This window comes from Triplophysa dalaica, chromosome 24 (genome assembly GCF_015846415.1).
Source record: "Triplophysa dalaica isolate WHDGS20190420 chromosome 24, ASM1584641v1, whole genome shotgun sequence".
Taxonomy (NCBI): Eukaryota; Metazoa; Chordata; class Actinopteri; order Cypriniformes; family Nemacheilidae; genus Triplophysa; species Triplophysa dalaica.
Genome location: NC_079565.1, coordinates 5431694 through 6008409, shown reverse-complemented (window position 1 = coordinate 6008409; position 576716 = coordinate 5431694). Strand labels below are relative to the sequence as shown.

General features: G+C 38.6%; 26 protein-coding genes and 4 long non-coding RNA genes across 44 annotated transcripts in view; 18 read left to right on the top strand and 12 right to left on the bottom strand.

Moving 5' to 3' along the window:
- LOC130414635 (uncharacterized) overlaps window positions 1-24832 on the top strand; it is a 29417-nt gene extending 4585 nt beyond the window's left edge. The window contains exon 3 of the long non-coding RNA XR_008905632.1: window positions 24725-24832. This is a non-coding gene — a long non-coding RNA (uncharacterized LOC130414635). The remainder of the gene's footprint in view (window positions 1-24724) is intronic.
- A 6061-nt stretch (window positions 24833-30893) lies between these two features.
- On the top strand, window positions 30894-47424 carry pax6a (paired box 6a). 7 transcript variants are annotated; one of them, XM_056740502.1, is made up of 14 exons: window positions 30894-31209; window positions 34385-34530; window positions 37072-37125; window positions 37890-37913; window positions 40119-40249; window positions 40658-40699; window positions 40790-41005; window positions 41323-41488; window positions 44441-44599; window positions 44776-44858; window positions 45193-45343; window positions 45451-45563; window positions 45839-45977; window positions 46088-47424. In XM_056740502.1, the coding sequence occupies exons 2-14, from the start codon at window positions 34518-34520 to the stop codon at window positions 46171-46173; spliced, it is 1377 nt and encodes a 458-aa protein (XP_056596480.1). In that variant the 5' UTR covers window positions 30894-31209; window positions 34385-34517; the 3' UTR covers window positions 46174-47424. The 7 variants fall into 7 exon arrangements, with proteins under 7 accessions (XP_056596480.1, XP_056596483.1, XP_056596479.1 ...); XM_056740505.1 differs by lacking the exon at window positions 30894-31209 and adding an exon at window positions 36789-36860 and having other exon boundaries at window positions 34275-34530; XM_056740501.1 differs by lacking the exon at window positions 30894-31209 and having other exon boundaries at window positions 34275-34530.
- A 49190-nt stretch (window positions 47425-96614) lies between these two features.
- Window positions 96615-104474, bottom strand: dnajc24 (DnaJ (Hsp40) homolog, subfamily C, member 24). Its single transcript, XM_056740047.1, has 5 exons — window positions 104230-104474; window positions 103810-103921; window positions 99875-100013; window positions 97075-97143; window positions 96615-97000 (listed from the first exon to the last, which is right to left on the bottom strand). The coding sequence occupies exons 2-5, from the start codon at window positions 103915-103917 to the stop codon at window positions 96867-96869; spliced, it is 450 nt and encodes a 149-aa protein (XP_056596025.1). The 5' UTR covers window positions 103918-103921; window positions 104230-104474; the 3' UTR covers window positions 96615-96866.
- Window positions 104475-121219: 16745 nt separating this feature from the next.
- Window positions 121220-127898, top strand: LOC130414357 (uncharacterized). Its single transcript, XR_008905600.1, has 4 exons — window positions 121220-123600; window positions 124546-124650; window positions 125218-125414; window positions 127284-127898. It is a non-coding gene; the product is annotated as an uncharacterized LOC130414357 (long non-coding RNA).
- A 30165-nt stretch (window positions 127899-158063) lies between these two features.
- mpped2 (metallophosphoesterase domain containing 2b) lies at window positions 158064-182716 on the bottom strand. Of its 2 annotated transcripts, none has more exons than XM_056740460.1 (7): window positions 182500-182716; window positions 174795-175051; window positions 172832-173013; window positions 171652-171877; window positions 159586-159701; window positions 159341-159454; window positions 158064-159232 (listed from the first exon to the last, which is right to left on the bottom strand). In XM_056740460.1, exons 2-7 carry the CDS (start codon window positions 174920-174922, stop codon window positions 159114-159116), a joined length of 885 nt encoding a protein of 294 aa, XP_056596438.1. In that variant the 5' UTR covers window positions 174923-175051; window positions 182500-182716; the 3' UTR covers window positions 158064-159113. The 2 variants fall into 2 exon arrangements, with proteins under 2 accessions (XP_056596438.1, XP_056596437.1); XM_056740459.1 differs by lacking the exon at window positions 182500-182716 and adding an exon at window positions 176435-177092.
- Window positions 182717-185364: 2648 nt separating this feature from the next.
- On the top strand, window positions 185365-186056 carry LOC130414518 (uncharacterized). Its single transcript, XR_008905619.1, has 2 exons — window positions 185365-185450; window positions 185836-186056. It is a non-coding gene; the product is annotated as an uncharacterized LOC130414518 (long non-coding RNA).
- A 13103-nt stretch (window positions 186057-199159) lies between these two features.
- On the top strand, window positions 199160-254866 carry nav2b (neuron navigator 2b). Its single transcript, XM_056740458.1, is given in 38 exon segments — window positions 199160-199695; window positions 202170-202287; window positions 202679-202731; window positions 202989-203061; window positions 203564-203828; window positions 204690-204758; window positions 205106-205245; window positions 208791-209144; window positions 209147-209738; window positions 209970-210079; window positions 212826-212937; window positions 214880-215230; window positions 219587-219709; window positions 234019-234145; window positions 235663-235960; window positions 236248-236920; window positions 237474-237860; window positions 239190-239350; window positions 239603-239785; window positions 241447-241499; window positions 241588-241611; window positions 241973-242047; window positions 244795-244878; window positions 246089-246200; window positions 246655-246821; window positions 247965-248137; window positions 249148-249301; window positions 249393-249540; window positions 249629-249726; window positions 249832-249927; window positions 250043-250211; window positions 250884-251119; window positions 251292-251446; window positions 251549-251620; window positions 251794-251990; window positions 252139-252257; window positions 252360-252563; window positions 252695-254866. Coding segments are annotated over 38 exon segments (7035 nt in total). The 5' UTR covers window positions 199160-199311; the 3' UTR covers window positions 252821-254866.
- A 520-nt stretch (window positions 254867-255386) lies between these two features.
- Window positions 255387-258313, bottom strand: dbx1b (developing brain homeobox 1b). The gene is made up of 4 exons (XM_056740242.1): window positions 257883-258313; window positions 257591-257692; window positions 256057-256259; window positions 255387-255964 (listed from the first exon to the last, which is right to left on the bottom strand). The coding sequence occupies exons 1-4, from the start codon at window positions 258241-258243 to the stop codon at window positions 255653-255655; spliced, it is 978 nt and encodes a 325-aa protein (XP_056596220.1). The 5' UTR covers window positions 258244-258313; the 3' UTR covers window positions 255387-255652.
- Window positions 258314-279833: 21520 nt separating this feature from the next.
- On the top strand, window positions 279834-282324 carry LOC130413843 (uncharacterized). Its single transcript, XR_008905543.1, has 3 exons — window positions 279834-279921; window positions 281920-281941; window positions 282256-282324. It is a non-coding gene; the product is annotated as an uncharacterized LOC130413843 (long non-coding RNA).
- Window positions 282325-287603: 5279 nt separating this feature from the next.
- exoc3l1 (exocyst complex component 3-like 1) lies at window positions 287604-293104 on the top strand. Of its 3 annotated transcripts, XM_056740069.1 has the most exons (15): window positions 287604-287659; window positions 287779-288008; window positions 288077-288184; window positions 288996-289171; window positions 289299-289518; window positions 289653-290065; window positions 290185-290474; window positions 290555-290672; window positions 290760-290885; window positions 290992-291092; window positions 291172-291288; window positions 291443-291713; window positions 291927-292082; window positions 292168-292301; window positions 292386-293104. In XM_056740069.1, the coding sequence occupies exons 3-15, from the start codon at window positions 288145-288147 to the stop codon at window positions 292570-292572; spliced, it is 2349 nt and encodes a 782-aa protein (XP_056596047.1). In that variant the 5' UTR covers window positions 287604-287659; window positions 287779-288008; window positions 288077-288144; the 3' UTR covers window positions 292573-293104. The 3 variants fall into 3 exon arrangements, with proteins under 3 accessions (XP_056596047.1, XP_056596048.1, XP_056596049.1); XM_056740070.1 differs by lacking the exons at window positions 287604-287659; window positions 287779-288008 and having other exon boundaries at window positions 288019-288184; XM_056740071.1 differs by lacking the exons at window positions 287604-287659; window positions 287779-288008; window positions 288077-288184 and having other exon boundaries at window positions 289064-289171; window positions 289303-289518.
- Window positions 293105-293525: 421 nt separating this feature from the next.
- Window positions 293526-298239, top strand: prmt7 (protein arginine methyltransferase 7). Its single transcript, XM_056740528.1, has 16 exons — window positions 293526-293737; window positions 294012-294048; window positions 294658-294807; window positions 294885-294993; window positions 295069-295181; window positions 295267-295677; window positions 295753-295877; window positions 295975-296110; window positions 296198-296281; window positions 296377-296424; window positions 296808-296897; window positions 296982-297143; window positions 297229-297303; window positions 297439-297599; window positions 297668-297764; window positions 297878-298239. The coding sequence occupies exons 1-16, from the start codon at window positions 293643-293645 to the stop codon at window positions 298034-298036; spliced, it is 2052 nt and encodes a 683-aa protein (XP_056596506.1). The 5' UTR covers window positions 293526-293642; the 3' UTR covers window positions 298037-298239.
- A 110-nt stretch (window positions 298240-298349) lies between these two features.
- On the bottom strand, window positions 298350-300966 carry ciapin1 (cytokine induced apoptosis inhibitor 1). The gene is made up of 9 exons (XM_056740529.1): window positions 300862-300966; window positions 300172-300334; window positions 299911-300054; window positions 299758-299837; window positions 299510-299678; window positions 299359-299432; window positions 299157-299275; window positions 298929-299010; window positions 298350-298825 (listed from the first exon to the last, which is right to left on the bottom strand). Exons 2-9 carry the CDS (start codon window positions 300326-300328, stop codon window positions 298715-298717), a joined length of 936 nt encoding a protein of 311 aa, XP_056596507.1. The 5' UTR covers window positions 300329-300334; window positions 300862-300966; the 3' UTR covers window positions 298350-298714.
- A 297-nt stretch (window positions 300967-301263) lies between these two features.
- On the top strand, window positions 301264-305062 carry coq9 (coenzyme Q9 homolog (S. cerevisiae)). Its single transcript, XM_056740087.1, has 9 exons — window positions 301264-301438; window positions 302754-302970; window positions 303060-303195; window positions 303275-303417; window positions 303647-303731; window positions 303882-303986; window positions 304252-304407; window positions 304503-304556; window positions 304695-305062. The coding sequence occupies exons 1-9, from the start codon at window positions 301381-301383 to the stop codon at window positions 304728-304730; spliced, it is 990 nt and encodes a 329-aa protein (XP_056596065.1). The 5' UTR covers window positions 301264-301380; the 3' UTR covers window positions 304731-305062.
- Window positions 305063-305342: 280 nt separating this feature from the next.
- On the top strand, window positions 305343-308401 carry polr2c (RNA polymerase II subunit C). Its single transcript, XM_056740035.1, has 9 exons — window positions 305343-305552; window positions 305912-305961; window positions 306788-306856; window positions 306932-306984; window positions 307094-307222; window positions 307412-307463; window positions 307552-307720; window positions 307913-307987; window positions 308111-308401. The coding sequence occupies exons 1-9, from the start codon at window positions 305467-305469 to the stop codon at window positions 308253-308255; spliced, it is 828 nt and encodes a 275-aa protein (XP_056596013.1). The 5' UTR covers window positions 305343-305466; the 3' UTR covers window positions 308256-308401.
- A 134-nt stretch (window positions 308402-308535) lies between these two features.
- shank2b (SH3 and multiple ankyrin repeat domains 2b) lies at window positions 308536-386843 on the bottom strand. The gene is made up of 25 exons (XM_056740024.1): window positions 386755-386843; window positions 374684-374877; window positions 373884-374087; window positions 372570-372641; window positions 370866-370974; window positions 370299-370450; window positions 367714-367881; window positions 366959-367075; window positions 363497-363574; window positions 359401-359467; window positions 349933-350272; window positions 342629-342771; window positions 342133-342243; window positions 335220-335301; window positions 331273-331355; window positions 329984-330108; window positions 319664-319799; window positions 319294-319374; window positions 318932-318940; window positions 318281-318301; window positions 317128-317187; window positions 316728-316852; window positions 316313-316424; window positions 313863-316224; window positions 308536-311797 (listed from the first exon to the last, which is right to left on the bottom strand). The coding sequence occupies exons 2-25, from the start codon at window positions 374867-374869 to the stop codon at window positions 311260-311262; spliced, it is 5481 nt and encodes a 1826-aa protein (XP_056596002.1). The 5' UTR covers window positions 374870-374877; window positions 386755-386843; the 3' UTR covers window positions 308536-311259.
- A 2426-nt stretch (window positions 386844-389269) lies between these two features.
- Window positions 389270-394225, bottom strand: acte1 (actin, epsilon 1). Its single transcript, XM_056739317.1, has 9 exons — window positions 394168-394225; window positions 393244-393386; window positions 392676-392804; window positions 392473-392583; window positions 392285-392369; window positions 392047-392208; window positions 391579-391770; window positions 389867-390048; window positions 389270-389521 (listed from the first exon to the last, which is right to left on the bottom strand). The coding sequence occupies exons 2-9, from the start codon at window positions 393370-393372 to the stop codon at window positions 389378-389380; spliced, it is 1134 nt and encodes a 377-aa protein (XP_056595295.1). The 5' UTR covers window positions 393373-393386; window positions 394168-394225; the 3' UTR covers window positions 389270-389377.
- Window positions 394226-398739: 4514 nt separating this feature from the next.
- On the bottom strand, window positions 398740-400169 carry guca1g (guanylate cyclase activator 1g). The gene is made up of 4 exons (XM_056740329.1): window positions 399972-400169; window positions 399681-399830; window positions 399248-399338; window positions 398740-398861 (listed from the first exon to the last, which is right to left on the bottom strand). The coding sequence occupies exons 1-4, from the start codon at window positions 400167-400169 to the stop codon at window positions 398740-398742; spliced, it is 561 nt and encodes a 186-aa protein (XP_056596307.1).
- A 2512-nt stretch (window positions 400170-402681) lies between these two features.
- zgc:101566 (Transmembrane protein 263-B-like) lies at window positions 402682-422196 on the top strand. Its single transcript, XM_056740571.1, has 3 exons — window positions 402682-402829; window positions 403230-403332; window positions 420435-422196. The coding sequence occupies exons 1-3, from the start codon at window positions 402824-402826 to the stop codon at window positions 420713-420715; spliced, it is 390 nt and encodes a 129-aa protein (XP_056596549.1). The 5' UTR covers window positions 402682-402823; the 3' UTR covers window positions 420716-422196.
- A 4295-nt stretch (window positions 422197-426491) lies between these two features.
- Window positions 426492-430590, bottom strand: chst1 (carbohydrate (keratan sulfate Gal-6) sulfotransferase 1). Its single transcript, XM_056740013.1, has 2 exons — window positions 430142-430590; window positions 426492-429452 (listed from the first exon to the last, which is right to left on the bottom strand). Exon 2 carries the CDS (start codon window positions 429391-429393, stop codon window positions 428131-428133), a length of 1263 nt encoding a protein of 420 aa, XP_056595991.1. The 5' UTR covers window positions 429394-429452; window positions 430142-430590; the 3' UTR covers window positions 426492-428130.
- A 52784-nt stretch (window positions 430591-483374) lies between these two features.
- On the top strand, window positions 483375-495075 carry cry2 (cryptochrome circadian regulator 2). 2 transcript variants are annotated; one of them, XM_056739371.1, is made up of 12 exons: window positions 483375-483628; window positions 484638-484746; window positions 486591-486733; window positions 489092-489276; window positions 490142-490230; window positions 490345-490485; window positions 490593-490904; window positions 490990-491141; window positions 491829-492031; window positions 492136-492219; window positions 492562-492764; window positions 493649-495075. In XM_056739371.1, the coding sequence occupies exons 1-11, from the start codon at window positions 483471-483473 to the stop codon at window positions 492756-492758; spliced, it is 1773 nt and encodes a 590-aa protein (XP_056595349.1). In that variant the 5' UTR covers window positions 483375-483470; the 3' UTR covers window positions 492759-492764; window positions 493649-495075. The 2 variants fall into 2 exon arrangements, with proteins under 2 accessions (XP_056595349.1, XP_056595350.1); XM_056739372.1 differs by lacking the exon at window positions 486591-486733 and having other exon boundaries at window positions 483494-483628.
- A 3703-nt stretch (window positions 495076-498778) lies between these two features.
- mapk8ip1a (mitogen-activated protein kinase 8 interacting protein 1a) lies at window positions 498779-508946 on the top strand. Its single transcript, XM_056739370.1, has 10 exons — window positions 498779-499087; window positions 502644-502725; window positions 503924-504913; window positions 505022-505094; window positions 505995-506164; window positions 506233-506336; window positions 506431-506544; window positions 506814-506884; window positions 507050-507148; window positions 507422-508946. The coding sequence occupies exons 1-10, from the start codon at window positions 498785-498787 to the stop codon at window positions 507492-507494; spliced, it is 2079 nt and encodes a 692-aa protein (XP_056595348.1). The 5' UTR covers window positions 498779-498784; the 3' UTR covers window positions 507495-508946.
- A 43-nt stretch (window positions 508947-508989) lies between these two features.
- On the bottom strand, window positions 508990-512221 carry cstpp1 (centriolar satellite-associated tubulin polyglutamylase complex regulator 1). Its single transcript, XM_056739373.1, has 9 exons — window positions 512067-512221; window positions 511831-511933; window positions 511445-511575; window positions 511278-511362; window positions 511098-511183; window positions 510450-510645; window positions 510022-510131; window positions 509798-509861; window positions 508990-509714 (listed from the first exon to the last, which is right to left on the bottom strand). The coding sequence occupies exons 1-9, from the start codon at window positions 512113-512115 to the stop codon at window positions 509549-509551; spliced, it is 990 nt and encodes a 329-aa protein (XP_056595351.1). The 5' UTR covers window positions 512116-512221; the 3' UTR covers window positions 508990-509548.
- A 635-nt stretch (window positions 512222-512856) lies between these two features.
- Window positions 512857-531778, top strand: ckap5 (cytoskeleton associated protein 5). Of its 4 annotated transcripts, none has more exons than XM_056739330.1 (45): window positions 512857-513646; window positions 514903-514985; window positions 515256-515449; window positions 516429-516635; window positions 516795-516966; window positions 517046-517178; window positions 517681-517781; window positions 517880-517993; window positions 518072-518176; window positions 518306-518395; window positions 518588-518752; window positions 518842-518970; window positions 519064-519225; window positions 519310-519408; window positions 519525-519635; window positions 519747-519839; window positions 519916-520101; window positions 520800-520894; window positions 520990-521047; window positions 521223-521348; window positions 522460-522599; window positions 522791-522965; window positions 523127-523240; window positions 523326-523454; window positions 523575-523769; window positions 523947-524079; window positions 524843-524940; window positions 525585-525710; window positions 525813-525962; window positions 526100-526303; window positions 526410-526545; window positions 526640-526833; window positions 526957-527123; window positions 527268-527291; window positions 527671-527844; window positions 527947-528067; window positions 528150-528329; window positions 528513-528700; window positions 528798-528873; window positions 528988-529176; window positions 529275-529412; window positions 529641-529724; window positions 529802-529961; window positions 530125-530249; window positions 531035-531778. In XM_056739330.1, exons 2-45 carry the CDS (start codon window positions 514929-514931, stop codon window positions 531242-531244), a joined length of 6027 nt encoding a protein of 2008 aa, XP_056595308.1. In that variant the 5' UTR covers window positions 512857-513646; window positions 514903-514928; the 3' UTR covers window positions 531245-531778. The 4 variants fall into 4 exon arrangements, with proteins under 4 accessions (XP_056595308.1, XP_056595311.1, XP_056595310.1 ...); XM_056739332.1 differs by lacking the exon at window positions 512857-513646 and adding an exon at window positions 513786-513804; XM_056739331.1 differs by lacking the exon at window positions 512857-513646 and adding an exon at window positions 514528-514546.
- A 230-nt stretch (window positions 531779-532008) lies between these two features.
- ccdc135 (coiled-coil domain containing 135) lies at window positions 532009-539872 on the bottom strand. Its single transcript, XM_056739334.1, has 18 exons — window positions 539789-539872; window positions 539359-539489; window positions 538780-538954; window positions 538341-538466; window positions 538058-538252; window positions 537803-537961; window positions 537484-537702; window positions 537299-537409; window positions 537118-537190; window positions 536907-537035; window positions 536682-536810; window positions 535479-535696; window positions 535058-535273; window positions 533162-533272; window positions 532968-533078; window positions 532690-532884; window positions 532289-532428; window positions 532009-532168 (listed from the first exon to the last, which is right to left on the bottom strand). The coding sequence occupies exons 2-18, from the start codon at window positions 539487-539489 to the stop codon at window positions 532063-532065; spliced, it is 2544 nt and encodes an 847-aa protein (XP_056595312.1). The 5' UTR covers window positions 539789-539872; the 3' UTR covers window positions 532009-532062.
- Window positions 539873-540520: 648 nt separating this feature from the next.
- lcat (lecithin-cholesterol acyltransferase) lies at window positions 540521-543654 on the top strand. The gene is made up of 6 exons (XM_056739335.1): window positions 540521-540796; window positions 541085-541241; window positions 541671-541786; window positions 541882-541977; window positions 542433-542657; window positions 542741-543654. Exons 1-6 carry the CDS (start codon window positions 540652-540654, stop codon window positions 543295-543297), a joined length of 1296 nt encoding a protein of 431 aa, XP_056595313.1. The 5' UTR covers window positions 540521-540651; the 3' UTR covers window positions 543298-543654.
- A 1515-nt stretch (window positions 543655-545169) lies between these two features.
- On the top strand, window positions 545170-551235 carry pla2g15 (phospholipase A2, group XV). The gene is made up of 6 exons (XM_056740405.1): window positions 545170-545470; window positions 547664-547820; window positions 549049-549167; window positions 549255-549353; window positions 549481-549705; window positions 549854-551235. Exons 1-6 carry the CDS (start codon window positions 545338-545340, stop codon window positions 550363-550365), a joined length of 1245 nt encoding a protein of 414 aa, XP_056596383.1. The 5' UTR covers window positions 545170-545337; the 3' UTR covers window positions 550366-551235.
- A 155-nt stretch (window positions 551236-551390) lies between these two features.
- usb1 (U6 snRNA biogenesis 1) lies at window positions 551391-553396 on the bottom strand. The gene is made up of 7 exons (XM_056740410.1): window positions 553146-553396; window positions 552811-553004; window positions 552449-552632; window positions 552317-552370; window positions 552099-552204; window positions 551883-551966; window positions 551391-551767 (listed from the first exon to the last, which is right to left on the bottom strand). The coding sequence occupies exons 1-7, from the start codon at window positions 553241-553243 to the stop codon at window positions 551663-551665; spliced, it is 825 nt and encodes a 274-aa protein (XP_056596388.1). The 5' UTR covers window positions 553244-553396; the 3' UTR covers window positions 551391-551662.
- A 289-nt stretch (window positions 553397-553685) lies between these two features.
- On the top strand, window positions 553686-559033 carry znf319b (zinc finger protein 319b). The gene is made up of 2 exons (XM_056740404.1): window positions 553686-554072; window positions 554733-559033. The coding sequence occupies exon 2, from the start codon at window positions 555028-555030 to the stop codon at window positions 556849-556851; it is 1824 nt and encodes a 607-aa protein (XP_056596382.1). The 5' UTR covers window positions 553686-554072; window positions 554733-555027; the 3' UTR covers window positions 556852-559033.
- A 46-nt stretch (window positions 559034-559079) lies between these two features.
- Window positions 559080-561399, bottom strand: ccdc113 (coiled-coil domain containing 113). Its single transcript, XM_056740409.1, has 8 exons — window positions 561214-561399; window positions 561000-561108; window positions 560425-560580; window positions 560193-560345; window positions 559883-560119; window positions 559589-559696; window positions 559283-559438; window positions 559080-559216 (listed from the first exon to the last, which is right to left on the bottom strand). The coding sequence occupies exons 1-8, from the start codon at window positions 561267-561269 to the stop codon at window positions 559142-559144; spliced, it is 1050 nt and encodes a 349-aa protein (XP_056596387.1). The 5' UTR covers window positions 561270-561399; the 3' UTR covers window positions 559080-559141.
- Window positions 561400-562026: 627 nt separating this feature from the next.
- Window positions 562027-569828, top strand: csnk2a2b (casein kinase 2, alpha prime polypeptide b). Of its 2 annotated transcripts, XM_056740406.1 has the most exons (13): window positions 562028-562201; window positions 562591-562945; window positions 564274-564385; window positions 564515-564616; window positions 565801-565851; window positions 566261-566320; window positions 566399-566482; window positions 566655-566765; window positions 567245-567346; window positions 567551-567651; window positions 568218-568366; window positions 568916-568998; window positions 569333-569828. In XM_056740406.1, the coding sequence occupies exons 2-12, from the start codon at window positions 562842-562844 to the stop codon at window positions 568990-568992; spliced, it is 1053 nt and encodes a 350-aa protein (XP_056596384.1). In that variant the 5' UTR covers window positions 562028-562201; window positions 562591-562841; the 3' UTR covers window positions 568993-568998; window positions 569333-569828. The 2 variants fall into 2 exon arrangements, with proteins under 2 accessions (XP_056596386.1, XP_056596384.1); XM_056740408.1 differs by lacking the exon at window positions 565801-565851 and having other exon boundaries at window positions 562027-562945.
- Window positions 569829-576716: the final 6888 nt, after the last annotated feature.

Below are 576716 nucleotides of genomic sequence, written 5' to 3'. Positions count from 1 at the left end.
AAACAAATGAACACTTGACATTCTTTTAAGAAACCAATGATGCATAAATAAGAGGCCATAATTCAAACAACATCTGCCAAGCTGACAGGATGCATTTAAGAAAGACAAAATAATGTAAATACCATTTCAGATGTCTTGTGTATAGTACTAGATGTTTATTATATATACTTCCGCGGAAAAAATAAGAAACCAAGCACCATTTCAGTTTTTCTGATTTGACTATTTATAGCTGTTTTGGTAAAATTATCATTTTGGTTTCATTCTGTGAACTACAAACAATATTTTTACCAAATTTCAGGCAAAAATATTTTTCTATTTGCATTCATTTACAGAAAATATGCTCTGTATTCAAATACGGCAGAATAAGTTCATATTTACTTAAGCAATACAACAGTTATATTTGTATTTAAAGGAAATGGTAAAAAAAATGTTTTTTTTATGTGATAACCTTGATTTTTATCAATTTTTTTGTATTTCTTGTAATGCTGTCAGTCTTTCAAATTTCTGTTGGATGACTTTCTCACTCCTGTGGTTGTAATTAGTAGAAATTCAACAGACACTGGACTGAAATGGCCACAATACATCTAGAAATGCTGATTTGAAACAAATATTTGGAATGGTTTTGTAATTTTTCCACGGCTGTATAAAATAAAACTACCACATTACATTAAATGGAAAAAACATTCCATTTTACAATTCAATAATCAATAAATGTGTTGTCAAAGTTTACAAGCTGTCTTTAACTTGTTGGTTAAATACTGTACTTGTTATATATCCATAGTAATGATTAATGATTATGAGGTTTCAGCCATGAAAACAGTATATATGTACATACATACTGTTCATTCACTGTTTGGTGTCACTTAATTATGTAATTATTGCACTGCATATTTTATGTACAACAATCTTGGTTGGTCAAATGTGACTTATTTACTCCTTTAGTTGACTGATTAAAGTGAAAGTTCACCCAAAAATATAAATGTAGTCATCATTTACATCCAGTCATTTCAAACCTGCATGTCTTTCATAATTCTGCCAAACACAAAAGAAGATATTTTAAAGAATGCTTGTAACCGTACTACAGCGGTACCCATTGACTTACGTTGGTTTTGGGTAAATGGGTACCTCCATTGATTACCAACATTTTTCAAAATATCTCCTTTGGACTATCCCTCTAATGTGACATTTACCAACTCGAAGCATTGGACAATTAAAATCTAGTCTCAACTATTGACCCCCTTGTTAAATCTTTGCAGTGCCTACCAAATTGGCAGTTGTAAATCTGCCCAATGTCTTGTTAAGAAGCACTTGCCAGACTAATAAAATGGCATTTACTCTGTCCTGTCCCATAGGATAACAAGGAAGCCCTTTCAAATGCATTACATCTGGCCCTTGGTCAAAATTCAGGGTTTGGAACTGTTTTCCAATACAGTTTTATTAATTATAGGGGCCACTGACACCCAACAGCCCTTTAGTTAGATTGGGCAAACGATTCGAAATTCCTAAACACGGTGTCAGTTAACCATGTACCCTGAAGCCATGGCATTACGCTAGTTCTCTGGGGTCTCGTCTGTGTCCTAAGGGTGGCGTGTGATTAATTCTTACACCGCTACAAGAAAACAAGAACTACTCTAGGGCACTTTTAACCTCTTGTGTGTATAGCTACCCAGTGCTAGTGTGTCCATCACGAAAGAGCCGTGGAACGAGAGATTGTCACGCCAAGGAGGTTGAAGGGAGGGTCTGTGGTGGGTCTCTATTGAGGTAGAATATTAATTAAATGTATTAAACAAACATGGCAAAGGAACGAGGAGGCTGGACGCCATCTGCTGTCTATGGTAGAAGTGGGAGGAGGGGGGTTCTCTGAGGAGTCGTGCCCAACGCTAGTTTAGCTTCAGTGCCACTCAAAGACAGATGGGATCCTCCATCTCAAGGGAAACACCTACAAACCCCCTCCGCCTCTAGCTATTTTTCCATCTCTGTGTCGAAAGGAGGGATGTGTGCACGGGCTATCGGAAAAAAGATGGCAAGAGCCATGATCAGGAAGACTTCAGTCTCAGTGTAGGCAACGCTAACACCTGTCCCAGCTGTGGACTGTATGTGTGTCAGTCCCAAGAGTTTTCAAAACAGTACAACGAGGAGCTTACCGGCAAATTTGATATCTTGAAATATTTTTGCTGTTAGCCTTTCATCGGCTTCAGTTTGGGCCTTCTGGGGGGTCCGTTCTTGATCTCCTTTTGGAGTCCCCCTCGGACAGTTCACAATCCCCTTTCAGGGGGTTTCCCTCGGTCAGTTCGCAGTCGCCTTCCAGGAGGCGAAGGTGCACCATTTTTCCATCAGCGGTGGGCCCCCGAATGTGCATGGTCCCTTAGAATCATCCTCACCTTCCCCTTTACGCCGCCCTTGATAACATGATAGTATATTTGCTTGATTTCTAGTGAAGCCATATCAACCATACATTTACTACGGTCAGACCACAATAACCGTAGTTTAACCATGCTACAGTATCTCACAGAAGTGAGTACACCCCTCACATTTTTGTAAATATTTTATTATATCCTTTTATTTGACAACAATGAAGAAATTAAACTAGTAGTGAGTGTACAGCTTGTATAACGGTGTAAATTAGCTGTCCCCTCAAAATGACTCAACACTACACATATACTATAATAAAACCACGGTTCATTTCCTGAAGATAATCCATAATGCATTTCGAAAAGAAACTAATTAGGATTTATATTTGACAAAAAAACTGATATTTGTATGCCATATTTTTAGCTTATTGCATCTCATGATGTTAGCAGAGCCGCTATATGTACAAAATATGAGTAACACACTTGACTGTTTTGCGTGCACGCTGATTCCCTTCAGTTTACGAAATTGTCCAAAATTGCACCAAACCCATTCACCAACACTAAAGTCAATCTTAAAGTATAGTGACACAATTTCGGCGAAAGCAATTTTCAATTCAGGAAATACTTTTAAGCTCCGAAACTATCTTATCCTTCTAGCCTCTGCCAATCATCCAACACACTTATTCATTAGCACTGACACCTGATGCCAATCCTTTGTTGAATCCTCAAAAAAAAAGATGTGACTGTAAGATAAATCGTGAGTCCTCAACAGGAAACCTGTGATCTATGTTCTTTTTCACTGAAAGGTAATTATGCTTCATGTCAGATATAATTTCCCCGGGCCTAATTTTCAACCTACAGATGGATCTAATGGCTCTTCATTTGAAGTCCTTGTACATCTTCTCACAGCCTGAATTAGTGTTGTCAAGGTTGACGTTTCTTCCTTCTAAATTGGGGCAGGTTAAAACTCAAGTATCTCAAGTCAGATTTTCAGTCTACTTTAAATAGTTAATTTCGTTTTTTATTTAAAACTGGCTTTTTGATGGGCTTCATTGACTTCAAGCTGGTAAAAATGACAAATGTTAAAAGCATAATTGTGCACAAGTTCATGCTTAACTTTAAAACTTAAAACAAATTGAAAAGTTAAAACGCTGTCGGAATATGAAAATCTTCAATCAAAAACCAAAACAACAGGCATGTGACACTTTTCAGTCTTGCACGGTCTCCTCACATGCACTTAATAGCCTACACGTCACATACGCTGTCAAGTCACAGAGAGCGGAGAAAACTAGAGCCACGTCAGGATGACACAGAGACGTTGTTAGTTTCATTTAAAATTACACCAAACAAAAGCGAGCGTTTAGCTGGGTTATCACCTTCCCGTGTCACTTCATATAATGCCAAGCGTCATTCAAATCACGCCAATTTCTGCTCGCTCGTTCATAGGCGCCAATAACACCAAGCCCACAGCTAGCATAAGCGCTGCCTCCTATTATCGCGACCCACATTCCGGCACTAATGGCAAGCAGAGAAAAAGCGTAACGCGCTGCAGCGCATAATGACACGTAGATGAGATGGAGACCACATCTTCATAGACAAGACATGAAATGGAAGAGCAAATGAAGTCCTTCTCGCCGCTTTTGTCCCTGATTACCATAGTCCATTTCACAGAAAACTATAGCCCGAAAAAACAAATTGGCAGATGTGAGAAAACATTGCACGTCTTGGCTTACGGATGCTTTGACCTCAAAAGACAATGCTTGTATCTCCGACTCCGAGACCCTCATTATCACTAGTAAAGAATGTTGTCCTTTTCTTGTCATGGAGAACGTTAATGGATGCACTGGACTTCTGAGCTAACAAGCTGCAAAAAAAAAATCACTGATCTTTTCTGTTTTTAATGCCCATGTAGATGACAAATGTTTTGCTTTATTTTCCATTGACTGAATTTCACAATACATACACACACACACAGTACAAACGTGATGGAAAAACGGTCACACAAAGGTTGTGACATGGAAGAAAAATGGACAGGCAACACGTGGTATAGACAATTCTTTGCAGAGCATTCTAAAGAGAGATCAAGAAAAAGCATTGAGAAACTTTATGCAGGGTGATTCTATATAATTGACACGTTACTGTACAGGTTTTTTTAGGGAATTCATTTCTCACAAAACAGAATTTATCCCAAACAAGATTATTTTAGTTATGCATTTAACACTGGGTTGTTAACCAAATTTAGTTATTTTGTCGTATCTTATGCATTATTAACTCTTGTTTTCTAAAGGAAAATAGGAAAATTAAGTTTGTTTAACGAGACCACAAGCAAAAAGAAAAATAGCTTGGCTTATTAAGTACTTCATAGAGGTACAAAACATAATTCATACATATTTTTTACTCGATTCACAGATGTTTTTGCCGGTTAACCATAAACTCATACCTCTTTTAGAAAACAAAACTGTAACCCAAACCTAACTAAGCCTAACATTTTAATCTTGATTAATCTTATATTGATCATGATTTAAGACTTTTTTTATATTTATACTACAAAACAAGACAAATTTTCATGTAAGAAATTCAATTTTTGTATGCTCTGTTGTTTCCCTGCTGAAAATATGGAAATTTTCTGGGTTAAACTATTGGGTTGTGTTCATATTTACCCAACCATGGGTTGACATCGCCAATCATTCTATAACTTCTTATTTTCAATCTATTTTTAACCTTACACATCTAATTCTATTTCCTCTTAACGATTTTAGACTTTGTCTCAATGTCCGGAGCAATGTTAATACTTACAGTCAATGAAACTACCGAGAACTCTATCAGTTCTCTTCAGCTTTGATTTGACAACAACTAGGACATTCGTCTTACATTCAAACACACCAAGAAAAGTCTTCATGTATTTGGTGAGATAAACAGATTAAGCATTTACAGGTATAAAAATGTCCAGGTTTATGTTGTCAAATGAAGGAGTCAGCCATTGCATCAGTGCACATCAAATTCAATTTTTTCATTCTTCTTTACTATAAAGCTATGTCTATATTTTTTCCCAAGCAGGTGAATTGGTTTTAGAAACTGCTGAGGCAGAAAACTAATCTCATACAGTCGGTAATTTACAATAATTCAGGCCGAATGCACATTTCTTTTTCATTACGCTCACGGATAACAAACGCTTCTTTCCGCCGCTGAATAATTCATAATTCTGATTGGCTGTTTGTTGGCATGCGTCTGCAAGTAGGGATGTCAGGGCCGCTGGGCACGCGACGGTAAACGTTCAGGCCTATCAGCGCACCGCCGTTCTGTGTAAATCAACACCACAGAGGAACCGATGTGATAATGGGGCCATTTCTCTTTTCAAATAGGAGCAAAGGACTTATTAGGGCTAATTTTCAAGGAGGTACGGAAAACACGGCAGGGTGTCGCTTCGGCAAGGTGAGATCTCAGGTTCAATAGGGAGCTGTCTGTTTGGTTTGGGTGGAAAGCCTCGCTCAAGACGTGATATTAGCTGGATAAGGAACACGGTTTAATGAAGGGCAGAGGTCAATGAAATGTGGCAACCTCCTCCATTACCCCAATTACTGACACATCCTCTGTGGCCGCTCCTGGCTCGGGATGCTTATTAAGCCACTATTTGTCAATGATTAGATAAAGTAGCTGTCAGTCATTGGCGAGGACATCCTCTTGGCTTCAAACCACTGAAATGAAAGACAAAGAGCTGACAGGGTCTTTGATGTGACTGCAGATGATGGTGTAATTGGTACACCGCAGTGATACTCCAGGACTGACTGATGGCAATTACTAAAGCTCAGAATGTACAGAGGGATTTGAGCCGATGTATAAGCCTGATGTGACTGAAAATGTAGCAAGAAGGAAATAAATAATGAAGATGCAATAAATATCTATCCTTTCTATATTACATAAGTGGAAGAAATAACACACTTATTGGCTGCTTAACAGGGCTGTTTACTTCACGCTTAACAATGGGTTATTATTGAAGGCACTTTTTTACTATGTGTGAAAGCTTACATCGAAGGAATCAACAGACAACAAATCATAGACTGCAATTTAATCATTAAATATTTGTGCACTCTTTATGTGTGATGAAATTTCTACACACTAGTTTTAGCATCTGAGAGAACAAGCCAAAGATAGAAAAATTCACAGTAAATCCACAAACTGGAGTCATGTCATTTGTTTTTCAACATTTCAGCTGATTAATGTTGATACCTTATTATAAATGGATAGATTAAAAGTCCAGTGTATGAAATTTTGCGGCATCTAGTGGTGATGTTGTCAATTGAAACCAACATCTTCCTTTTGAAGCAGTAGGGTAGCTGACACAGAACTAAGATGTCGTCACGTTTTCGCTTCTTTGCCGAAGGAGATAACGTATTTTACGACACATTTAGGATTACTGTAGAAATGCATAAATCATTAAAAAAACTTTTGTCAACTTTTTAGGTAACTCATTTTTGTATGACTGTCACTTTTAAGAACAATCTACAAACATTCAAGGACCCTTCATCTGCTCTATCCGTGTTTTTCTGTCTCGTTCAGTTAGACGTAACAATACTGTTCTCCTCGTTCTCCACCTAAAACCAGATGTCCCTTTGGCTCTCCTCTCACGCCCTCCGTGCCCGCTGCGTGCCAGCATGTGAAATCTCAGGTGACAGTCACCTGGACGCCTCACAGCCTCGCAACAGCTGTAGGGCCTTGATTGCGTGCCTTGCCCACACCGGCCCCGAGCCGCCCCGCTGGCTCTCTCACATCAATCGGCTGTCAATGCCCCTCAGCCTAAACTAGAAAGCACTCAAGCAGGATAAAGAGAGACAGAGAGAGAGAGAAAGAGAGAGGGGAAGAGGCAGAAAGACAGACAGGAAGTGGCACACAGGGGAAAAGGGCCGGGGGAGGGAACGAGCACAAGAGAAAGTAGGGGCCACGCCGGAGAGGTGCAGGGAGGGGCCGGTGGTCGCTTGCCAATGGTTCAAATTAATTGCTACATAAGGAAAAATGGGGAGATAATTATTTGTGCTTTGCTGTCAGAGCTGGAGGGGAGATGACCTCATTAACTTGCAGCTTGTACACAATTCAATTACCAAGATATGGAAAATGCATTTTTGATTACTTTGGTGGCAGGGCTCCATTCATCTCCATTTCTGTCCTCTATGGGTGCCATGAGAGACTGCGCGTGTGACTTAGACAGAAGGGTTGCTGGCTAACGTACGAGCACGTCTAAAGCGGTTTGCACTGGTATGTGCCTTAAGTGGCCCTGTTAGATTATAGAGCCTCACCTATTTACATGAATCACTCATGGTAAAGAAATGTATTTCTGCGCCTTGTCTTTTCGCGCTGTCAAAAGCTCATTTATATTCCTCTGGAGCCTTGGCATGAAGGGGATGAAATCAAAATGACTTCTCGCTAGTGCAAATTGTTGGCTGGTTAATCTCCTGATATGAGGTCAGGTAAACCCTGTCCTGTCTACAGCAGATAATTTTCCCTGGGTGTCAATAATTTGGAACGGAAGCAAAAAATAACAGAGGTTGTAAAACAGCTGTAAACTTCCTTCGCTTGGATGTGAGTGTTTTGTGCGAGAGTAAAACAATAGGTCTCTAGTTTGGATTTTAGCCCATAGGGAAACACATGAAGGACGCAGTCAAGCAAACTGTAGACACAGATGTGACTCTGCTGTAAGCTGCAATTCAGCATCATAATTCACAGGACTGTGACATCATCACACTAGTCTTTTTGTTTATACAGACCAGAAGTGTTGCATTGTTTTACTGTATTATTTATTGCTGGATGTCTGAAGGGAGCAGAGAGGAGGTGAGGGCAAGCTGAGGAGAATCACCTCCTCTAACCTTAGATGAGAGTTTATGAAGAAGTTTCATATCGCCGCTGTCGTTTTGAAACGTCGTATAACCATATTTTTTTGCCATTAATCATTATTATTAGTTTGTAACTGGGTTTTGAAATAAAATAAAATAAATAAAATAAATAAAATAAATAAAATAAATAAAATAAATAAAATAAATAAAATAAATAAAATAAATAAAATAAATAAAATAAATAAAATAAATAAATAAATAATAAAATAAAATAAAATAAAATAAAATAAAATAAAATAAAATAAAATAAAATAAAATAAAATAAAATAAAATAAAATAAAATAAAATAAAATAAAATAAAATAAAATAAAATAAAATAAAATAAAATAAATAATTAAATAATTAAATAAATAAATAAATAAATTAATTAATAAATAAAATACAATAAAATACAATAAAATACATAAAATAAATAAACACATAAACATATAAACAAAATAAAATAAAATATAAAATAATAAAATAAAATAAAATAAAATAAATAATGACAAACAACTTTAAACACAGAAGTACACAATACAACATTTATCTAGAATGTGAAACCTAGACTTTCAATAGACTGAAGTCTTATTTGATGACATTAATACTGAAAAAAAAGTCACAGACAAACTTACACTTCTAAATTCTAATCTCATATACAATATTTCTATATATTTTTTATGAAGAAGTACTTTCACACTCCTGAAAATAATGGTGAAACAAATGGTTCCTCACAGCAATAAAATACTGCATTGAACGTTAACATTTTATCTTCAAACAACCTTTTATGAAACAGAGATGATTTGTGGGTGTTAAAGATTCTTTATGGAACCATATGGCTAAACGGGACTCTCATTTTAACACCTGAGAGTGTGCAGTCAAATTTGTCTATGCAGATATATCGAAAAATGTACGTATATTCAGATGTACAAAGAAAAAAAATGTTACTCTCATTATATAATATGCTGATAATAGCAACTTGGAAGTGCTGTGTATCATTCGGCATGCATGTAGGCCAGCCATAGCTGGGCATCTGCCACCCCTCCTAGGCTTTACCGAGAGAACAGAGAAAATATCTGGATCAGTAAAAGAAAGAGAGAGAGAGACTGTAATAGGATTACATCTGTTAACATCATGTAGATAAGAGTTTGAGCGGGGGCCTGAGCTCAAGGGGCTCTCCTCCCCCAGACTCATCTTTCCTGGCTGCTTTTTCTCCATCCTCGCTGATGGCAAGCAAACACAGAGATTGAACAGGATGGGGGGCAGTAGCCTCATATGCGACAAAAGCCTGTCTTGCAACAGAGAGAGAGAGAGAGAGAGAGAGAGAGAGAGAGTCTCACGAGACTAGTCGGATCTCAGGGCTCATTGTCATGCGGACTTAATGAAAATGTTTGGCTTTCTCTCTTAATTAAAGATCATTTCCATTTCCATTTGGAAACCATGTGATCCATAGACGCAAAGAGCTCTCAGAAATCATCCTTTAATGGCATTAATATCTAATCACTTAATGTCCTGTGTAATTAAGTCCGCTTTTTTCCAGCCTCGCTATACAAACATGTTTTCTGTTCATTTTCGACGCCGTGAAATCATCACACATTTAAACACAGAAAGCAAAGAAATGTTAAATAAGCGCTTTTGCTGCCTTTGTGACATCACAATGCAGCTTCGCGGCGTATTCAGATTAAAATGAGCTCTTCTAGTTTTGCCTGCTTAAAGCTCATTAAATAATATTGTTAAAGAAAAACAATAGCCGAGCTAATCGTGCTCGCTGCACGAGAGAGGAGATTTCCCAAGGGGAGAGGGTATGAATTTTACCAACACGGTAATTCAGTCTGTTAATCAGCTCTTGAAAAGGCCGGCAAATGGACGGGTGATGTAAAACCATTTGATATCAAATCAAACCCTCGCTAGCGTCTCTAAATTGTCTTTCTTCCACTAAAGATGGTAAAAGTTAATTAAGCACTCAACGGGTTTATGGTGTTTAAATGAAAATATATTGCTCTCATTGTGTAGCTATCACAGGAGAAGACGCCAGGACGACTAATGGCGGGATGAAAATGCATAATGTCGGACAAAAAGCAGATTTGTGCTGGTTTTGGAGTTTGTGTCAGTCAAATGAGGGTCTATTGCTAGTCTATGTGAGGAGTGGAGGGCCAGTGAGAGAGGAGTGTGTCTTTATCATCACGGTTATGACCTTTATTCAGCTGATGAGGAAGAGCTACACGTTCATCCAAAAATAACAATTCTGTTAATATTTATTCATCCGTGTGTCATTTAGAACCTGTATGTGACCCTTTCTTCTGTGGAACAAAAAAGAAGATATTTTGAGATGTCTCAGTGGCTTTGTGTCCATACGATGGAAGTCAATGGGGTACAGTGTTGTTTGGTTACCAACACTCTTCAAAATATGTTATTTTGTGTTCTGTAGAAGGAAGACACTTGTTTGAAATGAAATAAGGGTGAGCAGATGATGAAAACATTATTTATTCTTATGGACACAAACACACAACAAAGTCTTGTGTAAAGCCTCCCACAAATAGAACACTCAGGATCCCAATGATCCTCTGGTGATCAGGTGAGTCTTTTAATATCTTTCCAGTGTGTTTTCTGGCATATATTAAACAGAGCGCTAAACTAAAAATTAAAAAATATTCTGCATCTCTCCCTGAAGAGAGAGCATAGCCCTGGATTTAAGAAACGTTTGTTGTAAAGATACTTCAAAACAACTGACTTTGAAGAAGGAGAGGACAGTTTCAAGGTGAGGAGAAGTTAACAATATCTTAAAATAAAAATGTATAATATAGTCAGATCATAGTTATAATGAGTAGCAGTAACCATTTGGCGATATGAATAGTGAATGATCAATATTCATTTTCTTTTTAGAGTTTTTGGGTGATGTAATGTTTATATGTAATATCACATAATTTAATCAGCAGTATATATTGGCCAAAAATTAAATGACCGTTACATCCCACAAATTCCCACACAGAATTGTATTCATAAAAATAAAAATGATAAAAAACTGCATTTATTTACATATAAACTTCACTGTATATTTGAAGTTTACACAAAATAATATCTGACTTAACAGTCTTGTGCCACTGTCAGTATAAGTTATATGCTACAAAAGTCATTTTAAAAACCTTATTATGTACAATAATGTTCCTTTGATAGGAAAGATGAAAATGTACAGCAGACTTTCCTAAATATTACATAAGCAATTTCAGTAATACATAAAACATGCTAGTGAAGAATATATTTCCCACACAGGTTTTCACTAAGAGTGGATTTGAGGTGAAAAGAGGTGCATGATGTGATATGTAAATGCACTCTAAAAAAAGCATTAATGTAATTGAGTGGCGTGAACGCATTAATATTTTACTCTGCAGGGCCATGAGGGGTGAGAACCGCACTGCCTCTCCGCTGTCCGTCATTCACTCAGGGGCGGGGAAATGCAAATCAATTAAGATTAAGGTTAATATATGATCAGCTCTACCGCATGGAATCGGTGTCTTAATAACCTCGGCGCTTGTGTTAATATTATGGATGCCGAACATACCGTCTGAAATGGAACCATATCTCAGTAATCGCTTATGAGAAAAGGTTCTCTGTGCAGTGGAGATACAGAATATCTGATACTGTTGTTGCGCTACAGGCAATCAAGACGGTGTGTTTGTAATGTAGATGGCATATGTATAGAAAATACCTGTGAAAAACGGTAATTTCCAGCAAGTTGGGCGGCAGAAAATACTTACAATTTTTGGTAAAGGAAAGCTACATGTTTTTCAAATTATTTTTCACCCGACTTGCAGATTGGCACTGTTGCTGTTTTACAAAAATAAAACAATTAAAACAGTACATTTCCATTCCATTTATTTTACAAGTGTGTAGCCTAAAACCGTGCATTTTTTTTCAAAAATTAAACAATGTATTATCAGAGTAGACAAACATTTTTCATTAAATATTTACAAAACTCACAGTCCAACATTGGTGACCAATTGTAATGAATATGAAACAAAATGAAAATCATGAAAAATGGACAATTTTCTTTTCTTTTGTACTTGCTTTCATTTGTTTCAGACATAGATAAGATCTGTATCCCACATAAACCAAAATCATAAAACAACATAATTTCTCAAATAATTTGAAGTAGAATCAATTCACAAATATATAAATTGAATGATTTCCACTCGTATTTTAGATTTGTTCCCATTCAATTTGTTTAATCATTCAGTCGATTGATTTTGTTTTGTAATTATTTCACCTAAAGTTCTACCACTGAAAGACTTTTCAAATGATGAATAAAACTATAGCTCCTCTTTGCCCGATACTCTGGCTTTTGCACAAGACAGCACTTTTTACCTATTCATGAATTCAGATCTTTGGAATGTGGTTTTAATGTGACCGCATGGTGAATCTGTAATTACAACACCTTAGTTATCAATGTGTGTAAACAGATTCGCTCATGCCTCCCCAGAATGTGCTTTGTAAGGACTTTCTCTCGCTTTATTCCTCATTTACTCAATTGACCTTGACTGTGCCAGCACATTCCTGGCAATATCACACCCTCCAGCTCTCTGCCTACCTCTCATCCTCTATCGCTTGTTCCCTGATCATCTTCTCCCTGAGCTTTAAAGTCCCATCAACAAAATTATCCCCCATATCCTGATTATACCCGAAACAGCCCGATATGGAAGCTGCCACGCTCAAATATTAATATTCAAATTAAAATATAATTTATTACATTATCTCGCTTCTCACACCGACTCTGTAATTTTTATTGGAGGCGCGTAATTTACACAGACGTTCGCGTAAGACCTGTCCGCGGCCATTAAATTAGCCTCGGCTGAATAATTAGATACTCATCTTAAACTGAGAGGGCCTGTGTAAAAGATAACCGCACCGTGAACTGCAGAAGACCTCTGAGGTTCACGCACGCACACACTTTTCCGATGTGACATGGTACATATGCTCGCAGTAAACGTGTGGAACCGACTCTTTTATTCTTAATGAACAGAGCTGGCCGTCTGACTAACACAAATGAATTAAAGAGAGGGATAACATGGGCCTTAGGCATCATTAAATGCCTCACATTATATCCACAGTGCCAATGGACTGTGCTTAAATATAAATGTACATAAAAGCGTTTAACCATGATGTTCTTGAACACTTGATTCTGATTGGTCGAGCCAGCACTCTGAGGTTTGTTCTCTCTGATAACAACCTGTTTAAGGGACAGTTCACTCAAAAAGGAAAATGATGTCATCATTTACTCATCCTCATGTCATTTTGTACCTGTATGACTTTCTTTCTTCTGCAGAACGCAAGATATCTGAAGAACGTTGGTAGCTGAACAATGGCGGCACCCATTGACTGTATGGACACAAAACCAATACAAGTCAATGGGTACCGCCGTTATAAGACTACCAAAATATCCTCTACCATATAAAGGTTTGGTTACACACCACATTTTAAACACAGGTCTGTAAGGTGGAGCTGGGCTAATGGGGCGCCCATTAACCCCAGTTTAAAACGTTGGCTGTCATTGCAAAGGTTGGCATTTATTTGTAGCAGAACTTTGCAATCGCCTGTTAAATCTGCCAAAAATGCATCGGTTTTACTCGCCACCCTCCAAGACATCAAGCTTCTGACACGTACAGCCCCTTCCCCTCGATACATCACCAACATGAGGTGATGGCTACCAGGCCCAACCCGGTCCAACCTCTAGGCAATGAAGAATGAGCCTCACCAAGCTCTAACAAACGCTGACAACTACCCGGTAATTATCGGAAGGTAATTTCACTCAATGGACTTTAATTACAGAGCGGGGAAGTGTTCTCCTCCATTGTGTTGCCGGCTCACGGGGAGCGTTCCAAATCGGCCATCTTAAATTGTGGCCTGACGTGCCGGGCTTGAGGAGCTGTCATCATTTCCCCCCTTCTGTAGTTAGCCTCCCGGGGTCATTACCAGGTAACTCATAATCACTTACCTGCAGTACGCTATTAATTGTAATGCTGCAAATGAAAGATAATCCTAATTAGGTGGCAGGGAGGAAATAACTCAGAAGCGGGAGACGTATGGGGTGAATGGGAGCTCAGAGCGATGACGGTGCTTTGACACGCTGTCCTTTATCTACTGGAGATTCAAAACAGACCGAGATGGCAGTAAAAAGGAAATGGATAAAACAAGACGGTTTGCATCTTACTTCTGCACTCTTTAAAAACACAAGCTGTTCATTTTCGGTCTGCCATTGTTTGAAGAGTTTCGATGAAGGGAGTTCAGTTGGCGATAATGATGAAGCATGAAGAATGATTTGACCTAGCACAAAAGATTTGGACATTTATGGACACTGAAGTCACACTTGGAAATTGGTCTGAAAGTGGCATCAAGAAACGAATAGTTTTCCCTCAAACTTAACTCAATTTTTCCAAATTTTTGCAGTTAACTTTGAGCTACATATGGCAAAACAATTTTGAGTGGATGTACTTAAGTTTGGAATTGGAAAACCGAAAAAGTCCTACTTTTTAAATACATTTTACCTTAAATTGTATTTATATCGAAAAGTATTTTTATGTTTAGCAAACAGAAAGAGTAATGCTAGCTTTCGTTTTGTGAACATTATCTTAACCAAAGATATTCATGTTTATTTCCCAGTTCAAGTATGTTTTGGCCACATCTAAAAATTAAACCTGCTGCCCCAAACTCCTCTTCACAAATCTATTAAAGGGCAAGATTTACTGTATTTATTTTACACACAACAAAAGTAAAAGACCCGTCAAAATAGCATTAATATTTAAAAGTCAATGGATTTTCATACGCATTTGTTTGTCTTCTTATAACTCAAAGCTTCTTTGATTTGTGAACTCTTTAGTTCAGTGAAGAGACACTGTTTCATCATAGAACAAGCGCTCTTGGTTTCTATGTAACATGTTTCCAACCACATGAATAATTGAGATGCTGAGGAGGGTTCTGCAATTTTAATGAACTCTGAAGCCATAGTGCATTAGTCAATACTGTGACATGCAACCTTACACAATGACCAGGTCTCTTATACTAGGATTCAGAAAATATGGCCCCGTTCCCAAGTAGTACATGTGTTGGTTATCAACATTCTTCAAAATATCTTCTTTTGAGTTCAGAAATACATGACATTAGGGAGAATAAATGATGGAAGAATTCTTATTTTGGGTGAACTATGCCTTCAAACATCTTCTGCATGTTCTATATGTCTCCTCTGAGTGAAACAGGGTTCTTCACGGATGACTGACACAATATCATCAAGGTCACAGTATCATAAGTTTCTGTCTGTCATCGCTTCAGAATGTCAATACAGCGTTAAGGGCTGAGATAATGGCAAAAATGAGGTTCACAATAAATTCGAACTCCTTAAATTCTTGCTAGTGAATACTGAATCACAGTTTAAATGAGAAACACTTTACGACGTCACAACACAGTGTTTTATATTTAAGCCTGCAAGTTATTTCATAAAACATGGCATTCATTTAATAAGTTTTACGTTTCAGTTTGTGGCGGCACATTCCCCAAGTCACCGAAACGCACCGAAACCCTGTGAATAAACGAAGTATTTAAATGGTCAATTTACATCAGGTCTCAATAAGAATCGAAAGACACAGAGGTAATATTCCTTGTCTGGCGGCATAATTAAAAGATTGTATAATCTCCGCTGTTTTAATTTGATTCGGGCCTATCTAATCCAGTTCACTTGCGCTGGCTGTCAAACAGACGAACGATATGACATAAAATGTCGCTAATCACCTTTAGCGGGAGGACGGCAGGGGTTGAGAGATGAACAGGAATGAAGGAAATACTGTATCGCTATCAGAAGCTATAATTAAGAGGTTGACATCAGACAATAGCAGCAGTGACACGATGTTAGCAGCCTGGATAAATGTGTTCTTTTCAACATGAATATTTCAGAGCGAGAGTGCAGGGGAGGGGTGCGCGGGGCGGAAGGAGCGCGTGATTGCGCTAGAGAGGAGAACACTGTAAATCTGTGATTTGATTAAGTGAAAACTTGTGTTTAGCGAGCACAGAGGATTCTATTTGGAGCAGCGTGGTGTTTCCGTGACACTTTTGGATCAGGTTCAAGCAAAGACTCGTGTGGACACAAAATGTGTCCATCCTGCTAAGAAACAACTGTTCCCATCACAGAAATTCTAATGGATTTAATGGATACAATGGAAATTGTACTGGTTTAATGGAAACTGGTTACGTGACAGATGAGAACCTATAGAAAGACATCATTATAATCATTTTCATGGTTTATAATGGCATTTGTAATGGAAGCCTTTACAATTTCTATAGATTTTCTATCTGGGTCAGTCACCAAAACTATTGTATTTGTAACTAGTATTATTAAACTTTTTTTAGTCTGATTGACTTTCATAGTAGATAATTCCTCATCAAAACACACTAACATACTTTAAAAGTCACCTAATAACAACCTTGAAGGAATTATTATACCCATAACGGCATTACAATGTTCAGATCCATAATTTATTGCTCATAAAAATTTATATAGTATCTCAATGTTATTAATACTGCAATTGCCCTAACCAGATCTTCAAATAATAAGCAGATCAATTCCTTCAGACACACATTTCAGCAGTCATATGTTGATTAAATGGACTGAACCCCTCTATAATCTGTGCCATAAAACATGTTACGGGACGTGTAGGGTACTGCATGGAAGTCAAAGGGACACGCGGAGATGACGTGTTTATTTGATGGTATAAATTTAGGTTTGATCAAGCGAGTTTTACCTGCCAGAGGTCAAACATAAACCATGAGCTGTTTCCACCTTAACTGATTCTTCAGGGAAGAACTCGCACAGTAAATAGACCTATGCAACCAATGATGCAAATCAGGTCTATGTTGTTAAATGTAAAATACCTGCTCATTCAATAAACTTCTTCTTATTAAGCTACTCTTGTAATCTTCTAGAAAGATTGCAACAGAAATAAAGAGAAAAGAAACATTTCATTTAGCTTTATTCAACATAAAACCATCACAAACTACTTGCACTTTTCTATTGTTAGAAATAGTATATCAACTAAGGTCACCAAAAGAAGGTGTAGTTTTCCACGCTGATCTTATTGAAAATGTAACTATTTTCAAGGTCGCAATGCAAAAAGAAATAAACCATCACCTCTAAATCTAACAGTCACTGAGGCAAAATTAGATCACACTTAATAAAATCACATGAATTAGACAACTCATAAATAAATGAAGAGATTGTGCGCAGAATTCAAAAGATCTGAAGATTTATCGCCATGACAAACCATCCTTGAAGAGAAAATATTTATGCGGTTGATATGACTGAAATGTTTTCATCTCACATGAATTGACCATTTGAGATTTCTAAAGGGGTCATATGGCGCAAGTATGCGTTTTTCTGTGTCTTTGGGTGTTATAAGTTGCCCATGAATGTATTAGACACGTAAAATTGCAAAAATTTAAGTTTCGGAAGAAAAGATGCATTCAATCTAAAAGCGAATGCTCACCCAGACCTGATGTTACATTGCAGTATTACTACGTAGTATCACTAAGCAAGAGGAGATGCAAACATGCACGTATGTGGAAAATACATCGGTTTTTAACTTTAAATTGTGTATACACTGCATTACATCTAAAACAAGCGATAACCTCCTTTAAGCCGTGTCATATGGCCCCTTTAATAACATTGGTCCAGAAGCACTTCCTGTATCAGTTTTTTTATTTCCTCTTAAAAACTTAACATCTCAACACTCTAAAAATGCTGGATTTTAATTTTTAACCCATAATGTGTTGGATAAAAAAGGGACTAACCCAGCTGTTGGGTAAAATTATCCCAGAAAATGTTTATATTTCACCCAACAATGGGTTGAAACAACCTATTCCCTTTGACCCAGGGCTGGGTCAAACAATTTTTAGAGTACAAATATTGTTCTAACAATTGTGTTATGTGGAAAATCCAAAAGGGATTACATTTTACAAAATGGTCTATATAGGCTTCCAGTTGGTCATATCAAGCATAGTTTTAAACCTTTTAGAACGTAGAAAAATATATGCAGTGCGCCATTAAAACGTTTGTCTCCATATTTTATCCTATTACAACCTCTTCTATCCCCTTATGTTCCCAACCACTGCCCTGTCCCGTATCTCTGAGAAATGTTAATGAACTTCTCTTCAAAACTCCACTTCCCGTTTAATCGCTACAGTAAAAACAGAGGTAATCAAGGCCCGTCCTCCTCGTGACATTTTCAACCCCCGGCTCCACTTGTGGGAAACAAATGTCTACCGTGCGTGCGCTATCGAGATTGAGTTTTCGCCCCCTTCGACTCATTACTTCTGTCAGCGGCGCCCATTTCCAAATTGAAAAATCTGAAACAATAAATGATAGCGACGCCGTTAATAACTGTTAAGAAATCGCATTTGGAAAATTGCGTTTAAGCAATAACCTTTTCTCCCTGTAATTAAATGACAGAAAGGTCCCAGCTTTTAATTAAGTCAGCAATTTACAGTTATGAAGCTATACTTCACTATGCAGATTAGTGGATGATAGGTCACCGAACACCCTTGCCTGCATTTTTAGTAGAGCTGATCTGGTAATTACTCCCCTGTTTCGGCAGTGACCACGCTGAACCCGTGCCACCGCTCGCTCGCTCATTTAACTCAGAAAGAGACGGAGAAATTAAGGACGGGGGTGAGAAAGAGCGAGAGACACTTCTTTGATGTATGCTCTGATGTATAAAGAAGATTAGTCACTCTTCCGCCGTTGGCATGTCAAGCATCTTTAAATTGAAATAGATTTCGAATGAGGAGCATCAATGAAGGGAATAATGTTTGTGGAAGTGTGCGTCCCGTCGGGGTCGCCCGTGTGTGCCCGTTTGGATGAACAGGCAGCGAGGGAATATGTAATTGTTAGACTGGGGGGTTTGTTCATTGGCTCCTGATCGTAGTTGGCTGCAGATTTATGGGGAAGTAAAATCCTAATGCTGGAGTATTTATAAACATATGATAGCATTTCTAATTCATTTCAATGAGTTATGTAGCACATGAAAAATAGATTAAACCATTTTGAGCAGTGTCAAGGGCTTCATTTATACCGCCCGGGGAATTGATTTGACTAACCTCTCGCAACTCCGGCGAAACATTGATTATCCACGCGTACTTTAGGAAAGATTAGTCTCAAAGCTCTCCTCGGGCTTTATGTGGCCTGCATGAAAAGTCGCTAATTAAAAGAGGGCTGTTTAGAAGTGTCTGAATATTTCGGTACCCTCTGGAAACAGACGCTCATTAGGTGACATAAAAACTGTATTTTGCACAAATCGGTATAACACAGACTGTCAGAAGTGAGATGCTCAATTTAATGAATTAAGGGACACCCCTGTAGCACACACATTATATTAAAAGTAAAGTGGTTTCATCAACACAGCAACATTTCAAAGGCAACTCATTTATAGTCAAATATTTACTGATAAAGACTTTCAAGTCTAAAAAACGAAAATGTGGAAAGATGAACTAAATGTCCCAAAATATCAACCCTGTCTTTACCACTAATAATATGAAGAATTTCAGCCGCAACATAAACAAACGTTATGTTGACTTCTGCAAAGAATAAATAAATGTTGCGTGGTTAAAATTGTATTTAATACAACTAATATACAATAAAATATGAATAAAATATAAAATAAATTGTTATATTACTAGCACTAACCAGACAGATAACCACAGACCGGAAGTTAACTTCTTGCCATGCACGTACATCCCATGGAGCCGATTCAAATACGCAGTACACCTCTAACAAAAAGTCTCACAGGCCTTCCTGATGGTAACTTCATTACAATAACATACAGACTATCGCTGATCACATCCTAACCCATAATTTTTTGCGAACATGAGGTGACAATTATTTATGCAAGGAAAACAAGTGGAACATACAAACTGAATTATTAATTCTGACAAAAACAGAACGTGAAAGTACAGCTGAAGACCTGCACCCTTGAACACCTGCTTCCAAAATACAAAAGGCTGACAATACGCTCGACAAAATCTTCTGCTGACACTTGTGTGTGTGTGCACGTATTCCAGTCTCTTTACCAGCCATAATGAATTTGGCTCTGCAATAAAGACCATCAAAAACAAATCTCACGGGTTCCTTTGAAATAGAGAAATCATTAGACTTAACGTGCTTAAAAGCAACGGGATCAACGGATGAAATAATCTCGTCGTTGCGGAAATCAAAGGGTAATCCATCTTGCTGCACAGCCGGTTGTAGGTAAAGTCAGAGGCTGGCGGTTATTACCTGACAGAGGAACCTGTAAAGAGTTGTCGGGCTTGCAGTGAGACAAAGGGCTGCAGCTGGCAGGCAGGGTGCGGGCAACATATGCGCCATCCTAAAACCATCATGTCCTCGCTCAGCTGCTCGGCTCCCATGATCACTGATCAATGAAGCATTACTGTGTTAAGAACACAAGCGCACGTGTGTATGTTACAATGGATGTGAATGGGAAGTCACACACAAAAAATGGGAACTATTCCTTCAAAATTAGCATCCATGAGATGACCTAGAAGTATCAAATAAAACAACTTATATTAGCCTACTTATATAACTTGGGAGCTCCTTTTAAACAATTACAGAACACTTAAACAAGTTTTGTATGAAATGTTTTAAATAATAAAATATGTAAGTACACCTTTAAGGCAAAGATGCAATAATTGTCTGACAAATAAAACCAGCTGGCACTTTGGACAATTAAGAAATCGTTCTCATGGACATTTTTGTTTTATATGACCACTTCCTACAGAAAGAACCGTGCATGATCTCTCCTCTCACTGTAAAATGCGTGAGCAGCTAAGCCCCGGCACACATCTGGCTTTGCAGGGCTGAGCAGCGTGCTGGATATGCAGCATGGCGGGAACAGATGCACAGTTGGTGTTGGAGGTAAATGTGAGTGATAGGATCAGAAAACCCATATGCTGATAACCAGAAGGCCTTCTACAGATCATAAGCTTTCAGCTCGGGTTCACTTTGGATGTACACTCCTCCAAACAAAGTACATTTTTACACCCAGCAAAGAGTCAGTTTGAAAAACATGTACTGTGACATACGTATTTCTTTCACTACATAAATAAAAAAATGTTTCTGTAGCTCAACTGGTAGAGGTGCTGGCAACACCAAGGTCACGTGTTTGCTCCTAGTAGACGCATGAATCGATCAAATATAGAAACAGGAAGTGTCTGCTTAATGCATGTAAACATAAAATTTGCATGTGAAAATGATGTATTTAATACAAAAGCAAAAGAACATCCAGCGGATGAACAGCTGAAGCGAACAGGTCGAGACTCTCCGAAACAAATCAGTTCAGATGAGGGCTATTCCATCTGACGGATATCTTCATCATACTGAATACAATACTTCAGCGATTACACAGCTAAGACATCTACACTGAATAATCACACTGCAGTGTTATTAATATGCCCCGGGACGGCACGGGGGCCCCGTCTTGCATGAGGTCACACCTCAGAGATCAATGGACAGAATATCTTTCATCGAAACTCTCAGTATGTTACTGTAAAAAATGACCTTATAATCTACAAGTTGTAGAACAATGGATAAAAGATAATGGAGAACGTACGCTACTGTTCAATGGAATCTTCTCATCTGAGGGTTTAGAAAACCAAAAGTCTATTTAAACATGGTTTTGCGAAATGCATTTCTTACAGGTCTAAATAACAAAGATCAAAAGTCCCTAATAGGAGCTCAGAATAGATAGGACTCACATTACTGTTTAAAAGCATCTCAAGGTGATATCAAGGTGCCAAACCGTGCATGTGCCAACCTGCATATACCCGTCTGTGACACAACAATACCGATTTTTTTTTACATACAGTATGTACTACGTAAAGCATACAATTTACAGATAGCCTGCATTCCCCATTAAACAATCTTTGAACATTCCCATAATCTTATATGCTTGTTATCTCACCTTAAACCCAAAACCACACACCAGTAGTACAAGCAGGCAAACCATTCATAATTTCTTCCTCTGTATTCCACATAATGCCTACTGTATACCGCGAGGTCTCCTGTATGTGGTCAAAAGAGCTCAGAGATATTTCTTGGGTAAATAGCATCAGATCAGACTGTGTGCTTTAGGCCTGTAGGGAATGGCAGTGAGGAGGCATATGCTGCCTAGCAGGTGAATCCACTTTTGTTCCAAATCCGTCTCTCGCTCCCTGCATACGTGCCTGGCACTGAGTTCAATAACATACGCATGACCTTAGCTCATAACCTAGAGCAAACTTTCCCTACTCATATATCAGAAGAAAAGCAGCCCGGGTTTAAAATTACAAAGGTCCAAGACAGAGGATAATATTCCTTTGGATGAAATTTATGGTTTTACATGCAATACAATACATTCCCAGACCTTAACTTAATATTCAGATACAACTTTAAATAAATACTTTTAATTGTATTTTATAAAACAATGCTTTCTTTGTCCGAGCATCCTGACCACACTGACTCTCAATTTAATCCCTATGCAGTAAATTTCAAACATGAGCTTCAATGTTAAATGAAAAAAAGGGTCCATGATATTTTAGTTAATTCTCTAGCTAAAATGTGTTATTTTGCATTTGCTCTGTGGTCCCTTTTCCATTCTGTCCTGCTCCACTGACATGAATAATAATTCCTTACTTCCGAGAAAAATTACACTGATAGTTATTCATTTAGAAGACTATTTAATATGTCCACCCTAAAGAACACTTGATTAATTTATCTTTCTCTTCCCCGCTGTGTTTATTAGTGGTTGAATTAAAGATTAACCTTTTAAATACATCTGACATTTTCCATGTCCTCTCAAATGCAAGATTAATACACATTTTTTCATCATTAGTTTAATTTTCAGCATGATACTTTTGTTCTTTGGACTGTTGAGTGCTTGAGTGTTATAACCCTTCAAATTGTTTGCCTCTTGCTGCCACGTTTCGGAATGATAATTTCGCTTTTCGCAATACTTCATTAAGCATCATTAGCCAAGCGTGGAGCACCTCATTTAGTAGAGGAGATCTCTGATTTATGCCAGCTTGAAACACCATCTAAGTTTTTTTTTAAATCACCACATAAAGTCTGTTGTCTACAATATAACATCTCAATGTGAAATCTGAATTTAATCCTACAGAATAAATTCAATAAAACACCTAAGTATTAAAGGTCGTCAGCCCTGTAAGATTTTGAGCTCTGTTCCTCATCAACGTTGAGACAACAACGCATTTCATGCATGTCGTCCTACGCAATGAATCCAACGCAATGAATCATGAAACGAATCCAGAAATCAATTGCTCTTCTCTCTGTAATTTACTGGGATTTGAACACTGAAACATGATTTAGACATTGCCATTCTTTTGCTTGGACCAGTGCACGTTTTCATGTAGAAGCAATTTACATTCCAGTTGTATAACCAATGGTGCACCTCGGGTTTAACCAAAATAGGTAAAAAATGTATTGTGTGAAGAATCATCACGCACAATTAACATGCAGAATTGTAGATACTTCATTTGTCTCCATTAACAAATTTACAAAACTTACGAAAGGGGATTCAAAGTTTAGGCATGATTTATAACATACGCAGACCCAGTAATCCTGCAAGGAAAAAGCGCGTCCATTAAATGGAACTCTAACCTCCGCTGGCTCTCATTAACACACGGGACCGCCTTGTTAAAAGACAAGGCAGATTTGTGTTTAATGATCTCGAAGGAAATGTAATTGAATGGGCATTACCATCCTAAAGGTCCCGAAGCCCACAATGTTTACCGTGGGCGCGTTTAAAAAGAAGCCTATAAACTTACTGAATTATTTGAAAAACTCCAGAATAACTGATTGAAAATTAAAGTCAACGGTCTACTTGTAGAGCGCCTCAGTTGTTACGCGGTTTAAATATATATATATATATATATATATATATATATATATATATATATATATATATATTTATTTATATTATATTTAAAACCAGTCAGTTGCAACTCCAGTCCAAAAACTGTCCAGTTCTAGAATAAAGTTTCCGACAATTGCACTGAACACCGGGAAGCAAGTTTGGAGTTTGGGAGCTTTTGAAATGTGGCATTGCGTTACTACTTTGGCGCTGTCCTTTCAGCACCACGAGCGCTTCAACCACAACAGAAGTCAAGAGACACCAGAAAAGCCAGCTGGACCGTTTTTAAAATTTTAATTGAGTTTAGTATTGGCATGAGAAACAAACTAAGCTTTGGATTTATAAAAAAAACAATATTTCATATAAAAACACACATTTGAAGCCACTTTTAAACAATTGCATATTAATTTCATCCTTGCAGAACACACAATAAGGACATGCATTCACTGCTGTGTTTATGTAACTCGTGATTATTTGTTACATGTTATATGACGTTTGCTTGTATGTCTTTTTCATTAATTAAGAAATCCTTTAATATGATCTGTGGTTTCTCTTTTTGTCTCTGTTGTAGATGAGCCGCTAGAGGGCGATCGAGCATTGTTGAAGACAATAAAATACAGTGCAGCTGTTACGTCTGTATGAGACATGAACTCACACAGGACATGCACTTGGAGTGAAGCATCATGAATATTCTTTAACTTAATATTTAATGTCAAATAAAACAACAACAATAAACAATGCAATAATAGTGTATTGGCGGAAGTGGGATATCCAACTTAAAATAATTGCCTACTCTAGCCGACGTAAAGATATTTTTACTTTTTAACGTCTATAAACGACGGTAAATTAGTATGCATGTAGAAAAGAGAATGGATTGATTATTAGTTTAAACTGCATATAGCACTGAAGCAAATAGCCTATGGATTTTTTACAAAACCATTTTTTAATGTCCATACTGTAAAGGCAGTATATTTATTTTTTCGTTATACATCAGGGGAAATGATGATAACACAACTATATTCATTAATCGTCCATAAAACATGCTTTAAAGCGAAACACCTTACCATATTGATAAAAGAATGGCGGTGCATTTCACTTCAGCTCAATAACTTCAAAACAAACGCCTGTATACTTTCCCCAAAAACAATCGATGCAATATATCTTTCAGGAAGTTACATTTTAATACCGTCACCTGAAAACTGCCTGTAGTCTTAAAGAGACTAAAGTGGATCGCACCTGTCTCTTTAGGGATATCACATATTTTCACGCCGTAATAAGTGATGATAATTTATCTATCTATATTTAAACATCGCGATATCCGGTGGTATCCGCTGAAACTGACAAGAAATGAACTAATTAGACCTTTTATCCGTTTAGGTAGGAGCCAAGACAAGCCATCACATGGTCCCTCAACATGCGCTCTATAGGGCCCCCAACGTTCGAGTTATGCCATCAAACTAATGCGTTGTGACTGGTCCTCTCTCTTGTGACAAAGTCTTACAGCTGCCTCCAAATCAATCGATGTCAAACAAATACGACAACAATCACGAAGGAGAAAAAAAACATGTCTTTATAATCAAAGACGGTGGCACTGGTTCCTCAAGACATTCTGCTCGAGTTCTGTCAAATTACTCGTTGTTTTTTTATTTCTCCCCGTAGATGAAGGCCCCTTGTCACATCTGTCGTATTTGTAGTGTAATTTGTAATTATTGCCCATCATGAGGTCTACAGCTTTAACACGTCTTTAATTAAAAGCATATTTAAGGTTCTGTCAGATGCAGCAACGTAAACAGATGGTTTTCTGTCAACGGTATGAGCTTTGAATTCATTCGATAGATGATGATCATTATCGACATAATCGCAGAAACGCACCGTCCCGTAAATACGTTGTATTTTATATAATTTACAACGATAAACAATGTCATCACAGTAAAAATGTGTTATATTTCAAATTCGTTCGCCTATTATTCATCTTTCTGACCGTATTTCGCCTACACCGGATAGGGTTAATAATAAAAATGAAGTTGCATTGTTGTTAATATTGAGAGTCAGAAATTCGTTTTGTAAATAAAATTAATTCATTTAAACTCGCAACGAATTTATTTGAATAGCCACTGACATAACTCATAACATAACATAATTCGAACGTAAATGAATCACGATTTAAATACTGAATTGAAAACGTCTTGTGTTTACAACGCTTTTCGTACTCAACAATTCAGAGAGGCGAGCGAGCAGCAATCAGTTCAATTATCTTCAAAACATTTACTTTAGGACACAATTTGTCAGCTAGATAAAATTGAAAAATATCATTACCCGGTGAATGTTTTTTCCAGCCCGTTTATCGTTGCCGGATACAGTGTTAGTATCCCTGTTATTCAGATGCTACCGCATCTATTTAAACGTATCATTCAGATTTGTGTTGAGTTTGTCACTTTAGGTGTTTTACATTTCGTCTTCGCTTCGCTGGAAGCCATGTAGCACGATTTAATGACCTTAGTTTAATTCATAATCTACTCCCTCCTGTTATTCAGGTCCCTGGACTAAATTGCTCTGCGATTTCATAAAGCATAACGTTTCGATTTTTCTTCATCTGCGCACGTTTAACGAGATTTCAGACAGACAATATGCTAAATGGATGTTCGTGTAAATATGTTTTGAATTCTCCTTTGTTCCCTCATATTAGGAAAACGTGGAGGTTAACTGTACAAACACGCGCACAGCATGCAAACAAGAAAAATATATAGGCTACATTCAACTGAGATAATAACATGCTTAGATCCAACGACACTCAACATCCATTAATCGTTTTGACAGCTGCACCTCTAACACTCAGAATTCCTTCTTCTATATGACTGTCTTCATTATTAATCACAGATTCATATCCCATCATTGCCTTCACCTTTCTTTGCGTTCTTCTTACTTTTTGTCTTCTGGGATGATTAGCTTGCAGAATTGCAGGCTGCTGGAAAGTTGCTGGAAAGTCAGAGAGATGGAGAGAACAAAAACTATGCATTTTTAATTCATTGTGGTAAAACCTCAATGTCTCAGCCATGGAACTGGGTAAAATTTCATTTAATAGTGGTTTTAAAACTACTCCTGGAGTAACCATGCGGTTTTATTCCAATGCATGTGTTGGGAGAGAGCACCTGGAGCAGCACAGCCAAATTAGCATGGATTAGGATTTGGACTAAATGGAAATATTGGCAAAACCGGGGTCGCTAATTATCAGAAATTGTCAAGGGTACTGGTCTCGGTGGAGACTGAACATGCGGACGCCCTGACGATGGTAAAGCACCCAGCGATGAGGCATTTGAAATTATAATGTAAATGGATGAAGTCACCAGGGAGAGAAAGAAAAGGGAAACCTAATTCACCGCTTGATGTCTTGCTTTAGGTTGCGCACTCTGCATGGGCTTAATTTAGGGGAATGGGTCGGTATTTACCTAGTAGTGCACCCAGGGTTCTGAATAGTAGTAGAAAAGGTCAGTTTAAAGGTTTGGTTGATATACTTCAGCAGGATAGTGGAGATAGATTTCAACAATTTAGATAAAATAATAAATTTGAACGATTATATAGAGAAAAGAATGTAGCTTTCAAAACGGATCAAATCTAAGTGCAGTGCTGAAGCCAAAAAAGTGTCTAATATGTTGTCTATGTAAATTACATTTTTAGCCTTTCCACAACCATGAAAAAATCATGTGCAGAACATAAATGTCCTTGCAGATTATGATTAAATTATATGACACTGCATTTTTATTCACATTCAAGGGCTACGAACCTTAACTGCCCTTAACTGTGCTTTTTCTATGCTCACTTTGTCTGTAATGTCTCAAAGTCAGACCATCTTTGAAACTCTAAGTAGTTACAATGCAAAATTGCCCATCAATGTGTATACAAATGAATAAGATTAAGGAGTGACATGGTGATATGACAAACGTTTACTGTGTTTCAAGAAAAAAATCCTCTACATTCAGTTCAAACACACTGGAAGTCGCCCTTTTCGATGAAAAATTGATCTGTTTGCCAATTTGTCCGTTCTTGTTGTCATATTGCACAAGTGTTAACAGGGAAAAAATTAAACACTCAAAATAAAATTAATTAAATCAGTAAAAACAATAATATGTGCAAAAAGCTACAAAATATGGACATTGTTGAGTTTAAAAAATCTACAGGACCATTAATGGTTCTGATGATGAAGAAAAAAAGGCAGAGGCACGTGGCATATGTCTGACCCAACTGATCTGATCACACAACATTGGACATGTCCATATAGGGAGTGGAATTTCGGACTGAATAGTTCGCTATCATAATTTAGGCATTTTAGGCATTACCTTGCAGGGGTAGAATGTTAGTCTCCAAATCACATGTATGTAATTGCATTCCTCCTACATGACTTTTGGGGGCCAATTTATTCAGAACTAAGTATCAGATGCAATAAAGTAATAAAAAAAACAAGAGCACACACTGAATGTTACAAAGCACAGCTGACAACTTGAGAATATGAAATTCTCACTGTGTACCAAAATCAAAATAGATTTATAAATATTTGTTGAACCTCATAGTCCTTTGGTTACTTTGTATCTCACTTAACTATTTTGCTTACAATCTGTCAGCATCATGCACTCTGGGCTACTCTGATATGTACTGCAAGTGATCAGTCTGAGTGAATGCATGATTGGTCCTATCAGTCAAAAGCACCTTACAACACTTTTCTATAGACCTAATTGTTTTCTAAGAAACAAAATCATCTATTCACCACAGCTATTAATGTCAGTATTTAATAACAACGTTCAATAAAACATTTTTGTCCCCTGTCGTTCTGTTTCTGATGACAAGAAAATAAACGTGCAGAATTTTCCACACCATTTTGCATTATTTTTTACCTAAACGATGCATCGACTGGTTGACAGGTGTCAGTCTTTGCTTTTGCCACTGGTTCGGTCGATATCTAATCTTATCAAGGGTCAAAAAATAAGAGTGAAGGTCTCTTTTTCTGGCTTAGCTCCAGCTCTTGGTCCCATCCAAACACGCTGGCAATAACATATTTAGTGGCTCTAATGTTGCGGTAAACGTATAGGTTTAACTACGCAAACTCGGGAATTCGAGGTAAATAATGAAAAACATAACGTTTACCTCCTGATGTTCATTTAAATACACCAAATTATGAAATCGGCCTTGTCGCGTTGAGCAAAAGTGAATTTCTAACGTACAGGACGTGGCTGTCGACTGATCACCCTGAGGGAATTCAACAATTCAACATGTCTCAATCCCTGAGCAAACGCAGAGTGAAGATTATGAAAAAAGATTAATAATCATTAAAAGTCCACCTTCACTAACAGTGTAATAAATAGGTTGCCAGTTTTTTTCACAAGTTATAGAGGTCTTGCTTTTGCTATAGACGTACAATATCCAGACGAATGATTCCGTGCCATATTTGCCACCGCCACGTTTTTTGCTTAATGGAGCTGTTTATAGACATACAACAAAAATACAGCAGCAACACAACGAATATGATACTTATAACTAAAAATGTTTTAGTTATATTTAAGATAATATTTGTACGTTATAAAGATGATGTCGCTTAATCAAAAGTTACAACTCACCGAGGCGTCTGCTTTTCTTTTTATGGACAATGATCGGGAATGCTAAATATTTTGGTATCAATGGATGATCACTGAAAAGCACTACTGGGCGCAAACGCCACCTGTATCTACCCAACTACGATAATACCAAAACAATCATTGATACCGATAATGATAAAATAATACATAGGCGTATTATAGGGGTTTGTATTAGTGGATTTTATTTTATTTTTTTCATTTGCTTTTGACCATACAAAGCCGGTGAATATTTTAAGATGTAATGTCGCGGGTGCTCTACTTTCTCTTTCTCAGTCTGTCTCGCTCACACACATGCTTGGAAGCAGAGGGTCGGCGTAAGGGAAAGCTGGCTGGACAGATTTAGGTTCACGCCTGATCGCGCTCTGGAGTGCAGACCAGCGGAGAGAGGGAGAGACAGCACCTGGCCCGGCTTTAGCATCCCCACCTCGCTTTACTGAAAGCCTGATAAGCGGGACCAGGCCGCACGGTTTCCAGTAGAGATCTCAAGAACTCAGCTGGGTTGCACGGGTTGACTTGACCGAGCGCTCAACACACAAACCAACATGTGCAACAACCCGTCTCTTAAAGACGCGCATTTATTTGTTCTTTGAGAGGAGTTTTCTCTTGCGTAAACATGAATCATTAATAGTGACATGAATCATTAATGATTATTTTATATTTACACAATAAGACTACATATGCACAGATATGAAATTCACACGACAAAATGAAGTATTCCTATTGCCAACGAGCTTTAAAAGTGTTGAGCCTCTTCAGGTCACTTTCTAAAACTATTTTTATAACAGCCTAATCTGAAAAGCATTTAAAAAGTTTTTAAAACATAGATATCAATTCGAAAATATTACACTTTACTAATAACGAAAATCCTGTGATTTCTATGTTTTAAACGGTAAAGTTTGTAATGGAATAAAGCGGTAAATGTATAGCTCATGTGGTTTATATGCACACAGTGTTTCTTTTGACTTCCCGGTTTGGGAAATGATAAATGGCGTCAGCTGTGACGTGGGCCGTCACTCTAGCCAATCACTGCCAAGTTGAGGTTAATATTAAGAGAAAGTTGACTGTGAGAAGGGGACGTCTTTTTTATTCCCATCCACATTTAAAGAGGTATTTTGTACCCAACAGGACAACACACTTGACGTGCGTCCTTTGCGTCTGTCATAAGAAAAACGAAGAACGTTGGAGCAGCTTTCCTCTGATAGCCTGTTTCATCAACATCACAAAGAGAAGTTTACAATCTCTCAACTTTTCCTGTTGGTCGCTTTTTGGCTTGTTGGACTGGATGGTATTTACTTTGGGACTAGTTTTGTGACACAGAACCGGAGGGGTTCTCTCTAGACACCCATTACTCTTGTCTCCAAACTCATTTGGAAACGCGCATCACAAAAGCGCATATGGTCCGCTAACGGAACTGGCAATAGCGAATCTTGAGGTAAGTTAGTTTGCTATAACGTGGATTGACAAATTTAGCAGCATGTTGAGCAAACTTTTGACAAACGGAGTGAGTAAATCTATAGGGGAAGTTATTAGACATGAATTCGTTTTTTAAACTAGGCTACTTAAAAATGTTATATGTAATATGCATTGCCCCTAATAACGAGTTATTATGAGAAATATGTTACATGTCAAATTAAAGTGAACATAATTGAATCGTTTTCAATGAGAAAATAAAAGCTTTATTACTACTACTTTGCCGACTCAATTAAACTCGTGTTTATTAATTAAAAAATCCGAAAGAGAACATTTGGGACGTTTATATTATAAAATAATCAAAGAACAGAAATTGTATTTGAGGCGAACTCCACAGTTACCTTATAATACATTGGAAAAAATATTAAAATTAATAAATAGAACTAAAACCAACAATGTTATGATTTCCTATGTAAATCTGTATAAATTCTAAAACGTTTGTAGGTGATGTAGGAGGCCTTTTTTTTAAATGTAATTTGTGTGAAATAATAATATAAAGAAGCCTATTCAGTAACCTTATGATATTCACAATAGTCATCATATATATTTTAAGATTAAGGTTCATATTTGACCTGTAATAGATACAATTTGAATGTAGATTACACGGTCCATAAAGTCTGTGACAACAGAAACAAGTCAGGTTATCTGAATTATTTAAACCTTACACTTTAAACAGCATAACACAAAAAACACACATAATTCAAATAAAGAGAAGATTAAGGCAGCTAAAAATTCTCCAGTTTTCTCTGCCCAAATACCCGCAAAACAAAGAAAGGAAATAACTATTAAAATGATCAGCCCACAGACACCTTCTGTCTATTATGGCCTAATGAAATGGAATAATGTTCAACTTGCTTCTTTTGGATCATGGCATCTAGAGATACATGCAAGGAACATCGGTCTATGTCGCCGGGGGCAACCACCCTAAAAAAAACTTTGGTAAACCCCCTCCCCCAGAACATGGTCATGTTGGCCTTGCACCGAGCCGCATTGCCATAATAACAGGCAGTCTATCTCCAGTTCTCTCACACTCCCTCTGACGTCAGATGTATTCAGCACTGTCCCCACCCCTTATTATTAGTGTTTCTCCCAGTTGAAAACTTTTTGGAGAGAGGCTGAGGCGAGGCACCATGAGTCTATTTTGCCTGGGGGAAATAACGACAAGATTAGGGTCTTTTTCATGACCAAACACCACTGACTTCTAATCCGAACTGTGCTAATTGATGCGAGGACTACAAGAGTCCATCTGTGTGAAAAGTTTTAAATTAGACAAACATTTGATGTTTGATGACCAGTCTTTTAACCTTTTTAGACCGAGTTATTTAAACAAGGATTGAAAACACAGATACATTGTCTTCATAAACAAAATTTCAGTTTTTTTTAGTAGCTCTCAAATTAAGGGCGTGTTAAACAGCGCAGATTTGGCCAAATAATGTTTAGGATTAAAACAGGCTTGTTTTAAAACCTGTCTTTCTCGTGTAACCACAACACTCGATGTGTGTGCCACTGCACAACGTGTTGCACTACAACACGTAAGACTTTACAACACGAGAAATTATTCGCAAATATCAAACGGCGTGGCGGGGTTGCACCGCAGGACCCGAGATGACAGTGCATGACGGTCGCGCCAGCTCATTATCCGACTCCCATTCAACCTGCCTTTCATTGCGATGCAGACTCTTTGGCAGTGTCGTTTGTTTCCTCATTGTGCTATAGTGGGGAATGCAATGGTTGTCAGCGCCCGCATTCAGTTTCGCGATAGTTTATTGATGAGCTCCGACTTTTAGCACTTTTCACATGTCAAAACGAAGTCAAGTGTATGCAACCACAGCTTAATTTTATGCTCCGTGCGTCCCAAACCATTTTGTCTCTCTTTAAAACTGTCCCACCATGCCTTACGATCACCCTCCCCTCTCTATTTCTTCTACCCCAACCCGGAATCTATTCCACTCCAGTGAACGGGTGGGACACCCCAAGCTGAGAGTGGCGAGTTGAGAGTGCAGTGCATGTAACCTCGAACACAGGCGCGGAGGGGTTGCTTTGGAGTGTACCGAGGTGTGTGCTAATGTCCAAGCAATCAACAAATGTAGTTTAAGTGTCCGGCCATGGACGTAATGATATTTTCATTTCCCCCTTGGCAACCCACTACACGGAGTTTCTTTTTCTCCCAATGAAAACGAAAACAAATCACGCTATTAATGTAAATGGTATGGGGTCTCGACTGATCGTCGAGCGCGCGCGGTTAACGCAGATGACATTCTAAAAATCAACAATGACACGTGGAGAATGTTTGCGCTCGTTTCAATAGACCTAACGAGTTTGAAGATAGGAGTGGACGGAATATCAGTTCATGCAAATGTTGACAATAGAGATACAATGAATCCTCATTGTGTTACTTGCACTGAAAAATAAATGAACAATTGTAAAACTATTTTTGAGTCAAAACATCTTAATCACTGCCCTGAATGCATTATGTTACGCAAAAAAGTAAATTTTATAGATTAGAAAATTGCCTTTTATTGTTTTTTTCATTGTTGACATTATTTCGGTGACTTTTTAACCCAAATAGTGTATTACAAAAGTATACTTTAGATTTTATTACTTGCTTTAAATTATTCCGAAGAAAAAAAACTGTGCACATTAATTAAAATCGCTGGATAAGGGTTCTCAGGCTATCAGTTTGATATTTCCTTACACCTCGTTCTTACATCTGCAGGATACTTTTCGTTAAGGCGTTTCCACGATCCCACTGTAAACCCCCTAAAATCATTTCAATATAAAAGCGTCGCATGGGACAGAAGCATGCTTATGAGGAGTGTTTAAGTAGGTCTGGAAAAACTAGCTTTTACTCGGCCCCGTTTCCCGCTCTGTCACCAGGGCAGGAGGAAGTGTTTTGCTAGGAGATGATGACAGAGGTCAGGCTCAGCTAATGGGCCACTGAAGAGAAGAGGAGGCGAGGCACAAACCAGGAACACATACATTAATACACGAGCGCTATCACCAATCAGCATAGGTGCGCGCCCTCTCTCTTGCGCGCTCTCTCGCTCGCTCTCTTACTCGCTCCCACTGGCGCACATTTTTCAGTCTCGCGCAGTCTTGACATCCTATTTTATTGTCAATCTCTGTTTCCTTCGCAGGGAATTTAAACAATTCCACCGGAGACCAGTTGGAAACTATAGAAGACAAACTATTTGAGGACGATTTCTAGAACTTCACCTTCTCTTTATTGATAAAGTACAGCAACGAGGATTCGAGAGCTGTATAGGAACTATGCCTCAAAAAGGTAAGTTAAGACACGTTCTCTTTTGTACTTACAAGGATGTAAAAAGCGTTGGCTGTGTAAGAAAAACAGACTTTCCTGTAGCCTAGGCGACAGCTTTAAAAATAAAAGCTAGTGATTTGACATAATAAATATTTAATACGTACATGTTTATTTACTACCAAGATATATGTTATTTGAAATAAAACTTTTAATGCACTTGAAAACGCTGACAACTGCATCCGCGTACGGTGGATACACCGTGGATTTTCATTGATGGTATTTCCCTATTCATACTAAAGCTATGTGGAGTTCTGTGCCAAGCAAAGTTTTAATATATGACAGAAGAAACCAGAAAGTCAAAGTAGGCCAAGACCACGATCAGTCTTGAAAATGGGAACGCAATGACCCGATGAGGTGGAGTGTCAGGTTGAATCACACAGTCACATTCAGCCGGGCGCGACCACCAAATCGCACCGTGAACTTGGTGTCTTGCTTTTCTAATCAAGGAAACTATGTTGTCTTTATCCCAGAAGTGATCACTAAAAAGTACTAGCTAAAGTGTAAAACGTTAAACTTATTTAAGGTATTTTAGTCATAGTTTGTTTAAAAAGCAAAAACAATGAAAAAAAGCAATATCGATAATATTAGTGTATTGGAGGTTTTATAAAGAAAGATGCGATTACACAGACACGCATGTAATGAAAATTAAAGTGCACCTGACAATGTTTTTAATATGACACTGTTTTTAATATATTTTTAACGGTGGCGTTATTTTCATGCTATATTATCTCTACATAGCATTACAAAACCTAAAGTTTTTTAAACTTATAACCACGGAACATAGATAAATTTTTACATGAATTTGCTTTAAATTGAATTTTAAAGCTTTGAGCGAGTGTATTTAATTAATTACACACAATTAATCCATGCATATTTAAACGAACGAATACAGATTAGGCTCTGTCAATTTCAGACATCACTATTAAAATAGATCACAAAAAGATGAGCTCAGGCAAAAGTGTTAAGCTAAATACTAATTGACTGCAAAAACTGTAACATTGAAACTATATTTCAAAAATATTTTAAGAATGTAAAGATCATTCACTAAATAAAAAATATTCTTGAAGATGTGTGAAAATATGTATAGCCTAATACTAAATATAATGTGAAAGTAAAATAAGCTAATAGTAAAGCAACAACAAATTTTAAAAAATGTTTTCGTGTTTGAACATTACATTGACAAATACATTTGTCTTTATTTTGTGAAACACGTGCACCTCCACCCTGCCAGACGATTGGGGTTGCCTATATATTTATTTGTTGCTGCGCACTGTAAACCGCGCACACAATCAATCTACTTAAAAAGAAAAAATCAAAGCAGGGAGTATTTCTTCAGTGGCCTCCTTTTTGGGTACATGTATTGAATGGGTTCTTTATTGCAATTGTCTTTTACCAATTGAGCGCCCCACTGCGCTGTTGTACATTTTTTACAACCCGTAACGACACATACCAGTAACACAATTACCTCGAGATACTTATAACAAGAAATTACATTTCTATTTCGCGCAACGAGACAAACAAAAAGGCATTGAGGTAACGGGCACCGGGTCATAGTGAGCTGCACTGGCTGTTGCGGGTGAGGGGTGTGCTGAATCGGGTGCAGAAGGAGGGGGGGGGTCTCGTTCCCGTCAGCTCTTTGTGTTTTCTGAGAGTTGTTGGTACGTTTAGTTGGAAGCGTTGTAGCTAGTTAGGGAACCCGGGTTTTACTCTCCGGGTTTTGGTGTAGCAGGAGAAAGTAAGCTATTGTTAAAATTCAGCGGGGCTTTGTCGGGGACCCCTAACCCCCTCCTGGCTTTACTTTTCCTGCGCAGCCAGGCGAGGTATACAGCGTGTGTCACCAGAGGAGAGTATCTAAAGAGAAGAAAAAAGTAGGCCTTGCCCACAACATTTGAAGTTTTCCAATCATGAAGGTTATGGAGAGCAGACGAATGTACAAAAGTAGACAAAATATATTACGTGGATCCTGATTATAATTGTAATTATAATTATTGTTATTTCAAATCATGACCCATCAGCTGAACGAAAAGTTGCCAAATATTAATAATAGTAATTGAGAGTACGCATGCAGAAATTTAATTATTGTTACGTTCACGTTAAATTAATTAAAGTTATAAAACCGAAAATAATAAAATCGTAGGTAAAAACTTTAATAGATTTAAACGTAAGAAACAACTACAAATAGAAAGGGTGTACTAATAAATTGTTTTGCTTTGTCCTAGGGATATTTTAATAGAGTGAAGCAGATGAGAGTCTATAAATTGTTTTAAGCGGACAGTCAACTCTGTTTCCAGGCAAGTTTAAACCCTGGACATAAGTGTATTTGTGGAGACAGTACTGTTTTCACTTTTTGCATGAATGCAAAATTGGCGAACGCTGAAGCTTCAGCCACAATATTGTCTGTAACTTTCTTGCACACAAGACAGCAAACTTAAACACTGAACTGCAATACACTTGACCGAAGAAGTGAAAACTTATTATTGTTTCTTTCTTTGTGACTATTAGAATACTATAACCGGGCCACGTGGGAGTCTGGAGTAGCGTCGATGATGCAAAACAGTAAGTGGATTTTTTTCCTATGAGTTTGAACAAATGTTGTGAGTGAAGATGTGTAAATAAAACGTAAAATGGCTATTGCATTTGTTTTAGTATATTAGCTAGTAAAGAGCCTGATGCAAAAATGTTTGCCAGATGTTAATACTGCTCCCCCAAAATAGCCAAGTACTGCATAGTAAGCTAGTAAACTCATTGCTTAGCTTGATGTTTACTTTTTGACAGACAGGATTATGTGCCATTATCTAAATTATTAAGGCTACATTGAGAACAAAAATTACAGTCCCAGTAAGTCACATTTAGGACTCAACACATACACAACCTAGTTACAGTTTCTAACGCATATGCTCTTTGCATAATTGTGTGTGTATGTGTCTGTCAGTGTTAGGGGATGTTAGAGAGAGAGAGAGGAGTTTCTGCTTGACTTGCTTTTAAATAATTGCTGAATTAATGTTAGCATTGGCGGCCAATCCACCTAGTCCATTAGCAGAGAAGAAATTGACATTGCATGATTCTGATGGAAGGTCTATCATGTTTATGAAAACACATCTAGAGTGAAATAATAGACCAAGCTTTGATGCAACACTGAGTGTTGTAGAGCATGAATAAATTGCATTTCCTGGTTGTAATATTGTCTTGGTCTTTGAGATGTGTGAGGGCCAACTAAAACGTATCATACTCAGTAATTTGTTTAATTCCTTTGTGGAAAATACCAAGTAAGTTTTGATGACAATAAATGAGATATATTTTCTCTTTTAATGCTGGACAAGAGGTGTATGACATCTGTAACGAAGGTGTGTTGAATGTTCATTTTATTTTGTTGCAAGTGCCAGTTCTTGGCTCTGTCATGCGGTTTAATGTTTTAGTCAATATTTTATCCATAAGGGAAAAATAATGTAGGTCAGCTGAAGTAGGGTATATGAAACAATTGAGTGATAAATTTAACAAACTGAATTAAAACATTAAAATAAACGGTGGAATAAACACACATTACGCACATTTATTTTTCCTAAAAGTTCATCTATGGGAGCGTCGTTTTTTTCTATAGCGCTTGTTTTTTTTTGCAAGGATTGTTGTTGTTATTGTACAGGCGTTCCTATATCTTCTTGATGATGACACTGAGTTCGCCACATGTTGTCGTGTGATGTCTTGTGCGCATTACTGAGGAGATATCATTCGGGCCTTTGGTTTGTTTAAAGGTCACAGGCGGCAATCCAAGCTTTGTGCTAATAACTCTTGGGTGTATATAGAGCGGAGCGTCCAAATTGACACCATATGTCTTCCTATTAATTGATTAGAAACAGAGTACCACGCGCGCAATGATTGCCACTGGGCGAGACCGACACCATTCACCGTGGGGAATTATAGAACGATTAAGACTTAACCTTTCAAGCGAAAGTTTGATTTTATATCCTAATTTGCGTCTTGGCGCGAACAAATCAAATGTCTGCACTTTAGGACCATTCGACATGTGATTTCAAAGCCAATAAATGTTCAATTATTTTTAATGACAGAAAACGACAGCAGATTTCTAATTAAATTCTCCAACATTTCCAGATAATTTTCTGCTATTTGTGATTGATTCATTCACTATAAATGTTGCAAGTTGGCAGCAGTTTTAGAATTAGAAACACAAGTATAATACATATATTACGTCTGAGCTAAAAATAAATAAATGATTCCACGGCAAATGCACGTTGTTATCTTCATTGTGCATTATAAAACATGCACTCCATTATCATTTTGATTTTTTATTTCGCTCTGTAGATTTATTATGCATAAACCTACAGAGCACAACACTTTCCCGCAGACTTGCTCCCAGTGCGTAAATATAGGCAATGAAGGTTTGTCACTTGGGAAAAAAGAAATGTCACTTTTAATATATTGAGGGCGAGGCTCGCTCCCGTGAACGTACGCGCGCACAGCCTCTGGCTACCTTAAAATTAAGCTTCCCTTAAAGGGGAAATGAGTAGAGTCCAATTTAGTCTGAGTGATATCCAAATGCAGACAGAAAGGGTCGTTTTATCATGCTACTATTTGTCGTGACGATGCGATTTTTAAAAGCAGAGCGATGTCATGAAGTGACATGCCTGCCACAAGTGCTCCGACTGATCTTTTCAATTAGCCTTCCATGCATGATCCAGGGCGACTTCCGCCTATTTCCAGAAATTAAGCTCAAACTTGACGTGCAGCTAGCTTTATTTTAAAGACAAATGTCAGGCAGGCTCATCATATTTTCCCCCTCTTCTATATTTGGAGCTTATTTATTGCAAAGGAGCGTGTGCTCTTGGACTCAATTTAACGGGAGGCTTCAGAGGGAAGGGAGCTTAGAAGTAAACCAACGACAGGAGGGAAGCCTGCTTTTCGGTTTTGATTTCAGGTTTGGTGCCTTTGGTCTGCTTTTTGTGTTGGCTTTTCTATAGACACGGGCTGTAAATTATAATATTATAAGCTAATTGATTACATCGGACATCCTGTGCTCTGTTTTTTTGTGCAAAAGTCGTTATATTAGATAATGTTAAAGTCTATGGTTTAATCGTGGCAACGTTTAAGAAGTTTTAATGTAATGCCACAAATGGCATTACACCATCTGATCCGTTTAAAGCTTTGCAAAGATGCGCAAATCTCGGCTCAGTGGGTTGGAGATGTTTTGCTCCAGATCATACCAGAGCGCTGACGCTTAATCAATGTTGTGCATGTAATTATAATACAATTGTATATTAGGAGATTATGATCTTATGAGCACATCTGGAGAACAGTCGCGAACATATGACAGCTGAACAACAGTAATAATTACGGGCTTTGCTGATTTTAAAGCGATTTATTTTTTCTGAATATTAAGTTTTGTCGACAATGCTGCTCTTGTAATGCTTGACTCGTTTTTAGACAATTGCGAGCTGCGAACTTCTATTCAAACAACTGTGATCGGTTTACATTGAGTCTGGTTTGCTAAATGCTGGGCTTATTTACATCGAAACCTTACTTTTCTATTTGTTTAGGTCACAGTGGAGTGAACCAGCTTGGCGGTGTATTCGTCAACGGCAGACCGCTGCCCGACTCCACGAGACAGAAAATAGTTGAACTCGCTCACAGCGGCGCGCGGCCGTGCGACATATCCCGGATTCTGCAGGTGATAATAATGCATGTTTTTAAATTCAAGCGCACAGTTTATTGAGTTATGAAAATTTTCATTGTTTCACATTTGTGTCTATTGTTTTGAAACACCTGTTTTATCAGCTGTATATATTTTTAAGAAACCCATTGCAATTTTTATACCAGAGAGCAAATGGGATTCATTTCAAATTCAGTTTGGAATGCATATACAGTGGTCTTATGGAATCATTCGATGATTAATAATAAGCTTCCTAATGCACTTGGCACTTTTTTTACAATTGGCATTTTTCTAAATTGGCGACCAGAATACCAAAAAAAAAACTATTCGGAATCAAAAAACGATTAAGTGCATTTTAAAAAAGTGCATATTTTCTCGTACCACTGAAGACGTCTTTTTGTGTTAAAGGTATTTCTTGTGTTATAGACCCATGCTGATGCAAAAGTCCAAGTGCTGGACAATGAAAACGTAAGCTTATTATTGCTTGCAGTATACACTTAAAATATAATACTAGTCTTAAATAATGTATGTGAATTGTTTCTTTTGTTTTCTGTCTAGGTGTCCAACGGCTGTGTGAGTAAAATCTTGGGTAGATACTATGAAACAGGCTCCATCAGACCCAGAGCCATCGGTGGAAGTAAACCAAGAGTAGCGACTCCGGAGGTGGTCACCAAAATTGCCCACTACAAGAGGGAGTGTCCGTCAATCTTCGCGTGGGAAATCCGAGACAGACTGCTATCAGAGGGGGTCTGCACCAACGACAACATACCCAGTGTAAGTTTATTGTTTACAGTTTTCATTTAGTCTATATATATATATATATTTATGTATGTCGTTGATAAAACATAATTCATTTGATGTATTTAAATGCATGCGTTCATAACCTTGAACGTGAACGACATTACACTTTCTATTCGGGTTTCGCCGGCAAGCTGTAATCTCCTCTAAACCTAAAAGGACAATGCAATGCAATGTAATGCTCAGGCATGTAGGCCCAGGCAGAAATTGGGCCAATCGTTCCAAGAGCCAAAATGCCACTTCGAGGATGCGCTCTTTAATTAATGTGCCGCATCTTTGGGTTCGTCTTTCAGGTGTCATCGATAAACAGAGTACTACGCAACCTGGCTAGCGAAAAGCAACAGATGGGCGCAGATGGAATGTATGAAAAGCTGAGGATGCTGAACGGTCAGACCGGCACGTGGGGGACCCGGCCGGGCTGGTACCCCGGAACTTCGGTGCCAGGACAGCCCAATCAAGGTATGGCAATTTTACTCGCCATAGTGAAACATTCTGCCAAAAGAGGCGTTGAGGATGCTTGGCATCAAGGAGAGATTTATGATTACATCGATGTCTGAATTATTTTATGAGCGCGTTACAGCAATACCGTTAAAGAATTAAAATAACCATATTTTTAATTAACATGTATTATTATTAGTAGTATTAACAGTAATACGTATTAATAATTAATCATATTAACATGTCAACTAATTTGAAATATAACAAATACATCGATAATGTTTATTGGTTACAATTACTTGCCTATTATCATTATTGTTGTTGTGGCTGTTAAAATAAAAAATCCATATTGTACACAATAAGTAAATGTATTACACATCTCGTTAAATGATATGCTCATCACAAAGAGGTGATTATGGAAACTAGGTTATACAGTTTGCAAGAAAGCTAAATAAATAAAGACAGTATGCGTTATCCCTTACACATTATTTCTCTGTCACACAGAAAAATGTGCTATGAGAATAGTTCTGTCGCTATGTAATAGCTCATTAGAGAACGTTTTGTTTCCCATTAAGGCGACATAAATAAGCGTTTGAGAAGACAGCTGAGGAAATGTTCCATCGGAGAGACTCTGGACACGATATGACAACGTTTGCCAATTAGATTCGTCACTGTTGAGGACACTAAACGACGAAAGATGGACATATCAATAAACAACTAAATAATTGCTATATTTTAATCTAATCGCCCAGTTTAATCTTTACTGGTTTGCAGCAAAACGAAACGGTCTCATTTACGCTTTTACGCATTTTACGCAAAAGGAAGAAAATACCGATTCATTTAAAACGCACATATAATTTATTATTTTTCATCAAAGTAATTTTGCTATTACGTATACTGTGTACGGAAACGAAACAAGAAACGAATATTGAAAAATATTCGATAATATTCTGTTGACATACTACATAATTAATGGTGTTTGTTGACACGTGGCCTCGTGGACTAACTAAAACCAACAGAGCGATTTCCTTTATCAAAGTGGATTATCTTTAGTCCAAAGAAAAACTGAAACCTGCATTCTTAAGCATCTAATTTCTATTTTGTTTTGACAGAGTTAAACTCTGAAGGACGTTAATGGCTATATCAAACGCCTGATGACAGCAATTACTGAACATCATCTGTGATATTCTTAGGTTACATTATTGTCTACCACCGTGTTACCCTTGATAAGTAGCTAATTTAACAGGAATGTATCTACATATGTCCCCCCATATGTCTGTAGGAGGTTGAAAAAATCCATACGTCCATTTCTGGAGTGACTAAATCATGGTGAGGTTTCTGAGCGACGCAAATATGGTCACAATCCGATGAATGTCACGCAACACTGAATAAAACAGCGGATTCATCTGGTTTGACAGGACGCTAAAAGAGACAACTCTATTGCATTCAGAGGACTCATAGGAACCCCTCCCTCCGTCATAGGCTCGGGGTGCTAAAGCCGGCTAAAGGATTTGGACACTTTCCCTTTTCCAAGGGTCCTCGCATGTTTTAATCAATGCCTCCGCAGCTGAAAGATGCCTCAGTTGTTTTGCAATCTTTCTGCTTGTCTTCCGCCTCACTGGCTACGACAACGCCCCAATAAGGAATGATTTTATTTCCCACAGCCTTTCTTAGAGAAAACAAACCCTAAATCTGCCGACAGTTGGTGAGGCTTTTGAGAACAGGCCACACATTCGCTTCTTTTACGGATTAGCTCTTGGAAAGTGTATGGGATACTAAGCACTGCGACGACTTTTTAAAAGTTTCTCAGAACATCAGAAACGTATAGTCTTTGACAAAGAAATAAATTAAAAAAGAAAAGAAAGCGTAATTTAGCGTTTAATATGGACTTGCATGCAATAAATTGTGTGGAGAAATGTAAAACTTTCACATTATTATTATTAGATTATTATTACATAAATCAATAGGCCTAATGTGTGGTTATTTACTATTGTTATTATTTGTCGTGTTTTCCTTAATTTAGGTTGCGCATTTTGCACACTTTGGTCTAAATTAATCTCGTTCACATTACAGGCCCCAATTCGATTTGTGGCATGATCATCAACTTTAAGTAACGTGAACAAAATTCCATTATACAGTGTTTTTTAATGAGCCACTGGTGTCCAACAACACAGCAGGTTAAAGCTTATCGACTCACAGTTGGCACTCCTACCCCCATGTCTGTGACAAACAAGAGCCTTCGTATTTAGATGTCCCATTCACGGTGGCCTGGCTGTTTTTCTTCTGTTGCCTATAAGAAGGTATAAATCCTAACTAAGGTTGAACGGGCCAGCCCCAGGGACAGTGATTAATGACAGTAGAGCATAAAGGTTAACACGCCGAGCTGAAAAGTCTGTTGACTGGAATCCTCGTGCTACAATGACCGCTCGAGAGAATCCTTTTGTCGCCGGGTCCAATTGTGTCCTCAAAATTCAACCCACGAAAGTTTGCCATCCCTTCTCTCAGCGAGTATTTAATAGTTACCCTTATTCTCGCGCTTTGTGTCGCAATGAAAGCGTCCTTCTCCTATTCAAGTATTGGTGGTCACCTCAATAGCTCCGCAAACGCCCTTATGGTGGCCGTAGTCTAATTGAAGAACTCGGCGATGAAAAGAGGGTGTTTGGTTTTTAAAAAAACATTTCAGAGGACCTGAAAAGGTTTCTGGGACATTTCTGTAAGGCCCCCAAGCCTGTCGTTTTTTGTGACTCGGTGCTGAACGATCTAAGCGAGCGTGCTCGAAATGTTTTCCCACAATATTGCAGAGGGGGATACAGAAACGTACAAAACGGTCGAGTTACTTAATTCGCATTCAATTTTCCTCACGTAAATATGACAAGCAAACAATAATGCTTTAATTAATGCCTAGCATCCAAACACAGCACGAGAAGTGTGTGGTTATACAGAATTTACCTACTTTTTATATTTCTTTTCCAGATGGCTGTCAGCAGTCAGACGGAGGCGGCGAAAACACGAACTCGATAAGCTCGAACGGGGAGGACTCGGATGAGACCCAAATGAGGCTTCAGCTGAAACGAAAACTTCAAAGGAACCGTACATCTTTCACACAAGAACAAATAGAAGCACTTGAAAAAGGTAAACACTGACTAGCTTAGCTGACAGACCAATTTGAAAGTTATTGAAATTTAAATTACTGATGTAAATATTGATCAGACAGACTAACTTTAGCGCTAAATTAAGTTATGAGATGTTTTGCATTTTGTAGTTGAACAAAAAGTAATGAAATATCGTGTTAATGACTTTCCCGCCAGAATTCGAAAGAACGCACTATCCGGACGTTTTTGCGCGAGAGAGACTCGCCGCCAAAATAGATTTACCTGAAGCAAGAATACAGGTGAGCAAGACAAGACAAATCATTTGTTAAAGTTATTTATTTCGTTTAATAATGGTATTTGTAGTTAAACAATATAATATGCATTTACTATAGTCTCACCAGAATTAGCATAGTTTAACCATGATGTTTGTAGTAAAACCATGGCAAAGCAAATAGGCACAAATCTAATAAAAACATGCTACACTTTTAGTATAATAAAGCAATAGTTCATTTTGAGATAAAATGTGGGGAGGGGGAATTTTTGGTTACTACAAATACCATAGTTAAACTACTGAAGTAACAACGTTTACTGTCTTCAAAGGCATGTGATAACTTACTAAAGCTGTCCTTTCAGGTGTGGTTCTCCAATAGAAGAGCGAAGTGGAGGAGGGAGGAAAAATTAAGAAATCAAAGACGACAAGCTAGTAACTCTTCCAGTCACATACCCATCAGTAGCAGCTTTAGCACTAGCGTTTATCAGCCAATCCCCCAGCCCACAACGCCAGGTAAATACACTTGATAGGCCATGTGGGTCATGAGACAAACGTTCTTAAAGCTTATGAGAACCTATACTGTTTTTCTAACCATTGTGTGGTTTCGTTTTTTTAAACAGTATCATTCACATCAGGCTCCATGTTAGGAAGGCCAGACACGGCACTCACAAACACATACAGCGCCCTGCCACCAATGCCGAGCTTTACCATGGCCAACAATCTTCCTATGCAAGTATGTACACACAAATGTCAGTTTTTATTACAGTATAGAGTATGAGTACAAAGTACTCTTATTCCTAGAATTAGGTTATTGCTTTACACAGTGTTGTATTGTTCAAAATGTTGTGCCAACCATAATGTTTCGTAGGATTAGTAATTCAATATTTGCCAGCATTGTAAAATCTTATGCAACACCAACAACAGTTTACTCAGGTCTGTAGAGCCTTGTTTGTATATCAGAAAGAGATGTGAGCATTGTTGACAGGTTTGCCCTTCCTCTCCCCCCAGCCCAGCCAGGCCCCATCCTATTCCTGCATGTTGCCTACTAGTCCTTCGGTGAATGGGCGGAGTTATGACACATACACACCGCCACACATGCAAGCACATATGAACAGCCAATCAATGGCCTCAGGCACAACCTCGACGGGTAAGTTTAACACTTAACAAATAGATTTTCAAATTTTCTAACGTAGTGCTACACGGCAAAATGACATGTGCCCTGATATATCCCTTTATTATGCGTTTCTCATATGACAGGGCTAATCTCGCCAGGAGTGTCCGTACCAGTCCAAGTGCCAGGCAGCGAACCAGACATGTCTCAATACTGGCCCAGACTACAGTGAGAACAAGACGCTAAAACAAAAAAGAAAACAGTGGGGAGGAATACAGAGAGCAGTTTCTTCACCTCCCGTTGTCTCTCGGCTGCAGGGCTGTTCAGCAGTATTTTACAACAGAAGGAAACGAGAAGCTAAAGGACCTTTTTTGTACTGGGATAGTGCCACTTCTCTATCATTCTTTGGACATAAAGACTTGAAGAATTAAAGAGAACAGACTACTGTAAAGTGCCCGGTATTATATCGTGAATTGGAAAAAAATCTGTTTTTCAGTTTCCAACAAAGTCATTTTGATGTATTTGTACATGTAATGGCCAATTGTATGTTATGACAAAAAAAGGAAAAAAAAGAAAAACTGTGGATGGACTGTCAAACAAAGCTGGTCTTGCATCGATGAGCGGAAGAACATTTGTGCGAGCTTTTCTGTCATTCATCAATCTATTTTTCAGCCGACATCAAGAACTTTTGCTCATTTCTGGAGTTGTTGAACAGCAGCAGAACTTAAAGGAAGTCAATCCATCATTTTTTTTCCAAAGCTTGCAGACAAAGTCAGGTGTATGTGAAACAAAAGTTTAATGCTGAACTGGAGGAGAAAAATTTTGGTAGCTAAAATGGTAGATTGTGTCTTCGATATAATTCAGTTTTGTTAATGTCAAAATGTAAGTATTTGTCTTCCCTAGAAGTCTCGCAGAACAATTTCTATAATAAAATTAAATTCATTTTATAATTCTCTGCATATTCGATACATATTACACAATTCTCACGAAAGGGCACATTTTTAACACAATTAGCATTAATGTGGCTGAAAAAAAGAAAACTTAACAGAAAAAGCCTTTGCATACCAATTGTTACATCGTTGTTTTAGCTTTTGCATTTTATTGACATCACTCATAAAATTGACCTTCTTCGCAATATCAGTGATTAATTAACATTCGGATTCAATTACGTTAGATCTGTAAAGACATTTTTAATAATTGTTTTCAAATATTTATCCTAAAGGCAACTTTTTTCAAAACATCACAAATCAGTATTAGATAAAATTTAAGTTAAAGATCAAAATTTATATTAGAGACTAATCCTTTATGCTTCAGAGATAACCTGATATCTCAAACATGTCTCCCATGACATACAGTAATTGAAAATACATTCTTTAAAACAGTTAGCCAAGTCTGCATTACTGGAGTATTATATTTCATTCAACCTGAAACTTGAAACTCTGATGTATGTAATTTTTGTGTTTTCAGCAAGCCTGTTCTCTTTAAGATCATTTGCATGTTAAAAATGTTGTACCTTTTAAATTAAATTGTTTTATAAAGGAATGAAAGAAGAAAAGTGGGGTCCCATAGTCAGTAATCTTATTTAATGACATCCAGCTTTAGAAACAGTTTAGCTGCTGCAATGTGTTCACAAAATACGTTTTGCTAATTTAGATGAACACATATTTATCTATAAAAGCAACATAAAACACAGGATTACACAAACAAATCTAAAATGAACAGCCTTCACTCTAAACAAGAGATATTTTTTTACAAAACAATAGAATTATTCTGTCAGTAAGCGTAAGGAATGATTGCAGTGGAAAATATGTTATTTTGCCACATTGGGAGACTCAGCAGGGAGGAAAATGGATGGAAGAATGCGTAGGAGGAGGGATCAGGTAAGCTATGTGTGGACAGGACGTGTCTGTTTGTTATTAAACCCATACGGACAAAAAATCCAAAAGTGATACACTACATCAAAAAAGGCAGTTATATAATTTGCACAAAACAGCCCAACTGTGATTCCATAATAAAAATCACAAGTATTTGAATAAACTGTAATAATGAAAAAAATATCTGGACGTTAGAACTGGGAATTTATGGAGATAAAATCAACCAAAGGAAAAAGAGAATCATCAGCTTAAACCAAGTAAAAGCCAAAAGTGTAGATCTATTAATAGTCTGAGCTAAAGCAAAATTCACATACAACACCACCCAACAAAAAGATGAGTGATCTTCTAAGTGTCTGAATAATAAATTGTGTCTAACAATAACAGTAAACTGTCAAAATAAAATAAGAGAAATTGACATTTTTAAATCTCAAGCAAACGTTGAGAAACAAAAACAAATATAAAACTACAACTAATCCCTGATAGAAGAGAAATATGAGAACCAACCGAAAAGAGAGAGAAAAGAGTCACATTTTTTCCCAGTCTCACCGGCCTAGACAAACAAAAGGTGGAACGGTTTTGTCTTTTTGCATTGCCACTTACAATCCTAATTTAATTTGGGGATCCGATACGTCAAAAGTACGTGTAAGGTTCTTCTTAACCCAACAGTGCCGAACAGCAAGCTTGACAATCTAGAATATTTATTCAACAGGACTGTTATCCAAAAAACAAGACAAATCCTGTTGATCCCATTCTTCAGAGTAGCAAAAACTACACACAACCAAGCCGTGCATGAAAACCGGTCGAAAACATGCACGTCGGGGTATATTTTCACACCACAACGCACAGTGCGGAGGTGTCTCGTGAAGGGACATGCATTCAACATGCAGCGATCACATTAAAACCACTTTAAAACAGAAGCCCAGATATGTCTGTTCTGTGTATATAGCTGTTTGAATTTGACTTGATTTGGTTAGTTTACGTCACAAGAAGACTCGCGAGGTTGGGGTACATTTGATCAAAAGTGAGGCATAGTTTTTCACTCTCAAGCAAGGTTTTTTTAAACAATCACAAATAAAAGTTCAAAGGATATCCAGGATTGAGGACAGGGGGTAGATGTAAAGCGCATGATCTGAGATGTGCGCTGCTTAGGTGGGAAATGCGAGTTAATTTCCTACTTCTTACTCCTCTCCCTCCCCTATAACTTCCTTGGACTGTTGTGTCAATAAATGCACCAAAAAGAAGAAAATGTAAACACCAATGATATTAAATTTGTGTTTTAGATGTATATAAAATAAGCTTGATTTGAATATAAATTACCTAAATTTTTATTAAAAAAGCAGTTATTCTAGTTTTAATATTTTGTTGGTTTTGGTTGTCTGCATGTAACTGTTACAGAGAAGCAGAGGAAACCCAGGTGCTTCTAGCCCGTAGCTGTGCAGCCCCCCCTGACCTCATCCCAACACTTACTGGATTCTGCCAAAGCCTGTTTGCTCAAATGCCAGGCTGTTTCTGACAAGTCTAGAGGCTAAATCTACACACAGAGAGAGAGAGAGAGAGAGAGAGAGAGAGAGACCAATGAAAGGATGAGGAGAGGCAGATATTTTGTCCCTTTTTCCGCAGTGGAGGAGCATTTAAATATGACAGGACACAATTATGTTTCGTTTTCAGTTTGTGGCTGCAGATGCGTGTGCTCTGTTGTGAGCGTCTTTCTGAAGGGTTTCTGTGCACCAGACCCCTACAATAGAGTTAATGCAGCTGTGTTTGAAATGATGAACACAAAGGAAACGAAGCGAAAAGACCAAACGCCACATCCTCTGAAAAAAAACATCAACAATATCAGCCAGTTATACTGTTTTTATATTTTTTTTATGATGTGCTAGAAATATACAGTGGGGTCCAAAAGTCAAGAGCCATTGATTATTTTCAAATTTTATGCACTTTGTGTGATAACTGCTTTTTGTCTTTTAGATTTCACAGCAATTTGAGTGAATGCTAAATAAAATATACTGAAATGACAACCGTGACTCCGGTGCTATCAGATTTTGAAGCATATGCTCCTTAATGGAAACAAGAAAATCTGATCTTAAGTCCAAATGGTCAATGTAACATATTTTCAAACATTTTCTAACTAGCGACCTAGAAATAGCTATTCGAGTTATTCATTTTCAGGTTTAAATGAAAAATAATTTATTCTTAGATTTAGATCCCACTTCCAAAACACTAAATACCAAATAGTTACATTAAACCCAATGTATAATGACTTAATCTCAAGTATGTTCGTGCGTACATCAAAAACAATTTAAGATTGAAAAAAACAAATCAAGAAAAAACAGACTAAATTGAATGACGGTATGTTCCACCACAATGCTATTTCTTTGCCTGGTGGGGGGTTATCCACTAAATGCCTTGTGCGTAAATCCATAATGTCATAGAGAAAGTGTTAAGAAGGGTTATCAGTCTGTCTCAGAGGGGACAGAACAAGTGGCTGTTAGCACTCGAGCATTAATGCTTTAGCCTTGTATGGTACGAGCGTGTGTGTGTATCCACTGTCTGCCACTGCTTTTTACACAGGCTTGTAATTTGGAGTAATAGCCACTTCACACATCCTCAGAAGCCCCGGACCCCCTCCTCTCGATGGCCACTTACAGAGACAGGCTCTGCTGACCAACTACTGCTACTTGTCTCTCTCTTAATGAACTAGCACGGCTAAGCTTTATTGAGAGGCCTCTCTGTCGGGCACTCGTGTGGAGCAATACTGTAGAGTGGTTGAAGTGACACTTCAACTCACCTAAAGAGGAAAGAGCTAAATGCAGTCAAAAAGGCTCTCAAAGCCCTATACTGAGATCATGCGTTTCCATTGCCTGTCCTGAGAATTAAAGGGATAGTTCACAGGAAAGTAAAAATCTATTTTTCTCATAAAGTCACACTCATGTCATTCCTAACCTGTATAAAGAAGATATTTTGAAGAATGTCGGTAATCAAACAACACTGGCCCCCATTAACTTCCATTAAATGGACACAAAACAACAGGAGATACAGTCATATACAGGTTTTGAACAACAAGGGGGTGAATATGTAATGGCAGATTTTTTTGGATGAACTATTCCTAAAAGTAGTATAAAGACTTCAGGTAAAACAAAAATGCATTCACAGCGATGCAATAAAACAACCATTTTTGGTTCCCCAAAGAACTATTCAGTCAGTTTCATAGAATAACCATTTTTTTCTGACCTCTTATAGCACAAATAACTCTTTCTATAAAAAAGAGAAAGAGAAAGATTCTGTGGAAAGTTGTTTATCCATACAGCTACTGTTAAGCAATTTTAAGTATAAAAAAAGTGTAAAAGTCTTACAACCTGACTGTCTAACTTCCATTGATCAAGAAAATTATGAATAAACTCACAGTTTTTTCATAAAACAAAAGGCTGACCAAGGCCTGTCAAGCTCCAAAAACGAAGCACACATCCACAAAAGTACATTGAACTTATTCTATACAGTGTTTTACGTCCGATTTTCCAAATACATTGTAAGTCATGTGATTAATCTAGAATTTGTTTGATCTCGCTGGAGCTCTTCAATCTCAATCAAATTTAAAGTATTTGATTTTAGGAGGTGAATATTGTTTTCCTGTAGCTCGTGGTTATAGCATGGCGCTAGCAACGCCAAGGTCATGGGTTATATACCAGGGATTACACATACTCGGATGCAAATGTATAATATAATATAATACGATGCAAGTCGCTTTTAATAAAAGCGTCTGCCAAATGCATAAATGTAAATGTATTGTTCAACAAATTATGTGAAGCCGAAACAACTTACCCAGGTTTTCTTTCTAAATCTAAAAATAGCTACAATTGCTAAGACTCGAATTTCAATACAGCACTGTCAGCTGATGGCTTGGGAAACCGGTGACCTTGAGCAGTGACTATCATTGCTGCATGTGTGTGTGGTTGGTTGGGTATTTTCAGAGAAAGGATTGCAATAATATTTGGTGGCCTGGTGCTATAAATGTGATCAATCACATTATTTCTCCATTCACAAATCCAACACTTGATTACAGTAGTGAGAGCTGGGTGGCCAAGCCAGCTTTTAACAACAACAAAGATGATTGACAGCAGCTGGCAAGAAGAGCTGCACACTGAGCAGAAACACAGCAATGTGAATCACACGCACACTCAAATATGTTCATTTGCTTAATAACAGCATTAAAAACATACACTGCATACATGTACGCATATGCTCGGAAACTTAAACACAAGTAGGCCTACACACACTGAAGCAGATGGAAAGGGGGACTAGACTACACAGCTCACCCCTGACTTTTCTTTTTGGAGCGTCTCGGGACACCCCAGTCAGTGAGACAGACAGAAAGCGAGGTTTTTCTGGACCGGGGTAGGGTCTTCGGAGCCAAAGCTCATCACAGCGATGGCAGCATGGCAAGTGTTTCTCAACAGTGAACCCGCCTCCCCTCCCCACCTGCGACTGTGGGACAGGACCAGCTCTCAAGATCCAACTCTCTTCTAAAATAAAAACAGCCAGAAGATGAAAGAAGAGCTATATATACAGACACAACATTAAAGGACAACTAGCAGTACCATCTTAAACTTCAGGTTGACGTCTTGCTGAAATGCATCAGTAAATGCTGCTCTTAATATGTGTTTTTGGCTGTGACATTAACAACATCCACCAGTAAAAATACGGTAGTAGCATGAGTTGCTTGTAGATTGTGAATGAGGCAGTTCCATGCTTACAGTTTTAGCAGTTTAGCTGTTTATATCACCAAAGTGAGCTCATAATTTGTGACCTAAATACCGATATTTCCTCAAACAAAGATTAGCAAAACTGCCTTTACCTTGAGAAAAGTATCAAAGGAATTCCAAAGCTCAGACCAGAGTGACTCATGACCAAAGTATTAGGTGCTAATTCTAGAGATTTTATTCCACACAAGTTTTAAAGGATTGCTAATGCTAATGCTAATTAAGCAAACTTCTTAACTAAATGCTGGTTAAGGTAACGTCTAAAAACAGGAAAAACAGAGTTGTAAACAATTTTATACAAACACAATTTAACACTCAACTGTACTTTTGTCGTGTTTAAACTGAAATATATATAATCAAATGAAAGCTAAAGAAATGATCAAAACTATGAGTGGGGAATTGTTAATGTAAATATGGATTGTGAAATGGAATTCACGTTGAAGTTCATGTTTATGCTCAACTGTCTTGAAATCAAAATTCTCTCATCATTTACTCACCCTCTTGTCATCTTAAATCTTTATGACTTTCTTCTGTAGAACACAAAGAAGATATTTGGAAGAATGTTGGTAACAAAACCAGTGCAAGTCAATGAGTACCGCCGTTGATTGAAATGACAAGAGGGTGAGTAAATTATGACAGAATTTTCCTTTTTGGGTGTAGAATCCCCTTAATAAATACTCAATAGCTTTGGAATTAGTTAATAGAGACAAATCAATGCACAACATTTAGTACTTTTATTTACTCTCAAGTAAATACTCCTTTGTGTGTAGAAAATTGCGTAACTATGGTCTAAAACAAATCTAGACATCTGTGTGTGCTCTTGGATTTCCTTTGAAGGGAACGATTAAGCTTGTTTTTCAGCAATCCAAGCTCGGTTCCTGCCCCACCGCCTCTGTCTGGGAGTAATCTTGGACTGAAATTCAACCCTACTGTTAAACAACACAAAAATCTCTCGGCCTGCCCATAAGCCCTGAGTCATCTAGAGTTACGTTGCATTGTTCCGCAAAACTTCTGAATGACTCTGCACTCCTGACACAGGAACAAGACCTGAGCAGATGTTTACTTTGGGTGGAAGATTGTTTAAAGCATCCTGATGGGTAAATTAAGTTCTCTTGTTGGCATGAATCCTCAAATCATAGAATACTATAACAGAAGAGACAATCTGACATACCCGTATGCAAAACACAAATGGTGGCATAGTCCATCAATATCTACCTGTCTGCCAATCAGACCTTGTAAAGGGCACACTGTATGCTGGGGATGTTCGCAATTGCTCAGATTTGAAAAAACAGATACCCTTCAGATTTTCTGAGGATTGCATGAAAAGGTCAGTTGTAATATATCAGCGACATATTCACCTGGAAGAAAAAGGACCTTTGGAATATGCTGAACCGAGCACATTTATGGCCATATACTCTATGTAAAAAAATATTTTTGATATTAAATAAAGATAATTTAAGGTCAAGTGAATGACTTTTAGTGACATCTAATGGTGACATTGCAAATTGCAACCAACGACTGACCCTACACCCTTTCAAAGCACTACGCAACTAACACAGGACAAACATGTAGCTTCTTTGCCAAAGGACATAACGTCTTTATAAAATGCACTCTGTAGAGCAGTTTGTCTGTTTAGGGCTACTGTAGAAACAACCTGACAAATTCAAGCACAGCACATTTAAATAATAAAGAAAATTAAAAGATATGTATTTTTTCCATTAAAACAGGATATTGAGCAAAAAGTTTAATCTGAGGACCTGCAGTATACTTAGAAAACTACTGTATACTCTCTCTCTCTATAAACACATGTGTATATTAAAATACAAAAACATCTTTCATATTTCAGATTTGTTATTCTGCACGGAATACATTTCCCAACTTATAAATAAATAAAATAAAATGAACAAATTGTAGTGTACCAGCTGCAATTCAGCATAATATGTGAGCTAAAAGGTCGTACTTCTATATTCTCACACTATTTATGTGCACCTATGTGCATAGTTGTGTATTTTTAATGTGTGTGTTTCTCAGAGCTGAATAAGTGTGTATGTGTTAAATATTTGAAGAGTGTTAGGTCTGGCCCAGAGGGGTCAGAATATGACACACAGAAAACTGCATGAACAAAATACACGTAAGTGCTGCCTTCACATTAAATACACAGGCTCTAAATATGCTACAACAGGACGAACTATGACATCATATCTGAAGGCTATTTATATGCTTACCCTGTGTGCACAAAACGCACGCACACACATATCCGACAATCTCTAGAGAATCATCTATGTTTCATACAGTATATTATTTAATATTTCATAAAATTATTATTTATAATTTCAACTACTTTTAACTTATGAAAATACAAACAATTGGTTTTATTTAATTCTTTGCAGGTTACACTACATGTACAATTTTCAATAATAATCCCTAAAAATGATAAAGGACGTGGGTTACTACATAGGATTTATTATAGGTAAAATGATGAGAAAGCCATCTAAACAGGTGTTAAAAAGGGCCTGCATGTGACAGAACACATTAATATTAATGAGCAGGCATTTATGAAAATTAATATTCATAGACAAATCCAATCTATTCCTCCCCAGTCACACTGTCTTTGCTTGTTGACGTAAAACGCATACAGATGCTAATCTATGTTAAGAACGTGTTTGTAACAGCAACCGAAACACGGTTTTTAATGATGCTGCTGTTAACTCATAATCGGCGCAAAGCAATGTACCTCATTTCACCGACGACAGCATCAGTGTGTAGATTCAGCCTGGAGATGTAGGCTGGGGGTTAATTAGCCGTAAAACACAATGCTAATCTAGTCTTTATGAGGTCACAGTCGTGGTCCGATGACCCTAGAGTTAGACAGGATCAAGACAAGACTGTTACATGAAACAAGCTGGGCTTGTTTGTTTTAGTCATTGCATCCGTCGGAATAGATATGAGTGCTTTTTAACCGTTTTTCAGGCTGTGATAAAACTAATAATATTTGAAAGTCTTTGCTTTTGAGATGTGGAAACACAACAAACGTTTAAATGACGCCAACAACACCAAAAAACAATGTAAACGCTAAACACATCTCAAAATGCAACAATACGTTATCGAACCAACATCTAGATTTTCGCGTTAGCAAAATTATTGGAGCATCTGAGAGATGAGGAAAGAGACTTTTTTAAACCAAAGACCACCACCTCAAGTGACACGCAACTCACTTCAGCATTACTGAGGAAAAAAATATTCTCTGTTTGGTATGATCCTTCACTTCCATTTTGTACAGCGTGAGATTTGTATTATCTTGCATTGAAGACTGCAAGGAGATGCATTAGACATGATGATTTATTTATCCGTAGGTTCTCAAAGCACGGGCTGATTCTGAAAGAGACAGTTTCTTACAAGCTAGACGATGCAGGGAGATGCGTCCGAGTCTTGTCAGTGACTATAGATACCACTAATCTACCAAACTCAGTTTGAAAGCCAGATTGTTGCCGTTTTACAGTATGTTACAGAAAAAGGAGGTCAAGTTTAGGTTATGGCATCAACATAAAAATTCCTCTGTCAGAAAGTATGACAAAAAAAAGTGAAAGTGTGATGGAGCACGTCAACATAAAAATTTCTATGTACAATTTACAGGTATGCTTTTTGTGGAAAGAAGAAAAATCTTGGCAATCTTGGACAATATAATCACACTGTTACTATAAACACAGTACCAAAACCTCACAACACCATTTATACTTGAGGGATTTCAATGCATGACTTATGTTCCTTTTAAATGTTCTTTTTCGGAAATATCTAAAATTATTACAAAGTCATCTTAAAAAATGTGTAGAGAATGGAAAATAGTATTTACGTACATTATCCAATGTACTTAAACTGGTAACAACTTTAAACAACTGAGAAAGTGTTTGCATATGGAAAGCGGCTGAAAATAGGCAATAAATACAATGTTGCTATACACACGTTAAAAGTTTAAATAATATATATGGCACTAAACCCAAGCCTCCTGTTAACTTCATTAACATAAATAAAGAGAATGAACAACTGTTACAAGACAAATAAAAAGGTTTGAAAAACATCAAAAACTCAAAGGATCCGTGGAATGCCGTTATTCCACTTCAGCAATCTTTGATTTGTAATCCAACGCCGTGCCCCCTCCCTCTCTTTCTATTTCTTTCACCATCTCCCAGCATCCTTTGCACAAAGACTTCGGCCATTAAAGTTTCTGCTTGATGTTTTCCGTAAACCTCTCCTCGCAGTGACATCACAAAGCGAAGAAGAAAACCGCTCTCAACAACCAATGTCATAAGGACATTTCCCAGCCATGAATAACAGTTTTTCTTTGCTGGGAAACTGTTTCTGAATCTAATAATTATCCTCTTCATCCTCCTAATTCAGACTTTAGTGTTTGACTGAGAAACGGGCTGGCTGCCAGCACAGAGCAGAATCCGAGTTGTCAGGTGGATTACAGTCATATGAATCGCCCCGCAGGAGGCCGAGCAGCCTGCAATTACGGCGCGGCGCCGCCTTTGATTTAAGGGAAACTTTCAGAAACTGACTAAAATGTTGAATAATAAGCCATTAGAGATTCTGCAGACCAGACTCGAAAAGAACCCCCCTCCCCTTTAAGTTTTCCCCTCCATGTACACACACAAAGTTGTTTGTCTCAAAGGGCCGACGGCGGGTCGACGTGGCTCAGCCACCTGTGACAAGCCACCGTGCATTTACTCCTAGTCAAAAGTTTCGAAAAACCCTCACGGTGAGATAAAGAGGGGTAATCGTTGCTCCTGTGAAAAATATCAGTTTATTCCATTGTACTAAAAGCTCTGAATGGGATCTTTTCAAAAGACGGCAAATCTTTTATATTACGGCCCTCGGATTTTTAAATGAAAATGAGGGGTCAACTTCTCGCATTTTTCCTCACAAAGGACTGAAAGGAAGGGAGCAGGCAGACTTGAAGGCTACAGCAGAAGGTGACGAGATAAAAAAGGAAGAAGCCAGCACCGCCCGGCTTCACATCAATGCCGCATTGTGGGCCCCGCCAGAGACAAACGAGCGCCGGCCACAATCGGAGCCGGGCCGTAATTAAATTTCACACAATATGAGGCAGCAAATGACATGTAAATTATAAATGGCTGATTCCTTGCTTTCCGTGACAGTGTTAAATAAGGGAGGTTTAAGTGAAATCATTAGATTATGCCATTCGGGGAGGGACGGAGGGGGGGGCTTCAAAAGGTCGCTGTCTTGGAGGGCCCACCGCCAGCCCTGGCACAAACGATGCACTCGGAGAGCGTTTCAAACAGCAATGAGGACAAAGCCGAACCAGCCCTTGATTGTGTTTGTCCACGTAGGTATAAAACAGACATTATGAGCATTTTGTCCGGCTCACCGAGATGCTCTGGCGGGCTGAAAAAGAGAACTGAGATAAGTGGACGTACTTCAACGGCTCCTTGTATCTCCCACCAATTACCCTCCTAATACATAGACACAGCCCACGAGCATCAACAATGAAATATAGCTCGGAAAGAGAAAAGAGAGCCATTTCAAAAGCATCGCATGCATGGAGGAGTACCGAGGGGTAATTGAAGAGGTACAGATGAGTTGGCGAGCTTCTTTTCACACACACAGAAAGAAAAAAGACATATAAATACAAACAAGAAGCGGTAATCGTACTTCAAGAGACTTCAATAAAAACTTTGAAACAAAAAAGCAGTTTTAATGAATTAGGGAGAGACATTTTTTTTCTCATATATAGTTTCAGAATTATATCATTGTGAAGGTGTACTTTTCAAAGCACTTTAATAAAAAGTGTATTTTTTCATTTTGCGTAATCACAACACTCTGACGGGCTTAAAACCAATCATGAGTAATACAGACCACTGTTGCTTGTCGGGTGCCGCGAAACTAAAAAAAGTCACACGGGTCACCACCGATTTACGAACTCCAGGCTGTCCGATCAAACTCCTCCAAAAAGTGATTAAAAAGTAATGTGTGGGCACTGTAGGCTATCACATACATGTCCAGCCTTCTTAATTAGGACAAATCCCCTTTTAGCCAGTACTAGACAGAGAATAGGCGGCCCTGGCTCATTAAAAATGTGGAATGCTACAGAGAGAGGAAGAGAGAGGGAGAGAGAGCGTTACGTCTTTCTGCTCGAGTAGCTTCGAGTACCCTTTAGGATAAATGTTCCCCTCTCGTCTCAAGTAGTTGTCTTGAACCAAGCGCCGAGAGGAGAAAAGCGCCACAACTTGTTAGTCAACAAGATAGCTTGGAGGACCAGAGTCGGATTGAGAAGAGAGAGAGAGAGCAAGGTGGTGGCGTAACCAAACACACACATACATGAAAAATAATGAAGGACTGCAATACCATTAAGTTTGAACAAATGGGATAGTTCACCCAAAAATAACATCCGTCATGTTGTTTGAAACCTGTGCATCATTCTTTGTTCTGTGGAACACAAACGAAGATATTTTGAGAAATGTCTTTGTGGTTTGGTGTCCATTATATAGAAGTCAATGGGGGGCAATGTTGTTTGGTCACCAAAATTCTTTAAAATACCTTTTTGTCTCTTCCACAGAAAAATGAAGTCATACAAGGTTTGGAATGACACATGACTTACAAACATTATGTATATGACAACACTCTATGTAGTGCAACTCTGTCTGTCTAGTTTTTTTGTTAAAAATTTCCACAGACTCACATTCACACAGTTACAAAAAATGAGGCCACATACATAAGTGCAGAGATGGAAAGGGAGAGCACCTCTGGCTCTTCTCATGTCAGCTCCAGAGGGTTTAGAGGCAGGCCCCGGCCCAGATTAACCCTGATGGGGCTGTCTGCCCTGGGGCTCGAGCCCTGAGTTCACCCGCTGAGTCAACATCACCTCCCCGCTCTCTATCCTAAACACGTGCACGACAACTCCGTGTCTGAGCCAGCCAGCATCCATGAATTCAGCTAGATAATCCCGAGTTAAACGTGGTCCCCAGAACATCCTCCATAGCCAGTATTTATTAGTTGCGTTCACTATTGACTGTATGAGACACACCCTACAATTACAATGGTAAACGATACTGACAACAGAAGTATTGGCACGGCTGCCAACTAATAAGCGAGCGGGTGCGCACAACGTAGAAAAAAACATACGAAAACATCAAAAGCTTCGGCGGAAGCTTCCGAAAGAGGAGAAAATTAATTATTTCAAATACATGTGGACCTTTCATGGGCACGGGCTCGATTTGCATTGAGGAATATTCAGCAGAAGTAATTGGCGCACACTGAATGAACTCAATTTTCATTCCAAATTTCCTCCGAGTCCCCAGGCACTACTGCACGGGATGCAAGCCACAATACAAACAAAAGTAATGTCAAAAGGGAACGCGGGACCAGCAAAACAAAAGAGAGAATGTTAGCAAAATTGTTCTTCAGAGCGCGGGCTGAAAAAACTGATATCGCGGGCGACGCTGACAGTTGATGTCTTTATATAAATGTAAGAATTTACATTCTAATTAAAAAGAATTTACATCTTAATCAATGCAGGCTTAATTGTTCAGCTACTGTTTTGCAGCGGTGATGAAAAACAACACCGTGCTGCCAGAATCTGAATAAATACTGTATTATCAGAGAATATTCTGATGCTTAGCTGTGAATACCTTACATTCCGAGGCTTGGGAAGAGTGCCACATAAAATTCAACTTCTTCCATAAGAACAAAATTGAAGTTGCAATGACAACTGTGCTTTGCAACCATTTAGCAGCTATTTCTATACATATAAATACATTTAGCAATGAGACCAAACATGATTGAGTTGATTCTAACTTGCAGTAATTTTGTGTAACTTTATGTTGGGGACCCTTCAGCATCTTGTTGGTCTTGTGAAGGTTGCTGGAGCTGGTATGGGTAGTTAAGGGCGAAGATATATGGGAACTTTGATGCAGAGCCCTAAAGAGCCACAATCCAGTCTGTCGCTCTCAAAGATCCCTAGGAAACTTGTTGTCCAATGTATTTCTGTTTTCAGTACACAGTTCGATTTAATGTTTGGCTTGCCTTGGAATCTCTAAAACTTTTCTTACTAAGAATTGGTATGACTAAACAAACGTATGGCGGTTTAAAGAGAATCCTGAAAATAATATAGTCCTACAAAAGCAATTTCAGCAACACAGAGAAAAAGAGTTGAAGTGCGATAGACAGCCCAAGATTTTAAAGGGATGGTTAACCTAAAAGTTTTAATTCTGTCATACTTTATTCACCCTTTTGTGATTTCAATCCTGTATGACTTTCTTTTTCCTGAAGAACACAAAAGAAGAATGATTTTGAAGAATGCTGGTAACCGCACAATGGCGGTACACATTGACTTGCACTGGTTTTGTGTCCATACAATAGAAGAAAATAGGTACCGCCATTGTTAGGTTACCAACATTCTTCAAAATATCTTCTTCTCTGTTCTACAGAAGAAGAAGTCATACAGGTTGGAAATGACAAGAAGGGTGAGTAAATAACTACTGGGTGAACTATCCCTTTATCATTTTTGTACAAGATAAAGCTTTTGCATGAATAGTTTACTATTTAAAATCTATTACATTTACATAAATATGACTTTCGTTCACATCCACAATAATACAACTTTACAAATGATTGTCGCGTTTAAAGAGAGCAGTCGCATAAAAACAGAAAGCTACGTGGAACATCTCCCGGGCCTGTGCTTATCTCCTGGTATGCTAATAAAATAAACACCGTGAGACAGCAGAGTCCTTATCAGCCCCATAAGAAACCTCTGATAAAGACGGCCAGCAGCTTTCTTTAGGCTAAAGTAATGTACGGCTGATCTCAGGACGGTAAATCAGTTTAATCGGCTTTTACACTTTCCAGCCATTTACACATCCAACTTAAAACCGTCGCCCTGCGCTCATTAGGCAACACAAAGACTAGCGACTAAATGAGGCATGATTCATGAAACAGATCCCTTTAATCATCGCTCCTAGCCCCTGAAAGGTCGTTTAGTATGTTATATCTAAGTGTGCAGCGTATTCCTGCTTCATTACTGATAATTAAGACCTGTCATATTTCCCTGCACAATCTGTCGGCTGAGAGCTTTGGCATCTGCCAAATGGGCATCAATTTTCAAGCCGCGGAACGAAAGGTAAGGGAGTTCGAAGCGGCATCTCTTGTTTAAGTCACTTCAGTTTGTTCGCCGCAGAACGGAACTTTCTGGAAAATTCTGAGATCCGACGAGACGGGGTGTTCTCATTGTGTATCAATATCGGTTCGCTTTCGGCGTTTCCATTCAGCAAAGTGATGGGTTCAATGAACAGGCAATAGCTTGCTTGCTCAAAGTCTCTCTCGTAGCGCCACGTCAGATATATAGAATTAAGGGCAGAGACTGGGCAGATGTGGCAGAGATGCCCTGGAAGCGACGCAGTGGCTTTTGCATTAGCATCTGTTTTGGCTCGACTGGCATGAACTAGCTAAAAGTGTCAGAGGTGCCACAGGGGGTGAGTGAAGAAATTTGCGAGATGGAAAAATACATTAAAAAGAGAACTTCTGACTGTACTTAAATAAAATGCGGTAAGAGATGGGCCAGACACACCATAGTTTGTGAAAATTGGGTTGTCACAATATACCAATATCGACCAAATTTGTGGTATTGATTACCATGATTCTCGAAATGGTGTCAATGCTATATATATACACAATGCTTTTCAAGCATGAACTCGCATCTGAAGCCATTTGAACTCATTTTTGATGCAGTAGAACGACGTTGCTACTGGCAACGTTAAGCTAAAGAATTAAACACTGTAACTTTTTGCAACAGCATTTGATATCTATAGCATTCACAGTGCAAACTAATCACATTGAAATTCTATAACAATAAAGTACATCTTATTAGTTAAAAACTTTTTGTGGTTCTCAAACGACCCCCCTTGTGTGGGTCGCATTGCTTTGTGGCCCCCAAATAAAGACATGATCTTAAACTTAGTTTTTTTCATTAGACCAAATAGATATTAAATTCTTCAATACTGCAGCATAAATTATTTTGGTCCGTGGTATAAGTTTGATTTCACAAAATTTACGAAACATTTCTTTACCATTGTATTAAAGACACTTTTTGATAAAAGACAGGCATGGTTATCATAATTTCTTTATAACTAAAGAATTTTGTCAACATCTACCTAAATATTTTGAGTATGTTAACAGGAAAAGGTGTCAAACTAAATATTGATCATAGTGTTGAAAACGCATCTCTTCCATCAGCACCTGACTGATCATTTCTGATTTCTATATCTCTTCTACAATATCTAATAAAAAATAAAAAAAATGCTTGGATAAACTAAACTTGGCTCCGTAGTAGGCTTTGTGAGGGATGTTTTTATTGCTCTTATTCTTTTTGTTGTCCTAATATTTGATCCAATTGCTTCCATTGTTTACCCAACTTGTAAGTCGCTTTGGATGAAAGCATCTGCTAAATGACTAAATGTCAATGTAAATGTAGTGCATCCATATGATAATGCTGGACAAATGACAAACAGTAAGAACATCTGATATTACTACAATAAATGCATAAATATTCCCATATCTCAAACAGTTTGAACACAAATATAATGCAAAACAGTTACTAATTTAGCAGCTAGCAAACTGTCAAATTGATCCCCTGAATCTCTACAGAACAGATGTTGAATCAAGATGGGCTGAAATGTTGAAATGCAGTGTTTACACAGAATAAACATGTCAGTTTACATGTAAATGACTAACACTAGATGGTCTGGAGCTCTCACCTCGAGTTGTGCTCACAGATTAAACTCACTAACTCTCCCCACGTGTTCACGGGACTGGTAGCTGACGGTAATGAAATTCAGAAACTCGAAAACTAAGGCTGGATCTGGATTCTGTATGCTTCATAATGAAATAATTATATATGTCACATCTTTTATTTCTTTCCGAACGTAATTACATAAGCATACATACACATTACAGATAATGTTGACTAGCTCTTACTACATTAATAATACATTGGTATTACTTGACATTATTCAGTTTTGAGTCAAATTATACATATATAAAATATACATATAAAAACCTCAGCAGATTTCTGCAGGGCAGGAAATATTAACTTATTTTTCATGGCACGCTAAAACCAGATTTGATTCTTCTGACATTGTGTCCCTTTTTCTCTATGTTTGGAAAATGGTTCAAGGCAACAGCTTCATGAGAATCCAACACAGTCCCCCACAAGGCCTTAAGTTTGCTCAGTTGAAATGATCTGCTTTGACAAATTTAACGGCTCTTTTTCTCCATCTCCAAATGCACTTGTCACTCAGTATTAGCCGTCCTCATTAATGACAATGGGAAAGTTTATCTTAGCCACACATTTAAAATCATCCTCAGTTTACAATGGGGCTCGAAAATCTTGAACAAAATAGAAGGCGGATCTACTTACACAGACGCCCTTTTTTGAAGTAGTGTTACTATTTATGCTTGGCTGTGAACAATCTTTTCACAACAATAAGGTACATTCTTCAGTGATCAATACTTATTATCTGTGCTCTGGTACATCTCTATACAGCCTTTCTAAGGCTACCTGTGGGGTTTGGACCTGATGGACACCGCTTGATCCTTCAGCGGAGGCAGAAAAAAGCTTATTATGAAGTCATCGATGTGCTCTTGTGTAAACGGATGGGAGGACTTTTTTGTGTGCACATGCTTCGTATTATATATTTGAGAATATATAACAAAAGATTGTAATATTATCGCTTAAAAAATAACTTTTACACTATAGCATTTATATACTTAATATATACGTAATATACTCCAAGACATTTATATGTTTCAACGCATGTTATTTGAACAGTGTAATGCCACCAGAAAAAAACTATTAATCTAAGGCTATTATTTTGATAAAATTCAATATATTTATAGTTTAAAGGTATAGGTCAACCAAAAAATAAAAATTCTGTCACCATTTTCTCACCCTCAAGTTGTTCCAAACCTGTATAAATGTATTTGTTCTGCTGAGCACAAAGGAAGATATTTGGAAGAATGTTATTCATTTTCAGTTCTGGGACATCGTTAACTACCATAGTAGGAAAAATTACAATGGTGGTCAAAGGTCCCCCAGAACTGTTTACTTTCCTATATCTTCCTTTAAAATATCTTCTTTTCTGTACAACAGAACAAAAAAAAATGTGTATAATATTATTTTACTAGTCAATGGTGCACCAGAACTGAAAATTAATAACATTCTTCCAACTATCTTTCTTTGTGGTGAACAGAACAAATACATTAATACAGGTTTGGAACAACTTGAGGGTGAGAAAACGGTGACAGAATTTTCATTTTTGGGTGAACTATACCTTTAAACTATATATATATTGAATTTTATACAAATAATAGCCATAAATTGATATTTTTTTCTTGTGGCATTACACTGTTCAAATAACATGCATTGAAACATATAAATGTCTTAGAAAAAAGGGTTCAGAAGTTTGGATATTCGTCAACAGAGGAATCAGAATGAGCCAACTAATACAAAATCTATTTTTGTGACACAAGTCAGTCATTTTAATGTGTTGTGACATGTGATATGGTGTTATCCCTGGTGCACACGCAACGTCATTTGTTCCACACAATTCGCCATGTGTTTAAAATGCGTACGGTCACGGCGTCTGATCGCTGAAGCTGCAAAACCGAAGCGTAAAAAGCCCTGAGCTGCTCTCATGTATGAGTTTCAAAAATGTGCAACACAGCACCGACTCACTTCATTTCACATCTGCAGGTGCCACATTACACATCTATACATAAAGTCACAGCATTAATGATTAAAGCCTGACTTCACGTGTCTGAGAAATTAAACTAACGGATGATTGTCTTATTGGAATTTACATTTGAGTCACACACCAAAGGGGCCTACCCTCACCCCCGAGCAAAACCCTAAAGCTTCCATCCAACAAAGCAGCCCGGACGACACCATCGGCTCAGCTTTGGACGAGACACGAACTGTGGGAAAGTTATTTTTAAGTCGAATGCCAAAGGAGACAAAGCTGGAATCGCTCCTGGCTATGGTACACTATGGCCTGGATCAAAATTCCACCTTTGGACTTCCCCTACTGAATACAGATAAGAGGGTGGGGAATGCGGTCTGCGATGGCATTAAAAGAATTGGTTGTTGATTCAACACTACTACATCATTTTATGAAACTGTGTAAAATGTACGAAAGGACTTCGACTGGTGTTTGTAATACTAATAGAATCACTAAATAAACAACATGAAGTGTTTGCCTAATTCTTAATGGGCTCTGTAGCTCAAGTAAGATAACTCTGGTAGACATTAGCATTGCTGAAACGTTACCTCAATGAAAGAAAAATAGGTTTTTCAACACCGGAGAAAAAGGAATTTGCCTGAATTTTTGTAGATTTTGCAACGGATGTTAAAAGCTAATTTGTCAATAGCCTATATTATATTTAAGTATTAAGTCTGTTCAGTCTAATATCGTCAAAAAATCTTAAAAACTCAAGTGTGAAGTTAAAAAGCAAACATAATTAATTTTCGCAACCCATTAACCTATACATTTCAGTGCAAAATCACTTCAATAAAATGCATTATGAATCATTGTTTGATGTATATTCTTAATAATATTTCCATAAATGTGCTTTCACTTATAAGAATATGAAACAGAAATGGTATTTATAACAGTAAATAATACATGTTTGTGTATGGACTCCACATATATAAATGTCACATACATACTTGTGACAGAAAGTAGCTTAATTACAAACTGTAAAAGAAAAACTTTCATATTCAAGCTTTTTCCAAATGTTCTCTACTTATGCAACTTTTAGCCCCTTACCACTTATGGCCCCTTACATCTAAACTCACTATAAAATAGTTTTTTATTGGAATATTGCCTTGTTGATTTATCCATGCAAGTATTTATTTTATTCATGTGGCCTGTTATTATCTTAAATCAAAATCTTAAACTTCGTCTCCCTCTTAATAAGACACCTCTTGTCTGAATGATTTATGTTTCGGCCAGTGGGGGCCCAAAGGGTGACATCCAGCATCATCCTAAACTTTTAATTCCAAAAGCCATTGCACCAAAATATACTGTACGTCACCATTCGGTAAAAAACGCCATTGCAACTTTCATTATTTCTGTCCCTCTGTTAGTAAACTTCCAATCTCTACTAATCTTCCAATCTCTTTCAATGATCCTTGATCATGCAACATAATCATGACCTTTCGAAAAACAGTCAAGTACACACTTCTTCCATCAGGATTTCACTTTAACGACAACAAGGGACGTCCTATAAACCTGTATCTCTATAAAAATGTCTTGAATGCTCATAATGTTTCTTGTTTGTAAGTCTGTAAAAATATAGTCACATGAACGCCCTTGAGCCATGATTATACACACAATGTAACGCAGCATCTCATACTGTTTAAGTAGATAAATTCAGAGAGTCCCATTCCACTCCCCTTGACCCCAAACCCACTCACCCACCCCTTGTCCTAATTTTTCTTGTCTTCTCAATTTCACGTTGTCCTCCTCCCCACCCCTTTCTTTCCTGATCTCTGCCTCTTCTTTCGCTGTACCACTGCTAGGCTCATGCCAACATGTTTCAGGTTGCATCGCAGCCAATAGGAGCACAGATGCCATGACAGGACGTGACAAAACAACTCGGGAAGAAACATTATTTCAGGTGACAGGGACCTGAACTGGTGACCCAGACTCCGGCAGCTCGGCTTTTATCCGCAGCCCGTGACATCAGAAACGACTTCGAATTTGTCGAATATTTTACAAAACAAAATACACGTTTCTTGTATTGAGGCAGAAAAAAACGCAACACCTGCGCCTAATAAATTCCACCCCAGATCGAGCTGACCTAATGAGAAAGCAATCATGTAGTCCAGATTCTCACCCTGTCAGCGATAAACCTTTCATTAGCCTCAATCTGTGACCGCTTAAGTACATTTATTAACATGTCTCTTTCACATTCTAAGCCAAGCTTTAACCCACCTCACAGTGTGAAGGATGGAGTGCGAAAAAATAACCCAACATAGCTCACCTGCCCTGATTGAAGTTTAAGTTAATGTCAGCCTCAGGCTAACGTACCTGCACGACCAAATAACTTTGTGAACTCTTTCTGTCTGCTTAAATGATATCCGGTCTCGAGGAGAGCATGTCAGGTTTGATCATTCATTGTAATGAGAGTCCTAATGAGTTGAATGTGACGCATTCTTAAATACCTTTTACAGACTTTGGGTTTACCCTTGTAACTCAACAAAACTGCGCATTATTTGTTGGCAAGTTTTACCAGAATTGTGTAAACTATATGGAATACCAAGAATACCGAAGTGTATTCTAAAGAGTACCAAGTTTATTCAAGGGGACATCTTTGCCATTTCAGGATAACCCAACCAAAATCACAGCTAAAGGGCCCAGGGACTTGTGAACCTAAAATGTGATTGGATTGTAATTGGAGACAGGACATGAATTTACTTACATCAAAGCTAGTTTAACTCTTTTGTTAGGACATATCCATCCATCCATTTTCTACCGCTTTATCCGAACTACCTCAGGTCACGGGGAGCCTGCGCCTATCTCAGGAGTCATCGGGCATCAAGGCAGGATACACCCTGGATGGAGTGCCAACCCATCGCAGGGCACACACACTCACTCACTCACTCATTCACACCCTACGGACAATTTTTCCAGAGATGCCAATCAACCTACCATGCATGTCTTTGGACCAGGGGAGGAAACCGGAGTACCCGGAGGAAACCCCCAAGGCACGGGGAGAACATGCAAACTCCACACACACAAGTTGGAGGCGGGAATCGAACCCCCAACTCTGGAGGTGTGAGGCGAACGTGCTAACCACTAAGCCACCGTGCCCCCCTGTTAGGACATATATACAACTTAATTTTTTTATTTAAATGATGCAAGATTAGATTTTTGGGTGGACTTTTCATGTGAGGAGCAGAAATATTTGACTTGGTATATATATTTTGTGATAAAAATCTAGAGTAATACAAACACAAAACGGGGAACAAAACGTCTGTACAATTAAATCCAGACTTGAAATGGTTAACACGTTTTTCAGTTTTTTCAGTTTTAACAGCAGAAGTGAAAAACACATCCATTCCCAACTCAACCACATAATCGTTGGCATGTCTTAAAAACATATGACTATCCTCTCGGCCGGACGATCAGAAAATCAAAGGAAATTTGGTATGACTCAGGTCTTAATACCTCCTGATTGTGCAACTGTAAGCTGGTTTTGTGTGAGTGCTGGGGAGCGTCGGGACTTTAGCGGCGGGGAGATTAGCGAGCCGACCAAAGTTGGCCTCCAATCCTTTGCTCCGCTGATGTCTGGAGGCTCTTTGATGTGGACCCATCATACCTGGCATTGCCGCAGTGAGAACTAGACTGGTGTCAGCTCGAATCAGTTAGCTTGTCTAGAGATAGTGACCCGGGCTCGCGCTAATTGGCCCAATTGAGGATTATTCCCCTTTGCCAGAGATTCAGCACAATCAGTTAGTCAAATGGGGCCTTTTTATCTCTGACTTTATAAGACCTTTTTTAGTTTTTTCTTTTTGGAAATGGGATTAGACATTTCTAGACAGAGGGTCAGAGGTGTAATGCTTACATGTTAGAACGTTTTTTTATATATAAAATATCAATCTCAAGTAGATTCTAAAGGAAGTAACTATAACTGCATATTGTCCCTTGACAAACCTTTTATTAACCAGTTTCATATGATGATATAGGATGCAAATGGAGTGCACATAACACAGTGTTAACCGATAGCTAAACAAAATTTCCCCGTCCAAAGCAAAAGATACAGAGCACATTTTCTCATGTTATGAGTAAAACTGCATTTCAGAAAGTAATGTTATTTCTGATATTTAAGTAATGACATTGAGAGTGCTGTGAAGGGACATCGGCTAAGGACACTAATGTGGACTGTTTTTTGGGAAACTCCCTGGAGCCGACGCTAAGTAACACTAAATGGCTCAGGCCTGTCATGGCTTTGCTGTAGAGGAGGGGCAGGTGGTAGTGGAGAGGGGCAGCTAGCGGGTGTGGATGTTTTAATGCACCTCAGGGGAACTAACGGGACAGACTGGCCATAATCACGCAAGTTTAGTTACTGAAGGAAATAAACCATGGCCAAATGACAGAGTGATCGTATATTTTATGAAGAAATTAACTGAAATAAATGAAAATATATTTTTTTATAGAAAGGCCATTTTTGAAGCCAACATGTTTTATTCTTGCGCCATCATCATTAATATAGTTTGCCTTAATCTGTCTTTGGCCAGACAAACAGATACTGTTGTACTTCCCCAAACTATCAAAGGACTTACTAAAAAAAGCATTTCAATGCAATTTTCTGCAAAGGTTTGCAGTTACTTAGGACACATTGAATTTAACAAAATTGACCACATTCCCCAAAACATTTTTTGGAAAAGGTGGGGTTGTTTCAACTCATGGTTGGGTCAAATATGGACAAACCCAATTGTTTGTTTTCTCTTTAGATATGGACGTTTTAAACCAAGAAAATTTCCATAATTGGGCCAACTATGAGTTAAACTAACCCAAAATATAAGTTTTATAAAAGCCATCACAGTAGGTTAATTTGACGTGGAGGTTCACCCACAAATGAAAATTATGTTATCATTTATTTGTCATTTCAAACCCATATAACTTTCTTTTGTGTTCTGCAGAAGAATGTTAGTTTGACAAAAGAACACAATGGTTTTTTGTAACCATTCTTCAAAATATTTTGTTTTGTGTTCTGCAGATGAGAGAAAGTAAGATGGGTTTGAAATGACAAGAGATAGAATATAAATGATGACAGAATTGTTTATTTTTGTTTGAACTTCTCCCTTAAACTCAATAGCTGGGTTCATCCATATTAGACCCAATCATGGGTTGAAACGACTCAACACTTTTGGTTAAAACAACCCAGCATGGTAAAAGTTTAACCCACTAGTTGGGTTCATGCATATTTTACCCAACCATGGATTGTAACAACCCAGCATTTTTTAGAGTTAAACATACAGCCACATTAGGAGAGCCAAACAGTAGAACTGCCTCAAAGTGACAGAACGCCCAAGTCTCTTAATCAAGTGGTCAGCTAAAGAGGCCATCAGGTCAACACGGGGGCAAATCGGTCATTTGAGGGTGAAGTCCCAAACACCAAAGGGGTGCCAACCCGATATAGCAGCCAGTCTCTGAAAGGCAGGGAGGAGGAGTATGCTAATTATCCACCAAGTATTCTTATGTGAAACAGGTCCTGGCTTAAGCCCCTTCACGGTCTGGGGAGGATCAATTGGGTCTGCCGTTGTCAGTGCTGCCCACTTGTTTCATGTGGACCCATATCTTGCCCCCTTGCATTGAGCGGGACAGATAACTACCACGTCACTATGGACCCACCTCTGTTCCTGCACATTTGATCTTTCACGCTTGACTGGTCCAGGCCAGGGGACTTAATCAGAGAGAGGTATGGCATTCAGACGCATTCAGAGGCGCTGCCTTTCCAAGAAGATCTGCCGGACCTAAAGGAGAAGCAGCGAAGCTCTTTAGATGCTACCACCGGCCACCCACAAGAGCTTAAAAACCATTATAGGCCCTTAATACTTCAATAAAAGAGAGATTACTCATTGAGAGCGAATACAATTGGCCTGAGTTATCTAAACCCTCTGCCCCTTACAGCACGAGAGGACCGGGCAAAAAGCTGAGAGAGTTCTCTCTTGAATCGCTAACTAGACATTTACGACCAATTTAACCTGATAGCGCAAACATAGTTGTGGCGAAGGTTTGACGGACATTGGAACTGTTCAAGTGTCTTAATTCAGCTCAGACCACGCATGTAATCAGGTTTTTAACAGCATCATTCAATCTGTAATTGATTAAGGATTTTCAGTAGTAAATCTGTTCAATTCCACTTGCCTGCAGACATGGAGAGTGTTGCCAGATTAGTTAATAATCCACAAAATCAACCAATGAATGTCTGATGAATGGCATAAACTCTTTAAAGCTTTAAATAGCTGTTAATATTGTTTGCCCAAAACAATTTATATTAAGGCATTTAAAGGGATGTTCACCCCAAATTGAAAATTCTTTATTTATTCACCCTCATGTTATTTGGAACTTTTATGACTGACTTTCTCATGCAGAACACAAAAGAAGATTTTGAAGAATGCTGGTTACCGAAAAACAGTGGTCCGCATTGACTTCCATTGCACGTACACTAAACCACAGAAAGATTTGTCAATATATTATCTTATTAATAGAAAAAGTCAAATACAGGTGGTTTTGAATGACATGAGGGTAAATAAAAATTGACTACATTTATTTTTTGGGTTGCCTATCCCTTTAAGGAATGCTGACCATAATACTTCACACATTTTCAAAAGAACTTGAATATTAAACAACACAACACTGTATATTCTTAGGCGAAGAACAACTTTTTGGGAACAGAGTTTGGCGACTACTTAAAGGAGTGTTGGAAACAATTTTCAAATTAAAGTTGCTAAAAAATGGCTAATAACGTAAAAGTTGCTAAATGACGTCATGATCATTGGTATATTCATGACATCATCACATCATATTGCAGGGAAGTACTGTGAACATATCCAAAAAGATTTAAATAACTGTATTGCATTATGAATAAAAATCCAGACATTTTTACAAATAGTATTTCCACCAGATTAATAAAATGAATAAAATCAAAAATCTACATGCTAAATATAAAACATAAGTTGTTAAATATACCCTGCTAGAATAATATAATATTTCTGTGCTTGGTATAACAACCCGAGATACAAGAGTGGGAGTGGATGAATAAATTCAACATGTGTTTGTTTTTACCTCCATGCTTGGCTGCACTGAAATCCTGCCTCGGTCAGCCAGCATCTCGCTGCTTAGTTTAAAAGCACCGGTGAGTGCTTCACACAAACACTCCAGGTCACCAGACAGAGGTGTGTTTGTGAGTGTGTGTGTCGCATGGAGAGGCCCTGACAGAGCACAAAAGAAAATTAGGGACAAGAGGTAAAACCTGCCAACCCAGATGGATAAACTTGACTTGCTGATGAGGGATTCGGCTAAACATCCCCACTCGGAAAGCACCCCCTTGGACCAGTAACACCTCCCAGCACGCTCGCACAAACAAACACACACGCGCTTCTTTTGTCTGTGGTGCTGTTTCAACACTTGAGGCAATGAAGCAAAATGTTGTGATTATTCTCATGTAATGAAGCAGAACAAGATAAACAGCTATTCTTGTTGGAGACGAAACAACTGACTGTTCCAAGGATCTGTGGTCCTTTAAGATGTCTGGGGTCGGTTGTCACAGTCACCTGCGTGCTCGGGTGCAATGGAGGGGAGTTTTTTTAACACAGTATTTACAGTAAGCAGATCGGGCTATCACCTAGCACCGTGCCTACGGCGCGCCTCGGTCCTTACTTATTTTATTAAATGCACCAGTGGGCAGCTACCAAAACAAGAACAAGTGCATGAACGGAGGCAAGGAGAGAGAGAGAGAGAGAGAGAGAGAGAGAGAGAGAGAGAGAGAGAGAAGCATTATAAAAAGGCAATGATGTATATTAAGGGACCACTCCAAAATTATGTTCATTTTTTCTGGATTAAGGTACATGTTTAAGAAAAATTATATATTTTTTGGTTTCATATTGAACTAATGGAATTTTTTTTCCCAAATTCCACTTTTAATTTATTTACAGGGACAGACTGGTCAAAATAACAAAATGTTATATTTAACACAGTACTTATGTTTATAAATATACATGTATATATGTATAAACATACTGTACATGTATATTAGCATCAGTAAAATATGACGGAGAAAGTAATTCATTTACAACTTTCAAGCATCTTATAATTCGCATTTTGTCAGTCTTTCAAATTGCTGTTGGGTGACTTTGTCACTCATGAGGTTTGTTTCTGTTGAATTTCGACAGATGCTGGACTGAAATGACCACAATACATTCAGAAATGCCCATTAAAGGCAACTTGAGACGTCTCCTAATTTTTCTGTGGCTGTACAAGCGTTTTATATAGTGGATAGACATTTGAAGGAATAAGTGTCAGCTCTCTCCTCCCAATGACGTAATGGGTACATTTATTTTAGGAAACAAAACGGTGGGAGGAGATGCAGACTCGACTTTTGATATTTACAGAGAACACATAACCAGGAATGAAGCTCGCACCTATAACCCAAACAAATGCACAACTTACTTTCCAAAAACAACCATTCCAAAAATTACCTTTATGACCTTTAGCAAAACCATTTAATATACAAAAAGTAAACCGAGCAATACCTAAATATATGAGGTAATCTGATAAATATAAAAGATTATAGTCCAAAAAAGAGAAATATTTATATGGTGATTCCAAGAACTGGGAGTCAGAAAAGCAGCGTGTATGAGAGAGCACGGGTGAGCATGGGGATCTTATGCGCCATTCGGCAAAATTCCCCCGAGCCTGTCTGCGGAGCTGAACGTCTGATTGAGTCGAGTCGGATTAATCTGTCTTGACAACACGCGAGCAGTTGCCATGTCCCCCCCAGCCTCTAATGCACTTTTTTGTGTGTGAGAGAATGAGAAACCAATGCACCCCTTCGTTCAGAAGAGGACGACGAGGCGCGCTTGTGTTTGTGTTAGTCAGAATACCTCAGGGTTTATGTGGGGGGATTCATAAGGGGCAAAAGTCAATATTCAGACCACAGATGTATTATGCAGTTATGCTATTTTCTTCTAAAAAATACAGATAAGTACATTTTATAACTTTAAAATAAGATGTCTGAGAAGTAATGTCAATGAATATGATAATAGGCAATTTATGTACTTTTACAGACAAAAAAAGGATGCTCGGAGTAAAGATGGGCTTGAGAATGTTTCCAAGTTTTATGTTTTGCTATATATATACTGAGGATTTAAAAGAATAGTTCACCCACAAAAGAAAATTCTCATGTCATCGAAAACCTGTAAGACTTTCTCCTTCAGAACACAACAGAAGATATTTTAAAGAACCTTGACAACCAAACAATATTAACTTCTATTTTATGGGCACAATACTGCCGAGACATTTCTCAAAATATCTTCTTTTGTGTTCCACAGAAGAAAAAAATCATATACAGGTTTTAAACAACACGACAGTGAAAGAACGATGACTAGTATTACTTTCTTTAAGTTATACTTATTTACATTTATTCATTTAGCAAACATTTCTACCCAAAGCAAGTGACAAATTATGTAATTAAGCAAGAAACACATCCGATTAATTCAATAAAATTAAACAATTTAAGCATCACCACATCACAAAATTTCATAAAGTCTGATGCACAACTGTAGAGATAATTTGTGTTTAACTTGTTCTCCACTCCTTCACTATTGTTGGGTGCACGTCTCCAGTTGGAATTGGGCTTCGTCTAATCCCGTCCCGCTCCAGATGGGGTTCAGGGCTGAAGAGCCTCGTCACCCTGCAGGTGGGAGTGGAGAACGGTTGGGGGATCACTCCCCTTACGCCTCACCTTCTCCTCCCCCCCTTCTCCCCAAAATCCTGTTCTTAACACATGACCGGATGCCCTGAATTATTCAACCTTTTCAATATTTTATGTGGCCCCTTTTCCATGTTTGTTGCACTGGCCCTATGCAATTTTCATGGAAAAAAATGTTTTTGTCCTAGTTTAAAATACGACTGGCTGAGAAGGAGGATTTGTATCATTGGCGTGGAGACTGTTTTGTGTGAGAATTAAGAGGGGTTTGTGATAAAGGAGCGGAGGCGTAAGCTCGGGAATGATGAATAGATGCTTGAGTCGATATATAACATTGTCTGTTTTCACATTCATTTTGTTAGCCTTTTTGCCAGATGAAGTTCTATAAAACAAAGACTATTTTATACATTTTTACATTTCTTAAAGAAAAAGTTCACCCAAAATTGTATGTCTTCATTTACGCACCCTCGCACTCATAGTTTGAATTGTTTGCATTTATTTATTATGATGAATACGGAGAAATATATTGTAACCAAACAGTTCTGGGGCACTATTGAATATCATAGTAGGAAAACTTACATTATAAATGTCTTTGTTCTGTTGAACACAAAAAAGATATTTTGAAGAATGTCTAAAAAGCAAACAGTTATGAGGCACTTTTGACTACCATTGTCATTTTTCCTACTAGTGATAGTAATTGGTGGCCAAGAACTATGAGTTTACACCATTTTTCCGGACATCTCTCTTTGTGTTCATCAGAACAAAGAACTGTATACAGGTCAAACTAATGGTTTGAGGGTGAGTAAATGTTTCAGAATGTTTGGGTGATATCCAATATATTTTGAAGCCACACAAGCTAAACCTTAACAGGCACTTCATAATTTTACTACACAAACCCAACAACTAGTGTTTTGTTTGGACAGCACCCCCTACCTCAGATTTGAAGACTGACTGCGAGTGCACACTACAGAGGCTGGGTGTGTTGGCTGGTGACCAGCGGGCAGAATCCGTCCCATTCTCCCACTGTTACCTTCAGAGTCCTGACTGCTGCTGCTCGCACCCCCCTTGACCTTCCATACGGCCCCAGCCCGGGACGCCGCGCCTACCCTGCCATGTGGTTGGCTGTTCCTCCCTCCTCTAGCAGGACCCATGAATCCGGGGGTGTCCATTTTACACACAGACACAGCAGCACAAATGAACACAATTACATGCAAACACACGCACACATATAGCCTGACACACAAACAGAACACCGTGAACGAGTTGATATTAAACTTTTAGGTCTATTGTGCGGTAGAGCCCTGAGTCGAGACTTTCAGCTGCATAGTGCAGTAGAAGAGATAAAACATTCATGCTCGGATTCATGCTTTTCATTATATGCAATCTCTGGTAAAAATCGAGATCTCGTGCATCAGCCCGACGTTTGAACTTATATAAACGTTGCTTCCGAATGAGTTTGCAAAACTGAAAACCAGAGATAAAACCCCTAGTTAAGATTATATAACCATTTCATGCAGGGCCTGAGAGGCTTTTAATTATGCATAATTTTAAGTTTCAGGAAACGTAATGACAAAATGGCCACGTAAAAATGCTTTTAGAAACACTTTCTAAACAAGATAGACGTAACATTAATACTAGGATGTTTATTTAATGACACATTCTGAATCTCAAAGCGTTGAAATGTGTGGGAAAACAAACAGGCATCTGGTGTGGGTCACTGTCCCGGGCCCTCCGAGTGCGGACAGTATAGGGGTTACCCCTGCCTTCTGCCTATAGAACAAATGTGTCCAAGTTTGGGCCCAGAGTTGCCCACAGTCTGCTTGCACCCTCAGCCAAGACCTCCATATGCCCACCCAGCTGACACGGGCTCTGGCACGCCGTGACCCCAATGTACAATAAGGCAGACTGATAGTTTCAGTACACACGCATGTGTGCGTTCAGTTTATAAACATTGAGGTTGTATGCACAAAGTATAACATTATACGTATGTGGTTAAGCAACTCTACTATCACAGCTTCCATTAAAAGTCAAAGCTTTAGTGACAGCCAAAGACAAAAGTTTACTGGTCTCAGAACAGCTCTCACACTACATTTACACTGCTTCTGATACATTAACACTTATCTCGGGAGTTATTCTTTCGTAACAGCCTCCTCCGAAGTCTCCCGGCACATTAATATTTCAGGAGATTAATATTTAAACACATCAAATGGAATATGGAAAATAGCATATTGAACAGAACCTCATTACCCCCTAAGAAAGTTTATTCGATGTGCCTTTTTAGTGTGCGAGAGTGAAAAAGGGAGGGGGTTCGGCCTGAACAAACGCTCACACACGGGAGACGCAACCTGCCAAGAAATCTAAGGGAGCCCCCTTTAAAAAACTCCATGTTTGATTATAAATGTTTGATTTCTGAGAGACATTCAAAATCCAGGCAAGAAAATGTATCCATACGTTTCTATCAAAATGCAACTTGACATGGCTCAACCAAAATAGGTTTTGCAATCATTCATGTAGAAGGTTAACTAACCTATTTCTCACAACACAATTTAGATAGATAAACATGTTCAAGAACTCGCTGAGACATTTGAAAATAACTCTCATCTGCTGTATAAGATCATTCAACTAAACAAACAAAAGCAATGATGTCACTAAAGCACTTTAAATCAACTGTCTAGACTTTCTTTACAAATGGCTGGATCGCTTTCAAAAGCAAGTCACAACTTTTTTGGCACATCAAGCTTAGCAAGAGACTTCACGCACGCTGAGGAGGATAGAAGCCAAAAAAACGTCACGTCGCAAGATCACAAGGCCGTCTTTGGCCAGCATCACGGACTGGGTTTTAAAGATGACTTCTGTGCATATGTTTTGTACTTTTCCACACAGAATATAAAAACTTACTATTCTCCAACGGATCATTACATTTTTTTTTATGCAGAATTATTTTACAAATATGCACTAAGTACATTTATAATTGTTTCGCACACAAATATAACTTGTGGTGTTGGATATCCATCAACAGTTAATCCAGCAAATAAGAACTATTCCTGTGCATTACGTTATTATTGTTCGTAATCAATTATTATGATATTTTGGTCCCGTCCAGATTAAAAAAATTGGATAAGACTGATGATAAGACTTGATTTTCTATATATTATTATATATTGATTACGTTATTTCTATATACAAGCATTAAATCGTACACATTATGCCAGTAACAAAACTCTATTTAACTCAACACACATTTACATTTACAATTATAAACGTAAATTCAATTTACTTTAACATTTTATTGTCAATCTTGCCTAATTATATTTAAAAGTCACGTAACACTATTGTTCCTTAAGACTTATGAATGAGAGTCAAATCCCTGAACCTTAGTTTGACCCTAAAACTTCAACAATTAGGCATAAATCATTAACCAGATGCATGTTAAAAGGAGGCCAACAGGGAAAAAAAGTGTGTAAATGAAAGTGAAGTTAAAGTGGGAAAGGCGTGATGCCCTTTCACCTGTGGCATCGTGCCAGATCACGGTGGAAAAAAAACTTGCACGTTGTCACATATGACACTAAACAATACTTGTTTCCCTCCGAGCTGCCTGGAAACAGCTTGCTGGTTCCTGAAAATGGCAGACCCTGGAGACCACAAGCTCCCAGAGGTACAGGTAGGAAAACATTAGTAACAAGATAACAGGGGAGGAGAGGGCTCAGAGAGCATCATCAAGGTTTCTTTGGGTACCTGGGCCTTGGCTCCAGATGATAACAAAAGGGTGGGTGGGAATGGTAAAATTAATCATAAATGTGATTATTACTTTCAATATTTTCAACACATCTTCTAAATATCGCTGCTGTCCTCCTTAAACCTTGTATCTCTATATTAAATGGTTTTATTTATTTTTGTGCCATAAATCATTTGTCACCCTTTAGGTTTGTCATTGAGTTTTGCAAATAACTAACCAAAAAAGTATTAAAAAGGGCTTGTCAACTTAGACAGCACAGAATTTAATCACTTAAAAAGTACAAAGTTTTTTTTCCATTTCCTCAAAAACAGCATTCTATCAAAAAATTGACAAATCAAGGGTGGTTTGAAGGATGTGATTGTATTATTATGGCATAGATCCAAACAACTGTGGCAAAATATCACACATCCAGAAACCTTTCTATAACTGTGGTATCATATCATGATGCATGAAATGGATTTCGCAATAGTCAAATCAATTATAAAGTAAACAACCAACCAAAGCCCTACAGAAACCTCTGAGGAAACTGTAGAGAGTCAGTCAGCGACTGCCATTTACAGAGGAGAATTCTGCTGAGACGGTGACGGCTTCATTACACTGGCCTCACTTACCGCCTGGAAAAACTAATGATTTAATGATGGAAGTTAAGAGTTGACACCACTGCAGCGCTTCTGTGCTAACTCAGAAATAATGAACGTGTCATTAATGAGGGGCTGGGTGAGAAACACCTGATCTGTCCCCCCTCCCCTCCGCTTATCTGTCTACCCTTCCATTTCTCGTTTAACCGTCTCCAATTATTTCTTTATCCATCTATCCCTTAAGCATATCTCCATCACTAATAAACATCCACAGCTGAATCAGGGCATCGCCTGGGCCACCTCTGCTGCGTCGAACCTCTGTCTATCAAGAAACTCCCACACACTGAACCTGTGTCTGTCACTCCTACGCCGTGTGCTTTACTCACGCGTGCAGCCCTTCACCTGGAAGACGAGGCATCTCTGTTATACTGTCTGTCACAGACGGACCCCCATACACAACTGCACTATTTACACAGCATCTCCCGAGAGACGGTCTCCCTCCATCACAGCAAACCCCTGACTGTCACGCTCATAACCCCAGACGTAAACATGTGGCAGGCACGTGCGGAGAGAACCACATCCGTACACACCTGTCAAGAGAAGAATGTTTAATTTGAACAGGCCTGCCATTGTTTGATAAGATAATGACTGGGGTGGCTGCTATAATCATTTCTCACATTCATCGCGGGTATGGAATAATGAAAGCGCGACCCGACGCTTCCCCAGATTCGCTAAACAGTCATCAATAAGTTTTGTGGTAAATGTTTTGAGAGAAGACAATAAACAAAAACAGGAACGATAATCTTGTTTTAGCATGCATGTGTTTTAATCACATATATTAAGCAAGAAATAAGGGAATAAAGTTTGTTTGTGGAATTTAACATGGTTGCTGTGTATTCATAGATTCTTAAAGGGACGGTTCACCACAAATGAAAGTCATATCAGCATATATACTCATCCTTGTGTCATTCCAAACCTGTATGACTTTCTTTCTTCTGTTGGACACAAAAGAAGATGTTTCGAAGAATGTTGGTAACCAAACTACATTGGCCCTCATTGACTTCCATTGTATGGACACAAAACTGCACAGACATCTCTCAAAACATCTCCTTTTGTGTTCAATGTAATAAACAGTCATATACAGGTTTTGAACAACATGAAGATAAATAAATGATGATAGAATCTTTAGTTTTTGTGTTTAAGTTTCTAACCAAATATCCCATTTTCAAAACTGCAGACATTATTTCTGTAATAATGGCCTTCTATGACACCAACTTCGTGGATTTGAAGCAGAACATCTCCTGGCAGATGACATTTGTTGAACATCCCTGATCATATGGATTTTATGGCTTTTCTCTCCGGGTAGCCAAATCTGTGCATTTCACTTATGCTGCTGAAGTACAAATGTTCCAACATGACTAAACCAAATTGAGAGCTTTCCCCCCAGTGTTAACATTTTCTTAAGCATTGTTTATGACAATTCCTTTTATGATTTTAACCAGACCTATTACACACAAAAGGACGACAACGCAAAACGTTAATTGAAGCCTCTTTCTTATTCTCTCCGGCAAACCCTTCAATTACGACACACAACACCACACGTACAGAATACAGTATTCACAAATACACCTTTACAATTTAGCATCAGAGGCACCTCCTGAAACCTGCTTTCAGAAAGCTGTCGACGAGAGGCATTTTTAACTTTTGACAAATAAACAATGCCGCTCCCTGAGCCTGCTGTGCTAAACACCACTCGGCGTCCGAAATAAATGAAAAGGAGAAGTGCCCGGGATTTTAAGGGGAAAGCACACATTTCACACAGTTGCCTTGTGGGTAATATATTGTATCATGGCCTTCCTGCTGGGCGTATTTCATATAGATAATGACAAATATCTATGTGAACGAGTGGGTTAGCTAATTAAGATTATAGCTACCCAGAGAAGTGTCTCGGTGCAGTTTGCACTCAGCAAGGCGCTGCCTTCATTGTGGGAAAAGCAGCACCATTTAAACAACAGGGTCCATGTCACCTGGTGAGCAATTGATACCAATTATACCATATCATAAAGTAACCCAATTTAATAGTCAGGGAACCAACATGGGGCATTTGGCTCGTTTAAGAGACAACTGCAAAAGGATTAATTTCTAGCAGTGAGCTGTCATTGTGTCGTGATGATAAATCCCACCTAAACTTAAGGGTCTGACTGTCACAAATAAGGCCGGGGATGAGAGCAATTAAGCCCGACCTGACGCCGGAGAAGGGCAGTAATTAAGTGCTTTATTGTCTTTAGCCTTGCAATTGCTTTTGGCAAGAATTTTATGTTAGTTGTAGATGGAGAGGATATTTTAAAAATATATAGCCTAAATCCAGATCTGTTTTTTATAAAACAAATAATCCATAACCACAAGAATTTTAAGAATCTTCATGTCTAGAAGCAATTTAATAATACGTTTTAAAAATATATAATAAATAACAATTCATAAAATAAAATTTATGATATTACACTATATTATATATTGACAAAATAACATTTTGTCTGTATTCAATATTTTTCAAGTTCTTTATTTTGATGTAGAGATGAAATACGACACACAGGTTTCATGAGTTACAACAAATCCACCTCACTACATCAAACTATATGATTCGTGACAAAATGAAAAAAATGTAATCTGATGTTCCGTCTTGAAAATAAAGTTGCTACAAAATGTTCATAAGAACCCTTTTCCAGCACAAAGAACCTTTTGTGAGACAGAGCGATTCTTCTAATGTTAAGGGTTTTAAAAGACCAAAAATGGTTCTTCTATGGCATCGTGTAGCATCTTTATTTTTTAAGAGTGCTGCTTATAATATCTTGTCGTGAGAAATACCCGAAAGATCATGAGACGCCGATAGAAACAGGTGGAAATCAATCGAAAATTTGAGCGTCTGAACATTTTTGCGGATTTTCAACTTAAGGAAAGTTTACAATAACCATTAAAAATGGAAATATTGAACGAAATTTTTCACAGAATTCAAATAAAACCGGCTCCATTGTGAACACTATAATCCACTCTTAATCTGGATCAGGGATTCCAGTGTTTTTTCTACTTCTCTCTCGAGGCAGCAGTTGCTCTTCATCCCTCGCCTTTGTGTACAAGCCGGCCTCCTTAACGTTTTAGTGGGGCTTTGACTGGCTGAACTTTGATCTGATGTCTTCATTGACGAGAACGGCAGGTTACCCATTCATGATGCAAATCCTTTACCAGAGCCTATAGGGACTTTGTAAAAGAGAGAGAGAGTGAGAGAGAGGGAGAAGCAAGGTGAAAGAGGGGGAACGAGAAAAAAAAAAGAGTATGCGTCAGGAAGAGCGGGGGGGCTCCGAAGGAATCCCGCGTGAAGTTGAAACAATCGCCCCGCACACACGCACACATGCTCTCTAATCCACATTGCAATATGGATTAAAGCAGGGGATAACCTTTCTCAACGTGCAAGAAAGAGTGCTGCAAGAACGAGCCCGGGGTGGGCGGGCAGGGATCTTCTCATAATAAAGCAAGCTGTATAAAAGCATGCTCTGTGTCAGGAGCTTGTGAATGGGCTTCAATGCAGCCCCATTCCCAGGCCTGGTGGGGTGGCTTGCCAAAGCCTACCTAGAGCCAACTAAGCGTGAGTAATCCGTCCACGCTCAATGGAGGGGTGAGCCCCATTCAGCCCTCTCAGAAGTTTAAGAGTTGATCAATTTATTATCTATGGCGATTAGGGCCGCTGGCCCAGTCACCTTCCTAAAGCCAACGGTCCATGGAGAAAATAATAGAATTAAAAGTGTCAGAGCGGAGAACGAGTCCCTGTCTTTGCGAGACTAGCCTTCCGTTGCAGAGGGTCTCTAATGGCAATAATAATGTGCTTGAAACCTCTGATTTAAAATGAACCAAGGCAAGAAAACTGATTTCATGCTGTGACAGTTTATATATTACCGGCGGTAGACAAACGGGCGTTGAATAGGCACTGTACCATCTAATTTTGTTTCCGGGGGAGAGAAAATAATCGCTTTGTTACACAGGTAGAAAATTGGGCATATTCAGTCATTATTTATTCTTACAGTCTCTTTTAGATATTTTAAAGGAAAGCCTTAAACGGCAATTGAAATATTGATTGTTGTAATTAAGAGAAAAAAAGCCTTTGTGCCTTTAACAGGTTGTAATGACAACAGAGTTAACGGAACGGTGCTGAAATATGTTGAAATAAACTCTACAAGTCAAACAAGCTTTGTTGGCCTGAGATACACACCCACTTCAACAGCCACAAAGGGTGCAGTGGTTTGGGACAAATCTTAAGAGCTCTCCTCGCACACTTCTGAGCACATGGATAAACAGTTTTATTAGCTCAATTCACAATAGCCATCGGCTTCTTTCACTTTTTTTTTTAAGAACGTTAAATGCCACAAGTCACCAAACAAACAAAAATTAGTGCCGATGGGGCGTGCAGTGATGGCAAATCCCTCAGACGCAGGACCACTTATTGCCACCCAAAACGCTACTTGGAATCGTAATTGATTAATTTAAAGTGTTATCATACTAAAAATGTACTGCTTATACACCAAACTATATGTGGAATTCAGGTGTGCTTGTTATTCGTAGCAAAATACCTTTTAACGGCCACCCTGATGCTTGACAATATGACCACCTTAAAGAGACAGTTCACCCCCCAAATATATTTATTTATTTATCATTTGCTCACCTTAATGTCATTTCACACCTGTACGACTTTCTCTCATCTGCAAACTCAAAACATCTACTTTGTGTTCCAGGTTTTGAATGACGTTAGGGTGAATAAAGGATGACAGAATTTTTATTTTTAGGCGAACTGTTATTTTAAACCATGATGTTGTCGTTGTCATAACAATCCATCCACACCTTTCGTGTAGGCTTATAGCCTGAATATCCAAACACGTTTTCACATCAAAAATTTATACTTAGAATGTACAAAATGCTTAAAAGCCATACATAGCACTTTACTTACTTAGAAATACATAGAAATAGTAAACACAGTAAAACACAATACAATTATACGACAATGCAACTTAATTGCTTTGTATCATGATTAGCTTTATTATGCAAAGCATTACAACAAAAGCAACGATCTTCAACAAACAGTAAACTGAGCGCACCGAATTTCACGTCGATGTACAATTGTATCAAGCAAGACATTTCAGTTCTTGCTAGTGGAACAGAGAACAGACTGGCTCTGTGCATGTGCTCATGGCCCTGTGTTTGAGAGGTCACAGTCGAGCCACAACAAGCCACCACCTCATTACCCAAACTAAATATCTCGATTCTCTATTAACTCACGTGACAAATATGCTACATATTCACATAGAGGCTGCTCAAAATTGAGGCCTATTTGACAGACCAAGAGCGGAAAAGAATCTTTCATCGCCGTTCTCACAGTCAATTGACTGTGTTGTTATTTGAGAGTGTGTGTGTTTGTGTGTGTCCTACAGTCATTATGTGCAATTCAGGCAAGCACGTGGATGGATGTGTGTACAGGGCTTTCAATCATGTTTATGAGGGGCTGTTTGTGCATGTGTGCGTGTCTGTTTGACTCTTCCCTCTGCAGTCAATTTATCTTAATGTGAATTGAACGCGCTAACAACTCCAGCGCCGCCAGACATCATTTCGCATCAATCATGTGTTATCAGCCGCCGTAATCTACAAATGGCAAGCACTGAGCGATTATGACAACAAACAGATTTACTGTAACGTATGGAAAGGAGGAAAGACATAAGGATTCTTTGCATGTGCATGCTGGAATGTGCACATATAAAAAGCTATTCAAATAGTGTACACAAATTGGGATTATTGGAAGTATTAACAAATGTGTTCTCTAGTCTCTCAACTTCTATCATTATTTATTATTATATTATTGTCATTTCAAATCTGTATGACTTTCTTTCTTCTGTGGAACACAAAAGAAGATATTTGGAAGAGTGTCTGGTAAACGAACAACTGCGGTACTCATTGACTTGCATTGGATTCGTGTCCATACAGTGAAAGTGAATGGGTACTGCTATTGTTCGGGTACCAACATTCTTTAAAATACCTTCTTTAGTGTTTTTCTGGAAATTTACAAACCATTCAGCCAAAAATCCAAAAGATCATCAGACCTTAATCAGTTTTTGTAACATTTAGCCCAATCTCTCGGTCCCTTAACAGGGTGCGTGTCTGCAAGAAGACGTGTCAGAGCCCCTGGGACAATCACCTTTCTAATGCAATAACAAAACAGGCCATTGTCTCGCGCATAACACCTTAAATTAGCAAAGCCGCTCTTCTTGACACCAATGCTTCCTGATTAGACCTGTTAGGAGCTGGGGGCCAATCAGAGGCTACGACCATGGGGCATTCCTTTGTGACATCATTAAGGTAATGTGTGGGAAATGGCTGATTTGGATCCCTGGGCTGGTCACTGTTGCACTTTGCCGGTTAGGAGTGCTGTGTCTTGTAGGAGAGGTGTGAGAGTGTATGTGAGGGGCTGTTCACCTGTTGCTTTGGACCCTTTCGATAGCCTTCAGCTGCATGTCGAAGCCTCTTAGGGAATATAACGTGGGTCTGGTCTAATTCGACAAAAGAAAAATGGGCATCTCTTGGGTGTGATCTTCCTGAAAATAGCAAAGGAAAGCTTGAGAAGATGCACATATATGCATAAACTCTTGTGGAAACACACAAATGTAAAGAATAAAAACTACCATTACCCATAATGCCACATTGAATTCGAGACAAAGTCGAGACATAACATAAAGGATAGTTCACCCTCAAAAATATGTTTTGAAGAACATTTGTAACCAAATAACATTGGCACCCAATGACTTGTATGGACACAGAACCACTGAGACATTCCTCAAAACATCTTCTTTTGGGTTCTACAGGAGAAAGAGTTGCATATAGGTTTTGAATGACATGAGACAGAACAAATAATGACAGCATTTTTATTTCGGTGTGAACTTTCCCTAAATAAGTTGGAATTTGATTATGCGTTCAATGCATTTAATTGAGGTCAGATGCCCAAAATATGTCAACAACATTCTCAATAGCTATTACACCCATGGAAACCTTCACTAAGCTACCATTCTCATGGTGTCTGTCTATGCTCTGCATTACAGCAATGCGAAGGAATGAGAGGCCTATCAGAATCTAGCCAACGTCCTGCATAGGATTCCCGCCCTCCCCATTTATATGGAAAACAAAGGTTTATGCCTTGACCCCACCCTCCATCAATCAAAATATTTACAATGGCCTCCCATCTGTCCGCTGAACTGAAGCAGCCCTGGTGCTTCTGTTCCTCTTCCCATTAGAAGGGCTTTTCCTGGAGAGCCGTGGGTTTGCATGACCCCCTGGCTGCAGTGAGAGCTCGGGGAGGTCATTAAAACCAGCAACATCACCAAGCTTTAATGACAAGCAGAAGATGTACTTCCTCTGTGGGTTTAGGCTAGATCCTGTCTTCCTAGAGATCAACAAAATCAACATAAACTGGATGCATGTTCATCGAGAAATCAAGCCGCTTGGCAATGTTTATATACTGTATGTGAAGACTTGGCACCTCAAAAGTTGCTAAGAAGTAATGAAAACGCAGTTCTATACGTTTTGTGCTGTAAGCATAACACTAAAAACCAAACAACGTCCAGCATGTCAGACTGAAAATATAGCTTATACAATCGGTCCCGCAAGAACTTTTTTTGTATGGCGGGCATTCAAATAACAGAATCGGTTACAGTAAAATTATATTTTGATATGCTATGAATGTCTCCTTTCTAAAACCCATTTCAATTCAGCCCAAAAACAAAAGGCACTGTCTGCTTCAACATCACTTTTCCCCCCAGACTCGCTGATTGTTCAACTATCTGCCACTCAATGATAAAAGCGCCACCCAAAAGCATGGCTTCCATGTTTCTCTCCACATCTCTCCTTTGTCTCCCAAAACGGTGTAATTTCAGAGATTGAAGTCCTCGCCGGTGGCTTCATTCCCCTGCTCTGACAACAATAGGACCCAAGTGCTTTCAGGAATGATGGATAAATTACTAGGTAGTAAAATATTATATCTAAGGTAGGTGATGGGTCCTTTTCTGCAGGGCTTGTCTCCATCAGTCTCATGGCACTGAAGGTAATTATAGTCTGTTGGATTGTCTCTCGCTCGGCATGGGAGAAGGCTCCGCTGTTTGTCATGAACTCATCTCGCCGAGCGATAGAACAGTAATGGTTCGAATTAACATCTGTTGCGTGGCTGGCATTGTGAAAGACTGTGACAGCTCCACTACTGACCTTATCTGATTATTGACCAAAAAAAGGTGAACAATTAGCTCCCCTCCTACGGGCCAATAGCTTAAATTACAATGTATATTGTATATCTGAGTGAAAGACTGTCAATGGGCTCAGGTTTATCATGCCGTTTTATCACATCACATTCATTTGGTCGTTTACAGATGGTGGGTAAAACCTGTTATTTGGAGGTAATCTGGCGATCTGATGTTTCATGGTGTTTGTCTAAGGTTAGTGCTTAGGTCCAGCAAGTCAAAGCTTGATCGGATCAGCAAAGCAACAAACAAATATCAACAATAGTTTGCAGGGTTAACACATGACTTTAAACAATAAGCTTTAGAGCAATTTAGTGTTAAGGGGATAGTTCACTCAAAAATGAAAATGCTGTCATCATTTACTCATCGTTGTTCAAAACCTGCATAAATTTCATGTTTACCTGAAAACAAAGGAAGATATTTGGAAGAATGTCAGTAAGCAGGCAGATAACTAAATGATGACGGAATGATTTTCATTTTTGGATGAGCTATCCCTTTAAGTGAGGCTATAGTCAATTTCGGCTTAAACGAACAGCTCACTCAAAAATAAACGTTGTCATCATTTACTCGTAGATATCTTTGAAACCTTAATGACTTTCTGCTAAGTAGGAAAAAGGTTTTTATTTACTAAGGATCTAAAAGCCATTACATACAGTTCAATAAAAGTAATATAATAAAACGTTTTTATGCTACATCTTCCAAGTCTACTCCAAATCTACCGTATAACTTCAGAAGACTTCAAATTTGCATGTTAAAAATTGGATAAGACTATATTGCACATTTTAATAATGATTTTATGGCTTTACTTGCTTTTCCACATCTTTCCCAAAACAAAGTCAGGCGTTTAAAACTGGAACATATTCACTACTGCCTTCGCAACCTCTGTATGCTTGATGCAACGGTCCATCCACATCTCCTGCAAAAGGACCCAATGTCTTATTCACTTCAGAAACAACTTGACCCTCTGACAACCGTAAAACGACAGCAATGTTAAAGCTCTTCATTCTCAGTGTGATATTTGAGTAATGAACATTACAGTGGGCAAATATCATCTGCCTTCCCATACTCAAAGCTGAGTAAGGCGAAGATGAGAGATTCCGCCGCTCTTCAATTTGTCCTTCCGAGGATTGTCTTTTATTGATGGCTTTCTAGGTCAGCGACCCTCTGTGCCGTTCAAAAGATCTAAGAGGCACCCAGATGGGCCCTCTCAAGAAGGAGCCCATTGTGGCAGACTTTCTATAGTGTCTTACAAATGAAATGCGTAGGAGCCATTAGCCCGGAGTGGATTGTTTTAGGGGGTGGGTGCCCCTCTCGTGGGGGGTAATGATGACAGTCTGGGCTACAGATCAGTCATCAAAACAATTGTGTTTCGGGCCTTTTCTTTTGACGAGAGACTTTTGCTCGACTCTCTCTCTCTCATTGCTCTTAACTGAGAATAAACTCCTGACTCGCCTGACAATAAGGAGCAAAGGAGTTTCAAGTCAAGAATAGTGCAATCTGTTAGTTTTACAATGCCGGGATTGGGGTTGAAGTCAATTCTAGAGACGACAAGGCTGTGACTGATAGGAGAACTGCTAACATGACAAAATAAATGTATAAAATCAGGTTTTTACTTGCATTGATATACTGAGATTAAATGTTCACCAAGTCACAAATGCAGCAGGTGAGGCACCTCCTGTTGCCTTAAGGGATTGGAAAGGCAGGTGTCAGCTTTCCACCTTGCTCAGAGCTGTACGAACTCCCATAAATCTTGTGTGAATTGAGCATATAAGCATTGGCTGACACTGACATCACCTTATTGAATTAGGCTGTTTGTGCAGGTAGCCACTGGAGCGTTCAGCTTGAGCTCTGGTTCTCACCTGTTGACAGGTGGGACAGACCTGAGAGTTACCTCAGAGGAAATTAGACGGGAATCTAATTTGAATGCCAGCTGTTTTTACGCAACAGAAAAGCTCCAGAAGTCGTTCAATGAGGTTGTCTAAGAGCCCTAAACAGAAGAGTTGAAGAACAAATGTTCTTTGACTGACACCTGATATTGCGGAGATTGAATTAATTGTATTTGAAAAAACTGAAAAAGCGCTTTGAAGATTTAATAAAAAAGTAAAGTAATGTTTCTAATTAAATACGGTGTTTCTTCACAAAGAAACCACTAAGCCAAAACCAAACAATTTTTCAAAACAGAAATTTCACTAGTAAGATACAAATCAATCCAACAAATTTTTGATTGATTAACAAGTAAATGAAGACAAAGGCAAGCACGCTGTAAGAGCTGTCAACAAAAATGTAATGTACTCAAATGCAGTCATACAAAGAAGCCATAATCACCACAATCGACAACAAAAAAATCCCAAATTAACACAATGCAACCATGGGTAACAAGCTAAATTTCGCTAAACCCCCGTGATCAAATCCAATTGTGATCGTGTTGTTTGATTATCATATCTAATTTGTAAGTTGGGCCGGTGGGACCGCGGATCTCTGTAATCCTCTTTCTCTCTTCCACGCTTTGCTAATTTCAGTCTGTAATGTTGTCTGGTTGTGTGGCAGCAATTGCTATCGGCAACAAGCCTCAAGGGAAGTCTGATCTGACTGCTGGGGCCTTGCGGATTGATCTACAGGCCTATCTTGCTTTATTTGCATAAGCGGTAGGCAGTTTTGATAATGGACAGACAGGTGTCAAGCATTCTGTGAGGGTGGGATACAATCATGACTGGGGGTGCTGTAATTAACCCTGATGGCAGAAATGTTTTCATTAAGAAACATGAGAAAACCATCTCCCTATGGACGTTCTCTTTGAGGAATAATGAATGCAAGGCAAATGCAATGCAGTACGATAACTAATATGATAATGAATTGTATAGAAAAGCATAGTCGGATGCCATATTAGATTTAGTGTATTTGTGCCTCAATGTCCGCTTTTATACTATTACCAATTACATCACAAAACCACAACCTTTCAACAGACTTGTTATCTTTCAACAACCTTCGTTTTGTCCAACACTTTTCCACAACCAAGTGTGATTTTCTATTTGGGACCCCCCAGCTTGAAACATTTCCAGTTCCTCAAGTTCCCCACCGTGCTTGACTGCCCATTGCAACAGACTAGGACTCATGCGGTTATTTAAGAGAGAAGCAGGTCGATGCTGCGGCCTTGAGCTTATTGATCCTTTCCAAACAACAGGCATGTCCATTTCCCACAGCACACAGTGGGACAGGAACTACTGCTCACCTCCCTGGAAGTACCTTCTATCAGCTCATAAGAAGAGGTCTCTGATGATGTGAGGGATTTTCTAGGAATGCTGCTTTGAAGATGCGGGAATGGGGAGCTGTGAATGGTGAGATTCCTGAGAGAAAAGCAGCTCCTAGGATGGAGGGGTCTCTCAGCAGGGTCTGTCACTGTCGAACTATGGGATTCAAGGTATTCTCAGGACAAAAGGAAACTTCTACCAGCTTTCTCAACCACTTTTCTCATCCTTTTTGAAATGTGCGAGAGGAATCTACCAGAAGTTAAGAAATGAGAAAGGAGCATTTATACTACCATTGAAAGGTTACTTACTCATTTGTTGTTTGCAATCTATGTAAAATCCTGATCTATTTGAAATCCCAAATTTTGCATCTTTAATGTAGTCAACCTCAGCCTAAAATCTGTGAAATCGTGGCATTTTATCAACCAGCTTTTTGTGGCATCACCCTGGGTTTGCTTTAAAACAGCACTGAGGGACTTTCTGTCAATGCTGAGCTTTATTGGGGCTTTCCTTCATCATTCAGGACAAGGCAACCATTTGATTAAAATTTTATGTCGTTCTTTAATAAAAAAAAGTTGTCAAGTGATCCTACACTATGTGACTGTTAGTGTATATATAAAGATTATCATGATTTCTAAAGAGACAAAGATTCCTAGAATGCGCCCTGCAGCTAACATTTCACTTCCTTGATTAATCTCTAATATACACCATATAACCCCAAGCAAGTGTTCCTCATCAAACATCTGCGATCATCAGATACAAATCAGTAAAAAGTCCCAGTGGATTTGGACATCATCGCAGGTCACTGCGGTAATCATACACAGAATGGCTGATCTGACCTCTAACATTTCAATATGGGACTATGAGAGATCCAGTCACTGATAGCTATGACTGCAAATGGCCAACTCATTTACAATCCGAATCCCATTTGATTCCCAGCATCTCTCCCAGGCACCTCTCTCCACGAGCTGTACCACCCGCCAGCGAGCCGGCGACAGAGAGCCAGCTTGCCACATATGGATCGTCCCTTGATATCATTCAGTCAGCGTGTAATCTTATTATGCAAAGTCTTAATCCGCACCTATGTCCCAATGCCCAAGGGTGGCAATATTGTGATATCAAGGTTCTGGTAGGTCATGTTGTGTGATCCCTGCTCTATTCTTTGCAGAAGATGGGGGACTTAAAAGACATCCCCAGAGCCCAAAGAAAAGGGGAGAAAGAGAGAGAGCTGGGGCGGGACCAGATGCATGTTTTTTTCTTGTGGAGGACAAGATTGACATGAGGTCTCCAGCTAGGATTAGACTTGATTTGGAGCTGTGGGACTTTTTCCAGCAGACACATTATTGGACAAGGGAATAAGGGGCCACCAGCATGGCAAAATTGGATCAGGAATGGCCTTCGCTGTGAGTCAGCGATGGTAATGTCGACCGCTAACACAGCAGCTGCCCTGCAGATCTCTCTCTCTCCTTTCAGGTGAGGCCACCTTCAGTCATTCGGAAACGGAGCGGATGGAAATTGAGCGAGGGTGGGAGACCCAAAGAGATACGAAGTTTGGTGAAGAGGGGGGGGATAATTTTGATGTCTGTGAGATTTAGCACAAGTGTAATGGGATTAAAAGAAACACCTTTGTGGCTAGAAAAAGCCACCTGGTGTTGAAAAGAGAAGCTAGAGAGAGAGAGAGAGAGAGAGACAGACAGAAGAGAGACACAGACAGAAAGAGAGAGAGGGAGAAGACTAATCCGTTCCCACCTCTGGGGTGTCATTCAAACAGCTCAGAGTGATTTCCGCTCTGCTTCCTTCAAGCTAATTCCATCACCAGGAGCGACGGGCAATGGGAATAAAGGGCCGAGCTCATTATCCCAGCCGCGGCCCAAAACATGCAGACATTCCCGTTCCGCTCGGAATCGATACCGCCTGATGGGTTTTGGGCCTAGAAGTCACGGAAGAGAAGATTGATCGAACAAACCGATCAAAGAGCAGCACTTCCTGAAGGAGAAACATAGGAGAAGAACGGAGGACATAAAAAGACTGCTCAGGTGTGGCGGACGCTTCGAAATGACACATCATCAGCTACAGTCTCTACAATAACCACCTACTGGCTTTCAATCCATGCCTTCATTCCCCAAGTGGAGGTAAAAGACCAATAACCAATTATGAAATTGGCAAACAATGAAGTTGCATCTCCAAAGAAGCGAGGTGTGGCCAAAATACTCCTTGAAGCATTTTATGTTCAGACATTTATTAGCCAGTCCTCCTCCATTGAGACTGCTGTGCCTTACACAGATAGCATTGTCAACCTTGCTAAACCCACTAATCATCTGTCTGCAAAACTGCATGACATGCTTACATTTAAAAACATGGTGTGTGACGAGCAGCTTGACATAATTATCGGCAAGGGAGGAAAGTGTGTGTATTTGGCGTCGGGGGTGGGAGCTTGTTTGTTAACAAGCAGGAGTTATTTTTAAAACCAGGTCCTGACATGTCTGGGCTTGCGGTGGCAGGTAGGGTGCACCTGAGGGCCCAGCGGCCTTGCAGTGCGTCGGTGCTGCCGCACGGTGAGTCTACGAGCACATCAGGGACGCTGTGGGATTGCGACTCCCCTTGGCAACTGCTTTCACAACAAATGTGTAAATGGCTTTTAAAAAGAAAACAGTCATGACTCAAATCCACTGATTCATACATGAAATGGATGGCAGAGGCCATGTTACAAGTTACACATTTTTTTAGAATTCAACGGCTTTGAAGTGTTTTATACGTTCTGTGTGGTTATTTTTTAGCTTAATAATACTGTATACCTCATGCTCTCTTTTTCTGTCTCTCTCTCACAAAAGCAAAAAGATCTGGCAATGCATGTGGGCTGTTAGTATTATTGCCAACTGAATGGAGAGGATGATGGGATAGGCTGTAAACCTCAGGGTCTGTCATAAACAAAACGGACAACCACAACACAAGCAGTCGGCTCCTTGCACACATTCTCGGAGCAGATTGTCCATCAAGACAAAACCAAATGAAAAACATAGCACCTTAAAGGTGAATTTTTAGATTTTTTTATAAAAACAACTACTTTCTCCTGCCCAATTGAAAGTGCAGAGACAACAATAAGCCGGCCGACTTTACAAATGTTAAATCATTTTATTTAAACTGTTTGTTTGCATGTTCCTACTTGGGTAGCAGGGTACTAGGATACTACTAGCTTGAACAATTATTTTTTAAATGGGCAGACCAGCATGGTCAGAAGAAGTGTTTTTTTTTTGTATTTCCCCTCTTAGAATCACATCCCAAAGATCTGTTTATGATATTGACATTGTAACCATTTACAAGAACTAGATGTTTATTCTTAAACATAATAAAAAAGACACCTTGTCCCTCCAAAACTTTGGCTGAAAGCACTGCCTTGTCTCATTCTAAATATGAGCTTAGATACAAGTTAGCGTTTCCCACCTGAGTTAAATGAGAGACCACCACAGCAAGACAGGTGATGAAATTTCATTCAAAGAAAAGGCTTCACTCTTTCTCCTGCTCAGAGCGGAGGCTTTTCTTTGACGGAAACACTTTTCAAAGCTACCTGTGAACTGGTAGAGATCAGCGAAAACTCTGCCTAGATTAACAAGGGGTTTTAGGTTACCGTTTAAACATACGTCAACACGACACAACAGGAGATCCACAACAACAATAAAGTGAGAACAATCACCAAGCAGCAGACAGTCAAGGTTCTGCTCAACAACTGTGAGCGACAGAAAGACACAACAGAACTCATTTGTCACTACGTCACTCGTCTTCAAACATTAAAAGAAAGTTTTGAATTTTACAATTTACGTAAGTCAAATAACTTATGTAAGAAAAAAGATAAACAATTTGGCAATATTTTCCAGCTCTAACCTAAGTTACTGACTATTGAATGACACTAAAATGTTCAAAATAAAATCAACCAAATAACTGCGACTGGTCTATCACCTTCTAACTGAAAGCTAAAAAACCTAAAATAATATTTCTTAACATGGGGTCATGGTCTATTACCGGGCCTCAACATGACAATTTAAAATAAGAAAAAATAAGCATTAAAATAAGATATAAATAAGTGATAAATCTTCTGAATCAAAGTGTAGAAAATGCTACTGGTTGGAAATTGTGAGTAGGGGTCCTTCAAAGGTTATTGTGGACAGCAGGATGACATAAAGTTAAAAAAAAGGTTGAGATCCATCAATCGACACAAACTCAACTGTCCGGCCAGACCGACAAGTGCACGACCGGTTAAAAGTTGGACCTCCTCAAAAATAGAATGATGATGTCTATCATTGCACCGTAATGTGTTGTTGATCCTGTCTGCACGTATAGGGGAAAGCAAAGACTTAATTAGAGCTGTGACAACCCCACTCTCCGAAAGTGACGAGATTATCCGTAATTGATGTCACAATAGATTACGGTTCGGTCCAATGCCGGTCCACTGGCAGGTCTAGCCTCGGTCCAGGCCTCAGGACATTGATGAAAAGCGTGGTTTGCCACGTTCAAGCTGCTTCTTGCGGGCCGAGATTCTAGCAAATAGCTGATTGTTTGAAGTTTAATAAAGCCATGACCCTATTCGAATGCCGCAACCTCACAGTTTCCCCCAAAATTGAGTGGACCAGCTAACAATAAGGCAAAGAAAAGCTCATCATTAACTGAAGGGCCATTTCCAACCAGTGATGTGTGGAGGCAGTTTGTGACTTCATTGTTGGAGGAGGAAAAAAGTGCATTTATTTACATGCAAACAAAGTTAACAAGAGCTAAGAGGTTACTAAGCTGCATGGTCCTCACAAACACGGGGCGGTAGAAGGAGGGGTCGGGAGAACAAACAGCACGTTTTTTTCTTCTGGTGAAACGTCTGGTCTGTAAAAGAGCATGTCTAGCTTTGAGGAAACAACCAAAGGGCTTTCTGAGACACGGAGTGTAGTGTGACCCAGTTTTGGAAACAGGGATGCATCACATCTGTTGTAAATACATGTGAATGTATGAAATGTGTTTTACTCTTTTTAGGATGGCTTTTCTGATATGGTAATTTGTATATAACACTTCCAGGATCAATGTAGAGTCCCATTAAAGAATAGTTCAACTAATTAATGAAAATTCTGCCATCATTCCTCATTTCATTCCAAACCTGCATCACTTACTTTCTCCTGTGGAAAAACACTTAGAAAGGTTTAAGAATGTACTAGCCACTCTTTTCCCCGCAAAACTGAATAAAAATCCAGGTTGTCAAGTTCCAAAAGGACGAAAAAAAAACTAGGTCATTTACGTAATGTACGCCATGGGTTCCAAAGATAGCTTTGTTTGAGAAACAGGCGTTTTAAAGAACACAACCTTTTCAGCTTGAAAATGTATCCGATTAAACATCAGATAACAATTAACAGCTTTTACATGACAAAAGCTAGAAATAATAACTTTTTACAGTCAATTCTGTAATGTTGATTTGACAACCTGGATGTTCTTTTTTGTGGAAATTTAGGCTAGGTACATTCAACAACACAGTTTCAATTCCACAATGTATTTCATGGGAATAAAAAATGCATAAATTAGAAACATGTTTGAAACAACATGAATCAAGCAAATAAGCCTTTTAAAAATGACATTATGAAAGCTTAAAAGTAAAACATAGCAATTTGTATTTATTAATAAATATTTAATTTAAATACTTGACATTTCTTTAATACTGCGCAGAGCGAGATGTGCAGCCTCACACTTATAAACACCATTCTTGATAGCAAGCAGATATTTTTTGCAAAAGAATCACTCCAACCAGAAAAGTGGCAAATCTCTTGATTGTGGTCGGTAAATGATTCTTCCTGTAAAAATCTGTGTGTTATGTCCATAAAAACCCTCAAAAGAAAAAGAGGAAAAAATTGTCCAATCAGAAACTTGTAGAATTCCAAAAGTATCAAGTAACCTTCTGAACTTCAATGCTGAGCGAACACGAATCGCAGCATACGACCGTTTCCGCTTCCTGTGTGTCCTCCTGGTCTAAGATGAATTCTCCACCACAGCGACAGCTGTACGTATAACACTCAGTGTCTGAAACAGAGAGAAGATTTGTTATGATCAGAATCAAGCGATTTAGATTCACACACAATAGTGCACTGACTAACCAGCATTCCAGTTCATTTCATCCAATGTTACATGAGCATCCACCGGCCAGCTCTGCTTCAGTTCACCGGCTGCAGAGAGAAATAACAACTGTGATGTTCGTCAATAAATGCATTAGCGAAATTCAAAGGAAAGGACAAACAAGACAATCATTATTGAGCTAGCATAGATTTATTTTTAGTGACACCACAAAAACAGAATGTTTGGATTTTAATTGTGTTCAATGACAGAGAGTAATAGCATAGGTCAAAAACAGACCCATAATTCGGTTCATATATACTCAAATCCCATACATGCCAATAACATTTGCTTGGTTCGTGTCCGGCTGAAACTTCACCACCATATCATAAAGGCTCCTGAATTAGCTCGCTGACCAGGAAATGCACATTCAGAGAATTGTAGAAGTTCCAGCCTGAGCCTTTACACTTAACACAATATCCAAAACAAAGAGCAGGGCCGAGGACTGCTCTTCATATTTTTACAGTAACACTGTATAGGGCCATTTCCACAGCAATATCTCCCCATTAAAGTTCCGATGTCTAATTATATCTACTAACAGAAATACAACATTAAGTAGACAACTATGTCTTCAGACGTGTATAAAGACCTTACATAATGAAGTGTAGTGTTTTGTTTACCATAGAATGAGCTATTTCTATCTACATCCCCTAACGTGGCATCCGGCATGTTGTTTCTACCGTAGCCCTAAATGGACAAACTGCTCTACAGAGCGCATTTTGAAAATACGTTATCTAATTCTGCAAAGAAGTGAAAATGTGACTAAATCTTAGTTATGTGTCAGGCACCGTAGTGTTTCAACAGGGAGGGCGGAGTGAGCCGCTGGTCGCTGGCGCTGTTCTCCTTAAAAAAAAAAGCGGCATAGCCATTTGAGGTCATCTGGTGTCCTAACAAAGCCTTTTTTCTTCAACTTCTACGAATACACACAAATGAGTCTTTAAATATTCATTGAATATTCAAGCAGTGAATACTTTCCATCTCTAGGTTCTATAGAACGAATCCAAAACTATAAAGGAGTGTGAAAAAGTGCAATATGACAATTAATTGTCAAGAGGCCGGGAATGAAATTAGACCATGTTGCTTCATAATGAATTAAAAAATCCTACATGTAACACTTTTTGTGCTTCCTAGCGGACTGTCTGAGATATTGGCAATTAACAGGTTTGAATGCAACGTTTTATCACGGGTCTCTTTAATTAGTTATAGGAACATCCTAAGTAGGTGCCAGGGAAGTAATGTCAACTAATTCTTCATCATTCATATTGGTAAAAACCTGAGACAATGAAATTTGTAGCGATATGAACTGCAAATCGGATTTGAAGAGACGATTATGTAACCTTCTAACTCAAACAATAGAGAGATTCTCCAATGACGCTAACCTTAAAAAAAGATGTTGTCTTTATGAATATTAATGACTGAATACACTTTTGAGAAATAGGGTGCATGAATATTTATGTGTAACTTGCAACTGTGAAAGATTAAACCAATCAGACGTGGCCTTTTAAATAGAGGCCACAGTATTTGACATCAAACCACGTCTGGTCAATAATGACACACATTTAGATGTGTAGTGCATGACTGCAGGGCAGGCTACTTAAGTTGAATGGGGATTAGTGTATCCTTTGAGCCAGCCAGAATCAATCCCAACCTTAATTAAAAGAGCCTATATAGACTTGAGTAAGAAGCCGAGATTATTTTCACACGTCATACTAAAATATAAACTGCAGCTGTAAAAACAAAAGAAACCTTTGAGAAATGACCGATGATGTTATCTGCTGAATGGCACCTTATTCTTTGTCTATTGAAACATAAAATCAATTCTATAATTATGAAGTCTATATAAAGCGTGTATGGTTTTAGCAATGATGTCACCGTTTCCAGCGGAGGTGGTTATCTCCATCACTCCTGTGTGTGCATCGCAAACCAAAGCCTGGCTTTTCTATGGGCACACTCTAAATGTCATCAATTCAGTGGCTGTTGCAAGCTATGTTAGCAAGTAGCTGTGCAAAGTGTCCCCCACCCCAAAGGCAATGCTACAGCTCCCAAGTTAATGGCGTACAGTACCATGGATGTACACTTATTGAAGGTCCTAATGGTGGGCTGGGGAAGTTTTTTCCTTAGGCGAGCGAGTAGAGAGGCAGACTATCACTTCATGTAAAATTTGTCCATGTGTGACAGACCTGACCTACATTCACTTGCTCTCCCTCCCTCCTCCTCCATTACCCACAATCCTCATCATGCTCCTCTGTGAGGAGGCGTCTGGTCGGGCTTTAGATTTTTAACATCTCATCTCGATGCTTGTTAAATTTAAATATCAACAATTTGCTCCCTTTATTATTTTTAGTCAAGGCACTTAAGGCAGAGGACAATATTATTTCAATACATTTTATAGAAAAATATAGGTTTGTTGTTGTTATGTGGTTTCCAAAGTGCTGTTGATGTTCTGTGTGGCTTTTTAGCTAAATATATTCTTTTGTTTTGTGTCATAAAAAGGTTAAATGGCATGAGGATAAATAAATGACAACAAAATATTCATTTTTGAGTGAACTATTTAAGGGCAGGAAGCAAGATTTGAAGTATCATTCACATCTGTGCCGAAGTGTAATACTTTAATTAGTAATAGTTATATAGTTACATTTAGTAAATTTGAAACTGGCTATAATATGGGTCATTACGTTCTAAAATAAAACCCACCAATACACTCCAGCGCTCATTTTATATTAAGGAAACTGTAAGGAAATGAGAGGAAATATTACTGAGTGTAGTTAAAGGGAGGAAACGCACCCTGTAGCTGGAGGTCGTACTCCTTCCTGCTCCGTTCATCACTCAAGATCTTCCAAGCCCGATCGACATCAATGAATTTCTTCAAAAGCTGCTCTGCCTCACCTCCGGATAGCCCCGGTTTCTGCTTGTCTGGGTGAAACTATCGATCAGAACGCAGAGTTATGAGACTGACACATCAATGACATGTGGTTAGATCAATAATATATTAAATTAAATTATGCAAAAAAAAATGAAAGACGTTTCAATTACTTCACTTCATAAAAGAATCTGATAACAGATCAATGCGATCACAAGACAAAAAAGGTAAACAATGCAAAGCGTGTTAAAGACAGCCTGTGCTTACGGACAATTCACCATAGAAGCAACAAATACAGACAGTGGTGCAAAATGGTATCGGTTAGTAGAGATATGTTGTCTTAATGACAATTCTGGACACGATGGGCAGTCAGAAGGTCAGAGGCCATCTCCTTCCTCCAGCCAAAAACACTACCGCAATCTCCACAACAAAATACTATATGACAGTTCTGTGGTAGCTGCGACCTCACAACTTCACTACGAAAACTATGGTCGTTTTTTTAACCCCAGAGTGAGCTTAAAGGCATTTTTTTGACACTCTCTTCAGACTTGAACGTATTTTTACAGTAACCGCATTCTTCTCCTTAAGGATAAATAGAGAAGCTGTGTCTATCGATTAGTAGGGGTCAAGGGTCAGACAAGCTGCTGGGCTCTTCGTTCGCCCACTGGAGAAACAAAGGTTGAAAGGGGCAAACGGAAAACAACTTAGATCCTTTCGAGCAGGCCTTCGACCAATCTGTGATTATGCTCTGGCACTGGCGAGCATTGCATGTTTGTGTTGTTGAATGGTCGCTATAGTTCACAAACTGCGCCGCCGCCTAAGTTGGGTAATGATGTATGGGGCTACAAAAACCAACAGTCTGGGGCGAGCCAATTACCGTCTACAGCAATTATATTTTTAATTTTAAGTAACAGGAAGACTTGATTCAACTAATCATTTCAAGCAATTACGTTTCAAACTAATTGAAATTTAAGGGTGCCTGTTCTCTGTTGTTCCTCGTTCTCGCCCCTCTCCACCCCCCTATCTCTGTTTGTGTTGTTGTTTTCACTTTGTTGATGGGCAGCCAAAATGAGATGAGGAATAGAAAAGCAACTGCAGCAACATGCCAAAAATTAACTTCCTGATTGAGAGAATCGTTAACCCATCCTTGGCGTTTTGAAACGGAGGCAGAGTGGGTGTAAAAGAATGAAGTGCTCAGCCGCCTCGCTGCTTTCTCTCGAAAATAGAGAGGCCAAGGAACCTTAACAGAAAGACGGTCAAATATATTTACTTAAATCATTCATAGAGGCCATCCAATGGATGGAAAGCTTCTGTGAGTGGGACCACATTCATGCTAAAGCTTTCACACGATGCAGTCACATCCTTATAGAATTGGTTTAATTAAAAGTACCCAAATAAAAGCATCCAAAACATTAAGATTAAGACCTACACAGGATGTCAGCTAAGAGGATTAAATCGATCTGTGTTTGGACGCTTGAGATCAGAGTACCAGACGAAGACCAAAGCTAACTAGTTAAAGTGAAAACTCGAGTTGTAAGTTTTCAACCAAATTACAAGAATATGAATAATTGTAATTTGTATATAAAATATATAAAAGCAGAATTAAACATTCAATTCTTTTTAAGTAACTGCTTATGTGAATACTCTTCTGAGCTATTACACAGTTGCGTTTTAAGCTTTAATACGTATATTTCATATGTAAATCAGGATTACAGGTTACTCAACATATTTATATTTTCGCTTGGGTTGATGTCAAATGATCTCAAACTGATATTACTCACAAAATTGTACCTGACAGCTAAACTTATAAATCATTATTAAAAGCAACACTGTGAGTCATAAAGAAACAGTTTTCCACACTGATTTAGCACAACTGATTATTGTACATTTTTAACCAAACAAGAAGTTACAGGTTGCAGTTTTAACAGTAATTTAAATGCGGTCAAACAGTTTACAACCAAACTTTTGTCCACACCTCACACAAGCAACACTACCCCTGTGTAATATCTAAAACGCTGTCTTTATTTCAGTCTTGTTGCTCAGTTTCAGTAAAATCCAGTTACCATGCAATCTAAACCTTCACCTTTCCCAAAGTAATACGGTCACATCTATTCTTATCCAGTACAGAAAACCAGAAACATCCCGACTCCGTTTCTGAACCCTGAGAACGGTTGAGCGAGCTTGGCAGCACAATTTCTCCGTTACCGCAAGGAGAACATCAGAGTCTGCCAGAGAATTACATTCTCTCCCCAGTGGCAGAAATAGGGGATATGGCTTCGCTTCCCCTGACTCTTTGTAGGTGAGCTCGAGGAGTCAGACCACAGGTGTGAAGTGCAGCTTAGCCCCGGCTAGCACATGCTGCTGCTCCACAAACATCTCCCTGGGCAGCTTTTTGTCAGATAGACAGTCTAAATTCAGTGATCAGATTTCAAATGTATATTTTCAACGTAATTGCTAAAAAATAGCTAAAGACAACTGTATCGATAAATATCACATGAGATTCCGAGTCACATGAAACAGAATATTCCTCAAAACAAAATAATTTTAGTTTACAGATTATGCTTAGTAAATTTTTATTTTTTGTGCGAAGTCAAAACTATTTCAAACTTCCGATCCATTCTGCCCTATGTAACAGAACTATAACTTCTCAGATGGTTATTGCACATTAAAGTGTCGCCCCACAACTTCCAGTCGGCGAGCTCAGGTACTTGTCATAAATACGTAACACAACGAGAGGCTGGAGCTCTGTTAGACCACCCCATCCTCCTTCCACTGTGGAGTTACACGCTTTAATTGCTGTCTCTTTGCATGCATTGTAAAATATTCATTTACTGGGCCTAATGGAGCTTGGAGAGCAGGAACACAATATAAAGGGCTGGGCAATTTAGAGCACTCGCCAGCTCTAACAATACATCATCTTCTCTCAGAGGCTGCGAGGGATGTACTGCCACATCCTCCGATGGGCTCTGATGTGCTGCCTGCATCCGCTCTTTGCATGGAGAGCAAGAGAGAGTAGAGAAGCAGGGGGCATAAAGGCTACTACTAGCACACTACTGCCACCTACTGTCAGGCTGATCAGGGCAATGAAAGAATTTTGAATTTTTGCCAGTATGGCTATACCTCAGTATTATGATGGTATGGAGTGCTTGAAGCTGAATTTACTTTTGATTTTCAAATGAATTAAAAGGACCTCTATTCGTACAATCGTTAGTACTTGTTGCCGACTTAAATGTTATCCAATAGTGTAGAAATAGCAAGATAGGTGAGACTTTCATCAGTTAAAATGTATAAAATTAATAAACCTTCATGAGATTGATTGAAGTCATGAAGTTACAGCAAGATAAATTTAACCCTGTTTAATACGAATGCAAAAGGTATGGGTGGTTCTCTATACGGAAAGCTGTTCAATATGGTTATAATTCCAATCATAATACTCTCTTGCAATCTAGCAAGACGTTTCAATAGGGGCGACCTTTATCAATTTCATTTTGATCTCAAAACAAATTGCACGGAACACATCCAGACTGATCGACTAGTGTTACGTGACTGCTGTGATTAAAATGGGTTTGGGATTAAACTAATCATCTAAAATACAAAATCCTAAAATGTGCATTGATGAGAAATACTGATGCCATTGATTAATTTTGCATGTTTTCAAAGCTTAGCAGCAACAATTTGCCCTTGGAGAAAACGCTGAAAGGAAAATCAAGCATAATCTGTTTTAATCTTGATCTCTGTATGATTTGTACGTTAATGCTGATCTGGTTTGACTAGAATAAATTATATACAATGCATATAAAACATAGTGTTAATTTTCTACTTAAATCTCATTAATAAGGAAAACTGGTTGAGTACCTACCACGAGGATCAGTTTCTGATACTTCTGTTTTATCTCTTGTATGTCATCAGATGGATTAGCACTCAGTATTGAGTACCAGTCTTTTTGTGGACCATTAGAATCTGCCATAATCCTGCAGATTCAAAACATTCATAACACAAACTGTATCTGCAACACATGTCATCTTGATAATACAGTGTAGGGACATCTAGTAACTTTAAATCATACATAGCTTCATATTGAACGTTACTAAACAATAGATTGGTGACAGGGTTAGAGTTAATAGTCATTGTTTTAAGCGCTATAAATTTGAACTTTGAGTCTGAGTGCTGTTTTGACACGTGACAAACAAGAATGACAGCTAAGTAAACGATTAGACAGTCGAATGTAATCACACCGTCTACAATTCTGTTGTATTAAAGAAATATCACGTTTCCAGACCTTGTATTACGAGTTTTCCTCAGTTTTAGCCATGACCAGTGTTAGCTAACGTTAGTCCAGTCCATGCTGCTTCCCGTGTGAATGTGTGTCTCGCGTTTATTCGCCATGACAGGAACAAGAACGATTAACACATGATCGTAATATTTTAAACTTCCCAAATTTAATAGCAAACAACAATTATTTAACCTTATATTTATACTATAGACAATTTAATATCTATCGTTGGTCATTTCATTGCTTTTGAAACTAATAAGACGGAACCCAGTAGGGTAAGTGTTTCCACACGGATGTTTTAGCGAGACACACGTGTAGTATCATGTGAAGTATCTATGGAAACAGAAGTCGTGTGGCCGGCTGGAGGAGAGGAGGGAAGGTAACGTTTTATTTCCAGTCGTAGTAAATAATCTTAGGATTTTTATATAAAAAATATTTAGATGAAAATAAGTATATTAATTTAGCAGATGCTTTTATTCAAAGCGTCTTATTTGGATAAAAGCGTCTGCTAAATGACTAAATGTTAATGTATTATTCAAGGGAGCATTCAAAATTTTATTTAAAGAGCCAACAATAGCATAACACACAACGCTATGTTTACAAATAGAAATAGTATAAAAGCTATATATTTATGTCACTTTATATTATTTTGTACTAAATAATAAAATATTATCAAAGAGAGATTTTCTTGAATTAGCTGAAATTTTGTGTTGATGATACTTAGTGAAAGAATGTAAACTTCTTATGTTCCCTTATCTAAACAATATTCTACGGTTGAAGAGTCTAGTCGACGGAACACACAGAGTTTCAGGCCTGGAGACAAAGTTTGACACAGACACAAGTGCTTGTTCAATCAGAGTCCAAAGTTTATTGTTAAGGACTAATACTTATAAGTTTGCATCAGGAGGCGTCAAATAAAACCACCAAAACAGTGGAAAATCACCAGACTTTCTGTTTAGTCTTTCCTTCTGAACAATCTGATATGATTACATATTTAATATTACAATAACAAAACAATTGTCCATAGGCATCATTAGGAACCTTGATATGGAGAACAACAGATACTTATATCAATATAAGACAGCATAAGACATGATACAACTTTCACCGAGGTTAAACAACAAGAAAGTAAGGCACATCTTATGTGAATAGAAGCTAATATTAATAGGAATGAATACGAATGAATATATATGATATATGAACTTTGTATTAAACACAGATGCAATATTTGTAGAGGACAGGACGAAATCCAGATTCTCACACTTAGTTAATTAAATTTGGAAATAAACTAAATATAATAATAGTTTTGATGTCAAGGGGGAAAATATATTACAGTGGGTTGTCATCAAAAAGAGATTTGCAACTGGAAAAATTACACAAAACACCATCTGAGAGCATATGTGTGATTGTGGCAAAGGTCACTAAACAAGTTAGTGGATTTTTGTTAATTGTGCTGGGAATGATCTAAAATGTTGTTTAGTCTATAAAGAGTACAAAATGAAAGAAAATGAGCACACCTCAGCCACTGTCTCCTGCTGCTAATTAACAAAGACTTTAATGAGCACTTTGGTAGATGTCACATGTAACAGAGAAAACAGATTGTTTGCTCATGTTTCCACAATTTAGGTTTATTGTGAAGCATTTAATTAATCCATAATGAGATTTACAGATTTTTTGTTTGACATTTCGGATATACGAAGGACAATAACAGCTGCTTGTTTACTGTTTTTACTGATGCAGTTAATTCATTCTTATCATTATGGTTCGCCTCTAGGCAGTCACAACTATAATAGCAGAGAAAAGAGAAAATATACAGAAAAACATGACTGTTTGACTGCTGTTGTTATTTTCAGAGACCTGTAAAATAATTCTGCTGGCATACATCTGATCAACACTCAAGTATTACTTTAATTACTTCAAAGGAAAAGTTAACTTTAAACAAACCAATCAAAGTCTATGACTCTGTGCAACAGTTCTGACATATAATTAGCCATGCTAATTACTTATTTAAAAGTTTGGTGGAATTAGCTAAGTAATTAGCAAATGCAATTCCTATTTGTTCAGGCAGTTTGTTATTCTGCTGTTCTTGTGTGAGTGAGAGAAAAACGCACAAATCTCTGAAACAGTTAGTCCTCAAACAAGAAACATATATTTGAGTTTACAAGGTCATTAATGAATTAAGCATGATTTTCCTCTTTATAATAGATGAATTGCTTTCCAATAAAACTACATCTTAAATGTACTTGGTGACTGCACCACAATGTTAACCAACTCCTCTGTTGTGTTTTACATGAACAGAATAATCTTTTGATAAAATACTCAGAAAAATTAATAAAAAATTAATTAATGCTGATATTACAAATGTGTAAGACAGAGATTATGAGTGATCAGTATATTCACTGACCCAGAGCTTAATTTCACCCTGAGATTTGGCTGTAGAGAACTGGCTATGTACCTGCTGCGTTCATTCATTTCCACCAGAGATTTATTCTTTTATCTGTAGGCCAGAAAATCTCTTGGTGTTCTAATCGAAGCCCTATAGCTTATTCTGGTTTCATTCGTTTTATAAAACATGTACCATTTGTGTCCGTCATCCCCATATTTGTAAAAATGAATATCTGATGCCAATCTTTATACTTTTTTGAATTATTCTGGACAATTTTCTGTAACTTTATACCGGCATTTTTCCCCTTTTCCCCACCCCCATGTATATGAGTAATGTGTAATTTTGTATACATATATTTGTGTCAACCGTATATTTGTGTCTAAGTGTGTGCTATGGATTCCAAACAGGAAGGAGTCATCAGGTGCAGTTCAATGTGACCCTCACCCCCGACCTGCCCACTCCAAACATATTCATCTTCACTCGAGAGTATGTGGGTAGCTGGAGACTCATGATGCCAAACCACTAATTAAATAAGATGCAAGCCAATCTTTTGTGTGTAATAGCAGGTTGAAAGCTAAGCTTGCACAAAAAAACACAATTGATCATATAGTCGAGCATAGGTTTATCTTTCATTCTACAACAATTTAATTTATCATCAACTTTTACCAAAAGTAATTTAGTTAAATTACTAGTTTGTTGTTCAAACCTATTTAATTACTGCTGGTTAAACAAAGTGCATGCATTAGGCTGTAGCAAATTGTAGCAAACTTTTATTGCAAAGACAAATCCAAGACCAAATGGTGTCTACAGCCTCACTCAAAACTTTAAAAATCATCAATATACATATCAATAGATCATCTGCATGACAATACGCACTGTAGTCCCCTTTGAAGTAGTTACATGATCTCTGCTGTGTTTACAGGCTCCTAAGCCACTTATTTACTACAACTGTGACAAAACAAACCAAACCAACTCGAGCGGTCATTAGTATGAAAATTGTCCCAGCGTTTGTTTGCAAAGCACTTCATTGGTGATCAGGGAAGCGTTTAAGTCCCTTGTGTGCATATGTGTACTTGCGCTTGGCATTTCCTTAGGTGAGGCTCTACGCTGCCCCCTGAAGGGTGCATTGAAACACTCTTTCTTCTCAATGAGTACCAACCACTTGTAATTCAAGTAGAGAGGGCGGCTTTGTCCCCCGTTTCGCCAATTGTTCCCAGCTGACACGGATGCCCCTAAATCAGTCTGAACGGAGCGCCCCCGCCAAACACATGAGCAGGGACGTGAGAAAAAAAGTAGGAAGGAAAAAGAAGATCCAGCAGAAGAAAGGAAAATACAGTCTCTATGTCTTGGCTATGACATCCTGGTAGGAGAGAGGAATTCAAAGCCTTTGAATGGCTGCCAAGCTTTAGGGCTGCTGTCTATGCCGACATGGGGGGCCCTTTGGTCCATCCTTGCTGTTAAATCAAACACGGTTTACTTTCAGGGAGGGAAGTGGCCCCAGATAATGAATGTTGTTGTGGATGCATGTCGCACCTGAGATGACACGGAGGTACCGCGGTGGAACGCCGCTCTGAAAAGAATTCAACTGAATGATGACGGATTAAATAGTTATATCTCAGCACGACACGCACTGTACTCACGAGGCCTCACCAGTTAATGCAAATCTACCACAATGGCTTCCCCCGCGAAAGGGGCTTGTAGCAGGCTTTGACCGACAGTAGTCTGGCGGGAAGCCACAAGCAAGGCAGCACCCCTGCCAACCGTCATTATCCAAGAGGTGAATTCCCCACTAGCGGGCTGCCCCACCGACCCACTGATCCTGGAGGAGGTAGGCTCAGCCCAGAAGCACTCAGAACTTGTATTTGTTTTTCAATGGCAATGCCGACCACATGGGGAACCCAGTCAAAGAGCTTTAGAAATTAGAGACATTTGGTAGTATTCGCACTGTTAAGAAACTGCAAAAGAAAGAGTTGTGTTTTCTATTCAATTAAAAGCAAACACATAACGGTTTTTAACTCGTTTTACTCAATTGAGTTTGAATCGAGCAAGTGGGTGCTTTTTTGTTGAATTTTGCATTGTAATGTATACAATAGATTCAGCAGAGAACTTGAAATCATTAACCGAAATGCTTGTATTTGTGTCATCTCTCATCACAGATGTCGGTGTAAACATTTATTCTCATAGCTTTTATGGTAGCTGCTTGTTCAACCAACACAATCTCATTGGAATTCGTAACTATTTTACGTGGTGGCTAATTCGTTTTCGAGGTGACTAAGTCATTCGATGTTATGTCTTACTACAATTTTCTTATGCGCCAGCAATGTTAGGTTTAGGCGATTAGTGTATGTTTTTTTGTAAAGATCGTACGTTTTTTTACGATTCACATAGTACGAATTCATGTGAATCAGCCACCTCGTAAAATAGTCATGAATTCCTGTGAGATCAAGTTGGTTCAACATAGAGCAGTATATAATTGATTTTGTGATCTCGTTCGAATCACCAAATTGCAAAAATTTATAATTTAAGTTTCATAAAATAACATTATATTAGGCAAACTTTTGATAGAGTGTATGCATTGTTTCACATTCTCTTACAAGAGAGTTCTGTCGTATCGAGTTGGTCCTCTCCAAAAAGGCTGCGCATGAGATTATGTGCTATTTATCCTGGCTCAGGAGACGCCCAAAAAACGGTGCCATCACACAGCCATGTTTATTTATGAGTCCTTTGCTGGGTGCCAAGTTTTACGGGCCGGAACTTCTGTGCTGCAGCTGTGTTTCCTTGGCTGGCTTTCATGGCGACACGCACGGCTGTTCTCTGTGCGCCCCGACACAGAGCGCGGTTGGCACAGCCCAATGTAACTTTGCGCTCTGCCTCTTTGCTGGATCAGCAAGCTTTACCTAGCAAAATCTGCTGCTAGAGCTATGGGCTTTGACTGATAATCAATCTTGCGTGCCTGCTCGACAGTTGTCACAGGGACAGAGGGGCGGAGCAGGTGGCAGATGGGGCCTGTCTGCTGTGAGAGGAGACGCTAGGTGAACCCATGCCTGGCCCAGAGGTGAACGCACCGCACAGATTTAGCTCTCTCCTTCACAACGGTTCAGAGACGCAAAACTGGAGCTGGCATTGGTGTTGATAAACAGGGTTTGGAACTGGTCTAACACCGCAACCTGCTATAGCTTCACAGTTATATATACACATTTGGTATTGATGCACTTATCAATAATTATGTTAAAAAGTACATTTAAAATACTTGTATTTGCACGTATTTGTAAAGTATACATACAAATATGTTTGTTTTTGATAACTTAACAACATTTATTTTTGTCATGTTTATATTTTCTGTCATTTTAATAGGTTATCATTTTGTTTTTAATACTTATTTATCCATTTATTTAATTATAAATTGTATGATAACCATTATAGAAATATTGTATCTTAATTTTTTATTTCTTATGTTCATGATGTATTTTTCCTATACACATCTAGTAACATATTAAACCCTTAAGAAAATGACCAGGGTTTAATATGGTTAATGTGTCTATTGCACGTCCATGTTTTACCAAAAATGTAGTATAACTGATTATTTTTTTAAAGAATATTGTACTGTTGTTGCACCATCTTGCATGTGAGAAATAAAACTACAACCTTTTGCTGGTCTTCCACTTTTATAACAGTTGCATAAAACAAAGCTAGTTCGTCATTTTCTATTTACTGCACTAATAAAAGAAAAACATATTTCTTTACTTTCTCATGAACCGTGGAATTAAGGTGTGGGTAGCAAACAAGAGCCAGCCACAGGTGCGAGGTGTGAGAAAAGGCCGAGCTGTCATCCCGCGTTTTCCACTGTTTGCTCACTGAAGTGATGTGTTGTGACGGGCTGTGATTGACACCGGGAGGTGTGATTGGCGCGGGTCTGTTTGTTGGGCGGAAGGGGACGGGTGTACATCCGTCTAATTGCTGACTCCTCTCCGCGGAGCCCAGGAAACTGAGCTAAAGACAGGTAGCGCGGCGTCAGGCTTGGACTCGCGTGTAATTGTTCTGTCATTTTCTGTACTTCAGGACGAGTCGGGGCCGCGGTTAAATGAAGTGCGCGGAAGCGGGAATGCGCGGATCGACGTGCACGTTTGGTGAGAAAGGGCGACGCTCTTCAGTGAGGCGTGATTAAAAAACACAGTCGTGTTGAGACGCGACCCTTTTCCCTTTAAAAGAGAAGGTGGTGTTGATACAGGTGTTTTTGTAGTAATTAACAATAATATGTATGAAAAACAAAAGACATATTAAACACATTTCACAGTTTTAGCGAATAGTTGCTTTGGTGCCTCCAGTTTTTCAGAGATGGGTAGGTAGATAAAACATTATTTTCCAAGATGAAAACATTGACCCATGAAACACAGAAAAGGTGTTTAAATCCTGCAACCCCAAAGGATGTCATAAAAATTGTTAATAGCGTTCCTGTAGCTCAGTGGTAAGAGCAACGCAAGGTTGTGGGTTCGAGCCCAGGGGATTGCAAATACCTATGTAAAATGTATAGGATAAAGCAATGTAAGTCGCTCTGCTAAATGTAATAATATAATGACATGTTATAAGCAGTTAATCAACATAAATATATAATAGACAAACCAAAATAACTACTTTAATCGATATATTCTCTTCTGTCTTGTCAGGCAAGTCATCATTTTGGTTAGTTTTTCGCACATAATGTATTGTCGTCGGCTCCAAAAAATTCAATTGAGCCACTATGACCTGATGGACCAATTTTTCGATGTCTTGAGTCTTTAGTTCTGGACCTTGACAACAATTATAACCATGATGTCTATATGGAGGCCTGGAAATCTCTCGGATGTCACCTAAAATATCTCTACTTGTGTTCCGAAGACGCCGGGAGGTCTCAAAACATGTTGAACGTCATGTCATGTTGGCGAGTAAAAAATCTGCCTGATTTTGAGGTGAACTTTTCCTTTAAGGCGTGTTTTTATAGGACTGTTTGGGTGAAAGCTGTTTAGGAATGTTGATGCAGGAGTGAGCGTGTGTATCTCATCTCTATGGAGTCCTGTCTCTGAGCCCTGACAGGCTGACTGGCACAGCTAATGGACTGATCATAATGCCTGTCTGAGGGCACTGTCTGTCACTTGACACCAATGCCAAGTCATTAGATACAGCCCTGAGGCCATCAATAACACACAATGCTTTTGATATGCCTTATTATCCATTTCAAAACCCTTTTCTGTATAATGTTTGTTTATCAAAATTTTACATTGTAAAATGTATTTTAGTATGCCGTGCATGTTGTATCTACCATTACGTGCTTACCTCCTTAACCTTTCTTTTTTTGTGTGATTATAGCACTGTATGAAAAAGACTAGTAAAATTTGATGGGTTTCAGGTGTTTAAATTAATGTTTTCACTTACAGTACGTAACATGTATTACAGCACGGCCTATAGAGAGATGCCACAGGAGTCATTACACAAACATGGCTAAACTCCCTGTCGTGTTGTTGATCATCTGTTCATGTGACGTAAAAAGGCAGCAAAGGTGTTTACGTGAAATGTCTTGAACAAACTAGTGCGGTAAAGGTCAGCGGGGCAGATGCTGGGAGCCCCGTAAGAAGACCGATATTGAATCAGAAGGAAATAATCAGTTGATAAGTGGCAGAGCTGTGCTAAGGTGAGTTTTAATTATGGCTAAATTGTGAAATTATTCCCACATGCTCCCAGCATCTGTTCCCTTCAGGAGCGCTGATTTATGGTTTCTATCAGCTTGAGCAACCTGCTTCCTACACCACTGTCTGTGATGCACACTAGAAGGAGCAGGATGACCGCTCAGTGCAGGCAAAGGGCCAGTTTGCTCAAGCCCTATCTGTTAAGTACCCACATTACCTAATATGATTAGTTTGGCTAGGCAGTGACGGTGTTTTGGGTACATGGAGTATTTAAATTAATTGATACTTTAAAAGTTGTCTTTTATCCAAGCACAACCATTTAAAATCAGTCTAGATACTTAGTCATGTTATAGAATTATAGCAGCTTCTTAAAGTGATGGTTAAGCCAAATATATCAATTGTGTCTTTATTTACCGAACAACACCGGTACAAGGACTTGCATTGGTTTTGTGTCCATACAATATAAGTGAATGGGTACAGATGTTGTTCGGTTACCAACATTCTTTAAAATATCTTCTTTTGTGTCCTGCCAAAGAAAAAAAAGTCAAAAAGGTTTAGAATGAAAGGAGGGTGAGGAGATGATGACAGAATTTTCATTTTTGGCTGAACTGTTTTGGCTCGAGCCACCAACTGTTAGTTCCCGTATATTGTGAGACAGATTTGTGCCTTACATTATTGAAGTATGAATTGTTTTGTGTGTGTTCTTTTTTATGCTCTGACCTCACCCCACAAAACCATTTTGTCTATTTTTATGGCATTCAATAACAGAGAGCTGGACCCTCCATTAATAAAGAAATAGTATATGTTTTTTGTGTTAGTTTATGTGTGGTGATATACCGTAGACCGGAAAGACTTTTTTCAGTTACTGGAAATTGCAGAGTAGCTGCTGTACATATAGACAGAAATATATTGTTTTAAGTTCTATTTAAAATATGACCTACTCCACACGTTTAATACATTGTTGGGGATGCGTTAATAAAAAATGTGAGGAAAAGATTTTGCTCATTTTGGGAGCATTTGACTTTTTCACACCATTTCCAAAACCTTCGCTAGTCAATTTTCAGGTCCTTTCTTCTGCAATCCCTCCGAGAGCTTCTGCAAACACCTTCTATGAAAACTCCCCAGCAGCCAACGTTAAAATTGAGCAGAAAATCCCACTAAAATGTTGTTCTGTTTGACTTGGTTTTTCTGCAAGACTGGACTGTTTTTATTCCTGCACAGTGCTTCCATGGAATGTGATGCACAAAAATAACATTTCGCTGCTCTCATGATATGCAATTCCCCCTCCAACCTTGAAATTCCAAAAGATAATTTGAAGTGTGTTTTGTATACCTTAATGCACAGAAATATATGTTACGGGGGAGTGCAGTGCTTTTTAGGAGACAGAAGACATATACTGCTGATAGTAGCCTGTCACTTCCATGCCCATCGGTTTTTGAGTGGTGCTCAAGCCTGCAGCAGAGCCATTGGTAGTTAATTACAATAGAGACACAACAGTGCAGCCCTTCTCTGGTAACTGTAAAATGTCCTATTCATTCACCTCTCTCCATCTCTGCTGTGTTAAAGAAATCTGTTTCGTCTTTGTATGTGTGTCCTAGCCATGTGCAACGAGAAGATATCAGCGCCAAGCATCAAGTCTCCAGTGTGAACTACTTCACTACTCCGCAACAAAGTAGGAACAAGGTGTTTTATCTCATTTTTTCACAATTATGAATGAATCTGTTAAAACTGTTGACATTGTTAGCGTTTAGCTCTGCTTTACGCAGATCTCAGCAGGGTCCAATCGCATCAGCTCTGTCTGAAAGGTATGTTTGTGTGATATGTTGTACTGTAGTGACAGCAAATCCAGAAGACGGCGACAGGCTGGACAGTTTCCACATGCTAGCATGCGTTCCTTCCTTTGCTATTTCTGCCCCGCAGGGTGGCAGGCTGCGTGGGCAGCATGCTTCCTCTCGGTCCTGGCACCTGGAGTGCAAGTGCACGCTGCTGAGGGAAATGATGGGCTACACCCGCTGGTGCCAGGTCTGCAGAGCCACTGTAATGTGACATGGCATGTAATAACATGAAGTGACGGACAAACTGTCACTCCTCTGTGTCGAAGATGTGAATGTAATCACAGAGAGATTAATCCTTCTTTGCATTTGGCCAAACGTTGATCATCTAGAGGTTGTTTTAAAACATTGTTCATATGTTCTGTAAAGCTATAATTTGAAGGGTTTTTCAAATAATGGATTAAGTGTTTGAATATAAAGTTTTGCATAGTGTGTCTTGAAATAAAGAAAATCAGTAATTGCAGGTCTTCAATGCATTTTGATTATGTCCTTGAATCAGATTGCAACAAAACACTGAGTTAAGCTTATCTAATGGTCTTCCGCATGTGATTCATTGTTACAAAACTTGCATGTGCCTAAAGGCATGTGTTCTTGTAAATGCAAGTTTTAGCCTTGATCAACTGCACAATTCGTCAGCTCAAAGTTTAACTTGCATGTGGCCTAGAATATTTCTTTATTAAAACTTTCAAAGAGACTCAATTAATAATATAGTTGTTGCACTTTTCAACAGTGCTAAATGCAAATTTTGCCACGTTCTGGTGAGGGCAGATAGAGGTACCTCAAAGTGGTTACCCATATGCAGATAATCCTCTCCGTTCGCACCTTTGCCGTGATTGCTCTGAGCACTGGGGACCAGTCTCTCACTAACCTTTACTGTAGCCAAGTGTGATTGTGGTTACTGAACTCACACATGCACACACACACTTTAGCATCTTTGAACCTCCTTTGGTTGTCACCTGCTTTTGTCCAAGTCTTATTCTTGACTTTTCCCTTTCTTGTAGGATCAACTTGGCTTCCAAGAAGATACATCTGAAAACTCTTCTTCACATCTGAAGGTACAGAAGCAAAGCCCAATTGCGTATTCGTCTATCAGCGCGGTAGCTTCACTGGACTCTGCCTCTACTGAATAATCAAGTCTTGGTAGGATCAAACACAAAGCAACAAGTCAAGTTCAACTCCGTGTATGTACAGTAGTATGCATTATTTATGAGGCAGGCTGTGCTGTGTGCATCCAAAATCAAATAAGAGTCCTTGTATTACAGCACTGTTCTGTTAACCCCACACCCACCCCATTGCCAGTCAGCGGCATGCGTTTGAGTGGATTTGTAAAGAGTAAAGGATATAAATATGTTAGGAAAAGACCCACACGTCCCATGCAATTTGGGTCCCATTGGAGTTCAGAGAGCGTGTGATCGACGGAGTGCCTCTGAATGTCCTCCTTTAGGGCCCATGCTGGTTGGAGGCTGGGCCCCAACATGTCTTCCCCCCTTTTCTCTATCTACACAGCAAACCTCCTTCACTCTCAATTTAACCCAAAATCTGATGAACCCTCTCTGGCTTGTCCCCCCCATGCATGCACACACACAGACACTAACACCAGATTTCATGGAAGAAAGAGTAGATACAGTTGCAAGCTGATCAATCAGCAGGCGTGAACTGAGCCAGAAAGGCATTAACAATTCACATCGTTCTCAGTCCACTCGCCCAAGCAGAAGATTCCAGCGGCATATCTAATGCACAGCTATCTTGCTTTATATAAGGGCAGGCATGACTCACAAGCTATTCTGTAGAAGTGTGCATTGATTTAGGGGGAGGGCAAGAATGAGGAACTCTCAATTGCCTTGCCACCGTCCGTATTAGCGTTGCACCTTATCCAGGCAATTAAAACATCGCTCCAGATCTTGAAAATGTCTTTCCTTTTAGCTGTGGCAGCCCTCTTTGAACAGTTTATCTTGGGCCCCAGTGAGTAAAGCTATGTCCCATAGTCTCCACGGTGCAAATTGTGTCTGTTCTGCTATGCAGGGACACTACTGGTCACCCCCAGGGTGTGTGCTGTCAGTTTGTTGGATCACTAAGAAGCAAAGCAGATGTGAGAGATTTCGCTTAAAGTTCGTCCGCGGTGTACTTGTCACTCTCCTTAGCATTGGGGTGAGCCAAATTCAGATAGGCATTGATATTTAGAAGAAGAGGTGTTCAAGTCAGGGCCTTGAGGAACAGGGAAGACCTAGCCAGCCGACAGTTAGAGGCACAGCTGTCATATATGTCATACAAGCTGAAGGTGCATGTGAGATGTAGAGTCAACCGTGGTACGTAGGTTCCTCGTGTCTCCAAACTGTTTTATTCTTTGTTGAACTGATGGCATCAGTTTAGCTGTAATGATAATACATGGCTCTCAATGCAACAATAGACTGCGGGAGGATCTGCGTCTCATTTACAACTTTGGCTTTTGATCTGGCATACAACCCAAACACGACCATTGCATGTCAAAACTTGCAAATGAAATCTACGTGCGACCGATGAGTGTGGCAAGTCTTCCGTGGAGAGAAACACACACCTCGTGTTTTTTTGTCGTTGTTGTTATTTTCTCCATTTTAACACCAACCAAAGCTGTTGTAGATGAGCTTGGCAGGGTGCTAACTTAGCGGAAACATGCTCACTTCACCCTATGGTTGGTTAGTGTGAAGCACCGTTGTTAAGCATCATGGTTCACTGTTACCTTTCGGGGAATCTACTCAATAACTTGTGAGGCTGACATAATCTTTCCTTTCGCTCACATTTATTCATTACCTCTCTCTCCCTTCCGTCTTTCTCTCATTTTATCCTCTCCACTCACCTTTCTCCTTCATCCACTCGGGGTTGACAGAAGGCCCCTTGTTCGGATACACACCGGGCTTCACACGTTTTTTCATTCCCCAACAATAAAAGGAGCTTTCAGCAAGGCTGGTTCCAATTCATCTGTGATAAATGAGAAGATAAGGCAATCAGAGCACACCATGACACGGTGTGCAGCTAGTTAGGCACACTTCGAGCCCATTCAGGTGTGCCTTTGAGTCCTGCTGTTGGGGGGGCCCTCTATATATATGTACGCAGACCTGATGGTGGCCGACACTCAGACAGGAGCTGGATGTTAGTTCCTTGGTGTAAATTACAGGTAGGATGTTGCAGGGGGATGGATCAGAGCGCACTGAATATGTTGTTAGAAGACGGAGTCACTTCAGGTCTTCAGGAGGTCATTTTCAGCGGATGCATCTATGAAGGCCGTCATGCCTTATGTGAAGAATACTAGAAGGCCCTTCAGGGAAGGGCTGTAGGAGAGTAGCAACCAGTTCCACATGGAGACAGGTAAGTGCATGATGTAGACTGGGGGGCTGTTGCCAAGGTTTTACTTCAGATTGACAGATTTATTGAGGAAAGTCAGTTTGATTGGGGTTTAGTGGCGTGACAAATGTGGTTTTTCCTTTTCTTGCTTTCCTGCAATCTCACCGAGAGATTATTAAGCAGCCAAATGAAAAGTAGGTTTCTACTAACCTGAAGGGATTCCTTCATTGTCTAATTGAATTTCTGCTATTTACAGACAAGTCTAAACTGTTATCATCCTTCTCACAATCTGGCAGGGAGTTCACTCGTTGTTCAGAATAAGTTCACTTAACTTGAGATGGATGTCTGAAATTTTCTGTTGCTCTGTGTAATTCTGGCTTGCTTAATAAATTTGGTCGATCGCAGCTCGGCCAGTTTTTTTCTAAATGCTTTACATATGAATGCTAGTATTATATTTTATATCAGTTTTATATCTATTCTTTTTGTTGTTGTTTTTAGTTTTTCATCACTTTGTTGACCCATGGTAAGCAATGTGTTCCAGTTGTTTATCTTACACATCATCCCTTGCTGCTTTAACCACAACCAGGCTCTCACCTCAAGATCACTTCACCATTTTTGTCATATCCTTGAGTGTGTATATGAGTGAGATACCTACATTTAGTTAAACCCTTTATTGACAGGGTTTTCCTTTTAAGTTGTCTTCAGGATAGGTCTGCGTGCGTGTGTGAACTGATATATACAGCAATGTATGAGTGCTCATAGAAGCACAGTCGTGATAGGGGTAGATCGATAGATTGGTGTTGTGGGGTTTGAATGTCAGTGTTTGGGGAAAAATAGGCCTGTAGCAGGATGGTGTCAAAGAACTGGGGTTCTTGTGCTTAATGTAGGAGGACAGCTCTCCCGGTCTGCTCAACTGTCAATCACAATGTTAGGAAGAGAGCGAGAAAGATGTTACAACATTGTTGTGCACCAATTGTATTGTTGAATGTTTTTTTCCCTGATGCGTTGCATTTGCATGTATTTTTTTATCCAAAGTAACTTTCAAATAAGTGAGCATTTCATGTTTCTGTAATAGTTATCAAAAATATGTTGTATGTGTGTATTGTGAAAAGACATCACAGTAAAATCACCTCGATCTTTATATATTTGCTATTTTCTTTGAATTTCCTTTAGCTTGTACAACTATTCTGGTATAAGCTAAACAATTATACATATACTTCCACATCTGCACATGCATGGGTGCACAAGTTTATAAAAAAACGTCTTTTTCCGTCGTCGTACATTTCTTTGCTTTTTAATGACACAAAGCTTCACCTTCTCTACACTAATTAGAAAGTTTTTGAATTAACTCCCTCATTAAGTATCGGGTTGTGAGATTGACAGCAATAGTGCGTCTCAAACTTCTGACAGCTTTAAGTGCCATAACCCACAGAAGTCTCCACCTTGATTAAATGAAGTGAAAATTGTATTCTCGTCTCGCTTGATATGAAAATGGAATTTGCTATCATGAAATATACACAGTTGTCACTTCTTAAAAAGGTGTCAGCAATTTGCTTCACTGGGTAAGGTGAATATTTGCCATGACAGGAGAAGAAGAAAAGGTTTGAGAGAGAAAGACGGAAAAAAAAGTGTGATGCCTGTGATCAATGAAAGACTTCATTGCATCGCGCTTCGATGCTCTTAAAATAAGAGACTATAGATCTCAGGAGCTTTTGAGGATTGTGGGGATGAGATTTGCCCTATTGCCGGTGGCATGACAACACTGCCACCTAGAGACTGATAACTGTTCCTAAAAATCGTATTGGTGTGTGTGTTTGTGCAAGGAACAGATGCACTCATTCCCACCTTTTTTAACCCCTCTGTGGACTGGGACCTATTTGGATGTTCATTTTGCTGCTACAACACATGGTGGTTTTATTTGAAACGTGAAATGAAAGCGACGGATTTAAAGCTCCCGGTGTGCTTTTTTCTTCAGTTAAATTATATGGTTTTCACCAATTGTTTCCCAGATGCTCAGTCAAAGTTTGACTTTGACGATGTTACAGTGATAAGATTGTTGGTTAGAAGTAAATAACAGTTATTGAGCTTCAGAAAGTTGAATAAAATGTGCTGGTTTAATTCGGAAACATGGCCATAATTTGCTTTAAAAACCACATTGAGTTTTTTGTGTAGTTCTATTGTGACTCTGTTCTAACATAGATATTTTTAGCTCAGTCTTGAATTCTTGCATATGTATGAAACATTATTGAGGTTGACATAGAACTTACTGGCCTATTAATGTCTTAAAAACTATGATTTTTTTATTAAATCTAACATAACAAATTGAGGCAAAGTGCTTGTCTATGGCAGACAAGCTCAAATCTCCTCTTGGGGATTCACAGAGCCCTGTCAGGTGTGCCAAACTACTAATGAGTAGACTGCACATCCAACCATCCATCTGCAAAGGGTCTGCTTGATCACCCTCAACCCAGCTGCTCCCTCATCCTGACCCAGGTGAGTCAGGCAGGGGCAAGCTGATGCGAGCGAGCCCCAGGTCCCCGGCAAACCTGGTTCCCGTGCAGGGATGAAAGCTCAGTTGGTTCAGAGAAGTGGTTTTAGTCTGGTGCTTTGAAGATGGAACAGGAGGCGATGTGGTTATGTTTAAGCCAGGTTGTAGAGCGGGAGTTAGAAGCAGGGAGCTGGTCTGCCACACGTGTGCTCATGGGATTGAATGCAGACAGATGAGCTGAGATGCACAGAGAGTGTTGGGAATGGTTTGTTTGTGGATAAAATCTTGTTCTGCATCTTTAATTTCACCTGATGCTGCTTCTCAACTATTTAATAACAATACAGGTTGAAAGGTTGGTGAGGAAAACACTTAATTTCTTTTTAACACTTAAAATTGCTCTTACAGATTTTAAATTCTTAAATGTAAAATCATTTTCTGAAGCACTTGTGGTATAAAGCACTACTTTTTCATCAACATTTTAAATAGAAAATTTGACCTTGTTGTGTTTAATGTTTGATTCCTCTTGTGTACAGCATCACTTCTAGTCCCTTCTAATATATTCATGATTTGGTGGTTTCTCTTCATGAGATATTGTTAGTTTTGGGAACAAGCGTTCTTTGCGTAACCCCGGCCTGCCCTGTCATATTGATTCACCCTGTGCAATGGAGGTGCCATTACAACCGAGGTTCAGTGGTGTATCTGCAGCAGTACTGTGAAATGTCACTGAACATGAGGCTGGCTGAGGAGCTGATTTTCATACGTCTAAAAAGATCATAGCCATCGCACTGGGGAATATAGCTTAAAGCAGCAGAACGTCGTGACTCTAACCTTCCAGAATAGACAATCACAGTGGGTTTCTTTATTGTGAATATCACCAACTAATGATTTATGGAAATTTGTGTCATATTTGGGCTGCTTTGTGTCAGATTTGGGGGTTTTGAGAGTGAATTTTGCATCTGAGGGATGTTAGTGGATGTGGCACTGAATTTCTTGTCTTATGTAGAAATACTGTATGTAAAATAATGGAAATATCAAAGATTTAAAGAATGAAGTTGGAATGTTTTAAGAATTAAAAGAACGAACTGTGAAAATGAAGTCAATGAATGAAGTTATAGTTATCAATAGTATCACTTTGAGATTCGATAAATTACTATTTAAAAAAGTATTACTATTTACTATTATTCCTTTAAAAAAAGTTGTTTTACTTAAAAATTGAAGTGATATCATTGTGAATAATTTTATTTTGGAAATAAAACAATTTTGAGAGGAAGTCAAGCCAGCAGTATTTTTAATATATATGAATGAGGAAGACTCTTACTTCAGAATATACATTTTAAAAACAATGTTTTTTTCAGAATTTGGTGAATTATGAACAGTGGGGTTTTGCTATGTTTTATTCCAAATTTGGTATTAATCTTGTAATGCTACAACTTTATACCTAATATAAATATTACTGCTTTCATCTCCTAAATCAAAAGATTTAGAAACTTGTTCTCATATTGAAACAATTTCATACTCAAATTCTTTCCAGCTAGCCAAACCGGAATCAGAATCTAAACAACTCTTGTCTCTTGCTAGTTTCGAAACAGGCTTCTAAATATATATATTTATTGAAATGAACATCTGTTTAGATGATTTTGACGTATCTGGGGCGGTTGTTGTTTCGGTAAAGGTGAAAAAAGTTTACAGAATTTATGTGATTTATACAGTTCTACAGCCTTTTGTTTTCTCGAGCTTGAAGCCCTGCAGTAACATCCAGAACACCCACACAATTCACAGACAATAATGCCGTGCAACCTTAGATTGTTCAATTCCAACAGGCACCTGTCAGAATGTTGCAGCCCTGTCGTGGAATGGGAAATTTCTATTCAATTGCCCTCTCTAGAGTCAGCTTTCGTAGGGAGCGTTACATGGACCCAATGTCAGGTAGGAACTACTTCTGTTGAACACAGGTTACTTTCTGTCAAAAACTGTTAATGCTATATTGTGAATTAAAGTTGAAAGTGCATTTTGAAAAAGTTTGGAGATTGTATGTAGCTCAGGTGGTAAGCAACATAAAGGACATTGATTCTAGCCCAATGCATCAATGCAAATGAATTGTTATTTAGTTATTCAAGAAACTGAAAGAATTGCTTAATCAATAAAAATAATTTAATAATAAGCAGCATTACATAATTGTTACTAATTTGGAGATGAAAAATAAAATTGGTCTGTACATGCACTTATATTTCACCAGTGAAAATCCATTTTTACAATAACAAACCAGTTCACCAAGATCCTTATTTTTACATCTTGCATACATGAACGATAACCTGTAATTCATCTCCCTAAAGTGCCAGCAAGACGTGTTTAAAAAGGCAAGAAGTAGCAGTGGTGTGGGGTTTTAATTGAAGCTCCCTCTCACCAAGCGCAGCGCTATAGGCTCAGTGTCAGGACCCGCTGCGGCTGAGGCACCCTCTCAGGCGCGGGACGGCTGCAGCGGCGAAGGGCCTTCTAATTGCACTCCGCGGAGAGCGAACACCCCTGTGGATAAAAATGAAAGAGCGCCCGGCCCGGCTTCATCTCTATTGTGCAAAAATAAATACATACAGTCGACGCCCAGGGTGTGAAATAACACACCAGCCGTCGGATTTCACTGGTCATTTCACCCTCAGCTGCAGAGCCCAAAACGATATTGTCTTGAACGGTGAGAAAAGCGAGACTATTGTGTTTTTTAAGTGGGAACCTTGCTAAGGCTTTTAATGCAGGTTGTCTGTGGTAATCCTTTCTCGGTAGCGGGATTGTATGATATCAGGAAATGGATAATAGAATTTGTCTGTTTTGTGACTTACGAGGAGGTCTTCCCAAACAAAAGATAATTGTGTAGTTAAATATTAGAAAGCAATGTGGGAAACCATGACATTTTCCTTCTACTATAGTGTATCTCATTTGAACGTTGAATGTGTTCAGGATTTAGTCAATTTTTCAGTCTTATTGTTCCGTTAATTAAAAAAAATTAATATCTATACATCAATAAATTCATATTATTTCTTACTTTATACATTCTTTAGCATTCATAAACTGCATGAACTCATGCAAAGTTGTATTAGAGTATTAGCCATCACTTGGCCAAACAAATGCCTCATGTATTTAAAAAAGACAGGTAAGCATTTCAAGACATTAATGTTGTTTTGCACTTTAAGCTTTTTATTCTGCCCTCATAAACATCATCTCTGACTTCTCTAAATAACTAGCTTGTCATCCAAACAAGAGTGTTAATGCGAGTCCTTTGACAACTGTCTGATTTATTTTCCAAGACGACCACGACGGTGGCTGATGTTTTCTCTTTTTTTCCCCTTACACACAATTTAGCAGCCACCCGTTTAAGTGGCATTGTCCTGAACAGCGTGGCAAGCAGAGAGATGTGGGCCGTCTGCTTCTTGTCACTTCCTATTATTAAGAAGGCACTCCGTGGCACCTGGGGGAATGCCAGTCTCCACTGCTTCCGTCAGAAATCTGCATAACGCTGCCTGATGGCTGTGGCCGTCCAGACGTCCAAACACAACCTGTCATGTCTCAGTGTTACCCAGAATGCTGCTAGCAGCGCAGGGCCTGGGGATGCTTTCCAGCGCCCCAACACTCGATGTCTCCATCAGCCACACTAATCCAGCTCTACAAATCGGAGACGTCACAGGGCATATCTTTACTGCCAGGGTAAGCACAACACAGCCATTCGCCACTATTGCCTGTCTGAACTGTGAAAAGTCTCCGGTTTCAGCGATGACCCCAGTGTGTTTGCTAAGTGCGGAGTGTAATCATTATTGTTGCAGATGGTGGTGGCTTTTGTAATTTACATGTATCAGTTTATAGATAAGATATATGGAGGTAATTGCAAACATGAATATGAAAATAAAATGGTCAACAATTTTTTTTAGTAGACGTACTTTGTAAAAAAGTGTTAAAATAATAAACAACATTCTGTTTTATGAATATTTTTTCCCACTGCGTTTGGTTTTGGGTATAACAGAAATGACCGTAAATTTAATGAATAATGTCCTTGCAGAAATTTGCCAGTAAATTTTCAATTTTCGTTTATCTTAACCAAATTTAGCCAAGTACCCATTTCCTTTTCATTCTAACATATGCCATAGTATTTATGGGTACAACACTTTTGAATCCTTTTTATTATTTTTACTTTGACCAACAATTTTGCCCCAATAAAATTGTGGTAAAATAAGGCCTTAAGACTATAATGCTTTGGTAAAAATAAAAAATGTTAGTGTAGAATATATAGTATATTAGTACAGAAATTTAAAACACTTTTTTTAAGTGAAGATTGCCTCAAGGGAGTTTTAAAACTTTAACTTTGTAGTGCACAAGACAACAAGTGCCCACTGAAGAAACACACTAAAGAAAAAGATCAACAAATTGGAAACTGAAAAATGTTCAGTTGCACTAAAAGTTAGAAGTCTATAAATTTCAAAATGTCTCTCAAATGTTCTTTCCCATCGCAGATATTTTGGAAGTAAATGATCGTCTACCTGACATTTCAACTTCTCAAACTCTCCCTCCTACATTCACAGTGAAAGGCAGATTTGGGCAGAAGTGTTCCACACCACTCATTCATCGTTCACATAGAAAATATGCTCTGTTTTGCAGATTACATCCTGCCAGACCTTTCGCAATCCATTAGATCCTGGAGGTACATCAGAGAGAAATAAAACCTGTGGAATTCCAGGCAGACGCAGGTGTCAGGATCATAAGGTGAAAACATTCTCCAAACAGCGGGAGGGGATGGCCTGCTTGTTAGACCTGAAAAATAACAATTAGCATCCACCATGTGCCATCACTCCATAGTCATGGTTCTCGCAAAAAGCAGTGTTTTCTCCAAGTTGCTGCATTGTTCCTTGAGAGTAAAGACATGTTTAGAACAAAGTTTTTCAAGTTATCTATTCTTAAATGTGTTGCTACAATGTAAATGTTCTCTTATAATAACATAGACTACTACTGAGATATCACGCCAAGAGGTCACCATCTCGTCTCACTCCTGCCTGACCTGGTGTTGGGCTAACAGGGTTTTTTGTGTATACAATAGCCAGACTTCCAAGTGTGAGGAGGGAACGTGAATATTTGCTCAGCTAGGGCTGAAATTAAACGTTGCATTAGCCACACCATTTTCTCCCTTTCAATTCACTTCTCTGCCTTTATTTCCAAATCCAGACATGTTTTAATTTGTCTCTCAGAGCAACTGTTCAGCACTTGAAACAATAAAGATAACAGATGACGCAAACGTTTTCTGGTCAACGGTTTCCTTATTTTTTTGCCGAACAGGTGTCATCTCCAAAGGAGCTTGATGTGTAGTTTGTGACAGAGATTGGCAAGTTACGATGATGGCGTCGCTTGAGACGTGGAGGATTTAATTGATACGAGAGGTGTTGCCTGCTTCTCTGGAGCTCAGCAGGGTTGTGTGGAGAACGTGACGGCAACATGCAGCTCCCTGAATCGAACATGATGATAGAGTTAAACAGGTAATCACAGAACATACTGTGAACAGAGAGCCAAGGAGAATTTGTGACCTTCCTCGTATGCGCTGAACTATGTTTCTTGCATTACTTTAGCGCGGTTTACATTGGCAATAAGTGTTGCTTTGTTGTGTTTTAGGGTTGTCACAATATTAGAAAAAACAAAAAAGAATTCACAATAACAAAATCATTTCATGTATTTGAATAAATTATTCAATGGATATTTATATCCGTCAGTCTTAAAAAAACATATTTTGAGTTTACCCTTTTTTGACTGATTAAACCATTGTTATTCCAATACTGGCAACAATAAAATATACAATATTTTCACATTCGTGGTAGTGCCATGATATTAATAATATTAATAATATAATATTCTCACACCCCTACCACCCTTCAATTTTTTAAAAACACAAAATTGAGTAACACTGACTTTAAAGCAGTGGACTGTGTCGATAACTCTTAAAACCTTACTTTATAAATATTTAAAAAAATAAAACGCAGATTCATTTTATTTCTTGAAAACACAAATAAAAAGGGATGATCGGCTTTACAATCTGTCATGCAAATTGACACGACAGTCAACAGCCACAGCTGACAGTGGGTGTCAATGACTCTAATACCTTACTCTATATTTATCTAATTCAACAAAGAAGGATAAAAAGAACAATGGTCTGCATCAAAGCGGACCCAGGAACCCGCACTAAAGACGGCGGAGGTGTCTTGAATGTAACGCACAACTCTGTTGCACCTGCCCCTTACGCACTGAAGCACAGTGACTGTGGGCTGGATATCAAAGCTTTAGCAGAACAGTCCTGGGTGTGGAGGGGGGCTCAGGGGCGAGGCTGGAGCTAGGCCTCCTGAAGGGGATTAGTGTCTCCCAGGGAGAGGAGAGAGGATGTGGAACGAACACCTGCTACGTTGTCAATAGAGTGCCGGAGAGTCACGGCAATCATACACAGCACGGCCTTACTCATTGCAGGCTAGTGTCTGCTGCTAGGGGGGTGCACAGGGCAGTGAGCAAATGAGTCCAAACCGATGTCACACGCACAGTGGGTCAAGCTTTCCAGAACTGCAAAAGTTGCCGCAAATGTAAGTGCTAAATTGGAGATGCTAGCCTGGAAAATACATTTTAGTTGTAGAGACCACTTTTTACTCATCATCACGTAATTCCAAACCTGTATGGCTTTCTTTCTTCTGCACAACACAAAAGCAGAAATGTTGAAGAATGTTGGTAACCAAACAGCATTGGCCCCCATTGACTTCCATTGTATGAAACCAAAACCCCAGACATTTCTCAAAATATCTTAATTTGTGTTCTGTAGAAGAAAACAGGCCGTATAGGTTTAAAATGACATGAAAGTAAAAAAATGATGACAGAATTTTCACAAATTGTGATAGCAACCATATCTTTGTAAGCTACCCTTTATTAGGCCACTTTTTTACTTCTATACTATAAATACATATAACAATTTGCTAAACAGACTACTTCTTTGTAATTTTCAAATTCCTAGTCGTAACTGTTCTATTGTAAATGCTTTCCAGGCAGTTTGTAAAAAGTGGATCTTTTGTTAATCTTTTTCAAACTGTGATTTAAAATGACAGCAAAAAGTCAAAAGATTTCCCTTTCATCCTTTTCGCATTCATTGTACAAGCGTTGTATGAGCCTGTCTATTTTTGACTGCGGCAGCACAATATCAGTCCATTATACGGCCATTTCAATTGTTACCTCAGATAATGACCCAATGATGCTAAAAGGGGATCATATCCCCCAATTTGAAAACGCTATGACCTCCACATGCATTCTTTAACTGGTGTCATTGCTTTAAGTTTCTCCAACACAATTATTCTAAAGACAACTGTTTGTCTTCTCAGGAAGGGTTCACCGCACCTCAAGGAGGCCTATCTTTCTATTCTCTTCTTTTTGTCAGACGCCGCACCTGGGAGACCGTTTTGAAGGCCCCTTGTCTTTCAGAAAGAAGACCAGGTTGTCATTTATCACCTTCTCCAAGGTGACCCCTGTTTCTCAAAAACCTCTCTTCACCCTCTGGAGTGTTAAGTGGACGTATGAGAGCCCTTAGCCAGTTCTCTCCTCAGAAAACAGAGAGATTGTCAGCCTTTTGGGAAAATGGAAGTGTCTAAAAGTACAAGAGTCCCACTTGATGATGATGAGTGCTGTGTTCAACTTGACATAAACAGATCTCATTGCTGGCCTCAATGACATTAAATGTAGAACTGGTTAGCTTAGGATTGGTTTACATTTTAATGATCTATATGCTGTTACAAGGTTCATTGACTGTGAAGTAAGCTTACCATTAACAATGGGTAAAAATGTTATTTTTTGAAAATGTGCAATTAGATACAACAACACAAATGAATAAATAGACCCATTTGAGGTTTTTAGCAGGACTGTTGGTAACCATCCCAAAGAGATGCCATTTTTGTCAAGTCACATCTTATTCAATTCAAGTAAATTTATATTGCACAGTGGCAAGGAACCAAAATGTTGAATAAATCATTAAAAAACCTCGGGAGAAACCAGTCTCAACCAGGCGGTCCAGTTCTTCGCTGCAATACTGCTGAATTCAGTAACTTTTAATCAAAAGTAAATGTTTTTGATTAATAATGAGAGCTTTATTATTGGTGATTTATTAAAATTGACATTTATATTGTTGCATCCCTTTATTTTAACTCTAAATTTAAGGGAAGATGTCGCTTTGGGCTTCATTTTCCAAAAACTTTGTTGAATGGGTTTGTTATGTACTGTAGCATTGCAAGACCTGAAGTCAAGTGATCGAAAGTCTTTGTCTGAATAATTTAATTACTATCTTGGCATAGAGTACATTGCTTTCTCTTAACAGCATGAATACGATTCCCGTCACCAAGTGCAGCCCTCTGTAATGTTTTGACAGAGGTTGTTAGCCCTCTAATCTTTATTATCGTCTAGTTAGCACTTTGTTCGTTTTTCCTTCAAGCCCTCCCTATTTGCCTGCCTTCATCTCAATCGACCTGTTTGCCTTACCGCCATTTACCTCATGCCTATACTTTTATTTATTTACTAAATTTCACCACTTGATTTCATCAAGCTCTTGACAGCGATATCATTACCTGTAATCCTCAACATTTCAAAGCAACAAATAACAGGAGTATCGACATGGCTCTTAAAATGCCAAAGCGTCATCGTCCAAGTAGCCGCGGTGGCTATTCTTCTCCCATCAACTTCTCAACGATGGTGCCAATACAGTGAAGAGTGTATTAGGATCAGAGGGCTTGTGTCATAGTTCACTGATTGAGCCTTCTGCAGAAAGCCTCGCTGACAGCGCAATCAATGCAGGGTTGGGTATCGATTTGGCAATATCACAGCTGTCTCTTAATGAAAGGGTAGGGCGACCGAGGCAGTGGCGGAGAGAGAGGCCGAGTCATTGCACGGGCTGGAATTACCTTTCGATTGGCCCGGGTCCACTGTGTTGGGACTCTCATTTTGCAGCGGCACCTTTCTCGGCTGATCAATACGACATCAGCCAGTGAGGCAGTAATTACCATCCCTCGAGTTCCACACAAAGCCCGCCAGCTAGCGCCAAGGGGAACGGAGAGGTCAGGCAAAAAGCAGCCGGCCACGGTGGAAGGTGAAGGGAGGTGGGGGAAGAAAGGTTCCCCTCGCGTTCGGCGGAGTGCTTAGCTGCCTTTTTAATTACTGTAATTTTCCATGCAAGTCGGGAGAGCGAGCTGATGAAGTCAGACACTCTCCTCCCCGCTGTTCCTGATGAGGCTTGATAGGCCTTCAAATTACGCATTGACTTTGCTTTTTCATTTCCCTCAGTGTTTAGTGCTAATAACCTGTAGAGCCCCCTCTTTCTCTCTTTTGGCCCCTCCCCCCCACACTTCCACGAGCGCACACACTCGCTTTCTCCGTTCTACCACGGAGTCCATGGTGTCAGTGCGGTAATTACACTGTGTGAAATCTCTACTGCAATCACAGCTGTCTGGCCCTCTCCCCGCGCCCGGGTCAGCTAGGCCACGGCTAATCCACGAAGCCACGATTGTGGCGACAAGACTGGAGACTTCGGTGTTTCTCGGCTGTATTCACACTCTAATTCTCTTACTCTGACAATTTGCTTTAAAAAAAACTTTTCAAATTCAACCACACCTGGGTTTAATTTACCCTTTGCATATTAAAATTAAAGGGATAGTCCAAATTCTTGCATCGTTTACTCAACCTCGTGTCATTCCAAACCTGTAAGTTTTTTTAAATGCAGAATGCAAAAGAGAAAACATTCTGAAATGCATTTGTACAAAAATAAATCAGAAGTCAGAACTTTTGGGTATCACCAACACACAAGTGAGCATCATGTCATTCATCACTTGACACATTCACCACTGGTTACGACAAAAAGTCTGTTTTGCAATCTTTGAATTGCCTTTCAGGGAACCGTCCCTGACTTCTACCTGTCAAATGGCACAATTCTTGTCACATCAAATCTTTTTTAAATGAATACACTGCTGTTATTTTTACGATGCAAACATTGTTGTCATATGGCAGCCGCACCTCTTCACATGCCTGGCTCTTTCGCGAAGACCGTGAAGTCCCACCCTCAGTTTAACAGGTTACTTGTCTCTCCCCAGGCCTCGACACTCGCCGCAGAGATAACAGTCGGAGTTCGAGTGTGCCCACTGATGCATAGCATTCCAATTTCGGTGCCATCCCATACAGGAAGACTGCAAATGAGACAAGGGGAGACACGAATCCTCCGCACTCGCACATTGGCTGCATGTTGTGAAATTCCGCTAAAGAGCTAGAAACAACTGTGGACAAGAGTACTCTATTCCTCGCGTACCAATTATCACAGTGTTCGTCTCAGATATAGTGGAACAGTCAAGTGCGTTCAGATTTTTTGCGTTTTGACTTGCATACTTTAGTTGCTATTTATGAATTTTGAAGTCTTTTATCAGTTCAGATTTAAACTGTTTATAACATACTGCTCTAGTTTACATTGGCTTGAATGTCAACTTCAAGTTGCATTAATAGTTGTGCTGTATTTTTCATCTCTCAGCGCAACTCGTCTGGGTCCGGCGGGTGCTGGTTTCTTGCGTCAGAAGTTTACTTGGCTTAGACAATGTTTTATGTACGTGTGTATTGCAAGAACTAAGGGATGAACGGAGGCTGTCAACCCTCTCGAAACCAGACGTCTCTTTCTGTTGATTATTGACTAGCAGGCCTATACGTCACTCTGTTTTTCCCTTAAGCTTCAATCCTCTCATCAGAATGGACAATTGATTTGGTACGGCGCAAAAAATTGAATAGTGAATGATTGGAAAAGCCAGAAAGATAATGATAAACAACCATTTTAAGAAATGTTCGATGCTTTTTACAGCTGCTAGACTTTGTCTCGATTTGAGGGCCAAATGTATACAGCGTTTTATTCCAACAAGTGTGTTTTGTCTGTGACTACTTGAGGGTGGGATGAGATGCTTTGAGCGGTGGGGCCCTGTTGGTCCTGCATAGCCCATCCATGAAAGCAATGCTGTTCATTAGATCTGCCAGTTCTGTCTGCCTCACTGAGCCCAAACACATAGGCTATTCGCACACAACAGCACACCCTTAGAACGAGCAATTGGACCTCGCACGTAAGCCTCCCAAAGACCGTCACACAATAAACATATTTATTGTAGCGATTGATGATCCGTTCTCAGGCAGAAACTGAAATGGCTAAGAGGAACATTAAAAAAAATCTATAAAAATATAATATAAGAAAATTAACAGGATTCAATTATACAAACATATTAATAGGACATAGACTACTATGATGTGTGATTGGAGACCTTAGAAGACCTGAGAACAACCAACCAGGTGGCAAAAGCACTCCATACTCAGATATCACACATGCACACTTTCTAGACGTCCATTCACACAGATCTTTGGTATATTACTCTTAATGAGCTTCCAAGGTTAAGAGTAATAAGTGTGATCGGCAAAATCATCACCTACTTTCTCACACACACACCTTTGAGTGGGGGTCTGCACAGTTTCAGAGGGAACAACTGATGGTGGTCCATTCTTAGAATGTGACATTGCTATCACTGAATCATGATTTAAAAGGGTTAGTCACCCGGAAATGAAAATTCTCTCATCATTTACTTGACATTCTTGTCAGTTTAAACCTGTATGACTTTCTTCCGCAGAACACAGAAGAAAATATTTTTAAGAACATTGGTAACCAAACAACATTGGACTCCATTGACTTCCATTGTATGGACAGAAAACCACAGATTTTTCAAAATATCTCCTTTTGTGTTCATAAACAACATGAGAGTGAATAAATGATGAATTTTAGGGTGAACTTTCCCTTTAACCTTTCTGGATAAAGTAATTTTATGACATAACATCCCGTGACGGCAGCATTTTTTAACAGGACTTCTATATTCACAGTGTACAAATGAGGAAAAATGGTTGACTGGGACAACATTACATACAGCTTAGGGACACAATTGACTCGGTGCACAAGCATTAGTGACAAACTTCCGATGTTGTCAGAGGTCGGGATATCCTGTTTCATTTCTAAAACTACTTATGTACCTAAATGACAACTGGGGAAAACCACATTTCTGTCAAAATAAACCCTAGCCGTAAACTAGCAATTTTTCCACGGAAAAAGTGAATAATCTCATGTTAAGCATTTTCTCCCACATGAGTCCTTTATAAGGAATAGCTTAAGGCTTTTACCTACCTGAACAACGACCAGGGAAAACCAAATTATATATTTTTTTTTGAGAGTTTGCGCTGCCTTGAGCTGAGCTGTTATAATGGCTGTCAACAACAGCTAGAGTTTATCACAAGGAATATTTGACAAAAATATGTCTTTCCCCCATTGTTGTTTAGGTATGTTAAGTCGTTTTAGAAATTAAACCGGCCAGTGATATCATAACCTCTGTTAACATCCGATGAGTCCATATGAAACATTAGCCAGAATGTCAAGATCAACCAGTCAGAATCAAAAATTCCAAAGAGCTCTGAAACAGGATATTGTTGTCTTGGGAGCAAGTTGTGACACATTGTAATACCAGTTTAGATTTTTTTTTAATGATCTAATGATTTTTTATTAAAATATTTGTAAAGAATTTTGTGGTAGATGTATTACTTATTATTATTCATTATGTACTTGAGGCTGTACTTGGGGCTTCACTGAGTTTTATCTTATCGTTGCATTTGTTTCTCCATTCAGTGTCTCCAGATGTCAGGGTGAGCACTCATGACAATAACAACTGGTGAAGAACAAACCTTTCGGGCAACCGCTGGTGTCTTAAGCTACAGCAGAAATAAACCACAGGCATATTGGACAACAGCAAAACCGTCATGCTGTGTGGCATTTCCAGGAATGGCATTTCCTGCAGGTTTCTTCTCCTACTGTCTTCAAACACTGCTGGGGTGTGTACATGTGTGTGTTTGTGAAGACTTTTGTTTATCAAAACTAGCAGGACGTGTGTTCACATTGGGGCATTGAACAATTTTTGTGTCGGGCTGTCAGACACAAGTGGCCCAGCAGATCTACTTATGTCAATCCAAACCTGTATATGACTCATTCTTCTTTTGAACACAAAAAAATAGTTCTGTTACCAACGTTCTTCAAAATATCTTCTTTTGTGTTCTACGGAAGAAAGAAAGCCAGACAGGTTTAGAATTACATGATGGCGAGTAAACAAGGAAAGCATTTTTATTGTTGGGTGAACTATCCCAACAAGGACAACAAACCACCCATATTCCTTTCTATCTCCAGTTTGTCGTTGGTGGGAACAAATATACACAAAAATGAAGTGAAGGGTGTCATACTCTCCTGTCGGCCTACAGACACCCAAGCATGCCCTCGGCCTCCCCCATTCACCCTTATGTGCCCTGACAGTAGATAAGAGCAGCCAGCTGGGCGGCGACTTGGGTGAGACCCAACTACCACATTAATGCCCATGCCATGCAAAACTATCCATCTCTTTTCCTCTCTCTCTCTCTTCTTCTTGGCTCAGAGGGTGTGAAGTAGGCGTTGACCTTTGCCGCTGGGTCTCCAGGGAAAGAGCTGTGTGTCCAGCTTCATTTGCCACTCACCTCTCAATTAGATGCGGAGCGGGGACTGTGTGGGAAGCACAGGCTTGTCTCTTTCTGCCTTCGTGCGGTTTGATGAGTGCCGCGAGGTCTTGTATTAGTTTCACTCACTGTCTCTGTGGGCAGCTGGATATTCAGATGCCGTTTTGTGTTGAATGCTGGGATGGCACGGCACTTGCCACAAAATAAGTTGTGAAAAACAACTGTCCATTAAATATATTTTTTATATACTTTATTAATATTAGATGGCAAGTTTATGTAACTGCTACCCTACCACTGTAACTCCATTATTTGTCACTGTTAAGCTTTTGCAAGCAAGTTATAGATTTTTTAAATGTTTCAAGTTCAAAGAAAGTTTAGTTGATTCGACATCATCTGTGGTTTGCTGCTCATTCCTAAAGATCGTTTTGACCCCTTCTTCAGTTCGTACAACTGAACTTAATTGTATTTAAGACATTTGAAATAGCTCTTTTGAAACTTAAAGCAGACATGTGAAGCTCTAAAGTCTAAATCTTATCATTGTCTTGGACAAATGTTTGTGCACTGCCATACTTTTTTTTGGATTGCAATGACTTTCTATAATTCTCTATGGCAATTGGTACACTTGTGCTGAATAGAAAACAACAATTCTGTGAAAGGAACAACAGAATAAGAAAAACAAAATTAAATGTAACGTGTCAAAAATCGGTCTTTTGAAAATTGCATGGTTACCACTTAGCGTTCCGTTGTAATGTTGCCCGTAAAAGATCAAGCTGTACTTATTAGATTAAATTAAATAATTCAATAAAAATAATTATTTTTTTCCCACAAAAATACACAAAGCTAGCTTCTGGATACATTATTTAAATCTACTTTGTCAATATTAAATATATAAAGGTTATATTTTCACATGCTCTTTACATGATTTAATATATAATACAGTAAATCTAAAAAAAATACTTTATATGGGCTTTCACAGACAGGGTCACAAATGTGCAGTTTATATTTTGTTTAATTACTCATAATTATTATATTTAAAAGGAAAGTTCACCCAAAATGTCATCATTTACACACCCACCTTTTTTCTGCAGAACACAAAAGAAGATATTTTGAACAATGTTGTTATTTTTTGGTTGAACTATCACTTTAATTGCTGTATTTTATCTGTAAAGTCTAAATCTTGTTACCGTTCGATTGCCGTTTCAGGTGGATATTCATTGGATAATACGTCATGTGAAAGTTAAAATGTTTACCTGATCATTTAGGTTAGAAAGAAATTACAGCTATATATAGAAAAGTTAAATATTTCCTTTATTGACCTCCATTGTAAATTAACCGCAAATTCTTTGAGTGTCATGCAAAATGCTTTAGACCTCCGCTCAACTTGACTTGACTACAAAACAATTGTTAAGTTAAAGGGATATCTGAGAGCTGTCGAAAAGTCCTCTGACACAAGGACAGAAGAGTTAAATCTGCTTGTTGTATCAAAGGTCCATGTTTGCCTCTCTCTAGACTCTCCAGGCTCTGAAAATAACTTGTGAGGTCACGGCCTCGCTGAGTGCAATACTAATCCTCTGTGGCCCCCTACTGGTCAGATGCATTTAAGTCGTGTAGCGGGGTTTGACGCAGTGCCTGTTTCTCTATCTCCGACATGATAATTCGTTGAGTCTCCCGCATTCAAGAGCTCTACCTGTAGGGAAAGTTGACCGACTTCTCCCTTTGCTTATGAAAGTCTATTTCCCTCTGGAAAGTCATGCGGTCCTCGCAGCTTCCCCTGATAATCCTTCAGAGGCCGGGGTCACTGCAAGGTTGCGGTTCAACAGGCCCCTGACTATTTGTTTGATGAGTGGCCCCTGACCCCCCTCTGGAAGAGCGCGAGGTTTATGCAACTTAGGGGGAGGTACACGGGCCAACCATTTTTCTAATTTTGCTGAATAATCGCACACCGATGGGAATCCTTCTGTCCGAGCTGACTGTCGCGTACCGGCCCTTCTCCCGACAGGGCATCTAAAGCACAGAGCACTCCTTTCCCGCTAATACTTTGATAATGGACGGGTTGAGGCAAGGCCCACGGAGAGGCATAGGAAATCATAGTGGCATCTCGCACTCTTTTCCCCTTCGCTGTCCTGCCTGACGGCTATGTGACAGAGAGAGTGGGCTTCTTCCTTCATGTCTGAGTAGTCACTGTAATGACTGCAGATGGGAGAGCCGCAGGGGGCCGGAGGCTCCGGGGCCCTGTCATTGTTTTGGGGCCGCCTTGACCCACTCACATCATCTCATCTCTTTCCTGCCGACGTTGAGCAGTAATTGAAAAGTATATTAGGGCAAATTGCTTATATTTGTGGCCGCAATTTGGCCGGACCGATGCCAGCGTGTATTTATTCTCCCATAAATGAGAGCGAGCCTTTCCCGTAGTCTCCACAGCACTCGCATATTTGTTCATAATTCGCCAGCGAGGGGAGGGGGGAATCATTTATGCACGCCGATGGTCCTCCCCAGGGATGTGTGATATTTTGGAAGGATTAATGATGATCTGCTTATTGACTTGAATTAATGCCTCACTTTGACATCAGCCACCTCGCTTTTTAGAAAAACAGATTTGCGCGCACATCAATGCAAAACACCTGCTATTTTGACATGCTGTTTCACATGGCAGCAAAAAAGTTTGTGATCATTCTGTCGGCTTAGTTTGTAAAGCTTTGATCGGTATGGTTTTATTATGTTTTAGACATATACAAAGCATCTTGTTATGTTTGAAAATATTTAGTTTGTATTTCTGTGATCCGATGACTTTAGACGTAAACACTGATACTCTTTTAGTTGTTTAAGTCAACTCATGGCGGGAAGTGGGCCACAGGATTGGAGGAGTCGTTCTCAGGGGACCCCCAGGCTTTGCTTATGGCCCCTGAGATGTGGGTTAGTGTTCCCAAAGGAGGGGCAACGGGAAGCAGAAAGCAGCTGTGTGGAGTCTGGCCTCCATCTTGCCTGGTACATCACCTTAGGTTGTGCTGAGCAACCATCCAGAAATAATTTGGTTTTGTCCCCTAATGCAGTTCAAGCCTGGAATCTCAGTATCTTCTGACTGTAAGTTTCAACCATAATGATGCCTCAAAATGTATTACTTAAAATTAAAACCATAAATACAATATGTATAATGCTATGTGTGTGCTCATGCTTTTTTGTATGTTTTGCATAATACTGTGCATACAGTAAATATTTACTTTTTAATGTACGATTGACATATGACAGTACATGATATGATGTGAAGATGTAATGCAAATTAAATAAACCGGCAATATTTTTTTGAAGAATTTCAGAATGTTAACATTTTAGAATATGTCTGTCATTTTGTTAATTGTCTGAACGATAAAAAAGAAAAATTAAGTTTATTTAACGTACCCACATCATTGCATGTTTAAGTTGGTTCCTTCATTGTTAGTGGAACATCTCATATTTTTCTTCTAATATGTGCTAAGAAAAACCCACAATGAATTAAATGTCAACAGACCTCTAAGCCTTCAGCATTTCTTTTTAATTATCAAGTTAATACGTTTCATTATTAGACTGCAAAAAGCCGGCAGCACATACTTGTCACAATGTGTAAAACTTCCTTTGTGAAGCAAATAAAGAAGTTGTCATGAAGTCCACTTGAAGTATGATTCAAAGAGAGTTTGTAAAAGAGTATTATGTTTAAAACAACAGTAATCTGCCGTAGATTACTTCACTCTTGCTCTGAAAGGCTCTTGATCAAATTTTGAGATTTTCAAGCATGAGTGGCCAGAAATCAAAGCTAATGTAGGACATATGTTGAGTGTCTTTTCAAGCAGTTAATTGATATGATGTTTTGTCTAAATCTGGGAAGAAGTGGCATTAATCAAATTAGTCTCGTAAGAGTGTGTGAATGTCTTAACATTTGCTAATTAGTCTGTTTCTGCTTTGGGTTTGCTAATTTGATTAATTATCTTTCTAAAAGAACACTTGTCCGATTGATAATTGGAGGAAAAATTAGCTCATGTATGGACGCACATGCTAGTTTAATATCATTTTTATAAATGTGTTACATGCAAAACATTTTATTTCTTGTCCAAAAATCACGTGGTTTAACAATTTATTAGTTGCAAAATGCATTTTTGGTGTATTGACATCTAAAATGAAATGCAATTATGATCAAATGCCAGAGACAACGATTGTGACAATAGGGCTTTCAAGTGCCACGTGCCTTGAGATAAGGGGCAGCAAAAACAATTTATACATTTGTAATTTATTGATCTTTCACTTTCCAGTTTGCTTATTTTTCCTGTTTTGTTGCTGTTAGTAACATCATTTTTTTTTAATAAAATGTTCCTCTCGTTTGACCCACAGGTCTGTTTCAGTGAACACAACAGCAGTGACGGAGAGAAGGTCTGAAAAAGGAATTACAAGCCTAAAATCGACACCTGGCTGACAAACTGGATTAGAAAGTAGGACATTTCAATCCCTTTTTATCAGAACCAAGCGGTGTGATCGGATGCTCTTTTGCACGAGGAATGCACCATGCTGGATTGCCTGGTTTAAAGGAAATTCCTCAAGTTATTCCAAACCTGTACAAAAATGTCAAAAATGAACACAAAAGAAGATATTTTGATGAATGTAGGAAAGTAAACTGTTCTGGGTCACTTTTGACTACTGTTGTAATTGTTACAATGGTTGTCAATAGTATGCCGTAATTTTCCTCTGTGGTCACTTGTGCTGCCAAAGTGAAAGCGACGCACCATTTTTAATTATAGACGTTATTGGAGGGTGCGCAAGAGGTTTGGGGGGGAGCTAATAATTGCAAACCCAAAAGATTCTGTAGGGACAACCACATACATATAACATTTAAAAGCAGAAACTCTTAAATTAGTTTTTTTTAAATCATAGACTTTATTTCCTTCACTGTATCCTTAAGTTCAGTGAAGCGAATAAACTTGAATAGGTTCGGGTGCACGAGAGCCTCTGCTAATAATTGCAGTGTATTGGAATGAATCTCATAACTGACGGCATTTCTTTGAAAGAAGATGATATGTCTTCCCACACGTTATACATTAATTAGATAGGTGCATTTCTGTCTGAGGTGACAACGCGCTCGCAGGGGGCAAGTCTTTTCGTTAACTCAAGGGAAAGGTGCTGTTTAAAAGTAGCATCTACATAACATATAATTAGTTATGCCTCAACTCATGAAACTTTAGTTATGTAGGAAAGGCATACATAGAGCATATTGTCTTGAGAGAGGTTTGCTTGTGTTGTTGCCTATGTTCTTCTTCCCTTTGTTTCATCTTAAAACAACATGAAACAGTAAGAAAAATACATACAGGTCGTAGAATGAAACGGTAGACTTTTGCATTTATTTTTCGGTCAGTATCAGTTTTAACCAACACAATCTCACTGCAAAAACGTGACGAGGTGGCTAATTTTGGCTAATTCGTATGAATTTGTGTAAAATATCATCTTGTTTAAAAAACCTGGAGCAACTTTTCTATTTTACACAAATAGACTTGGTTGGGCAAGACCGATTAACTTTTTAACCTGATGCCATCGTACTTGTTTATTAATAACAGGAATCTCCAGGAATGCACCCAGTCCTGTTCTTATTTTTAAGTGTACGCTCCAGGTTAGCGTGTCACGCCATCGTAACGGGACAGCCAATGCCGTTTCATAACGTAAACTAGCTTATTTATGCAACAAGTCACATGACACACGGGAGCCAATGCCTTTTCACTGTCAACGCTGAATTAACGGTTCACAGACCAGCGGCAGTATTTAAATTATGTGCGCAGGTGGTCCGGGTCAGAGTTAATACTTCTCCGATCCTATTAAAATAAATCCATTAAAAAATGTATACATTAAATTGGATTTTGTTGTCATCACAAAAATTTATTATTTACTTTTTTTTACTACATTTCATAAATACCTGTAGACTTAAGTAAGTACATCAACTATCTAATACTTTTGTTCAAAGATTTACTTAAGTAAAAAAATATTACTTGGGTATTAATGGTAAGAAATAAGTATTTATGAAATCTATTTAGATCAAAAGTACGATATACTGTATTCTTTATAATGTACTTTAGACAAGTATTTAAAAAAAAAAAGATTCATTCTGATTAAGAACAGATACTGTAAAATGTATAATTGAAATGAAAAATATTCCAGCACTGACCCCCTCTGCCAAAAACGAAGCATACAAGGTTTTCATTTTCATCAAAACTTTGTCTAAACAACATCTGCATTCTGTGACTTTTTTGTTTTGTTCGAATTTCAGGAGAATTCCAGTTCAACGGACCTAGCCAGGATCAATGAGTCGAGCTTTATCCTCTGGCTGTAATCAGATCCACATTTAGCTGTAGTTCAGTCTCATCTGGATTTCATCCTGATGTTCCAGCATTACGCTGTTTGGAAACACATACAGCCCTGATCTATCTCTGCAGATCATTTAAATTGCATTTGTCTCATTATACTGCATGACTCACAAACAATCCTCCCATGAGCTTGCCTGAAGGAACGGGCTTTAAGATTCATAATCACCCAACAAGACCCTTACAGCTCAATACCCAAAGCACAAGTAAAGCAAAGGGAGTTATTTAGGGTAAAAGAAGTGTGAAATCAATGAAGTGTGCGAATTAGAATCTGATTCAACAGATAGCACAGGTTTGCTCTGAGCTTTGTTGATTTGCTTAGCTTTACTCTAACACGTGTCAAGCGCAACAATCTTCCCCCTCGCTGCCTTCCCTCCAGGGCTAGAGATCCGGAGACGGGATTCTCCTCTAAAGTCTAATCGTGGTCGATGACACCATCTCAGTCGCAGGATCACTGTTGAATAATCTAATACGTTCCGATGAACTCGGAGGCTTGGAGAGGCATCATGCTCTAAAATTATCTAATGAGGGGAATGATGTCAGTTATGGGGGCTGAGCTAGCGTTTGTGTTGAGTTTTTGCATTTGGGTGAACTCTGAGAAGTGGCACAAACCGCCTTGTTGATAAAAGGTTGTCCATATTTTTGGAACAACTGGAGCTAACCACTGATGGCTGAGTTTGATGAAATTGTAAGAAGACAAATAACAAGCAAAATAGAGAAATGGCTACTAAATAACATCAACACTAAGGTAATCAGATATTGATGTAATTTGGAAACAGCAAAAATATTGACTCCTTTCAAATAGGTTTGCAACATTTTGCTAATATTGGACATAAAGTAATGGAAAAAAAATCTTAACCTTTAAAACTTTTAGTTAATGCATGTGTGAATGCTATTGTGTTCTGATGCCTCTTTTGCATTAGTTTTTTTCCCCAAAGGCACCGGCTACCCAACAGATTTGAAGGATGATCTCAGTAAACCCACAGAGGTGACCTTACAGTGCCAGAGGTGTTCAGCTGGGTTCAGGTCTGGGCTTTATGCAGACCAGTCATGTTCTTCCAAACTAGACTGAATCAATCATTTCTTTTTTTGACCTTGCTTTGTCTAAGGGGCATTGTCATGTTGGAATAGAAAAAGTCTCTGCCTAAACCGTACCTATAAAATTACAAGCACACAATTCTCTAGAATATCCTTACGTGCTGTAGCATTAAGATCTGTGCCCACGGAAATGATTAAAGTAGTCAAACATGTTCATTAGAAGAGCGCGTCCCGATACATTTGCCTACATAGGCAGACACATCAAAGTTTCTCCCCCTATTGGTAGCTTTTGGTATTAGTACATAACAATAAAAAACTGAAACAAAAGACTGGAAATAACACAACATAGTCACTTTGAAGATGAAGGCGCTTGTGTAATCACTGAACGTAAAATATTCAAAGCATTTTCACAGTTTTCATATTCATAGAAAATATGATCCGGTCTGTTACCCTTCATGTCCAGCCAAATGTGTAAGCATTTTGCTTAAATTGGACTCACATAAAGGAACATTATTATCATAAGTATTCAAATGTGACGCCAAGTAATATTTCATTGTCATTCAACCTTGGGGAAAGGGGTCTCTAGTAGAATTAAATACACAGATACAAAGACAAATGTGTTAGTCCAAAACAACCACTGCAATGCATCATGCGGTGCGTGTTGTTGACTCGCAATCATTTGAATTAATGCAATTTAACAATGTCATATTTTCCTCTCGTATTTCATAACGGTAGTATGTTTGATCAAAACAAACGGCCTCAACAAGTGGCTCCTCATCACTGCCCCAGATGTGTTAAAAGCACAGAACAATGCTTCCACCATGTTTAATAGGTGTGTAACCTTCCCTGGGCTCATTTCCCATCGCTGGAGTTTGTAATGAGGGCGGCATTAGTGCAGCCATGTCCCCTTCTGCATTTTAAGCCAAGTGCGTTGTATTGGATTTGCTTATTTGTGAATTCATGCCCCACTTGGCAACGTTACAGGGACCGTTGATGCTAAACAGAGAAACAATACATCCGTAATAAACACGCATAAATATTTGCCGTAACGTTGCTGATGCTGAAACTGTAATGATGTCCGGTCCAAACATCACGTCTTAAAATAACAATAACAGATCTCTTTCTGAGATCGATTTTTTTTAAGATCAAATTACAAAATTGATATTTTGCGTCCAAAGTCAAAGAACATTTGCATGAACAAGTAAAAAAAAATGCCTGGATCAAGGTTTAATAGTTTACTTTATTAAAATAATTGAATAATTCAACATATTCATGAAACTTCCATCAAACTGAAGGTAAAACTATTAGGCCTAACTCTGGCAGGATATATTCATTTGGATGGGGTGGAGGTTCTCTAAACTGCCAAATTTAATACGAATTGTAACAGAAAAGTTTCTCAGTGCTTTTTTGGCAATTCATGCAAGTAATTACGTTATTGCTTGGCTACTTTGAACCAAGACTGACACATAATTCGCTCATGCACGTTACAGGTTCATTAATGTGAACCATGATCACCTCCCTAACACCGCACGGCCTCATTTGAAAAGGGCACATCTTCATTAGACTTCGTGTGACAGTAGCACTTAATTAGAAACATGGATTTGTAACCTGGGGAGCACAGCAATTGAAGCCATCTCTACGAGCCAATCAGATGACGGGCGAACACCTTTTTCCAGTATGTCGATGGCCGAGCGCGACCGCGTGTATGTGTGTCGGGGCGGGGGGATGTTCAGTCGAGCATGACGGCCCCTCCTGTCACCCACTGACCTGTGAGGGGGCCCCAACGAACGGCGAGTGGTTGTCAGCTTAAGCGCTAGTGACAGGCTCCACTCCGAGCACAGCTGTGCAGGGCCCTGCTGTTGTTTTCTCAATGCCTGCTGGGCAGCTGCACTGCTCGGAGGCCGACCCACTCTTCTTCTCGCCCCTCGATGCCTCTTTATTACCCCATCTCTCTCTGCTGCCCTTTCCTTCCCTCATCATCATTTTTTAAGCTAATTTTCCATCTTATTCAGAAGAATGTAATCACGCAAATTATATTATCTTTTAGATCAGAGTATGTGAGAGTACCGATGGGGTGACCTCTCTTGTCACAGGGCTGGGAAAGTGGCAGTTGGGGTTGCCGTGACAACCCCCTGCTCTAACCCCAGGGTGTGCGACAGGCCTGTGACCCTGGGGGTGCTGCTAATCCCTCAGACTGTCCTCGGTACTCAGTTACTAGTTCAGGGTCATGTAAGAGCTCAGTAGTTCATTAAACTCTGACATGGGCGGGTCAAATGACCAGCGTTTGTTCTCAGTTTATACAGTTGCCCCAAAATAAAATGTTTTTTTGTAAAAGTGCCACTTTTCACAAAAATGGTACACCTTTTAGCTTTAAATGTATAATGTTTGTTGTGATTTTTTTTTACTTGTCTGATCTAGCATGATTTAGTAAAGGTGACTTAAAAGCTGTAAACTTTATATAAAAGTAAATATTTATCCCATACTGTATATCATTTTGTTTGATCTTTTGAGATTGACAGGTAATCATTTCAAATGCAAGCAACATTTCAAGCTATTTTATTGCAAAATATTGATGAATACAGTCTGTTTGTATTCATCAACCATTCTTCCATTCATTTATTCAAGTTAATTTATATTTTAGATGCCAAAACGTTTTTCATGAGGATGTACAATTTTCAGCCTGTTTGCAAATCTGTCTTCTAGTATTTCTGAAAGCCTGTGCTCAACAAATGATCTCATAAATGATCACGATGCAAAAAACAGGTATGCATCAAGCTTGAAATAATATCTTACTGGTCTTTTATCTGACTTCTTTTTTTTTTCTTTCTTAACAATATTCACCATCACTTTTGACCTATCTCTTGAAGTTGTTCGATCTGACTCTCTGCATTCTCTGCATCGGCCTTATCATCACCCCCATTACTGACTAAACTTACTTTATATGCCCATCTTTGATCTCTGACAGCACACAGGGGACAGATCCAGATTATTTTTATTTATTAGTTTTTTCCTTTTTTTAGGTCTTTGTGGAAGATTTAATTTGTTGTCTTGGTGGGCTGATATGCGTTTTGACTAGTTTTAAAGCTTTCCTTAGATGTAAAGATGTGTACAAATATAATGTAGTCTAAGGGATGTACACTTGGCTGTCTAATCATTTTAAAAACTGTTGTAGTCTCTATCAAATTTGGTGGTTTTGACGTTGGGTTGGTTAACTGCTTTTCTGCCAATACCGTGAATGGCCATGGCTGTCCTTCTTTCCAGACACAAACAGTTTTGCATTCTCTCACAGCAGCACTGAAAGTCGCCCGGTTGTATTGTCTGTCTGCACTCCATTCAAAACAAGAAAAAAAAGTTTTTCTTTGTAACCAATGGCCCTTGGGATAGCGTCTCCTTCTGCTTCGGACGAAACGTTCTCAGAACAGATGTAGGTCTTAGTGACAGACAATTTAACACTGTCCAACAATGCACACACACTAGCCTGGCCTAAAATTGATTTTATTACCACGTAAACACAAATTGTCTGTAAACAAGGCAAGCTTGCATAATAAAATGATAATCATTCTAATTATGCATGCTGGGCAAAGACAATATTAATTATGATGTTTCACTGATTGTTAACGTCTTCAATTATCATTAGAACAACATTTTAAATGGTGAACTGCTTTGAGTTCGTAACCATCCATAGGAAAGAATCAGTTTCAATTGTTTGTCCTATAGGCAGCAATTAAATTAAAGATTTAATAGAGGCTTGCTTCTTGTATTTGCCTCCTGAGAAAAATCGTACTAGTGCCTCAACTGGCGTTTCTACTTCATCAACTAAGATAAAGTATGCAGTCAAATTGAGAAATGAGAAATAATATGAACCCAAACATTTCTTATCAGATTCCTCAGCAAATATATGATGCAATATATGTCCATGCATGTGTATATTAATATTTTGCGAAATATTTGCACTTCACTGGCCGGGTTGTGCCCTCTGTGCTCTGTATGTGAATTGCATGCGAGTGAGTATCAAGGCATTTCCAAAGGTTGTGTTGTGCTAAGCTTATTAGGATCTAGCCTTGGTACCAGCCTGGAGTCAATACAACCCCCGTAACCACCATGTGTTTGCCAACGACAGTCAAGTGATGAGTGTACAGGCCATGTCTGACGTTATGTAGACATCACACAAGCATTTCAGAGTTGGATTGAGATGTCAACAGTCAGACGATGATAATAACAGACGCGTATTGTACGCTGAGATCTGTATACTGACACACAGTTGAACTTCCACACATTCACTCCATTGATCCATTTTCTACACGAGTGGGCAAATCATCAAAGCAAACATTCGTGCCACAAGGTGGGTGGTGGAGTTATGGCAGTTTTGTGTGTGCTTGTGAGTGTAACCATGGGAAAGAAGTAGCAAAATAGAGATTTCTTGTTTTTTCCTAGACTTCATGGAAAGTTGGAGTCTTTAGATAAAAATATTCTCACTTGTGTCTCTTTTAGAGTGTTAAAGGCACAGTTTGTAAAAAAAAATGTAGCGGCATCTAGCAGAGAGGTTGCGATTGCAACCAATGATTCACTTCACCCCTACTTTTGGAAGCACTACGGTGGCTGACACAGGTCACCTCACGTTTCGCTTCTTTGCCAAATGAGATAACATTTTCACGAAATGTAGAGCAGTTTGTTCGTTTAGGGCTACGGTAGAAACAACATGGCGAATTCCATGCAAGAGTACCCGCGGTGTATGTAAATGAAAATGGTTCATTGTAAAGTAATAAAAGCAACACACTACATTATGTAAGGTCTTTATACCCCTCTGAAGCCATAGTTATGTATATTATAGTGCATTTCTGTCAATAGATCCTCAAAAAAAGTATACAATGGACCCTTAAGTATATGTAGGGTGTTAGGTTGTTTTTTCTTATTATTGTATATTTTGTATCTTATGTCACTTTTCAAACCTTAAAGAAAAGTGGATGCCTGTGAAGTAATCATCCACAACTTCAAAAATGTCTTCTTTAAATGTTAAGTGTTATAAATGTTAGCAAACCATGAAAGTGTGCCATAACATAGTGGATTCATGTGAACCAGTTATGAACGTTAGTTACCTGTGAAAATGCCCCTTACTGTAAAGTGATTACCTGTATACCATTAAGAAGTTATGAACGTTAGTAACCTGTGAAAATGAAATACACAATAATAAGAAAAATCAACATAACACCCTACATTCTCCAGTTTGACAGCCTTTTTTTGCGAACAACATCAAGATAATAATGAATCTGCTTTCGAGTAAAATACATAATGAATAAATACATTTATTAAGCATTTAAAAAATCTGATTTAAAAATGTCTCACTATTTGGAAGGCATTTTGTTAGAATCCCCCTTTTTATTCATGCTTTATTCTGCTTTATAATGCATTTGTAAATGACTTATAAATCATTAATGAACACATTTATAAATGCTTTATAAAGGGTAACCTAATGTAAAGTGTTACTTTTTCCACTTACGGATGTGTGTGTGTGCAAGTAGTGTGCATTTTCTGCCTGCACCCTTTCTCACACTATCCCCAATGGTGCGTGGCTCAGTGAGACTGCGCCTAGTCAAGCAAGCCGCCCATGCTCAGTGGCATTTCCTAAATGTGGCCCAGCTGGAGGTCTACTCTCTCGCCCGTCTGAGTGGCACACATACACTCCTAGCTCAAGAGGGAGGGGCGAGAGACAACGACGGAGATGTGCGCACTTGATGGTTGATAGCGTTCTGCCCCTCATTCGCAATCACCGCTACTGCTATGGCTATTAGGCACCGCAGCGACGCATTTGATGCGCATTTCCTGTCACAGTGGTCTAGCTCCATTTCGAATGCGCACGAGTGCGTGCACCGCTTAATTTTCATCAGCCGACTGTGTGATGCTCTTTCTTTTAAGTAATGTGGGTGTCTTTTTTAATGGTATTTCTGTCAAAAGTCTGTAAAGGTAATAGATGAAGCTTACGGGGGTTGATGTGGTAAGCGGGAGGGGCAGAGAGAGATAATTGACTTTCTGGAAAGCTTCTGAAATTAGGCTATCTACCGACTGCAATCATTAACGTGAGAGCATCGCACGTAATGTCTCTCAGGAAGCGCGTGTGTGCATTCAGAAGAAAGTTTTTTTTTGCAAAATAACCTTAACTTCCAAGTGACCAGAGCCATATGTCTCTTTTGCATATTTTATTTTTATATAGTATTTTCGCAGATAGCAAAGATTATGGATTTAATGTTGAATCAATGTCATTTTGGTTATTCTGAACATTGATTATTGATTCAAGATTAAATCAATAATCTTTCCTCTCTGGGTTTCAAACTTTGTCTCACCATTATGTAAATGTAATATTTTCTAAATTGAATCTTAATTCTTCCCCTTATCACACACCTTCACATAGCCTATTGGAGACATCTAAGATGCTTGTAAGATGTTTATGATTCATGTAAAGATGAATTTTCTAAAACGTTTATTAGATTACTAAAGCACTACCCAGATTGCACGTCTATCTGGGAGACGTCTATTTGATATGCATTTACATCAAGACATGTTTTTTTATTGCTTGCTCATCTGCAATTCATCTCTGAGATGTCTCCTGTCAGATGTCACATAGATATTTAGCAGATGTCTGTTTTTTATGTAGAATGTATGTAAGTTGTCGTTTCTTAGACGTTTATCAGATGTTTTCCACAGTAAATGTTTTCCAGATCTTTAGCATTATCTTACAGACCTACCTGTGCTGGGAAGATTATTCAAAAATCAAAACGCTTCTTGATATTTTGCATTAAAGGCAAGGTCATAGCAGGCCCGTGCGTGAATGCTTTATATTTGAATGAGTATTTAATGTAAGACCGTTGCTAACCTCTAAACACTATTTCATTATGGTCCTATTTACCTTCGGGAGAAGAGATTAAAAAAGATTTTATTACAGAAATTTATGTATTTCTTATTACATTTTCAAACGTTAGTCTTGTTCAGGCATTAATAGCAACATCTCGTAATAGCATAGTATTCATATTCACTATTGGAAATAATAGAGCTGTCAAGCTAATTATTAGTCATCATTAAACTGTCCCTCAAAGATTTATTTTCAGCTCATTTTCATTTTGTTTCTTACTTTGTATCACAACTTTAGAAATAAAGATCTAGTGAAAGCTTTTAAACTTTGATAACTGCACGGGTAAATACTGTTTGGTAAATGAACACCTCTCAGAAACGGTCTTTGTTATCTAAATCGCAAAATTACGTTTTGTCATCTACTTTCAGCGTTAATTTGTCCTCATTCGAACAATGGAGCCACCAGCGGAAGAGCGCAAATTGGCGCGAAATTACAGCACACCTGTAATGGGTGACTCAAAACATTTCATTCCTTTCAAATTGCAGCAATTTAATTTAATTTTATTGTTGTACCCGGAAAAAAGAAACTGAAAACGTTTAATCCCCAACACGTATTCTGCACTTTACGTAAAACAGCTCTATAAAACAGTTTGAGTCATGTCTTTGAATTATCTGGCTCTAATGCGTTTTTCATTAACTTGGCTTTTAAAGACCCTGCGTGCTGGTGGGTGTTGTGTTGACCATGTCAGATACAAGGGGAGAAAGAGAGCGAGGAACTAAAAAAAACTTTCTAGTGCCATTTTGTTTTGTGTGCACTGTAATTAACTTGCCAGCAGTCCCACATTAGCGTTGCATTAAGCTCTCAAGAGCTGAGCTCAGACTCTAGGTAAACAACAGGAGCTTGTGTCTGCCGTGACTTCTGTTGCTTTGGAGACCCTATGACCTCCATTAGTGAGATGCCCTCATCCTGCTGCCCACAAAGGCGGGCAGGGTTTAATGTGTCACCCCACCACCAGTGGGTAATGCCCACCATCATGGTCTAGTTAATTATTACTCATTTCTGACAAAGTTTCTTACTCATGTGGCGATTATGTTTAACTGACAGAAAATTGATTTTGGATTTGTAAAGAGGGGCGAATGTTTGAAGCTTTCTGTTTAAACTGAGAAATACATTCTCTCGTATTTTGACTCACTTTGAAATGCGATTATGAAAAAAATAGGGGTGTATCCTTCAACTTTAAACTACCTTTTTACCTCAGCTCTTATAAAAATTTGATGGGATTCTCAGTTGTTATATTTAAGAATCAACTTAAGGTGTTTCTCCTAAATCTGCTCTGGAGAACAAAATGAGGAAAAAATAAGAAAATACATTAAGGTGTAAAATGAGTGTAGATTATACTCGCGAAACAATCGGGATTTGGGCAAATTCGATAAGAATTGTTTGAGTTTATATTTAAACTTTGAATAAATTCAATAATTTGCACTTGATTGCAGACCTAACAGACCTGAGTTCAGTTTCCTGAGGTCTCTCCTGAACTATAAGTGACACATTTGTGAGGTTTCTTGGTTTCTTTTTTTAAGGATAAATATTTGAGACAGAAGAGACTTAAGCCGTCCTCTCATTTTGATTTCCATTGAATCTCATTGATGTCTAATAGCAATAATTGAGAGAATAAAGAGATCTCATCGTACAGATGGTGACCTTAGTTGACTTTCAATAATTTTCTTATGTCTTTTTTCCCATTTCGAGTGATGAAGACAGGCAACAAGATCCAGATTCGACCCTAGCTAGACTCAAACCTGTTCTGTAAGGTATTGTATTGAAAATTGAACACCAACATCACACAACAACCCCGTTTTTTTGCGATTTCCCAACAAGCTTGTTGTTTGCTGAACATCTCTGCAGCTGTGGCGTTTCAAACCTTTCAAAATAGCCCTGAAACATTTTGACACCCTATGTTCATCCATTCCTCTCAATATGCACTCCTCCATCCATCCATCGCTTCCGTCCATTACTCTTCCTCCATCGTGCGGCCGCTTCCTCAAATCTTTGGTTCACACCATGCTTGTCACCCATGATGCGCAGTGGTAGCGGGCCCCCAGCAGCCGGGGCTCTGTTTGTCCTGTCAGGTTGCTGTATAACTTGTGTCAGGAACAATCTGTTACCGATTTGTACTTCTCCGGTGGTGTCCAGTCAAGCGGCAGGTCTGCGGCCTCTTTGACCTCAGGTGATGGGACCCACAGCCCTGTCGCATGATATTTGCACAGACCTGCGCGCCGTGTATCCATTCGCGAAAGCGTGTGTCTGGATGTGCGTGTGAGACCTGTAGGCTGTTTGTACAGTAATTAGCTACAGTAGGACGGAGGTGGCAAAAGTAATTCGAACAGACAGGAGTTTTTACACTTGAAAGAGAGATCACACACACAAACACGGATCGGATCAGTTTGTGGTAGAAAATGACAAACAAATTTATACAAGAGAAAAAGATATGTCTTTCAAAAGGTAACAACACTGATATATCATAAATAAAAGTTCAGATGTCCAAATGATGTTTAAATACATTATGTTTGATGTCGGGTGACACAAATACTACGTTTGTAAAAATTGCATTGAAAATGCTTTAAAGGTCCAATGTAAGAAATGTTGCGAATTGTGACCAACGGTTCACTGCACCCATCCCTTTCAAAGCACTACGGTGGCTGACACAGGACTAAAATGTCATTAAGTTTTTTTGCTTCTTTGCAGAAGGAGATTTCATATTCATGAGACACACTCTGTAGAGCAGTTTGTCCATTTAGGGCTACCGTAGAAACAACATAGTGAAATGTAAGGGGACCCGTGGTGTTTGTAGATGGAAAAGGCTCATTCTAAGGTAATAAAAACGTAATGCTTCATTATGTTAGGTCTTTATACACCTCTTAAGACATACATTATATACATTATATTCTTTTCTGTCAATAGATCCTCCAAAAAATTACATACTGGACCTTTAAAGAAGCAAAATAGGTTTACTGCATTGGGATATTTGTGCAAGACTGAACACGGACAAGAGACACATTCTCAGTCTGTCTCAAAGCATCGTGGGAAACATCACCATGCCCTGACAGAAAAGGCAGGCATGTCCACATTGACCCGACCTTGGGGGTGTATGCGTGTTGATGTGAGGATTTGCGTGTAGTGGTCACTGTGGGGCATCCACAACAGCTGCGACCGCAGACTCAGGGGTGTGTGTCCTGGAGTGTGATGGCCAGTGAGGGGTTGCAGGAGGTGGATTGCCGTAGTGTGGCAAAGTCGTCTGTTTGCTGAGGAGGTATACCAGCCGGGGGTATTGAAGAGTGCACACATGTGCATGCTACATTGGAAGAGTCTGAGTCTGTTTGACTCTTCCAATGTAGCATGCACATGTGTGCACTCTTCAATACCCCCGGCTGGTATACCTCCTCAGCAAACAGACGACTTTGCCACACTACGGCAATCCACCATACTGGACATTGGTGGCACAAAAAATGAAAGTTGCATTATTTTCTGATGCTATAGTGAACAAGATAAATGTAGAGTTATGAATTTAAAATATTAAAGGGATAGTTAACTCAAAAATAATTTTTCAAAAGAAGTTTTTCCTCATTTACTCACTCTGACGTCATTTCATTACTGTATGAAAGACTTTCTTTTGCACAACACAAAAGAAGATATTTTGAAGAATGCTGCGAAGCAAACAACATTGAACCACATTGACTTCCATTGTATGAACACAAAACCACTGAGACATCTCAAAATATCTTCTTTTGTCTTTCACAGATGAACGAGTCATCTATACATTTTAAATGACATGGGATAAGTGATGACAGCATTTTTAAGATGAACTGTCCCTTTAAGATGTATTTGATATCTCAAAACCTTTCTTCAAGACAATATTTGAAAACAAGTGCAAATTAGGGCTAATAAATGACAAATCAAACGATTCATTTATAAGCTTACATGTGAGTCTCATTACCACTTTTAACTTCTTAAATAACTTATGAGATCTCTTCCGAAATTTTATAGGAGACACATGCATTCAACAGTACAGAACACAATCCGAAAGGCAAATTAATCTCAATGCCTTCTAAACAAAATAAATGAGAAAATAGAGAATCTTCATACAATATACTTGCCTATATAACCACATATTTACATTGTGTGTGCAGGGAAGCGTCGCCCTCGTGTCTTTGATGTTGCAGGTGAGCCAGACCCAGAATCATCCGCCCCTTTGCATAAGACTAATGACAGCAGCCAGCACATGTAAATGAAGACGATTGGCTCTGATAGAGAGAACGCACTGAAGCCGAGTAGCCGCATGCTAATCATCTCAGCAGGAGCTCCATCTGATTCAGTCCCATCATCCCGCATGTGTTCAACATCGGCCCATTTAAATGTCAGGCCTTGATGGGCCACCCCAACTGCAGACAGGGGCGTGAGAGGAGATGTTTTGGGAAGGGGGAGCGGTTGTGATCTGATGAGATGAAATTGCCTTTTAATTAGTCGATTCTTTAGACTTTTCATAATTGTTTTGGTCTTAACAACAAATGCGTGGCCTGTAATTTAAGAATGCGATTTTCAGGATAAAAAGCTGAGGGCACTACGAGAGAATTTGAGAAGGAACAAAAGGTTGAAAAATGTAGCAATGATTTAGCGTTCGAACATGACATTCATGCTTATGATGTGTTTTATATGCAACAGAATAAGAAATGCTAAATAGATCTGAACATTTTCATAAAGTTTACAAGACTGACCCAGTTTTGACCCGGCTTGTTTATGTGACAGGACCTTTGACCTTTGCTTTGCTTGCCTGTCATGATGGCTGTGTAACGTGTCCGTTGTACTTTCACGTCTGAAGCATTTTTTGATCAAACATTAACATTGCCAGTCTGTATCTGCCTTGGTTGGATCTACTTCGTTATTTAACAGAAAAATGTAGTGATGATTTAAAAAAGGTGTTGGAGAAACTTAATTTGTGTGTTTGTGTTAGAAAAATGAATACACCCTCTTATTCATAGTCTCGTGAACCCCACACACAAGTGCCTGAAGAAAGAAGTGACATTTATGTTTAATGTTCTGAATTTCTGCTCCCACGATGGATGGATGGATGGATGGATAGATAGATGGATGGAGACTGAAAGATTGAAGGAAAGAAAGTTGCGAAAGCTCACATTCATGGAGTGCTGTTTCCCCCTAGTGTTCAGAATAATAAATACTACCGGATTTCATATCATATAATGTCTTTCTGCATGCCATTAAATACAAAGTAGAGAGTGGGATCCCTTTATAAATGCATGTCAAGCTCATGCAAGTTAATTAATCCACCCTTATAAATTAACGTATCGAATATTTTTTTGACCTTCTTTCGGTCCGTAGTTTTGTGGTCCGCTCCGGTCCGAACTTCTCTCACCCGCAGTGTGAGATATAAAAAGCTCATTCTCGCCTATTTCAGAATTCAGATTGCTTTGTGAAGCTGTTAATAGTAATAAAGTTTAACTTCAGGTGAGCGAAGGTAAAACTTCGTTCCCCGTTTTGGGAGACGCGTGTGTCACCAGAGACTCGCAGTGCAAAGACAACTGCCTGAATAAACAACACATTAAAAATGCCTATTGAATAGAGAGTGAAGAGCAAAGACCTGCAGTACAGACCCAGTTTATAATATACACTCACCTAAAGGATTATTAGGAACACCTGTTCAATTTCTCATTAAAGCTATCATGGTGGTGGTGTAATGGTGTGGGGGATGTTTTCTTGGCACACTTTAGGCCCCTTAGTGCCAATTGGGCATCGTTTAAATGCCACGGCCTACCTGAGCATTGTTTCTGACCATGTCCATCCCTTTATGACCACCATGTACCCATCCTCTGATGGCTACTTCCAGCAGGATAATGCACCATGTCACAAAGCTCGAATCATTTCAAATTGGTTTCTTGAACATGACAATGAGTTCACTGTACTAAAATGGCCCCCACAGTCACCAGATCTCAACCCAATAGAGCATCTTTGGGATGTGGTGGAACGGGAGCTTCATGCATCCCACAAATCTCCATCAACTGCAAGATGCTATCCTATCAATATGGGCCAACATTTCTAAAGAATGCTTTCAGCACCTTGTTGAATCAATGCCACGTAGAATTAAGGCAGTTCTGAAGGCGAAAGGGGGTCAAACACAGTATTAGTTTGGTGTTCCTAATAATCCTTAAGGTGAGTGTATTACCATATACAGTACTCTCATTGTTTGTGCATATATACTTGATTGTTATACATGTTGTTTATCTTCATACTGTATAAATATGATATAGCCAGAAGATAAATATAAATAAATAATACATCTCATTTTCAGAACTTGATCTGATATCTTCAGTAGATTCTCGTAACTTGCCTACATTTTGACTGTGGTGAGCATTTAAATGAACTTTAATAAATAAATAAAGGAAATCAATCTAGAAAATATAGAATTTTTTCTAGACCACCAACACATGGTGGAGATGGTGGTCTAGTGGGTTAAACCACTGAACTGGTAAATCAAAGGTTGCTGGTTCGATCCCAGCAGCCACCACCAGTGTGTCCTTGAGCAAGACACTTTACTCCATGTTGCTCCAGGGGGATTGTCCCTGTAATAAGTGCACTGTAAGTGTCTGCCAAATGACTAAATGTAAATGTAATTATAATGGGAGATTGTTAACATGAAATAAAATGACTCCCATTCCGCCCACCTCTACACCCAGGTTAAATTTCCTAAGACACATTCTATTTATAAATATTTTGTTGTTCAATTTATTAATACATTATGGTACCCAATTGGATGAAACCCAGCCATGAAAACGATAACCGATTTGTACTTTGCAGTTATGTTCTTTGTTAATTTGGGGTGTTTCTGTCATGACCTCTAGATGGAGCTATAGTCGTAGAAAAACTCTTGAAAACCTTTCATGGCTATCAAGTGTCAGTCATCAGCACATAAAGAGATATGCTTTGTTACAATAGCCTACTGAGACAAAACACCATCCTCTAATGTGTATGATGAGCAAACAGCAGTCACGTAAGCACACAACCAAGTATCACATTCAATATATTTTTTTTTTTTAATTTAAATGTTTGGCACCATTAGGCATTCCAGTCATGGTGTGCACGCTTAACTATATTTTGGGGACACACTTGTACCCCAAAGAGAGCAAAACCTAACAAATCTGAGCAAAACCTCCGTTTGGGGATGTACTCGAAAACACTATAAAAATCTAGTAAATGAAGCTTTTTCAAACTGTTAATGTTTGGTCAGGGTTAGGTTATAGTGTTTATTACTATCTGTGTATAAAAGATGAAATGAATGTCTATGAAATGTCCTTATTCAATCGATTAGTAAACATACAGGTGATAATTGCTTGAAGGGTAACATGACATTATACATTTAGAAAAAATGCATCGCCTGTTTCCGGAAAAGCCACTAGATGGAGCCAAAGCACTCAAGACTGATTTCATGAGATAATATGTCCGAGCAGTAAATGTGCGCTATAGATCTCAAAATAGAAAAGCTACTGTAAAATAAGCAGAAGAATTTAAACATATGTATTTACCACTACACATGCAGTTATGAATTAAACAACAGTATTTGTTTTTCTATATGTGAATTCTATCCAGATGCAGATACAACCAGTTCTCTTGATTTAAAATGTGTATAGCTGTGACAAGATGATTGATTGACTTTACCTGCTTAGTTATCCTATTGTATACTATATTTATATACTGTCATGAATTGCTCTTTAGATTGTATCTAATTACCATATTTACATCAGAAAATACTGCATACGAACTGAAAAGCATGTTGTGATGAATTATGCAACAATAATTGGTTTCTGCCCTAAGAGATGGATAGGATTAGGATTTTTACCAGGATAAAGATTAGATTAGGATTGTTACTAGGATTAAGAAAGTAAAGAGGATGCCCTGAAACTGATGTCCTGGACTGTTTTTTTATTCTTTTTTTTGAAGAACAGATCTCATGCGCTATGTTGCTGTAGGGCTCCTGTAATTCAGCTACCGTTAATAATTCCACACTAGTAGTCCAAAGTATACAGAGATTTCAGTATGATTTATTCATTTTGTTTACTCCCTCATTGATTTATTACACTCAGCTGAATATATGGAATTTGTCAGGTGGAAAACCTAATGTACTCCTCGGTGGGGCTGTTTTTCTCTCTGGCTCTGTGTTGACAGGGCACAATGCTTTGGCCTCATAGCATTAAGTGTCAACGTCAAAATGATTTGTAGACCAGCTCATGGAAAGAAATGAAAAGACACAAGAAAACAGGCCAGCGTACCTCAGGGTTCACAAGAAATGAATGTATTACAACGAGGAGCATTAAAATCGTTTAAATACAAGTACATTAAAATAAATTATGCCTTTGACTTTAGTTTAACAATGGCCACTTTTATCCTTGGATTAAGTGCTATTTACATTAGTAATTTATGAACTGAACTGCTTTTAACCCTGGGTTATATTGCGCTAAAATCCGAATGACCAAATGCATAATGTGATTTTTTTTATGTAGGTTAACAATTAGGTTAACAATTGCAAATGTCAAAAGCTAATTTCTGACTCATCAATATGATCTATAAACCTCGTCCATTATATATTGAAATGTCTCTCTATTTCTAGAAATACTTCTAAAGGGAACGTTCTACCTTTTACTGCATTGGTGCACAATGCCTAGCAACGTCCAATTGTGAACATTAGGGAGCGAAAAGACATCAGGTCATGTGCATATAATGGATGGTCTCAAAGAAAAAGCACTCGAAAGGACAAGAAATTCCTGGACACTTTCAAGAAGACAGACGTTACGCTGAAGGGAAGGGTATGTGAAACCAAGTTCTGCATCAGATCTTATTTATTAAAGGGGTCATATGGCGCGAATATGTGTTTTTCTGTGTCTTTGATGTCATGCATGTATTAGATACATAAAATTGTGAAAGTGTCAGAACAAAAGATGCATTCTATCTAAAAGCGAATGCTCACCCAGACCTGCCTGAAACACCTCGTGTAACCACACCCCCACAAATCTAGGTCAGTCCGTGATATGATTTAACAAGACCACCCAAATGTATACGCAAGTAAGGTGGGCGCACCTGTCAGCACTTTTGATTTGGAACCTGAAGTTCCAAATATGGTAAGAGGCGTCAGATTTCCGCCACACGCTTGCATTATTCAGCCAATCACTACGCACTGGTTAACTGGCCAATCATAGCACACTTTGCTTTTCAGAGCAGGGCATAGAGGAGTACAAACATGCTCAATATGTGGAAAATACAGCATTTTCAAACCTTTAATCGTGTATACATATTGGATTACATCTAAAACAAACGATAATATTCGTTTTAGCCGTGTCATATTAAACCCGACCTTGAAAAGCTGACATGACACCATTCAGCATTTCCTTACCGTTTAGAGTTGGTCGACACTGTAGGATGTTGACTGATTGAACATCTTTGCGGGGTCAGAGTGAACAAACGCTCTATGAAGCCTGTGACATCCATTAGACAAGTACGCCAAGGCTGCGATGACAAATTTCCACGATCGATAGCATCCGACAGGATAACATGAGGTTAGGGCCATCTCTGTCAAAGCTATCTATTTATTTTCAGCTCTGACAGATGTGGGGTAATTAATGGGATTCATTAATCAATCAAGGCCGTTGCTGAACTCAGAAGTAACAAAATGCAAGAGAACGTCTTTTTTTTGCGGCGTTGGAGCGGAATCAAGCTTTTAAATGATCAGTCGAGGGGTTTTGTTCAGCTTCTAATTAAAGTGGATTTTAAAGGCTTAGACTGAACACATGACATGTTATAGTGCTATACGCTACAGTTTGGGCAAATCCGTTAATTCTTTATTATTCTTGTTCTTTCACATTCCTGTTTTAATGCTTAGCCTTATGATTTTATGCATTTAAAAAAAAATGCAACAAAACATTTAAGCCCTTTGATATTTAAAAGGGGTAGTTCACCTTAAAATAAAATTGATTTCGTTATCCACACTCATGTTATTCGCTTTCAAATCATTCTTTTGCCAGACACAAAGGAAGATATTTTGAAAAATCTCTCTGTAGTACAATGGACGTCTGCAGTGTGTTCTTTTAACTATCTTCTGTGTCCTGCATAGGAACGAAAGTCATACTGGTTTGGGATGACATGAGGGGAAATAAATGAAGGTTTTTTTGTGGGTGAACTATAGGGCACCTTTAAAATCTCGATAAAGATGCATTTATTCGAGTGTGTTCATTTAACTGGTAGTGTATTTGGAAAAGACGAATGACATCGGATAAAAATCTTGCATTTTATTTGCATATAAACTTGGCTAAATGTCACGATGGATAAAAAAGTCACAAAACATAAAGAAAGCATGTACAAAGCAGAATTACATGTTTTTTTTTCTTTTCTTTTTTAAGCCAACTATGCATATCCACACAGTGCAATATACAACACGCACGGTAACACAATACAAGTAAAAATGGCAGTTACATGAAGAAAAAGAAAAACCATTGGCTTGGAGTGTTATTTTATTTTCAGCTTCGAAACCAATGGAATAATACAGGTATAGCAAACCAAGGATAAGCGTTATTTGGTTCTTTACAGAACTTATCAGATTTACTGAATTTAGAAACTGTTTAAATATTTTCACATATATATTCAGGGATAAGACCAATCAGCCTGTCACATTGAGACAACTTATCCTCTTTTTCTATGATCAAGACTGCAAATTTAGCCTCGAGAACACAAACAGCGATAATGTAAAAAGTCCATTCACAACAACCTCATTTTAAAAGCCATAATAGCTTCCATATTTTTTACATGCACTGTACCTCTGTTATATGCGGAGAGCACAAATGCATATGCTATGGTGTTTGATGGCATGTAAGATCAAGTTAAAGCGAATTAAAAATAAAGTCTGATTGATAATAAACATCAGACCTTTAGGATTGAAAATGATGTATGAATTTGCCCCGATACATCCAAAACACCACACAAGGTATTGAGTCCATGACCTTAAATAACGGTATAATAAATTTACAAAGCACAATTAATATTAAACCATAAGCATGGTCAGGTATTGCTGACACTTCAAGTACCTTTATAAATGCACTTTTATAATCCTGACCAAAATAAAGCAATTACATAAGGCAACGGATGCAAACAAATTACAAAGAAGTCACAAGTTCTTCGCCCAACGATAGACATTCGAATGCCATGGGCTTCATTCCCCGACTGTAAAAAATATTCGATTTCCATGCATTTTTAAATACAAGCAGTACAAAAGACGATTCATTTTAATGAAGCTGTCATGTAGAAAAAAGGGGGCGGGCTTTTGAGTCTCAGGAGTTTCCTGGGTTGGGCAGATCAAATACGATTGGTGGATTGGTGGGCTGGAAACTGACTGTACATGTGGAGGAGTTGATAAATGTTGTGTAGCCATCTGTCATTATGCCATACCCTGAGAGAGAGCGGGGGAGCGAGAGAGAGACAGAGAAAGAATAGGGTTAAAAAACAAGGAAATTCAATATTTGCATAACCCATCTTTTGTTTTCAGACTAAATCTCACCTTCATGGATTCCTCCATATGCGTGAAGTTTAGGTCGCACCCTCTTCTGTACAGTGTTGAGAAGCTCCACACATCCGACTCTCTGGAGCTCTTTTGGAACCCAATCTCTGAACCCTGTGCCAAGTCCAACATCGCATCTTTAGTCATCATTGTATTTATGACAACTTTAAAACACAGCAATCCATCCGGAGACACCATCTGCCCCATACAAGCATCTACAGTTACGTTACCATTTCCACGCTTACCCAGAGGAGGCCCGTGTGTCATAAGAATATCTATATCTTCAGGGATCTGGTTCCACTTATCGAGTAGGGACTGGCCACGAGGTAAGTTAAAGCCCCATCCATTAAACCACGGGGTCCTGGGGGAACACAAAAAGCGTTTAGTGCACTTCATAAACGTCAAAATACATCCAACACAAGCCCACACGCTGTTCTCTAGCATAGGTTGACAATATCCAGATCGCTTTCTTCCTTTTTTTAAACAAACAAAAAAAATCCCAAAATGCCTGAGAGTATAGAAGTATCAGATGCGGCCCCGGCACAAGCCGGGCTATTCATTTCAGTCTCTGTCAGGGCGTTTGGCGGTTTACAGCGGAGCAGAGGTCATCTGTAGAGGAGGCAGATTGATCAAGCTGTCAACACCAATGAGCAGAAGCATGTTAATAAGAGTTTTATTTCCCTTCTGGGACAGGTCTGCTGACAGGCCACGGTAACCCGGGCCAGACCTTTATTTACCACTCTCAGACCCCGTCTGATAAGGGCCAAGCGTCTGGCCCCGGCTAGACAGGGCTGCGCAAGGCCAGGGCTAAATGTAGGCCTTGGTAGAGGAGGCAGGAACTGACCCCTTGCTGATAAGCAGGGCAGGGTGATAGATGGAGACAGTGCAGACAAATGAGAACTGGAGAGCTCTGTGGAGAGCACCGTCTCCGGCGCTGCATCTGCAACCGCTCACCGGTGCTTACAAAACGGCAACAGACAACATGATTTTTAATTGGCAATGTGAAAATGAACAAGAACAAACAAAGATTTAGAAGAAGCCTTGTTTCTAGCCTTTGGTAACAATTAGATTTTCCCCACAGGAGCGCTTAAAACGTGAATTAAGGATGCTTGCACAAAAAGCTGGTGTAAATTAGTTCTGTTTTCCACTCTTTCTGACCCAGAGAATTCATCTTTGTGCTACTGTACCTTTAAGACCTGATTATGTAAATGACCCGCTATAATTGGCTAGCCACTGCATACTAATGTTCACAATATCCACAGTCATTTATCAGTGCACTTGTAAGTATTTATTAAGAAAGTAGGGCTGCACGATATTGAAGAAAAATGTGGTGACGTGATATTTTTCGGTGAACTGTCCTTTTCAAAAAACATGTCTCGTTTAAACCTGTATGACTTTTTATGCAGAACACTAAAGATATTTTAAAGAATGTTGGTAACTGAACCACGGCGGTACCCGTTCACTTCTATTGTATAGAGTTAATGGGTACCGCTGTTGTTTGGTTACCAACATTCTTCAAAATAGCTACTTTTGTGTCCATGCAGGTCATACAGGTTTGAAATGACAAGATGGTGAGTAAATGGTGACTGCATTTTAATTTTGGGGTGAACCGTCACTTCCATAATTTGACCCGAAAGCAATACATGTGCGATATTTAAAAATCCATAAAAGTTTGTAACATCAATTAAAATGATATTGAAATATACATGAAATAATGTAAAACCCATCCGTTATACAAAAATATTCATATATGAAATTATATCTCATCAGTCAACAAAACCTTTGATTATACACAAATTTGAAAGAATTAAAACCAAATCAAACCGTTGTAATATGCACATATAATTTCAATATATCGTTTAACCCCATTAAAATGTTAATGTAGTTATTTGCCCTTTAAACTGGCTTACGGATGAATATCAAAACAAGCACTGGGAAGGAGGTTATAAATACTAAGTAGATAAATAATAGCAGCTAATAGAATTAATGAGTCTTAAGTAGCCCGACACAGGCATGAATACAGTATGAGAACATATGGCCGGTTGTCCACAGGTCATTTTACAATGAGCACTTGACAAAGTCACAGCCTCTAAGAGGAGGTTAGGACCGGAGGGAAATAAGATTTTCACAGAATATTCCCAGACACCCGAGGACCGAATCTTTTTCTTTGCTGAATTATGTTGAAACAGATGAGAAGAGCACAGAGACCGGAGCCCACTGAGTTGTACTCCCTCAGAATAACAATACAGTCCATAAGAGCCCTGGAGCAGAGCATTGAAAACCAATTACGGAGAGAACGAAAAAGCTTTTAGTGAGAAAAATGGAAAAGCTCTTGGTTTGTCGCTTTAAAATAGCTTCCAATTAAACTCGGAGACCCAATTAAACCCCGGTGCAAAGGAACATAGTCCTTCAAATAACAAAACGGCAAAGTTCCACAAACATCAAGGTTGAGCTCAGGCGTGAGACTGAAGTTTCCACTTCAGCAAAATTCTTTGTGCATCCTCAATGCCGCATGACAGCCGGAACATTTTGAATGCATGCATTTTTCCGACAATATTTTTTGACCAATGATGAAACTGTGAGCTTGGCTACCCGGCTCAAGGCCACAAAAATACAAATCGAGTCAAAAAAACATCTTGTCGTGGCTGAATGAGATAATGTGTGGAAAGGTACAGCTTTTATTGCTGTGGCACACGGTGCAAAACTAGGAGTTAAACATCGACATTTATGCACTTTACAGACGGTGCATTTGAAATTTTCGTTTGTATAATTTTGAATAGCAAACCACTTATTTTGAGGCTAGTCTTGATTAGCATGTTTTTCGCTTAATAAATTCAAACTTTCCTCACAAAGCAAACAAAGCTGCAAGCAAATATTTAAAAAAGAAATTGTTGCCATGGCAACGCTCCCTCATTAACCAAACTAAATAGTCATTTATGGAGGGGACACCAAATGTCCATCATCGTGTCCTGACAGGCTGTCTCACAGACTTCCATAGACATTATCTACTATTTGTCAACCCATTAATGCTTCTACATAGATTGAGCCGAGAGACCGGAGCAGATAGTGGATAAAATACAGCCTGAATAGAGGAAATGGCTTTCGAGGTCTCAGCATAAGTGTGTGTGTGTTTGCGAGCCAGGCTTGTCTGCAAGTGATTGATGGAAAGGCAAATAAAGGCGAGTGGCTGCTTTCGAGCATGTGCACTGGGCCGATACTCTTGGGTACAATCTCTCAAGCCCTGTTAGCTTTCCTGCGAGCGCGCTTGGTGCGTCTGCTTTAACTCGCATATAAACGTCAGAGTCTGTGTCGGGCTTCCATCCTCGCATCGAGCCAGTCGTCAACGGACTGTCATTACATCCTGACACACATAAAAACAAATGGGGGATCACAGATTGAAAAACAAATACGGGGAGGCAGTACAAATGAGCTCCCGAATGGTCTCTCTGTGAGCATAACTCTATTTTATCCTAGTCAAGGAAAAGACAATTTCTCCGTCGCTCACAAATGAAGTTGGTGACAAAGACGTGTAAGATTGCGAAGGCAACAAAGTTATATGACCTACATGAGCAGAGCAGAGATGACGTTTTTCAATGCCAAATCCTGATATCTAAGGGGCATCCTAGCCAATGGTGAAAGATGTGCAATAGATTATATAGTAGCTGTCCTTACGAAAACTGATCCGTTACTGATCTCACGATACGATTCATTCACGATTTATTTTTACTAAATTAATTGAGGCAAATTAGAAATGAACAACTGCCCTTTTATTATTTCTCAAATTCTGCACATTTCTTTGAAAAATAAAAGTATATGTTGTGTCAAATAACAAAATGAAACTTCATTTTAAAATGAACACAAAATGATCTTTCAATAAACAAACAAAAGGAGGATTTTTACTTCTGCGTCAGAGAAACAGCGTAAGCAACTCGCCGATTTCGTTTATACTTGTGTGCTGTTGTCTGCATAAATAGGCAATAGTCACTAGGCGTCATTGTCAACAGGCGTGTTGCTTGTGTAACCAAGCCAAGAGCCGAAGAAGAAGCGGTTCGTTGTGTGCTCAGTTTGAGAAGCATTTAGCAGAGAATGCAAAAGTAAACAGTCAATTTTTCAACTAGTGTTGGTAAAAACAGAAAAACACCTACTTTATTTAGATAATTTATGAGTAAACCTGACGCTATCAGTTTTTGAACCTGAAAGGAGGGGGTTCCAGCAGACCAATCACAGCGCTTGCGGTTACATTTTTGGAGATGTGTGGGTCAGACATTGGATGAGCGTCTCTGCGTAGGCTACGGCGTAGGTCCGTCGCAGAAGTAAAAATCGCACTTTTGATTTTCTCTGTGCTTTTTTGGATTTTTCTACATTCAAGAAATATCAGCATTTCCATGTTTTCCAAGTCTGCAGTAAACACAGCGGCCCCTGCTGTTCAAAACATGTATTGCGATTCAAATAACATCTCAACCGGCTTGAATAGCCACATATTATAATCGGTTTTCAACCAGCTCGCGGTGAATCCATACATCCCTACAGAAACCTCTACGATATGCCAACATGTGATCTACATCAACATTTATGTTTTGCTTTCTCACTTGCTTTTTATATTTAGTTTTTTTTTTTAAATACAAACAAGGTTCAATTAAACCTTGAATATTTCCAATTCTATAACAAGGTGTACTGTACCTACAACCAAAATGTTATAAAAAATTGTCAACGGTTAGGAAATACCAATATTTTCCCCAAATACTGTGATGTTATCGTATTGGAAACACAGTGCTGTGTATTGTATTGGATCTTGAGCTGAGAGTATCATAACAGCCCTAACAACCATATTTTGTGGAGCTTTGCTTGCCTGTGCAAAACTCATAACTATGGAGTTTGCCTGAAATTTTTTCCACAATTTCCCATGTCTCTGTGATATTCTGGGTGCTAGATATGCCTGGGGCCTCACACAGGGCCTCCATACTGTACACTGTCAGTCAAAATAGTCTATATCCTCGTGTCCTCTTTGATATTCCGGTTCCAAAAGATGGCTCGGGCTCCCAGAGGCCTACGCACATAGCCCCAAGTCAAATAAGCCCAGGCTCATTTCTTTACAATATCCATATACCTATATACTGTATGCCTAGAGACATTGGGTTCAGATTCTTCAAGTCTCCAATGAGAGTACATTTTTATACCAGTTTTAATGTAAGCTGGATAAAAGTAAAAAAAGAAAAGTACAAGTTATGTGTCACGTTTTGGATGGAAAAATAACTATAAGTGCAAAAACATTAATAAATATAATATACAAATATACGAAAATAAGAGAACGTAACGAAGAAATATAACCTAGCTTATATACAGTATATTAGTTGAGAAAAATATGAAAAAGCTTTAAAGAACAAAAACCCTTCTCAGGAACTGTGCTCTTTATCGAGACACAAGTGTTTATTTGTGTCTGCTTTGGCTGTGTTTGTTATGGCTGCGTAAGCACTTTGTTTTGATGAACTCTAAGTGACCTGGACACAACACACAGACACGCACAGTGGCACACAGGAGCAGACGCCTGTGCCGCGACTGAAACACCCCCCACCCCCCAAAACATACAGTCTCTGTGCTTACTTAAGAATCAGTGTGCCAATCTAATGCTCAGCGCTGCCAGCCCTTCACACACCTCACATTCAAAAAGGATTGCTGAAATATTTATCCGCCCCTGAAAGAGACTGGGATCAGAGACAGAGTGCTGTGATTCTGAAAGGATAAGGTTGCCAAGGTCGGGACAGAAGGGGAGAGAGATAGATGTGAGGCATAAAGAGAAAACAGAATAAGGGGGAGAAATGAGAGGACTTGGGGACTGGTTTTGCTAAGGCACCAATCAGCTCGTGCTGCGAAAAACAAACAATGAGAACTATATCGACCTATCTTCCCAATTAAAGAAAGTGATGGATCTTCATAGTACAGCGTGTAGTTTCAGACTCCCTAGGATGATTTCCATGCAGTTCCCTTTTTCAGAATGCAGAGTTTCCTTTATCAGGACTCAAGTTTACTACGGCTTCAATAACTGAGTTTTGCTTTAACAGACCATGCAATATTTGTCATTCAGCACTAAAGCTTGTAAGGTTGCAGTTTTCCACAAAAAATAAAAACGGTGTTGTACCGACAGCTTATAAATAAACGTATAAAATAGCACGCAACCAAGCAGATATAAAGGAACAGTTCAACCAAAAATGAAAATGCTGTCTCACCCTCAAGTGGTTACAAATCTCTATCCAAAATAAATGTCTTTGTTCGGATGAACACAGAGAAAGATATTTGGAAGGATGCTTGTGACCTTACGGTTCTTGGCCACCATTGACTACCACTGACCTTGACTAAGTTTATAGGAAAGCAAGCAGTTCTGAGGCACTATTATTGTTATATTTCCTACTATGGTAGTCAATGGTGGCCGAGAACTGTTCGGTTACATGCGTTCTTCCAAATATCTTTCTGTTCATCAGAAAAAAGAAATTACAGACTTTAAACAACTCGAGAGTGAGTAAATAAAGACCAAATTTTTATTTTGGGATGAACAGTCCCGTTAAGCCACTTTCACACAAAGCGTTCGCCAGTATCAAATGTTCATATCCCGGTTACTGCTAGACATTTGTTGCTGTATGCTATATTATTGCGCTGTTGGTACCCTAAAGTATCTTTATAGTTATTCTAAGTTTTTGAACACTGATAAAACTGATATATGAAAATAAATATTAAAAAGTATATTGAGTATTTAGAAACTAGATCAACATTGAAATAATTTCACAAATAATTAAAATGATTAGCTTGTATATAATGTAGTATTCTCCATGCAACAGTGTAGCATTAGCATATGTAGTTTACATTTCTCTGAAATATGTAATTATTCATAGCATTTTGAATTGCCACTGTAACAATATTACAGAAAATATCTAAGTCTAGTTCACACAATATTTGTACATTTTTTTAAATCATTATACATTCAATCTAAATCTATCCCATCTATGTTTCTTAATGTCTAAATTACGATATAGACAAACGATATCATTTTCAGACTCCTTTTATTCCAACTAATGTACAATACAACATTGACAACCAATCAAAATCCATTCAAATTTAAACGGCTCACAAGCTTAAAATGTGAAACTGCAGCATGTGAGCTTGGAATAAACATAACGTTATCGTACATCTGATGTGAATGCTAATAGTTATCGTTATAGTTATCTTTACAGTCATTTTCGATGCGAATGGACAATGGACTGGACAAAATCTGTTATGTCTGAACACCGCCTTCAAAGCACACTGAAAATAGCCTCATTAAATCCCACCGGGAGACGATAAAAACAAACGTGTCTACTGCTTCACTCTTAAAGCTTTTTAAAGAAAGACAAAGCAAGAAATCTCCACATGGTCAACATCCCAGCCACCGTAATTCTGTGCACCCTACTTCTAAACTACGCTTGACCTCTTTCCAGTTGGTCCACTATACTTTCCCTTTTTGAACTCCCAATGTCCCCCTCCCCCCTCCCTTCACAATCTGCCGGGCCTGGTACCAAATTCGCCGCCAGCCATCGGCTAGCCCAGCGGAGGAGATGTCAGCTGTTAATTACCCCTGACAAACGAGGGCACCTTCAAGCTAAGGGTCAGCTTACAATCAGTGACGTGTGCAGGTAGCCTGTCGTCAGATGCAGAAGACGATTGTTGATTCCGCAGAGGTCTCTCTGCTGATAACCGAGAAGGCCGGATGGAGGAGGTAATTAAATTAACGGACTGTATGGAAGACAGTGTTTCTGGTTTTCGTCCGTGACAAAAGACAGTGCTTCCAAGGTCAATGAAGAATGAAAAATTGCTTCATAGCAAACACACTATCTTTAGAGCCGGGTAGTATCGGACAATGCGCGTCTATATTTACCCAACAGCTATACACATTGGCATGTCGGTTGGTTACAGACCCTGTCAACACGTCCTTACAGTCAATTAGATTTTAGACTAGTCAATTACTATTCATTAGCAAGCCTTCTGATGCCAAAGTAACGTTCAAGTTCATCACATTAACACACATTACGCTGAAGATGTTATTAACATGCCTGACAAATCTTACATCATCTTGTGAGCGGAGGTAGATAACATCGTTTTCTGTTTTAGGAAAAGTGCTGATATTTATATTTTTGAAGTTTTAAGGATAGTCTTTGTTTATATATATATGAAGAGTTTGGTTCCAAAAGAATAAACTCCGTTTTTTTTTGTTAATCATGTTTTTATCGTGTTAGTTAGCCGTATTTCTTGAGTTATTATGGCATAAATCAAAACAAACAAACTGCCATTTGATTGATATCAATTGGAATGCACAATAAAAAAACAAGTGGACTACTCATTTTGGAACCAAACTCTTCATATATTTCACTATGCTATTAAGACTTAACTTAACCAACAGTTATGTTTTTATTATCTTAGAATAAGCTATTTTTATCTACATACACCACGGGTCCCCTTGCATGGAAGTAGTCATGGTGTCTCTACAGTACACTCTTAAAACACAAGGAAGAACCTTTTGGTTCGGTGGAGAACATTTAACATCTGAAGAACCATTCTGTTTCACGAAAGGTTTATTGTGGCGTTCTTTAACTCATTCGCCACCAGCCTCTTTAAAAAAAAGTTGCCAGCCTCGCCAGCGTTTTTTTACATTTTCACCCAATTTTAATGGCTCACAGTTAAATTTCTGTAAAGAATATATGGACAAACAACATGTCAAATGAAAGAACAGAGTCTCAGCTTTTAAACAAAAGAAACAGTATTCTTCTATCTTCATTTGTTCGTTTTTTATCACTTCCTATACGAGTGTAGGTTTCTTCAAAAATGCATCATTTTGATTAAACAGCTGAGATAATTAACGTTTTTGTCAAAGATTCCGCCCAGATTCCACTCCGAACAATCTTTAAAAACCGCTAAAACATATACATTCTAGGTTCTGGGATTCTGTAATTTTTCCCAGTGGTGTGTAATAGCGCCACCTGCTATACAACAGTACAAACACTGATTGCCGTAAAAACTCGTCTTTGGCGGGGAACCATAAATGGTTCTTCTGTGGCATGTATGTAAAGAATCTTTTAAGCACCTTATTTTTTAAGTGTGTAGAGTGCTTTATAAAATATGTTATCTTCTTCGGCAAATAAAGCAAAAAAGGTGATGACATCTTTATCCTGTGTTAGTTGCCGTAGTGCTTTGAAAGGGGGAGAATTGAGACATTGGTTGCAATTCATAACCTAACCTCTAAATGCTCTTAAATTTCATATACTAGATCTTTAAAATAAAATATCTTTATAATAATTTATTGGGCAAGTACATAAGAGTTGGTGTTTCCAAACAGTCTCTAAACTTTGCTTTGGTTTGCAACGGTAATCTTTTATAATAATGATTTATAATTTGAGCTGTTTGCTCTGATTTAATGGGAAATGTCGGTTTGACGTCAATTGATTTGAAGCCACGTAAAGGAAAGTCTTGTAAAATAACCTGGAATAGTGTATCAGACAGAGATGACGTTAGAGGCAAAGTTATAGATTGCTTTTAAGAATACCAGCCGCAGTATTTAAGTCAATAGTGAAGGACCAAAATAAAACAAAGATTATACAAAGTGATGTTCCACACGACCAAAAGGATCTATAGAAATGCATGCCAACGTCTACGTGCTTTTAAGGGATAATTCACCCAAAAGTGAAACTTCCGTCATCATTTACTCATCGTCTTGTCATTTCAAACCTGAACTATCACTCAAGGCTGCCACTACATGTGGAACATCAGACCAGCCAGTTAGTCAATGACTGCAGCATAATTGTCCATTATATTTGTCAATAGAAAGCATCACTGAAAGATGCGAGCACAACAACGTCTCAGGGTTATCACAGCATGAAAAACATTCATAAATCACAACATTAAGTACATTGTACTCCAATCACAAATGTGTTGCATTTTCTGTATTTCTCATTCACGAGCGTATAATAAATCATACAACGTTGGCACAAGGGATAACGCCGAGATACAGTTTCTATGGCAGCGAAAGAGGCGCACCCCCACTATCTATTGTAGCCTTGCCTTTTAAACACTCACCCAAAATGAGCTCAGGTCACATGACTTTGTGTCCGCCTCCCCTAAGAGGATTAAAAAGCTTTTGATTTTCAAAAGCCAAACCGCCATTAAGCACAACTAGCTCGCTCCTTAATCAAACTAATTACAGCTGCAAGCTGGAATATATGCTGCACGTATCTCTTAAGTAGGATTAGTGTTATCGGGATACGTAATGCAAGATGGCCCGACTCCTACTAGATGATCTGGTTAGGCATATGAAGGCATATTGAAGATCTGTCCGGAGAGAAATCAAGCCACGGCCGTCTCACAGTCAAGGTCAAAGTACTCCCTACGTAATGGACGTAATGGAATACCGATAAATAAACATACGTAACACAGTGGAGCTTATTTTATACCTCGGCCCAGATGGGAGCGCGGTCTGAGTCAGGCATGAGCGAGCTCTTTGTAAGGTAGATGAATAAAACCGTGTAAATGACCTCCTTGATAGCTGAGGCCCGGGTCAGCAAGGTCAGAGCGGCCCACTGCGAGCATGCCCTTGGAGGGGGTCCACCGGGACTGGTCTCACGTTTTGATCCCGGCCCCCAACAAAGCAAAAGGATGCGTCAGAACAAAAAACACTTCCTGCAGGAGAGGCTGGGAAATCCATGACCAAAGAAGACTCCCTCCCCCCGACCTAGACCACCCATCACACGTCTGGCTTTCCCACTTCTCAAAATTAGCATTCTAATTTTGGCTGGCTGACACACTAGCTCCGTGTTTGCTTTTTTGTTTGCTTTTTTGTGAGAAATAATCGCAATGTATCTCTTTTCAGAACACATGCCTATAAATTGCTGCACCTGAAGTTATTATATAAAATTGAATTTATTACTCACAAAATGTAACATTTAAGAGATTATTACATTCCTGATTTTTTTGTTTGCTTCAACAGGAGAACAACTTGTCAAGCACATAACCAGGTTATTTATCAACCCATAATTAAAATAAATATGTTTTACTTAAAATTAAGCCTATTTCTGCTGTTATAAATATCTGATATAAATATTGACCCTCATGTCATTCCAAACCTGTATGACTTTCTTCTGCAAAACATTAAAGGTGATATTTTGAACATTGGTAACCAAACTTAATTTTTCTCAAAATATCTTATTTTGTGTTCTACAAAAGTCATAAACAGGCTTTAAATAACATGAATATAAATAAATGATGACAATTCAGATTTTTGCTCTCTTTAAGTATGTTGGGATTTCAACGTTTCAACATAATACAAAAGTGCATTTTCTTTTAATTATTGGTAAAATCAAATGAAACCTTCACATGTTTTCAAGAGATGTGCTCAAACACATTAATCCACCATCGTCATCTTTCATTGACGACGCATCTCTTTTGTCTCCAGGTGACAGACTTATTCTAACTGTCGACCATCGTTTCATATTGCCGCAACGCTCTCCATGCCAAACACTGCTGAGCATCTATCCACACCTGAAATCTAACACAGCCCTGTGGGCGTCCCGCGGGAGAGGAAGCTCGGTGGGTGAGGGGTTAACTGAGATAATGGCTCGGCTTATCAGACGGTCAGGACTTCACATAAGGATGCCGATGTGCGATGACGGGTGTGCGTATGTGTGTGCGTGAGTCGGACTAATAGAGAAACAATGATGGATGGAATGAGAGAGTGAATGTGTGTGTGTGTGTAACACTATCTGCAGCGAGTGAGAACATGTCTCATGTCCTGCAGAGCAGAAAGTACAACAGTGTCTAACATAACCCAGGTCTACAGAGGTCTGTCTGTCTACGGCCAAAGTCAATCAGTCAATCTCACGCTACGGCCCAGCCATGAAAAATGATCATTCCACAGTAAATCTTATTTGATTTCAATTAATCAGAGACAAAGAACATTGCGGGTCAATCAGCCATCTGTTACTGAACTAAAAGACCTGACATATGTTACTTGCGGTTTTTAATATATACAACACTGATTGCGATTTATGGAGCTTTATCAAAACTTCATCACATGGCTACCGGTTCTACTTTGGCAACATATAAACATAAGAAATAAAACATCAAACTATGGTATTTGTTTGAAGTCGATATTTGGATAAATAAAGCATGACTAAGCTTCAAATGTCTGTTTGAAGTGTTTGCGATTTTCTTCCCCGCTGCGTGGGATCATAAAACACAACCAACGCAAACCGGCAATGATTCATACAACTTGAGAATTGTATTAGAAAATAACTTACCAAGGAGTTCCATATATCCGGAAGCCTTTAATGGTGACCTCGGAGTCCTGTAAATACACACAGTTTGTAAGGAGGGACTGAACTTCGTCGAAATCCTCAGGCCTCAGTTTGGAGACTGACGGGAAACGGTAGTAATCCTGCTTTATGAGTTCCGACATAAAGTCTTTATCGAACGTAAGTTCATGGTTTCCGGAGATAACAACTTTGTACTCAAAGGGAAGAGTGCCTGCAAGAGAAGACAGACGATGAGAGAAACACAATCTTCTAAGTTTCTGTTGTATAGACATTCAGTGGCAACAACATACACCAACCTTATGTGGCCCAAACTTAACATCCGGTTGACCTTCTTTTCAATCAAAAACTGTTTAAATTTAATAGAATTATTATACAATAATATGAATTGAATATAAAATAAATTGTTATATTTTAACCAAACACCGATCGGAAGTTAACTTCGGGCCAGGCGGGTGTCCGATGAAATGAGTCCTTGTTTGAAATCACGAGGGCCAAATATCGGACCCATTAAGACATCATGGCTATTCTATTTATGTTATTCTGTATATTTTGTATGGCATTTAGGTCATCTAAAAATATCACAACATTTAAAGGGGGTTTACATAACAAAGGCTTTGACAGTCCAAAGGCGAGCGTATAATTCAGCGCAACACAAAGGCTACTGTTTGTAGGCAGTGGCATGACTTTGATTTCACTAGATAAACAATCTTTTTGACCCCCGTACCCTTAAAGAACCTTCATGATTTTATCAAAGTGAATTGTTGCAGAGACCAACAAGGCGAGAGCGAAGATCAACTATTAAAGGCAACACCTGGGCATTTTTCAATTTCCAATTTGACCTCCTTCACCCCCCCGGTAACACTACAGGCCTTTCTACTTGCCAGAAACAATGCTGATGAATTGTACAGCGTGTACCCAGAGCAGCTTTATAGATTCAGTTCAAATCAGTGTTGACATCACACTAGCAAAATATACTCCTCTGACATAACTGTGATTCACATAAGAAAGTGTTAAAAGTAACAAACTGCACTGATTTTCAATTGTCTAATGGGAAAATGTGCTTTTAAAATCTATTTACAGATTCTGACTGTTTTTGTCACTGAAACACTTGAAAGGAAAGGAAGTGATTGTCAGCAATTTTGACAGGACTGGTTTTCAAACTTACCTAACCAGTCATTAAACTTCTTCACTTCAGACGGGAGGCCAAGCTCAGTGAAGTCACCTGTGTGAAGCAACACGTCACCAAAAGGCATCTGGATATTATCTGTCCTCGAGTGAGTGTCAGAGAGGCAGACGAATCGTGTGTGACCCACGGGTTTTGGCGCATCGTAGGGAAGTGGCTCTACCCTGTGGAGATAGTGAGAAAGTGTTTGTATTAGAAACACATTTGTACACATTTATTTTCTTTTTTTAACATACTGCCAGCATATAAAGCTTTGTTCATTGAACCATATTTATTTATTTACAAACAATAAAAAGATGTTAAGATGTGTTTCTCCAACTATATTTGGATTTACTTTACCACAAACCCTTTTTAAACATTTAAAGCATAAAACAACTTCCTTTGTTCATTAAAATGTTCATAAATGTTTTATTTCATTTTCATCGTATTACACTTTTAAGTCAAGTGTTCATTTCATGTATTTCAGTATATGCTAATTTGATTTAAAGCATAAATACTCACACACAGATACCATGTTTCTATATTTGACACACATTTTCACTTACAGTTCTGCAATCAAACCACATTCAACTGACAAAAACAAGCTCAAAAATATTCTCTAGCATCTACTAGATCCATAAAAAATACATAACCCGGTCCAGTTGCCTTACAAGTGAAGTTCCAGTGTAAATTGGAAGTGGACCGGCGAGAGAAACAAAACAAAGCAGTAAATCAATGCTTCTGTAAGGCTCATAACACTTATGCTGATTTTAAAGGCTATTTATGTACCTTGTCTGTCTTCCTCTATCGAGCTTTCTATGTGCAAAATTATATCACCGTCTCCCTAGAAATGTTTCCTCTGCATTGTTACCACACTGATAAATAAAGCTCCGGCGTACATTTGTTGTAAAAAGTGCTTTGCTGCAGGCGGATAATGGAGTAAAATGGCAAATGGCTGTTTTTTCCACACTTAGGCTAAAAGCAATTCAATGGCACATGCATCCCGGTCGATTCTCTTTGCTTAACTTCATGTGCCTTAATTGCAGAGTACCAATGAGGCAGCAATGGCTTGGCTAATCAGCGCGGTGCATTTTCCAATATCCACCCTGCTCCTCATTACGCCATCATCAGCATCGGTCAATAGTTAGATTTCTATAGAGGTGAGCCCTGACCCAGAGGTCAAAGAGCTATTGTTAAAGAGCTAATCAAGTCAACTAACCTTTGACCTCCCTCTGGTTAATAAGTACAAGAACATGAGGGGCAAGCCACTGTATTTGTCCAAACATCTCTATTATGATTACACAGGATCACGTGCATAAATATAAAAAAAATTACAAAACGACAGCTGCACTGATTTTTATGCATGAATGATCTACATCATTGAGATGTGTCTAAGCTCTTAACCTGCATTTAGATATTGATAAATATTCAAACTAACTCAATCCCACAATGCACTTTACATGACTCATTCATAGTGATCCAAAAGTCTATTTGTGTGATCATCCAAGATTAGGATGGATTGGACAACTAAGATTCTTTTTATGCAACCAAATCACAAATTTTGACAAATGGGATAGGATTTGAAAATCTATAGGCACGGTTTATGGTAAGAATAAAAACGTATTTGAAGAATTTAAATGAGATTTATGTAGTGACAAAAAAAGCTCTCATTATCTGAGACATTAAAGCATTATTAAACCTTGTTATTCCCGAAAAAATATCATTAAGATGCTTAATCTTCCAAAATTAAGTTAAAAAGGTCAATTTAATTCATTACAACAGAAGCGAAACTGCAGGAGTTCCTGGTCACCTGGTGGGTGAGATGAGACAAAGGCGACCAGATGTCCTTTCTGTCAACATTCTCCTCTTTCCTGAATCAATCAATTAAATCAATTTTTCAGTTACAGCAGGACTGTACACACACACACACACACACACACACACACACAAACACCCAGAGACTCACATGTGAACATGTGGGGGCTGAAAACGGCTTTGGTTGATGTTGTAATGGGTAAAGGCCTGGGTCGGGTTGGAGCTGTACTCATCCACGGAGATGGTGACCTTCCCCTGAGAAGAAATTCTGCGAGCCATTGCACCTCTGGTTGGGACATGAGCGGGTCACAGAGGAACAGAGCTGATCCGGTGAGCTACCATCTTTCAAGTCAACACGCAAACCTTTGATCTGAGTCGCCACCACCTATGAGGACACCAACGTTGTTTCTATAAAACAAAACGCAATACAATAAAAAGGAAGAAACTATTAATACATTCATGCACTTGCCAAATGGTTCTATGCAAAGTGACTTACAATTTAATGTATAAATTTCGGTTTGTGTGTTCCCTGGGAATCAAAGCCACCACCTTTGCACAGCTAACTCAATGCTCAGCCAATTGAGCTAGAGGAAAAATAATATTAACTATATTCCAAATACAAGACCAGCTCCATATTTATAGTTTAGCTGAAAATGTGCATATTTTTTAAAAACAAAAAATGCCTATTTCCAGTCAAGAATGTCTTTACTTTGTGTATATATCCATACTCAACTACAGTATTTGTCCTTTTTATTTTTTGTTCCCACAGGCAACACATATTTTCTAGCTTCATGTACATGCCCACTTAAATCAAATATTTTACAGCCATCTGGTTATGATAGCAGGATAAACGTCTAAAGCTTTCCTGTAGCTCTGTGGTAAGAGCATTGTGTTAACTACGCAAGGTTGTGGGTTCGATCCCATGGGATTGCACATACCCAAGTATAAATGCATAGGATATGCAATATAAATTGCTTTGGATAAAAAAAAAATATATCATTCAAAAAGTGCATATGTGTTATTTTTAAATCACATCAAAACGTTTTGTTGCCTAACCTCACTAGTCACATACATAAACAAGATGGTTTGCACAGGTCGTACAATTCTTCGTTTATTTCTTTCAGCTGCACTATCTCTACGGTCTCTGGCGAGCTAACCTTTCGCCGTAAACTTGAACTTTGGTCACCTTCCCTAGACGACCTTAGACCGGGCACATTAATAACGCTTGTGGCCAACAGCTCGTGAGCTTGCAGCCCTTGACTCTTTCATTACCTGTCAACAAAAGCCAAGCTTCGAAACTGGCACGGAAAAGTCTGTCTTTTTCTTTCATTCTACCGGGTTTTTCAAATTCAGCTCGGGTTACTATAAACACGCTGCTTTTGGTAGTACAACGTAAAAACTCTCACTCCAAAACCACAAATAACCAAAATACAAAAGACCTCGTTTTGCGTTGCGTTTTTGCAAGACAGGAACGATCTAAAGCGCATGAAAGCCATGCGATCAAATATTTCCGCTTTCCTCATAATTCCTTTATTCAGACGCCGAGGCAGTCTGAAACATGAAAGAAACTTGACCGCGGGAAAATGTTACAATGTATCCACTGCGCCGATGCAAAAAAAATGTTGCAAAATATCCGCCGCGCTGTTATAAAAAAGCTACAACGCATCGCTGGAAACGTTCTGATCTCTTTCCCTCGAACATGACAAGCAGCCACCTCTAACCCATTACCGCTTTGTGCCTCGCTGTTTTTTCCCCTAGCGATCTTCTTCTCGAAAAGCGACTTGTATGTACCTTCTCTTCTGGCCCAAAATCGCTCGGGGGTCGTCCGCTGAACTGTCATAGACGACGGTCATCGGGTATTTAGGAAGCCGCGAAAGGTTGAGGTCGTGTCGGGCAGGGCAGAACCTTCGACCCCCAGGGTCTTTCTACACCAGCACTCCCAGTGAAATGCGACAGACGAAGAAGGAGGGAGGTAGGAGGCAGAGCAGCGTCGATGGGGGAAGAGGGGGAGCCCGAGAGATACGAGTGCAATGAGCTCTCGCTGCCACTGGGGTCAGAGAGCACAACGGTAGAGCGCCACTGTCACGTCGGGGGTAAAAAACCCGACCGCCATTGGATAGTACCTTAAACCGGAAACGTACGCAGCAGGGCAGACAGCCAATGATTTTGACAATTTTAAACCGCAGGTATTTTACAATAAAAACAAAGGTCAGGGAGGAAGGATTTTTGCATTTGGATTGGTTTTGTACTGGTTTGTATTTTGAAAGTGCTTCGAAGGCCGGTTTGGCTTTGCGGTCTATCAAACTGATTCTCATCTGGCCCCTGATCTTACAAGGACAACAAGAGAAAATGAACTAAAGTTTTATTATAACCAACTCCGCACGCCGATTACCTAATTTGAAAAATGTGCATGATACATATTAAAGAATGATCATTTTGTAAATCTACAAGGAAAGCAGAAGTGGGATTTTTTTTAAACTCTAACACCGATATTGTACTAGAATTGGACATTTAAAGGAAGAGTTGAAAGGATTTTCAAAAAAATTTTTAGTATGTTATCTTGTTTTTATTGTGTTAGTTAGCTGTATTTTTTAATTATAATGGCTTAAATCAAAACAATCCAACTGATTAACTGGAACTGATATTAACTGGAATGCACAAAAAACCTGATTTTCTTCATATATTTATTTATTTTGCTATCATTCCTATTTACAATTATAATCTGCATTCATGTCCGTCATGTGAGCCAGCTGAGAACTGCTCTATTGAGGTTATTTATGGTCACATATCACTAAATTAGTTGTTTTCTCTAATAAATGTGCCTCATATGCATCAAATTAATAATTAAAAACATATTCATAAACAATAATTAGCAGCACATAATTAGCAGAAAAAATGTTCAGCTTGAATAAACTATTTGGATAAAAGGGTCTGCCAAATTGCATGAATGAAAAAAGAAGCTAAATTACCTAGGTAAGTACACTATATTAAATTACTGAATTAATGCAGTTGCTCTACTGAGACAACGAGACGGAATGAAACCCTGATTTTTTATCTTCTTCAGGGCATGCATAGGTACTAAACCCTTATTTTCGTCCTTGCATGTACATGGTTGTCATTGAGGTTTATGCGAGTGAGAGTGAAAGAACAGGCATTCTTTGAAGAACAGAGGCTGAGGGAGGCAGGCAAATGCAAGCTGAAAGGGAATTTTACTTCCATGGCAACCAAGCTGTTCTGGCTTCCGTGCCTTCTGTCATCCAGTTATATACTGACAGAGGCTAGCATCACCCGTGCTGCTCTTCTGTTTGCACATGTTGTTTACGGCACACTGCCGTGTCGTATTGGTGTATGCGGGATTGTGGATGTTTGTAGGTGGGTATTTTGGATGGTTCTATTGTGGTCTTTGCTAAACATGTTTATCCTTGTGCATTTTTCTGAATGAAGTATGTGGTGAATGCTTTCTTAAAGGATGGATGAGATTAAATCTTCTTATAAGGACAATTCTCCTTCAGGAGATGTTTCTGAGACAGCACATAATCCGAGTGATGTTTTATTGGACGGCGTCTCTGTGTAATGCTCAATATAGCTTTAAAGGGTTTATGTAAATAGAAAAGGGAGAATATTGGAATTAGCTTTAAGATTAAAAAATGAAGAAAAAAGTAACTGTGTTATTTGATATAAATAATATAACGTGTACATGCGAACAGTCAACATAAAACCAGAACAAGAATTCCTTCAAGCATTTCGTTGAGAACTTAACTACACATGTTATCCCAATACAGCAATATTTTTCTGTGAATTAATTATCGTACATGTCTTTACTTATAGGGGGACATCACCAAACCTCTTATTTTAGCCCCTCTCCTCAAGAAAGTAATCAAGTGATTTTTAAGAAGCAGTTCATGGTGGCTCCAAATGACTCAAACAGAGCAATACACTTAAAAGCAAAAAACTTGTGCTAATGATACAAAGTACTAATCCCTTTTTAAAAGTCGACCACTAACTGACCTCCAAAGTAATAATTAAGGGCACAAATCCATAATCTAGAGAGAATGAATCAATACACACTAATTCCCCATAATGCAAAGGGTTTGGGCCTTCAGCAGTGGTCACTGGGCATTTGCCATCCCCTGTGGAGTCCTGACAATTGCAGCAGCTTGCGAGGAGCCCGCCCTTATAAAAAGAATTGACTCAGTGGAGGCTGGGATAATTAGTAAAGGGGGACGTGGGACCGCACCTCCCTGAACCACCTTTTCAAATAGTGACATTCGGTTCAGTATAATAACATACAGATTTAACCAAGCCAATATTTCTGCCATGCATTGTGGATATTTGAAATGGTCTCTTGGGTTCAAAGTGACAAAAAAAGAATAATTTCCAACAGACCCGATTATTTCTCCCTAAAGACTTCAAATTTAAACCAGACGTTTGCAGATACTGTTAAAAATGTGTGATTTTTATTTAGGCTTCATACAACTAATGTGCTATGTAAACATGACTGAATATGACTACTGTGGAGTTTCGTATTGATTGATAAACTCACAGCTAACCCGGTTTATGCGTCTTTCATGAACATGAATATTTGTCAATAGGTCAAAGGTTACACGACACCATGACACTATCATTTCCCGTACCTTTAGAACTCCGGCATGCAGTTTAAGTCCCTTGGAGAAGGAAGGCCGGACGCCCTTTGACCTTTTCAATAATTACAGGAGCTTCTGGAATGAGGTAATGGGGACAGTGCTTTTCCAATGAATAAGAACATAGGGGGGCGGCGCGCTCTGGCGCAGCTGTCAAACATTGCAAATGACATGTAGTCAATATTAAATGTGCAATTTCAGCATATAAGCCAAAACAACAGTGTACTGTATTATCGAGGGGGGCAGGACATGAATACTGAGGGCTTGAATAACTACAGTGATCACAATAAACTAACCTTGGGAAAGGTTAATCAAATACATACACAGATCGGTGAAGAGGTCAATAAGTTTCAATCATAATTCCCACTTGGTCTGCAAAACCGCAGGTTACATATTTTAGAGTTTTTATGATAAGTGGTGTTTAATGCGCATACTTTGATATCAAACTGTGGTGCATAATTCAAACTGTGCTATGGAAAGATATCATAAATCATAGAGAATTTTTGAGGTTCTGTTATCGTTTTCAGAGACTGGACATAGTCTTCCATGTGGACCTTAACAACCAAGCATAACCAAGAGGGACCTTTAACATGTTTTTCAGACAAAAAACAACAACAGAATGAACTAATTGTTAACACAGGCACAAGTAAAATGTAATAGTCTGAAACTGCATTTACAGGTTACACACCTGACACTATTCACAAAGGACCATTCACTGAAGATGGAAACATAAAAACATAATGGGTCAACATCTTACATTAAGAATGACACTCATTAGAGACCTTCTTCGATCCTTCGAGCAATTAGCCAAGCATCTTTTATGTGGATTACAGCTGATGTTCTTCCCCAAAGAGATATTGTTCGCTGAGATGTTAAAACTGAGTTAAAACATATACAGGGCTTGACCTCACAAAATGTGTCTTGACTTATAATGGGCTCAGGCCCTCGCCGACATTCATCACATCTTGGGAAAATTAAAGGTCTTAAGTGAAGTTTTTCACAGATTCTGATCCCCCCTCTTTTTCCACTACATCTGATGGGTTTGATATGGCAACGGAAAGTGCATCTTGCCCGGCAAATGAAGTATTGATTTGTGTCTCCGTGGCCTTGCAATCACCTTGTCCCTGATGCTGTGATACACTGACTTGCTTCTATGGGCTGAAGAGAGAGCGAGCGAGTGAGTTAGAGACCGCAAGTCATGTGTCTCTGCAAAAAGCTTATTTAGACCTTAACCTTGTTCCCTCCCTTCCTGTCATCTCAGGACCTCGGTCTCTGATTCAATTAATTCTACTGTTCTCAATCATTGATGTTGCCAAAGTGGGTTTATCAAAGACAGAAGGCTACAGGTCTTAAGGTATAGACTTACAGCGCCGACCATAAAGCATGATAGGACTCACAGCTGACTTAAAGATGTAAACTGCTAAAATGTTTGTGCCGCTGGCAGCACAGAACATAAATGTAACCCAACTTGGTCATACCGAACAACAACTGCTTAACCAATTGTGCGAGTTTAGGACGGGGCTATATTTTTGCCTGATCAATGGCAGATGGAGGGGAGTGTATGAAACTTGTTTGATTTTTTTGTTTTTTTACATGCTCCATACCACCCCCTGTCATCTATTGGTTAGATCAAGCAAATTACCCCATTCCCAAAATCACGGTTTAAAGGTGACTTTGAGTTATTCCAAATCTGTATAAATTAATGTTATGATGAACATGTTTTGGAACCATACATATTTTGGCTACCATAGTAGAAAAATACACAGTGTACATATGTAGTCAATAGTGCCCCAGAACTGTTTGCTGTCCTACAATCTTCAAAATGTCTTCTTTTGTGTTCAACAGAATAAAAAAAATAAAAAGTACAAATTCCTTCTATGGGAGTCAATGGGGATCGGTTTGGTTATAAGCATTCTTCCCCCTATCTTTCTCTGTATTCATCAGAACACAGAAATCTATATAGATTTGGAACAACTCGAGGTGAGAAAATTTTGGGGAAGTATCCCGTTAAACAATGATGCTCTGTGTGCTGGTTCAGTTGTTTACCTGGCCAGGGTCCCCTGACAGAATGTGATTTAAACCAGCTGTCAATGGACAAAGATGCTTGGGGCTATGCAGCAGGGGCTAAATGGATCATGCTTAAAGTCAAACACCACCTTGACAAACACCACAGATACACACATTGAGGCAACTAAAAGTGTCAATGGCGCCGCCATACTGGGAGGGGCAATGCTGCCCTACCAACACACGATACAGGGACACGTGCAAGCTCAAACCGGTGCACAACGTTTTGCTACCGTTTCCAGATTGAAAGACAGGTTTCCTGGAAACGGTGTGCAACAGGGTTTGAGATATGTTTTCTCTTGTTTGGTGGGTGTGTCAAGAACGTCAGCCCAATCAGCAGCAAGCAAAATGTACTGTATATAACCAACAAGGTTTTTGGTTTCAAGGACATATTTCAACATGTATTTATACCAATTTCCTCAGGCTCTGAACATACTTAAAAAAGAACACAACAGAGCCTCCTCAGCTGCCATAGTTCAACTTCTGCAGCCATATCACCCTGTAGCCCAAGACCGGTTACCCACTGGACCTAAGCAGGGCTGAGCCTGGTAAGTACCTGGATGGGCGATGTGCTGGGAAAGCTAGGTTGCTGCTGGAAGAGGTGTTAGTGAGGCCAGCAGGGTGTGCTCATCCTTTAGTCTGAGGGGGTCCTAATGGCCTCCTGATCATCCCCATATGTACTAATTGGCTTCCCAAGTCTGTATCCTCTCCACCAATAAACTGGTATGTGGTGGGCGTTCTGGCGCAATAAGACGGCCTTCGCATCATCCAGGTGGATGCTGCACATGGTGACGGTTGAGGAGATTCCCCACTTCCATGTAAATATATATAAATGTAAAAAATTATTATTAATTAGCGTCATCACAACAGGTGCTGCGTCCTAATTCGCATACTATCCGTCCTTAATTGTGTTTCGAAAATAAGCATAGTATGCTGAAATGAGTCTTAGCAAAGAGCCCTGATGGTCTACTGTTTCCGGTGAAAATTCGAAGTGTGAAACCATGGAAACTTAACGGCTGTTTTACCCACAACTCACCGCGAGAGGGCGCTACACTACATTAATCAAATTAAATAAAAGATGCTTCGCTAAAGTACTAAATGTAAGCATACAGTAAACCATACATACAAAACGATTAATTAATAAATACTTACGTGCAAGGAAGAGCTCTATTTTGATTTTGATTTTCGTGACAGTTAAGGATCACAGTGTCGTCTTGGCAACAACGGCCACTTCCGTTTTGCGTTAGTATGTCCCAGTGCGTCCATACAGTTTGCTACGCACTAAAATGTATACTTTTCCATAACAAAAACAGTACATACTTTAAGGGCATAGTATAAGTAGGCGAATTGGGACGCAGGAAGTGTGTTCAACCGCACCACCGTTTCCGTTTTGTCGGGGCTGAAGCCCAGGTGAACAGCTTTTGTAATTCCTTATAACAAACAAACAAATAGAATAAATATGTAAATATATAGAGACTGAACCTTCTGTACTCCTCGTAAATCATAAACAATTAAAATAAGGTGAAATATTAACGTTTATTTAGCAAATGTTCATGTCTCCCCCTCTCTAACATGGCGGCGCAGTTGACATAAGATCCCTCGGTCATTGCGGCATCTGTGTGACCGTAGAGGCGTTTTAAGGGAATTGAAATTACTTACGTAAAAATTACGTACACTTTACAATAACTTTTTCATTATTATATATTAAGCTACAACATGAGTGTTTAGCATAGGAACAAACACTTAACCTTTAAGACAGTTCTTGCATTTCTATTCCTCTGTCTATCTCCCCCATGAAAGACTAGCTTTGTATGTGTGTCAGGAATGTAAATACCTCCCCAGACCGCATGCATTTAGGAACACTGCGGACCTTCATGAATTTTAATAGCTCACTTCTAATATGTGTTTCAAGAGCTTGCAAAGCAGCAGAGATTAACGCAATGATATGCATCTCTCCGCGTTATAAATTTCCGTGTGGCGTTGACAACTGCTCGTGATATTATGCGCTCGCGGATGAACTTCGTCGTTCCGACACGGTGACTGGAGCTCTGTTTGAGGAATTATGGTATTCAATTTCACATCAGTGACAAACTCTCCTCCTGTGTCATAAAAACAACGATAACGGGACAGATTTTATTGCCGTCTCCCTCTAAGACCGTCGCTCAAAATGGCCTCATGAATTTGGATGAATTGAAACGGTGCGCGGGATGCTGAGTTGCGGCCTGTGAAGGAAGAATGCAGTTTTGTGGTGGTCATATACTTGGGTTGTGCTTCAGTCCATGACAAATTATTCATCGCTTTTGTGCTTCTGCTCTAGGGTTTTGTGTACGTTTGCTAAAATCATAAAGCACATATTCAAATCGTCTGGCTGTTTGTTTCATCATTCTGCCTTGATAAGTAATTATTTCTTCTAATTTTATGGAAGTTGTTATAATCAAATAAAAAAAATGTCTGTAAGGATAATAAATAATATTTTTTAGGATTAAATCAACAGTTCGATTCCACGAAGTCTTAAATGACAGTTTTGGCAGCATGATGTCATTTCTCTCTATGATTACATTCCTCACACTATTCCATTATTCTGTTAACACCAATCGAGGGGAATAGTGTGGACGGGCAGTCCATCAGGAACTACATCTGACCTGTCCTGTCTTATATACATGAGTGAGCAGAACAGACACTACTTCGGCTCTTCTGCATACAAATCAGTCTTTCCCTCAATGTGTTGTGAACAAAGTGATGCCAATAGATAAATTCATTGATTTGTGTTGATCTATGATAACCCCAAATACTATAAAGCATTTTTATGTAATGACAGAGATGACAATATTCATCACCGTTGAATTTCGCCATCTTGCCTCTTTAATTAAGAGGGTTCCGTTTTGACCTGAGGAATCACGTTCAAGATCACAAATGATAGATTTTCCTAAATCCACAAGTAAACATAACACCTTCTCTCTGTCCTTATGTTGTAATCCATGAATTAAAGCTTTAATTTTTTAACATCTTAACATCTTTAACATCAGCCATGAGAGCGGCTGTCACTGGTTTAATTAAAAATCAAGTTTACTCAGTTCACACTGACTAATTAATTCAATAATGACAGGAGATTACTGTGTGTAATATCATAAATTCTGTATTATAGAGTTTTTTATTCAATGAATAATTTTCACAACCTTCTATATGTTTATTGTTTCAATTGATTTAATGTTTTGATTGATATAAAAAATCTTTAAATATTTGTTTGATTATTTTGTATATGTATATTGAGTTCTGTTGGTCAATTACATTTTGTTTATTAACATGACTGCTTCAATCCTGCCAAAGCTCAGTGTAGTAACTTATAGAAAATACACAAACATAGCCTTGCTGAAGCTATTTGTTTACTTATTTATTTATTATACACCAGGCTTTCGGAATTGAATACAAAAAGGCAAACGGATTTGTGCCGACATATGGACATAAAATGTTTTAATTTAAGTTTTTACGTGTTGTTTCTTCCAGGTGTTTGTTTATAGCTCTCTGGCACCTCCTGCTGTTTCAATGTGAACAGGATTTACTGTTTTGACGTGCGTGAAAAAGTGAGACGCTGAAAATCTAATACTACTGAATAAATACTATAAACAGAAAACCAATCAAATCAAAATTAATTCAAATGACGTTTTTATGTGAGCTGAAAATAAAACTGCATGGTGAATGCATGGAATAAATGTGGGCTAATACAATAAATAAGTCCACTGCGCATTAGCACAGTAATGCATCTTTAGGTCGTATGAGTGTTGAATATTATAATCATATAATCAGCATTTCATCTCTATAATGTGGAGTGTAATGCACATCAGGTCAGTGGATAGGACAGGGCTGGCCCCTCTAGGGGGCATACAAATCCACCATGAAAGAAGTTCCCATGGAAACGAAAAACGCTGCGGAAACCTCTTTTGCGCTGGTGGAAGATCATTCGGGGTGGAGCTGGGGGCGTGCGTGGGGGAGGGGCGGGGTGTTTGCGGCATGACGTCATAAACAATGCCGGTGCTCGGCGTGCAGGACGCCGAAGAGTTGTGCTGTTTTGTTTTCTTAAATCAAATATAATACATCGTGCTAAGGTAATTGTTTGTTTATTTGTTTCATGTATTTGAAGTGTTGAATAATGAAAGGCATTGTAAGGGAGTTTATCATTTACAACTGCCCTGACAATTTATTATTATCAGTCTACGTAACGCAACTGCTATCATGAATTCACAACGGATGAGTTGAATTTAGTGCAGATCTCTCCTGACGTACTTTTGTAATTTTGTGCAATTGAAATATTTAGTTTTAACAGCTACAGAGAGCCTCGAAACTTATTTTGAATCTGAAGCAGTCCATTTTGTTGTTCTGAGATGTTGCACTGAGGGATGTACAAACAAGTTTCTGACACTTGTACTTTTTCTTTTTCCCTTTCTTCCCAACACACTTCACACACAACTCATGCATGACTCTATGTGGCAGAGGATTTCCAGTATGACAGCTCCATGGCTGATATGAAACGTGACTTGAGTAGCTCACTCATGCATCACTGGAGACCTGAACCTCCCCCAGCAAACATCACCTAACTTGGGAACATCATCCAAAGATGCCTGCGAATTCTCCAGCCGTGGTTCAGATGGAGAAATCAAACGAACAGCTAAACAGCACCGTACAGGTTGATTGCAATGTTCACATTTTCGTTGTAGCGTCAATTACCAAAATTAATGTCTGATCTGGAGGATCGAGGGATATCTTGGCCTCAGAAGAATCTCAAGTCAAGAGTGCGGATTTGGTCGGGGGACCAAAACCTAGGTTTCGGGTGTGATGGAGGTACGTTCAGAGACGGGCCAACAACTCTGTCCACATCATCATCAACTTCAGCAGCAGAAGAGAACGACTGTCACCCATGCTCTCGATGACCAGAAAAAAGTAAGATATTTGTGTCCTTGATTAGTACTTGTCTAGATTAGTTTTCTTTATGACTTTGTGTTTTTACCTAGCTTTTTGGTTTCAATGTAAATGTTGTCACAATATATTGGTATGTTCAATGACTGTGATATTAAGAACCACAATTATCAGTAGTGTGTTAATTCACACATATCGTAATATTGCAACTTATTCAGCACCTATTGAAACTTTTGCTTTAAGATGCACAACGAGACACCGGCCCAAACCTTCTCTTTTTTTTGTATTTGAAGGATGATTAATTGATAATACACATATAAGCTAAATTAAACATGAAAATTTTTTAGTTACCTCGATATAGTTACAGTGAATACTTTCGGACACGATAAACACAACAGTGAAAATCTGATATCATGACATGCCTAGAAAGAATGTGTAAGAAGTGTAAATGTTTTTATTTTATTATATATATTCAAAGATTCTGTTAAAATTCTCTTACTCTAAATGTTAAGACAAGCAGAACGTGGATTTAATACATTTTTAATGCTAAATATACATAATACATTATTAATGAGCATGCGTTTTATGTCTTTGAATTTTTAAACATACATGTGCTAAGAATAAATTAAAGCAACTCTTAAGGTAGTATGAAATCCATACAGTCTTGTTTGTATCAAAGTGTGGCGTGTTCCTATCGACTATGATGCCCCAGATGCCCGCACTTGAACAGCCTGGGCACCTGCTCTTAATTCGGTAAAGCCACATTCAGCGTTAACTGTCAAAGGCATTAGTTAATTTGCTGTAGTAAGTGAGAGTGATTAGGTCTAATGACTTGTTGGGTGTCAGATGGACCTTGAGGCTCATGTAGGATCCACATCATAAAGAATCAACCTCAAATCACTCCCTACTTATGCCAGGGTAATGTTCTGGAAGCACTTGGTTTATGATTGACTAAAGCGTTCACTAGTAAAGTTAATGTGTAATCTTGAAAATCATATAGATATGATTGGGAGATGAGGCGTCAGCTGGGTTTTCTTTGAAAATACATGCACACGGTGGCCCTAAAAAGGTGTTATTTATTTATTTTAAGAAAAAAGACACGTTTGCTGTCACATATTAAGAGGCTCTTGTCTATAGGTAGTGAGATCAACTACGCTTGAGGTTTCACCTGTAGAATCACGTTTTGGATCGAAATGTGATTCATATGACCTTTGGATCAGATGATTCAAAGTCATTGTTTGTTTTGGGTAATGACTTGCGTCATTTACTGTGAATGCCATGTCTTCTTGTATTGTGTATATATACGTATTACAAACGTTTTTAAAGTGGCGTATTGTACAAAAAGTCTATTGGTGGACATTCTTGCCTTGTATCTCAGTTGTGCTTTTTCCTTTTACAGTAACATTTCTCTGAAACATCCAACATAAGGCTTTCAGTTCTTCTGTAGCCAATAAAAAGTGTTTGCTTAGTTCACCTGCAGTCCAGCTGCACATTCATTTTGATTATAAGGGTGTCATGGCCTGACAGTTCAACAAAGAACAGGTTGTTCTTCCCAACCCTTGGCGTGCCCCGTTTCTCTGAATTAAGACGAGATGTTGATTTTATTCTTGCAGGTTTCTTTCAACAACCCAACCTGCGCATCTGTGCGACTGCATATGTGCGCATGTGGTTGTCCCTCTAAATTTCCATTTTCGACGTCTACTGAATAAATCCAGCTTAAAACATTGTGCCCCCTCCGATCTCCTCCGGGTGAATGCCTCGCGTTCATGGGCCGAGTTCAGGTTCTGTGTTAATTCACTGTTTTCACTGTCATCACCATTAACTGGTTGCAGTGACATGGAATCTAATCACTGTATAGGGGCCGTGAGGAACGGAGAATTGTCCATAGTCTTCCTTCTCAATAAAGTCGAGCTTGCCATTCGACATTAGGGTCTCTGCGTCAGACTGTCTAGCGCTGTTAAAGTTCCTCTCGCTGAACTTGCTGTGGATGTGTTGGTCAGATGTGTATCAGGGAACTCTTCTGATTTCACTTTGTATTCCAGGCACTCGCCCAACTAGATCCCTTGGGCTGGAGATTAAGATTTTGAAGATTTTTTTTTAAACCTTGAAAGGTTTAAAGTGTCGGTTCACCTGCGCTTAGAAAAAAGTAAATGTGGTCTGTTGTAGATGACCTCATGTTTAATGTTGATTTGTTTCTAGAGTTAATCATTGGCAATGACAAAACCGTCAAGTTAAATGATTTCCAGTGGCCTATTGAACCCAGGAACATTGGTTGTTAACGCATAAAAATGGTGGTTTGCATAATTGGATTAAGGTTTTAAAGGGAAAGTCAACCCAAAAATGAATTCTTCAGTTTTAGTCAACATCATGTCATTTCAAACCTGTATGAGTTTCTTTCTTCTGCAGAACACAAGAAAATATATTTTGAAGAATGTTGATGCCCCAAAAACATTTGGCTCCATTGACTTCCATAAGATTTTGTGTTCCACAGATCATTAACAAAGCAACTTTTACATGGTCAAGAACTGTCTGGTTCCAAGCATTATTCCAAATCGGTCTCTCTGTTCAACAGAACAATGAAATTGATAAAGATTTGAAACAACTCGGGGGTATCATTTTTGGGTGAACTGTCCCTTTAAAAATCTTTGTTCTGTAGTTTCTCTGCTAAGATATAAAACAGATTACATAATTATGACATAAACTGCATGATGTATTTTTCAGAAATCTTCAATATCCTTAACAGGTCACTTTTTTTACAAAACCATCCTTTTTGGATAGTATCAGTTTGTTTTATTACACATAACTATGACACCTGATTCGATCTGAAATACTGTAATTGTCTTTATGGTTGAAAGGTTGGGAATTTGTCCTTTTGGATGTTATAAGGTGTATAATACTGTAGGTTACATGTAATGCAGTCCAGTGTACGAAGATTTATACGTATTGTCATTTTAAGTCTTTGCTTCCTAGGTCTTTAGCAGTCCATAGATCAGTATGATATATATGGGTCAGTAGGTAAGACCTTGAAGCCTTAGAAAGGTCAGCTCTCAGCTAAAGATTAATTCTGTGTGACTGCGGTTTGACCTTCTAGTGTGACATCATTCCCAATACTTAGTGCTGTTTCTGTTTAACTTGTAAACCAGCCCGTTACAGCGGTTTGTGGGACATTCTTAGAGATTTCTTAAAGGGTTAGCGCAATGCAAAATGAAACGTTTGTCATCATTTGCTCACCTTCATGTTATCCTCAAGCCACATGAATGATATCCTTCTGCGAAATCCGAACAGTGACGTTTGGCCGAATGTTGTGTTACTGACAGGTTCAGTTCCCGTTCACTTTCATAATAAATGGAAAATGTCAGCTGCATACCTCCGAATATTTCCTGTGTTTCTCTTGGGTCTCTTTAAGGGTACAGTTGTAACCATCTGAAAGCACGGATGACCTCATCGTCTGAAAAAAGCTGGTGATATCAGTAGAAATTATTCATGAGATAACCTCATTAATATTCAGATGACCTTTTTTAGTGAGTATTAAGTTTGAAGGTTGAAAACATTACCTATTCATACTATATGTATTATTGGTCAATGTAAAGGAATCAGTGGTGGCCTCATATTGACACCCCTTGGCCTTCCTTATGTACTGGAATCAAATTATGTGGAAGAAGGTTTAGACTGAACGATGTGTTTGTGCGAGTTTGGCTTTGCGTGCAGTAGATATTTATTTCACATTTCTTGCATTGTTAACAGAAGTAAAGACTGGTAAAAGCAGTTAAAATGGCTTTGCCATTACAACTCCATACTTTGGACAAGTCCAAGCTCACCACGCATCTCCACACACCAGAGACCCCAACCGAAGAGATATGCATCCTTTGCCCTTATAGCCGAGGGTGTGTAATTTTCCTCCTTTCAGATTCTTTATTCAGAAGAAGCCACTGGTATTGTCCCACTGTCAAGACTGAGGCGGGCTGATGTTTGCTTTGAGCAGAGACTTGGTCTCCAGGGTCATGCATAAGCATTTATTATAAGATGCTACATTCATCATTGATTTTCCACACAATAGATGGTCAGATGGTTTTGTGCTTGGATCCAAACCCAAGCATCAGATGGATTTCATATCACGAGTATCATTGTTACTTCATGAATTTAAGGGTAGAGCAACATCATTTGTTACAGTTTTAGAGGTTGGTTCTTTCAAAGTTATAATTTAAAATCCATATACTTCAAATACTAATGTTTGTGGTTTTTGAGGTTTGTAAGCCCAAGAGTACCTGCTGTGTCTTTAGATAAAACACTCTCTACATGATTCCCTTGTGATTATTTTCCCTGTTGTCATGCTAATTCCCAAAATGATTCTTCTCTTTGTAACTGCAGTTTGTGTTAAATTAGGTGAAGGAACAGCTGTGCTGCATTGTGGGAATCTTAAGGGTCCCATGGATGAACATCAATGGGCAGTTATTTCAGTACCGTGGTATTGCCATATTTTGCCATTAATGTAACACTGTACCGCCCCAGTTCTGTTTTGTAACAATATTTTGGTGGTTGTTATAACCACAGAGTTTCTTTTTAAGAAAAGATGAATTATAACGGTAATCTTTCATATTTGAACTCTAATCTTTTTTTGATCTGTGACATAGACAGACATATTATGTCTATGTTGGATTGAGTTTTAACTTGGCATGAAAACATTTTATGATAAGGAAATTCCAAGTCTTTCTTGAGGAGATCCTTTTTCTTTGACTTGTAAGCTCTGTGACACAGTGTTCTGTATGTGGCTCTGCTGATGTGATGGGAGGTGACTTGTGTTCAGATTCGGGCAGCAGAGGTTCAAGAGCTTTGCCTCTGGATTACCTTTATTCATGAAGGGTTTTAGCCTGGTTACTTTTTTGCTGTTGGATATATATGTAAATGTCCGATCTTTCCAGTTTACACAAACTAAATAAAATCTGTAGTCAGTATTGTTTGTTGTGCTTATAGTAAAAATATTGAAGCCACATTCTAGGATATTAGTTTTCAGAGACTATACTTTACTTTTTTAAGTTACTATTCTTACCTTCTTTACTTTAATTATTACAAAATTAATTTTAAGAAATTAAGAGTGTTTTTAGCAAACCATTTTAATAACGCACTTAAAAAATCTGTAAAAACAGGGCACAATATACTAAAATAATATATAGGGGTTTTCCGCTTTCATTTATTTACAGTTGATTCACTTGTATTTTACATTTTAGGATTAACAGAAATGTACTGTATTTTTCTGCCAGCACTTTATACGTTTTTTACAGGATTTTTCTCACAGTGTGTATGATATTGCCCATTGGTTATGCTGTTATGTTCTATAAAGTAATTAATAGCAATGATTTACAAAAATAAAAAAAAGGCTTGCCACTTGTCCACTTAATGTATTTTATGCCAATATAAATATTTGGGTCATGAATCATAAACAGCTCGTCATTTTTTCAACCATTTATCTGTCCTCTATTTTGTTGAAAAAATGGGAACAAGCTTTTTAGTAAGTGAGTTAGTAGAACCAGTGGTGTGAAGACCTCATGGCAGTGGTGGGTTTTCAAAGGGCAAACCTCCCCCATCCATGGCTTTGCTTCAATAAATAATTGATGAACCCTTAGAAATGCCTCACAATCAGAATAAGGGGGGCTGGAGAGCAAAGGCCTCAAAGACCTCCTGATGGAATGGTATTAAATAGTTTTCAGTATAGTTTATCTACACAATGCGAGTCTCTATCATCACAAATTAATTAACTATAGATATTGGTTCAAATTGATAATCTGTTTATTCATGTTTTAATATGTTCTCCTGAATGTTGAGTCCAGCAAAGAAGATGATGCCTAATTCTAAAGTATATTTCCTCGCGAAAGTGTAAAATCTTGGTACCCTGAACTCCGCAAATCATAACATTGTAGTATAATATGATGTTTGAATGAATATATATTACAAGAGCATGTTATGGACATTATACTTCCCTTTGTTGTTATGTGACTTCTCTGCCAATAGGTGGCAGCACTGCTGCAGATTGCTATCACAGCAAACCTCAGATTGATTTATGAGTCTCAATGCATGTTAGTGTTTATGTTCATATCTTTAATTTGCTTCATCACTGACACAATATAAATCAAGCTGTACTATTTTCACACGCTACATAAATTAAGATTATAATTAAGCATAACGTTTTGTACAGTTTTGCTTAAACTTGATCGTTGAGAATTTTTCTAGAAATGACCAGCACCAGTTTGTTTGAACCTTTTGGAATTGTAGACACATTTCTACACTAACACAACACACCTCACAAAAGCTTGTTCATTTACTTCCAAAAGTAACTCCTGACTTCATTTCTCCCAGCGGTTGCATGTAGGCTGGTATATTCTGGTCGATTTTGCCATGAGGTAAGAAGTTCTTGATTGACAACACACATACGTCTACGTTTTTGAGGGTTTTGTGTGTTTCCTGCAATTAGCATTAAGCTGGACTGCTGTGTGTAGTACTACATGTACATTTAACCAAAAATCAAAGCCATGAGGATTTGGCAACGTAGGAGTCTACCATTGGACAGCCCAAGAAATGACATTAATCGGATGGTTTGTTTTTATTTCTGAGCTTTATCTGGCTCTGTTGCCAATTGATTTTACATGTGTGCTTTTAAGTATTCTTCATTTTCCTCTTATGCAATCCTTTAAAAAACGTAAATGAGACATCAACTTTCGCGCCAGATTTCGTTTTTTGAGGTGTATTCATTTCAAAGTTTGCATAAAATGAAAATTGTCATGATTACTCGCCCTTGAGCTCCATGTTATACTAAACCTGTCTGACTGTCTTTATACTAGGAACGGACCTGTCAAGTTCTCTATTTAAGCCGGAATAACTCATGCAGTCATCTTCCAAATCTTGTGAAGCCATACGTGTGAATGGAAAGAGATAGTAGTTCAATTGTCTCATTTGTAAATAAATGATTTGTTTTTTAATCAATTCTTTTTCTCAGTGAATCGTTTGAACAGGGTAGCTTGAACTTCATTCTGTTTCTCAAACAAATTCAGAAGACATAGACACAAAACTATTATAATACACTTTCACCATTGTGTAAAAACTGGGATTGCCTCCACCATAAATCAGTTTGGAAGAAAAGTGTCCAGTAACCGGCTGCCCATCGCAGTGCACTGATACGGGGCCTTATCTGTGTGATTTGAAGGAGAGGAGCGTAATCTCAGGTCCCTCATGTCTAATCTCTTTGGCAGAGCCATTGTTCCATGTATGTGTTCCTGTGTGGTGGGTTTTCGCACGTTTACTTCCTCCAGGGCAGCTGTGTCTCGCGTGCCACTGCAGGACTCCGCTGTATCTCCTCCTATTTATATCCACTCGCTATCAACTGTTCTTTCTTTCCTGTACAAGCAGCCCTGACTTGCCTTTGACCTCCTTACAAAGAAAGAAATGCTATCTAGGATGCACCAGGGTGTCCTACCTTAAACCATAGACTTGTTCTTTATTATAGTCCTAAAAACCTTTTTGACAATAAATGTGTAAACAAAATATACTGTTGCGGTTGAAGATTAGTAGTCTACTTTTGCACACTGCATTAAACAAAACTTATCCAAATGTATAAAAAAGGTACTTGTTCTTTGGAAACACTGTTTGCACCCTCAGATACAACTGCCTGTTTCTACTATAGATTTTGGTCCTTAAATGGTTCAAGAAGTAGGGTTACATTAACAAAAAAACTGAATAAAAAAAACTAATAATGAAAACTAGTTACTAAAGTTTTAAACCTTTTTCATGTTACAGATTCATTTACTAAAATACTGCATTTTTGCCAATTTCTTGAATGTTTCCAATTGCTCACTGCCAACTACTTTCATTTATTAGATTATAATTAAATAAAAAACTTCATGAATTAATTTGAACTCGCTTTGAATTGCATTTTTAAGTCCGAGTTAGTTTTAAACATCATTGCATCAAACACGTTTGACCTCCAGATAGTTCCCCTCAGGTTTCCATGTGAACAACCTGATTAGCATTAGGCTAAGATGCTAATCTTGTGTGAATAGCCAGTAAACCCCTTACGCTAGAGACGGTTTGTGAATGTTTCTTATCACTGAAATCCCAGACTAACCTAACCTAATAGCCTAAGGAGCAGGTATGGTTGCGCTAATAGGATTCAGAAACAGGTGTTGTTTGGTGTGGCCTGTACTCTGTGTTTGTTTCTGATGCTTCTGTTTATGAGCTTTGCTTCTTATTTTTGACGTGTTTCACTGTTCCGTTCCTCGCTGTTCCTTCTGTGTAGATGTGAACTGTTATATCAATGCAGAGCGGATGAAAAGATATATGTTGACTTAGTTGACATATTTTGAGGGGCTTGTGCTGAATGGTTAAGCAAAGTATGCATTCGTGAAGGGTTATTTAAGGAATTGTTTAAGAAAATGTTTCATCAGTGGTGCTGATGTTTGACTTGAATTGTAGCGTATTTTAACGTGATCTTTCACGAGGTCTGATCAGGATCTTCTGACCCCGTTGGAGACAGCGAGGCATCTTGTCTGTAATGGGATTGTTTGCTGACAGGGCATACAAATTGTAATCTAATCCTTGGCCTGGAAAGTGGAATAAACCACGGTGCCAAGTCACCGTCTGCTGTCTCGCAGATCTTGTGAAAGGAAGCGTTTGGCGGTGGGCTCCATCCATGACCCACGACTTTACGAGGTCATTAAGTTTTGCCTTTACTTTGCTTATTTAAAGGGGTATCGAGAAAATGTCTGGATGTTAAAGTCCCCAAACGTTCAGGAAGATATACAGAATCGGGCCTCTCTGGACATCAGCTATTGTGTATCGCTATCTTTGTGTCTGCATCCTGCATTTAATTCAGCAAATGTTTTAAATAAAACTAATAATTAATTTTTCTGGACTTTTTCTTGACCTTTAGGATTGTGAGAGATGTGGGTATGTCTGCATGAATGTGCCTTAAAGTGCCTAGTTGTGGATCAGGGTGTGATCGTGTTTAGCTGATAGTTCGGAGGTGATGATCCCTTGTCACCGCCCAGCAGTGCTTTGTTAAAGTGGAGGGTCTGTTTCACATCCTGGCGCACGTTTGTCTGATATGGTCCACCGATGACCTGTTCATTCCGGTTCTAGTTTCAAGCTGGTAGCATGAATGGTAACGAATGCAACATTAGGATTGTAACATTGATAACGTTGCTGCATATTTTTCTTTTGTTGAAAAATATTATTAGGTTCTTGGATTTCCATATTGACAATAATGTTCCGAGTCATCCGTATTTACTTGATACATGTTCTTGATTTTGTTTGGCAACCATACATTGGTATTATTTGGTGTTTTTTGTACTCATCAATTTCTAGTTTCTACCCTAGATTTTCATTTATTAATATATATTCTGTTTGGTTCAATCATGTCATATTTAAGTAATATAGTTGTGAATACTGTTTCATGTTGAGCTTAGGGACTGTTATATTGATTAAAAAATCACTTCATTTGAGTGTGCAAGGACAATATTTCTAAGTATATTGTTTAACAACCTGAAGTTTACCAAGGTTGATTTACAGGATGTTTAGTCATGCAAAGTCTTTGACATTCAAAAAAAAGGTTTAACATATTTCCACAGAAACTGCTGCGTTTTACATGGAGACACACACTCACCTAAAGGATTATTAGGAACACCAAACTAATACTGTGTTTGACCCCCTTTCGTCTTCAGAACTGGCTTAATTCTACGTGGCATTGATTCAACAAGGTGCTGAAAGCATTCTTTAGAAATGTTGGCCCATATTGTTAGAATAGCATCTTGCAGTTGATGGAGATTTGTGGGATGCACGAAGCTCCCAAAGATGCTCTATTGGGTTGACATCTGGTGACTGTGGGGCCATTTTAGTACAGTGAACTCATCGTCATGTTCAAGAAACCAATTTGAAATGATTCGAGCTTTGTGACATGGTGTATTATCCTGCTGGGAGTAGCCATCAGAGGATGGGTACATGGTGGTCATAAAGGGATGGACATGGTCAGAAACAATGCTCAGGTAGGCCGTGGCATTTAAACGATGCCCAATTGGCACTAAGGGGCCTAAAGTGTGCCAAGAAAACATCCCTCACAGCATTACACCACCACCATGATTGCATTAATGAGAAATTGAAAAGGTGTTCCTAATAATCCTTTAGGTGAGTGTATGTGTCATGTGCTAATACTAAATGTGATGGGTTCAACAGGTGTGTTGTTTGTTTCAGACCAGTGTGATGTTAATCTGTCCTTACTGTTTAAGGTAAACCGTGAACTAAGCCGTTACCTACCCTGCTGTCCAGAGCAACATGTTAGGAATGAACGGGGCAGATGTCTACAAACGACAAGTGGCCATATGGTACAAGCTTATCTTCTAGAGCCAGGTGGAAAGGCTAACTTGGAAAGAATTGTTAATGGAAAGAAAAGCCCGCTTCATATGACCCCAAGCTGTGTTAATTGACTTTCTATGTTCTTTATAATGTTTGATGTTTACATCTAATGCATAGTTGCAAATTCAGAAAAAAAAACTAAATATAAGTTAGGATTTAAATCACCTTGCGCAGTCATATTAGGTTCATTAACATGGGTAAAATGGGCTATTTTTGTCTAAGGATGGTACGGTTGGCCACGCACAGCTGGATATCTACTGCTGTGGGTACGTGGGATTGTAAACCACCGCCCAAAATGAGTTTGCCTTCGAGGGGTATTCTTTTGGTTTCAATGATCACATCCAGTTTAACAACATGGGTCTGTAAAATTGAATCCATGCTGTGTGTTGTGGTCGGCACATGTGTGTTTACCAAAGCCTCAGCTTAGCAACCTGTACCTACCACCCACCGTTACTGCGGTCGTGCGGTAGGTTATTATTACGATGCCCTTTACTTGATTCTCGGTACCGTTTAGGTTTTTAGTTTTCTTGTTAATATGGGCCAGAGAAAACCTGAATGTAAAATGACTTTCTCCTATCACGCTATTGCTTAATTTGCAGAGACAACTACTGCGTGAGTTGGTCATGTGTTGGAGAACATTTAAAACTTAAATCTTAAAGAGAAAGTTCACACAAAATTTTAAATTCTGTGACGGTATTTAAAACCTAAATGTCACCCTCTTTTCTGTGGCACAGACATGAAGATATTTTGAGAGAAGTGGTTTTGAGTCCATACAATGGAAGTCAATGGGGACCAATATTGTTTGGTTACCAACATTCTTCCAAATATCGGTCTTTTGTGTTCTGCAGAAGAAAGAAAGTCATACAGGTATGAAATGACATTAGGGTGAGTAAATAATGAAAGAATTGTCATTTTTGGGAGAACTATTCCTTTAAACTTTACTTCCTTTTGCACCTGTTGAGGGGGATTTGAAAGCAGCTTAAGATATTATTCACTTCTCCATTAGACATTACCATCTCCAGTTTTGCAAATTCAACAGTTTTCGTGTCGGAAGACAGCGAGTCTCTGAGGAACAATGCATCGGTGCGCTTTGACAGACTGCAGAGAGGCGGTGGGTTTCATTTTCCCCCACAGGGATTATTGAGTTCATTCTGCAGACGCACAGAACTGCTGTCCTGACAAAATTTCATCATCCCCAGCCTCCGCTCGGGCTGCGTGCATAACCAAACGCTCTCTCTCTCTGCATGCAGCTATAAATGCGACCAGGCAAGGGAATCCACTGACTTCCGAAAATCAGATTGAGCCAGCCTTACGGTTTCATTCATGTTAAAACCGCACACATTTGAATTTCTAGTAAAAGTGCTTTCAGGCCATTTTTGTTCTTTCACTGAATTTAATAATGTGTATGTTTAATAGATGTTGTTTGTTGTGGGTAAATTGCTTTTGTTGAGATGACAACAAAAACAAACAGTTCTTCAAGTCCAGTGTAGGAGATTTAGCGGCATCTAGTGGCGATGTTGCAAATTGCATCCAATGGCTCGCTCCACCCCTCCCTTTCAAAGCACTTCGGTGGCTGACACAGGGCTGAAATGTCGTCAGGTTTGCGCTTCTTTTCTGAAGGAGATAATATATTTATAAAACAGACTCTGTAGAGCAGTTTGTCCATTTAGGGCTACTTTAAATACAAAGCGAATTCCATCTAAGAGGCCCGCGGTGTATGTAGATAGAAATAGCTCATTCTAAGGTAGTTAATACATAACACTTTGTAATGTTAGATCCTTATACACCTCCGAAGACGTAGGAATGTGTATATTATATAGAATTTCTGTAAATAGATTCTCCAAAAAATGACAGATTGGACCACCACAGGGATAGTGCATATTTTACAGTACATGCCCCTTAAATCACTTAAAGCTAAATCGCTCCCACTCTTCCGTGTAGGAGGAGACATTTCATCTATTGATCATATTATATTAATGAACTGGGTCACCATTCACTTTTAGCATTTTTTGCAATATAATAAAATTGAACGGTGACTGAGGCTAGCAATAATTTTTTTGTTCTACAAAATAATTCCAAGTGCATGATGATAGAATTCTATTTAAACATTTTAAAGACTTTTTTTTCACAGTTGTTCTCTTCTTTGCTTGCTCTTGTATTGTAATGATAGGGCAGATTGTGCATTGCAGAGCAGGGCAGCATTACGGCTGATTAGGCTGTCAACCAGGAGTGTTAGTCTTGAGTTTTCCCATAGGACACATCTGCTACCCCGCTAAAGGTTTTTAATCCCTCTCAAGTCTGGTTCATGCCGTGCTGCCATTGCATCTGGTGGCCGGTTAGACATCCATGTGCGTAAGTTCTCTTACGCTGACAACAAATTGCATCCTGCCCTCTTATCACTGACTTCTGCCTGCCACAGCGTGCCGACTTTTTTCTAAACAGCGGCTGTGCTATATTGGGCTGTGTGGACTAGTAGCAGGTGGCGGGTGGAGCCCGAATCTCGAGTCACACATTGAGCAGAGGTTCACCGGACGAGAAAAGCCCCGAAGATGCTGATGACGGAGAATATATAGCTGATCTTCATGGGAAAGTCATGTTATTAGTAGGTTTAGCGAGTGTGCTTAAACGTCCCTGTGATGCTGTGCCTTCCAGCACCGCATGAACGCGGGTTCGTGGACGCATTTCCCAACACTTTTCTCCAGCTGTTTAGTCGGCGTGTGCGGTTGCTCTGCAACCAGACAACCTCGTGCCAAGACACTCGTGTGCACGCTGCAGATTTGCAAAAGTGGTTGGAGTGAAAAGCATGAGAACATGCCTGCTATTTTAGTTGCCTCCAAGATGAAGTCGGGATCGCCCAAACCAGTGCATGGCACGGCTCTGCCAATTCCAGCCAGGGCAGCGGCATACCAGAACGGACCCCTGAAGCCCGTGCATTCCAGCCTTATTCCTCTGAAGTCAACCGTCTATAGGCAGCAAAGTCAAGGCTTAGCAAATGTACAGAAAAAGAACCAGACATCTAAAGGAACATCAGGAGATCCTCAGGTTGGGAGACGGATGCATTGTTTGTTTGTTGTTATCTGGCTGCATTGACTTTTTTGCTGGATGCTGATTGATTTTCGTTTTATTGAAGGTCCTTTATAAGCATGATATTTATTTACACGTAAAGATTAGAGTTGGATTTACCATTAAGTGTTTCGAAATTATTGGTTATTAATAATTCATTCATTGCTTTCTGTTTTATAAAGCATATCCACTTTAAGGTTTACCACAGGCTTTAATGTACCTGTGTATTTAAACATCTTGGTAACACCCTGTTATCTTTTTTTTGTGCTATTTATGTAGCAACTTTCAACTTTTTTATTTATGACTGTTTAGAGCAGGTGATCTGGTCACAAGGTGCAATTTGCCTTTCTGCAATATTAATTTACTATATTTTATATATATGCTATGAGTATTATTTTTGTATATTTATCGCAGATTCTATTTAATTTCCCCCTTGGAGTCTAAGTTGCAAAATATGTTGATTCTCATGTTGTTTGTAAATCACTGCTCCATATTTCCCGTAATTTCCAAATGTTGCGGCTTAACTGCTTTGCCACAATACATGTGTCTATTATACGTCTTTGAAACGGTTTATCTTGGCCGCATTGTCACCATTGTGACTTCTGTTTCTACATCTTCCGGCCAAAGGCTCTAATGTTTATACATTTACATGTTAAAAATATTATGATTTTTAAGAATAGCTCCTGCTGCCCTGGTCAGAGTAAATTGTCTGTGAAAAGTAACAACGTTCAGCCTCTGGTGTGCAAGTTTACAGTACATCTATGTGGGTATGTGTGCACTTGTTTATATAGCTTTGTACGTTCAAGAGAGGTTTGAAGGGAGAGAAAAGCCGAGCTCTTCATGTGGTTAAGTTGAATGAATAGCTCAGCCTGTCGGTCTGTAATTATGGCACACGTACACATACGATCGCATAGACACGGTCGTGGAGGTTTTACTATAGTGCTCTATTAGTAGTGGTGAGCCGCACTGCAGGTGGGCATTTGGCCATATGGACACCACACACACCATTGCTAAGGGCCAACTGTGGGATTCCTTCAGCAAACACCGTTACTAATATACTACTGTTCTTCTGTCTCACTTTGTTCTGGCCGGGGGGATGGAAAATACCGCACTTTCAATGAGTGTTTTCTTGTAAAGAGCTGGTGTGAGGATAAGGTTGCCATTGTAAAACAATGCGAGGGTTGTTACTCGTGTGTTAAATATCTCCTTTAATCTTTCATTTGGAAAATGTGGAAATGACTGAAAAAGCAAAGGGATGGAAAGTACGTTTTATAACTTTAGAGGCTTTTGATTTGTAGTAAACGGAGAATGCTAGTTTGACGCTAGTTAAGCTAGTTGACCTGCATGAAGGTAAAGCTGGTTTGCCAAAAAAGTCTTGCTGGTAAAGGTATAGTTCACCCAAATATGATAATTCTTTCATCGCTTGCACATCCACATGTCATTCTTTTTCATTTTTTCGATTGCAGAACACAAAAGATTATATTTTGAAGAACGTCAGTAAACAACACTAACCCCCATTGACTCTCATTGTATGGACACAAAACCTCTGAGACATTAAAAATATGATATGCTGTTCTGAAAAAATATTTACAGGTTCAAAACGGCATGAGTTTGAGGAGATAACAGACGTTTTATGTTTTGGGTGAACTTGTCCCTTTAAGCTAGTTTAAATCCTGTTGGTGGACACCAGCATGTTATGTGTATACGTTTAAACTTGGAAACGCAGTGTGGTTTTGCGTAGTATTTGTTCTAATGTCATTGCATTAACTGTAAATTACACACTAAACAGGTCGGTTACAGTATTGTTAACAGAATGTACATCTTTCCATATGTTTATTTTATTGGAGGTTATTTATTCACTTGCTGTCCAGTGCTGCCTGGTGGTGTTTACATTGAATGGGTAGAACGGTGCTCAGGGCCCCCCACAGAACTCACACAGAGACTCTGTATTACCAGGAGTGAATCCAGATTTAAACAGTGATTTATGAGTTTCCAAGTTTCACTGAATGGCTTGTAATATGGACTTAAAAAATATGACCCTTTATTTTGACCTCTGCTTTAGTGCCGGTTAATGGAGCCAGTTAAAATGATGCCGCCTCCTTGTGGCCAGTTGGTTTAGCTGCATTAAGATGGCATACTTTATTACTCAAACATATTTACTTTTTACTGTGCACACTGCACAGTATCAAAATACTCTCTATGTATGAGTTTAAAAATTGATTTAATAATGTTATTAAGTAATACATTTTTAGGAAATGTTTGTGCTCCCTCGTGTTCTAGACATTTTGACATCCTGCTTAGATTAAATTGACATGGAATATAGTTACCAGTCTACCCTGTAAAATGTAAATGCTAGCTGATGGAACACAGTTTGGGATTTGTGTTTCATCCATGTGAGAACTGTACCGTGTTAGATGTTAAATGTCTCTTTCTGTTTTTCTTTGGATAAATAGATTTACACAGACTGGGCCAACCACTACCTAGCCAAGTCTGGACACAAGCGACTGATTAAAGACCTTCAACAGGATGTGACCGACGGCGTTTTGTTGGCGGAAATAATTCAGGTTGTAGGTAAGATTAAACGCGCAAAGATTCATTTTCCATAGTTGAACCAAATCCCTCATTCTTTCTTGGACAACAAAACCTACAATTCTGCTCCATTGTAAGGGTCATTCTAACCGTAGTGAGAATGTAGAAGGGGAAGAAATGGGCACACAAACATCACGTTTGGCCGTCACCTTTATTATTTTGAATGGGTTTAGCTCTGAAGTTGATGAAATTGGATTGGTTTATGAGAAGGGGTATTTTGTGGATAGTTTTTGAGCCTCAAGAAGCAAGTTGTGAACATTTTTATGAAGAAAAAAAGCCAAAAGTCAATACACTTATTCTGGACGAGAATAACTTAAAACTAAAAAAAACTAAAACTGTTAAAACTAACTTCTTTATTGTTATCTCATTGCAGCTAATGAGAAGATCGGGGCTATCAATGGATTTCCTCAGAGTCAATCACAAATGGTATGTCAAAAAAAACTATTCTAAGTCTCCAGAAACCACATAACGAAACATATCAATAAAAACAAAGAAATATAAGCATATTCAAGCAATCGAAACAAGCTAACTATTGTATAGATTAGCATTTATGAAGAATTATATTGCCTTGAAGTGTAGCTTGACTATAAACATCTTTGACATCTTATGTTTGACTGTGGAAGAGTTTGCACAAAAAGAATCTGCACTGGTTCTATATGTCAAACTTTTTCTTTCTGTGACAGATCGAAAATATTGATGCCTGTCTAGGATTTCTGGCTGCTAAAGGATTGAATATAAAAGGAGTTTGTGCTGAAGGTGAGCAGAAAAATAAATGTATTTGGGTTTATAACTCATTGGGTGACCCTTAAAGGGAAAGTTGCTCCAAAAATGAAAATTCTGTCATCATTTACTCGGGCTCATTTAATTTCATACCTGCATAAATTGCCTTGTTCCAATGAACACAAAGAAAGATATCTGGAAGAATGTTAATCATTTTCAGTTCCGGGACATCATTAACTACCATAGTTAAAGGTTACTCAAAGGTGCACGAGAAATGAAATCTTCAAAATATCTCATTATGTGATCAACAGAACTAAACAATACAATGTTTTCTTTCCTATGGTAGTGGATGATTCCCCAGACATCCTTCCAAAAATCTTTCTCCGTGTTCATTGTATAAAAGAAATGTATACGAAACAACCTGAGGGTGATTAAATAATGACAGATTTTTATTTTTGGATGATCTATCTATTATAGGGAAGCTCTCTAACTATAGGCCAGACCTACTGAAATAGTTTCTTTGTCTTTTCTAATTCAGAGATCCGCAGTGGCAATCTCAAAGCCATTTTAGGCCTGTTCTTCAGTTTGTCTCGATACAAGCAGCAGCAACAGACTTATAAACAGCCGTCCGGCAATGCACAGAATCTCCAAAGCAACCAGGCCCACCGATGCGCCAGTCCTGCCCTTCCTCCATACACCTCTACTGGACAATCTACTTACAACTCTCCCTGCCCCTCTCCTATCCACCAAAACTTCATTTCACCTCCATGTTTGCAAAAACCTTTGACAGACCTACAGTCCAGGTATTGTATTAATTCCTTTAAAAAGCCTTAAAAAAGATGTTTATATAACAAATTATTAATTTGACCGGTTTTGCATGACAATGTGTAATTTCAACTCTCAAATTTAAAGCAATTGTAATCCAAAATCAGTACTTTTTTTCATATGAACCGTATCAGATAGTCTGGTATTGGTTCTGTTGTGATTTCTTTGATTCTTTCCTGAATATTTAAAACTTTAGCATTTATTCATATTACACTTCGTGTGAATAAGCTCTTAGTTAGACGGTGCTTACATTTACACTTCAAATAATTATTATAAACTGATGAAATTAAGACCATTCAAAATGTTCATGTAATCAGCATTTCTGGATGTATTGTGGCCATTCCAGTCCAGTATCTGTTGAATTTAAACAAAATCAAACCTTGGGAGTGACATAAAGTCATCCAACAGCCAAGTGAAAGACTGACAGCATGACAATTTTTGAACTTTTCCATAATACAAATATTAATTTTGTATTGCTTAAAAGTGATTACAAACTTGTTATCTTTGCAGTATTTAGGAGCAAAACTTTTTTTTTTGCCTTTTTGTATTCAGTTATTGTTATTCTGCAAATAAATACAAACAGGAACAATAATTTTATTTGAGATGTGGGCAAAATATTGTGATAATTAAAATTATAATTATACCTATAAATATTCAATTCAGAAAAACTGAAAATATTTTGAAATATTCTCTTTATTTTTTCTGCGGCTGTTTATGCTACCAACATCCTATAGAATATCCAACTTAATAACACTACAGTTGTCTATTCTGTGCTCTAAAACATCTCTTTTGCATCTTCGGTTGTTATTTTCTCTCTTGCGTTTCTCTTTATTATGAAGTCATGCATCCGAAGGCTCCAATAAGAAAAAAGCTGTCAAGCTCACAGTTGCTCAGAAAAAGAACTCTAGGTTGGCTTTCCACATTTCTTCACCCCCCCCAAACTGACACCTCAAAGAATGACCTCTCCTCATCCACTTTAATGTATGCATGTCATGCAATGCATGTTACCTTTCATCACAAGACTAGAGCACCATCTACTGGTCATGTGATAATACCTCAAAGCCTTGTGTCCTCCGGGCCAAACAAGCATGTGAATCCCATTCAATAGTCACGTTGTTCTCTTTCATTTGATCACAAATTGACTTGAATATTATAAGGTCACTGTTCATTTATATCATTTTTTTCTTTGGACTATGAATAGTTTTACTTCAAGTGACTGGATGAATGAGTTTTGTTATTTCTAACTTTGTTTCAGGCTTCCAAGCCCCTCGGTGAGGGCGACTGGGGTGGGCGGAGAGTGTAAACCTCGAACCTGTAACCCCAACAGACGCAGCCAGAGTTTCAACCAGTGCGACCGAATGATACCTTCAATCTCTGTCGGTCCTCATGAAAGAGGTGAGTTATCATGCAAGACATCATTTTTATCACGTGTCTTGCATTGTATTTTGAGAGATTGTGTGTTTTAACATATTGCACAGTGACTTGCCCCATATGCTGTGTACATGCATTGTAAGTGTATTAGTCTAAATATGCTTTGCATACAAACGGACCCAAACTGCTTTCTGTAACCTACAGCATGTCACATATGCTGTCAATTGAACTTGTATTGAACCTGAACATTTCTTTAAGTGCCTAAGTATTGTAATAGTGTCTGTGTTTGTTTAACAGTCTGTGTGCAGCTATAGGAACAGCTGTGTGTGGTAGGAACGTTATTAATCTGTTTAGACTGTGGAGATACGACTATAAATTTGTTAACAGACAAACTGCATCTGTACTTTTTCCACTTTCCCACACACATTGTTTTTTTACACTACATTAGTGAGGATATCTTGTAGAGCTCCATTGTTTTTATAAAGCTCATACAGTATACTGTTAAAGATTTAAAGGGATAGTTCACCACGTTTTTTATTTACCCACTTTTGTCTCGTTTTAAATCTGTTTGACTATTTTTCTTCTGCAAAACACAAAATCTATTTGGAGAAATGTTGGTAAGCAAATGACCTCGGCCCCCATTGACTTCCATTGTAAGGATTATAAACTAACAAAACTACGGAGATATTTTTCAAAATCACTTTTCTATCAGAGATACGAGTTTCATATACTGCTTTTGAAATGGATGAGGCTTCCAAAATTATGCCAAATTTATTTGGGGCGAACTATCCCTTAAAGAAAATCATGGGGGCCTTTTCAGAATGAACTCAAGGCTATCTTAACCATCCATCTTTACTTTAGTCTATGTCTGAGTTGGATAAGTGCTCATAATTTACACATTTTTATGGTCTGTAATTGCATACTGTGTTCCGACACATTTTTGGCATGTTTTCATGTAATTATGGCAGGTGTGATATTCACACTATTCAGTTATGTACAGTAGGAGTTCTCGTTGCTGTAGTTTGTATTTACCGAATCTCAGATGATGGTTTTTAAAACTTGACATTTAGTGCAAAATCATTTATCGTTTTAAATCACCAAAGTGAAAGATATTTGCTTTGTAGACAGCATAGTACAGTGTGTGGCCCTGATGAAGCTTCACAAAATAAGATTTCACCTTTATCGGAAGTGAGTCACCTCTCAATGGGTCTTAATCATGAAACATGAATAATTTCTGAATCTATTCCGCTGAAGTTGTCACGTTGAATCAAACGGGACATTTTACATGAGATTAGTTTTATGAATCGTAGCTCAAATTGGTTCAGCTCATGTTTCACGGTGAGGCCAAAGTGTTGAAATGTGGCAATAAATAATATTTCCCAGTTTTCCCTCAAGGATGCCTATGTACAATATTTCCTGTTTGCGCATACATGTTTGATTTACATAAACGTGCGCATGCATGCAGATGTGTTTGTGTGTGTGTGTGTGTGTGTGTGTGCACGTTCAGCTGCGCACTGCTGGTTCTGGTATGCTGGTGATGAGGCGTTTACTGCACACTGATTCAACACTAATTAGTGCACTTGTGGAACCGCCAGCACAAGAGACAGAGAGAGAGAGCGAGAGAGAGAGAGATTAAGCCAGAGAAGGAGGGTGACAGTGCTGAATTTAAAATAAAAACGTTAGTTTGCAAGTACACAGGCTGAGGAGGCAATTGACATTCATTTTACTCTGAACTTTGGGCTGTATGTGAAAACCACACAGAATTGCTCCATCTGTAAGGTAAGCAGCGCTAAACTTTTCATGAAGCGGGTCGGTCAATGATGTCATCTGCGGTGCCAGTTAGCACAGGGTCATTTGCATTTTTTTTCCAAATCCGGTGACTAGAAAAAAGGAAATGAACTATCTTTTCTCATTTTTACCGGGCAAGGTTGTGCAGAGGTCCGATTTTAAAATTCTCCCTTTTTTAATTGAGGAGTTTAGATGAAATTGGCAATGAGCCATAGGATGTTAAAGCTCTTTTTTCTGCTCTACAGAAGTACAAAGTATTATACAGGGCTTTCTGAAACAACTTTATGATCACTAAGCACATTGAAAACACATGACTGTCGTTCTGCCATGAATAGTGGCTGTAAATGTCATAATCTATTAAAAACATACTTGTAGGCTTGAAGGGAGAGTTTATCCCCAAAATAAAAATGATATCATCATTTACTCACCTTCACGTTGTTCCAAAACTGTATACATTTCTTTGTTCTGTTGAACACAAAGAAGATATTTTGAAGAATGTGGGGCACCATTGACTTTACTAGTTTTTTTTTTTTTCTATGGTTGACAATAGTGATGTTTGTTGAGCCGAACTAAGAAAGGTTTACATGTTTGTGACATCTTGAGGGCGAGTAAAGGAACACTGAATTAGCATTTTTAGGTAAACTATCACTTAGCATTATATGTAATTTATACATCACTTTGCATTGTTCATGCGATCTTTCTCAGCACTGTGTCTTATACCCTCCTCTAGTTATGGATGGCAATGGTGTCACACTTGTTCATGTCCGTGTGTGACAGCTATGACCCACTTTCTCGGAGCCAAAGTGGCCTCCTATTTGGAAGGTTGCCCGTTACAGTAGCTGAATGTCCAAATGTGGGAAAAACCGGCACAAATCAATGTATTTATTTCTTTAACACCTATACTGTTAAGTTTGTCACTTATATTTATAAAAACGTTTTATTTATTGCCAAACATCGAGTTGTTTGGAATAAGCTTAGTGTGCTCATACACAATAATAACAAACATTAGGATACATACATTAATACATACACAGACATGCATACATTAAGGTGTAAATATTGGTCCCATCAATTATAAAGAGTAAAATTTATATTTATTTATATATATATATATATAAATGTATATGTGTGTATATGTATATGTGTATATGTATATGTATATATGTATATGTATATATATGTATATGTATATGTGTATATGTGTATATGTGTATATATGTATATATGTATATATGTATATATGTATATTTTATACTGTATGTGTGCATTAAAGCATGCTGTGAACAAACTGGGTATTTAATTAATTAAATGATATCAAAAATAAATAATAATGACATTTGTTTATTAAAGAAACAATTTGAAATGCACATTGTGCAGCGGAACAGACTATGTGACCACAAAACCAGTCATAAGGGTGTTAATTTGGGGCAATTGAGATTTATACAACATCTGAAAGCTAACTAAATAACCTTTCCATTAATTTATGGTTTCTTAGGATATGACAATATTTGGTCAACATATCTGAAAATCTGGAATCTAAGGGTGCAAAAAATATAAGTATTGAGAAAATCGCCTTTAAAGTTGTTTGTTTGTAGGCATGTTTCTTGTCATTTTTACCTCTCACAAAAAGAAGTTTTGATATATTTCCTGTAGGAGATTTACAAAACATCTTCTTGGAACATGATCTTTACTTATTATCTTAACTAACATCCTAATCCATTATGGCAATGTTTTGTTGGCTTTTTATATAATGTTATGTATATTATTTCTTGCATGCACAGAGAAAACAACCCCATCGCCCGTAATGGTTGAACACGGACCTGTCAGCTCTTCGATTCCTCCGCCCAGCTGCGCCGCCAGCAGCAGCGCATCATCTTCCACATCTAAACCCTGGAGAAGCAAATCGCTCAGCGCTAAACACAGTGCCACATCTTCACTGGTGACAGTTAAACAGCCAACTCCAGCTTCTCTTGAGGTTCCTCCCAAAGTCATCGCCCAGAAGTCCATGCTGGAAAAGCTCAAGCTCTTCAACAGCAAACCAGGTTCCCGAACCTCCAAGGTAGGAGATCCGAATGCTCTAGCACCGGACGGAGGCCAGGTTCAGGTCTGCCCCATCCACCCGACGCCCATCCTGGAAACCAGCGGCCTGTCACTCCCAGCAGTTCCAGGAGCTCCAGTCCCAAGCTAGCTCTGAAAGGCATTGCGCAACTTACACTCGGCAGGGCTTTGGCACCCAGAATAGCGTCCGAAAAAGGGAAAGACAAGTCAAAACTTAAAGAGAAGACCAAGCTTGGCAAACAACCTCCTGTTGCAGAAAGTGAGCACCCTACACCTGTCGCACCAGACTCTAAGAAGTCTATTCCCAAAGCAAATAAAAATAGCAGTATTGCCAAGAAAGATATTTCTAAAGCAGCTGTGAGTGGCATACCCAAACCAAGCCAGGGAGGCAGAGGTTCAGCTGCAAATAAGGTGTTAGTATCGCCCCCTTGTGGTGTGGATGTAGAACGGTCACGGAATGGAAAGTTGGGAGGTTTGTCTGTTCATAAGGGACACAAAGACATTAAAAGCTCAGAGTCTTCTTCAAGCTTAGTGTCAGAGGGCAATATTAGCCAAGACTTTGCAATTGGTTCTCAGACTAACTCAATAGCCAGCAACACAGTCAGCGTGCAACTTCCTCAACAACAATACAACCATCCCAACACAGCTACTGTCGCTCCATTCATGTACAGGTGAGGTTGTTGTGTGTCTTTGTATTAGTTTCTCAGTTTGTGGGACTTTTATTTGGAGTTTTATGCAAAGGAACTTAAAGTGCATGTAAGTTTATATTTTATCATTCTCGGGGGAACTGAACCCTTGTGCCTTTCATTGCTAGTGTAATGTTCCACCTGTTTAGCTAAAGGAACATGTTCATTTTACTGTAATGCAGTAATTTTGGCACTGAATTTATTTGGTGAATATAGGTCTCAAACAGAGATTGATAAGACCGGGCTGACGGCCGGAGCAGAGGAACGGAGAGAGAAAACAGGGCTATGCAGCAAATCCATTCATTCTTCTCTAGAGAACCTGACAGGTATGCATCAGTGAACATAATGAGTCTCAGTCCAGCTTTTAGGTTGTGTGTACGGGGTAGTTTGCCCAAAAATGAAAACGCTTTCATCATTTACTCACCAAATGTCAGATATTTTGAACATTGTTGTTCACAAAACAACACTTGGTTGTGCAAATGAAAGAAAGACCTACAGGATTCGAATGACCTGATGGTGAATACTTTTATTTTGGCATGAACTATCTCTTTAATTCGCTAAAAAAGTTACTCAATGTACTTACAAGGCTCCATGTGATAAAGCATAAAGATCTAAATCTTGTCTCTTCGATTTTAGAACATTTTGACAGCAAACCGTCACAATCAAGTTTGCGTCATGCTTATTAGCCCCACCCACAACTATATTTCAGTGGTCAAACTGACAAAGGTTTTGCTCCACAAACAGTAGCCGTAATTGGTTAAAAGTTTGCCATTCATTTTTATTTCATGCGGACATATGAATTGACATTTTGTTGTGTTTGTAATGTGTCCCTGCACATTGGTCAGTTGCTTTTTTATTGTGCCGTGTACGTGAATCGAGATTGTGTTATAATCTCAGGACTGGTGGTGGTAAAGTATACAATGGCATATTTGTAAACACTGTTGTATAAAATGGTACTTATAATTTATGAATTTATGAGCTGTATTTTCCAAGGCCAGTGTCGAGCCAGTCTGCGGGTTAAAAAGAAAACAAAAGCCCTCTCATCTGCATGTAAAAGGGTATAGATGTCAAGTAGCTGCCAAGGCCTACAAGCGTATTTGTGTGTGTGTGTGTGGGTGTGTGCGTGTGTGTGTGTGTGAGGACAGATCTATTCTCTGTGTGGCAGAGCTCAGCGCAGAGAGAAAAACTCACCACGGGGTTGTTCGCTGGACTGGTGTAGACATGAGAGCTGTATTCCAACTTCCCCTCTCTCTTTTCCATGAAGGAAAGGAAAAAGCAGGACGCCCTTTACAAGAGCTTCTTTCATGAATCAATCAGCACGTTCTCTGAGAAAACAAGAGGATTTAATCATCTTAAAAAGGTGTACAGGAGTCAGAGTCATAGAGAAAAGAAAGAAAGAAAGAAAGAAAGAAAACGTTTAGGGAGAGACAGTTCTTCTAGGTACAAGTGACTTGACGAGACCTTACTCTCTAAATGGACCCAACAGGAAGTCCATTAGCCCCCTCTGTCCGAACCAAAAATACAAGACTTTGTTCTCCTGAGGACACCTTAGTTGAATGTTCTGATCTCAGGAGTGAGTTTGAGGGGCGAGACATCTCTAGAGGACCTTTACCATCATCCGAAGGAGTCGCTGAAAGGGGTTTGAATGTAGAGGAGGGGAACACGTTCAGATGCATGTACCAGGTGCATTTGACTCAACACGCGTGTGTGTGGGATGGCATTGCACGGGTTAATGAGGAGATCCTTCTAACTATGTTGGATATTTTTGAGAAGCATAAAAGTAAGTGCATGTGGAAGTGTGTGTGTAACTTTTTTGGCAATGTACACTAGTGTTAAGTAACCACTTTTTCAACTTTTTACCTTTTTCTGAACTGCACTTTTAACTGTATTTTGACCATTTGGTATTTTTTATTAATATAGTTTGTTTCTACTAAAATTACTCTAGTGAGTGGAGCTGTAAATTAATGAGTATTGTTTATGTAAAATCATTTGAAATCGGGTAAATTTAAGAAATATGTTATCAATAGTTATATTGAGTTAGCAACGTTTGACACACAGGAGACTTAAAGAGACAGTTCACACAAAAAACTTGAGTTGTTCCAAATCTGTATAAATGTAATTTTTATGAGGAACACGAGAAAGATATTTGGAAGAATGCTTGTAACCAAACAGTTCTCGGCCACTATTGGCTACCATAGTAGGAAGAATGACAATGGCAGTCATTAGTGCCCCAGAACGGTTTGCTTTCCTACATTCTTCAAAATATCTTCTTTTGTATTCAATAGAACAAAGATATGCGAGTAAATTATGAAAGAATATTCATTTTCAGGTGAACTGTCGCTTTTAGCAAGTTTACATTTGCTCTTCATTAAAGTTTGAGGAGAAATTATGGTAATATTAAAGAAATCCCATCTGTGATTTTTCTTTCTTATAAGCATGGCTCTGGCAAGTGTGTTCTTCACAACAATAAGTGGCATGTTTCGGCCTCAGCGATTAAAAAACGTATGTTCCATGTCTAGGCAAACATTTTGAAAAGAGCTTTCTTCTTTCCTCATACAGCCTTTAGGAATGTAATGTACCATGGCGCTCATATTCCCACGCGTTGTACATCATGTGTGATTGTTTGTATGGCTCTGTGTTTGTGAGAGGCTGCTCTGTACCTCCTGAGCTTCTTGTGGACCCCTCATGATCGGTAAACAGCCCTTAATCCAACCGACCAAATCCTCTCTCACCTCTAGCATACACTGCGTGTTTATTTTTAAGCAGCACTTGGGTAACGTTGCGTACGTTGGAAGTGCTTCACGAAAACAAAAAGCTCTTTTACAGAAGGTTAGGAGATTTAACATCACGTTTCGTAATGAGCAAAAGGGGGAAGTTGGAGCTGAAACGCTAATACAGAACTGAGAGGTAGTTCATTCACACCGAATCCTGTGATTCTCTGGGTCTTGGTGCATTTTTTAAAAGTTTTACGTTTATGTGTTTGAATGTGTGTGTTTGGACATGCCTCAAAGATACGGTAGCAGCTGTTCGGAGTTGTGCCGAGGGTTGTGATGAAGAGTCTGTTTTCTTCAGGTGAGGACTCGGAGAGCAAGAGACTACGTACTGTGAAGAACATCGCTGATCTGCGACAAAACCTAGAAGAAACCATGTCCAGTCTGCGGGGGACGAATCATATTAGTCACAGGTAGGATCTGTGTGAGCAGGAGTTTCAAAATGATATGGGCAGTTTTAGTGTTACTGTATGGATGTTAAATTTGCAATCAGTATTTGGAATATAAACTGAGAATGTATTTATTACCAATGTATGTAGAGTTTGGTTTCAAAATGAAGTTTTTTTAAATTATGTTGTCATGTTTGTATTGTCTTTTATTGTGTTGGTTAGCTGTATCTTTTAAGTTATTATGACTAAAATGAAAACAAATAAACTGCAGTTCGGTTGATATAAATTGAAATGCACAATAAAAAACATTATTTTTCATCATCATTTTGGATCCAAACACTTCATATAGAACTTCTGTCTTTAAACTGCTGTACCGTTATGGATGTAATTCTTAAGAATTTAAAATTTGCTTTCAAAAATGCTTTCAAAACTTCGAGACCTCATAGGGATATTTAGACCACCAAATATTGAGATCTGACCTATCAGTATGACTTAAGCCCCCATTGACTTTCCATAGTCGGAATAAAATTACTATGGAAGGTCAATGGGGGCTGATTTTGAAGTGAACTACTCCTTTAAAAGTTCTTTATAGAAGAACTTACATATTATATTTTTTCAAGACCTTACATAATAAATGAAGTGTTATGTTTTTATTACCTTAGAATTCGTTATTTCTATCTACATAGACCGCGGGTCCCCCATATAGAATTCACAATGTTGTTTCTACAGTAGCCCTAAACAGACAAACTGCTCTACAGAACACGTTTCGTAAATATGTTCTCTCCTTTGCGAAAACGTGGCGACATCTTAGCACTGTGTCTGTCTTAGTTGTCGTAATGCTTCGAAAGGCAGGGGGATGGATGGAGTGAGCCGTTTGTTGCAATTTCAACCTCATCGCTAGATGCCGCTAAAGTTCATACGCTGGACCTGTAATATTTTTATCTACAAAATATGCGATAGTTAAAACGTAATATATGATAAATATACAGTAGCATGTCTCGTTATAATAAAGCCTTTTTTAAATTGTAATATTTTTTCTGTTGAAAGTGTACATTTGACAGTAAGAATTACTATTAGTTGCACGTGTAGTATTATACTGTTAGGGCGTCTATGTAACAGTATAAGAATTGATAATTTGTAGTTATTTTTTAAATTATGTAATGTGTTATTGGAAGCAAATGTGCACATAGCGTATTAGCTCATTTTTCTCTTTAAACTTTGTAATAACTGACAACAACAGTTACTATTGTGTTAAACAAGGCGATAATCTTTGAAAAAAGTTTTGTTTCATAGTTCTGTGCACAATCTGTCAGACTAGCTTTTAGATTATCAGATTATTTCCAGTGTATTTCTAGTAGTATTATAAAGTGGTCCCTCTAGTGGTAGTTGCCTCTTACTGCATTTTACTCATCTCACTTCATGATGAGCCTGTAAATGATTTCAGTTCAGAAAGGCTGACGTAGGACATGACATTAATTATGAGTGAGCACAGAGATCACAGCAGAGCTCAGAATGCTCCCCATTGTTCCCGAGTGTGTAGATTCTTTCATCTGTGAGAGTTTGTTAACAGGAAAAGTCTCAAGCCGGCTTTGAGAAGGACAGTTTGATTGGCATTAGGAGCTCTTTCGGGGTGCCAGGGTTTTCCCCTTGCCGTGATGGGTTTGATGTTCCTCTCCGTCTTTCAGCATACAAAAGCTAACCGTGAAATCGTTCGGGGGCCACCTACTGCCTATTAATGCTGGATAAAAGCTTGCTTCAATATCCCAGACAGGATGTAGACTGGTGCCAGAAACGCAATGCTACGTTTGCTTTTCGTTTCATTAAAAAAAAGAATTTAAATGATATTTTCTAGGGACAGTTCACTCAAGAATAAAGTCTGTGGTGTGTGTTGTCACATGTCAGCGTCACAGATGCATGTTTATATCACTTTAATCTAAATGTGTTCTTACTTCCCATTACCTGACAGCACCCTGGAGACGACCTTTGACAGCACAGTAACCACGGAGATTAACGGGAGGGCCCTGCTTTCACTTAATCCCCGCCCTGCCTCTGCATTGCCATGGCGACTGGGCTCATCCAGCCCTCGTTTACAAGCCGGCGATGCCCCTTCATCAGGGAACGGGTTCGTACACCATAGCGGAGATTGTGGGCGCAACATGCGCCATCATCAAACAAGCACACGCAAAGGAGCCGTCCGTGGCCTTGATTTCTCAGACAATGGGGAGGAGCTGGAGGGTGTTGCCTTGGAAACACCAGGGTACATGAGTGATGGAGATGTCCTGGGCAAAAGCGCGAGGGTGGACAGTGTCACTAGTGGGTAAGTTTGGGTTGTGTTTGCACATTTCGTGTGTTGTTTTTGTTGTGATCTAGGACATGTATATGATATATATTTGAGAAGTGTTCCAGGTGACATGCAGGTAAGAAGTGTTTTCCTACATCTGCCTCTGGGGGGCACTATTTAGTTAGACTGTTGTTTAACTCACTGGTGCAAAAATGATATTTTTCTTACTTTCTTCCTTACATCTGAAGGAAGTACTAATAAGGAAATTATGAGTTTTGATTTAATTTTCGTTAATAAAATTATGATTATAGATTATGCATTATATACATTATTGTTTTTAAATGCAGTACTATTTGTACTTTATAGCCTTTGTGTATCTTTTCGCTATCTGTGCATGTCTGTTATCAGCTGTTCATTTCCCTGTCTGTCAGTAGGACATAAAACCTTCCGCACGCAACGTGTAGCCTGTGGTAGCAGAGCGGGAGTCAAGGGTCATGGGAAATATTCATGGCTGGTTCTTAAGATACGAATAGATGAATATTTGGGGCATAGAGAGAAAGACAGAGAGAGAGCATATTTAGGTTTAGAACTTATCACGCAGAGATACATTTAGTTGACTTCATGGAAAAATCGTGTCCCCCAAAAGAAATATGAGTTTGCCTCCAAATTTGGAAATACAGGTCATGCGACAATATACACCCGGAGTCGTGCAGAATGTTTTACCGGTCTTGTACAAACAGGAATCGGGCAGACAGCGTTTAATGGAATCTCGTATTCCTTGCACTTTTTGCCGAATCTCAGTGATTCCTTCACCACAAAAAAATCTTTGCAAGACACTTGATCATAGTTGGAAAGATTTCAAGCCCAATTACTTTGACCATATAGGGATTGGTTTTGAAATCGAGTCAACATTGGGTATTTAAAGCATTTCTGTTTCTTAAACATAATGCCTTGGAATAGATTACCAGCTTTTTACTTGCACATCTTTTGAGAACCACACAAATTGCATTTATCTGAATAAAGCTATTTAGTCTACAAGGACAATGAAACTTGATTTATCCCCTTGATTAGATCATCAGAAGGTTCAATCAAAGATTTTACATTTTTTGTAAACCTTTTACAAAGGTTTTTTCTTTGCAGCAGTGTGAACATTTTGGTGGCATCTAGCGGTAAGGTTGTGAATTACAACCAACGGATCACTCCACCGCTTGCCCCTCCCAGTCGGAGCGCTATGATGTAGATAGAAATAGCTTGTTCTAAGGTAAAAAAAACATAGCGCTTCATTATGTATGGTCTTTATACACCTCTAAAGACAAAGTTATGTATGTTATATTGCATTTAGGTCAATAGATCCTCCAAAAAATGATACACTGGACCTATTACATTTTTACATTTTGCACAATAACTCAAACATTAATTAAAAAGACAGTTCATTACGATGGTAAAGTGCTGATGTTTTTACCTCGGGTCTTTATATCCATGCGCACATCTGCTAAATGACTTACTGCGGGGTCCCTAGGTCAGGACAAATACATCACCAGCTTGGACCACAATGATTTACTGGTGAAACCAATGGTAACAAGCCGTTGTTGCTCAGTAATCATTGTTAAACAAGAGCCATTGCCCCAGATCTGCCTGTTATACAGATGTATAATATAAAAATACAAAGGGATCGATATCATAACGGTCGGACATTGGACCGCTCCATCTATCAGTTTCAAACGATCTGCAAATCCAGCATTATATTCACCATTTATATGTGCATTTACATTTTAAATTAGTTTTTTGACAAGTTGACCATATAAAGCATTAGAAGCCAGCACGTTTAACATTGTGAAGAACTTAGAATGCATGACACCGGGTTAAATCCCCCTTTTAAATAAAACAAAAATTTGAGAAAAAAGTAACAAACAAATTATATGAACACCAAATAATGCACAACTATCATCTTTGAAACTGCCTCAGATTTATAAACAGGATGAGAAGTATAATAAATCTTATGATTGTGCAATTCATATTGACAGACTCGCATATATTTGATATGACTCATATCTGATGATTCATGATTGGTTCCCTGTAGCTAAATGGAAACTCATAAATTGTCAGAGTGACATTTGGAGTCGCTCCTGAATTGTATTTACCTGAAATGTAACACGCGCCCGACAGGTTAGTCAGCGGCGAGGATGATGAAACAGCCATCGGCTCACAGCAGGAAATGATAGATTAAGATAAGGATGTGTGTAGGATGCGTGTCTATTAAGATTTCACAGGCGCAACCAGCAGCTCTTTTATGAATCTAGTGGTAGGTGTCTATCCAAAATGACTTTGAGTGCATTCAGGGTGTGTACGGTAAAAGATGCGTTTACCTGACATGATGTGAAATAGTCCGAGTTTTTTTGGTATTAGAGAGACATCACTTTAAAGCAATTGTAAAATAGAGTACGTCCTCTTTTGGTGTTTCGTTAAAAAATGACATGGGTTTGGAACATGAGAGTAAGTAAAGTGCTTTAGCCTCCAGTAGGATTTTGTTGTTATCAGTGCATTTGCCGGTCTCTCAAGCATTTGATACTCACATTGTTGGTTCCCAAAGGGCAAATGACTGTCCTATTGAGAACCTGTTTAGAACATCCACTTAACTACTCAGCAGAGCAAACACCATTCAGCTATTGCCTTGGGATAAAACACGGTCTCACAGAGCTCAACTGTCCACTTCCAACCCACCAACTTCCCCATTTCTCTCTCTCTCTCTCTCTCTCTCTCTCTCTCTCCTCTTTTCTCATTGCAGTTTGTCCTTAGGGATGTTAGGAACACATAGATACTCACACTAAAATGGCAAACACGCACACCTTAACAGTCAACAGACATGTCGTGTGAATCCATCTGACAGATTTTCGTGATAGTAACAGTCCTGGTTTGTGACCTTTAGTGAGGTGAGTGGACGTTGTTATTTCCTTGTAAAAATATATTTGCATTTAATGTGTGGTTAGTTTGAAGAGGAATGTTTAAGTGACAGCTGCTTTGGGATAGTTTGAAATGTAAAACTAAAAGAAAGACAAGTCACTTTAAAGTAAGGTTGTATCACAAACTTGATGAACAAACTTGATAGTACCTTTACAGCATTTATACATTGTCATAATTTTTTTTCAATTGTATTAATAAATACTGAAACAGCTGTTAGCGTTAGTTAATGCTCAGAGAACTAACATGAATATATATATATTGTATTTTGGAAAGCTGGTAAATGGACTGCAAATTAACAAGTTTGGTGTAAAATACAAGGAAAAACATTTTGTAAAGTAAACAAAAATTCACACGGCACAATTTTTTTTCGGGTATTTTTTTACAGCGTCGCTCACTGTTGGTTCATATTAGCTAAAACATTTACAAATGTTAACAAATACAAATTATTTAAAGTATTAAAGAAATTTGTAATCATGTGAATTTTTTTATTATATTGTGAGGTTAAATCTGGAAGTTTAAGTAGATTTTTTTCCCTTGGAGGTTCCCTGTATCTCATAATGCTTTAAATAGTAGCTTTATTTGAATCAATTGAGGTTTCTACAGAACATCTTGTTTGAAAATATGTTTTGTTTTTGAGTTTACTCTTACATGTTAAAAGGGCAAACATAAATATTTACTCTTGTCTGTGCCCATAACATAGGCTTCAATGCTTTGAAGAATATACGTTTTGTAGTGTACATACTGCAAATCGTGCATGCTATTGTCAAAACATACAATGTGTAGTCAACATAAACCGTTACAACTCATTGACAGACTTTAAAGATGAACTGCAGACAGAAACTGCTTTTCATCCTTGAATAATACATGACAATCTATTTTTGTTTTACAATTGCTGATAGATGAACACATTACTTTCAATTAACTCCTGAAGAAGACCCGACTGCTTTGAGTTTGACCGCTTTAACAGTTTGGTTGAATATATCGTGTGTGACTTTATATTTAAGATAAGGTTTCTGTAGGAGTTTGTATAACGTAGCTATTCTGGTGCAGCCAAGGACACACAAGAACACGTCTCTATTTAAGCTTTACCCCTTAACGTAGTGTAACTGGTTTTTCCTGTGAGCCGAATTTAAGAGACATTGACAGACGACTTTTTTACACTGTTTGTGGAGCGATAATTGAGTGCATATGTTATGAATATGAACATTGAGACACAGTCAAAGAAAGGCAGATCACAAAAAATGTTGTTGTTATCTCATCTGGTAACATTGTTAACCATAGCGTTACACTAGACATCTTCATGCTCCATTTCCAGCTAAAGCACAATGTAAGACCTAATGAATTTCTATTGCTTCATGTGGTCGAATGTGGTCCAGCAAACATTTGATTGACTGCGCAAAAAATGACAACACCTTGCTTGTGTTTTTGCAGCTACATGACTGATGGAGGGCTGAACATGTACACCCGCGGGGTTAACTGGGTCTCGGATGGAATGAGCTCTGTAAGAGGCCCCCTACACCACTTCAATCCCAAAAGTCAAGATGACACCGATAGGTAGGACTTAACCTTTCAACTCTGCACTTTTGGTTACCCACACAAACTAACGCTTGCCCCTTTTCGCCGAAACGACTCAAAATTCAGAAAATTGGCTCCACACTGGCTATGATGCTATGAATTTTATTTATGTTTATAATTTCTCATGACTCAATATTGTGACCAGCTTATTAGGGGAAAATGCTTTTAGCGTTTCTCTAAATTAAAATGATTGGATGCCGATTTATTGAATTGTATTTGCTAAACTTTTAACTGTTTGAAAAGGACAATCATGAAGGATGACTAATAATAATGTTTTATGGCAAAAAAAATAATCATGAAATATGGATATACAAGGTTTCACAGAAGGACGGCGGCGTGACCTCTCATGAGGTTTGCAGGTCCCGTGACTGAATCCCAGCACTTATTTTGTGCAAAAGCGAAGCTGTAGTCTTTCTTGGTTCTTCTGTTTGTTCTATACACCTGTACATAAACCCCCATTGTATGTTTAATAGTTAATCTGCTGCGTTTTAGTTCAGCAACACTGTTGTCTTTGTTCGCTTACAAAGGAGAGAGGAGCGATTGTCTTTCCCAGTGCCAAAGGCAACAGTTAATGGATGGGTATAGACATTTATCCCCATGCACACATAGACCAGTGCAAACACTTCTTTATGCATTGTTTTCTTTGAGTCAAATGCAATGGGTTTGCCAAATGGCGCATTAATGTATGTGTGCGTGCTTGCGTTTGGTGTGTCTGTTTACTGACCTGCAGGCCCTAAGGCTGTTGAACATCTTGTGTTGTTTCTGTAGTGCGCCTGCTCAAAAATAACAGTGTGGGTGAACATGGAAAAACGTGTTTTACTTACACGTGTCGAAACTGACAAAATCTTTAGTATTTGAAATGTTTCTGTCTGATGAATCAATGATGAATGCGCTAAGAGTGGAGAAACAGATGAAGATGCAGAGTTTCTCTCTGTTAACCGTTTTGTGCGTGGAAAACGTATAGTTATAAAACCAGCAGATGTTTAAGAAGAAAGAGATTCTTTTTGAGAAGGAACGAGTGAAGTGATAAAAATGAAATAGCAGTAGGTGGGGAGGTAAGCAGACGTTACAAGAATGTGTAAATGGTTTCTTTTGAAAAGAAAGATTGACATGATGGTGAAAGAGAAATCGGATTCGCTAAAAAGATCGAGGTACTTAAAGGGATTGTTCACGCCAAGATGAAAATTCCTTCATCGTTTACTCACCTTCATGTCATTCCAAACCTGTATGACTTTCTTTCTTCTGCAGAACACAAACGAAGATATTTTGAGAAAGAAAACGCTGGGAACCAAAAAGCATTGACCCCCGTTGACTTCCATTTTATGGATACAAAACCACTGTGGCATTTTTTTGTGTTCCACGGAAGAAAGAGTCGTAAGCAGGTTTTGAATAACACAAGGATGAATACATGAAGACATCCAGATACATGTTGTTCAAAATGTTGTCCCTCTTCTGTCCATATTGAACATTGAACGATTCTCAGAATCGGCTGTAGGGCGGACCAGACTTGATGTTGATGGTGTTAAGTCTATCACCGCAAGACTAAGCCTGCCATGAAGTCAACACACATCTGTCTGATGGAATGGCAGTAGTTAAAATCTTTCAGACCTTGGCAGAAAATGAGAAAAGCCAGAATAATGACCTACAGACAAGCATTGTTAGATCCACTGTTGCCCATATATGGTCAATTTCTGAAAGCTCAACCAGGTGTTCTCATGGCATTCTGTGCCCAGTACCTGTCAAGATATCAACTTGACGCCCAGATTGATACAGGTGAAAGAGGGATGATCTAAGACCTCATGAAAGGTTGCTGGGGGGTTGAGAATTCAACAGGAATTTCTTTTTTTCCTATTTACTAGAAATGCTTGATGTCATGTATAATTTGTTGAGTTTTTCTCCAACACCTGGTGCATTAGATCTTTTGTTATTTCGCCTTGCTTTGTCGTTAAATCTGCCAAAATATAAGTCCCAGATCGGTGGGGAAAGATCTAGCTCTGTTGATATATCATTGTGAAGGTTACGATGGGAGCCATGTTGGTTTTGGAGTTGGAGGATGAGAATGCTCTTGTTTAGATTTATTTATGTTGGACGATAAATTCAGTCATTACTCAGGTGTGCAGGTATGGTTAACGCTTAGACAAGTTTGTTGTGACTGCCGTAGGTCAATCAAAATTATCTGTCAGACATCTGCATTTACAAAATCTGGAATAGTCTGCTATGAGAAATCCTCATTGTGATCATACGGGTTTTCATTTAGACTTGAAAAGTGGGCAGTTGCACTATGTTCACATTGTTGTTTCACAATTTCGTGAGAACGTGTCCGATTGTGTTGAGCTTGTATGTTGAGTTTCAGGTGCGAGATCAAAAACTGGTTTGTTCTCAGTGATCGCTCTGACATGATCAAAGATGATTAACTCAGTCAAATGTCATGTGGGTTAGTAAATTATGAGGCAATATTCATATTTAAAGGATGTATGTGGGCAGTTGACGGATTAATATGCAAATTTTACCTATGGTGTGACGGCAAAAATATCGAAAATTAAGATAGAAGAAGATCTCTTAAGGTTTTTTTATATTATAAACATAAATGTTCTTAATATAGAACAATGTAATATTAACAGTTTGTTCTTTTCATTTTGCTATGTCACTCGATAGGACACATACACATAGACTTATTCGTCATCTACTCATTTACACTTACAGATAATACCAGAAGTAAACTAGACACGTTACACTGAAGTCTGGTCACTGAAACCATCCAAATACATTTGATCTTGTTTTTTAACACCATATCTGTCGGGTTGCCAGGAGTAGTTACATGTAGCGTTTGTGTTTTTTACCTAATAAATACTAGTGAATTGCGAGTTATTGTAAGCAAAATATTTATATGTATTTCAAAACATAACTTCAATTATTTCTGTTAATTTGGGGCTTTTTCTGTTTTTAAAATCTGGCAACACGAAGTTAACTTCTGGTCTGTGTTTGGTTATAACATCACAATTTTTTTTCTTATTTTATTTTATTTTATTTTATTTATATTCATATTAATTTAATTTATTTATAATTTATTAAATATTAATATTTTAGTGTAGATTTATAGTATTCAATTAAATATAAACTTTTGGCCTGTGGCTGTGTGGCCAGCGCTCCAGACGTGTGGCGCAACTTTGCCATCACTGGCTCGGCATCCTTTCCTGATCCTGCTTTCCTCACAATAACTCGTAACTCTACACGGTCTTAAAATTGATAAAGACAAAAAGGCCAAAAATAAAATAATTTTTTTTTGATTAAAACTACTTAACTGTTATAGGTTCTTTGCGCAGGTCTATAGGAAGTTAGGTTTGGGCCACATAACGTTTGTTAATATTGTTGCGCTGACACAGTCTATATCGTGACCTGTGTGTGTTTAAAAGAAAACAAGGCCTCCGTCCTTTTATATACTTTCACGTACTCAAACACGCCCTCAAAAATGACAGTCATCTGAAACATGTGGTGTCCTAATCCCTTGTAGTTTCCTGCCAGCTCACTCATGTTCATTTTAAGTTGCGTGATGATTACTACATTGTGTTGGACTGTGTAATTTGGTCGAGGCGGTTCAAACACAGAGCTGAAATACGATCAGGGCGTCTCGCCCGGCAAAGGGGCTTGGGGATGTCCAGGCTGAAAGGAGAGATTTGGTCAAATCCACACCCACACACAGAGGAAATGTGCCATAGTGCTCACGCTCACATCTCTGGGTCATTGCATTTCTGTTCTAAACTTCAATGCCTGTGAATAGCTTTGACTTGGGAATGAAGAAGAGAAACTGATTGGGCTTCTGTGCAGTGTTGAGGTGGTTGGGTGACTTCTGGTTGCATAGCACGAGCTTTGATTGGAGGAAAACGAAGGTTGTCATTTAAGTAAAGGTTTCTTGAATCAAGAAAAGTTGCGATTTAGTTTTACATGTCTACTTTCTTGTGATCCGTGTAATTAAATGGTATGTTTTTGCTACTGTTCCTTTAAATGCTGGTTTCAACATTTAAAACAAATTTAATTTAGGTTGTAGAATGTTGGCAAACTTGACTGCAATTGTCATTCCCCCTTAACAAACACCAACATGGGCAGTGTGAACTAGCCTTAAAGGGACAGTTCACTCAAAAATAAACTCTGTGTCATTTATTCACCCTCATGTCATTTCAAAACCTTTAGCACTTTCTTTTCTTAACACAAAAGAAGATATTTTGAGAAATTGTGTAAGGGGTTTGTGTCCATACAATAGAAGTGGAAGGGGGCCAATGATGTTTGCTTACCAGCGTTCTTCAAAATATCTTTTATGCAGAATAAAGAAAGTCAGACTGGTTGAGAATGACAAGAGGGTGAGTAAAGGAAGTTTCATTTTTGAGTGAACTACCACTTTATATACATTATGTAAATCACTGGTCTGGCATATGTCAACCTGCATAGTTTTGAATATTGAATGTGGCAATATGTAAATATAGGCAGCCATACACCAAACTATGTTATTTCTTAAATTATATTTTCGTAATAGTTGCGTGGAAAGGGTGCTTTGCTTTGGGCACATTAGGTTATGAGTACATGCGTTTTTCTCCCAAAAAAAAGAAAAATACGTTCTCTTTTAAATTAGTTTGTTATTCATGATTTATAGATTTAAAAGAGTTCTCCAAAGACATTTTAGATGGAATATATACTCATGTTTTGACTTAAAATGTGAATTATGCTAATTTTTCTCTAAGAAACGTTTTATTTTATTTGTCTGTCAGTGCTAATAAAAGTAAAGTTGATATAGACCGAAGCCTGTAGGGTTGCAAGACCCTTCGCCTACACAATTGTGTTATCCAACAAGACCTTGACCAGAGCAAAACAATGAGCCGAATAGAGAGAAAGAACCTGGCGTCCTGCCAAACAAGCATTAGTATTCATGATAGCATAGCAGGTACAGTCATTAAGTACATGAGAGAGCTCCTAAAAAATCTAGAGAGTGAGAGAGAGAGAGCGAGAGAGAGATCATGCAGAAGTGAACACTCTGGACAAACTAAGTGTGAAATTGGAGATAATAGTTTGTCTCTTTGTGTGGAGTGTGTGTAAACAATATTTTTATATACTTCATATTTATACATGTTCTTGTTTAATTGATCACCACAGATTGGGTTTTACATTACATACTTTTCACAAAAAACTTAAAAATTTCAGTGTCCTAACACACTGCTTTTTTTAAATTACCCATTGTTACTTGGAAAGCTATTATCGTTCGACTGAAACCCAGACAGTCAAAAAAGACAGCACAAAGAGAGAAGCAGCCGCGGTCTATTGTCATCGGTTACGCTGAAGTCATAACTCCAGTGCCAATAATGGTGAGAGTGTAAGTCTGGTTCTTTCACACTTAAGCCTTCAGGACGGGCTCAGTGACTGCGTAAGGTACATTCTTTACCCCTAAGCTGCATTAGTCGCCAACCGTGCAATTATTTTTGATTGTCATGTCGAGACTGAACTTTAAGGGAACTTGATCTTTTGGGAAAATACAAAAGGGATGTTTTGAAAATAAGAAAGTAGAATAGCAGGATATTGCGGTAGATTCGTTGTTTTTGTTTCGAATTAGGGATACAAAAGCGCATCCATTTGTTTGTACTTGACGAGTCTGGTATTGATGGAGTAAGTGATACAAAGACAGAGAGAGAAAGCTCCATGTGGCTCTGAGGGGGCCTTAGCGATCAGAGCAGGGTTCCCACTATAAACACTTGAATGGACGGGACGAGAGAGGGAGAGAGAGAGCGTTTATCTTTCATCTGCGAGAGGAAATAGTCTTTTCCCTTTACTACAAGTCTATACTTATAGTTGGGTTAGGAAAATCTGCGGGTTTCAAAAGTACTCTTTGAAGTGTAATTTTATACACTTTCTCTGTTAATCAGTTCAAAATTTTACGTTTAAGTGAAAGGTACACTTTGTTTACATTTAAGCATTAATCAGATGCCTTTATCCAAAACTTATAAATATTAAATTTCTATGAATTTATTTTTCTTTTATGTTCAAGTTTCTATAAAAGTTGTGACGCTCCATATTAAAAATTTAAATTTCTAGATGGTGTCATTATGGGATTTAAAATGCATTGTTTGACTTGTATTCTTGTTTGGTTGTCTATAGAGCGTTAGACGTATGTACTCCAAATAAGGAAAATAAGAGTTCATTCAAGATGTTGAGCTCCAAGGAGTCTCCCTAGATTCTGAACTCCCGGGTTTTCAAACCTATGTGTAAAAGTTTTTGTTTGGACCCGGCGATTGTGCTTGTGTAGGAGAATCACACCCTCTGTGTTAATTGGATGGTTGAAACAATGATCTTAATCATTCAGCACGGCCATCACACCCAGCCGTCCATTCACATGCAAATGCAGCCGGTGAACAGGAAGTAAGAGATGGAAGGACAGAGAAACTGAATAAAAGACCAAGGGAAGGGGATATCCATCAACACAACTGACTATGTGACCCCACCCCCACACCACAGTGTGTGTGTGTGTGTGTGTGTGTGTGTGTGTGTGTGTGTGTAAGAGAGAGAGAGAGAGAGAGAGGGAAAACAGAAGAGAAATGGTTTGTGTATGCAGTGTTAGGGGAAACGCACACTAAAAATAGCTACACCACTAACTTTAAGGGAGAGGTCACGCAAAAAGTAAAAATCTTTCATTAATTACTCACCCCCATGTCATTCCTAACATGTACGACTTTCTTTTTACTGCAGAACACAAAAGAAGATATTTTGAAGAATGTCGGTAACCAAACAACATTTGTCCCCATTGATTTCCATTGTGTGGACACAAAACCACTTCACATTTCTCGTTTTTTTTACGTGCTCCAAAAGAGTCATATACAGGTTTTGAATGACATAGTGAATAAATAATGTCAGAATTAGATTTTTGGGGGTAAACTTCCCCTTTAACTAAATTTAATTAGGATTACGACATTAGCAAGTAATAACGAAATTTAGTTTTAAACTTTGATTTCCTGTTAACTTGCACTGATAGAATGTTTCTGCATTAACTTGTAGGATTTAATTATAATGTTTTTCATAATGCATTCTGAGGTCTTATTACAAGAGTGTTAAACCATTTTTCCAAACTCAAAACTAAGCAAATCACTTTGTACCCAAAATAAAGTACCAGAGTGCCAACAACGATGAGCGAGACCCGTAAAAGTGCCTAAAGAAAGTTATACTTTTATATTTAAGTCATGTTGAAGTAGACGAGAGGGGGACAGAATTCAAAAGAGGGATGGAGAAAGGAGCTCCTCCGAATTCCTCATGCTCACTTGTAGCTCTGTCATTACACACGTCTGGCGGCAGAAGGTTTGGGCACGAGAGCTGGAATCTCTGTCTTCTCTCTCTGTCTGTCTTTGTAACACACTCATAACTTCTTTATGAGGACAGAAACATCTCATCACACTTTCAGGCTTCTTGCTTTTGGGTTTGTTTGCATTTGCCATGTCTTCTGCATGTATTGAACACTACCTCTATTTTTATGTATTTGCATGCACGAACGTTTCATATTGAACCTCTCCAAGTTTTGGCCACAAAGTTTTGTGCCAGCGTTCCAAATTGTTGTTTACCGTTTTGAAATACTTTGAGAGAATTGCATCTCGTGCCGCTGTTGGTTAGTCTATTCCTCCGCCAAGGATTAGTAAAGATTGACCTTTAACTATGGGATGTGACCCTGATAAAACCTCTTTAAACAACGGGCCATGAGAACACAAAGCACTGTGGAATGAGCTAATTGGGCAGGTTTGGTGAAGACGGTGGTTTAGTCACTTATTGACCTTAGACACAAGCACACTTAACTCTAGACAGAATTTCACACGCTATATGCTCATATCATAGTGCACTATGCTTCCAAGCTGTGAAACACATACTTAGCACACTAACTGATCACAAATGTTGGTGCACTTAAGATGAATACTACCCAAAAATTTACACACACACACACACACACACACACAAACCTCTCATGTAGCAACCTGCCTTGCCTCAAACCTGTGGGGTCACCTGGCATTTACGACGTAAGGCAGATGTCTAGAGTTCTAACTTATTTGACGACATTGACTGTCAAACAGAACCTGCAAGGAGGGGATCAATACATTTAAGCAATGATATTTCGGTCATTAATTGGGAAAGTGTATCAGCATATTATTGGCCATTGAAACCCCGTAATTGTTTCAGCAGCCTTTCTAAAGCATATAAATTGTAATACTTTTTTATTTACGGTTATCAATCCTCACCCTATAGATTTTAGTTATTTTTTGTAATTGTATAACACTAATATGATTATAAATAGCCATTATATAAATTGATACTTTTAATGGTAATAACATTTTTTAATATTTGATTCTTAATTGTAATCATAAAGTTTTTATACACAATTATCTGTCATTAGTCATTAATTATTCGCTATCGTAAATCGTTACTATGGTACGGTAGGTAATCGTACGTTGCTTAATCGTATGTTTTTATATGGGTGTATAAATCCTAATTGTGCAAAGCTTTATGCACTTATTAAACCTAATCATATAATGCTTTATAAATGATTATTATTTATCATCATATCGTTGTTGTCCTTACAAAACCTCAGATGTCCAAATTGCTGTTTTTCAGGAAACTAAAAATTACAGTACTTTTTAAATAATGAAATACTGTTGTCAAAGTCGACAAGCACTTTTTATTGGTAACATATTTGCCACTCCCAGTAATAAAACATAAAGGGTGATTAACAATAATAATGATTTATGACCTAAAATATAAATCACAAAAAGAGGTTTCAGAAGGACAGCAGCAACATAAAAGATACTAATACTTATAATCATAAAAACATTCTATATGTGGCTATTAATCGTAGTTATGTAAAGGTTTATATCCAATTATTGATTGTAATCAGAAAAATATTTAAATCATAAGAAATGGTCACATTCCTGTTGTTATTACATTTTATTTATTTATATATTTGATGGGTACTCAGAATAACCACCGTGCACTGAAATAACCAGAGTGATTTCAATCTTTTTCACTGTATTTTATCATAATTGTTTTTATAAATGATTTTTAATCATAATAAATCGTATATTATGTATTTGATGTGCACTATAGCAACCACTGGGCACTGAAATATCTCTCTCTGAACTGATTCCAGGCCTTTTCTCTGTATTGTTTACTCCAAGATCACACAATCCTGTTTATAATAAACACTTCGTATCAGAAACAGGTTTGGCGACCACTCTGATTTGCCTTTAAGCTCTGGCACATTACACATGAATAACTCAACTTAATTTACATCGTAACGTTTCTTTCTTCACCAGCTCTGTTCTGAGACCAGCTTATAGAGCCAATGCCCATCTCCTTTTGAAGTCCTGCTGTGCTTAAAACTGCTTTGTGATCAGATTACCATTCCTTCTGCTGGTGAAGCCGCTCCCCTCCGCCTGTGGTTGGCTGTGGGCTGTTTGAGTGTACGTGTGTGTGTAAAGGTCTCTCTCTCTCAGTCAGAGCACTGTAAAGCTGAGAGGGGGAAGTAATGTGGTGGAGATACACATGAAGCTCCCCGCCACCCATTTAAACTTTAGCTGCCTCACACCGGCTGCTCCAGGATCAGGCTCCTGCAGGGGAATTCGGGAGCCCGGCACCGACACTCAGAGGTAGAGGGGAGGAATTTTCTTTGTTTGAGGATTTATGGGGTGGAAAGTTGCTTTGCCACGTGGGACTGTTTTTGTGTGTGAAAGACACAGAGGGAGAGTGAGTATGTGGGGTGATGACAGCCTCTTATTTTGCCAATTCTTGATCTCAGATCGGTTTAAGAAATCTTGTTTTAAAAAGTTAAGAGGGAAGGAAAAGCCTTCAGGCATATAAAACAATCATACTGCGGAACGGGGAAAAAGAAAAAGAAAACAAAACAGTTTTGTTTTACAGTATTACCTGAGAAGCGTAATAGGTATAAGGTTGTACTTTGGATATGTTGAGATTCTCTTTTATGGCAAATAGTTTAAAGATTTTGTTTAAAAAAAGTTTTTTTGTAGAGAAGTAAGTAGGGCTTTTTACACAGTATAAAAAGAAATCCTGTTGTTATGTATGGGGCCATGTGTTATAATGTTTTTTTGCTTTATGGTGTTAATGTTATTGTGTACTTGACACTTTATGATAACAGTTTTGATTATTCTCAGTTTTGCATGCGTCCCAAATAAAACAACAAATATTTGTTAATATTTTTTTTTTTTATAATTTGGTTTATACAATGTAGCAATAGTTTGGAAAAGGTTAAAACAGAGCATCCAGCACCACAACATTTAAGCATGCTTGACCTTCTTAAAGAAACATATTACTTAAAAATGACAATTCAAGCCTCCTTTACTTTCTTTCTTGTGCTAAACACAAAAGATATTTTGAAGAACGTTTGCAACCAAAAAACATTTGTCCCCATTGACTTGCATTGTATGGAAACAAAACCACGAAGACATTCCTCAAACTATCTTCTTTTGCGTTCCACAGAAGAAGAATCATACATGTTTCATAAGGGTGAATACATGTTGAACGAATTTTTGGGTGAACTATCCCTTTAAAACACCAAGTAATGATCGATTTATGTGTTAAAAGCAAGACTTCTTTTCTGGGTAAAGTACATTTCCTGATCTCCCTCGATGCCCGGCAACAGTGCTGGGTCACTGCAATGATGGCTATTCTTGCAGAACTAACAGACAGACCAAACAAAGCAAACGGTGCTGTGTGTGCAGTCTGGCTGTAGTTAGCAACACCACGCCGATCCTCTCATAACAGGTCTTTAGAAACAAAACCAATTTCCTGTCCTGTGGATCATTCCCCCATATGCTTTTACTTCTTTGGGGCTCTGCGCTAATCTAATGCCTCAGACTGTTTTTTTTTTGCATGTGTGTTTGTTTATGTTGGGGGTAGATGACAGGTTGTTTTGTGTGTATGTATGCTCAGCCGTGTTAGGAGATAGTGTCCGTGTAGTTGCTCTGCACACCTGCGTCTTCAATATATATTTACAGATACGTAAATTATATTTGTAGATTAAATTATGGTTAAATATTATTTTCTAAATGTTGCTTTTATGAGGGTGTTGACAGATTTTGAGCAGTAGGAAGGATAGATAGAATTGATGCTCTACATGCAAATGGACACCGTTTTTATTTAAAGCATTTGGGACAACTGTCAATGTCTCTATATGGAGATTTGCCTCTAGGATTTGCCTATGTAATTTCTCTTTCTCTACTCGGTGAAGAGGCTTTTTACAATCTCACGTATACGATAGATGTAGTTTCAGGAAACACTCCATTGTTTCAGTGTACCCAGATTTGTCAAGATTACAAAATTGGCAGTCAAAGTCAGAAAACATTCTCCTCAAATTCTCATTTATCTAAAATCAGATTATATGAACTAACTTTACTGCCTAAAATATACAAAATAATAGTCAATTCTCATTCTTTACAACAAGATAATAAATAAGCAACATCCGAGAAACATTTCCCTCTTGGCGTTATTATAAAAAGCTATCATAAAACCTAAAATTCTGAGAACATTAGAAAAAATAAATATTAGACAAACAAATTAGAGAAAAAAATATGATTTTTTTGTTATATTCGATATCTATAATTTTCCATAAATGTATAATCTATCGGTCAACTTTTAATGCTTACATCTAAAATTTCATTTTGCTAAAGTGATAGTTCACATCAAAATGAAAATTTTAAGCCTGTATGACTTTCCCTTCTGTAAAACACAAAAGAAGATATTGTGAAGAATGTATCAAAAAACATTGGCCCCCATTAAATTGGTTAGGATACAAAACCAATGCTAGTCAATGGGGACCAGCGGATTTTTGTTTCTAACATTCTTCAAAATATCTCCTTTTAGTTCTTCGGAAGAAAAAAGCCATACAGGTTTGACATGACATGAGGGTGAGTAAATGATGACAAAATTTTAATTTTGGGCTGAATTATCCCTTTAACATACATACTAATATAGACAGCATAAACTTAAAGCACTGTTATTTGCTTTGGAAAATTCTCTGTTAAATGCATAAATGTAATGTAAACTTCTTAGTACTACACTAGCATATACAAGCCCCAGTGTAGACTGACAAGAAGCCACAACAGGTCTGTTTTAGATTTCATATGGTATTAAAAAGGAATAAGTGACTCATTACAACCATTTATGTATGTTTTTTGGTCGTGGGTGCTTTTTGCCTGTCAGTGATTGCATTTACTCTCTATAGCGTCTGACAGCATACACCACATGATGAATGAACTCGATCATTTAACCAGAGACACGCAACACACACAAACACATCAGCACAAATGTGCGTGAGTGCTTTTAATGACAAATAGTCCCACCGGGACTGAATTTCTCACAGCTCATTAATACAGGAACCACAGACGTCTCTCCACGCCACAAATGTCGTGTATTAGTTATGTGGAGCGCGCTGTGACAGACGTGAACTATGGGGACTATCAAAACAAATATCTATTCACCTCTGTCGCAGGGCTTTAGAACTCCCCTGGAGATAAATAATGATTGAACACACCTTTTGATTCATGACTGCCTGTGAATGTGATTGTGAGCTGGTTTGTTTGCCTGAATGATCCTGAGAGATGGGAGGGATTAGCTGGGCTTTAGGTGTTGATGGGAAGTTCTGTTGCTAAAGTAGGTTCTCTAGCATTGCTTGAGTTTGGGGTGGGCTACACTGGAGACTTGTGGGTGTTTGGCCAGGGGTTGTTTGGGTTTAGCAGCTAGCATTGAAGAACTTCCTGTATACAGCACACACCCAGAGTGATACACATATCAGTGAATGTTTTATGCCTCTAGGTTTATGTCACCTAAAGCAGATACGTTATCAGTCTCGTATCACAAAGTAGCCCACATCAGAGACGGTAATGAGATAATAAATAAGAGACATTTTGAAGTGTACTTTAGGCTTTACTCATTTCTAAGTTTTACGTTGCAAAATGTCCTGATTTCTTTTTTTCATAATATTATAATGAATCGGAGAATGTAGGTTTTAAGCTTCAAATAGGATGCAAAAGAGTAGTTCATACGATTTAGCCTTATCCTCCTTATTTTTTTTCAGAAAATATAAATGTTTTAAATCTTAGTAATACTTAATTCAATAGTTCATCAATAGATATCACATTTTTCATTGCAAGATTTATGCACAGCAAAAATATTCATCGTTATCATTATGGTGATATACACTGTCTTTATGTAAATGTTTTCGTATCGTTTTGTTCATGCTATCAAATTTCATTTATCTTTGTCTGTTTTTTGGTCAATAAATCACACTCAAAATACAAGCGTAAGGACGCAGAGAAATGTGATAACCATTGTGCCTCGTAAGGCAAAATTTTAATACTATATGATAGTGTTGTTTTTAATGTCATGGTTATTGTCGGGACGGTATATTGTGGCACCACTAATCCAAATATGAAAATTCTCTCAATTTCCTCAACCTCGTGTCATCCCAGATGTATGTGACTTCTTTTTAGCTGAATGCAGATTTTCATTTAGAAATGCTTTCAGTTTATTGGCTTTATTGAGCTCAAAATATTGAAACTCCTGAATACATCCTTCATTAAATAATAAAATTGAGTCTAGTGTTTAAATAAACTTCTAAATCTAAACTATGTGTTTAATAACCTAATAATAACTTATTTATCTGAAAACAAAACAAACACACACTTGCTCTAAATTCAAATATATCAACGATTTCAAATATCGTTGGTTTTTGTTTCTCATGACAAAATATCATATGACTAGTCATGAACTATGATGTAGTGATGTTTTAATGTATATAATTGAATGTATGTATATATAAATAGTAAAGTGTGGCTCTTCGACCTCCACCATGATCACACACACCATACTCATCTTAGGTTTTCCCTCGGAGCAGAGAGAGTTTCGTTCCATATAATTTTGGTCGGGCCCTGCTGAGCATCCTAATGGCAGGAGCGCCTTGGGAAGGCAAAAGCATTGAGAATTTGAAGCACAGAGCTAATTAAAACAAGTTTTGAAGAGCAGAGAGACGTGCCTAATGTCTCAAGCATGATGGGAATGCAGGTTTTTACGCTCAGGTCATCACTTTATGCCGTCTGTGGAGATTTCATGACTTCTCACAGATGTTCTTTGCAATAGCCTCTTACTCTGATGGATGTTCTGCTTTCATGTGTCCTTTCCTACGTTTGCTACATTGCGTGCTATCTTATCCTAATGGCGACGTATGTACATTATCAGAATGAATGAACTCTTTTTCTTTTCAGTTGGGACAGCAGTTCAGTCAGCAGTGACATCAGTGATACCTTGGATACAGATGACCTCAACACCAGCTCATCCCTTAGCTCCTACATCAACAACCCATCAGGCCCACACCGGGACGTAGAGGAACAGGTCAGTCATTGATACCAGTTGTAACTTCAGAGCGTCTCTCAGTCAACGGAATAAGAAACATCTGCAGAACTTCACATGGGGAACTGTAGATGACTGACAGACTAAACAATTGATGCATTTACTATGTAAAGGCATACTTCAACCAATCATTTATTCATCCACATGTTGTTCAAAACCTGCGGTATAGGACTCATTTTAATTCCCTGTAGAACAAAAATAAGATTTTTTGAGAAATGTTTGTGGGTTTTGGGTCCACACAAGTCAATGGGTGTCAATGTTGTTTGGTTACCAACATTCTTACAACTTGTTGGTATAATATATTGGTGGTTCAGTTGCTTTAATGTACTGCTGATTCTATTGAATATCGTTTGGTCATTATCAAACTGTTGCCTGTGTTTGCTGGCTGTGTTTTGACTTTGTTAGCGTGAATCAGCAAGCTGACTCAACTCTATCCAATGATAGATGATCTCTATAAGCACCAAACAGGTTTATATATGCTGAGCAAATGGGCCAGTTCAGTGAAACTGAATAACTGTGTCTGTCTAGCCTGTTCTTACAAGACGACCTCTTTGGCAAATAATCTAGAGAGCCATGTCTGGATTCAAACAATCTTGCCCACACATGTGGCGTATTAGTGTCAGTTTATCATCTGGGTTTTAATACAGAGTGGCGTTTGCAACCCCTTAACATAAAAGCTTGACAAAGTTAAACCTATAATCTTGTTCCAACACCCCTCACATATCTCTAAACTTTCACATGTAACAATCTCCACCCAGCCGGGAAATCCATCTTGAGCAGCTTGTTTTTTGGGATATGGTTGCTGGTCAGCCAGCTAAAAAAAATCAGCTATCGTGTTCCAAAACATAGCCGGGATTTCCCAATAGGGCATGACTCTATATTCATGGTATCACTTGTTCTTATTTATCTCTATAGCAAAAAAACATGCTTTTTTTGGATCACCGCACCACACGCATCTCAGATGTGGTTTCCATTACCAGCAAATTATTTTTTATTCACAAAGAGTCAAAAACTAGAAGCCAACTATTCCTTAAGTTCCACACCCTTAAACTTTTTTCTTATGTAATCTCACCATTCTTCAGACCCGATTGGAGCAGCGATTTATTGTATTAGTGCAGAGATAACAATGTTTTGGAATTGGCCTGATAACAACTGGAGGCCATTAACATTCCTTGCTTGGCAATAATTTTTATGAGGATTTTCAGTAGCGGCTGAACAATGAACTTTTCTGAAAGGGGGTGATGTCATCTTGGCTAGATTTGTGGAAGGTCGTGTAATGAATGGGTTGGCTTCAACTCTTTGCCACATAAACTTTGTCTTTGTGATGGCCGTTGATAATGTGGGTGAATAATTGAGACCCAAATCTCAATCGTTAAAGACATTACGCAGTCTGTTTTTATATTCGGTGTGGTAACCGCAAACCATTTGGGCCGGTCAGAATTTGCGAAAAAAAAACATTGACAGCAGACGCCTATTCCAGTTTTACTTTTTTATTTCAGCAGCTCAAGACGGATGCAGAGAAGCACTCGGCCGTGAAACAAACTTCCAGCTGGTCCCACGACCTCAAACGTTCAGAAAGGGGCTCTGACGGGGACATCAAAATGGAAACCGCGTCCAGGTGGAACCATCGGACCTCTGATTTTTCAGATGAATCAGAACGGAGCTCAACAGGACGCAAGACTCCCATTATCTCTCAAACTGGCTCTTGGAGACGAGGCATGACCGCCCAAATGGCTGTCAGTTCCCCAAGGACCAAAACAACAGCACCTACAAACTGTAGCTCGCTCAAGTCACATGGTAAGTGTTCAGATGCAACTTACCTTTAAAAATGAAACAAACTGTGTTCTATTTAATGGGTATGACTCTGCTTTATGTGTAATCTAAGGCAGACGTGAGTCAACTTCTAAGATTTTATCTGTTATCGCAGAACACATCACTTTACCCAAACACATCTCCATTGTTTTATGACTGATGTGCTGCACACCTTTAAAACACAGAAGGGTTACGTTCAGACGAGTCCTGACATGGACCACGCTACTATATTCAAAGATGTTAACAACATGATTCAATTTTCTGCTTGACAGTCCGTGTCCTCCAACCTCCCACAGGTAAGACTGACGACGCCAAGGTGTCGGAGAAAGGACGGCTCTCCCCTCGCTCCAACACCGGGTCCCATTCCCAGTCAGAACGTCATACAAATGTCAACGAGACTAAGAAACCTTCCAACTCAGCCACGCGCACGCCGACCAGTACTTTCGGTTTCAAGAAGCCTCTGGGTTCCATGGCGACCATAACGGCAAGCGGTGCCGTGGTAACTAGCGGCTCCGCCACAGTCGGAAAGATTCCTAAATCAATTGCCTTTTCCGGGAGCCGGCTCTCCGGCTGTCGACAGGCCAGCGTGGATGATGGATATTTCGCCCCAAGTGCTCGGACAACTCTTCAGTATCGCAGTTTACCTAGACCCAGTCGTGGAAGCAACAGTAGTGCAGCCGTACGCTCGTCACACCGTTCCAACATCGCAACCATTGATGCTAGTCTTTGCAACAAGGGTACGGCAACGCTTCCCAATCCGAAAAGTCGCAAGTCCCTGGGCGGCACAACAAACCAGACGGACCGAGAAAAGGGTATATACTCCGATGTGGAGAGCCAGGTGCTTAAAGCTGGAGTTGCTACCCCGACAGAGATGCCAACCCAGTGCCAAACTGGAAGGCAAGCAGGGGGAAAGTATTCAGAAATGTCCTCGCCAACACTGCGTAGGTAAGTTCTCATTTAAGCGAATCCTTGTTTTTGCCAAAGTTGCAGTACCAAAGGTTGAAAAATGTATTTGTGAGTAAAAATCTATTGCACGTTTGAGTTATGTTTATGTGTGTGGATGAAAGTGCCGATTTGGGTCTTTTAAATATTTATACAGCGGTTCTCAGCGGTGCTGTGTGAACTTCAGAATATTCTCCTTTGGTATTGGACGGTGTTCACAGAGCTTCTGTGTTTATATGGGTGATTTGATGTTAGTTGAGATTGCACGTTTTGAAAGACCTCGAGTGGGTAATACAGCACGTGTCTTTTCTTCTGTGCCATTTTTGACAAGGCACAGATCTTGACGCTAATGTTTGTTCAAGCTGATTAGCTTTTTGGTTTTGACTAAGCACTCTCTTTACGTTAGTTAGACCAGACTGGAGATAGTCTGATGGTGTCTGAGCAGTCAGTCCATGAAGTAATGAGAAAAATCAAAAATACGTCGCTTATCTTACGTTTTTGGGTTTCCATGATGGGTGAAAATGTTTGTCTCACGTATCTTTTTGCTCCGTTGCAGGCTTTTCGGAGGCAAATCTGGCAACAAGCAAGTTCCAGTCACCACCGTGGAGAACATGAAGAACTCCACCGTTATCTCAAATCCCCATGCTACATCCCTCCAGCAGGGAAATGGAGATCTAGACACCCAATCTGTCTCCAATGGAAGCAGTAGTTCACTTTATAGTGACAGTCCGACAGTGACCTCTCGAGGGAGTGGAGAACAGGGGCTTTCCTCCGTTGGTACCAGCCCTGGATCAGCTTTCTCGTCTTGGGGAGGCAGGGATGGAGTGAGCTGTTTTTCGCAAAGCCCAAAGCACACTTATAGTGACTCAACAGATGTTTCCATGGGAAAGGAAGATTTGTGTTTGAATCGAACCAGCAGTGCTCGAACTGGTCTCTCAGACAGGTGAGAAATTAAATTGGAGTCACATACTGTATTTCACATTTGTTTATGTCTGTATTGCACGGCAGGAAATATAGTTGCAGTATTTGTTGACTTGCATGACCATTAAAGGCATAGTTCAGCCAAAAACATTTCAAACCTGTATGACTTTCTTCTGTGAAACACAAATGATGTTATGAAGAATGTCAAATTTTTTGTCTCTTAAGTGCCCCAATTCTCCAATCTGGATTTTTTAACACAAACCTTTTCATCCAAAGCTATATAGACACATTTTCATCGGTCTCTTTATGAATTTGCCAGCATCATGCTAGAAATTAGTGGCTTTTTCAGCTTTTTATGACTTTAAAGTAGGATTCATATCACTGATGATCTCTTTCTTCCATTTACTCTCTTTAATCATTTACCTTGTCTTTACCCTATGCCCTTTTTTTCTTTATCTCTGATTTTGTTTTGTCTGCCCCTTTACCCACCTATAAAGCCCTATCCCTTCACCCTCCACTAGTCCTAAATTTACCCACAGTACATTGCCACGGAAACAGGACAGGTAAAGCTATTTTGTAGCATATTGATTTGTTCTGTCTTTTGTCTTTCATAAATTGGACAGCTGAACCTCTTTGACCCAAATTATTTACCCCCTGAGATTAAGTAAATATTTGAGAATTAAATAGCACAGGTACATGTTTAACTTTAAAACAGATAAAAGAATAAATATTTTTGAAGATTCTATCGGTAGTATTTTACGTAACTATTGATAATATTAAACCTGTAACATTTCTTTGCAATTTAACTGTTTTCAATTCAGTTTGGGAAACCCTGTCTTCATTGTCAAACTTAAAGCCGAAGTTTGTAATCTGTGCACCAAACTGATTTGTTAAAATAATGATTGTTTTGCTTCCTCTGTCTGCCATTGGTTGGACATACAGAACTACCATAAATATTTGTTAATTTAACAAAAGTTATGGCCAATCTTGCCATATTGAGCACTGAGCAGGATGAAATACTAAAACGGCCAAACTTTTGATTCCACTACCAAGCTACATATGAAACTGGCCTAAGAGAAAAAACTGAAACATTGTAAAAATTTACATTTATATTGCATGAAATACTGTACACTACTGTATTTCTTTTTAGGTAGCTTATCTTGTTTTATTTCCAGCTGACCTGGTTAAATATTGTGCAATATGTACGTAAATATGGTCATTCGAAGCAGCTGTGCTTATCTTGGCGTTGTGGCGTTTTTCTTGGAGCTGTTTTCATGAGAACCTACATACTGATTCGAAGAATGAAAGTGCTCAGTCCTGTTCCCTCACGTACACTTGTTCAAATCTGCAGGTATGCCCATGTGGCCCAGATCAGAGGTCATGATGAGGCCCGTGATTGGCTACGTTCTCCTTCTGCTGTTGGACTCCCAGACTCGGCAGCCTCCTCCCCTTTTCCCCCGGCCTCCGCACTCAGCTCGCCCTCCGGCACACGCTTCAACTTTAACATACTTGGTAAACACAAGCAAACACTCACTTACTAACACTTATTCATAAACCTTGGGGGGTTACATGTAAAACAGCTATTTAGAAAATGTGTTCGGTTTTCACTTCTAGGGTATTGTGTGGTTTATTTTTATGCGCTTTTGCTGTTACAGTCTATGACAACTTCAAGTCTGCTCTTTATATATTACTATGAAGTTAAAATTGCATGAATTAGACACAATCCTGCTGTTTGTTGACCTCGACCCCTTGTTGACACACCAGGCAGTCCCACCACGGCTACTCAGATCCACCTTGCAAACCTACGTAGCACCAGCGGTCAGGGCAACCACGACGGCCCGTACGACCCCTGCGGCGACACACGTCTTCGTAATTCCTCTGTGAGCCTAGAAGAAAAGGTCCGCGCCATGAGCGGCTCTGGATCGTTCAGAGAGGGCTTGGAAGAAGGTAGGACTTTGTCTAATACCATTCAGTGTAGCTTGTTACATTTTATTTGACATCACAACTCATTACATCATGTTTTTAGAAAGTAACAAATGGCCCTACATTGTTCAATTTGGCTAATCACTAAATGATAGGTTGTTATTAATGTTAAGGATTTGAACAACATCGGGCTATTGCGCGTGTCCTTACGTGCGCCAAAGCATAAACAAACAAAGAACGGCTTTGCTGACCTGGCAGTCTTGCTCAGCAGTTAAACTTGATTTGATGATTAACTCGCCCGTCTTGGCTCTACATGACTTGTCCCGGAGCTCTTTTCGCTCGCTTTATGATTCATGGCTTTCGAAGTTGGTGATGGTGTTGATTTCAGTGCCCAAGAGCTCAAGGTGGAATTATAGTTGCTGGTGTTCAGACTTGTAAAAAGAACAAAATTGGTGATGGCTATGATTTGTTTCCTCATTTTCTGGCATGGGTTTGCCCAACTCTTTTGTTCGTAGTAGCTAGGAGTATTGGCTTAAAGCAGCCCTAACACAGGGGTTTTCTGCCAATCTCATATTAATCTTGAGTACCTATAGAGTAGTATTGCATACGTCGTATCTTCGAAGAGTATTTAGTTTGATCACATTTATAAAAGACAGATACAGCTGTACGAATATTTCCGAAATCATACGGCGCGTGCGGGGGGGAGTGGTAGGCTGAACTAAAGCATACCGTCTACAAAACACAGACATCAGTTTCACTTACCACATGCGGTTCATGTCTGGCATCTGTAAGTGCTGGGACGGCTCCATATATCAGTTTCAAACGATCTCCAAGTCCAGCGTTATATTCACAGTTTATATCACATTCATCACCCAAATGCATTGAACAAACAAACACCTAAACTTCGCGAAAATATGCTCTCTCTCTCCTGCACACAAGTGAAACTGACGTCTGCGCATACTCCTTCTCCAGCTATCCATCTTGCCGCGTGCTTTTCCGGGAGAATTGTCCAATAAGGGACTAAGAAATTATTTCAAAACAGTTTTATATGTTCGAAAAAAAGTTCCCGAAACCTGTGCGATCGCTGGGGTAGTGTATCCAGCACAGAAATACTACGTAATACTCGTTTTATTAAAGTTTAGAGAGCCTTTAAAGGTTTAAGCATCCCTTTAAGCAGCTTGCTTGAACTATAAGAAAATCATTTTGTTTCTTGTGATTTGTCATTTTTTGTAACTACGTGTTGCAACCTTCAAATAATTTTGGCTTACATACCACTTGACACATTTATTTCTTCATATAGGAAAGACAAAGCGGGAAAGACAGACACCTATAATTCTTTGCAAATATGCAGTCTGGTGAAACAGATGTTTTTATCTCTACAGCTAGTTAAATGCCCTTTCATCCAAAAAAGATTTTCACACTACGCTTGTTTTGGCATGCTGTTGTCCTTTGTTCCTGCTGGGCTATTTGGTTGGCCAATAACACATCAAGAAAAAATAAACACTTATACTTTTTCATCATTAATCTTCCAGAAGTAGTTTAAAGTTGTATTGTTTACTAAACACCAGCCTACTTAAATATGATAAGCACACTGCATGTGCTACCTTATTTTTGACTTAACCTATTTTTGCAACATTACTAAAATAATAGATAAAAAAGATTTTAAACAGCCTTTTCATCCACAGTTCATGGTTCTTCTTTATCTTTGGTCTCCAACACGTCTTCAGTTTATTCTACAGTAAGTCAAAGTTTTCGATATATTTCGGTATATTTTTACAAATATGTTGCATGTGTGTTTATCCTCTTTTTCTGTTTTCCGCCCATAGCCAGAAGAAAAGGCTCAGACCGAGGTGAGAGCACCATCCCTCTATTCATAATTGTAAATTTGTTGAGTTGCACATTGGAAAGTGTAAACAACCCCAGCACTGTTTTTCTTACACTTTGTAATTTTAAACACACTTTGATATAACTATGTTTAAAGTCTTGAAACTTTCCCCGTTTGTCATGATCCTCTTGGTAGTTACTGTCCTTGCTTTTCTTTAATCTCTGTGTTTTATGTCTCTAGCCAAAATTTCTCTCATGCTGATCAAGGGCTGATCTCTCCTAACCAAATTATTATTTGCGAAACCATAAAACTGGATTGGCATTGGCATCAAGTGTCAGCTTCTAGCAACATGACTAGTGTTTGAAGTTCTTTTAATATGTGTTTAGATCCGTAAACTGCGCAGGGAACTGGATGCCTCCCAGGAGAAGGTTTCGGCTCTTACCACGCAACTCAGTGCCAACGTGAGTACATACGTGATCATGTCAATTCAACACCAGTTCTTTTTTTCTAAAGCTTTTACATACTGCACCCAATTTATTTGTTCCCGTTGGTCTTAGAACTATACATGAGCTATCAGGAAAGTTTTTTGTGTTTGTTTTTTGCATACAACACACAGTAGTGGCCAAAAGTGATGTCTTAATTTTGGATGATTAGCTTTTTATTCAAATAATTTGTGAAGATTTTGTACTTTTGTTATGTAGTTGTGTTTAGAGCATGAACTAAAGCAAATTTTTGTTCAATTTAAGGAGATTTGGCTAAGAGTGATGACCAACACATGCACAAAAAACAACAAATAATAATTCAAAAAAAGTTTAATGAATAATAAACACAAACAAATGTTAGTGTATGTATAAAAGTGTAAGCTTTTTTCGTGTGCATATTTTTGTATAGAGCTACTGAGGTTGACGTCATGCAATCCAAATTCTGTCATTTAGTTTTCGGGGAATGTTTAACCTAAAGAGCAGTGATAAAGCTACGCTGGCTACAAACAAGGCTCGCTAGGGTCGATTACGTTAGCTAACAACACTTTTGAGTCATCCTTCCAATGACGACAAAGCAGGTTAAACCCGGCGTACTCCAAAGTTGAATATCCATTACAAAATTCACGTAAATTTTGACCACTCCATGCTTTTAAAGAGTCTCTGGAGTTGGAAGATGAAAAGTTGATGAGATTGTTGTAGATGTTATAATCCTACAGGTCTGGAAAGCTATCCGCTTCTTTATTGATACATGTTAAAAGCACACCTAGCATTATAGGAATCCGTTATGTTTAATCTATTAGGTTTTGCTATGCACATGTCTATGTCTTTTGAATTAAAGTGCGCAGTGAACTCCGTTGCCTTTAAACTTATGCTGGCGCCAATTCAATTCATATTCGCTCCTGGATGTTCTTGCCTGCCAGCATGGTGTTGAAAAACGGAAAAGGTCACGTGACTGCCGAAGCTCTATCGGAAAACCCATATTCCTTGATATACTGCAGTTTGCCATTTTTACAAAACAATTGACCAATAAATAGTGTTTTGTTCATTTTGTACAATACACCTCATATTTAATACAATTTTGTATACATTTACCTCTGGACATCACTTTTGGCCACTACTCTATTTTGTGTACTAGCGATATCTTAAATTTATTACAAACCTTTGTGGTTTGAAACTAGATTTGTGTTGCTATGTGTGAGATACACCTTTAAGAAGAAGAATTTGCGCAATGCGTACAAACATGACAGCCAGCATCTAAACAACTCCAGCTAATGAATCTTCACTTCCACAAGCCCCTATCCACCCGTAAGCTCACATACAGGCTCCATAAGCCCTTCTTGATATATGCATCACACACACGCAGACACAACTATTGCACACCTATATACAATTGTTAATACCACCTTGTTCCTTCGAAAACTCTTTGAGGTTGCTTCATTGAGGGTTTGAAACGCCACAAGTCCAAACACAAACCTCTGACTCCTAAAGGAAGTCATCCAGATCTCCGCTTCTCTGATTATCGGCTCATGTTGCCGAGTTTACGATACGCTTGTTGTGTTCTGTGCGAGTGGGTTGCGCACTCCTGAAGCAGAAATCTGAACACGACGTCCCGTCTCATTCTGTTATTACCATTCATCACACAACAACAGAGATGTTGACAGGCAAAGCTAACCTTACCCACCTTGGTCAAGTGCTTTGGTAGCCTGTTAATCAGTACCCGTCTCTGAGACGGGTTTGTAAGAGGAGTAAATCCAAGCCTTTCAGATGCAAGTGCCGCGTTACCCTCTCGCAAAACAAGAGCAGATGGAGATGGTGTGAAGTTAGTGAGGTGGGCCAAATATTTTGGCTGGATCCTGTTGCGTTACGGTCAGATTGTTTAGTTGTTTGTATTGTTCGATTTTACATTTAGGACATTTGTGCTACTTCAGAGAAGTTGTTTTGTATTGCTGTGATTAAGAATAATTCTGTCATCATTAACTCTCCTTCGAGTTGTTTCCAAATCTGTATAAAGGTCTTTGTTCTGATGAACACAGTGAAATAAATTAGGAAGAATGATTATAACAGACAGATGTTGACTACCATAGTAGGAAAAAATACTTTTTTGTTGAACACAAAAGAAGACATATTGAAGAATGTAGGACAGAAAATAGTTCTGGGGCACTTGACTACCATTGTATTTTTCCCAGTAGTCAATGGGGGGGGGGAAATCTGTCAGGGTACAAGCATTCTTCCAAATATCTTTCTCTCTATTCATCAGAACAAAGAAATTGATACAGATTTGAAACAACTCGAAGTTGGATAAATGATGACAGAATTTTCATTTTTAGGTGAAGCATCCCTTATAATGTCTTAAAGTTGTTGTATTACTTCCACCTTATTATTGTAACATGGAAAGTGTATGTATTTGACTTTTTCTGTTTGTAATGTATAAATAATTTGTGTACTGGCTTTTTTTATACTTCTGATGTTGCATGTCATGCCACAACACGTTATCAGACAGCCTGGTCGCACAGACATAGTTGGCACTCTGGGATACATTACTGACAAGCTCCGACCCATATCATTTTTTTTTATAAGAAATATGATCATACTTTAGTTGACTGCACAACATCTGGTTTAATTCTAAACCTGCTTTGGGTCCTTGTCCATTTAAGGTATTCCTAAGTGTTGCTTCTTAAAATAAAAGTGATTTATTTTGAGTGAAGTCATTTTATGTGTGTCTCCAGGCTCACCTTGTGGCGGCCTTTGAGCAGAGTTTAGGAAACATGACCATCCGTCTGCAGAGTCTGAGCAACACAGCCGAACAGAAGGTAAGGGTGTGAGTGTGTGTGTGCGTAGTGGGGGCTGTAACTTTTAAAACCTCCCTTTGGAAACATGAACAGAAGGAGTGATTCATACATAAAATAATAAAAAAATTGTTTAAGGATGGGTATACAGTAGAGCTGTCATAATTTCAGAATTTCATAAACCTATTATCATGGTCAAAAGGATTCACAATTACAATATAATTGCGATATTGTTTGCTTTTTCTTTAGTTTATCATGTGTGTTGTTTAATTGGAAATTGAATCTCGCGCAAAATGGGGTATATGCACACGCAGCGCTGACGTACTTGAGCTTAAATCTCAGCCACAATGGCGTTTTTCACGTGGTCGCTTTAAGATATTGGATTACGGTAAGCGATGTGTGTCTACTTATCCAAACACTACGGCATACATCGGATACAACCAAAAAGGAGAAGCGCTTCAGGTTATCCGTTTCAAGCTACATTCACAAATGTGAAAAAAGCTAAGGAAAAATTTGCACTTACTCGAGGCTTGATCACAGAGACGCATACTGAAGCAATGCTCAGCCGCAGTGCTGTCGGTTTGCTAAAATTTGAATGTTTTCTTTAAACACATCCTTATGGAAAATGACCTCAGGGCTATGAGATCGGTTGCGTCTTAGCTGTGCATATACCCCATACAAGTGTAAGGCAGCAGAGAGAGAGTATGTTCAACTTTTTGCCTTAAAGTGATAGTTCACCCATAAATGACAATTCTGACATCATTTACTCACGCTCTTGTCATTTCAAACCTGAATGGCTTTCTTCTGCAAAACATAAAAAAAGATTTTTGGAAGAAAGTTGGTAACTGAACAGCAGCAGTACCCATTTTGAATCTACGTCTATTGTATGGACACAAAACCAATGCAAGTGAATGGGGCCATTCTTTAAAATGTCTTCTGGCAGGAGAAAGAAAGTCATAAAGGTTTGAAATGACAAGAGGGTGATTAAATGATGACAGAATTTTCGTTTTTTGGTTAACTATCACTTTAAGAGCCACAGTCATTTTTTGCATTAAATAGTATTTGAAAATTTTATATTTCGATGTTTCCTTTTCAATAAGAAAAAAAAAATTGTGCAATTTGTTTGTATATTAGATACATTTCTAAAAAATACCAAACGTAATTATAAGGGCAGTCCCCACAAATGTGTGTGCAATGTGATCACATCTCCATGATCCTCCATGATCTCCTGCAGGACACAGAGCTGAATGATTTGAGAAAGACCATCGAACTCCTCAAGAAACAGAACACTGCTACTCAAGCCACCATCAATGGAGTCATGAACACACCAGACCCCAACCGCAAAGGTGAGGAAATATAGCATATATTACAGGTTTGCAACATGAATTAAAGCATACCATTACTTTTGAGATAGAGACAAGCTCTATAATACTTTTGATGTAAATATGTGTAAAACCCACAGACAAACATGAAGGGTGACCAATCGTTTTTGTGATTTATATAAATAAAAACATTACAGCATTGCATTTATTTATTTCAGCGATATAACTCGGCCATATATTACTGTAATGCCTCCTCTCTGGTTCCTCCGAGTTTTTTTCCTCCACCGCCCGCTGTTGCATTTGCATCTTTCAGAGCTGTTCTTTAACATAGTTGCCGATTACATGCTCACTAGGATCTTTAATACATGCAGGAATGATTTAAGTGGCTATTTGTCTAAAGCTGTTTTACAAACATTATGGATCATTCAAAAGCACTGTACGTATAAAATGACCTGGATTTTCTCTTTCACTCCGTCAGTATCTGTAGATTCAGTCAACGGGTCGCCTCAGTCCCAGCGAGACATGCAGATCCACAGGCAGCCGTCCTCAGACAGCGTCTCCAGCATGACCAGTGCCACCAGTCACTCCAGCATCGGCAGCAGTCTGGAGCTGGATGCCAAGAACAAGAAAAAGAAGAAAAACTGGGTAAGAATGAGCAATCTCTCCATAATACTTTCTTTTCTCATAAACATTCATGTTTTCAAAGACATACTGTCCGTAGGTTTAACTGATCTACAGAGACCAGCAATTTCCCCAAACTGTCTTTATCTGGTTATTTGTTGGCCTTTTTAAAGCTTGACAATGTTTCATTTTTTCTTTGTTGATGTTTTATGTCACCAGTCTCCGTGTGCAGGAGGACAGGTGAATAGTTCATAAAAGACAATGCGTCGTTTTGTTTGCACATGTGTCAATGTAGTGTCAGCTTTTTCTGTTTCTGCATGTGACGAGCAGTCTAAAAACAATGTACATTTCTAAAATACACGATGCTGAGTGGCCTAAAATGACACTTCGCAGCCAAAGAACTCTGGGCTTGTGATATGCAGTAAACAGGGTTTAATGAAACCATTTGAGTGTGTGTTAGAAGTCTGGTTTTGTTTATAGTGAGAAATAAATGTTGTTTATTGAACAATACTCAATTTTTTGTGCCCTTCTGCACTCAGACTGTGTCATGTGTTGGAGGGAAAGCACAAGATAAATATGTATGCTAACGTTGTCCTGGTGTTGACGTTATGGTTGTTGGATAGTGTAATGATGTTGACAGTCACTAGTGTGTAGGTCATGTGATCTGGAGCTGCTGTGGCTCATACAATTACTGAGAAATTGTCATTTTTAGATATGAATTATTATTGTAGATTACAAAAAGTTATTTCGCTTATTATCTGTGGAAAAGATTATACTGACCACATGATACTGTCCGATCCCCTTTATCTGATGTCCCTTCTCTCTAAATTGTCAGGGATGTATGTATATAAATAATAATCATATACTACTATGAACCTCTAGCTGATTATGGTTTTAAATGTGTCTTTTCTGGTTTTTCTTTGTGCTTTCATGTCATGGCACAGGTATACGAGGTAAGATAAAAATAAGTCTGAATAATTGTTACGTTTTGTCATATTAGATTTAAAGACTTACGCAGGACAGCACAAACACACACAGACTAGGGCTAAAATCTTGAGGTGTTCAATTTCTTTTGTAGAACATATTAAATATAGCATAAATGTTGCATGCATAGAAAGCAGGTCCCTGGAAATGGCAGCTTACTAACTAACTTTATCTTCTTCGCAGCTACGGAGCTCCTTTAAACAGGCCTTCGGTAAGAAAAAGTCTCCCAAATCGGCTTCTTCTCACTCGGACATAGAGGAGATGACTGACTCTTCTCTGCCATCTTCACCCAAACTCAATTATAACGGCTCGACAGGCTCCTCCCCCATGATACGCAACTCTCACTCAAACTCACTGTAAGCTCCTCCCACTTTCACTATCTCCTACTTAAACGTACAAGGTTCTGCTCCTATAATGACATAAAGATATTTTAAAGAAAGTTGGTAACCGAACAGCGACGGCACCCATTCCCTTCTATTGTATGGACACAAAACCAAAGCATGTGAATGGGTGCTGGTAAGAACATGTCTCAAAATATCTGTGTATGTTCTGGGAAGAAAGTCATTCAGGATTGAAATGACTCAAAGGTGAGTAAATGAAGACAGAATCTTCGTTTTTGGGTGAATTACCATTTTTGCTTGGATCGTACAGAGGAATTTAGTTTTAAGTTTTCAAGATTTTTCTTGGATGAAGCATAAATTTGTAAAACGCAAGCATCATTTAACATTTGATTTCGTCTAGGAGGAGGAGGTTTAGGAAAACCTAAACTCACCCTCATAAAACTCTGCCGTTACCAAGTAACTCATTGTCATGCCACTTTTGGATAAAGCACTTCTAAAATCATCGAAAGCAACATGGATGGTTCATATTTGTCTATGTTCATAGTCCTCAGTTATTCTCTCTGCCTGCGTACGGGCACGGCTGGGGCTCTACCAGCAGGTCCACGAGGTCTGACTCTCTAGCACGGTAAAAGAGAACGGTGCAAACCATACTGTACCAATATTTCACAATCTCTGATGATCAGAACCCAATACAAGAGCAGATTTTCAATCAATGACTTCGATTCCACTATAAAACCTAAAACCTGATTCATAAATAATTGTGGTAATTTATCAATAGCTTTCCTTCCACAGATCATTGATGGACAGTTCACATTTACCATTAATCATATCTTTTTCTAACACAGAAATGAGGAACTTTTAATAATGAACTAGGCTAAAAGCTATTTGTTTTTCTTAGCTTTACACGACAACATAATTTACGTTATATGTATTTATATTGTTCAAATGTAAATTGTAAGATATTATAAAATATAATTTAAGCCTTTTTGCATTTTCGCAAATTATTTTATATTTTCATTTCACAGGATCTCTGAGTGTACGGACAGCGATGCAGAAACAGTCATGCAGTTACGCAGCGAGCTCCGAGAGAAAGAGATGAAACTGACCGACATCAGGTTAGAGGCTCTCAGCTCCGCCCACCAGCTGGACCAGCTGCGAGAGTCCATGAACCGCATGCAGGTGAGAATCTGCTTCAACAAAATAATTTGTCATAAATTGAATGTGTTTAATATCAAAATTGATTTTCGCTAAATGTCTTTTATACAAACAGATTGAGATGGAACGGCTAAAATTGGAGAACGAGCGGTTGAAAATGGAGAGCCGGGGCAGCAGTAGCAGAACTCCGTCTCAGGTGTCCATCGCTCCATCATCTGTTGGCTTGTCTTCTCAATTGAGTCTCACCGAATCCACAAGTCTAGGTATGAAGGACTTCTGTTCATTATTACATTCACTTTTTTCGAAGATTTAGCAAAACTTTTCATCATTGTAAATTTTGCTGGCTTTTAGATATGCTGTTGGAGGACAATGGAGATGGAACGTCCTGGAAAGAGGGACAGCATGTTAAAGTTGTGGTTAATCTGGAGAAATATCCCGAGTTGAAGGAGGTAAGACTCTAGATGTTTTTCCACTATTACTTGTTTGAATTTGTAAAAATTATCCAAAAATTGTATTAGCGTTGCTTCAAGAACTTCTCTGCTGTTTTTTGCCAGGACTGCAGATCATGCCAGTATCTCCTGGGCTGCATTGGTGTCAGTGGAAAGACGAAATGGGATGTCCTTGATGGTGTTGTAAGACGCCTCCTTAAGGTACAAAATACTTTATATATATCGCTGTATTTGCTGAGACAGTTGATTTGTTATCTCATAAGGCTTCTTCAGAATGTAAAATATTTGTCGTGTTGTACTTTTATCATCTCATTAGGAATACATAATGTATGTGGATCCTGTGACTCAGCTGGGTTTGAACACTGACAGTGTGATGGGATATAGCATTGGTGATATTAATCGCACTAGTGATGCAGAGACACCAGAACTCCTGCCGTGTGGTTATCTTGTGGGAGAAAGTGATACCATCTCTGTTACGTTAAAAGGTACTTTTTTGCTTATTTGGAAGAGTACGTTCTGTCTTAGTGTCTGGGGTGCGTTTTAAAATTCTGTGTTGCTCTGTTTGATCATAAAGAAATACTTTACCCCCCCAAAATATTAATTTATTCATCCTCATATTGCTTGAAGACCACACATTTATGATTATTTATTGTGTCGTTTTCATGTCCCCATTAAGTTTCATTATTTGAAAAAAAAAAAACGTCTAACATTGTCTTTAAAGGTCCAATGTGTGATTATTATTATTATTATTATTATTTTTTGGATAATCTATTGACAGAAATGCAGCATAATATACATAAATTTGTGTTCAGGGGTGTATAATAGTCTTATATAATGAAGCGCTATGTTTGTATTACCTTAGAATGAGCTATTTCTATCTACACACTCTCCTTCGACAAAGAAGCGAAAACGTGATGACATCTTTGTCCTGCAAGAGCCACCTTAGTGCTCCCAAAGAGAGTGGTGGAGTGAGCTGTTGGTTGCAATTTGCAACCTCGCCACTAGATGCCGCTAAAATCACGCTTCTTTAAAAATTCACCGTTGGCATTCATTCCAGAAAGACATAAATTGGATTCGAACAACATGAGGGTGAAAAATCCAAATATCATGTGGTGTTATGAAAGAAATGACCTGAAAGCAATTCTTCCCATTTGCAGATTTTTCTCTTGACAGTCAGGACAGTTTGGCATTTGAGACGCTTATTCCAAAGCCCGTTCTGCAGCGATACATATCTCAGCTTGAGGAGCACAGACGAATCATCTTCTCAGGACCATCCGGGACTGGAAAGAGTTTTCTGGCTAGCAGACTGGCCGAATACATGGTACTTAAAGAGGGAAAGCAACTAGAACACCAGCCCATCACCACCTTCAATGTTGATAACAAAACAACAAAGGTTTGTAACTATTTAACCCATTGGCATTGTATTTATAAACAATGAAATGTGTTTTTAAAACTTTTTTATAATTACCACCAGAAATTCATTAACCGTACATTTCAATTATTCAATAGTTTATAGTTCATTAGTGTTTTATTCCGTAAAATGTATGTTTTTTTTTTTTATACAGGAGCTGAAGCAGTACTTGTCTAACCTGGCTGAACTATGTAAAAGCAGTGGACGGCTTGGGGGCGTCCCTGTGGTTCTTATTCTGGACAACCTGCACCACGTCGGTTCTTTGGGAGAGATTTTCAGTGGCCTTCTCCAATGCAAACACCGTCATTGGTGAGCAAACTCATTTCACACATCAATCGCATATTTCTGTCATTTTGCTTTAAACGTTTGTGTTTCATGGTAACTTCAACTATGTTGAACATTCTCTCACAGTCCGTACATCATTGGGACCATGAATCAAACTCCCTCACCGACTCCAAACCTACAGCTTCATCAGAATTTCAGGTACCATCCCATTCAGTTTACATTTGAAAAATAAAGTTTTTGTTTCTTAACAACTGTAAACAGCTGCCTTAAATGGTGATTGCTATGCTATCGGTCTCCACAAGAGGGCCCATCCGAATCGCATGGAGTCTATGGTTAGAACTGGTTTCATGTTTCGTCTGTTTATGTTTCAGATGGATTTTATGTGCCAATCATACCGAGCCTGTGAAAGGCTTTCTGGGTCGTTTCCTACACCGGAAGCTTCTGGAGACAGAGATCAGCAGTCGTGTAAGGAACGGGGAGCTTGTTAAAATTATCGAATGGATGCCGTCTGTTTGGCATCATCTCAACCGCTTCCTGGAAACACACAGTTCCTCTGATGTCACGATTGGTGAGGTCACAAACAAACATATAAGAGCATGCCTGCCCAAAGAAGTATATTTTATAAAAACCATATTTTTTACTTTACCAATACCATTTGTATAATTTAAAATATAATATTTCATTTATGAATCTTAACTCTTGCATGTCCATCACAGGGCCGCGGCTCTTCCTGTCCTGCCCAATGGATGTTGAGGGTTCAAGGGTGTGGTTCACTGACCTGTGGAACTACTCCATCATTCCCTACATGCTAGAGGCTGTGAGAGAAGGGTTACAAGTATGAGGATCTTCACAACTGTTATGTGTTACTAAGAAAACGTGCTTAAGTGAACAAATGAATGCTGCATTGTAGTGAACCTGTCCTCTGCGTTTTCTGCAGATGTACGGGCGTAAAGCAGCGTGGGAAGATCCGGCTAAATGGGTCATTGAAAGTTTTCCCTGGGCATCCAGCCCGCAACAGCACGAGTGGCATTCGCTGCTGCGACTCCGGCCGGAGGACGTGGGGTTCGACGGCTTTTCTCTGTCGCAAGAGGGCAGTCCAGGCAAACAACCCACTCAGAGTAAATCAGAGGAAGACCCTTTGGTACGATTTCATCCGTATTGTTTTAACTTATGGAGTAAACAATTTCCATATTTACCATAATCATAGTGATTTGCATAGTTAGGAATTCAATTACAGTTTAATAACCTTGACACTTATTTCTATGATCACAGATGAACATGTTAATGAGACTGAAGGAGACGGCCCACTGCACAGGCACAGAGAGTTATGACAGTGATTCCACCAGCAATAGTCACCAAGATGATGTGCTGGACTCTTCATTAGAATCTACACTGTGAACAATAATTAATTTATGCGTTTGGCAAACGTTTTCAAAGCAAACGTGTAAATTCATCAGTAGGCGCGTTCCCTGGTTATCAAACCCATGATCTTGGGTGTTTCTAGCACCTTGCTCTACAATACAGTTGGGACCAGGGTTCATTTTTCATATTAAGTTTTGTTTTAAACAATTCCAGGGTGCAGGAAACCCTGTACATTCATGGAAATAAAGGTGCTGGTAAGCCTATAAATCATCATTCTACAGAAAGGTACACAAACCCTGAATGCACATCCACTGGAATGAGACTCCTCCGATGTTATAAAATCAGTATTTTATAGACACAAAAAATCAGAACCAAACAATTTCCTGAAATGGACTGTAGATGGCAGTATAACTTTGCGTTTTATGTCTGAGGAGGCACCTCCTTGTTGCACACCACCCCATAAAGCCACATTCTTGGAAAAATAGTTTGCTTGAAATGATCATTATAGAATTCTTGCTAAACATTTTAACCGGATCTCATTTTGGGTGATTTTAATGCACTAGTGAATATCTTTGGTGTTTTATAATTACGCCTTTGTCAACTATTATGAGGTGCTACCTGGCGTATGCGTTACAGATTTGTAACTTTACACAAAACCGAGACATTATAGGTTTCAAATCGTGCGATGTATGTGATCTAATAGTGATCAATGAACTATATTCTAGTTGCTTTTTGGCAACAATAGACTCGTGTTGTTCGGAGAAGTATGAAAATATTGAAAGCTATCAAGATCTTCTGTGAATTTATTTCATCTTATGTTCAGAGAATTATGTGTGCCTCTTTTTATGTCACAGACATTAGTTAACAGGACACCTGTTTACATTAACGTTAACCTCTATGCAATATTGTTATATTTAAAGAGTTTTTACTTTTCATTTGACTGGTAAACTTTAGTCAGCTGGACTAGAATTTGTTGACAAATAAAGTACCAAACATATCACAGACATCTATCATAACCATCTAAAGAACCTCAAGCCACACTGTCGGCTGTCAATTTCTGCAAGTTTTGAACTACTTGAAATAGAGGGTGCCTGAAAATCCTTTTTAAGTACTTAAAGGAAACTCAAAAGGAAATTTTATAGAAGGTTCAGCCAATGTGGCTTCACATTGTAAGTCTTTTAATAATAACAGTGGTAGCACTTTTGTAATAACTTGCATTTTCATGGTTGCTAATAAGATTTTTACATTGCAATGATTTTACAATTAGGAAGACCAATGCACAATACTGACTATGCTTTTGTAAAATCATATGCTTTCCAAATAATTGTAATTCTACAGCTTTCGGGCAAGGACAAATGAGAGTCCTCTATGTAAGAGTGTGTTTATCCAAAATACTTATTGAGAGAAGAAAGGTCCTTCTTTTGTGCATATCATTGAGGACTACACACTAAAGATCTTTGGGGGTAGATATACATACATTCAAAAAAAGTCTGGCCCATGGGTGCGTGTGATGTGCTTTACTCTGAATTGAGGGTTAGGGTGTCTAGTGGCCCCCTCAGGAGCATTAACATGGCCCACATTTGCATGCGGTCCAAATAGATACTACAGAGGGTATCTTTATTTGGGTGACTGCATGTTATTTTAAACACAAAATGAAATGCTTTAGGTTATCACACCTATGATTTTCAAAAATATGGTTGGAAGATATTTTAGTCGTTTTTGCTATATTTTTCCTAGACACTGCCAATAATCTAGCTGGGTCTCAAGTACTGCCGATTTATTATATATACATGTGAAAAAGTTTATGTCAGTATAATAATATGAGAGTTTAAATGAAAATCATGAAGCACAAGAAGAAAATAGTGTATTTACTTTCACATGAATTTCCTGGTATAAGTTTAGAAATAAGACTGAATCTTGAGTTTGTTTTTGTATATTTTCAGTTGTACTTTATTTTTTTGTAAATATTTTGCCTCAAATCTTAGTCTTAAAATAATTTTTTTTGTAAAATTGTTGAGTTGATTTTAAATTTTAGTGCTCCCATGTGACACTTTTTAAAATAAATGTGATTTTCCTATCCAACTTTCAGTTTTTGTCTGTTATTCATAGCAAACTGTGAACTTTGTTTGTGTTTCAAGAAGTTAATAAAAGAAGTCTCAGGGTTATCGATCTAAATTGAGCACAGGGTGTAAGAATGTAGTGCAACTATGGGATGATAAAAACAAATTCAAACAAGTTTTTCATTCTTCACTTTCTAATCATTTATATCTAAATATCTAAAATAAAGGCACATGATAGTGCATCTCCAATGTTTTGTTGTAAATAACAATCAAGCCTCAAAGTTGTATGCAAATTCAGATCAGAACCTCAGAAACAAAAATGTCTTGTAACCTACTCCCAGTTAAAAACTTAACAGAACATCTATAGCCTTTAAAGCAACATGGTTTTAGGATGTAGGTTTAATCAACAATATCATACCTTTAACACGCAATTAAAATGAAGACAAGCAAATTACATTTTTCAATTTTAATGTGTAAAATATTTTTCAAGTCTATATACAATACATCTTTACAAAGACAAACACCAGTATACAAAATAATATACAACTTTTAAATTAGAAATGTGCCTTCTACGCATTTAAGATTACAAAAAAACATCCCGGAGAAATAGTAAAAAAATCTTGGTATAAAATTCAATACAAAATATTCATACAAAAAAGACATTACAAGCTGGCAAAAACGCAGCAGTAACATAATAAAATAATCAAATGTATCTTTTCAGCGGAAATGCTCGCAAGTCAAAGAAATGCGTTGATATTTCAGTTATTTATAAACATAAATTTTCACTAAACACAGTCATCTTATGTGATTATGACACATTTATTTCCTCGTCTTCTGATTCGGAGAAATCTGAGTGCTTGCTCGAGACGGAAGATGGCGTGAAATGTAAATCTGAGTCGCGGATGATCTCGTGATCTCCGCGGGAATGGCAGAAAGGCGCGCGCGGGCTTTCTCCCCTCAGAGCCGCGTCGCTATCAAACTTCTTCGCGACGTCGCTCAAGTCGGGGTTGGGGTTCATTTTCGTCGGTAACGTTTGTTCCCTGCATCCACCTGACGAAAGAAGCTCTCGTTCCTTGGAATTGCGCCATTTCATCCTTCGGTTCTGGAACCAGATTTTTACCTGAGGAGAAAGCGTCGTTAGCGAAACGTAAGCACACCAGTGTAGGCTACCTCAAACTATAAAAGTGTAGACCATGGACATCGTCACCCTACCTGAGAGTCTTTGAGGGCAAGTTTCGTTGCCAGTTTCTTTCTGTCTGGTTTGCTGATGTACTTCTGCTTCTGGAACATCTTTTCCAGGGCTTTCCTCTGAACGTCCGAGAAGACGGCCCGTCGAAGCATTCCTCTTCTCGGCTTCCCTCTGGCTGTGAGCGGCCATGCGAAAGTTCCAGGAATAGGCACTGGTGAAGACGACGCTGTTAAAGGAGAGAAATTCAATACTATGAGATTTACATCCAAATATTCTAGGGTCTGGCATAACGCGTCTTTTTCAAGAAGAGGAAGTTGCTCTCGGGCTTGGATAGAAAGTTGAGCTTTAATGCCTATTTTAAAGCTGCCCGTTTGAGTGATAAGGAACGAGGAAGCTAATTAGCACATTGCTTGGTTCCCAAAAGCATTGGTATGGTAACAAGGGCGAGCAGTCATTCAGAGCGCTCCAGTGAAAGATAGAGGTGCTAATGAAGCGTGGACGGTAATTGTGTAGTAATGAACTGACTGAAAAAGGCTTAGGACAGGCCTCTAAAGCCATATATTACGGCCACAAAAGAGATTTACACTTTAAAACTAAACACAACGGCATGCCAGGGACATTTTAAGAATACTGATGGCGGGGGACTATGTTTGCCCCCAAATATTTTCATTAAATGGACACGAAAAGCCATTCATACCGCTCAAGTTGTTTTGTTGACGTATTCACACTGCCGTGAATGGAATCAGTCTATTATCGTTGGTCTGAATGAGTGCACGATCCACACAACGTTTTATAAGCCACTTTCAAAGACTATGTGTAGCACGCATTCATTGGGGTGATGGACATGAAGCTTAACGCAAAAAGGCCCGCATTTTATTGGTTTTATTTGAGCATGCCCAATATTTAAAGTGGTCCAACACTCGCGTCGTTATCCTTGAATTTTTTAGGGCGATTCTTATTTTTCAATTATATAATTAATTGAAATTGCTTGAGGAGGCAGTAATTAGGACTAGTACACCATGTTAGGCATGAAACCTACATTTTGGCTAGGACGTCCTGTGAAGACTCTCCCACACGCTATGTGGTCTTGTGAGAATATTGAAACACTGAATGGAAGCTAATAGGGGAATTAGTCCATGACTGGTAAATGCCCATCAGCAGCATGCTTAAGTCAACGACGGGTCTGTGTGTGGCTACCCAGAGGGAGCTGACCAATTGGTCATGGTGCTGAAAGCATTGTTGCCAATCAGTAACTAATACACTGGCTCGGTGGGAAAGGCAGCGATGAAGAGACGCCAACAGTTTGCTTGTGAGAGCGGACCCGCCTTAAATTGGGACCATGACAATTCCGGCTAATTTGTGGATTAGGGTAAGCAGTGCAAAATGTCAGCAGTCACTGCGTTTGCTAAATAGGGCATCAAATTAGCGAGACTGATTCCACAATGTCCTACAAATTCCGGCATTGGACGCAGGTTCTAGGACCCATCAGTTTTACCAAATTAAGAAATGACACAGCGACTTTTATTAATTGCCATATACGAGGAATAGATGACCCACCTGGGAAATATGATGTTCTGATGAATGGGTGGAATGAGCCGTCAAAACAAGGAAACGGAAATGTCTTTGCCGTCAAACTGTGTACTGATGGTGGCAGTGAAGCTGTGACACAAAATAAACACAATCAAATGAAATGCATTATATTAATGGTTCTTCGTTATGACATATATAAGAAATGGATGCCTTATCGGATCCTTAATCTATAGGCAACTAATTATACATTATGCAGGCATATTTCATGCATACACAGGCATGTATGTATGACATTAAATGTACATAAAGAGAAACCTACCGTTGCGTGTTGTTGACGAGAGAATTGCATTCACTCCAAATTTCAAGTAATTTGGGTCATTATTGGTAAGTGACGTTTGTGGCGAGCTCGGTCTTTTTGGCAAAGATGTAAACCTGGCGACCTGGATCTCAGAAGAGTTATTCAAAGTTGTGGCTCCTGTGGCCGGAAGAGATGCGCTTGGAGAAGGAATGCTCCTGTGCATGATGGTTGCAGGTCTGCTGATCCTCAACAGGTCTTCCACCAGAAAGCTCGAGTGCGTGGTAAACGCCGAGTGTAAACTGGGTGGCAAGGAAAGAGCCGCCGAGGGCCGCAAAAAGTTCGGATACATAGCTGGTGGCGCAAAAACACTTGGCAACATCATTGCACCGTTTTCGTCGGAAAGCGTAGAATTCACGTGTAGCTGCTGTCTCTCTCTGTGGAGGCGTGCTTAGTTAGAGTCCAAGAGGGCAGACTGAAGGAGCTCTTGCCCGTCCCTCTCTTTTCCAGGGGTTTTATAGTGGACCGCTGGATAAGCCTTTGCTGGGGTGACAGCTCTAACAATGAAGTTCAACCAAATTCTCCCCATGAGTTCCGTTTACTCGAGACTCTGCGCGCCCTGATTGGACAGAAAAAACAACAATTTCAGATTGGATAAGACTTCACAAGTAAACCATAGAAAAAAAGTTTCTTTACAAAAAAAGTGTAACAAGGGACACTGAAATGGTTAACCAGCATCATCATATGCCGTTACAAAGTTGGCAGTTAAATGTCAATTCGGTTTTGCCACCGAACGGTCAAATTGGGAAATTGTCTTACAGATATACGGCCTAATAGGCAAAAACTAAAGGAAAGACATAAATGTTAGATTAAAGATTTATTATTATTTTTAACTAAGTAGCCCCATGCTAAATGAGACATATAATAAAAACGAATAACTAAAATGACTAAATAGTTGCTGGACCAACATTGCATTATTGTTAAACAAAAAAGCCAATGCAGGGTAGTTTAATTATTATTTCTTCTAAAACGTGTTTCATATTTATCATAAAACGTTCTGATGTTTGCGCACAGAGTTAATATTTATTTTGATGCCTGAGAAACGGTGACATTTTTATATAGACAGATGATAGATGGTGCAGATGGATACATCTAAATACATACGCATCTAAAGAATATTATTGTACACGGCTGACTGAATATGGCCTCACAGGTCACACACATTTTCTTCCATTGACTTACAGAGGGTAAAAAGAGGAATTTCATTGTGAGAGGAGTTGGGTCAGAGAACATGCTGTGCCACACGTGGATAAGGTTTAATGTGCTATGGCAAAGCACAACCTTTCAAGTATTGCTGCTTAACCGCAGGGGTAAAATGGCCAACGCCTACCGATAAAATATATTATTAAACGAAAAAAGCGAGAACAAAAGGATTTCTCCTTGGAGGGTTTTATTGGGACAGACGCGCTCTCCTGTCAGATGCACCAAAGAGGTGAATCCCGATGCCTGTGGCTAAGACCTGTGACTAATGGGGTTTGACCGCTGCTCTGTCAGGATTTGTCCCACTAACCATTCTTTCTCCTGCAGTTACCTTCACATTTATCTCCGCGGAGTCAACTCGTGTGCTTTGATTTGGATAAAAAAGAACTGGGGAAGACATAGACCGCGTGAGCGATGACACGGCGACTAACTCTCCATGAAATTATGCGCCAGGCGTTGCTCCATTTGCACGAATGGATTGTAATAGCCTACTGGATCTTTTGGCAATATTTAAGAACATTTTAAAAGGGATCAGGTGAAAAGCCTTCTTAGCCCAACTTAAGAAGTCTTAGCAACCATCTTAGTAAAAGAAGAGAAATCTTTGTGGGGGGCATCGCTGTAGAGTGTGGAGATGCTGCGGGACAAGTGTACTCCCAATACACTTCCAATACGACCCAGTATCGTGGGCAACAAAGAGTAGGACTCTAAACGTTTAACAGTCAAAGTAGCTTTATTATGTTAATTCCATTATGCAAAGGCGATCTGAAGTGAAAAAAGCTCATTTCATATTTTTATCCAATTATAATTATAGTATATTTTCTTGGCACTTTAAATGGCTCAGTTAAATTCTTTTCATTTTTGGCTATATTTATTTTGTTTTTCTGCATACTGCTTAAACAAGTATTACATTTATCGACATGCCAAAATCAAAACCATATGTGATTACCATGTAATTATTCCCTTTTTAACAAAATAATAGGACCGTTAGATTTGCATCACGTTTTTAGCACCGCCCGGGGCAGTCGTATTAAGACACCTCACCACCTTCAGTAAACCAAGAGGTCTGCTGCACGTTCAAAGCACTTTATTCTTTCTCTTGCACTTGAAAATCCTTCTTTTGTACCTATCAAGCAGATGGTTTGCAGGAAATATAGCTTAGCCTCGGTGACCGAAACTAATTTCTGCTTGCTTTCCAAGGCGGGCACGATTGTTTTTTCTTTACCAAATAAAGGGAGTGCAGCTGGTCGGGCGCTGAATTAAGCCCATTAAAGACACATTTCTAAGATATTATATCCACATAAATGTGCCCTCCATCCTCCAGACATAAACTAACGGGCGTGACTTTGCCTGACAGATTGTGTTGAGAGACAATGTATTTTTACCCATGTATGGTCAGTTTAACAGCTAGCATAAATCGAACATTATTTGGTGTATTTCCAACGTATTAAACACTACTATTAAAGCTAGTAATAATAATAATAATAATAATAACAATCAATAACAATAATCATTAAAATGATTTATTATTAATATTACTGTTTTAGGCATACTATTATTTAATTAAAAGAATAATACTTGCAACTTTTTGTTTGTATTATTATTAATATTATGTGATATTTTAACATTGCATTTGAGTCTGGCTTTTAACATCTTAAGCCGCGCTCTTTCTATCGGACCCCTTTAATGCAGACCCAGCATCTGTTTCTCTAGATCCGAAGACGGCAGAACATTGAGGAGATTAACCAAGTGCCAAAATACAGAGGAGCATTGACAGGCATTAAATTGATATTAACTCTGCATTAAACATAACGCCAACACACGGAGCAAATTCAAGTCTCAGAACAAAGCGTTTAGATTTGCGCCAGACACCTGTTCTGTCGGTTAGACAGCATTAGCAACTCTAATGTCTGCGCTAAATTACAATGAATAGGCCTACAGTTTTTAACTTTAAAACCAGTGTAAATTCATTTCACTTTTGGATACTTATTTGATTTACAAAACAAAGAATATAATCTGTAAATAAACAAAAACAAAAGTTTATGAATGTTTTAACCTGGTCGTTTGTAATTTATACTTTTACTGCGGTAAATTGTGCAACAAATAAAAGTGATTTGCACTAAATGTATTACGCCTAGAAAACATTTAACACAATCAATTATACTTAAGCCTATAGGACTTACGACTAAACTAATAGTTTACAAGGTAACTATTATAACTATAATAGTAACAAGGAAGGACAAAATGTTTTTTATTTCGATGAATTGCTAAAATAGCCAACAATGTAATTTTCAGAAAATTCCCTAACTATTTCTAAAACCTCTTAAAAAATTTCAATTAATTAATTAATTTATATATTATTTAACATATTATGACACCAATTTCCTATGAATAGTATACTTCACATTTTCTTATGTCATTCACTTTATTCTTTCTTAAAGAAAAAATATGTTCTTTATTTTATTATCCTTAAGATTTTCTTTAAAAAATCTAAATCAAATCTAGATTGATCATGGGGGCTGAGACAACATTAATATGGCAAAAGTATTTAATTTTCAGTTTAATCTCATAAAAGTTTCACAGTTACAGCAAATCTCTTCAGAGTCCTCAGCACCTGGCAGGTTTTGGGAAAGCTTGTAAATAGCTCTTAAATACTGTTCTGGGGAAGCCCAAGCGTCCCTGTGCAGCTAATAAAAAAGGAACAATCCTTGTGGTTGTCAAGACCACTTTAAATTAAAGGCTTGTTGCTAACAAGCAATCACTGCTGCAAAAAAATGACCCTCGGTCATGCTAACCTGTGCCATTTTTCTTGATGGTAATAAAGAAGCACATTAGAAAGCCACTCAAAGAGCTTTAAGATGAGACAAGAAAAAATCTGAGACCATAAAGGGGGGCTCTTTATTTAAAGCTAAATGCTTGTGGGGCTGTAAGGCGGTTTGGAGAGTATGAGGCCATCAGCACAATCTTTAGCTTTGTTTTAGACCCGTACTCTGAGAGCAGGGGAAAGAACCTTGTCGAAAGGGTTCTATTGAGCATGCCTGATAAGTTGAACATGGGGCAAAGCAGACGTGGCCAAGGCGCTTGTGTACTGAGGAGGAGCCAGGGTTGTTCACTGGCCATTTGAATGGGGGACGCCAGCGCCCGTTGGCTGGCTGGTATTGATGTGGTTTAGCCGAGTAATCGGATTGAAAGTGAGCCACGGTATTTGTGTCAGTTCACATTTCGTCAAATGCATAATATGCATGGCCTTGGCGTGGGGATTTTGTATTGAGACTTTGGCGTGCAATTCAGTGTTATGAAAAGGCCAAGCCTCATTTAATTCAAATATAACTCTCACTCACAGCATTTACAGATTGCTATATTTGCATAACAGCAAAGAACTTTTGCCTTTTCAAGATCTGCGTATGTGTGTGTGCGCTGCGCTTCTCCCTGGACAGGCCTTAAAAGGATAGAAATGAACGCAAACGTGCGAAATAAACGTGTATATTGTGGAGGAGAGGGTTTTCTCACAGGGATAAGCAAACAGGGGTAAGGGTGAGAAAAAGTTAGAGTATGACATTTAGCTTTTTCCCACTGCTGGTGCAATATGTCGCACCGGACAACAAAGCAAATGTGCTATGGTGGTGTAATTCGCCTTAAGTGACGTGAACTCTCACACGGTGGCACTTCCAAATGGGATTTCATTGTGGGCTTTGTTGTCATGTTTTAGTTTTTAAATCTCTCTTTTGTTTGCTACAGTATGTTGAGCCCTTTTTTGAACTAATTGTGTATTCTTTGGATTACATTAGCATTTATTTTCTTTAGCAGTAATACAGTTTTATTACTCATTTTAAATAATTGCTCTCCTTTGGTAAAAAATGAAGATTCATTATGTACAGATCAATTGGTTAAAACTAATATTATGCCACATGTATTATAGGATAGACACATTATTTGTTGTATTTATTATAAGTTAAATATGTAATTCATTAGATATATTTAACAGTTTACAAGTCTCCCCTTTCTTGGACGGCAACACTGGCACTATCACACAATGGACAGGAGTTGTTCTATCAATATAAAAAAGAAAACGGTGCTAGAAACAACCTACAGCACAAAACTACCTTAAAAAACATGTGCAACCAATGACAAAAGCTGTGGTCCCACCAAAAATTGGTTTGATTTAGTTCATAAATAAAGTCTATTCGTGACAGAATTTTAATAACGTCTATCTATATTATTATATATTTGTGTACTGAATATGTCAACATCATATATATCAAACTGCAATTCAATACCACATTGGAAAGTATTCACAGCTTTGCGAGCAGAGAGTAGACACAAACTAGACATTATTTTGCTTCCAGAACTTTTTTTATATTCTCTAAACTGGAAAACCAGTCCTTTGAACCAGTCTTCATTCTCTTGGCCTAATCCATGTCTTACACTATCATGTGATCAACCACCCTCCTCAACCTCCAGAAACAGATGCGGCGGTACTGCTTCTTCCGGTAAAGACTGAAGGTTGAAGGGTAGATGGTGTTAATATCTGCCTGTTGGACCTGAGATTAATCTTAATCTCCTCTCTGTGTGTCGCAGGGCGCGAGTTCGAAAGGCATGGGGAAGTACCAGCAGGCGTCCTCTGGTTCTGGATCTCCTGCCCAGAGAGGATAATACCAGCGGCTGAGCCTGCTGGTCCTATGGAATCCAGTCGGATTCCCCACTGCTCCGTGCTTTCACAGCACACTTCCTGAAGAGGTGCATGATATTGGCTTCCTACCTCTCTAGCCCAAAGAAAGCCTCTGCTAATAAGCTGTTTCTGTACCCCGAAAGCCTTGTTTCTGGCGTACATCAAAGTTAAGGCCACTTCTTCAGAAATTTTGGAAATGTGTGCAGGACAGATGAATGCTAATCTCCAGTTCCTAATGAGGATAAAGCATCAGCCACAGGTGTTTACATAGCTTGAATCTCTCCTGTGTGGTTTGCACTGCCATCCTGGTTTAGTTGTCAGAAATACAATCACTCCAGACAGGTTCGTATATAAATCCAAGCATCCTCGAAAGACACCTTGAATCTTTAAAGCCATAGAACAAGTAACACTTTTCTTAAATTCCCTTTCCCATGTTTCCATTGCATAAAGTCCTCTCCAAAAAGCTAAAAAGATCTGTCCTCAATGTGTCCCTCCAAATTGCGGTGAATGAGGACGAGGCTGAGAGAAACACAATGCTTTAAAAGTGGAGGTAGAGAAAGAAAAGAAAAAAGGCCAAAGAGGGACTTCATAAAGTGAACAGCCACTCTAGACTTAGTGTTAATTTCTGCTGTCTGCTAATGGTCAAGACTGATGGCATCACGGATCTATACATTCCAGCGAAACCTTTGACCTCCTATACATTCTAAAGACCCTCTTTCAAGACTGGCATTTGTTCAAACCCCTGGCAGTGTGTTGCTGAAAACGCATAAAGAATCAACCCTGAAGGCTACAAAACTGTCTCGAAAATTAACACAACTGTATATTGGCTACAGTGTAGAGCCATATGGAAGAACTGGGCAGTATTAACGCCCCACAAGACAAATTTATTGTCTTTTTTCCTTAAAGTAGAAGCGCTAGAGGCCTCTACTCAAGCTTCACACAAAAACCCATCCATGAGTAAAAAGGCAAGCTGAACACTTGGCCTGCCCAGCTGCCTTGAAGTGAATGGGGTTTCTTTTTGAGGCCATTGAATGCTTTCTGTCTCTATGCATACAATGTAGGTGTTACTGCTCAGAGACAGAGAGAGAGAGAGTGAGAGAGTCAGGAAAGGAGTCACTTGAAAACTGAGGCTGTTCCTCATTCTCAGTCAGTCATGAAATCATTCCTTCTTCAGATGAGGAGGGGGCCTGCTCACAAAGGGCCAGGGTACTCTCAATGGCCGTCCTAACATTTTTATGGGGCCCTTTCTTATCCTAGATAATAAATCTGATTTTAAATAAAACATGGATCCTCCTGTATATTTTTATATGGCAAGCACAGCCTTTGAGCTAGACTTGGCCTAATAACTTGTGCGATCAAATGAGTATTCATTAGAAAAACACACTCAAGGACAGTAATAATCATGCACTTCTCTTTCCTTTAAACGTGCCTTCCTTTTTAGCTGCATGCAATTTCCGCAATCGATTTTCAATTTTTTTTTTATTTTATTGACTACTTTTGCCCTTTTCTTACCTTTCTCAGTGCTGAAGACAAAAGGGAGTCTTTCAGCAGTCTATAACCCTCGCTAGGTCAAAGCGCAATCTAAAGACTATTAAGGCCAAAGGGAGAACAAAGGACCGGTGGGGGGAGTTGTGAAAACGGACGGCCACCATTCGGCTTCAGACGAACGTGATGCAGAGTTCGAAAGTTTCGACGCAGGTTTTGCCGTATTCATGGAGGTCGATGACTGAATGGGAATCCGCTGGGTGTCCACAACGGTGCAGGAGACTTTTATTCTCTGCGCCCTCTCAGAGCACAGTCTGACTTGCACTCGAAAGGGCGGCCCTCAACCAGAGGTGGCGAATGGTTCAGGCACGCGATCCTGTCTTCTGGCAGGGGGCTGATAATCAACACCCTGGGCCGACTGTCGGATCCGACTTCAAGAGGCTGCCTTCTAAGAGGCCAGAAAGTCTCTTCCCCTCCCCACTGTTGTTTTGAGTCGAGATGGATAGACTTTTTGTGCAGCTGCCCGTGACGCTGAGCATAGGCTGTGGGTAGAGAAATACTGTGTTTAATACTTTATATAGGCTATAGACAAAAAAGTGACATCCAGTTTGATGGCACAGCGAAGTTACACTACAGGTCAAAAGTTTAGGATTACTTTCTCATTCTTTATTACTATTTATTTTAGAAAGTTCGTAAACTCATCAAACATCAGAACTAGTACAAATGGAACTTATGGAAATCCAATTCACTAGGTTTCAGCCTATATTCTTTTTACGCAATATTAAAAAAAAGCTGGGCATCTTTTCGTCATTAATTGATCCATCAGCCATTCAAAAAATCACAAAAACATATATAATAAAATTACACAACAATCATTTTTGTGGACAAAACCATTTCAAACATTTAAGCCGTCTGTGTGAGAAACTTTTAGGTAAAGTGTTCCTAAGTGTCTAGTTTGGGATACATTAAGGGTACTGAGATACATTTAGCTGTTCTGTTCCCAATTATATTTATTTGTTTCCGGTAATAAGATAAAATAAGTTTTTAATGTTGTTTTACTATCAAATGATTCAAAACACTAAGCATACAAGTTTTTTAATCTCAGTACTATAGTTGAATAAATAAATAGGATTTCTTATATATATATATTCTTTATTTATATATAATAAAAATAAGTTGGGAACTGAAGAAAATGTGAGTGATGTCGCCATGGCAAAACTCAGATATTAACATCAAAATCAACCCATTAACATGCATACGTTTGCTTACTTTTTCAAACCTTTAAAATGTAATCAATCATTCATCTCATACTTATGCAAACGCTTGGCTTTCCTCTATGGGGTAAAACAAACATGGCTGAAACCTTAAAATACTTTTATTTTCTTGTTGTGTATTTGCCCTGTTTATTAAGAGCTTTCAAATTCTTAGAAGTAATTGTCCAACATCTCAGACAAAACAAGGCAAGAGAAATAATTTTCTGCAGGAAATTATCACATGCATCTTTTGCTCCCAGTCTGAAAGCCGTGTCGTGTTCCCTATACTCTCTCTAAGATTATAACACACGCTCAACCTGCTTTCCTTGTAGTCAGGGCCCCAAATCAGATTTCTCAAGGGTTGCCGTCACACACACACCCACACACACTGAAATAAAAAGCAAAGAGGAACTGGCGGCTATTCCCAAGCAATGCCTGCTCTCCGCATATTAGCCCCTGTTGAAAAGGGGTCTCGGCGAATGAAAGCATTCACCAGTCATTCATCTCCCATTGGCTGGTAGGGCCTACTGGTTTGCCAAAATGCGCCATATCTGTAACACTTGAAGAAGTCCAAAGGTTAGGCGAGAGTGAAAGCCGGCACTTGATGCGCTCAGTGTCTCAGTGGTTATGGGGTTTGCTCCCTTATTGTACCTTCACAGCAGGAAGCCTGTTGTCAAGTCACATTCACGTGCCATCGGCGCACACTGGAGGCCTTCACCTGTTAGAGAGCCACCACACAGACTTTTAACGCCAGAATATCTCCTTTTGTGCTTTGCCTGCTCGACCTTTTCACAGAACAGACTGTAATTTCATCCGTTTTTCATGGCTTTAGTTCGCATGAATGCTTTACACTTCCATGTCTAAACATCAACAATGAGGGAATTTCATGGACTGCACTGGCAAGATTCTGTTGCCTCCGGCTTTAAAACCCAGAAAACTAAATCAGACTCTCTAACAAATGAACACATTTTTTGATTATTATCGAACCCTGAAAATATCCGTCTGCTCATTTATTCTCACGCAGGTCTTATTAAACATGTGTTGGCCATTATTTGGTCTTGTCATTGAAATGGGATTGTTGAAGCCAACAAAAACAAGGCATGTTTTAGCCGTCTTCCTCGCTACAAACAAACTTCCTAGAGAACAGATGCATGTCATGCATCCGTCTCCCTGGATTACGTTTAAGACAAAAAATATGCTTTCGGTTACAGTTTTAAGAAGGTTTCACTCAAGCAGGACTTTTATCTGCTTCAAGATAATTACTTAGTTTCATCCTTAAGAGGCCGTCAGTCTTTGTTAACTACTTGTTGTTTGAGAGGAGATCTGGGCATCAAGTGCCCGAATCTGTTGGATGGGACACCCTTCACAAAAGTGTATCCAGCGGCACAGACAGACGGCATTACCCCCTCCTAACGCTATGCTTTTGCATTTGAATGCATCAGCGATCTCCTTCTCTGGCTGAGGGCTGCGCCACTAACATCTCTAATCCCTAAAATATTGTCAGACCCCATGAATGCTGGCAATCCGGGCATATGTGTAATTATTCTGTAATTCCCCCACAAATGTGATTCCTCTCGTATGCGTTACGGGTTGACACCCCCCACCCTTTTGTCATCCAAATAATTGTTTCTCTCCTTTTTTGATAAATCTGAGGAGGGTACGGGTGGCTCAATAGATAAAGCAACACGAGCTGGTCTCATATGACCGTGCAATTTACATACTGATGGTCTCTCCCATCTCTTGATTCGAACAAAGGGGGCAGTTTGAAAAGATGAGCGAAAATGAGTTTGAATTCAGGGCGTCATCTCAAAGAGAAAAGTATTCATACTGGTTTTCAGAGCCAACTGCATAGAAAGTGTTGGACTGCTTTAGAATATAAGGTTATTTGTTAGATAAACAGAAAATAACTAATATAACGTTATTTTGGTAGGAAAATAAGTTTTCTGCTTTTTCAATAAAAAAAACTCAGTGATAAGACATGTCTCCTCTAGATGCCATATATTGTGCTAAGATAAACCAAGACAACTGCAAAAAAAAACAGTCAGTGCTCTTAATATGTATTCAAAACATTTCAATTGAAATGATGAGTTTGTTTTAACATTTTTTCAAAAATCATGTTTTTTATTGTGCATTCCAATTGATTGCAATCAAACTGCAGTTGGTGTGTTTTGATTTGAGCCATAATACCTAAAAGAACAGTTAACTAACACAATACAGCACAATAAAAACATGATAACGTAATAAAAACATGATTTTTGAACAAATTTAAAAACAGAATTATCTAATTTTGTAACCAAACATTTCAATTGATCTTTTTAGCTTCAAACTTTTATGGAATGTCAACAATTATCATAGTACAAAGTTCAAATAATTATAATTTGTAATATTATTTACTCCCCGTGTAAAAGAGCGCGCTATAATACAGTAAAATATACTCTATAATCTATATTAAAAAAATCTCTATTTTCACACACTTATTTTGTACTTAATATACAAAAAATAGTTTTAGTATTTACTTTATTATTTAGTTCTTTAGTACTAGATAAATTTAAGAAGATCTAAGTGTACTCAACATAACTATTTTGAGACAGCATGAATAGAAGCAAGTAAAATTTATGTTTAGCAATAGAGCACTTTAAGTACATTCACTTTAAAAGGACAGTTCATCCAAAAATAACAATTCTGTCATCCTAGAGTTGTTCCAAATCGGTTTAATTTCTAAAAAGGAAAAAAGTCCTACAATGGTGCCGATGGTTGGTAACAAACATTCTTCCAAATATCTTTTTCTGTGTTCACCAGAACAAATAAATGTATACCGGTTTGGAACTACTCGAAGGTGAGTAAATGAAAACAGAATTGTTATTTTTGGGTGAATAGCTAGCTTGACTATTAAACTCTGCATCACTGCATTTCCTGGGCAATAAGAGACATCTGAGCAATACCATTTTCAAAACATTTGTTCTCTGCGGTCCTGAGGTCTGTTCATTGATTCAGTAATCAATTGCTAAATTTTCAAAAAGGCAGTAAAGTTTTCTTAAGAAATGAAACAGTAATTAAATCAAATCAATCGAAATAAAAAAACTCAGTACCCAGAGAACCGCCATGCAACAAACCGAAATACGCATCCACGCCGATGCGCTTTACAAAAGAAAAACTGTTAATTACCAACAAGGGTTATTTGAAGGAGGACTTTGAAGATGCTGTATTCATCTCCCATTCAAATCCTCATATTGGAAATAATGAGAGTGGATGACATGGGCCATGGAGGGGCCTCGTCGGTTTTAATTTAGAAACCTCTCCAAGTCATTGTATCTATTAAGACCTTATACTGGCAGGAGCAAACAAGCTTAACTTAAAGTCCAACTTCACACTTCTCTGTGGCTTCTTTCGGCACGTAAGAAAGAAATCTCAAATAAGCTGAGCCTGCTTGTGATTCTCTGCCTTAATTAAGACACTTGTGGCCAACTATAGACCTTTCTTTCCCATAGTGCTGCTCACGAGTGTGTGTGTAAAACAAGCGTGAAAGGAGAGAGAAAAGACGAAGTGTTTGGAGAGAAAAACAGAGATTAATTAATGAACAACTTCACTTGAAAAAGACGGGGTGGGGGCACCTGCCATCTCTAATTCCTCTGTCCAGATGGAGCGATGCGGGTGAAAAGATTCTTTACCAAACTTTTCTCCTTTTGCACTATACAGAAAAAAGGGATATGAAAGCAACAACACAAAACATATCAACACTGTTACAGCATTTTCTCATTAGAAAGCGAGTTAATGTCTCTAATTAAATCCAGAAAAGATGTTTGTTTCGCAGTTGTTGCTTAGAGCTCACGAGATTTGGTCCTGCAATTTGACGATAAATGTTTGAATTACACTTCTTAAAAATTCAATACAGTTAAGACATTATTGAGATCTTATCTGAAGCTTACAAACGTACTTATTTTTATTAGAAGAGAACATCATCTGAGATGCAAAGATTTTTCTTTTATTGCAATCTAGGACCAAATTAGGAATATTAATACATTCTTGATTTGCGTTTTTTTTCCTATGAAAATGACATTTCAACTCTAAAAACCTTTTTAAAAATGAATCCCACTCCGAGAGGCTTGGTTTTATGCATACATTTAATTATTCTTTCCTTTTTGTCCCCCCTCTTCTTTCTCCCTCCTTTAATGTTTTCCTTGATCTAAGCTTATAGTTTCTCAGTGCTGAGAAGACTCATGGGGTCAAGGCCAACAACAAAAGGCATGAAAAGCTGCTCTCTCATATTTATTTGAGAACTGTTTTAATCTTCTACGTCAACCCTGAGTGACTCACCGATAAGTCAGATTATGAACAGTGGCATTAAAGGACAGAGATCCTGGTCTCAAGGGATTTGGCCACTGCTCGGGATGTCCAGGTCTATGATGTCACCTCGCAGACTGTCATTCATTGCTATACGGGACTCAGTGTGGACCTCTGTGTCAATTCAGTGATGGATCATGGAAGAAGTTCATTCATGTGTCAATTGTACACGCTGCTATGGAGGTGTCGCATTAAGGTGTGTGTGTGTACAATTAAAGCAAAACAAATTATGTCTTTGCCAAAAATTAGTCACACAAATGATGTTTGCATTTAAAAATGCCAGCAATATTAATATGATAAAAGACACTAAAGTTATGTGAGTTATATTAATAATATATTGTTATATTATATCATAATTCCTAAGACAATTATTACAGTTCATTAACCTAACTGTAGAATGAGGATAGTTTACCCCGAAAAGAAAATTCTGTCATTATTTACTAACCTCGTGTCATTTTGAACCTGCATGGACATTCTTTCTTTTGCAGAACACAAGATATTTTGAAAAATGTCGGTAAAAGAAAACCGTCGTCTCTATTGACTTGCATTTGTTTTGTGTTAGAAGTCAATGGGGACCAATGGTTTCCATCTTATTTTTCTGTTTTGCAAAGTAAAGAAAAATCATACAGGTTCAAAATGACAAAGGGGTGAGTTTTCATTTTGGGCTGAACTATCCCTTTAATGTTTTCAAAGCACACGGACACATATATGCTAATAATGGCAATAATGTGTAGTATATTATCGCTTTCTTTCCGAAACCTCAGATTTCCAAATGAGGGATAAAAAATGGGAACAAAACAGATGCTACTTTTTAAATAATTAAAAACTGTGTTGGCAAAGTTAACAAACACTTTTTAATACTTTTTAAAGGTTAGGTATTTCCAAAACCCAGTGACAAACAAAAAGGGTGACGAATAATAATAATTAATGCCAAAGAAAATATCATAAAATATGGATATACAAGGTTTGAGAAGGACAGAAGTGATACGCGTATTTAGGATATATTTAAACATGGTTATTAATGGTTATCAAACTTTATAAGAAAACTATTTTATCTCAACTGACAGAAAATGAAAACGTTAGAACAGAAATAATTCGCGCAACATCAATAATCTATATACTAACGCAAGATACACTATGTCAGTTTTGACAAACTATTTTATTTTATACACTTGACAAATATTTACAAATCTGCAAATTTACAAAACTAATTTAACATTATGTGTTGAGTATTGCACTTGGCCTTAGATCAACATTCAGACATTGGTTAATGGAAAGCAGTGTGCATCCTGCATGAGAAAGCAGCTAGTGTCCAAATAATGGCCAGATTAGCTTGAACAGATGGAGGGGGTCACAGTCCAACAGCTAAACACAGAGCACATAAAGACAATGTTTAAGCAGAGTCTATTCTCGCTCAAAGACAATGTCAATCAAACCCGCAAATTTCTAATGGACATTTTACATCGTTCCTTAAACAGGTGTGTGTTAAAAGCAGCGAATTTGTTAAATGGAGCTGAGAGAGCAACCATGCCATAAGGCTTCATAAAACCCTTTTACTGGTTTGCTTCCTTCAAAAGTAGAGATTTTACATATTTGGGTTGGTCTTAATCCGCTCACATTAAATATGCGTTACTGTTTTAAAGCTTCCAGGGCACAGTTTAGTCTAGATGAAGCCAATAACAGCATGCTTGGTGCCTATCAACATTATTCTTGACTTCTGATAATTCGCTTCAAAATGGGACTAAGATCTTTTTCAGGATAAATCAATCAATAAGGTGACCTTTTCTTTTACATAAGATTCCCTGTCATGACATGATTTGAATCTTTTGATGTAATCTGTAAAAAAGTGTGTTTGTCGGCATCTGCTTTGTTTCGTTATTCTTAAGAGCTTTTGACATAGAGGTAATAGTTAACATGTATTTAAAGTAGCCAGACCAAAGCCCAGCATGTTTCACTGTCCGTTTCGTCTCATTAACAAGAGAAGGACAATCCACAGGAAGGAAACAAGACAGTCAAGATGGACAGACTTGTCTTCTCTATCGAAGACGGCGACCGACAATCCCTCATTGTGGAGCTTCTTATTTGTATAGGTCTAGTCTGAGCTAATTGAATTTAAAATGAGATCTTCACTCGAGGTTCATTCATTTGCAGAGTTCCAGAGAAAGGACAATGGTTGTGTTTTCAACAACCAATGGCTTCCATTCTTAAGGAGCCATGGCAATTTCAGATATTTGCTTACAATGCCACTCAGACTCAGAAATAGAGTTAATTTCATTTTAAGGGAGCCTATGCTATACAGTTTAACAACTTGTACCTGAAGTGCTATAAACAAGAATGATGGTTTGCTCTTCATCGGGCAGGCGCTGGATCCGATGAGTCCTCGCCTTTTGTGCGTGTGCACAGAGGGGTGGGCCCGTCGGGCTTTGATTCTCAAACAGACACCCTTTCAGACGCTTTCCCCGGCCCGGCTGTGAGCTCCTCTGCTCACATCCTTGGAAAATTCGGGAGGAGAAAAAGTTTATGGAAGCGAGCAGCAGTTTATTCACCAACCCGCCAAAGCCTTTCACAGGCCTGAAAGTGAGAGTCTATAAGAAGGCAATCAAGCATGTGCTGGGAATAAGCTCTGTTGCCTTCCTACCTGTGACGGCCCCCCTCAAGTGCGGCTAAGAGACTCTGTGAATGGAGAGAGGAACAATAGGCGATAGGAACAAACAATTCAGAGGAGTCTATCATTCTGTATGCTGTTATCTTAGGCACTGAATAAAAGCAGCCCCCCCTTCTGCCAGATAGTCAGCACTATTTTTAGTGAGCGGCAGTGGTCCTCAGGTCCCTTTCAGAAGATCTCAACAGGTTCACGGGGGCAAGAAGTGCAGTATATTAAAAAAACGTGAATTGGTAACTTCACTTGACTGGAGGCGCGGAGACTCTGAAGTGAGCACGCAGAGGTGGCAAAAACAAAGCTTTTGTTTGACTTTTGTCTTCGAAGCGAATGTAAAACACTGTAAATAGAAAAAAATAACCAACATGTATTTATAAGTTAACATAAATTCATGTTCTGTTTGGGGTCTTCGAGAGCCTGAACCCATTTTAATGGATCAAAAAGTTTAAAATCCGCCTCATACCTTTATTTAATCCTGCAATGGAAAAATTTAAACTTGTCCCCAATAAAAAAATTGTCTTCTCATAAAGTGTAACTAAATAATCAAAATAAAATGTTTTTTTTTTTATTAGTAAATTTATTTCTTGTATAACAAGGTAGAAAATGAAGTAAAAATGTAACTAAAATGGACTTGAATCCCTTTTTCTGAAAGTGCAAAAAAACTGCTACTTGATGATAAAACAGGAATCAATATTTATGTTGATTAGATCAAATAACAATTATAAGTAATTTGAAAGCACATTTTCATATTAACATAAACATCACTGCGGTCTTCGGGACTCTAAACATTAAACAGTAAGCTCAACCTTAAGAATAATTTGAAGTTCTTAAAAGAAATTACTGCAATGCTTTACTGCAGAAATCTCTGTCAAATCTGTTGTAGTTGGGATAAGATGAAAAAAAATCACATCTCAATCATTCTCAATTACATCCCAATGTCTCTTTCTTTCTTCGCATTTTTAAACAAAAACCCCTCATGCCTAAGTAATGCCACCCAAAACCGTAAGCTCTATTTCTCCCGCCCTATGTGTGGAGTCATAAAGCGAAGCTTCCTGACCACCACAACTCAACCTCACAGATGCACTGGCCCCTGCCTGTGGGAAAAGTGAAACCATGACTTATCTGAACATATGGTTTCCCAATTCAAGTCAAAATGTCTGAGCCCTGTTGCATCTGGTGCCATTTTGGTTGGTTAAAAATGCCACACAGGACTGTGACGAAAGGAGAATAAATGGAGAAAAATACAGTTATTACACACCCATGGGCTCATTTTCTCAGCTCATTAGCCACTGGTCTCCGTGACCAATTAGGCTTTGTCACCATCGCCGGGGTCATTACGCTCACATCTTCCTGCATGCTCATTCAGCTGTCTTTAGGGAGAAAATAAAGGCAGGAGAAAGAGAACTCATTGATGGAAGCAGGAAAAGGCAAACCCTTATAAATTGATTGAAAATTAAAGAGACAGTCACAATGAGTTCGTCTTGCAGTTGATGCTTGCTGCGCCTGTCTCTTTAACAGCAAGAATCTGTAAGGTTTACAACTGATACCTCACCATTAGGCCACTTGATTCTTCTAAAACATTTAAAGACCTGCAAACCCTCCACATCAACGTTAAGATACATTCAATCCAACAAAGTGACTAACCAAAAAAGTACACCTGAAGTCATAATTTAATCCCTGCTTAAAAACTCCCAGCATGCATCCCAAAGATAAAGCCAGTTGAGAGATTGTTAAATGCGTTACCTCCCAGTGCAGGTCAGTTACTGGCCAGTATGTGTAAATAGGGTCCATGGTGAGAGGGTAGAGCCGATGTCAATCACAGAGTTAGCGAGTACAAAAGGCCATAATTGGCGTGGGTCCACCTCATCCCTGCATCCAAGAGCACTGTTGGCCCCGTGGGGCCTTGTGAACCCCCCACCACCCCCAGACTGACCACAATCCATTTATCAGGGACGGGGGCAACTTGGCAGGCCCTACACACACTCGCACACAAATTCACACACATACGACCCAAACAAATATGCTGCGGGGACCGTGGAAGACGCACCATGTTGCAACAAATTTACAACAGGCGCACCATGGAAATGGCCGCGTCAATATGATGACTAATGGTGTAACACGGTGTAGATGACAGAAGTGTGTGACATCACATTACATGTTTAGTTGATGTGAGCATCATCGAAAATGACAGATGCATTTGCTATAGGCACAGGGGAATTTTATATATTATATTATATCTAATTATAATAGTTCAAACAGTTCAGAGTCCAAACATCAAAAAAGTATCAGTTTATTTTTTTTCTTATTTAAAAGAGGTAATAATTAATGCGTTATGGATGTGATAAAAACGGACGCAGGTTTTTAAGAAACAACATAATTCTGTGAATTAAAATGTGCAAACCAGAAGCAATAATACCCTACAAATGGAGAAGGGGTGTTTTTTTATGGACCACAAAAAGTTATTTTATTTACATTTTTTATCAATTTACATTTGGATCCTTATGGATGTGACAATTCTGTTATGGATGTGACAATTCAGTTACCTGACAAAAGACAAATATGCTTTAAAAGCACAAAAAAATGCTATTAAAACTTTGAGACATCACATGGGTATTTAAACCACCGGATATTGACATTTGATCTATCAATATGGTAAAATCCTTTTGTATAACTGGATTTTTTAAATGATGGAATTGTCCATGCCAATTCTCATTTAAATACAGCAAATTCATGGCTTTTTAAGCAGCTTTTAAATCAGGAATTTGTAACTTATTTTTTAACTGTTTGTTAAGTGGCCATATATGCCAGATGTCTGCACGTCCCAGCAGGCCATGTGTTCACCCTCTCTTTAAATGAATGGGAAACCAGGCTGCGAACAGCATGCTGAACAGTAGGCTAATTCCCTGTGTTTAATACAAAAGGACCAATTATATGCTAATCAGCACATCTCAGCACTGCTGCAGCTCCTCATCCTTCAACGGCGGCACAAAATAACATGCTTCTTTATAGGGGCACTGACTTTCTGACTTGTTGGTCTGTAGCTCAATTAAATGCCACTTGTGGCCCAATTTGTCTTCTGAAGGTGTTCCTGTGGCTCAATTTGTTGCGCATGGTGACACAGATAGTACTGGACGCACTGTCATGGAGTCAACTAGGCCACATTCAATAGAGCAAAATGTACGGCATTCGGACACTTTCTGGTCGTCAAAAGTTAGTAAAATATGTCCGAAGTTATGTGATTAACTTGAGGGAAAATTACATCAGGGCTGTTAAATGATTAATCATGATTAATCACATCCAGAATAAAAGTTTGTGTTCACATACTATATGTCTATGAACTCTGCATAGAAATGTTGTATTTATGAACACTCGATACGCATACATGTATATAATAAAAAAAATTATATATCATTTAAATTATATAAAAGCATTAATAAATACATGTATGTGTACGTCTTTATTAATAAAAAATAAATATGCACAGTGGAAACACGTATATTATGTAAACACAAAACTTTTATTCTGGATGTGAACAGTGTTAATTAAGTTACTCTGAAAAAGTAATTAATTAATAGTTACTAATTACATATTAGATAATTTAGATTATAATTAGATAATTAGATTACTGTACAAATTACTTTCTCCAAAAAGTAATTAATTCTTGTTACTTATTACTTTCTATATCTTATATTAACCTTAGTTAAAACCTGTTTACTGTCGAAGCCCTTTTTGAGCCTACACATGAAAACGCATGAAATGCGTAAAATGGCAGAAACTCATGAATTCTTTGGAATACAGAATTACGGTTGGTCTCGTTTAAAAAAAGAAAATTAGTTGATTATTGCAAAAAAATGACACACACACACAATTTTTTTTATAAAAGTATGTTGTTAGGTTTATTGTAAAAAATAAATAAAAATAAGTTTATCTTTTTCTTTGATTAAAAAATACGGTTGCAAAAGGATAACAAAAATCTAAGCACACTCTTTATAAAACAGCATCAATTACTCTCCCTACATAAATTATAAAAAAAAACACCAAATAAATCTGTATTCTAGAGTCTTCGACCTTTCCAATGATATATAGTTTGTCATGATTCGTTTAGAAATGACATGCACAATATTGACCCAAACTTAGGTGTCCCGTATATGGAACAGGTGACAGTTAACAGGCTACGTCATTCAAGGATAGAAACAAAACGACTCTTAATTCATTCATATAAATAATATACAACTACATAAAGTACTCTTATTAACTGACTTGTATTATAAATGTGAGAAAGATACATTATTGCTTCCATTTTAAAGTTTGAATTTTAATGTAAATTCAACTTTTGTATACATAACACATATAAATAGTATTTAGTTCAATTTCGTCTGAAGTAACTGTAATTAAATTACAGAAAAATAAGCATAATCCCATTACTTTTTAAAGGTAAAAGTAATTAAATTACAGTAACTAATTGCTTAGTTGCTAGCTACACCCAACACTGGATGCCAATTGTCACAATTAGCCCTACTGGTTGATCAGCCCTACATCATGCATCCACTATTACCTTTTTTTTTAAAACTTTAGAAAACGTTAAAGAGTAATATACTGTATTTCTATAAAATTGATATATAACTGAATAAGTTTCTAGAACATTCGTTTGATGCCAGCTGCAATCCAAACAATGACATGTTTGTGTTTTTCAAGAATTATTATGATAAATACGACTAGTGTTATGCTGCCAGTGGCCCGAAATAATGAAATGGGCTCCAAAACAAGGCTCTACACTGCGACCATTTACCACATGCGCATCGCGACCGCGTCGCTCCATATTTTCGCGCGTCTACATTTAAAATATCGAACTTGCGCGCGCAGAAGACGCGAAATGTGAATGGCCCTTACGCGCCATTAACCGCTTTGCTTTTTACTTTCGGTTATTTAATGATGTCCTTAGTCTGTGCGAGTGTGCGTGCCTGTTTCATGACGCGTCGTTTGCAGGGGTGTGTGTCTGGCATAACTGACACTTGTTGGACGCATGATAAATGTTTATGTGTGGCGTTTCTTTGAGCCGGCGTTGGACAGCTGAGCTGAAGTATATGATGTCACTTTTGGTGCTAATTAAGAAACGTTTTGTTGCACATGCGTAATTTGCGGTTGGAACATGTCACCACCACTTTTCGGAAGAAATTAGCAAATGATTGTTTAGGGGCATTAACATCTAAAACTCGTGGAAAATGAAATATGCGCCTCTTTCTCACCATGACCCGTAGCTGCACTCAAATTGTAATTAAGGAAGCTGGAAATGATAGGCTATGATAAATATTCCCAACGAGTTCTCACAAAAACAATTTATTAAAGTGCTGTGTATGATCTCCCTATCTTTTGCATTCGAAGGCAAAACACAAAGTTCACACGAGACTTAAGTGCTATTTGATTTTGATTTTGATCGTTTGTGAATCTCAAATCAAATATCATTAATGCATATTTAGTTCTTTAGTATCTTAGTTATTTAGTTTCGGTTTGTATGTATTCTGTGGTGGACAGTATAGTATGATAACGTAAGTCCGTTAAACTTGGCGCAGTGATATGAAACTGTAATGTGGTTGACAGATCTGGAACTACTTTATAGGTACGCCCCAGATAGCACAATCCATCTGTCTTACGTCTATTTGACGTCTGCATTTACATCTGCAATACATAGTTTGCTCATCTGCAATACGTCAAGGAGACGTAGGAACGTCTGTAATACGTCTGTTAAAGATCTGCTGCGTAAAAACATCTGCTAAACATCTTAGAAAGAGCAGCTTTACATCCATTCTAAATCATAAACATCTTACAGACATCTTCTAGAGGTCTATATGACGTCTGACAGCAGATTTCTCTGAGACGTATTGCAGATAAGCAAACTATGCATTTTAGATGTCTTGCAGATGTAAATGCAGACATCTAATAGACGTAAGCCAGATGTATGTGTGCTATCAGGGGCGCTTCATGAAAAAACAATGCACACCCTTAGAATATTTGCCAGCCAATCACAATGGGGCATTCACCAGCTCCCTTGGTATAATCAATAATAACCAATAAGCTTATTTTATCATTTGTGTGCATCTATACAGTGCCAAATTAAAGTCTCTTAAAAAAAAATCTGTCCCCCAATTGTTTTTACTTTGCGCCTAAACTTTTTAATTAAGGAGCACAAGTGCCCCTAAAAATATAATCCCTGCAAACTAAGGATATAAGATACAGAAGAAATTGCAACGGTTAACAAAAATGACAATAAGTAAAATGAATGTTAAAACATCTCCCAGAGGCTGGCCTCACTTTCCACATAAACCTCAATTTTCATGCATGTCCGTCAGACCCGTCAATCACGTTCCAGCACCGAAAAAGCGCCCACAGCTCGCAGAGGAAGTGAGTTGACCGGATCTTAGCTAATCATTAGTTTACTTTTGTTTTTTTGCTAAATCAAACATCATGTCCTACCTTCTTTCATCAGCCTTATTCAGCTGAGGACTCAATTGTTTTAATATGAACTTCCTCGAGTGTTCTCATTAGGAGTAAACTAGCCCCCTGCTATCCAACTAGCCTCACCCCCTCAAAATATCTCCACCCCCAGAGACCCGAAGAGCCTTTCTTAATCAAATGTACATTTACTAGTCGCTCGGCTTGAGACATCTGCCCCAAGCAACCAGTCAATATCGTGGCCCCGGTTCAAAGCAGTCAGTTCATTAGCTGTGTCAGCTTTACAACCAGAAGGTAATGGGTCTGAAAGTGAGCAACGACAATGCGTGGCAAAGCAGGCCTCATTTAATAGTGATTTATCACCAGCCAAAAGCCCTGTTTAACCTTTGGCCAGTGTAGACCTCCCTTCCTCTCTCAAAGGAACTATTGTCAGATCCTCAGGGCATCTGACTGGGTGAATGAGGAAAAGATGAGCTAGTTAAAGTCACATCATTTAGGCCTCTGATACTGTTACTCTAAGAGAAATGTTATAAATTTCTTGTTGTTGAAAACGCATTCATTTTAAAAACTATGTTATGAAGACCCCCACATAAATATCGAATCGCTTTGATACCGTAGTCTCCTATTAAAAGATCATAACTTAAGCGTGCGGTGAAAAGATTGTTCTACTGTATGCACCAATGATGCCCTAAAAGCCTGTCTAGCTTATCTACTCATCAGATTTTGAGACAGAGCCTCGATAGCAGAACTTATAATAACAAAAACTTCCTGACTTTACCAAGCAAGACTTTTGTTTCTGCTTTTCAAAAACAAAAGCATCCAGTTCTGCATGTCTTCTGTTCTAGTGATCTAATGCAGAACGGCCATGTTAAGTGGCCAGATGACAATAGGGCTGTGTGGTGTGGTCCATATGGACTGCATGGGTCTTTGCAAGCCTCCTCACTTTATTAATCGCATGTCCTACCACTGCTTAGTAAACTGTTTTGTTAACAAAGCTTTGGCAGGAAAAGAAAAAAGGGGGTCGGCGTTGAAAATGCGAACAGTTGGTGCGATGTAAAGGCGCTGTCTTCTGCCGAGAGCCCTGTGGTACCCCCCTCTACCCCACCCGCCTCGCCTCCCTCTCTGCCTTCAGTCTACTCCACTCCGCCCCATCCTTACAAGCTGTGGCTTAGTCACACCAGCTGCCTGGACCATTCTTCACTGGTTGGGCTGCCCCCTGTCAGGAACAGAAGCCAGAATTTTCCTCTGTCCCACCTGCTGAAGGGATGGAAGAGGGCGAGTTACGTGAACCCAGATCAGGGGGTCTGGAGATGAAGTGATCAATACAATATTGATATTCTGTCCAGACAATTAGATACGACCATTATAAGGCCATTAACTGCCAGCGTGAGGTGTCAGGCTTGCTAGTTTCTTTTTTTTCAAATATGACTGCTGTCCTTCAGAAACCTCGAATCTCCATATTTCGTGATTTTTACTTTTAGCTATAAATCATATTAGTCACCCTTTATGTTTCCTAATGGGTTTTGCAAATATCTAACCAATAAAAAGTAATAAAAAATGCTTGTCAACTTTATAGCACAACCATTTCAAAAAGTAGTGGTTAGTAGTTTAAAAACGGTGAGTTTGGAAGTACAAGGTTTCAGAAGGACAGCATCGATATATATAGATATAATTTCACACATTTTTTATTATTTCCCTTTAGGGTAATAAAGGCCCAAATTAAGTCAAAATAGGTTCTAAACCCTGATGCTATCAATCCCGTTTGAAGGGATAGTTCAGCCAGAAGTAAATTCTATCATCATTTTATTCATCCTCATGTAGCTCAAAACTGTATATATAGAAGATATTTTGAAAAATGTGTCAGTGGTTTTCTATCCATGCAATGAAAGTCAGTGCGAGTTGTGGGGTTACCAATGTTCTTCAAAATATCTGTTTTGTGTTTTTCAGAAAAAAGAAAATGACATTAGGGGTAAGTAAAGGATTTTTTTTCAGTTCTTTAAGGACCGTTTTGGGTTTTTATGCATTAAAGAACACTTCTTAGGAACCTAAGAAAATAACACAACACAATATTCTCTTTAATGAATCTCTAAAGAACCAAGAAAAGAACTGTATGTGGTGTAAATGATCCGTGAAAAGAAAAAGAAAGCGGATAATTTCATGAAACTACAGTGCTGCAAAAAAAACACAGAAGAATCTTTTTTTCCCAATGTAATCAAATGCGATGTAACAGGCAAAAGTAAGCTAAACCATTCCATGAATTAACCAAATTGTTTATTATTTCAGAATCATGCTGATGCAATCAAACATCCAGTAGACCTACAGATGTTCCATCAGCTGTTCGAGAAATCCAACCCACCAAAGAAAAAATATAAAAGAAAAGAAAACCCCAATGCAATCGAAATGATTGCGCTCCATTTAGACCCTTACAATAATCCTTTTCTGGCCTGACAGAATTTCTTACATTTCAATTTTCTTTGAAGTAGTTTTCGGCACATTTGATGGTGAGCTTCGAAAGCACAGCATTATGGGTGCAAGAATGGGGCTTTTGAAGGTGTTTATAGATTTCAAAGATCTCTCTCTTGTAGAGCACAGATTGTGTGGTCTGATTGGGTCATTCCCTCAAGTGTCACTTGAAAAATCCACAGTATTTGGTCTTATTCCCGATGTTATGCGCGAGCCATGCTAAGACTCTGAGGCATTCGCTTTGTAGCGGAATCTGCTTAGTTTTAGTGAACATACAGAGGTTGTGTGACACAAAGGGCGTCCGCGCACACATTTCCACGCACCCTTTTCAATGAAAAATGTTGGGAAATGTGAAAAACGAAACGACCCATCCGCTAAGCAAACAGAATGAACTAATGGATCAGCCATCTTCTCCTCCCATTCCAATTATCCAGATCCATGTTAAGAATATGGCCACGTTGGTAAACGGCAATGCAAATACAGATAATCCCTCACATACATATACATATCGCATTCACTTAGCCACAGAACCACCCAAGCAGTAAGTACATGACTTGAGACCGCCAGCAGAGAGCAACTACATCCTTCAGGTTTGTACAAGATAATGAGTAATATGTAAATGCCGTGGGAGCTTATGAGATTACCTCATGTTTAATAGTTATTACAGGTGTTAGTAAACCAGAATTAGAAGCCTGGCTAATGCCGCTCCATTCAGACCGCAATTGATCCCTTAATACGGCCGTTTGTGGCTGTGTTTGCTGTCCTGGATGGGACATTGGTTTGGGCTGTGGTGGGTCCACATTGTGTACTCAAGACTTGGGAACAAAAGTTGCTCTCTGTTTACTCATTTTCTGATGCCTTCTCTCTTTCAGTTCCCATATGCACACAGTGACACAAAATGCTTGGAAATAACATTCATTCCAGGAGACGGACATCGTGTTCTCACTTTCTAAGGCTTCATTCAAGTCTGTAAGTATCCTGCTGCTGCTCTCTGACTGTAAACTTCGTGAAAATCTGTTCTCCCGCAAAAGTATCCATGTTGCATTTGTCCTCTTTTTATCTTTTGTTTATTGGAGCCAGTTTTGGCAAGTTAAAGAAGTCATTAAGCTTATCCAGATACAACAAAAGAAAGATTTTGCAATGGCAAACAAGAGTGTTAAATCAAACAGAGATTTGCCAAAGAGGCTTTGGCGAGTTGGTGAGGTCCATACCAATTTAGAGATTTCAATGCTGTCTTTCTTACTCCTGGGAAACTCATTGGACTTGTTTGAAGAGGACAAAAGCACCACAAATATGAAGAAAACACTTTAAGTAAACTTCAGCATCACATTCCTCAAAGTAAGACCCGAAATCTGTGTCTGCAAACTCTGTCTGCAACTGGTTGTGAATATCTTTACTTAACTGGCAAAGATTATACTCAAATCTTGTAAAAAAGGATATATGAAAAATTCAAAGAATATTTAGCTCATATATGTTTTTACCTGCTCCAATTTGCAATTTTGCAGATTCAAGTCACAGACTGACCATATGACTTTTTTCAAGTGTGAACTGTAATACACAACTGTGCTTTTTCTTAATTAAATGTTATTTTGTTTAGTTATCTTATTATCCCACTAATGGACATTTGTGACCATTTAAAATTTAAGAATCTATAGGATAAATATGTAAAGGATTAATGAATAAATTTGTTAGAATTAAAATAAATATGAGTATAATGTCACATGAAGCAGTAGCATCAGTGAGCGAGAAACTTTAGCTAAAATAATTTTAAACAAAATATATCAAATATTTGTATAATTATTATTTATTATTATATACATATGAAATTACACATTATTTGCATATAATTATTGTGATTTTGTCACATTGCAGGAACCGCTGAGAAATTGCACAAAGGCTTAGAGAAGCTGACGATGACAAGCTTTTAAAATTACATTCACTCATACATGTATACATTTACTTTCTTTTGAACACATATAAGCCCTAAAATCTTGATGTTTCCTAAAAATGTATTCCCATCTAGCATTTCCTCAGCTATTATACAAAACTTTATATCATGTAAGTGAGAATGAGGTATGTATTATTCACATCCATGTGAGCATAATTAGTGTGAAAATGCATTGCAAATTCATGGGAAAGCCCACCTAAATAGTCTAACGTGTCATAAGAATTATGAATGGAAATGAGTTTCTCTGTAGGGTCCGCGCTCTGTAGACACATCGCCCTCTGCTGGCGACAAAAGAATATTCATCTGTGGATGTGCCTTGCGACAACTTTGGCCGTAGTTAAAACCAACTTTATTTTGCACAAGTGTATTGCTGTTTTAGAATTAGTTTTATACTTTTTTTTATATTTGATATGTTAAGTATTATTTTAAAGAGAGCATTTATATATAAAAAATGATATCCTTAATAATGAAAGAAAAAAGCGCAAAAAATACAACACCTATCAATGTGAACTAATAATAACAAAAGTTAGCGCCAAATTAAGATTTTAATTGTAGCGTAACCGCGCTATTTATTACGCGCGTGAAAACATTTAGCGTTTTAGATTCAAGATTCAAAAGCGTTATAAAAACACAGAAACATTAAATAGACTCATTTTCATACATTCAAATTAAAAGTATGATATATAAAAAGTTGGCTTATATATAAATATACTTATACATATATGAACAGAAATATAAAAGAAGCCTACTACGTAAAAAGTGACACGATCCGCTGTCACGAAACGCTAAACATCGTAACTTTTATAATTTTCACCACCGCGTCGTTCCGCAACCTAAGATAAATTACGTCGTGAATTTAAACGTTACATCGGTTTCTTGTGTTCGTCTTGTTCTAAAAGCAGCCAACAACACAATCTCGGTCATTGTGACACGGCACTGTTCCGCTCTCCAAAAGACCAAAAACGATGGGAACTCAAACCCGCGGCATTAGTTTGGAGGTGGCACCTATTTGCTGCTCATAAAAACAATATTTAGCTTGTGCTTGAGCGTTACCTCGCTGAATAGACCCTATTCATGTGAGGTTAGAGTGTAGCGTGGGTCCTGTGAGGAGGTAGCGTGGGTCTGTCAGGGCTTCAGGGGACACGGAGAATAGGGACCCGCCAGAGTGTCTTGCTTGGGTTCGAACCGCGGCGATTTAACTGCATAATCGGATTGAAAGTGAGCCGCGGAATTTATGTCAGTTCACATTTCATCAAACGGCGAGTGTGAATTGGAGTCGACAGAACAGAGGGTTAATCCAGAACTAAAGCCAAAATAATTAGGGGCCCCCATCTAATCTCCTGCTCATTCTAACACCCTTGAATGACATTAAAATATGGGCAACGCTTGCTGTTGGCAGTCAAATGTGTATTCCAACTTTAAATTGGCCAATCAAAGGCCGTTTTTTACTACATGGAAAAGAAGAGGTTTGTCCTTGGGTCAATGGGGTTGTCGGGTATATATATTATATATATTAAGTTCTTTGACACACACAATTGGTTTTGTGCACAGAAGAGCAAAATCCACATACTTTTGTACTGTTTGTACATGCATGACGGGAAATTCTATCTGAACATGTTTTACATAAAAAGAACGTGCACATTATGGCAAATGAAAATGTTGTAATAGTTCATAAGAACAAGCAAATGCATCCATACACTTTTGGGCCTAATTTTTATACTTGGAACAGAGTGCAAATAACTTTTGCTTTCAAGTAGTTACCACTAAAAGTAAAAAAATCCTGACTATGGCCACCACCCAAAACACTTTATTTCTGGAATGTGAAGCATTTGTTGCAATGCATTGAGTGTAACAATGAACAACCACATTTAACAGCATTTATAATATTTATTATTTAATTAATTGGCTATAATATTATTTCAAACATATTGAAATGTATATATGTATAGTAATCGAAATTCTCTTCTAAGATTAATACACCCTATTGTAAAGTGTTTCCGAGATACTTTATATCATTATCGAAGACCAAACAGTTAAAAAGTAATACTAAGATTTTAAATATTTAACCTTACATGGTCAGTGTTTTGGTCAGAAGTGAGTTTCTTTATGTAAACATGCCATAAAGTGTATATTTGTCTGTCTGTGTCTGGGAGAGCTGAGAACCAGGAAGTCAGCCCAGGTTAGGAATGTCAGACAGGAAGTCCTCCCTGTGTTTGGTGGACTACTTCTAAAATAGACTTCCTGTTCTCTACGGCTCTGATTGGTAGGATAGTGGTTTATTAAGGGGAGGGTGACCACAAGATGCACAGCTGCGTAACACTTATCTGATGATGTCTAAGTCTATAGCTGTACGGAAGCACCACAGTGTTCCCTTAGCAAGACAAATACATGCATAATTTGTGCATTAAAGCTATAGATATAGGTACCTCATTTACATCAAGCTCGTGGCTTCTGTCACAAGGCAATGCACATAAAGGCTACTTTCTAAATGCACTGGGTTTGAATAAAATCCTGCACACGCCTTTATGTCGATGGCATACATCTCCACCCTTTCTAGAGGCAGTTACGTCAACAGAAATCCCAGTCCAGAAGGAAATATTATCATTGGCAGATCCGCTAAGTAAGCATGTCAAGGTCTTCTGGCTATAATGGTGATTAAAAAGGCAAAAAGGTCTAGTTGTATTGCTATTTTAGTACATACAGATGTGAATGAGGAAATATCCTCAAATCTGTCCTCAGAAGCCTCCCAAACTGACAGTAACCATGGAGCAGCTACTCATTATCGAAAAAGAAACCTTCAGGGACTTTGACAAAGATCAGTTATATAATTATATAAGTCTTGCAAATGATTTAAAACACGACCTATTTGTATAATGTAACAATCTAACAAACTAACAAAAATATAAACACATCATTGCGCACAGAGGTTTGCATACTACTTTTGAAGTTACTTACATTTATGTGGGTGTGTGTTTGGTAGAGGGAACTAGAAAGTTGTAAATACAGACATGGTGTAAGTTCCAGGCCACTACACTTACACAAATAAACACAATCGTTGGGGGTCTCTTGTCTAAGATTCCTCTCATGTTTGTTCTACAGCCAGCAGCTGTGAATGGTCAAGGGGCTTCAGCAAGACGATTCGAGAACAATACAAATCATCATAAACCATCTACAGCACCATCAATGAACTAATGTAAACCCTTATAAAAGAGAGAGCTCCATCCAGAGCACTGCCTCAGACAACGTGTTGTTTCTGTAAGACATCGCAAGACATTGGTACGAACATTCTGGGAAGATATAAATCAACACATCTACCACCGACCAACTGACGTAGATCCATACAAACCCTTTGAATAATCTTAGCACTTCCTCAAGCACTTTATGATTTCTTTTAGACACACATATATAACTCCAGCAGACACAGAGAGGCACTGTTTCACATGAAGGCCACCCCCACACTTACTGCTCACCATCTGGATCATTTAAAAGGGCGGAGTGCCCGCTTTCCCTGTGTCCCTATTGCTTTCTCTCTCTCTCTCTTTCCTTTCCTCCCGTCCCTTCCTGCCGGCCTCCGAGCAGAGGATGTGTTTGGGAGTGTGAGAGAGGAAGGTTGGCGTTGAAGTGGGTATGTACCATCTCCTTTCTTTCTTCTCGTTTCTACATTTCTCTGCTAATTTCACCATCTGGCGACAGTGAGCAGGCCCTCCGGGCAGGGCAGTGTCTAAGTGGCGGAACGGTGGACAGTTGAACAATAAGGCTAAATGTCAGACGGAGACAGGAATGGCTGTGACAATCATGAAGGTACGCATCGTTTCTTATTAATGCCTGTTCGCATGCAATGGTAGAAAGAATGAAAGAAACAAAGAGAAGTGTAATGTAAGTAATTAAATAAAGCATGCCAGTGAACAGTATATTTATTTCTGTGGGTGCCCTAAACAATTGACCCCTTCTGCCATAATCACACACTACTAATTGTTATAAGAAAAACAGCAACGGTAACCGGCATTTCATAAGCGTGCACACAACGCAGCAAGGGAATCTAAAACAGATGCAGAAGTAGACTCAAATAGAGCACAAATAGCTCCAAAAACTAAAATGGCATTCAGAAAGTGATTGTGCGCAATAACGTAATAAACTTTAAAAACAGATCTTTCTTACAGTACCTGTTACCATGAAAATGTGACATGAACACATTGTAGGTGTAAGCACTAGATACTGTAGAAACCATTACACAAGGCTCAAATGATGCCGACATTGCTTTAAATGCTGTTTCTTAGCAACATATTACATGTTTTCTGCAAGACCTCAAGCTTGTATGCCCCCAATTCTGAAACTTTAGACTCAAAAACACTAAGCAGCAGTTGACTACTCTTCATAGTCTTTAACTGGTTTAAATGATAGTCCCATGACCAGCAAGAAAAAGACTTCGACTATGGAAAGGCTCTCAAATAAAGCATGCATTCTTTGCACTGATTTGGTAAACACTGCAGCATAACCTAATAACACTGGAGCTGCAAAACTGGCCAATTCACATTGGACTTCTCTGTTACGGGTGGAGTCCATTTCAGCTAAAGTAGCAATATTGAGTCATTATTACCCTTTTTAATAACAGATACCCCTGTCCCAGTGGAGGTGTGGCCTGAGCTGGAGAGAGCCGAGTGTTTGGCTCGGGGTGCTGCGCTGAAATGGGCCTCAGGTGTCTTTTGTCGGCCAGAGCATCTGGAAAGACTCGGACAATACAGGAAAAGGGAAAGTCAACGGACTGCTTCGATTCATTCTAGATTGAAGGTAGATAGTGATTATTTCATTACGTACAAAGCCACTATACACTTACTGTATGTCATAGCTTTAGCCATAAACGTCATTCGCTCAGTCTTTTGCTCGTGTCACTTGCTCAGTCTTATTTTTTCATAAGTCAGTTGTACAGTCGTATCTGGAAGGTGTTGACTGGGGTCTCGGTCAACTGCGGGAGGCACGAGAGGAGCTGAGCGAAGCATCTCATGACTTGCACAAGGCAAAACTGGAGTCTAGGAAAAACTCTGAAGAGGTCACCGTACTAGAGACGCTTCGGGAAATGTCCATCAGTCACCGCCAGCTCCTTGCTGCCGTGAGCAACTTGCCACGCCTCTATAAAGGTTAGTGATTTATCTTCCTAATCATTTTTTACCTTTATTTCCAGTACATTTTCCCCATCAATGAAGCATTCGTGTCTGCCTGCTTGTGTTTTCTTGACCTAAGTCCCTCAATATTTTGCCCTAATTTGTACCAGTGCAGAGTATGGTGCTCGAGACAGAGAGGCTAGTGGAGTCTCGGAGGCTCTTGGAGGCTCATGCTCGCCTAATGGAACTAGAGCGCTGGCAGGATGAGGTGCTGCTACAGCTCCAGGTACCCAGGGAAACCTTAGGAACGGGACTAACCTCTGAGGATAAAGAGCTGGTGCGGAATTATTTCTCCGGTGTTGGACGCATGGTGGACGCCCTTGCCAAGGAGCTTTGGGCAGTGGTGGGGAGCGGGTTGTCGCTCTCTCGTCAAAACCCCACTCCTTTTGTGTCAGCTGTGCGTATAGTGGAGCGCGAAGAAGCGTTAGATGAATTCTTTCTGGAGGAACGAAGGTCAGCATCGGGACACAGCAGACCCATGCCCCCTGGGAGACCAAGATGCTGGAGAGAACGTTTTTTCAAGGTTTGATCATGAATGCTAGGTTTTCTGTTGACACAAGTGTTGTCAACTTTTCAAATTGTGCAAAGGCTTGTAGATGTCAATTGACCTAATCTGTACCTGTTCGTCTAATTCTTGGCCAGGTGATGGAGGAGGCAGTGTCAGCCCGTTTCCGTAGCATTTCCTACTTGCACACCCGAGGGCCAGGGCTTGCTAGTCACTTGTCTGCACTACAGCATGGCATTATGGGAGACCTCGCTACAGTGCGCCATCTTTTGGAACAGTGTGGTCCACCTCACTATCGTCTAACGAGAGCTTACCTGCGCTCCTGCCACCAGTTCCTGCAGGCACACCTTGGGCTTGTCACTGGATGGGAGCTGGAAAGCGGGGAAATCTTTGCTGTCCTTAACTGGGTTTTGCACATTTACACCAGGTACCTTAAGCAAGCATTTGCATCTTTAATTGGTGTATCGCTAATCTTAAAGTCATGCACATGAGAATGTGTTCTTTAAGCTCAGAGATGATGGGTGATCCAGAACTTGTGGCTGAGCTCGACATCAAGGACCTAGGACCTCTCATATCTCAGGAAGGTCTCGAGCAGCTACAGAATAAATACGTCCAAAAAGTTCGCGTAAGACACTAATAACATTTATATTGTTCTGTCTGGATTAACAGTCCAAGCTTTTTAAAAAAAAAGAGTGATTATGTTTTTTTGTAGAAGAGTGTCTCAGAATGGATGCAAAAGGCTCTTGAGGTGGAACTGACAGACTGGCAGAGGGACCAGGAACCTGACATTGACCATGAGGGCTGCTTTCACACCAGTTTTCCAACCATTATCACTCAGGTGCTTTAACCACAACTGTTGCTATAGTATTTCATACGAGAATGATGTTTCTGTACATAAGAATTCATATGCTATGTATATAAACAAACTAATCTTGGGTTGTTAGATGCTAGAGGAAAATGCACGAGTGGCCGTAATGATAAGTGAAGCTCTGCGGAATCAGACAATCCAAATGGGTCTCTATGAGATGGAGAACCTCCTTAGCAGGTGTGTGTTCCTAACAAAACTAATGTAGCAGCAATGACAATCGATGAAATGCTAACTATTTGCACCTATCTCTCTACAGATTTCGAGATGCAATCATTGAATTCGGAAAGGAGCATCACAAGGATCCAACGACAAACAGTAACAAGTTCTACCTCCACTATCTGCTGGCCTGCATCAGCAACTGCATCATCCTCAAGTGAGATGGTGTACAAGTATCTTCTGACAGTATGTCTGTGTTTACGTGTTGTTTGTTTGAAAGAAATCCGCCGTTCAAACTAATGTTTGTGTTTGCCAGATAATGTATGATTGGAAGGTTGACATTGAAATTTCTGATTTGCACGCACATTTAGAACCTCCACTGAAAGTCTGCAGCAGCAGTTGTTTTCCTTCCCTTCAAACCGGATGTCACGTATCCCACCTGGGCCTCTGACAGGCCTGGACCGTGCTGTGAGAAAGGCTTGTCGCCTAGTCATGGACCATCTACTGTCTGAGTTGCAGCCGCACTTACAAGGGCTCCTGTCTCGTGCCTGGCTGGACCAGGATGATGCAACCCGAGAAATGTGTGGGGTTCTGGAACATCACTGTGAACTGTACAACAGGGTGCATCAGCCTTGTCGACAGGTTAGCGTTTATATCATAAGGACTCACACAATAAAATAGAAGATGAATGACTAGGTTTACATGCACAAGGATGTTCAAATAATTGGCTAAACAGAAGGTTGACATATGTCTGTATTAGTGCTTAGAATTTGGGAATAATTCAAAATATAAACATGAATTTAAACGTGATCAACATCAGCATATCAAGTGTCATGCGACCTATGTCATCCATAGAGACTAATGGAAGAATGTCAGTGGCTAACTGTCGTTGAGTATATACGTGCACTGATGCAGAAGAGACTTGTCTGCCGAAGCGACGATGAGCGATGCCAACTGGCCCAACGCTTAGCACAGGATGCTCATCAGCTACGAGAGCACTTTCAAAGCACGGTGAGAAGCAATTTACATCTTTCAAGTGACATTTTTATTGGTAGATGATTTTTAAGTTTGTTCTCTACTGTTTTCAAATTTGAAGGAGATTGACGGAACGACAGGTGAAGTAACTACCACCGCTTTGATACTTGCGCTGGCTGAATTATTGAATGTGAAAGATCCAGGGATGCTGACACTGGAAATTTCTGGATTGGTAACCAAGTACCCTGATATTTGGTGAGAATTCACATGCTCATTTCCTCAAACTATTTTTTTACATGTTGAAAGATGTAAGTAACTTAATACAGTTGGTCCCTGCAGCGAGGAGCATGTCTCGGTGCTGTTGGACATAAGAGGGGACGTCTCCAAAGACGTTCGGGGGTCTGTACTACATTTCCTAGAGCAGAGTGCCCCACCTTTACCATCAGGATACCGCCCAATCTTCACAGAAATACTTGTGCCCTCTTCTAAGACACAGTTTTGTCTGCCTACTGCAAAGTGTACTTGACAAGCATTCAGAGAAATTGCCAATTGCATCCGTCTTGTTGAACAGGAAAATGACCATCAATTCCTATGTACTCAATGCAACAGCCTTTATATTTTCTGTCCTGTGCCTTATATTAGTAAACTATACTGAAGCAAAATATTTACATTTATGGACTTGCCAAATCCTTTCTTACAAAACATCTACAAGTAAGTAATCCAAATATGTGCCTAAAATGTAATAGTAAGCCAGACCAAACAACTGAAGAAGTAAACTTATTCAAAAATCATATTTTGATTATATTTGTGCATATAGTACTTTGTCTTTTGATAGGGGGCTTGACAGTGTAAATCATCATGTACTTTCAATATATGGAAAACAACAAATTTTCTAATTTTCAAGTAAATTATCACTCCTTGTGAGAAAATTGCAAATAATTTTAGGCTAATGTAAAGAATTGAATGTATTGCAATGTTACAGTATTGTTACCAAACATAACAAGCCCAATGATATTTTGCTGGATGTCTGTGTATGACTCATCAGAACTTGTATATTGTGCTGCACTATGTATATTGTGGTTGACTATTATTAGACAATAAAATAAAAAGTAACTGTTGAAATGTAAACATTAATAGATGAAAGGGTATATTGAGTGCCGTATTACCATACATCAACATATTTGTAAAGATATACACGTAACATTTTCTCTTTATTGACTCTTTACAATGTTATCATAATATGCAAAGTGCCAAACGCATCTATGGTAAAGAAAAAATATGATAATACCAGACAAACCATCTACATTTCTGGTAGTAACATAAACAAGGACAACATACCTTAATTTGATACCTTAACTTTGCCTGGGATACAATCTTTTTGTTAAGTGATTACAGATTCACAACATTTTACACAAAATGAGGAGCAAGTGCAGTTCCCAGTAGTGGTCACGTGATCTCGAAGGCGTGTGTTGTGCGCGACAAAACATGGCTGCGCCCTGAGAGATCATGTTGGATTAATCTGTTTGTGAACCGTCGCACATTAGTAGTACAAAATACATTGATATACAGGTTTATTCGTTTAAAACAGAGGGAGTTATGAAGACGTTTTGCGGTCGTGCGAATGCAACAACCGGGGCGCTAGATTGGGTCGAGGAGAGCGAGGAATATGATTATCATCAAGAGATTGCGAGGTGCGTAAATCTGTCAGAGAACCTCATGTTATGTCATGTGCATTTACAACGACCGATCTCTTCAGGATTAATAAAAATAACAAAAGATATATAAATAAATGTGTTGAAATGCTTGGCCATTGCTTGCTATTGTTGTTATGCACGTGGACACGGATCAGATTGTGTGTGGTCATCATGTAGACTTCATTTAATAGAGATTGTGCTATCCTGTCATGGGATATGAGTTACATTTATTCAGTATATCCTGATAACTGTTCCTTTGTATGTTTGTAAGGTCATGCTATGCAGATATGCTTCATGACAAAGACCGGGTGAGTTTTGTTGCTCTTACATACACATACCAAAACCTTTTTCACAACCCCTGAACTATCCAACTATTTTATGCCATAAATCCTATCTTTTAGTTTTTATGCAACCAATTGCTATTCTTTACCTACCCTATATGCAAGCTGACAGTGTGTAGTAAATAAGATGAGTTACAGTAAATGTTTTCCTCATTATTATTTATTCATGCTCAATAAATATGATTTTGCATTCTGTTCATGGAAAAGTTCATAAAACAAATCATAATGTTATGATCCTCATATCATCCTAGATGTGTATGGCATCTTCAGTTGTACACAAATATTCGATCAAAATGCAGTCATGATATTTTCTTGCATAATTGGAAATATAGTTATTAAAAGTTGTATCATTAGTCTTACACATCGAGTAAGACCCATTTTGAGTGCAAATGTAACTGGACACAAAACATGTTGAGTGCATATTAGGTCATATTAGGTCACAGTGTATATTTTCTCTAAAATGAACCATGACATAATTCGCTTATGTTACCACAGCACAGTCACACCCCTGGTTTCTATAATCATAAAAAAAGTTATGGTTTGCATCTCCTGATTCACTTTATTTTTACTTTTTAGAATGAGAAATACTTCCAGGGTATCCGGGCAGCGGTGAGCAGAGTGAAGGCACGGGGGGAACGGGTGGTGGTTCTGGACATCGGCGCGGGCACTGGTCTGCTTTCCATGATGGCAATGACTGCTGGAGCCGACTTCTGCTATGCCATAGAGGTACTCGTGTGATGAATAGTGAACTACGGTTGGTATTATTTTTGTGATTTATTTCTGATAATAGTTCTTATACACAGGTGTTTAAGCCCATGGCACAAGCGGCTGTTCGCATTGTGGAGAGGAACGGATTCTCAGACAAAATCAAAGTCATCAACAAACACTCCACTGAGGTTACCGTCGGTCCAGGTGAGACAACCTACAACACTCTCATGCGTCTAATACAGACCTGAATATTTGAATCGAAAAGTTCTTTATTTGCAGATGGAGACATGCATGAGCGAGCGAACATTCTTGTCACCGAACTCTTCGACACCGAGCTGATTGGTGAAGGAGCATTGCCGAGCTATGAGCATGCGCACATGCACCTGGTCCAGGTATGCACATTTTGTAAAAGCTTTGATGTTTCAAAATTGTGTATTATGTTGTAAGTGTTCAACGGATCTGCTCTCTCCAACGCAGGTGGGTTGTGAGGCCGTGCCACATCGTGCCACAATTTATGCCCAATTGGTGGAGTCTGACATGCTTTGGAAATGGTCACAAATTCAGCCTATAGAGGTGGACGGACACAGACTGCAGCCTCCTCCATCTGTAGTAAAGTGTGCGGGAGTGCCCTCCGTCTGTGACATTCAACTTAGCCAGGTGTCCCCAAGATCATTCACGCCCCTTGGACCCATCTGCACCATGTTCCGTGTCGATTTCAGCAAGCCGGTCAGCAGTGCTGCCGGCTCCTACACAGCACAATTCAAAGCCCAGTCGAGCGGAAGAGCGCAGGTGGTCTTATCCTGGTGGGACATCGACATGGACCCTGATGGCAACATTGTGTGCACAATGGCCCCCAGCTGGGCCTGTTCTAAACCTCAGTCTTACCCTGTAAGTAATGCTCCTTAGCTGATAGTAATGTCATTTTGTACTAAATGCACTTAATGAGTGTTTTGTGATGTACAGTGGAGGGACCACTGGATGCAAAGTGTCTATTTCCTTCCTGCTGAGAAGAATGTGGCAAAGGAGGAAGAAACCAGTTTAACAGTTTCCCACGATGACTACAGTCTCTGGTACAGCCTGACAGACAGGTAAAGTCTCCATTTTGGTTTCATGAGCTATCGATGTTTGCGAAGTTTCCACCCCATCAAGTATGCAACTTGAAATGAACTAAATTTATGTCTTAAGTCAGCAAAGTGATACCAAAGTGACATCTTTCCGGCCGTGCTGTACCTGTCAGGCCCACTTGGTCTGGACGAGGCCTCGCTTTGGAGAACTGAACGATGAGCAGAGAACTGAGAGTTACGTGAACGCACTACGCAATGTGAGTTGAAGTGATAGAATCAAGCTTTCTGATTGGATGTTATAAATGATTGAGAAGCGCTCACCGCACGTGCATGTGTCCTTGCAGATTCTGAAACCAGACAGTGTTTGTTTATCAGTCAGTGATGGAAGCCTGTTACCCATCTTTGCACATCTGCTTGGAGCTAGGAAGGTATCTACAGTATTTTATTTTATTCGCATCTTCCTTTATTCCACCCATTAAAAAATCCACAATAAATGAATACTTCACTTTATTTACCTATTCAGGTGTTTAGTTTGGAAAACTCCGGAATGGCAAGACGATTGATTGATCAGGTAAAGTTTAGACATCGACGTCGCTAAAAGTGCATCTGCATAAATTCATTTCCATGTTCCCTGATAAAACCCAAAATGACATGTTTGTGCTATTTTTACACATTACGTATCACTTTGAAATATCATTGCTGTTCTTCCAAAATCTTGGATATCCACTTTTTTTTAGGAATTGGAAAAAACACTGTACTTTTAAATGATTAAATACTGTACATTTTGATAAATTTATTGGTTAGATATTTGCAAAACTCGAACATTAATTGGGACTTATAATAGTGATAAAAACCACATCATATGGAGAAGGACAGCAGCGATATTGTGTGTTAAATAAAAGGGACAGCACAAAAGTAACACAAAATGTGTTGTACACCTATGCATTGACGCAGGTGCTGCAAGCAAATTCACTGAAGCATGCAGTGCAGATACTGGGAATCCGACCTGAGCAACTCTCTTTAAATGACTTGGAAGGAAATCAGGTACAAAAAACTAAAACTTTTTCCACTCTTAATTTCTTTGAAGCCACGATTGTCTTATGATCTTATGTTTTGTGTCTTTTTCAGATATCAGTGCTGATGGCCGAGCCGTACTTCAGCACCAGTCTGCTTCCCTGGCATTCACTGTACTTCTGGTACTGCCGCACTGCCGTGGCACAGCTCCTCCACCCAAATGCAACTATACTGCCCTCTGCTGGCACACTTTACATAGTTGCTGTTGAATTCCAGGTAAGTTATTTCTTTTACATTACATTAAATTATCGAAATGATTGTAATTCTGGATTTAAATGTTTTGAATTCTTTAAACTCTCAGGATCTGTGGAGAATAAGAGCTCCCTGTGGTACCTGTGAGGGTTTTGATGTCAGTCCCATGGACGAGATGATTCAGGTACAAGCTCTTCTTCTTCAGACCTACATTTATTCATGGTTTTTGGGGCAAACAGGAATGAGCCTTCCCATTTCAGCTTTATAAATTTTGCTTGAATGCTAAAACAGTAATGAAATTGTAATGATCCACCCTTAGCGATCTTTGGATTTCCGTGAGTCTTGGGAGGCAGAACCACACCCCCTTTGGGAATACCCTTGTCGTGCCCTTGCCAAGCCACGTCCGGTCATGACATTTGACTTCACGCAATGTGTTCCAGAGCAACCGATCAACAAACAGGGAACCGTGCCATTCACAAGGTAATATTAACACAATAATTGACATAAATAAGCTTGTTTAGAAGTTATATTAACTTAGGATGTTGCAGGAGAGGATGTTGCCATGGTGTTGTTCTCTGGATGGAGTATCAGCTGACGGATGACATTACTGTAAACATGGGCCTAACCAAACCAGTCAATGAAGAGGTACTTGTTAAATATTGTTATATTGTCTATAAATCAAAAAGTCTCGTAGAAACTAATGTTCTGTCATTCTGGGATGATGTAGTAAATCTGACTGTCTCGTGTGCTTTTATCAGGGGGCTTGTGAATGGAACCCACATCGAAAACAAGGAGTCTTTTTCTTTAGATCTGCGGATGAAATTTCTGGGGACGAAAGGGAATATCTTTCATACAGTTTAACCTTTGAACCTAATATCGGTGACATCAAAATGGACTTTTCCGTCATCAGGCCTTGACCAATAGACTCTAGTCAACTGTCATAAGTTTACATTTGGTTTTTAACGATTATCCAAAGAATTTCAAATACGGTGATCTTTTTTCCGTAGCTGACTGCTGTTTTTATCCTCGCTGTAATATTCCTTTATCTACAGTTATAGACCTCTAGTAAGCTTAACACGGTTTGCAGTGCGAACAGATTGAAGTTATTACATTGTATGTGCTTACATTCATACTCATAGTTTAGTATATGAAAGCAGTGGTGTGTTAAGTAGCTATAAACATGAAATATGTACTCTTGCAGTGTCGAACAGTAAGGCAAAAGTCCAGGTATTATTTTACATTTTATTTTATTACATTTCAAAAGAATGACTTTATACACATAGAAAATAAAATGACAAATAAACACTCAAAGTGAAGATTCCCTGCTTCTACATGAAGCTTTTTTTTTTCTTTGTCAAATGATCTCAAGATGTTCATTGGTCTGATCTGGAAATTTCAAACTATTAAGCACATTTGAAATGATATATTGGTCAAATTTAAGATTTCTAACCAAACGGTTCTTTCAAATTCCTAGGATTCCACTTCGGTGTATTCAATTAGTAGAATTAACGTCATAAGATACGTCTATGGAAATCGCTTCATGCTCTGATATTCCAGAATGATAACGGAATTCAAATAAGTCCTACAATGAGTTTCTATGCATCCGCTACGTTGGCGTTGGCCAACAAAACCTTCTCCCCGGGTTTAAAGGCGGGCATGCCTAAATATGGGCAGCTGGCACATCGGAAGGCATCTCCTAAATAACACTGAGGACAAAATGAAAGTTATAATCTACACAACAAACCTGAATTATGCAAAATATTTATACAGTATATCTTTTACTTCAATCGCTTTGTAAGAGATACTTACACTTCCACAGGATGATTTTGGCAAACTGGCTTTCTGGGCAGCTTTGCTATCCTGTTCCAATTCATCAGCCAGACCACAAGTGCTACACACAGAAAACAAACATCATGTTCACGCATACATACCCGTCTGATATTATTTATATTATCAATACCTTAACAGCATGTGTAACTATCAAAGCACGTAGCAGGCAACGGCATGTGTCGCTTAAGTTAGCTTTGTGGTACTCACCAATTCTTGCAGGCTTTCTTTTTCTTAATTGAATCCTCCCCGCAGGACATTTTGAGAGAGGTTGGGTCAGGCTTCTTTAGGTCATCTGCGTCCAGAAGAGTGTCTGAATCTACCAAATCCTAAAATGTCCAATTGGTAAATAAGTCGAGATGGACGATAACCAGACATCATTAGACACATACATAAACTGAACGTTACGTACCACATCATCATCGTCCATATCATTGACTGACAGAGTCCACATTTTTGCCGTATTTGGATCAAGCGCTGGCTTTACTGAAGAAACAAAACAACGATACAATATTGTCCTATCAACAGCTAGCATAAATGTTTCAACACTAAGAACCACAAACCTGCTGTTGTGGCCTTCTTGCCAAAGGAGAGTTTCAGCTGTGTGGAGGACCCAACCTCAAAGTTGGGTTTAGATGCAGATATGCGCACCCTTGAAAGAGTGTTTCCTTGGAAACCTGTACGCTCCTTTATGGCTGCGGTTGCTTCTGGGCTCAGAGGCTCCGTTTTAATCTGTGTCGAGTAAACATGCAGTTTAACATCATAGGGAGTTGACATGCACCCTTTGAATCTTGTTTATCGAGATACTGACCTCTGTGACGGACACCAGTCCAGACAGTTTCAAAGCTGACATCAACTTCCCGGCAGTTCTTAAACCATTTTCCTCAGAGCCTGAGGACGAAAAACATAACCATATGAACCACGGCTACCAAATTTAGGATGCTGCATAATTTACTTCCCTTACCTGAAACTGGCTCTCCCAGCACAAGTTTCCCACCCGGTTTCATCACTTTGGCGATCTCTGCCAACAGTTCAGAGCTGTGGATTGAGGAGCTGTCTGTCAGAAGGCCCGAGAGAACCCATTCATAACTCGACACTGAATGAGAAGCTAAAACAGACAACAAGAGCATTTAACATCCATGTATTGATCCATATTTCGTTATAGACACCAATTTGATGGTTTCCACCAAAATGAATAATGCAAATAATGAACTTTCACACTCACAAAGTTGAAGTCTCTCCATATTTTCTAAAGAGACTAGACTCTGGTTGCCGACAATGGTGCCGATACTCTCAGCAAAGTCTTTCAGCATGGTGGGAGATGATGGTTGGCTCCAGATCAGCAGCACCTTGTCACCCTTTTTTAGTCCAAGGTCTGCCATGATATACTGTATGAAAATAAGAAGACAGGAGTCAAAAGCAGTTCAATAACTGACTATTTCATAATCAAAGTTGTAAGAAGGCGCACATGCCGTTTCAACTCATATCTGCTCGATTTTGAACTATGCTATTCCAGATATACTTGCCTAAAGGAAACATTGTGTGAACTGATAAAACTCAAAATACACCCACCAAAAGTTGAGCTACCCTTATGAACGAAGGTTTATTGTTATTTGTATTAGAATTTCGGTTATGCTAATTGTAACTACAGTCCTCCTTTATGAAACCACGGACAGTTTTACAAAGTGTTAATGTAAATTCGCTATTGTGTATTTTATTTCTGGCCCGTATGTGAATCTGCCGCATCATTATGACGACGCAGATCTTACACAGCAATGTAAACAAACAGCACTATATGGCGGAGACCTGAGTCACCTTTCACAGTTAAACGTGTTATTAAAATTAACAAAGAATATAAAACAATACTCCTACAGACACGATACGTTCTGTAAAAAAAGCTTTCCAGCAGTCCGACCTGTTTATGGTGTCCCTGAAATGCGCACACTGGCTCCTTTACACCGGTCGCAGCGCAGGTTGTTACTGTATGCGTCGCGTTGAGATGATCTCATTCGCTAAAAACTCAAAATGGGCGGAGCGTAGTGGACCAGATACTGCTGATCACCTGTTACCAGTTACTTTTCTCAGCGCTGATGAAGGTGGACCAATCACAGTCGTTCCAACAACCACCACAGAAATGTCAACGTATTTTATGAAGGGGAATTGTATTGAATAGAAGTGAATAGAATGATCTATGTGGATATCAACTGGCAATTGTATTTTACTGCGGGATGTTAACTGGGACCAACCTACCAGAGTAATTAGTAATTGCTACTTTGTATGTTTTTAAGCGTGGGTTTGTAACACGAGAGCCTCGACTTTTTGAGCCAACAAGCGCCACCCATTGACACAAAGGTGTAATGACAGCATATTTAGCCAGCAGCATTCGCTACCCAATGCGTTATATTATCGCAGCGCTCCTTCGCTGTCGTTGGATATGGCGGCGCTGATCAGAGGACTGAGAGCTGGGAAGGCCTTACGGGGTCTCGCTAGCGGTAAGCAGAGGTGTGAGAGAGATCGGTGGGGTTGGTTTGTTCTTTTAGTTCACGATCCCCCTCATGGTTATTACGCTGACAGCGTGACAACAGTCGAATGTCTTTACGTAACCATGTAAATAGTTCTGCCTGCTTCCAGTTTGTGGCAAATGTACCTTTGCGTAACGCTACATGTCAGCATGGCTTCTGTCTGTGACAAGGTGATAATGAAGGGCAGCACTGAGTGAAAGAGATGAAAGGTGCAAATGAAAATCCCTGTAATTTAAAGGGTGTGTATATGGGAGATACCAAGTGCGGTAAACATCAACTATGTGATTTAAAACACTGCTGGTGTTTATACAGGGCGAGTGCATACATGCACATACTTCTATGCAATTGCATAGCAGCAAGTTAAAGGGACAGTTCACCCCAAAATAAAACATCTGACATCGTTTATTCACCCACCATTATGTGCAACACAAAAGAAGATATTTTGAGAAATGTTTTTTTGTGTCCATACAATGGAAATCGATGCAGGTCGATGTTTGGTTTGGTTACCAATGTTCTTCAAAATAACTGTTCTGCAGAACAAAGCCATACATGTTTGGAATAACATGGTGAGGAACTAATGAATTGTCATATATACATGAACGCTTTACAATTTTTTTCAATTGATCCTTTGCCAAGATGGAAAGGATTGGCATGCTAAACTATAGATGAATATCATTGACCGGTCGCATAAAGCACCTTAAGTGTCATACTTTAAGTTTTACTTTAGTTATTCTCCTTTTGTTTTTGATTAAGGGAAATCACAAGTGTCGTACTTAAGGGAAAAACTGAAGGCGCTTTATGCAAACAGGCCCAGTTTATTACTGTTTACTGTATAACTGTCACACTTGTGATACTAGAATACAGAATGCACTTTACATTTAAAAGTGCATATTTGTTATTGTATTAATGAACTTATAAATAAGCTTTGTTTTTTTCTTGTTAAAAGAGTACTTGAAAATTAAATTGCTGTCATCATTTATTTACCTTGTTGTCATTGTAAACATGTGTGGTTTTCTTTCTTCTGCAAAACACATAAGATATTTTGAAAAATGCCATTTAAAAACCATCGTTTCCCATTAACTTCTATTGTATGGACCCAAAACCAATGAAAGTCGTGACCAATGGTTTTCTGTTCCTGACATTTTTCAAAATATCTTGGTGTTCTGCAGAGGAAAGAAAGTCATACATGTTTGACATGACAAGAGAAGAGGTCATGTAAATAATAACATAATTTTCGTTTTGAATGTGAACTATTCCTTTAATTCTGTTCAATGCATCCCTGCAGTTGCCGTTCAAGCCAAACTCAGCTCGCAGTGCAATCGTGTGAGACGTGGAATCCATCGTGCAGCAGTGCTGAGACTGGCAGATGACTTTAAAAGTAATTCTGTATCACCTCCATCCTACCATGAGGTCCACACAGCTGGAGAGAGTTCATCCTCTTCAACACAGGGAGACTTCTCTAACACGGCTGCTGGCAAGGAATACGGCCAGCCAAACACCAGGTGAAATCCCCCCTCCTTCAAACTCTTACCAAAAGCAAACCAATATCCAAAATGTACTTTATCTAACCTAGTGCATTTTGTGTTGGAAGTTATCAGGATCAGAGCGGTGAGCATGACGAAGACTACGAAACGGAAGAACAGCTCCAAGCTCGCATACTGACGGCATCGCTGGAGTTTGTTCCGCTGCACGGCTGGTCTGTGGAGGCCATTGCAGCCGGAGCAGAGGTTTGGAAAAAAACGATGATGTTCATGCATTGAATCTAAATGTTATTTATCAAAATAATAAAATATTCTCTTTACTTAGACACTTAGCCTGTCAGCAGCATCCACTGGGATGTTCAACAATGGGGCAGGAGACTTGGTTTTGCATTTTATTGCAGAGTGCAATAGTCAACTCGCAGCGACACTCGCAGAACAGCAGAACCAGATCCAACTCGGCCAGGCTGAGTGAGTTGAATGATTTATATCATCACTGCCTGATTTATTTAGATTCATCCATTTAAAGGATATGATAAATCTATGCTTTATGTGAAATCAAGCTTTTAAATATTGAATGTTATAGTTTAAGGTGGAACGTTTTTAAAACTTGCCTGTAAAAAAGTAATCGGCTATTGTTTAAACTGTAAAAATCAATAGGTTTAATAATATGTAATATTATGCCATTCTATTATATTAGGCCAAAGAAAACAGCAGAGTTTCTGAGAGATGCAGTTGATCTGAGATTACGGATGTTGATACCATACATCGACACATGGCCTCAGGTATCAGCCACCTTAAAAAAAGCTGTCTCAATCCTGAAACCTGAATTTTATTATTTATCAAGTCAGATCATCTTTAAGTTTATTTATGTGCACTTTATGTACTGATAGAAAATGATTAATGTCACGTTTATATCTTTCCTGGCTTCATAGGCCATGAGCATCCTGCTACTGCCCCACAACATCCCCGACAGCCTGAAGCACCTGTCCACGATGGTGGATGACATCTGGTACTACGCAGGCGATCGCTCAACAGACGTGAGGGACTCCTTTGATCCAAAATCAACATCCCCTCCTCTCTTTATCTTCCCCTTCCAGCCCCTACGTTTATGTTATGCCACCTACTTACCCTCACTCACCTTCTAATCTTTCCCTTTTTAAAATGCGAAAGAATTTTGACGAAACATTTGCATAATTAAATTTGATCATTTTGGTTTCTAAAGCTGCAGTGTGCCATTTCCTGCCCTAAATATATGACATTTGTAGTGTTGTAGTTGCTTTGACCAATCTTTGTGTCTCTCAGATGAACTGGTACACCCGGCGGGCGGCACTAACTGGCATCTACAACACCACCGAGCTAGTGATGGTGCAAGACTCGTCTCCTGACTTTGAGGAGACCTGGGCCTTCCTCGACAATCGTATAAAAGATGTAGTCAACATGGCCAACACAGCTAAACAGGTGTCATTGCTTTTCTACTTTCCATAACCATTAAAAGACGAGGGGGTTGTTTGACAAAATGGCACTGATATGTTCAATCATTTTTGATGGTCTAGGTCCAAGCCACAGGAGAAGCAGTGGTCCAAGGACTCATGGGTGCTGCAATTACAGTAAACACACTATCATTTTGTAAAATGCTTTAACCAATACAGTAAACGGATGGATTTGTTTTTGGATCTATGGTGTGGAATATTAAACAGTTTGTTTATAGTGATGTGTTAACAAGCATTACTCTGTCTTTCCTACAGCTGAAGAACCTAACAGGGATGAACCAGAGACGATGAGTCTATCTCTGCAGGCGCTTCTGTCATCCTTTCGTCTCCGTTTCTACACACAGACACCTCGGGCCTGCAGCACAAATGTCTGACACCTCATTGAACAGCTTTAGATTAACAAAGCAAAATGAAATAATCACAGTGACTGCAGTGGTTTGTTCTCATACAGGCACTGGTCTTTCATCACACCCTAAGGACTTTTAAGTGGGCCACGTGCCATACATGCATCAGTTTGCCAACCAGAGTACAGTGAGGATTCAGACTTTTTTTTTCTTTGTCTGCAGTCATTTTCTCTCTCTCTCTCTCTGTAAAAAGAAAAATAAATACAAATGTACATTGTATTTGAGAATCTTGTGTCCCTCGTTAAAAGAAATAAAAGGTTACCTATGATGAGTTAACAACACAAAGGCTTCACACATAGAGAACCTTTAAAATTACTAATACATTTTCTTTCAACAAACCCAGTTCATTGTTGTACTACAATATAAAAGTATATTTCGGTTTCACACGCGGGACTTTTACTCAACGTTGAATTGTCAGCTCCTGTGAAGACTTTTATTATGAAGAATCGCAGCGTGACCCGGAGGCTAATGGAGTGAGTGCGGGCAGTAGCCAATCACATGTTTTCAAGTGTTATTGTGCTGGAAAGCGCTCGCTGCTGGAGCGAATGAAGCTTCTGTTCAATCATTTAGCGTATAGCTGATTTGTTTATTTCTAAATATACAATCTACAGTTTATATTCACTATGCCGTATGCCAACCAGCCTACGGTTAAAATCACAGAGCTATCGGACGAGAATGTGAAGTTTGTGATCGAAAACACCGATCTCGCGTGAGTGATATGAAATGCATCACTAACGTTAACTTACACCATAGAGTTAACCTTACTTGTTTAATTACATCAAACGCGTTATGTTTATAATTTGTAAATACATTTACATACATTTGTAATGTAATCTATGTGTGAGCTTTGCTAGTAATGTGCTTCTACGTATAAGTTCACCATACTGTAAAATAGAGAATAGCAGTGCTGTATGCTTCCATAGTAATGCTAACTTGTACAATCATTTTATATCACACTAATACTTTTGTGTAACTAACCTTAGTGTAAGATTACAGCTATACACTGTTTCCAATGCAATAATATCGTGTTATTATCTGATACCATAAATGCAATGTTTAATGTTTCAGGGTGGCAAACTCTATTCGACGAGTGTTTATGTCTGAGGTTCCAACTATCGGTAAGAATCAAACCATCTCTCAAGTTTAAAATTGTAACTATTAATTGTTCATTTGGACATGGAGTTCACCTCTAACTAATGTGCATTATTACACGGCTCGTTTGAATGCTTCATTCTGATTGGCCAGTCGCGATTAGTGCTGTTCGACTCTCAATTTTGTGGAGTCGATTCCGATTCACATTCCTCGTTTCCGATTCCTGGCTGCTGTTTTCGATTCCCTGTTTTACTACAGCTTTCGATTCCTGCTTGGATTCCCCGTTTTACCACAGATTTTTATTTGTTATTTGACCGAGACATTTGCTGAGGAATGACTCTCGATCTAAACGTCTTGGAATTGAGGAATCGATTCCCAACCTTAGTCGTGACATTTGCACGCTCCTTCATTATTCCCAGATAACAACCTCTTAAAACTAACATCACACCGTAACCCAGATGCAGCAAATCATAAGGACAGCTTTTTTTTGACAAATTAAATATAATTATGTCTTTTAATAAAATATATGACATTATATTTACAAATGATTAAACCAAATAGACTGTTCGTGACATTTAAAGGTCGTTTCTTACCTTAAAACAGAAAGTAAATGACTTTTCCTCACGGAAGGTCTGCCATCAGGAAAAATGTATTTCAAATTCACATTTCATGTCCAGTTTTCATGTTCTCATGTGCCAAGTTGCTGTGTAATAATCAGGATAATGTACAAGCAGCAGGTTGTTATCGTGAAATAAGGCACTTCAGTCTGATGCAAGACCTGTTCACACTGTCAGGGCTTATTTCTGCGATAACAACCGGCTGTTTGTACATTATCTCTTACGTATCTTCCAGCTATTGATTGGGTTCAAATCGATGCCAACTCATCTGTTCTGCACGACGAGTTTATTGCTCACAGAGTGGGTACGTAAATCACCATCCACATGATAATATTTTTTTAGGCTGATATCTTTAAACAGTTATTCTTACCCTTAACAGGTTTAATTCCACTCACAAGCGATGACATTGTCGACAAGATGCAATACTCACGAGTAAGTTTATTAATCCACAGCCTCACGCTTGTATCGTTTGTTACTTTTCATCGCATTAATTGTATAAAATTACTGCATTTTTTTTTCGTTTACTTTTGTGTCGTATTAGGACTGCACGTGTGATGACTTTTGTCCAGAGTGCTCGGTTGAGCTTACACTGGATGTGAGATGTACAGAGGACCAGACACGACATGTGACCTCGCGAGATCTGCTGTCTAATAACCCTCGAGTCATCCCTGTATGTGCTTTCTCCTCACTGGCTCATATAAAACATTTTTATTACTTTAATGCTTTCATTTCGTCTAAATTGTGCGCTGTGTTTACTTTATTTACAATGTTAATGTTTTCTTTTTGGTTATATATTGTATGAACAGTGTTGAATGCACTTTTTCTGTGTTGTGCTAATGCATTATGGCTTATACTCCAGGTAACATCTAGAAGTCGAGACAATGATCCCAACGATTATGTAGAGCAAGACGGTAAGTCTGTTTTTAATAAATATCACCACTCATCTTTTAATTGTTTATGTAAACACTACAGTCACTTCATTGTATGGTTTTCATGTAGACATCCTGTTAGTCAAACTGCGGAAAGGTCAGGAGCTGCGTCTCAGAGCGTATGCGAAAAAGGGTTTTGGCAAGGAACACGCCAAATGGAATCCCACCGCAGGAGTGGCTTTCGAGTATGACCCCGACAATGCTCTGAGACACACGGTTTTCCCCCTCCCACAGGAATGGTATGATCCTTAATAGCTTGTCTCTAACTAATGTTTATTTAAGTATGGACTATTTATGAACTAGCTGCATCACCCTCCTGTCAGACAACAAATGCAACAAACTGTGTAAAGCGCTTTGTATCTGAAAATGTGCTGTAAATATAACTTACATGCTAAATTACCTTAAATTCTCTATCTTTGTTTTATTGTCAGGCCTAAAAGTGAATATTCAGAAATTGAAGAGGACGGAGTTGAGGCTCCATATGACCCTAATGGCAAGCCAGAAAGGTAAGACCAAATAAACATTTATATTATATAAAGATATAAGCAGTACTGTATGTAAGTTAGTGTTCATTTTTACATCATTAGAGACATCACACAGATATCTCACACTGTTGTTATTCTCTTCAGGTTCTATTACAACGTGGAGTCTTGTGGTTCACTTCGTCCAGAGACCGTCGTCATGTCGGCTTTTGCTGTGCTTAAGAAGAAACTGAGCGATCTGCAGACTCAACTCAGTCATGAAATTCAAAGCGATGTTCTCACCATTAACTAAGTGGAGTAAAATCCCAGTACTGCTTTTTTAGATGAACTATCAGGAACATGGCTCAAGAGAAAGAGTTTCTGAAAATATATTTTTTCAGCCGCTATTCGTTGTTGCATCAAAGTGTCCACGAATTCTCCAATAAATGCATAAACATGTTTTGTTGCATCATTTTGCACAATGCAGAAACACCACTACCCCGTATGAACACCAGAGGGCGGAGTTTTTGAATCATTTGAAAGACACGTTCCTCAATGTATGGAAAGACAGCATGTATGGTTATGAGAAAGGGTGAAACTGCATGCTTATAAGATGAGAAACTATTTATTTCAAACAAAACAAGCCCTGGAATGGATGTAACAAATCCGGATAAAACCAGCCCGAGACAAACTATGTAAACAAAACACATGGAAGGAACAGCAGCTACATGAGTTCAACAACAGATTGTGCAATTGTATTTATTTCCGTAAATTTTGGTTCTGTTCATACATATGTATTGAGGCGTTTCAGGAAAGTGCAGTCACAAAACTTCTCTCTTTGATTTTAATCATGAATTCTATTTTGAGCACAAAATTACAGTAACATAGATCAAGTGAATGCATTCCTAACAGGAAGTGTGTGAGAGACAACTAATGAAAAATCATAGTCCAACTCGAATTCGACGGGACCTTCTGAAAACGTCTAGAAAATTTTCACTTCAGAATTCTGTTTACACACAATCCAGTGCCATGGCATTTGCTTATTTCTGGTGGAAATGTTAGCGGAGCTCATTCGGTGTAAGCGGTCTGAAAATACGTGCTCGTTGAAATCGTCAAGTACACACACCACACAAATCTACATTTGAACTTCTTTCTTTAATTACATTGTCTAAAAGAAGCAGGTGACAGCCATAACCTCATTATTTTCATATCTTCTAATTCACTGAGACCTATGTATATGTAGATTTCTTTTCATTATATTATATAATGTACTGTGGAATACTGGCAAAGAAGGACCAAACAGTGTTCTTTAAGTTTTTGTGTATTGCTTTTTAACTGATACCACATAGATTTTTGGCACACCACATATCAGAGTTAAATGTCATAAAAATTTCATAAATATTTCTATAAATCTTTAAAATACTGTGCTGTTTCCTAAAATAAGATATATAGAGATGATAACTCTAAATCCTCTAAGGTCGAGAGAAAAGCAAACATATATATATTCATATATATATATATATATAATTTTTATTTCTGAATCTCTCTGCATACTTTTGTTTCCTTCACAGGCATTCTCGACATATATCTGTTTCCCCTCGGTTCGGCCATTACCCACAGTGCTTCAAACTTAATACTGAAGGTGAAATGTTTAATGCTGGCTGTCTCTTCGTGTCTGATAAAATATGGTTCAACATGTATCACAAATATGAAAATGTACCTCCAGTCGTATTTCATATCTATGGAATATTTAAACAGCTTCGGGATTTTATCTAGAGTCCAATGATTTTAGAAAATCTTTGAGAATGGGAAAATTAATATTCTGATTCACTTTGAGAAGATCTGAAGATGTTGTGGTGTGTCAAATTGTAACACAGATAGGCACACGTTGCAGTTACATTGATGAAATAAAAAACGTCATTTGAAAGCAAAAGCAAACCTTTCCCACTTCGATCAGAAGGGCTGCAGAACGTAAATAAAAATGACTTAAAGCACTTTTGATTTGGAACTAGTTAAGTTTGAGTGTTTGAGTTAAAGTTGAGTATTTGCTTTGTTAACCCACTTGATGTTTGTTGAGGGAACTAAAGAAAATCCAGAAGAAATCAAATTTGAAACCTAATATTACTCAACAAATTACAGATATGAAGTCACATCCTGTATCAGTTACAATTGACGACATTGATATGTATAGATTAAGGAGGTTTCCTGTAGCGCTCTACGCGATTCTTTATACCATCCAACAATCCGATCTAGCGAGTTATAGTTATGCAAGAAATAAATTCATAGATAAATAAAATGATTCAACTCATTAAGAAGGTGTCACATTTAAAGCAAAATTCAGATACATACTGGCCAATTTAAAGTGATTGCGTCAGCGTTCAACTCAAAGATTAACCGGTTAACAAAACAAGTCACTTTTTTCCAAAAACCTCGATACCTCAGTTAAAACAGGCAACAATATAATCTTGCGTGCTTCCGTGAAGACGTTGTTTTAGTTCCATTACAAAACCGCTGGAAAATAATAGTGACTGGCAACACCGAGCAGCGCAACCGAGCGTTGATCGGAGGTACAAATAAAATGTCGGTGGGAATGCCTAGACCTCCTTACCATATGGAAGACACCTAATAGTAAACCACAATTCAAAAAGACCCAAGAAAAATTTCGATCGTTCAGACAAACACCTAATGTTAGTGTATTCAAAGACTCAAAAGATTAAAGATGGTGGAGAGACCTGCTGCTTGCTACTGTTACGTTTGTTCGCACGTAGGGAGTATTGACCTTGTGTTTCAAGCGACCCGTTCCTGGAACTGAAGGACATCTGAATGCCCGCCAATCGCGTCTCAGAGATTCGTGTACCTCCCGGTCAAAGGTGTAGGAGAAAAAGCAAGATATTTCATAGGCAGCTGATACATAGACAAAGGTTCCCTTTTTTCCTGAAGAAATATTCTCTGTAGAATTGTCTTAGCAAAGATAGAAAATGGATTCCCAGCTCTGCTGGTTTCAGTGCATTCAAAGGAGGCCAAAGTCCTGAAAAGCCAAAGGACAGTCAGCTCATATTTGTAGATTCCATACAGTGTGTTGGCTTCAATGTCCTTTCTGGTGCTGGAGCTCTTGGATCAAAAACGTAGGGAACCGCTTGTGCTTGCGCGGATATTCGAACGCTCGAGTTTCTTCAGGATGTGAGAGTTCCTAAAATCCTCCGAAAAGCATGATAGGACGACAAAGTTTCAAAATTATTGAACCAAAATAAGGGAAGAGGAAAACAAAGCTTATGAACAAGAAGCGCCGAGTCCAGGTAATGATGTCTCACCCAGTCTCATCTATCTAAGAGTACTTTTAGCGCCCGTTCGATGTTCATTCTGTGGCCCACACGCGTAACGCCCAAATCGATCAGGTCCTCCTTTTGCAGGTTGGGCAGGTGGCTGCCTTCGATGTCGTTGTCCATAAAGGCGTCCCTGTGCTCGCCCAGGTTTAGGCTCTCCAGCCAGTCGGCCACATCCTGCTTGCTCCACATGAGGACGGGTTTTGAGGCGAAGGGCTTATTCGAGGTGGCCTGGATGAGGGTGAGAGGAGAAGGCGAGCGGCTACGCCCTGTGCCCAGGCTGAGGGGTGGTGTAGGTAGACCAAAGACGTCCGTCATAGTCGGGGAAGTGACCGAGGTCGGGAGGGAAGAGGCACAACTGAGGCCGGAGTCCGGAGGGGACATGATCGGGCTTGGGGAGCGCTGATGGGGAGGCAGGCTCTCTGCCTGACGGCACAGCGACGGGGCAGGCACATTGGGGCCAGGCTGGGCAGTGAAGGTAATGGTGGTGTTCTGCTGTGTACCTGAGATGAGTGATACACCATCCTGATTTCTGCAAAAAGACAGAAGAAAATAAGAGATTTACTCAAACAGTTTGTTTTAAATAGATTTCAATATGTATTAAAGCTTTTTTGTAGCATTTAACCTTTTCAAGTTTCAACCTTTTTTAAGTATCACTTACAGTATCACTTAAAGGGATTTTAATTATTAAAACGTAGACCTCCTTATTACGACTTTGTTAAATTAGCTTTAAAGATCAGGTCAATTTAGCTGAAATGTGAGTAAACCGAGTCCCTGTATACTAAGGTTTTATATGTTAGGAAAGTTATCACGCAGTGTACAAAATTGCCTCTGAATGTATGCACAAGTACACATTTTAGCCATCAAAACAATACACTTATCTTTTGATTTCGTGCTTTTCACCTAACAACCAAAGACTGGAAACAAATAGGAACATGACAAATGAACCTGCATCGATGAGTACAAAAACTAGGTCCAGGCCTTTATTTAAAAATATCTCACGAGCTGGTGCGGACATTATGTACAATGTAAAGAATTGACACATCATAGTAGTATTTGTTTTGAGTATTTCTAATGTTTTTATTTGAAATAATCTTTAGACTGCATCATTTCATAACACTATTGGGAATTATAAGAATATGTGCTTTGATTGTCATGCAACAATAATGGTGTTTATAACGTTTTGGTGTGAAATTTAACCTGACATTTAGATTAATCTCCTGTGCATGCATATGACTACATGAAAGTGCATTTAAAGTGTGGCTATACTGTAGGTGGTCTAAGCTTTAAGGAGGCTATGGACGTCAGGATCTTTGACAATGTGGTGTCCTTGCCCCAGGTCTCTACATGTATTGTACACAAGGTGTGCTGACCTAAATTTCTACTTTCATTTCCATCTGAAATTTAGAACAGCAGAACAACAATAAGCAACATCTGAACCAACTAAACTGATACAATGAATAAATACTACACAGTGCTTGCTTTAATTTCCAACACAGATCTTAAGAAAAATATGCAGATTCAATGATATATACAACAAAAAGAAAGATGATTTACTATTTATAGGTATGTGTTAAGGTAATATTTGGATGTGTGTTTTAATAATGTGAACTAATAACAATATTTAAAATTAAATATTGTTTCTAGTTGCATTTATTTGGAGAAAATGAAACGGGTCAAAATAACAGAAAAGATAATCTGCATATTTTCAGACCTCAAATACTGTAAAGAAAATTCATAGTCACTTTTAAGCAATTCATCAGTAATATTTGTGCATGTGTATAGGAAAAGTTCAAAAATAGTTTTTTGTGGACACCTAGATTTTTATCACAGTTTTCAAGCGTCTTGTCATGCTGATGGTCTTTCACATTGCTGTTCGGTGACTTAACGTCACTCCTGAGTTTTTGTTGAAATTCAACAGACACTGGACTGAAATGGCCACAGTACATCTAGAAATGCTGTCTTTTCATTTATTTCCACGGATTTAAATATATACACATACTGTACGTATATACATGCATACCCAGTGTACTAAACATAGATCTCCGCTTGGTGTGTGAATGTATTTTAGGGTCAGTGCTATGGTCTGTAAATAACAAAATCATTCAATAATGAATGAGACTTGGAAGCGGGGACCGCAAAGCGCTGCCTGCACAACATGGCAGCCATCGGCGTACACAAGCCTTGCACATACCCATACAGTCAATTACTGATGTTTTTGAAAAATAAACAAGACAACATTATCTCGTTATAAAATAGGAACTCTATAAAACCCGTCAATATGAAATATAATAGCCATTTATGATATCGCTTTAGATAATCAGGAGATGTCTTGTGGGAGCAATTTTGATGATGTGATAACTAACTAACAAATGGACCATGCTGTAACATCACGCAAGCACGCACACACACATACACCTCCCCCCTCTGTGGTATGGTCTGTTCATCATCACACTGACGTTGCTCATCTCGTCCTCAAGGCTGTTCTCATTATTAGGTTGCTAGGCAACTCTTTCGTTCTCCGGCAGAGCACACACACACTCATCTAAGAGCATCTAAATACACGCTTGTGATACAGGAAGAAAAAGAGGGCATACCTCGTTCCAAAGTGAGTCCTGGTTCCTGTCGGAGAGTCTAATGTTTCCCCTGGCTTTGGTGCTTGGTCCTTGTTCACATGCTGCAGAACTGAATTCATCTCCCCCGTTCCAGGGGACTTGGCTTCAGGGCCATGGGGGGCTTTCATATCCGGAGGGTCACCCCATAGTTTTGAGGTTCGTTGTGTTGGTGTTTTCAAGGGTTCCGGCGGAATACTTCCAGGGGGCGGAGCTGGGACTGAGGAGGGAGTTCTGAAAGAGCTGACGTTCTCCTCCGGCAAAGCGTCCTTGTAAAGTGCATTGCTCTTGATGGCAGGTTTGGGTTTTGGTTTAGACAGGATCTGAGCCCTGTCCACCAGAAAGGCTTGTCCATCTGCATAGACGGTGCAAGTGTCTAGGGTCTCACCTCCTTCAGAAGACAAGGTGGAGATGCTGGACACAGTGGAGATGGTGCTGGTGGTCTCCAGCTGAGGGTCGCCGCTGCTCCGGCTGTCAACCTCGATGCCCGAGTCAGTGATTTGTTCATAGGGCTCTAACGGGCCTGGAGGGAAACTGGGAGGTGTGCAGTTTGTAAGGACCGTTGGTCTTTTGATTTCTGAACCTAAAGTGGGATAATATGGAGCGAGTGAAGGCCCTTTTGTGCCATTCGCTTTCTGTTTCAGAAGCTCAGCTAGAGACCCCGCCTGGTCTTCGGGAATGTCGAAACTGTTGGCGAACTCCAGTGGGGGTGGCAGGGGTTCGGCAAACACAAACTCCTCATCGATGTCGACAGAGGCCAAGGGCGGTGGAGGAATGCCGAAGGGAAGCTTGACAGGCTCGTCCACTGAGCTAACAGTTATGATGGTCTTGCCATGCGGAGCAGCTGACAGCGACTTGGGAGGAGGGGGGTTGGCGGGAGCTGGCTGGTTGGGGTCGCGAAGCTCCCCGGGGGTGTTGTCGGGACTCAGCGCCTCATCCCTGTCGCCCTCAGACAAGCTGTTATCCTCTGATTTTACCCCATCTGTGGTGTGTACCATCAACAGACCAGCTGACTTCTGCTGCGAGGTATCCACAATGTCGATCAGCATGTTTTTCTTCTCCTCCGGCCTCTTCTCAGGCTTGCCCAGATCGAGCTGGTACTTGGATTCCGTCTCGTATTTGGACTCCGTCATCTGTCTGCGCAGGCCCCCGCGGGGTCGTCCCATGGTGGCGGTTCTTGAGAAGCCAACCTCCACATTTGGTCTAAGCTTAGTGTCGATGAAAAGTGGTTTATTGAGATCGAGTTTGGAAAGGTCGCTCTTTAGCGGAAGAGGCTGTGATTGCTCTCTCATGGCTCTGTCTCTGGCAGCTAACGCTAAAGCTAAAGGGGAATTGGGATCTAACGGTTTGCCTGTGACCGGGTGAACGTAATTTCCACTTCCTGAGGTGTAGGTCTTGTGAGCAGGCAGACTGATTGGGCTGTGTCCTGTGCGTGTGTTCAATAGCTCCCGTACCATGGTAGGCTCAGGGCTGTTGAAGTCAGTCACATTACCTCCACCTCTGGGAATGCTAAGCAAGGACGAGGGAGGTGCCATGAGCCTACGTAGCCTCTCATCACTGCTAAACATCCCCTCATCGATAGACTTTGAGTGTCGGAGACGTGGGGCTGGTGTAGGTACCACGTCTTCGTCGCCTGCATCTGTGGACTTGAAAGACGGGGAGTTTCGATGGGCATCAAGTCTCTTCTCCCTGTCTCTGACTGCACCGGCGATTGCTGCTGCAAACGGACTTCCTGGACCGTCTTCAGGACGCAGTTGCCCTGGGTGGTCTGGCGTGGTTGTCTCAATTTCCATACTGCTTCCCTGACTGCTCTTCCCGCTGCTGCTGGTGGATGGCTCTTTAATTATTATGGTTGGAATCGGTATGGAGCACGTCTTCTCAGGACTGTCCTCCACGTTGGACTGTTTCACAAGCATTCCCTTCCTTCTGGCAGGCTTGTTGGGTACAAACAGTCCGGCATGACCTAACTTTCCCACATCCGAGTAAGGGTTCTCCGGGATATGTGCACGACGCATGTGAAGACTCTGCTGGGCTGTTGGACTATGGTTGTACCCTTCAGATTCATACTGTTCGGGACTGTCTCTGTAAAACGTGCCTTGATCTCTCCACCCAGACCCCTCACCTCTGTCAGGGGCTGTGCTGTTTGCATTAGGACTCTGTGTAGTAAAGCCTGGTCTGATGGTGCCGTATCCTCGACCGGCTGGGACAGGAGCATTATTATGAGGTGGAGATGGAGGAGAGATGGCTGGTGGGGGTGGAATGTCTTCGGATGTGTCAGGCATTGAAAGGCTTCTTGTAAATTTCAACATTGGAGGAGTGAGGAACTGCTTCTCTTCTTCGGTTACTCCTAAAAATAAAATAAAAATGAACAAATCAAAATACCAATCCTGGGGAAAAGTGTAGAAACTTTATGATAAGAATGATTAAAAACATACCTATAGATGTTTGCCGTCGTATAGTTCCCTTTGGTACACCCAGGTAGGGAGCTCTAAGACTACTTGGCGGGAGCGTCGAGTCTACTGCTGTATCCTGACTATTGCAGAGAGACTGCAAAAGAGAATATAAAATCAGTACAGGACTGACATGATTATATCTGATATATATATGATTATAAGATTTAAATCGCTCAGTTAAAATGATATCATGAAATCTAAATGAGGCTGTAGGAATGAGAAGGTAATACATATGCTAGCAACCCTAAGAAGAACTTAAGCAAAACCAATATAGCATGCATGGGCCAACACATTATCAGACTTGCGAAAAAGGTTATTACAGTCAGACTAAAACACAATTCTCAACAATGCCACGGGAGACCAGTCCTCCAGGGGACATTAGCCATAGTATGCTTACATTCATTTCAGGGCTGACGGAAAAACACTTGCTATTCGGACGTGGTTTGACCGTCGCAACCCTCACGTCGGCGTTTGAGTTGTCCCACGTGGGCTTCTGAGGGGGCACGACTTCATCCACTTTATCTGCAAGACAACATCGTCTCAAATTAGAAAGCAGAAAGGCACGATTAAAAGAAGATCCGTATCAAATATTGCCAATGTCCTCAAACAAAATCCTCAGAGCGAGGATCTGAACCGAGCAAGAGAGGCAACAGAAATAGTTACAACGACAATATTCAAGGTTAAAGCCGTGCAAGCGCTTCCAGGTTCCGTTGGAGAAATCTTAGCACTTCTGTCAACGGCCACTGCGCAACATGCTAGCATTGATTTTAGACAGCTCCCATGCATGGGATTATTACTTAGTGTGACTTGAAATACAATCCTCTTCTTCAGACCCTCATTATCTGAAAGCTGATCATCTACACAGAAATGGAGGAAAGGGAAATTCAGAGTCTCATTTCCTAACATAAAAGTCAAGACTGAATCTGGTAAGGTAACACACACACAAAGTTACACCTCAATATGATACAATATGGATATATATACACTCATGCCACTGGCCTACAATGTCGAATCCCATCATACCGCTGAAGCAATACAGATTTAAACAGAATAAAAAATTAAATAAAAGCTGACCGTTCAGTGGAACTTCTTGTCTACACAAAACAGTTTAATTCTGAAACTGCAGAAAGAGTATGCATTTGCTTTGTAAACAGTGTCTTCCTTATAAAACTTAAATATGGATTTATAATGACTCTCATGGTTGAACACAAGGTTTCTGAGGCTGTTTTAAGGACACAGCAGGAGTACTCTGTAGCCAACCGCATTATGTACACTAATGCTCTGAAAATATTTTCTTTGCAAAGACGCAGCAGTGTCTAAAAGAGTCGTATCTGTGCAGCAGTCGCACGTCCTTGCACTGCTGATCATTGCGAACTGTGCCAGTGGCATTACACTGAAAATACAGCATTACATTTTGTAGCTGAAATTTCTATATTAAACATATGCAGCATTATTTCCATGGCAATGCCTTGTTTCAGAGTGATTCAAAGCTGGAGAGGTTCCTCATTTCATGATAGTTATAAAGTTGTTCTTTCAAAGGTGGAATTATTTTTAAAACATCCAGCTTTAGCTTTTTATCGCTCTTGTCTCGGATTTTGAAGGTTGGTATTTAAAGTGAAATTCATGGCTGTTGCTTTCTCAAGTATATCCTTTTTAATAGAGGGCAGGCTTTTGAATAATACATTCCTATATTGCACTTCTGAAGATCTGTGTGGTCAATGAGTAAAGCTAAAAGCGTTTTACAGTGTAAACACATTTCGTCTGTTTTCAATTCCACCGAAACATTTGGATTATTCAAGAAAATTGTGCATTTCTTGCACAAAATAATTTTCAAAGAATCATATCGAAAATGAACAAAAGTGACAGTAAAAAATAAATAAGAAAAAGTAAATAATCACTACTTTATTAAGTGGAGGTAAAAATCTTTAACAGTGCTTAGGGAAAACTCACCCTTTTTTTTCCTCAAAGTGGCTTTAACATAAAAGAACAATTCAGCTTAATTCAAGAATGAAAGTCATATCATTTCCAGATAACATAAGGAGGAGAACCAAAGTTTGGAACACACTGTATTCCTCCATATGGCATAGACCTGTGCATAACGTAACGCCATCAGACGGAAAACCAAACTTTCAGAACGACAAATCCATGCAGTTAGTTAACTTTCCAGTGGCACGCAACAAGACATGACAGGTTAAACCCCAACAGAGCAAGGTGACAAAAAAGACAATTTCTGACACTTGTTAATACTCCTTCGATACTGCTTACCCAGTGCGCCATTGTTTAATGGTCAAAAAATAAATCAGCATGATCCTTTAAACCCTATTTAGCTGTGGTCACTTTTTGCCAAAATAAATCCTTCACCATCCAATAAGAAACCTCTTAAGGGAAATATGTCATGCATTAAGAGGGAATGTGTTGTCAACGGTGGAGGCATTGGGGCACAGCATATGAGACCATGTATATTGTCAAACTACACACTCAATGTCCATATAATCACTAATACAAATCTCTGCAAATACGTACAACAAAGGCACATGCATGTCAGGGAAGCACAACAGCAAAATTTGTATGAAAGTAAGCATCGAAATAAAATCATCATACCTTTATCCACTTTTGGTACAGCATGCAGGAAAACAAAATAACATCAAAGTTCATTTAATAATGAACGATGGCTGTAGAACAACAACAAAGAAAATTCCCAAGTTAAAAACATTCCTACGGTCTGTCCACACAAGACGCATTCTTAACTTTTAAAAACAAAACAGTTTTTTTGAAGAACTGTCTTCAACTTATGCCGTCATGCAAACACAAAGAGAATGCTTGAAATGCTTAAAAAAGCGAAATCTAATAGAATAGATTCGAGAATGCGCCCTGCATGTGTGAACGACCAGGTTAAATGCAACAAATGACACTAAATCGGATGAGATGTGATGTTTGCATCTGTATGGCATGGCTGGGCTTACCTAGGTCTTCTAGCTCTGAGGTCATAGATTTTGATCGCATGGACAGGGCTGTGGAGGGAGCCCTCCGTGGTGGCGGAGGCGCTACAGCGATAAACAAACAGATAATACAGCAGGTACAGCAGACGCTTCGTATATAAAAATACCCATTTAAAGCTGCTGATACTTTTGAAAAAGAAAAAGCAGGAGTTAAGATCATTGTAAAACCCTTTAAAATCTAAAATTAGCAGTGTTAGTAAAATCAGTGGTTAGTATAACTAACATGGAAAAGCAATGGTTAGAACTTTGACATGACTAGTTATGATTGTCATATTCACATGTAAAAAGTTTTACTTATTTAGAAATCTTAAGTAAATAAAGACAAGCCTTCTACCTTTCTTTCGAGCTGTGTCGTCAGGGTCCATATTTCGACTGACTGTCACAACCTTGATGATTAGGTGGTTGCCGCCATGACGGATCATGTTGACTACTTGTTTGTGGCCCACTTTGACAACATTATCCTGGTTCACCTACAAAAAGAGGAACAATTAAACATTAGAGAAACACAGAAAATGTACAAAACAAAACTGCTGTTTGTTTACAAATAAAACATTAGGTTTGTGTGGCACTCTGCCATAAAAAAGCAAACATTAAACAAGCATTGAGACTAAAGTTACACTACCATATCATCCATTAAAGACCACAATCAAAAAGGTTATTTATCTCTCTATTGGCTTATTGACAACACCGATATACAAGCAATAACTGAAACACAAAGCTATTATTTTGTCCTTATATTGTTTTAATCTTCCTAAATGTTTCTCATATATTCTGCAAATGGTCACCATACCAGAGAGAGCCGTCATCCGAATGGCATAAGTGGGCAGTAAATCTGATTGCGTGTAAATGTTTAAGTGGGATATTAAATCTGCCACCGAGCCGTTACTGTCGACTTCAACTGCATACATCTAAAGCAGAAACGATTTTCCTGTTCTGCTAACGCTTGATGTATGGGCAACATTCATCACCAGACGTTTTTCATAATCTTTTTTCAAGCGGGGTGTAAAGTCCAATGACTCCAACTGCACTTTCATTTAAAATGACATACTCTGAGGGGGAATTATGCACCTTTTCTCGCTCATACTGCATGAAAGTGGAACAAACTCCTACAACTATTTCAAGAGGCTCTGCAATATTATTTTTGGAAATGAGTTATCAAAAATCACAGAATGTTGTACTGCAAACAGTATTGTTTCGTTTTCTAAAGAAAATATAAGTGCTTGCTTGTTCAACTTGCCAAAATGTTACCAAGATTGGTTACCGGGGCACTTCTACAGTATGCAGAGGCTAGGGTACTTTGGGTGGTTGCTAGAGCATTGCATATTTTGGGATGTCCCAGGGAACATACATCCTTATAAAATGTAAACCTTATATGCACTATAAGTCACTTAAAAGCATACATGCCAAATGCATAACATGTTAAATGAATATGTTATAAGTGGTTATTTTTAGATCCTGTAAATTCACAATAAAGGATTGGTTATTCATGTCCATGACATTTGATCAAACCTCTTCACCATAGTATTAACAACAGTAGTAGTCACACAATCCATACCAAGCACCTCTAATCATAATCAGATGTTAATATGCTCTGCTATACGTATAAACATAAGGTCTAATTATAAGCAATGCAGACTTAGAACAAATGAGAGATGCCCATCTGTTTCTATGCCATATCTTAAGCATAACAAGAAACACTTGTACTATAAAACCGATCAGCCGAGAGAAATGAGAGAAATAGGTTTGGGAGAGATTTTAAAGTATGCCTTTTACCGAAGAAAAGGTTATGTGAATAAGCTTGGGTAACCTAGGAAACAGCCGAGAGAGCTGAAGTCGTCTTCATGACGAAGAGAGCAGAGCTGCCCCTTTTATTCCATCGTGTGTGTTTGTGTGATTCATAAATGCTGTATGTGTGACGGAGATCAAGATAATATAAGTGTGTGTTTAAGAGAGAGGTTGCCATTGTTCTAATTGAATCAAATGAGCCGAACACGAGTTAGAAAGCAAGCAGGAATCATTGTGGGATATGGAGTGAAAGGCCCAAATGGAGAGCCAGGTAAAAAATGACAGCTTGTGACATAAATCGTCATCTCTCCTCTCCTGCACATTCTCAAAAGCATAAGAGGACCAAATCAGTGCATGGTCTCATGATAATTTTGTGTATTTACAAAGGAAATCTAGAGAAATAAATTGCGATGGGAGTCACACATGTGGTGTGGAAGGAGGGTGGAAGCCAACAGAATTTCCCATCATTCGCACTGACCTCTAGTCTCTCAGTGTGTCGCAGGTTGGTAATGAGATTTGGCCTCATTTAGGAAGTACTGGAACCAGATGTAGATAAAGCTCACAAAACAGCACAATCTCACCATGGCCACTTCATCTCGATAATCTCATTATGCAGGACTTGAGCCAAATCCTGTGAAGCTGTGCTATCAGGACCACAACCAGGACATGAAAGGTTTACTCAACCTTATTTATGATTCAACCACAGTTGACTCTCTTTAGTGTAACAGAAATGCAAGAATTTGGGGAAATGTATAAGTACATTGTATATTCAATAGAGACAATGGATGTTGGGATTTCCACTCGAAACAAGAACTGTCAATTTAATGCATTAAAGTGTTATTGATTATATAAAAAAATGAGATAAAATACACAATTGGACAAGTGCCGGTAGGAGATTCTGATGGTACTGAGCCAAAATTTCTCAGTATGGCGGTATTAGGGTTACAGCTTCAAAACGTGGTCTTTTAAACAGACCTGCAAACTCTGAAGAGGGGAAAAAGGTGACAGCCATGTCTCTGGCAGGTGGAATTGTCATTTTTCAAGTGTACCATATGACACCTATGGAGCAGCAGCTTATCACATGACAATAATTTTGAGCCACAGGAAAATATGTATTTTGGTCGAATTTAAGATTTCATAAAAAATAGATACATTGCCCACGTCTCGCGATCCCAACGCTCCAAACATCTAAAATGATCTTTATTTGTCTACATTTTCTGAGAGGTGCACCTTCCTAAGTCTTTCCTAATACTCATAACACAGCCGTTTTGATCACACGGGCAAACTGAATAATAAATCGCAACGGCATTTTCTCTTTATACGACACTTTGTGTTCCTTTTCAGCAATGCTTTTCACCGGCGCAAACATGAAGTTTAGACTCTTGATTCGGGTTGGGCCAAGGACAAAAATAAATATGATGCCGAGTCTTCTTGGCCCAAGGACCAAAAAAGACGACGTTGTTATCTCGATTCTGGTTGGTCAATCGAATACAGGTGCTGGACCAAAGACGTTTCAGATGCTTGAAAGTGGATGCCAAGTTCCCTCGGGATTTCCACGATTGACATAAATGACGATTTTTGATTCAAAACGTTGAATTTCGCCAGAAAGTGACTAGTTTGCTGGTATGTTTAAATGTCTGGGTAAAAAACATTGAATACAATATATTTTATTTTTAAGCAATACAAAATATTTTGAACAGTAGTAAACATGTACAGTATGTCAGGCTAAATCAGTTCTTCCCAAACCTTTTAAAAGCATGGCACACCTTTCTAATCTTCTATACATGCATTTCTAAAAAAAATTAACTTGCATGCATACAAACACATAGAAATAAATTAAATGCAGATGAGCAAACAACAAACTAAGCATAAACAAAAAAAGCACAGTAGAATCTTATGGATTTCGGAAGCGTTATTTTATAGATATCCTTAAAGCAAACATATGTACACAAAAGCCAAAAAAACGTCCATCTTGATTTCATGAACACCTTTAAAATGTAGCGACTATCCTGCTTACATTTACATTTATGCATTTTGGCAGACGCTTTTATCCAAAGCGACCATTTGTTTCTGACTATGTGCAATCCCCTGGGATCAAACCCATGACCTTGGCATTGCTAACGCCAGGCTCAAACCACTGAGCCACAGGAAAGCTATTGTTGAACAGGAAATGCTATCCTGCTGATAAACTGTGCAAAAAACACAAAATCCAAAGTCTCCATGTGAACAAACTAGATAAAACAAACAATTGTTTAAGCCTTGCAGTTGTTCTGATAACATAATGATGCATAATTTCTAAAATCACAAATGCCAGACGATAAACTGTCCAATCAGAATTAACTTTGGAAATGATGACAGAATTGACATGTTTTTAGGGCACTGTAACTAAGATTTAACCATGCCGATATGTCAAAAAACTGAAATCAGGTTAAAGAAGGCTTGGGATGCAAAACTGGAATTTGGGAGGTGATGTTTTAATACATACGCATATTCGCAATGAATCACACAGACGCACGCACAAAACATCAGTTGGCAGTTGTAAAATTATCAGTGGTCTTTTTGACAAACATTACTTGGGAATGTTTGTGCTTACACGGTGCATCGAGACATTACAGAAACACGATGCACACACAAATCTTGACTGATAGATGTGCATGACATGTGGCGAGCATCCCACACTTGATTAAAATCTGATGAAATTATCCTCTCCGCACACGGGAAATAAACCATAAACCGTTAAGCCTTCCATTTGGCTAATCATATCAGTTCTGCCCAGGGTCATTCTGGTCAAACCCTCCACACACGCAGACAAGGAACTAAAAACGTAAAAAAGACGTAAGAACTCAACAAACAAATGTACTTTACTGCTTCTAAACAGACCCCAAATGCAGCACACAATGAGCCTGTGCTAGCTGTTCTTTTCAAAGAACATAGAGGATCTTGTGTACTTGTGAAGGCTAAATTTATGAAACGTCTTCACAAGTGCAATGCGGTGGCATGTCAAAAAATGCCATGCGAGGACAACTTAACTATTGTAAAGGTTTATAAAGCAAGCAAATCATATTCTGTTTCAAATCTAAGGGGGGCAGCATTCACGTGCTGTTCATGCAGCTTAGCATTGTGAGCGTGTATGTTTATGTGACAGAAAATCTACAGGGACCTTCATATTTCATAAAGGATGACTTTTGTGTCACATCTGGTCACTTCCAGAAGAATAAAGATGTGTGTTGCACACACACACATGTATACTCATGCATACTTGCTCTCTAAACCATTATGTAACAGTTTATGCATGTGCAACCTTCTGGTTACATAATGGCACTTTTGTGAATTAGGAGACCCCCTCCAGGTATCCGGACATAGTAGTTAGTCTCTCATTGGTCTATTAACAGAAAAGTGATAGTGTACGAATGAGGGAAGGCTCCTGTTTTATTTAGGACACCAAAAACAAGGAACCACCAATCTAAAGACCAGCACAAAAACATCCACTCTAAAATTATACAGTATATGACTGACAAGAACAGCATGAAGAATTATTTATGAGACAGGTTAGAAAAGAAATACAATCTGGAGCTGGAGCCCATGGGATTGAGCACATGCTCCTAACATGGGCAGGGGCTGATACATAGAAGACAGGGACCTGGGTTCAAGTCCAGACTGTGTTATTATGACCCCTGACCTGATTTCTCTTTGCTGTCACCGCTAATGTAATATTGACTCTAAGATGTCCTTAAAATAAACGGCAAAAATAAAATGACAACAAAGGGATGTAAATGTATGCCACCATGATTTAGCAATCTTACATAAATTATTGAGCAAGCTTGTGTCTTATAATAGTATATATGTATATATATATATATATATATATATATATATTGATATAAGGTGAACATTTCTTTACTACAAATTTACGATGCAAGTTTAAATCAATCTATACATTTGAAGTGCACCGATTATAAAAATGTAATAAATGTAAATAAAATAAAGAAGTATCTGCTACTGTTTAAATAGTCAGAACAACGATGAACAGAAGAAAATCTATAGAAACAAATATTGGCTGCTATCAATACACTCACCGATATATCATTCACGCTTAATACAAATAATTCAGCTCAACAAATGCACACGGCTCTCATCTCTTAATCCCCAAATCAAATCCACTATCATTCCCAAACACAGCCCCACACCAACGCCGTCCTCACTAATACGATCTAGAGAGCCCACAATCACTGCACCTCTGGCCTGATTTAGAGATTTACACAAAGTTGTCAGCGGACAATCATCCAATGAGGATAAAACTCCATCCTTTCAAAAGCAATCTCCCTCTTCTTGGTGATCTCCAGAAACAAGGGCACCCTTTTGTCTTGAGTGGGGATAATTATGAAGAGCACTGGGAATCATTTTTTTACAAGCACACACACACACTTTTGCAAGACCTCATCCATTTTCCCACATGCTTCGCTCGGCGAGGAAAAGGCGGCATCGGCTTGGCCTGGCTTGCACTTAAAGAGAGGTTAGAGGAAAAGATCTCTGCGGTCAAGTCCTCCATAGAAGAGATTATACACAAGATACCGTGAATGACTCATTGAAAGGCTATGGAATTTTCATGAAGGATAAAGGGGCTGACTGATGCCAATTTAAACAGCATTTCTGGGATTGTTTCCTAAAGTAGATTGTAGGGTTACTTTACAGTATATGCAACGTAAAATTTATAGACGGTTTCAGCAGCAACAACAAACAAACGTTATGTTGCCCAAACTTAACCTCCGGTAGACCTCTGCAATGAATCGATAACTGCTGAGGAGCATTTAACTTATATTCAATAAAATATTGTTAGAAATTATTATTATTAATAGAAATTAACAGACCGGAAGTTAACTTTGGGCCGGGTGCATGCGCCTGATGAAACAGTATATATTTATATGCAAACTGACAGGCCCTTATTGTAAACTGCTTTTTTGTCCAAATCTGAAATGGTTACAAATATTAACAACTTCATTTGACCAAAATATGCCTTAAAACTAATGGAGGGGAATAGGACGGCTTGGGTTAGGCCCTACAATCCAGAAAAAGGGCAACTGCAAAACCAGATTTTAAAGTTGGGATCTAAGATCAGCCCTGTTACTATCAAAACAATAAACACGTCTTACAATTAATCCTACAATGTAGGAACTATAAAACGAGGTTTGATGACAGAAATAAATCAAACACTGCAACTAACTCAAAGATGACCGCAACAAGATGTCCTTACTTTTTTCCTTCTACCATGTAAAACGGTCATTCCCCTTTAAAACCCAAACACCCGAGTGATGGAATCCTTCAAGCAGGTGTCTTTTTGTATCCATACAAACAGGAAAAGATCTGTTTACATGCGGCCCAGTACTGCACTACAACAGGAAAAAACCCTCAAACCGCTACCTCGCTTTCATCAGCTCAGACACAATGCTGGTGCCGTTGCTAGGCAACCGTTGCTATGTGTTACAACATGAGACCTGGACCACCATATGCGTGCATGAGGCAGGTCCGTAACATCACTAGGTCTTCTTATCCCACAAGTATTATAAACAGGGTGATCTACTCTACGATGTGACGCATTCCACATCTTCTAAGTCATCCTCTGTTCCGGCATGAAAAACGCATGAACAAAGGCAAAATCTGGGCTGGTGACTTTAAATTTAGTCACAGCAAACACTGTGTGCTGTTCTATACTTGGTTTGTAGTGCGTGAGGAGCAGCTTTTGGTGACAGGTTGTAAGTATATCAGGCCATGAGGATGCTTGCAGGCATCTCCCACAGTCCACAGACTTCCACCCTGCTGGTTCTCTCCGTGCACAGTTCTGGAGAGAGTATTACTGACAAAAAGAGACAGCCAGCCATCAGCAAATATGCCATCATTTTTCACCTTTCTAACGTATAACTAAAGAAATGTATTTAACGTACATTTTCGTATAGCGTGATGACAATATTTACACCAACACTACTGCACTGCTTTTCTAAACACCTCGACATTTAAAATAAGCCGATGCATCTTGTTTCAAGGTTGTACATGACCCAAATACACAATAGAATAAATCATATACATACGATCATTCACTTTTTTGTTATTGAAAAGTTATGTGCTGGCTTCTTTGGGCAAATATAACTACGTTAATAATTGAAAAGACAAAAGGTTGCATGATTTTTCTCCAACATGTGATTACACCTCCCATTCATGCTTATGTTGACCAGCATCTAGATAAAAGCTTCCTTTCCTTTTTAAGCGATGTTGATAAGCTTTGCAAATGTTTGATTGTTATTTGAAGTATCGATAACGTGAAATTACACTATAAGCTCTTACATGCAGAAATGTTTAATGTCAGTTGTGCACAGGGATCATTCGGAAAGCGAGGAGTAAGTAAGATGCAAAAAATGCGTTAACAGCAACCAGATGAGAGTAAAGAGAAAGATACTCATGCCCACACACCAAAGGCCAGTGGGTGTAGATATATTTTCAGTAAATCCATAACTCTATTTTCCAGCTTCCTGGTTGATCACCAACACTCTTCATAAGGTACACAATATAATCTGTTTCTTGTAGTTTCTTTCATACAACAAGACTTTCAGAACCTCTAGAAAATGTAGGAGTGAGAATTCAGAAGGTATAACAAATAGCTTTCTTAGTAGATATTTACAACTTACAAAACACACTGCGAGCATTCACCACCATTGTAATGTACTGTATTTGCTTTATAACGAGGTCAAGTTGTCTGTGAGTTTTGCCTTGCTCAGCTCGTAAGGCTCGATCGGCCCTGAGCCACAACACATCCATACACCAAGGTGTGAGAGAGCAAATCGGCAGCATCGCAACATTATGTGGGCAGTGAAGCTTGTCTGGCTCCTGAGGGATTGACAGTCAATATCATCGACTGGACGATTAAAACGTGTTTATTGTTTCTGTGGTATTTTGGGGGAAGTGGTGATGAATGCATTTATATAAATAAACAATAACATACTCTCCTTAAAATGTTAAAGGGACCTTTAAAAAGGGAAAAAAAGTAAGTCAAGGAAGTCAGAATGCAATATTGCATGTCATATTTTACAGTACATGTATGATGCATTACTACTTTTAAAGTAAACATCATTTTGGTTAATAAATTATAGAAATTAATTTATAGTGACACTGAGGTGTGACAAATTATTTTGTGAATACAAATATGTGCTGCAATTAATAAGCTGATAAAAAGTGCATTTACGCCTGTCAAAACCCCAAAATTGAATTAGTAAAATGCTGTTTGAAGTAGTTTTAGGTGAAAAATGTCAGTGACACATGGCAGGTGGGTCATTAGATGCATCTGATGTTAGATGCTCTGGATTTTTTGATACAGAAATTGTTACTTCATGGTCATCAAAGTCCTAAAATGATGAGAATTACATTTCTGCATCAAAATTCAGATGTCACTTATAAATTCTAGCTTGTACATTAAGAAACCACAGGAAAAACTGGATTACCACGAGAAGCTAATAATTAATGAAATCTTAGCCCCTCATGAGAGCCAATCATTTTCCTCCCTCCTCAACCCCGTCCCTGGACTGCAGAGATGCTGGATCTGCTCTGTGTGCTTTAACGCAAACTGAGTGCTCTCCTGAATTTTGCATGCAAATGAACTTATTTTGCTGATGCCGAGGGGACGACGCGGTCTCCAATGCTTTCATGTCTTACGGTCAGTCTTTGCTCAAGTGTCAGTTTCACCAGAGCTGTGACTTCAAGCAGGGCTGTTTTCCAGAAAAATCGCAAATGACATCTTAATTGTTTCGCCTAGACAGTAATGAGAGACGTTTTTATCTCCTGTTTCGTGTTCCAACTAAATAACGACCTCGTTATATCACACGTCTGAGTTTTAGCGAAGGTCTCAACGTCACGCACTGTGCTTAATTTGTAGATTTCATTATAAAAGCTTCCCATCAAATTCCTCCAAAATCAAATTATATGAGCTACGGTGTCCATGTTAATTTGAAAGCGATGTTCTCGTATGTCAACAAATGCCCCATTAAATTCTATTTCTCCTTGAGGAGACACATCAGAGAAAAAGTGATTACTTAAGATGTTGCTAAAAGTCTCTTGGGCTGTGCATAAAACCATAACGGTGAGAAGCATTTTCCATAGTTTTAACCTAGTCACGGTGTAATCTGAGCTAAAAAGAAGGTTTATACTGCATTTAGATTGAAAACAATCCAGTGTGATCCCTTATCGTGACATTTCTCATCTGCCTCCGCTGTTTTTTTGGCTTGACAGGTTACAGATCCCGAGTACTTCCGAGACATTAAAAATTTACAACGTCCAATAAATGCGAGATCACTCTCAGACAACTGCACCAAATTCGACGCTCAACTTCTACAGTACAAGGAGTTGGACTGATAGATGATCCCTGGTCTGACATTTATAACTTTACAATGAATCTGCAGTGCCAAGACTACACCCTTTTCATTAAACGTGTAAAATGAAAATGAAAAGCAGGATGGAATACAAAATTAGAAGTTTAAACATAACCAATACTGCCAAGACACAGCAAAACCGAGTTTTACACAGGACACATCACACGATTCGTTCCCTGCTTTTTACAGGAGCGCGCATCTCCTGCGTTTCTAAGCTTCTCTCTCTCTCATTAAAGATGTAACTGTGACCTTTCCTCATTTCCACGAGCCCAGACTCTGCATAAACATTTTCCTGTTTGTTCAACGTGTCAATGATTCAGCAAGCCCGAATATGAAGTTCCCCTGCATGGGTAGGACATCACATCTCAGCTATCTGGGACCTTCAAATCCCGTCGGCAAGCAGTGATCCTGGACACAGAACCGCCACGAAGCTTGTGGAAACCCAGTGGTATCCTTACCTCTATGAGGAAGTCTCCCGTCCTTAGACCAGCTTTCCATGCCACCCCACCCTCATCCACGGACTCCAAATACTGCAAAGCAGGGAAGGCCGGAGTGGGGGTGAACTCTTCAATGGGTGTGTCAGCTAAAAATCCAGACAAGAGAGAAGCAATAAAAGAGATCGTAAGGATCATTAAATACAATTGGATGGTTGTTTTGGACACAGGTGAAACTCACATTTACAATAAGATTCCTCTTTAACCTAGTTTTTGGCTAGTTTAGGATTGTTAATGCAAGATAAGCGGAACATAGCATGCTTTATAAGAGAAACACAACATATAACAGTATGCAAAACACAATTGAAAATGAGGGATGTCAAGTAGCGCCTTGATAGCACAGAGAGCATTAACCTAAACACTAGCATCTGGCCTGATACATGATGCAAGCTGCAATGCATTCATCCAACCGAATCAAAAATGAATGCAGTAGTTGGGACGTTTATATAACCAGAGCAAATGCATGCATGGTTGTCACCGCTGGTCTGGAGCCTGACAGAACACAGCATCGCAGGAAGTGATGCAGAGAGCAGCCACAGTGCAGCACTCTCAGCTCACGCTCCAAACGTTCTGTAGTGCACTGGCTTGTGTGGAAACTAAGGGGTTGCGGATGGGGACTGTGACACATTAGTGTGAATGGATTTGTGCATTACTGCATTGCACATGTTTGTTAGGACTTACATATCCAATTCATTTTGGATTTGGATTTTAGCATTTTAAAACACAGATTATGTGATGTAAAAAGAGGCCAGTGAGGTTGACTGTCAGCAATCCCCAAATCTAAAGTGAGAGCTCTAATGCAGTCCTTGTCCCCAGCGACAAACCCAAGCCAAGCACATGGACTAGGGGGTGGATGGCGGGGGTCTGTGTTTACACTTCACAGATTTGACAAAACCACTCGAATTCAGTGATGGACACACACACACACACACACACACACACACACACACACACACAAGTGATGTACGCCAGGACTTCGTTCCCGCATCATTTCAGAAGTTGTCGACATGTACGCAACGCATGCAGCTGCAGCCACGCAGGCACATCACATCAAGCGCGCGCGCCATGACGCGGTTTGAAATCAACAAAAATGACGTTAAGTGAGGTGGATTTTAAAAAAGACAACACTAGAGAGGGAAGGGAAATAAGAAATGAATGACCGACACCTCGACACAACGTATGTATACAACATGAAGTCAAGAACAGACGATGAGGCGGCGGAGACGGAGGCGAGGAGTCCGTCTGTTTCCTACCTTTCGCCCCTCGCAGCACGAAACCGAATCCCTCGTTATCCTTCTTCTGCAGCACGACCGTCTTTTCGTTGATAACGCAGTCGCTGTGGAGAAAATTGCGCGCATAACGACCGTTATTGCAGCCTATCATCCTCATCATCGCCACCGCTGCGCGCGCGGAGCGATGCTTCATTCTGACAGGCGTCGGCTGAGCGGAATTCATCATTTTTTGCGACGATGAGTGCGATGTAAGAGTTGTAACCGCTGCAAACACGACTTTATCTGTCGAAGAAGGAGCTGTGACACCGGTTAAGAGAGGCAGGGCCCGTTAGCCGGCGAGATAGCGTGTCGTAAGCGCGAGACATAACCGCCGGATGAAGGATGAAAATCACCAGAGGAAAACATGAGCGGTAATCTTGGAGGAATGGGTATGGAGAGAGAGAGAGAGAGAGAGAGAGAGAGAGAGAGAGAGAGAGAGAGAGAAAGAGAGACGGTTTACAGTGCAACAGAGAAGGAGAGAGCGCGAAAGATAGGGGAAGAATGTGTGCATGTGTGCGCGCGCACTGGGAAGATGAGCGCGCGACTTATGTATATACCTTTACTATTTTTTTTACGGTTGAATGAAACTATGGGTTAAATGTCCTTGATGGAAATTCATTCTCTTTAAAAATAATTAGTTGCTCATAATCTTGTACAAATACGTCACAGTTACATAATACAGGGTTACAAATGCAGACGTTAACTATTAATGGACTTTAAAAGGTTCTCGCACACGCACAGAAAGTTTCTGCACGCTCTGAAAACACTTCAGGCGATTTGTAACCTAAATTAACAATTTAAGACTTCATTTTCTGCAAGCAAAAGGTCGGATTATGTATATTTTTAATGTACAAATGTGTTCCTATTGCAGGGTTACCCAGTAGCCTTAAAGGTGTAGTACAATGTAAATGCTGTCATTTCCTTTCATGCCACTCTAAACCTGTGCGCTATTTAACTTTTTAGGACAACACAAAAACATGAAATTTAATTTGATGCAGTTTTTCTATACATCCACATTCATAGTAACCATGGCAAGTGTAGATATGTACAGTATGTATGAAGAACGAGCTTTATGAGTTATAATGATGAGAATTTAGAATTAAGCAATACGAACACATGGCCTACATTCTTTTTTCCTCTTATGCGTTTTGGAACTTGACTGGCCTGGACAATATAAGATGTAATTATATAGAAAAGATACGGATGCATTTTCTTTAAAAATTTTCTTTTGTACTCTACAAAAACTAGCAGTATACAGAGGGGAGAAATGAAGTCGAACAAAATATCAGTTTTTTAACTATTCACAAATTCCTATAATCTAAAATTCGGATCAACGCCATTCAGATCGACATGCTCAGTAAATAATAATCAGAAAGCTTTTCACATGCCATTATTTTATTAATTGCAATTTATGGGTATTTATCTTTTCCTTTTGAGTAAGAGACAGAGAGCAATTACTGGAAAACAAAACAAATACTCATTAACAAAGACTGAAAGCAATTTTGCCGGAATACTAAGGATACTAAAATTTGCAGTTAAAATATGAAGCATTTGACGAAGTACAATTTAACTGGTTGTGCTTGTACACAATGACATCACAACATATGTATGCACCATCAATATCCTTTCCCAAAGCACACCCCTTATGCAAGCAGATCATTTAATGAAAGTGTTTAACAAAGAAGGCATAAATAGGCTCTATTTGAGCAAACTGAACATTGAGAAGAGTACATGTTATCTGCAGTCTAAGATGTGAAGTTTAAACCTGATAGCAATGAAATGCTAATTTGCCATATTCTTCCTTTTTCGGAATGATAATAGGGCTTACGTTCTATTAGATGGTGTATTAAATCCATTCGATGGCCTGGAAACCAAGCGTGGATGCACATGGTACTGCTCAACTGCTCAGACTACATAGTCAGTGGCAAAGAGCCAGAGTTTCATTTCTGCCCGGAACATTGTCTCCATTTCCATTTGTAAATGGAATTGTGGTCTGTGCGATTTCATTTTATTGCACCTTGACTGTGACCTTAAAACTGATCAGACTATAAAGATCTTCAAATAAAATCACTTGAGGTCATGTACAGTGGCTGTGGTTTTAATTGATCGAGTGGCCCATGTTAACTTCACCTCTCTGTAATCCCAATAAAACTTCTGCGAAAAAAAAGTATGTTGACAAAAAAGGGCTTAACCCGTGACCACAATATTTACTTACGTCACAGTCTTAAACTATAAGATAAAGTCTTATTGAATATTAAAAGAGATCAGAGCTCTAAAGGGAGAGTGCTGACTCTCGCAGAACGATGCATGGTTGTCATGGCAACATAATCTGCTTTGAAGGGGACACTGTGGCGATGTCACAGAGCAACAAGGTCATTAACATCCTGGCCTGTTAGAAGGGGCTCAATAGCTGGGAATTATTATTTGCTCATAATGCATTTGTTCTAGTGTGCTTCCCGAGCAAAGTGATCTCGTTCCAAACACTTTTGTTGTCTCTTAGACAACACATACAGAATGTGGTCCATCATAGACCAGAACCAGTATGGTTTCGGACCACTACCAGGCCAATATGGCAGGTTACTTCTCTCAAGCCTGATCTTTTTTAAAAGTATATTCATAACGGCTAATAAATCACAATATCAATTGAAGTAAATCCACATTAAACCAGTAACAGGACTGACACTGCTAGCAGATGTCTGTGGACAACAGACTAAATGCTAAAGCAATTTCACCTAAAGCACCTATGTCCCTCTGTCTGCCTGTCACTCAGGCTCCCTGCAGCAGGAAGTAGTCGGCACTGCATTGCCATGGACTCTCTGTCTCCATGACAACCAGCTCAGAGCGAGGGGTGTGTCAGCTGGGTAGGAGTGCAGCCGGATGCAAGGGGATCTGTCTCCTTTTTGTCATTTTTCACCCCCCTTCCAAACGGCAAAAGTTCGTAGTATTGCAAAAACAAGCACTAGATCAATATGATGAAGTATTGATTCTATTGCAGTACTATACTTGCAAATGCAAATGATCGAGGAAATCAAAAATCTTCCATCACAATCCATCTACATATGATATGTGCACAGACTATGACCTCACTGTGGGTTAAATTGTGCCTTGTTAAATTCAAAACGATTTGCAGCCACATATTATGACATCATAATGTCACAGGGCGGTTTTTGAAATGCCATCAAATGTCTACTTGATGCAGCTACAACCCGAAGCTAAAGCGTTGCTTGCATAACCATTTAAAGATAGTTTTCACACACTTCAAACATTTATTCCCCGGTGAATTACAATGCGGCGCTTGGTGTTAAATGATGGTGAAGTTTTGGGAAATGATTTTGATGATATCAAATTGATAAATAGATGAATGAGCATGTAAACTGATGAATGGCACCGCAATAATAATGACGTTGTAAGAATAATTGCTTCGTACAAACCGTCCACTTTAAATAATACATTAAAAATAATAGAAACTTCTCTGACTACAATATTAATGTAATATTTAAAGTCATAAATGAAGTCGGGCACCAATAAACAGAACGTCTGCTAGGAACTAAATTTTACAACCATTTTAAGGACTGTGTATTAAAATAATTAGCATCTCCTTGGCTGAATAATACAGATCACATGTTAGGAGAGATGTTATTGATTCTACACTCGATACATTAACCATTTTGCCTGCTAGTGCCTTTAAAGGCTAGTGAGGGGCCGATCACCTATATCACTGACCATGAAAAACTGACTCATGATAATATGGCAATCTGAATATTAATTCAATATTGATGCAAAATACTTACAATATTTTGACCCACACATATTTCCGTAGTGGGGAACTCAAATGAATATCTTGTCATATCATGAATTGCAGCTAAGCCGACAGCCCGACACACTTTAAAACATGGTCAGGAGGATTATATAAAATGATTTAATCATACCTTGATGCATCAAAACTGTCATAAGATCCCACAGTGTAGTGTCGAAAGAGCTTTCGCCTCTCTGACCGGTCCGCCCGGGCATCTGTGAAGACACAGTAACAGAAAATTCACTTAAAATCACCCTAATAGTGTAATATTGTAAAGCTGCATATTGCTTTGAATCTATAAAATTGCTTCAAAGTTTATTATTCGTTCATTTGTTTTACATGTAAATGCACTGTTAGCTTCTGCTGAAACTTTCTTGTGCGACTGGGTTTAAACACCCATCAAACTTTAAAGTCTAAAACATCACATTCAACATCATTACCAACGCTTTCACACTGAATAGAAAAGGTGCAAAAATAATAAAAAAGCAACAGTTTTTTTCATGCAAGAATGTCGTAAAAGGTTCGGTTGCATAATATCATAGGATTAAAAAACTGTCTAGTCACAAAATTGGTCTCACTGTGAGCCATATGTCACCACGTCCCAGGTGCCACTTTTTTCAACAAAATTAATCATTCTGTGAATGTGACACCAACTGTGCTCTAGAAAACAGATTAATAAAGTGCTTACAGTTTCACCTTGACATGCAAAATGTTACAACTGAGGATCAATACAAGCATGAGAAACGCCACACGCGGCTCGATCGGCCTTGATGGCCACAACGTAACGCGCGATAGAGCGATCAAATAGTGAGTCCACAAATCACAACAGCGAATCCAAAATAAACAGATGGCAAAAAAACGACACAGCCCTACTAGTGCTACAATAACTATATCACTCTCCCCATTTAATCGCAAACAATATAAAAACTCTTTGTGAGACAGGGACCATTTGGCCCATAATGGAGCCAAACAAGACGGTCCTCAGAGGGAGCTCAAGAAGGCCAAATATTGACTGCGTTTTATGGAAGGAACGATGAGAGCCAACAAAGCTAATGAAGAGACTTTTTTTATGCTGTTAAGATTAATCGCCTGTGTGGCACAACTCTTAAACATCACAGGGGGGGGGTCATAAAGGGCTGTTCACATGGCATCATGTTTGTCTAGGTTAATGGGAAATTGCGTCACAATCAAGCTTATGACACCTACACTGTTGCTTAAGTTTTCATGTGCTGAATCATGGGTAGTACATTGACATAACATAACTTCACATCACATAGTAGCTTAAAAGCACTTTTTAATCCAAGATATTAATATAAAAATAATAATACAAATAAATCACCAAAAAATAATATTAATATAAAAAATAATTATTAAAAATCACCAATATAGAGATAACTATGCTGCGGAAGGACAGCCGTGATATAATACAATACAATAAACTTAAGCCAGATTGCTTATTTTCACAAAAATAATGTGGATAAAAAAATAATAAATTTAATTTTATAAAAAATAAAAACTGCCGTTGATTTCTGAACCCATATGTTATTATTTTTCGGTGGAGATGCAAACGTTTTTGAAAAATCGAATAAAAACTACAGTACAAAAATGCCAAAATACCATTGGTTCTTGCATGTGTAGTGACTACACACAGCACTGTTACTGAATGCAAATACAGTTTGGGAGGAGGGCACATTTATCATTGAAGAATAATTATGATTAAATATGATACTCAACTGGCGGTTCTCCACTGTGCATTCTTGCCAAACGATTCATCAAAAATTTCTACTTTTGTCTTCCATGAAAAATGGCTTTGGCGTAACAGGAACAGTGAATGAAAATTCAGGATGAGCAGCCTCGCTGTGTTTGAAGTACTTAAAGTATAATGACAAAGACAAGACATATTATTGAAAGGAATGGAAAGCAAGTAAGAGTCTATTTACTGCTTAATGAGATTGATGAGGAATTTGTACCGTGCAGGCTGTGGCTTCTAAAACTGCACCATTTGTATTGTCCTCTGCGGTTCTGTTGATACACGATGATATCAGTAGTCAGAAGGCTGCGTGGGATTCAACACTTTCCCCTTCCAACCTACTCACTGGTTAGCTGTTAAAGTTACAGACGCGCAATTCTTTGTTGAGCTGAAACGTTTTGATGTACAAACAAAAGAAGGTTTGAATTCACCATAATTCTACAGAGACATCATCTACGACTGCTAATGAAAGATGTCCACCCGGTTTCTATTATATCAAAGGCAGTCTGTGCTATAATTTGATTAAAATTCAATGTTGTAGCTGCGAGAGTTAAACAGAATGAGGTAGTTAAATTTTAAAGCTTCATCATGGAAGAAAAATAAAAGAAATTCAAATAACCTTTTTGAAAGTAAGCACTTGGGGCATTTCAAAACGTACAGACACACATACAGAAACAAAACAAATCAAATTAAAATGCAAACAGTACATATCCCGGTGCATCACATTAAACTCAGATCCAAACCGATTCGTTCGGGTGCAGTGAATCATCACGCTCCAAGCTTGACATTACCATTTATAGACGTGTTCTGTCAGGTTGTACATTATCCAGTTTGGATTGTGCAATGCAATAACCGATTCAACATGATGACATTTTGCATAAAAAATAACTGACTTTAGTATCCAGAGACTTTCGATGTTATAATTAACTGCGTAAATAAAACACCGGCCATCGTATGTACTGTTAAATAGGCTACGGTCTCTTTTTCTGCTTCCTTCTATTTCTCACATCCTAATGGAACACCCTGCCAGCTTTCTATAGCAGAGCCACACGTACTTGACACAATTGTTGTTCCTCGACAGTGCAAGAAAAAAGCTCATTCGACACGACGGCGAGCGATGCTGACAGTTGCTACAACACTGGATTTTAAATCACCGGGGGAACTACTGTAGCTCTGTGGCTCTCTTGATAGGACGATAAAAACTTGAAGACCACCACAAACTTTTCAGGATAGTGCCGGAGCGCATCGCATCAGTGAGAAATAACCACTTCTAATCACAAAGTGAACTCGACACATTTGTTACGAAGAACGGAATTAGAAAGATAGAAAAATTTAGAAAACATTCTGGATAGTGTTAAACATTTCCGTGTGAGCAGATACTGACAATGAGAAGTTGTCTCAATACAAACTTCTATTAAAGCAGTGCAAATTACAACAGATTCTGCAAAAAAGTGTCTTCAGAACAAAGTATTTGATGGTGCAGAAATATGGACATGCACCTGCAGGGCATTTAGCTTTATCTGATCTTTATCGCACACAATAAACAGTGCCGAAAATAGTATCGACAACAGACTGAAACAAATAATTCAACATTTTAACACTATCAACAATTACTCCCATCAACACGGAGCAATTACTAGCCACACAAATCCCAAAGCACAAACCTTCAGTTTCCCATACCAACGCCAAGCATACCTCCAAAATGAACCTTCTTCCTAGATCTGCTAGTTTCGTCCATTGGTCCCCTTTAGTTCAACCAATCCAAAAAATGCACAATTCTCCTCGCCTGAAGGGGGGTTGGCACTTTTCTGTAGCCCTCGGCCCCTGCTGCCTAACTTCCCATGTCCAAGAACTCTTGCATCTCCTAGCATGCACAGGTGAGGACTGACCATCAGCACCGCACGCAGACGTCAACTGTGGCGTTGAAAAAGATTGTATGTAAGCTCTGTTCTCAGTGCCGTGAGAGAGAGGGAAAAAAAGATGCCACAAAAAGAGGAAAAAAATCTTACCAGGGCCCACTCCTTAGCAACAGGGTTTGTACAGTGTAGAGCATGTTTCCATGGAAATATATCAATCAGGAATGTGCATGAGTGTTGCTCGGAAAGGTTCAAGAGACTTCAGCAGAATACTCGTGCTTTTACTAACAAGCTGACGCTGCCTTTAACAGTACAAGATTTTTTTAAATATCGCATTAGATGAATTTGATGTGGGAAATCCCGTTTGCTTTCTGAGCTGTGTATGGTTACCTGTCAGATAAGAAGTAAAAAAAGTAAAACTGTTTCGCGCTATTCTTCAATAGATGTGATTAAAATAAGAGAACATTGCCATGGGAACAGATCGCCTGTTTTCTAAAAGCTACAATTTCATTCAGTGAATGAAAAAAAGATGTCCTTGTAACTCTTATCTGACCTGGAAACAAGTGTTTCATTCCATGTTTCCAACTCTCACGAGTTCTTATAGTATTGTAGTAGCTGTGGATTTCAAGGTTGCCATTTTAAACCAATGGCTCCCATTACAACCAAACATCTTACACCTTTTCATGTTGCAGCCCTAACAAACATGGATGGGGTTCAAAAATGCCCCAGGTGACGCTTCTACCAAACATAGCAGGCATTTTCACCTCGGATTACTGCTTGAATTTGTGTAACTGTGTGACAAGTCAATCATTTGCCATAACAAATTCTTGCGAATACCGGGAGCAAAATAAGTTGCGGATGAATGCATGAATGATTGGAACATACAACACATTGAAAGTGGTAGTTTATCCAGATTTGTTTCAGCATTTCCTCACATCAGCTTTCCAAAAATGTATTTCCAGAAGTAGATATTTTGAAGAATGTTGGCAACCAAATAACCTTGGGCAACCTTGACAAAACCACGGAGACATTTCCAAACATAGGCTTATCTTCTTCTGTGGTATAGACAATTTCAAAGCGACAACGGTAACAAACATCACTGCGCATGCATGCGTTGCACTGCCCTTAACTTCCGATACACATTCACAAACAATAGAGTGCCTGTAGATTATTTCTTCTAACAAGCAAAACAGACCAGGAAGAACCCTTACTTGGCTAAACTCGTCTCTCCAATATTTCGAATTTACACTGCGACACCAAGCTCAACCGCTAGGTGTCAATGTACCATCCTGTTTCTTTTAATACGACCGAACAACAGGACCCATTCAACAATTTCAATTCAAATTCAAAAAATTTTGTTAATTGAATAAAATGAACATAACAACAAAATTAAACCGAATTAAAATGAATATTACTATAAATTAAATATAATATAAATAGTTTTCTTATTAGACTCTAGCCAAACACAGACCGGAAGTTAACTGCAGTCCAGGTGCGGGCGTCCGATGAAACAGTCTATTTGACAACATGAGGGTGAATAAAAGATGACAGAATTTTTGTTATGTGTGATCTATCCCTTTAAAAGTGATGCATATCATTTTTTACTAAAGACGGCTTCAGCGGCAAACAAACATTATGTGGTCCAAACTTCCAACTTCTGGTTGAAAAATTATCGATATCGTTTGAGTTGTTTAAATAGAATTTAATAGTATATAAATTAATTTTCATAAATATAAATGGTTATATAATAAACAAACAAAGAACGGAAGTTAACTTCTGCTTGTGGCACATTTTCCATTTAAAAACCTAGCTTGTAGCTTAGCCATATACATGCAGAACTACATAACACCTTTAGGGCATATGTCACGTTCTATTAACTAAAGAGTGTTCTCAGATCTTACAGTCTGAGAGCTGAGTCAGCCAGACTTTCTCCCCAGCTCAGCCAATGAGTCACATGGGCCAAAACCTCTAGGCCAATGACAGCTGTCGCTCGCCACACCTCCATTCTGTGCGCCACATGCTGTTGTGAGCATCACTCCTGAACGCTTCCATTTGCCACACATAGCTGCCAGTTACTTTCTTACTGTACCCGGTCATCATAGCCAACAATCTGGAGTGAACCAAAGAATTGTATTTGCAACAAACAAGTCATTTTTTGTAATTGTAGATCGCAGGATTCCAGTTTGAGTTGTTGAGATGTTGTGCGAAATCTTTCCATACTGTAGGCGGAAAATTGTGAAAAATGCTTCAATGCAAAGCCTTTTTACTGTTCCATTTGACAAACTCGAAAACTTGTACAATAAATATCTACACACGTACATTTAAATGTACTGCAAAAATGAAAGTATAATATGCATTGCAAGTTTTATCTGTATTTATGCATAATTTGACATATTTGTTTGGGACTTTAAATTGGGTCACATAGGTTTCACAGCACAGAAGTGAGTAGATTTATCTGCACAGGTACAAAAATCTATTGTACAAGTTCACAGATTCAATATTGCTGCTCTTTCACCTCCATATTACAGCTCTGCACTGTTAAGGTTGAATAAAGATTCAGATCCACAAGAGCCGATTCAGGATGTGTTTCAATTAAGAAAACCTCTGAACGCCTCTATGACACATCCAGCACAAACACACACACACAGTAGTTGCACTGATGTGGAAGGCATTCAAATGGCCCAAAATACCAGAATCTTGCCCCTGGTCCCTGTTACCAAATTGGACAGAAAACATTGTGTGTGTGTGTGTGTGCGCAACAATTCTACAATTTCTTTAAAATGATCTCATTTTAGACACAACTGTAGACTAATGGTATGATTGCTGTCAAGTGTACTGCCGCCCTCAGTCTAATTTGGATATAATGCACAAAGTGTTTATTCGAATGGTGACAGACGAACATGTACATGTGATTCGAGAGGTGGACGTGTGTTCGCTTTGTGGCCTAGATACAAATGAAGTCTAAGTGAATTAACAGCCTGCTGAAGCCGCAGGGCTTTTCAGATATTCTGCGGGTTATCAGAGCAGCGGAAAAAAATAATACAATAAAGAACTTTCATTTGTGGAAAAATTAATTTACATGATCAATAGAATCAACATTCTGTTCTTGTTTACCAACTTTTATGATTGAACCTGTACAACGCGAAAGGAGATTTGCAAAATGTTAACACTGTTATTATTCACACAATGAAATCATACAGTGGCCGGTATCTTCCGAGCTTTAAAGGCTCAAGTGCACATGGACAACTTTTGAGGTATTTTTAAGATGCATGTCTGGGCTGAATGCATCCCATGAATATTCTAAGATGAACGTCATCTTTAATTTCTCACAGGTTTGAAACAACATGAAGGTGAATAAATTAAGACAAAATTTTTGCTTTTGGGTGATCTGTCTTTTAAAATGGCCATGAATGAGAAGTGGTTTGTGTGTACACACTCACAGGGCCTGTCTTCGGGTTTGCTTGGGATCTCTTCCACGCATTCCGCAGGGAACCAGCCTATATTCCCTCGAGCGCTGCCTTCCCAGAATCCTCCTTCTCCAATACTGAGAACTACGTGTAGAGAAAAATGATGGAAAGATCAAAAACAGCCATCCATCATTTACAACAACAATGCTACTATACCAGTGCAAATACAAACGCGGTAAATTTTGCTAAGTCTCTCTTGTGCACCTCATTCTATTTGTGAACTGTTTTCAGATCTGACCAGCGATTCTGGTGCCCAAGGTCACAATCTCTGAGTTTATTTTCCATATGCAATATACTATTGGTAGTGAACTGACATAAGTGTATATTGCTTTTAAAAGTTAAACTGAAATGCAGCATCATGGTTGTGTGATTCGTAAAGTTTGCCTTTTACTTTTATGCTGTGCCAAAGCTTTAGATAAAAGTAAACAGTGTTTCACACCCAAACTGGGTTTATTAGAGAAGCATTTACCTTTGACTCTGTCATTCTTGTATAAAGATATTTCGCCCTCTGCCTGTGGTTGGTAAGGCTTCACCACCACGTAGTGTCGTCCTGGCACAGCACTATACAGCTTGCGTTTGGACCCTGGGGTGTCCATACCGGAATAGGCGTCCCTGTTGGCACAAGTAGTAGTGAGAATACAAGCGACAACGTCTTAAAAAATATAATGAACAAAATGAGGTCACACATACAAATATAGAAATCTTTAAAATAAAAATTAGGAAGAAAACTGTAATTTAAAATTCTTCTTCTTAATACTACTACTAATAATAAATGACAACAACAATAATAATTATTGTAATTTTAGAAATGAGTGGCGAATATCATCATGATTTATTCAGGTCTTCTACAAAAATTAACAAATTAATATTTGACATATATCAGATATATATATATATATATATATATAGAATATATGTGCATTAATTGGAATTAGTTTAAAAAATGATTTTATGAATTTTATTTAACGTAAATATTAATGATACAAAAATGAGATATTTATTTATATGCTTTAAAACTCTGTATGGTCTGGTTTGTGTTGATGAAGAGGTACTTAAGCTTTACTACTGGACCTGTTAGGGTACATAAAAGAAAAAAGGAAAACTCATTGACATTGCAGCCATGCAAGTATGCAGTGATGCACACTATTAAAAGTAAGATGGCTCCCTCTGCTGGATAGCCACCATAAATATACATTATTACTGGATTTGCTTCCAGACTCAAAATATTCTGAGAGTAGCTCTGAGCCATTACCTTATTCAACAGAAAACAGTACCTCTGTTCAGCATTGGAGGCCTGTCCTAAAATGACTCTCTGTACACAATGTGCCAGCAGACGGCTCCAATCCAAAAAAAAACTTCTGTGCGAAAATGCTGACATTAAAAGCCAGTCCCGAAAAGGTTGTTAATGAACGTGTTAATGAGGGCGCGATGGACCTGAAAATAACGCAGACACTCTCGCCACAAAAGAACATCTCGTTTTCGGTAATGATATGCGTAATCTCCAAGGCACATATCCTTATTTCGCTTTGACTTCGGCATATAAATAGAAAGTATTATTTGATTGACAGTGTACAAAAGAAACCAAATGTTCATTGTGTCAGACAGAATTCAGACTTAATTTTGTATATGTACTGTAATAAATGGTTCAACAGTGAAAGACACCATATATTTAAATAACGATTAAATAAAATGGGAAAATCTAAATAGATGCATTGTCATTAATGGACTTTTATCTCAATGTACTGTATACTTATTATCTTTAAGGATGAATGTATTGTAGTAACCTGGATTTTCACTAGGTTTTGTGAAACGTAGCCAAGCATGATGTAGGTACAGGAGAGCCTAAACACGGGTTATTCAGGTAACTCTCTGTTCATACATGACATCCCCTGCCTCACAACCTCTCCAGTTCCCCTTAGCATCTGATGACTTCTGCCTACAGGTGCAGATGAAATTGGGACAAAGCACCCACATATGCCCTCTATATGCCTTTTGCTTTTTTAAGCCTCCACTGAGATGCTGTCAATGTCACCGGCCGCCCAAAGTCAACATACCCACATTAGCTTTCTTGCACAGGGATAATACAGATGCAGTGTTTGTTTAGAGCTCTAGAAAGTGTTTACATGCAATCCAGACCTTAACATATAAATCTAAGGATCTTAGAAAATTTGAGACAAAAATTAAAGGGATGGTTCACACCCAAAATAAATGATGTCATCATTTATTATCCCTCGAAACGAGCATGGCTTTCTTACTTCTATGGAACATGAAAAGAAGATATTCTGAGAAATGTCTCCGTGATTTCATGTTCATACAATGGAAGTCAATGGGGGCCTGTGTTGTTTGGCTACGGACATTCTTCAAAATATCTTCTTTTCTGTTCTTCAGAAGAAAGAAAGTCAAACAGGTTTAAAATGATATAAAGTGGATTGCATGATTAATTCATTTTTTATTTTTTGGTGAACTGTACCCGTAAAACTCGCAAAAGTGGCTCTCTAGTCTAAGTTGCTTTGGATAAAAGCATCTGCTAAATGAATAAATGTAATTTAAGCTTGTTACATTGTATATTGTCTGTTGTTCATATTTTTTATGCTCTCAATAATGTATATTGTCTACTGTAATGTACTGTCATAAATGTAATGTTTATTGTAAACAATGTAGTTGCGACTGTGCATATTGTTTACTTGAGCAATAAATGATCTTTCTATAGTAAAATCACAACCTACAACACCGGCAACAGCAATAAAATGAAATTATTTACTATTATTATCTGCTAATAATAATCGGAACAAGCGTCATGTTCGTTACAAGTGTTATAAGTTCATTAGCCCAACTGCAGGCAGTTGCCAAGCAACATTGCTATGGATGTACTGGATATGTTCTCCATTAATTCTATGCAATTAATATAGAAAATAATATAAACAGTGTGCGTTTCGCGGCTCCGTTGTATTTTGTCTCCTGTACTACATAGAACATTTATAGTATGCACAACAAAAAGGCTTCACAATTTGGTTTTGAAGTTTAGTTGTTCTAATGCAAGCTGAATGAACAAATTCAGAAAGTTCAAAACAACTAAACTGCTAAACCAATTTTACAGGGTACAGTATAAACACCAAAAAAACTTTAAACATATAACCTTTAATTTACATGCAAATCTGTTTTAAACGGATGTGTCACCCCAAAATGAAGAACTGTCATTCACTCTCCTTATTAACATTTCAAACCTGTACGGCTTTTGGCTTCGGCAGAATACCGTTGGTACCCATTGACTTGCATTGGTTTTGTTTCCATACAATAGAAGTCAATGGGCAGCAACGTTTTTGGGTTTCAAAACATTCTTCAAAATATCTTCTTTTTCAGAAGAAGTCGCCATTTTGAAATCACAAGAGGGCGAGTAAATGATGACAGCAATTTCATTTTGGGGTGAACTATCCCTTTAAGGAGATCTTGAACTTAAATCTCATATATTGATTTCCAAATTTCTAGAAACCATGAAACCAATCAAGCTTGACCCACGCAGAACCCACATGCACCAACGGGATAGAAATCCGAATCTGGTCAGCTGACCATCTCACTGTCAACTTTCAAATGGTCTCAACATAAAAACCCACACCAGCTGGTGCTTACAAGCCAATAGGTGGAAGATAAAGAAGCATAAATCAGCAAACCATAAATGAGTGGCTTACCCATTTACATCACAGCCTATGGCAGCCCAGCGCTCTGCCAATGCAACTAGCTGTCAAACCGTGCTGCTTTCTTATCCAGCTTCATCCAAACACAATTACATAAGCTCGGCTTCACGTCTTATTTTTGGAAGAAAAGCAAAAGAGAGTTAATGTGGGCTGAGATATTTATGCAAAAGAGGGAGGAAGAAACCAAGGCCAGCAAATGTTAGATATTGGTTAAAGCGGCACATGTATAGTCACATCCACAGGTCTATTTTTAATCGAGCTTCACGCTAATGGGGAATAAGGTATCAGAGTTTTCACGGCTGTGACTGCCGCCATCCAAACCTAAGTGACAATTACTGCAAGACAAACACTTGGCAAACACGTCGCTGTGCTGTCGTATAGTGAAATGATGTTATATTACCGGCTTTATGGTTAAACTTAGCTACAGCTAAATCAGGCTCCATTTACCTCTGTATGAGATCATTAAACACTGAGAATCTTACAGTGGTCTGACTTTGTTTATTTAGATTAACGCGTTGTTTAAGCCTTTGGATGCATGCCCTATGACTTTTATGCTGTTTCGCTTGTTCCAGGCCTTTAAGACTATAATGACAAAGAAATTAGTAAAATGTAATATCACAATACTCAATTCAAGTTTTATGTGAAGTGGTGATTTATTAAAGCATGGAAAAAGTATTAACATTCATCAGTCAATAGATTAATCTAAGAAACGTCCTAGCAACGTCAGAGAACACACCTTATGTCTTGTAAAAAAACCTAAACGTCTTAGGTATTTGAGGTTGGTTAGTATGCTTCGGACTGTAAATGAAACAACATTTCTATCGACAGGCATACAGTACAAAAGTGTACATGCGCTCTCCCTAAATATATTTAAACTGGGTTACAAAGTACCATGAAACCAGTGCTCGAATTGAAGGGGGGCTGGGGGGATCCGGGACCCCCCATAATGCATTAGGGACAAAGAAGTAAAAAATGGACTTTGGGGGTCCCTCAAATATTTGTATTTGATTAACAATTATAATGACAAATGTGAGTACATTCATGCAATAGATGTGGTCAATTTTGTGAATGAATTATCTACAATAATTTATATCAACCTTGTTTGATATCAACCCAGTTGTCATGTCTCTTTAAATTTGAAACACCCCGCCCCACGTCTAAAGACCGCTAAGTGCAGGACAGTGAAAGAAGCCTGTTCTTCTATGTAAGCCTGTTTTAAATATAAAAGTATATAGTTATGCATATTATAAACAAATATATTCTGTATTTTGTATCAATTGTATATTGCAAGATTAACCCCCACCCAAAAAATTTAATGAGGGGGACCCCCCAACAATTCTTTGTATACCACGCAATACCTGAATATAGTGAAGACATGAGTATGTTGGAACCATAACAGAACAATTTCATAAGCGTAAATTTTCAAAATAGAATCTTCAAACTTACAACACAAACAACATTTACAACATGACCTTTCCTGGCAAGTGATAAGAGCGCTCCAATTTCTCATGTTTATAGCTGTTGACAAATGGCAATTGCAATATGCCGCTATAACTGACTACATCTGCTTCAGTTCCCTTCTCAGCCGCTAAAGAGCAGCCACATTATCTAATACACCACGGAGTAGAAGACACATAGACACAGAGTGAAAGTGACACACACGCACACACACACACCATACGGACATAGCCATAGCAACTGCTGCTGTAACTAGGGGATGGTGTTCGTTTTGAGCTGCACATGCAGGCGCAAGAGCCAATGATATTTTCACGGGTTTGACACTGACACTACCTAGCACACATGAAACGTTTCTACAACATTTCGACACTTTATTTTAGTTACAGTCACCAGAGTATGTTAACTTTGAGGAGTTACAAGTATCATTTCAGCTTACAACCACGGTAGAACGTCTTGGCAATGTTGCGAGAATACCAAAAACAAAATCATTGCAACAACCTATAAAATACCAAAACACAACCAAAGTTCAACGTTTGCGAAACGTTGTTTTTTATTTTTACAAAGCTTACAAAACGATTTCGATTTGTTTTAGTTTAAGTCAGAGAGGCTAGCTTGAGAACCGACCAGAAAAACACTGTATATGCTATCGCAACCGATGTCAAGCACAACAAGCGAATCTATATAGGTTACACCGTGAGAAAGGAGAGGAGAACAGGGTCAAATACCAGAGGAGTTAATTCTTCCTTTTTAAAATGACATCTAATTAGAGGAGTTTTTTGCAGTGGAAGTGAGTAATTGGCCTGGCCCACTTACTGTACCGAGCCTGCACTCGCGCAAGAACCCCTGTTGAGTGACAAGATTCGCACACCCACAGACACACATGCGTCCACGCAGACGCACACACGCTCCTGCACATGTGCACGCTGAACTTTCACTACATGATGTGCTCCCACGCATGCACTCACTCCGAGAAATATATGTACACATATAGCATACAAGCACATGTTGTCTATTTGAACGGATTCTTGCCTCTTTCTGTGTCCTACATTTTTGCCAGCTCTCCAAATTGCACTTTTCTTTGTGGTGATGCACCCAAGGTCACAATGCTAAAAAGAGGACACTGGGCTCTTATCCAGGATCATCCTGGATCAGGTGCACACGGCGTTGAACCAAACCCTGTCTGCTTGGTTATTTAACAGACAGATGCCCAAATATTTTCAAGTTTCAATGCCCTAGACATTCCAAATATGAGAATGGCATTGATCTCCATGAGATACAGATGTCATGATCAGTTCCAGGTTTTCTTCATACTTCCATAAATTTCTGTACAATTTAATAAACACCTTGGTTTGTACTCGAATTGAAATATTTGATCTCTCATGCACTTTTAAATGCACTAATAATGTAATGGTTATTCACGGAGAAGTCAGCCAGGGTGAACTCTATAAATGGCTTATTAAGTGGCAATGAAAATTATAAAGTAATTTCTCTTTGTTTTCCTCATAGTAAAGGACTGGGTAACTATGGTAACCAGGACTTCGCATATACTGTAAACCATCCCCCAGTACAAGATTCGACTCGATGCGTACCTTTCTAAATAGACCATCAAATGATTCCCTATATCTGCTTTATGATGCAAAAACAGCTTTATGTTTTACGCCGTCTTTTGTGTGCTGCACAATGTCTTTGAACCTTTGGACATCAAAGCCCGTCATGAAGTTAAAGTGCTGCTGTGGAATACAGGCACATGACTGCATATGAATTATAGAAAGTGCATGATGCTCCCTTATATCCAAGCTATACAATGTTGCCATATCTAAATAGAAAAAAAATATAATTGTCTAAAATGTCTCAAATGTAAATATATGTATAATTGAAGTCAATTGCATCGATTTGATTGTTTTGTGATTGACTCAAGCTCTGACAGACACTTTTGCTGATAGACACATTAGTCTATTCAAGGATGTAGATTCTCGAAGAGTACATAAAGTACAGCTGGACAGAGGGCATCTCCACGATCTAATCAACTTGCCAACCACCAATTCCCAAAAAGCAACATTTGACCCAATTCTATCAATAACAACACGAATTTGGCCAGAAATATGGCCTCCGGTGGCAATGGATAAAAACAACTGTCCTGAAAGATACTCACTCTGCTCTGGACATCAACGGATCCTCTTTGCCCCAACTGAGAGGTACCCACTTTGGTCCAGTCTAAAAGTAGCACATATTACTGCACATTCGTATGTGCCTGTCTCCGTGAACCAAAACGAACACTCGCCTGGTGCCAAATGTGAGTAAAAAACAAGTTTGCCAGGTACTTAAGTAACTGAAACAATATGTTTAAATTGAATTATTTTTTACATACAGTACATGTTCATACATAAACACTTATTGATTTTCCTCCAATACTGACAACCCCAGTGGAGTATTCCACACATTAAACCACCAACGCCACAATACGATGTGTTGAAGATTTTGGGACTTTTTTAAGATACAATGCGCAATAGTTTCATGGACAGTATGTTTTATTTATAGCGAATGTGGTAAGAGTTCATAAATGCAAAAGTTTAATTTTGATACTCATATACTGTAGGTGGACATATCACAAGGTAAAACTGACCTGCTGTGGCGCTGGGGGGTCTGTCTCCGGGTATCTCCCTCCCCTAGCCGTCCCAGGGAAGGGGAACGGCTTCGGGGTGAGCGTCCCCCCCGGGCCATGGTCTTCACTGTGCCATTGGGGCTGTTCTGCATCTGCTGGGGGTGGCGGGGCGAGAGGCTGCGCAGGGGTGAGGGTGAGCGCGAGCGGTCTGGCGGGAGCTTGTTGACGTTCAGGTTGTTGTCGCTGTTAGAGCGGAGCAGCACGCGGGGGGCGGCCAGAGTGTTCCTGCCCTGGTGCTGCGGGGGCGTCTGCTGCAGCTGCCTGCTGCGACCTGTGCCTGCCGGTGCCTCCCGAAAAGGCACTGGGAAAGAACGAGATAGAGAGAGATTAGAAATGATCATTTACAGAATGTCAGGCAGACTTTAAACTGCTCCGCCAGGCTCAAAGCAATTCAGTTTTTTAGGCGGCCCTCTTTTATTTGCGAGTGGAAATAATTAGAGCGATGTGACAAGTGTTTAAGAGCGAGCGTTTCGACTCGCTTCTACAAACGAGTTATATCACATTAAAGTCAGACTTTGCCTCAAGGGCCAAAAGTCCAAACGCTGTCTGTGCAATAAGTTCCCGATCACCCCACTTTTGGGTTATTTATTCAAAATGAACTGAATTTGCTGCAGTTTCATTAATTTATGGAACCAAATATCATTTCTAATACTGATAACTACTGCATCATGTGTTTCAAATAAATTTTAAGGGGAAATGTGGAGAATTAAGGTGTTCTGACTCAAACTATAATCCTACAGTATTTTCACAAAAAAATGACCTATAAAAAGTAATTTTCATGATATATTCATTAAATACGGTTATTTATAGGTACTTATGTGCACGACACAGATGTCGCGACTCTTTTTATAATAGGCTCCTCCTCCTGTTTGTGATTAAATTTTGGGTCCTCCTAATCTACACATTTATCTTTGTCTATTTTTGGATGTTTTCTCAGTCTCTGCACGTGTTTTGGCCACACCCACTTATTAACATTTTTGTATTCTCAACATACAAAGATCTGATGCATTTGACTATTAATTTCACAGTAATAATATAAACCTCATGCAATTCCTATGTACATATAAGAGTTTTAGGAAAATTCTGTGTTACAGTGAATGATCAAGTGTAAATCCCTCCAACATCAATTCATGAATTGTGTGGATTGTTATTTAATTTAAAAAAAGATGCAAGATTAGATACAGATATTACTTGACATACAGCAGGTTAGGAGGCAATTCATGAATTTGCATTCGTCATTTGTATTATTAGACCCCTTAGACTTACGCTGTGACTGTATAAATATACACCTGTTTTATGTCCGAGTATGAATGAACAGCATAGTCACAAATCCTGTCAATACAGCTCAAGTTGTATTAAGCTTATCTCTGTCATACACTTACAAACTGGTCTTGCTCTCTTGAGCATCTAGACTAATCATTCCGGTTTCGAAAGATGATTTACCCCGAAGCCAAGTTTTGTGATTCCAAGGTGATATCCAAGCGTTTCGGGGCCAGATGAGGCCTTTTTCCACCCCGCCTGCAGAAATCCCTTGTGTTTACTGTACCCCGTATGTGTGACGAACACTTATATTTATTTCCCTAAAGTCAATTTAAAGGTGGTTCAGAAACAGGTTTAGCCACAGGAGGTTGTCTGAAAGATGCTGTTCATCATGCATTTCGCATGAACTAGAAATCGCTGGCAGGGTGAGAGAAACACTAAATATATTTCAACATAAGAACCCAGGAGAAGTGTGGAGAAGCGGTATTACATCATAAAACACAAATCCCTCCCCCCCGACCAAACATTTATTAATGCGAGGATGTAATGGCAAGTGCGGTGGTTAGATCACCTTCCCAGTCATCGCAGGTTTTTATTGGGTGACATTTAGTATGACAAAGCGCGGTCTCTGAGGTACAGATGTTCTGGTTCATTATTTAAAAGGGAGTCATTACGAAGATGATGTTCAGAAGCACGTGAGTTGTTAACCCCCAGAAGAGTCAAGAAGAAATCCACCCAACAACCCTACTGATCATGTGACTCCACATCAGTCATGATGTCAATAATAAAAATACATGTTTATCGCTAACGGCGCATGAAATTTGCTTAATTCTTTTCCTTATACACAGACTAGATTATCATGAGCAGGTCTAAGGAGCAACACCAATGATTCTCTGGCAATGACAGGAAGTAATGACATCACAGGCACTTTGGCAGATGCCGTTTTATGGTAATGAAACACACATTTGCTCTGAACTATTGAAAATAAAGCGTTGACTTGTCAACTCTCTCTCTCATTCATTGCTAAATACAATGAATCCCAAAGAACATCTTTCTTATCTGAAGCAAATGTTCACGATAAACTTTTTAAAAAGTCTTGAAGGGCATGCGTGAGTTTAGATTTCACGGCAGGAGTTGACTAATTTCCTCGCAGATGGAAATGTCTCGCAAAGTGACTCACTTCACCTTCTCTCAGCACCTCAGACTAATATCCTCTCGGCCCCACAAGACCAGTTTTGAATTTCATAATAATCTGTCAAAATACAGTCGAAAACCAAGCTTACACAACTCAAAACACAGAGCACAAACACGACACGCTTTACCTTACCTAGGAAAAGCGTAAACAACATCTCGTATAGTTTTGAGAAGTTACATGTGCGAGATTTCCACAGGCCAGAAGTCACCAAAGGTCAAGAGAACCCTTCCTTAGATCCTTAACACAGCAGCACGTCTTACCTTCTTTCTTGAAGGCATTCAATAAAGACTTCATATCTCCTCCGTTTATTGCTCAATAAGTCCGTCAGTTTTGCCTTGAGGAACTTCAAATGGAAGGTCAGGTTCTCCTAAACTGTGTTCCTTAGTTAGCGAAGCACAGGAGCTGTGGTGACAGTCCTCGCACAACATGATGCCGTCTGTAACTGCGAGAGAGCGTGCGTTTCCTCGCTCTACACATGCTCTCTCTCGCTGACACACATACGTACACACTGACTCTCTTTCGCTCTCTCTCTCTGTCACTGTTTCCTTCTATTCAGCCCCACCCCTTTTCTATTTCTTTCTCATCACTCTTCCTCAACACCCCCCCCCCAAATCATTCACTGTACTATGAGTTGAAGCCCCCCGCGTCTTAATTCCGCTAGATAGTCATGGCGTAAGACTGATTGGAGTGCGTTGTTGAATCAGCTGGGTGACAAGTCCACGCTGGGATAATTCTGTTCAAAACACAGCCATTATGACACAAAGTACTGAGATAAACACAATTCAACCAGAATTCCTCAAGTTTGGCCCATCAGTGGCTCATGACACCATACAAGAGGTTTCTAAATCAGGGGCGACCGCCCACTGTAAGGCACAATCAAGATGCTGGAATTAGCTGGTGGAAATAAGAAGGTGCTATTGATTAGGGATTTTAACCCTTGTCGGACTGCCGAAACAGCTGTATGGGAATCAAGCCCCTGAGTGTTGCTAAGCAACCCAAGCATGGATGTCTAAATTAGTCAGTGCAAGTTGCCGGGTTTGTGAATCCTCCCGTTTCCCATGTATGTGGGCTGTCCTTTCGCACTTGCAATTCACAATTGCCTCTCTCTCTTTTTATCCCCACCTCCCTTTTCTGGCACGAGATGAAAAAAAAAGCGCTTGGAAATAATGAGGAACGAAATCTCGCATGTTCAAATCTGTGTCGGGGGATGATGTCATCAGTACATCCATTTAAATATCTGATACACGTAGAGAAGTTTACAAGTCTAGCGTAAGTTCTTCATTCGTTTCTACTTTAATACAAATTCATTTATTAAATTAAATCTGCATGACAATTTAAACATTGAATAGAAAAAATACCTCAATTTTTTTTCTTTTGAAAACGATGATCTAGAAATTCATTAAAATATTTTTTATCTCTTGCATTCATAACTTTCATTTGAACTACATTTTAAAATCCTAAAATGTTAGTTAGCTCCAGTTTGCTATCCCAAGTTAATAAATAAATAAACCAGGTACTGAACAATATCATAAAATGTACATTTCTACTAATTTAATTAATTAATTTTATTTTATTACTTTGACTTCATTTGGTTTGAGCCAACATGAGTCCTTCCAAAATCTCTGATGTCAAAATTCACTGTTTCCCAGGAAATAGAAAAAAATACTGTACTTTTTAAATGATTAAATACTGTGTTGTCAAAGCTGGTTAGATCTTTGCAAAACCCAGTGACAAACCTAAAGGGTCACTAATAATAATTAATGTCAAAAAATAAAATCACTAAATATGAAGTTGAACGACAGTATCGATACTGACAGTAGCGATAACCTATGATTCAAACAGCGATGACGATATACAGGCAAAAGTTACAGATTGCATCATAAATAAAACAATCTCAGATTTTAGACGCCACTGTAAATCTTTCAATAAAAAATATTTTGAATTGTATCTCAAGGCCGTGAGCTGTGACCAAATGAGCCACCGAACTGACAAAACTGACAGCTTCTTACATCCAAATAACATCTTCCACAAGCAATAACACAACAACCTGCTCGACCGTTTGAAACTCTCCCAGAAGAGCTGCGATCGTTCATTCATGCGGCAGTTGTGATGGCCATGATTCACAATAAAACAAGCTTTACTTTAAAACAAACTGTGTGAGTTTATGTCCTGCTGACACCCATCCCTTTATATTTACTTCACTCTCATTCCTCGTTCCCCTCTGTTTATGCCATTAACAACTTTGACTTATGCTTCAGCCACTGCATTCGGCTGCTTTGATTAATCTTTCCTGATAAAAAAATCATCCTTTCATGTGTGTCAGCGTTTTCTAACCCTCCGCCCGTCGAGAGCGTGGCTAAAGATGAATAGACATTTTCAGCCAATTAAAGGCTCTTATATCCAGCAAACAATTCCACGGGGCCTCTGAGGGGCGGCCACTGCAGCTGGTATCCAGACTCATTAAATCAATAGTCATTAAATTGCACTTGAAACTGTACCACAACTAAAGAGCTCAGCCTAGTCGGTCGAAGCCAGCGCTTTGAGTTTGAACATTGGGCGGCAAAGCAAAATCCATCACTCTGTCATGCTCTGCGTTTTGTTTAGTTTATAAACCCTGATTAAGTCACGGCAGTATATTACGTTTCCCAGCGATATGAAATCTTGTGTCAATACAGGCTGCCAGAATGCAATATGAACCCATGTGCATACGTGCATGTCAATCTCCATCATTCACAAAATATATCTGTGAATTTTATATGCTTCAGCGAGAAAGTCGATAATAAGCCAAGCTCCGTCACCTCCTTGGCCAACCCAAGTGAGCGCAAGGCAAACTCACATCCCTTAAGCCAATTATTGTGTGGATCTGGTAACCACGGCAACCGCTGGGTGGCATTAAATGGGACGGCCATTTACATACATAACTACAGTGCTTGTTTTAAACATATAGGCTTGGCATTGTGATACATAAACAAACAAAACGCTTTCAAACTCATAAAAGAGGGGGCAAAAAACACGTCCTTCCAAATGTTGGTGGACGCTACGAACTGAACAAATGTTCAAAGCGTCAACACTGTGCCCTCTGATGCAGTTTTACATGTGCATGAAAATAACAAGCCCATCCCATTTCTCCCGGAGTGACGCATTAGACTTAATGACAAACTGTGCAACTATTGAAGATTGTTCAATCGAACCTTATAAAAATTGTATCTTTGCACAGCTGGCCCCCCTTCAAAGGTTGCTTTTTGCCTGAAATTGAAACGTCAGGGAGAACAGCAAGCTGCGGATTGCTGGGCTTTTTTGATGGAATCCTTGTATTGTCACATCAGCTGTTATCTGAAGGCAAATTTGAAACCTGACAGCTGTAGTGAAGTGGACAAGAGATGTACTGTAAGGCCCCGAATCAATATCATCCAAACAGTCCAGCCAGCCAAAACGTTTAAGGGAGACAGGGGCTAGTTGTCACACTTTTTAAAAGTCAATGTTTTCGGGTACAGGAAGTTTATTTCTTACCGTTTTTTTAAGTCACGTAGATTATTATCCAGGGCAAAATATATAATTTGAATACATAACTGAGAATGTATACTAAACTGTATATAAACTGGTACAGTATTGTTTTAAACATAAAAACTAATACAGATACACTATTTTTACGCTAAATATGTCCCTAAAAAGAGGGTTTGTCAGGTTTTGCTCAATTTGGTAATAAATATGTCTCCAAAATATGGTTACCCACACGCACGCAGAGAACAGACATCTAGCAAATATTAACAAAACTGTTCATTTTAATTATCAACATTTCTAAATAAATTAAAATTTTTACAAAATGAGTTGGAGCCGATAGCCTCATGGTCAGTGTTCCGACATGTGGCGTGGTTGCGCATCGGGCGACCCGAGTTCGATTGCAGTCTCGTGGTTCTTTCCCAAACCCACCCCCTTCTCTCTCCCACTTCGCTTCCTGTCCTCTCTATCACTGAAACCGTACAATTAAAGGCAAAACGCCAAAAACAAATCTTAAAAAAACAAAATGACTACATATCTTAATATAAATAAGATACAATGTCTCACCCCTGATCTTTGAAAGACAAAGAACACCTGTCCAGAATCTATTCCTGTTTTCGTTTTGTAACACTGGAACAAAATCAAAGTCCGTTTAAGGAAGTATTGCCACTCGGATGCCATGTTTGCAACGGCAGCTATTTACGTCATAGCAATTTCTACAGCCCTACCTACTTGAATGAGGGAAGGCAGACATTTCTAAATTCGCTATCAAGAATCATGATTGAACAGCATAATTCCGATCAATTATTAAACATGAACTGTATCGTAACAAGTGTTGGGCAAGTTCCTCTGAAAAAGTAATTAATGGTTACTAATTACATATTCAATAGTGCAATTAGATTACTGTGAAAGACTCTCTCCAACAAGTCAAAAATCATTCTTATCAATAATAAAAATCTACATAAAGGATTATTATTAACTGACCAAAGTATTACAAATGAGAGAATTATACTGAATTTAACTGAATTTTGATGTCAATTCCACTATTGCACACACATATACTACATTGCATCAGAATTAACTGCAATAAGATAACAGTAAAAATACGAGTAATCCCTTACTTTACTGGGAAAAGTAATTTAAGTAAAGTAACTAATTTTTCAGTAACAGTAATAAAAATATCTAAAACATAAAAAGTCATGTGACAACTAGCCCCAATCTCCTCTATATTTCCATTAATATAGATGGACAGCTAACTGACAAATCAATGTCAGTCAATGTCATTCAATAAGCAGGTTAACACAGTACATTCCTATTCTTCATCCTGTCATTGCAGAAAAACCAGGACAGTAAAGGCCTGACAGAAGTAACGTGACAATCTCCCATCACATTCTCATCAAATCTAAGAAAACTTGATGACGCCCTAAATTCAGAACAGGCAATAGTAGGAATTCTGCTGGTGTTGTGTGTTCGTGCGTATGGATGAGACTCCACTTCCTGTAAGGTCTGTAGCTTATGTAGGTCAGCTCCACAGAGTAAAGCTCTCTCTAGATGCACGACTGGGTTCAGCGCTCGAAACCATCTATAGGGTGCAAAGACAATGAGAAACTGTGCACACAACCTCCGGGGTTCAACGACGCACTACACAAATACATCATTTATAAATCATAATGCACACGGCTCGCATGGTATGTGTGGAAAACCTTGAAAATGTACATGCAAAATGCTTACTATAAATAATTCACATTTTAATGAGTTATTCATATCGGTCCGAACTTATGTTACACGCTTTCTATCCCACATCTCCATAGAGCACGTCCATATAAGTGGATCCGTGGCTTGCATGCACTTTCCAGAAGTCTATTTACAGGGAGCTGATTTCATTTCATCCAAATCCTTTAGTTTAATGATGTCTAATGATTAATTAAATCTGTTGTGCCTTTCCTAGCTTTAATGAGGCGGCTGATTATGCGGTCGGTTAATTGAAATGAGCGTTCGGTCGCTGGATTCCTTCGAGTGTGGCTGAGAGTGTCGGAGAAATATACCAATGCATTTTACTTTGGGTAAATGAATAATGACATCTGCTACACGTGTCGGAGCCGTGGGAGCCGAGAGGGCTGTGTGAAGTAAAAAAATCATTTGTCATCTGTTTGTGGCCAAAACATTCTGCCGAATATGCATAATCGTAGTCGTGTTTTACTGGAAAATTTGACAATAGCTGATCAAAAACTGTTGGGCGCTGCTATGAGAATTAGATTTGTGCCTTTCCAAAAATAACTTCAAATAATGTTAACTCACAAAATGTGACCCTGGACCAAAAAAAACATAGGTCTTTTTTTCGAAATTGAGATTTTTCATAATCTGAAAAATGAATGAATATAATTTCTATTGATGTATGAGTTGTTAGAATACGACAAAATCTGTCTGAGATACAACCGTTTAAAACTCAGGAATCTGAGAGTGTAAAAAAATCGAAATATTGAGAAAATTGCATTTGAAGTTGTTAACCAGGGGCACCGTGGCAGGCCATCCGCTCACAAAAAAAAAGTTTTTATATATTTAAGGTAGGAAATTTACAAACTTTCTTCATGGAACATGATCTTTACTCAATATCCTATAGATTTTTGGCATAAAAGAAAAATCAATAATTCTGACTGATACAATGTATTTTTGTCTTTTACTAAAAATGTTCAGATGATAAGAGTGGGTTTTCTTCCACTGATTTAGAAAATAATATATATCTCAGACATATTTTAATCAAGCGTTCACATCCGCAATTATAAGTTAAACCACATCGGGAACCCAAGAAGCAGATATTGCTAAACACCCAGCATTATGACACTGCATAATTATGGGATACGCGTCTGTTGTGCTACAGGTGATACAGGAAGCCCTTTTTAGCTTATCTTAGTCTTTAGTACTGTAAAACTTTTTCACCTGCATTATCAGTTGCCTGACCAATAAGTACCCTAAATAAACATCATGATCTTTGGCGTAACACACAGGTATGGCACTTATTTAACAATTTCAATGGTTTATTGGGAAAGATAAAGATATTTTTAGTTTTTAAACACTTTTTTAAAAATCCTTAAAAACAGGCCACAATAGGCTGTATTCATATGAAGGAATTTTCCATATTCATTTTTTACCTGTATTTCACATTTTGCACTGCATTAAATAACATTTAAGCATTAACGGAAATGTCCGTAAAATAAAGGAAAAATTTACTTGTAACTTTCTGCCAGTACTTTATCTGTATTTTTAAGGGATTTCTTTTACAGTGTAACTTGAATGCACTGCAAGATATTTAAATAAAATTATAGCCAGAAAGCATACATGTACATGTGTTCTCACCTGATGCAAAGTTTTCATTACAAGTTTTCAAGTTCGTTACAAGCAAAAGACGCAGCACATCCCACAACATATCTACATTGTCTGAAGCAAGTGCAAAGCAAAGGTTTGGTGTCTGAACTTACCAATATCCGTGTCTTTCTGATTTTTTATGATCTCTGCAAGCTCAAAATTTCCAGCAATAATGGCCACCTTAACAAAAAAACAAGACATAAATCATATTAGATCATCTTAACATTCACTGCGAAAAAACAATCTAAGGGAAATTCAAAATTGTCTGGTAATTGTAACGGGACTCCACAGGTAATAGACGCAGAGATTCACAGAAAGAGGATTTATTCACAAACTCTGAATACAGGTAGGCCTACATTGAGTTATGCGAAACACAACAGTGTAACAAAATAGAGACTAGACAAAGGACACGGGAACAGAGGTGAGAATACAGTCTTAGTGATGAGCATGATGGCTGGCAGGTGCGATTATAACAAATGAGGGACTGGTAAGGGAGCGTGGAGGATGATGGGAAGTGTAGTTTGGGGGGAAACAGGCAAGGAAGAAGACAGAGGGAAAACAGGACTGTGAAAGTATTATCTTTTTGAACATTTCTGAATTATCAGCTCATTCTCATGTCATTCCAAACCTGTATGACGGACTTTCTTCTGCAGAACACAAAAGCAGATATTTTGAAGAACATTAGTACTTCTAGTACAACTGACTTCCATTGTATGGACACAAAACCAAAGACATTTCTCAAAATATCTTCTTTTGTGTTGTGTATTTTGTACAAATATAAGACAAACAACATGAAACAGTCAGTCCACTGTTATGTAACACATGAGGTGCAGATTTTTACAGTTTTATCAATTTCAAGGTGCAGTAAAGTGTGTGTTAAAGTGTGTCGCAGACATATAAACCCTTCACAGGTTAACTGCCCCAAAAACTATAAACAAGGAAGAATCAGACTAGCCCAACAAAACCAACCGATAGCATGGGATTTAATTCGGGCTACCTGCTTGTCCAACCAATGACAGAAAGTGGGAGTGTTTATGAATCCTCTTAAAGGGGTGCTGCAACGATGTGTCATGCATTCTGGCTTCTGTCCAATGATAAACGTGCTGTATTCTCATGCATAACATGGTTAACGAGTTGGCTGTATTATGTTTTTTTATGTGCTCAATACACTCCCCCAGCGATCGGAAAGTTTTTTTTCAAAAATATAAAACTGTTTTGTAACAAATTTTCTTAGTCCCTTATTGGTCAATTCTCCCGGAAAAGCACGGGGCAGCATGGAGAGTAGGAGAAGGAGCATGCGCTGACGTCACTTTCACTTGTGTGCAGGAGAGAGTGAGCATATCTTCGCGAAGTTCCGTTGTTTGTTGAATACATTTGAATGATGAATGTTATATAAACTGTGGATATAACGCTGGACTTGGAGATCGTTTGAAACTGATATATGGAGCCATCCCAGCGCTTAAAGATGCCAGATATGAATCGCATGCGGTGAGTGAAACTGATGTCTCTGTTTTGTTGACAATATGCTTTAGTTCAGCCTACCCCTCCAAGCCGTATTTTTTCGAATGTAATCGTACAGCTGTATCTATCTTTTGTAAATGTGATCAAACTAAATACTTTTCCAAGATATGACGCACTACTCTATAGGTACTTAGAATAAATATGAGATTGACAGAAAGGCCGTGTGTTAGGGCCGCTTTAAAAGAGCCTCACAATTTTTTGATATTGCAGAAATACTAATGGCGCAGATATTACACACTTCACCTTTAACTTCTATGCAACTTCAAAAAGATCTTCACAGCATTTAAAAAATATATTCAACAGCACGACTTTCAATTAATCCGACGTTAATTTCTATTTAATAGGTTTAATTTTGCCGCCCCTACCAACTCAGTTCCAAAGTCTTTTAAAGGATCTATAATTTAGACATCAGTCTGGTTACCGAGTTCGGATGTGAGAACAAAACCGTGCACAAAAGGCAAGACGTAACACAGTGTGCTTATGAATGTTGGAATAGTGTGATAAAACGCAGGCTTCATTCACATCAGACTAGTTGCTAAGATTTTGTAATGAGGAACTGCATTCCTTTTCAAGTGAAATATGGTGCTTGGCTGCAGCTTTGAGGTACAATGGTAGACGGGACACGAATAATCGAGAGATGACAACTGCCAGGTAAATCAAGACGGTAAAACCCAATTTAGGTTAAAAACAGGTCAAGAAATTTGTGTGACTCAAATGAGCGTTTTAATTCATTGCATTACGGATACGTAAATGCACATGCCCTATTTGGTAGATGCAACCTCTCAGTATCATAGAAACATTTGCATTCATTTTGCCATTCCTTTGACCCTATATAATTTGTCTTAAGGGTAAAGGTAATCATTTGCTTAAACCCAAATAGATGATGGCGAGTCACATCAGCGGGAAAAGTTCTGTTAAACCGCGCGAACAGGAGCAGTCCGGTGGAGTGCCTGAAGTTTCATGAGCAGCTCAAATGAGATGTAATCGAGCGGCCGGCGAGGCGTGAAATGTGATTTTAGCAGCGTGAGATGAATAATACAACGCATTAAACAACGCATCGGCAGAGCGCTGATATGTATATTACATAAACACTCCACTCCTACGTCAAGTTTGGAGAGAGCTGGGTCAATTCGAAGCTTAAAGGTTGTCAACCAGAACATTCAACACAGCAAAAAAACGCTTGTGAACGTTCTAACCTGCAGAAACCATTCCTAATACTTCACAACATCTATTGACCAGGATTCACAGCACCAAAGACTGCAAACAAACTGATTTTGGCTCTATTTTTAAATACCGTCTGGAGGTTTGCCATTGGATTACTGTATGTGTTATCTGGCTGAAATAAACCCAACGTTCCTTTAGGCACGAACAACCAAAGATATTTGAGCGCCCAGATACACACAGATCTGTTTTTCGACACAGTCTCGGATGTTAGGTGGAGAAAACAGAGGAAGGTTTTTAAACTTTAAACAAAATGTGAAAATATGAGACGAATGCTGCTTTGTAAAAAGGGTTTTGTTGGATGAGCTGGTCTATGCACTTTGAAATCAATCCATGAAAAACGCCACAACGTAACAAATGTAACTGCAGTGCAGATATGGTTATTTCTGTCAAGGAGGTTGCATTTCAAAGGGTTAAGCTAACATTATGTGGGTGGTCTACTGTATTGATGTTGGTGTGTTTGCTATTAAGACGCTTTACTGTACGTGCTGTTTTGCCACGAGCATCGGCTTTAATACTTCAATTCATTGTGACTTTGCTTTGAGGTGTGGAGTATTATTATAAGTAATTTGACAATCTATATGTCATTACAGGAGGGAATATTGTACAATGTAAAATCAATCAAATTAATATCGTCACTTTTATTGGACTTCTTTTAAGCTTTTGTGTGATTGTGTTTTAGTCAAAACATGTCCTCTCATCCCAGCGGAGAGACACTTTGCATTTCCAAAATCTGTTCAACCAATGATGTAAGCGTGGGGAAGGGGCCTTCTGTTTGACAAGCCCCTGGCGCATGCAAGGTGCTTTGAAACCTGTTTGGTGACTCTAATGTTGCATTGACAATCTTCAAATGAATTTGTTTTAATGGTCATTGGCATCACAGTCACAGTCAATACTGTCATCAGCTCAAGGCCACAGGCTTAAATAACACCCACTGCTGTCAGACACCTCACATGAGCTGAATGTCACAACCTGACATTTGAGAAAATCCCAAAGTAAACAGACACAGAAAACAAAAATCCAAATAAGTCTGTTTTCAAACAACCTTTTTTGCTAATGATCTGCTGTTCCTTATTCCAGCCGAATGTGATTCCTTATTGTGAAAAGATACCAAAGCATGCAAACAAACATCGTAAAATGATGAATTACCCTCAGGCTCATTTCTTGGTGTCACATAATGTCTGTACTCACATCTGACGTTCCGTCTAATTAATTAAGAGCTTCTCGTAACTGAACAATAAACAGACTCAAGTTCAATCTGCGCTTATATGTTTTTTGTTTTCCAGAGCTTAACCAACAAAACATAATAAACTTTAGAAAATGAACTTGCCAGAAGAAAAATGTTCGCAGCCCTGGAAAAGAAGCCTTCACTGAAACCAGGATAGTAAACAAAGCACTAAAATGTATTAGGCAACTGTTGCTGCCGTGTCCGATGAATACTTCAAATAAAATAAAAAAATCACGTACCTGAAATGGTGTTTGTCCACGCTGGTTCTTGACGTCTTTGCTGGCTCCACGGACCAGAAGAACCTTGGCACACTTTTCCTTCAGAAGAAAAAGCAGAAGAGAGTTTAACGCAATTGCTCGATACTCAATTCAATACTCTGACTTGTAGTGAAGCTAAGCTTATATTCTTCTTAAATTTCCACAACGTATCAAGAGGTCTCCTATCTCACCCTTATCAAATCGTTTCCAAAGTCTCAGACTTCTCCCTCAGCTTTGTGGTCTCCAAACCAAGTGTCAAGCTACAGCAAAGTCAACACCCGAAGAGAAACGAGAGGGGGTCTCTGCGATGTCGGTGTGCATGTATAAATGTGTATGTGAGAATGAAAAGCAGAACGCGAGAGGGAGGGAGGAAGAAGCATGTGGAACCAGGGCTCTGTAGCTCTCCAGCCCACTATATCCAGCTGGATTCAACAGCCCACCCACGGAATGCCTCACCACTAAATTGACACACAATCGCACACACACACACACACACCTCTGTTGCCTGTTCCTCCTATCTTGCTTCTAATACTAGTTTCGCAGCTGCTGCCAGCCATTGTATAAGACATAATCACATGTGAGGACGATGCTTCTATTCCCCTGCCCATAAAAATATCATTGGCCCGCGTTTGGCACCGGACCAAGCTCCCTGTTGACATGGCGACAGATCTTCGCAATGGGTTTATCGTGAACAATCAAGGCGCGGAAACCCACCCTTGACGTCCCTAAAGCTGATGAACGGGAGGAATTAAAGTGCACGCTAAGGGATCTTTCGGCTTTTATAATAACCCGCTGTGGCCAATCATTGCAGTGGAGCACTTTATATAAAGACCCCCATTGGTCAGCGCAGGGTCACACAAAGATACACGATTCATCACACTGACCGCTGACCTCAAGGGCTTCCAAAAATCGATAAATCATCGCCAGTGGTCAAATACAGAGTCATCGTATGAGAAAGTTTATTTACACGTTTAGGGCTGGTGGAATTGTTTTCGAAACTTCTAAGTCAATGTCCTGGGAAGGGCAAGTTCACCCAAAAATACAACTTTTGCCATCATTTATTCACCTTCATGTTATTTCAAACCATTCTGTGGAACAGAAAAGAAGAAAAGCCTTCTTTTCCAATGGGGGGCGATGTTGTTTGCTTACCAACGTTCCGCAAAATATCTCTGTTTGTGTTCTGCAGAGGAAAGAAAGTCATACAGGTTCAGAACGGTAAACGATGAAAGGATTTTAGTTTTTGGGTGAACTGTCTCTTTAAGTCATTGACAATCTTGTGTTACAGCTGTGGTCACCATATAATGTCATTGTACGGAGGTCACGGGGAACTCTCAAGTAAAATATCTGTCAAATAAAAAAAGGAAAATGATACAAACCGTACTCAAATGGGCAACTTTTATGTGATAACAACTCAATGTTCTCCTCAATCTAAGTCACAGCATCAAACTGCAGTAAGAGTACATCTGCTGATCCTGTATCATATTTGACCAATCCAAACTTACACTAGGAGGCGAAGAGAAAATAAAACTGCTTGTACTGTGGGATACATTATGAATCTGCGATCAATACGACATTGGAAGTCACAGTAGGAATATTACATTATATACAGGGTGATTGCGACTGTGAACATCGGTTGCGGTTCCAGCAGACAATGGCGGCCATGCTGTGACCCGAGCAGATACAGCAGACCGAGTCTCCCACAGAGCAAACATGAGGTGATTATCTGCCTGGCTGCTTAATATTGAGAACGTAATGGCTCCTTGTCCATTCATCAACGCTGAATGCTGGTGCTTACAGTGCTGTGCATTCCAGCTTTGTGGTTTATTGTGGACAGAATGATGACAATGGAGAATCATGAATAGCGTAATTACTGGCAATCACTTACTGGCTTACATACAAATGAATGTGGCAAGCTGAACCTTCCCATGATGTGAAAACAAACCTTCTATATTTAAATGTACTGTAGATATACGTTTCTATTTGTTTATTTAAAATAGTAAATAGTTATTATATCGTCGCTGCCCTTCTGAAATCGCGTATGTCCAGATTCACAGTTTGTCAGGAAATGGAAAAAACACTGTGCTTTTTCAATGATTAAATGCTGTGTTGTCATAGTTGATAGGCCCTTTTTATTGGATAGATATTTGCAAAACCCAGTGACAAACACAAGAGGTGACTAAAAATATTGATTTATGGCAAAAATAAAAATCATGAAATATGGAGATACAAGATTTCAGTATCGGTAATATTTTAATAATAAATAACTATGTATATAAATATATCATAATTATATTACATTTTATTTCAATTTATAGCCAATTAAAATATACTGATTTATATAAACTCTACTCGAAAGTAGATTTAGAAAGTGGGTATTATTGAAATTGAATTCCGCTACTGTAATACACTCTTAAAAATAAAGACTCTTTTAAAGGTTTTTTGTCAGACTGTACAGTTCCATAAAGAACCTAAATGTCCACCTTCGTGTTACACAAATGTTTCTTGTGAAAAAGTTTTATACAGACTATTAAAAATAAATAAATTGCTATTTTAAGAACCTTTGAGTTAAAACCTTTATTTTCAAGATTGCACAGTAGATTTTTTAAGTTAAGAGATAGCAAGTGTTTTATATCAGTGTATAATTTTTTTTGATTCTTTTAAGCACCAGTATATATTTTACAGTATGTACCAGAAGGTATTTTCAAGAAAACTAATTCATAAGAGTTACAATCTTACAGTATCAGGCAATAAAATAACCTTTTCAACATTGGAATATACAGCTGTGGAAAAAAGTGAAGAGTTTTACCTTTATTCAGCATTTCTGAATGTATTGTGTTAATTTCAGTCCAGCGTGTGTTAAATTTCAACAGAAACAAACCCCAGGAGTGACATAAAACACTCAAAAGCAACGTGAAAGACTGAGAGAATGCAAAGATGGATGTTTTGTGAAAAAAAAAATCATTGTGCCGTTTAAACATGAATATAAACTTGTTTTCTTTGCAGTATTCAAGATCTGCAAATATTGTTTTTTTTGTATTTTGACCGGTATGTCCAACTTTCTGCAGATAAATGCAAATAAAAAACTATATTTTAATTCGGTAGAAATGTCGTCACTAGTACACAGAATGAAACAAAAATGATAATTTTACTTAAACAACTATGAATAGTATTTAAAAAAACTGAATTTGTTTTTGGAGCGGTGTCTTAATTTTTCTCCTTGGCCGTATTCTACAGTACTTGAAAGAACCCCCACTGTCCTCAATATCAATCTCTCTGCCGCCACTGATCTCACCCTTAAAACTGTATTGATCCAGAAAGAGAAAACAATGTTTTTGATATTCTCATATTGACAGAGTCTCCATTCTATGACGCCAGTGGCCTCTGTTTATCGACTGGTAAAATGGAGCTGAATTTGTTTTATAAAGGGAACAGTGTGATACAAACCTGTTTGTACAGGGCGCAGATATGAAGCGCCGTATTGCCAGATGCATTTTCAACTTGCATGTCTGCGCCGTAAAACAAGAGATGCTCCAGGTGTTGAACGTGGCCGTATCGACAAGCCTAAAAAATAAGCAAATTTAATTAATATACATTTAAGGCATTTTTAAAGGACAACTTTCAACTAGACAACTGCAGCTGTACTGAACGTAAAAGCTTTTGAGAGTCTTGTATACAGTACGACTGATCCCAATGTCTTTAAAAAAATGAAAAACATAATTAAGTCTCTGGTACACTGTCATCTCATATTTTTCAAAGCCCTTGTTTTGAAAGTGGAAAAGGATAATTTTAGAGACAGAGTAACGTCAAAAACACGCAAGTCATTTGACCGACAGAGTAATAACATCCTGCATTCCACCTATCACAACACTAGATGTCAGTACGCTGTCACAACAGACAGGCTTGTTGACGGGTTCATTTGAAACCAGTTTGATCTTGTCACCTGTCCAATAATTAAACAAAGTTGCTGTCATACAAAGCTGAAGCTCTATTATAACCTCTTCACTGCAACAACTTTCTTCCCTCCCCTGCGCATATATAACACCCATAAATGTTTTATCACACTCTGACACGATACACACAGTCGAAACTTCCCTTTGCTTTTCTATTTTGCAATGCTTAAAAAAAGTCAATTTACTTTGATATTCTACCTAACTTTGAAGCGCCTAACTTAATACTAATAATGGGAAAGACAGCCCCACCTGGTGGATTTCGTGCCAGACGTTTTCATCGTGGCATCCGACGCTGGCGTGGGCACGCAGGAGTACCTCGCAGCTGCTGGGGTCTCCCCCAACGGTTACCGTATGGTAGAGAGGAGTCAAACCCTGACTGTCTTTGTAGTCCGGAGACGCTCCCAAATCCAGCATCGCCTGTGAAGATTAGACACAGTATTAAAGGGATAGTTCAACCAAACCTAACAAATGATTTTATTTGCCCTCATGTTGTCCAAAACCTCTTTATGGCTCTTTCTTCTGTGGAACACAAAAGATGATATTTTGAGAAATGTATCTGTGGTTTTATGTCTGTACAATGGAAGTCAAGCTCAAGTGTTTCTACTACTTGCATTTGTTCGTCATACATACATTTTAAATGCAATATTTACTTGATACCACATTTATGAATACCATTATAATTTTATTCAGTGTCCAGTGCATGTATATGTATATATATATATGGGTCAATGACGTGTTTTGTGTCCAAATTCATTTTCCTAAAAAGAATTTGAATAAATACATGTCATATATCAAATGGATCTACAATATGTCCTTTATAAGAAACCCTTTTCATTTTATTGAAATTCAATAGATTTTTTGAGTTTTGGTGTTTGAAAGACCAAAAATGTCAGGTGGTGCTACCGTCCGAACATACAAACAAAGAACAAAACTGAGAAATAAATGTTAATTTTCTCAATAAAATTCTTAATAAAATATTTTGGCATGATTTTATGTTAAATTTCTTATATATGAGGGGAAAAATACTCAGTGCTAAATACATTAAATGTATATTATTTTAAATTAATATATGGTCGCACCACCTGACATTTTCTAATTTGTCATTGACCCATATAGACTTGCGGTAAATAAGATCATATCATTGATTTTACACACCGTCTACAGAATATTGAAAGTGATGCCGCAAACGCTGCAATAATAATCCCTGAAGCCATATACTGCTAATTCACAACTCACAGACAGCTTCATTGATTACAACACGGCTACTTTTATCATAGCATCCCTCGCTTCTATCATATGCACAGTCTAAGACAAAATTTGATAAGAAGAAATTTGTCTCCAACCGAATTTTATTGCAGATAAAGCGAGTGATGAAGGACTTATTAACGAGGAAGAGACCAGAGACAGAGTACAATAAGGAGAGATAAAACAAGAAAAAGATATGAGATAACAGAGAAGGATGTTTCATGAGATGAAAATGTGAATGCGCTTCTCAGCATCTTCTACATACCTAATACATGAAATGAACTTCATCATTAAGATGAAGAAACACAACAAACATAAACTGATTTCCATTCATAGAGGTGATTTATAAAATAAATATGAAATGTTCAAACAGAAAATTGCAAAAGCAATTGCAAAGCAACCTTAAAGGAAAACATTATTAATTCTGTCATAATTTACATTTACATTGATGCATTTAGCAGACGCTTTTATCCAAAGCGACTTACAATAATTTACTTACCATTGTTGCTCCAAACAAGTTGCTCCAAATCTGTAAACATTTCTTTGCTCCGATAAACACAGAGGAAGATATTTGCAAGTTTGCTTGCAACCAAACCGTTCTTGGCCACCATTGACTACCATAGTAGGAAAAATTTCTTTATAAATTTCCTTGTTCGGTTGAACACAAAAGAAGATATTTTGAAGAATGTAGGAAAGCAAACATTTCTGGAGCACTTTTGACAACCATTGTCATATGTCGTACTATCGTAGTCAATGGTGGCCGACAGTTTGGTTACAAGCATTCTTCCAAATATCTTTCTTTGTGTTATTCAGAACAAATACATTTGGAACAACCTGAGGGTGAGTAAATGATGATTTCTTTGAACACTCTTTAAAACCTATGTAAATATGTATGAAATAAAATACATACAGTATGCATGAAAGCAAATCTAATAAAATAAAACACTGTATGAAAATAATCCATGTCTCCGGCACATTGACATAACTACTGTAGCGTGCATACGTCCAGATTTAAAACATGCTGATATTCCTTTCATCTTTACCCAGGCGAGCAATTTTATAACAAAATCACTACAAGCTCTTTTTATCTCCCTCTAAAATTACAAAACCCGGTAATTGAAGGAAATCTATGGTTCCAACATTGTGAAGTGACATAAACTGAGATTCTGCGTGTTGAGTTTATGAATAAACAACAAGCGATGTATTGCGTGCGCAACTGCAAAAAGAACATTGTGTGATACAATTGAGATTACAAAACAGCAGCATGTTGTCAGGAGTTATACTGTACAGTATGTCCGACCGTTGTCGAGGGAATAAAATTATATTAAAGCTATTTCTTTATAACAAAACTAAATAGCAAAATTACAAACTACTTTAAAAAAATGTTTCCTTGGTGTGCTTTGAATAAATATTAACCTTTACTCTGAAAAATAAGCAATAGTTTATAATGTCTTTTTAAGACACCGTGAGGTCTCTAAAACAGTAGAATTCTGCCTCTTTATACAACAGCGTTTTTTTTTTTAACAAAACGAAATTGACAATAACAGAAGTGATGAACTCATATGGCCATTTGGGATAAGGTGAATTACCTTAAGGGCAATCTGATTCTTAGCCCTGGCAGCTTTATGGAGGGCAGTCATTCCATCCCGAGAACGGAAATCTAAATGGGCTCCGCCATTTTTCAGCGTCATTATAACCTCGACCATATTGTCTAGGTGGGCAGCGAGAGTTAGCGGCGTCTCTGCAGAGCAAGAGAACAAAACAAGCACATTACAGTGTATGAAATAAATCTATCAAAGATAAAAGAAACATAAAACTCACTATCATTAAATTAATAGAAAAATGTATTGTGGAACAAAATATTTCATGCTCTACCCATTTATTTATTATTAAATAATAATTTGAAATACATTGCTTCTGTATGATTGGTGATTATTATATTAGCTAAAAAAAAGAAACTTGCTTCAGAGGCGAATCAAGGTATTACATTTCAATTTACAGACAAAATTGTTTTAAATCATATGCATGAATGTGCACAATGCGTTTAGACATCCAATAAATAAAATTATTTTTATCAAATTTTCCATGAATTTTTGGGGTCCGTGTTTCGGAAACAGTACTTGAGTAACTTTTTTTGAGTTTCTCAGATCCCCTACCACCAGTTTCCGAGTCCTGATAGTTGGGGTCCAACCCTCTCTCCAACAGCTTGGCGACTTTGTCCAGCTCATGATGTTGGATGTATTCCATAAATTTTCTCAGGTTGACCTACAAAATGAGTATGAGCAAAAGATTTAAAGAGGGAGAGAGAACAGATGAGGTTAAACTCGAAACAATGACAGCAGATTGAGAAGTGAGGGGCCAGAAAAAAGTGATGACAGAGACAGAAGAAAACGTCGGAGAAGAGTGTGAAGAGTCTCAACGAACTTCCTCATGTTGAGAACTCTGGGACACACATGCAGCGATACAAGGCTGGATAAAAATAGATAGGAGAGCAGCTCCCAATACAGATACATCAGAGAGAGAGAGAGAGGGAGAGAAAGACCATTGGGAAGCTATGTCGCATAACAAACACAGATCAAGACATTTCATACACTAATGCACAACACACACAGGGAAGACGTGTCTAACATGTTATAAGTAGAACGCATTATTACCCCAACGTGTTAGGTGTTTGCATTATTTAACTTTTGGATCCCATTTAACCAATGCTAGTGTTCAATAATTCTCACTACAATACTAGCGAATGGTTCTAAACCCATTAAGCTAACTACAAAATAGAGATGTCATGTACTGTGTTCAAGACCATTGTAAAAAAAACATCACCGCTAAAAATTTGCAATATCTTGCCCGATGTCTTTCTATTCAAAAGTAAAAATTAAAAGCCAAGATTATTATCTAGAATAACTCAAAATGAGTACATTATAGGTAATACCAAGGGATCAAGTAGAAATAGCTTCTATTTCCTATTTCGTCCTATTCATTTACTAACAAGTAAATTATGAAAGAAGATTTAATTTTTTAGGTAAAAAAATGCAATTCCTCCAGACATTCATCCATGTGAAACCTTTACTAAACTATGCGATACCTCCCCGCATGTAAAATGCATCGGAATTCCAGTGGAATCTATTCAGCGGACACAGGTTACGAAACAATCGCGTATGCAAAGGCTGCTTTTGCGTCACCCTTCAAACCCATGTGACTTACGAAGCTCTAATATAATAACTTATTAAGGGAGCTTGAGAGCTCAAAGCAATGAGAAAGAGAGCGTTTTAAATGCTGAGGGAAGCAGAGCAAGGACAGAAGATAAATAGGCTAAGCAATAAACTCAAAGACACAGAACTCAGCATAGGACACACAGTCCTGTAAGAAGTCGGCAATTAAAACCCACTTCAGAGCTCTGGGGTTGCTCCTGGGAGGGAGGAATGGGGGGGTCACCGAGCGTCCACAAACGATGTAAAAAACGCTACGGCGGTGCGAAAAATGGCTCAAGTGTGAAAACGTCAACATCTATGACCGTCTCCAGAAGCTCTGCTAGGTCCAAAATATATGTAAATGTGCCGGTCTGCTGCATTATTTATCAGGACGGCCTAAAATTGTTGAGCGTTAGATATTCATTCCTAGCGAGTATAAAAAGCAAGATTTTGCTATTCCTGTTTCGTTTCCTGTTTTAACTGTCGCTGTCCCGAGACATTCTCTCGCTCGCAATTAAGCAAAAGGTTTTCATTTGATATGTATGTAAAATAGTCCATGATCATAACGGAAAACAAGTTAACCACCAGCTGGGTATCAAAAAATAGACACGTTTTATATGCATAGTAGGCTAATCTAAATATGTCAGTTGAAATTGAAATAATACTCACCTGCGTGTGGAGTTTCTCGATCTGTTTTTCGTTGACGTTTGGCTGCTGGTACACTCTGCTTTTATAACGGAACTGGGAATTAAATCAGAGAGGAAAACAAATGTGAAAATGTCAAATGAATTGTTATTTAATTGGTCAGTTACTATTGTCTTACATTTTTACGTGTTATATATTTAAGAATTTTATCTAATGCAGGCTCAGGCCAAAAAAAAACTAAAGTACCAGGCAATGACATCTTCTTTCCACTGTTAAATAAATATGTAAGATGATTGAACAACGCAAATCAGATTGTCGTAGCGGTATAATATAAACAGATAAAAAGACTGCAATATTGTTGAGCGCGTGCCTGGAACAACAATCTGAACGGATGAAATTTCCTCACACCAGAATAACGTGTGTTTCATTGTAGTCTGTTCGCAGCTCTTTTTGTTTGGTTGATGTGTTGATACTGCCATGTTTATATCAGAGACGGAGGCTTGAGTGAACATACAGAAGTACAAAGGTTGTGTGAGAGAACTGAGAATGCTCTGGTAAGAAAACAAATCTTACAGAGGATCTTATAGCACTGTATTGGTATACATAGCTATCAAACCCATTCTGTCACCCTTTTAACAATATGATATATTTAACAAATATGTACCTCGCCATGGTGAGGGTACAATGTTTGTTATACTTCATATAATTTTGATTTCAAATTACTTGACCATCATTTAGTGACCTATGTAACAAAAAAATGATATGTTCTCGATGCTTTTGCACACAAAGAAAGACCAGGGTCTTTTAAGAAATAAAAAAAATAACATAAAAGCATCAAAAAAAAAATGTTTTCTAAAAGAAAACGTATTCTGTCATCATTCATTCACCGTCATATTGTTTAAAACCTTCTATGACCTTTATAGAAGATATCTTGAGAAATGTCTCTCTGATTTTGTTACCATACACATAAAGTTAATGAGGTCTTGTTGTTACCAACATCCTTCAAAATATCTTCTTTTGTGTTCTGCTAAAGAAATAAAGTCATACAGGTTTGGAATGACATGAGAATGAGTAAATGATCAAATAATTTTGGTTCTGGGGTGAACTAGCGCTTTAAAAGAGCTTTTGTGGATTATTAGTGTATAGCAACTCAGCAACTTCTGTTCCTCACACACTGTTTTTGGAGAGCTGGACACAATATGCTTTCATTAGATGCGAAAGAACAGAACTAACTTCAAAACTTAACATAATAAAAAATAGCTACTATAAGTGACAGAAGGTTTTTGTCACAGTTTATGATGCAGATCATCAGATTCACAGACTTGGGCGACACGTTACCTCAAGGGTAGGAAGGCCCTTGTTGGTGGGCAGCGGATAATCTCTCAGGGGTCTTTCCTCCTCCAGGAATCCACTCTCTCTCCCATCCACCGCAGGCTGGAACAGCCCATAGTTCAGCACATCCCTCAGACTCTGTGTGAGCGTACACAGGATCTGCTGCTTGGCAACCCATACTGTGGCATCAGAATTGAACCTCATGGATTTCTGGCGAAGCCACGGAAGAGGGATGTACAGAGAGGGAGACAGTGAGAGAGAGACAGATATATACTCTATCAGGCCAAAGCAGGTGTGCAGATTAACAATTGTGTGCTAAAGTGTACACACGCAGTACAACAACAGAAGATTCATGAAAACACAGATGATGCTTTTGCCATTAAATGCCATTGATTGACTCGCAAAATTAAAGATAAGATTGCATTACTAAAACAAAAAGGGTTGGTTTTTCCTGTGCTCCACCAATAATGTTATAGATAAAGTGCTTTACCCGGTAAACTGCTAATTTGACAACTTCCAACCTGTGTTAAAAATGGCTCTACATCACATTGATGTAAAACGTCTTTCATTTGAAGCATGACAATGTCATTTTTTGTGTTAACTAGGTCAAACGATGCTCCCCCCCCGCTGCATACGTTCCATTTTTTTAATCCGCTAAAACCCAAACAGCTCTCAAGAGAAGACTAAAACTGTAAAAGGGAAGCAATTTACTGTAATAATATCATTTAGAGAAATCCACATGGCCCAGCAGCCTCGGGCTAAACACCAGAGTGAGTGTGTGTGTGTCTGTGTGTGTTTAAACGCACAGATTGCTGCAGGTCAGGGATGACCACACAGATCAGCAGCGTGTCTCTCAGGCTGTTGTCCAGTCGGCCACTGGTAGGTCGATCAAGCCTGGGAGACTCATCTCTGGAGCTGTCGGAATCTGAACTCGCCGAGTCAGAGAAACTCTGAGCCATTTCCTCCTCGCTGGACATGGGGCTCCGCGGCATGATCAACACTGTATAGAGAGAGACAGAAAGAGAGAGAGAGAGTAAAAAACGTCCGTCATAAATTGAATAGCAAACAGACAGTGAATCTTCACTTTAAAAAAATTCATTTTGCTTGAAAACAATACACTTAAAGCAGCACTATAGAACTTTTGCTCACGGGTTCCCCCATGTGGTTGATAAGCGCAATTGTCGTTACAGTGTTGTAAACAGTATCGCTGTATAAGTTTCCCTTGGGCAGCGCAACACACGTGATTTTCTTCAAGTAAGCTGATCAAACCGGCGAATGCAGAAATGTTGTTTGGAAACCATTTTGCACTCTTCCGCAGTCAGGGGATGGGCGGGGCTATGTGTAGCGACCCAAACACAGAACTTGCAGAGTATGGGTGTCACCGCTATGAGGCTGCGCAGCTAGTAACGGCAGTAGAATTCGTTCCGTTAAGAGATGTTCAACCACTGAAATAATTTTATAGAGACATTATTTTAAGGTAAAAAAATACATATTGTTGCTTTAACAAGAGATTTCTTAATAAGCTTAAAGTCCAGTGGAAGTTCAACTTTTCTCATCTTTCACAATTGACACTTTTAAAATATTGCATGAAATCCAAGGCTAAGTGTGCCTTAGTGTGCCTTTCATCTCAGAATGTACAGATATACATAACAGGCGAGACTTCATTTACAGTTGGAGCATTGACTGAAACACTGAAATGACACTGCACAAAAAGAAGCAAAACTCAACCAACACAGAAAAAGATAACAAGAAAAGCATCATTTTTCAGAGCAGACTAAACATGATTGTAACAATTATAATAAGGGAATACTCAAAATTGACATCTGTATATCACATTAACCTGCAGGAATTCAACTGAATGTCGATCAACTGAACGTCTTTTTATCACATAAAACACACCTCATTTAGAACGTTTTGATCGCATTTTGATGAAAAATTACCAAGACATTTGAAATGAGTTGCACAGGTAAATCCTTCAAAGTCAAACCAACCGTGTGTATTAAGAACATTTATTAGGGTCAATATTTGTTACATGTTGACTTCAAGACTGCTTATTATTTCCATTAATAACATTTGTCTGTTTTCCCTTGCTTATTCAGATCAACTATTTCGCCTCCTCTCACCATATAAAATGTTCTCTGTAGCCTTTTGCAATGTCACTAGGTTCACAGAATGTGGACCGTCCTTGACAAGACTGAGCTTGTTTATGTTTTGTCTCCGGATGACTTTAAGTGCAGTGGTGTACTGAAATGTCAGACTGTATATCACGTCATTTTTATATTTCTGCTTCATCTTTAAAATTTTAAATAACTAGTTGTTCAATAATATTTAGTAATAATATGGGCCAAACGAACAAATGAGACACACATTTACCTTTAAATATTTTATTCATAATGGATGTTGATTATTAAACATAAGAAGTGTTTTAAGCAAAAGTGTGGTCATTTTGTATGAATTTGTAAGATCCAAAAATGTATAATTATTAGAGAAAAAAGAAGCCCACCCCTAAACTTGGCATCCCTGGTGAAGAGAAAGCAGATCTATCTATGAATGATTTTACAAATTCGAATAAGCCATCTTGTAAAACAGCAAAAAATCGTTATGTGATTGTGTTGAAAGACAGACTAAATGTTCTAGTGTTTAATGGGGTCATATGACACGGCTAAAATTAATATTATTGTTTGTTTTAGAAGTAATGCAATGTGTATATACACGATTTAAGGTTTGAAAATGCTGTTTTTACACCTACCTTTCCACACAAACGCTCATCGATCTAAAAAGCGAGGTGTGCTATGATTGCAAGTGTGTGTCGGAAATGTAATGCTTCTTGCCATAATTGGAACATCAGGTTCCAAAGCAATTGTACTGACAGGTACGCCCACCCTACTTGCGTATACACTTGGGCGGTCTTAGTCAAATCATACCACGAACTGACGTAGATTTGTGCGATTGTGGTTACACAAGGCTTTTTGGGCAGATCTGTGTGAGCATTCGCTTTTAGATAGAATGAACACTTTCATTTTTGCTATTTTACGTGTCTTATAGATGCATGGGGAATTTACACACCAAAGACACATAAAAACACGTATTCACAGCATGTGACCCCTTTAAGGGTGAAAAAGCAAATATTAGACAGTGACAGATGGACAGATCTGACAGAAGAAATTTTGAATTAATACTGTAGAGAAGGTAGTCACTTAAGTAAAGAGGTAAGATAGTAAAAGGTTAGATATCTGACAAACAGCACTCTACAAAAGAATAAATCATGGCATACGAAAATGAGAAGAGACAACATGTCTGAAGATTAATTAGTAGATCTTATCAAATTCCCTGTGCGTTTTGCCCTGTGAAATCTGTTAAATAATAAAACTGACCTTTCCATGCTCAACCTCATGATGCCTAACTACCACGTGTACTGCAGGTGTCTGGAATAAAGGCAGTATTGAATAAAATCCCTCACTTAAATACCACCTGCTTAAATAAAGTTAAGCTCATCACTTGTACTGTAAAACTATGAGTATAATTTATCCACCACCGGGAAAAAACCCTGGTCAGCCATGAAGTTTTTTTTTAGGCTAATTCACCATGGGGTCCACTCCATCTATAGAGTAGTTTTCCATTTATGAGTAAATTTAAGACTGTGGTTGACACTACTTAAAGATACATTCAGCAATATAACTTACAGTGGAGTCCATACAGTCATACAGAATTTTCAGGTTGCTATAGTTTTAAAAAAAAATGTAAGAACACATCTAACTTTAGCATTATATTAATAATGATAAGGTGATGAATGACTCTTCAGAAATTTCAGTTCGCTGCATTTATTATAAGTCATTTATCCTAGCCCTGACACGGCCACAGATCATCATTTACTCTAAAAATTAAAAACCATCAAACCCTTAAGAAATTCCATTTCTTAAGGGTTTTCTTGGCTTGAAATGTGAATACCCTTCTGGATTTTTTTACAGGACAATGCAAAAAAATTGACAGGACCATCGAACATCACCCCTATCTGTCAGCGTGGGTTCATTTTCCATGTCAACCAGTCTATGAAATTACATATTTATATTTATGTAAAGGTATGTATATACAACCATTGACGTAAGCCTGCTAGTTGAATTTAAAGAACCCAGAACGCTAGATGTCGTTTGCAATAACGTGCTCACGAAAACTGACCGTATTGGTCTCTCTCCCCTGTGACTGGCTCAGACCGCCCCGTCATTCATCAGGCTGTCAGTGTAGGTTTTCTCACCGACCTTTACAATCACCAGCCGCGGAGACAGAACTCAAGAAGCAAAAGGCATTTGTCGACTTTCGCTTGAAGGGTACAACCAATTAAAATCTAACAGTGTGGAAAGGAAATTGCACCCACATGCAATTTAGCGCTAAAAAGTTGGCAGATAAACACACAGAAACTCAAACTGAAGTCCTTTAACAGTGATGTCAATATATACTGGGTGATATACTGTTTTCTTACTGTTCAACGTGGAAATATTATCCAGCCTTGGCTATTTTAATAAATGATGCAGTGCATTCTTTGTACAGGGGAATTAGATAGACATCATTTGCTTGCATCGACTTCAAAGCAACATTATTGCATGACATAACCTTTGCATTTTATAGACAGGACTAATTAACAATGATTTATTATTTTAAGACAAACTCAAAGTTTATGAACTAGATTTTTATGCAGTTTTACACCAATGTTACAGTAAAATATACTGTATGTAATACGTAATAACGTAAAGCTAATGTAAAACTCACAATGCCACCAAATCTGACCTACAACGTTTTAAATTATGTTTTTTCTTTCCATAGTTATGTGCACTATTGGTAAATATGTGAGTCCAGTCAATGTCACTATATGAAATATTTGCCTGATAGACCTCTTTCACTATTTTGGACAAAATATACATTTACTTAGGGCTTCAAAGGCGTTGAGGCGTTAAATGTACATTATTTACCTATGAACTTGCAATCAATAGTCGATTCCTCTTTAAGAGCCTTTATAAGCACAAGCCCCGCCCCTTAACTGATGTCATTGGTCAACTAAATCACTTTAGTTTCTTGTCTTAAACAGTGCAGACTTTATAAAACAACTCATGGATGAAGTCTAGAGCTGTGGAATGACACAAAATATTATGCATGCATAAAAGCAAAAGCTTTGTTTGCACACGCAATGCAGATATAATTACATGCATTTAACAAAGTACATTTGCTTTTCAGACAGACTGTGAAAGGACCGTCTTCTCTTACTCTCTACCGATGAGCTCAGTATGTGCGTGAAGAGAATATATACATATATATCAAGCACAGTCTCAAAACTTCTTTACTTGGACATCTGTTCAAAGCTGTTTAAGCTGGACAGACCTTTTTCAACACCTTCTGCACTTCTTGCATTTACCAGTAATATTAATATTCACATTGCTGAATAACTTTGAAAATAGTAATATGACCTCTGCTTTATTTTTGAAGAATGCTACTGAATTAGATTATTAATGATACATTGGAATTGCAGGACAAGATCGACATATTTGGTTAAGGTTTTCGTTATAAAAACAAAAAACAATTCATAAATCTAAAAAGTGACAGCTTAGAAAATTGTCTCGCATTAACAATGTGTACATTTTGTAATAAAAAATCAGTAGTAAAACAGGGAATTGAGCAGCAATACCCAAACAAGGAATTGAATCTGGAATCGACTCCAAAAAATTCAGAATCAAACAGCCCTAAATTTAACACACATACTTATATTTAAAAGGGATGGTTCACCCCCAAAAAATCATTGTTTACTCACCCTCTGTCATTTTAAACCTGTATGACAACAGGGGTACCCATTGTTTTGTGTCCAAACAATACAAGTGAATGGGTACCACCATTGTTTGGTTTCATCCTTTAAAATATCGTCTTTTGAGTTCTGCAGAAGAAAGAAAGTCATACAGGTTTGAAAGACAAGAGGGTGAGTAAATGATGACAGAATCAGAATGATGAACCATCCCTTTATATTTTATATATATTTTTATTTCAACAATGGTGAGAGATAGAGTTGGGAATTTCTATCATTTCGTATTCCAGGTTGTATAAGATGCCAAAATATGAAAGCAGCTTTGAGAATGAGCAACAAACTACCACATACTATACAGACCTTTGCATAATGCAATCAATAAAATATTTGCCTGCTCCCTGCTGTCTTCTGTACACATGTATCCCAGGTACTTTAAGGCAAATATTTACTCAAGGTAATCTGGAAGTATTAATTTTGAACACTGTTGCAACAACAACTAAAAAACACATTTGTATTGTTTCCATTAATGGAAGTGAAGATGCATTAGGCTTTCGGCAGATTTGCTAAACCGTCGTGATGTGTACGAGTTCTTTTGTCCTACAACATGTGTGATACGCTCAATTTTCTGCACTCATTCTGAACTCAGCAAAGAAAAAAAAGGAAGATAAGAGCAATTTAGCTGGGAATCAAACTCAACCAAAATTCATACAGAAACAAGCAAAAGAAAACATTTTCTGGGAGTCATTTGGTGAAGATTGGCTCCAAAACAGTGGGAATGTTAGTAAGCTTCAGCACTTCTGCATAGTCAGTGCATCATTTAACAGCGGTAAACACTACACAAGGTCTAGTAGCCCTCTTTGGAAATCCAGCCTGAGGGCAGTTAAACTTGCTGTTTTAGAAACATGGACGCTATGAGGAACTGACAGCTCTACCAGCGCTGAACCTTCCGGTAAACAGGGAATTATACATAAATGTAGGCCTGTGTGTGTGTGTGAATATGGTTATACTTTACTATAAGGTTGTATTTGTTGACATTAGTTACTAACAATACTTTTACAGCATTTATTAATCTTACTTTTTGTTAATTTCATTATTTAACAATACATTTTACAAATGAATTTGTTTCGATGAACACAGAGAAAGATATTTGGAAGAATGCCTGTAACTGAATGTTCGTGGCCACCATTGACTACCATATAGGAAAAAATACAATGGTAGTCTAAGTGAACTGTTTGCTTTCCTACATTCTTTTAAATATCATATTTTGTGTTCAACAGAACAAGGACATTCATAAAGCGATTGTTCTTACTATGGTGGTCAATGTTGGCCAAGAACTGTTCGGTTACAAGCTTTCATCCAAATATTTTCATCTTGATCATCAGAACAAAGAAATGTATACAGATTTGGAACAACCCGAGGGTGAATAAATGATGACAGATTTTTAATATTTAGGCGAACTGTGTGCACATAGTATCAAACACAGCTATATTGTCATTAACTAACCTTAACAAGAATTAACACAGGCTTTTGTTCATTGTAAATTCATGTAAGTTAATTCATTTCCTGATGTTAACAAATACAACATTATTGTGAAGCGTTACCATAAATATAATGTGTATTCCATATATTATTACATACATTTAAGAGAAGCATCTGAAACTGTACCCTTGATTCAACAAAAGCACAACCATTAATATTTCATAACTTATTCTTCATCAAAAGTGCTGTGGATGTTACATCAAAAGCTCTTGGCTTCATATATTGCAATACAGCAATTTTTGCATCCTTAATCTCATCTTCATAAAACAAAGGCAGAAAGTAACTAGATCTAGATTTGTGCCACGCTGCTACTCTAGTTGGAAATGCTTGATATACTGCTCCTGTATAAATACATGGTTAGGTTGTCATGCACCACCTTGGGTCTTCTGGGTCATTGATAATGCATTGCAACAGTGTTCTGGGTGATATTCTAGTTTTTAGGTTGGATCCCTCTTTAAAGTACGTCTATGGGATTTTCCAGCCATGAAAATGAGTCTTTAGAAAAGAAATAGCACACCTCTCCTCAAAAAGCAACTCGATTTGCAGGTATCATTCTACAGCTCAGATGGTTCGGGATGAGTTACACGCCCAAGTCGAATGAGCAATGGTATTAATGGCTATAGCAAGCATCGCAAATGACAATTGAAACCTCTTTGAAGCATCTGAACGGCTGAGGAGTCTGAAACGAGGAGAGTAACTAAAATATAGCTTTCATCTGGCCCATTGAGTAAACTGCAGGGTAGAGGAGCCGTGGACACCAGAGCTGTGAGATTTGAAGGAGGAATGCACAAGGCAGATCGACAGAAAGAGATAAACAATTAGAAAGAGAGAGGAAGGCGGACTGGCCTGGATCTCTGTCTGCTTTCCTTACCCCTTGTGACTTCACAGCCGCACCAGGGGACTGCAAAATAGGACAAGACTGGGCTTCTGGTTTGAGACAATCTCAGAATTACAGCAAAGCTGTTTCTTTCTTCCACAGAGCTGTAAAAAGGGGTGTAATATAAGACTGTAGGTAAACCAATGAAAAATAAATGAGAACCAAAGCCCACTTCCATCAAAACATTGTCATCTTACCCCTCCTGTGGGCTGCGCTCAATCTAAGCTTATCAAAGAGTCCGCAACTCAATACAGGAACAATTATTGGACCCAGACGACCACGACTGCTTTACGCTTCGTCAATAGGGTACGACCAATAGAGGTTTATTGTTACTCCGATAGCATTTTGTTCATCTGTCCATTCAACCGTTCGCACTCTTGGGAAAACTAAATCAATTTAGAAGCTCCATTTAATGATTCCTCCACTCCACATATTGTCAAGTACATAACAGCCCCTAACAATGTAGCCATCACATCCTTATAAAATTAATGTACTGCTGTCCAATAATTTGACAAAAGGCTGCTGCTGGATGGTGTCACAAATGTTCTTTTAAATTGAGGGCCAATATTAGTCCTATTGGAATTCATTTTATAAAATACCGTTTTTGGAAATGCTATTTCCAACCTGATCTCATGGGAAATTCATAACTTTTAACTTTTAACTATATAAGGGTGCACTTATTTGTATTAATTTGTGTAAAGCGAAATCACACAAAAACGTACAATTATTAGAAAAAGGAATACTGAAGCCCCTCCCTAAATCTGATGTCACTGATGCGAAAGCAAATCATACTAAACATACAAATAAGATTGTACGAATTCATAAGAATTAGCCATCTCATAAAACAGTTTCGAATTGTGTTGTATATATGTATATATATATAAATATATTATATACACACAAATATGTTATATATACAGTATACACTCACCTAAAGGATTATTAGGAACACCTGTTCAATTTCTCATTAATGTATTTATGGTGGTGGTGTAATGGTGTGGGGGATGTTTTCTTGGCACACTTTAGGCCCCTAAGTGCCAATTGGGCATCGTTTAAATGCCACGGCCTACCTGAGCATTGTTTCTGACCATGTCCATCCCTTTATGACCACCATGTACCCATCCTCTGCTACTTCCAGCAGGATAATACACCATGTCACAAAGCTCGAATCATTTCAAATTGGTTTCTTGAACATGACAATGAGTTCACTGTACTAAAATGGCCCCCACAGTCACCAGATCTCAACCCAATAGAGCATCTTTGGGATGTGGTGGAACGGGAGCTTCATGCATCCCACAAATCTCCATCAACTGCAAGATTCTATCCTATCAATATGGGCCAACATTTCTAAAGAATGCTTCAAGGACTTTGTTGAATCAATGCCACGTAGAATAAAGGCAGTTCTGGAGGCGAAAGGGGGTCAAACACAGTATCAGTATGGTGTTCCTAATAATCCTTAAGGTGAATGTATATTCATTTGCTTATTTAGAGATTGATACATAAAATCAAATACAGTCGATAACTCTCATTGGTTCTCGCATCTCATAACTACTGTAGTTGTGTTTCGTCACAAGACACACAAGAACCAATAACACTTAATGTAATCAACGTGCCACCATATTGAATTTACTAAGTTGTATCGATAAATGTATCGTTTAGCTAGAGACAACATTTATTAAGCCACTGAAATCGTCTGGATTACTTAAAGGATGGATGGATGTGCTTTTCAGAGCTTTGCCATGTGCATCATATGTCATATACTGTACATCTATCGTATATAAATATGAATTAAAAAGTATAAATATAATTTTATTATTTCGGGAAACTATTCCTTCAAGAGGTCTTTTATTTGCATTCCAAGTCCTGCCAAGTGCATTAAATACACAGAAGTCTGAAGCTAAAACCTAAAGCTTTATAATGAACATGAACAGACGTCACCACAGGGTAACGCTTGCCTCCGCATTTAAAGTATCTTGGGCATTTCTGCCACTTTTCTCAGCATTATGCCCCATGCTCAGGTTAATTGTTGACCCTGGCTGGCTGCTGTAAATGCGAAACAGATGTAGCTTTGGAATCCTCAATGCAAAGAGTGCCGCCACGGGTCCCCTCAGCCAACCCATGTGCATAAATCGCTTAGATGCTAGAAGTGGATGCCGTGGTCTGCAAATCCAGTCTGCTTAAATCCTCCTCTCTGCTTCTTATCTCTGTGGGACACAGGATAACACAGCGCTTCCAGCACAGTCCTCGTAAATGGATAGATGGCCACAGCTGCTGCTCCTATTCGCTACACAAGCTGCATTTTTGACTGGCATTGAAGATGCCTCGACTGCGGATAAAGTTGTGTGTCTCCTAATTACCGTTTTTCTTCGCGCAAATTGGCCGAGATCCTTAATGCACAATCACAACAGCAATCAGACATATTGTCTTTTGAATGCCACGTGTTAGTTGAAAGGCCCAGAATGATTTGAAACAGAAAGATAGATCTGATGTGTGTATTAGGACTCTTGGGAGGAAAATCACATCGTCGGAGAGCAGTGTTTCAGTAATGATATATTGCTCTGAGTTCAGTGGGATGGGATGGCTACAGCGCAGAGGGCTGCAAAGGCAGAATTCGCCGAAGCAAACTGTCAATGGACGTCAAGTTGAAAGCTGAAACGCTTCAGTGGATTTTCTGTCTTCTCAGCTTCATTCCCTGACTCTAAACTCAAAGTTAGCCTTCGTTTACTGTGTCAGTAGCTAACTGATAAGACATTTTCATCTTCGGACACCATTAGCCACCGACTGGTTGGTTTAGGTCTGTTAAAGTCCACAGATACCGATCTTGAGAGATAAAATGGCTTGCGGCCCTAAGAATTGTCACTACAGGAATCTGTCTTTTCCGTTGCTATGGAGTCGCAGGTTGGAAAGCCCAAGAGACCCGCAGTACCCAAGCAGTAGATGGGAGAAAACCTGGATGTGCACATAGTGTGGCATGACTGAATAATGCTGACCTAAAAACTCTTTCAAGAGGCACATAAATTATTGTCAAAATTCCGGAAGGACCGAAGATCCCAAGGGATGCAGATTTAAGCAACAAATTTTACAAGCATCGTTTTTGGGTTTTTATGTTGGTTTGCTTAATAAAGAGGATACCTCAGGCTTAAAAGAGTATTTAGCTTAATAAAAACACAGCAAGCAGTCGTGTTCCATTTTGCAGGCGAATGACACGTATAAACTAGTCTTCCTGAAAATGTGCTTAAGTGTCGGGTCAATATATTGGCTGGGTTTAAACAGGCCTATAACCATTCCCGCTAGGCCAATTAACAGGAACAGCTCTACGTTATGTCAGATCCAAAATAACAAACAGCCCTATCAAAAGATCTTTTTATATTTTGAGCTAAAATATGCATTTAAAATGTGTATTTAGCATGCATGTCTATAACTATTTTTAGTGCACTTATTACATTTGTGTTGATACAATTGTGTTTGAATGGCAAAGGTCATGGGTTCGATCTCAAGGAACAGACTTACTGGTGAAATGTACATTCAATGCAGTCACTTTGGATAAAAGCGTCTGCCAAATGCACAAGAGAAAATACTTATTGACGTCTTAGAAAAATCCAGTTTACCTTCAATGTGCTTGGCCTCAAATCTCATTTTAGAGTAAAAAGTTTGTCCTCTAAAAAACACAAAAATATGGGAATGTAGGCCTACTGGAAAATATAATGCATTATGTTAAAAATAAATTTTCATATATTGGAACCAAGTGCCTATATCGTTGAATGTATAAACAATTACCTATTATTCAATAAATTGTAATATATGAAAAATGTATAATTCTTTATTTTGCTAAATATATAAGAATTTATTTAATATATTAACAACGAACAGGTCTATATAGCTAAACATATTTTCTTTGCGTAAGGGCTAAAATGATTAAATATGACGTAATATGAGGCAAACACTTCTTGCTCAAGAAAATTATCTTTTAAAGAGGGCGGTGACTTAAAGGTAACACGTCATTGTCAAGCGGTTTAAAACTGTGTCGTTTTACGATTCAATTCTTGTCATAACTGATAAAACGAAAGAAAATTAAAACGATTTCAGGTTGAATATTTTAAGTGGGCTGAATCAAAGCCACTATATAAACGTCAATGCACGTGCATGACAGAATGATACTTATACAAAAGCTTCAGAAAAAATAACCGCGGCGTTAAATATTCGCATCCCAATGTGCCTTTAATGTATTTTGAGTTGAATTCAGCATAATAGTTGGTGCGTTTTCTGTGGTCTGTAAACTTTGGGCATGGTTTGCGCACCCCAATTCTCTACAGACCTAATTAAACCAACCAGTAACTCGTCGTTCATTTCACTAAACTATTAACTTTCAAGCCGAAATGATAACATTTCTGGCCCAAACAAGTCTTTCATCGCAGCTATGTCATACATTCACTAGAAGACAAAACAAATACTGTAATTAGATCAGCTATACTGAAATACTAGAGAAGTTGCCAAGAGCTTGTCCGTCACCTACCTGGCGTCTCGAGCGCGTCAGGTGTTGGGTCTATCAAACGATACAAAACTTCCCTGTCCTCGCCTTTAAAGTCAACAACCCTAAATGGAGCACTGCAGCTGATTGTAGCAAAACTGCAGGAACAATAAATAGGTCCGTATGAAGCGACAACAAAGGTGCGTACCTTACAGCATCCAGCGCACTTTCCCCTCTTTGGCTCTTTTATCCTTTCTCCAAAGGAATATAATCTCCTCAGAATGGCTCGAGTAGTCCAAACTCAGCGGGTGACCCCTACTTCTTTTAGGGAGACTGAGTATTCCGCATATGTGGAGAGCGTTAAATGCGCAACGTCGACCCGCGCGCGCAGCACACGCCGGGGGAGGCGGGAAATGTTTGCGCTGGAATCAGGGGCTCTGTCCAGAGCGTTCAGCATCAGAGGGGTTTGCTTGGGCAGGCGGGGCCACTGTCCCCTCACTTACATCTGGGACAAAAAGGATGGAATCATTTGGGACGGAGTTGAAAAAGAGGGAGAGACATTCTACATTATTTGTGCTCTCCGTATAATTTCAATCAAAAGAGACAAAAAGCATCATTTTAGGATAGATAGATAGATAGATAGATAGATAGATAGATAGATAGATAGATAGATAGATAGATAGATAGATAGATAGATATTTTATGATAGATTATTATCAAAACACATATAAGTACATCAAAATGCTCAATTGAATAGTTTGGGATGCGCAGATATAGACACAGAGGGCAATTGAGCACCAAGTCCAAACCTGAACAAGATTTCAATGTTCTTCACTAATAATGAATGTGCTGCATTGTATGCAGAAGAAAGGAGCAGCGAAATAGGATTTTCATAAGCATGAATAAGATTTATAATGGATGTGAGACCGGCTTTCCCTCGCTCTGCGTCTGTATCTCTCTCTATCTTTCTATTCATCTCTCTCTCTTTTGTTGTCTTGATTCATCAATCACCGTTAGTTACCTCCTGTGTCTCCACCTTCATTTGTCTTTGATTTCTCCGTCATTCAGAAGTGGGGCAGCAGTCTGCAGTAATAAGTCTGGTTTCTTAACCCTCTCCTACTGTAAACCCTTCACAACCCATGTCGCCCAAGACCCAAAAAACTAGGTCTTCATGTTATAATTGGAACTCGGGGTGAGCGAAGCTAAACCCATAAAGAATACGGCATAAATGGTAGATAGAAATAAATGGAAAATTCATACTTAAACCTCCAGCAAATATATTCCAGTATTGAAAATGTTCAGCACACACCTGAAATGAACAGCTTACCCAAAAATCATTAACTTTTAATCATGTCGTTCTACAAACTGTATTACTTTCTTTCTTCTGCAGAACACACAAGAAGATATTTTGAAGAATGTCACCCACAGACTTCCATTATGAGCACAAAACCAGGGAAATATTTCTCAAAATATCATTTTTTACGGTTCCACAGAAAAAATGGTCATATACAGGTTTTAAACGATAACAAACTCTGACAGAATTTTATTTTTATGAACTATCCCTATAAACATGCAGAGTTTATAACAACACTTTAGCAGCGTTCTACCTCTGGTTCACTTGGAATGCTTTTCTTCCCAAAAGCAGATTACAAATATAAGAATAATATGTAACAAGATGCTTCATGCGGGATTGGAAGAGTATTTCCATCTAAAGTTTAGAAACAAATGTAATTACACCAACAAATTCAATAGCATTCTTTACCTCACCTGTCCTAGATTGGGAAGTTTCAGTGTAGGTTTTGTGAGACACAGTGTACTGTTCTGATGCTCTGCCGGAGAGTATCAGCTGTGCCTCTGGCCTACATTAAACTGACCTGTTTTCTTATCGCCATCATATATTTAGGGCTATTGATGATCACAGCAGTAACTCTCAAAGAGCTGGATCGAGTCTTTGGCACCACTAGATTAAATGGATGTTTTGCTTCAGACAAACCGTGGGCGTTCAAATTACGTTTTAATGTGTTTTAAGCCGAGCCGGTAGGTTCGACTCAAGTTATTTTATGTGAGTTTTACAGCGAATTGGGAAACTCTCAAGGGTGCTTGCTGGGTTATTTCACAGCAGAAGTCTGCCATCCTGTGGTATTTTTGAAGAACAAAACAAAAACATGAAAAGCGCAGTCTGTTTGTCTCACACTATAAAACTCCACAGCTCCTACATAAATTCTACTCATATTAGTATAGTTGTAATCTATTTCATTTGTGTTTCATATACGTTTTACAAATGCAAAACAAAACCATGGAACCTGCTTAAAGGGACAGTACACTATTTTTATCATGTAGTCAAACTCATGACAATTCAAACCTCTTTTCCTTCTGAAGAACACAAAAGAAGATATTTTGAAGACCGCTGATAACCAAAGAACATTGGTCCCAACTTCGGACTTTCATTGTACGGACACAAAACCACAAAGAAACCAGTGAGACATTTCTCAAAATATCTTCTACCGTGTTCCACTAAAGACAAAATCATCATCAGGTTTTGAATGACATGAGGGTGAATGATGGCTGTTTGGGTGAACTACCCTTTATGAACTTTTCTACGCTATACTGTATGTACCACCTGATATGGACTCACTGTAGTGTTGTATCAGTGTTTATATTCAGCAAGAGAAGTTTGTTGAAAATATGTAAATGTGTTTATTGAACAATTTATTGTGGCCGTAGACGCGAATCACGGTACAGAAGAACTTGAGACGAACAGGAAACAAGTCTGTAGGACAGACACAAGACAATTTGGAAAGACCAGGACAGAAGAGAATATGAGGAGGGGTTTAGAAGCACTTCCTGTGGACAATGGAGGGTCCGGCCTCCTCGTACTCGTCTTTGCTGATCCACATCTGCTGGAACGTGGAAAGGGAAGCCAGGATGGAGCCACCGATCCAGACGGAGTATTTACGCTCAGGAGGTGCAATCATCTGCAAAGTATGAAGGAAATGATGTAAATTAAACATTTCTAACAAAAAATTGACCATTTACTTTATTTCAATAGGTGATCTATAAATTGCACAATATTTGTACTGATATTCATACTGTACTGCTTATAAATATATAAGTAGATATATTACAAATATTCATTATTAATGCTATTCGTTGTGGTAGTCTAATGGTAATTTATTTTGTATAGTATGGTATATACTAAAAAACATTATTCTGGAATTTACCCTGGTCATTGACGTTTTTTAAACATAAAACATCACTTGTAGACTTTTAAATGATGGGTGTATAATCTGAGGTCTGCAAAAGCAGGATATTAACCGTACCTTGATCTTCATGGTGCTGGGAGCCAGGGCTGTGATTTCTTTCTGCATCCTGTCACCAATACCAGGGTACATGGTGGTACCACCGGACAGTACGTTGTTGGCATATAAATCCTTACGAATGTCAATGTCGCACTTCATGATGCCGTTGTAAGTGGTCTCATGGATACCGGCGGACTCCATTCCTGCAGTCAACCAAACGGAAATATTGAAGCACTGACTGTACCATCATTTAAATACAATACACAATATCCAAATTTAATTGTAGCGCAGATTACGCAACAGCACAGATTTCATTACGGAACTCCTGCTCAGGCCTTAGTTTATTAGCTTTAATTAAATAAGTAAACAGTGATTGATGGATAATGTCAAAACTAAAAACTCTCTACACCAAAAACACTCCTAATTAGGTCCTGTGTCAAAGGTGATCAATCACCCTGTGTCACCCCCTTACTTAGAGTTCAGTCCTATGGTAGAAACATCTGTGATAAATGCAGTGGTTTCTCTGTGAGAAACTTGACCGCTTTGCCGTGCCCATGGATGGCGAGTTTAATTGTGTTACAACACATGGACTGACGTGCAAATTATTAAGAATTATCAATGTCATTAATTTTTCATCAACAGGATTCTGGCTTGGCAATGACTCAAAAGGAAGAATGTGTGATTCGCTTGATTTCAGAAGTTTAAGAACGGTTTATGAATAATTGATTAAAAAATATGGTGTAATGTAGGGGTATTCAAAGCTTGTCTATCATTTATGAGAAATCTACTAAAGTGGCAGTGTTGGGTAAGTTACTCTGAAAAAGTAATTAATTACTAGTTACTTATTACATATTCAATAGTGTAATTAGATTACTGTCCAAATTACTCTGTCCAAAAAGTATTTAGTTACTCATTACTAATTACTTTCTATATCCTACATCGACCTTGATTAGTTAAGTGATTCAAGGATAGACGCTTATTTAATTTATTCAAATAAATAATATTATTAACTGACCAAAGTATTACAAATGTGAGCACAGATTTTAAAGTAAGACTTTGAATTTTGATGTCAATTACACTATTGCACACGCATATATTTCACAAAGTATTTAGTTTAAGTACATCAAAAGTAACTGTAATTAAATTACAGAAAACATATGAGTAATCCCTTACTTTACTTTTTCAAGGGAAAAGTAATTAAAATACAGTAATTAATTACTTAGTAACTAGTTACACCCAACACTGTAAAGTGGTAGGGCATTTAGTCAGAAGTTCAAAGGTCATTGGATTGATTACCACGCATACTGATAAAATGTATACATTGAATGCATTACTCTTTAGATAAAAGCATCTGCCAATAGCATAAATGGAAGGGACTATGTATAGGATTCCTATTGGAGTTTCTAAACAAATTTCCCATTTCTAGATGAAATGTCTCATGTCTGAAGAATACTAATGGGGTCCTTCAAGAATCAAAAGATCTTGCTGGATATTGTGTAATCTTTGGTGCATATATGACAATCAAAGATCAAAGTTTCAAATCCTAAAATATGTTAATTTATGTTCCTTGTTTTGTTCCTGGCACCTACAGTAATATCCAGAGCGAGAACAATTTGTTTAAAATATCTAGTTCATTATGATCAATATTACAATGGGATAGGTTGTTTTTAATTTTTAGTTTAAATGAATATAACAATTATGCATTCAAATGAACCAATGTATGTTGAACTAACCGATGAAAGAAGGCTGGAAGAGGGTCTCGGGGCAGCGGAATCTCTCGTTACCGATGGTGATGACCTGGCCGTCGGGTAACTCGTAGGATTTCTCCAGGGATGAAGAGGAGGCTGCGGTGGCCATTTCATTCTCAAAATCAAGAGCCACGTAGCACAACTTCTCCTTAATGTCACGCACAATCTCCCTCTCAGCTGTAACAGTGTGTTACATATATTAATATATGTGAAATGTGACAGAAAAGCTGTTAGTAAAATGCGCTTTTGCAAGCAGTTACTGATGTTTACCAATAGATGGTACTGTTTAGCTAATTAGGATAGAGTCGTAAATATTAATTTGATAAATTATCTTTTAATTTTTAATGATTTAAATGAATAGCTTTGTTATTTATCAAAATAAACGTTCATTCAAAATGAATAATTATAGAACATTAATTATTTAATTGAAAATAGATTCATGAGCTGGGTTACCTGTGGTGACGAATGAATAGCCTCTCTCTGTCAGGATCTTCATCAGGTAATCTGTAAGGTCTCTGCCGGCCAAATCCAGTCTCATGATAGCATGGGGAAGGGCGTAACCCTCGTATACGGGCACATTGTGGGTCACACCATCACCAGCGTCCAGCACAATACCTGGAATAGCATTAAAGCAATAAGAAAAACACACACATACAACAATTTTCAACAATTTAAAGTTTGCTGTGCTGACCTGTAGTACGGCCAGAGGCGTAGAGCGACAGGACAGCCTGGATGGCCACATACATAGCTGGAACATTGAAGGTCTCAAACATGATCTGTAGAAACATACCAATCGTTTTTTTTTTAAAACAGGGACCTTATATTGTGTTTAGATTTATTTACTTCAGATACGATATTGGAATTTCTTAAAACAGTCACCTGAGTCATCTTCTCCCTGTTGGCTTTGGGGTTCAGAGGAGCCTCAGTCAAGAGGACGGGATGCTCCTCCGGAGCCACACGGAGCTCATTGTAGAACGTGTGATGCCAGATCTGATCATTTAAATATGATATGTATAAAAATAGCTTCAAGTCGCGCTTCTTGATGAATGTGTACAAGCATCGCATTTGATTCGAAGGTCTACCTTTTCCATATCATCCCAGTTGGTGATGATGCCGTGCTCAATGGGGTATTTGAGGGTGAGGATGCCTCTCTTGCTCTGGGCCTCATCTCCTACGTAGCTGTCTTTTTGGCCCATACCGACCATGACACCCTGTTAAGAAAAACAGCAGGTCGAACATAATCCTCTCATCCACATGGATGGGCTTCATCACATTACAAGGAACGCAATAAATACCAGCACAGTACAACTGCTGTTTTTATGTACTCTTAAAAATAAAGGTGCTACAAGATGCCATAGAAGAACCTTTTTGGTCTAAATGGTTCTATGAGGAACCTTTAACATCTGAAGTAAGATTATAAAAAGGTAAGAAAGAGTTGGTTCTTTAATTAACCTTTTGATTGAAAGTTTCCAAAAATGGTTCTTTTATTGCATCGCTGTGAAAAACCTTTTAAGCATCTTTATTTTTAAGAATGTGGGTCAAAGGTTCAGTGTAAGCTTAAGTGTCGTAAGAGCTGCTTTACTGGAGCCACTGAGTGGATACAAAACATTTGAATAAGCCTAGATTGTCTAAATAAAGGTTGCTGGTCACCTGATGGCGGGGTCGGCCCACGATGGAAGGAAACACGGCCCTGGGAGCGTCATCCCCAGCAAAGCCGGCCTTCACCAGTCCAGAGCCGTTGTCGCACACCAAAGCGGTGGTCTCCTCCTCATCGCACATGTTTGTTCAGACAGCTGTCGTTTGTCAGTAGAATGCAAAAGACAAAGAGAAGAAAAACATGATAGTTGCATTAAAAGCAGATGTTATTTCTAAAGCTCATTATGACTGTTGTTGGCACTCAGACTAGAACATTTAATGATTCATCTTTTGTGCTTACATAAAACTTTTCTGACATGTACAATTACGCACTCCCTATGAAGAAAACTAACAATATGAAGTAAATAATGTATACTGTATTATACTTTAACATCCGTCATCAACCACTATGGTCCCAGTTAAGATGTTTATACTGTAATGAAGCTATTTTACGGGTTTAAGAGTCAAAAATTCCAAGGTCCAAATGAGACCTTGAAAACCTGTAAGTCAAATACTGGAAATAAAGCAAAAAAAGACAAAGTGATTTTGCACATTTTATAGGTCGGAAATAAAATAATTATTTGTGACAATAATTTTTCATTGAAGCACACAAGATGCTCTTTGGAGCATTTTCATGCTTGGATAACATTAATATGTTATGCAAAAACTTGCCAGCTTGATTGCAATGCAATTTTTTGTTTTTACTCAGATTGTTATGCTCCAGAAGAACATAAAAATCGAACATTTTAAATGAAAAAAAAAAAAAACTTAGAAATATACAAAGGCCTTTGTATATCAAATCATTCAAACATCCCATTTGAAATCCTCATAATATACCAAATGCATTTAATAATTAATCCAAGCACTGAGCTCATTTACACACTTTGCTGTCATCCAACACACCAATTAACCAATAAGGATCCACTGCGGTAGACTCACCCAGGAGAGCTTGCAAAAGAGGCCTGGAAAAGTTGCTCCCTCAAGAGCAATAGACAGAGAAGAGAGTGAGCGACCAGCTAACCTGCCGTCCATATTTATATACGCTCCGCCAGGAGCCCCATTGCCCCAGCCACAGAACCTCAAGCCTTTTTAGGACACATTACGACCCTGCATCACAAAAAGGTGGGCCATCCCATGAAGGGGGGTCTCACAATGGTGGTCATCAACAGACAGTTGCATTTAATATTAGAAGATAATTTATGGCTCTCGAGGACAGTGTGGACTATTGTTGGAAAGAGAGGTGGTCGATTCACTGGAAGAGAATGGCATTCTAGTTCTCGCTAAAAATAAGGCGTCGTGCATTGGTCATAATGGACGAATGGCCATTTGTCTGTTATATGACAGATGTGAGGAACTCGTAGCTGGCCTTCAAAGGGAATGAACATTGCCGTTGCATATGGGTGTGGTTGTGGGCCTACCAAATGAGGAGTGATTTCAAGGTCTCTACCCTGATGAAAGTCACAGGCTCCAGGAAACTTACAATATGTGTCGGCCTTTGTAGAGTTTGTCAGTGTGGGTGGGCAAATATACGGACACGAAAGCAATTTAATGGCATAGTGTTATGGCGCCGCTCTCACAAAATGGTCTCTAAATGAGATCACAACTAAATCATTGGCTCAGTTGTGTTGATGTGTGAAGGTCAAATGTCATCTAAAGTTTTCATTTCGGTGGCCAGTTGACCATCTGCATTCTTGAGCTCATGCTGAGCTTATCCAAAATCTGCATCTCCAGTAGTAGTTTGGCCACGTGTCAGCTGGCGGCCACACAATATCTCGCGGCGGTAGCGACCCGTCACCTGACCCACACATTCTCTCAGTGACACCATGACAGAACCACCAGCATTGACTGTAGATGGTAAAACAAACACTCTCTCTCTTTCTCTCTCCCTATCAGACATTCCTAATATCAAAATTACAGATTTTACAGCAATATTCCAAACATGCTACAGAAAACCAAGGACATGTATTCATGCTGAGTTCATTCATCTAAAAAACTATCTGCATACATTTTCTTTTTCCAATGAACACAATTGAAAGATTTTTGGAAAAATTCTTGTAACCAAACATTTCTTGGCCACCATTGACTACCATAGTAGGAAAAATAACAATGGCAGTCAAATGTGCCCCAGAACAGTTGGCCTTCCTACATTCTTCAAAACCGTTTATGTTCAACAGATCGGTGAAATTTATAAAGCATTTTTTTTCCTACTATGGTAGTCAATGGTGGCCAAGAACTGTTTGGTTCCAAGCATTGTTCCAAATCATTGATCATTGATCATTGAAAGCATTGATCCTTTCTCTATGTTGATCAGAACAAAGAAATGTATACAGATTTGGAGTATTAGTTCATTTTCGGGTGAACTGTTCCTTTAAGTAAATATAGATACGACAACAGAGATGCTCGAACTCACAGCTGGTGTTATATCTAGATGAGACGTCACATTTACTCAAGTCATGTTCGTTGAATTTTGGGATACAGGATTTCACACAGCTACTGTACGTTTTGGCTAATTTGCATGTCAATCAGGTTACTGACATACATATACATTAAAGAAATAATGTAATGGTATAAAATTGTCCATTTTCCTTATTAAAGTTTCTATGCTTGTCAATTGAAATGGTCCAGTAGGGATAGAAGCAGACCGCAAAGAAAATTTGCACATGTGTCTAAACAGATATGCTGTACTGTATTTTAAAGTTAAAATATGCAAAATATATTATATATAATGTATAAAAAAGACAATCGTTAAAGGATGTATCGCAATATCCACTTGCATGAATATCTTTAGTCTAGTGATAGAATTTCAGTGTTCCTGACTGATTGTCACTTTCCTTTAGAGCTGTCACACAGTCCAGTGTGTCATCAAATCACACAGCTTCAGCTTCCCTATAGCAACAGTGACACTTTTCAAGAGCACACACACACCTCTGTAGCAATATTTGTAAGGACTTCTTACAGATTTAATGGATTTCGTAAAATGAACAACACTCTTTAAAACCTGTTTCCATTATTACATTTATAGTAAATAAAGGATTTAAAGAATTTTGACCGTTTTAATTATGTTTCATGGTTTACATCATAAATGTATTTTTTACACCCTTAAATATGCAGCTGAACCTTGACATACATACAGTATTTTACAGAATTGATCGTTTGTTAGGCCAATGTCTCTCTAAAAGGTCAAAACATATTTTGTCATATTTATGTAACGTCTTCAAAGTTCATCGACATATAGGACAGTTCATGCAGGGTATCTCTGGACAATAAAACCAACAACGTTATATGGGTTTCCATAATGAAGCCCTTCTGTCGCTGTTAGTCATGTGATCTGTCCTCTGCTCTCCTGTTGCCTTCGTCTCATTGTTGGAATTCCAGCTCACTAAACATAGATGCACATTCTCCAATCTCAGCGGCATACAATTGTGCATCATAGGATAGAGCACAGAGTTCTGCACAGGTTTTCTCAATGTTACCTCAATGTTATGCGCATTTGATCCGATTTTCTCAACAAAACAAAAAACATACAAATGACAATTGACAGAAAAAGAATAGTTATAATATTTTTGTGGATAGCATACCTCATAACTTTTATTTGTTTTGTGTTTAGTATGGACACCTATTTCAGTAATCGTATGGACATGTTCAACACAAGAATATAACATCCCATTTTCGTTTTATTGTTGCCATTCTTTACAGTATAAACTGATAGAGCCTTTCATTCTGTACATTGTAAATTTCACTGCATTCTTTAAGCACTGTTGCTGTACACTGTATCCGATGTGTTGAATTGTAACCGCGTCAAACACACCACCACCCTCCAGCCTATTTAGCATCTTCCTGGCGACTGGGGAAACTATGTCAGTGAGAATTTTAATGCACTTGTTATGGAGGGCCAAGAAACCACATGCATTTTGAATAGACAGCCAGGAACGATTTCAGAACACTGCTTGTGTCAAGTTCTTTGATGCAAAAGAAATCCATTTTGATGTCATCTCTCAGGAACACCAAACCCAGATAAGCAGTAAAAGAACGAGACAGAACGACATGTACTCATTTTGGTAATGTTGAGATGTAAAGAGTCCCACGAAGCCTTAATCACATATTGAGATATGATTGAATGATATTAGGAAAAATCGAACAAAATTTGATATAAAATGAATTCGAGGAATTTAATGTGTCTTCCAAAAGGCCCATAAAAAGCAAAACCCAGGTGATTTACTGGGGTTAATAGCGGTTTAGCCAAGAGATGAGCTACACTTTGGCCTAAGGGAAAAAGAAATAACATGGTTTGTCACTGTTAAGAATAGTTCATTGCTAAGCACCATCTGTGTGCGTACTGGGAGGCAACATGCTGGAGTAGATATGTCTCTGAATGCAGGCCGATAAATCATAGAAAAATAAGGTTTATTTTCGCACATAAATTAAACATGTACTTACATACTTGGGTTTATGTATTTTATGCCTTGTAAAGTTGGCATACTGTATGTGAACTCAAAACAGACATAAATAATAAATACGCAAATCTAACGGCTCCAGGCAGTTTTCCAGAATTTTTTTGTTTGATTATGACTCTTATTTGGGCCCTTCTGCAACACACAGCAATGTATAAACCATCTGCATGAAAAATGAATACATCATGTGCGCAATAAATACCTGTATTCAGAACAAAACAGTAAAAAAATAAAAATGCATATTATGCAAAATAAGTAATTCCTCTAAAAATAATGATAGAATTTAGATGCTGATACCATTTGACATTTTCATTGCATTTGTTTGACTGGTAACAATGCTTAAAACGAATATGTAATTTCCATAAAACACCTAGCGACAGAAAACAGTACAAGCATGTCACCCAAACAGTCAACTAGCCCCGGCCCAAACTCACGCCATTGGTTGAACCGATTTTTGGATGTTCGCCAATGAAAGGACCAACAACAACGGCGAGTACAGCGTGACACAGCGTTTCTAATTTCTACATCGGGAAATTTCAACAATAATATATGAACAAATAAAACATTTAAAAAATGTTTTTGTGAGGTAGAACACATGCGCAATGTTTTCATTTCCAGATTAGCAAGTCTTTCCAGGATTGTTGCTAATAAATAGTTAGAAAAGAAAAAATATGTATTATAGTTATGGTAACGGCATATCTGAGTTTTGGTATGGTTAAAAGAAGTAAACAGTAGTCAAGGCTGGCAACCAGACAGTGTAATGACAGTTTATACTTTCAGGCACAGCAAGCTGCGTAATCCAGTTTGGCAATATAATATCCAACAGTCATGAAAATACCAACTCCGTCACCGCACCCGGAAAACAATGGGGCTGTAATTTGCTTTAACAAATCCGGACTGGGTGTACGTCAATGTTCAACAAGATCGGTGTGCAAAACGCGTGCTCCCCTGTGACCGACAGCAAATATTTTCTGACCTCCTCTTCAGGTCTTTCCGGTTTGCTGACCCCCAGCAATCGAAAGCTTGTTAAAGGGCAAACACATGACCTTAGAATGAAAACTCATGTTGTTTTCCCACAGTTTTCATTGAACCATCCAGTTGCATTAATGTCCAGTTTTAGAATGTCCATAATCCAGGCATCTTTTTGCACACCTTCCAAGAACTCTGACAGGGATATCTGACCTGTGGGTGAATAAAAATGGTCTTAAATTAATTCTGTCCAACTCAAAGCCTAAATCTGTACAGTACATACAGTATTTTATCATGTCTGTTTTCTCAAGTCAACTACATTAGGACGAATTGGAAAAGCAGCTTAAGTAAGGCCCCAACATCAGTGCTGACCTCACTGGTGCTCTTATGTTTTAATGGAAGCAAATCCCCAAAGACATGTAGTGGAGCGCTTTCTCGGAGTTGAAGATCTTGTAGAAGTATCTTTCAACTATGGTTTTATCATAAACAGCATTAACAATATAGATGTGGTATTCCAATATGTTACGATAAGGTATAACATGTTTTGGCATGTATTTATTTCTGAGAAAATAAACACGACTCAATCGAGAGCCACTTACCATCTTTGTTTTCATCTATAAGCTCAAATATCCTGTCACAAATTTCATGGTGTGTCATTTCAAGTGTCTTTCTCTTGAGTTGACAAATAATCTGGAATCAAGAACAAGCACATGAGATGCTGGTGAGAAGTTTACAGACATTTGTAATAGTTAATACACCTCTATAAAAAAATTATAAAATTCATACATGTGATGAATCAGGACTGCATCAAAATGACTTGAACGAGAAGTTTTGCTTTCACTTAAGTTTACTTTTAAAGTCAATATAAAGATTACTTTTCACTTTTAACACTTATAATATTAAGACTTATATTCTCATTAAAGTCAATCTTTTCGGAAACATTTCAACTGAATACTTCCAACACACTTTTAAAACCATGACCTGTCCCTTTAAGTCTAACTTCCCTGTACTTTTTCCACCCCCTGATCTTACCTTTATAATATGCTTGACCTCTTGTTTGTCCAACTTTCCATTTTCATCTCTGTCATACACTTTAAAAAACCACCTCAATCTGTCCTCTAGTTTTCCTCTCAGTACCAGATGGACAGCTGCTACGAATTCCATAAAGTCTATGACATCATCCTGCAAACGGACACGGATGATTCTCAGCCGAGGAGCTCACAACATATGCAAATAATCAGAGTTTATGCATATAAATCACTTCGCAATCAGCATACAAAATTCAAGAATACGAGAAAACTCTTTTGACCTATTTCAACGTACCTTGTTTGTGTCGAAGGATCTGAATATTGTTTCGATGAACATCGCTTCGTCCTCCGATGTGCTTTGAATCCCAAAGATTTTGCGGAACTCGTGAAGATGCAGAGCTCCGCTCGGGCACTCTCTCATGAACACAATGTAAAGAGGCTGGATATCTGCGAGCCTCACTTCTTCACCTTCATCGCTTTGAATCTGACCCATTCTCAAATCCAGCTTTGTTCAATATCAGAAGTCACAATACCCATTATGTGAAAATGGTCATGTTGCGTGCAGCATCTTACAGCACTGGTATCCTTCTTACTAGTAAATGGACATAATCCTCTTTACTTTCAACCTGAGACTGTTGACTAACTGTGAACAGGCTGGTATTTTTAGAAAGTGGTCTCAATCTTATTTACTCCTTCATCTTTACGGTAATAGATCACAGCCCAACGTAGCACCTGTTCGTAGTCCGTTTTTAAAAAAGCCTCAAACCAATGACCCATGCTAGATCTACTGATAAATTTGACCTTGCTACATTTTTTACAGTGGTATCATAGAAAAAGTAAAAAAAAAGCAAGCATCTTGGCTGAGTATGATCTCTAAATGATTAATTTATTCCCTAAAATGATTGAATATTCATGAAGTCATAGCTGATTAGATCTAAGTGCCAGCTCGGTTACACCAGTGTCACTACATTTCATGCATGATTAGTTAAGTTTAGCCCTGACCTGCTATCACTTTACTCTTCCAGAATGCCTCACTGTGTTACATATGGATGTAACAACTGGGGCTTTTAGGGGCAAAACCATTCTCACCAGTGTTACCTTTCCAATTTCCCAAAACAGCTGTTCTAACAGCGCCTTTCAACCAGAACAACCACCTAGGTCAATAATGGACCTTTTAACGGGTTAAACCACACATATCAGTTCATAGATGTGGTCAAAAATGGCAAAACTTAAAAGACAAAACGCTTTAATGTACACTGTAAAAAAAATCCAACTTGCAAAATGTTCTCCCTACAAAGATAAATCAGTAACTTGAACATAGCATTTTTAGTTGGATATACTGAACAAAATTAGCCTAAACATGTTTCTAACAAAGATGATTTTTAGACCGGACTCTCAAGTTTTTGGCCAAAATGCGTCAGAACGTTTGCCCAACTTACAAAACAGTGTATTCTGAACAAGCAATATTGCGAGAGTTTGAAAGTTCCCAAGATGCATTGCAGCATGTTCAATTCTGTGTTTCTTATTTGTTTTTCTTTTAAAGATTAGTTTTTTAGTTCTTGCGCTCTTAATTTATGCTTTAATATCGTTTGTTATCGGTTGAGTTTAGTTATTTTAATGAATGATGTTTTTTATTGTTACCATGGTCGAGATTTGTGTGTTCAATGTTGAGGTGTAAGTGCACGACACAAATGCACAGCCAGATTATAAACACTAAACACAAATTGTTTAAACAGTATTTTGATCAATGTTGGGTCTGTTTGCGGCACAAAACATTTACAATTGTATGAAAAGACAAGTACAATTGTTTATTTTAACAGTACTTAAAGAGTATTTGGAATATTTCATCTTGCTAATTTAACATTTTTTATCCACACAACAGAAATATGTTTATTGCCTGAACAACAGTAATTGGTGTGACAATAATATCTTTATTAGAAAAATAAGACATTCAGCATAACATAAGCAAACAAATTTAAGTTTGCTAAACAAAGTATCATTACTTTGAAGAATTAAATAATATACGTTGATTCAACACAAAAGTCTTACTGGATCAGGTTGCCTCATTTCTATACGTTGGCTCAATTTTTTTCTTACAGTGTAAAATGGTATGTGCAAACTTTGTTTTGACGATATCAAACTTTCAATACTTAATTCATAAATATGATCTTCAAGAATACAAATCTGGTTGAGTCTCAAATGTATTATAATTAAGATAACGTACACCAAGATATGAGAACCCCTATAGACTATTATTTTTTAAGCAGGTCAAGATAAATATGCCCTGCCTTCCACAACATAGCTGAACACAGTTTTATCATCAAAGCTTAATACCTTATGATCTCTGCCCTAAACGTAGAATCACATCGATGTGATTTCCGGCCAATAAAACCCAAATCCACCCGACTTTCACCTCTGGCCCTCTTCTGATGAGCTGATCCATTATTAAGCAATATATGAGACAGTTTGTCAGGACCGCAAGTAGAGATACTGAAGGTCTCTCACCCTTTCTCGTCCGTCATTAAAATCACTGTAATCCTTTGATATAAAACACTGTAATACCCACAGACACAATGCAAAAAAAAAATCCATTAAAAATAGTATTATGAGCCATCATCTGTTTACCATTAAAACCATTACAAAACTCCCTTATGTAGTGTGTTTTGGGCCTTATTCCTTTACGGTTTAATGGTGTGCTATGTGGTACCCATCCACCAGATAACCTCCCACCTAAAGAACCCAACACATTACCAGCAGGGGACATTATAGATTCTACTAAAACCAATACAACTTCCATCACAACCAATAAATCCATTGCTGGTTTCTATCTTTATTGTTTCATCAGCAGGGTAAAATGCCACATTTTATATATGTGAAATGTCTGATCTCATGACCCTTGTAACAATTTGTGGCCTTGCAGAAAAAGATGAGCAAAATCGACACGCCGCTGCCCCCTACCGACCAAATGCTCAGTAACATCACGAACGTTCCGTAAACATCCACGACGTCACTTCCGCTTATATTCGCCTGCAAAACATAGCAAGCGCTGAATTACATCATTTCGTGTAAAAGCGCAATTCCATCCTATAATCGTGTGTTTGATATCCATCAATAGTGCGGAGGTGCCCTGTCTGAAACGCCTCAGTCATGAAGGTGAGTGAGAGTCTGGGTTTGTTGTGTTGTCGGGATGTAACTGTGCCAAACCTGTTATTACCTGTTCTGCACAAACATCCAACGTTGGATGTTGAACATCAAAAGCAACATTGTATTGCGCAATACGTATATTCTTAGTTGGATGTTATTGTGTTTAGGTCGGATGGATGTTATCTTATCTTGATCTGATAATAGACTGTAATGACATTATAAACAGCTTTAGCTGACAATGACTCGGTTCTTTTTTATTTCATTATGCAAACTTCACAATGGCATTATACTTTAGCTTATTGCCGTATGAAAGCTGTGCATTTTTTATGGCTTGAAATGAATGTAAAATGCATTATTGTTGTAATTATTGTAAGCTATTTATTTGGCTATTGTATCATATTACCTTAAGGGCCCCAGTGCAGCAACTGAGGAGATTGAAGAGGATTCTACATCTACAGACCCAAGCAATGAAGAAGAACTTCCACCTTACCTGCGTGAAGAACCACCTGAGGGTATGTTATGGCTTTATGTGAATTTCCTAATATTTTGTTTAATGTAAGCATGTATTTTTTATCTTGAAGGCATTATTTGAATGCATTCTTAAAACATGTTTTTAAACGTGTATAAACACTCTTATAGAACTCTCCAGAATCTTTATAAACAATTTATACATTTTTGTATTATATTATGGTGTTATAAATGCTTATTTTTAATGCTAAAACAATAGATCTATATTTTTTCTTAAATAAGAAGTTGTTCTTTAAGTGTTTCTACAATATCTTTCAAATTGTAGGTGTAGTATAGTTAACGTGTAAGTGTACACATGTGTAGACCTCATACATCCCCTAATATACAAAGTTTGTTCAAAGTACTTAAACGTCAATTTGTATTTTTTTCTGAAAATGTTGCAAAGCATAATTTGTTTGCTGATCCTATTTGGTTTCGAATGCAATTTAAAGTATGACTTTAGTGACAATATTTGTAACAAGGATGTTACTTCAATATGTAATTGCGTGTTATATAACAAGTATACCATTTGAAAATTGATCATTGCATTAGTTTAGTAAAGAGGTTCTTAGAGTTAGAGTTATACTTTATTGTCATTGTTACAGGTCCTGGAGCTCACAATATACAACACACAATAAAATCATAAAAAATGTGTTAATGTTTAAAATATGATTAGAAACAGGTACAATTATTTCTTGTACCGACTCCCTCAGAGTATAATATAACGCTATAACGCTTGGTAGTATTTGATGTATTTGTAAATAAAATGTGGCTTGGATCACTTACTATAGTCTGTGCACTTATTAAAGACCAATGACTCATAAATAGATTGAAGTAATACATATTCTCGTACACCCATAATTTTCATCGCAATTTTACAAGAGTTGCAAGCTGTGCTTTGGATTGTACTGTAAAAGTGCCATACCAAATTTGCATTCCATAATTTCCCAGACTTCCTAAAACTGCTTGATAAAATAACAACAGAATCCCCTGACTTGCTCCGACCAACCTAAGTCTTCTCAAAAAATATAATCGTTGTTGGGATTATAGGTAGTCAATGTGTGCTTTCCAAGTCAATGGGTGATAATGAATAACCACCCTGAAATACTTGTAGGGTTGGGAATTGAAAATCAATTCTAATTTGGAATCGGAATACAAAGGCTAGGAATCCGATTGGAAACAAAAGGAATGGGAATCGGATACTTGGAATTAAAATTGGAATTCCTCTTATTAATTCCTATGTGCATATTTTCAGGAAAATCTGCTGATCTGCTGATATCTCAATAAAAGCCCTATAGCAATATTTGTATTATGGGCAGCATAGTTTAGCTATAGTATTTACATTAAAAAGCACAGGAACCACAAATTAAGCATAGTTTCCTTATAGTTACAGTCTTACCATGATGTAGTTCAACTATGGTATCACAAATTGTATTAAATCAGAAAAAACATGGTTCCATGTGTATATATTCATATGCTTAATGATCATATAGGTTGATATCTACTAAAATACTAAGTTTTCCCCGCATCGACAATAAGCTGATCTGCATTACAAAACTGAAGAAAATTCCTGATTTCAGATTGATATTCTGTTCTCTTTCTAACAGATTTAGTATTACAGTATCATCAGAGTGTTTGATAATATAGTTGTTCTTGTGAATGCTCAAACAGTCATTGGTATATAACGTAAACAAAATGGGAGAGCACACACAACCTTGGGAGCACCAATATTTATTGATTTACCATCAGATAAAGTATTTTTTACCGTCAAATACTGAGTGCGATTTGTTGAAAAAGAAAATAGCCACTTAATAATAATAGGATTCTCCAGACGTTCTTATCCTATAGAACTGTATGTGTTTAATAAGGGATCCACACAAACTGTGCAGTGCTGTTGGCCTCCAGGACCAAGAAAAACTGAAATATCATAAGTTGTCATGAAGACACGATAACATATTTTATTATATGAAGAAATTGCACAGGCTCCCAAATAATACACAATAGTCTTTTTTTTAATGTTGCTGCAGTAAAGTTTAGTGGTCTGCAGAGGGCCACACTGACTTGCGTAAGACAAAACAAGACTCCAATGTGAAACCTTCCTGTCATGAGTGAAGTTAATTCACAGATTGTCAGATTGTCTTTCACCCCTGCGGGTTCCCTTTAGTACACATGGTTTACAAATCTATACGTTGTATAACTAATTTGAGGGCTATTTGAATGCCTTAACTATGAATTAAACTAGCGTACCTAAACATCTTTAAGTTAAACTAGGCTCTTTAGTGCCACACTATGATCAATGCCCTTCCTTTGTTCTCTGCGTTATTTGATCTTAATGTCCAGGGACACCATCACAAAAAACAAAGCTCTCTTGTCCTGACTCTTTATAAACAGTCCATTGGAGGTGTAGGCTCTAATGTATCCGTATACCCGGAAACAATCGCTTTAGCTTAAACTGCCCCATTACGTTCCTGTGAATTGCTTTGGGATCCTTGCCGGCGTTTGGCACCCATCAGCGCATCACAGGTGATTGTGTGATGGCAAATGCCTGTCCTTTGGCTGCCGTCTCATTGCGGAAATAGTTTATTATGTCACTAAGATTCTCGCTTTCTTTGCTGCTGGGAACACGCATAAAAGAATCACCGGATCCATGCTGTGCGCATTAAATTGCTTTGTTCTGATTTGGGGCGTGCGTTTACTTCTAGGCGTCTAAAAAGCATTTCGGATGATTTTAGTAGAAGTGGCAGTCACAGTGAGTGGCATGTTATAGGATATGAGTCTGTAGGTTGGGTTCACAAGCGTATTGAGCCTGTTCACGAGAATTGTTTGAATCAGTCTTGTTATTGCTGAGCAAATAGCAGGTAGGACTGACATTAAAGCAGACTGATCCTAGATGGGTTTTTCAGAAACGTCAAGATCTGCTTTGGGTTTTAAAGTTCAGCATGGCGTGATCTCTGAGGTCCCATTTCTTAATTATGAATGGTTAGCATAACATGTGATAACACCAGGTGGGCCATTCCTAAACTTAGAGGGATAGTTCACCCAGAAAGTCTTTAATCATATATTTACCCTAATGACATTCCAAACATGCATGACTTTCTATCTAATGCGGAACACAAAAAAGATATTTTGAAGAATGTTGGTAACCAAGAAGCACTGGACCCCATTGACTTTCATTGTATGCACACAAAACAATTAAGACATTCCTCAAAATATCTTCTTTCATGATCTTAAATGAGAATATCATTTTTTTTTAACTGCATAACAGGAACATGACACATTTTCAGGTCTCATTCAAGGTTTTAGATGAACAGAATGAGCCCCTTAACAATAAATACACTTTTGAGGTCAGACTTTTTCACAAATGATTTGGAGTTAAGCCAGACTTCCTAACCCACATGCTTATATTCATGTGGAAAAATACAGCCGAATTGGAGCTATCCTCCCCGAGGCGTGAGCGCTACAGCAGACAGCGCACAGTTTTTCTTCTGTTGATGCAACATTTACAAGTGATTTTCTTCTCAGGCTCATGCTGTTACCTCATCTCTAAATGTCAAATGTGAAGATTCTTCGAATGAAAGCCAGAGTTGTAATTTTGGGCAAATTACAGGTGCAGAATGTATACGTTTCACAATTATGTTCTTTGTGTGTTTTAGTGAGAGAGAGAGCGGCAGCAAAATTCAATCAGGTTTAAATTGTCAAACTCTGTCAGTGTGATTGAACTTTATTTTCCAAGCAAACAGGCTGAAACTGATGTAAACCTTGGAAACACAATGCTGTGGAATCCGATCGTGTGCTAATTTGTGTATTTGTTGCTTTGACAGAGACTTACGCAGAGCTCTGACCGATGGTTGTTTTTAGCCATCTAGACCCCTATTTAAGCTTTTTTCCATTTATTGTATATTCGGTTGATCAAAGTATATACATAAATAACCAGCATTTTTGACAGACGCAATCACGGTTCTAACTGGAAGTGTTGAATACAGAAGTCATTGGTAGTTATAGGCTTAGATTATATGCGTATGAGGATTGCCATTTTAAAAACAACCTGAATTTCCATCTTTTTAAAATAGATTATTTAGTACCTGATTTGATTGATCTGACAGATTAAGAAAGGGAATGCCCGACTGCTATTGAGTTTCCCACAAGCTAGTAGTATGGCAAAAGGATGTGTAGATATCATAGACTGTATAAAATATGGATGTGGTGTCTATTACGTCAATCGTTGGTCTCTGAGGAGCTGTTAAATGACGAGATAACTCGTCAATGGTGGGGAAAGAGTTATTATAAATTAAACGGTTGATTTATATAAAGATTCACCCTCCTCACAGTTGTCATGAAGTGTAAAATTAGCTATATAGGATAAAATATTTTTTTGTACCAGGCTGTAAACATGTGTTTTTGGCTGTAAAGTTTAACATGGGGTTCTATGAGATTCTGCTCTCTTTTGGAGCCAGTCTCTAGCTGCCAGTCGATGAATTGCAGTTTAAGTAACTTCCGTGTTGGCTTCAACAGAGAGAACGAAAGATTGCCGCTTGGTAGATATCTATTACACCAGTGCTTCACAATCTGTGGGCACCCCCAGTGGGCAGTAACGGTATTGTAAGTGGTGGCGTGGCTTCGGCTAATTGTATGTTTTTCAAATACAGTGATATTTTTCACTTAAGTGAAAAAAGTTTGATCTGATTATGTCGCTTATGTTACATACTTTGATGTCATTTGGAAATAGTATGCAGTGTTATGATATTTAATTTGATTGGCCAATCAGTGTTGCATGAGTGCTGATGTGTAGTATAAGAACAGTGGAACGTTTCCCTCAGTGAGATTAAGGGAATTGTGAAGGTGCCTCAAATACTCTGTTGCTTGGCAACGCAAAGTTTGACATGTCAAATTCGGAACTGTTTCATTTTTGTGTCCAAATTAACTGGCCAAATTTTGTCTGAGACGTTAGGTTATGTACGCCTTATACATAATATATGACGTCTTGATTCGCCACTAAAAGCTGGCGATACTCAATCAATCTCGCCATTACGTTGAAAAGTACGTCTCAAGTTAATAACGATCAAAAATTGCGTATGATTGAGTTCTTGCGCTTCTACCCTGTTTGCTTGAAGCCGCCCGGGCTGTTCCATCATCCTGACAGATCCGGTGCATGCGAGAGCCTCAATCTGATGTGCTGTAAAAGCATGATGGATGGGCCGTCGGCCAGACGGGGCTCCTCGTGCAACATTCACCTGCGCTTCTGCCTTGCCGTTTTCATTAGGTCTCCGGAGCCCAAGACACAGATCAACATATGCGGCGATCAAAGGGCCCGGGCGCGATGATGGATAGGTTCCAACGTGGACCGAAGCCTGCGGTTAAGTTTTTCGTCTTCAGAATTGTTTATCATAAGCCATGTCTTTAATTAAAGATAGTCAAGCTACGAAAACTTTGAGCCGGGTTGCGTCGGACTACGAAAGGTTTGCAACTACCGTTGAGACGAAGGGGAACGTTAACGGATAGCTCCCTCCAGGTATTATAGACCTCCTTGACGGCTAATTGAATTCTGGGTAATTTAGTGTAGATTTTAGAATGTATAGTTAACTGCTTCTTTTGGACAGACTTGGCACATTGGTTTATTTATTCCATTGCCTGCAAATGTAAGTGCACTTGCTAACCACATCCATCATCATAGATCTAAGTAAAGAACATGTGGCCTTCTTTCTTGTGTTATTTTGGTATTCCCTGGCCAGAGTCCTCTCTAAGCCGATGCCCCCCGAGCCCTCCGACTTTAATGGTTAGAGATGAATGGAACCTGTCCAGTGTAACGAACAACAGATGCATACCAACTAGGCACCTAGACACAAACACACACACACACACAAATAGATATCGTCAATTTACTCTGGACAGTGGCTTTGGGCACTGTCTGTGAATGTGGGCTTATCATGCTTGTCTAAGAGATTCGTCACTTGAATGCGTTGTCACCAAACCAAAAAAAATAAAGCTTTCTGGCCATTATATGCACAGTCATGCCGGGCCGTCTCGCAGACTCAGGACAGACACTTGGAAACCATCGTAAATGATGCGGATCAGCTGGCTTTACGGCCCACCTTATTATCTGTCACAGCACAGGCCAGACCGGAGCTTTCCTCAGAACTTTCTCGCTCTGGTATTTGACTGCTCCTGGGCGAACTTTTTCCGCTTTGTTTCACAGCATCGTTTGTTTTGTGACTCGCGCACGAGTGTGCGTGGCAGGCTGGGAAGGTTATCTGTAAAGAGGACGTATAATGTTTGGAATAAAAGCATATTGATTTTTTTAATCTATGAGATTAGTGACTAAGTGTCTTTTGTCGTGCTGAATTGGTCGCTGTGGTGTAAGGCTACAAGGAAAGTCGTTTTAAAGGTGAACCAGGTCAAAATGACAAGATTCGAAAACCAAATATCTTTTTTTCTGCTGAATAACATGCAACGATAAGTCACGCGTTAAGAAAGCAAACCGAGCGTGTCGGATTTAAGAGGATTTTGTGACAAATTTGCATTAAAACCAGCTATTTTAATGAGCTTTCTTAACCTTACCGATTGTTTTGTGAACAAGTTTGATGAGAAACATTAGATATAAATGTAAATGATCTTTCAGATGAGACGGACATCATTTTAAGAATAAAGATTTGGTGAAAAGAAAAAACTGAATTTGTTACAGTCAAATGGGTAAGTAAAAGTTTGCCTCTGACCGCACGGCGACCGTGCATTTCACCTTTAATTATTTTCTGGCCTGTTACAAGCAGAACTGATTTTTTTTTTCAAAAAGGGAAACATGCATAATGGAGAGTGAAGTGACAGGTTGAGTGAGTGCATCTCACTCCACGGTTGTTTTCAAAGGGCTGACAGTTGCTCTCCGTTGGGTCTTTGGCAAAGAACAATGAAAAACAGCAAGAAGTGTCCTTACCAACTGTAGACTGACTACTAAATTATGACACTTTATTACAGCTTTCTCTCTCTCTCTCTCTCTCTCTCTCTCTCTCTCTCTCTCTCTCTCTCTCAGTCTCTTTCTACTCCTTACTCTCTTCCGACACCTCTCTCTCTCTCTCTCTCTCTATCTCTCTCTCTCTCTCTCTCTCTCTCTCTCAGTCTCTTTCTACTCCTTACTCTCTTCCGACACCTCTCTCTCTCTCTCTCTCTCAGTCTCTTTCTCTCTCCCTCTCTCTCTCTCTGTCTCTCTCTCCCTCTCTCTCTGTCTCCCTCTCCCTCTCTCTCTCTCTCTCTCTCTCTCTCTCCCTCTCTCTCTCTCTCTCTCTTTCTCTCTGATTCTCTCTCTCTCTCTCTCTCTCTCTCTCAGTCTCTTTCTACTCCTTACTCTCTCCCGACACCTCTCTCTCTCTCTCTCTCTCTCTCTCTCTGTCTTCTTTCTTCATAACTACCTCTCAGTCTCTTTCTACTCCTTACTTTCTCTCCCCCAACACCTACACTGTGCCGCTTGTTGTGTAAGGGTAAATCGGGACACCACTGATAGGCTTGTAGGCTGTCCCAGTAGCCAATAGTACAATCTTAAGGTTTTTATTTTCTATGATGTACGCCTACATTAATATGTATTTCATGCAGTGCGAGGCTACTTCAGATGGGAAATACTGAAATACTTTTTAGCTAGGATGATGAAATAAACCAGAGAGCGAGTTAATAAACAAACTAGATTTTTTACTGAACACTGGGAAAAAATATAATATTTCAAAACTTCAGTTCATAAGTGAAATCCAGTCTTTTTAACCTATTAAAATTATATGAAATAAAAATAGTTTTTTCAGTTATGTGAAACACAACTAGATTTTTTTTAAGTAAGTTTAATATCATTTAAGCTAAAGTAAAGTACCTTTTGATTTTTTTGGAAGAACTTTTAAGTATAACAAGCGTAGCTTAGTTTAAAAGCTAAGTTGATTTTTCCTAAAAAAATGTGAAAGTAATAAGGAATTGTCTCCTACGTTTCATTCATTGCTCCTTTGTTTCCACTGTTTCTCGCCAATATTAAACTCGCGCAGCTGGCATCACTGCTGTGACGTCAACTCCAAATTGCTCTATAGGGCTTCGCTAAACGGTAACATCCCAAGTCTTAAGTGTCCACAAAATCGGATTTGTAGGAAAAGTAATTCTTACATTTTTAAGGAAATCTGCATTCCGCAAATAATGCTTACCACAAACAAGTCACAGCTGTTTTGATATTCATATTCCTAACGCAAGGCAGAAAGAAAACCGCAGAGAAACATCTGTCCTCCAGAAATGAAAAAATAATAAGGTTATTTCATGCACGCCTCGCCCCGGTCAGCAAACCTCTCATTGCCGGGTTGTTGCACACTGCTATCATTGCAAATCCCTGCTCGGCAAAACCAAGCATAAACAAAAAAATAATGGGCGGGGGGGGCGTTTGCCTGCACTGAATTATTTAAGGTCTTACCTTGACGATTCTGCACACCATCGGCTTGATGTATTATTCAATAGACATGCTTAAGGGTGGGATGCCTTAAATGAGCGCTCTGCATTCAATGGTCACAGTGTGTCTCCGGTCCAAACATTATGTAGCCTAAACCCTTTGATGTGTGTGATATGAGAAAGCTCAGCGTAAGAGATCTCTACTTTTAAAAGCATGACCCTTTGATATATTTCTCTATGCTTCAAATTCTAGGTTCTCTGTGCTGCTTTTGGAGATAGTGCGGTCCTCTGTACGCTGCTTCTTTCAGGAGACGTTTTTCAGAGGATTGACTTGTCTTTTTGAATCCCCAAAGCACAGGGTCTGACATGAAAAGCAGGACAGGGCACCGCAAGCTCGGTTCTTCTTCAGTAGGCTCAGCGGCAGTGGTTTTTTCACCTCTATCTGTAGCTACTGAAGTGCATGCATGTGCCATCCGCCTGTCAATCACACACTGTAAGGATGAATCCATTGGGGAATATAGATGCCGGTTGAATTATTAGCGCTGGATCGGTCCTTGTTTCTCACATCTGGTATTACAGAGAAATCTGATGTGAGATCAGTGTTGCAACTCTTAACATTAAAAATGCAGGCCGTGGCTTGGGAGTCGCAATCTTGAGCTCTTGGTTACTTAAAGTAGAGCTTAAGTGCCGTTCTTTGGTCATGTAACCAAGATTGAACAGTTATGTCTTGGAAGGAATAAGCGTCAGTTTCATTTACACCTGCCGTTTCGGCGCGCTGTGAACTGGGAACGGCTCGGGTGGAAGCTGAAGCGATAGGTGTCTTAGATAAAGCTGTCTGGGGAACAGATTGGCTGTTTTAAAGGGACAGTCCACCAAAATTGAAAAATCTGTTATTTTCTCAATTCATCAAATTCGTACGTTTCTATCTTCTGTAGAACACCATTGGGTTATAGTTTTTTTTTAGAGGCGCTGCACAAAGGAGTGATGTAAATGGATTGATAAAAGCTTCCATAGCAAATCCGTTGGCAGTCGTTTCTTGTTAATAGTAGATGGTGTACTTTCTTTTTGTGCTTCTGCTTAAACGGCTTTTCTTGTCTCTTATTTTTAAGAAATCGCTACACCAAAACTCATTTGCTCACCCCGAAGCTGATCTTAACCATTTATCACGTTTTCTTCTGTGAAACACAAAAAGACTACAATTTTGAAAGGAATATAATGAAACTAAATAGCGACTGGGCTTTCCAGTCTCCAAAATTACAAAAAAACACGATAAAAGTGTCATGGATAAAGTCGATACTATATTAAGGCTTCTAAAGGCATATGATTGCTTTTTGTGAGAAACGTTCTGAAGTCGATAATACTTCATTTTAGTCGTTTTGGAGCTTGACAGACCCAGTAACCACTTTCTCCGTATGGAAGAGAGCGGGAAGTACGGGGCTGAAAAACACGAGGGCGAGTAAATCCTGACAGAATTGTCATTTTTCGGTGAACTGCTTCAAGTCATTCGTTCTCGGCTGCAGTCGATGGCTCCCATGGTTGAATTTTCATGCTAGCTGTTAAAAATTTTATTTCTTCAGACTCCCAATAGAAACGCTTGAAGCTCTGGCTCCATTAGGAAGTATTTTCTCCAAAAAGTCGTAGTCGTGATTGACTTTGATGGAAAGTGTTTACATAACAGTCTGTTCTCCTTAGTTGGGTTGATGACTCATCCACACAGATACAGACTTTTTTTTGTGCTACATCCACAGTTTCTCATGAGACGCCTCGCAGAGCCACACAGATTCCACTAAATTGAATTACATCCGATAAAAATAACATGTTCTCTGAGCGATGATATTGAGCAAGCGTTGTTCAAGCTTTTCCAAGGCAACTATTCATAAGCAGCAGCTTTTCTGTTCCCAAAAAGGCCACGCTTGTGAATTTTTTTAAAGCTTTGTTACGATTTTCAAGGCGACACCTGTGGACTTCTCTCCCGAGCTCGCTGAAGTGACCGCGCTGGCATTTAAAATAACACAATGGGCCTTGCCATCAATATAAATATCGAAGGCGAACGACACCGGTGACTCACTTGCACACATTACCAGATCCCAGCGCTGCGGTTTGGTGGGAAAATACTTTTTTATCGTTATAGAAGGTAACAAATGCACAATGGCAGGACCGGGATGTACACACGCAAAGGTTCCAGTTTCATGCATGTCGCTCCCAATAGGTCAGACACGGAAGAGCTAGCGCACCCGGTGGAAGCATTGACCTTTTCGATAAGTGGTTCACTGGTGGTTATTTATTTATTTAATGCAGATGTGTCACGGAAACGGGAAAAGGCTACATTTCAGCGAGGTTCTTGTCAGTTCCATAATTGCCAGCGTTTGCCAATGAAAAGAGCTTGAAAGTGTAGCAACGTTGACGTTCTCACATAGGTGGTCTTTGTGAAGCTGGCTTATATAGAGTTTTTGTAGGCCTCTCTGGGCTTTCTTGAATGCGTGAGTATTAAAAAATGCATTAATTTCTTTTTTTTCTATTGCGTGGATGGTTGGAGCATTGTGCTAACAGGATGTTGTTGACTCCATTCCCAGGGAACACGTAGTGATAAAAACATGAATGTCCTGAAAGGAGTTTTGGATATTAGTCTACCAAATGCACTTCTAGGTGTTAAGCTTAATACAAAAAAGAACATTTTACATTAGCCATTGTCTCACGGATTGCAGCCAAAAAATATTGAGTGCATTCACTCCCACATTTATATGTTGTTATCACGTTAGTTTGCAGCGTGTACGTGGCCATTCTGACTGGCCGACGCCTCCTGCGCTAACACCATGTCCGACAAGGTCCAACAGTAATTCAGTACATTCCCTTCCCGCCCGTTCTCTCAAAACCTCATTTTAACTTGACCCTTCATTGTATTTTACCCCAGGCAACTCGGGCACAGGGATTAAAAATAGAGACCTCAGCAGGGAAGGGGCTGACACGGTTCTTGTTGAGGAGAGGAGCGGTGGAGAACAGAATCCCGCTGGGGGTTTTTATCACTGGGGAAGGTCCGATTACCCCCCTACCTTTTCTTGCTCTTTCTTATTTCTTTCTCTCTCTCACTCACGCTCCCTCGCTCGCTGTAAATCCCGCTGCCAAGTGAGGAGAACAATATTTTCACCATTATTTCTCGGCACTACAGAGAGATAATGCGGGTATTGATATGGACCCGTAAATTTACAGAGGCGACAGATTTACGCCGGAGGCTGGCAGCCCACCTCTCGTTCAGGAACATGTTCGGCTTTGATTGGTTGGGAATGGATTCTTGGCTATCCAATTCAGCTTAGGTCAGGCGGGTCTAAATCAAGACGACTATATCACCGGGTTTTAAAGAGATGACAGTTTGGTACATACAGTGGGCTCAATACTACACTTATATGTTTCCCCATCATACCTGCTGCAGATACTTCTTAGGTTGTTGATTTTTGTAAACCATACAATACACAGGGTTAGAATTTTTCAACACATCCTTATGTTTACATGCAAAAAATAAAGTTTGGGACTGTTTTGCTAGGGGTGTAATAATTTTTATTATGTTACTTGTTAGGGAATTGTGGGGTTTAGCTTTTAAGCAATTGGAACGACAGATTTTCACCGGGTGTGTGAGAAAATAAGCCATTTTTCATCATTTAATCGCCCTCATTTCATTCCAAACCTGTATGGCTTTCTTTCTTCTGCAGAACACAAAAGAAGAACGTTAGTAACCAAGCAACACTGACCTCCATTGACTTCCTTTGTATGGACTCAAAACCACTGAGACATTTCTCAAAACATCTTCTTTTGTGTTCCACATAAGAAACTCATACAGGTTTTTGAACAACATAGGGTGAATATTATTTTCTCCCAAAATGTTCTGTAACTTTAATTGAAAGGCAACTGTACAACCTATTTGAGCGTGTTCTTCCTTTTATAAAACACACCGCCTGAGTGGGTTCCTGAGAAGAAAACGCATTATCTGTCTCACTTGTTCGTTCTCAAACTTTATCTGTATTCTCTGCTTGTTGGTTCGCGAATGCAAGTTTGTCGGTGTTATCTAAAGGTCTTATTTGCTGCTGTCCTCGGCAGGATTATAAAGCAACGTTGAGGGCAGAGTGCTGGCAGCGCTGGAACCTATGAGAACGTTCAAGTGCGTCTAGATAATTTTCTCAGCTCGGTCGGCGCACCGTGGAGACCACTTATCTCGCTCGAGGTTGCTCTGTATGGATCCTGTCGCAGACCTCTTCAACCTAAAACTTTATGTATCTAGGATAGCTGTAAGGTTTTTGCTCAAATTGATGTTTAGAATGATTCAGAAGGACTTCCATGATCCCTTGTGTACAATGTAAAAAAAAACAGAGACTAGCTACAGGAGTCAAAATGATTCGATCTTCTTTTGTACGACCATTAAACAGAGATTTGGTGTTTTATAAATGTAGATTGTCAAACTTGAGGAGACAGATTTGGCTCCTTTGAGTTTTTTTGCTCCTATCTGTCAGGTACAACAGAATCTGCACAACTCTATGCTTCTTTGAATGCTTCTGGCTCTTAGAAATGCATGCGAAATACACCATCCTGTCTTTGAATGTTTATTTAACTGTCAAAGTGAGTACAGTAACCTTTGTACCGGCCTTGTAGAGTGGGTTTTTAGCCACTAATGCAAGCCCTCCACAGAGCCCGGCTGCCCTCCGAGAGACTAACACACCTTAGAATATCTTAACCTTTTCATCTAAGCCTTCAAATGTCAGTGTTCTCTTTCCTGCATTTGAAGACAAATTGACATTTTCTCTTTGCTATAGAATTGGATTGATCAAGAAGGTTCCTGTCAAAAAGAATAAATTGGTCATTTCTCCAATAAAATGAAGTTGGGGTCGGTGTATTGTAGTTTTTGTGGCATACTGGGATGGATGATTCTTTAACTGCGCAAAGGATTTGGTGTGGTACTATTAGAAAATGATGTATCTACAACTTAGAAATGCATTGGACTTGAAATAAATAAAATGAAATGGTTCAACCCAAAATGTGACCCTAAACCAGTCTTAAGGGTCAATTTTTCGAAATTGAGATTTTTACATCATCTGAATGCTTAAGAAATTAGCTTTCTTTTGATATATGGTTTGTCAGGAAAAGGCCAACATGTGGCAGAACAACAACTGTTTACAAAGCTGGAATCTGAGGGTGCGAAAAAGCAAAATATTGAGAAAATTGCCTTTGAAGTTGTTCATCACAGGCACTGAAGCAGGCCATCCACTCACAAAAATAAAGTTTTTTATATATTAACGGTAGATAATTTATAAAATATCTTCATGGAACATCATCTTTACTTAAGATCCTAATGATTTTTGGTATAAAAGAAAAATCTGTCATTTTTACCCCTACAGGTATTTTTGGCGATTACTAAAAATATTCCCGTGCTACTTAAGAGTGGTTTTGTTGTCCAAGGTCACGAATGTAAAATTCATTCATCGTTTACTCACCCTCGTGTCATTTCAAGCGTTTCATGACTTTCTTCTGCAGAACACAAAAGAAGATATTTTGAAGAATGTCGGTAACCAAACAAAACTGAACACATTGACTTCCATTTATGAACCCAAAACATTCTCAAAATATCTTTTGTGTTAAGGATTTGAACCGGGTGAAGGTAAATAAATGTTGATTTTTTTATTTTTGGGAGTTCTACCCCTTTAAACGGTCACATGATGCTGTCAGATACCAAATACAAACTACAACTTCTCCCCAAATTGCATTTACAATGGAAATCTATGGAACATGTATGGCCTCAAAACTCCCTAGCAGTTGACGTGAGACCAGTGTGAAGGATCTTAAAAATATCTTTGAGCTAAATATTACATTTTTCAACATTTAATGACTCCGTAAACCTAATAACGTTTGCTCGATTGGCACAGAGATACGGAAAGAGATGTTATGTGGCCATCTGCAAAGTAGGTTACTGTGTACGTATATGGAGCAAATGCTTCCCACAGGTATTGCGGTGAAAGAATCGTCCCAGTCCGGGATGCTTATTGTTCAAAACACCATCAGGTCTGGCTTCCATATCCTATTTATGTTGCCAGATTACATCTCATAGTCATTGTTGTCACACAGTGTTGTTGATAACAGTAATTCAATATTTGCTTCCTAACTCTATGGACCGGAGGTTATCTATAATAAAGGGTTATAATCAAAACCATTTGATAAACAAGCCATGTTTGCGTCCTCTTAATTAAGGTGAACTTGGTGTCACAAAATGGCACTCACGGTTTGGTTTTATGCAACGGGGTCACTGCGCCTGTTGTTCACAGTGGTTTACAGTTTGTGTAAAAACTTAAATACTGTTTAAAACAATAATACAACAGTTGCATTCGGTTTTTGCAACAGTTAATGTAAGAATACATTTCTGAATGATTTACGCATAAATTAGTGTTACACGAATGCGCACAGAGCTGAATATACGCAAATCGTCAATTTGCCAAAATGTGAGAAGAGATTTCCAATTCGTGTAGCGTATGAATGGAACAATTTACGTTAGAATGAATTTCAGAACGATTAACATAGATATTGCTTGTCATGTAAATGCTACAGTACACATAATGATTATTATAACTATTCACGCAGAAATAGTCTCATTGTAGCTCATGAATAACAGCCATAATAGGAAGAACCGTGAATTTGGCCTTGTTATAAATTCGAACCAAACCATGAACTTGAAATTGTGTATTTCTTCTTTTATTGTCCCAGTTTAAAGCGTTGGAAACAATGGCACAAGAATGTAAATTAAAAAATAATCACATTTCTTTTTTTTTAAATACGCTTCACCGATTTCACTCAGTCAAGCTTAGTGCGCAAATGGAATATTTCCGAAAGTACCGCAGCGCCTTGAGGTTTCATACCGTGGAAAGCGTAATTACCTCTCCCCAGGCCCAGACGCCGCACGCTCCTTCTTAATTGCACGAGCGGATGGGAAACTGTATATGTGGAGGTGTTTCCCACCAACGCCGTCCGTTAACCATCATTATCGTTGACCACCTCCACCGCTGTGAATCTTCTCATTTAGGGTGATAAATACATACCTCTCCACACTAAAAATAGGCCTGGAATCAATATTTCAACCAATTTCTACACTTCATTACCTCAGATATTCTTGCTTAATATTGAGTCACTCATACCACACCGGCTCCCTTGGGAATATCACCTTGTCGCATTTCTAAAGCGTTTCACAGTAAGGCTGTTTTTGTTTACCTCAGCGTGCTGTCGTCTATGTGCGTGCACGTCCTCGTGCGTGTCAACTACACGTGGGTTGACCTTCAGTGTTTCGCGAGCACGCTGAAATTTTCCCTCCGCCGTCCCGCGGGACTCATCTGAAGATGAGCCGCTTGTCATTTACCGGCTTCTCTGTGGAGCATCGATTCACGGGGGAGCTCATCACGCAACCCAGGCACGCGGTCCTTGACAGTATTGATTGAATGTAAAAGATATAATTTCTGTTCGTAGTCCGCAGAGTATTACGAGTTGTGTAAATGCTAGTTGTCCAGAGGAAGAGCCTTTTTTTGTTTTCTGCAAGATGAACAGCAGTAGAGGAAGATGGTGCCACATGTGTGCGCGCGTGTCGGAGGACATATCATCTAGTGTATTACTCGGCGTGTCACGTTTGTAGATGTGTGCTGATTTTAGATTGCTCCCCTGAAGCTTTCAGGTTCACTTAACAACGGGGAGATAGAAAAGCAAGGCTTACATAAATACTATTATTTTTCAGTGAGTGTCTTGAAAGGCTTGATTTCTAAATCATGGCTTTTAGGACGAGTTGCGTGAATGAGAAATTGCACTGACAGAGGTTATAATTATATTTGCCTTGGATTGATGTGTAAAACTGTTTTTGTGATCTTGGCATTTTCTTGAGAAAATAAACAAAAATAATGTAAGTACCTTTTTGCTGACAATTTACGAAGTACTCTGTGTGGATTTTATTGCATTAATATGCAATCTATGTGATTACTTCCTATGTGACTTGACCTCTATGAGTCTCTATGAGAGATCTTTGATATTTTTATCCCTAAATAATTTAAATTATAACGAAATACATGTCATAATTAAAAAGGTAACAATGTGATTTTTTACGATAAAAATGATTTGTTATGTTTTACCTTTTTTAGGGATAAAAATCAGTTCAATAGTAATTGTGCCAAAATATAACTGGGATATTATTCCAGTAGTTCATTGTTTTAGCGATTAAAAATGATTTATTATAATTAAACTTTTTAGGGGTAAACATAACTTAAATGTAACTCTTAAATTTAACTATAATATTTAACGTTCCCATACTTAAATTTTTTAGAGAAGAAATATTTACTATTTTTCAACTTATTTACAGCTAAAAAAAATAACTTCAATAGCAATAATAAGTAGTTATATTGCTAAAAAGGGTAACTATGGGATTTTTCGTTCCCATAGTTACATTTTTTGCAATATTATTTAGTATTTATGAACTTATTTATATACCAAGTAAAAATCACAATTCAAGTTGTTAATAAAGTGATCATAAACAAATTAAAAAAACTGTCAACGATATTTCTGTTACGCAAACAAAGTTATATATCAGTGGCAAGTTTCTTTAAAAACTAATAGCCATTTTTCACAAATGACAGCAGTGCTATAAAAGTATTGTAACACTGTAAAAACTGTTTACACTTCTGATGAGACTAATCTTTTTCAGACTTGGAAAAGGATCACCCTAAAAATCAAGCAGGAGTTGTCTGGAGAGTTACGGGCGGACTGTTTAACCTCACCAAGGGAGCGGTGGGCGCCACACTCGGGGGAGTGGCCTGGGTGGGCTGCAAGAGCTTTGAGCTTACCAAGACGGCCGTGACGAGCGTTCCCGCAGCTGGAGTGGGATTGGTTAAAGGTGGTGTCTCCGTGGTAACGGGAGGGGTCGGGGCAGTGGGCTCTGCAGTGGCCGGTAAAGTTACACCAAAGAAAAAAGACAAGTCGGATTAGATTGTCTGCTCTCTCCCACCCTCAGTCTGATTCAGTGTGGTGATGGATGTCTGAGTGGTCTGTTCTCACGTTCTAGGGGTTTGGAAAGCGAGTGGCTGATTCATTTAGCCCTTTGGGAAAAGTGCTGTTTTACATGTATCTTTGAACAATTGTTCCTTAGTAATTGCATTGCAGAATATCAGTACTAACATAATTTGACCAACATTAGAAAGTTGCTGATATGTGGGATCTTTTGTTTGTTTGTTTTTAATTTAATTGTTTGTCTGAATTATCGGTACAGAGAAATGTTTAGGTTTAAGGTTGAAGACCTGAAACTTAAATAGTTTTTTGGTTAAAATGTTACCATTCAGTACTTGTGTACGTTTCAAACACTCCACACAAACACAATTGCTTATTTGTGTATTCAAGGCAAGCACATGTCACATTTCCTAGAATTGTGAGCAAGAATTATTATTTAATTGAATATAAATGTAACACTAAATTACCCACTTCATTTAATAATGTGGGATTTAGACTATGTACTTTTCTAACGTTCTTTTGTTTGACATTGGCCATGTCAAACAAGCTTTATATATATAAGCAACCATGCAGCTTCTACAGATTTCATTTGGCTGATTTATTTTATTTTTAAAAAGCACACATTTTCATTTAGATCATGGTCATTTCTCAACGGCAACGATTCGAGCTGTTTGCTTGCTATAGTTTTTTACCTTGAAAAAATACATCATTAATGATGAGTCTCCTGTGCGAATGGTCAATTTTATATGACAAGACATTGAAATTGAATCTGTTTCCAGGAAACAAGCAAATAAATTATTACAATGTGAAAAGGATGCTTCATACAGGGGAACAAACGTGGCTTAAAAAACTCCACATTTTCTTCAGTCCATCTAATTTTTTTTTAAAAGACCACATTCTCAGTTTGTGAAGCATCACTTATAGCTCATTTGAGATGTTGTTTTATTGGCCTTTCATGTGCCTGAATGTCTTGGGAGTTTTAAAAGCTTACCGTGGAGTGTTTCAGAACAGTACGAAATAACCACAGATGTATTTTCCGCTTTACATTTACTGCCGTTTACATAATAGAGCTATCACAGTCGGAAATCGTGCAACTTGAGTTTTTGTTCCTGTGTTTCTGTGTTTTCATAGCGTTTGTCTCCTTTGTATTTATGCAAATATCTCATATGGCGTATTATTATAGTGTTGCAATGCATGCATGAAGTTGGAGCTTTCACTGTACAACATGCTGCATTACTTAAAACATGCTGTTAATTGTGACTGTATTTTTCATTTTTATATTTAGTTTTTTTCCTGTCCTGTTTTTGCTTTCGTACTTTCTTGTAGGTACCCTTGTCTTGAAGATGCTGTTATATACTGGACTTTTAAGACCAAGTAGATTTTGTCTATAATAGAACTATTTTTGCTAAATTGATGATGTATTCAACAAATAAAGCATTCTGTATTTTAGAACAGTTTGGGCGTTTGATTTTTCTTAGTGAGGCATACTTTTGTTCGGTTGTAGTAAAGACAAGAATAGAAGTGAATATCACACAATGATCTGGCACCGGTACAGGTGGAGATATTTCAAAACCATTGATCCATTATTCATTTTGAACTTCAATCATTTATATAACATTAAACGCACTTGAATGCATTAGCAGACTGGATCTGGATTACATAAGTAGTTTATACAAAGTAAGTGGCCACATCATTCAGGTCAAATGGTAAAATTATCATTTATTGTTGTTTCACTTTTACAAGAGAAACATTTTAACATAATTTATTTCTATGTAAGTGATACATTTCACATTATAATAATAGGTTATATAAATAGGTTGTAAGTAGAGATGCAATACTAAATTTCTCTACTGAAACCGATTTTTCAGAGTGATATCTGACGATATTGAAGATTTAAAATATATATTTTTTAACTTTCTGAATGTTATTGATAATATGGTGACTATAAATATTGAACATCAAACTGGTGATGTTTCTTAACATTTTCTATATACACAGCACAAATTCACTCTTGGCTGAAAAATAGCTTTCAACGGCCGATACCGATTATTGGCCGATATATCGGTGCATCTCTAGCTGTAAGATAAGAGATGTTTCCTACCTATTCTTTCACAGCAGCTTACTATAGCTTCATTGGATTTGGATTCTCGGGTCCATTTTTATGCCGATTGGGATGTGTGTACAGCTGAAATTTTCCGGGAATGGGCAGGTGGTCATAAACCGTGGTCTTTTCATGGCATACTGAATCAGCACAAAAACTTTGTCACTCGGGTGTTTCATCTGCAAAAACAATTGCACAGCTCGACAACATCACAGTTCCGCATTGTTAACCCGAGACATTAGTGATTTTAGTGTCAAGCACAGTAAACGCACCATAAAAGAGCAGCTTGTTTTGTGGCTTTTTAATCTTATACTTTATAACACAAGGTCAAATACAATTAGTAAGACACTGTTGAGAAACTTCTAGACATTGCTCACCGACATAGTACACCAGATGTGTGCGTTAACTCATGATGATGTGACATTTTGGATGATATATTATTGGCTATGTCGGTATCGGCCGATAAATGGTCATTTTAATGTTATCGGTATTGGCCTGATTTTATTAAAGCCGATGGCTGATTAAACTTGTGGATGTTGTTACACTTTTTTGGGTTGCACTTGAAGAACATCTATAATTACATAAACATTATGCCAGTATTTTAAAAGTTAAAGAATCTTCATAGTGTACAGTAGGCTTGGTACGTGATTTTCAGAAGAAATGATAACTAAATGTTATCTTGTTTTCTGTAGACAATGTTTTTAAATAAAAGCAGCTGTCCACTTTTTACCTTTTGATTTATTGATTTATTTACTCACTTCCTGTATCAATCATATGAAAATATTAACTTTTCTGCAAAAAATAGAAAAACCTTTTTTTAACTCATTGCCAAATATGTAGTATTATTTTAAGCATAAACTTGCAGACTTAATATTTTGTCATTTTGCCTCTCAAGTAAATGTAACTTGATGTATGAAAAATGATATTTTGCCTAGAAAACAATACTAGTATTTCCAGATTTTTTGTTTGTTTGTAAATAAATTGATTCTCCCACCAACCTTTTACTTATTGTCGTTTCCCCATTGATATTTCCAAATTGATCATGTTAGTCACAATGACCCTCTGGTGACACACAGTAAGAGAACGTAGCGACTGTGATTAAATGCACAATGTTGCAAATATAGTTTGTATCCAGGCGTCTCTTAATCACAATGAGTGGTTTAAATGGTTTTCTTAATCACAATAAGTGGTTTAAATGAACAACATCTCTTTTGAGAAGAGCTCAAGCGTGTCGAGATGGGCAGTGAGGTGCATGATAAATCGCTATCCTCGGAAGAGCGCTGGAAGTTCAGGAAAGCAAAACTTGACATTTGCTGCCCATAATGTGCATGTTCTCAAAACACCTAACCTTACAAAACCTCATCAACTCCATAACCTCAAGACATTTGGACATCTCCAAGGTCATTTTCTCCATCATATTCCCTCTGAGATTCACTTAAAGCTGTACATATAAAAATAACCAACCTCGGCACAGATTTACACAGCAGTCTAGCATGCGACTGGCCCTGGCTTCGCAGCGATTTAAGTGGGTAATTTACACAGAGTATCTGCATTTAAGTAGCATTAACACACTTGTTTTAAAACTTCAGTTTCTTGCCAGAACATTTTTTGCTGATCTTTGCACAGACTGAAGTGATTTATTCCAGGCAAGGACAAATTATTTCTACCTTTTTTGGCAAAAGATAACACGAGATGGCTCAAAGACCCAATTACTTACTCACCAGTGCAGGGTTAATGGAAAAAAAGTTAAAGATCTCCAAACACATGCCATCAGTGTGGATAAAAGTCTCTGTTATGGACAGACCTCAGGTCATAACTTGCTCCTTTCCAGAGCCTCAAGCAAATGTTTGCAATTCTTGTTGCTGAAGCTTCTGTAAAGTTCTGTGATATTTTTTAAGTATTTAGTGTTGAATTTGTAAACATAAAAAGGTGCATGTCAGGAAATGATGCACTGGATTAGAACTGATATTGCTTACATGAGCACCACAGCTCAATACTGTATATCACCACCCATGCACAAAAATATTTATAGAACCTCAACAGAAAAAAACACGCCTTTAATTCTTACATTTCACTTCTTTTGTAAGCGATTTGGTGCCTTGCTGTGTTTTTAGGAGACGTCAAAGTTGCTTTGGGGTCAGTTTGACTTAACGTCATGTCTTCACTGTTTCAAATGTCTTGGATGTTCCACTCAATAAAAACGATTACTTTATAAATGCTTTTGGGGATAGGCCTACTCTTATTTTTCAAGCACTGAAACTCCTGAATTTGATGATATCCTTTTTTAGTAAAAGATAGCGTGAAAAGGCTCAAAGTCCCAGATACTTAACTGTTGGGTTATTTAAAAATGTAAAATTATCCAACACATGCCATCAGTGTGGATAAGAATTTGTTGTGTACACACAATTTTTTCCTTTTGCCGGGTTACTAATCCTACATTTAAATTAGGTTTTCTGTGAAATAATTTTAGCATTGTTTTTTGCAAACATAAAAAAACTGTAAATAAGCACTGGACTAGAACTGATAGTGATCACATGAGCACAACATCAGCACCCTGAACTAACCAGTGAGCCAATAAAACCTAATGCATTTTGACTTTTAAACTATTATATCATTTTACACTACACGTTGGAATCCTTGATTCTGATTGGCCAGTCACGACATTTGTAAATTCGTTATTCTCCGATAACAACCTCTCAAAACTAATAGAAAATTGAGAGTATTTTCGCTATTTAAATTTAAATGGTCTTTTAATAACATATATGACATTATATTTACAAATGATTAAACCGAATTGTCTGTTCGTGACATCTTAAGGTTGTTTCTTACCTTAAATCCGAAAGTAAACGGCTTTTCCTCGTGGAAGGTTTGCAATCAGTAAAAATGAGCTAATAAAATATATCAAATTCACAATTCATTTCCAGTTTTTTCTCATGTGGCAAGTAGCCGTGTAATAAGCGGGATAATGTACAAGCAGCCGGTTGTTATTGCAAAATAAGCGATAACAACCGGCTGCCTGTACATTATCCCTTACATGCTGTCCTTATTTGCAGTCCTGCTGTCATTACCATGTATTCATGCCACAAATACCGATTCACCCTTACAAAAATAACGCTTTTTTTAATAAGTATACTACGTAAAGTGCAAGTACTTGTAATTATACTACCTGACTACATTGGCCCACTTTTAATTAATAAAAATATGCTTTTAAGTGTAAAAGCAGAGGGTACACAAGTACACAACTTGTTTACATCTAAAGTTTTCATTTTTAATGCAACTATACTACAAGTGAACTTGTTGGTATACTGATAGTAATATTAGATCACATTTTTAAATTACACTTTTATGGATGTAAGTTTACTGTTTATCTATTATTTTTGCATTATCTTCTTATTCAGTTTTATACCTTTATATTTTTTACCTATATACATTATAATTGAAATACCTTTCACTGTAAAAAATTTAAATTGAACATGTACGTTTTTAAACCAGTGGGTAAAAACTACTTAAATGTAGTTTAAGTACATTTCTGAAAAGAACATAAAAAAAGTAGACTGAAGGTAATTTTCTTATATTACGTTTATAGGAATGGCACACTTAAATAAACTTTTTGTGGGACATTTCTGACATTAAAGCTTGCACTTTAGTTGGTAAGAACGTTTCTTGCTCGTGCTTTTTTTTGGAACATTAAGGCTGGCACTGCTGCCATTTCACAGTTTATGAGTTAAATGCCCATCCCAACTTCCTAAAATAGCTCCGCTTGAGGAAATAAAGCCCAGTACTTCAAAACATAAAAGCAGAGTCACAATACAAGTTTATGGGAGCACTGTAAAGTACGTTTTTGTTCTAACTAACAGTTCCCTCGCTATATAAATCGGAGACTATCAAGACATAATTAGCTATTGTTCAGACCACAAGAGGATGTCATTTCTCATGGATGTACTGAAAGGTCACAAGAAGGCTAGATGAAAGCACCAGGTACACTATGATGTTGAGACAGACATTGTGGAATGCTTAATGTGGCGAAATAAATCTCTAACATCTTGAATAAAACCTTGAATGCATGAACAACAGTTAACCATACTATTTATACTCCTATATAAACTAGTTCAAAGTGATTAATGTCAATCTGAACTAAAGAAAGATCCCCCAACTGAATCATAAAATGGATGAAAAAATGTTGGTCTGTGGTTCACTAACCTAACTGTAAATACAGATTATCTAGATTATGCTAAATCCACGGATTAACACAAATCGAGGCCATTTGAGGCCGACTGAGCATAAACATCTTCAAAACCGTCCTTGAAAGTTGAAAATGAGGTTGAATGACGTATGTTACTATAGAAACGTGGGCAAGATTCAGCCAATTGCTCATGGAAATAAGTGTATCATGTTTTGCCATTTATCCCATATCTGCTTCGCTACATTTATTATGAATTCAAAAATAGCAAAAATCTCGTTCACATACATAGACAGTAAACACAAATCTGTATGTACTGATTGGATGAAAGACAAAGTTAAGTGATTCGACGATGAGGACAGTACAGAATGAATCATTTCATGCATCCGTCTTAATAACCCATTTTTCCACTCTTAAAAACATAGACACGCTGCGTTGTGTTTCTCTGCGGCTGTATTGTGACATTTAGCAAGATAAAAACAAAGAGCTCATATCATGATGATGTAACAGCAGTAACCGATCATTACAATTTACATAAAAATCATACCCACCCAAAGCAAGCAGATATAAGTGCATGAGTTTACAGCAAATCACCCTTTAACCCAGATACAGCACCAATGCATAACATTGCATTTAAAACAGCATTTTAAATGCAAACCGTACACAAAGCATAAATCCCACTGCAGACTGTGGCAGACGAAAATTTACACAACCTGAGAAATAATCTGACTTTGACATTCACGGTTTTATTGCACGGCTGTTATTTTACAGTACAGCATTTCAGTTCGCACGGTTCGTGGAGTTCGGGTCCGACAAAATATTCACATTCAGTGTTGTCAAAGCAATGACTGCCATACAAAACTTTCTGGTCAATATTGTGGTGCTCTGTTCTAGTATATAAATAATGAACATGACTCAATGCAGTCGCTGCCATCGAGGTGAAGTCGGATCTCTTTACAGCTAAGTGTTTTGGTTCTTGTGCTGTTCGGAAACTCATAGGGGGACTTTAAGGGAAGTCTCCCCAAGTAATAAAAAGTTCCTAGTGCAAGTGTCAGTCACATTAAGGCAAGGATATAAACGTAGAAAAATAGTTGTGCGTGCACGTGATTACCTTTGTTACAAAAAAGGTGTGAAGGTTTTGTCTTCGATGAGAGAGACTGACATGTTTTTCAGCTCCTCGGGGGAGCTGACAGCTTTGTAGCCGAGCTCGTCTAAAATGTGCTGACAAACAGTTTGCGTGTAATCAACTATGTCATGAGACAATTTCAACCTCCAGCTCTCCGCGTTGGCCGCCGAATCCCTCAGCGTGCCGTACTTATGCTTCGCTGACGCGTCATTATTGCCTCTCGTGTTGTTGTGTATCCAATCCACCACGTTCTTTTCCATGGAGAGGCCGAGGAACTCGTAAACCTCCTTAATTTTTTGGAGCGGGTTCCTGGCCACGTCCTCGTACCTCAGCAGCATGTACCTTCCCCGGAGCCACGGTGGTCTGCTTAACCCTGTGGACACCGAGTTGAGAAAGTCGTCGCAGACCGTTGTGAACGGGGTCAAATCCAGGTTGTACGGTTTGCGGCCCGTGGCTCTCCAGATGCGCCACAGGCGGTAGGTGTCCCGAAAGGTTTCGATCCTGGATGATAATATCCCACGTGGGTCTCTTACCAGCTGAATCACTTTGAGGTTAAGCCGGGGGTCCTCGATGAGCGCCTTAAGGTCGCTGACTTCCGGTATACGTACCGTTTTAATGGCCACGTGCCGTCTTTCGCGGCACGACTCGACAGCTAGGGTCAAGTTGAGGGAGGCGCACTTTCGCACGCAATCCCCCTCTTCTATATTGCCTTCGCTCGGGCTGAAGGCATCGCAGACGGGCGCAGAGCAAAGCGCTTTGCTTGCTCCCCTTCGGAAGATTTTGTCCGTGGTGTGGTTCGCCGGCTGCGGCTTGATGTAGCTCTCCAAAAAATACAAGTCGCAGTTGTACAAGCTTCGTAGAAGGTCGCGGCTGGCTCCCAGCATCACCCTACGCTCGACGGCATATCTGCTGGGAGAAAGGTGAGGAATTAAAGTAGACTGAACGTGAAAGAGGGGTTCGAAAAGATAAAAGACGTCCGAGTGCTGGTTGAACAGCTGTCCGACAAAAGACGAGCCGCTGCGTGTGGTCGCCAAGATAAGGATGTGAGTCTTCCTAGAGGAATTGTAATTAAAATACGGGTACTCGTCGCACATCCGATCGAAAGACTCCGCGTCCTGTCCCAAGCCGCAATTTAGTGGGTTGGGAACGGGACACATGTGGAAAGTCTTGGCTGTAAACGTCCTGATTGCCGTGTATTGGATTGCTATGGACACCAACGCAAGCAAAATAACAGCCTTCCAGGAACATTGCATGGCTGGGTAACTTCATTTAGACGATGCGGTCCGATTTGATCCTATGGACAAAAACACAGCTGGGGGAAAAACAGATCGTAGAGTGAGTCTCGTGAGAGAAGGCATGAACAAAAACGTCTAAGGCATTCACATTAATAAGTTTCCTTTCGTATTAACAAAAAAATGACACCTTTCGTTTAAATGCAATCATAATGCAAGAATGCTGTGAAAACTGTATATTTCAACTTTAAGGACTGTTTTTCAAATCTCAATCTAGAAGTCAAGCTATTGTACAATACGCAATCTTTATGCAAGAACTAGCTACGTGAAATGCAGCCGAAGTCTTGCAACTAAAGTGCTTCCTACAGCCTTTTATACAGGCGGGGGTATTTTGTTATTCCCATGAGGAAAACAGCAAAGGGTTCATGCAAACCGGTATCTAACATAAAGGCGGACTTGAAATCGGTCCTTTTCGGAAACTGGCACCGGTTCAGGCACCTGTAGAGAGCGGTATCAATCGCAATCTCTCGTAATACCACATGCAGGCTTGTGATGGACCTGAACGGCAGACGTCGACGGCGGCGCGTCGGCTTCTGATTTACCGCAGTGCAACAACTCAGTATTCAGTCGGAAATCGAAAAATCCCAACATCCCAACTGAATACATCAAACGGCGACCAACTTGGCATCGTTAATTCGCGCGAAAATCTCAGACATCGATTTAGGGTGAAAACTCAGTGAAATAAAATAGTTAACATATATATACTTGCCTCATATTGAGCTGTATAAGGAACACGCCGTAAAATAAACAATAAGACAAAACGTCATATGCCGCGATGGCTTTGCGTGCTCGTCCCGTTACGTCCGTCGTAGACGCGTTAACGCTTTTTGTTTACGTGCAACATCTCGAACATTTCCTCAAACGCCGATGAAAAGGACGTATATCCTCAAACAGCCCCATTCGTGCTCGGGGTAAAACATTGAAAGTCAGGCTCCGCGGGTAGACAACGGATGAACACGGTATCGATGCGCATCCTCGGATATCTCTCCGAGACGCCGGACGGATGTTTCACTCGTTCGTCGTGAGGAGAAGACTGAAGAGAGGTGTGCCGGTCGGTAAAACGTATAGCCTGACCAAACCCAGCCCTAATATTCATCCCTTCCCTCAAAATCACAGTTGACAAAGGCTGAGGAGGAGGGAAGAAACAGCGCGAGGGGGAGGCAGGTTAGGTTCAGCACACACTGAGAATACACACGTCGTGCCTCGACGAGGAAGCTTTGATCACGGAGATAGTTTTGGTCGAGGTGAACTCATTTAAGGCAAAAATAAGCGTTTTGTCGTGAGCTGAATATATGCGAGGGTCAAGTGCGGTTTTTAAGTACGGAATGGCAAAGATTGAATGATGGGACAGTATGTTCAGAAAATAACCTTGTGAAGAATTTAAACACTTTTGCACACGTACAGTAGTCTAGTTTAACTATCGAAAAATCAAATACCCTTATTGCCACTCAACCATGTACAAAGGTGCAACAGGAGGTTAAAAACTTGGGTGCAGTTCCGACCGACATGGCAGTTCGACAGACGACAAGCAACAAAGAATTACAAAACTTACAGTTGACATTTCTTGGACACATTTAAACATTTCTGTACAAGTGTTAGACCATAATAACACGTACGACACATCATTTACATGTAACTACACAGCAGCAAATGTACACAATGTGCTTGTACATGTGATAATGACACATCATTTTGCTAACAACGCAATGTTGTGGGTTCGATCCCAGGGGATTGCAGAACCTATGTAAAAATGTATAGGATAAAGCAATGTAAGTCGCTTCCAAATGCGTAAATGTAAATAATTTACATGTATCTACATATCAGCAAATGTAACCAACTGTGGTATTTGAGGTAAAACCATGGTAACCTTAAATTTACCACACTCTCTGCAATGACTAAACTGTGGTCATACACAATCTTCCTAGAAACTTGCTATAGGCGTACAGTATTTTTACAATAATAAAAGTATGGTTAACTTTTTTAAGGGTTTTGAAACGCTTTACAGGAGAATTTAGTATACGGTACTTACTGTATCTGTCATGTAGGCGAAACATGTTGTTTTAAGTGTTAGGGCTGTCTTATGTTTGAATGAACAGGTTATTGTTACATAAACATCTTACCATGGTTTATTATAGTAAAGTAATGGTTCCTGTAGTGAGAAAATGGTAATATGTATATATGGGGTTACTGTACTAAAGCCGTGATTAATTGTCACATAGGAAGTATAACAGTTAACTGATTCTTTTATTTACAAAGACTCAATTTAGTCAAGATACTTTGTTTCCTTTGCATACAATTAAAGTTAATGGGGCCGGGCGTTGTCGCACTCAAACAATAAATGATAAATGCACCACACAATTTATATTTCAAATCATCTGAGGTCATGTAATCTGCGTGAGCAACAAAACAAAATGCAGGTTCTTTAATCCAGCAGGACACAAATATTTGACTTTAAATATTCTCGAGATCTGCTGTGGCAGGTTTGACGATCTGTCGGCAGACATGTGAGAACCAATATATTTTAATGTCATTCATGTAAGACCCTGTGCTTCGTATTGAAATGCACATGAATGTAAAATGAGATTTGAGAGCCAGGGGGAGGGGGACAATTTTCACCAAATGATCACACTTCGTCTGATCTGCCTCTTACATTTATGGTTATGGCTAGAAGAGAGAGAAGTGCATATACAGCTGAAAACCATTTCTATATTTTATATCCTGTTTTCATATTATATCCATTCAAAATTTTTAGTTTTCTCTGAGATCTACAATGGTAAAGCACCCACCATCTGTCTCTTCGTAAAATCTGCAGCTAATTTGGCCCCGTCGCGTCTACACCGAAAAGCCTTCATCCCACCAAATATTTCCTCTCTATCCTTTCACTTAAAGCCAGAAAACTGGCATTTGATATGGGGTTTTCCTGCAGTGTTTCGCAATCTTAACAGCAGCCAAATGTGAGATTATGGTTGGCTTTTGCAAAATCAGTTTTATCTTTGTGTGCTCAACGCAATTCAATCAGCATGTGTGCTCGAGCATTTGAAAATGTCGTCAAAATGTGCGGTGCAGAGGTGAAGAGGGGTCTTTGCACCCCTTCATCCACCATGGTGAGAACTGGTAATAAGCTTTCAAACGCAAATGATCCTCAACGTTCTGTCCGGTGAACACTGTGCTGCATCGGCGGCTTGGCCGTTATTTTCTGCAGCTCTCTATATATGGACCTATTATGACAACCGTGTCCGGAGAAATGAGAAAACCCAAAGCATGAAACGGGATTTCAATATGCGATTGTGTGCATGAGGCAGTTGAAGCTAAAGCATAATTGACTTACGGGGAAAAGCTGTGATATACAATGACCTGTTTCGATGAAAAGAAGGTGTAGGGGATATTACAGTAAAAGGCCCGTAGACCAGTTATGATGAATGAAGACAAGAAGTCAGGAATGCAATAAATAGAAGAAAATTTACTATAGTTTGTAGTTTTGCCAGCAGAAGTCAGCTAAAGGACTCTCAAGTAGTTCCACAGGCCGACCTGCCTTACCTCCAAAAATGCAGTAGTATTTAAGCTAACAGAGTCAACTTGGGTAAATCAAGCTCACATGATAGGTTATCAATTGGTAAACAAGAACACAAAGCTGTCAAACACTTCTGGAGTCATGAGACAGGACATACAGGCCCAGTTTCAAACCTTGTCTGTGAAACCGGGCAATAGTCCAATAGATTATCAAAGATGACTGGCATGTATTATAATACGAGTTAAGACATGACGTTACATCTGTCTCATGAATTTCAACTCTTTCTCACTTTCCTGAAACAATGCAATCTCACATACACGTCACAAACTCTGTGTATGGGGAGACTGTGTAATAATAGAGGATGCTTTTCGAACATGATGATTTGATGTCCATTTTCACAGTAATGATAAACTAGCAGGAAGAGACAGTCTAAGCATCCATTAGAGACTTAAACCATGAATTATTCTCTACTTTCTGAATAAGGAAAGGAAAAGGTTGGTGTTAGTCATGCTTAAATCATCAATTTAAAATAAGATAATGCTGAATAATAATTAACATTCGTCAAAACCACATAAAAGTATTTATATTTGAAGTAAGGTGAAGCCACGCCACCCGTCCCTTCAGTGGCACCCTTCCCTTCAAAGTGCTCACAATAAATGTTGTTGAGTCCATGTATTAAAATCAGAATGATCAGAATAGGCTATAATCTACTTTAAAGAAGCACTGGGGAGATTTTAGCGGCATCTAATGGTGAGGTTGCTAATTGCAACCAATGGCTCACTCCACCCCTCCCTTTCGAAGCACTATTGCAACTGACACAGGACTAAGATATTGTCCCGTTTTGTGATTTTTTTTTTTTTCGAAACACACTCTGTAGAGCAGTTTGTCCCTTTTGTGCTATTGTAGAAACAACATGACAAATTCTATGCAAGGAGGCCCGTGGTGTATGTAGACAGAAATAGCTTATTCTAAGTTAGTAAAGTAAAGCTTCATTTTGTAAGGTCTTTATACAACTCTGAAGACATAGTCATGTATGTTATCTTGTATTTCTGTCAAAAGATCCAACAAAAAATGACACTCTAACTTTAATATGAGATGGTGGTCTAGTGGGCTAAACCACTGAACTGGTAAATCAAAGGTTGCTGGTTCGATCCCAGCAGCCACCACCAGTGTGTCCTTGAGCAAGACACTTTACTCCATGTTGCTCCAGGGGGATTGTCCCTGTAATAAGTGCACTGTAAGTCGCTTTGGATAAAAGCGTCTGCCAAATGACTAAATGTAAATGTAATATATTACATACACATATACCTACCATAGCTATAACATAAAAGCCAAAAAAACACACATTTTTATAATTCAGTCATATTATTGGCCAGTAAAAGCTTGTGAAGCACACAGCCAAATTTTTCCAGACTGAAAAAACACCTACATTGACTTAATGAATGTGAGAACTGTCTGAACTCTCCTGACGAAAGTCAAGAACATTCGGGTCTCGGCTGGCCAAGGTTGTTCCGCGGCCGGGCTTTGGATCAGTGCCTCCAGACGAGACAGCTGACTTTATTTTGTATAATTGAAAAGAGTTTGTCTGGGAAAGGAGGTTGGAGAGGAGTAGCCCAGGTCTAATTAAGACAGGAGCTGCCATTGTTTTCTCCATTACTCCCGACAGCTCCCTGTATCTGAGAACAGACGTCTCATATATGAGATTAGCTTAGAACCTGATGCGTTTAAAAGAAACTTTAGTGACAGGCTGTCAGTATTCCCAATAATAAGTGCCTTTTATTTGTGTTTACTTTTCGGTTTTCGTTTTTCAAAGAGAGTTGTCTGTTTTTATTGGACAGGTGTTGACGTGAATAAGACGTTTGTTTAAAATATAGCGTGGGTAGCGTTGCATATATTGTGTTGTTCTCCAGCAAAATTTGCCACATGTAGTCCTGTCCTGCGCGCTGAAAAAGCTGAAATCTTTGCCCGAAATTGTAGCATGTCTCCTCCGCCCACTGATAAGAACAGGATTGAAGAAAGACCTCTGTGATTGGCAGAAATGGAGGGCCAAGGGCCTGTGTGGGCGTCGATCGGATGGCAGACTGTAGCTGAGGGCGAAGAGCATGTCAAGACCAGGCTTCCGGAAGGACGGGCTCTGGTCTCAGGAAAGCAACATCCTGTTTCTACTCAAAGATTTCAGTCTCGCCCTTGGTGTGCAGGAAAGACAGCAAACATATTTAATGGCCTCTTGTAATACATTCTGCCCTCATTCCAATTTTTTGGGGGTGCCAGAGAGCATTTTAAACAGGCAAAAGCCCTTGACGAGGAAGCGAGCGTATTGATATGTAGCGTGTGGAGTTTGTTCGCTAAAGTAAATGACTGCACAATTTCTTAATAGGTCAATGGAAAAGTACAGGGTCAAATGTGCAGTAATGAATAATTCACAATGTACGATTCAAGATGAACACTGCTGTTGTGATGCCTTTCATTGAAAAAATGTAAATCCCACTAAAAGCCCAAGCTAAATATGATCTTGAGTTGATACATACAGTCATATACTGTATATGTTCAGTATATGTATACTGTATATATATATATTTACACTACCAGTCAGAAGTTTTACAACAATTACTTGTTTATAATTTTTCCACATTTTAGAAAAATAGTAAGCTCAGAACTATGAGAATTTTTATGACATTTTTATGAAATAAAATGTTAGTTTCTAATGAAATATAGGTTAGGCTATATTTGCGGTAATATTTTTGTCCACGAAACTAATTTCCGACATTTAAGCGGTCACCTTCACATCAGAATCTTTTACGATAATTGGAAATATTTCACTTACTTTTAGTGATCTAAAACTTTTGACTAGAAATTCAGGTAAAATCATCATTTTGGTTTAATTTTGTGAACTACTAACAACAGCTCTAATTTTTTTTGGGGCCAAAAAAAATGAAAACTGGATAAACATGTCAAAATAACAGAAAAGATGCTCTGTATTTTTTTCATACCTCAAAAATAAGTTAATATTCACTTTTAAGCAATACAACAGTGATATTTGTATTTAGGAAAAGTAAAATAAAATGCGATAACCTCGATTTTTATCACAGTTTTCAGGAGTCTTGTTATGGTGTCAGTCATTCACATTGCTGTTGGAGGACTCTATGACACTCCTGAGGTTTGAAATTCAACACACAATGGAATGGAATAGGCAAGTGATGGGATGAGATTTTGACGGTATGATAACCTTTAGCAAAAGAGCCACAGTTGCACGGTATTGCAATTACAACACTAAAATGTGTCATTTTCAAATGTCTTTGTATACAAACAACATCTTTTCTACTGGACACAAATACATTTTATTTTTAACCAACATTTATAGAACACATACAGTATGTCTAGTACAAACAAAAGTTTGAAATCATAATACTCTTTCATAAAAAATATTTTTGTCATAAATTAGGCCTAAACATCCAGACATTACATGACTTAATCTTTGTTATTGTTGTGTAAACACAACTAAAATACCTTAGAAACGGTATTACAGAAAATTTTAGTGGTTTTGAAACCTTGACTCTTTCAATCCTCGGTATACCTTGAAACTGGTATTCGGCCCATGCCTAGACTCTAGAAAAGCTGAGTAAACGAAAATTTGGAATGGTCTCTTAATATATATATACATATACTGGAACACATATACTGCTTGCCACATGAGTAAATTACAGGATGCAAAAGCTCCTAGTGAGTTAATCATTTTTAAGGTCAAGATGACTCGAAGTACACAGATGTCCCTGTGTTGTTTGTTTTAGCGGTTGAGAATAGCATAGCTTGGAATAGTGATTACCAACCAATCGGAGAGCCGTGGGATAAGGTGTATTCATTTTTGCTGTATTGTGATGCAAAACCACCGATTTGAAATTGTGATCGCGTAGTCGTTTGCACTTAAACGAGAGGTTTAATTACACATCCGATGACTGCAGTTGAAGCCTCATCTGTGTTGCTAATTAACCCCACGGATCCGTCCTGACTCTGAGATCAAATAAACTGCAGCCACCGGAAATATTATTTTTTGCCAAACGTGACTGCAATTTCATATGCGTATGACTTTTATGGGCTGCTAATAATGATGTATGCCATGCAAATCGCTTTTAAGTGAGAGCAATGGCTTTTCAGCCCACTGCTCTTATGCGTTGTCTAATTGAAAGAGAGTCATTACAAAAGCCATATCGCCCCTAATGCTACACGAACAAGAGTCGTAATGACTTCATAGCAGAGAATTGCGGTGAATACATTCCGAGGGTGTTTTGTGACACTTGATCCATAGACAGTCGTGTCATTAATGCAGATTTTGTTTGTGTTGAAAATGACTGAACTGCGTGAGGGTTTCGGGTCAAAACACAATCCCCAACATCTCCATTAGTGTGGGTAATAGAATGCTTTTTACATTGGGACATTAACAAAGTGTGATTTAATGCTGTTCATTTGTCATGGTATCTGTTTGAATAATATGAAAACGGTTAAGCATTGTGATAAAAACATATGTATTTTGTTATTGGAATCGAGCTGATTACTTTTTGTTTGATGTATGTGTATAGATCAAGCTTTGTGATATTTATATAAATATTATTTTTTATATAATTATTATATAAATATTATTATATAATTATTATATAAATATTATTATATAATTATTATAGTAATATTATTATATAATTATTATAGTAATAATATTTTCATTTAAATATAAGTATATACATTTATAATTTAAATATTAGCTACTTTGGAATCTACTTTAAATGTATATATTTTCTTACAGACTGTATACTTTTAAAACAATATACACATTCTGTATACATTTTTTATCCATAAATTCTTTTTACAGACCAGTTAACAAGTGAAATGAGTCAATATTATGTTCATAGTCGTGTGGGTAGTTGCTTTGTGGTTGCTATAGTGTTCTGGATGGTTTCCAAGGAGTTGCTAGACAGTTGCTAGCGCGAAAGCCTTCCTTCACTGAAAGACTGTAATGTTTGCACACTTTATCATCTGCCAGATGTCTTTGTAGGTCTAAGTGTAACATTGTTTAATTCTACTTTCTCTTGAATGTGGCTCAATGTTTCATAGAGTAGTGACGCTTTATATCTTCGCCTTATGCAGTTTCAAAGCTCTTGACACCATTTGATATACACCATCGAAGGCTGTTTCATCATTAGCCACAATTAAACTTTATGGCAACTATAATGAGTGAATAATGAAGTGACCTAAAGATTTAGCGATCTGTCCGACACAGGCCTTTAATACACGGCCATCATCATCATCTCCGTAATCATATTCATGTTTTTTTCATTCTTGCTGAAAAGATGCGTACAGTATTTCTTTTTGATTGACTTCTTATGATCTTAATGATGGAATCAGAGAGCAATTCAAACTGTATATTGGATTTCCACATATAGCCTATATATACCGAGAGGTCAAAAAGGCAAAGAGATGACAGAGTTTTGTACTCCCAGAGCCCACGGTAATGATCTTCTTTCATTCCCGGTGTCCTCCCCGCTGTCTCTCTGCCTCTCGAGAGGGGTTCTTGCATTACTCTTTTCCTCCTTAAAGCTTGACCTGTATTACCTTCTGTTCCGAGCAGCGCAGCCGCGCCGCATAAAATAATGTTTATATAACCGTTTTTTCAGTGTTTGGTCTAATTATACCACCAAATCCTTTTAAATCGACTTTGGTACACCCGACTGAAAATGATTGAATACAGTAAATACACACTTGAACTACAGTCTGCTATTATTAAACTAAAGAGTTCACGCAACAAACACATACATAATCTCTTTCTGTAATTACAACATTTTTTAAACAACTGTTATATTTGAATTGTGTTACTGCCAGTTGTTTCCAATGGTTCAAAGAAAAGTTGCCACTATAAATATACCTTTGAGAAACCAAGGGCTTTAAGTTTTGTCTTTGCAAAGCTAATTCAAGCTTTGCACGCAAGTGAAAAGCAAGTTGGATTTCTCAGCACGGGCCACAATGTGAACATTATTCAAAGGCATAAGTATCGTCCAATATAAATTGCAGGTTTCAAATCGCATAAAGCGGCAAACTCAGGTCCACATAACCATCATTCAATACTTTAAGCATTATTAAAATCACCTTCGTTTCACCCGCATACCTCATACCTCCCATTCCTTCACATTAGAAGGATCGTTTAGTAGAAATACATCACCTTCCTTTAATTACTTTGCCCTCTATTGGAATGAACTTTTTCCAACCATTTATTAAGTGCTACCGTTTACCTAAATTACTGCCATCTCCTTCTCTTCTCTCCTGCCCTCTTGTTCCCAAAATAGATGTATTTCTAGTTGTCAGCAGAGTTTGTGGGACAGGCTGAATTATGGAATCATGAGAGCTTTGGGTACTTTAATGGTTTTTCTATAGAGAAGATTACACAAACAACACAAAAAGCCTATGCCGGATTATGGCTGATATATTACATTCTGATGGATCGAGCGGCTAGGATTTGGCAGTCAAACAGCTGAGCACAAAAGACGCCCATTTTTAGAAACAGCCTATCGAAACCCATCCCACCTGAGAAGCATCAAATGTTTTTTGATTGGAAATCTTTCGTTCAGTTTTGTATGCATGTTTGCGACGGGCCCAACAGAGGACGAGTCCAAAAGGTCTTTTTAAAGAAGCAGTTGAACTAAAAAATATATATTTTTTTAATGTACTGTATTTTGCACACAATTATAGCTTTGGATCAAGGAGCATAAAACTGTTCACATGTCTTTTTCAGTTGGGAGAGCTGTTCTTTTCCACATCCCTTAAGGTCTCAACCCCCGCATCAACTTCTTAATAATATCTGAATATAAATAAAGAAATCCTCGCATTAACTCAGCCTCGCGATGATCCAAAGAAGTTAGACCTTGGCCTGCATTAAAATATTCGCTCAATGCAATGTTCAAAGGCAACAATGACCCTCGCTCAACCCCTCATGAAACGCTAAGCCACCGCTCAGGAGGCCGAGGAGGGACCGAAACGATACTGGCTCTCGAACGAGATGCTAATGATGATAAATGGTGTATGTGCGGATTAATGAGAACAGAGGAACAGGCGGAGAACTGGGAGTTCCGGCGGAATATCTCCGCAGCATCTCTGGCGTTTTTGTTCTCGACACGAAGAGCTTGATCGCCGGCGATGGTACTTCACTGTTTGCCCTTGAAAAGCAGGTCCGGTAATTATCTCTCCCCTGTGCGGAAAAGGGGGAAGGGACAGACCTGCCTAGAAGCTTCCTCATAATTACATGCTGCCTCTCCAGTAGGATCAGAAGAGATGATTTTACCTGCGAACCATCTGTGTTACTTCACTGCTATTGGTGAGCCAAGATATTGAGTTTTTTCAGGGACGGTAACATGAAGCTGTGCAGCATTATCTCAAGGACAAGTATGAAATGATGACTAACTCCAAAAGATATTCCACATCTATCTTTTTTTCATATAATACCGGCGGGTCTTCATTTCGACGGGATATTTTAGTATCTAGCAGATGCTTAGGAGATATGTGATTTGCTGTGTCTAGATCAGTGGTTTTCAACAGATGGTGTCAGCAGTGTCTCTGTAGTTCAACCAGCAGAACATGGCACTATACAACGTCATGGGTTTTAATCCCAAGGACACACAAATGCGCACTGTGAGTGCATTGAAAGCTGTTTTGAATAAAAGCATGAGCCAAATTTGTAAATGTAAGTGTGGTTGTCATTCTTTCTTTAAATGGCCAAAAACAGAATGGAAAAAACGGCTAAATGGAAATGATAACCAAATTGTGTATTAAGTCAATGAATAGGTTCGCTAGCTTTTAAAAGGGAAAATGCATTTACCATATCTCTGCTGTTGATGTAAAAGGTCCAATCTGGTCCAGTCTTAACACAGGTTTATTTGTGGTTCATGCCAAATTTGCCAGATGCTGTAACAAAACTAATGGTAAAAATGCAACCCAGATTGCGTTAAATATGGGCAACCTGGAAAAAGGATAAACATGATTTGTGAACAACACAATGTGTTTACGAAGTGTTTTGACTGGTGAGTGAAGGAAACCATTTAAATGTTGTATGATAAACAACTTTGGAACTGAGTGTTTCATGTCCAGTTAAGACTCACTGTTAAGGTTAGGATGGTTCACTCATTTTTCATCATTAACTCACCCACATGCTGTGTCAAGGTGTATGACTTTCTTTCTTCTACAGAACACAAAAGAAGATACTTTGAAGAAAGTTGGTAACCAAACAACATTGGTCCCAATGTCCCAACTCAAGAGGTTGCTCTGCACTCAGACTTGTGTTGGACTGGGTCATTGGACTCGCCAAATGTTCTAGTTCGTCTCAACCGTGTCCCATGATTTTTTTCTCCTTCAAAACAAAACCATTGATGAAGCAGATATCTTTGCTTTATTTGGACTCTTGACATTCATCAAGTTAATTCTCTTTGTGTGATGGGTGTCAATCTGTAAAAAAAGATGATAAATAATACTAAATGAAGTAGATGACTGATTTGAGTGTCCTGGTTCACAACGCTATACTGTGCCAAATTAAACCTAAGGTTTTCCTGACATCAACACTCATCATACAAACCCTTTACAATGGTGACAATCATCAAACTAATTGAGATAAACTGCAATGCATGCTGGGAGTCATGAATGAGTTTGTACGGTGATGTTACCCAGTATGCCTTGCAGCATGAAGCTTTCTTTTGTTGATTGTCTCTATTGTTGAGTTTCGTACATTGATTCTGGATGTGTGATTGATTTACCAATTTCAAGTTTTTTTGTGTGTATTTTCTGTCAATTCAAGGAAGTATAACAAGCCATACCACTGCTTTAATCTCACACAATAATCATAAATCAATAACACAATGCACGCATGGACAATTATTTAGGTAACCGCACAAAGACTTCAATCATTATCACCTGATCCCAATGAATCTTAGCTTTCATTGTCTCAACAATTGAATTTTAGCACACTGTTCTAACAGACAATGAAAATCTAACGTTAAAACACAAGAATGAAGAGCCCAACTTAAGCCAATTCTGATCACGATAATGATGGTTTGTTGAAACTTCTAGATTATTTCATCATTAATTGCGGGTGCAAAAGTGATGTTGATTCAATGCAGTAAACACTGACAAAGTCAACAAGCTGAGAATGGGAACATTTTCCATTGCCAGCCCAGCATGTGATTGTTACACTACTATAAAAAGACTGAAGATCTGAAGTTGCACTTCGGCTTTATGTGACTTTGGTGAAATTGCTATAACTAAAGTAAATCAAATGACCTAATTTGATCCGCTTTTTGATTATAACAATTAAATATGTGGTCTTGAAGAGGATTCTTATTTCTGTCTCTGTCTTGAACTTCTCATTTGGGGTCTTGACTTGGACTCAAACCTCTTTAGACTCGGTCTTGACTAGGTCTGGTCTTGGATTTGTCTTGGACTTGATAAAGGTGTACTTGACTACAGCCCTGGTATGAACACAAAACCACTGACAATTCTCAAAATATCTTGTTTCGTGTACCACAGAAGAAAGGGTCATAAATTGATTTTAAACAAAGGATGACAGAATTTTTATTTTGGGGTAAACTATCCCTTTTATAAGATTAATGTTAACTAGTAACAAAGAAAACTGCAATTATTTGTAATCAAACAGGTGCACTGTAAAAAATGTCTGTAGAAATTACAATATTACTGGGAGCAGTTTGCCAGTAACGTACTGTAAATTTACATTTATGTAATTAACTGGCAACAGTTTGTTCAAAGATAAATGATCATTAAACATTAACCAGTCTTTATCCTTTCAGAAAAAAACTATAAAATAACAGCCTCATGCAAAGCATTCTGGGAACCAAAATAAGAAAAAGACAGAAAATGATCAAATAACAGCCTCATGCAAAGCATTCTGGGAACCAAAATAAGAAAAGACAGAAAATGATCAAATAACAGCCTCATGCAAAGCATTCTGGGAACCAAAATAAGAAAAGACAAAAAATGATCAAATAACAGCCTCATGCAAAGCATTCTGGGAACCAAAATAAGAAAAGACAGAAAATGATCAAATAACAGCCTCATGCAAAGCATTATGGGAACCAAAAATCCATTTTTAAATTTAGTGATTTAATCGTCTGCTAAACGACTAAATGTAAACATGTAAATGTCGATTTCTGGTTCCCAGAATGCTTTGCATGAGGCTGTTATTTTATCATTTCTTTAAAGATAAAGACTTGTTAATGTTTAATATTCATTTATCTTTTAAAAAACGGTTGCCAATAAATTAGATAAATATAAATTTACAGTAAGTTACTGGGAACTAGCTGCATAACTACAGCAAACGCGTGTGGCTTTTAGAAAGCCAGAGACTTAAAATAAAATAAGATTCAATTAAAAACCAACTATGCAAATAGATAATCCAAACACAAGCAGCACAGTCCAATTTCTCTTCAATTAACGCTATGATAGGACACATTAATCACAATCTGTTACGATTTAGGTCGTATCTCTTCGGCACGTCTCTAAACAAAACGCTGCAATAGAGAATAACAGACTGGCAGATAAAGCAAATTGGATTAGAAAATTTAGTCCCCCAAATGACCATGTAAATTATTGCCAATGCAAATCATGCCACAGTTAAGCATCAAAGAAGAAACGACATACGTTTGCCTCCACCAAAGATAATGAAGTACCAAAGCACGGGGAGTCTATCAAAAAGACAACATGTCTGTGCGGTGCGGTGAGACAAAGCGTTTATCTCCAAGTGGACAATGCGCAGCTAGAGTATGCATTAGTCTAAAGACACAGTGCAGATGATAGGCCGTATATTGTCGCTGACACGTGCCTGCAGCCTGAACGCTGTTTCCTAGTGTCTGAACATGAAGCAAATTCAGAAAAATCCCTTGGAGACCGCGAGAGAGCCAGCACAGCAGTTTCATTGTAAACACGGCCGCGGGAGAAATGAATGGAAATGTGTTCTGAAGACGTTTTTGATTTCGCAGCCCTGAATAAGATATAAGCAACGCGAGGCGGTAAGTATCTCAGGAGACCAATCTTCTTGAAGGATTGAGATTGCGTTCAGCATTTCTATAACCACAAGGAACCTCTCTTTACTTAACCATATACGGACCCCTAAATGTGGTCGGGCTGCGGTTAGAGGCGGGGGGTTCTCTTTTCATCGGGCAAAATTATTATTGATTTAAAAGCCAAATCCTTTTCACTTGAAAGGTAAAAAACATACGAGTGTGAATAATTTGAGCAATTTTCTGTCATTGCACCCACATAAAAGAAGCGGATTATTTCATTTTCCTGGTGTAGAGCTTTGTCTGAGGCACTTTGAAAAGGCAAAAGATTTTCTTGTTTTTTTACATGAATTTTATGAAAACTTTCTTCCATCAAAAGAATCCAAATATGCATATTTATCTTTATATGTGCATATTCCACTGTATGGGTGTGACATTTTGCGTCATGGACTTGACATAAAAATGTTCAGAGAATGTATTTGTTACGATCATATTGAACATTTTACTGAAAACTTGTTGATAGAGTCTAAACATCAAAAAGTGTCAGTCTATGAAAAAAAATTTATTATTTAAAAAAAGGCCATTAATAAACATGCGTTATGGATGTTACAAAAAAAGGACGTGGTTTTTGGGAGACGAAAAACTTTGTAGGATCTCTATAAAATAAAATACACAATTCTGAAGCGATAATACATAATGAATGCAAAATGGATGCCTCATAGAACATAAAATACTTACTTTATATTATTTTTCATCTGTCCATTTATGAGGAATATGTAGCCCTATGGATGTGACAATCCTGAAAATGGCACTTACCTGACTATTAAAAATCATGCACTAAAAATAAAACAAATGCTTTAAAAATTTGAAGAGAGATCTCACATGGGTATTTGAACCACCAAATGTTAAAATCTGTGCTGTTGCCATAGTAAATGCAGTAGATTTTTTCATGGTATGGTTGACATTTTCACGTATGTGCCCATTCAAATAATTAGTTTTAATATTATTCACTTTTACAAAATGAACATAATTGCTCACGTGAAATCATTTTAAAAGTACCTACAGTAGCATATATCCAACTTTCCTGCAAACGGTCCATTCTCCCACATTTGTGATCGCCCGATCCGAGTTTCTCTAAGCCTATCTGAATTTCAACAAGGACCTAGTTGACGTTTGTGTCAGTCCTCACAGATTAATGAAGTGAAACTCTCCTCGCAGTGTGCAGGCAAACACGAGGCGCCGAATGTGTAAACAGGCGGCATACGCACGCCACGTCAGGCCAGATAAAGGTCTTCTGCACAGAGCAGCAGTGTACTAAGGGATACAATCCATGCGCCAGCCTAAGAAATAGTCATGAGGTTTGCATTTCAAGAAGCCAGGCTTGTCCTCGATTTCTCCTCTAGCCTTTCACATCAGAGCCCTTCTAGTTCGTATTCACATTTTGACGTACTCTTTCCAGGGAAAGAAGTACACGGCTGCAATATTAACTAGAGCTTGGACGGCTATAACAGCAAGGCACGGATTGATACTAATACTGCTTCACATCCTACGCTACATTGTTAAAATCTCCTGCTTTTTGATGTGGGAAAAAAGCGGATTTGATTTGAACGTTTTCTGGATCAACGACCCGTTTTAATTTTCACTTCCTCTCCGATTAGACGGGAGGGGCCTTCTGCACCCCACGGTTTTTCAAGGATCCAGTGTCACAGAATACTGTAATCTTAAAGGGAAGTCAATGTGAGCCGAGAATGCTAAGTGCCTTTGAAGCAATTCACCATCTGTGGAATTAATTGTCTGTAAAAAGTTGAATGCTTTGAAAGGGAGGGGCTGGATTGATTCTCATCGATTTGCTCCGAGGCTTTGATCCGTGAGAAAACGCCTTGTAATCACGCTTCAACAGCTATAAACGAGACTAAGGGCTAAACCATTAATAGCGACGCTTTTTTATAAATAGCATTCTATAAAAAACCCTTCGGGGCGATAAAACGGGTACGTGTGGTTGTAAGTTAAAGCACCGTAGCTTTTTATGGGGTTCTGTTTTCATAAGCCCTCAAACATATGAGCTGAATTTTGGAGACCGGGGCGGAAAGCGAGCGGCAGCAGCGGTGCATTATGGGAGTTCTGGGATTACATAGCTAATCAGGCAAGCGCAATGCAATACTTTAACGTCAACAAAAACATTCAGAACCCATTTTACTGTAATGTAAGATAATTTGACAAAAATAAAATATTTATAGAACTATGTAAACAATATTTAAAGGGAAAGTTCACCCCTTTAAATTCATAATTTATGGAGTCTCATGTCATTTCAAATCTGTATATGACTTTTTCTTGTGCGGAACACAAAAGAAGATATTTTGAGAAATGTCCATTAAATGGGAGTCAATGATGGGCAATGTTGTTAGGTCACCGACATTCTTCATATCTTCTTATGAATGAGTCATTTTCATGCTTGGGTGAACCTTCCCTTTTACATTGCACATGATTATGTTTTAATATAAAACTACTCCATAATAATGCACATTAATAAGTCACAGAGCCTTAATAGTAACATTTTGAATTCAATGTACTTCAACGTGCCTATTCGTGACAGCTTGATTATCCGAAATAGCACAAATGCTACCCCAATGACGCTTTTGCCCACGCGGATGAGCAGAAGACAAAAGATCAGACAGCTGGATATTAAACACGCTGTTCGTGTCTTGCTGTGGTGACCTTATCCATTAAACACTTTACATAGGAGACCTACGCCAGCCCTAACACGGGGTTCCAGATGTGAGGTCAAAGTCGGCTACTGAGAACGCGAAAGGGTGGAGGACAGGACGCTATTTGTCCCGATCGATAACTGTGTCGCTTTGCTGGCCCGCCTGTCAGACGCAGATGTGCTCGTTTGAATTCGGCCGAGTGCGTGCATGGCACAGACAACTAAACAGCTCCAGCACTGTAGAGCTGTCACTGTTTGTCACGTTCACGCTGAGCGAGACCGCCTTTGAAAGGACGCCAGGCCGGGGGACATGAGCTGGAGCAGAGGTTAAAACAAAGCCCAGAAACTGACTCACAGGATGGGCCTTCGGCCTGGCTGTAATTGAAGGATGGCGTCGCTTTCCTTCACTGCTCTTTTCACGGGGAGGAAGTTGATCCACTTAATATCGAAACTCAATATCTTCGTGTGAATGCGCAACGTGCAACAGGATGCGTTACGAGCGATTAGCTGCTGATTGACAAGCGCAATCCCTACAGACTCTAAAGCAACATGTACGCTCTTGATTCTGCAGCTTCTTATTCGCTCTGTTCTCAAACCTAGTGAGCTGCTTTAAACACTCGAAATATAACCATGGTGTCACTATTATGAAAAGTATACTGACATGAAACGGGTGGATATAGCAAAAAATTAATTTACTGGATTACTTCACTGGATTTTTGATTAGTTTTTATTTATTTAACTCATTCACTTTGTGATTCAGGAATAGTTGTGCCGGATCTACCCTTACTAATGTGAAACTGTAGCGTTTCTTGTTTTTTTGGAAATTGTTATTATTATCAAAGTTTAGTTTTTATTTTTACCATAGTTTTATTACCATAGATTTGCTACAAATTAGGGCTGTCAAGCGATTAATCACGATTAATCGCATCCAGAATCAAAATATGTGTTTACAAAATATATGTCTGTGTACTGTGCATATTACTTTTGTATTTATAAACACAAACACATGCATATAAACATAAATAGGACATTTTCACAGGTATTTATTTTTATTTATCAATATTTTAAATTAATATATAAATGTTTCTAAAATATATACAGTACATGTATGTGTGTTTATAAATACAAAATTATTCACAGTACCTAGATAAATATTATGTAAACACACTTTTATTCTGGATGCGATTAATCGCAAATAATCGTTTGACAGCCCTATTAAAAATATTTGTGATTGTACAGGGATTTACGATGATATCCATTTTGGGAGAAAACATATTCGACGTGAAGCATGTACCAAAAAAGTTTTTATTACATTGATTATCTTCAATAACATTTTTGTCGAACAATGACACCTTTGCATGCATCCATGACAGAAAAGTCATAAAATGCATTGTGACAAATACTACAAAAAAAAATATATATATATTTAAAAAAAAATTAGATGTAATAAATTATTATGAAAAACCTAGGATGGTGGAACAAATGTTGATCATCAAAAAAAAAAATGACATGCTGTAAATAAAAAAAGGAAAATGACAAAATATGTGTGCATATACTGTGGAGTGATATGCAAATTAGAGTTGCATGCTGCTATTAAACCCAGTTGCGATTCAAGGCTCTGTTGCAGAGACTTCATAATTCTTTAACTACATTATTGGAAGGCAACTTCGGGTTTCGTAATAGAGGTTGTCATCGCTTTTCACCCGTTTTGTTTTATTTTATTTTATTTTATACACAAAATGTTCATTCAAAAGCTGCCTCTTTTACTCCATGCAATTATAAATTAAGAAATGGGTCCAAGCACTTCACGGCACGGCATTAGAGCTCCCTGAAACAATTTGACTGCCTTTCTTACATCCATTCTGTCCTCTCTGAAAGGAAAAAAGAGCGGCCACTTAAAACCATTTTCTAAGCCTAGCATGTAGCTGCTGGATTACAGCGATTTTCTGTCATTCTCAGTCTGGGCTGGATTATGGCTAAATCCCATGAGTGACCCAACACTGCTTCAATACAGACCACCCTACCAGCGTCTGGGTTTGATATTCATGACAAAACAGCCTGTCGAGACTTCGAAATAACGTCCTATCCTGAGAATAAGGAACTGTCCCAGACGAAAGTCTTGCCAAATATAATGACCAAAAACTATTTGAAAAAATGAGTCACATTCAAGCAAAGGACACAATTTGCAAAACGGATACGTCGAGTTCTAAACTGTGATTAGATAAGCCACGTTTGAAGCGAATAAACACACCTGTGACCATACATCAATTGAATTCTACATTAAAGCCAACATGGAAGGTTGCCTGGCAACCTAAACTGCCTACAGTCAGTAATGATTTAATGTTTACTTAAAGAATTGTATATATAAATTATTTTTTATATAACAACTACAAATTGGTATATTTTCATATTGGTGTTATTCAACATTGTGTTGTATTTCACAGGATAAAATCTATGTGAAACAGGCCTCTTACTGGCTTTATTTTAATGCGTTCTTTGCCTTTAATTGCGCAAGATGGAGTTAATGGTGATTAAAAAAAGGAGGTGGATTTGGGTCATCCGCCTGTAAGCACCCTGCGTATATGCCCCATGTGACTATACATCGCAAAACTTGTCGCTTTGTCGAAGAAATGTGGCTAAATAATCAAATGGTGGATGTAGTCAAGAGCCAGACAGACAACATGTACTCTATATGGTCCACATCACCAACCATAGGAGAGGTTTAGCGTAATATCTTTTTTTTATGGTATCTCAGTAGCACGGGCCCTTATCTGTACAAAAAACATGTCTTCTTTACATTCTTTAATATATTAACTACAGTATACAGTAAGTACAGTTTTATGTATTCTTTATGTAGTAAGTATACTGATATCATTACGTGTACTATTCAAACACCCTGACACCACATGTACGCCTGTTTGAGGTCTGCTAAAGATCTGTGAAACATCTGCTGTCTAATATCATTTTAACATCATCTTAGAAAAAGCAGTTTTACTTTAAGTATATTTGTAAGTGTAAAAAGTTGACTTACATCACATTTGAATAAACTGTAAGGGGTTGCCTCACAGCAAGAGAAGGTCCCTGTCAACCACCGGGCCCTCATTCTCGTAATTTGCATCTTCTCCCCATGTTGCCTTGAGTCTTCAAACTGCCTGTAGGTGAGAGTGTGAACATGGACACATCACATAAAAAACTATGATGTTTAGCATTTTGATAGTCTACACTAAGTAAGTGCAGTAAGATTCGAAAAGACAATTATTTGTTGTTTCTGGGTGAACAGAAATCAAATGTAAACAAAATGTGCACAATCTGTAGGGGATACAGTACCTTTTTCCATTTCCTCTTCAACATAATTGTTTTCCCATATTACTGTATTTCTCTTATTAACAAGCTTCATTACCTTCAGCATATGTTCGCTCTACACTGTCCCTGATGGCCATTTAACTATTCTGGATTTAAAATGCATCACACTTGCTCAACATTAAACAAACTTCATTTGATAAGCAATCATTGAGGCAATGACTTCTCAAGTATTGTGCTGTTTAGATGAGGCTGCTTCGGTCTATCTGGTATCTTCGACCTCATTTGTAACATGCTTTTATTAACACAGATCTGTTTCTGTCGCTTTATTTGGCTCGTTAATATATTTTTTTATCTAATATGCAATAATTTAGAGAAAGACATCAGCATTGAATTAAAATAGATTAAAAGTTTTTACCAGTTTCCAATGTTCTCCCATAGGGCACCAAATTGTCTTTATGAATATGGAATTCAAAATGTACATCAACAATATCCACCCAACAAGGGGTTTAAAGGAATACTTATAATTTTCAATATTTACTCTCATGTCGTTCCAAACCCTAGCGCATAAAACATACAGAAAGATGGCATCTCCAATACTACACACTCTAAAAAAGGCCATATTGGGGCGGTTTCCTGGACAGAGATTGGTTTTAAGGGGTTATATGGCGCGAATACTTGTTTTTCTGTGTTTAAGTGTGTTATAAGTTGCCCATGCATGTATCAGACACGTAAAATGGAAAAAATTAAAGTGTCAAAACAAAATAAACATTCTATCTAAAAGCAAATGCTAACCCAGACCTGTCTATAAGCAAGTAAGGTGGGCGTACCTGTCAGTACAATTGCTGATGTTCCAAATATGGTAAGAGGCATTACATTTCCGTCACACGCTTGCAGTATTCGACCAATCACTACGCACTGGTCAACTGGCCAATCATAGCACACCTCACTTTTCAGAGCAATGAGCTTTGTAAAAAATCTGCGCGTTTCAAAAAGGCAGGGCAAATAGGAGGTACAAACATACAGGGTTTTTGGAACCTTTAATATACACATTGCATTGCATCTAAAACAAACAATTATAGTTCTTTTAGCCGTGTCATATGACCCCTTTAAAACAGGACTAGGCCATAGTTAAATTTTAGTCGTTTTTAAATACTCACTTAACAAAAAAACATGAGACAAATACAAATCGCACTGATATATTTTAAGATATGTCAGTGCAAATTGTTTTCGATCAACACACCTCATCTAAGTAACTCTGGCACTAGGTTTAAGCCCAGTCCAGGAATCCCTCCCATTGTTTCTTGGTTAAGAAATAAGTATGGATGCTTATCCTAAAGTAAAAAAATATAAATTTAAGAGCAATTAAGTGAAAGGCAAGCACATCCATTGCAATTCCTCTCGTTTACTTTATTTACAAAAAAAATCCTCCCTATGGTGGTGTGACACATAATACTAAATAGAATACAACAAATTGAGCCTCATGAGTCCATGTGAATTGGGCATGTCATTTATCTATTCATTTTTTGGTTTACATTTATTAGACCATTTAAGGCGTGAAAAAAAGTCTGAGGTCAAATTTTGGTATGTGATGAAATAAGCCACATGCTCTCGATTGGTTGGTGACAAAAAGTTTTAATTTACATTTCTCTTGTTCTTCAAGTCATTCTTAACATTATACAGTCCAATTCAGATGAAACATGTAAAGTATTCATGCATTTGCTGTTCTATTCCATCTATATCTCTCTCTCTCTCTCTCTCTCTCTCTCGTCTCTATCTAGGTCATCAGTACTGCAGAGTGTCTCTAGTAGCGGTAGCTCATTCCCTCTCTTAAAAAACTGACATTTGTTTCAGCAAATATTGCCTATCGATAGCCCAAAAATGAGACCATTATGGGAGAAAATTATTTAAGAGCTCAAAATCCATAACAGGCTTGACAGATGTCATGTTGGTTCCTCTCTTGATGCGAGTCAACCTGTTTGCGGTAAAACAATCCGAATACTTTATACAAAAAATCTTTTATTGATTGCCAAGTCCTGGCCGACAGGTTCCAACTGAGATTTCAAAGTGGTATAACCAAATCTCCCACAAGTGTAGGTGTTAAAAGCCCCCTCTGTGGATTTTGCATGAATACAGTTGATTATTCACCGAGAGCCAAACTATGATTACAATCAGGTTGTATTACTGTGATCAACACGGTATGACATTCAATCAGCGGTTTTAATTGACGGAATAAACGATAGCTATCAGGTTGTAAGCGCCAAATGGATTATTCTTGCCAGAAATCCAGATCGCATTTACTCCGAACCACAATAAGGAATTCCACATGAAATATTAAAAAAGGCATTAAGCAGCCCAAAAGGCTGAGATGCGCCTCTGTAGTTCTTTGTTGATGCCTGGGGGTTTGTGATGGCCTATAAAACTTATATTCCCTCGTTCAGAATTGCAAGTCTCTGGACAAACAAGAGAGGGCTAACTGGAGTTATATACATTAAAGTTGTAGGATTCCGGTTTGGGAAAATGCTTTTTTCCAGTGGGTGTTTGCGCCTGCGGGAGGCAAAAGTTAGCTGCTGTTTTAAAAAGTAAGACATATGTGAGCACAAGGTTTTATGTTACACAATGAAAGAGAGGCTTGAGGGTGGCCACTGCTGACTTTAATTGTACAGTAAGAAATCAGCTAGCAAGCAACCAAAACCAGATATACTGTATATAGGTAGATGGCACATTGGATCACTTCAGACTCGTCGCTATGGGACAGCAAACATTTTCATTGGCATCACCACTTAAGTGTAAAAATCATTGAGTTCCCTACATTCACACACAATAACACACCCTCCACTTGGGAAAAAAAAACTGTAACTTGTAAATTCCTGGAGAAATGGGATAACCTCTCACAGGTGTCTTTTATGTTTAACACTTTACATTACAGATTTTCAAACTACATATATTTTTATGTAGTGTTATCACTGATAAAAAAATTGGGGACAATTTGTAATTTTCTGCCATAAAAAATTCCAGTTGGGGAATACAAAAAATGCACTGATAATTTTCGAAAGTACTTTAATCTTTTTATTTTACGGACATTACAGGTGAAACAGCTGTAAAAATAAGTAAAACTCCTTCATTGGTATTTATTTACATCAGTAAAAATTGAAAATACAGGTGAAAGAGCTGTAAAAAAAGAAGGAAAATTCCTTAATTTTAAAACATTATTTTTTACAGTGAATCTGTTAATTTTACAGACTGTATTGCTAACGCTAAACCAACCCAATGTGGTGCAAAATTTTAAATGCAGGTGAAACAGCTGTAAAAACAATAAGTTAAACTCCTTCATTAGTATTTATTTTACATTAGTATATATATTTTTTTATATTTTTGGCCTTTTTTGTCTTTATTATGATAGGACAGTGGAATGGTGACAGTAAAGTGCAGGCTGGGCAAGGACTTCACGAGACAGGAATCGAACTCGGGTCACCGTGTAACCGCTAACCACCAGGCTATTGACGCCAACCTTCATTACAACTTTTATATAATTTTTTTGTATCGTTATCGATTTCATAATGTGTTAGTTTAACCATGTATAAATATGTATAAATTACTATGTCAGAAACACTATGAAAACAAACCAGAAGCACCTATAAAACTGCAGCATTTTAACAACCACCCAAGAAACCCCCAAGAAAGGTAACCAGATTTACATGGAGTACAATTTTCGTAGTAATCGAATTACATGTCTTTCTTTTATTGTTGAAACTGAAAAACTTATGAAAAAATTAGGGGGAAATGTTTTACTAGACCTGTACTGCATCGTTTTTCTTTAATCGCCATTAAACGTAAAGCAAGCGGGTCGCCTACCAGCCATCAAAACCCACTGGGTCGACGTGGAAATGCCTAAAATGTCACGTAGGCTGTAGTGGTTTACACATATCCTGTGTTGTTCCCTGAAATGATTATGTTTCTGTGATGTGCTTAAAAGCAGGGTCATTTCGAACAAAAAAACCTCCACATTATCAAACCACATTGTTTTTTTGACACCCACATGACTAATTCACACTCGATGGGACCCACGCCACAATTGTCCATCGGCCTATTAATCACCCCACCTCAAACTCCAAAATTAGCCGAAACGTGTCCGGCGTCTACGCGCTTCGCATCAAGCCCGGATCTGCAGGACTGGTTTGACTGGCCCTGCTAAGCGCCGGATACTCAGAGGCACCTCTCTGAGCAGTCCTGTTTTCATTTGTGTTGTGCATTGTCTAAATTGCTGTTCTTGCAGGCTGGGTCACGCTTTGCTCACCGAAATAGGACTGTGACCCATGAGCCCCGCGCCAGTTCAACTTGCTGCTTTCTCACCGCCGCCCCCGAGCAAACAGTAGCTGTGTGCGGCAAATAGAAAATGATGAATGGGCGTGGTGTGTGTGTGTGGTGGCAATGATGAGCTTGCAGCAGAGGAAACTGTCTGCCGCTACGTGCACACACACCTTCTAAACCAAACAAGACTCAGGGGTCAGGCGTTCTTCCTAACAGTGCAATCTGTCCCCTCAAATTGGGTCTGATAACGCACCAACTACAGCAGTAGAGGGCATAATAGCTTCCTCATGCCCTGCGCTATTACCTGTGCCCATTTATGGCCAGATGTCTTCATTATAATCTCATGTAGCTCCATTTTCGCCTGCTTGCGTCACCTGCGAAATAAAAAAAGATGGTAAAACATAATACATGTGTCATCTTATCAACAAGCCCTACAAGACTTTTCTTTTATAATGTGATGGTTCCATTTGTAATATTGCTCTGCAATTCACCATATTAGAGTTTGTGTGAATCAGTGTGATGTACTTTTATTTCATTTTCGGAGGCTTTTAAATAGGCTGAAAGATATCGCAAGCGCTATCTTTCACCCCCTCGCGCAATAACCCGCCCAACGATGACAATCGGAGACGATATCATGGCAGAATTTGTTCTAGAAGAGTTTTATCTAAATCACATCCTAGTCATTAAAACTTCTCCAGCTAAGCTCTATTGAATAAAACTTTCTCGACTTCAAGGTATCATCACATTCCTCCACCCATCTGAATTTCTTTATAGTACAAGTTATTTGGCCCTAAATAAAGCACTGGGTTCCATTGGAATATGACTGTCTGTGTCTGTGTGGAAATACCTTCTTTCCCCATTTTAATATCCACCATTCCCTGTGTTTCATTTTAAGCTCTGATTTATACTCCCCACATCCCTGAATGTATTCTTTGTTTCTTTATCATTTCCTCATCCTCCTGTCATTTCAAACCTGTATGACTTTTTTCTTCTTCTGCAGTGCACAAAAGAAGATCCACCCAACCACACACCACCGGCCCCCATTGACTTCCACTATATGGAGACATTTTTCTAAGTATCTTCTTTTGTGTTCCAAATTTACATTTTTAAACTTTGCCACATACAGTTACTCGATTCTCACTGGGTCCACTGACCACCTAGCAACAATCTAGAATACCCTAGCAACCACTAACATGTAGCTTGTAGCTTTTTAACCACCCAAGACCCCAGTGTTTTATTGAAATTCAACGCAAGAAAAGTTACTCAGAACACGTCCCCGTTAACCGGAAGTTGTGGTCGTTTTAACATCCATATTCTGACACATTTCCAGGTGAAACAGAAATTTGAATGGCCTTTGTTTTTCACTGCTAATTAATTGTTTTTTTTTATTCATTTTTAAATGAATCTGGCAGACTGACAGTCGAAGGGGCGGAGTTAACGGATGCTCCACCCAAGCCGTCTAACTCCGTGTCTACACCGGACGCGGTCCGACGAGACAAGAGACAATAGAGCGCATTAGAACCCATTATAATAAAATAAATTGTATACACTGGATGAAGCACAATCCTATTAGAACAAGCACATCACGCGGTTTTGACAAGATGTAACTTACGGCATTAGAGATGGATAGTCACTAGATGGCGGAAGTGCATTTACTGATTTTAACTGAAGATTATGAAGCCAGTCGCATTTTAAAAGAGAATGGGCCACACTGATAAGCTTTTTACAATAAACGCTGCAATATTTCATGAAACAATTTTAATTGGAATTTTTATTTCACTGGGACTTTAACGACTGCATACAGTAGCAGCAATCTGGCAACCGCTCATCTAATCCTACCATTGTGACATCAACTTTTAAACGGGCAGGAATCATGAATATTTTATAAATAATTACATTTTCTTTGTAATATACAATATTCTTTTTAAATGTTTAAGTAACATAATTTTCTTTACGGAATAAGGATTGAAACCACATGTAACATCATATATACGTGTATCTACCAGGTCTGCAGGCCACCAACCTTTACAGGACACAGCTGTGCTCAGTATTAACAGTAATGGCCAATGTGTGCTGACTGTGTGGGTGGGTGGGAGGCTTTCTCTCTCTCTTTCTGTATGTGTGTGTTATAACTGGTAGGCTAGAGGTTCACCTGTGGTTCCATTTTGTCACTGGACCTCATTAGCAACAGTAGTAGCAAACACGCTCACTGCTATTAGTCGAACCATCAGGTCTGTCTGTGCAGACTCGAAATGAACAAGCAAACAATAATTGACTTTATAAGAAATTACATAGGCTGTGTGTTGGCGCATTCTGTTTGTAATCAACGCTCCACAAAAATGACTTTGTTCAACTGCTTTAATGCTTACATAAAGTCAATAAGTCAATAAAAGTGCCGGGCGAAAAGACTCCAGGAGTCAAGATGTTTCTTACAACCTCCTGAGAGAAAGTGCAGTGAAAATGCACCGCTAGCAAAATTACGCACCATTTCATGATAAATTATGAGTATATTTTCTGAAAACCGCCTGCAGATCGATATGAAGTGGCTTAGCTTTGCAATGCGTCAATCTCCCCCCGTGTCTTTAAACACTAATGCATCTATTTTGGATGAAATATCTATCACGGACCTCAGATAAATGGACAAGAAAGCAGATATTATATACAGTATAATATTGTTAACTTTTGCAAGGATGGAGTTAATAAAAACCAATGCTCTTTTATACATTTATGGATGATTCAATTCTGAAATTTTTTAATGCTGAATCTTTTAGTTTATATTATTAAATCACTTTTGATGCAAACTTGCCACATCTAAAACTAAGAGACACATTTGAGATTGTTTTAAATAGAGAGAGACTTAATGTCTCGAATTGTGCTCTATTTAACCTTATTGCTCTTCAGTTCTACAGTTCACCCCAAAATAAAAGATTCGGCATCATTTACTCACCATTGAGTTGTTCAAACCTATATACATTTCTTTGTCTGATGAACACAGAGAAAGATATTTGGAAGAACGCTTTTAATCAAACAGTTTTTGGCAATGACAATGGTAGCCAAAACTGTCCCAGAACTGTTTGCGTATACATTTATATCTTCATTTGTGTTAAAAAGAACAAAGGAATTCACAAAGCAAATTTTCCTTTGGTAGTCAATAGTGGCCAAGAACTGTTTGGTTACAAGCATTCATCTAAATATGTTTCTCTGTGTTCATCAGAGCAAAGACATTCATACAGATTTGGAACAACTGGAGGGGGAGTAAATGATGATATAAAATTCATATTTGGGTGAACTGTTCCTTTAAGGACAGATAATGAAGAGCTATTAAATTAAAAAGATTTGACAATTGTATTCCTTTTGCCGATAAAAAAAATCTCAGATTGCTCGGATATCAAATTTTAGATTTTGAATGATGTTCAAATAAATAGAAAGAGTTTTGAGGAAAACCAATTCTGAGAACCCCGACTGTAATATCTGTCCTATTGAGGTTTACAGACTATGTCATCATATTTTCCCAAAAATGAATACGTAATGTTTTTCAAAATTGTTTAGCGTTCATGGCGAATTGTCCATCTGTCAGATTAAGACAGATCCTCCATTAACAAATGAAATGAAACGTCCAGATGGCACGAAAATTACACTTCAGTATGGCACCAAATGTCACAGTACAGTAGCTAATGCGCTTTCGTTTCATTGAACGTCAGTATATTTTATATCATGTCTTAATAATCATGATTTGTCTGATCCTTTTAAATTCTAGGACAGTTTACAATCAGTGTTTGTTTATTTACACGCTGTGAAAATGCACAGAATGTCTAAAGTCGACGGTTTATAGAGAGTAAAGTGCTGCTATTCTTCTCCCCTGGCTTTATCTGAAATGTAATTTGGATAACAGAGAACCTGTCCGCAGAGATAAAATTTAAGAGAAATCCTCTTTCTTTGCCCTCCTACAAAGCTCATAATAAAACTAATAAGAGTGAGAATCGATAAAAGCTCTGAGCTCCATGTTATCAGTTTTCAGATATTAGCTTTGAAAGCTCTCTGAATGGCCATAAATAGAAGCTTGAGGATTGTTTGCTGTATATAATGAGCAGCCATGGGAAAATGTTTTCGAGTTTTAAAATACAAATTGCACATCTCTTTTAGAGCTGTTGTAAGCATTTTATTCGACTGTAAGCATTTCATTAATATATACTGTATATTTATTGGAACGCCCCACACACATGTCTTATACTGACAAATGTAATACATAAACTGGCCAATCAGAAACTTGGAGTCAGCGTTTGTCCAAAGAATGGTCGACAGAAGTGTTTACCCAAAAATTTCCAAAAATCATTTACTCATCCTCATGTTCCCTCCAAACCTGTATGACTTTTTTCTTCTGCACAAAACAAAAAGGATATTTTGAAGAATGTTGGTAACCAAACATAATCGGCCCCCATTGATTCTCATTGTATGGACTCTGAGACATTTCTCAAAATATCTTCTTTTGTGTTCCGAATGAAAGAGTCATATACACGTTTTAAATGACATAAGGGTAAACAAATGACGGCTGAGTTTTCTCATCTACAGACCTACACAGACTTAAAGCAGACAATTCTGCACCCATCCCAGAAAGAGAAGTCGTCTTTACTGCACTGCTCCGTCGACTGACACAAACCAGTGAACAGACACTGACATCGTCTTATCCCCTCAAGACACACACACTGTGCTCCAAACGGAGCGTGGTCCATCGCCACAGCGAGCGTATAATCTGCACCCTCTGACAAACCCCCAGAGCCCTCGGGGTAGAGAACAATAATATTTCCTGACTCACTACATCTGCACAGTGAACGCTCAGCTAAAAAACAAAATCACCACCACCGGAGGTCTCGGCCCTTTACTGCTGATGCCAGAATCAGCGTTTTTGACTTCAGCAATTAGCGCCTCAAAGATAGAAAGTTACCGGTACCGAGCGGCAACATCAGCGTGTGTTTTCCACTGCCCTCAGCACACACATCACCTGCATGAACTCCTAATAAGAGCGAGCGCTGCTGTTTATTACGAAATTGTGACTGCCAAAGCACTTTTTCCCTCGCATCGACAAGTAAAAGACACAAACTTTATGAGTAATGAGGAGTAACTTAGTAACGTATTTAAAATACAAAATTTGAGAAATTGTATTTCATTACAGTTACTTTTTAAATGGTGGAAATCAAATTACAGTTACATCCAAAAAATATTTTAGATCACCAATGTGATTAGTTGGAATTTTAATGGCATTTATTTCACTTAAACTTCATATTAACTGTAACGGGGAATTAATGTAATTAATGAAATTGCATTTAAATTTTATTTATTACTGTTTTGAATAAGCTATTTCACGCAATAGAAGTTTACATATTCTCCATTACACAAACTGAGTGAATTTATACAAATTGCCACATTAAAAATAATTGAATTTATGATTTTTTCAAATGTACATACCCTTCAATCTTTCATGTCTGCGGTTACCTGAATGATCAACGACTGTTTTCATGTTTTGCGAGTCCAATGTTTAAGTAATTTGTTGAGGTTATTGTGACATTTTATCTCCGAGTTCTATTATCTCAATGTTCTGTCTTTTTCTAACAATTGCGAGTTTATAACTCACAAATCAAATTTCTTTCTTAGAATTGTGAGAGAGACACTCGCAAATGCATCTGTCAGTCCAATGAAAAAACTCTGTCCTTTTTTCGCAGAATTGCGAGCTTGAGACAGAAATTCTGAGTTATAAAATCAGAATTGCATAAAATAAACTGGCTAGGAAAATGTCAAAATTTCATGCAATTCTGATTTCATAAGTTGCAGTTTAAATCTTGCAATTCTGAAGACAACATTTTTATTTAGTTGAAACAACCCAAAAATGTATTAACATCAATCATCAATCTATACATTGTTAATCTACACAGTTGTAAAAATGTAAATGTTTCACATCAGTCACCTGTGATGTTTCATTTTGTTTTGAACACCTGGTCAGGACAATGTTTCTGGAAAAGAGATTTACATGAGAGCATTATTATATTGGTTATTACAAACAACAATAAGCACATTTACCATGTATTAGTTATCTATCAGTTAAGAAAATCAGTTATGTTCCGTTGAAATGATCAAAATAAGCAGAAAACGACATGCTGGGACATGTTGTGCTAGAAATTATGTTGAATCGGACTCATAATCTTGCAGCTTTCTTTTTACATCCTAAAATGCCCAAGATCCTGTGAGGATATTACTCACTGATTAATGAAGAGCCTATCCCACTTTCTAGCTTGTTTACTTGCCCATGCATCATTTTTAGACGCTTGCCTGGTTCTAAATGTCTCGGATTCTGTTGATTCTCATTGGGTTCCTCATACTGAGCAATCGATAAAATGTGGAGAGAAATAAACATGTATTGATCAGAGAAGGAAGTTGTACTCAAGGGGGGATTAAAGAAGACCCCCTATCTATCAGCCTGAGAATATACCCCTAAATGGGAGTCGCTCTCTCACACAGGCACACACACACACAAACGCTTTTACTGATGACAGTACCAGAGCCGATTATTTCACGCCAATTTCACATCAGATTTGAAGATTAAAGACTCATCTGGGATTTAGGCCCACAGAGACATTTACCAATTTTCCCCCAAAAAAGTTGAAGCGGAGTGCAAATACAGCCAAGCAAAAGGCCGGCAAAGGTCAACAGACAGCTGTTGAAATTTCAAGAGCCAATCGGCTCTGTTTGAACTGTAATATTTGACGTGTTACCCAATTAAAAATGACGGACCCGGACAAACACGCAACAACATTCCCACTCCATCACTCGAACAAAACTCCAACAATTTCCTAATCCAGCCCTGCGGTGCCTCTGATATCCAGAAGGACCTGATCAACCCTCCCTTCCCCTTTCCCCCACAAGCCACGTCCTAATCAGCCCAGCCGACCGATTTATCATCCTCACCTGCGGTCGCTCCATTTATCATCCTTAGATCCCATCTCCAGCAGACAGGAAATGTTTATTTTCGCTCATTACAGTCACCGCCATCTCCCATCCGCCGACGCAACGGCGCCCCTCCGCGATACCTCGCCCGTCTGATCTCATTGCATGTACCCCTGTCTCATTCCGGCCATGCACTGCTGCCCCCGCAGATCAGCCCTTCACTAAAAGCTGGACAGCCTCCAGCACCACCCTATTTGCATTTAAATGGTCTAAAAATACACGTTTCACAGCCTGTTATTGGATAACGCTCCCGCCTCCTGATAGCTCTTATTAGCAACCGGAAAGGTTAAACGGCTAATATTGTTGAGTCACACCAGGACTTGTAATAAAATTGATGCGAACCTCACATGGAGGGGGTTCTGGGGAATCACCTTCTATTTTATACGCCCACGGCATCCCAATTATTCTGTCAGACCTGTGGCGTTGGCAAATAACACCCACTTTTCATACGAGTTAAGTCACCCGGGCGAGACTGCATTAGTGTTGAATTATGAAGAGGCAATTGGGATTTGTTCACTATCTGGCGTAAAACCTTCCATCTTGCAGCATACGATCAAGAGTAAAGTATTATTACATACTGCGACAAGCCACCCTTGATTGCACACCGTGTAGTGTTAACTGTAAACAACCATCTCCGATAAGGGTTCTTGAACCTCTTTTGCACTTTGCTTCATTCGTGATAAATCATTACGATGCTTAGCGTATTCAAAGGAGCGTAGGCTCCCTCGCACCCTGCTTGATATTGAAATTCTCATCTCGAATGAATCCATTGAAGACTCATAGTTAACGTCGTTGTGTTTTGATATAGTTCTGACGTGACATGAATCCACAGTGGCTGGCAAATTGGCAACAGAGGTGTTTACAACCTGCCCGGGGTTCTTTGTTGGTCTGCTGTGTTGTGAGCTCAAATTAGTAGACTTGGTTTGGATCCTTTCTGCGATCATCAACTTCCGTGTTTGGATTAAAGCAGAACCGGTGCCTCCGCTGTCCCTGTTGACAAATCAATTCAACACTTTTAGTTATCGCAGAGAGCATGGGAAGACGTATCGACTGCTTTGTTTGGTGTTGTGTATTGTGAAATACTTCAGTTATAGAGAATTGTGGGTGTCGTGCGTTTGAAAAATTCACAGGCTGAATCCTTTAACACCAAAGGGGCGTATTGGAAGATAATTCAGTTCGAATTTATTTAGGTAGCGCTTTTAACAATGTGGCATTGAATCAAAGCAGTTTTGAGAGAAAAAAGAAACTGCAAAAGAGAATAAAGAAATATGTTAGATATAGCTTCCATATGGAATAGCATACACGACATTACAGCAAATTTAATTATCATAGACTGCAATCTTTCTGAGAAGATGTAATAAAGTAAAAAATATAGATTTTGATGAACTGCTATTGCCTTTTATGTTTTGCAAAGTGACAAAAAAACAGATGCTTTTTGGTAGGAAGGGAGAAGCATTTTTATGACCAATTTTATTATACTTCCATGAATGTCAACATTAATAAAAGTGATAACAACAATATTGTTGCTATGCATCTTTGTCATTGATTTTCTCTTCAGTGTAAAACATTTTTTTACTTTATCATCATCTTTATCATCCATAGCGTGAAATGGCTATTAAATTATTTAAATTAGTAAATGTTATAGATTTGATTAAATATAAATTTTCTTCAGACAAGAAAAATGTATATGATATTTAATGTCAGTGTGAAAAACTGAAATGCTTTAATTGAGGAACTCATCTGCTCACTGCATTTGGGGACTATTGAACATGACTATTCAATTATATGAGCTCAGGCCAATTTAGAAGGCTTATAGATAAAAAGTTTTATTGGGTAAGGGGTTTGACGGTGCACCATGCTGTTGTAGAACATAATAGCTGACATCAAAATCTGAAATAAAATAATGCAAATGATTAAGGGATGCGAAAAGGGCGAAATTTAGAATTTTTGAAAATTCGTCTGCAGAGGCGCATTATAACAACAGTTTAGTGCAGTTTCCTTGACTTATCTAAACAATATAATATTTTAACGTTTTTATTATATTTAACCTTATTAATGTTATTCAAGTCAATGAGCTACATAGGCGGGACTCATAGCAGAGAACGAGATTTTGGCTAATAAGGTTAACCGATAATTCTTAAACATCGGCAGCCAACAACCGATATATGGCCAATATACAGTATCTAAATGTATATATAAATTCTTAAGGCAAAAAGTGGATAGCTGCTTTTATTTGAAAACATTCACTGCAGTAAACAAGGTAACCATTAGGTCTCTTTTCCCCTGAAACTCATGTACCAAGCCTACTTCACACTAGTAAACGATTCTTCTGCCGACTCTTTAACCTTCAAACTTTTCTGGTGTATTTTTATTTAATAAACAACTTATAGATGTTCTTCCAGAGCAACCCAGAAAAATTGTCTTAAATGCCAAATGTCTAACAGGTCTCAAGACAGAAAACATTCAGGCAGCAGTCTGATTCAAACAATATGCTTTCGTTGCTATAATTTACACATTCATTAAACTGTATCTACGTACTGTACCGACATCAACAATGTTTTGCTACTAGTGTATGATCATGACAGAAAAGACAGTATTGTACTGTATTTGAACTGTGAGCATCGTACAGCTGAAGTACCCACATACCAATCAAAAAGCCGTTTTCAGGGAAGCTCAAGCTATAATAAAAAAACATCTGGACTGCATTATTCATAATATTTGAAATACATTTGATATAAAGCACATTACTCGAAATGCCGATGGCAATTTGTATGATACGCACGCAAACACAGCCTTTGTAACTGTATGTGTACGCGCGCATGCGTGTAAGCATGCGTCCATTCTCGCTGGAATATTTCTGATGAGATCGTTTGAGATGAAATTGTCTCAAGCTTCTGCACCTGAACTTAAGTGATTCACGCTACGTTGCAGAGAGCCCACAGGACAGTTAGATTTATTTGACAATAAATAATACAGTAAGCAAGCGCTTCAATCCCTCTGCATAAACACAAGACGGGTACAGAGAGATAAAAGGGTGAATCACACAAGGAAGCATCTATCTTTCCCAAACCTGTAGTTTTATTTGAACGTCAGACATATTTCTTTCAGTACTCTAGTTATTGGAAATATATGTCATGCGATAGGAGTACCTAGTAGTCATCTTCTGTGGATTAGCAAACAATACAGCTTATTGTCATAAATAATATACAGCACTCATTGTAAAATTAGAAAATATATAAAGTCAAGTAGCTATGCATTATGATAAATGAATTCATCTAATGTTCTTTGACTCAATTATTTTTTTCTAAAGTGACAAACGGGACAATATTTTTCGTTTCTTTTTGCAGTTTCTATAGACACAGGCTTGTCACCGGGAGTTATGCATTCCGTGAAACTCGGTTGGAGCCAGAAACTTTAAATATTTTATGCATTTGTAACATACACTTTCATTACAGTGACAAAATACGCAGTGGGCTCATGCTATATGATTGTATAAACCATTTGAATGCTAGTCTCCTTTGACATTTGCTTGTATAATTCAGAAACTTTATTAAACATTTACGCTTCCACGTCGATCTCAAAGGTGCGGCAAAACTTATTTCTTTGATTTCGTACAAAGGAGCCGAACAAGAATAGCAAGGTATTGAATAAATTGCTACAGAAAAAATCCGAGCAACACTGGCAATAAAGCGTTTGACAAATAGCAGATGGAAACTCTCCGTCAAGGTAGAAATGCTGACTTAGGCCGAACGCACCCAAAAAAAAGTGACTGACACTGACCCTTACTATAGCCACCACTGAATCGAGTTTGATGTTTCTCCACAGGGGAGACGTTTGACTGGCAGATAAATTAAACGAAATGACATCAGTTACCCAACCACGGTTGTATTTTATGCGGGCCAATACAAACGACCACGTCCCTGCCTCGGGTAAGAGATCAAAAAGCATTATTGTATTCAAAGGCCTTTTTTTAAAGTCACAACCTGCACTCCTTCACAGATTAACCTTAAATGTACAAGGAAATTTGTGCATCAGTCCATTCCATCCAATGTTTTGATATCCCTACCGGAAGCTAGTGAGGTAAAGAATGATATTTTTGCATAATTGCAATTGCAGTGGCCCAGTGTGCTGTAATACATGGCTGATGAAGGGTTTGCAAAGCAGCTGCCAGCTGGGACATAATAAAACCCTTTTATGCCTCACGCTGATTGCGGCGCCGTGGAGGCAGAGTTTATGACCACCGAGATGATTTCCGGCATCAAAATAGCCTTTTTTATAAAAGTGAGATCTGGGGTACGTAAAGAGGGACGGCTTTTTGAGCGTTAAAGTTGGCCGAGAGTTCGATTCATGGTGTCGCTAATGAGACACGTGCAAGAGACGTTCAGCTGATGGCGGACATTCATCATCGCAGCGGCTTGGCCATCAAGCATCAAGTGGCCTCCTATCCAAAAAAGTAAAGAATAACCATGGTAACCATAGTTTATGGCGAACCCCCATAATGACTGCAGTAACGTTGTATTAGCTGTGAGTGTCATTAAATAAGGACACTTTGGTTACCATGGGAAAGTTCTGTAGGGCCTTGCGGTATGCGAAACAACAGGAAGTTGATGAGCATTTGACTGTGGCACTCAAACTATTATGGCAGCGACGTACTTTTACCAAGTGTGCAGTCGTAACTCGTAACAATGAATGCATGCTGGCATCACAAACCCTTGAGCAGAGACTTTGCTGAGCTTTGACGACAAAAGCATTTGGATGTCATCAATAATGAAATATTAGGATTTTATATGATCCTTGCCAAAAACTAATTAGTAAGAGTAGACAACTACTTTGAGATATAAATAAATACTTTTTGAGTCGAGATGGCATATAATTATCGGGAATTGTTCCCATAACCACAGCCCTTCCCATGCTATCTTATTCTCTTTAAAATCTCAATTATTTCTCCTAGACATTAATGAGATTAAATAAGGAGGTTATGTACATTTTTGGGGGGGGCACGGTGGCTTAGTGTTTAGCACGTTCGCCTCACACCTCCAGGGTTGGGGGTTCGATTCCCGCTTCCGACTTGTGTGTGTGGAGTTTGCATGTTCTCCCCGTGCCTCGGGGGTTTCCTCCAGGTACTCCGGTTTCCTCCCCTGGTCCAAAGACATGCATGGTAGGTTGATTGGCATCTCTGGAAAAAATTGTCCGTAGGGTGTGAGTGCGTGAGTGAATGAGTGAGTGTGTGTGCCCTGCGATGGGTTGGCACTCCATCCAGGGTGTATCCTGCCTTGATGCCCGATGACTCCTGAGATAGGCACAGGCTCCCCGTGACCCCAGGTAGTTCGGATAAGCGGTAGAGAATGGAATGTACATTTTTGGTAAAAGGAACAGTTCAACCAAAAATTAAAATGTTGTCCTTATTTACTTATTTGTTCCAAATCTGTATAAATTTCTTTGTTCTGGTGAACACGGAGAAAAATAAAAAACCAAACAATTCTTGGCCGCAATTGACTACCATAATAGCAAAAATTGCTTTATAAATGTCTTTGGTTGAACTCAAAAGAAGATATTTTGAAGAATGAAAGCAAACCGTTCTGGGGCACTTTTGACTATCATTGAATTTTTTCCTACTATGGTAGTCAATGGCGGCCAAGAACTGTTTGTTTGGTTATTTTTCTCTGTGTTCATCAGAACAAAGAAATTTATACAGATGAACTGGAGGGTGAGTAAACGATGACAAAATGTTCTTTTTTGGGTGAACTGTCCCTTTAAGTGTCCTGTGCCTTAGACATTCCTGAGAAATAAAAAACAGAAATCACACAACTCTCCATTAGAGTTTCAGAAGAGATCTAAAAGATGTCACAAATAGAGCTCAGAAGTCTGCATTGAAAAGTCAAAATTATTGAAGATTTCAATATGACCTCAAATAATTAACCTTAATTTAGATTACTATACATAAACCAAAAAATACGTAAAAAATCTGTAAAAGAAAACACTAATATTCTGTAAACTGTGTATTTAACCTAAGCGAAGACTTTCAAACCTCATTCAGCTTGTCCACTAATTATCCACACACGTCGCATTACATAGTGTTGCAAATGATAAATAACCTGAATGAAACTCTTCGAATAAAGCGGAACTCACTCCAATGATGCTGATTGGACTACCAACCAAACCTTTTTTCAAAACGGGGGCATTAAGTACAGTCATGAATCTTGTTCTCCCCCCTCCCAATGGCAGTGACATCAGGGGCAGCCCAGGATTAATAATCACCCCTTCTCCTTTTTTCTTCGGGGTCTGGGTTTCTGTTCACCCACAGGCTAATGCAAATTAATATCCACTCTGGCAGAAAATGAGTCCTGCAGAGCCGGCTTCTCTCTGCCCCGACAGATGCTGAAAGAGAGTCGGGAAACACAAACACTTCATTAACCATTTCTTCCCGCATTAATGGAAATAAAAGATGTGGATCCCGGCCGCAGACTGGATGTTGGTAATCAGTTTTACGCTTCATTATTTGTGTGGAGGAAGCAATCTACCCGTGAGTGCTCAGTTGGTACTATATAGGCTACACGATTCAGGAAAGTTTGAGGACGAATGGAAACTTTGTTTAAATTGAACTTTGGCTGTCCTTGATAAGATTTCGTCAATCATTCGTTAGTTCTGGATAAAATGACAAACGACGCATTTGACTGCGACTTTTGACTGTGACAAGGTTAAACGTCTGCAGTGATTGGTAGCACAAAGGGTGAATTTCATCAATGTCAAAACTGATACACAGATTTTTCAAAAGCACTCAAGATTATTTTGAACATGTTGCTTCTATTTTTTCAAACAACCGTTTGTTGTTTATTTGTGAAATATCTCAAATGGATTAACTGGGCCTGGTTTCAACTGCTCAGTGCCCTTCAGCAACTTGCACAGATGGGAAGCCCCTTAGGTGGGATTTGTCATTATAAGCAATTAGACGTTCTGACCAAGATGCCCTGCGGACCGACTCCAATGCCCACAACACTATTTGTTAACTGTAGTTTTGGGAGCAGGAAGGTTTCACACGAGCCGACACGTGTTTGACAAATTAAAAGTGCGCTAGACGCACATGCTTGCATGACTTTGAACTACCCCTTACAGAACGGAATCTAATTTCCATAAAAATTATGCTTGAGACGACAGGAGGACACTACACACAAAAAGGTAGAGAGCATCTTGGGAAAACTCAAAATCTCCAATTTGTGTGTGTGTCTAAAAAGACTAAAATAGAAAATGCATCACAACACTTCTATGCACATCATAAACTCAAACAACCGAGGACGACAACTTCAGTTCTGTCATTTCGTAACCTTCGGGCCTTCAGATGATGGCGTTTAAAGTTTTAAAAAAATGACAGGCTTTCAAAGCGAAATCTAGCTTCTGGATTCCCAAACATACAGAAAAGATTTGGGGGGAGTGGGGTCTTTTCTATGCCAGCTCTGGTTTTCATTCACTTTCATTGTATGAAATAAGCATTTTTACTTCCTACTAGCACACAACATTGAGTTCTGTTCCAGAAAAGAAAAGTCATACAGGTTTGGAATGAGATGAGGGTGATTAAATGATGTCAGAATTTTCATTCCCGGGTGAAATATGCACGTTGTCCTCCAGGCATGGGGAAATGAGATAGAGCTAAAACAAATATGCCTGATAATTATATTTCATGATGTCTTCCTTTAATGAAATGAGAAGGAATCATCTAGAACATGAGGCCACAGAGACATCAATATGATTTATATTGTACAATTCATACATTTTTATAAAGTTATGACATATGTAACATAATGGGGAACATCCTTAATCAATTAATATCTCATCTTCAGCAAGAAAAATCTGCTTCATATATGACCTTTTCTCAGGTGCATCTGTCAATCGCTAATCTGTCCACGAAACATTTGGTCACGTGCGATATTGTGCACGTTTGCGAGATGAAGTTGGTTTTCTGGCTCACTTACCCAAGTTCAATCTCGTCCAAACATGTTTATGAAGCATATCAGGGGCTTGATCTATCATGCGCGTGCACGTTACATCAGCGCATTTGCTTCTCCCTTTAATGGCCCTTTCCGCTTGTCAAACTTTAACCCGATAAAGTAGCGGCACAATTTCCTGTTGCGAGGGACTAAAATGGTCTCTGACGTGCTGAATGGGCATATTCAACCGAAGGGTGTAAAAATAACTCTGTGCCTCAAACCGAACATGACAAAGCGCTAGGTAATGGAAAGCCAAGAAAATCGAAAACGCGTGAATTTAACACGTCAACAACACGATAAGTACGTGTATTCTACATGTATTTTACGTGTGAAAATTACATGTAATTAACGTGTTGTTGACATGTTAGAGTCGCGCATTTTTGACCTTCTTGGCTTTCCATACTAGGTAAGCATGTAGCGTCTGTTTATTTAAGCAGCATACGTGTGTGTGTGAATGAAAGTGTGCATGGCTCTTTTTGCAAACGTGCAAAAACAACAACATCAGTGAGTCGATGAAGTGCTCACCCCAATGAAAATACTCCGTTAAAGGCCAGCGCTGGAGTTATAGCAGAGTTGTTTGTCAGTCCAATTCTCCTTTTTCTCATTTGGCAAGCACAAATTAGATTCAGTCAGTTACCACCATTACTTTTCCGCGGTCTTCTACTTTCCTTACTCTCTGCATTCTAATTTGATTCCCTTTCATTCCACATTAATTCTCCCCCCCCTCTTCATTCACTCACTCACTTTCTCTTTAACTCCTCAGCATCCCTGTCTTCATTTCAATTTCATTCCAATCAGGCTGGTACTGTCCACCAAAAAAAGAGGCCCAGAGGAACAATAGATGGCATTGTAAATCCAACCGGGTCAGTGATATTGGGTATCACATTAAAGCTTAAATAGCTGATTTATACATTTAAATAAATAGATTGGAGGGGCCTCTTCCTAATGATGCTCCATTGGATTTGAAACGCTTGAAATTATACGTTAATTGAAACAAGGCAGGACACAACGAAGCCGGTGTTGTCCACATCGTTTCATTTCCTTGTAAATAAAGGTGTTTCTAAGCTGAGATTTTCTGGGACTGATGGAGGGAGTATCGACAGCTCATTTGCATATAGAAGAGGTTGCCGCGATCGTGACCGGCGCAAATGAGTTTGGAAAATAAACAGCGTTTGTTTGCGCTGAGATACTCTAATATTTTATTCTCAGTGTTCTAAAATACATTCACCGCTACCTCTCTGAGTATCTGATTTTGAGGGATAAACACACAAACACTTTAAAAAGACACTTTACACATCATTTGAAGGTCGACTAGCTGAATAGAAACATGAACTATAATTGAAAGTCCTTGCGGGGAACAGTAAAGACAAATGAATTGAATTGCGTTTCCATCCCACTTACAACTTATCTGGTCTGATAGCGAGCAGTAGGGAAATAGAAAAACTCTTATCTTCAAATTTATTAGCTGGGTTATCTAAATTACAGCTCTTATCTGTTTTAATTATTAATTTAGTCCTTAAATGACTTACGCATCTGTACAGTATGATGTAAGTGTGGAAACAGACTAAACGAAAAAAACAATATCTGAAAATGAAGACATTGCACCATAAGTGCGCTAATTTTAACGCATTTTGTCCTAAAAGTTGTTCAATTAATACAACGTGCCCTTCTGGTTGTACTATGGGAGTAGTCCTAGAAACTCTAATATCAGAAAATTGTTTGACCTGAACTTCAATTCCACGTTGTATCCACTCGTCTCTCATTTACAAAGCCAGAAGCAGCACTGCAGTCAGATTTCAGCACCATGGAGAGCTCACGAAGAAAATCAAGCACAGCTGAGCTTCTGTTTCATGGAGAAGAAGTGTTTTAAAGGCAAAAAAATGACATTTCTTACCTGACTGTATGGGTTTCATTATTGTGTCACTATTTTTATTGCTCAAAAGACGTTGGTAGATCCTAATATTATATACTTGTGTTATACTGATATTGTAATAGCGCAAAAATACACATTTGCTATTGGTTGCCAGGTTTTAATCAGTTGGTTTGATGTTGATGAGTTGTACTTAGTCATGCAAAACTTAACGCTGTTACGCTGGGGTGTTGCTATGTGGTTGCTAAGCTGTTCTTGTAATTAATGAGTGCTTGGAATGACAAAATCGCAACCACATGCTACAGTGTTTTGGGTGATTGCTAAGTGGTTGCCTTGGTGTTCCAACCTGATCTCACGGGAATTCATAACTATTTTATGAGATGGCTCATTTGTATGAATTTGTAGGTTGTGAATTGCGCCAAAACATACGACTACTAGAAAAAAGCAATAAGCCTCATCCCTAAACCGCACATATTCCTAACATCACTGGCGCAAAATCAAATCATACTAAAATGTACAAATGAGATTGTGCGAATTCATACAAATTTGCCACGTCATGCCACGTTCTGGCATGTTGCTTATTGGCACACCCCCAAACTGCACCTAATTGAATTTTCCAGGTAATCAAGCTTACAAATTTATATAACGAGTTTATAATTCATTTATATCATAAAATATATTCAGTAATAAAATAGTACAAATTACAGCCTCACTCAAATCCTTCATTACAGACATCAAGTCAGATCCTTTACCCTTTTATTCAAGAATTAAATCAACATTGAACCTGGTTATACCCAAGCAATTTTTTTTTGGTTGTGCTTGGAAAAAAAATACCTGCAGTATTAAAACAACACAATGGCTTTTTAAACAGCCATACTACTCTTTGTCACGCTACCCAGGGAGACCATGAGGTCATTCAAATGAGACTGCAAAGAACAGCGGTCTTTCTGGAAGTATAGTAATACAACTTCACATTCACACACTTTCCTCCGCATCTGCATATGAATGTAGATTCATAATAATGAAAAGCCTTCGAAAGCACAGAACCTAATTACTGTGCTGTGAAACACCTGCATAGTGCTTTAATTAGTCCCATTACCCAGCATTCTCTCTGGCTGAGCATTGATAATACAGCGAATGCAGACGCTGTGTAATTGTATTTGTGTGCCTTGCTTGAAGCTGCCGTCTGCAACACATTAAAAATGAAACGACACACACACACAGGAATCTCACAAACACTCAACCAGCTAATCTCCTGCCTGAGTTAGCACTTGTTATGTTCACAGGAGAGTTAAATAGTATGGACCAATGGCTCACAGAGAAATGTCCTGCATTAGCATATGAATAAGTATTGTATTCTAATCTCTTTTCACTCAAGAACGTTTGCATATAAACCAATTTCCTTCCTGTCCGTTCAGATTAGTCACGTTACATTTTTACGAAAGGACATGTTTAATATTCAGTATCATATTGTCATATCTTGTACGTTTATTGAGCGATATTGGTATTTTATGCTATAATAGTGTTTTAGCACATCACACGGTGAATTTTAAACATGGTTCGCTTTCTAGTGTATGTCTATGAACTGAAGCTGTCGTACTATTGAACAAAGTTTTGGTGTGATACGGAAATGCTGTCAGGGTTTTTTTAAGCAAGCCACAAAGAAGCAAGTCTTCTGACATTAGGTTTATCATCGCAAGCATTGTAAGTGGTTCTTGAACAAACAAAAGTCTGAAATAAGCCAGACTTTTTTATCCAAAATCCTGTAGATTTACATAAACGCCATATCTTCAGGTATATTTGGGAATGTACCAACAGGCAACATCTCAGACTACTAAAAAGAACCACTTAGCAACACCTTAGCAACCACGCAAAACAACATAGCATATGGGAAGTTGATATTCCAAGTAGAATAAATCAATGACAAAATAACTCTGCCCAGAACACCAAAAGAACAACCTATAAACATTTTTCTACTACCCGGCAACACCCTAGCACCCATTGTAAAAACACTTAAAATACCTTAGCAACCAAATCGCAAATATGTTAATAATATACAGACTTGTTGAAGTCAGTCAAATATTTAATTACTGGAAAGGTTTCCGTTAAAGGACAGATTTGAAGAGATTAGGAAATTACCCTTTTAATTTATTTCAATCTGCATTACGATACATGATCCGAAGCAGGTGCTCATCATTAGTCTCTGTGTTTCATGTCACCTCTGGGAAATAGTCTATGTCATGGTTTCTTAGCAGAGTTCTCTTTTCTTTGATAACATCAAGAAGTCACAGCACCCGATGACCATAGCGATGGCATTGTGAATTTATTCACCTCTAACATAATTAGAGGTTAAGAGCTTTTAAAATGGCCCTTGACTCATTCGCTTTAGCAGAGCCATCATTAAAGGATTTGAGTTCTGCATGGGAGAGTCTAATAATTCTCTGCTCCTTACCCAGTGTGAAATCACACTTCTGTCGTACATCACATTAAGAGAATTCATGAAAGTACTACAATAGCCATTAGTTTACTGAAGCTTTCTGAAATATAATTTGAATAAAAGATCGAGTAATTTTTACTCTGCGGTCTGAGATATTGCTTTAACATTATTTATAGATTAAATAAATACGTTATGGTGAGATACCATCTTTGTTTCTGGATCTCTTTCTGCTTCTGAAAACACTCCCATGACACGAAAACTGCATGACCAGGTCATATTTCACATATTCATATTTTTCCCCAAAACAAAATTAACCTTGTCAGTAGCATTAGGATTGTTACACAGCAAAATCGCCATTGTTAATTATATACTGTGATTGTTAATTTGACCTTTTTAATATTAGGAAATTATTCCCATGATACGTTTTATCCCCTTGCATAAAAATAATTAGTAAGTTAATGTAATGTGAAAAATATATAATTCTCATTGTAACATGAAATTATTCTCCCTATTGTAAAGAAAAATAAAAAACATATAGCTGCAAGCAGCAATTACGGGGTCAAGTGGACATTTCTATTTACAAATGACCATGTATGTTTTGTAAAAAGTACAAAATTTTTCAAATGTTTTAATAGTTTTTATTTGAGAATTCACTATGGAAGTATTTGTTTAGTATAAATTTACATTTTAATGATTACTTTTTTAATAAAATGATGAGAAACAAAGTATAGAAAGAAACATGCTTGACAATAATATCACAACACAGAACAATATTACCCTTTCATTCTTGAGTAAAAATCACCCAGACATTTCTTTGTGATATTCCCCCAGCTGCTCCACAGGGCCTTCCAACTGACCTCCAAGTTCAGTTTGCATTCAGACCCACCGGAGTGGAACAATCTGCAGTGAGCCGCGAGCCGCAGCCCGTGACCAACTTTGTCCATATTTTACAAAGCTCGTCTTCAAAAAGAACACTGTCTCTCCATTTCAACAACATATTCAATGAGTGGATAATCCTCTGTTTGTTGGATGGCCGGCTATTGCGGCCAACAAAACAAACAAACCCTTTTACATATTAAACAGTTTTTCAATGTTCTGTGTGGAACCCAGGGGACCTCTAATTGCTCTGTTTGTTGTGATATCAAGGTCTTTGCAAATCTACTCAGCCCAAAAGACCTGATATCAAAGTGAACATGTGTCCACTGGCATGTGTGAGGGGTGATTGTATCGATGTAAGCAGCATGCGCTGAATTTCAAAGAGGGATGCGTTGAACCTGAATCTACTCGCGACTGCCTGACGGTGAAATGCCTGGGATTGAGAGTGGATACAATGTCAACATTCATTAGACAAGGCCCTAAATGAAGCAGAGAGCTAATGGAGTAGAAACTAAATGAAACTCTGGTCTCTGTGTGTGGAGAGCAGGACAGACTCACTCACTAGTTTGAACTGGGCTTTTAATGTGGCTCAGCAAACTTCCGGGTAAATATTAAAATTGGTTTGTACGTAGGCCAATTTTAATCAAATGTAACCCCTAATGAAAGCAAAATGAGAAATTATAACATCACCTCTTTCAGTTTTAAGAATAGCAAAATGGTAATTTGGAAATTTAATTAATAAGCACATTAGACCTGGGGATTTTAAATCAAGAGCACAAAATGCACCTACATTACGAGAGCTGTGTTTTCAGTCTATTGGAGCTCATATTCCCAAGAAAATGTGTTTAATGTAAGGAACACCTGTATAGAGGGATTGAGGTCTATAAAACCTGGAGAATCCAGATGTCGGTTAACAATCCCATTCATTTCAATGGCTCGGTTGGCACTGATGGCACACAGTAAGCTTTCAATTCTTTTGGTATAGAAAAAAGCTCCATCATGATGGCACATGCTAACAAACACAAACATTGATTAAAGATAAGGATGACAGGACAGTATTTGTATTCACAAGGATCTGGTCCAGTTGAATGAAGCTCATCTTAAGTAACGATGATGATAATTGGAGCTTGTGTGTTATAAAAATATCCCACAGGCCCCATTAGAGACATCAAACAGCTGCCGTCTCCACCTCTGTCCACCGGCTCCAACATCTGCTACAAAGATATATAAGAATTAGGATAGACACCATTCATTCACATACAAACACAGATTTAAGAGCCTATAAGGGCGTCACATTTCACTCCTTGCCTTTAAAAGACAAGAGAAAGACATTTGGAAAGTTGCAGTTTTAGGCAATCACTGTACCAAATTTGGTTGATTTATTGTCCAGCTTTGGGCTGATAATTTGGACTTCTCAGAATTCATGCTGACAAGTTTGAACCACTTCTATAAAATTGCTTAATCACCATAAAAAAAAGAGTTAAAACCAGACTAAGGCAGATAGATGGTCTCCCAAAAATTGTATTGGATGATTTGGGCTGGCCAACCAGAGACTAGCAAAACCAGTTTAATGACGTTGTGATGCTCCCTTATCAAAAACATAAAGAAATCAATTATCGTTTACATTCACCTCACAAACCCGAAGTAACCTCTCAACATTTTTTTTTCAATTATTCAAATTGCTTTCTTCCGCTTAATGAAATGCATCAACAAAAGATGCCAAATATTCAGGCGTAACATAACCGCAGAACCACAAGTGATGTCAGCAAACCCCAAACGACCCATTCCACGGTTTGCCAAACATTGTGCTCAGCGTTAGCCGATAGCTTCTTGTGTGCCAAACACCCGTAAAAATGGGAGGGGATGTTCCTTCACGTCCACCCAAAACTGACTAATCACGAGAAACTAAGATGACCCAAGCCTGACTTTACCGATCTGTTGGGTTTTTCCTTCACGGGTTCAAGATTAAGCCGAACAAACGACGAGATTGTGCGCAAGAAACCCCATCTCCTTTCAAGCCAACTTTATTACATTGTGTTGTCACTCGATACGATGATTAGGACAATGACCCTTCAGTGTAAGACAGTGTATGGCTATACGAGACAGAAATGAATATCCCTTGTTTCCCACAAAGGCGGCCTTAAATGTTAGCAGGCAACCAAACTCTGAGGGACATTTCTGTTTGCCTTTTCCGATTATTCAGAACGGACGGACGACGACAATATGTCTGGCGTACAATGATCATCTCTAGTGTCCATTTAGCGACGGAAAGAGGAGCTTGTTGATTAAAAAGCTTTCGACTTGAAACATGTCCCCCATTTATTCTATTCAAACACTTGCATCAAATCGCCTTGTCTGGAAGCGAATCACTATGAATGATCTGCTAGCTAAAGCAGCGCTAAGAGAAGTCATTCATAACGACTAGAAGCCACAATAATAAACCCTCCTAATGCTTTAATGGCTTCAGCTGTTGTGTAGAGGGATTCATTTTCCATTTTAAAAGCAATTACGTTCACACGCTAACAAAGGTGTGCCGTCTTTCACAGAGAAGTTTCCCGTGAACTGTTTGTGTCCACCGAGACCAAAAAATCCCTTTGTGGAAATATGCAGGTATAAGAACGATAGACTGATTCAAATGCATTCAGATTGTGGTGATTTTTGGCTTTCGCAACCATGCTGATGGATGCTAGCCGTGTTTTAGCACTACGCAAGTCAAACTAAGCTAGTTCGTAGTTCAGCCGTTCGGCGTCGTCTCTGTCATTTTTAATGAGCGCAACCTTTCATTACTGTCAAGTTCTAAGGAACGGTACTCCTGACCTCGAGGCGCTAATTTTGTTAACTGGGCGTTTTTTCAACAGTCAGGGCTTACTTTTTGTTTTCTGGGGCACGCAGCAGATTTGACTCCACCACTAATTAAAAAATACGGGGAATACACTCAACAAACTCATCTGATTGAGAACATCCACCCTCCAGCCCGCCGAATCAGAAAAGGCGTAACGTCCAGATTCATATAGAAAAAACGCACCATCAGAGCTTCAATAAAACATGGAAGCCAAAAGTTACAAAACTCGGATAAGTTTACATAGAGCACGGACGTCACCTTTGAACTCTGACATTCAATAGATCCACCAGCTCGGTGAGCCCCCTGAGATTCATATGTGTCTTCAGTTGCTTTTACTCTCATCAAGCGGTTTCTCAGGAGGAAGCAAGCCGGTGCGGAGGGTCATCCATGCCTGCAATGCCGTTTTATCCATTTTGACAGAGAGACATTTTCTGAGAAAGATGAAGGAGAAACTAATCTCCCCACCAGCTGGTACCAATGTTTAACCGCTTTGAGAGGAAATGGGAAAACTTTAATATCTTTGAACTATTATCTTTAAATCATTATAGTATTAAAGCGCCAAAAACCTAAAGCTTGGTATATTTCATCTGCGGGATTTTCCTTCATTACAAAGTCTTTACATTTCTTCTTGGCTTGGCAACGGGAGGAAAACTCTTGTAAGGGAGTGAAATATTGTGGGGTGCCCGATAGGGTCCTGAATGAATATAATATTGATCAAACCTGACCGGAATTGCGTGAAAAAGGATACGCGACAACGTGAATACGTGGTGTAAGAGAGGAAAATAAACCGGTATCTTCTCAGCGGGATGGTTATAAGCCCATCTGGTCATAGTCTGCCTGAAAAACACCTTCTGCTTAAGGTTTTATTCACGAGGGTTAGAGAAGAGAGAGTGAAGGTAAGACGACTTGACTATTTATAGAGACTCTCTCTCTCTTTTGAACTGATAGGTCGATTGCTGTGATTGCTGATATCCGACCAGCCGAGTTGATTATCTATTCCTGCTCATCCCGAACTTAGTTAATAAAACATAATTTAGTTCCTTGACTTCAGCAGGGCATCTCTTATCATTCCCCCCCCTTCATTTCATTGATTTTTCTAGTTCTGCTTCCTCAGTTTGGTGATTGGCATATAAGACAATGCATTTTTGCAGAGGTTCTTAAAATGATTGTCCGTCCTGTTCATGCCAAACAAACAACCATCTCCAGCCGGGGCTTTTAATTTGTAGAACCGTGGCTTTTTGAGGTAAACGTTCCCAGGGGAGGTCGGCCAATTACCCAAACATCAATTTCCTACCGCGAGGCCATCCAACGCATCGCCTCCCATGCTTTATTTTCAGTTCCATACCCCGTGCCATTTCCCAACGAGTATCCTCGTTCCCAAGTATATGGAGGATGAATCATCTGAAACTGTTCTAAAAACTGACAGCGTTCTAGAAATGCTCATCATTAGCTACTGATGAAGTCATAATTACAGAGCTCTCGCAGTGAGGCTGCCAGATACCATTCGGTATCACCTCCGTCCTCGTGTCTCGCTAACAGTTAAGCCAATAGAAAGCGATCAGGCACAGCCTTGATTCTGAATCCACGCTCACAGATGGTCACTGCCTTCAAACACTTTGTGCAACATCAATCTTACGGACGTGACATTTGGCCCCCCTCCTGGTGCCTTACACAAAGGTTGCTTTTGAAAGATTACTTTGGAGAACCATTTTCAGGAGAACAGAATCTGATGTATTTCGAGGCTCGGAAAAACCAAAGGAAGATTAAAAGCAGACTGCACCTGCACCTGCTATTGACATATTTTTGTACAAGGTGAAAAATGGGGATCCTAGTTTTTTAGTTTCTAATTTACTGCATTTACCATTTTCGGTGTGTTTCTGTCCATTGCTTTACAGTGTTCTGGGTTATGGATTTGAACAGACCTTTGACCCTTGTAACTATACATCATTTGTCCTACAGACACTACAGATGGAAAATCCATGGCCTAGTGAGTAGAGGTGTGCTATTACCTTTTACTCTTTTGTCCAACTTATTTGATTGGCAAATCATTTTCTGGCAAATGACAAATCTGGCAACAAAATCTAATAGATTTGCATTGAAGGAAGGACCAGAATATTCAATTAAAGACTAAAGGTGAGAATCCTTAGTCAACATGAAATCTCAATTTGAATATTTTTATGATGAAATATCGCAGTGTTTCTCATAAATGAAAGATTTGTTATAAAAAAAAATGTGCCCTCAAAATCTTTAATCATAATCTGAAACTTCTTTGTATGACGTATAAGGGTTTACTTCCCTAGTGAGAAATTAATATACTAAAATGTGTTTGAAATATATTTATTTCATGCTAAGTATACTGCAAATCCATACATCTTATGTACTTAATGAAAATACACTGCGATTGAATTTTAGGTATACTAAATTGGTATGCTTAAAGTCTGCTAAATTGGAACAACAAATTTTGTACTTAATATACTTGAGTTGTGCAGAAATTGTGCTGAAGTCCAACTAAAGATACATTTAAGTGTATTTGATTGTGCTAAAGTGGAACTCTTGCAAGTATGCTTCGGGTACACTTTAAATATCTTGCATTGAAAGATTGATTTTATTACAAAATCATAAAATGCTTATCAAAAGTGACATCAGAACACATTTTTATTTAAACAGGCAAAATATGAAGAAGTGTGCATTGTTTATAAATAGTACTCCAAATAAAGTTTAATAAGACTTTTTTCTCAGTAAGTCATGTCGGTAAATATGTTAATACATTTAAACTATACTAAGTATGAAATAAATGCATTTTAAATTAATTGTTTTTTTTACTAAGGTATAATTACTATTTACTATATGTTAGCTTTCCATAGCCACGCCCTGACAAATGCCTTACATTCAAGTCTTTTTAAGGCATGAAGAAATTATCATCACACGAAAACAAACTTTTACATGTGCTATTTTAATATTTAAAGATGAGTTTCAATTGATAAAATGATCGAATGCAGTGTAACTTTAACAAATACAACCTTATTGTAATGTGTCACCACATTTTCTATATCCAAAGATGAAAATTATTATTCAACTTTTTACATCTCTTGCTGTCTTTTAAATGTGAGATCAGTAAGACAAGCTTTGCTGTCCCCTTGCCCCATGCCAGCTCTGTTAGACATCCAATAAATCACTCGTGCGTTAACTGGCATGATCGCTCCTGCCTGGCAAGACATGAATTGAGCCTAATACAGTGTAGATCAGCACCACCTGTTCTCTCAGAACAACAAGCCTTAGAACCTTAAACTTCACGGCTTTCCTTTCAAGGATAACACTTTACATAAACATTCTCTAACCAGAATGAAAAGGCTCCACGCGGGCTGTGCTTTGATTCGAATGATACCGTGTGATAAGGCCCATATCCGATCCATTATCTTTGTAATTAAGTCAACATAATGGTCCTTGCTAGAGGTCAGTGTCGAGTTTTCTCACTCATGAGAGTCAACAATATACAAATTCATAGCTGTGTCTTTTATATTTGCTTACATTAGGTAACAAAACGTATTCATTTTAATAAGCCGTGTTGTAGGATTCTATTTGTGCTGCAAAGGCACACTTTATTATTCATGCCTAAAGTTTGAGATTAAATATTTTAAACCCTGTACAGCTCATAAAATGATAAAGCGAAGCCATCAAATACCTTTTAGCTCTGGTAATATCTGGTATAGCAATAAAATCACACTGTCTTAATCATGTGAAATGGCATATTAAAAGAGCGCAGTAGGAAATGATTCTAGCAAATTCTACTTTTAGATGTAACATTCCTGTGAATTAAAGGAAATGGTTATTAACAGAAGCCAGGACTGAAAAGGAATAAAGCAATTTGAATAAAACAAATACTGTTCCGGATCTAAAGGAACATGCAGATTTCCTCGAATCCTGCTTATATTCAATGCAAAAAAGTTGTATAATTACCAAACGGTCAGCTCCATTAAAACAATTTGTATAGCAGGCACTTTTATTTGTCCTCCGCTGGTTTGAGGCAATATAAAAGGGATTACTTTATGAGATGGTTCTCTGATATCACTACATACAAGGAGTTTTTGAGGCTTATTGCGGAGCAGGTTCTTGCTTGTCAGCAGCTTTGCTCCTGCTTTGTCAGTGATTGAATTTAGAGCCTTTAACGCCCTGAATTTTATCAGGCCGTTTATAACAAATGACTGGAATTTGCCCAAGTTCAATCTAAACTTACCATTATTGATCAAAGCGCGTGGCATATCTGAAATTGGATTGGCCGTTTGGAAAAAATATATAACAAATAAGAAGCCGGCCTCACTTTTATGTCCGGGTTTTTAAGCATGGTAATTCTACGGCTTTAGGCAAGATTGCTGTTTTAGGCAAAAATCTAGAGAGCATCATATCTCCCTTCTATGCTGTTGTTTGATTTAATTCAACTATTTCTATAGCGCTTCTCACCATTTTGCATCGACAGAAAATACATGTTAGAACAAAGCAACATAGTAATAAAAAAATATCAAATTTGAATTTAATGTTCTAATAATGAAACAGGACAATTTTAAAACACACAAAACACATAATATGACTGTAGCCCTATGCTACAGTATGCATTACAAATGTCAATCACATTTCAAACAACTGATCATAAATCAATTATTGCATTCATAATAAATCCTCAACGTTGAAATCACTCTGACAGCACAGCATGGTTAAAAATAAGAATATGAATATTATTAAAAAGGAAAAAGTATTGTATATATGCAAGTGATTGAACTGTACACCTTTATGCTGTACACAAAACCTAGACTATAAAGAACAAATTAAGCCTCCAAGACTGATGGGTTTTAAGATTGAAACTGGTCTTAAAGCGCCCTCTAGTGGACAGAGTGTGACTGAATGATCACGTCTCGGAGTTTAATTTAAACATTAGTCTCATTAGTATCTACGGTGTAATATTGTGTCTGACCTATAAAACATTGTGCATTGGCAAATCAATTTTATTCTTACCATTTTACAGCCCTAATTACGCATATGGTTTACTGACAATGGACCGAACAAAGTAAATGCATAAAAAAACATTTCAGAATGATCGTACAAGTAATGATAACAAAATAACTAAAAAGCTTTGCTGCTTGATATTATTTTATCCCGACAAATTTAATATATTCCGCCATACAATGCATATAAATAGTATTTTACTCTCTATGGCCTTACTATATTTTCTGTGTTAAATGCAACTGCGTTATGTTGTTACTATTGGGCAAATATCAAATGTCCACTTGTTTCTTTGTAAAGTGTATTTGTTGTATTGGTGTACCTTGTTTAATTAAACACATTATTATTATTATACAATTTTAATCGTGTTTTTATATCAAACCACATTCGGATACAGAGACGTAATACCTTAAGACATACAGAGCCACTTCTAAAACGGATCCCCTGCTGGACAGAATACGCAAAACTACCACGCGGGGGCGCTAAACTCCAGATAAATGCAATGCAGTGATTCCCAAACACCTTATGTAAAGACTAAACTATATCGTTATTTCTCCCATGCTAACACCACAAATGAATGTGTGAAACTTTCAATGTGGCTAGAAACAAAATTCGATGAAAATTTCAAATTAAATTAAGCTTAAACTCTCTTATTTCTTAGAACTCAACAGCTATATCATCCTCGCATTGGTGTAACTTTATCTATTCTCGATTCCCTTTCTCATTGATGTAACAGTCAATGTAATAGTTGTATAATAACTTGTCACGTGACACGAACATCCTTCGTTGAAAACAATACTCAGGGCAGCGTAACATCACTCGTCCGCATTGAGTTGCCCGAACTGATGCCATAACGTGACGTTACTTCCCACAAACAAGACCAACAACGCACCGGAGAAACGTGACGGGGCGGGATCACCAACAAAGGGGTGCGTCGTTTTACGAACCAATAGCAACTCGGAAGCCCGAGTCGCTCATTCTTATGATCGGCACACGTGTTTTTCTTCTGGCCAATGAACGAAGGAGAAGGCGGGACAGCGTTGGGTATACCGTAACTGACCCCGATCTCAAACTCAGAGAGGCGTAACCTGGCCGCTGGACCACTCGTACTTTTTATACGCGTCTGGACCACCGTCGACTTCTCTTGGACGTCTAGGATGGACTAAAACGCAACTATGGTGGTGAATTCCGTGCATTGGTTTCGCAAAGGGCTGCGACTTCACGACAATCCGGCTTTGCAGGAAGCTCTTAATGGCGCGGATACTGTACGATGTGTTTATATATTGGACCCGTGGTTCGCGGGTTCGGCCAACGTTGGAGTCAATAGATGGAGGTTTGTGTCACGTATGTTTAGTTATAGGTTCACCTGTTGTGCTAATATGAAGAGGAATAACGTGGCGCAGCTGTTGTAGTGTTTTGGCCCTTCGCACGCGCCGTAACTTTGCGCATGCCAGCTGACGATCTGTCATGTAATACTGACGCAGCACGTGTGAAAATATCTTTTATTTAAAAACACGATGGTATGCTGACGTTTACTACCTGTGTTTTTGACATCTTGAACAATTATAATGTCGTAATTCAGTCCTATAAAAGGCCCAAGCTGCTGTTCAGAGCAGGTGAACAAACTTATCAAGTCAGCTGGACACTTTTTTAACACGCTAAATGTATCTGAGAAACACACCAGCAGTGTTAATTTTCAGGCAACACGCGAAAATATATCGATGGATCAATAATTGTGAGGTTGTCGTGACTGAGCTTAAACCATTGATGTCATTTATATAGAAGCTAGCCCATGCTAATGGCAACCAGTCGGTTTGCTCACGCCCACTTGCTCACTTGTGTTTTATGTAATACACAATTACAAACTTCATTATAGCATTAGTGCGTCATTGCTTTGGATATGTGTATCCTCAACTGAAACTCGCGAGCTGAGTCTTTTTTGGCTTGTGTAATTGTGTAGTAGGTTATGTGCTTTCTTGCAAATCTTTATATAATTAATATATTGAATTTCATATACAGAATATGTAATAAAGTACATAAAATGAAAAGGTGAAAATTCATAAATTATATGATGAGTGCATACGTGTCGTAATAAAGGTGTTATATAGATAAAGTATATCCACATTACTGTCAATACAAAAAAAATGCTAATTTCCCAAGCTGTATGATATTCTAAATAAATAAAAGGGTCTCTAGCCTGAGGTATGAGCTAAAATCTCAGTAAGGTCACTGTTTTTATATAAATATAGATAGTAATGCATATGTCCGTTGAATATTATCGTTATTTCGCATACACACGTGTTTCCTATAATGATTTATAAGTAATGCATTTTGTCTGACAGATTTTTACTGGAATCTTTAGAGGATTTGGACACAAGTTTAAGAAAACTGAACTCGAGGCTCTTTGTGGTACGGGGACAGCCTACAGATGTCTTCCCCAGACTCTTCAAGGTCAGTATGATGACACGGGTGACATTCGTCTTCTAGTATGAACGATTTCAGTATAAAGTTTATGGACGAAATCTAAAAGGCAATTTTTATACTCAAGGCCTCAGGTCAACCTGTATTTTCTCAGTTTGAAGTGCAGCTGTTTTTTAAATAAAAGTTTCGTTTTTTTAAGGGGTTGTCAATAGCTATTTCGTATTTGGGTTGAAGCTGAATCATAGTAAATCTTTATATGGGCTGATGAATGAGGTTGTGATGTACATAAGTTGTAGATTAACAGTGTAGCTGGATGGTAGTCAGTTCTTTTATTCTTCTAGGGAAAGAACTATTGATAAATGTATTTTTTCACGAAGAGCAATCTTGGGATTTAAGAAATGTTGGGATTTGGTTGGTCGCTGTGTTTCTCTGATGCATGCACAGATTTTGATTTGCTGTAGGAAGCAATGGAAGAGTTTCAGGTCCACCGCAGGCCCAGTGTTGTGAACTTTTACAGGTAATGGGTTTATCTAATACGTGATGATTTTCTTTGGCACAGGATGTAATGACAGTGGTTAGGTAGTGTTACCGTGACCTTGTTAGGTGCAAATCACATACAAAGATGTTCACCTGGCGTTCAGTGAGTGGCAGCTTGTTCTATAAAAAGACAAACATACACTTGAGACAGGCTGCATGATGGGTGATGAGCCTTCACCGGTTTTGTTGTATGTTAGAACAGCTTCCTGCGTGCCTTGCTCATCAAACACAGTTGGTTGCCCTTGAGATGCCTACTGGGTTCTATAGAAAAGTTTGAATCATAATCCCTTCTTTTATGAGAGAGAAAATGAGGTTGTATCTGGGTTGTGTCTTTTTTGTGGAAGAATTATAGTTAGTGTTATAGTGTGCACTGCAGTTTACCAAAAGATGGTCTGGAATCATATGTCATGGCCAGAATATTGAAACTTGCGGTGAGCTACCTACAGTACACTTGAGTTCCATATTTTCCCTTTCTTATTACATTCATCTTTTTAACCCACATAGTCCTTGCATGTCCAAAGTTAGATAATCTTAAGTGTTAAGTTAAACTTGTGACTCAAGGATTGAAAGGATACTTCACCCAAAATTGTTGCATCATTGACTTACCCTCATGTAATTTCAAACCTGTATGACGTTTTCTTCTTCAGAAAACAAAAGAAGATGTTTTGAAGAATGTCAGGAAGCAAACAGATCTCATCTCCCATTAACTGACATAGTAGGGAAAAGTCAATGGGGGATGAGATTTTCCAAATATGTGTTTAGCAGAACAATGAAATGTATATAGATTTGGAACAACTTGAGGGTGAGTAAAACACGACAGAATTTGGGTTATTGGGTGAACTTTCCCTTTAAGGTTGGTTTTGTTATAAAAGTTCTCATTCAGACATTTCCATTCAGCCAGACCTGCTGATCCATGGTAATGCAGCCAAAGGTTTGTAAGCGGCTTCCTGTTTGGCCTGGCAGGTGAATAGTACTTTTTATGCAAGGCTGGTCTTTATCAGAGCAGGGGGTGGGAGCACCATAACATCAGCCCTTCACAGTGCACTTGTATAACCACTTTTTTTCTCTTTTTTTACGTACACCTGCGGGAAAACCAGCACTGGACGTGTCCTACATGTATAAGGATTTTAAAATGACTAGTAATTCACCTATTCAGGCCTGTTCTTGGGAATAAAACATCCAATTGGCCACTTAAAGTAATCGCAGGTTGACTTAATTTGCTTTACAGAGTTTTGACATTATGTTTACATAACTTGCGTATTAAATCATTTTAAGAAGTAGAAACGGTTGTTTTTTGTATGTATTTTAATCTGGTTTACATCTGATCAATCTCTCAGGAATGGAAGGTCACACGTCTCACCTTTGAATATGACTCAGAGCCTTATGGGAAGGAAAGAGATGCGGCCATCATCAAAATGGCGCAGGAGTACGGTGTGGAAACCGTGGTACGGAATATTCACACGCTCTACGATCCCGATAGGTGGGTGATGGAGTGCTTTGTAAACTATAGCTACACACTTTTCTAAAGCATGTGCACATAATCAGTGTAAATTTACATTGTGGCAGCAAACGCTGTGAAAGTAATGTTTTCAAACACTCCCCGTCTACCGTTGGTCAATCAGAACGTCTTATACATAGACTCTGTCGAGCCAATGAGGCTTTAAAGAAATGTTTTGGTGTTTTGGTAGCACTACAGTGTTCGCGTGTTGTGGCTAACAAGCCTTCATAAGGGTTTTCACTTCTAATATAACCGGAGAGCCTTGGTTGAACATTTTTGGCTTTTTAATCATTGGAAAACATAAGTGACCGCACGATACGTAGCAACAGCTCTTCTCTAGAGAGAAACCTGCTTATGATGCAGTCACATCTGGCTTGTGCGTCATTTTAAATGAATATGTCGAAGCAGTTGATAAACAAGATTTATTTGTGAAAATTAAATTAAAATCTGTTTGAAAACATTGTGTGAATTGGTTTTTAAAGTGCATATTGACTAAAAATCAAGACTGGAAAAATGACAAAATGACTGGAGATGTAAAATTATTGGTAAAAAATTGTGGACACTTTGAATTTTGTGAATCATTGTTATGGCTTTTATGTATTATTAAAACATAGTTGCAGTGAATTTTTTTTACAAACGACATAAACAAGTCGTCAATTTACCAACAATTTATAGCTTGCTAAAAGGATAATTCACCAAATAATGTAAATGTTGTCATCATTTATTCACCCTCGTGTCATTCAAAACCTGTATATAATTCTTTCTTCTATGTAACACATAAGAAGATATTAAAAGGAATGCTTTAGTGGTTTTTATACGATGGAAGTCCAACATTCTTCATAATATCCTCTTCTGTGTTTTGCAGAAGAAAGAAAGTCATACAGGTTTTGAATGACATGAGGGTGACAAAACAATTTAAAGATTGGTATTTTTTAAACGAACTAACCCAAGTGATTCCTACGTTTTTATGCAAATTGCTCTCTCAAATTACCAAACAGAACCGAAGAACTGCGTCTGTCTCGGATCAAACTGCAGTATTCACGCTTTTTGTGACGTGTAATGTAAACGAGTGGCCTTTGCGTAGGTTACAGAAATGAGAATGATGCTGGTAATACGCCGCCTCTGCTCCTCATTCATAGGGGAACAGCATGAGCTTGCATGCATGCTCTTGTATAAACACATGTGAAGCGGGTGTGACGTCTTAAGCTTTCTAGACTGTTGAATGAATAGACTCGATGCTGCCATCAAGTGACTGAACGGAGGTGCTGACGGTCACACTGTGAAACATGTGCTGCGCGGGTTGGGAGGGGTGAATTAGCTCAGCAGGCAAGTCACCATTGCAAACATGTGCGAGCAGAGCGCAAGGCTTCTCCCAGAGAACACACGGGATACTACAGCATAGGCTCTGCCCTAGATAGATATAGACAGTTGTATAAGATCAGAACTATAAATGAGAGAGAAGGCTGGTGATGTCTGTTGGCTCCTCTCATGAAGGAGCTGGAATGTGGGGAAATGTGTTGTTTCTGGACACACCGGCAGACGAACGATCGCGGTTGATCTAGAATGACAGCTTAAGTGACCTTGTTTCCTTAGGAGTATATTATGGGATTTATAACAGTGCTAGTAGTGGTGTGGAAATCTGTCCATTTAAGGAGTTTGAGCTTGACGTTAGTTCAGATTTGTATATTCCCGGCTCGTATTTACACAGAATTATCACCCAAAAAAATGATTTGACAACATATGTGGTTTAAAAAAGCTCAACATTTTACTGGAAATCAAACACATTCAGTGTTTGTGATGATGTGATTTACGATCGACACTCGTAAATACGTTTTGCAGGTTCAACAAATATTTCATGATGCATTAAAATCAGCATAATTCGCAACGTAACCTGTAATTTTAAGATCCTCCTATTCAAATTACAGTATGAAAAGTGTATTTATATGTTTGTGTAAAAAGCAAGATAATAAGAATACTCTGTTTACAAAAAAACTAGAACTATCATTTACATATGATATTTAATTGCACTTTAACAATCAATTGTTTTTTCATGCATTAATACAATAATCTATCACATCAGCATCATTTAAAGGATTATATTCAACTAATTAAAATGTAGGTTGTAAATCATTAAGAAAATGAGAACGTAGCGCAGGCCTTATGTATTGTATCTCCATATAAATGAAATCAATGATGCCTTTACCAATCACTTAAGATCTGTTAAAAATGAAAGTACGTCAACTGGATCAGTTTGCATTGTTTCTGTTTTTTTGACATTCAACTAAAGAGAAAAGAGCCACTTGATGATTGAAACTGAGTTGGTTCTGTCTTTTCCTTCAGGATCATAGAAATGAACAACCACAGTCCCCCTCTCACATTCAAAAGATTTCAAGCCATCGTGAACAGACTGGAACTGCCCAGAAAGCCCCTGCCAACCATCACTCAAGAGCAGATGGCCAGGTGCCGGACACAGATCGCTGACAATCATGACGACCGCTATGGCGTGCCGTCCCTTGAGGAGCTGGGTACATCCTTTTAAAAACGTCTTTGCGTTGTTCATTATTAGATTCTTGTTAAAGGGACAGTTCACCCAAAAATGAAAATTCTGTCATCATTTACTCGCCTTCGAGTTGTTCCAAATCAGAATGAATTTCTTTGTTCCGATGAACACAGAGAAAGATATTTGGAAGAATGGTTTTAACCAAACAGTTCTTGGCAATTGACTACCATAGGAGGAAAAATGACACTGGGAGTCAAAATTGCCCATGAATTGTTTGCTGTTCTTACATAAAATATGAAGAGTTTGTTTTCAAAATGAGAACTCATCAAAAAAATCATGTTTTTTATTATGTTATGTTTTTAGTTTGTTAGTTTGCTGAATTTTTTGTTATTCTGGCTTAAATCAAAACAAACCAACTGCAGTTTGATTGATGTAAATTGGAATGCACAATAAAAAACATGATTTTTTTATTATTTTTTTAAACAGGAGTTATCTCATTTTGGAAATAAACTCTTCATATCTTCCTTTGTGTTCAACAGAACAAAGAAATTGAGTTTTTGGGTGAACTATGCCTCTCAATGGCAGTTTATTTATGCATTTAACCTAAAAAAAGTAATAATTTTACAGTGTAATGTACTAAACACGTGAAGGAAATAAACATATTTTATATGTATACATTTTTTATTAATTAAAGAGCAATATATTGTATGTAGAATATTCTCTATATATTATAATGTATCTATTTTTTACTTTAATTTGAGCTTTCTAGTTTAAGGTTTATAGTGTCATTTATTACTTTCTGAGGGCTGCCACTTTAAATTTCATTGTATCGTTCTATGACTATGAAGTCTGTAAAAAATGAATTGTTTCTCTTACCTGTCGTCCATCAGGTTTCAGGACTCCAGCCGACAGCCCACATGTGTGGAAGGGAGGTGAAACTGAAGCCCTGGAGAGACTCAACAAACATTTAGATAGGAAGGTAAGATGTGGTGTATACACAATAATGACACTTAACACTGTTTAATTAAAAAAAGTATATACAACTGTAGTACATATGTAAATATAATATCAATGTATTATGTTTTGAATGCAGGCTTGGGTATCCAATTTTGAGAGGCCTAGAATAAGTGCTCAATCTCTGTTTGCCAGCCCGACCGGCCTCAGTCCATACCTACGTTTCGGTTGTCTGTCATGTCGTGTGTTTTACTACAATCTGCGGGAACTTTATATGAAGGTGAGTGTTGTTTATAATAAAATGTAATCCTTACATGCACTACAAATCACAGACTTGGATTTTGACAGACTGTTGACAAAGCCATGTGATCTCTTTCTGTTCTCCAGCTTCGGAGGCGTTCGAGTCCCCCCCTCTCGCTCTTCGGCCAGCTGCTGTGGCGAGAGTTTTTCTACACGGCGTCCACCAACAACCCCAACTTTGACCGTATGGAAGGAAACCCCATCTGCGTGCAGATCCCCTGGGATCACAACCCTGAGGCGCTGGCGAAGTGGGCCGAGGGTCGTACGGGGTTCCCTTGGATCGATGCCATCATGACCCAGCTCAGACAGGAGGGCTGGATCCACCACCTGGCCCGACACGCCGTGGCCTGTTTCCTCACTCGAGGAGACCTGTGGATCAGCTGGGAGAGCGGAATGAAAGTAAATCACTCATGACTTCGCCGTAATGCTTGTGATTCGTTTCGCAGTGTGTAACTTTCTTTCTTTCTTTCTTTCTTTGTGTCAGGTTTTTGAAGAGATGTTGTTGGACGCAGACTGGAGCGTGAACGCGGGCAGCTGGATGTGGTTGTCCTGTAGCGCGTTCTTTCAGCAGTTCTTTCACTGTTATTGTCCAGTGGGTTTCGGTCGCCGGACGGATCCCAGTGGCGAATACATCAGGTACACAAACCAGCCTTAAACGCATCTGGAACACATTCACACAGTGGGAGTTATATCACTGACAGGTGTTACATATTATGACAAATCATAGATTTGTGTTGCATAAAATCTTATGTAAAGCACCACAGGTTTGGACATCTCCACTGTGCATATTCGAAAGAAACACAGTGACATTGTGAAGTGTAGCAGCTGCTGTTTTTATTCACCAAAGCTCTCATTGTCACAAGTTACGTTTGGCCACAAACCCGACGACTTCTTTTATTCATTTCTGCTTCTGTCCTACTTTCTTGTTTCACTTCAAACTGTCATCGCTATATATGTTCAGAGCAGAACAAAACGTAGATATACAAACAAAAGTCCTTTTCATCTCTATAATTCACTGTTTTTTATTTCTAAAGCAAGCCATCAGTATTGTTATTGGTCGTACTTGGATTGACATGTTTAGATTTTACGTTGTGGAGAGATAATACCCCATAGAATAAAAGACACAAGCTGTATCTAGGGACAACATTTTTTTTGCGCATTTCAGTCTCTGACAACCAGGAAACAACCACTCAAAACACCTTAGCAACCACATTGCAGTACCCTAGCAACCAGTCGGAACAGGTTGTTTTTCAGAAAACATTATGCGGGGTGATCTTTTCATAATTTTAGTTTTTATCCAATGCATTCTGTTTTTACATGAAGGAGGTACATCCCAAAGTTGAAGGACTTTCCCAACCGCTACATCTACGAGCCGTGGAACGCTCCGGAATCAGTGCAAAAGGCCGCCAACTGCATCGTGGGTGTGGATTACCCTAAACCTATGATCAACCACGCCGAGGGAAGCCGGCTCAACATCGAACGCATGAAGCAAGTTTACCAGCAGCTCTCACACTACAGAGGCCTTAGTAAGTGATGCCCAGAGTCATGAGTTTTCATCAACTACAATTCATGAACATTTTAAGGGTCCAGGTGGGCATTAAGATCTCTTTATATCTTTTGCTCTCGACAGGTTTGCTCGCCTCAGTTCCGACAATCCAGGAAGAGGCGGAGCCTCCCATGTCTGATGACTCTCAGGCCAGCAGCAGCACTGGAGGTGAGAAACTCACAACATGCGGAGAGACTCTCAGTAAAATAAATAACATTGGCTACATAAGCTTTAATTTATGTATAAATTATTGTAAATTGTTGATTTGTGAAGCGAATGTAAAGAAAGGGGATCTCTTTGCACGTTGCAATGTCAATAAATTCCTGCCCCTGTCTGCTGTGTCATTTAATATAAATCAAAGAACAATATTGACTAGATTAAGAGGACTATGTTCAAAACAAATTTGTTTGCATAATTATTGAGGTAAAAGAGTATCAAACGTGTCATAATATTGCAGTAGATGTTGATTTAGAAGCTCCATCACCAGGCTTTTGTTTTCCGCATGTCTAGCCTCCGCCCCCTCCCCACACCAGCCTACTCACGCACCATCGTCCCCACCCAGCTCTGAGAGCTCCGGGTCGGGCTCCGCCCCCCACGTCCAGAAAAAGAGGGTCCGACCCTCGGAACTCCCGGGCAAACAGAAATCAAAAGTCAAGCACACCAGCCATGCCAATAGAGTCATGCAGATGATGGAGGACAAGCAGTGATCACAGGTACCGCACGTTTTTGTGTGTTTTTCAATCATTTATATACCAGGGTTTTTCCTGCATAGAAATCAGAGGCTGCTGCCTCCGTCAAATGTCGTGCCGCCTCACACTCTCTGCAAAATTATGAAGGATGTCTTTCTTTACAAGAAATGCGGTGTGTATTTAACAGACTGTCATTTGTAACTGCAGTTGCAGCATTACGCCACAGAGGAGGCGCTGTTTCGTTATCGAAACACTGGCTAAAAAGAGTTGCAGAACAAGAGCTAGCTGTGTTTCACAGCTGTATGTTTTTCATCCAAATACGTTTCATTTCTTGAATTCTTTTTATTAAAATGACGTACACCATTGTAATGTCTTAAGCTGTGCAGTTGAGTCGTTCAATACAGCGTATACTGTACACAGTATGAAACAATGAGTCGCATACGAATGACTCATTTAAACAGATTCATTTAAACTATTGATATTTTCAGTCACTAGTGAATATAAGAGACCATTGGATCATTTAAAGTGAACCACAGAGAATGCAAGATATGAATGAGCTCATTTAGTAAGACTGGTTTATTCTGTTGGCTATTGTGACCTGAAAAGTAAATTTTATTGAATATGATAAAAAAGCTTTATTTGATTTAAAAAAATTCTTGAATAAAAGTAATTTTTTAATTAACTTGATAATTGTCGCTTTCATCTCATTTTATTAGAACTTTTAATGGCAAAGTCACTTTGGTTAAACCATGTAAAGTTACGGTAAGCCTACGTGTGTGTACAAGATCAAAATGGCACCACCTTCGCCTCATTTTGAGGAAAAACCCTATATACATAACATATTTAAGTTTTTTTTATGTAAAGATGATACTGTTTATGATCTTGATTTGTAATTCTGCTCTGTACAGGTTGATGGACAGATTACGACTGCTTTGGCAGTTCAATATCAGAGGGAATCTGAGGACTCCCTGAATCATCCAGAAACAGCCAAGAAAATCGTGAAATGGCGCCACCTCCTGCAGCAAAACAGAAACTGACTGTACATCAAGAAAAAGTAACTGAAGCTGCAATTCCGTCAGGGTGTTAGGGCTTCACCATCCATCCTCCAATAATGCTGCTTGTTGTTTCTCAAAACTAAACATGATTGTATCAAGATACAGGTCTGAATCTGGTTTTGAAGAAATGGTTCAGACAAGAAAATGGTAATTTAATCGTCGTTGTGTTGTTCTATACATGTATGACTTTCATTCGGAAAGCACAAAAGGAGAAATTTCGGACTGAGACGGGAGCTTTCAAGCTACAAATAGGATGCAACAAAAATCTACTATGTGTGCTCAGTATGACCTTTGCCTGAATTCAAGGGACTTTGAATATAACGCAATCGCTTTGTGCGAGACACTAGATTATTTAGATCTTATTGTAGCTTGGCATTCTGATGAAAGCTTTAAAGTTCTGGTCTGCATTTATTGAAATTGGCTACTTTTGTCAAACAAATCCTTTTGTACTCTAGGGAAAAAAGTTCAAACAGGTCTGAAATGAGTGAGTCAGTCAATACGTTTATAGCTGAGAAATTCAAGGTTGAAGTTTATCGCCAACGTAGAAAGAGATTTGCAGGAACTAATGGATATTGCCGTGAAAGATTATGTTTTAAAGACAGTGTTCATGAATTCTAACCAAATTTAATGTACTCATTATATTTTATTGGTATGAAGGCGTATAATAAAAGCGTATGATGAAACCTCAGATACTATATGGCCTGCTGTGGTTTTACAACATAAATAGAGTAACATTTGTATTAGGTCTAATGTAGTCAGTCTCTATAATGGCTTGCAAACCACAACCAACCAGTTCATACAAGCAATAAAGATTTGATTTCTCTGGTTGAGCAGTTGCTCCCTACACGTTTTGTAACTAAGATTTTGTTGGATCTTGCTGCACTCAAGTTTTCATAATGATATCAAATTGTCAGTTTTAAATTCAATAAGCTTTATTTCTTTTCCAAGCGATTAATTTTCCGTTTGCAGGTTTTCAAACAGTCGCCAAAAATTGTACATTCCACTTCGCGTTCGGTCACATTAATTTTTCTCCAACGATGTGGAACAACTTTATTTATTTTTGTCCCTTATTCTTTTTTGTATTGTATAAAAGAGTTTATTTTCATTAAATGGCTGACGGGATTGTATAAGATGTTCTGTTTGTCTGCAGTAATTTATTGAAGCCTTTTCACAGCATGCTTCTGTCAGCGACGAGCGAAATGTTTCTGCAGTGTATTGCATCTACAATGTTTCGCTGTTGAATCAAATATATCAAATAAATTTCTTGCACCTATTTAAAACATGCTTGAGTTTGTTTTATTTTTATAGAACAGTATTTTACAAAATGATGGTGCCTGCCTGTTTATCAAGCTATAGAAGTTTAATTTCAGACGGGAAATATTATACTTTTTTTTAGTTTCAACTGGAAATGGATAAAAATATGTTTTGTAGCTTTTTGAAGTTTTGTTTTTGATATTTTTAGAGTAAAAACATCCAGATCTTATAATCCGCATTTAACATACTCATTGGCCTAAAGTCACATTTGTATTTTTGCCTGTTTGGTGGTCTAATTTTAAATGATGTGAATTATTGTATTTCAATTGTTTGCCATGTTTAACATACACAGTATTGCGTCTGTGGTCTGCTGAGTGCACTGTGCAGCATTGGTATGGTGTTCATCTCAGACTTGTATTGTAGTAATGCAATATAGCTACTGAATGCAGACTTGATGTGAATGGGGTCCTGTGGGACCAGCACTCATGAGGGAAGAGCTCTCAGTTCTTGCCCAGTTCAGCTAATGTCTGCTCTTATAGAGCATAATGACCATAGAAAGACTCCAACTGTCTCTTATCTCTCCCTCTCTCTCTGCCTCTTCAGCTAATTTCTCTTTGTCCTCCACATCATGTGCTAAATCCTCAAATGAAACAGATCTACTAGTCGCATGCGTGCGTTATCTTTGTTTGACCCACAGCCCATTGTAAAATAAGATCTTGATTATGTCTTCATATGTTCGATCTATTATAAAAGTGCTTGACTGTCCCATCCAAAATTAATAACCGTGGCGGTGATTAACAATACAGTAATTAATTGTAATGATTCTGGATATATTATAGATGTCCACAGGCGGCCTTGCAGATGTTTTTCATTAGTTATCAATGGCATCGATCCCAATGACATCACGTGCGGTACTGGTGGCCTGCTCTTCTGTGGAGGTGGCAACTTGAGCTGTATTGATTTGGACCATCAATCACTAGGCACCCCTTTTAAAGAGACTACGCCTCTCTCTTTCTCTCTCTCTCTCTCTCTCTCTCTCTCTCTCTCTCTCTCTCAGTCATCCACCGTTGACTTTAATGGCTTCATTGAAGGACACATGCAGAGCAGTGCAAGGAGTGTCAGGGTTGTACAGTAGAATGTTTTCCAGGGAAAGTGAGGACACCCACGGCCGCTACGGCTTCCTGTAGCTGATGTAACCCCCCTGAGGACCTTTTGGAGGACGTTTCTGCAAGGAATCAGAACCCAGAAAACCGGCCGGCTGGTTGAGGAAAAAGTGCCATAATTGCCAGCCTCATCGATCCCCAAAGAAGGGTCCAACGTCACCCCGCCCTGCCCCGCAGATGGTGCTCAGCCTGGCCATGGACTCCAGAGAGGATGAGGACAGCTGGATGGAGGAACAGTGGGAAAAATGGTACAGTAGTGATACCGTTTCCCCATCTCGGCATTTTGAGCTCTACTTAACTGACCTTGGATCAGCTTTTGGTGCTTTAAAATGGGATGCTATGGTTTTGAAATGTTAGTGTTCTGTGTACGAAAGGAAATTTGTGAGAGGAGGGTTTTTGTAATCGAACAAATGCGGATGTTGCTTTTGTTCTAACATTAGACGTACTTTGAGATGTGCTGTTAGTTCTATTGACAATACAAAATTGTAAAAGTAACTACTAAAGTTACGCACTATGGACTCAGCGGGTTGTTCGAATCTGTAGTTGTTCAAAATATAAAATGATTGTGTATTTCTGACTGCCTTCTAAAAACTGTGCGGCTGCACAAGTATGTAAATACAGGAAATGCAGCATGTCTGAGTGCTTTTAAATCCTTTATCTTGTTACATCTTTACAGCCTCGAGCTTGACAGCACTGAAGGATAATAAATGGCTGATTTCAAGACATTAGGCAGAACAAAAATATCACTATATTTTAGTTAAAAATACACAAACCGTGTTATTGTTTGCTATCGCACAAAATTTTATATTACCTTTCTATTATAATAAATGTTGTTTAAGATTAATGTATACTTCATTTTAATTAAAAGTATATATATTTGGCCCACATTAAAGCCAAAGGTTACAACACTGCAGCAGTTGTGAAGTTATGAAATGAGCCGTGCCCTATCTGTATAAAATCCGGCGCTAGTCTCGTGGAGGTGTGACGTATGATGTGTGTCGATGTCTGTGTGGGTGTGTTGCCTCTTTGCAGGTTAACGAATGACATCAGTCTGAATGAATATGAGGATGATGACCTATCAGAGGTGACAGAAATCACAGATGAGAACGGTGTCACTCTCAACCACCTTGACCTCGACTTTAAAGTAAGTCTATAGCTATAAATAAACACTATACATTTTAGAATTATATCTATAACACTTTTTTATTTAAATTATATTTCACATGTTACATTTTTTATGTAAAATGTGTCGTTTTTACATACTACACTAGTTTTATTTTTATCTTTAATATTTAAAATAATTCTTATTATGAAACGTCATAATCAGTTATGGATTATTATCTGTAAAACACATATCATTTTAATGTACAGTATAAAGTCTTAAGTTTAACTTTGATTTAATAATTTTTACTATGACTCTTAAATCTATTTTATGTCGTTTTCATGCTTTATATCAGTTGTGTTTTTTTCTATGAATCGTATTTAGAAATGAATCCTGGTTTCAGAAAGATTTCATTTCCTAAGAAAATTGACAGATTGTTATACACCACTAAAGTACACATCGGCTATAGTGTGAGGTTTAGGAAGGTGTGCCGTGCTGCCACCTGCACATGCTTATAGGGTTAATCAGCATCTGTTCTGTAGCTAATCTTTAATGGGCTTAAATCCAGCTATGGAATTTACAGCTCACTGTAATGTCTGATAATGCTTGAAGAGACAGGATACGTTATTTAATGCTTTTGGTTTGACATAAGGAAATAAATTATTTGATTGACCTATTGTACCTGTTTTAAACTCTGTGGTGATGGTGTGTGATGTGATGCTTAATCCTTGTTTCCAAAATGACAGGTCCAAAACCTAAACTATGGATGTTAAATGAATGTGAGGAGGAATAAAAAAGTCAATTATTAGCAGTTAGAAACAACAGAAATCGAAGGGAGTTCCCTACAATAACAAAAAAAACACGTCCGTGGGTGTGTGTGCCCTGTCACCGTTTTCTCTCTCTCCACCTCGTAACCAAACAGTTGTTCAGCTTTGTCTGATACACACAGTCATGCGCTCTCGTGCTGAATGAATAATCTTCTGTCGTGCTGTTTGCCCCACAACAAAAATAGATTTCTAGGTCAAAGCACATGATCAGTTTTCCTACAAAGAAGTCGAATGCTGTCTGGAGGTTGTTTCGGTATTTAGCATGCGGTGTTTGAATGAATGTGAATGTGGGTGAGGTCAAGTGAGGCTGTGGTGCTTGCCAAATTCAATTATCAGCTTAGTCATTGAATATTAAAGCAAAGGAGATAAATCAAAGCCACATCTGATTGTTTTCCCTTTATGAACAACATTTATTATTTTACAACATTTTGCTCCATATTATTGAGTAGTTCACAGATCGTTGAACTGTCATTTCTGGCGTGTGTTTGTCTTGTCAGACACGCCTTATTGTTCTCCGAGATTGAATTAGCTCTCCTAACAGCAGCCACAGGCTGATGTCACCCCTCTCCTCCGATTGGCTGGCTGCCTCTGACTGCAGCTCCTTCTCTCTCAAAGCTCTGCTGCCTCCTCTTCCCAGGATCACATGACTGAGCCGGCCAATGGCACGCCAAGGAGCGGCCGGAGGAGGGGGGTGGTGGAACTGCAGACGGAGATGCTCCACTTGGACCTAATTGATGCAGAGGGAGGAATCCAGGAAGAAGAGGAGGAAGAGGAGAACGACAGGCCGCTAGATCCTGTGGATGACAACCACAAAGAGGAACAGGGAGCTGGGCTGCCTGTCATCCAGCCAAAGCTGAAGGATTTCATCCCTCCTGTCGCCATGGATACTTACCGGCCCAAGAGACCCACCACCTTGAACCTTTTCCCCCAAGTGCCAAGGACTCAGGTGAGAAGAGCGGTTTCGATTTCTCTTTTGGCCTTTGAAAGGGTTGCGGCTGGGTGCCGATCTGTATGCAAACCGATAGGAATGTAAAAGGTGTTCATTTCCATACTGTACAAAAAGGAATCTACCTTCTTGGTATGCATCCGACACGACACGCCAGTATGCCCTTTCCTCATTCTCAATCATCGGAAGGTACGGTGGGGGGTGTGTGTATTTTTAGCGTCATCTCGTGATTTCAGCCTCACGCTAATCTGTGGCACGTAGCGTCGGGTTTCTTTGATACTCCTGGCCGGTGATGCTTACGCTGACGTTTCCTGTTTGCGAGCGCGCGGCCCACCTGCTATGAATCACTGCTGTCCGCCCTCCATGTGTAACGCAATCTGACAAGAGAGAGAGAGCGGATCGTTACTGTTGACCTACGGGGGTCAAACAACAGGGGGCGGCACTTTAATGGGCCAAACTGTGAAAAACAACACAAAATGGGAGTTTAACCCTCGTTGTTGTTGGATGTCATCTGTGGAAAGGCCTGATCTTTATGATGGAGTTGGCAGATGGTGCCGTGGGTTGTAGAGAGAAGATCATTCATTTGATTTAACTTGTTGATCTGTGTGTTACACAACGGGGTACGAACGGAGTTTGTTCATGTTTTATTTGATAGAATCAAACCTCAGGAGTGACATCATCCGACAGCAATGTGAAAGACCGACAACATGATAACTGTGATAAAATCAAGGTTATCACATAAAAAAATCCTAAAAAAAAACCATGAACGAATATTTCAGTTGTATTGCTTAAAGGTGAATATGAACAGTATTTTGCAGTATTTGACGTCTACAAAAATACGAAGCATTTTTTGTTGTTTTTATCTGTTTATCCGGGGGTTTTTTTCGGCAAATAAATGCAAATAAAAACAATAGTTCCATTTAAAATTTAGGATCAATATTGTTTGTAGTTCACAGAATGAATCAAAAAGAATCATCTTACCTAAACACATATACACCAATAATATATTCATGTAAACTGAAAATGGTCTTTGAAATGGTCTCTTAAATTTTACCGCGGCTGTTTAAGTGTTAATGTTGTCAATGTAACAAATTGTTTGAACATTTTGATTTGTAACCTAGAAATATCATCTTTAAATGAGTTTTGAGTTTAAATATCCCATAATACAATGTGGTCTCGGACCGTTTTTTTGTATATAAATATTTTTTGTTTAAATGTGGACATCCTTAAGATTAGATGTCCAATGACATCAAATATATCATTGAATGTCTCTGATAGTATTGCACATAATCATCAGCGTCCAGCTCTTCTCTGGCTCTCTGTTCGCCCGAGCATCATGGGTAAGGAGGCTGCTATACTACTAGACAGGGAATTGGATGATTTAAGTAATTGGCCATCACTGTCGTGTGTCCTTAAAAGACTTACAACTCCGACTGAACTCAAAATGACCTGAAAGACTGTTTCTTGTTATGTTGCTTACTGTCATATCTTCTATATCCCAGTAGACTTTAATTATAGCATTTCTGATCATAAAGATTTTAGAAAAAATTATTCTATGTGTTTTAGAACAAGAAACTTACTGTTTTTCATTCATTGAAAGCACACCAGTCAAGTTTCATATAGGCACTAATATGAATGAATAATATGTATACTATATAGCGTTAGATGTGTATAGTAGATGTATTAGTATATAGCAAATTTCACAATCTCCTGAGGGGCAAAAATGTTGTCACACATATTCATTATAGTGGGATATTTAACACATGCCATTCAATGATAGACTTTTTAAACACCTTTTAAAGCATACGAAACTGTATCCAGGTCAACAAACCGTTTCACGACTACATGACTGTAAATGTGCTTCTCTCTCTTTAATCTTGTAATCTTGGTTTGTCAGATTGCTCCACGTCTGCAGTATTGGCGTGGCCCGTGGGATCAAAGAGCATTTGAGGAATTAACAAAGAGCTTTTCCACGGAAAGCGAACACGGCTAGAGCAGTAAACATTAAAGTATTCTCAAGAGATATCTATATTGGGCCTAAGCAGGGGCCAGTCAACAGCATCTTAATTCCTATTTTAATTCTGTGATATGAAATATTTTGAGGATGTTAAATACAAAATGGAGGTCAAGAACTGATTTTATCCATGAGACACAAAAATTGATAGAATTAACCCAGGGGACTGGAGGGGAAATGTTAAAAAGTAAGGGACTTGTAAGTCATCTGAATGGAATTTTTTTTTTAAATGTACTATTTAGATATGTGTTTAGATAAAAAATATTTTTGTTTCATTCCGTGATCTACTAACAATATTTCTCCCAAATTGCGAATAAAAGTATTGTTTCTATTTGCATTTATTTGTAGAAAATGATAAGAGAAAAGATCATAAGTTCATATTCACTTCTTAGCAAAACAACAGTAATATTTGCGCATGTCTTTAGGAAATGTTTTCTTGTGTCTTGTCATGTCGTCAGTCTTTCACATTGCTGATGACTTTGTCACTTTCATTTTGCTGAAATGCAACAAACACTGGACTGAAATGACCACAATACATCTAGAAATGATAAAATGAAAACTTGGAATGGTCTCTTGATTTTGACCCCGCCTGTTTTCTGCAAAGTGTAGTGTACTTCAGTATTTGAACATTTTCATTGAGTAACTTTTAAATCTTCCTAAAAAAAAATAGAGATTCCCATAACTAAAAATGATTTCATGTTGAGATTAATTTACACTTCTCTATATTATTTCATACAAAATCTTATCGAGTCTCCTTTTTAAACTTCAGCATTATATCCTTTGTTTTCGCTGAAGATTTTCTAATCGCCTCTCTGACAGGCGGCTCTTTAACGTAGAACTAGTTTATTACTTCGTTTTTTCCATCTGTTTCCTTTACTGGTACCATTTTTAGATTCACTGTATAAAGCATCATCACCATCTGTGTCTGCCTCTTCCATCACGAACGGCACTGTGCTTTCCCATCTACCCCCACACTTACGCATACAGTGACACTAGCTTACGCATGCCAATTCCTGCATCATCGATGAGTGCGTTACTATGGTAACATAGGAGTGCCTTATCTTGTAGGTGCATCATAGCAGCACGGTAAATCGTGAGTATGCGATAGGATAGGAATAAATGGTGTCGTATTGCCTTTCCTGTAAATTCCTGATGTTTGTATCATCCTTTGTGGCAGCTGCCAGGAATTTTCAAATCATCGATCTAAGATGGAGGGAAGTAATCTGTCTGTTTATTTTAATGTGAGAAAATGGGATTTTAAACTCCTTTGCTAAGAAATATAAATGGTGGTGTTCTGTGATGGTGTCAGATGGCGATAGCTTAAAGAGATTCAGGCAAAAAGGATGTCATCAGTAATTCACCCTCGTGCGATTCCAAACCTGTGACTCTTTCACAAGAGAAGATATTTTGAAAAATGTATCAGTGGTTTTGTGTCCATACAATGGAGTCATTGGGGGCCAATGCTGTTTGGTTACCAAAGCCCCATGAATAAAATGTTATTCTTATCATGTCCTTCATTATTGTTCTCTATATAATTCACAGGACACGATAAATAACAATTCATTTGGTGATAAAGAGCGGAGGAAAGAGAAGAAAACTCATTCTTCATCTCCACACATTAAGGGTGAGTCATTCATTACCACACGTTTCACACAAATGATCCTGTCTGAGTTGCTGACTGTATAAAACAAGTCATGTTTCAAACCCGCTTTTATGCATTAGAGAAATGAACATACAAGTTTACTGACAAATGCACTTATTAAACAAACAACGGCTGTAAGTCATCTCTGTAATGGGTGTATAGTGTTTTGACATTTCACTGATCATAAAAGTGTATTATTGATGATAATGGAATATTTATTGTGTGCTCAAAGAAAATAAGATCCTCAAACATGCTGCGGTCGCTTTTGTAGTATTCGGATCTACTAAATAAAAGCGTGTTTACGTGCTTGAAATACCATAATGGGATTTTAGTTTTAATCTTCTTAGCAATGAGAGTTCATCAGATGTCACTTGTGTCTGAGCAAGAGTGTTTGGGAAGCTTGTTTAAGAATAATAATTCTTGCAATTCTATATTGTTTTACACAGACATTATTGCACACTTGACTTGACTTAATAAGGTATTTGTTAACATTAGTAAATGCATTAGCTTACATGAACTAACAATGAGCAATGTTGTCTTATTTAGTATTTCGTCATTTATGTTAAAGGGATAGTTCACCCAAAAATGAAAAGTCATTTTAAACCTGCATGACTTTCTTTCTTCTGCAGAACACAAAAGAAGATTTTTTAAAGAATGTTGGTAACCGAACAACGGCGGTACCCATTTGCTTCTATTGCATGGACACAAGACCAATGCAAGTCAATGGGTACCACTGAGTACGAATGCTAACAATAATTTGGATCTAAATTAACATTGCAGTCGACTTGTTTGGAAAATTCTGGTTGCGCTCTATTTTACAGTATGTGTACATAAAAAGTACCGAATAGTGTAAGGTAACTACATGGTATAGGTTTAGGGGTAGGTTCAGGTTTATTGCCTAGTTATTACCCAGTTATTATACTGTAATAAGTACCAAGTAAGTACATGGGAATCAAGACTGTAAAACAAAGTGTTTCCAAAATGCTAAATCAACAAAATAAATAAAAAATCATTTTTGCTGACTGTAACGGTGTATAAAATCACTTTGCATTGCTTCCTGTGAGTAAAATGTAGCATAAGCATTCTACGGAGTATTAGTTGACATTTCTTCAATAATCCTTTGGTTGTTTTCTTCATTGGGTTTGTTGCCTAATGTATAATCTCTTTCTGCGTGTAATAGGGGATGGGGCAGCCAAACCTGAGAAGGTTGGCCTCACGGATGGGGACAAAGTTCAAGCCAGGCCTGATGCCAAACAACGAGGCCCCACCTCCACCACCAACAGAGCCACGGCCGTCCGCGACAAACAACAGGACAAATTATCCGAGTCCTTGAACAACACCACCACGGAGGCACCCTCCACGCAGACGGTCATGAGGGGAAAATCCGGACAGGTGACCCTGATACAGGGCGTCGTCGACGCTGACACCGTTTGCAAGGAAAAAGCCCATTATCATACTTTAAACGGCTATCGGGAACAAGTGCAGTATCCCGTGGAGAACCGGGGTACTTGTGACCCATCTGTTGACAAAAACAAGGACTATCGAATATCGGAAGGAAATGCTACGGAGGAGATCCACCTCACGCCGGTCAACGGCGAACAGGATCGTCCGTTCCTTTCCCAGAGCAGCGACAGCAATCGTATGTCCATCAGTTCGGACACAGAGTTGCCGCCCCTTCACTATTATCCATTAGCGGGTCGTGCTAACCCTTCCATTAGCGAGGAGGATGAGGTATACCCCCCAACACCCCCTTGCAGGACTGTCAGTCTCAGTGACCCAGGGGACACTAGTAAGTGGACTGAAAGCCACAAGTCTAAAGCGGCGAAGGAGGACACAGGGACTTTAAAAACCGCCGCCGTCGGCACTGACGCCTCTGGGCTTACGTACGACTCTGTTAAGTACACCCTGGTGGTGGACGAGCACGCTAAGCTTGAGCTAGTGAGCATCAAAGACTGCTACAAAGGTTACGATAGCGATAGCGATAATACCGTCTACGAGTCTGCCATCGATGAGGACGACGAGGAAGCAGATGACGAAGGGTCGGGAGCGAGGGGCATGAGGAGAGACACCTCCTGTCTGTCAGCAGACACGACCACGGACACCACCTCCGACATGCCACGTTCTCGCAAGTTCATGAATGTGTTTGTGAATAGACGGACGCGGTTCTCTGGTGAGTGAACATGTTTGATTTGCTTTTACACAGTTGGGATCGGAAGGATCAAATCCACTGAGTTCACACAAAAATGCTTCTAGTCGTGACTTGAGTTTTTACTCTTAGGTGCTGAGTTTGGACATTTCTCGTGTGTTATTAATGGAGAGGAAAGAGAACAGAGTCACAGGGCAGTTTTCAGGTAAGATATACTGTGTACAGTAGTGGCCAAAAGTAATGTCCCCTCAGTTTCGAATAATTTATCAAAACATGAAATGAATGGTACAACATGGACAAAACACTTCACTTTTAAAGGTGCAGTGTGTATTTTTTGGGGGGAATCTATGACAGAAATTCAATATAGTAAACATACTGTATGTCCTCAGAGGTGTATAAAGACCATAAATTATGAAGCGTTATGATTTTCATTATCGTAGAATAAGCAATTTCTATGCGATTTCTATAGCGAATTTGCCATGTTGTTTTTTCAACAGTCCTACACGGACAAACTGCTCTACAAAGAGCTTGTTTTGTAAATATATTATCTCCTTCAGGCAAAGAAGCGAAAACGTGACAACATCATAGCCCTGTGTCAGCCACCGTAGTGCTTCGAAAGGGAGGGGTGGAGATAGCAGTTGGTTGCAGTTCGCAACCTCACCACTAGATGCTAATAAAATTCATACACTGGATCTTTAAATGTTTATTGTTTGTCCACGTTTTACTCATATTTTGATGCTTTAAGCTACTCCGAGAGTCACGAATATTGTACAAATATGCACTCTATACATCACTTTTGGCCACTACTTTATATAAGTGTGTGTGTAAACATACAGTGCATAACAAATTGACCAACTACCCGTCATAATAAAGAGAAAACAGAAATATTTTAGGAAACTGTCAAAAACTTGTATAAAACTAAAAATGTATCATTTTTACTAGGCAAATAACAAATTAAAAACACATGTCAAAATAATCAGAAGTAAGAAATCTATCAAGCATAACATTTAAGCATTTAAACTTATTTGTCTATAGAAGACTACAATTAAATCGCTGTAATAAAAAAAATCTACCTGAATACATACTGTATATGGTTTCTTCACAGGTTTCATCCTCGTCACGAGGACGAGTTAGAATTGGAGACGGACGACCCCTTACTAGTAGAGGTTCAGGCTGAGGATCTATGGTGCGAGGCCTACAACATGCGCACTGGATCCAGAGGCATCTTCCCTGCATTCTATGCTGTCAAGGTTACGAAAGACGAACACTTAAAAGGTAAACCCTGCCTTTGCTGGACCTATTGAAACATTTGAGTGTAACTTAAGAAACTGTTTTTTATTCAGAGGATAAAGGTGAATGGATGGACAAATTCTGGGTGAAATTCCTCGGTTCCGTTCAAGTGCCGTACCACAAAGGGAACGATGTGCTTTGTGCTGCTATGCACAAGGTATGATGACCATTTCTAACACTGGATTGAATGAACATATATTTGCATAACAATCACGCTAACGTGTACAAATATAATGTGATCATGTCAACAGATCGCGGCAAACAGAAGAAGAGTGCAGTTCAGCCCTCCCTCTCCGTGCATTCTGGAAATTAATGCAAGAGGAGTGAAAATTATTGTTCAGGATGACTGTCAGACATCTGGAAGGGTTTGTATCATTCAGAATATTCAGAAATTGTTGGTTCTGCTGTTATGCAATGAAGCGTCTTATGTCTGAATGGTAATCTCTTGACATAATACAGGGGGTTCTGGTCCCCTAAGCCCCTGTGTGTAAATTTGAGCCCAATCTCGATGATGCAAGCCTCCGAGTTAATCTCACAAACAGTGCGACCTCACACTGCATTGACATCACTCGCTATAGCGGCTTTCACGGTTCATTCCCCGTGCTAAACCACGCTACTGTTTGTTTTTTCACAGGGTGAAAAGTGCTTTCACTATTTTCAGTTGAAGAACATCTCATTTTGTGGATGCCATCCAAAGAACAACAAGTGAGTATGAACAGATACATAAGCAAACAAGCTGTTTTTTCCAAATCGTTCTTTAGTGTGACCAGATCTTGCTATTCTGCAGCGCCCCCTACAGGGTGGAAAGAGTATGTTAAGACATACAGGACAAAATGGATGTTATAAATCTGCCTCATGTGTTTATTTCAGGTATTTTGGCTTAATAACAAAACATCCAGGGTGCCAGAGATTCGCCTGTCACGTTTTCTTTTCAGACGACACTACCACAAAGTTGGCCGAGTCTGTTGGGTAAGTTGTCCAGTACTGTATGTACTTAAATATCTTTGTGCTGATTGGTCAGAAATAGCTAAATGTTAGTGCTGATTGCTCAAAGAAGCAGAATAATTTTGCTGATTGGTCGAAAAGATTGAATTATGCTTTAAGTTTAGTGAGATACTGTATGTGTAATGATTCTAGATCAATTTCTTCATCTACAAAATCTCTTTGCATACATTTTATGAATATTAAAAGACATATTTTCGGTCATGACGTACTGTCTAATGCTTGTATTATTTCAAACAGAAAAGCTTTTCATTACTTCTACAAACAAAATGTGGAATTTTCCTGTCCTACAGAAGACATCTTCCTCGAGTGACCTTCCAGCTATTTGTCTTTTTGCATTATCACATACTATATGAGGTGTCGCATGATGGTGGTTTTATGCCTCTTTGTAACGTGTCATGTTGATGATATAATGTTGATGTCTATTTAAGACAAATGTTCAAATCAAACGAAACAGATATTGGCTACAGTGCAACTACATTGACCTCGAGTATTAAGGTGTAAAGCCTTACGACGTTAAGTAATGTTCAGTGTGACTTGTACAAATCTTTTATCAGTTAATGTGTTCAAAGCTTGGTTTTGAATTTGTTCAAAGCACAAAGACATCACAAAGAAAGGAGAGGGTTTGTCTTAAAACCAAAGCTGTACTTGATATATTCTCTGGGACGGGTGGTTTATCAATCTGGAGTCTGTCTGGCATGGGATGTAATCGTGCGCTGGGTTAAAAATTTTGACCCGTGGTTAACTAAGATTTAACCTGGGTTATAAAGCCCTGTTCCAGAGAACTCAGGTGCCAAAGGTATACAGTGGGAATTACTAATCCAGGGTCAAATATCCAAATTAGAAAAACAAGGAACACTATAGCCTGTGTTTAAAATGGCCGAAAACAGTTTTAAGTGTAAAAAGCCCCCAAATAACGTAAATATTGTAATAAGGTCATTTACACTGTTTGTCTTTGGTCAGATGCACACGTCTAATTAGGCATCACGAATACAATATGGCATCCATGCTTTCTTCCGTGAATGCTTTTCGTTTATGTATTCATTGTTTGTGTGTACACGTTTTCGGATACGTTGCTCTGTTAAACAGGGCGCAGTCTGGGCCTATTGCATTCTTGTTGAATCTCAGTACCCCTGAAGTATGTAGCTGTGAAAACCAAATAAGTTTATTTTCTTTTTAAATATTATATCAGATGTCTTATTTATAATTATCGCTAAACAGAAAGAAATCTTGAATTATTTTGGCACCTGAAACATGTATAAGGAGAGAATGATACGCAACTATACTGCAGAGCTACTGTCATAATGACAGAATGCGGTCTATATAATGGTGCTGAGGAATATGGCTGCCTGGTTATGAAAAGTTTGTTTTTGTTTGTTTCCCTGATATTCCAAGAAGGAGCGTTTCAAAATCAAGGCCTAAAATGGACCCGTCTTCACCAATCCTTTCAAAATGGCACAACCGCACAGCATGCGCTTTGAAGTAACTAATATGCAATATTCACACGAGCAGAATCTTATTAAATGAATAGCCGGACTGAATCTGTATTCTGTGAGACGGTGTTTAACTGTTTGCAAAACCGTTTCAGTAGGGACAGCCATTTTGAAAGGTGGTCTTCAGTTGTTAGGACCATTTGTGTCTGCAAAAAAAACTGATCCTGCAAATCACAAGTTGTGCCTATTTCTTTTATCGCTGTACATTTGTTTCTCGAATGATCATAACTGTTCTGTGGAACTCATGAAATTAAATCCTATTTGTAAATGTATTGTCCTGGTGTGTATTTCCAAAGAAAGCAACTGAAACGGAACTGAAGTGATTTTACTTTTTATATCATTTTTGTCTCATGTAATATCTACAGTTGTAATGCATTCACATGTGATATTTCATTGAATTATTGTAAGTATAACAATCGGCAGGTGTTAAATGGACAGTTCCCCCAAAAATGAAATTCTGTCGTTATTTACTCAACCCTCGAGTTCTTTCAATTCTGAATAAATGTCTTTGTTCTGATAAACACAGAGAAAGATATTTGGAAGAATGCTTGTAACCAAACAGTTCTTGGCCACTATTGATTACCATAGTAGGAAAAAAAATGATGTTAGTTAAGATGGCCCCAGGAACGGTTTGGTTTCCTACATTCTTCAAAATATCTTCTTTTGTGTTCAACAGAAGAAATATTATAAAGAAGATATTTTGAAGAATGTAGAATCCTATGTATTCCTACTATGGGAGTCAATGGTTGGCAAAAAAGTTCAAGAATTCTTAAAAATATCTTTATCTGTGTTCATCGGAGCAGAGACATTTATTCATATGTGGAACAACTTGAGGGTGAGCAAATGAATTTTCATTTTTACGCGAATTGTTCCTTTAATTCTCAGAAGAATCGGTCTCCTCCGTGGAACCATCGCTTTCCATTTCGATCCTCTTCCGTTGGTGAAGGGATTTGCGCGGTGAGGCCTTTTTGGACAAATCTTTCTGTCCTGCAGCGCTGCTGCTGCTGTTAGATGTAGGGCTGATGGCGACTTGAGCTATGCTGCAAGAATCACAGTATTACATAAACAATGTAAATATAAATATATAAAGTAATACAATTTTTTGAATAAATGTTTCTCTCACAGTCTCTCCAGCTCCAGGTCCATTTCTGGATCAATGAGCAGGTCTGATTTATTTGGAAGAGCACCTGGTTGTACATATGAAAGGGAATTATGTTTATTTTTTAAAGGGACAGTTCAAATTTGGAACAACTTAAGGGTGAATAAATGATAATATCATTAAAAAAAATTAATATGTTTGACGGTGTATTACACATGTTGAAACACTATAGGGGATCTTAAACATACCGATATCTTGGTTTGTTCCCTCGTGTTTGGCCAACGCCATCAGAAAGCCATAGAAAGACACATCCTGACTGCTTTGTAGGACCTCTTTAATAGCAGCATTGGAAGGATATCTAAGAAAATATCAAATCAATATCACTTTCCAACAGACAGTGTGTACCACCCTACAAACCCAAAACACAATGACTTTGCCAACAGAGAAATTTTTTCCTTCCTTTTTCAATTGAATCTCTAATAAACAAATATAAATGAAATATCTATTTTCATTCAATTAATTTCCTGTGACTTAACTCGTTTGTAAGTCTCTTTGGATAAATGATTAAACATAAGTTACCGCATCCCCCCTCCAATTTTACTGTTATAAACACAAGCCCTTATAACTGTGATCTATGATTTTAATGAAGTAGACGAAATATTACAGTTGTTCTTACTTGTGTTTGAGCCTCTCGCAAATTGCTTCTATGCATTCACTGAAGACGGAGGAGTCCACGCCTTTCTGTGTTTCGCGCTCCTCATTGGCTGCGCTGGATAACTGCTCAACTGAGGTGGAGGTTGGGACTATAACAGTGTTTGGACTCTTTCCCGAGAGCAGGTCTTGGTATATCAGAGACACGCTTTGCACAAACTCTGTGAAAGTGACCAGTGGAGGTGAAAGGCAGAGACTACGGTAACCACAGACACATATACACCCCAGTGGTGATGTCATTCTGTTTTTGTTACACTGCTGTAAAAGTCTCAAGGTCAGAACGGTTAGACAAGAGCATTAAATAGCACACAGTAGAAATGTTTTGGGATTATCTGCGCACTGTGGAGATTTTTTTATAATTTATTGAGACGTATACTGGTAAGGGTATATTTGATGACTTTTTAGTTCTGTAGTAGGATGTTTAAATCAATATTAATAAATAATATAACAATTTTCCTTTTAAAGCAGTGATCAAATCTGAAGAAATATGCATGTTCTTAAAACGGAGATGATAAAAATCTTAATGTGAGAAGAAAATGAAAGAAAAACTTTGTAAAGTAGGTTCTAATTTTAAGAACATTGCTATTTTGTCTAATGCACTTTTGAAAGTTACCTTCATAATAAAACTGGATTTGGAATGAGTAGATAAAATCTGAGAATGACATCAGACAGTCTATGGCATCATCCATCAGAACAATCCTGTCAAGGATTATAAAAAAAGGAAAATATATGTTGAATGACTTAATTATAACATCAAAGGCAAAAAATCATCGAAAAACAAATGTGAAATTACCTGGCTGTGTTTTGTACCATCTCAATAGGAAAGTCTGGGCATAACAGCTGTAAAAGTGAACTGTATTCGGACATTGCCAGTAAATCTGAAATCAAACAGAAACTGCATTCAAAACGTGTTTAAAAAACTGTAATATTGTCATAACTGGTCATAACACCATTGCTTACCTCCATTTTTTCCAATCTGTCTAAAGCATTTCCAGAAGATATGAATGAATGAGACCCTGTTATGAGGTGTTGCCTTGATGTAATTGAATTCCCTGAAGAGCACATGGTTTCCATTCTTCACACTGGTAAAACTACAAGATTATATAATAGTGTGACTCTTTTGATTAATATCAACTCAATAAAGCTTTGTGCATAATAACCATATGAAAGAATCAGAATACGATTTATAAAATAATCGATCATGGTATTCTGTACTGCACCATATTCTATACAGTACAGTATGTACTATATTCATATATTGTTACTATAATTTTCATTTAAATATATTTACTATATGTTAGATGAAAATTGTAAAGTAGCTACTGATTATTTAATCAGAAACTTACTATTCTGTAAAATACCGGACCACACCAAACTGGGTGTATTCCTCCTTATGTTCAAGCAGCTGTGTGACTGCATCATTCAGATAGAACAGGACATTGTTTTCAGCTGTATAATAAAACGAAAAGCAATGTGGTTTTACTTGGCAATCCACCTGTCAATCATTCTGCAAGCATGCATCTTGGATCCGACTAATATCTGCCCACGTCAGAGCAAAGCAAACATAAACAGAGTGACATACCTAAATACTCGTCAACTGTGACGCTGAAACGATCCGTGTTCATTTTCATATTGTTCGGTTATTCTCCGAAACTGGGATGCTGATGCGCGAGCATGACTCTGCGGGTCTCCCATACAGATGATGCGGTTTATTGGTCATTGTCAAGGAGACGCTGTTCCTTTGTCAAGTCACGTGACGAGTGACGACGGATCCCGGAAGTGAGTGCCCACTGCCTATGAGCAAGGTATTTTTGATGGTTTTCCGCATAAGAATTACAACATGGAAAAAATGGGACATATAGACATCACGGAAATTTTAAATGACATAATAGTACGTTGAAGAATCAGGAGTATGACAATCTCATTATTTTGATATGATATGTAATAACGTGATGATATCTTTTACAACAGCAGACAAAAAGACATGGGAATTGATAACTGTTTAATTAATTTATTTTTAATTTTAATAAATGTTTTATTTTATTTTTTCAATATTGTTTATTTAATTAATTTTATTTTAAGATAAATAAATGCAGCCATTAAACAAAGCAAAATTGTATACAGAATTTGTAAAATAAATATAATAGTTTATGTAATCTGTATCAACTTGTTAAACATATAAACAATGATACAGTAACTGCTGACTGCAAAGATTAAATTAAAAACTAGTGTTAAATTGTTTCTTTTGCTTTACAAAAGCGCCACAAAGCAGATACACTATTATACAAACTTTATGGAAAAATAATAATTATTTGTATTAGCCCTGGCATTATAGCGAATATTCAATTAGGAATATAATGTAACCAATCGGTGACTCGGCTGTGCAGCACGTGACACAACACCGACGTGAGCGCTAGGAGGAGTCCCGTCCTCATTTTTGAAAAATGCTCGTCTGTGTTTCGTCAGTTTTGTTGACGTTGCTCTGGCGTGCTGCGCATGTTCACTGCACCCATGTTTGCCTGCTCTTTAAATACATTATAACAGTCTGTTTTTGCGTCTTTAAAATTTGGTGCACATTCACTAACGTCCAAACTCTTTGTTGAATTATGTATTAACAGGGGTGGGGTTCAGTTTTACTACATATACGTACAAGTATACTATATTTAAATGCACACAAAGTACAAATGTGTCTTTCTCGGTGAACATAATTTATACATTTAATGTTAGTCAGTAATTCGGATTATCTGCGACCACGACATTTAAAATAGATAAAAACGTGCATGCAAAACAGCACCAAAATGAAGTACACTTTATAAAAAATATATTTAAGTGAACGTTTGAATGGGTGCTAGGCGTCTCCTCCCTCTGTCTCTCTAGTTGTTTTCACCATCGTGCGTCGATACGCAGACCGAACGCTTTGCGACATCAAAGTACCGCGAGAAACATCTAAGAGCCCTGTTTTTTGATTGCTCTCGCGGTATTCCGGTGTCATACGTCAATCAGTCTGCGCAATCGCGCATGAAGTCTAACACGCCTTCACTCTACCCGCCCTCAGAGGCGTTTCAAAGCCAGAAGAGTAATGACTAAATATCGGACCCAGCTGATGAAGACCGTCCTTAATTTATAAGAATATTGTCCTGTCTTCCATCTCTACTATAGCAGGTAACTTAACCAATAATTTACCGTATGTCCGTGTTCGGTGGCGACGGAGGTTTTTTGTATACGAGCCATTTTAGCGTTACTGCTTCGTAAACGTTAGAGGTTGAATGTGACGGATTGAATAATACCAACCTGCCTTTACATCAGCGCTAAACAATAATGTGAGTCGGTTTTTACATGTATCGGTCAAACATGACGATAACGATACAAGCTGTTTCGTAAATTGATGGTTTTGTTGGAATAAGGTAAACAATTGGCGATATTATTTTGAATCTTGTGATGGCTCGAGCTGATGCAGGGCAGCTTGCAGTCAGTCAGGCCCGCGTATGTGCTAACAGCTAACCGGTATATTTAAAATTACTCGTATTAAGACACTGAAATTAAACAAAACATACATTGGTATGCTTTAAGGAAGCCACGGTGATTATATGTGTGATGTCGTGTGTGGTATAAGACAACATTTGAACGATTTATTCTGCTATAAGCGTCCGCTTGAGACACAGTAGCTGCGGGTCACTAACGGCTCTGCTGCACCCCGATAACGTTTTCCATGTGATGCAGTGCGAACCAGAATTACGTTTTTCAAATCACGTAACTACACCATTCATGTTTATATACTTTTTAGACCTTTGACATTGCATGTAACGCTGTTTGTTTGCTTTTGGTGTTTGTTAAGGGCGGGCTGAATTGGCGGCACATTGTTAATTTATCATCTTTCTGCATGTGTCTTTAATATGTTATTTTCACATGTTATGTTCATCGCTTAATGCCTTAGTGTTTAAGGATTAACATTGCGTATGCGATCGATGTGTAATATGAAACTGCTCTAAAGAGAGATGATGCATTAGTGGATGATGCTTCACTCTGGCTGTTGTTCATCTGGATGATGTGCATTCGCTTGCTGTAAGTTTGGTTGTCTGTATCGTTGCTGAGGATGTTATTGTAGGAGTCTGACGAGTTGTTCACCTCCTGTAATCATTTGTTAATAAATGAGGTAATGGACATGTTTGTTGCATGTGTCATATTGGATCTAAGCTTTAATCTTAAAGTTATTCGAGATATCATGTAAAAACAATTACGTAATGTACTGCTTTGTTTAAAGGACAATCCATGCGGTGTGGGACACTTTGAGTTTTGTGATCTGTTTGTAAAAGGCAAATTCTTTTTGCAAGTTTTGGCCATGTGTGAAATTTACTATTCAAATGACGTTTGTTCTGCTTTATGGCATGCGAGCATCAAAGTTTCCCTTTTCTGTTTAGCTAAATAGATCAAACAGAAAGCAGCCATGGGGGATGACAGTGAATGGATGAAGTTACCCATAGACCAGAAATGCGAACACAAGGTGAGTCATCATCCAGGACTTGAACAGTAGTTTGTGAAAATATTTTATATTTTTGGCCTTCTATAATGCCCTAACTTAAAGAAAAGTACAATATGCGGTTAAACCAAGTCTCCATGTCAGCAAAGTAGCTTTTTGCTCGTAAAGCTGCATGTGAGACACATTATTGTTTGTCTTTTTGCTGTATGAAAAAGTATTTGTTAATAAATATCTCATTTAGTTGCATTTGTTTAGATCCTTGTTATAAACATCTATGTTCTGGTCTGCTTTAAGATTTGGAAAGCCAGATTAAATGGATACGAGGAAGCCCTGAAGCTTTTCCAGAGAATAGAAGATGAGAAGAGTCCAGAATGGGGCAAATACCTGGGACTTACCAAAAGATTTGTAACCGAGTCCAATGCCGTAGCACAACTTAAAGGCTTGGAGGCAGCACTCGCATATATTGAGAATGCACATGTGGCTGGCAGGTAAGAAACTTTTGGACAGTAGTTCACCCAAAAATAAATATTCTGTCATTTACTACTAAGTTTTTCCAAATCTTTATTAAGGCTTTGTTCTGATGATCACAGAGAAAGATATTTGGAAGAATGCTTATAACTAAACAGTTCTTGTACCCAAATAAGAACCATAGTAGGAAAAATACTTTCTAGTTTTTAGTTCTGTTGAACAAAAAAGAAGATATTTTAAAGCATGTCGGACAGCTATCTGTTCTGGGCCATGGTAGTCAATGGGGTCTGAGAACTGTTTGGTCACAAGCCTTCGTCCAAATATCTTTATTTGTGTTTAACCAAACAAAGAAATGTATACAGGTTTGAACATTTAGAGAGTGAGTAATTGATGACAGTATACATTTTTTTGGAGAACTGTCCCTTAAACATACAGTGAGAGTAAAGGTTCTGTCGAGTTCCAAAGTGACAGATTTATCAAAAGCTTAAACAAATTGGAACATATTCGTTATACAACAACTCGTAAAGGTTTTTTGTTTCTCTGAATTTGTTCAGTTTTCAAGTTAGTTCCCATCCTGATTCACGTAAGGCGCCTAGCAATTCCCAAATAAGATCAAAACAAGCACATCAGTTTAAGTTCATTTCATTTTTCGACTTTTCTGCAGTTCCCAAGGCTGCAATCTATTATTGAGCAGCCTCTTTGTGCCTGTCTAAATATAGCAGAATGAAATTCAGTTAGTTAGCTGTAAATGATGGCGTATTGATTCTTTTAATTTAGCAAAAGTTGAAGAAAAAACAACTTGTTTATTAAATGGTGTTGTGTTTTTTCCCAAGTGTGATTTTATGTTTGTTTTTATTTTAAGTATTTGGCAGTTCAGTCTGCTTCAGTCAATAATGATACATGTAGCATGTAGAAACGCATAACTTTCATCGTTGTTCCTTTGGCCCATTATCCATAGTCTCTTAATGGGTTCTAATGGCTGTGAATCTTGTCTCGCAGAACAACAGGGGAAGTGGTTTCTGGCGTGGTCTGCAAAGTCTTCAATCAGCCCAAAGCTCGGGCTAAAGAGCTGGGGATGGATATCTGCCTTATGTATATAGAGATCGAGAAGGCGGAAGTCGTCCAAGATGAGTTGATCAAAGGATTGGAAAACAAAAACCCTAAAATTGTTGTTGTCTGCATTGAAACGTTACGGAAAGCGCTTTGGTGAGAAGGCAGTGTTTTGTTTACATTTGCATTCTTAGAACCGTGTAAACCATAGTGTTGAATAAAAAGCGGAAGTCAGAGTGTTGCTTACTAATTCACATGCTTGCCAAATCATTATTTGTGCTGGCGATTACTAGCGTGGTTCTTTTGAATCCACAGTGAGTTCGGATCAAAGATCATAACACTGAAGCCTGTAGTAAAAGTTTTGCCAAAACTGTTCGAGTCTCGAGAAAAGGCAGTTCGAGACGAGGCCAAATCACTCGCTGTGGAAATCTATAGGTGGATCCGTGATGCTCTGCGACCTCCCCTCCAAAACATCAACTCTGTACAGGTAAAGTTGCTAACCAGAGAGCCGTTTTTTTACCGGATAAGTAAGGTCAGTTAAAATGTATTTGATCCATTTCCTCCAGCTGAAAGACTTGGAGGAAGAATGGGTGAAGCTGCCAACCTCACCTCCGAAGCAGACCCGGTTCTTGCGTTCCGAACAGGATCTGAAGGCCAAGTTTGAGAAGCAGCAAGCTGCTGGAGGAGACGAAGCAGATGGTGAGAATAAAACAAAAGACATCTCCCCAAAAGATAAATTGCAAAGTCTTGAGTAGCGATTCAGAAACAAGCAGTAGATTGTACTGTAAAAGGCGTATTTTGAAATAATTTAGGAGATTTTTTAAATCTGATCTTTAGAAATTACTGTCTGTAATGAAATCATGTCTGTTTGTATAGACCGTGTATTCAATATTTGTTATATCTTCACCAGTTGCCATAGTAATGTCTTTACTGTCAGCACGGTGCTAGGAGACTTTGTATTGAAAAGCAGGAGATTTATCTGTACTCATGCCTGGCAGTTTGTCCATTCTTGCACTGTTTAATATGTTGTGAATTTTTTTTTTTATTGGATAGTGTTGCTTATGTAGACAATACGTATTTTGTTTATGCACCCTGGCAGAAATTTGGTGAGGCTACAGAATAAAGGCCTAAACAAATGTGAATCTTTTTTATATGATCAAAGAATCTTGGAATAGATTTAAATGTTTTTGTGTCCCTACAGGTGAGGCTGATGAGGAGACCGAAGTTCAGGTGGATGCTTATGAGCTCTTGGAAGCCGTTGAGATCCTTTCAAAACTTCCCAAAGACTTCTATGACAAAATTGTGAGAACTACACCAACAAGAACTCAATTTGAATCATTCCAGGAACGAAATTAAGCACAGGTGGGATAAAAATACAACGCAATGTTTTTATGACACAGGAAGCTAAGAAATGGCAGGAGAGGAAGGAAGCATTGGAGGCGGTGGAAACCTTGACAAAGAACCCAAAACTAGAGAATGGAGACTATGGGGACCTGGTTCGAGCACTTAAAAAGGTAACGCCTACTCAAATGAGATCTCTGGTTAATTGGATTTCCTCCGTGAACAAACCTTAGAAAACTTTTTTTTTGTAGGTTATTGGTAAAGATGCCAATGTGATGCTAGTGACCTTGGCAGCTAAATGTCTGGCAGGATTGACAACAGGACTGAGAAAGAAGTTTGGTACATATGCGGGTCATGTAAGTGCTCACAATGCGTACTGTTCTTGACTTATATGTTTTAGTTAGAAAAGTCCAAGTTTAGGTCATAGTTTGTCCCCTTTTTGCTTCTGAAGCTTAACTTGCATAAAATCTCCTGAATCTTTTAAGGTGGTGCCAACCATTCTGGAGAAGTTTAAGGAGAAGAAACCTCAGGTTGTACTGGCCTTACAAGAGGCCATCGATGCAGTCTTCCTAACTGTGAGTATTTCTTAAAAAAAATCACAAATCCTTCGTAAACACTACTTGTCTTAAAACATGGGGAGTGTTACTGTCACGTGCTAGAGAGCAACCATTTACCTTAGCAATGCCCTGGCAACCACCACACTTAGTTTTTTACATGCTGATGTATGATACCATCCAGATGTATGTCAACTTCCAACTGTATTGCAGACAACCCTACAAAACATCAGCGAGGATGTTCTGGCGGTGATGGACAACAAGAACCCTTCCATCAAGCAACAGGCTTCGCTTTTCCTGGCCAGAAGCTTCCGTCACTGCACCCCAAGTACATTGCCAAAAAGCGTTCTGAAACCCTTCTGCGCAGCGTTCCTCAAGGTTTGGCTTTCACGATGAATGGAAGCGCTTCAGAATTGACAGTCATAAAGACTTATAGGGTGTACTAAATTGTTGTACTCTTCTTGCAGCAAGTGAACGATTCTGCCCCAGAGGTCAGAGATGCTGCTTTTGAGGCTTTGGGGACTGCCATGAAGGTGGTGGGGGAGAAAGCCGTCAACCCGTTCCTGGCAGAAATTGACAAACTCAAGTTGGACAAGGTAGGTACACGTTTTGTGTATTTTGTATCTTGTAGTGGTTGTTTACATGACAATTTGTAATGAACTTTTTTGTCCAATTTTGTGTGTTTGTAGATAAAAGAATGTGCAGATAAAGTGGAGCTTGCTGGAGGAAAGAAAGGTGGTGCGGGTGGAGGAGGAGGATTGAAGAAAGAGAAGCCGGCTGCGAAAGCACCCCCACCCGCTGAAACCCCTGCCAAACCATCCGGCCCTCCTAAGAAAGCTCCTCCAGCAAAGGTAAAGTCATCTGCCGGCTGTTGCTTTTGTTGAAAGAATGAGTAAAAGATTAGACTCATTTATGTTGTTTATTGAATGTACCAGGCTTCTGGGCCACCCAAGAAGGGCAAACCTGCTTCTGCCCCCAGTGGCAAGTCTAAGAAGGCTCCAGAAATGAAGGAAACCATAGAGACGGAGCTATCTGTAAGTCTTCAGTATAAGCATTGGCATATCCATATATTTGAAAATGGGGTGTTGTTGAACATGTTGATTGACCTCAGTTGTTACACTTTCATAGCTGTTTCGTTTTTTCACACCAGACGGAAGTATGTGAGGAGAAGGCGGCTGCTGTGCTCCCAGGTTCCTGTATGCAACTGCTCGACAGCGCCAACTGGAAAGAAAGACTTGCTAGCATGGAAGAGTTTCAGAGAGTAAGTTGTGCACATCTCTTCTTTTCTCTTTGATGCATTTCTAGCTTTTTGTGGTAACGAGATTAAATTCGCACCTTGACTTTATCTGACATATTATCATGTTGTTCTCAGGCTGTGGAGCAGATGGATAAATCTGAAATGCCATGTCAGGCTCTGGTCAAAATGTTGGCTAAGAAACCTGGATGGAAAGAGACCAACTTCCAGGTAGTAGACCGTAAAATACCTGCAGTTAAGTTTGCCTTGGGTTAGGTGCCAGTTTCTGATATCTTTGTTTTTTTAGGTCATGCAAATGAAGTTGCACATTGTGGGTCTGATCGCGCAAAAGGGCTCGTTCTCAAAGACGTCTGCTTTGGTTGTTTTGGATGGTCTGGTTGATAAGATCGGAGATGTGAAGTGTGGAAGCAAGGCCAAAGAGGGTCTGACTGCGATTGGCGAGGCTTGTTCTCTGCCATGGACTGCGGAACAGGTTGGTTTAAAGTGTCTGACATTTGAAAAGTTTGACTGGTGGTCTACCCTCTCGATCAGAAGAAGGCTTTTATGTAAATGTGTTTAAGACGGAAATCGTCTTATTGGGTTTAGGGTTGAGCCGATAGATGCTGCCATTGGTGATCTACTGTGTTTCACTTTTGTCATGTGACTCATGCTGATCTGCCTTGTTCATATTTTTAACAATGTGATTTACACAAAGGGGAATATCTCTCACTGAACAGATCTGACTGGCCTGACTTTATAAATGTGGAGCTCGTGCTGTATAAAGAGGATGTGCAGTTTTCGCCAGACCCGCCTGACTTTATAAATGTATAAAGAAGATGCATGTCTATGCTGCCCGTGCTATATAAAGAAGACCCGCCTCACTTTATATACGTATTTTTGTTGTTGAAAATAACAAACAAGCCTCAATTAATAACGTTGAAGCTTGCGCTGTACAAATGACACGCGCCTGGATTTATAACTGCCCAGCTCGCACAGTATAATGATGTGTCTTTGGGCAGCTCGTACGTAGATGCTCCATAATTCATCTTCGATCGTATTGTTTCACTGTAGACATCATCCGATGCCAATTTGGTAGGCGTTTATCCAATCCTTATTTGGCTGTGATGCCGCAAATTTAAGTTTTTGTTTGCTTATTTTTAAGCTTCATCTTGATTTGTTTTCATTGGGCAGGTGGTCTCACTGGCTTTTGCTCAGAAGAATCCTAAAAATCAAGCAGAGACACTCAACTGGTTGGCCAATGCCATGAAGGAGTTCGGATTTGCTGGGTGAGTGCCTCACTTTATTTATTTTTGTATTTATTTATTTAGTATAGTTGTCTAGTATTGTTTGTTACTCATAAATGCTGTTTCCAATTATTCAGAATAAATGTGAAGGCATTCATCAACAACGTTAAAACCGCCCTGGGTGCCACAAATCCTGTAAGTAATTATTTTAGTCATGATTAAAAGGATTTTTAGACTTTTAATTGTTTGTAATATAATGTAATAATATTTGTAATATAATTGTTGTAAGTGTTAATTAGCGTATTAGCTTTTATTCAACCTGCTACTCCGTTTGTCAGACGTTGTGTGTAATTGGCTGTGTTCATTTCAGGCTGTGAGGACATCAGCGATCACTCTCTTAGGAGTCATGTACTTGTATATGGGAGCTCCACTCCGCATGTTCTTTGAAGATGAAAAACCAGCCCTGCTTTCACAAATCGATGCAGAGTTTGAAAAGGTAAACATTTCCTTTTCAAAGAGACGCTCACAATAAAACCTTTGTAAAGATCCACCAAACCACACCTTGTTTTAATCTGCCCCTCCCTGCCTGGCTTCATGTCTAGCTATTTATAAGCACATGGGTATCGACAAAAAAGCCAGCTGGAATAAGTAGAGGACAGTTGAAACGGGAAGTAATCGAGAGGAGAGAGGGCAGTAAAACTGGGAAATGAACACAAGCCGGAACTCGAATTTTGACACGGTTACGCTATGTAAAGTGCAGTTCCCACGGTCACACCTTTGATGTGATGGGTATGTTTACCCGTTCAGGGCTATACATGTACATTTGATGCACATGCTACAAAAAAGTCTGTCTGTGCGAACGAATAAATTTAATAGTGTCCACGTGTGCAATAGTTTCGCAGATTCAATAGACAAAGCCTGCTGTTAGGTGAAATGCGTTTGTCGTTTTGCTTGTTCATGTGTGTTTAACTAATGGCGCACCACTATTTATTTGAGTTTTATTTAGTTTTTGCTATTAAGTAAAACTTTCTGCTGCATCGAGTCCATTGATCTAGAGCCCTTTGATAAAACCGATCTGGGAAAACTTGAATTTGAACCAGATTTAAATGATTAACTCGTAGTAAATTTTGAAACTGTTGTAAACACTATAGTATATTTGAACCTTACTATAGTAAATATTATAGTACACAAGAATTCAACCATACACTATCATTATTTCCGTGTCAAATGATCACACATGTACTGGGATTAAAGCAGAGAGTTGCCAAGTCACACTCATACAGTATTTTTATGAATAAATGTATTTACTACTGTACAATAAAGCATTGAAAATGCATAAAATGAACAGAAAAAACTGATTTGGTAAAAACCAAAAATATATATGGCACTAAATATCCATTAGTATAACGTTTATGTCCTTTTTCAGTTACCTGTCTATTTATATGATTTCCTAAACTTGTGTTTTTTACTTAAGCTACAACTGTTTAGCCTGTGCAATTTGTTTTTTTGGTGCTATGTGCAAAAAAGTTAACGTTCAGCGCTGCAGTTACGATTGCATTAAATCAGATGAAGTCTTATCTTTCACCTTTGCATCCCTTTCCTCATAGATGCAGGGTCAGACTCCTCCTGCCTCCATCCGCGGCAGCAAAAAAGCGGGAACTGAAGAGGAGGGAGAAGAGGCAGATGAAGAGCAGGTTGATGGTGGAGCTGGAGACATCATGGATCTGTTACCTAGAACTGATATCAGGTTATCAAATGTTTCCTTGTTTAAAATAATGACTCTGGCAAGCAGCCTTAAGATGTCTCCAAATATAAACGTCCAAGATGAATAGCTTTGGAATAAAAGCATCTGTTGAATTCCCAAATGTAAATGCTCAAAGGACACAGTACTTAAAGAGAATACCAAAGAGTTAATCTTATGTGACTTTTAATTCACAGTGATAAAATCACGTCAGACATGGTGTCAAAAATCGAAGACAAGAATTGGAAGGTCAGGAAGGAAGGCCTTGATGAGGTTGCCGCTGTCATTTCCGAGGCTAAGTTCATCCAGGCTAGCATCGGCGAGCTGCCCTTGGCACTGAAGGGCCGTCTTAATGACTCAAACAAACTACTGGTAATGCAGTCTGTGTATTTAAATCATCTGATGTCACTGTTCTGTTCATATTTGAATGGGGTATCCTGGTTTAGGCTGAGTGGATGTTGCTTGGTGGATGAATCTAATTTATTTAATGTACTTCGCATTTACAATGTCTAAAATGTGTGTTGTGGCTTTAGGTCCAGCAAACCTTGACTATCCTACAGCAGATAGCAACTGCTATGGGTCCATCTCTCAAACAGCACGTCAAGCACTTGGGAATTCCAGTTATCACTGTCCTCGGAGACAGCAAAGTATGAAATCCACCCTGAGTTTATGATTTCCATCCTGAGCAGTGAATTATTTCTGATTTGCATGAAATTTGACTTTTCTCTTCAGGCCAACGTTCGCGCTGCTGCCATGGCGACGCTGAACGCCTGGGTGGAGCAGACAGGGATGAAGGAGTGGCTTGAAGGAGAGGACCTGTCCGAGGAGCTGAAGAAGGAGAACCCCTTCCTCAGACAGGAGGTACATATAGGTTCTCATAACAAAATTGACATCCTTTATTTTTGAGTTAAAGATTGAATGATTATATTAACAAGGGAAAATCACAGCAAGCGACTTCACTTTTACGTCTGTCCCCTGTAGTTGTTGGGCTGGCTGGCTGAGAAACTGCCCACCATGCGTGCGGTGCCTGCAGACCTCATGCTGTGTATTCCCCACCTGTTCACCTGCCTTGAAGACCGTAGCGGCGACGTGCGCAAGAAGGCTCAGGACGCCCTTCCCACCTTCATGATGCACCTGGGCTATGAAAAGATGAACAAAGCTACCAGCAAACTCAAGGCAAGTAGCATATGGGTAGCAGTGAGGCCTCGGGTAAAGATCTGGGCTGGTATTTGAATTGTTAGAACCATTTCGATTTTTATCATAAAGAACAGGTGGTTGATAAGAATGCATTGTCAGCTTTTGACTGTAGAAGCAGCCACACATAACGTCACTTTCTCCATTGTCTTTGTGCAGCCGGCCTCAAAGGACCAGGTGGTTGGCATGCTGGAGAAGGCCAGGGCCGTGATGCCTGCCAAAGCTGCAGCTCCTGCCAAAGCTGCAGCTTCTAAACCCGCACCCAGTGCCCCTGCTGCCAAACCAGCTTCAGGTTCGTTCTTTTCTTTAACCACTAGTCACATGACGTCACAGAATGTAATGTCATTGGTTTGAAGGAATAATTGAAGGAATAATTGCTTTAGATGGATAATAGGGGGCAGTCGTGGCCTAATGGTTAGGGAGTCGGACTCGTGCTGGTTCGATCCTCAGGGCCGGCGGGTAATGATTGAGGTGCCCTTGAGCAAGGCACCTAACCCCTACTTGCTCCCCGGGCGCTGCAGTGATAGCTGCCCACTGCTTTGGGTGTATGTGTGTTCACCACTTCCTGTGCGTGTGTTCACTACTCTCTGGATGGGTTAAAAGCAGAGGTATATTTCGGATATGGGTCACCATATCTGACAAATAGGTCACTTTCACTTTCATAATGGTTATTGGATGTTCTTTTTCTAGAGTGAGTTTGGTAGAGATATGGCAACCCAAATAGAGCTATAAAATCAGCAAGTTTTGAGGCTTAAAGGAATATTTCATCTTCAAAATAAAAAAGTATTTCATAATTTATTAAATAAATTGATTTGTTTCTGCAAAACATAGAATGTATTTTGAAAAATGTTGGTAATCAAAAAACATTTGTTTCCATTGACTTCTATGTATGTCCACAATGTATCAATGGGACCATCGGTTACCAACATTTTTAAAAATATCTCCGTCACACAGGTTTGAAAGGACAAGAGGGCATGTAAACAATGACAGAATTTTAAAGGTGAACTATCCCTTTAAGAGACCAATTTTAACTTAATCGTGTCCTTGTTTTACAGCTCCTGCCAGGAACCAGACTCCCAGTGAAGACTTCAGTGAACCGGAACCTAAAGCAGACCCAAAGAAAGCGAAATCAGCAGGTCCTGCAGCTAAAAAGGTGTGGCACACTTTAAAGTCTATGCTTCAATGTTTAAAATGGTCATTCAATAACAAGACCCCAATTGTCTGTGTTGCAAAGGACCCTTTGTTGTATCATTTATTCAACATTTTTGTGTTCGCTGTAAAGTTAGATTATTCTGAAGCATGTAATTTGTTGCGTTTGCTAGAGAGAGAGTATGGAACTCAAGGTGAAAGGAGATAAAGATAATTGTAAACAAAACAGGCTCTCCAGAGGCACACCTAGCAGCCAGCAGGTATAGAAGAATCTCTTCGTAAAGAGCACCAATATGGCTGGTGTGAGGTGACATTGTACACGAAAGTGTGGTGGCACTACATGTAACATTCCGTGTGGTGTCACAACGCTTTTTTAACATTAATGGCTTTCAAATGTACCTGCTAAAAGAAATTCCATTTTATTTTTGGAGTACGGTGGAGGTGTCACCCCAGAGTACTTTCTTTCATACTGATCTCTTGTCACTGATAGGCTTATTTTACAGATGTACCTGCAGGCATTCAAGTTCACTCTCTCTGCGAACATCACGTTACTAACAATTCTGGTGGAAAAGTTAACTTCGTAGCAAAGTATCTGTACATAAGACCTTGTAAATTCAGGATTTAAGTGTTGAATGTTTTACTACTTAGGGTGTTGTGGGTAAGAAAGCGCCGGTCAAGGCTGGTGCGAAGGAAGAGGAAGATAAATCTGGACCCATTTACATCCTCGTTCCTAATGGCAAAGAGCAGAGGGTGAAGGAAGAGAAAGGTTTGAAGGTGAGCATCTCCCAGTCCATCTAATATTAGTACCCATGACTGGTGTTGGCAGGATCAAGTTATGATGTCATTGGCATGTTTGGTTCTTAAACAACAATTTAGATTCTGAAGTGGAACTTCATGACTCCTCGTGACGAATACGTGGAACAGCTGAAGACTCAATTGTCAACATGTTTGCCCAAGTGGCTACTGGAGGAGCTCTTTCACTTCGATTTTCAACGTCATGTTAAAGCCATCGGTGCCATGATCGAGGTAAATATGCAGATTGATTGTTGCTCGTGTTTGTGAGAAAGCTCAGAGAGATCAGATGACATCACTTCCTGTGCTGTAGACAAAGGTCTGAAAATGTGAGTTTTCTAAAAAATATATATTTTGTGAATGACTCTCAGCACATGGAACCAGAGTGTGAAGCTGTGATAAGCTGTCTGGACCTGGTGTTGAAGTGGTTCACGCTCAGGTTCTTTGACACCAACACCAGTGTGTTGATGAAAGCTTTGGAGTTCCTGAAGCTGCTCTTCATCATGCTGAGCAGGAAGAACTACCAACTCAACGACTACGAGGCCTCGTCTTTTATTCCCTACCTGATCCTTAAGGTGGCTCTTTAGTATAAACTTCAGCTTTATTAAAGTAAAAAATAGTTTCACTGTGATCCCCTTGACACATTGCAGCTTGTCATGATCTTTGTTTTTGTCCGGGCAGGTCGGGGAGTCAAAGGATGTGGTGCGCAAAGACGTACGTGCCATTTTGACAATGCTGTGTAAAGTTTACGCAGCCAGTAAAGTCTTCCCCTTCCTTATGGACGGGACCAAATCCAAGAACTCCAAACAGAGATCTGGTAACTAAAACTCCACAATTTAGCATGATGATCATAATTTATCATAGACTACAATTCAAAACTTACTGTATGTTTTGTCATCTTTGTTCTATAGAATGTCTCGAGGAGCTCGGGTGCCTGATAGAAAACTTTGGCATGAATGTGTGTCAGCCGACTCCAGGCAAGGCCCTTAAAGAAATCGCTGTTCACATTGGAGATCGTGACACCACGGTCCGCAACGCTGCGCTCAATACTGTCTTGGCTGCTTACAACGCCTGCGGTGACCAAGTTTTCAAACTCATCGGCAATGTAAGACACCCTCAGATTTCAAATTTCCATTGACCTTTTTCTTGCCTGTCTAGACTAATAAATGCAAACATTTTCTCATGAAAATACCAAAAGTCGTAACTAATGTCGTTTTCTCACATCTAGCTTTCAGAGAAAGAAATGAGCATGCTCGAGGAACGAATCAAACGCTCTGCTAAGAAGTCCCCCGCGGCCCCGCCCAAACAGGAGCGAGTCCAGAAAGAACAACCCACCAATCCCAACGCCACTTTTCTCCGCAAACCTGCACAGGAGGAGGTGCCCAACAAACTCCGGTATGTCCAGTCATATTCATGGGTCAAAGCTCAACTTTATCTCTTCTACTACTATTGTTTATATTTCTATCTCACGGTAAAGCGCTGTCTAGTCTCATTCTATCCTCCTTTACGATTTTTTTCTTTGCTGCCCACCGTGGACAGAATAATGTATCGAACTTACAGGATGTAAGTACTGCCGTACCGCTGTACCCACTGCTCATCCGCTGTACCCACTGCACCTGTGTACCTGCAATTTAAGAGACCACTACCCCCCAAAATGTTGGCTTGTAGGGCTGGCTGATAGGTTTAATGGATCTGTATTGCACTTTTTAGAAAACAATGATGAAATCATAATTTAAAATGTTACTTTATTTTACATCACCAGCCCTTCTAGCTGAATAAGTGTAATGTTATATTTGTGGAAGTGGTTAAAGAATTAAGAACCATTGGCAGTATTTGTGCGTACAAACCGTAACCAAGTTCTTAAAGACTTGTTTAAATGTTTAAAGGGAAGTTGCCGTTTTATAATGTTGCCCAAAATTGGCCCACCCTCTTTTATCAACAGTCAAGCTCGAGCGCAAAACGCTCTGTTGGACCAGTCGGTTCCATCCATCCCAAAAGAGTTTCAGTTGGATTTGGATGTGTTTGAGAACAACCACACGTGCGCCAGCGACATACCTGACCTGGTGCAACACAAACTGGATGAAGTTCTGGAGCCAGTCATGATTCCTGAGCGCAAGTAAGTGTTTGTCACATTGACGAGCTCACTTTATTATTTCCTGAAATAATGCTAAAGTATTTAGAACAATTGGTGTTTAAAAACGATCATTTGTGTCGGCAGAATTCGTTCGGTCTCTCCTCACTTTGACGATATTCACAATAGTACCGCCTCCACTATCAACTTTGTCATCTCTCAAGTGGCCAGTGGAGATATTAACACCAGTATCCAGGCCCTGGCACAGGTGGGCATCCGGGTCCTTTGATGTTGGACCTTCATATGCAGGGTTCATGTCCTAACTAAAGTTGTACTACTTTGTGATGCAGATTGATGAGGTGTTGAGACAGGCAGACAAAGCAGAAGCCATGTCTGGGCACATTGACCAGTTTCTCATCGCCACCTTTATGCAGCTGCGGCTCATTTACAACACGCACATGGCCGATGATCGCCTGGACAAAAAAGATATCTTTAAACTGTACAGCTGCATTATAGGCAACATGCTGTCTGTGAGTTTAAAAACGTTACATTGTTCTTATTTTTACTGATCGCACGTTTTTGATTGTGTAAAGTGTTTTGCAGGATGTTTATAGGCAACCACTTTGGTATTGTATCTGTAGAAACAAACAGCTATTGTAAAACTCAAATATCAACGATGTTTAGCATCTGAGTCAATGCGCCTCTGTGTTCAGTTGTTCTCAATGGAGAGTTTGGCGCGAGAGGCCTCTATTGGCGTCCTGAAGGATCTGATGCATGGTCTGATGACGCTGATGTTGGACTCCAGAGTGGAGGACATCGAGGATGGGCAGCAGCTCATTCGCTCCGTCAACCTGCTCATGGTTCGAGTGCTTGAGAGGTCGGACCAGACCAACATCCTGAGGTTCGGAGAGGCGGAAGCCTCCACTTTTGTTAGCATTCTGTATTTGTCTTATAGTGGGAATGTTGACATGTAGGTTAAATCTTCTGTTTTTTTTCAGTGCTTTGCTGGTGCTTCTGCAGGACAGTCTTACCAGCACTGCAGGGTCCCCCATGTTCTCGGAGCTTGTCATGAAGGTACACTTTATAAACATGTTAATATCTCATTTGAATAGCTCATGATAATATTAGTGAGAACGTAGTATTAGTGTCATATGTTGCTTCATCTATGTGCTGTTCTTTATCACGCAGTGTCTGTGGAGAATGATCCGTTTCCTGCCTCAGACCATCAACAGCATCAATCTAGATCGCATCTTGCTGGACGTGCACAACTTCATGAAGGTCTTTCCTAAAGAGAAGCTCAAACAGCTCAAGAGCGACGTTCCTCACCGGACTCTGAAAACACTGTTACACACGCTCTGTAGACTCACCGGTGCCAAGGTACACTTGAGACTGACTGGTTACTTAAAGAAAGAAGTTTTGCATGACCGCTCTCTTATTCCTTCTGAAATTGTCTTGTCCATGTCTGTGTCCCATAGATCTTAGATCACCTGTCTATGATCGAGAATCGCAACGAGTCTGAGCTGGAGGTGCACCTGAGGAAGGTGGTCAAACTTTTGGCAAACCTTTCTGGACACAAATCTGATAAGAGCACAGAGAAGGGTGCCCTCAGATCGGTATGTGTGCGGTCTAAAGCTGATCTGGTGTGCTTTCTAAAGTAATGGAATGAAGTCATTTTGTTATCCTTAAATAAGTTGAGTTTTGTTTTTAAATCCTGCATCTGATTACGGATGAAATGCAGAATAAGAACAGCCTTTCAATTCTTAATTTTATTTTTTTAGACATGTCTATATCTTGTTGTTTACTAATGATACACAATTTCATGTCTTTGTCTTTTTATATAGGATGACAAAGTGATCAAGGCTAACGTGAGTGACATCCTGTCTGAAATCTTTAAAAAGATTGGTTCCAAGGAGAACACTAAAGAGGTGAGTCTATAGCCTTGAGTAATTTCACACGTTAATCCGTTCAATATGTTAGTTAACTAGAGCACTTTGTTTCTCAGGGTTTGACAGAGCTGTACGAGTACAAGCAGAAGTATTCGGACGCCGACATCGAGCCCTTCCTGAGGAACACCTCTCAGTTCTTTCAGAGCTATGTGGAGCGAGGGCTTCGCATGATCGAGTCAGAGCGGGAAGGCAAAGGCCGAATCCCAACCTCTACAGGTGAAACCTAACTTGAGAATAGTCAAACACGTGGTACATCAATATACTGTCAGTTATACAGAAATCTCTCGAATCAATTTTTGGAAATATCTTGTTTTAAAATGTTTTGTATAACCCCAATTTCACAACGCTAGTTCACTGACGAATTGGTTTTATCACACAGTAATCCCCCCACCCAGCACAGACCCCAGCTCTGTTTCCCTTAATAATGGAGACGATCTGAATGCAGCTGCCTATTACGAGAGACTGAAGATCTTGCGGCAACGGCGTGGCCTGGAGAACTCAACGGTTTGTCTGCTTATGGCGTTATTCATGCACTCTCCGCAAAGCGTGACGCAAGTGTTTTTTGCTAGTTTCAGCTCGATGCAGTTTTCATTTTCACGTCCTGCGCCATGTTGTTTACATAGCAAATGCTGGTCTGTAAACAAGATGTGTTTAGGCGCGTTGTTATTTTGAGGCAAATTAAATGGACTGTGCCATTGTCCGACTGAAACCTGGTCAACGGCACAATATTTTTTTATTTTTAGAGCTTGTTAGTAATATACGCCTATAGGTGGGTGCACAACGCACGTACATTCTGCTTATTACACACAGTGGAACGTGCAGCAGCACACAAACTTTAAAATAAATGTATAACAATGTAAAAGATTGTGTACATGAAGATACAAATCTGGCTTGTCCTGTGGATGGTCTGCTCGCACGATTTAACCACACACACTGGCAGATGGGTTTCCTCTGGACAAGCGTCCAGTCTTTGTTCTTGCTAATTCTGGCATGTACATAGATAATCCGCCATGGCGTGAGCGCAACTGGCTCTAAAGGGAAGGAACTCTGACTGGTTTACTGCATGTTTGGCCAAAACACACATAGGATAGCCTGGCCTACCATTTTTCCCATCCTTAAAAGCAAAAGTGGATTCTGACATGCTTTAGACCATGTGCTTACTTAGTTTTTAAAACGGTTTTAACAATCCATCACTGTTCATATCAAGTTTGTTAGCTAATATATTCTGTTTTTTTATGTGGATTGTTCCCATTCTAAGTATTTAAATGTGATGTATTGTCTCTCTTCAGCCAGAGGAAGAGCGACCTCCCCTAAGCTCCTTGAAACCATCCGTGGCGTCCTGCACAGACATGCTCCACAGCAAACTCTCTCAGTTAAAGGAGTCTCGCGAGCACTTCCAGCAGGAGCAGTCGCACTCCCACAGCCCCACCCGCTCCTCCGCCTCCAACCTCGACGACCTCAAAAAGAGGTTGGAGAGGATCAAGAGCAAACGCCAGTAGATGAAAGCTCAGCCTATGTACGCTAACGCACCAGATAGTCAACATGTTATTAGGCTTTCTTTCCCGAACTTCACAATCCCCAATGTTTTTCAGGGTAAACGTGTGCATAGTTACGGTTATGCGAATAGGACAAAAAATAACTTGAATCTGTCTACATTGTATAATATTAAGTAAACTAAATTTTCTGTATGTTAGTGTTGTGCACAATTGTTTTTGTACATAGTGGCTTACCACATCAGGCTTTTACGTGTCATTTAGGATTTCCCGTGTACAGTTTCTTTGTGCAGAATGCTGTAATATGTGTAACTGAAGCAGTTTTCTTTCTTAACTGGACATTTTAGAGAACTTGATTTAAAATGTCGTTTTCACTTGGTCCGTTAACTTCTATCCGTTTGCCATTTTTGCTGTTTTCTTTCCGCCTTTTCTCTCAAGCAATCTTGAAGCTTTCAAAACTCTGAAGGATTGATTCCTTTTGTTTTAAGGAGCATGGCATGAAGTACTTGTTCTTATGTAAATAAAGGTTGCATTACTAAAGGCCGTTATTCAATTTTTCTTTTAACAACGTTCCCAATATTTGGCACACTTGCAGAATGTTGGTAATCAATGCATTGTTTTGTATTATCCAACAGGGATTAAGTGTTGAAGTGTTGCTATCCAATTTCAGTGTATAATCTAAAGTGATAATGGCAATAAAGATTTTTTTTATATTTAACAAACTACAACGTTGCTGTGTGTGGCATTTAACTGCTTAAGAGACTAAAGAGTCAAGCTTGGTTTTATTTTTATTAAACATTTGGATTAATGGTAGAATGACATTACTAAGCTTCATTTAATTGTGCCGTTTTAAAATGTTTGTTCAACCTTGGATCTCGGTTTAGCTTTTCCTCCAGTGCCAGGAACGTAATGGGTGCCTTCTCCTTGTAACTACAAAACAAACACAGGTTTACGGTTTTAAAGCAGAATTTTAGAATAATTCCAGCTGTACGATCACTAACTACAGAAATACTCTCAAAAACGTTACAGAACTGATCTGCTATTACATACCGATCGAGTCTCTGTTTGCGGATGTGGATTCGGAGCAGCGCATCAGAGCAGTAGGCATGGTACTCATCTTCATCCTCTTTGGTCAGGTTGAGCTGGTTCTTCTGGTACCACGACTGTTTCTTCTGCAACTCCTCAGATTCCTGAAAATAGTTGATCATTTTAACCAGTGTAGACCTCATAAAACTGCATGACAGTTGGTTTCTTAAAAACATAGGTTTAAAAATGAATTAAGTTATACTCCCAGTCATTTCAAACCTGTATGAGTTTCATTCTTCTGCAGCACAAGATTAACATTGGCCCCCATTGATTTCCCATTATATGGACTCTAAAACAACTGACGTTTCTCTAAATATCTTATTTCGGGTTTGTGTTATTGCGGGTTTTTTAAATGATTAACATGCCTTTTCAAGTCGGCTCTGAATGATTTTGGCTTTGTTAATAAACTGCTGTTTAAGTTCAGCCAGACACTCTGTTTTTATCTGAAGAGCAGCCTGGAGTGTAAGGGGTCTTGTGGGTCCCAACTGGACCAGAAAGGGCTCCAGCGGGTCCAGTTTCTTCGATTGCTGCTGTTTCTGTTTTTCTTTTGCTATACGCTCCTGAGGAATGAGAATAAAAAGATGTTGGGATTAGCATTGTGGATCCATACAATACTACACAATTAATTAAATCGTTGATTCACCGTCTCTTCTGTGCGACGACATGCAGTCTCATTTCTCGTGGCGTTGTAAATAGATATCTGAAGCTCCGTATTTTTTTCCTCCTGTTCTCTTGCAGAAAGTACGGATTTAACCTGAAACGCATACGCAACGGTCAACACCGATCCCCAGACAAACATAGCTATTTGCGAACCAAATCTTTTCCTTCCCTGATTACCTCTTTCTCAGAATCTTTAATTTGAAGCACAACATTTTCCTCATCTCTCATCAGATCCACAAGCATCTCATACAGTTTCAGGTTCTTGTAGGGTTTCGTAGAAGGATCATCCTGCAGGAAAAAATAAACATGCTGTCAACAAGATGGCCGCCAATTAAACATTTGACAGCGATGTGAGGGAGAATTTTAAAACGGTGAGATTTAAAGGGACAGTACACCCAAAATAAAAAATACAGTCATTTATTCACTCTTATATCGATCAAAACCTGTATGTGACTCTTTCTTCTGTTGAACACAAAAGAAGATATATTGAAAAATGTCCCTGTTGTTTTGTGTTCATACAATGACAGTCGATAAGTGACCTTGTGGGTCGGTTATCGATGTTCTTCAGATTTCTTCTTTTGTGTTCTGCAAGAGAAAATCATACAATACAGGTTTGGAATGACACTGTAACATTCCCTGTAATCTCACTTCCCAACCAAATACCAATACTTTCCATCGTAATCTTTGTTCCCTCTCTCCCACCTGCTTTTCGTCCACGGTGTCTTCCTCCCTACCAACCACAACCCTTTACTCATCTCTCAACATTGAGGAAGCTACTGATATTGTCTGTACAACCTTAACATCCTGTCTTGACAGTGTCTTCCCTCTTACCTCCAGCTCTGCAAGTGCTACACCCTCTTGCCCCTGGCTTTCTGAGGCTCTTTGCGACCATCGGACCAAGCTAAGGGCTGCGGAGAGGAAGTGGCGTAAATCAAGAGACCCTGCTGATCTCTCCAAGCTTCAACATCTTCTTAACTCCTTTGCTACTGACATATCTGCAGACAAAACAGAGTACTTTCAAAACTAAATCCTAACTGCATCTTACCCGCCTCAACTTTTCACAACCTTCTCCTCTCTGTCCCCCTCAACCTCCCGTCATTACCTCGCTGACTGCTGATGACTTTGCCGACTTCTTTACTGATAAAGTGGAGACTATCAATAGGCAATTCTCTGCTCAACACATCCCTGATCTCTCTCTTAACCCTTGCTACCCTCAACTCCCTTCTTCATCTCCCCTTTCGGAGACTGGTGTCTCCAAAATTCTCCTTTCCACCCGGCCTTCCACCTGTTCCCTCAACCACATCCCTTCCCACCTCCTGCAGGCTATCTCTCCTGCTCTACTGCCTCAACTCGCACACATTATAAACACCTCTATGACCACTTGTACTGTCCCCACCTCAATAAAACAAGCCCTGTTCACACCTTTAATCAAGAAACCAACACTTGACCCCTCAGTGGTCAGCAACAACAGACCAATCTCACTCCTGCCTTTCCTTTCCAAGGCCCTCGAAAGGGTAGTTTTTGACCAAATCTCTGCCTATCTCTAACAGCACGACCTTCTGGACAGTCAACAATCCGGCTTCAAGAAAGGACATTCTATGGAAGCCACTCTCCTGTCTGAAAATCTACGGCAGGCAAGGGCTTGCAAAACCAACTCTCCTGCAAAAACCTTTACTCATTCGGTTCCCCCGTGGTGGAATGAACTGCCAGCCTCCATCCGAACTGCAGCATCCTCCACAACTTTCATAAAACAGCTCAAAACATACCTGTTCCGCATTTATTTGACTAACCAATAACTGTTTGTCTTGTGTCTTTGAAAAAAAAATCTTGTTGTTCTTTCTCTCCCTTGCTTACTCCAGCCTTGATCTTCCTAGTAGCATGGCCTTGTAAACTAATGGTACTGTTGAGCGTGTTGACAAAATGTTTATATGATCTCCTACTTGTAAGTCCCTTTGGATAAAAGTGTCTGCCAAATGGATAAATGTTAATTCAAATGACACACTTTCATTTTTGAGTGAACTATCCCTTACATAACTGGGTGGGGCTAAAACAAACTTGTTTGTCTCATCAGACCTGAAAGCCGGAAACCATGTCTGGAGTGAAAGCTTGTGCTTTTTCCGATCCTGCTGCTTCTTTGGGTTTGATGAAATTCAGCCAAAATGGGATTATCCGACTTTGCTCTAGATGATAGGTCACGTGAATCTGCCCCTCCGATATCATAAAGTCTCTGTTAGCAACTTCCTTACAGCTGGGTCTAGAAGGATCTCTGTGGAACATCTCCTTTACCTTCTGTTTGACAACACAAATAAAGGGTTATTGACCCAATGTTGGTCAACATAACAATTTCACTTTGGTGTGATTACTGTAAGCAAAGCTACCAGCAGTCACGCTAGAAGTTTCTTCACTATTGTTGGTTAATGTTATACCGCTAAGATAATATTGGGTTACACTGCTCACTGTTTTAGTGGGTTGAAGGTTAAAGCATGTTTGTTACCTGTAGAGGTCGTTGTTCAAGAGTTTCTCCAGACTGAGACACTTTGACCCTCTTTCCATAAACAACATGTCGATTAAAGAGGAAGTCTGTCCGATCTTCAAAGGTTTCTGTCATTTCGAAAGGCTTCTCGATTCTGCGGGCTAGACCGTCGTAGCGAGTATGGCTATAAAAGTCCATTTGACGCTCAGTCTCCGGGACCATAGTGATGTACCTGTGGTCTAAACAGTGAGATTTAAAGAATTAGATATTTTAGATCATTTAGATGTGTCGTTGACTGACTGATATGCAAATGTCTCCTATGGTGAGACAGCAATTTTTTTTTAAACAATACAGATAAATCTTATGCTATTTTATATAATAAATATAAATAATGTAAAACAATGTAATTTTAACATATTAATCAAAATGTTGCTGTGTTACACCATAGGACACATGTACAATTTATACTTCAACTACCCACATATATAGATATTTATTTTAGATATTTTCATCAGCTAAGTTTAAGATTCTAAAGTTTATGCAATAAATTGTATAAGTACATTATTAGGGTTAATAGTATTACTAAAGATTCAGATGTGTACATTTTTTTATTAAAATTATTATATTTATTATTACATTTACTATTATAAAGCTGCAATCCATAATTTTTGCCTCAATACTGCCATCTCTGTTTAAAAGATACAAGTGCATGTGTTTTTACTGACATTTTCCATGTAATCGTATCTTATAATTCAGTTGCGAATCAGGGCAAGGTTTTTGATATAATGCACCGTTATATTGGCCAATAAACGTTATCGGTTGATAAAAACAGTTTGTAACACCATTGGCTATCGGCTGATAGTTTAAAAACAGCCAATGATCAGGGCCGATATATTCTGTCAATCAAAAGAAGACAGGAAAATGCAAAGAATTTTTGCTATAGGCATCGGGAGACATCACTGTGAATAATCAGATATCGGTTTCGGTGGAGAAATTTTGTATCGCTGCATAGCTAGTTTTCATTTACAGAATCAAAATCAAATTTTTGTTTATTTTTAACCAAAGAAGACACAAATGTTTTCACATTTCAAACAATCTTAGGGGTTTGTTCTAATCAATGACCCCAAATATAAGCGATGGTAGTCACAACCAATATGAATCATTCTTACTTATGTCAGGGTCTAAACATCATGAAAGTGCGTGCGTGCATGTGTGTAAGATTACATTTAAGCGCATCGCTTCTTCCAGGTCTAAAAAGTTCAGCTGTCACATTGGTGTCTGTCTTCAGTTCTCTCTCCTCAAGACAATCCCTTCGATGTTTAAACCACTCCTTAACAGTGTCGGGTTGGGTGCCTATAGAAAGTCGAGCACTAAATATTCACTCACACATTTGAAAAACCTCTATTTCAATGTAATCTGATGCCATAAAAAATATATAAGAATTCTTACACTCAATGTCTTTGTAGGTGGTAAATCTGGTCACCAGACCATCTTTCATAAAGTAAGGTGCAAACTTTTCCAGCTTGGCTTTCCTATACCGGACTACCTTCGTGCCTCCTGGATAACGCATTTCCATATCTAAAATGATGATAATAAACAGAGAAATCATGACCAAAACATTTATTAAGAAATAGTTGCTGAAATCGATATAGAACTTCACCTATTTGAGAAATGTCTATTTTGGCCACCCAAGATGGAGGCATCTCAAATACTTTCTGCTCTTCCATTTCATCCTCCACAGGGATAAAAATACATTAGACAGAAAATAGACAGAATTACACAGACAACAATGTTAGTCCGTAACTGAAGTTCAATTAAAAAATAAAATAGTCTTGCTGTACTTCTTCGTCTTCTGTTTCCTTTGGCTCTGGAATGATGGATAGTGATTGGCTAGAAGGGCCACATAACATATACTCCCACTTTGATAGATCGCTCAAGGCAAAGGTCATCTCCTAAAGACCCAAACACACTCTGTAAACTTCCTGTGATCTTGAAAATAATTTCACAGAATCCAAGAAATACTGACCGCACAACCAAAACGGCAATCCTGCATGTTGACCCAATAGTTTTGTTGGTTCCATATGCTCTCTATGCCCTGGAAGTTTTCATTTGTGGTGGTGTAGCTCTTTCCAGTCAGTGGGTCAATGAAGAAGTTCTCAGGGACCTCCCGGTTCCCTGACAGCACTAGAACCCAGCTGTGAACCCTCACCCCCAGAAGAGCGTCTGGTGGGGGACGTTCTTGCTCCTGTCAATGAGGAACCGAAGTATTCAAACATTTCTAAAATGTTATTAAATATGTCTGAGAAATGTCACTTTGGTCTCCGTTCCCCACCCAAATGTTGTACCTTCTGAAGTTTCTCCGCCTCTTTTTGTTTCTTCAGGGCAGTTGCTTTAGCATTCGCATGCCGTTTCTTATCCTGATGTTTCTCAAAGGAGCTTTGAAGATCACGTGGTGGTTTAACGGAGTATTTCTTCTTCGTCTGCGTCTGTTGGTCTTCATTAACCTAAGTTGATCAAACAAAAACAATCGTGAAAAAACATGAAAAAACACAACCCTTCAAAGAAATTCACATCCAATTGAATGCTTATTGTCTTTGTACTTGGATTTCAGGCTCCAGTTGAGGACACTCTTGGTGCGACTGATCAAGGAGACACATCTCCTTACTGGCGTACCCGCTGACACAGTAAGCGTTGTATCCCGCGCCCAACAAGAGACTACACAGCAGGCAAGAGAAATCAAAGCACGTGCCCTTCTGTGTCTGCACAACCCAGGTGGGAGATGACAGCTGCTTGGGCTAGATTTAACAGAAATTAAATGTTAATGTTTGCACAAAACAACTTGTATAAGTTCCAGTACAGATCATGATTAAGTGAGCATCTCACTATTTCAAATGGCGGGTCCAGTAATTCCAAGGAAAGATAATCGGATACAAAACTGGCACATCCTTCCCAGCTGTACAGCTCTGGATAAGGGAGCAATGTGCAGCGCAGGGTGGTGCTGACAAACTTCTGTTGATATAATGGACTAAATTAGACACAATGCAAAAAAATTGAGTACCCTAGAAAAGAAATTGAATATTAAAAATATTGTTGTAATTTTACAAATTTACCTTCATTATAAATAAATAGTTTTTAATAATTATTTAAAATAAATCTAAATGTATTTATTAAACCTCAGCATTATATACGAACCTAAAAAAGTAATTTCTACCAAGTTTTTTAAATCTTCACTACTGATAAATTGCTTTAAACGCTGAATTTGTTTAATGTAAAAACACTTTTACAGTATAATGTCCAACAAAGGTGTTCAGTGTTTATGTACCTGAACTCCACACTCATTAACGGGACACAGCAGAAGTGGTTTGCGATCGGGGTACAAAAGAACATACTGTTGCCGAAAGTTTTCAGCCATTGCGAGCATGAATTTTTCCTGTGGTGAGTTCTCGATGTATGAAGACGGACATTGTGAAGGGTCCACTTGAGGTCTTTGCTTTGCACTGAAGCAAAAATAAAAACACTACAGAGTGTAATATATAAATATTTCCATGCGTCTTAAATACTATGTTGAATAATAATAAATGTTGAGGTCAATGGGTTTTTTTTCAATCCCCCTTTTATTACAGTCATGTAAATGTAATTTAACAGACTTGATGAACATTATTGATCAATTAAATGTTTATCCTTTTTTGGGAAAAACATTCAGACATTGATATCTGCTTTTCTGCTTGTACGCCTCCCCTTCTTATCTGTTACATTTAAGAGTAGGAGGCGATTTCCTTGAAGGCATGAGTGCATGACCTGGACTGTTCAAGTAAGAGTAACACTTCTGATGAAATGTTTTAACATGAGGGCTCATGCACACATGAGTGTCTCCCAAGTCAATGAACTGTAGTAACCTTACGTGTGTGTAGTAGAAGTTATTTGAATGTTGGACAGACGGAGAACTCCCACATCTTCATCCTGAGCTCTTTCTCCATCCTCCTCTTCATCATCTGTCACATCACTCTCCTCCAGCTCTTGTAAAACTTCCATCTAAATAAGCATTTTACGAGTGTAAGTTACAAGAAAAATTATATATATTAAATTATTAAACTTTCACATTACTTTTATATAAAGGACATGGATTTTGATTCATGAGCCATGCCCAGTCTTTATTTTCTGAGTAATAACAGTCAAACTTTGCTAAGCCCTTTTAATACAGTAGCCTAACTATAAACACTAGCTTATTAAAAACTGCAAGTGAAAGCAACTCTAGCAATAAACACACGTGTTTGCATTTGTTTCAATTGTATTTCACAATTATAAGGCAGTGATACGACTTAAAAACTTACGTTTTAATACAGAGAACTCCCCGTTGGTTTTCTGAACCGAATACGCAGCGCAAACTGGTTTCCATAACAACAGCAGGACGCACTGACGTCAAGAGCGGGAGGCGGGGACGCAAGATGTTTGCGTCACATTAAACTTTCGAGAACACCCGAGTTATAGTTCAGAATACTCGAGTTAATGTTAATTGGGTCACTTTAAAGAACGAGGCGGAATAAATTAACAACATTAAAAATCCTTCATTCATTCCGGAATTATAATATCTTGATATCATCATCTAATCCCATCACAGAGATTAATGACATTACAATTGTTAGCAATTAATCTTGCAAAGACTGTCGAAGAAAGCAGAAGTTTAAAGAAATTTGCATAAATTACCAACCATGTTTTTTCATAGTTTAAATCATAGTTTAACTCTCATATTTGTATTAAAACTATGGACGGTTTCATCGGACGCACGCGCACGGTCAAAGTTAACTTGGTCTGCATTTGGTAGTAATAACGTTTATTTCATGCTTAATTTATAATAATATTAATTATTATTTTTGATTGTATTGTATTAAATTAAAACTACTTATTATTAATCCTTTGGTCAACTAGAAGTGAAATTTCGGCCAGATAACCTTTGTTTATGTTGTCGCAGCTAACACGTTTACGTGACTTTTATTATGCATGCTTGTACCCGTTTATTTTCGCCTACTGTCACTGAATATAACACAATCACTACAGGGGCAGAGCACGTGAAGAGTGACCTTACATAAAAAACATCGACCGCCCCCTCGACTTGACTCATTGGATGAACGCATTACAAGATCCGCAGTACTGAACGGTACTGAATAGTCAGAGCAGAGACCCGAAGACAGACACGATGGGATATTCTCGGTCCTTCAGATCAATAGCATTTCTTCTTATTGTACTTCATCAGACCTCTGGATTCTGGTTATTTAACGTTATCTTCCCACCGACAGCCAAACCTCGAGTCGAAACGACTAGCACTCCACCTCTTATTATAGGTAAGCAATATTTAATTCAAAGTTGAGTTAAACTTTGTCTAAAGTTTTTTTTATATATAAGCTCTATTATTAATTATTGCTCATTCGATGCACATAATTGCATAAGATAAAGTAGACAAGATAACAGATATGTTGAAGTTGAACTCATTAGACCAGTTGAAACCTGATGTGTGAGATTTCTAAAGAAAAACATCCATATTTTGTGCATGGTTTCTCTCAAAGTCCATGTTTGATACCATAACATGTACCTGATAACGAAAACAAAATGTTGCGTTTTTGCATTTCCAGTACCTGGAAACTTGGGTAATCGCCTGGAGGCCAAAATAGACAAGCCCACACTGGTGCACTGGTTGTGTTACAAGAAAACTGAGCACTGGTTCCCGCTCTGGATTGACTTAAACATGTTCGTGCCCATTGGAATTGACTGCTGGATTGATAATATAAGGTAAATATTATTTTTTAACGTATATCAATAATGCTGACCTCAGACAGAGCTTTATCGATACCTGAAATGTAGCAATACTTGAAATTCAAAATCCATGTTTCTTGTAAAGAAGCCTCTGATTTATTTACTTGTGTTTCCTTATCAGCCTCAGCTGAGTTTGCGTAGGTTTTTACGGCTGCCAGTCTATTTCAGGTCATTGACCTTTTGTTTGTTGTGTTTGGAGAATGCTCAAAATCTGATGTTCTAGTGCTTGACCTAAGACAGTTATTGCATAGAAAGCAAGCAGTGTTGAATAAAACTAGTAGGCAGACCAATAAAGCATACCAGAGGCACCTTTATGAAAGATTTTAACACCCCCTTCTTTATATATTTAATAAATAATAGTTTATTGCCTTATCATTTCATTTTCTGTATCTTTTATGTCTATAGAATTGTGTACAACCGGACAACTCGCAAGACATCTAATGCACCAGGTGTGGAGGTAAGGGTACCTGGATTTGGACAGACCCACCCTATAGAGTTTCTGGACTTGAACAAGCTGACAGGTGAGCGTGACATCTCTGAAAAGTAATTCCATTTATGACAACCATACCTTATTACAACAATAACATCTATTCGTCGTATGCCAATCTTTTTTTAGGTTACTTTCATACCATGGTTCAGCATTTGGTTAACATGGGATATGTGCGAAATGCGACCGTCCGTAGCGCTCCATATGACTGGAGAATCGCTCCAAGTAAGAACACACTTGCAAACAAAGTTAAATAGTTAATTATAAACTATAAATATTGATAAAAGAGTGACACTTTACAATAAAGTGCTGTTAGTTAACATTAGTAAATGCATTATAGCTAATAATCAAGTTTTTCAGCATTTGTCTCAATGCTTGTTAATGTTAGTTCATGGTGTATTAACAAATGTTAACAGTGGATTTTAAAAACTATTAATAAATACTGTAGACGTATTGTTCATTAATATTGTTATGTTATGTTTATGTTAGCTATTGCATAAACTATTTGTTAACAAATAGCACCTAATGCAAAGCGTTACCGTACATATAAAAGTATCAAAGTAATATTAAATATAAAAAAATCTATATAAAATTAATTAAAAAATATGTAATTATTAATTTAATATTGAATTACTTCTTTGTTCCACTAACAAACTCTACGTAACCCTTTTTGTTCTTAGATGAACAGGCAGAGTATTTTTCGCGTTTGAAAAGTTTGGTGGAGGAGATGCATGACGAGAACAAACAACCAGTCTATCTTTTTGGCCACAGTATGGGCAACAACTACATCCTGTACTTCCTCAACCAGCAGACTCAGGACTGGAAGGACCGCTACATAAAGGGCTTCATCTCTCTTGGAGCACCATGGGGTGGCGCTGTTAAGTCTCTCAGAGTCTTAGCATCAGGTAGATGTAAACAAAACATCCATTTTCATTCCATATATACAAATTTCAATAGAGCTGTGAATCTTATTTTTATGCATACTTAGGTGAAAACGATGGTATACCCTTCGTGTCCAACATCAAGATCCGTGAAGAGCAGCGGATGACAACCACAAACCCATGGATGATCCCCTCTGAAGAAGCTTGGCCCACAGACCACGCCTTTATCTCCACCCCTTATTTCAACTACACCAACCAGGACTATCATCGCCTCTTCAAAGACATTGACTTCGAGGATGGCTGGTACATGTGGGAGGATACCAGAAACCTCACAGCCGGTCTGCCCGCACCTGGAGTCGAGGTCTATTGCTTGTACGGGGGCGGCCTCCCTACACCTGTGACATACGTGTACGACGAACAGTTTCCAAACACGGACCCCATAGATTATATTTACGATGATGGAGATGACACAGTTGACAGTCGCAGCTTGAGTCTTTGTAAGCGATGGATAGGAAAACAGGAACAGGCCGTGCATGTGACAGAGTTCAGAGGAATAGCTCATTTGGACATGATCTTTAATCAAAAGGTCCTCACAGCAATCCAGAGGATTCTGGAGGGAAAGTTCCCAGCGGACGGGAACTTAATAACCGATGACCTGAGTTAAAACTCTACCTTGTATATGTTGTGACATTTTTCTGATTGATTGTAACATTTGTATAAACAAATGAAGAAGTGTACTGATGTGATGTCAGTGTACAAAAGTTTTGCATAAACATCAATAAGTCCATTTTCTGGTATAGTTTTGTACTACACAGAATTAATCATATGTATTTATTCTGTTGACAATTTTAGATACTGTAGCTCTTAAAGTGTGTGATGTACTGGAATTATGTTTTATATGTATAGGATAGCGTGTTTGTTGATTATACATCCAATATAAATAGGGAATTTTGTATTCCAAAGTACTGTTAAAGTGTTAGGAATTATTAATGTGATGACAATAAAACTTTTATACAAAATAGTTGTGTACAAATCTGTCCTCATTAAACGTACTTTTCTCTATAAACAGTGCTGAATATACCATTTGAAATCTGTACCCTTTAATCTGGTTCATGGGGTCAAAGTTTGCGGCAGAATATTGGTTTTTCGTTAACACGTGATAATACAGTGCACACACAAAAACATTTAGCTGGAAAAACGTTCCTTTTTTAGAAAGGCACTTGATTTTTTTTCTTTAAAATATAGATATAGTGAACTGGGAGTGCATTTCATCTACTTTTCCCCTCAAACCTTTTTGATCTTTGAACATCATTCTCACAATGAGTGAAACAGAGCAATATGGGCATGTGCAGTATATCATGATCTAAAATCCTCAATACCAAGCAGAAACAGACAATAATGTTAACTAAATAATGTGATTTATTTTTCTGATGATCATAAAATCTTTTAAAATCATTTAAATTAGTTTCATACAAATATAAACTGTGTATACATATTAATTTGTTTACAATAAATATACTATAAAAATACATTTTAAATTGATGACATCATGATTTTATAATCTAGGAAAGTGTAGCTACTTTATAACTGTTTAAATATATGATGTTAATTGACAAAGAATTAATTAGCCTAACTATATTTCTGTTGATTCATAATTTCCTGACCATAATTCAACATTTAGAATAGTTCATAATTATTTAAAAATGTCACAATAGCAATAATAACCAATGACTATGTGTGTCTAAACGATTGACTATTCCTGCATATTATTCAGATAATGTATAAATAAATAAGCCTCGATTTTTATTTATTTACTATTATTATGCAGAAATAACATATTTACATACATACCGAATACAATCAGGGGAGTTTGAAAAATAAATTGTAAATAATTACATTATTAAAAGAAAATCATATATTAATCGAGGTTTACGTACATTAAATATAACAATTGTTAAATAAATCAACAAAACATCAATGATAAAAATGATGATAATTATAAATAATAATAATAAAAAACACATATATATCACTAAAATGAATTTTTGTCCTATCTGTAAATAAATAGTCGTAATTAGTCAAAGAAGTTGCACATTTTTTGTTGTATTCAAGTCTCAGAGATGAAACAATGGAGTTAACTATGGCAAAGAAAATTGGAAATATATAAAGGGGATTCATTTTCATTATGAATAAAGGACATTTTCAAGAGTGCGCGTTTTGGAGCATTCAAATTAAAAAATAATATCCTTAAGATTGAAATTATGGGACAAATTTACGGGTCTAAACAAATATATGCTTAAATGACTCAAGAATTGTCTAGATAAAAAACAATTATAAAATAAATGTGTGGCTGTTTCTTCCATAAGACCACAAAAAGAGCAATTTTATTAATATCAGAATAAATATAAATAGACAAATTAACAGGTTAAATAAACCTCGATCGCATCTCGAGGCAACTCAGCTAATCCGTTGTCGAACTGCATCTCGTTGCCCCGCCCATCCGCCCGCGGCCCCGCCCACCAACTCGATGACTTCTGCCATTGTCTATCGAGTCTAGCCGCTTTAAAGAACACCTTACATGATCGCAACATTGTCTGTCTTCATCGCGCTGTTACTGTCGCTCAGACACTTCTCAGTTCACCCCTAAACCTCACGATGGACAGATAAAATAAATTCATATTGGAGGTCTTAGCCATCGGAAGACATGAATTCCTGCCATCGCTTGATTCTCGCTTCGCTCCAGCTGTTGTGCTTGTTGTTGTCATTTACCGACAGCAGAAGTACTAAGAAATGTTCGGAGGGCAGAACGTGCTCGGATCGACCGCCTGTGGTTCTCAGTAAGTCTTGTTTTTATTGCAAAAGATGCCGTTGTGTAATTTCCTTGTGTTTTTCTGTGTTTCACATGTTTACTTGTTTCTCAGGATGTGCTGTTTTGTAACAGGGTCGTTGTTATTGTACTAGACTAGAACAGATATCTATACCTTTTGTAATTTGTTATGTATGTATAACGTTATTATTATCATATATCATCTATTTTGTCGAGTCATAATAGTTGTCAATATTTATTTAAGTTAACAAAATATGAAGCATGTGGCACTGTGCATTAAATCTAAGAGCATAAAACGAAACCAACTGTAAGAAAATGTACATACAAATGTATGAAATGTTGAAAATGATCAGTACAATAACATCCGAGGTGTCTTGTTTTCATCCATATTCTTGAGTCTGTTTTTTCTTCGGCGGTTTTCTCATATGACACGGTCATATGACATGACATGACAAAAAAGTGATTATCATTTTTGTGGATGTTTGCGCAACCGGTTAAATAGTGACTTTCACGACCTTGACGAACTAAATGCAGAAAAAATACACATTTTAATAGTTTCCATTAATGACAGCATTACATGTTAAACATTAAACCTATAACTAAATTCCCTACTGCTGTGTGTTTGGGATTTTTCAGGATTTAATGGTGTTCTGTTAGGTCTTGTTGGACAAACAACATCCCACCAATACAACCGAACCCAACACATTACCAGTAGAGACCCACAAAGGCAATTACAGTGTCTATTAAAACCAATACCATTCCCATTATAACCATAAAATCCATTGGAATTTCTTAAATTCGTCTAACATTGTTTATAGTACACATACAAAAACATGTGGTGTATTTGTGCACTCTCAATAAACCACTGTAATAATATCTTCAATTAAAACATGGATAAACTAACACTACAGCATAGTTCTATTTAGTGATGATAGCATCTTTTTAATCAACACGTCTTTAATCCTATCTGTAGATGTTTGCAGAGGTGATCTTAAGTAAAGTGATGCATATTGAGCTTCCTTTGATAACTGGTGAATATAACAAAGTATAAAGCATGTGGTCAGACTGCCGCCACAATGCATTAAATCCTATAAGCGATCATACGCAAAATAATGAAACCAACTTTGATGATGTTTGATGAAAAAATGTATGAAATGTTGAAAATGATCAGTACCATAACATCCGAGGTGTCTTGTTTTTTTTACCATATTCTTAAAAGTTTGTTTTCTTCTTCGGTGGTTCTCATATGACACGGTCATTTGACATGACATGACAAAAAAACAATTTTGCAGATGTTTGCGCAACCGGTTAAATGTGACTTTGACAACCTTGACGAACTAAATGCAGAAAAAAATACACATTTTAATAGTTTCCATTAATGACACCATTATGAACCATCACATGTTAAACATTAAACCTATCACTTATATCCCTACTGCTGTGTGTTTTGGATTTTTTTGGATTTAATGGTGTTCTGTTAGGTCTTGTTGGACAAACAACATCCCGCAAATACAACCGAACCCAACACATTACCAGTAGAGACCCACAAAGGTCATTACAGTATCTATTAAAACCAATGCAATTCCCATTATAACCATGTAATCCATTAGAATTTCTGTAATGTGTCTAATATTGTTTATAGTACACATACAAAAACATGTGGTCTATTTGATCGCTTCCAATAAACCATTGTAATAATATCTTCAGTCAAACATGGCTAAACTAACACTACAGCATAGTTCAGCAATATCTTAGATTGTTTCAACAAAAAATTGAATGAGAATCTTAAACACACTTTTTAGTGTTTGACAAGCCAGTATTTGCATTGCATTTCATGAAAGGGGAACAAGAACATTAAATTCACATTTTTGGTTTCAAAATATGTTGAGGTCTTTATATTAAATATATTAAACCATTCTAGCTGTGCCGGCTTGTGATTAAAAAAACACAACTTTGCAGGAAACAATATTTAGTTTGATCATGAGGTGTTAAGTAGATAATCTTTATTTAGTGATGATCGCATCAGAGTCTTTAATCCTATCTGTAGATGTTTGCAGAGGAGATCTTAAGTAAAGTGTTGCATAATGAGCTTCCTGTGATAACTGATCTATATTAATGTGATATGTTTTACTTATTTATGACTTGAGCTGCAATTTGCATAAAAATGTTGTCAGATTAGCATTGATGGGAATTTTCTATGTAGTTCCAGGAGACCTTGGAAATCAACTGGAAGCCAGACTTGACAAGCCCAGTGTGGTGCACTACGTCTGCTACAAGAAGACTGCAGACTACTTCACATTATGGCTTAACCTGGAGCTACTGGTGCCGGTAGCCATTGACTGCTGGATCGATAACATGAGGTAAAGTTGACGGTGTGTGTGGTCATGTCACCAGGCCTGGCTTTCAGAAAGCTTTGGATGGGCCCACAGTGGGATGAAGCGTTTACCGCAAAATCACTCGGTTGCTGTGGAGAAAAACAGTTAGTCAAGTTATTGACAAGCAATGACAATGCTTTTAATATCTTAGTGTATTTTGGTATTGCAAATAAACTTGGATTTTATTCGAATAATGACAAGAAAAATCAAAAGTACTCTACTAAGAAAGGACATCAGGTGTTTCTCCCCATATTTCCATTTTAAAAAATTGCTGGGTCTCGAGATTATACCTGTCTAGGGTCTTGGTATGAAGTTTGGGAACTGCTTTTATATACTTTACATAGAGCAAACAGGAATTGTGAGAAGAAAAAAAAAATTGTGTATATAAGTGTATATACAGTTGTGCTCAAAAGTTTACATACCCCTTGCAGAATCTGGAAAAAGCTGAAACAATAGGAAAAATAAGAGGATTTTTGAAAATTAAGGTTTATTTTTAATTTAGTCCTGCCCTGAGCAAGTTATTTCACTAAAAAAATGTTAACATAAAGTTCACACTAAAGAATAATAACAGAATAACTAAAAATAGCCCACGACAAAAGTTTACATACCCCTGAATATTAATACTCTATGATGTTACCTAAACAATTTTTATGTTTAGTCATATTTGTTTAAGGGTTTCTTGTTTGTCATGAGTCACACTGTCCACTGATCTTCAAAACAATAACGCAGGTCCTCCACAATCTTTGCTTTTTCAGCATTTCTGGATATTTTACTCATGTTCAGCTGTAACTGTATGATGTTGAGATTGCTCTTTTTACATCGAGGACAATCACGAGACTTATACATGACTATTACAATAGATAGAAACATTCAGTGCTGCCCACAAAGTCAACACTATTCATTTAAAGTCAGGTAGATGTAAACCACTGAAAACCTCTGTAACAGTAAAAAAACATGTTTGTCAAGAGAATAATTTTTTTACAAATAGCCACCTGCCATTAAACCTTCTGGCTTTGTACTCCAGCTTAAATTTTTTTAAGAAAGGCAATTTATAAAACAGCAAAAAAAACCCAGAAATGTCAAATTGTTTAACCCAATAAAACCTGTAATTACAAGTTGTTTGAAAGTGCGTTTAATCTGCCTTGATAGTTATAAGCAATCCTCTTCTTGAAGAACTTCTTGCTGACTATCATAAATCTCTATTATATACCAGGTTACTGTACAATAGGACAACTCATCTCACTGAAGCTCCTCCAGGGGTGGATATCAGAGTGCCTGGGTTTGGCAAGACGTTTAGTGTAGAATATCTGGATCCCAGTAAACAAAGTGTGGGTGAGTAGAAACTTTCTTTACAACCCATATAATATAAATGTATTAACGAACAACTCTATTGTTTGACGAATGGCTTGTTTCTTTCAGGTATGTACTTCTTCACCATAGTGCAGTCAATGGTTGAGTGGGGGTATACCAGGGACGATGACGTACGCGGAGCTCCCTACGACTGGCGTAAAGCCCCAAGTATGTGTCTTCAGTATTTACAGTCTGGCTTGACATCAGCAATTTAAGACATTGTTTTTGACGATGATTTTTAATAAATATGATGGGTTTGGCTATTAACATTTGACCTCTGTACTTGTACTTTTAGATGAGAACAAAGAGTACTTCTTGCAACTGCAGCAAATGATCGAGGAGATGGCTGAAAAGGCTGGAGGTCCGGTGGTCCTTATAGCTCACAGCATGGGGAACATGTACACGCTGTATTTCCTTAATCACCAACCACAGGCATGGAAGGACCGCTACATTAAGGCTTTTGTGTCTCTTGGCCCCCCGTGGGCCGGAGTTGCCAAAACTCTCAGAGTGGTAGCAACAGGTAAGGGTACAATTTATTTCCTGTAGACTAAATGGAGTAAAATAATAAAATTTTGGTTCTTGTCGACTATTGTTAAAGTAAATAATTTTTCTCATTGTTTGTATATTTTCAAATATTTTAACATTTAACCATTGTGGTTCCTTTACAGGTGATAACAACCGCATTCCTGTCATTAGTCCAATAAAGATTCGTAGCCAGCAGCGAACGGCCGTATCCACCATCTGGCTCTTGCCCTACGCCCACACGTGGCCCCCGAATAAGACCATGGTGTCCACCCCCAACACCACCTATACCGTCAAAGACTACCAGCGCTTCTTCAAAGACATTGACTACGAAGATGGCTGGGCTATGAGGGAGGACACAGAACCGTTGGTCAGCGCTCTGAAGGCTCCAGGTGTTCCCATTCATTGTCTGTATGGGAGCGGCATCCCTACAGCTGAGAGCTTTAACTACACAACTTTTCCGGATGGGGAACCCACCGTCATCTACGGAGAAGGTGACGGGACGGTGAACCTACTGAGCGCGATACAGTGCAAGCGCTGGATGGGTCAGCAGACACAGCCTGTGTATATGAAAGAGCTGCCTGGGACCGAGCACGTTGCCATGCTGTTGAACATGACCACAGTTTCCTACATAAAGAATGTGCTCTTCTCACCTTGATGCCATTTAGCCCTTAACTTGAAAATGACGATTCTTGTTTGCCAAAGAGATGGGATGCGGTTCTGCTTTTTGGGTGGATGTGAACCGCTTGTTGTTGATCACTTTTGAGTCGTGTTCCTTATCGAGTTGCAATAATGGGTTCTCGGATATTCCCTGTTGGGGAATTTAGGTTTGTCAGGATCAAATCAATGTTATAGTTTAATGTTAAATAGATTTTAAAGCAAATGTTATTGAAGTAATAGCGTGCCGTTAATCGGTTTCCTAACATTGTCCTACTTTATGTCCTATGGCCATTAATTCTTAAAATCTACAGATTTTACTTATTTCTTTTTTATGGATTTTCCAAAAGTGTTTATATCTATATTGTACTGAAATCGCAGTATGCTTGTGTAATTGGATGTTTTTCTGCCTGTCTGTGTATTGATTTACACATTTTTATCATGGGCTTTTGTATGTAGAATGTGCAATTTTGACGGACATCTTATTGCCCAATTCATGTCAGCATAACCTCTGTGACCTCTGTGTGCATGGTCTTGTTTTATTTTTATCAACTGACCTCTTAGAAATGATAAAAACAATTTGTTAAACAAGTGGTTTTGCCTTTTTCAAATGTATCGGGTGGTTTACAATAAGGTACAATTTGTTAACATTGATGAATACACACATCATGAACAATTTTAGTAAGTATTAATTATTCAGCATTCATTTATTTGAATTCATGATGCATTACCTAATCTTAATTTATACTGTGCAAAATGTGCATGCATGTAGTAGATTCAGAAATGAACATTAACCTTAATAAAATTAAAAGTGTGAAAATAAATTATCAATTAACTTGCTGTTTTAATAAATTCTTATTGTAAAAGCTTACATGTGGGGCTTAAAATGTGTACTAGAAGAATGAAATGGGACCTGTTTAATTAAGAAAATTCTACAATGCACATCTAACATGCAATGGAAAGAAGAACTAGATCTTTGAATTTCAGGATGTGGTGTATTGCACATAATGGTTTGACTGTAACAAATGCACTGACCTTTTAAAAGAAATCCCAACCAGTTAGATTTTCTACTCTCTAGCATTTAAAAAAGGTACATGTTAATATTCTGGATTTACTACAATTCTGTACAATAAATTTGTCGTCATGAAAAACAGTGAAGAGAACATTCTTTCAGGGTATTTTACTGCAAACATTTTATTAAATTCTGTACAAATATATGAAAAGTTTTAATAAATAGCTTTAAAAATAAAGGACGCTTTGGAAGTGTCAAAAATTCACACGATCACTAAAGATGAATTTTACTCAAGTGGAAACTGAAAAACTTTATTTCCTGATTTGCAGCGGACCTCGCTGCAGTTTAATTGTATGTGAAATGGACCATCTTCATGTCTGTCAACAAAACCCTGAGAAGAGTTGAGCACAGGTTACTATAGTTCAAACCCCAACCCCATGACCTTTGCTTTCAATCAATTCTTGTCTCATCTTTGTTTAGTTTGTGATGCAAATCTGAGTTGATACCTGCAGTTCTGATAAACATGTCCTTTTCAGTCTTTCTGTGTGATCGCCCACACACCAGGCGAGACTTACATGGAAAGATGGATCCTATATAAGAGAGTGAGAGGGTGTTTTAGTGGCCATATTTACACAGTGTATCAGTTAGTCTTTATTCTTAGAAAGTTTAAATGTTTCACACATATTGGAACCTTGTTTACAAATACAATTCTCTGTACTAACCTTATAAAAGGTGTTAAGGTTGAATTCATTCATGGTTAGATCCACTATTTTAATGACCTCAAGCAACTGAGTTTTCCCAATGGAGATTTCCATACCAAGGAAAGTCCTGTATGACATGCCAAATAATCATATGATATTAAAACAACGCATGTTCAGTGGACATTGTTTTAAATGAATGAAACTAGATGGGGGCATTAACATATACAATAATGAAATACCTCGTCTTTTCAGCATTACAATACACCCTAAGTTTATCAGCCAAGCAGAAAAACCTGAGGAAACAATCTTGATCAGACAAACAGGAGATAACTTAGGCATAATTGAAAAATGATGTTTAAAGGATAACACACTTCCGAAACGTTGTCAGACCGGTCCGAATGGACTGAACAAATGGCTGGATCCAGTGATGTCTTAAAACCACCGTCTTTGAGATACTGATATGAAACTCTTCACACAGGGTCAGAGGAATGCCGTGAGCACCTGCGGCCACCATAATATCATCAAGCAGCTCCAGGAATCCCTCTTCTGGGTCATCTAAAGAGAGGTCAAAGGTCAGTTGGACAAATTAGAGTACCTAAAAAAACAACACACCGATTGAAGTCATTACCAGCGAAGACCCACAGATGCCGTTATTGTGTCCATTACAAGCAATACCATTCCCATCAAATCCACTTGAAGTACTACTGTTTCAACACTCAGGCAAAATGCTTACAAGGAAAGTACACATAAGTGGCCCAGTTTCCCCTCTCGTGTTGGAAGGAGCGCAGTCTTCCTCCATGTTCTTCTTCACTGTTATCAGTCCACTGCTCCTCTGATTCTCTGAACATCTCCCTTACAGACTCAGGCAGGGGCAGACGCGTTAAGGTGTCTCTCTTTTGAAGAGATCCATGATCCATATGCTCACCCCTTAGGAAAAGTAAGCAAGTTAGTAACATTGTAGTGATCAAGTTTTCAGTCAGTTTTACTAGAAATGTCATATTAAGCTAATTTATTGTTACTGGTGGGGGTCCATCAATGACAGCATACACACGATCAAACGCCCCAAACCTGGTTTCAGAGTCAGGTTTTGTTCGTTTCTGAGCAGGCGAAGCGTCATCTCGTTCAGCTTCCTCTTCTGAGCTGCTGCTACTGTAATTAACGATCATACTAAAACATGAAATGCTAAAAAAATCACTATTTTTAGAAAAGCATCCTCTCAAATCAGGGATGACAATCTGTCATGCGCGAAACACTTCCGTTGATGGTTCTTCGTCATCAAAGGTCCCCACTCCACAAACACTCATTCGAAAGATCCGCGCTTTTCGTTCCGCCTCTCAAACACAATGCAACAGCACTTAACATGATACGAAACAAGCGCACTTAAGTATATGAACCTAACCTTGCATGTCTGAAATATATTTAAATACAGAAAGAGAGTAATGTATACAAACATGCCCATGAACGCGTAAAGCCTAGCTGGCTAGTATCCATTGTTTAACTATGTTAATACATGCCTTTAAAATTCATATTTAGAATAAAACTCGCCCCTATAGTAATAGTCACATCGTAAGGGATATTTATTTTGGGGGGTTTGCGAATACAATTTTTGAATAAAATAATTTAAGTTCCGGTATGGTCTGTGTGAGGATGCCGATTATGTGCTGTACGGGTTTCCGTGCTGCTGTCGGGGGTTTCGGTGGTCAGCGATCTCGGTCCGAAATAAAATACATTATATATCGGGTTCTCTCATTTATTCTCTTAAATGCAGCTTAAGCGCCCAAACAGCTAACTTTAGCAACTCTAGTGTAAACGGAGCAGTCGGCGTGATCCGGACAGTTGGCGGCGTTTTTGGTGTGTTTTTGTAGGCACGGAGCGGGGGTGCGGCCTATCCAGCAGAGACCGCTGTTCGGAGAGGGATTTAAGACTGACTCCAATGACCTTACTCTGATTTTATCAATTTAAAATAAACATGTATGGTACACGGTTCTGAAGAAGGTAAATGCAATTATTCTCATGTTTTAGAATCACGTGCGTCTGTGAGGGAAAATGTGCCAAAGCTAATGTTAGCGTGCTAGCCAGTTTGCAAACAGTCGTTAGCCATTTTGCAGAGCTCTGTATGTTTTCCTCCGGGTGGCTTGGAACCGACCTGTTTTGGGACCAATGTTTGCTATACATGTTGTTGGTTGTTGCTGACTTGTGTTCAAAATAGTCATTTATGCAACCCAATAAACCAATAAATGCCGGTGAATTCAGTATTATCAAATGTAAAAGAGATTATTCGTATTCCCATGTTTGTGTTTATCTCCAATGTGTATTATAACATTCTCTTAACTTTCGTATGTTTTGTGTGTCCATTTGTGCACACATGTTTCCCAAAGCCTACTGAGCTTCCTTTCGCAGTATTTTGTGCTTTGTGTGATGGCCAAAACGAAGCCATATATAACTTGGGTGTTGACATTGGACCTGTTTATGATGGGCGGTTCTGTCAGATAATATTAAATCCTTAGCTACAGTGAATGTGTGAATTTATTATTGTGTATTTTTAGGATTTTGAGTGCATTGGTTTCTAGAGGGGCCATTCCCTAATGTTCTGAAAATGTTCCATTCTAATTTCCCTTCCTGTGTCTAACATGTGGTGTTCTTTATTACTTAAAGGGCTAAATCAGGAGATGACGAAGGGTGAACAAGTCCACTGAGTCAAACACCACTTTTTCATCAAAAGCACCCTGAGCGGATGGTCACAACCCTGTTGCGTTAGAGCCAAAGAGTCCTCCCGAAAGAAAGACATCCTTTTACTTCATCTTTCGTCTTCCCAAGAGCTGTCAAAATAAGTTCATCTCTGCCTCCTCACCTCTCCCATCGCGGGCAATCCAATAATCCCTTTCCCCTGGAATCGCACGGCAAGAGGTCCAACAACGGCGCCAAGCTGAATCCCTACACCAGAGCGCGAATGACGGAGGCATGGCAGCAGCACTCTGTTGCCCCGCCTCCCGTGGTGCACACCATACCTCCAGGGACGGATGCTCTGGGCTGTGCCGTTTACGGCATTGTCCTCCAGCCGGACACGGCTATCCAACAGCAGCAGCAGCAGCAGCCTCAGCAACAACAGCAGCAGCAGCATCATAGTCAGCAGCACAGCCAGCAGCAGCATCCGGCACAAGCGCAGCAGCCCTCCTTGCATGTAGGAAATGAGGGCGGACACAAGTGTGGCGCATGCGGCCATGACATCTCCCATCTGGCTAATCCACACGAGCACCAGTGCATGGTGAGCCAAGACCGGTCTTTTCAATGCACTCAGTGTCTAAAGATCTTCCACCAAGCCACCGATCTGTTGGAACACCAGTGCGTGCAGGTGGAGCAGAAACCTTTTGTGTGCGGAGTGTGCAAGATGGGTTTCTCACTGTTGACTTCTCTAGCGCAGCATCATAATGCCCATAACAGCACTAACCCGATGAAATGCTCCATATGTGAAAAGACTTACCGACCAGGTTCCTCTGGAAATGCCACGCCCACTTCAACTAGTGGCAACGCAGGGCAGCCATCGAACGATGAAGCATCATCCAGTGGCAGCGCTGCCGTTGGGACATCCGGGCAGCCTACATTCGAGCCTTCGCAACCCGACAAGCCCTACAAGTGTTCTGTGTGTACCAAGGGCTTCCGTCACTTGTCTGAGCTGACCCGTCACGAACGCGTTCACACGGGCGAGAAGCCGTTCAAATGCGAAACGTGCGACAAAAGCTTTAGCCAATCCTCACACCTAGCCCACCACCAGCGCACGCACAGCTCGGAAAGGCCGTTTAAGTGTGCCGTGTGCGAGAAGAGCTTCAAGCATCGTTCTCACCTGGTGCGCCACATGTACGCCCACTCGGGCGAGCATCTGTTCAAGTGCAACCTCTGCGAGTTACATTTTAAAGAGTCTTCTGAGCTTCTGCACCACCAATGTCAGCCGCAAGGCGCTCGGCCATTCCGCTGCGCCACATGCGGAAAAGGCTTCAAGCGTCCATCTGACCTGAGGCAGCACGAGCGCACACACTCCGAAGAACGCCCGTTTCATTGCGAAGACTGCCAGATGAGCTTCAAACAACAGTACGCCCTGGTGCGCCACCGGCGCACGCACAAAGCCTCCGCCGACCGCCCCTTCAAATGCAACCTGTGCGACAAAGGCTTCCTGCAGCCATCCCACCTGTTGTACCACCAGCACGTTCACGGCATGGACAACCTCTTCAAGTGCGCCTCCTGCGGCACGGGCTTCAGTCAGTCCGGGGAGCTTCTACGTCACAAATGCGGCGAGCCCTCTGCGACACCCACGAATCCGGACAAGCCCTACAAGTGCGACGTGTGCGGAAAGGCGTACAAAAAGGCCACCACGCTACAGCGCCATCAAAATTCCCACTGCACCGAGAAGCCTCTCAAGTGTTCGCTGTGTGACCGACGATTCCTGTCCTCCTCAGAGTTCGTGCAGCACAGATGCGACCCGTTGCGGGAGAAACCCTTGAAATGTCCCGACTGCGAGAAACGCTTCAAGTACTCCTCGGAGATGCAGCGGCACAGACGCGTACACACCGGGGAGAAGCCTTACAAGTGTGCCAGCTGCGACAAGGGCTTCAAGCAACGTGAGCACCTGGCCAAGCATCAAAGCGTGCATGCGAGAGATGCCCAGTTTAAGTGCGTGTGGTGTGGAGAACGTTTTGCTGATCTAGGAGCTCTTCAGGAGCATACGGTTCAGCACACGGCTGAAGGTGGGGGCTATCCGGTGTCCTCTCTTATTCAGTAATCTATTCCACCATCCTGAATGTTTAGGCAAACTTATCGAAACTTATTCCCAAGTCAACATTTTAACTTGAATTGTCTCCTATATGGGTCCAAGACCCAATTACCAAATCATATCTTGTTTGCTTTGATACAAACATACATACATGTATTCTCATATTTGGACTTTGAAATGTAAGGTCTTGGAAAACAAATCCCTATCCCAGATAACAGTATTTCTCCAGACTTATAGGGCATTTGCAGAGAAAAGATATTTTTGAGGCGTTTCAGTTGGATCTCACAACACCGCCCCTTTTTTCCGAGAATTAAATTAACAAATTGAATTTAACGTCAGCTATACTTGTTTACTCTTTTAGTCCCCAACAATACAGTTGTGCCTCTCATTTTGACTTTATTCATACCTACATAACAACTATGCTTTTATCAGTAGTCTTGATCCGAGTATATTACACATGCAAGAATATCGGATAACCTCAGACAGTCTCCTGCATTTAGTTTGCCCCACAGCTAACCGCATATACGACAAAAACTGAAAGGGGAACAGAACTGTGCTATTATTAACTTTTTTTACTGTATGTTTGTGGGCGTTCCCCTTGTATTGTTATGTAATGGTCTGTACCAAGAACCATCACCGTACTGTACCGCACCTCAAAACGGGACAGGTTGTTAACCAGCAGAAGTATAAGGACCACAAACGGTCTTCACATTTTACAGAGATTATACGTAAATATGTAGAATCTATATAGACATGTAAACTTCACTCTTGTATACGAAAAATTAATATTACCACGGAAATCAGTACAGAAAAATCACCTGAAAGGCTGTATTACTGTATGTACATAGCGAGTATGTATGCAACTTGTTTACTAGTCCTGCGTTGTCTTTCTTAAACTCTATCACAATTTTATACTTAGCTTTTCATTACGTGCAGTTCTTATTCATGCGTTAAATAATTCCCGCCTCTCTTCCTAGATGTAGTTTGGATTGTAATTGGTGTGTTCAAGGTTGTGTGAAAGTTGGCCATGTTATAAAGGTTTTAGCAACTGATGTTTTTTTTTATTTTGCCTTTGGGATTGTGTGACTTCCCCCTTTTACTCATCTTCACCAGACTCAAGTACTGTATAGGAACCCAAACAGCATTTTTATCCTTCGTTTTGATCTCTAACCTGCCAACACCATGTCTTTGCAGCAGAGTGCCCTTTGAGTTTTTGTTATTCTTTTATATAAGACGTAAATTAACAATTCTGGTTCCCTGGATCCAAGTATTTGTTTCGGCCCTTTTTAGCTTTGAATGCACATCATTGTACGTTTTTTATTTTAAATGTGTTTGCTGGACACTCATTAGATAACTAAGCTGTTTTAGTATTTTTTACTGAAACAATCATAGTACATACATGTGTAATATAGATGGTAAAAGATACTTCTTGATACAAAGTACCTTTTGATAGCAATGCAAAATCATCATTTGAATTAAAGTGAAATGCCTTTTTTAACCCCTCTTAACCCAGTGTGCCCATCCCGATGTCCCATCATCTAGTATAGGCAAACAGACAGCGTATGCTTTATGTGCAGTTTTATTTATGTTAACCGAAAACCCCTCTCGTAGGTTTTTTCTTTTATCAAGTCCTGTACATTGGGGTTAGAGGTGACAATAACACTGTAGCCTGAATCAGGGACATCTAGGTTAATTACAGACCCCTACATCTTCTTAATAATATGCATTTATCCATTGTTTTAAAACACCAAGGGGCATTAAGATTCAAATAGCAATTAGGATTTGAATACAACGTTTATGTGTATTTTATGTTTTCATATTTGTATATACATTTTTTATTAATATTGTTTAAAATCTATATAAATATCTATATTCTTGGCGGATGTGTCAAGACCACAGTGGAAGGTTAAAGAAGCCAGACCTTGGTCTTTCTGTATGGAAGTGTTTGGCCTTCCTCTGTGGTTTTTGAGACCTTTTCACCCCGTGCATGCCTGCTGTGTTAGCTCCTGTATTCTGTTCCAAGTATTTGCGCTTTTGCGCGCATGTACTACTTAGATTTTTTCAAATTGTAGATTGTGGATGAGTTAGTAAGAAAACTTTATGTGGCGGTTGATGTGACATTCATGATAAAATATCTGTATGTAGCATTTAATATACACAGCACTAAACTAATAAACCTTTTAATTAATAACGTCTTGGTGTTTGTCTGTTATTTAAATTGATTGTTTTTCAAAACTCTGGTGTTTCATGATGAAATTTAGCATTAAAATAAACACAATTCTGACATTATGGTTGTTCCTCATGCACGCACTGGCACGGCTCCTGCCGACATTCGAAGCTTGTCCCACGCTTTAGTGTGTGTTTTTAATGCCATCTGGAAAAAATGCGGAAAAATTAATTATGAGAGAGTCGATTTTAAAATTCTTTAACTTTTCCTCACCTCTGCGATCTCCACCTTGCGTTCCCATGCTCTTACATTCTTCTCCAACTGACTGTGGGAGTCTTTTACTTCAATATACTTCAGAAAATGTGGTACTTGAAAGTCAGCCAACTGGCCCCTTAACTTCCTGTTCAGAGCCTCTGCTTTGCTTCGCTCCTGTACGGAAAAAGAATTCATGATACGACATGGCCAATAGAATATAACTCATTTAGACCTGAAGATGCTCAAAACATAAAGTATTATTTTAGTAGTTCTGTGTAAGAAGGGGAAAGTTAAAGTGTATGTTGTAAAATTAAACATCTAGACCTCTTCTGCTTGCTTGGTGTCCTCCTCGATTTTAACCATTAACTTGATGCGTGAAGCAATGTCACCGCTTAGCACATCTGACTCTTGCGTCAAGGTCTGAAGGTTTTCCTGTAAAACAGAGACGCACTGTATGTAATAGTTTGAAAAAATCAGTGTAACATGGTTTTGATATAAGTGCTTTCTATAAGCTCTGACAAAGCTCTTGCAAAGCCAACAAAAAGCTTAATCTTCTTAAATAGTGGTCTGCACGGTGAACTTTAGATGTATATCTTGATGGTGGATTACACATCTCACCTTGATAGAGTTCATAGTCTGCAACGTCTTGCCTGCGAGAAGTTTAAGATCCATATGCTTGTGGTTTTGTTCATCCAGTTGCTTCCGAGTTCTGATGTTCTCAATCTTGAGCAGTTCAAAGTCCAAAGCCGTCAGGCCCTTACCCATCTTCTCCTGTATTTTTAGTTGGAGGTGCAGTTTTCTCCTGTGTGCAAGGAGCGCTGCATTCTGCCGATCCAACTTCTCCATCAGGTTGTCCTGAAAAGGTTTTGAAACATTGTCATTCTGAATAAGAGTTCATGGCAGAAACCTAAAGTGAACTTTATTTTACCTTGGCTTTTATTCGGTCCTCGATGTATCTGATAACCTTCTCAACCCTCATCATACTCGGCTTGTCCCGCAGTGCTTTACCAATGTCACGATCAAACTGGCAACATTCTTTTTTAACCTCTGCCAAGTGAACATCGGCTTCTTCAAGAGTTGCCTGAGGAGAAGTGGATTCATTATTCACAGTATGCTTGTGAGGTTGTTTGTAGCAGAGCCAAATGAGCTTTTCTAATAACCTTGTAATTGTCAAGGACTCTCTCCGAATTGCTTTGTAATCTCATCAGATCTTCATTCAATTGTTTGTGCACATTCTGGGCGACCGCACATTTCTGCTCGAGTGTGAGCAGTTGTTGTCTCTCTGGAGTCTGAACTCTGGTCTTCTTTCCTCCATTCTGATGTCAGAATAATATGAATAAAAGACAAAGCAATTTACCATTTTATACATTTGCACTTACAGAGTATTTCACGTTCAATATGACACAACAACAAAATAATACTAATGCATGAAACCTAGAGAATTTAGGATATTTCCCACCTTAAGCACCAAATTATTTTTGCAACGGCACTGTTTTAGTGTTAATAAATACTTTTAATGTTACTAAATCATTAGTAGCATTAATGTTTTATGTTACTTAACCATTCTAATGTTACTGAATCCACACACTCCAGTTATTTCCGCATAACGTTAGTGGGAAATATCCCACATCCGACATGACTTGAAAGCATAAACACAAGACCAAAAGAACACCACGTCATGAACTGCACACAAAACTACATTTATTTAAAACACACGACACTTAATTTTGAATACCGTTCCCATCTGTGATGCGATGTCTGATTCAGCCCGTAGATCCATCCTAACGTTACTAATATAGCGTTCAAACAAATCGATCTCTGCTTGTAACAATGCATTACAGCGTCTTATGTGGAAGAATATAAAATGAATACATTAAGGTTTAATGTTGTCTGAAAGCACATGACATGAAAACTGTTGTGGATATTTTTCGAGTAAAGTTGTGCCTTACTTTAAATCCTCGACAAGTTCCGCGTCGGTTTTAGTGTCCTCTCTCGTCTCCGCCATGGTTGCTATGGTAACTTTGCATTAGTTTCGATTAGGTTTTGTCCTTAAAATGTTAACTATTTACAAAACCGTGAAATTATTGTGATATTCTAACTAAGATATTCATATTGTTGTATAGGAAAGTGGAATGCAAACTAGAAAGAAAATAAACGTTTGTTGACGTGACTTTATTTATGTTAAAAAGAGAAATACGTGCAAGTATAGGTAGTTTATCGTTTAGTGAACGGTAATAAAACTTACAAAAATCTGTATTAAATGCTTGTGCTTTTTAAATCTTTCTCAATTAAAACAACGTCTAAATAAAAGCAGATAAAACAGCAATAAATATCCGCAGAATATTTATCACGAACGTCATTATTTGTATGCTATGAAAAAATTATTTTTGTGTATATTTATTTTATATGTGATCGTGTGCATGACGTATCCACGAAGAAGTCTTTCATAAACGGGCGCATAGCAACGGACATGCCGTTGTGGCTAAAAGGGATACAGCTACGGCCGGAAGTGATGCGAAATCTCGCCATAAAATGACAAAAATTACATTAGCTAACGCCTACACTTACCCCAGCCCTATATCTAACCTCACAATAATAAAAAACAGTACACAACTGTCGTTCATCGTGACAACAATTATGCAGAATTGAAGTGCGCATGCCCAGTGGAGCTAGCTGTATCCCTTCTAGTCTTTACCGATGCCCGGGGCCAAGACCACAACTACTTCCGGCTGTTCAATGCTAATTGATAAAAGCTATCTTGCACTTCCGGGTGAAACCGTTGCGGTCCGTTTTTCCTGCAGCACGAAAAGTCCGGACCGGTGGGAAACCCGAACCGTGATTATAACCAACTGCACGGAATTATAAACGGTTTTCACAATTTTTGCTTATCGACAATATCCGAAGGACGCCACGGTGAAACGTTTTTGCGGGGGTCAGGTAGAGTTTGCGAGGCACATATCGACCAGTGCCTCACCGCCCCCTCTCTCTCTATACTCTAACCGGCTATACTAGTCAATATCCTGAAGCTTAGAGCCTGATTTGTTATATTTAGGACGGTTACATTGGTTACTTTGTTTGCTAACAGCATCTTCCACATTGAGAAGACACATCCTGGCTTCTATTTGGATCTCTATACTTCGGATCTAGGGATTTGAGGCCCCTCTGTGGTGCCCGTGTGGGGGGGTTAACAGAGTAATTAGATTTAAACAAACCCCCCCGCCTTAACATCTATTTTTAAACCGCAGAACTTGTATGAAGTTAGCACACACATGTCCAAAATAGATTACCTATACCCCAATTTTCTACTTTGCATGCAACCTCGGCAGATCATCTGGTGTATCCAGCACCATTCATATTCAACGTCGACCAGGAGATTTAAACCGAGCTGACAAGCCGGAGGAAGAGCGCTACTCAGCGATCACTGCACTCCATCTTGTTGAGACTTCGATATCAGATATTAACACACCCGGACACCGACCCGATCTGCCACATCGGTGGTCCTCGCGCGCGTCTGATCCTTTTTTGGATTGGATTTGGCGATCGGATTTCTCCCGCACCCTGAGCCCCTTCGCCCGCCATGCCCGGCCCAGTGGCCGGTAGTAAGTCTCGGGTGTATGCCGATGTCAACACTTTGAAGAGCAGGGAATACTGGGACTATGAGGCCCACGTGCCAACCTGGAGGTGAGAGATTTAACGTCATATACGTCCTAACGCATCATCGTATGTGTCTCAGATCCCAGTGAGTTGAACGTTGATCATGTTGGAGATCAAAGGGCGCGTTTGAATGAATTTGCATTGACGCTCGAAATGCTGTTCTTCTAGGGTTCGAGATACAACCTTTGTGTTAGAAGTGTGCAATGATGCTGTGAGTGTTGTGTGTATCTGTCATGCTGTTTTTCTTTGCGCAGTGGTTCACGTTGTAGGGTGGGTATCGATCTGGCTGGAAAAGTCATCAGATTGTGATCGAGCAGGCCGTGTGTGAGAGACAACCATGGGAGGATAACATGAAGATTGTGTGTTTGTGATCACAGTGGATATCATTTACAAATTTGTGCAATTTACGTTAATTACGATTCTTTACCAACACTTTGATATTTACCGGTTTTACAGGTAGATTCCTAAAGCAAAGGTCACATGGGTCTATTTTGGTTTGTACAATAGATATATATATTCTCCGTATTACAAAGTTCACCGTAAACTAAAGTCGTCGCCTTAAAAGGATAGTTCATTTAAAAATGAAGATTCTTCCATCATTTATTCACCTGTATTTCTTTGTTACTTTGCAGAACAGAAAGAAGATATTTAGAAAAACGGACCCCCTTGACGTCCATGTGTGAACAAAACCACTGAAACAAAATATTGTCTTTTGTGTTTCACGGAAACAAGAGTCGTATACATTTTAAGTGACATGATGGTGAATGAATGATAGAATTTTTGTTTTTAGTGGAACGGTCCCTTTAAATACCATCATGTCATCACAAACACATAATGTTGTTTTTCCCTTTGGAAAAAAATGTGAAAGCGTTTTTAAGTGATCAAAACATCACCCAAAAAACGAAAATGCAATTAGATACCTAAAACACATAAATATGTTCAAATATCCTATTTATCCTTTTCAATTATGTATTATTAAATGTTCATGTTCCATCATAAATATATTCTGTATATAAAGAGTACATTTTAGAGTATAACATTCATCAAGTCTTCACAAATTCAGCTCCAAAAAAAGTTTCAGATCCTGAATGATTAAGCCTCTGTCACAGTAGTACATTTTCTTTATTACTATAGTTAGGAGCAATTTCAAGACGGCAGCCCGATGCTTAAAATGTCCTCTTCTGCGCCGTCCCCCGATTGAGATGTCAGTCAGCCGACGGGGAAAATGATGGGCTAGGTCATTTTCCCAGATGATCGGCTGTGTTTCGTGCTCGCAGAAGGCGCGTGTTTGCGTGGCGGGTGGGAGATGTCGATATCTGATGTATATTCTCTTTCTGACCGTTTACCACCTGCAGTAACCAGGAGGATTTCCAGCTGGTGCGGAAGCTCGGAAGAGGAAAATACAGCGAGGTTTTTGAGGCCATCAATGTCAACAATAATGAGAAGGTTGTTGTCAAAATCCTCAAGGTGAGGTTTTAAATTCTCTATCAGTGAGTGTGTCTAGAAATGAAAATACTTCATTATGTTCTGTGTATTTTATTATATGTGTATATAAGATTATATATGAGTGTTATTGTGTTTTTTCTTTTTAAATAGCCTGTCAAGAAGAAAAAGATCAAGAGAGAGATTAAGATTTTGGAGAACCTACGAGGAGGAACCAACATAATTCAGCTGATGGACACAGTAAAGGATCCTGTGGTATGTTCTCCACGTTCCCTCCCACGAGCCCCACCCCCCTTTTCCATTGGCCATCGACAAAGATGCTCGTCCTATCAGGGTGCACGTTTTTTCCCAGGAGAAGTTTGAATTTCTTTCTCATCTGTGGTGTGGGAGGACAGTTTCAGACAAATTGCTTTCTTTTGCTCACAGGTGCAGACGATTTGTTTAAAGCTGAAACCAGTTCATTGCGGATGTGATCTCAAATGGCTTATGAATATTTATGAGGCTGTGCACAAAAATGAAAAATCTCTTAGTGTAAATTAATAGTAAGTTTCCTGTGTATTGAATATTTGGTCATTGCCTAGTCAAAACTGCGATGTAAACAATAACCGTGTCCACAAGACGATATAAAACAATATGGCACACTGAGGAGATCTTTGACGTTAAAGCCCCTGAAATTGCGATCGGTTTTTCAATCCATATTCCGACACATTTCTGCGTTAAAAGCAATTTCAAATTGGAAAATGAGTGGGCGTGGCTTGCATTTTTTAATCCGGATTGATTGGATGTGTAAAAATAGAAATTTAATGAAACTGGCAGCACAGTGACAGGGAGGAGTTAACCCATGCTCCGCCCAAGCCATCTAATTTACGTCATTTTACGTTGCATTTACAGATTTTAATTGAAGATCATGAGGGTACATTAATTTAAAAAAGAAAATGATCAACTATTATTTACTTTAAACGCTGCACCTCGAAAAAATATGAATTGTTATTTTATTTTCACTGGGACTTTAAACTGTGCAAAATATCTTCTTGAAGAAGTGAGCTTTCTGTATGTTCAATTTAAATGGCTAAATTACTTTGGCAAAACATCAGAAATAACTAATCTCTGCTCAGTGCCATATTAGATGTTGTGCACACACATGCAAGTGAAAAGCAGAAAACGATTTCTGGATATTATGAGATCAGGCACATGAGATCATATCAGTAAAAGCGAGAGCATGGTGGTCATGTGCTCAAAGTAGATTATACATCGAAATAATGCCTGCGCAGCTTTTGCCCTCCATGTGCCTCCTGCGTTCCTCCTGTTTTACTGATCACAATGAAAACGCACAGTGATGTCTGTTAATGCTTAGCATCAATGATTTAAGGACTTGCTTTGTTTTTAATTGTCATGTTCATCTCTCTCTTTCTCCATATTGCTGCCCAATCTCTTTCCAGTCTCGAACACCTGCGCTTGTCTTTGAATGCATCAATAATACAGATTTTAAGGTATATTTATTGTGATGAATATATGACTGGGAATGTGATCTGGTTTCTTTTTATTCTGTATTATTATTCGATATGCTTTCTTCTGAGTATTTCAGAGGGCTTGCTGTTATCGTACATATCTAAATGGATATTTCACCCCAAAATGAAAATTCTTTCATTCTTATGTACCTATATACCATTCAAAACTTGTATATGACTCTTTCTTCTGTGAAACACAATAGAAGATATTTTAAGATATGTGGTTTCTTTACTAGCCCTCTTCAAAATATCTTCATTCGTGTTATGCTGAAGAAAGAAAGTCATACAGGTTTGGATTGACACGAGGGGCATAAATGATGAATAAAAAATCATTTTTGGGTGAGCTAGGTACATTTCATACAATCTAATTGCTGTTTTTTCTTTTGTTTAGGAGCTGTATCAAAAGTTAACAGATTATGATATACGTTTTTACATGTATGAACTACTAAAGGTAAGGTTAACGTCTGGCTTATTTTAAAGTTTTGCACGTGGATGATATTTTGTGCTGACGTCTGTTTTTTCATAACAGGCTCTTGACTACTGCCATAGTATGGGTATCATGCACCGTGATGTCAAACCTCACAACGTCATGATCGACCACCAGTTAAGAAAGGTAAAGATAACTCCAAAGTGTGTGGATTCAAGCAGTTTGCATTGTCAAATAGTCTGCCAGCAGATGGCAGCAGTGTATCAGTTGTTTGAAAGTGTTTTAATAAATTGGTTCGCAGATGTAGAATTTTATTCATAATATTTATATATATTGCGTTCTCTGTGTGTGTTTGAAGCTGAGGTTGATAGACTGGGGTCTTGCTGAGTTTTATCACCCCGCACAAGAGTACAATGTCAGAGTGGCGTCTCGGTACTTCAAGGGTCCAGAACTGCTTGTGGACTACCAGGTATTTCTAACACAGAATTTGAACAAATCTCATTTTTAAGACACAAATAATATTTTTTTCTTTATATATGAAACCTTTGAAACACTCTCTTGAATAACTTATCAACATTCCTGCCATTCATGTTCATAACCGGTTTATCAAGTTTTGGATATGCTAGCCATTTTTCATCTAAATTCACTAAGAGATTTAATAGCCTGGCTGTTTAGTGTCTGTTATGTGACTGTTTAGGTCATTATCTTATCTTATCGCACATTCCTGTCTTTCATAAGAAATGCGCTTAAAGCACACCTTGATCCTTATTATGTCAGTGCTGATCATATCAATGTGACATAAACATAAATCTAATATAGCATTAGGAATATGTTTTAAACATTTTTTCGTCTGTCAGTGTTGCCCAATTAAATATTTCGTCATACATTTTTCAGTGTATCTCTGTTTCTTTGGGTGGATTTGACATGCATGTCTTATTCTGTGAACAGATGTATGATTACAGTTTGGACATGTGGAGTCTCGGCTGCATGCTGGCTAGTATGATTTTTCAAAAAGAGCCGTTCTTTCATGGCCAAGACAACTACGATCAGGTATTAAGCACATAAAAAATATCAACATTCTCAAGTTGTTTCGGGAACTGCTCAGATTAGCTTTGTCTAACTTATTTGTTGCACAATATTTTTCACGATATAATTTTTATAAGATTGGTGAAATTACAAAAAATAATCATGAAACTTTATAATCAATGTTTGATTGAAATAAAGTAGTAAATGACAAATTTTGTTTGGATCTAGTTGGTGCGGATTGCAAAAGTTCTCGGGACAGATGAGCTATTTGGCTACCTGCGCAAATACCACATTGAACTGGATCCACGATTCAAAGACTTGCTTGGCCAGTAAGTACCAACAGAGGGTGCTGTGAATACTTTTCAAAACGTTATTGTCTGTATTAGCATATAATTATCATAATAATAATTTATATGATTTTGTGGGTAATGTCAGTTTGACTTTATCTGACTTTAAATGTTAGTTTGAATGACATCATTATCCTTTGTTAATGTTATCCTAAACAATGCGTGAATTCAGCTTTTTATGAAGAATTAAATCAAGAGTTTTTTTTATTCACTACGCTATATTTTTCATTTTAATTTCTAATATTTATGATTTGAAAAATGTATTATAAAAACTGATTTATCAAATTAAAAGTTCAGCACATAACAGGTGATTTTTTTGTTTTTGTTTAATTTAAATTTTTTGTTTAACAACAAAGAGGGAACAGGAAAAACTACAATTAGCATATCTAAATATGGTGAACAAATACACTGAGGTCCCCCCCAGAATATAGTGCAGTCTACACTATTAGAGTTAGTTTTAGAATAACAGGGGATTTTAATACATGTATCACATGACTTATCATAATAATTGTTCCTAGTTGGTAAAGCTGTCTTGCCCAAACCCACAGGCAAACACGAAAACGCTGGGAACAGTTTGTGCAGACGGAGAACCAACATTTGGTAAGTCCAGAGGCTCTGGACCTTCTTGACAAGCTGCTACGCTACGACCATCAACAGAGACTGACAGCGACCGAAGCAATGGAGCACCCTTATTTCTGTGAGTTCACTGGCCTCATTGCTGACTACTTGTATAGACAGGGATGCACATAAGTGTTCCGCAGGTGCACATGCGCACCCAAAATAAAAAATGCTCTAAATAAGTTTAGACCGTTCATTTGCATTTAGTCATTTACATTTACATTTAGTCATTTGCGTATTGACATGGTTGAAATCTTTTAATGCACAAGTACAATCACTGTTTTAGACGGACTGAATGTATTACTGGATAAGATTTACCTGGGAACTGAAAAAAATGGCGTTGAATATTAATATTAACTAATGTAAGATGTAATACATTTTCATTGTATTTTAAGTTTAATGTAAAATAATATAAATATAGTTTTAATCACTTATTTTGTTTATTGTTCTGGTTAATATAATTATTAATTTTTCACACTATGTGCAGTGTGAGCACCAAACCGAATCTCCAGGTGCTCTCTTGAGAACCTGACAGAAAAACTTATGTGCACCCCTGTGTATAAACAACTGTGTATAAACAAAACTTCATAGTGCTGGAGTCATGCAGAATTGTGTTTTGTGTTTCTAGATCCAGTGGTGAAGGAGCAGTCTCACAATAATACAGATGGCAATATAGTGTCAAGTGGAACCAATACACCCCGATGAGAGCAGGTGACAAGTTATTAGAGTTTAGTTTTTATATTAATTTCAGTTGCATTTTTTTTTTTATAGGCTCTTGTCATTTTATTATCATTCTTTGTTGCAATATAAGTTTAATTTATTTTTCGTTTACTGTACTTTTTGTTAAATTTTCTATATGCTTTTGTCATTTTTTTATGTTGCCATACAAGATTATTATTATTTTTTGTTTTGTTTATTATTTTAATTTTACTGCCTCAAACTTACTTCAGTTTATTTAAGTTTATTAACAATGTTGATTTCCTAAAGAAATCCTCCCTTACATTTCTAAAACAGAAATGTTCCATTTTTCTGCTTCGTCCCTCAGGCATCGAAAGGAAAAGGAAGATGTTTGTTACCTCAATTTTTTATCCCTCGTGTCCGAAACCTCTACAAGTGTACAGTGAACGTCGGATTTGAGCAGCACCTGTCACACCTTGTTTCTCAGACACACACACACCTTCTATCACTCACACTCAGACTTCAGCTTTCTGTGTCTGTCAAGGTTAGGTCTGCTCCTCTAAAACAGGCCTGTTCCTCTAGAAGATGTCAAAGTTGTTCTTCCCAGTTGTAGATGAAAGAGAATATGACTCTACCCCTGGTACACTGGCCCCTACCACCTCAATCTAGGCATGGAGAATGAAGACCAGAATGAACCCCGCCCCCTCTATTCTTATTGGTCTGTGTGTCTGTCTGTTCGGTATTCAGACCTGGCGCAGCCTCTACATACTGTAGTATTAAAGTGGCATGGTGGACCTTTTTTTCTTTGCTCTAGGTAGATTGATTACTATATTAATGAAATAAATGATTTTTATTTAGATCTATGTCCCTTGTTGTTGTGTGGTGATGGGGAAAGGGGTTTTGACCAATCACATGGCAAGCATCATTATTACTGTGGCTCATAGTTTTGCATTGACAGGATTAGACGCATACCTGATGAGTATAATATCGATTATACGATTATTTTTATTTGGAGCAATAAGGAAGCATCTAGAACATTCCGAACATCTTAGTACCCGCTTAGCAACACCCTGGCAACATCCAACAACACCCTAGCATTGTTGCAAGTGTTGAGTGTTGTTTTCTTTAGTTCTTTGTTGAGTTGCATGATGTGGAAGAGAACAGGTTAGTGTGTCCGTGTTGTGTGAAACTCGATCGCCCATTCATCACTGATGTTGAGCAATATTTTGGCTACGTGATATCCAGCGCTTTACCAGCCAGGTTCATTAATTAGCCCTGCCACATTTCCACACCCCTGCGCTTTGTCATATGAGGCCTTTTGTATTCAACAGGTTAGTTATTCTTATGAGGTCTTAAAGGGAGAGTCCATCCAAAAATGAAAATTTCTTTTTTTCACACTCGTCTCATTTCAAACCTTTTAGATTATCTTCTACAAAACACTTAATAAAATTTTGCGAAGAATGCTAGTAACCAAATAACACTCCCCCCTTTGACTTCCATCCTATGGACACAAAACCCCAGAGACATTTCTCAAAATATCTTCTTATGGGTTCCACTGAAGGAGAAAAGTCACTAGTTTTGAATGGCACGGGTGTGAATTAAAGGATCTTATTTACCAACTCACCCATGAGCGTTGCAGGAGGAGTCTCAATAACGGCCTTTTGTGCCACCCGTGGCTCAGATGTCCGATGTTGGCTCACGGGATGACGCGATTTCCCCAAGACCTCCTTTGCTCTCAGTGGTCCGCACGAGTGCGGTCTACCGCCACAGGTCATTGTTCACTTTTGTTAGGTCTTTTTTAAACCTCTTCTCTGTTACAGTGTTAAACAGACACTCATCATTATTCATGTCCAAGACTTGTTTGCTTACATTTGCCTTCCAAAGCTTTGACCAAATAGCTTACTGTGAGCAACTCTCACATAGACATTTTAAAATAGGATGCAAAATGTGAACTACATTAATACCCAGCTGTGTGTAAAATGAAGAGACCATTCCAACTTTGCCTTTGTATTGTGGAAATTCCAGTTCAGTGTTTGTTGAATTTCAACATAAACAAACATCAGGAAACGTTAGTATTGTTTAAACATGAGTATGGACATGAATATTATTGTTCTCAAAAAAATAGCATCCTTTGTCATTTTGGACCATTTTGTCCCATTTCATTTTTATATTTGTGTGCTTGATGTGGTTTTTATTTAGCTAAATATGCTCAAAATATAAGGTGATTTCTCAAACACATCTATCGTTTCTCTTTAGATGACATTTATGTATAGTATTTTAGGATCAATAAATATATATATAAATCAATGTAGAAGTAATATACATCTGGGATAGCATGAGGGCATGTACATTTTTCATTAACTATTGCTTTAAAGGTGCAATGATTTTAGCGGCATCTAGCTGTGAGGTTGTGAATTGCAAACAATGCTCCCCCTCCCTATCGAATCACCACGGTGGCTGACATAGAACTAAGATGTCGTCACGTTTTCGCCTCTTTGCCGAAGGAGATATGGTGTTTATAAAATACGCGATGTAGAGCAGTTTGTACGTTTAGGACTACTGTAAAATCACCATGACGAATTCCACACTGAAAAAAAAATCTGTTGGATTAACATGAAAATATAATGTACATCAGTTGCACATAATAAAGTTATGTTTACTATGCATAATTTCATTATGTTCAAGTTGCGGAATTTATGTTTGTTAAACAATCATGATTTTTGTGTTAACGTTTGATATTTTCATTTAATGTTCTCAACATAAGTGTTTTTAGTTAATGTGACAAAACATTTTCTTTTATCACTAACAAGATATGAAGTTAACCAAGCTTAACAGCAATAAATTCAAATATGTATCATCACACTACATAAGCAAAGTCTATACTTGAAATACTAAACAATGGTAATCTCAAAACTTTCAAATATAACAAACATAAACATAAAACAACACTTAATTAAGAAATGGTGTATTACGCAAAGCATGCTGGGAAATATAAATCCTTTGTCTGGTTGTAACAATTATATGTTAACACAACACAAATCATTCATTTTGTGCCAATATGAATCGATTAAGTGACATAACTGAACAAGAAAAAATTACGTTTTGACAAAATTGTACAAACATTATGTTGATTTTACTCAAATTGGACAAGCAGCAAAAATCCTTTTTTTCAGTGCATGCAAGGGGACCTGTGGTATATGTAGTTAGAAATATCTCTTTCTAGGATAGTAACATAACGGTTCATTATATAAGGTCTTTATACATCTTTATAGATGTGGTTCTGTATATTATATTTCATTTTGGTCAATAGATCCTCCTAAATATTACACACAGAACTTTTAATTGTCATTTCTGTATGTCAAGGTGCATATTTAACCATTGTTACAATACTTTGCCTGGAACTTGAGTAGTCCATTTGGTTTGACTTGTAGGTTAAGTGTTATATACAGCGACATCCTATGGAAAATATCGAGTCATCGTTAGGTTTTGAGTAGGTCAGAAAAGTCGAAAACACATGTTACAGTGAAAAAGTGACCTTTGTACATTACATTAACACTTAAACTCTGATGTATGCGGGTGGGCAAACACACCATGTAAAGATAACACAGGAGATATTTTGAAAGCATATGTTATCGATTAGGCCTATAGGGTCTGAGGTGGGAGGCCTCATTTAGTTATCCAAACATGGTCGCATTCTTACAAGATGACTTATTGCAAATATATAGCACGAGTAAATGAATCAATCTAAATGATTGAGAAACACATACCTATAAAACCATCTCCTGAAAGAACAGTTTCATTGTTTTTATGTTAACATTGTGAGCTTCCCATAACCCTGTTGCCCCTTTGACTAACTGGCTTTCTTTTAGGGTTGTTTATACATGGGAAACTACTGTAACTTAAAAAAAAAACGTGGTATTTATAGTATCAGACAGTTTCACAAGTCTGATTAAGTGTGACTGCAAGATTAACTTCCTTCTTAAGACACCTGATCTCCGGCTTCCTCTCGAACAACATGACACGTTTAGAACACATCTTACCCAAGACATGTCCGTCAATGGCATTTGTTTGCTATAATCTTTTTAGATAATCGAAAACATACAATTTACTAAAATGAATAGAAAATTTAAAATACAAAATAGATTATGACATTTAATTTGAACTATGGCCTTTCAATGTTTTTTCTACAGGTTCAGCACTTTCCAATTCTCTATTAGAAGCTGTTGCTTTTAATTCATCATTATTTGATTTCTATTGAGTTCCACTGTTTCTGTTTAAGATCTGCAACCGGTTATGATCTGCTCTTGCCTTTTAAAAGATAGAACACCCCATAAATTTGAAACGTTGAGAGACATGAGTGGTCTTAAAACCTTTGTACAAGTAAATCCATGTTTATGGGTTTGAACTCTGTTGAATGAACTCCGTCTTTCAGATCACTACTGTTTTATAACGGAAACGTTGCTCAGGCTCGATTCATGAGAAATCATTAGCTTCACAACATTGACACGCACAAGCCGTGTAGCAGTGTTAGTTTCAGCACGGTAATGCATACCTGTAGCTCAGTTTCCATCACACTTAAAAAGAGGAAATCTTGGCCCCCCAGTCCCACCAGGAACCAAACAAACAGATAAATAAACAAACCGTTTCACATGTCCACCCCGATGAAGACTTTCCATTTGTTTAAATACAGGTACAGACACTTACAGGAATTCCCTACATGAATTTTACAATTAAAAAAAAATTCAACAAAGTCCTTTTATGGGAGGTAAAAATAGTCCCGTATAAAGAGAAAATATGGTTGAGGGAGTTCCAGCGCTCTGGACACATAAAAATCTGCTCAGCATTTTCTCCATCAACCGAATGAAAACTGATTTGTTGCATCCTCCCAACGAAAGAATCCAACAAAATTGGAGATGGGGATGTCTGCATCCCTTGCTTTGTCTTTTGTGGAGAGAGAGTAGTGGTGCCGATCCCCCTTTTTGTAAGCTCTCACAGGGCTGAAGATGTTGGGAGGTTTTGGAGTGGTGGGGCGCTTAACTCACTCTTTTTATATTGTTGCTGCGTCTGCGGCGGAAACAGGCGGGCAAGCAACGCCTCTCCGACTTGACCGTGGGTGAGCCGGGAGTGACCGCTGGAGACCCCTGCTTTCTGTGAACCAAAGACACAAACAGCAAAAATCACACTACAGTTTTGTTGAGTTTTGGACATAACCAAGCACATGATCAGGGTAGTAAATAATAGAAAATTGTAATAGTATTAGTGATTCATAATAATTTAATTATTTTTAATATATATATATATATACACATATACATATAATATTTTTTATTTTAGTTCAACATGAAATGTCCCATCAACTAGAAAAATGACCCAAGCACTGAGACCACACATCCCTCTCACCTTGCTGCTGCGGCTGCAGCTGCTGCTTCTTTAATGCGCAACTGACGCATTATGCGCAGCATTCGACATATCTGCCGTAGTGTCATCTTTGGTGCGTTGCAGGCAAGACGTGGACGAGGACTCCAACGGGGCCCTCTGTAAGTAAAAAGGGACATGTAATCTCCACCATGCCCCCTTCCAAACATCTGGACGCTGCTGCTCCCATAGCAGGATGCACACTAAAGGAAAAAAAATATTAAAAGCTATTAGTTTCCAACCCCAAAAAGATGATTAATTAACTACAGTCTAAATGAAACCAAAGCCTCAGATAAACACAAACACAGACCCATACAACATCCCTGAAGACACAGATTCCTTTACTTGACACCTGATCGCCATCAAGAACAGACATGATACAACCACACCAATACCACTGAGAGAACTTGATCCAGTCAACAACCACACAAATTTAAAATAAATCACAATAAAACAAATTATTGGGTTTTTGTTTTAATTTTACCAGCTTAATTTCTGCAAACTTGATTGTTTTTTATACATAAATTAAATGGGTCAGCTTCAGCTCATTTTTGACAAAATCTAAGCATGCACAATGGCAAATATACATCCTTAAAACAAGATTAAAGTTTGGATAAAATGTTCAAGTTTGGTTCAAGATTATCGTCTTTAATACTTATAACAAAACAGCTATACCGTGTCGAGAAACATCCAGACCAACAAAGCACTCACAACATACTTACCGGCACAACAGTAGCCATAAGATCCAACTCAAAAATTGTTGTCCAACGGATGCAGAATTATTGCAAATTTACCCACCTATACCGAGTGTACATCTCTTATACAAGTTGTCTCTTCAGATCCCACATGATGTGACCAATCACTGTGGACCAAACAGCGCAGCTCCGCCCTCTAATTACGACATCACCAGGTGATGTCAGTTCTCCTCGGTCACTGCCTCAAACTGGACACAACAATGGGCAAGGGTGTCTCGCGTTTCAACTCCACGGCAGCGGTGACATGAACTTAATCATCACGCTACCTTTTGTCTGGTTGGTAAATTTAGAATCTCGCATCAGAGGACAAAAGAACGTCTTCAGAGTGATGAGCCCCATGCAATGGTGGACGTGATCCTGGGGGTGAAGCTTTTGTGTGGCCTACAAACATAAATTAAACCAGCTCATGCTTTACTGGCAATGCAATGACAATGAAGCTGGTTGTGGGTTACATGTTTGTGTAGTAGAGCATTCAACTCAGAAAGTTTCATTGAATCCACATGAAATGATGATGATGCTCGGTCAACAAACATGGAGCGCGACAATGGCATTCATAAGTTCTACACACCAATGATGCACGGTGGCAAAAAACTGAACAAACACACGTACATGCCGCCAGACACTACATCAACCGCAATATTGTTGACTTGTTTAGCTGTCAGTTAGTTGCCAGTCATACAAAAGCCTAACCATTGTCATACATAACCTCAAAGACAGGCCTTACCTGACTTTTAAGATACAGAAACCAGAATGCGTTATTCAAATGTAGAGAATAAGACTTTGGTATGTCTGCACATTTTGTTAAATGGGAATTGTAGATATAATCGTGATTACATTCCTAAACCTTAACTTCCATCAAGCTTCATAACTCACATTCATTCACAAGCTTTCCATAGAAACTGATTTTGTACATTTTAAGAATGCTTTATTCATTGAAAGCATTCTACACCATGAATAGATCACTACCACACTCTTTAAAAAAAGGCACTTCAAAAGGTTCTCCGATGCCATAGATTAAGAACCTTTTGGTTCCATATAAAGAACTTTTAACATCTGAAGAATGCTTTCTGTTTCACAAAAGGTTCTTTGTGGTGAAAAATGGTTCTTCAGATTATAAAAAGTAAAAAAAGAGATGCTTCTTTAAAGAACTCTTGACTGAATGGCTCTTTGGGGTACCAAAAATGGTTATTCTATGGCATCGCTGCAACAATGTGTCATGCATTCTTCTCATGCTTAACATGGTCAACTTTTCAAAAACCGAGTTGGGCGTAAACTGTAGTATTTCTGTGCTCGATACACTCCCCCAGCGATCGCACAGGTTTCGGAACGTTTTTTTCGAACATATAAAACTGTTTCGTAACAACTTTTCTGAGTCTCTTATTGGACTTTCGGAAAAGCACGCGGCATGGAGAGAGGAGAGCAGGAGAGGTGCATGCGCAGACGTCACTTTCACGTCACTTTCACTTGTAAGCAGGAGAGAGAGAGAGAGAGCATACGGTCGCGAAGTTTAGGTGTTTGTTTGTTCACTGCATTTGGGTGCTGACTGTTATATAGACTGTGGATATAACGCTGAATTTGGAG

What these genes read in the sequence shown, in the direction of transcription:
- pax6a (XM_056740502.1), top strand. An exon ending in TACCTGAAGCAAGAATACAG is followed by an intron (nt 44,859 to 45,192) that starts GTGAGCAAGACA and finishes CTGTCCTTTCAG; the next exon opens with GTGTGGTTCTCCAATAGAAG. An exon ending in CCCCCAGCCCACAACGCCAG is followed by an intron (nt 45,344 to 45,450) that starts GTAAATACACTT and finishes TTTTTTAAACAG; the next exon opens with TATCATTCACATCAGGCTCC.
- dnajc24 (XM_056740047.1), bottom strand. Translation starts at nt 103,917, where the DNA reads ATGGCAGATTCTAATGGTCCACAAAAAGACTGGTACTCAATACTGAGT. An exon ending in GTACGACCTCCAGCTACAGG is followed by an intron (nt 97,144 to 99,874) that starts GTGCGTTTCCTC and finishes TTCTCTCTGCAG; the next exon opens with CCGGTGAACTGAAGCAGAGC. An exon ending in TGAAATGAACTGGAATGCTG is followed by an intron (nt 97,001 to 97,074) that starts GTTAGTCAGTGC and finishes TCTCTGTTTCAG; the next exon opens with ACACTGAGTGTTATACGTAC.
- mpped2 (XM_056740460.1), bottom strand. Translation starts at nt 174,922, where the DNA reads ATGGCTCGCAGAATTTCTTCTCAGGGGAAGGTCACCATCTCCGTGGAT. An exon ending in CAGCCCCCACATGTTCACAT is followed by an intron (nt 173,014 to 174,794) that starts GTGAGTCTCTGG and finishes CTATCTCCACAG; the next exon opens with GGTAGAGCCACTTCCCTACG. An exon ending in ATATGGAGGAATCCATGAAG is followed by an intron (nt 159,233 to 159,340) that starts GTGAGATTTAGT and finishes GCTCTCTCTCAG; the next exon opens with GGTATGGCATAATGACAGAT.
- dbx1b (XM_056740242.1), bottom strand. Translation starts at nt 258,243, where the DNA reads ATGATGTTGCCAAGTGTTTTTGCGCCACCAGCTATGTATCCGAACTTT. An exon ending in CTCGTCAACAACACGCAACG is followed by an intron (nt 257,693 to 257,882) that starts GTAGGTTTCTCT and finishes TTTGTGTCACAG; the next exon opens with CTTCACTGCCACCATCAGTA. An exon ending in TTGCCCTCAAAGACTCTCAG is followed by an intron (nt 255,965 to 256,056) that starts GTAGGGTGACGA and finishes CTTTCTCCTCAG; the next exon opens with GTAAAAATCTGGTTCCAGAA.
- exoc3l1 (XM_056740069.1), top strand. Translation starts at nt 288,145, where the DNA reads ATGTCAGACGGAGACAGGAATGGCTGTGACAATCATGAAG. An exon ending in CTTGCCACGCCTCTATAAAG is followed by an intron (nt 289,519 to 289,652) that starts GTTAGTGATTTA and finishes AATTTGTACCAG; the next exon opens with TGCAGAGTATGGTGCTCGAG. An exon ending in GTTTTGCACATTTACACCAG is followed by an intron (nt 290,475 to 290,554) that starts GTACCTTAAGCA and finishes GTGTTCTTTAAG; the next exon opens with CTCAGAGATGATGGGTGATC.
- prmt7 (XM_056740528.1), top strand. Translation starts at nt 293,643, where the DNA reads ATGAAGACGTTTTGCGGTCGTGCGAATGCAACAACCGGGGCGCTAGAT. An exon ending in TATCATCAAGAGATTGCGAG is followed by an intron (nt 293,738 to 294,011) that starts GTGCGTAAATCT and finishes TATGTTTGTAAG; the next exon opens with GTCATGCTATGCAGATATGC. An exon ending in CCATGGACGAGATGATTCAG is followed by an intron (nt 297,304 to 297,438) that starts GTACAAGCTCTT and finishes ATCCACCCTTAG; the next exon opens with CGATCTTTGGATTTCCGTGA.
- ciapin1 (XM_056740529.1), bottom strand. Translation starts at nt 300,328, where the DNA reads ATGGCAGACCTTGGACTAAAAAAGGGTGACAAGGTGCTGCTGATCTGG. An exon ending in TATGGAGAGACTTCAACTTT is followed by an intron (nt 300,055 to 300,171) that starts GTGAGTGTGAAA and finishes TGTCTGTTTTAG; the next exon opens with CTTCTCATTCAGTGTCGAGT. An exon ending in GCTGGGAGAGCCAGTTTCAG is followed by an intron (nt 299,838 to 299,910) that starts GTAAGGGAAGTA and finishes TTTCGTCCTCAG; the next exon opens with GCTCTGAGGAAAATGGTTTA.
- coq9 (XM_056740087.1), top strand. Translation starts at nt 301,381, where the DNA reads ATGGCGGCGCTGATCAGAGGACTGAGAGCTGGGAAGGCCTTACGGGGT. An exon ending in CCATTGCAGCCGGAGCAGAG is followed by an intron (nt 303,196 to 303,274) that starts GTTTGGAAAAAA and finishes CTCTTTACTTAG; the next exon opens with ACACTTAGCCTGTCAGCAGC. An exon ending in CAGGCGATCGCTCAACAGAC is followed by an intron (nt 303,987 to 304,251) that starts GTGAGGGACTCC and finishes TGTGTCTCTCAG; the next exon opens with ATGAACTGGTACACCCGGCG.
- polr2c (XM_056740035.1), top strand. Translation starts at nt 305,467, where the DNA reads ATGCCGTATGCCAACCAGCCTACGGTTAAAATCACAGAGCTATCGGAC. An exon ending in GTTTATTGCTCACAGAGTGG is followed by an intron (nt 306,857 to 306,931) that starts GTACGTAAATCA and finishes TACCCTTAACAG; the next exon opens with GTTTAATTCCACTCACAAGC. An exon ending in CCTAATGGCAAGCCAGAAAG is followed by an intron (nt 307,988 to 308,110) that starts GTAAGACCAAAT and finishes TATTCTCTTCAG; the next exon opens with GTTCTATTACAACGTGGAGT.
- shank2b (XM_056740024.1), bottom strand. Translation starts at nt 374,869, where the DNA reads ATGCCGCGGAGCCCCATGTCCAGCGAGGAGGAAATGGCTCAGAGTTTC. An exon ending in TCAGAAAGACACGGATATTG is followed by an intron (nt 350,273 to 359,400) that starts GTAAGTTCAGAC and finishes GTTCTTTCCCAG; the next exon opens with TGCCTTTTCGGGAGGCACCG. An exon ending in CACTTTGAGGAAAAAAAAGG is followed by an intron (nt 317,188 to 318,280) that starts GTGAGTTTTCCC and finishes ATTTCTGTGTAG; the next exon opens with ATGATCAGCTTTCAGATAAT.
- acte1 (XM_056739317.1), bottom strand. Translation starts at nt 393,372, where the DNA reads ATGTGCGATGAGGAGGAGACCACCGCTTTGGTGTGCGACAACGGCTCT. An exon ending in TGGGCCGACCCCGCCATCAG is followed by an intron (nt 392,805 to 393,243) that starts GTGACCAGCAAC and finishes TTTTCTTAACAG; the next exon opens with GGTGTCATGGTCGGTATGGG. An exon ending in ACTGGGATGATATGGAAAAG is followed by an intron (nt 392,584 to 392,675) that starts GTAGACCTTCGA and finishes TTAAATGATCAG; the next exon opens with ATCTGGCATCACACGTTCTA.
- guca1g (XM_056740329.1), bottom strand. Translation starts at nt 400,169, where the DNA reads ATGGGTCAGATTCAAAGCGATGAAGGTGAAGAAGTGAGGCTCGCAGAT. An exon ending in GATCCTTCGACACAAACAAG is followed by an intron (nt 399,831 to 399,971) that starts GTACGTTGAAAT and finishes GTCCGTTTGCAG; the next exon opens with GATGATGTCATAGACTTTAT. An exon ending in TATAGATGAAAACAAAGATG is followed by an intron (nt 398,862 to 399,247) that starts GTAAGTGGCTCT and finishes ATTCACCCACAG; the next exon opens with GTCAGATATCCCTGTCAGAG.
- zgc:101566 (XM_056740571.1), top strand. An exon ending in GCGTGAAGAACCACCTGAGG is followed by an intron (nt 403,333 to 420,434) that starts GTATGTTATGGC and finishes AATCTTTTTCAG; the next exon opens with ACTTGGAAAAGGATCACCCT.
- chst1 (XM_056740013.1), bottom strand. Translation starts at nt 429,393, where the DNA reads ATGCAATGTTCCTGGAAGGCTGTTATTTTGCTTGCGTTGGTGTCCATA.
- cry2 (XM_056739371.1), top strand. Translation starts at nt 483,471, where the DNA reads ATGGTGGTGAATTCCGTGCATTGGTTTCGCAAAGGGCTGCGACTTCAC. An exon ending in TGCGGGAACTTTATATGAAG is followed by an intron (nt 490,486 to 490,592) that starts GTGAGTGTTGTT and finishes TCTGTTCTCCAG; the next exon opens with CTTCGGAGGCGTTCGAGTCC. An exon ending in CCCAGTGGCGAATACATCAG is followed by an intron (nt 491,142 to 491,828) that starts GTACACAAACCA and finishes TTTTACATGAAG; the next exon opens with GAGGTACATCCCAAAGTTGA.
- mapk8ip1a (XM_056739370.1), top strand. Translation starts at nt 498,785, where the DNA reads ATGACTGAGCCGGCCAATGGCACGCCAAGGAGCGGCCGGAGGAGGGGG. An exon ending in TTCATCTCCACACATTAAGG is followed by an intron (nt 502,726 to 503,923) that starts GTGAGTCATTCA and finishes TGCGTGTAATAG; the next exon opens with GGGATGGGGCAGCCAAACCT. An exon ending in AAGTTGGCCGAGTCTGTTGG is followed by an intron (nt 507,149 to 507,421) that starts GTAAGTTGTCCA and finishes TATTTCAAACAG; the next exon opens with AAAAGCTTTTCATTACTTCT.
- cstpp1 (XM_056739373.1), bottom strand. Translation starts at nt 512,115, where the DNA reads ATGAAAATGAACACGGATCGTTTCAGCGTCACAGTTGACGAGTATTTA. An exon ending in GTCCGGTATTTTACAGAATA is followed by an intron (nt 511,576 to 511,830) that starts GTAAGTTTCTGA and finishes ATAATCTTGTAG; the next exon opens with TTTTACCAGTGTGAAGAATG. An exon ending in ATGGTACAAAACACAGCCAG is followed by an intron (nt 511,184 to 511,277) that starts GTAATTTCACAT and finishes AATCCTTGACAG; the next exon opens with GATTGTTCTGATGGATGATG.
- ckap5 (XM_056739330.1), top strand. Translation starts at nt 514,929, where the DNA reads ATGGGGGATGACAGTGAATGGATGAAGTTACCCATAGACCAGAAATGC. An exon ending in CCATAGAGACGGAGCTATCT is followed by an intron (nt 519,409 to 519,524) that starts GTAAGTCTTCAG and finishes TTTTCACACCAG; the next exon opens with ACGGAAGTATGTGAGGAGAA. An exon ending in GCATGGAAGAGTTTCAGAGA is followed by an intron (nt 519,636 to 519,746) that starts GTAAGTTGTGCA and finishes TGTTGTTCTCAG; the next exon opens with GCTGTGGAGCAGATGGATAA.
- ccdc135 (XM_056739334.1), bottom strand. Translation starts at nt 539,489, where the DNA reads ATGGAAGTTTTACAAGAGCTGGAGGAGAGTGATGTGACAGATGATGAA. An exon ending in AACTGGAGCCTGAAATCCAA is followed by an intron (nt 537,962 to 538,057) that starts GTACAAAGACAA and finishes TGATCAACTTAG; the next exon opens with GTTAATGAAGACCAACAGAC. An exon ending in ATTGCCGTTTTGGTTGTGCG is followed by an intron (nt 537,410 to 537,483) that starts GTCAGTATTTCT and finishes TTGGGTCTTTAG; the next exon opens with GAGATGACCTTTGCCTTGAG.
- lcat (XM_056739335.1), top strand. Translation starts at nt 540,652, where the DNA reads ATGGGATATTCTCGGTCCTTCAGATCAATAGCATTTCTTCTTATTGTA. An exon ending in CACTCCACCTCTTATTATAG is followed by an intron (nt 540,797 to 541,084) that starts GTAAGCAATATT and finishes TTGCATTTCCAG; the next exon opens with TACCTGGAAACTTGGGTAAT. An exon ending in TGACTGGAGAATCGCTCCAA is followed by an intron (nt 541,978 to 542,432) that starts GTAAGAACACAC and finishes TTTTGTTCTTAG; the next exon opens with ATGAACAGGCAGAGTATTTT.
- pla2g15 (XM_056740405.1), top strand. Translation starts at nt 545,338, where the DNA reads ATGAATTCCTGCCATCGCTTGATTCTCGCTTCGCTCCAGCTGTTGTGC. An exon ending in TCCCAGTAAACAAAGTGTGG is followed by an intron (nt 549,168 to 549,254) that starts GTGAGTAGAAAC and finishes TGTTTCTTTCAG; the next exon opens with GTATGTACTTCTTCACCATA. An exon ending in TCTCAGAGTGGTAGCAACAG is followed by an intron (nt 549,706 to 549,853) that starts GTAAGGGTACAA and finishes GTTCCTTTACAG; the next exon opens with GTGATAACAACCGCATTCCT.
- usb1 (XM_056740410.1), bottom strand. Translation starts at nt 553,243, where the DNA reads ATGATCGTTAATTACAGTAGCAGCAGCTCAGAAGAGGAAGCTGAACGA. An exon ending in TGTAATGCTGAAAAGACGAG is followed by an intron (nt 552,205 to 552,316) that starts GTATTTCATTAT and finishes CATGTCATACAG; the next exon opens with GACTTTCCTTGGTATGGAAA. An exon ending in ACCTTAACACCTTTTATAAG is followed by an intron (nt 551,967 to 552,098) that starts GTTAGTACAGAG and finishes TCTCTTATATAG; the next exon opens with GATCCATCTTTCCATGTAAG.
- znf319b (XM_056740404.1), top strand. Translation starts at nt 555,028, where the DNA reads ATGACGGAGGCATGGCAGCAGCACTCTGTTGCCCCGCCTCCCGTGGTG.
- ccdc113 (XM_056740409.1), bottom strand. Translation starts at nt 561,269, where the DNA reads ATGGCGGAGACGAGAGAGGACACTAAAACCGACGCGGAACTTGTCGAG. An exon ending in GAACTTGTCGAGGATTTAAA is followed by an intron (nt 561,109 to 561,213) that starts GTAAGGCACAAC and finishes CTTCCACATAAG; the next exon opens with ACGCTGTAATGCATTGTTAC. An exon ending in AGACTATGAACTCTATCAAG is followed by an intron (nt 559,697 to 559,882) that starts GTGAGATGTGTA and finishes TCTGTTTTACAG; the next exon opens with GAAAACCTTCAGACCTTGAC.
- csnk2a2b (XM_056740406.1), top strand. Translation starts at nt 562,842, where the DNA reads ATGCCCGGCCCAGTGGCCGGTAGTAAGTCTCGGGTGTATGCCGATGTC. An exon ending in TTGTTGTCAAAATCCTCAAG is followed by an intron (nt 564,386 to 564,514) that starts GTGAGGTTTTAA and finishes CTTTTTAAATAG; the next exon opens with CCTGTCAAGAAGAAAAAGAT. An exon ending in ACACAGTAAAGGATCCTGTG is followed by an intron (nt 564,617 to 565,800) that starts GTATGTTCTCCA and finishes ATCTCTTTCCAG; the next exon opens with TCTCGAACACCTGCGCTTGT.